The sequence below is a fragment of the Hyperolius riggenbachi genome, chromosome 9, assembly GCF_040937935.1.
Source record: "Hyperolius riggenbachi isolate aHypRig1 chromosome 9, aHypRig1.pri, whole genome shotgun sequence".
Lineage (NCBI taxonomy): Eukaryota > Metazoa > Chordata > Amphibia > Anura > Hyperoliidae > Hyperolius > Hyperolius riggenbachi.
Genome location: NC_090654.1, coordinates 253471792 through 253968750, shown reverse-complemented (window position 1 = coordinate 253968750; position 496959 = coordinate 253471792). Strand labels below are relative to the sequence as shown.

At 43.8% G+C, this 496959-nt stretch overlaps 2 protein-coding genes across 8 annotated transcripts; one reads left to right on the top strand and one right to left on the bottom strand.

Moving 5' to 3' along the window:
• Nucleotides 1-28712: 28712 nt before the first annotated feature.
• On the top strand, nt 28713-407773 carry SPTBN5 (spectrin beta, non-erythrocytic 5). 2 transcript variants are annotated; one of them, XM_068254311.1, is made up of 73 exons: nt 28713-28787; nt 37063-37230; nt 39645-39647; nt 40808-40924; nt 43133-43290; nt 44424-44652; nt 54323-54954; nt 59886-60024; nt 62123-62355; nt 66608-66761; nt 70815-71015; nt 71714-71920; nt 73935-74114; nt 75482-75634; nt 82080-82210; nt 85457-85699; nt 92386-92673; nt 96785-97019; nt 101743-101882; nt 117641-117740; nt 119459-119629; nt 120934-121098; nt 122754-122980; nt 131573-131759; nt 133406-133606; nt 139359-139475; nt 148694-148851; nt 151681-151813; nt 153599-153744; nt 161681-161795; nt 169587-169697; nt 180922-181101; nt 185319-185522; nt 187768-187917; nt 284846-284950; nt 286003-286191; nt 290637-290792; nt 292096-292287; nt 292389-292490; nt 293516-293634; nt 301627-301741; nt 304206-304319; nt 308270-308391; nt 313018-313180; nt 317993-318181; nt 320050-320127; nt 331292-331464; nt 333981-334071; nt 335937-336083; nt 339679-339816; nt 339911-340155; nt 341353-341539; nt 345449-345661; nt 348698-348897; nt 352774-352978; nt 354460-354654; nt 355177-355332; nt 357167-357384; nt 360428-360617; nt 361843-362019; nt 362105-362209; nt 363564-364118; nt 373150-373242; nt 377747-377839; nt 379917-380009; nt 381701-381790; nt 384726-384794; nt 395447-395536; nt 397927-398018; nt 399468-399553; nt 401491-401548; nt 405009-405064; nt 405882-407773. In XM_068254311.1, exons 1-73 carry the CDS (start codon nt 28731-28733, stop codon nt 405998-406000), a joined length of 11811 nt encoding a protein of 3936 aa, XP_068110412.1. In that variant the 5' UTR covers nt 28713-28730; the 3' UTR covers nt 406001-407773. The 2 variants fall into 2 exon arrangements, with proteins under 2 accessions (XP_068110412.1, XP_068110413.1); XM_068254312.1 differs by lacking the exons at nt 28713-28787; nt 37063-37230; nt 39645-39647; ... (1 more) ...; nt 43133-43290; nt 44424-44652 and adding an exon at nt 50378-50544.
• Nucleotides 407774-413343: 5570 nt separating this feature from the next.
• On the bottom strand, nt 413344-496022 carry LOC137533118 (cytosolic phospholipase A2 delta-like). 6 transcript variants are annotated; one of them, XM_068254304.1, is made up of 25 exons: nt 495929-496019; nt 491304-491404; nt 486311-486695; nt 485409-485567; nt 483474-483609; nt 473253-473322; nt 471670-471806; nt 468961-469092; nt 466547-466587; nt 466407-466449; nt 463899-463962; nt 460006-460154; nt 457995-458081; nt 447711-447767; nt 438664-438698; nt 432908-433043; nt 430900-431036; nt 427704-427926; nt 426318-426435; nt 425069-425206; nt 423405-423512; nt 422032-422229; nt 419815-419978; nt 417806-417992; nt 413344-415368 (listed from the first exon to the last, which is right to left on the bottom strand). In XM_068254304.1, exons 5-25 carry the CDS (start codon nt 483504-483506, stop codon nt 415154-415156), a joined length of 2472 nt encoding a protein of 823 aa, XP_068110405.1. In that variant the 5' UTR covers nt 483507-483609; nt 485409-485567; nt 486311-486695; nt 491304-491404; nt 495929-496019; the 3' UTR covers nt 413344-415153. The 6 variants fall into 6 exon arrangements, with proteins under 6 accessions (XP_068110405.1, XP_068110404.1, XP_068110403.1 ...); XM_068254303.1 differs by lacking the exon at nt 486311-486695; XM_068254302.1 differs by lacking the exons at nt 486311-486695; nt 491304-491404 and having other exon boundaries at nt 495929-496022.
• Between the last annotated feature and the right edge of the window lie 937 nt (nt 496023-496959).

Genomic DNA, 496959 nt, shown 5'->3' with positions numbered 1-496959 from the left:
TTTTAAAGGCAAAATTTTCGTGTTCTCAGCCTCTGCTATACAGATGCAGAGGCTGACTGTGACCATTCAGTGGTGGGAGTTCGTCAGTGTGGGAGGGTGGTGAGATGTCCTAAGAGGATACTGGCGTGTGACCACTCCTGAGGTTACTGGCGTGAGATTATCCCAAGGTAAGTATCCCTGGTTAATTTAGAACAATAAAGGACTTTTTTCGTTGTCGTGTTTTTATTTCTTTTTTTAACTCTGCTGAAATGGGTAAGGGGTACCATGTACCCCTATACTCATTTCTCCTGGGGAGGGGGCGGCTTCCGGGGTCCGCTTGTTAAAGGGGAACCCCGGATGGCACCATGAACCCCCCAGGACGTCGGCGGCCCCCACCTCCTCCTGGGGCACCGGAGGTGGGGAAGAGCCCCTTGTCCATGGATTGGACAAGGGCTCTGGGGGAGAGGGGGAGGTTGGCCGCCCTTCTCCTCCAGAGCCCCCCCATACCATGGACCATGCGGGCTGGTATAGCTCAGGGTGCGAAGCCCCACGTGGCCGGGACTCCGCATTCTGGCTATCCCAGCCTGCATGGGGGACAAGGGGTTAAGGAGGCTTGGGAGGGGGGACCCCACGCTGTCTGTTTTCATGAAATGTATACAATATGTATACAGAACTCGGAATGCAGTAACCTGTTCTGCAGCAGTGTCATTTTACACAGTTTAAAAAACATTTTTCCTATGAAACTTTAAAATCGATTTTTTTCAAAAACTATAAGGTCTTTTCACAATTTTTTTTTTTACCATGTTCCTACTCATCTGCTTAACATACATGCCAAATTTGGTGATGATAGCATGTAAGGGGGCTTTACAATTAACCATGGAATTTAGCACTATTGACTTCAATGTAAACACGAATTCGGTACTCGGAATTGCCGAATTTTCGGGTTTCGAGAGCTTACGCGGAACTGCCAAATTCCGATGGCAAACTCGAAATTCGGAATCCGAGAGCTCAGCCCTAGTGTGAGCACCCAATGACCACAGGTAGGAGTCAGGTCCTGCTCAGCATTAGAAAAGGGGAGGCTGCAGCGCATCTTCTGAACAGCGGAAATAATTGGCTGTAGCTTACCTTACCTGCAGGATCTTTATACTAGCAGATACAGAAAGAGAGCAACCAAAATTTTCTCTGACCCCTCTCACCCAGCTCACTCCATCTTCCAGCTCATGCCTTCAGGAGTAAGATTCTGGTAAATCGCAACTATAATTTCTAGACACAGGAGCAGCTTTTTTCCTCAGGCGGTAGCCATGCTTAATGCAGAACCATGCTAGATCTGCTAGGACTTAAAAGTAATTAGCACAGAACTGAAAATGAACAATTCTCACCTTGCTTACTGCCACTATACATACATACTGTCCTTGACTTGTAATATACTGTACATACTTATATACGTATTATTTTTGTTTGTTTGTGTGTGTTAAGTAACTGCCAAGACAAATTCCTTGTAAGTGCAAGCTTACTTGGTTAAATAAATAAATTGATTGATTGTGCTTACAGCCCAACACTGTGCAGGACATTTGGCATTTGCCATAGAACACCAAGATTGGCAAATTTTGCCACTGAATCCCTGTGCTCTTCACAGATGAGAGTAGGTTCACACTGAGCACATGTGACAGACGTGACTGAGTCTGGAGACGCCCTGGAGAGCGTTCTGCTGCTTGCAACATCCTCCATCATGACTGGTTTAGCAGTGGGTCAGTAATGGTGTGGGGTGGAATTTCTTTGGAGGGGGTGCACAGCCCTCCTTGTGCTCGCCAGAGGTAGCCCGATTGCCATTAGGTAACGAGATGAGATCCTCATACCCCTTGTGAGACCATATGCTGGTGCGGTTGGCCTTGGGTTCCTCCCAATGCAAGACAATGCTAGACCACGTGGCTGGAGTTTGTGTGAACAGTTTCTGCAAGATGTAGGCATTGATGCTATGGACTGGCCCATCCGTTCCAGAGGCTTGAATCCAGTTGAGCACATCTGGGACATCCTGTCTTGCTCCATCCACCAATGCCACGTTGCACCACTGACTGTCCAGGAGTTGGTGGATGCTTTGTCCAGGTCTGGAAGGAGATTCCTCAGGAGATCTGCAACGTCATCAGGAGCATGCTCAAGTATTGTAGGGAGAGCATACAGGCACGTGGAGGCCACACACTACTGAGCCTCATTTTGACTTGTTTTAAGGACATTACATTATTATTATTATTTAACCGCCAACATATTTTGCAGCGCTGCACAATAGATACAGTAAATGGGTTAACATACAATGTAGGACATACAGGAAACTCGCAACAAAACAAGATCATGGAAATGATTTGATAACAGTACATCAAAGTTGGATCAGCCTGTAGTGTTTTTTTGCACTTTAAATTTGAGTGTGATTCCAAATCCAGACTTCCATGGGTTGATAAATTTAATTTCCATTGATGATATTTCTGTGATTTTTTTTTTTTTTTTTGTCCGCACATTCAACTATGTAAAGAACAAAGTATTTAATAAGATTATATCATTCATTAAGATATAGGATGTTTTATGTTTGTGTTCCCTTTATTTTTTTGAACACTGTATTTTGTGTACACCATTGTGTTTACCACATTTGTTTCTTGCGCATAATAAATCACTAATCCTAATCCTCCGGAAATATGTATACCAGGACATCGCTGTGAAGAAAGCGGTGTGTTGTGACAGCTTCTAGAATGCTCTTTTTTATGAGCAATGCAAAACCTCTCATCGAGCCAACCATTGGACATGTTCACTACAGATGCCCAAACTTTTGCTTCCTAATGCAAGTTAAAATATGAAATAAATCTTCTTGTTTGGTGTTTATAAGCCCTGCTTTACAGCACAGAGAAGTATTTGTCATTTAACAGACGACTATGGAGGGCCAATGAGATGATACAAATGTATTCCGTGTGGAAGTGACCAAGCATCTGTAGATGACACGTTATTATTACTGTTCCGTTGAGTCCTGGTTAGGAAAGCTGTTATTTTTAGTTGATTGCATAATACCTCTTCAGCACTATGATACATCATCAATATGTCAACTTATTACGCCATTTAAGAGGGGAGCCTTTACATTTTTTTTCCTGATGCTGCTTCTAACATCCTACATGCTAATTTTTATATGCTGTCGATCGTTTCTTGCTTCCTGAGCCTTTCCACTCACTGTGACCACTTTGTTAAAAAAAAAAAAAAAAAAAAAAAAAAAAGACTACCAATAGCCTTTTAAAATTAACTCAAGGGGAATCTCTGGTCAAAAAACAGATACTTCAAGTGGATCCGAGGTGAACTTTTACTCCTTGCATAATTGTGTTCCTTTCCTATTGTTTATAGGGCATTCCTCAAGCCAAATACTTTTTTGTTTTAATACTCTTAATTCCCTTAAAAACTAAACCACGCCCACAGGTTTTCAGAGAGCCTTGGCAGTAGCAAGGGCTCATGAGAGCTCAGTCTGGGCAGGAGGAGGTGTTACTAGCCATTGATTTCAGAGGCAGAGGGGAGGAGGGGGGTTAGGTTTTTTTCACAGGCTGAGTGCTCAAGATACAGATAAGCCTGCCTCTGTGTAATGTTTCCAAACAACATGGCTGCTGTCATTGTATCACAGGAAGAAATATTCATATTCTATTAAAGCTGTTTGCAGCTAGATTTGTTGTGTAAACTATCTAAACTTTAGATAAGATATATAGACAAGTTACTTGTTATAGTTAGTTTTTCATCTCGGATCCGCTTTAAGTACAGGGAAGCCTCTGGATCTTCCAGAGGCTTCCGGTATCCTCTTCACCCCTTCCACTGCTCCCCAAAACCCAGAAGATCCAGGCCATGCTCTTCCTCATCCATGAGTGCGCTTCACCTGTGCAGTAGCATGGAGCTGCTCGCACGAAGACTGGTCCTGCTTACAGTGCAGGTACAGTTGTACTAGTGCAGTATAGCCACACTCATGCCTATCGAGGAGTGCAGTCTGTGAGCGGCACCAGTGGCCAAGAGAATGGTTTGGGAAGCCTCTACACTGGAACCAAAGGCTTTATACTTATTAGGTTAGCATTCGGGTTTTTTTTTTTTTTTTTTTATCTGAGTTTCATCTCGGGTACACTTTAGACACTTTTGCCTGCTAAATGGCCTTGATGTGTAGTCAAATGCCTTTTCGATTTTGCTGAAACCATTGCAGCATTGGTAAGTTTTTGCCACAGACCGCATACCAGGAAGCAGGACAGGACGAGGTGGACACTTTTTCGGGCTCCCCAAAACTGCCACACAAAGCACTTAGAAAAGTGAAGCCTACCTTCTCCTAATAGATGCTTGGAGAACACTCAACCTGAATGGCATTTTACACCTATTTCTCTCCCCCAGTCCTTCATCATTAAGACTGTCTGTCTTGACAGGCTCTATCAATTATAACTTTGTTACTCTTTAAATCATTTAATGCCATTATCAATGCAAGTATTCCATCTTACCAGCCCAAGCCCAAATCATGTTGGTTTGTATGTAGGGCAAGGATCCAAATAATTGCAGAAGCTACCACCGAATTTCTCTACTAAATGTTGACAATGAGCTGTTTACCAAAATCCTGGTTAACGGGCTACTTCAGTTTCCATGTGATTTTATTAAACAAGACTTATGCTCACGATAACACAATAAAAATATTAAATGTACACTATTTGTCTCTCTCTGCGGAAGGCAATTGGCACTTGCATAATTTTTCACTGCATTGACCTGCACAGAGCTGGTGGTGGCGCTGCTCCATTCTTTTTTTTTTTTTTTGGGGGGGGGGAGGGGGCAAAATGATTATAACCAAGTGGTGCAGATTAATCGCTGATCTTTCCTAAGGGCTCAGACACAATATAAGTGCTTTTCTGAAAGCTTTTTAGCCATCAGAACTTTCCAAGAGCTTTTTTTTTTTTTTTTTAATTGCTCCCATTGACTTACATTACAATCGTGGTAAAATTACGCAATTTTACCACAATCATGATTTTACTGTGATTTTAACCACTTCACCACTGAGGGGTTTTACCCCCTGAGCACCAGAGCAATTTTCACCTTTCAGCGCTCCTTCCATTCATTCGTCTATAACTTTATCATTACTTATCGCAATGAAATGAACTATATCTTGTTTTTTCCGCCACCAATTAGGCTTTCTTTAGGTGGGACATTATGCCAAGAATTATTTTTTTCTAAATGTGTTTCAATGGGAAAATAGGAAAAATGTGGGGAAAAAAATAATTATTTTTCAGTTTTCGGCCATTATAGTTTTTAAATAATGCATGCTACTCATGAAATGTATTTGCCCTTTTGTCCCGGTTATAAAACCATTTAAATTATGTCCCTATCACAATGTTTGGCGCCAATATTTTATTTGGAAATAAAGGTGCATTTTTTTCATTTTTGCGTCCATCCCTAATTACAAGCCCATAGTTTATAAAGTAACAGTGTTATACCCTCTTGACATAAATATTTAAAAAGTTCAGTCCCTAAGGTAACTATTTATGTATTTTTTTAATTGTAAATTTTTTAATTTTTTTTTAATTACAAAAAAAAAAAAATGGGGAGTGCGGGAGGTAATGAGTTAATTTTATGTGTAAAAGTCATTTATTTGTATGTGAAAAATGTGTAGGGTGTAGTTTACTATTTGGCCACAAGATGGCCACAGTAACTTTTTGTTTTAATGCGACCTCCAAGCTTCCTTCCGGAAGCTTGGAGGAAGTATAAGGAGGCTGGACACGTGAGTTTTTTCTCACAATGATCTCGCTGCCCATACGAGAGCAGCGGATCATTGCGGGGCTTAGATCAACGAACGGGAATGGATTTTCCCGTTCATTGATCTCTGGGCGAGCGGGCGGCGTGTTTACGAGCTGGAGCGCGGACAGCGTCGGGAACGCGGAAAGTACGTATTTCTCCGTCCCTGGTTGTTAAAGGATGGAAAAAGGGGCGGAGAAATACGTACGCGCTGGGGTAAAGTGGTTAATGCAAGTCAATGGGAGAGTTTTTTTAAAAAGCTCTCAGTTCTGATGGCAAAAAAGCGCTCAGAAAAGCTAGGGTGTTTGAGCCCTAACTGATTCTTCAAATATTGATTGCTTACCCTATTGAGTTAATGTTCTATAGCAGTGGTCCTCAAACTAAGGCCCCTTGAGGCTACTACTACTACTGCTGGCCCCTTGAGGCTTTTATACTGAACCCCCCCCCACACACACACACACACGCACAAAATGTATTATAGATCAGCGGTCAGCTACATCTTTAAATATTGGTGGTCCGTATACAGAATGAAGCCAGAAAGCAGTAATTCGCTGGTTTACAATCAAATTCCACATCAGGTGACACTGCTGTCCAATTGGACTGCAGGTTGTCACCTGGGTATGCTTCACTGTCTGGCCCGCAAAGACTTCTTCATCATTTAATGTATACTCCGGCCCCCCAGCAGTCTGAAGTATTTTGACCCGGCCCTCGACCCAAAACGTTTGGGGACCCCTGTTCTATAGTGTATGCCTGGCTCTACAGTGTGCTGATTACTGGCATGTTTCATCACTAGATGGCGGTAGTTGAACACTATTATGGTAGTTTGTCATCCTCTCACTTCACCTAATCTGTTTGGTACTAGATGAGACTGAAATTGCATAACAGGGATGCTTATTATCAGAATATGGAAACTGTCATTTTTATTTTCTTAGAATTAATGCTGCTGGCAGCCAGGCTGTTGTGTTTACACAGCAGTGTCTGAGTGACATAATGAAGATTATTAGAAGGTGAGAGAAACAGCAGTTCTTCCATGGTTGTAATAGGAACGCAACCACAGTAAGAACATTTTGTAAGAAGTCCAAGGCAACCTGCGTACATTATAGGAATTGTGCACAGCACATATGCACATGTGACTACAACTGCTCCATTCACAAGTCGGACCAAGAGTTACGATATGTACAAGTTTACTCTGTTTGGATTGCAATGAGTGTTTGAATATGAAGCTCACTTCATGCACATGCATCCGAATCCATCCGGCCCAAGTAGCCCGATCCAAGGTGAGAGGAGGGGAGGCACAGGCACACCCACATGATGCAGCAGGCCTTAGTACCGTGGAAGAGGAGCTCACCACAATGCAGCTTTTAGAGGCCATAGCAGACCTGAAGGCTTCCATTGCAGGGCAGCTAGATGTCATCCAAACGGAATTGTCTTTTGTTAAAGGGGACATACAGAAAATGAGAGAGAGAGCAGGGAGGTTGAAAGGTTTCTGACAGCCATTCCTTTAAACTCGGATCTGTAAAATAGATCTAGGCGAACAAAGTTACTTCCGATTTAGAAAGTGAAGGGCTTTGTTGCTGAAGAGTTCCTGGAAACATGGCTTAGGGCCCTTTGCGTTGGTATGCGCTAGTACGTTTGTTTGTTTTTCTTTTTCTCCATAGCTGTGCATTGTGAAAAAGATTTGTTAAAATGCGTATAGTGTGAACTAAGCCATTTTGAAACATGGGCATTACTTTGAAATTCAGTTGTCCTTTCAGTTACAACTGAGAACAACTGATAAAGTGTGAATGAACCCTTACTAAATCTATGCCTGTTCTCTCACCGTCCTGCACATTTTCTATAGAGAGAGCACACAGAACCCCTGGTGGTCCCCCTGCGTCCGTTCTCCCCCCTAGACCGTTAATCGTAAAGTTTCTAAACTGTCATAAGGGCAGTATCTTAAAAGTGGCCAAGGTGAACGGTGACCCCCTGCAATATAATGGCTCTAATAGGCTCATGTAAAAAAATTGCTTTGTGCCCAGCAGCTTAAATATAACCTGCTTTCTCCGGCTAAGCTGCGTGTTCTCTATAAGGATAAGACATTGTTTTACTACAGCAGAGAATTTTATGTGTGCATTAAACGCCAAGTTAAAACTTGACAAATCTGGGTTTGCAAATTTGGCCTAATTGGCTAATCACGAGACATTGCTCATGCAAATATGCATTTGCTTTCACATGCCAAAATATGCAGGGTCTAAAATTAATACCGCAAAGCGGTTGCCCTGCAGGGATTAGTTCATGCTACATTAGCACTATCCAGGAGCACCATGGGTAGGCTCCCCAATGCCCCCATACAACTGGGGAGCCGCAGGGTTCCAAGCCCGCTTACTGCTCTGAAACCACACAGCGCACTCCAGAGGGGGAGGCCGGGAGGTGCAGGTGACCCCTCCAAGCGTGGCCAGCGCCGGGCAGAGCCGCTCGCACCCACCTCCCAAAATTTAAAACCCGGCACTTACCTTTACGTCCATTGCGTTCTGCTTTATGAGCACGACTTAGGAGCAACACATGGGAAAGGAGTGAAGCATGTTTTTCTCAACCCCTAGAGATGCGACATCATGGCTGAAAAGTATTGGCTCCAATATAGCCACTTTCTCCCAACAAACAATGCTAATTTTTCCTTTTTGAATCATTCTTTTGCTTGCTACGCAGTTCTTGAAAGAGTTGGCACCTACTATCTCTATAGCGACATGTCTCAGGATATGCTGGTATGTATGTAGTTGTACAGCTCTTTGCAAGGCACTAACTCCATTTGTTCCCTAACGCATGTTTGATTGGCTGGAAGTTACTGAACCTTTGTTTTGGAATGGCTGTAGCCATGGGAACTGCCAGGGAATATGTTGGCACTTTATAAATGAATAAGAAGTCTTTGCCATCTTACTTGCATTTGTTTTGACAGATTGTGCTTTACAATTTCATTTTTTATACAGGCTGCTATTCTGTCACTCAGGCTATAGATGGCATGAGAGCTCCAGAACATTAGTGCCAGTTGACTCAATAGAACGGAACATCACCCTTCTGACAAAAAAGTTGAGACTTGCAGACACCTACTTCACTAACATAATAACCATACCAGGTACACAACAGGAATACAGAGTGCAAGGCTTTGTTTCCTGTGATTATACTAATCTGGTATACCTGATCATGTGTGCAAAATGCCCCAAAGGAACCTACATGGGAGAAACTGGATAAACTCTGCATAAACGTATAAACCGGCACACAGGGCAGGTTCTAGACTTTGCAAATATGTGAGGATGCCCCCCCCCCCCCAAGGAAGAAACACACACACATATATATATATCGCTGGTATGTATATACAGTGGAGGACATAATTATTTGACCCCTCACTGATATTGTAAGTTTGTCCAATGACAAAGAAATGAAAAGTCTCAGAACAGTATCATTTCAATGGTAGGTTTATTTTAACAGTGGCAGATAGCACATCAAAAGGAAAATCGAAAAAATAACCTTAAATAAAAGATAGCAACTGATTTGCATTTCATTGAGTGAAATAAGTTTTTGAACCCTCTAACAATAAAAGACTTAATACTTAGTGGAAAAACCCTTGTTTGCAAGCACAGAGGTCAAACGTTTCTTGTAATTGATGACCAAGTTTGCACACATTTTAGGAGGAATGTTGGTCCACTCCTCTTTGCAGATCATCTCTAAATCCCTAAGGTTTCGAGGCTGTCTCTGTGCAACTCTGAGCTTGAGCTCCCTCCATAGGTTTTCTATTGGATTAAGGTCCGGAGACTGACTAGGCCACTCCATGACCTTAATGTGCTTCTTCTTGAGCCACTCCTTTGTTGCCTTTGCTGTATGTTTTGGGTCATTGTCGTGCTGGAACACCCATCCACGACCCATTTTCAGTTTCCTGGCAGAGGGAAGGAGGTTGTCGTTCAGGATTTCACGATACATGGCTCCGTCCATTTTCCCGTTAATGCGATTAAGTTGTCCTGTGCCCTTAGCAGAAAAACACCCCCAAAGCAAAATGTTTCCACCCCCATGCTTGACGGTGGGGACGGTGTTTTGGGGGTCATAGGCAGCATTTGTCTTCCTCCAAACACAGCGAGTTGAGTTAATGCCAAAGAACTCTATTTTGGTCTCATCAGACCACAGCACCTTCTCCCAGTCACTCACAGAATCATTCAGGTGTTCATTGGCAAACTTCAGACGGGCCTGCTCATGTGCCTTCTTGAGCAGGGGGACCTTGCGAGCCCTGCAGGATTTTAATCCATTGCGGTGTAATGTGTTTCCAATGCTTTTCTTGGTGACTGTGGTCCCTGCTAATTTGAGGTCATTCACTAACTCCTCCCGTGTAGTTCTAGGATGCTTTTTCACCTTTCTCAGAACCATTGACACCCCACGAGGTGAGATCTTGCGTGGAGCCCCAGAGCGAGGTCGATTGATGGTCATTTTGTGCTCCTTCCATTTTCCAACAATCGCACCAACAGTTGTCACCTTCTCTCCCAGCTTTTTGCTAATGGTTTTGTAGCCCATTCCAGCCTTGTGCAGGTCTACAATTTTGTCTCTGACACCCTTGGACAGCTCTTTGGTCTTTCCCATGTTGGAGAGTTTGGAGTCTGCTTGATTGATTGATTCTGTGGACAGGTGTCTTTTATACAGGTGACTAGTTAAGACAGGTGTCCTTAATGAGGGTGACTAATTGAGTAGAAGTGTCTAACCACTCTGTGGGAGCCAGAACTCTTAATGGTTGGTAGGGGTTCAAAAACTTATTTCACTCAATGAAATGCAAATCAGTTGCTATCTTTTATTTAAGGTTATTTTTTCGATTTTCCTTTTGATGTGCTATCTGCCACTGTTAAAATAAACCTACCATTGAAATGATACTGTTCTGAGACTTTTCATTTCTTTGCATTGGACAAACTTACAAAATCAGTGAGGGGGTCAAATAATTATTTCCTCCACTGTATACACATACTCCTGCATACTTCACTAGCGGATCAGGGAGATATATATGTACTGCTTTACTTACCACTGCCGCTCACGATCGTCGCGCCTCTCCCATTCGCCGCAATCCTGTCCATCCGTGATCAGGAAATGGGAAACTGCTGTTCCCAAACCCAATTACCATGCCTGTGATGAATCAGAGCCTCTGGCAGCAGTGCAGGCTATGATTAAAAAAAACCCAAACACATGTAAAAATATATATTTATTGAACACGGAAGTTAATGTAGCATCATCTTGTGGCCAAAAAGTAAAAATACACCCAAATACACTATAATACTTTAATCCTTAGGAAACTTAAATACTTTTTTACTTATTTTTTTAACCCTTTCCACCCCTACACCATAGTTACCAAAATAAAGCACAAAGAGAAGATACCATTTAAAAAAAAAGTATAAATAGTTACCTTAGGAACTTTTTTTATTATGTATTATGTCATGAGGGTATATTGCTGTTAATTTTGTTTATAAAGGCTTGTAATCATTATCATATACAAAAAAAAAAACGGAAAAAATACACGTTTATTTCCAAATAAAATATTATTGCTATATGTTGTTCTAGGGACACAATTTAAACGTTGCAGTAGCCAGAACAAATGGGCAAATAAAATGTGTGGGTTTTATGTATCGAAGCACATTTTATTTTGAAACTATGACTGAAAGATGATGAATTAAAAAAAAAATGTAAAAAGTTTATTTTCAATTTTTTTTCTCCTTCCCTGTAAAATGCATAAAAATGTATAAATAAAATAATTCTTAGCAAAAAGTACTGCCCAAAGAAAGTCTAGTTTGTGATAGTTAGCGATAAAGTTATTGGCGAATCAATGGGAGGAACGTAATGTGGAAATTGCCCTGGATTTGAAGGGGAAAAAAAAAGCTGTGGTATGGAAGTGGTAAAATTTAGTCTCTATGGTAGAGCCCTTTTTACCTGGTTTGGCCTCAAAGCTGATGGGCGAGTAAATGTGTTCGGCTGAGTGCGGATGTGTAGGTGGGTGGCTGGGGCAACACACACATATACACACACCCCATACTTTCTTCAGTCATACATGCACAGCAAGGAAACCAGAGTGTAGAACTGCACATGGAGAGGAGGTGGAGCTAGCAGAGAGCAGTGCACATTTAAGTAAGGGCATACACAGACTAAGAGCAGGCAAGCTCTGTGCTCTTGCAGGCAGAAGCAGCAGAGCAGAGGGAGAGACTGAAAAAGATGGCTGAGTGTAGAGCTGATGCTGCCCCCTACAGTCTGCTGCCCTGAATCACGTGATTCAGTCTGCTTCATGGTATGGCCACCCCTGGGTTCTGGTTGCCAAGAGATGTAAAATATATTAACCACTTATATCCACATTGCAGTTTCAAAATGTGGTCCCAAATGATCTGTGAATTCCACCTCCCATCATGTGCCCGCTTCAGATATTTCCAACTCCGACATGCTGTCTCTTAATTTGGGAGGGGCAGTTGGCTTCCTTGGTCCCGGGTACAGTAGAGAGCTGGCTATTGAAGGATCCAAACAGGCTCATATCCAGATACTACTGCAAACTGATTGAATACAAATATACCCATAGGGAGTTTAATGTTAGGAACATGAGGACAGATGGGGGGGGGGGGGGGATTTTTCTTTGAAAGACTGTTTGAATTTTGAGGGAAACTATATGAAAACTGTAGTTTGCTCAAGGGATAAGCTGACTCAGGTGTGTTGGTTTCACCAAATTTACTATACTCCATTAGAATATGCAATTTACATAAAATAAAATCAAATATAGTTTTGGCATGACCAAGATTCATACAGGCTTTGCCAAAGCAGGAAGGGATAGGGGGCATGGAACAGGGTGGGGTAGGGGTACAGTGGGTTAGCAGTTCATAGACATTTTTAGGTTTATAGTTACTTTAGTCTCCTATCAGTCTGTGGCATGCTGTGGCGTAGTATACAGCGATTGTCAGTATCAACATCTAATTCTACAAAAGCTTGATGGTGCTGCGGCATTAGTCCTGGCACCTTCAGGCATAACTGCTAGGTGTGCCCACTCATACAAACCTTCTGGTCCAAGATACTCTTTTAAAAGAAGAGACAATTGGGAAGTTTAATTTCTCCTCCATCAAGTGTGTATATTGGGGCTGGTAGAGGGTCTTCCATTTAATACAAGAAAAACCTGTAATGAATCGATTTGTTCTTCTATGCCAGGAAAACAATTGCTCTGGAGTGGAAGAAAAGTTCTGATCCCCTAATTTCAATTTGTGTCAATATCATTAATTCTGACTTTCTTTTATATAAGTTAAATAGGTAACTGTGGTGCACTCCAAATTTTATGAAGTCTAGGAACACTGGCTTAACCCCCCTGGCGGTATGAAAAATTCCGCCAGGGGGCAGCGCAGCAGTTTTTTTTTTTTTTAAATCATGTAGCGAGCCATCCGGAAATCCCGTTCAAAGAACGGGATTTCCTGGAGGGCTTCCCCCGTCGCCATGGCGACGGGGCGGGATGACGTCACCGACGTCATTGGGAGTCCCGATCCACCCCTCGGCGCTACCTGGCACTGATTGCCCAGGCAGCGCGGGGGGGGGGGGGGGGCCGCGCGCTGCAAAAGATAGCGGCGATCGGGCGCGGGCCGGCGGCGATCAGAGTGCTGGCGCAGCTAGCAAAGTGCTAGCTGCGTCCAGCAAAAAAAAAATTATGAAAATCGGCCCAGCAGGGCCTGAGCGGCACCCTCCGGCGGCTTACCCCGTGTCCAGCACGGGGTTACCGCTAAGGAGGTTAAGGGCTCTGAATAAGTTTCTTCCGTTCATGATATCACTCTAAGTATAATTGATTATTTATAGATATGTCATGCACCGTTGCTCTTGTTAGGTATTCTATATAGTCTCTACATTTATTACATAGGCCTCAATTCACGGAGCTTTATCAAACACTTTATCAAACGTTTGATAATTTACCTCATGGGTAAAATCTCATTTTGAATTCACTAAGGTGTTATATATTTGTTGAACGTTTTATCGGTAAAACATTCGATAAATATATAACACCTTAGTGAATTTAAAATGAGATTTTACCCATGAGGTAAATTATCAAACGTTTGATAAAGTGTTTGATAAACGTTTGATAATGCTCCGTGAATTAAGGCCATAGTTGTTTCTTAAAGAGAAACCATAACCAAGACTTGAACTTCATCCCAATCAGCAGCTGATACCCCCTTTCCCATGAGAATGTTTTTCCTTTTCTAAAACGGATCATCAGGTGGGTCTGTATGGCTGATATTGTGGTGAAACCTCCCACAGTGTGATGTCCGGACCATGGTTCTTTATAAAAAAAAAACTAAAAAACTGATACTCATCTAAGGAGAGGGAAGACTGGCTCCTATAGAGCCTTCCCTCTCCTCTCCTGGTCCTGTTGTTCCTGCGCTGGCTTCTCCATTAGATCGTTTGGAGACTGCTCTCTGCCGCTGCCCGAAGCTTCGGGAACCTGCGTGCTTCTGAAGACGAGTGTCTCCATACTGCACATGTGCGAGCACGCTTCCAAAGCCTCCCGCGGCGGGAGATTAGAACCAGGGATCCAGCGCTGGAACGTGGGGACCGTCAGAGGAACGGGAAGCTTCTTTAGGACCTAGAGCCTTCTCTTTCCTTAGGTAAGTATCTGTTTTTTTTTGTTTTTTTTTTTATTTAACTTCAGATTTACTTCAACAACTACTCTACCTTAGATGCTTTTTAAATACTGCTATGTTCATGATATTGTTTCTTAGTTGTATCCCATGTTATTTGTAAAGTATGTTTTTGTATACCTTACTGGAAGGACCTCAGATATGTACAGTATGTGCCTCATTTACCTGTTTTCTGTTGGCTGTTGCTAACCTTTTACCTGCACTGTTCACTAAGTTGTGTTTAAATGTTTTGTTGTCTATGCAAAAACAATAAAGATTTAAAGAAAAAAAAGAATGTAACTATTTTTATTTCTATTCTAACAGTAAACTAATGAGCTTTACACTGAAATTGTTTCTGGTATGCTGTACTTGATCAGGGAAATGAAACCTTTGTATTTAGGTTATAAATGCCTTTCCTCTATAACTAATCAAAGGTCACTCTACCTTCAGCACTTAAATGAGTAACACCCATCGGCCTATCCCTGCTCTTATTTCCAGGAGAGGAGAGAGCACTGTTAGCTGACCATTTCTTTACACAGACTGGCTATCTGACCATCACAAATGTAAGTCTTATTTATTTTATTCTCCACTTTTGTTATAGTTATTTTGTGTACTCTGAAGACTATAGAGGTGGCTGAACAGTTTCAGCTCTCGTGCTAGGTTTTCTACTACCTTTTCTTCATATTTTGGACTTCGTTTTTTTTTAAAAGAATAGCAGTATATCGTCCAATCGTAAGTAAGTTTACTTTGGTATGCTGAGTTGCAGAAATCAGTAGAAAGAGTTGTCTATCTCGCACAAAGAGCTTGTAGCAGAGATTTATGCTGAATACTCACTTGGATCGGGGGAACTCCACAGCGATGCTTCCTGACGAAGGAAGTTCCATCCATCTTCCTGCCCGTGGGAACACGACACACAACGGGCTTAATCAAGAGTTTAAGCAATTGCGGTACTTTGGACAGGGGTCTTTGGGGATTATAAAGATCCGATCCGCTGTGACTGTTGCAAGTCGAGTTTATTTGGAGTATTTTTTTGCTTGCTCGTGGTTTAAAGGCATGTTATTGAAGAAGTGATGAAAATATCATCTTGGAGAAACATTTAGGCCCCATTCACCCCTAAAACCACAAAACGCAGGCGATTACCGCTAGCATTTTGCAGGAGTTATTTTTCCGCGATTAACGCGGAAAAATCACTGGACACTGCAGCGTTTTGGGAGCAATCGCGATTAGCAGTGCTATGCATGCTAATCGCAATTGCTAATCGCGAATCGCCAGCAAAAAGCTGCATGTTACGTGAGAACACTGCCATAGGCTTACATGGGCTAGGGGTTTTTACAAACTGCTAGCGTTTTGCACTGAGCGGGAATCGGGCGATTCCCGCTCAAGTGTGAATAAAGCCCTTAAGGGAGATCTGGGCCCATATGCAATTACCTTTTTCTCCTAGGTGATATTTTCAAACTTGGCAATAACATTCCTTTTAAACCACCAGCAGGCAGAAAAATACTCAAAATTATTTTGATAGTACTTTTTCTCCTACTTTTTGGTACTTTTTCCATTGCAAATTGTTGAAAACTTATTCTAAATCAAAGATGAAAAATTAGAAAAAAGAGAAAAAGTTAATTGCATATGGCCCCTGGAACCATAGTTCTTAAAGTCCCTCGGCATTATCTGGGTCTTCTCTATTGTTTTGCTGTTGCCCCATTTATAGACTGGGCTACGCTCTATGGCGCGTGTGCTATCTTTGCAGCATGCTTCCTCAATTACGCTCCTGTGGCCAGGAGTGTTCTATGCATGTGCAGTTACAAGTCTTTATAAATTGCGCATGCGCAGTACACTCCCGGACACAGGAGCACGATTGAAGAAGCGCACAGCTGGGACAGTGTATGTGCCATAGTGCGCGACCCTGCCGGGTTGCTGACTTTGAACAGGAGAGGGAGGGTGGAGGGACAGTGGAGCAATGGAGGGGACCCGGAGTATACGGAGGGACCTCAAAAACTACAGGAGTCTGGAAGAAACCCCAGTTTAATATTTTTTTTTTTTTCAGTTCTCTACTAGATGATAATTTTATACTTTTTAAAAAAAAATGCCCTTCCAACTACCACTTCCCATCCGGAGTGTTCCACGCATGCGCAGTTCATCATAAAGACTTGTAACTGCACATGTTCAGAATGGATCATAAGTTTGCAATCAAGGAGACCCGTGGCCAGGACAGCTCGCATGTTGTAGTGCGCAACCCAGTCAAGTTGCACACCATAATTTGGGTGACATGAACAATGAATGGAAAGGACCTGGAGGATAGTGAGGCATCTCGAAGACTACGGGAAGCTGAAAGAAGTCAGAGCTATCTTAGTCGGCTTTCTTTCCCAGCTCTGGTCTCATTTAATTGAATTTTTTTCTCCAGTCTTTTTTCTCCAACTAGATGATTTTTCATCTTCTCTATAAAATAACTTTCAGCACTTTGTAATTGAAAAAGTACCAAATAGTGAGTGAAAAACTACTATTAGGATCATTTTGACTTTTTTTCTTGCTTGCTGGTGGTTTAAAAAGAATCTTATTGACAAGGTGTCAAATATCACTCAGAAAACTCAGTAGAAAAGGTTAATGGCATATGGGTCGAGAGTTAAGGTGGCCATACACTTATACTGTAGATTTGCAGCAGATTCGACCATCGGATAGATTTCTGTCAGATGCCTGTTAAGTAAAATCTGACAGGAATCTATCTGATGTGTGCCACACACTAGGAACAGATTTCCAATAGATTTCAGAATGAAATCTATTGGAAATTGATCTAAATGCATGATTGGACCATTAGATCCAGTGCAACTCTGTGGGCCATCAATCTACTGCCAGCAGCATATCGACCTAGATTTTCCATCCTGTCAGATCAAAATTGATCGAAATCGGGCGCAAATCAATCGAATGGGGAATTTGGTGGAATCGATTTCTGATCGATTCTATAGAATCCATCGATGGCTGAAATCAACTAGTGTATGGGCCCTTTTAGTGAATTTCGACATGTTAGCATCTTCAGTGGAACAGGTGATAGGGGTTGGCGATAATTTGTTTTAGATGAGATTTTAACTTCCTTTGGGGAAAGTGCTTCTAACTTCCTGCCAGGTCTTGGGTACAGGAAGGAGGAATCTTCCTATCAGAGGCACAGGCAGAAACCAGAGAGGAGTTACCATCTCTCCACACATATCCTGATAACCAACAACCAGACACTATTTGTGTCCTCACAGCATAAGTTCAGATAGCCACCTACTTACAAACAGGTTCTGTTCCAGAAAGTTGTGTATCAATCAAATTCTTTTGTAAGTCAAGTCATGTATTCCGGATTTGGATAAACAGTTGGTTTATAAACCTTTTCTAGATGTAGGTGACTAAATATATGAACTGTTTAGTGCCTCTTATGCCTTCCAGGACCTAGATCTTCTCATAGCCGCACACTCCTGCGGCTCCAATGCTGCTGCACTTCGCTTGCTCAGTGCGCCACTAGTGGCGTTAAATTTTGCGATGAACACAGTGCAGTTGACGCAGCAAAGCTCACTCTCGCTTGTCCATTCCCGTGCTGCCTCCCCTGTCTTCTGTCCACTGCCAGGAGCTCCTCCCTGGCTTTTATCCTGGGGCTACCTGTGTCACATTACAAACGCTAGATGCATCTAATGGCCACGTAAGGTGCATTGGGGGCCCCAGTGTTTGGCCTATAGCATTTTTCATTGGACACAGAGTACATAAGGGAGAAGACACAGGAAGTGAAGACCGGGGGTGGAAAGATGTGCCAATGAACAGATGAGTGTAAACTCTGCTGCCCCCATGACCCCCCGGGGGGGAGGGGAGGAGTGAGGCGCTCAGCATTTTTGATACTGGCAGATATCTGTTATTGCCTGATGAAGTTGGTTTTTACCCCGTGAAACGTGTTGCACTTTATTTGGTGTATCCAATAAAATAGTTTTGACTGAAAATCCACAGTCGTATGTTCTGCTTGGAGGAGGTAAGTCCACCACTACCTCCTCTATTACCAAGATGGGTTTTTAAGTTCTTTTAGTGTTTTTTATCCTGTTGGCGCCTCTGTTATCCTATTATCTACATCAAGTCCACCCTTGGTGGAGGGTTGTACCCTTCCTTCTTCTACTACAGAGAGCGACTTTTTATTCCTGAGTGGGGTCAGGACAATCTCCCCATCTGCTTTGACAGTGGTTGCCTAATTGGTAACACTGGTATGTGAGTATTAAATTAATATTATTACTCTTGCAATTCTATATTACCAGTACATACTACACTATATTGGGCATCTTGGTGTTCTCTCTTTTTCTCTATCAGCTAGATCTCTCTCTGATCAGATAATGACCGGAGGGAACTATCTGTTGGACACATCGACCAGTGTATGGCACCTTTACAATGTTCACAGGTTATTTCGCCATATAACAATTCTAGTTTGCCATAAATTTACATACACACTGTTAATATTTGACAATATTGCCTATAAATTGTTTAACGTGAGCCAGATGTTTAGGATTGCCTTTTACAAGCTTGTTACAATAAGCTGCTTTAATTTTGGCCCATTTGTGGTTTGTAGGTCTCTTGTAAATATGGGGTTTTTCAGTTCTGCCCACAAATTTTCATTCAGCATGTGATGGCCACTCCAGTACCTTGGCCTTTTATCCTTAAGCCATTTTGACAAGGACTGAAAGTTGACATCTGTGCTCTAGATTATCCAGAGGCTTTCCCCATCCCCCTCACCTACACAGTTCTAGGACTGGGACCCACCAAACCTCTTCGACAAGGACTTGTCGAAGAGTGTGCGCAACCAGACTCCTATTCGTGCTCCTACACAGTAGCACGGAGCAAACTGGGCCCTGCATTTACCACCATGCAGGTACGAGTGCGACTGTGTTCATTAATGGACAGGAGGGCAGCCGGCGTCCTGCGGTGGTCAGGAGGAGGGCATGGGGAGCCTCTAGAGGATCCAGGAGCTTCCCTCCGCCGAGGTAAGTCTCTGAATTTTTCTTCCCTTAACCCCAACTGGTTGAATATATTCGTCCAGCGGTGTTGCGGCGTTTGTGCGCACATATGCGCATGCATATGGGGTGCTTTCAGCAACAAAATTCAGCGAGGAGCAAGCTAACAGCTTAACCAACGCTTTCCCTAGCTCCAAATGTCTCTCCCTTCCTCTCACTATAGCAAGATCAGCAGACTGAGAACATGGCCGACGCTGTGGTGGTTTTTTATGGGGGGGGGGGCGGAGGTCCGTGCGTCAGTGCAGCCTGATTGGCTGCCATGTGTCTGCTGACTGTGATGTAGAGGGTCAAAGTTTAGCCCAATGACAAGGCATAGGAGGCACGGGTAGCTGATATCCGCAAGGATGACCCGCTTGGCGAACCGTTCGGCCCATCTCTACAATTCATAATGGGATGTTCGATAAAAGAAAAAATAATTTTGGTAAAGTACCGCATTCAATATTAATTTTCCTAATTCATAAATATTTTCACAGGTGTGGTAGAAGTTAGGTAATTTATAAAAAAAAATATGGCTTCAATTCACAAAAACCTGTTTGTTAAACAGTAGAACAGCTGCGCAGTAGGTTTCTTGTAAGGCTTGGTGGTGTATTCTCCACAGTCAGCATGCAACGCATGAGCTGGCGTGGAGGAGGTACACACACTAGCACCAGGAAACAGGCTATCCCTAGTATAGTGGAGGGGAGGACTGACTCCAATAGGAGATTGTGGCGCACAGAGCCGGTGCAGATCTGACAGCCACAAACAATGCTTTCGTTATAACGTCTCAGCGCAAAGTAGCGCTGAGCGCACAAACCAGAACTGAGGAGATCAGGACAGGTAGACAGAATGAACGCTTGCTAGCAAGCGGCTACTTAGCGACAGCAAGCGTCCAAAACCAGACAGACTGGAATGAGGCAGCCAATGCGCTGCGGCGATGGCGTGCCTCACAAAGACAGGACAGGACAGTCAGGAAACAGCAGGATTAAGATAGATGAACGTAACACAGATAAATATACAATAAGTATGTTTTCCTAGCGTATTACAATTACAGCTATCAATGAAACTATTTGTAACGTCTGACTAACATATGTATATATCGGCAATGAACCGATATATGACATAAGCAGGAACGCTGACTAGGACTGGAGTAATACAGGGAACAGGACTCAGAAGGATTCGCTATCTCTTCGCAGAGATGAACGCAATCCACAAACGGTAACAGGACAGGATTCAGAAGGATTCGTTATCTCCTCGCAGAGATGAACGCAATCCACAAACAGTAACAGAACAGGATTCAGAAGGATTCGTTATCTCTTCGCAGAGATGAACGCAATCCACAAACGGCAACAGGACAGGACCCAGAAGGATTCGCCATCTCCTCGCAGAGACGAACGCAATCCACAAACGGTAACCAGGAGCAGGGCAACCACCTCAGCACGGGTGGTCACGGCACGCGCAACCCACCAAAACGTGCTGGAAAGCTGACCAACTGCACACAGGACACAAACAGCTCGCGCACGTACACATCAGCGACACCGATGCACCAACGCAACACAAACACAAGGAAAACAACAAACGCGCCGGCATGCACACACATGGGCAATGAACCAATACACGATGCAAAACCAGCAAAGCACCTCCAGAACAAGAAACACGATCGGGGCCGAAGCGACAGCCAGACCGGCCCACACCGAAGCCACGAAAACCCAAGGAAACATGGCAGGAAGCAGATCCCCACACTGAGGCCATCCAATGGGAGCAGACATGCAGACTCCCACACAGGTGAACGACAACCAGTCACAAGCTGACAGCAGGGAAAGGCAGACAAAGCCATACAGCCTGCATGGAAACAGATCAGAACCGCCTGAGCTGCAGCACCACCGCTTCCAGCAACACCCGCTGCAGCAGCGATCATTACATTTCTGTTCTGTTACATTATGTTCTCCAACTTGGCCACAAACCATACAATTTTTTAAATATCTGTTCAATTAAAGAATAGCAATCAATTTTCCTGATTGATTGTAACATTTCAAAAATCGGACCAATGTACCACACACAGGTTCAATGTTTTCTCAATTATGATAAAAATTATTTGGAACTCTGACAAAATTGCTTAGTTGTATATATTAATAAATTGATCTACCGCACACCATTCAATTTTCATAAAAATTGATCAGAAAAATCCATCGTTCCTGATCAACATTTATCGAATAAAAACAGGAAATCCAATTGGATTTCTGGCTTGGGAAAGAAAAAAAAAGCTTTAGATTTTTCAGGAAATCCGATCGTTTTTATCGCATTACCGTAAAATTGGATCATTTTATTGTATCGTGTATGGCATCCCCGGCATCAGGTTAGATCTACATGTCCCCTTCTAGTCCCTCTGAATCTGTCTATTAGTCTTTCTTAACATTTTATATAATGGCCAGTTTAGGTAAACTTCCAATAAATACAAGACACACCATGCTTGGGTGATTTCACCAGTTGCTTCTCGGCATCTGCAAACAGGAATCTAAAGGGATACTGTCTGTAGGGTTTCAGGGGAAATCTCTTGTGTGCCATCTATCTTCTCTGCTGCCTTGGGGAGAGAAACTTGTCACACCTGAAAGCATATCGGCACCGAAGAGGGAGTAGCAGGAGGCAGGGGCTCTTCCTATTGGCTCTCTGCTTCAGTCTGTCAAATGTTATCACATGCCGATAGCTTTTTTTCCAACAGATCAGAACTGGTCTTAAATACAGGCTTTACCGCATGCTCTAATCTTTGTGAATTGACATTTACTGACATGTTGAGGTATTTACCTCACTGGTCAGTAATTTCAGCTTGCCATGTGGTAACAGCCTTTATGAATTAAAAAGCAATAATTGGCAGCACCGCTGTAATTAGAAGAAATGTGCAATAAAAAATGATTTGTAAGAGGTGGACTTGTGACCAGCTACAGCCTGATGTTTTGAAGTATCCAAGCTTCTTTGTTAAGCTGCAAGCACTCTCTAGTCTTTATGAATTGACATTTTATTAAAAGTTTGGTAAAAAAAAGCTGTTTTCTGAATTACCAAATGCAGTATTGCTTTATAACTTGAAGCCAATGATGGTTGAGTCCTGGACAGGTTTTGAACCTGGGACTAATGTTGTAAGCTTGAGTGTACTGTGCCACCCACCAAATTAAATGCTGCGGCCTTGCGAAACTTGACAGGTTTGCTTTAACTGCTAGACCCAGATACGTGACACTTGACAACAAATGTGGTTGGGTGTACTTCAGCATAGCACTTCTAATACAACTCCCATTGTATTTAATGAATGCTAGCCCTGTGCCAAATAGTCTATAGCAGATGTGGCTTTTTGGCAGGGATGCTATGCTAGCTTCTTTCATTGCAGATTTAAGATTTTGAATCTAATCCTCAGAAATAGGAAATCCCTTTTGCATGTAACGGGATATGGCATTCTCCAGCTAGCTCTCCCCACTTTACATCCCAGGCACATTAGCAGCTGAGGTCCCAGGAGGAACTGGTTAGCATAACATTCCCGGCACTCAGGGGAAAAAATGCGCCAAGGCCAGGCGCTGCCATACTGAGGAATTTTTATAAGGCCTGTTAAAAGGTCCATTCTGATAATGAGGCATTTCTTTCACTTATTAACGCTGCATGAAAACCTGGATTATAAGTTACTGGTTTATGTGTTTGTAATAAAAAAAAATGCTTGTGTAGATCCAGCAGATGTGGTGACCTATTACTGTGACCTTTTATTTAAAGGGACTCCGAGCAGTGCAGTAACTATGGAAAGATGCACACCATTTTGAAGCTCTCTTTCCAATGATATATAAACCGCCACCCTACGCCTTTTAGTTTTCAAAATCGCGGCCGCCATCTTGGATTCCTTATTCAGCATTGTATTACACAGGACGACACTTTCCCCAGTGTCGGCAGCTCCATTCAGCACAATGCAATGAAATACAAAGAACCCAGGGGGGTGTAATTACAAACCTCATGCTGGTAGGTGTGAGGATATAATTGATTAGTTGTGGGTATGCTTAATGGCATACCCACAGGCACTGCTCAGTGTCCCTTTAAACTACTGTATGCTTAGTCATTCAAAACAGCTGTTTGCAGTTGGATTGAGCAATGGTCATATGTCTGTAGGAGTGTCTCCTGGCAAGTGGGGCAACCTGGCTTAGGATAATGGCGATTAGCTGGGCTGGATTCTCAGAACTGATCACAGATGTGTTCTTTGTAGTGGAGGAGCCATGGCCCCTTCTCCATAGGAATCAGCATGATGTTCAGCTGAGCTGGGTGTGTGATGTGTTCATATGCCTGTTGGTTATGAGGAATATAATTCTAACAATGGCCTGAAGGGCGTCTATTACTGGGCCTAGGTGCTAGTTGCCCTTCTTTACTAAAAGATCCCCCTTGCTAAGATTAAAGCGCTCCAAAAGTGACATGTGACCTGATGAAATAAACATAGGTACATATTGTTCTAGCCCTACTAATAAATGGTCTGAAGTCCAGTGGCGTAACTAAAGAAATTGGGGCCTCTGTGCAAGTTGTGCATGGGACCCCAAGCACTGTATTAAAGAGACGATGAAGCGAAAAAAAAATTGATATGATTTGTTTGTGTAGTACAGCGAAGAAATAAAACATTAGGAGCAGAGACATAAGTCTAATATTGTTTCCAGTACAGGAAGAGTTAAGAAACTCCAGTTGTTATCTATGCAAAAGAGCCATTTAGCTCCACGACTATGAAAGTCGCAGAGAGCTCTGTCTTCTGAAGCTTGTTATCTCAACTGTCACACAGAATTTTCAATTGGTTCACTGGCCTGCTCTGTAAAAACATTTAGAATGCTGAGTAATGTGTAAACTGCAAACATTAGAGAATGATGCAATGCAAAAACTATATAACTGAAAATAAAAATGAGAATATTTTCTTTGATATTCATGTTCTAGTAATTATCCGTACTACACAACCAATACATTATATCATCACATTTTTTTTTTTCGCTTCAGTGTCTCTTTAATATGGAGCCCAAAACCTACCAAGGAAAGCTGCTGTTTCAGAGAGGTGTAATAAGAGTAAAGAAACCATTAAGAATTACCACTATGCAAAGCACATATAGAGGTGTTCATTATCAGCATAACACCAATAAACCGCTAATAAGATGGATGAAGCAGGTCCCCTAGTGGGCCCTTCTGGCCCAATGGCCCGATTTGGTCACAACCTCTGCATCACCTATTGCTACTACACTGCTTAAAGAGACACTGAAGCGAAAAAAAAATTATGATATTATGATTTGTATATGTAGTACAGCTAAGAAATTAAACATTAAGATCAGATACATCAGTCTAATTGTTTCCAGTACAGGAAGAGTTGAGAAACTCCAGTTGTTATCTCTATGCAAAAAAGCTATTAAGCTCTCCGACCAAGTTAAGGTGCCCATACACTCGTCAGATTGGCAGCAGATAGATAAGAAATGCATCTGATGATCTATCTGATGCGTTTTTAGAACATTTTTTACCAGGATAGAATTCCAATAGATTTCAGTTTGAAATCTATTGAAATTCGATCTGATGGCATTTTTTTGCCATCAGATTTCCATTAAGGCCAATGCAAACTGATAAGCAATCTCATCAGATCGACCTAAATTTTCCACCCTGTTAGTTCGATGGAAATCCATCGAAATCGATCGAAATCGGCCATCGATCGGTCGATTGGACAACCGATTTGCGATCGATCGATCGATCGGGATCGATCGGTCGGCCAGAAAATCGGCTGAGTGTATGGGCCCCTTAAGTCGTGGAGAGGGCTGTTATCTGACTTTTATTATCTCAACTGTAATTGAAATGTTTACTTTTCCTCTGCCAGAGGAGAGTTCATTATGTCACAGACTGCTCTGAAAGACTCATTTTGAATGCTGAGTGTTGTGTAATCTGCACATATTATAGAATCATGCAATGTTAGAAAAAAACACTATATACCTGAAAATAAAGTATGAGTATAAGTAATAAGTATGAGAATATTTTCTTTGCTGCTAATCTTCTAGTAATTATTCATAGTACACAACCAATTCATTATATCATATATTTTTTTTCGCTTCAGTGTCTCTTTAAGTCCCTTTCAGTTTTCCATTACAAAAAGTGTTAAACAAGTCATCTATGCAAATAAGCTTGTCTAATTTACTGAGAAGTAAATGGGAGCCAAAAGAGTTTTATCTGACTGAGCAAAAGATTTTCATAAGGTTTTAGTACTGGTTGCTTCTGTTTGATTTTCAGCTCAGCAAAGCAGATTTGTCACAGCTGCTGTTTAGCATTCAGTATTAAAATGAAGCCCTTAAACTGGACATAAAAGTATGAGATTCAGTTATATGTTCTATATATCTTTAGCAAAAAAAAAAACATACACTGAATCCTTTCATAAATGTGTTAATTTAGATTTGCTTTACCCATTATAGTACAAAAGCCATGAAAATTAACTCCAGGAACTTCACTCCTCTCCCTGATTTACATTCTGAAATTTATCATATGGCGACATTTTTACTGCTGGCAGGTGATGTCAATGGAAGTAGCTGCTGCTTGCTTTTTTGGCAGTTGGAAACAGTATTTCCAACAATGCAACAAGGCTCCCACAGTGTGATGTCAGCAACTCAGTGCTGTGAGGCGCTGACATCACACTGTGGGAGGGGTTTCACCACAATATCAGCCATACAGCCCCCCCCCCCCCAATGATCCATTTGAGAAAAGAAATAGATTTCTCATGGGAAAGGATGTAACAGCTACTGGTTGGGATTAAGTTCAATTCTTGGTTACGGTTTCTCTTTAAGTTTAGTTATTACACTAAAACGCCCATGAGTTCAGGGTTATTTTAATAAAAGGCTTAAAGGACAACACCAGAATGTGTTAAATGATGGTATCTCTCAATCCGAGCTGTTTCAAACTTATTTGCCACCCCAGGAAAAGAAGCTTGTGTCGCTCCCTATTTCTACCACCATTAACACACACAAATAAATGCGCAATATGTTACTAACACAGAACACTTATTTACTGTATTTTTCAGAATACTGGGGGGAAAAGTGGGGTGCGCCTTATATACCGAATATATGATGACTAGTGGTGCATAGTGCGCACTTACCGCATCCAGTGCTGCGCTCCTCTCCCCCGGCTCATGTTCTCTTCGTGTAGACATGCTACTCTCCCCTTCTCTTACTGCAGCAGCTTGACATACATTGGTACACTGCGGCTGCCTGCCTCTATTCAGCTCCTTTGTACATCCACATTAGCAGTCTCTTATTGTGACCCCAGCAGCCCATGTGTGCAGAACGTCATGCGTGACCCTGGCACACGTGCACTGCTGGGGTTACTGTAAGAGACCGTTCCTGCAGAAGGACGGAGGAGCTGTATAACGGCAGGCGGCCACAGTGTACCGATGTATTGTGAGCAGATGCCACCAGAGAAGAGGAGTGAGTCTACATGAAGGGGAGAGGCGCGCCGCGACAGGATCAGGTACAGTACTGAAGTGATAGTGTAGTGCAGTGTAGTGTTTATTAGTGCACTTTTAATGCAGCGCTGTGTAGCTTGGCTGGTGGGGCAGCGGGGGTTAGTGTAGCTTAGATAGAGTAGATAAGAGACAGTAGGGAAGAATGCCCCTGACACTATAGACACACCAGTTCAGTATTTTTATCATTCCCTAATTTTTGGCCTCTAAACCTAGGTGCATCAAATAGTCCGGAGCGTCATATATTCCAAAAAATATTGAATATTGAAGGATAAAAGAATGATCTAGCAATAAAAGTACTTTGCCCAGTACAAGTGATAGCCTTTCAAAGATTAACTAATATCCCAATTTTGCTAATATCCCAGAATATCTGGAGCACCTCTGCGCACCAAAGAAGGGATAGACGTTCGAGTTGCTTAAAGTGGAATGAAACCCAGCATTTCTTCTTTGCTCTAAAATATTATTTACAGCATATTCTATACTACCACCATTTTTTTTTTACTAGAACAGCATTCAGTTAGTTAAACACAGGAGTTACAAGCTCAGTGCAGAGAAAGCTGGACGCATCTGAACTAGAGATAATGTTATCTTGTGTTTACTTAATTGTATCAAGTTAGGAATGTGACACGTTCTCTGACCATGCAGACCCTCTTGAACACAGACAGATACTCAGAAAGCATGTCTGCCTTTAATTCAAGATGAATAAAACCAGTTATGAATAAAATGCAAAGGCAGCAGATTTTCCTGATCTATATTTCCACTGGGAATAGTTGAAGAAATCTGTGTGTGTATTTATTTGGCTGAGTAAGCAGAGTCAAGCAATAAATAAAGTTTGCATTAACAATGCCATGGAATATTTGTTTGTTCCTAGCACATGAATGCCATTGTTTCTACATCAATAAGTTAATGAATAATTTGTTCTCTTTTGAGCATGCCACATTTTACACCTGTGCTTATGTGATCTATTCTAAATAGTCTAGTTTGCCTTGATGACAATCCCCATATTATTATTTAGTATTTATCTAGTGCCGACACCTTCCTCAGTGCTCTACAGAGTATATTGTCTTGTCAATTAACTGTCCCTCAGAGGAGCTCACAGTGTAATCCCTATATTGGTCATATGGCTATATCACGTAGAGTATGTATCGTAGTCTAGGGCCAATTTAGGGGGGAAGCCAGTTAACTTATCGGTATGTTTGTGGGATGTGGGAGGAAACTGGAATGCCTGAAGGAAACCCACGCAGACACTGGGAAAACATACAAGTCTATTGCTTACAGTCACCAGGCAGGTTCTCTTACACTCTCTCAGTAGAGCAGGGGTGTCAAACTGAAACACAAAGTGGGATGAAATTGTACATTGGGACATAGTTGCGGTCCAACCTCAATGTCTACTGGCCACCTTCCTCCCTTTTAAAGTTCCCAGGTGTCTAATGGTCCCCACTCCAACCCACTCCTGGTGACTAGTGGTCCTCCCTCCCCTATACAGTTCTCTGGTATCTAGAGGCCCCACCCCCCTATACAGTTCCATATTGTTAAGTGCTTTTCCCCCTACCTCCCCCATATGGCTTCCCTGGTGTTCTAGGGCTTCACCTCCACTATAGCTTTCCTGGTGGTCTAGTGGGCCAAACATAATGCAAAGTGGGGAAACCACTTGAGGGCCAAATTTAATAGCTCCGAGGGCCAGATTTGACCCACGGGCCGGAGTTTGACATGTATGCAGTAGAGCAATAGTAAAGCTAACTCACTATGCAGCACTGCAAAGCAGGTAAATATCTAAGTTACTAACAGAATGCTGGTTTATTTCCTCTCAGGGACAGGATGGAGGAGGAGCAAATGAAAGACTATGAGAAGGATCACATTAAACGGCTGCAGGAGCAGCGGATGATGATGCAGAAGAAAACCTTCACCAATTGGATGAATAACGTCTACAGAGAGCATGTGAGTACCATATTACTTTTGCGTTTTAATTACTCCACATACCGGTATGTGTTTAGAGGGAACCAGTCTACGTAGGTTGTCTCGCACTCACTACTGATTAGACCTTATAATGTCTTTGGAGTTCTGCAGTGGAAGAAAGGGGATGATGCCCTTATGGAACCTATGTGTACAGTACAGAAGCTGGCCCCCTGTGCCCCCAGTGTCCCGCTGTGCCTCCAGTGTCCCCCTGTGCCCCCCCCCCCCCCCCCCTTCTGTTAATGCACTGCAGAAAATGTGCCTCACAGCTCCGACATGCTCTCATTCTTCTTCTCCTTCAATGTGGAAGTGACATCTTTGTGACAGGCGTGTCGTTTGTATTGGTGTGTTGTCTTTAAGTCAGGACATTTGTAACCCGGGGGACTACCTGTACTTTCAGTTGCCAGTTCTATTTCTAGTTGTTTTACTGGTTAACTTTTCACTAACCCAGAAGAACAAAGTTGCTAGTAATTATCACTTTTCTGAGTCTATGTAGTGAAGGGTGACAACCTTGAAAGTTGTATTTTGAAGGGTAAGTAAAAAAAAACAAAAACTAGAGCTCCCATAGCTGTAAGATGGCTTCTTTACACTGCTAGCTTGAAGTGATATTGAAGTGACCTGTGGAAAAACAAAAGTGGCTAGATACTGGCCCATGGATAGGGAAGGCTCTGGATCTTACAGAACCCTCCAGGTCTTCTTTCAGTGCCCTAAATCCAGCACCGTCACCCCAATTGCCTTTGGGGATCCTTAGGAGGCTTTTAAAGCACACTGGGACACAGTGCTTCACAAAGCCCTCCAAGGTGGCAGATTTGAATTGGAGGGGGGCAGGAACAAGCACACCAAGAGTATCTGGAAGGCTCTATGAGATTCAGAGCCTTACTCTCCATAGGTGAGTAACACACACACACACGCGCTTCAGTAGTGCTTTAAGATGTAGATGATTGATGATGATGATTATGCATTGCCACTAACTGTCTAGGGCCAATCTGGTGGGAATTTAATCAACATTCAAGTACAACCCCATCTACAAAAAAAGTTTTAATGCTGTTTGTTGATGTACAAATTGTTTAAACCCTGTTTTAAAGGACACCTGAAGTAAGAAGCATATGGGGGAGGCCATATTTATTTCCATTTGAACAATACTAGTTGCCTGGCAGTCCTGCTGATCTATGTGGCTGCAGTAGTGTCTGAATAACACCAGAAACAAGCATGCATCTAATCTTCTCAGATCTGACAATGGCAGAAACACCTGATCTGCTGCATGCTTGTTCAGGGTCTATGGCTAAAAGTATTAGAGCCAGGCAACTGGAATTATTTAAAATGAATCCCTTGAATACGTATAGTAACATATTACCTAAAAACAAATAAGCTTTGGGAGCCGCTGATCTTACCAAATACTAATAATTATACTGGGTAAACTAATTCTCTCACAGCCCAAGCCTATGGTGCAGGAGATTTGGGCGCAGCCATAGGCCGTAATAGGTATTACAGCTATAGCAGCGTTCAGTGAGGGATTTGGGTGCCATCAAAATATGGAACGCAAATTACTACAAAAACACCAGCAATAGCTGGAAGCCGAAATACATCTTTACCCCACTATCCACGGTGACCTGGAGGGAGAATATTAATTAATGCCTCCAGGACTTGTGCAGGAGCAGGGTAAGCTGTTTATCGGCTTTACCCTGCGCCCAAATCTCCCAACGGCCGAGTCATAGGCACACCTGGTGCTGCCATGTCAACGTGCCAGTAGGACTAAGGCACCTGGGACTGGAGTACCCATAGGTCTGAAAAATTAAACTTCTGAAAGCTCTATTCTTGGAAGATTTATTAAAATATCATTTTACCAACTTCCACCTTTACACCTATTATATTTGCTGTACATTTTTATATGCCTCATGACTAGGGATGGTCAGTGCGATGCCATTAATTCAAAATTGGCGCAGATTTTATACAGTTTGATGCTGGTTGCAGATGAAACAACCTCCCATCATACTGGCGGGATCGCGATTGCTTCCGACATGTCCAATTGGCTCCTGATCGATAAATGGATCCGTTTTGGGAAGTTATCATTGGATAATCGATCCTGTTATTGAATGGCAGTAGTTTGGACGTGTACACACACAATGCAGCTTCCTGCCAGTCTAGCCGTCGATCGGATAGGACATTGCATAGTGTGTACCCAGCTTGAAACTAGACAAATGCAGCAGCCAACTAGTCCAATTTCAAGCCATAAAATCTGCATCAATTTAGATTATATTACATTGACCATCTTTATTGGTGTGAGTAACAACAAATGGATCCCTCCCATTATCAGTACTGTTTGTAATGGCATACTTTTTGAGCCCGAAAGCTATACTGTTCTGACCAATCGGAATGATCAGTAGTTCACAAAATATTGATAAAGTCATCATTGCAGACACGGTATCATACCTCCCATCTTTTTGAGATGAGAAAGAGGGACACTTCAAGACACCCCCCCTGCCACACCTCTAATCACACCCATGCCACACCCTTAGCCACACATACTATTAAAAATTCATAAGCAAAAGATGTAATTTTAGAAATCTAACCATACTGGTCCTTTCTATCTTCATTAGTTTTTCTTCAAATTAACATTTGAAATTAAGAAATAGATCAATTTAAAGGTTGGGAATAAAGTCAATTAAACACATTTTTCTGTAGGAAAATACACACAGTATATTTACACAGATCTGTACAACAGTCCTGAAAGAGGGACAAATGAGGAAGAAAGAGGGACGGGGGATTTGGTTCCCAAAGAGGCACTGTCCCTCTGAAAAATGGACTGATGGGGCATACATGAAAAAAGGCGTGCCGAAATTTACCTTCATAGCTGCATACCGCGACTTTGCGGAAGAGGAGTGTTAAGGCTTTAGGCTAGGTTTCCACTGCTGCAATTCCGGTACGATTCCCCACCCACGAATTTGGATGTGGTTTGGCAGCCAATTGAAGTCAACACAGAGTATACGAATTTGTGGGCGAGGAAAAAATCTGGCGGCATGCAGCATAATCTCGCGTCACTTTTCCGAATCCCATAGCCGTGCATAGCGCGGCTAGAGGGATTCGGCTGCGAGAGACACTTCACAGCTGTGTCTGCATCGCGTCTTGCAAATCGCATGCTGAACACAGTGGAAATGTAACCTCAGGAAGGGGATTTAGGGTTAGACGCCACCTGCTATGCAATGTCGCAATTTGGTTTTCTGCAAGCCTTTCCGCCAATATTGCACCCTCTTGCCGCTAATGGGGCACCTCTGCCTGCCGTAATTTACCTTAATAGCCACATATTGTGGCCATTCTAAAAGCAGCCATGTCGGCTGAGGCGTCCGCTTGCCGCCACCGTTGTGTGCCTAAATTTCCCTGTCATGCCGCAAAATGTGACTACTATAGGTACCTATTGGGGCGCCGCTCTTTCCGTAAAGGGCACCTGCACACCCTTTTTTCCTTCTTTACAGTTAAGAGCTATGCAGTATTAATGTAACCTAAATCACAAGATGGCTTCTACAGTAACAGCAGTCTGGGTAGCTGGTTGTGTTCCTGTAAAAGACAGACCTTTCCATCCAAGCACTGATGTCACGCTTAGTGGGTGTGGTCCACACTTCCCTCATTCTTCAGACAGGCACCTGGTAATAAACCACTGTGGGTTTGAATATCAGCCAGTACTTTGGAATTGAAGACTGCCATATAAGTACAGATGATTTCATCCCTCTCAGTGACTGCTGCACATATTCCGACCTCTGAACAGTGATTACAGGCAAGCAGCAGCCATAAAAGTGTTAAGAATGTGATTTATTTTTGCATAGCAGTAAATGCAAGACACGGATGATTTCTGGAATGTGATTCATGGCGTTATTAGGAATCTCCTCCCTGATTTTTATCTGACATTACCATTCACGCTTTATTTACATAGGTGAGTCAGGCTGGAGTATAACTTGTGGTATGCGCTGCCCAGCTTTCCTATTGATGGGGGGGGGAGGGTGCAGAGGACTGCCGCTAGTGTTGGGCGAACACCTGGATGTTCGGGTTCGCGAACGTTCGCCGAACATGGCCGCGATGTTCGGGTGTTCGCGCCGAACTCCGAACATAATGGAAGTCAATGGGGACCCGAACTTTCGTGCTTTGTAAAGCTTCCTTACATGCTACATACCCCAAATTTGCAGGGTATGTGCACCTTGGGAGTGGGTACAAGAGGAAAAAAAATATTTGAAAAAGAGCTTATAGTTTTTGAGAAAATTGATTGTAAAGTTTCAAAGGAAAAAATGTCTTTTAAATGCGGAAAATGTCATTTTTCTTTGCACAGGTAACATGCTTTTTGTCGCCATGCAGTCATAAATGTAATACAGATAAGAGGTTCCAGGAAAAGGGACCGGTAACGCTAACCCAGCAGCAGCACACGTGATGGAACAGGAGGAGGGCGGCGCAGGAGGAGAAGGCCACGCTTTGAGACACAACAACCCAGGCCTTGCATGAGGACAAGAAGCGTGCGGATAGCAATGCATTTTGTCGCCATGCAGTCATAAATGTAATACAGATGAGAGGTTCAATAAACAGGGACCGGAAACGCTAACCCATCACAGATGTTCATTGTTCATGTTACTTGGTTGGGGTCCGGGAGTGTTGCGTAGTCGTTTCCAATCCAGGATTGATTCATTTTAATTTGAGTCAGACGGTCTGCATTTTCTGTGGAGAGGCGGATACGCCGATCTGTGACGATGCCTCCGGCAGCACTGAAACAGCGTTCCGACATAACGCTGGCTGCCGGGCAAGCCAGCACCTCTATTGCGTACATTGCCAGTTCGTGCCAGGTGTCTAGCTTCGATACCCAATAGTTGAAGGGTGCAGATGGATTGTTCAACACAGCTACGCCATCTGACATGTAGTCCTTGACCATCTTCTCCAGGCGATCGGTGTTGGTGGATCTGCACGCTTGCTGTTCTGTGGGCTGCTGCATGGGTGTCAGAAAATGTTCCCACTCCAAGGACACTGCCGATACCATTCCCTTTTGGGCACTAGCTGCGGCTTGTGTTGTTTGCTGCCCTCCTGGTCGTCCTGGGTTTGCGGAAGTCAGTTTGTCGGCGTACAACTGGCTAGAGGAGGGGGAGGATGTCAATCTCCTCTCTAAAGTCTCCACAAGGGCCTGCTGGTATTCTTCCATTTTGACCTGTCTGACTCTTTCTTCAAGCAGTTTTGGAACATTGTGTTTGTACCGTGGATCCAGAAGGGTATAAACCCAGTAATTGGTGTTGTCCAGAATGCGCACAATGCGTGGGTCGCGTTCAATGCAGTCTAGCATGAATTGAGCCATGTGTGCCAGAGTCCTGCCAGAATCCTCATCATCCTCTTGTGAGCGTTGTGATAGTTGTGATGCATCATAGTCGTCACCTTCTTCCTGGTCTGCTTCTGCTGACCATTCGCGCTGAATTGTGGAAGTCCAACGTGCACCGCTCTGGCCCTCGTCAGTGGTGGCATGAAATTCCTGCTCCAACTCCAGCTGTTCCTCCTCCTCTTCTTCGTCATAGCTGCTGGGGCCAGCGTTTCCTGAGGCAGATGGCCTGATGTTGGTATCATCACGCTGATCGTTTTCTCCTTCAGATTCCCCCAGTTGCATCATGACAGCTGTTTCCTTGATTTTCAACATTGACTTCTTCAGTAAACACAGCAGTGGTATGATAATGCTGACTGAAGAGTTGTCACTGCTCACAAGCAACGTGGATTGCTCAAAATTTTGGAGGACTTGGCAGAGGTCCAACATGTTGGCCCAATCGGATCCACAGAAGCTTGGCAGCTGTCCGGATGCGCCTCGGTACTGCGCCGTCATGTACTGGACCACTGCACTCTTCTGCTCGCAAAAGCGACACAGAGCACAATGCTATACAGTGGTGGGTGAGCGGTGTACTACTATTCCCAGCAGCGACACAGAGCACAATGCTATACAGGGGTGGGTGAGCGGTGTACTACTGTTCCCAGCAGCGACACAGAGCACAATGCTATACAGTGGTGGGTGAGCGGTGTACTACTATTCCCAGCAGCGACACAGAGCACAATGCTATACAGTGGTGGGTGAGCGGTGTACTACTATTCCCAGAAGCGACACAGAGCACAATGCTATACAGTGGTGGGTGAGCGGTGTACTACTATTCCCAGCAGCGACACAGAGCACAATGCTATACAGTGGTGGGTGAGCGGTGTACTACTATTCCCAGCAGCGACACAGAGCACAATGCTATACAGTGGTGGGTGAGCGGTGTACTACTGTTCCCAGCAGCGACACAGAGCACAATGCTATACAGTGGCGGGTGAGCGGTGTACTACTGTTCCCAGCAGTGACACAGAGCACAATGCTATACAGTGGCGGGTGAGCGGTGTACTACTGTTCCCAGCAGTGACACAGAGCACAATGCTATACAGTGGTGGGTGAGCGGTGTACTACTATTCCCAGCAGCGACACAGAGCACAATGCTATACAGTGGTGGGTGAGCGGTGTACTACTGTTCCCAGCAGCGACACAGAGCACAATGCTATACAGTGGTGGGTGAGCGGTGTACTACTATTCCCAGCAGCGACACAGAGCACAATGCTATACAGTGGTGGGTGAGCGGTGTACTACTATTCCCAGCAGCGACACAGAGCACAATGCTATACAGTGGTGGGTGAGCGGTGTACTACTGTTCCCAGCAGCGACACAGAGCACAATGCTATACAGTGGTGGGTGAGCGGTGTACTACTATTCCCAGCAGCGACACAGAGCACAATGCTATACAGTGGTGGGTGAGCGGTGTACTACTATTCCCAGCAGCGACACAGAGCACAATGCTATACAGTGGTGGGTGAGCGGTGTACTACTATTCCCAGCAGCGACACAGAGCACAATGCTATACAGTGGCGGGTGAGCGGTGTACTACTGTTCCCAGCAGAGACACAGAGTGGCAGTAAACACAATGCTATACAGTGGTGGGTGAGCGGTGTACTACTATTCCCAGCAGCGACACAGAGCACAATGCTATACAGTGGCCGGTGAGCGGTGTACTACTGTTCCCAGCAGAGACACAGAGTGGCAGTAAACACAATGCTATACAGTGGTGGGTGAGTGGTGTACACAGAGTGGCAGTAAACCCAATGCTATATAGTGTGGGTGAGCGGTGTACAACTGTTCCCAGCAGCGACACAATGACTGGGGGGACCCTGGCTAGCCTGGCTGGAGAGAGAACTACCCTGCCTGCCTACCCAAAGCTAAACCCACAGACAAATGGCGGAGAAATGACGTGGATCGGGTATTTATTTACCCGAACCACGTGACCCGTTCGGCCAATCAGAGCGCGTTCGGGTTCTAACCACGTGACCCGTTCGGCCAATCACAGCATGCGCTCTTAGTTCGGCCGAACACCATCAGGTGTTCGGTCGAACTCGAACATCACCCGAACAGGGTGATGTTCTGCAGAACCCGAACAGTGGCGAACACTGTTCGCCCAACACTAACTGCCGCTGGTAGAATATTGGTAAAATTACTGATATTCTACTACTTAATTCCAGTATTTTACGATGACCCAACCTACGCCTACTCTCACAATGAACCCTCCCTCTACCGATGCCTAACCCCAAACCCTCCCTCTACTGATGCCTAACCTTAACCTGCCCTGGTTGTGCCTATCCCTCAACCACCCCCCTGCCGTGTCACCTACACCTTAACCCCAGCTGAACAGCCGTGACTAGAGGCATTGGGCAAAATTTTAGGCCCTCGGAGTCGACCAATAAGATAGGTAGGTGCCGTGGCTTTCTGCTATGCAAATTGGGTTTTTACACCCTACTTTCCAAGGATCCTTTTTTACTAGCCTTGCATAAATGTTCCTTCTCAGCATATTGCCATGGATACAGCTCTCAAGGACTAGAATTGGACATTTCTGGCTTATATTATGATTAGCGTTTGTGTTTGAATTCTGATACTTCCTCTTTCCAGCTTGGAAGGAGGAAGTATTTGAGCTGAAGGAAATGCACCCCGCCCTGCTATCCGGTGCTGAAATGGTGCCAAATGTGGCTGCTTGGGTGCCAAACTCTAATTCAAACACCAACACTAATCATGATCCTTCAACAAACAAACATCGTCCATCACACGACAATGGAAATATTAAGAATGATGAAACTGATCAGCCAGTTGGCGTTGCTTGCTTCCTTGCTTTATGTGTTTGATGTTGGAATCCTTTTCTCAGAAGAGGTTTGTCTAATCTTCTCTTCCATTGTTGATACCCAGGGCTGTGATCCCATTACAGACATCTACACGGAGCTGTGTGACGGCTTGTACCTGCTACGCCTCTTGGAATGCATCTCAGGAGAACAACTGCCCAAACCAGCACGAGGGAAAATGCGGGTTCACTGTCTGGAAAACAACAGCAAAGCCCTGGCCTTCCTGAAGTCCAAGGTCAGTTATCATTCTTAGAGAAGGATTGGGGTCACTCGTGGGTAATTTTCATATAAAGAAGTATGCACAGGAGTATATATATATATATATATATATATATATATATATATATATATATATATATATATATATATATATATATATATATATATATATATATATAAAGCCACACATTTCTAGTAAGCTCCTCCCCCTATATATAACATGTAGTGCACAAAAGGATTTCAAATTGAGGTTTCAAACGGAGCAAACACTAATTGAATAGTCAAATAGCATCACATTTATTATTTTACAAATGGTTTCAGCGTTTGTACAGAATGAGGAATGACTTGTAGCTTCACATGCAGAGTTTCAGCCTGACACGTTTCTCACGGCTAAGAGCCCCTTCCTCAGGGGCACATGAAATAACACATTTAAACTATTCCAGACAGTGACACATCTCATGAATCTGTATTGCTTACAAACAAGTCTGCACCTCGTGTGCGTCCCTCCTTGTGTGGCCGCAAGCAGTATGGACAATATGGAGGGTCTCGTTCATGAACATTACGGACTTATGAGAGGTGTCACTGTCTGGAGTTGTTTGGATGTTGTATTTCAAGAGCCCCTGAGTCCGTGACTCTTGTTATCAATTGTTTTTTGCACAACATTGATAACTGTACACACGATACATTTGTTCGGTCGATTTTCCGTCCGATCGATTTCCGATTCGTTTATCCGACCGATTTCCGATTCGATGCTTTTATCTTTTCTTATCTATTTCCATTCACTTCTATGAGAAATCGGTCAGAAAAAACAAATGAAAAATAAGATCGGACATGCCGGAAATTATCTATCGAACCATCTATCTAACACAAAATTGTATGGCGTGTACTTAGCATAAGAGCTCTGATGGTGAAATTGTAATAGCCCCCCCCCACCCCCCCCCCCCCCCCCCCACACACACACACACACACACACACACACACACACACACACACACACACACACACACACACACACACTACAGGTAGGCATATGTGTACCCCGGTATAGGTAGCCGGAGGAGCCTTCAGTATTATCCAGAGAGGGACCCCCGGTGCAGTATAGATAGTCAGGAAGGGTACCCCCAGTACTGGGTAGTTAGAGAGGGCACCCCCCGTAGCCAGTGAGCTTCCCCCCCAGTATTTGTGGTGAGAGGCACCCCCCCCCCCCCCAGTATTAGGTAGGCAGAGGTTGCCCCCAGTATAGGTCCCCAGAAGGCACAGTCCAGACCCACTAGTTTAGGTAGCTGGAAAGTGCCCCCTTCCCCCCGTGTAGCTAGCCAGAGAAGCCCCCTTCCTCAGTATAGGTAGGCAGAGTCCCACCCAGTATAGGTAGCTAGAGTGCTCCCAGTTTATGTAGCCAGAGAGCCCAAGCCCCCTCAGTTTAGGTGACCGGAGAGCCCCTTAGTTTAAGTAGCCAAAGAGCCCCCCAATATAGGTGGTGAGAGGGAGAGAGACCCTCAGTATTAGGTAGGCAGAAAGGGTACACACTGTATAGGTATTATTATTAATTTATATAGTGCCAGCATCTTCCGTGGTGCTGTACATCATACAGGGCATAATGATACAAAAGAGAAAATGCAACAATTAATAAAATAGTGGATAACAGCTAATGCAGTGATCAAATTAACTACATATTTTACACAGGGGTGGGAGGTATGTACGCACATTACAAAGCATTGTGGGACAAAAGGGGAAGAGAGCCCTGGCCAAAAGGCCTTACAGTCTAAACATTTAAGGTATAGGACAGTAGGTAAAGGGAAGCTGTTTATGAGGTGGTAGAAATGGTGGTCAGTGGCTGAAGTGTCCTAGGTAGGAGAGTATGCTTGCCTGAAGAGGTGAGTTTTCAGATTGCACCTAAAAAGGTTAAGTGTGGGTGAGTGGCGGATGTGTTGAGGGAGAGTGTTCCAGACGAGGGGAGAGGATCGAGAGAAGTCTTGTAAGTGGGAGTGAGAAGAGGTGACCAGGGAAGAAGACAGAAGGATATTGTTAGTAGAGCGGAGATTGCATGTAGGATGGTATCTGGAGGGTCACCAGATTGCCCCCTCAGTTTAGGTAACCAGCAGGGGCGCAACTAGAGGAGAGAAGCCCCTGCAATCACAGGGGAGCCCAGAGCTTTTTTGGGGTCCCAACTACAACTTCCCTTCGTCTGATACAGGGGACTATACTTCAGATCAGGTGTTTTTGTGGCTACACTTGTTATGGGTATGAAGATTATGATGGTCACACTTGTTTTATGACCCTTGTGAGATGGGCCCCAAGGCTGTGAAGAGCACCAAGGGGAGGCAAGGGGAGGGTTGTGATATTGGGGGGCCCCATCAAAGTTTGACAGGGGGCTCCATGAATTGTTACGCTACTGGAAGCCAGAGATCCCCTCAGCATGTGTGGCAAGAGAGGGTTCCCTCAGTCTAGGTAGCCGGAGAGCCTCCTCAGTATACAGTATACAGTATGTGGCAAAAGAGGGCTGAAGTAACTCGCCTCTCTGGATCCAGATTAAGTCAATTTAACATAACAATTAGCTTGAGTGATCACAAGCAATAAAATGAGAATTGGCTCAGCCAGTACACTGCAGGAGAGATAGGAAAATCGCATGCAGCACATTTTTTACCACTTGCAGTTAAACTTGGCCCTTTACACTTTGCACAATGTAATGTATAAAATATCACAACACTATCACAGAGTAAAGGTAGCCATACACTGGTCGATTTGCCATCAGATTCGACCAACAGACAGATCCCTATCTGATCGAATCTGATCAGAGAGGGATCGTATGGCTACCTTTACTGCAAACAGATTGTGAACCGATTTCAGCCTGAAACCGATCACAATCTGTTGTGGTGGTGCTGCCCCCGCCCGCATACATTACCTGCTCCGCTGGTGCGACTGCCCCCAGTCACCGCTCTTCTTCTCCGTCTCCGCTCTGGTCCGCTCTGGTCTCCGGCATGCTTCCCTTCTTTCTGTCTGGGGGAAGTTTAAACAGTAGAGCGCCCTCTACTGTTTAAACTTCCTGCCGGGACAGGAAGTAGGGAAGCATGCCGGAGACCAGAGCAGACCAGAGCGGAGACGGAGAAGAGCGGAGACCCGGGAGTCGCGCCGGCGGAGCAGGTAATGTATGCGGCTCTATTGCGTCGGTCGTCGGGCACTCGAACGCCGCTAGCGATGCGCTCTTTACCCGCGGGCGATCGACGGTTATTTTCCGCACGGCACGATCGACGGGATCGGAACGGAATGGATCGAAATTCGGCGTGTAGCGTGAACGATTGGCAGCAGATTCGATCCCAGTGATCGAATCTGCTGTCGAAACGGGTGCAAATCGGGCCAGTGTATGGCCACCTTTAACATTCATACACACATCCAATTTGTATTGGCCAATCACCGGCCCATCTTACCACCTCCATGTATTGTGAAGGCCAACAGATTTTGAATACTATGAACAATTAGTGGTAAAATTGGCCAATCCTAATTGAATGTGTATATGCACCCTTACTGCCTTCAGCAACCTACCACTACAGTTGCTGCTATAGGTTGACCATGTTTTAATACTATTTTTACACTAGGTCCCTGTTAAGCTCATTGGCCCAGAAAATATTGTGGATGGAGATCGGACATTAATATTGGGACTTATTTGGATCATTATTCTACGATTTCAGATTGCTTCCATCACGTTGGATAAGGTACAGTTCAAGAAAACCAGTGCAGATCTCTGGAACATTTTATTCCGCACATAACTTTATTGGTCAATCACTCAGGGGCGATTTGCTGAAATGAGCTGAAAAGATGGTTGAGGTGTTACCTGTGGAAATCAAGGTGCAGTTCTGTAGGATGTGTATGTAGGTTTATATATTCCACAGTGCCTTGTACAGGGGTCCCCAGCCAATGGAATGGCTAGTGAGAAATGAACAACTGAAGTGAGAAGAATATGGAGGCTGCTATGTTCATCTCCTTTTAAACAATACCAGTTGCCCTGGCATCCTTCTAATCTATTTGGCTGCAGTAGTGTCTGAATAACACCAGAAACAAGCATGCAGCTAATCTGGTCAGATCTAAGAATAATGTCAGAAACACCTGATCTGCTACAGGCAGAGGATCAGCAGGGATAGCCAGGCAACTGGTGTTGTTTAAAAGGAAATAAATATCTCAGCCTCCATGGAAGCAGAAAATTTGGGCGCATGAGGCAAGTGGACAAAAAGGGCGCCGCCACTGACTCATGTCAAATATTTTTTGACAGGCGCCCGGTGAATAACAATGTTTACAATTCATGGCCGGTGAATAATAATATTTACAAACATACTTGCCATATAATAATGTTTACAAATATACTTATCATAATTATTTTTCCTATAATCATATCTATATATTATATTATATATCTATTTGTTTCATAACTAAAACTATATTCTCTGTAAAATACAAATACTCCTCAAATAACTAAATATATCGATTTAAAAAAAAAAAATTGATAAAAGATATGGGAGTATTAGGGTTAGGCACTACTAAGGGGAGTTTTAAGAGTTAGGCACCACCAGGGGGGGTCTTGGGGTTGGGCTCCACCAGGGGGGTCTTAGGGTTAGGGATAGGTAGAGGGATGGTTCTGTGTGAGAGTAGGGTTAGGTTTAGTGGTAGTACAATGTTGGTAATATTTACTAATGTTTTACTACAGTTATTATGAATGTACTTATATTTTTTTTTCATGGTTATAAACGATATTTTCAGATTTTATTACATGAAGAAATGATAAAAGGTTATACACAATATTATACATTTAAAACGATTATACATATATTATTGTTTTTCAGTGTTATAATCAATATTTTCATATTTTTATTACAAGAAACAACAAGAAAATAAGGTTATTGACAATATCATAAAATTTTGGCCGCCCCTTTTTCCAGGCGCCCTTTTTTGATGTATGCAAACTCCATATGCCTCTCCCTTCAGTTGTTTTTTAATTAATTCTTCTTGTAATGCTTCTCCATGCACTCCAATGCTTCTCAATATAATTATTTGATTAATCAGAGTTGCTTGGAAAAATGGGCCACAATCCTTCCTAGGGTACATGTAAGGCTGATGTTTATGGCAAAAATGATATTACAAAAACCTAAAGCTGTCTACATGTGGTCAGGCCTTTGATTTGTGCAACTAATGTGACCCTACAGGGCACGGTAAATACCGTCAAAGTGATATTATGACACCCTTCTTTCTGGGACACAACCAAGTTGGCACCAGGGCACCAACCTCTACACTGGCAACATGAAATTACTGACATGAGGGTGGCTGATCCGCATATAAGTGTCTCCCTTCTTTCGCCACCAGTACCCTAATATATGTACATATTATGACCTCCCCCACCTGTTTTACCATTAGTACCCCAGTTTTTTTACGCAGTGCACAAGTGTGTTGTAATGCCCAAAATGCAAACAAGGCATTAATTGTATAAACACATGGAAGCCAAGATTATATGAATGTTGTAAACTCTGTGTACACACGCAGCCACACTGTGCAGGCTCAAAGTATGGCCCGAGCCTGCGCAATAGCATAGGGCCACTCGTGCATGGCTTTTTTTCCTCTGTGCTACTGCGCAAGCGCAAACTTACTGGTGCCACTGCCTGCACAGTGCTTCCTTGCTCTGTACACAGAGGGGACCGAGGCTGCAAAGGTGAAGAGGGTCCTGGCTGGCAGCAAAAACTAGGAGTAAAGGAGGATCCAGAGGCTTTGCCCTACTGAGGTAAGTATCTACCGTTCTTCTCTAACTACAGTTTTGCTTTAAAATTCACCAGAAGGGGGAACTGAAGGTTTTGCCAGTTCTCCTCTTTGCGCATTGTCTTTGCTGTTTCTCTGCTGTATGGTATCTCCCTCTAATGCTGCTCTCTGGCTGTCTCTAGGATGAGTTTGGAGCAAGTGCCGCTAAGGCTTCAGCTAAAGAAGCTCTGCTTATATGGTGTCAAATTAAAACCGCACCCTATTCCAATGTGGATGTACAGGACTTCTCCCGGAGCTGGCGGGACGGCCTTGCATTTAACGCTCTCATTCACGCACACAGGTATAGCCCACTTCCTTGCAACATTGGAAACTCAAATACATTTCAACAATACATTTCTGCTTTTAAAGCAGAACTGAATAGTAAAAAACAAAACAAAAACAGTGTTTTCACTTGCAGTCTTCCTGTCCCATGCCAGTTCTCCACGGTCCTCCATTCTTCCCCCGCCAGCTAGTTTCTTTACCGTCCTACCATCGACTTGCAAGTCGACGGTGGCAACCAGGGCTGTGGAGTTGAAGTTGGAGTCGGAGCAATTTTGGGTACCCGAAGTTGGAGTCGGAGTGTGTGATTTTATAAACTGAGGAGTCGGAGTCGGATGATTTTTGTACAAAATCCACAGCCCTGGTAAGTATTCGACCGAGGAGTCGGAGCCATTTTGGGTACCCGGAGTTGGAGTCGGTGGTTTCATAAACTGAGGAGTCAGCGTTAGCGTCGGAAGATTTTTGTACTGACTTCACAGCCCTGGCAGCATCTGCGCCTGTGCTCCCCAAGCCACACGTATCTTTCTTTTTGCATTCCTGCCCGCAATAGCATCCTGCGCTAATAGCGCAGGATGCTATTGTGGGCGGGAACACAAAGAAAGATGCGCATTGGCCTGGGGCATGCAGGCACAGTTGCCGCGTCGACTGTAATGAAACTAGCTGCTGGTGGGAGAACGGAGGATCGTGGAGGACCAGCACAGGACAGGAAGGCTACAAGGGGCTGGCAGAAGTCCCAGATAAGTGAAACCCTTTGTTGTTGTTTTTTTTACTATTCAGTTCCGCTTTAAGTTAAGATAAACTGTTTAACTGTAATGCGGGGAATACACGGTTCATTTTTGAGGTGATTAGATGGTGCGATAGATAATTTCCGATATGTCCGATCTCCCTTTCGATTCTTTCGCCGCTTGATTTCTGATAGAAGTGAATGGAAAAAGATAAGAAAAACGAGTGGAAGATAAGAGAATCTACTGCAGAATTGAGAGGAGAATCGAGCTCCAGAAACTAACAGTGTATTCCCAGCATTAGATATGTAAATGGTAGCAGGGCAAGGGTTACATAGGATGTTTTGTTCCCGTTTGTTTTAAAGTGATTTTACATGATTTCTGTATCTAGTGTCCAATCCATGGCTTTGATTATATATTTTTTTATTCTCAGACCAGATCTCATTGATTACCACTCTTTAAGGCCTACCCAGCCTTTGTTCAACTTGAATAATGCCTTCGATGTGGCAGACACAAAGCTGGGCATCTCCAAGCTCCTGGATGCCGAAGATGTGATCATCCCGCGCCCGGATGAGAAGTCCATCATGACCTACGTGTCTTTATATTACCACTACTTCTCCCAGATGAAGAAAGGTCAAACCGTGCAGAAAAGGATCGGCAATGTAAGCAAAGCTCCTCTGCGTTCTACATGAAGTGTCCTAACATACATGTAATGCTTACAGAAGCCTCAGTGGTGTTTACACTATGATTACAGCTATAAATCCGCCTGCTCCTAGAAGAGTAGAATATGAACATGACTATTATGGTTATCTGCGTAGATAAGCCACATTCCTAGCATTTCTTTGAAGCCCATTTAAAAGGGAGAGATCTTTACATTGGTGCACCTGTGAAATAGAATGCCGAATGTATTGACTGTGATGACATCTTTGATCTATACATGGATCAATCAGTAATAGTTTTATTGTTGCTGCTGTTTATGTATTTAAAGCACTCCTCGCTCGAAGCGTAGCTACCTAACGTAAGCTCAGAGGTTCTCATACTGTTTTTGTGCGTTGTCCGTTCCTTTCCTCTCCTCCTTCTCCCTAGTCCCTGTAATCACTCCTTATACAATTTGACTTTTAACAGACTTGCTGTGATGATCCCTCCCATTATGTCTGACATTTTAACCAAAAGTCAATTTTTTCAAGGAGTGACTAGGAGGACTGGGGGAACGAGGTGAGGAACAGACAACGTACAGAGGGATGTGGATCCCACATAAACATACCTCTGTTCTTACCTTCTGTAGCTTTACCTTTGGGACAGGTATCCTTTAACCCATTAGCAACTTCAAAATAGTTATCAATTTCAGTCGGCAGAACTTGTTGTGCTGTAAATTCTTGGAATGTTTTGATCTCCCTCTACTAGCAGAAAATATAGAAACTGAAAGCATAATTCCTCTGTTATTGTCTCTCACTGCCCCCTAGTGACAAGAGGCCATAACTACACATTACAGCAGTACTAAATAGAAGCAGGGAAATGTAACAAATAAAATAAAAAATGTGCTAAAATAAAATGGCATTGAGCTCTTGCAAGCCTCTAAATACATTGGATGCTGAAGGGTTAAAGAAGGATCCCAAGAAGAATGGTCTAATTTCACACCATAAGTTGGCATACAAAGTTTGCATAAACCTGCATCAACTTGGAATGATTTTCACATTATTGGCTGTCCCAGCGGACAACTGTTTATTCTTCTATTCCACTATATGGAATCTTAAAGTTAATTTCCAAGTATTGTCATCTGTCTAGCAATTTTTTTTTAAAGTGAATCTCTTGTCAAAGCTATTTTTGTTTTTCAGTTTGAATGAAGGGATAACCGACTAGAGCACCTAGGGCAGTGATGACTAACCTTGGCACTCCAGCTGTGGCAAAACTACAAATCCCATCATGCCTCTGCCTCACCGAGTTATGCTTACAGCTGTCAGAGTATTGGAATGCCTCATGGGACTTGTAGTTCCACCACAGCTGGAGTGCCAAGGTTAGCCATCACTGACCTAGGTTTTTTTTTTTTTTTTTCTGTAATGATACCATGATCTGAGATGGATCTCTCCAATGGTCACCCAGACAATAATTACAATTTGAAAGGAAAGTAAGGTCTTGTTCACATTATAAATCGCCAGCGCTGAGCGATTTATTGAGCGTTTCTTAAAGCGCTTTTTCCTGCAATTTGCGCTTAGAAAAGCTCTTTTGTAAGCACTTTTCTAAGTGATTACAATTTTAATTTTCTGATGTGAGTCAGAAAGGGAACTCTTTGATCCAGAAATGAATAAATACAATGTATTTATTCACAAAAGTGCTCAGGAAATCGCAATACAAAGCACTTTTCAAGCATTTTGCAATTTGCCTGTACCTTCCATTGAGCCAAAGCGCTCAGAAAATAGTACATGTAGCACGTTTGCGATTTTAACAAAATCAAAACAAGCACATGTGAATATTTTAATAGAAAATCATTGCACAAATGCTTTTAGGGCGATTTCTAAAATCGCCAGCGCTTAAAAAAATCCACAAACGCTCATAGTGTGAAGGAGGCATAAGTGTTGGCTTACACTCTATAAGTAGATTGATCAAGTTTTCCTAAATTTTATTTAGACAGCACAGTAGATTAAAGTGACACTAACGCGAAAAAAAAGTATGATGAATTGTATGTGTAGTACGGATAATTCATAGAACATTTGTAGCATAGAAAAAGTCTCATATTTTTATTTTCAGTTATATAGCTTTTTTTCATAACATTGCATCATTCTCTAGTACAGTATTTGCAGTTTACGAACTATACTTAACCTTCCTGGCGGTAAGCCCGAGCTGAGCTCGGGCTATGCCGCCGGAAGACACCGCTCAGGCCCCGCTGGGCCGATTTGCATAATTTTTTTTTGCTACACGCAGCTAGCGCTTTGCTAGCTGCGTGTAACCTCCGATCGCCGCCGCTACCCGCCGATCCGCCGCTATTCGTCGTGCCGCTACCCCCCCACCACCACCACCTTGTCCTGCTGCATGAAATTTTTTTTTAAAAAACACGGCTTTGCTTCCCCCTGGCGGATTTTGATAAACTGCCAGGAGGGTTAAACAATGATACAGAGCAGAAAAGTTCAAAAGGTCATTAGCTCTGCAGTAAAACATTAAACAAACAAGAAATAGTGAGAGACAGTTTGTATTATGCCTGGTACATGCGATGAGATTTTCTTGTAAATGTTCTTCCAGATTGATTATTTCCAACATGTCCAATCTGATTTCCGATCAATTTCCATAGAAGTGAATGGAAAATAGATAGGAAATTAGATCAGACATGTTGGAAATAGAAAATCTCATGTGTAAAAGGCATTTGTCAGAGAGCTCAGAGAAGCTCTTTTGCATAGATAACTGAAGTTTAACTCTTCCTGTACTGAAAACAATATCAGACTCATATCTGTGCTACTCATGTTCTATTTCTTAGCTGTACTTCACTTACAAATCATTATATCATAACATTATTTTCACTTCAGATTCCCTTTAAAGAGAGTCTGAAGCGAGAATAAATCTCGCTTCAGATCTCATAAATAGCAGGGGCATGTGTGCCCCTGCTAAACCGCCGCTATCCTGCGGCTTAACGGGGGTCCCTGATCCCCCAAATCCCCTCGGTGCAGCGGGGGAGCGCTTCCTGGTTGGGGCAGGGCTGCGTCTGTCAGCGCGTATCTCCGCCTCTCCCCCGCCCCTCTCAGTCTTCCTTCACTGAGAGGGGCGGGGGAGAGGCGGCGATGCGCCGCTGATAGACGTGACTGGAGGCAGGGCTGCGGCGGTTAGCCCTGCCTCCAGGAGCGACCAAGTCTGCGACCAAGTGTTGCAGTGGGGGGTTTGGGGGTGAAGGGACCCCCGTTTAGCGGCGCGATAGCGGCGGTTTAGCGTTAACTTTGAGCTCTGAAGCGAGATTTATTCTCGCTTCAGAGTCTCTTTAAGGAATCAACCTTCGGGCCTTTATAATAAAACGTAAGAAAAAATGAGTTTACTTATGAAGTCAAATTTGATTATTATGGCTCTGTACAAATTAACAAGCTGACACATCATTGCAATCCAGCGGTTCTGCAGGTGTGTTTAGCTTCTAAGGGTACAATGGTTAATTTGCATATATTCAGCAGTGGTGCACTGGGAGACATCTCAAGCTCCAACCTGAATTATCGCAAATTCTTTCTGTTTTAAGAAAGCAAACTCTTGTTTTACTTATGAAGTAGTAGCAGTAGAGTATTGGTAATGGTATCAGCCTCAGGGCTGGGCACTACCATAGGAGGCAAAGGGGCAATTGCTACAGGGCCCCAGAACCTGTAGGCTCCCCCAAGAGGCCCCCCCCCCCCCAACTTGACTGTTTCTCTCTGGGGGCCCTGCAGTGTCTTAGGCAGAGTAGCATCTCACCTGTCCTGGTGGGCGCACTGACAGCCTGTGGCTCCGTGCACTACCGTCTTCATCCGCTTTTAGCTGTATATTCATAATAACGTGACGTCACAGAGGAGAGGAGCTCCTGCGAGGATGAAGCCTGTGAGTGCATGGAGCCAGGTACTGACAGAGGAGCGCACACATCCACCAGGACATTTGAGAAGCTACTCTGCCAAAGACTCTGCAGGGGCCCAGTTGGGGTGTGATCGGGGGGGGGGGGGGTGAGCAGCCGTCTCATGGACCCTGGAGGGAAATTTGGCAGCAACAAAGGGCCCCTAATGCCACTTCTTGGTCAGAAGGGTGTATGTTGGGTGGGCCCCCAGGTTAAATTTGCCCAAGGGCTCCATTGCTACTAGAACCGGCCCTGATCAGCCTGATTCAAAACAGTCCTCAAAAATAGCTTTGATGTGCAGATAAGCTAAAGAAGTGTTCCAATATTTTGATAATTAGTTCAATGGCACCAGTCCGTTTTCGATCTTTGTCAGCTCTTTGGCTCTGTTCACATCTGTGTTTTGAGCCAAAAGGATCCGTTGAGCAGATCTGGTCTCCGCTCCACCGGATCCGGATGGCTTAGTCCGTGGCCCTGTTCACATTAGTAAAAACGGATCCGATCAATGATTGATCTGGCATGGTTTTTGATTATAGTTACTTGCTTGATTTCTGTATTTCTGCGGGGATGGTTTTTGTGAGCGAAAAGGGAGTTTTTTTGCTAATTGGCTGCGCTTGCTGTTGGGAAGAGGGAGGAGGAGGGGCTCCCAAAGCCACCGGGCCCCCCAGTGATTGCAGAGGTCACAGGGGGGATTGTTACGCCCATGGCTTCACAACAGTCACATGACTCTTGTGCCAGTGGTGAAAAAAGAGGGAAGCTCCAATTTAGGACAGGCAGAAAATGAGTAAAGAGGACACCAAAGAGCCAGGGAGGTACTTCTTTAAACTTTCTCACCAGCTGAGGCTGCTCTCACCGGAGGGAAAATCATAGGGAACCTTTGCGGAGTCCTCATGGAATCCTGGTTGAAAAAGTATGGTCTAAGCCGGTGGTGGAAAATACTGATCAATTATGAGGCAATTAAATAGTGTAGAATAGGTTGTATTCTAAGCAGGGAGGTGGAGGGACAACAGAGCGGTGCGTATGTGACATCATGCGGCGAGCGAGGGAGTGGCATACACTAAGGAGTTTGGCCTTCGCTCGGCCAAGATGATCTGCCGGGTGGATCGCTTGCAGGGCAGCAGTTGGGAGCCTCTGTACACACAGCTATCAGCTAAGGCAGTCATTATTGGCTGCCTCAGCCGATTTTAGTCATGCATGTGTAGGGGTCTTTAGAGGCAGAGGTTGTTTTTTTTTTTTTTGTTTTTGTTTTTGTTTTTTTTTTCTTTTGTCTTTCTTCTCTCTTTTATAGTTTTTTTTTTTTTTTTTTTAACTGACATTTAGTTTTGACTGGCATTTGTAGTAATGGTATTTATCATGTTTAGGAAAATGAATTTATACTTTATATAAAAGCCCAAGGTCGATACCGTATATTAGAATTTGAAAAAAACCTTACTTGAGGGACTTGTTCAGCATTTCTTTTGTGAACGTCTTCACTTTTCCCCCCTTGGATTCAAGTAGTTAATTAGTTCCCTTCTCCAGTGAATGTTTTCTTGTGAGCATTTGAGCTGAGCTCCTGCAATCTCTTCTAATAGGATTATAGCAGTGTAGAAGTCTATTCATGTTATATATATATATAGCATCTAATAATTTTCTGCAGTAACCGATACAACATTCTAACAAGACATCTCCTCAGATGTCAGGTCCACTTTAAAACTTGCCTCCATTTATTTTAAAAGATTGTGGTCTAGTTGCTAATTATAAAGCTCATTCCTTGATTAGGATAAGGTGTGTGTCTCTTTAAGAGGCGGAGATGGATTTACGCAGCGTTGTATTGTTATGGGCTGCTCCAGTGACCTGTTGATGAGCCGTTGTCTGATCAGCAGGTGGCAAGGCATCCTTACCCCCTTTGAATCTTTTGGAACGGTCCATGCACCTCTTAGGATCCCTCAGCAGTACCTGGTTGAGATGGCAGAATATCAATGCAGGGATAATGATGCAGGGACAGGCTCTGCCCATACCTTCCCTAGAGGTGGGTGAATAATCACTGCCAGGTTTACCTATTTGTATCCCAGACAAAGTTTCGCACAGAGAAATGAGGCTTACTGCCTATTCCATAGAGACTCCTGAAAAATGGACTTGATTGCTTTAAACTATTTAACATGTATATAGATATTATATGGCTGTTTTAGTTGGATGTTATTACTTTAGTATTCTGGCAGATTTGTGGTCAGGTTTATGTTTTTTTAGAACCACATAAATGCACGGTAAATGAAATATAGGGTACATGGCAGCTCTTAATTCTACAATCCAGTTAATAAGACAGAGAACTGAAAATCTGTGGAGTAAGGACTATGGTCTATGTATAATGCATCTATACTTTTTAATGGCTGAGTTATTTTGTACTTAACCTTCTTGGTATTGGCACCGGGACTCTTTGGCATAAGTATTCAGTATCAGGATTGGGCTTACAGTGGTGTGAAAAACTATATGCCCACTTCCTGATTTCTTATTCTTTTGCATGTTTGTCACACTTAAATGTTTCTGCTCATCAAAAACCATTAACTATTAGTCAAAGATAACATAATTGAACACAAAATGCCATTTTTAATGATGGTTTTTATTATTTAGTGAGAAAAAAACCTCCAAATCTACATGGCCCTGTGTGAACAAGTGATCGCCCCCCCTTGTTAAAAAATAACTTAACTGTGGTTTATCACACCTGAGTTCAATTTCTGTAGTCACCCCCAAGCCTGATTACTGCCACACCTGTTTCAATCAAGAAATCACTTAAATAGGAGCTATCTGACACAGAGAAGTAGACCAAAGGCACCTCAAAAGCTAGACATGCCAAGATCCAAAGAAATTCAGGTGAGAACAAAAGTAATTAGATCTATCAGTCTGGTAAAGGTTATAAAGCCATTTCTAAAGCTTTGGGACTCCTGCGAACCACAGTGAGAGCCATTATCCACAAATGGCAAAAACATGGAACAGTGATGAACCTTCCCAGGAGTGGCCGGCCGACCAAAATTACCCCAAGAGCGCAGAGAAAACTCAGCCGAGAGGCCACAAAAGACCCCAGGACAACATCTAAAGAACTGCAGGCCTCACTTGCCTCAATTAAGGTCAGTGTTCACGACTCCACCATAAGAAAGAGACTGGGCAAAAATGGCCTTCATGGCAGATATCCAAGGCGCAAACCACTTTTAAGCAAAAAGAACATTAAGGCTCGTCTTAATTTTGCTAAAAAAAAAACATCTCAATGATTGCCAACACTTTTGGGAAAATACCTTGTGGATCGACGATACAAAAGTTGAACTTTTTGGAAGGTACGTGTCCCGGTACATCTGGCGTAGAAGTAACACAGCATTTCAGCAAAAGAACATCATACCAACAGTAAAATATGGTGGTGGTAGTGTGATGGTCTGGGGTTGTTTTGCTGCTTCAGGACCTGGAAGGCTTGCTGTGATAGATGGAACCATGAATTCTAAGGTCTACCTAAAAATCCTGAAGGTGAATGTCCGGCCATCTGTTCATTAACTCAAGCTGAAGCGATCTTGGGTGCTGCAGCAGGACAATGACCCAAAACACACCAGCAAATCCACCTCTGAATGGCTGAAGAAAAACAAAATGAAGACTTTGAAGTGGCCTAGTCAAAGTCCTGACCTGAATCCTATTGAGATGTTGTGGCATGACCTTAAAAAGGCGGTTCATGCTAGAAAACGCTCAAATAAAGCTGAATTACAACAATTCTGCAAAGATGAGTGGGCCAAAATTCCTCCAGAGCGCTGTAAAAGACTCGTTGCAAGTTATCGCAAACGCTTGATTGCAGTTATTGCTGCTAAGAGTGGCCCAACCAGTTATTAGGTTCAGGGGGCAATTTCTTTTTCACACAGGGCCATGTAGATTTGGAGTTTTTTTTCTCACTAAATAATAAAAACCATCATTTAAAACTGCATTTTGTGTTCAATTATGTTATCTTTGACTAATAGTTAACGGTTTTTAATGAGCAGAAACATTTAAGTGTGACAAACATGCAAAAGAATAAGAAATCAGGAAGGAGGCAAATAGTTTTTCACACCACTGTATATTATTTGAATGTACAGTAGAGCTGTTTAAAATTCTGTGTTAATAAATGAATGCTAAATACATTTTTATGCTTAATCAGTTAGACTAAAATAATGCCTTTTTAAAGCAAACCTGAAATTAAAATCTGTTGATCTAAACATTTTTTATCAATAGTCCTACTCCTAAATAGCACCTTCCTGGTATCACATTTTCATTTTGTGTTTAAAAGCAAAAAAAAACATAAATTTAATGTTTTTGTCGTCTCAGGTGAATCAGTCTTTTAATATTCCACAGTTCCCATCTTGAACTATCGACCCTTCTTTTTATCGTGAATACAGATAGGGGGAGTGGAGAGCCCACTATGATGTAGTATGTTAAGGCTTGTTGCAGTAGACAAAACTTCGGCAGCTGAAATAATGCTTACAAGTGTGGGTTAACACTTAGGCCAGGAGTTCTCAAACTGGGTGCCGTGGCACCCTGGTGCACCTCGGGCACCTTTCAGGGGTGCCTCGGCATGCATCCCCATCCTGCAAAACCATCAGGTAATGCAATCGCACATTGATATACAATGTGGCTGCATTACCTGCTAGTTAACCTTTAGTCCCCGCAACCATGGTTGAAGTTGAACATGAGGAATCGCAGTGCCAAATAAGCATCACTAGCTACTTGGAGTGAGTCGTCGCCTGCTAAGGGTCATAACAGCATTTCTGTAGTTGTTTTTGCCGAGGGGTGCCTTGAAAAAATTTCAAAGCCATCAAGGGTGCCCTCACCCAAAAAAGTTTGGTAACCACTGACTTGGGCAACCACTCTAAATGCAGGTAGGGAGATTAGACCCCACGTGAGTTAAGTCACCTTCTGTAGTAGCAAGAAAGCTAAGGGTGGGCAACTACAAGACTAATATAGGATAACAGTATGAGGTATCCATGCACTGAGAGACTTACTCCCAGTTCCTTCCTTATTGCCTGAGGAAGCGGGCTAGACCTGCTAAACGCACTGCAACAAAGTGGAGTAAAATTCCTATAAAATTGTGTTCTATACTGAATTAGACCCTTTGTGTCATCTGTTAGGAGGTAAGTCCACCACTGCCTCCCACTTTTAAACTGTTTGTATATTTTATTCTTTCTGGTGCCTGTTTATCCTAGATCAGTCTCTCTCTCTCTCTCTCTCTCTCTTTTTTTTTTAAATCTTTTTTTTAATCGGTTTCCTCCACTCAGAAGTCTTTCTCTGCCATGCAAGGATTTTATAGCTTTTAATGAGTTATCGGTGAGGGTTACGCTTTGGTTCAACTCAATTCCTACTGAAGAGAATGTTTCATTTTATATACCTGAATTCTTAACACTTTCAGTAAGAAAAAAAGAAAAAGGTAACACAGGCTTCTTCTCAGTAGGCTTGAGACAGTACATACACATGTCAGCCAGAATTAAGTCTTTCCCCTGGAGTCCATGGCGGCCTGGAGGGGGAATAGTAATTAACGCTGCCGGGAGCGGGGTGAGTCATTTTTTGGCTTTGCCCTGCGCCCAAATTTCCTGGCCTTATTCTTGCATGTATGCTACTAAACAACCCCATAGACATTTGCCCAGAGATCTGAGTGAGTATAGATACCACAGGCAGTAAATATTTCTCAGATTATGTATTTATGCATCACACATTCAGTTCTATTGCTCACATTTTCTACAGGCTAATTTTTTAGCCCTTAACCACTTTAATTTATTAATCTTTATTTTTCTTCTTACGTATTTCAGACTATGTCTTTGGTTCTCGATCTCAAGCAGGGTAATGAGCAATATGAGACTTTGACATCGGACCTGATTGACTGGATAAAGAAAAAAGTGGGAGAGATGAACGATCGACATTTCCCAAACAATATAAAGGGCATGTTGCAGCTCTTGGCTAACTTTAAAAATTACCGTACAGTAGAGAAGCCTCCAAAGTACCAAGAAAAGGGCTTGATCGAGGCCCACTTATTTAGCATCAGAACCAAGTTACAGGCAAACAACTTACGGCCTTATTTCCCTCCAGACGGACTTTCACTGAGTGATCTGGAGAAAAACTGGACCATCCTGGAGAAGGCGGAATACGAGCGGGAGAAGGCCCTGCTGGCCGAGATGCTCAGGCTAGAGAGGTTGGAGCAGCTGGCTCAGATTTTCCATAAGAAATCCCTCCTCAGAAGCACCTACCTTCAGGACATGAAGCAAGTCATTGAGCGCCAAGATTTCAAGCCAAACAACCTTTCTCAAGTGGAAGCTGCCACCAAAAAACTTGAGGCTATTGAGGCTGATGTGTTACCAAGGGAACAGCGATTTACGTGGCTGACAGAAATGACTGACATTCTACAGAGGGAAAATTACCACAAAAAAGATGAGATCCTTGTGAAGTACGTGCTTAGTTTTTATGAACCCATTTTTTATGTATGTGTCATTCCATAAATGAATATAAAAACAAACACATATCATTTTAATTGCAAAGCTTTGTATTTTGCACTTAGTAAATTCTTAGTTACTTGTTGCAGAGGGTTTACAGAGTACCCAGCAAGCTCATGGTAAACCAGAACTCCAAGGAGTATGTAAGGGGCTACAAAGTACTAGAGGTGAGCGTAATGACTTAATTACGATTTCGCGAAATTTCGCGTTACTAGTGTAAGTACGATTATGGCCGTAAGTACATAATCGTAATGAAGAAGGATTTCGCGAAATTCCACGTAAGCGTAATTTTCGCGTAGCTTTCGCATTACAGTGGGTATCGCGACATTACGTTTGCCTTGCATGCAACCGTTTGTAAGCGTAGTTACATAACGTAATTTCGTGATAGTTCATATTACTGTAAGCCTTAATTTTCGCGTAGTTTTCGCGTTACGGTGGGTATCGCGAAATTACATTTGCCTTGCATGCAAACGTTTGTAAGCGTAGTTACGTAACGTAAATTCGCGATAGTTCATATTACTCTCATTGATCACAGTGTAATTATTGCGAAAAAGCTTGCTCTATGCGTAGAAACATTCTTGTCAATACACCCTTGAACTGCGCATGGGTGCACATATACTAGGAGGGTGGGTCAAACTACAATTGGTTGTTTAGGATGTATCTCAAAAGAAGCCTGTAATATGATTGGACAATCTCCAATACCCAGACACTTTCCTGTGTCTAGTAATTACTATTATAAACGAAATTACTTTCATTTTCAAAATTAAAATGCATTTCTTTTTATAGCTAACAAGTAATTACGAAATTCGCGAAATTACGAAGAAATGCGAAATTACGTTATGGTTTAACTTGAAATTACGGTATAGTTGTACGTGAAATTACGTTATGAACGAAACGCGAAATTACGCGTTGAAAATTACGCTTACGGTATTATTAATTACGATTTTAATGGCAATTACGCTACCATAATTTTGCGCCGTAATAGCAAATTTCGCATGCGTAATTATAGTAACGCAAAATTTCGGCTCAACCCTACAAAGGACCAAAAAGCCCTCTTACTAAAATGATATGGAAAACAAGATGACACATCATTGCATTCCAGTGGATCTGGAGGTGTGGCTAGCTTACATTGGTGATTTGCATATTTCAGCAGTGATGCATTGTGGGCAGGGCCGGGCCGAGGCATAGGCTGGAGAGGCTCCAGCCTCAGGGCGCAGTGTAGGAGGGGAAGCACAATTCATTCAGCTGTCATTCCTAATTGTGTATGAAGCAGAAAGAAATAAGAAAAGGGGATACATAGCAGTGACTGCAAGCCAGATAACTAGAGATTAAGGTGTTGGGGAGGTTATGGGCCCAGTGGCCCTCTTAGTCTAATAGCAATCAATGTGTGACAGCTGAGGTGGGAGGGATGGAGGGGCGCACTTTGGTGTCTCAGCCTTGGGTGCTGGAGGACCTTGTCCCTGCTCTGATTGTGGGAGACATCATATGCTCACTCCAACCTGAATTATTGCAAATACTGTCTGTTTTAAGAAAGCAAACTTGTGTTACAATGGGTAATTGGTTCTCACCTTCTGTTTCACCAATGTTCTGGCCCTAGGGACTTACTTTCTTGGCTCCCTCCATTGGAGCTCAGCCACTGTATTGACATAACTCAACTTAAAAATAGGTTTGAACTCGTCACCCATGGACAATATAAAGCTTGAAGGTGCCCAAGTACAGACAAAATGGCAAAAAAAGAACATTTAAAGGACAACTGTAGCAAGAAGTATGTGAAAGCTGCCATATTTATTTCCTTTTAAACAATACCAATTGCCTGGTAGGCCTGCTGATCTATTTGGCTGCAGTAGTGTCTGAATAACTAACCAGAAACCAGCATGCAGCTAATCTTAGATCTGACAATGTCAATGTCAGAAACACCTGATCTGCATATGCTTGTTTAGGGTCTATGGCTAAAAGTATTAGAGGCAGAGGATCAGCAGGACAGCCAGGCAACTGGTATTGCTTAAAAGAAAATAAATATGGAAGCCTCTACATACCTCTTGCTACAGTTGTCTTTTAAAGGGATCATTAAGCCTGGGGAAAAAAATTAGTTTTAGTCACCTGGGGCTTCTACCAGCCCCCTGCAGCCGTCCCGTGTCCTCGCAGTCACTTGCGGATCCTCCTGTCCCAGCTAGTTTTGTTTTTGGTCGACAGGCTCACTACACGTGCGCAGGCCTGGCCACACTTCTCCTCCTTCTTGTTCCCGTCCGCCACAATAGCGTCCTGCGCAGGACGATATTCTGGACAGGAGTGCGAAGAAGACTACGCGTGGCCTGGCCTGTCGGCAAAACGAAAGTAGCTGGTGGCGTGGGACAGGAGGAACCGCAAGTGACTGCGAGGGCACAGGGCGACTGCAGAGGGCTGATAGAAGCTCCAGGTAAGTAAAATAGATTTTTTTTTTCCAGGCTTAAGTGCCTCTTTAAGGAAATTATTGCAAAACTTACCTCACAGAGGTTAGGATACTTGGGCTTAAAGGAGTACTGTAGGGGGGGTCAGGGGAAAAAGAGTTGAACTTACCCGGGGCTTCTAGTGGTCCCCCGCAGACATCCTGTGCCCGCGCAGCCACTCACCGATGCCCCGGCTCCGCCTCCGGTTTACTTCTGGAATTTCTGTGTTGTGTTGCCGTGTCCTCGCTCCCGCTGATGTCACCAGGAGCGTACTGCGCAGGCCCAGTATGGTCCGTACCTGCTCTTTGGCTGCAGTAGTGGCTGAAACAAGCATGCAGCTAATCCAGTGTGACTTCAGCTAGAGCACCTAATCCGCATGCTTGTTGAGGGGCTGTGGCTAAAAGTATTAGAGATACCAGATCAGCAGGAGAGTCAGGCAACTGGAATTTTAAAAGGAAAAAATCCATATCATTCTCAGTTTAGGTTCCCTTTAAGGGGCTGTTTCCATTAGCGATTGGGAGCCGAAGGGATGCCATGCAGCTACACATTACTTCCACTCCCATTCGCATCACTCCTGGACAGGGCCGGATTACCGACCAGGCAACAATTCAGAGTCAAAGGGGCCCCATCAGCACATAAACCAGCCCTCGCCATCCTGTCAGCGGTGACTGGATGGTATAATGGTTAAAGGGACTCTGAGCAGTGCAGTAACTATGGAAAGATAGAGATTTCTCCTCTTTCCAATGATATATAAATGGCCGCCCTATGCCTTTTAGTTTTCGCTATTTTTGCGATCGAAATCGCGGCCACAGGAAGACTTTTCTCCAAAGTTGGCAGCTCGATTCAGCACAATGCAATGAAATATAAGGAATCGAGGGGGATATAATTACAAACATCATGCTGGTAGTGGTAGGTGTGAGGATGTAATTAATTAGTTGTGGGTATGCTTAAAGTCTCTCTAACACTGCTACTGCCTATAGGGCGCGTCCTAGTGGCTGCAGCTCTGGCGCTTTGAGTCCGCCAGGAGAAAAGCGCGATATAAATGTCTTGTCTTGTCAAATGATGCCGTGCACTGCTGATTGTCTTCAGAGCCAGGTTCTCCTCCTAGGTCCCCCTCCTGCTACTGTGCGCTCTGCCGCTGCCCACTCCGCCCTCCCTTCCCACAGAGAACCACAGCTGCAGCAAGAATGATAGCAGCAGATGGCAAGCGCTCACTCACCTATCCATGATCCAAGTGATAGAGATCCCGTCATCTGAAACCCATCTGTCTCTTCTACAGTGCAGCCGCTCGCTCTGAACTTCCTGATTCTCAGATCAGACAGGAAGTAGTAATAGTAGTAGTAACAGAGCGGCAGCACTCTAGAGGAGACAGATGGGCTCCGGATGACGGGACCTCTATTGCTTGGATCGCAATAGGTGAATGTGAGTCATCTGGTGCGGTCATTCTCCCCCGCTGCGGCTGCCTTCTCTGCTGGACTATCATATTCACTGGGATGGAGGCTGCATGGTGGCTGTCTAGTTTGGGAGGAAATCGATTGTTCGGTGGTGAGGGTGGTTATGTAATTCTGTCTGGGGAACGGCCTCCGGTTTGGCAGTGTCCAGTGCTTTCTGCTATTGCCAGGCTGGAGATGCAGGGGCAAAGTGCTGTTGCTGTGATATCTGGCGCCCTCTTCACAGGGGTTCCCCAGCCCCTGAGTGCAAATGTCCCAGCCATTCATCTCTCACTCTGCATTTTGCCGCTGCTATTCCCTGCATTGTGCACCCACAGAGGAAAGCGGGCTGTTGTCCATAGCAACCAGTAGCTCGGCTGCCCCGGTGTGTGCGGCATGTTGCTGTGCAGCTGCATCTTCTGATTTTATTACGACATGATGGGGGGCCCAAATCAGTTACTTTGCTTAGGGCCCTATTTAGCCTTAATCCGGCTCTGCTCCTGCATCTCCCAATGCGGAATGAGTAGGATGAGACGGGACGCAAATGCGGCCATGCAAGAATCTGCAGCATGCTGCAGATTCTCGGATCACTCCATACCGCTCTGCATAACCAGCACACAATGGAAACTGTTCAATTGCAGTGCATTGGTTTCAGGTCGGCCGCGGTGCGATGCCGCTATGTAGCCACATCGCACCGAGTCTAGTGGAAACGGGCCCTAACTTGCAGTGCTTGTTTGGCTTCAGATATCATGGTTGCTGTGCAGGGACTTTTCATGCATTCTTCCACCTTGCTGGCAACACTAGGAGAGACTGGCTGATGCAGAAGAATGCAAGTTAGATAGCTGGAGAACAGAAGACACCTTTACATCAATCTGTGTATAAGGATTTCGGCATGTAGTGGCAACAATTTTAATAGTAATAGGCAACTGGAGTTAAGTTTGACTACAGCGCAAGCTGGGATTTCTTAATTCTGTGATTAGAGATGCACTAGACCTACAAAAGTTGATAATTGTCTCTCTCTTTGTACAGACAACAGGACCTGCTTCGTGGATGGCAGGCTCTCATTAAATTACTCCAGAGCCACAAGGATGCCTTAGGAGGGAAGCACGAAATAATGGTCCTGTTAAGAGACATTGACAGTGTTGTTGATGAGCTGAAATCCATGCAGGTAATACTTTGAACATGTTGTGTATATTAATAAGGAATACAGAGGCGCCAACAGAGTAAAAATCATACCAATTTAAAACCAAATTAAAATATGGGTGGCAATGGTGGACTTGCCTCCCTACAAAAAGCACAACCACTTTGTATGGTATAAAATATTAAATTTAATCAATGTAGTACTCCAGATAAGAACAACCAGTTTGCAACAGGTTTAACGGGTCCCAAGCCCGCTTCCTCAGGCAAAATACATATAAGCAGGAGCAACAGAATTTCAGGAGTAGAGCCTCAGTAAACTTGTTGTTGTGTGTATTATCTGCCATAGTCCTATAAAGAATGCAAGAGTTTTCTATGTCAGCTGTGAAGGACTTTCAAGCCAAGCCAACATTCTGTATATACTCGACTATAAGTCTAGAAATTTAGGTCTGACTCATTAAATAAAAGTATAGGGGTTGACTTATACACAAGTCACTAATGGGGTTGCTTTATACACAAGTACTATTAGTGACATTCCCATTTGCAGCAATTTACCCAGTGGTAAGTGACGCTTTCTTGATAAAGGAATTGCCAAGAATTCGCAGGTCTGAAATTCCTGGCCACAACAGGCAAAGGGGCAGGGGGGAAATACTGGGCTCCAGGAAGGGGGGAGAATAATTGCTGCACTTGAGGGCCTGGAGGAGTTATTGGCTGCATTTATGGGCCAGGAGGGGTTTATGGCAGTAATACTGTATGCATTGCAGTCAGTAACCCCTCCTCCAAGTGCAGCTGTTCATGCCTCCTGGTTCCCAAGTGCAGCCATTAACTTTACTGGCTAGACTTAAACTTGAGTCATTAAAAAAATTCCAGCTTAAGACGGTCAAATATTAGACTCGACTTTTATACACTAGGTTGACGTATTTTCGAGGATATACGGTATTTGAAACTTTTATGCCACTAGTACAAAATTATGTTGGAGGAAAGTTGGAAGTGAGAGGAGTATAAAAGCTGCCATTTTGTTACCTTATTTTAAAAAATCTGATTTTTGACTTAACTGATATTTCTTGTCTTGCTGTAAGTGATAAACCTTTAACCAGGGATGCAATTAGAATTCACAACAATTTTGTTGAACCCAAACAAGTAGATTTCCCCCACATGCTGGATTATTACCTCTAACCTTCCTGTGACAGCCCTGCATGTAACTGGCATGAAGCTAGTGGAGTCAGACTGAATTAGATCAGCTGATCTAACCCATGAAACCCTTTGTCTGATTGTACCATAACAAAATCTTTTGCTTGAACATTTACTGGTAAGTTGCCTTCCTTGAGGGAAAAATAACATCTTGCCATCTGTATATGTTTTATCTACTTAAATATTGTCACCTATCCAGAAAAATGTGTAGATCTAATGTTCTTCTGACTTACCTCCAAGGGTCTTTTTATAATTCTTTAGTTGCTATAAGTTATAACTGAAAGGAAAACTGCTTTTGTCCATGTTTCCCTATGGCTCAGTTCCCACTATACGTGGTTTAACTGAAAGCTTTTTCACAATGCACTTCTATGGAGAAGAAAAAAACGTATCAACACATGAATTGTAAAAGGGCTCTAAGGCTGAATTCACACTAGCCTGAAATGCCAGCCTTCATGAAAATACGGATACCATAGTTTAATAGCAGCATTAGGATTAGGCATCGGAAGGGGTGGGAGGTTAGGTTTAGGCATCAGTAGAGGGAGGGGTTCAGTGTGAAAATAGGGTTAGGTTTAGCTGTAGTAAAGTATCGGTATCATTTACCAATATTTTACTATATAAATTTGCACTGCAAAATAGAATATAGGTAAATTTACTCAATTCTACTGGCGGCAGTTTCAGGCGCCCTTTTTGCATGTGTGCAGGTACCACCTCAGTACAGACCACTGTTCACAGGACACTGATAATTATATGCAGTTCCTTTCCAGTAATTGCTACGATTGGGCTTTTACCAGAGGTAGGTAGTCAATCATAGCAATTACTTCAGGTAAATAGTCAATCAGTGCTCACAGTAAACATTAGCTTCAGTTTTCTTCATGAAGTGGTTCTTGTAGATTGTTCGTATTGTTTGGCATCACTGAGCTTTTTCCTTTTACATTCAGGAACTGCTTGGCTCGAAAGAATTTGGGAAGCAGCTCCCTGAAGTAGAGTACTTTATCCAGGAGCATAACTTACTGGAGTCTCAAATTCTGTCCTTTGGGGAGACTGTGAAAAACATCTTGGTCAGAGCAGAAAGCATTGCCAAAAGTAAATCCGGAAACACGGATGTTCTGCAGACCAAAGTGAAGAATTTACAGCAGCTGTACCATACCTTGGTGTCCCTCAGCAAGCTACGGTAAGCGTTGTGTTAGTGGAAAACCAACATTTGCATGTTTAGGTGGTCTTTTGAGATGCAGTGCTGGAAGTGCGAATTCCTGATAGAGCAACTTCATCTAGATCCGTCTTTTTTAAGGTTTACATCCTGGAGATCCCTTCAAAAACATTAAACCTCAGATAATACATCCATAAATGTAAAGGTGTCCATTAATGGTACAATCCAAAATTCCAGACGATTCTTTTGGTCTGATCGGATTGCTTATCATTTTCTCCATTACTCGGCCTGAACAATCGTTTCTGATCAGTGGCAATGATCAGCTCAAACAGTGGCTCATTCAGGACTTTGTACTGTTAGTTGGCACCTTTAGACATTAGCAAGAAGAGTAGGGATTTATTTTGCAGAAGCCATGGTATTTACAAATGAGTGTATTTAAACATTTTTCTTTTTATCGGAACTGCCTCCTTGTTTAGGTCCCACCCCATATTCCTCCTTTATGGCGCACCTATATCATGCCCTCTATTGTGATACTTGATGCATTCACTGCCCCCCACATTATAGTAGATAGTACTACGCCCTGTTATAGTGCCTCTCATTATACTCACTCTATTTCATAGTCTCTTTTATTACTGTGCTTCTTATTGTGCTGACTCCAATTTTAGTGCTACTTCTTATAGTTCCTCCTATGATAGTAGCTTGGCCACGCAAACACCTTAACCCTCAGTTTCTTTAGCAAGGCAGTTATTGTCTTGGAGGTGTTTTTGGAGTCATTATTATATTGAAATAGTGAATTGCAGCCCAGTTTCTGAAGGGAGGGGATCATGCTCTGTGCTATAGTATGTCACAGTACATGTTGGCATTCATGGTTCCAGCAATGAACTTTAGCTCCCCAGTCTTGCCAGCATGAATGCAGCCGTAAACCATGACACTTCCACCACCTTGCTTAGCTGTAGGCAAAATACACTTGTCGTTGGGCTCCTCACCTGGTTCCGCCTCACAAGCTTGACACCATCTGAACCAAATGAGTTTATGTTGGTCTCATCGGATATCACTTAAGGTGCACAAGTGAAAACAAGTCGGTGGAGGTGCCCAGGAGTATTAGAATAGGCAATATTATATTAATAATAAAGGAGGTCTCTTACCTCCCCCACACTGCACGGCTGTTAGTTAAGGCTATCTGTTTTATTGACCTGAGGAAGCGGGTTAAGTCCCGTGAAACGTGTTGTGTACAGTATAACCGTTTTTGTTTTTAATAAGGACTCCTTTTTTTCCACCCATGTGAGTCTTCTTTGGAGGTAAGAGACCTCCTTTATTATTGTCACTGGAGCCCTGGTGGCTGACCGCACTTAGCCTTCTAAACGGTGCCAGCGCACAGATCGTGCGAACTCTGGTCGCAGTCAATGCGCAGGAACCGTTAAGAATTAGCCGCAGACAACTCAGAAGGGAGCCTGTGAGACACGGGTAATTACAACGTCACCTACTGGTTCAGAGTAAACTGCCACCACCGCGGTTACCATGGGACCGTGGAGCCCACTAACTGACTAATCCTGCGAATAAAACGGTTAAACACACGATATTCTGTCTAGCCAACAACAAACAAACAGTAGCGTATCTTCAGAGACCCGGGATCAGTTCTGTGTGTGCTGATAAGCAGGGTAGCAGACAGTGAATGACTTGGAGAAAGTCGTTTATTCACGCAATATAAATAATTAATATATACAGACAATTATTAAAATCAACAATTATTAAAACAGTAATAGCCAGTATAAAAAATAAAAGAAGGGAGAAAAATACTTAGTTCCTGGAAAGATGTCCTTTTTGTGGGAAAACAGAGTTCTGGGTTTTCAATTTGAGTTCAGAGTTCAGACCAGGTGGATGCTAGCATATCCTCAAGCTGGCATCTGATGAGCTCAAGATGTTTCAGTGTGGAGGACACTGAGTTTGGGTCCTCAGCCATTCTTATGCCCCTGCTTCAGTAGGAGGGAGTGAGGGCGGGGAGCCATACACCCCCTTAGAAGATGAGATGAGCCCTCCCCTTATCCTGGGGGCTAGAAATCATATCTACCCATATATGGGCTCTATCTCACAGAACCGTACAGGTCAGGGCAGATTTATTAACATTTTCAGGTCTGTCTCGATTTACCCAGCGCCCTGATACCAGACATGAGGGGTGGGACCCCTGTGGTATTATCAGGGCATTTTCAAACTGCCTAACTGGCAGTCCTTACCTCAGAATGTTCTGAAACTTCCTCAGAACCAGCACCGGGGCTCATGCTACGCTTCCCCCACGTTTGGTGAAGCTGCCATCTCAGGAACCCCAGAAATATTACAGATCTGGGAAGTTATGGATTATGCCATGAGACTTCAGGTTTATTCAGGGTGTGTTCTAGCTGCTAACAGCTGACTTTCTTTTGATCTTTACTAGGGAGCAAACTGTCAAGACCTCCCGTGGATTCGTAGCCTGCCTGGCTGTACCTAGGCATCCTTTGGTTAATTAACATCTCCATGAGATCAGCTAAGTGTCACCTGGTTCCCAGAACCAAAAGGGGAATTGTGCCTTCCACAGGGAATATGTCCAAGCTAATTAACACCTTCCCCCCAGGCTGTCACTTCAGCTAAGACAGATCCCCCAGCTGTTCCTAGGCAGAGAGATACTACACATCAAATCTTGGTTCTATTGATCTGAAGCGCAATCGATGCAGGAATCGAGTGCGATCGTTCTTTTCTTCACGGGCGGTTCCAGGACGCGCCTGCGTCCCCGCAATCGTCCGTGACAATTATTAATATAATATTGCCTATACTAATACTCCTGGGAGCCTCCACCGACTTGCTTTCACTTTTGTACCCCACACCTCTTCGAGCTGCCATCCTCACCACTGGGCAGCTTCATCAACCAGTGGACAGGACCATAGGAGGAGAGCAACCACCCAGTTCCAGAGGGTTCCAGATTACGTAGCGGAAACGGTTGTTTTTCCTCATGCACCTGCAGTGGTTGCAGAATTGCAACCCATCTTTGTGAGCATAATTACCCACATTATTGTCCTCATAATTATCCTAACGATACTGCACCATAAGGGCTCCCGGTCTCACCCTCTCTATAGGCCAAGGATGATCCTCTCCCTTGTGAAGGGATCACCTGTAACCTGCACAGATACACTATCTCTTAAGGTGGCCACTAATGGTCCTATTTCTAGCAAAAAATCATTCGATTTTTCTTCCGATCAGAATTATCTGATTGCTAGAATGATTTTTTTTTTTTTTTTTGCTAGAAATTGGTTAGTGGCCACCTTAACCCACCAGTATTCTATGTCTTTAGTCTGCTCGTCTTCAGCAAACGGTTTGCAGGCTTTCTTGTGCATCATCTTTACAGTAGACTTCATCCTGGGATGACAGCCATGCAGACCCAGTTGGATGCAGTGTGCAGTGTTGGGCCTGAGCACTGACAGGCTGACAACTCACCTGCCCCCCCCCCCCATCCCCAAAACTTCTGCTGCCAGCACTCATACCTCTATTTGCAAAAGACAACCTCTGGATATGATACTGAGCATGTGAGCTCAACATTTTTTGGTCAACGATGGCGAGGCCTGTTCTGAGTGAAATTTGTCCTGTTAAACCGCTGTATGGTAATGGACACTACACCTCAGTTTCAGAGTGTTGGCAATCTTCCTATTGCCCAGGCCATCTTTATATAGGACAGCAAGAGTTCTCTGCAATAAAGTGCCAAATTAAACTTCCAGTGAGTGATATGAGAGACGGTGCAACTTTGCTGTCCCATCAAGAAAGAGCGATAATACAAAATTTAGCACACCTGCTCCCCATTCACATCTAAAACCTTACAACACTAATAAGTAACATGACCCCAGGTAAAATGTCTAGTTGGGCAGGATTTTGGCTTCAATCAGTTGTGTACTCCCCTTTTTACTAGTGGTTTAGACATTAATGGCTGTGTTGAGTTATTTTGATTGGACAGCAAAATTGTACTGTTATACAAGCTGTACACGTACTTAACTTTGTAACAAAGTGTCATATCTTCAGAGTTATCCCATGGAAAGATGTAATCAAATATATCAGGCAAATTAGCTTCAAGGTGAGGCTGAAGATTACGCTAGCAAGTTATTGGATTATTAACAGTGGCTGGTTAGACTAATCAGCTGGAAACTTAGCTCTTCCTTCCCACGTTCTGCCTTCTGGGTAGGGCTAATAAGCATATTAGGAGAATGCCATGCTCATGACTATGGTATAATATGGAATAAAATGCTTTCACTTACTGCAGGCGGCAGCGGCTTGAGGACACGCTGAAGTTATACCAGTTCTTCAGAGACTATGGAGAGGAGGAGTCCTGGATTCATGAGAAGTGGCAAGCAATGAGACTGGCTGATCCTGGCAGAGATCTTAGCCATATCACCTCCTCTATAGCCAAACAAAAGGTACGTATTCTGTGCGGTCTTCAAACCCGTTCTTTCTGTTTGTCTCCTACAGTGTTGGAATGAGCTATTTCTGAGGAAATGGAACCCAATTGGAACCTGCCTGTGTGTACTGCGGGGGCTGCTGCTATTTTTCATTTATGAAAAGTTGGCTGGCTCAGTGGGGAAGGGTAATATCTAGGTGATCATCACACCAATATAATCATTATAAGAAACAAGTACCCCTTGGAATGTTCAGACCATTATGCCTATTTTATTGATCCATTAGGTACTCTGCAACTTCTAAGCCAATATATATCTCATGTTGCAAAATTAATTATCAAAGGCTACTTGATAATCATAGGTTCGTGTGATGGTACAAGACTGTTTTGGGTCCAAACGACCCTCCGTCAAGCACAATGGAAAGACACGACGGATATGTGTTATTTCCTATTGCTTGAGAATTCAAGCCACCGGGGCCTAAATGAAACACTAACCTCACTCCACAAAGCAGATGTGGAAACCAGTTACAAAAGCTCTGGGCGCCGGTCCTCTTCGCTTCTGCAGCGGCTTTGCTGCATCTGCTCTGTTCTGCTCCTGATGCGTACATGTGGCCCGATGCAGGTCATGAGACTCATCATCAGGATCTGTAGTAGTGTATAGTGGCTGGATAGTGTACTGGTTAAGGGCACCACCCTTGACGTGGGAGACCAGGTTTCGAATCCTGGCTAGGGGTCAGTTCCTATTTCAGTAAGGAGTTCAAGGCAAGACTTCCTAACACTGCAGGGTGGCCTCTTGAGCGCATCCCAGTGGCTGCAGCTCTTGAGCGCTTTGAGTCCGGCAGAGAGCACTATACAAATGTTTGGATTATTATTATGTATATTATTATTATTATACAAGAATGTTGCAGAGCAGTAGGCATCTGTAGAACTGAAGGGTACTGGCCCCCGGAGTATTTGTATTGTTTTCCACTGTGCTCTGCAAAATGATCGAGACATGCCCCCATACCTCCCCCTGCTAAAAGCCTGTTAGTTGAGACTGCCGGTTGGATAACTGGAATTCTACTGTAGTATGGTGACATGCAAGTCAGGAAGTGAGTACTGTACATCACTCAACCTCAAAGTATTGTCCAAGGGATCGAATCTCAATCCCTTTGAGTGACAGTAATTGTTCCATAAAAGAGGCTACAGAAAAAAGAACGAGCAGGAGGAGAGCGTTAACTTATACAGCAATTTGTGCAGCAACATTTTAGAATATAATTGAAATAATATCTAAGAATTATAGTCTATTGGGTTGCAGCTTTCCACATGGAAAACAATACAGTTTTGTAACTGGAGTAGCACTTTGAAGGTGAGACCAAGTGGCAACTGTTCAGGAAACACATAATAACTGGGAACAGTCAGACCAGCCCTGTTGGGTATATCACCTTTCGTAACAACACTGATTGCATTTCCTTGCTGAGCAAACTTTTTCTTTCCTAAAACAGACAGTATTTACACGTATTCTGCTTTTAAAAAAGGCAAGAAGTTGCATAAGGCAAGGCTTCAGAGGAGTAAGTGAATACGCCGGTCTTTCCTGTATACCCCTGAAAAGCCAGGCGTACGTCCACAACTGCAGTTTTAAAACACAGCTGTACTTTACTAATTTTACAGAGTCCGATAATCCAACTTGCAGGCAGCTGTTTCTTGCTATTTTGGAAGTACGCCTAATCAGGGACATAAAGGAATGATTTGCATATTCACGTACTGCCTTGATGTAATGCATGGTGGAGGTTACTTCTTACTCATCTAAAGCTGAAAATGGGCTGGTTCACACAGGCGTCCTGCTGTAGCACTGGTCGCTTAAGCGATGTCTATTCAAATGAATGGAGGGCGATGGTAAGGTCCTTTACGGCGGTCGCTTGCACAAACGCCACATTTTTATCCTGACCCTGGAAGTGACATGAAGCTTCCAGGATCACTTTTACATGTCAAGACAAGACAAATAGACAAGACATAACATTTATATTGCGCTTTTCTCCTTGCGGACTCAAAGCGCCAGAGCAGAGCAGCAGCCACTAGGGCGTGCTCTATTGGCAATAGCAGTGTAAGGGAGACTTGCCAAAGGTCTCCTACTGAATTAGTGCTGGCTTACTGAACAGGCAGAGCCGAGATTCGAACCCTGGTCTCCTGTGTCAGGCAGAGCCCATAACCATTACACCATCAGCCAACTGCTGATGTCCCCCTGGGAAGGTTGGGGGGGGGGGTGAAATTTGGGGGGATGGAAAGGGGAGAGGGCAAAAAATGTCCCATGCTGCTTAAAAAAAAGCTGCTAAATGCTTCTCTGCTTGAGGCCTGTGTGAACCATCGCTGACTTGCTAATAGCTTCCATTTTAGGAAGGCAATAGTACGGGTATATCATGGCTTTTAGAGTGGAGGCTTTTGGTTCCTTTTTTTGGCTCTCTAAAGAAAAAATCCCACTGATTCTGGTTCTCCATGATTTTACTTCGTACTCTTTAACACAATTGTATTTGCTTGAAATTAACATAAGTGTGGAAACTTAGAGGGTACCTAAAGCCTTAAAAACATTTACAGCAGCAACAACAACAAATAACATTTGTAAAGCGCTTTTCTCCCGTAGGACTCAAAGCGCATAAGCATGGCTCAGATCATCGTGGTACAGAGGAAGAATTTTATAAGTCCAGAAATGCCAGGCTAAGCGGGTGGCTTTTCAGTCTGGATTTGAATAGCTCCAGGGATCGTGCTGTCTTTACTGGGTGTGGCAGGGAGTTCCAAAGAGTAGGGGCAGCATGACAGAAAGCTCTGTCTCCAGATTTTTTGAGGTGCACTCTGGGAGTGACCAAGTTTACAGAACTTGCTGATGTGATGTTGTGAGAGGTGTGGTGCAGCTTCAGCAAGTCCTTCATGTATCCAGGGCCCAGATTGTGCAGGGATTTGAATGTCAGCAGTCCAATCTTGAAGAGTATTCTCCATTCAACTGGTAGCCAGTGCAGTGAGCAAAGGATTGGTGTAATGCGACAGTGGCGAGGCTGGTTTGTTAGCAATCTGGCAGCAGCATTCTGCACTAATTGCAGGCGACGCAGGTCCTTTTTGGGGAGGCTTGCATAAAGGGCATTGCAGTAGTCCAGCCGTGATGTGATGAAGGCGTGAACTAGGGTTGGAAGATCCTCTGGGGGAATCAGATGTTTAATCTTTGCAATGTTCTTCAGATGAAAGTAGGAAGATTTCACTACAGATGAAATTTGGTTTCTGAAACTCAATTCCCCATCGATTAATACGCCAAGGCTGCGCACAAGGTTGGAGCTGTTCATGTCTGAATTCCCAATCCTGATTGGTGTTGCTTTAGGATAGAGCTGTTTTGATAGCGAGCGCTGGCTTTGGACAAAAAGGACCTCCGTTTTGTCGGCATTCAGTTTCAACCAGTTATCATTCATCCATACCTGTAGCTCAGCTAAGCAAGAATTTATTTTTGGAGTAGGGTCTGTTCCACCAGGTTTGAAGGACAGGTATAGCTGAGTGTCATCGGCGTAGCAGTGGTACTTCAGGCCATGTCGTTGGATAAGTGTACCGAGTGGCAACATGTAGATTGCAAACAGCAGTTTAGATACTCAACTCAGTAGTGGGAAGCCTCTGGATAGTTTAAAGTCTTCCCCCGTGTTCCTATACCCCTCCGTTCCTCCACAGCGACCCTCTGAATATATTAACATCAACATTGAATATTGTGCTCGTGGCCGTGCTCCCCTCTGTGCAGAAGCACGGCTGCCCTGCGCATTCGCAAAGTACGGCCTACAAGATAGCATGGAGCCTCTCCTGCACACCTTTTTCCTCCATGCGCGAGTAACTCCACACTACTGCGCAAACGTAAACCCTACTGGTGCCTGCGTAGTGCGGCCTCACTCTTACAGGAAGGTGAGCGCAGCTGCGGAGAGAAAGAGGTTCCACGTCGGCAGCGGAGGGGTTGAGGACATCAGGGAAGCTGCTTTCTTCTTTTTAACCCTTCAGATTTGCTTTAACATGAAAAATATTTCAACTGGGTTATCCATTTATGAGAAATTATGTGCCTCTGTGATTTTCTCAGGCATTAGAAGGAGAAATCTACTCTCACCAACCCATTCTGGCAAAGGTGGTCCAGAATGGGAAGGAATTGTGCCAGCAGAGCCGCACGAACGAGAACACAATCCAACAGATGATTGACAACCTGCAGAAGCAGTGGCTGGAGCTCCAGGACGAAGTGAAAAGAAGTAAAGTTCGCCTAGAGGTGGCGGCACTAATCAAACAGGTGATATCACTGTTTCAAGCAAGAGGACTTTACCATTTTACCTCAACTCAACCTTTACCCCCCCATAAAAAAAAATAGGTCTTCCCCTTTGAGCCAGGATTGTATACATACACTTGGTGCCGTAGCTATAGACCTCAGGCCCAATTCACAATGTGGGTCTGGGCCCTCCTACCCAGTCAGCTCTCCATTTCTCTGCTACATAGCTCAGCCCTACCCATCCTTAAATCAAACACATTCCCTAAATTAAATCATAAAAGAGTACAATAATTTACAAATACAGCAAAAATATCACAGATCTGTAAAATATATAAACAGTTGTAGGCTGTGTCTAGCCTTTGTTTTCTTGTTTCAAGCTAGCATTGAGATGGATGGCTGCCATGTGCCCCCCAGATAAAATAATTAGATAGCCAGGTGCCCCCCCCCCCTCCCCCCCAGATACAAAGAGGACACTAATCATGGGCCCACAGATAAAATAAATAAATAGCTAGGTGCCCTCCAGATACAAACCTTGATTAGCCATGCTCCCCAAGATACAAGAATTAAGTGGCCATGTGCCCTCAGATATCAATATTCGGTAACCATACCTCAGATAGTTCTATTAGGTAGCATGAAGAAAACAAGATGCTATATATAGTGAAAGTATGGATATATCTCTTGGCATATTTGCATGTACCATAAATGGGTTTCCTTTCTTACAGTATTTTGCTGATGCTGATGAAGCCAATTCTTGGCTTAGAGAACATTTGCCTCTCCTAAACAGTGACGACTATGGGAAAGATGAGTCCAGCACTGAGGCAATCCTACAGCGCCACCTACGTCTTGAGAAGGAGATTGCAGCCTATGGCATGGAAGTGCGGAGGCTGGGAGACCAGGCTGAGACAGTGGCAAGCAAAGCACCTCTGATTGTAAGTGTGCCATATCACAAGATATATGGCAAAACCTTGTGGCAAATACTCTGATTTAAAGAAAAACACATACATGTAATAGTAATTGTACAATTATATAGTATACAATTATATAGTATAACACACATTCATAGAACTAAGAAGCCTCTTAAAAGTGATTAAATGGTTAACAGAAAGTGGTATATTTTATTCCAAGTCACATTTGTTACAATTTGGATATTTAATTGCATCCCTGCATTGTTAACAAGTGATCAGTTGTCTATGCCCATTACACTGAATTGCCATTTAAACTGCACATACACTGTGGAATATTTTTTTAAAAATTGGACATTAGATTTAAAAAAAATAGATACCCATTTTTAAAGTGGGATTATATTTCCAAAAACTAAAATGTCAGTAACTACTCCGTTACATGCATTTCAAAGCATTCCCAGTGTGTAAAATTATTTACAATCATTGGAAAAGGCAAGAATCTACCTGTTTGATGGCCAGTGATAAGCAAGCTACTACTGCTCTCTGCAGTGAAAATAAACTTTACACACAGGGGATACTTGAGAATGCTTTCAAATGTTCCTTTATGTAATTAATTGTAGCTACTGAAATTTTAGCTTTGGCAGTATACTCCTTCTTCTTTTATGTTAATGTTCTTGGCTTCAGCATCAGAAATACAGTACTTCCTAACTCTATATAACTGTATATTGGTATGCAGCCCTTCCCTCACAGGGCTGTTTAACCTAGGTTGTTTATTACCGGTATGCAGCATTCTCTCCCCCAGAGCATTCTGGGCGACCAGCTATATTTTCTATTTGCCTTAGAACTCTCAGTAAACAAACATTCAGCAGAGATGCACCTGACAGCACTAAAGATGTCACCACCTGTGATAAATATCAGAATGTAAATCGGGGTGAGGAATGATTTTACAATGAGCAAACACTGACTAATTTATAAATGAATAAAATTAACAATTTTATTAATTATGTTATTTTCACTATAGCTCCTCTTTAAAGAGATTCTTGCTGTAGTCTTGTCGGATGTCTACTCTCACAAGGTTGTAAATCAAGTACACAATCAATTTCAGGAGAACAGAGGCGCCAAAAGGATAAAAGGAAGCTAAATGAGCTTAAAAACCAAATTCTTGGTAAATAGAGGAGGTAGTGGTGGATTTACCTCCTCCAAGTAGACACACAACGACTGTAGTAAAGACAATCAATATATTTTATTTATGAACTCCAAATATGCTACGCGTTTCGCAGGTTTAAATCCCGCTTCATCAGGCAATAACAAAGGAGCAATAGCATATGTGGTCAGTAGAAGAGCCAGGCACCTTCTACTGACCACATATGCTCCGTTGTTATTGCCTGATGAAGTGGGATCAAACCTGCGAAACGCGTTGCATATTTGGAGTTCATAAATAAAATATATTGACTGTCTTTACTACAGTCGTTGTGTGTCTACTTGGAGGAGGTAAATCCACCACTACCTCCTCTATTTACCAAGAATTTGGTTTTTAAGCTCATTTAGCTTCCTTTTATCTTTTTGGCGCCTCTGTTCTCCTGCATAATATTGAGTCCACCCTGGGTGGAGGGTTGAACCCCCTTTTTCTCATCTACAGAGAGTGACTTCTTATTCCTGAGTGGAGTCAGGAAAATCTCCCCACCTGCCTTTACAGTGGTTGCCTAATGGTAACCCTGGTTTGTGAGTATTAATATTTACTCTATCTAGTAACCCTTTACCAGTACACATTACACTATTGGGGCTCTTGGTGTTCCTTGTTTTTACAATCAATTTCAGGAAGATATCAGTCGTATATCTGATCTACCACCATTTGCACAGTGTATAGCCAGCATTACAGCAGCACTTTGTGGGCAGATTACATGCATTAGAGATGGATCAACTGATTGTGGAAAGACATCCAATTAGTCTTCCTCCATAGATATCTTACAGCTTGAATTATTGTTGTATTATATGGCTTGAGCACAACTTTGCTATAGATCTGTGTGCCTTATCTTTACAGAAAGCTGAGCCTGTTATGAAGACACAAGAGAGGAGTCGGCCGCAGAAGAGGCCATACACAGCCACATCTTATGCTGACACCGAAGGGTCCAGACAAGACCCTCAGATGGCCCAGGAGAATATAAGAGCAACCCAGAAGGGAATAGAGTCGTCCTATGACAGTGTTCAGGAACTGGCCAAGGTGATTGACATTTACCTTAGGTACATGATCACGTGTGTTCAAGCTACCAAGCAGTGGCGTAACTAAGGAGCTATGGGCCCCAGTGCAAGTTTTACATTGGGCCCCCCCCCCCCCCCCCCCCCCAAGCACTCTATACATTACAATTGATACGGCGCACCAAAACGTGCAAAGAAGTGTCAGAGGTGTAAGAAGGGGATGGGGGACAGCTTGTTAATGGTTATTATAATTCAAAGAATCTATACAAGTGAATATTATCAGCACAAGACCAATAAAGAGCCAATATTGCAGTTGAGGGAGGGCCCTACATTGCCTTTGGCCCAAGGGCACTGGTGCAGTCGAGGCCTCTGCAGCCCCTATTGCTACTATGGGTATCTCACTGCGACAGCACCAGAAAAATCATAAATGTAAGCATCAAGATTATTTTGGTGTAAAGGTCCATTAGTGTTTTTGCAGGTTGAGGACCTTTTTTATGGCTATTTTCAAAGGTTGACGGGGAGATCTTCTCAAAGGTGGCCACACACACACCATACAATAAAATGATCCAATTTTAGGGCAATTTGATAAAAACGATCTGCTGTACAGAAAAAAAATCGATGATTTTTTTCTTTTTTTTTCACCAGTATACTCATCTGAGAAATCTAATTGAATTTCCCTTTTTGTTTTCTATATAAGTCAATTGGGAGCGGTGCATTTTTCTGATCAGTTTTTCAGAAAATTGAATGGTGTGGAGTGTGTCAATATCTTAATGTATAGATCCAAGCATTTGTTTTCATAATGGGGGGGGGGGGGGGGGGGGGGGGAATTGAACTCCTGTGTGGTACATTGATCAGATTTTTCAAATGTTACAATCAGTCAAATTTCACAATCAGAAAAATTAATTGAAATTCTTGAATTGAAATGAAATTTAAAAAAATGTATGGCGTTTAGCCACCTTAAGAGATTTGCCTTGGGGCCCTGTGAGATATAATTATACACATACTGTACCTATTATTATTATTTAGTATTTATATACCACTGACCTCATCTTCCACAGCTATTTACAGAGTAAATTGTATTGTCACTAACTGTCCCTCAGACGGGCTCACAATCTAGGCCCTACCATAGTCATATGTCAATATATGTATCATGTAGTGTATGCATCATAATCTAGGGTCAATTTAGGGGAAGGCAATTAGCTGTATGTTTTTGTGATGTGGGAGGAAACTGTAATGCCAGGGGGAAACCCACACAGACACGGGGAGAACATACAAACTCCTTGCACGTGTTGCCCTGGCTGGGATTCGAACCGGGAATGCAGCGTTGCCAGGCGATATCGCCAACCACTATGCCATGTCCACTCCTTAATCTGGTGTGCTTTTATTTTGTAGAAAAGGAAGAAGGCATTGCAGGAAATGATCCGCCTGTATCAGTTTTATAGCTCCTGTGGGGAGTTCCAGTCCTGGATGGATGACAAGGAGAAAATATTTCAGGCTTTCCAGCCTAATCCTGATAATGTGGAGGTCATGCAGCAAAAATATGAGGTATGAAAAAAAATCATTCACTGCAAACTTTACAGTATAATAACTTACAAATTGTTTATTCATCCACAGTTCATAAGTCAGCTGTTATCTACCTGCCTTATGTGTTATTAGACAGCTTTGTGTTGTCATTTTAACAAAATTAGAAGTTTGCAGAATACATTTGTAAGTCAAAGCGGCTCTGAACTCAGAACTTCCTCTCTGATCTAAAAGATAAGCAACAGCATAATAACCTTTTGAAGATAAACATTTCCTTGTTACAGCGTATAGAACTCCTGCTGAGATTCTGCAGAGTGGTTACTTCCTGGGAGCACAGAAAGGGTTAACCTCCTGTGTTTACCTCCTGTGTTGACATTTTAGCTCAGAATTCGGCAGAGTTGGCAGACAGCTGACAACTCAAATTCCACACTCATTACTTGCTGAGAATGGAGAATTAGACAGGCTGTGGGCTGTTCTCTATAAACATACACGGTGGATTTCTCTGGGTTTCCTTGTCTCCTGTGCAAGAGTTCAGGTCTGCTTTGAATTTTCGGTGCCTGAAGAGTCTTTATTGCGTACATTTGTGGATTGTAGAATTTAGCAGACTTTGTACTCTAGTAGTCTTCAGTGCATTTATGTCGCAGGCTGCATCTCATGTTATATATTCCTGGCCTGTACAGGTGCCCATTACCGGTTTGATTTTTGACAAGCTTATTCAGATTGAAAGAACAGATTGACTTTAAACGAAGGTGGCCACTAATGATACAATTTGCCGAACGATTGATTATGATCAGATTGTTTGGATCGAAATTTGGATCAGTTTCATTAGTCTGATCAGATTGGTTAGGAGATTTTTTTTGTCCATTAGTAGTCCCAAACAATCATTTACAATCGTTCATACAAAGAATCATTTGTAATCGATCAGCAGATTGTATCATTAGTGGCTACTTCAACACATATACCCTATATCAAAACCAGTTGTGATCATATCGATGAAAAAAAATAACCACGCTGATCAATCGGTTATTTGAGGAAACACTCAATAGTGTGAATGTTCCGGATCGATTGGGCCCACCAGCTTCTATGTTTTTTCTGTGTTTGTGTTTTGTTTTTGTATTTTCAAGCAAGGACCATTACCGATTAGTACAGAATGCTGCTGCCAGATTGCTAACAAACCAGGCTCTCCGCTGTCACATTACACCGATTCTCTGCTCACTGCACTGTGGCTACCTGTAAAATGGAGAATTGGATTTTTGACATTCAAATCCCTATACAACTTAGGCCCTGGATACTTGAAAGACTTGCTGGAACTGCACTACACCTCTCACAACCTCAGATCAGCAGGATCCATAAACTGACACTCCCAGAGTGCCCCTCAGAACCTTCAGAGCCAGAGCTTTCTGTCATGCTGCCCTTACCTTTTCGGAATTCTTTACCACACTCAGTGAAGACAGCCTTATCGCGGTTATCAAAATCCAGACCGAAAAGCCACCTTTTTAGCCTGGCATTTGCGGACTTGTAGAATTCTTCTCGGTATTAAAATTTATCATTCAACTAATTACTGGTCTGAGCCGTGCTCATACGCTTTGAGTCCTATGGGAGAAAAGCGCTTTACAAATGTTTGTGTTTTTGTTCTTACAATATAATCTGAAAATGGGATCATTTGCTAAAAATCATACTGTGAATGGGCACATTTACAATGTAGATGCACAGTACCTGGCAGCCCGCTGTATTCTCTACTTTTTACTTAAAGAGAACCCGAGGTGTGTTTAAAGAATTTTATCTGCATACAGAGGCTGGATCTGCCTATACAGCCCAGCCTCTGTTGCTATCCCAAACCCCCCTAAGGTCCCCCTGCACTCTGCAATCCCCCATAAATCACAGCCGTGCTGTGAGGCTGTGTTTACATCTGTAGTGTCATTCTCGGCTGCTCTCCCGCCTCCTGCATAGCTCCGGTCACTGCCCCCATCCCTTCCCTCCAATCAGCGGGGAGGGAAGGGATGCAGGCGGGGACCGGAGTTCTGCAGGAGGCGGGGAGAGCAGCAGACTGACACTGTAGAGATAAACACAGCCAGCTCTGACAAGCTGTTTGTCAGCAGCGTGGCTGTGATTTATGAGGGATTGCAGAGTGCAGGGGGACCTTAGGGGGGTTTGGGATAGCAACAGAGGCTAGGCTGTATAGGCAGATCCAGCCTCTGTATGCAGATAACATTCTTCAAACCCACCTCGGGTTCTCTTTAACCTAACCCTACTCTCACACAGAATCCTCCCCTGGTGGTGCCTAAATCTAACCATTCCCACGGTGGCACCTAACCCTAATCACCCCTTCCCGGTGGTACCTAACTCTAACCCCCCCCCCCCCCTCCCGGTGGTGCCTAAACCTAACCACCACCACTGGTGGTGCCTAACCATAACCACTCTCCCTGTACAATCAACCTTACACACATAAAACCAGAGCCGGATTAAGGCTAAATGGGGCCCTAAGCAAAGTAACTGATTTGGGCCCCCCATCATGTCGTAATAGAATCAGAAGATGCAGCTGCACAGCAACATGCCACACACACCGGGGGCAGCCAAGCTACTGGTTGCTATGGACAACAGCCCGCTTTCCTCTGTGGGTGCACAATGCAGGGAATAGCAGCGGCAAAATGCAGAGTGAGAGATGAATGGCTGGGACATTTGCAGTCAGGGGCTGGGGCACCCCTGTGAAGAGGGCGCCAGATATCACAGCAGCAGCACTTTCCCCCTGCATCTCCAGCCTGGCAATAGCAGAAAGCTCCGGACACCGCCAAACCGGAAGCCGTTCCCCAGACAGAATTACATAACCACCCCCACCACCGAACAACCGATTTCCTCCCAAACTAGACAGCCACCATGCAGCCTCCATCCCAGTGAATACGATAGTCCAGCAGAGAAGGCAGCCGCAGCGGGGGAGAATGACAGCACCAGATGACTCACATTCACCTATTGCGATCCAAGCAATAGAGGTCCCGTCATCTGGAGCCCATCTGTCTCCTCTAGAGTGCTGCCGCTCTGTTACTACTACTATTACTACTTCCTGTCTGATCTGAGAATCAGGAAGTTCAGAGCGAGCGGCTGCACTGTAGAAGAGACAGATGGGTTTCAGATGACGGGATCTCTATCGCTTGGATCATGGATAGGTGAGTGAGCGTTTGCCATCTGCTGCTATCATTCTTACTGCAGCTGTGGTTCTCTGTGGGAAGGCAGGGCGGAATGGGCAGCGGCAGAGCGCACAGTAGCAGGAGGGGGACCTAGGAGGAGAGCCTGGCTCTGAAGACAATCATCAGCGCACGGTGACGGCATAATTTGACAAGACAAGATAAGACAAATGACATTTATATCACACTTTTCTCCTGGCGGACTCAAAGCGCCAGAGCTGCAGCCACTACGGCGCGCTCTATAGGCAGTAGCAGTGTTACAGAAACTTGCCTAAGGTCTCCTACTGAATAGGTGCTGGCTTACTGAACAGGCAGAGCCAAGATTCGAACCCTGGTCTCCTGTGTCAGAGGCAGAGCCCTTAAAGGGACTTCGAGCAGTGCCTGTGGGTATGCCTTTAAGCATACCCACAACTAATTAATTACATCCTCACACCTACCAGCATGATGTTTGTAATTAAATCCCCCTGGGTTCCTTATATTTCATTGCATTGTGCTGAATCGAGCTGCCAACTTTGGAGAAAAGTCGTCCTGTGGCCGTTATTTCGATCGCGAAAATAGCAGAAACCAAAAGGCATAGGGCGGCCGTTTATATATCATTGGAAAGAGGAGAAAGAGAGCTTTAAAATGATATGCATCTTTCCATAGTTACTGCGCTGCTCAGAGTCCCTTTAACCATTATACCATCCAGCCACCGCTGACAGGATGGTGAGGGCTGGTTTATGTGCTGATGGGGCTCCTTTGACTCTGAATGGGGCCCCAAGCGACTGCTTTTGTTGCCTGGTCAGTAATCCGGCCCTGCATAAAACGATAATATATTTGATAATGTAAAATCTGTACATACAAACAAAATATGACAAAAACTATACCATTGCAAGTTTCTAAAACGATAACCTATTTCAAAAACTTTTATGTTGTTATGTGGAAAACAATATTTACTACAGCAGAAAAATGTGTGCATCAAACACCAAGTTAAAACCTGATAAATCTGGCTTTGCAAATTTGGCCTAATTGGCTAATCACAAGACATTGCATGCATTTGCTTTCGCATGCCTAAATAGGCGGGTTCTAAAACTAATACCTGCGGGGATTAGTTCGTGCTACATTAGCACTATCCAGGAGCGCCACGGGGAGGCTTCCCAATGCCCCCATACAGCCGGGGAGCCGCAGGGCTCCAAGCCCTCTCACTGCTCAAAAACAACACAGCAGCACCCCAGAGGGGGAGGTTGGGAGGTGCAGCTACCTCCCAAAATTGAAAACAGGCACTTAGACTTAAAGGGAAGGTCCAAGCAAAAAAAAAAAATGAGTTTCACTTACCTGGGGCTTCTACCAGCCCCATGTAGCCATCCTGTGCCCTCGTAGTCACTCACTGCTGCTCCAGTCCCCCGCTGGCAGCTTTCTGACCTCGGAGGTCAGGGCCGCATTGCATACATTTTTACGCATTCCAGCTAGTGCAGGAACAAAAATGTATGCGTTGCACCACTAACGCGTAAAAATGTGTGTGTTAATGTTCCTGCACTAGCGGGAATGCGTAAAAATGTACGCAATGCGGCCCTGACCTCCGAGGTCAGAAAGCTGCCAGCGGGGGACTGGAGCAGCAGTGAGTGACTACGAGGGCACAGGATGGCTACATGGGGCTGGTAGAAGCCCCAGGTAAGTTAAACTCATTTTTTTTTTTTGCTTGGACCTTCCCTTTAAAGGATACCCGAACTGACATTTGACATGATGAGATAGACGTGTGTATGTACAGTTCCTAGCACACATATAACTATGCTGTGTTTGGTTTTTATCTTTCTCTGCCTGAAAGAGTTAAATATTAGGTATGTAGGTGGCTGACTCAGTCCTGACTCAGGAAGTGACTACAGTGTGACCCTCACTGATAAGAAATTCGCCTTTTTATCTCTTTCTTGCTCTCAGAAGCCATTTTCTGCTAGGAAAGTGTTTTATTGTTGGAATTTCTTATCAGTGAGGGTCACAATGTAGTCACTTCCTGTCTGAGTCAGGACTGAGTCAGCCACCTACATACCTGATATTTAACTCTTTCAGGCAGAGAAAGAAAAAAAGGAACACAGCATAGTTATTTGTGTGCTAGGCACTGTACATACACATGTCTATCTCATCATGTCAAATGTCAGTTCGGGTATCCTTTAATGTCCATTGCGTTCTGCTACATGAGCACGACTTGGGGGCAACACATGGGAAAGGAGTGAAGCATGAGCCACCCCAAGCTTGTGGGGCTCAGGGGCGGCTCTCACGCAACACAATATTTATCCCGCGCCCTTTTCTCTGCTTTGGGCACCATATTAGCGATCATGGGCGCAACAATAGACCCTGCAAGGGATGCAGTTGCAGGAGGGCCCAGAAGCCACAGGGGGGCCTGTCCTGAAAAACTGCCAACTAAAAGACAAGGAGAGAAAAAACTTTCTGCTCTATGCACAGTTGGACAGTTTGTATAATGACTGCATCTGCTCAGCCTCTGATAAGGAATCATACAAAGTTTTTTAGACAAAGATTTGTAGGCAGTCCCTATTCAGTGTTCAACAGGGTCTTGTGTACAGTGCTGCTCTCCTTCCTTCACAGCTACCCCTCCTCAAGAGCTGTGTGCTGTAGTGATGCTTTGATGCTTGAGGAGTCTGGGTACAGAGAGAAAAAGCTTTGTATTCTCTGCACAATCTAATGACTGCATTGGCGGGGAGGGGCATGGGGTTGGCAGAGGGGGCCCCATCCAAATTTTCACAGGGGGGCCCAGTGATTTCTAGTTATGCCCCTGTTAGCGATAAATGCGTGAGTTTATGGCGCCGCCCTTTTCGTCCAGTAGCCGCCGGCGCCCTTTTTTTTCTGCTACCTATATAAGGAAAATCTGAGTATGAGTTGGAGAAATAATCAGAATATGTGAGTGTGAAGGCACAATATTGCAGGAGGAAGCATGAGGGCGAGTGACAGAGCCAAGGGCTGGCTACACAGGAAAAGAACAGAATATTCAGGAAGGCAGTAATTAACCAAAAAACGTTTATTTTTTGACTGATTAGTTACGTTAATGATGTGGCTTTTTCCTGACAACAGTTATGTTTCCCAGATACAAAAGAACATTGTGTCAAACATTATAAGTGTTATTGGCATAGAAAGTTAAACATAGCTGAACATGTTTCAAGTATTGAATGGAGACGGAGCTGGCGCTTGGATCTGTTCACTTCTGCCAAAGTCATGTATACATGTGTGATTCATTTTCATGCTGCAATTACCCTACCAGTGTTCATCCTGCGAGGTTTACAAAAGATGGTCTTCTGTTGCAGAACTTCCTGACTGACCTCGCAGCTGGCAAAGCCCGCCTAGATGAGATCAACAACATGGCTGACATATTGGTCAAGGGAGCCCCTGACAGGAAGAAGGAAATTCAGGATCACCAAAGGGCTATCGGGCAGAGGTGTGTACTGTAATTTGTGATATTTTTGTTTTGTTTTGATTGATGCTTTTTTTGTTTGTTTTTAAATTTGTTTGGCATCAGCAAAATGCAGGAGAGTGGGTCACAGACTGAACTATGTGAGAAAATCATAACCTGCACCCATGGGAGCCTGTGCTAAAATAGTTGTGCGTAGATTTGGGTTTAGGCTGGAGCAGACCCCAGACACTTCCATTGGTCACTGAGAGAAAATTATATAGCTTTAAAGTGGTCTGAAACTCTGACATAACATTCAATAAAAATGTGTTTTCCTACTTTTTATTACTCATACAGTTATCATATTTGCTTTTGTGCAGAAGTAATATTTTCTGTTTACAAATTACAAGTTTCAAAAGTGTAGTTTATCTTGCCCTGGAACCTGCCATTGCATTTTATTCAAACTGTTTTTTTATTATATATTAACATCTAATTAGCTGTTCTGAGCTGTTTGTGTGCTTGAAGCACAGAGAGCTTTACAGAGAGCTCCTTTTCACTTGTTACACTGTGTTTACACACATGTATCAACATTGGAATGCAAACAAAGATACTGTTATCTCTAGTTTGGATGCGGATTTGAAGCTGAATAGCAGGACAAAGTGCTTTGTTTAACCATTTCACTGATAATCTGCTTAAAAAAAATTCTGGCATAGTAGCTTTCAAGCTGTGAGGAATCTTTTAGAGCAAAGTATAAATGCTGAATTTCAGACCACTTTAATACCTCAAAACCTGCTTTATTGCACAATCAATCAAGGTAAAATGTTGCAAACTCCAGTATTCTATCTCCCCAAGGTCCAAGATTTCCCAAAGATTTTCCGACCGATTTCCGTTCACTTTAGTGAAAATTGATTGGAAAATGTATTGAAATTCAGATCTGACATGTTGGTAAAAATCTGACAAGTAAATCTGGCACAAAATTGTATCTTGTGTACCTAGCATTACAATGTTCGCACTTGGCCTGAACACCTAAGTGTAGAAGTAAAGGCAAAGCAGAAAGAGAAAGCCTCCAGCCACAGAGGGCCAACTTCTTCTCTCAAAAGCCGCAGGGAGGTTCTGAGCTTTGCTCACTTGATCCAAAATGAAGCAATTTCATATTTGCTCTCTTTCAAGCTAAACCATAACTCCTGACCCTATGAAAATATCATTCTGATAAGTATACCCCAGGGGCACTTTTTTCTGTTACAGGTTTTCTTCAAGTATTCTTTTTATTCTAATACTGTGGCTACCGCTTTCATATTTTTTACTCATAGCATTTTTGTTTCTGTAGATATTTTTTTATTCCGCAAATTTTTAATAAAATTACAAGTCATTTTATGGCTGTTACCGGCTTCCGAGTACCACAGACGAACTTGCCTCTCTGGAGTGACGCTACCCAGAGGATTGTATTGTTTTAGTAAGAATATTGTTTCTTTCCCGCAGGCCTAGAACAGTCAAAAGGGACCTTTTCTCTTTATAATTGAAAGGTAGTGGCAGTTTACCTATAGAGTGTGCTTAGTTGGTTTTTCCACACGTTGCCTCTTCCTTGCGTGTCTGTTTGCCCAATTCCAGCTACTCCAGCACATCGATTGCATCCTCAAGGTCGGATGGTCTGAGAACTGAAATAGATTGGGAGGCATGAAGTGGTCTGGCCAGTAGGGGGTGTGTGACACGGGTCATTTTGTGTTGCTTTCTGGAGCCCGTGGCAATCAGAAGGTCTAGAGTTGTGTTGTTCCTCTGCCTGCCTACAGTTATTGAAGACCAGGGCCGGTCCTGGACTTTCTGCTGCCTGAGGCAAAGATCGTGAAGGCCCCTCCCCCCCCCCCCCCCCCCGGGCCCCAGGCACCCACAGCAGGCACCCTTACCCTCCTCCCCACCCACGGCCATCCTCACCCTCCTCCCCACCCACAGCAGGCACCATCACCCTCCTCCCCACCCACAGCCATCCTCACCCTCCTCCCCACCCACAGCAGGCACCATCACCCTCCTCCCCACCCATGGCCATCCTCACCCTCCTCCCCACCCACAGCAGGCACCATCACCCTCCTCCCCACCCATGGCCATCCTCACCCTCCTCCCCACCCACAGCAGGCACCATCACCATCCTCCCCACCCATGGGCACCATCCCCCTCCTCCCCACCCACAGCAGGCACCCTTACTCTCCTCCCCACCCATGGGCACCATCACCCTCCTTCCCACCCACAGCAGGCACCCTTACCCTCCTCCCCACCCATGGGAACCATCACCCTCCTCCCCACCCACGGCCATCCTCACCCTCCTCCCCACCCACAGCAGGCACCATCACCCTCCTCCCCACCCACGGCCATCCTCACCCTCCTCCCCACCCACAGCAGGCACCATCACCATCCTCCCCACCCACAGCAGGCACCCTTACCCTCCTCCCCACCCATTCCAAATAATAAATATACCACCACCTCATCCACCAGTCAGTCTGACTGACTACTACAGTCACAATCACAAAACATTAAAATACAAAATCGGAATCCGACCCGACCCCACCGCTAAGAGCAGAGCAGCCAGAGCCAGGGGCAGCCGCAGCAAAGTGACTCACCAGGGTGCAGGGATGGTGGGGTCCGGACCGCGATGACAATGGCGGAGGGCAGGCCAGCCGGCGGGCACGAGCCAGGCAGCATCCATCTTGTGCCGGCGGGCAGAGGGCAGCAGGCGGGCAAGGCCGGGGGGCTCTTTATTGTCACGGTCACGAGCGGCAGCACTCAGTGACCGTGACTATCATCGCATTGGCGGGCGGCGGGCAGAGGCAGCGTGCTGCGTGACTTCAGTTACTTCCGTTCCCGCCGAATTCTGCAGGCGGAGCGGAGGCAGCGCAGCGGAGCAGCCAGGACAGCCTCACAGTCAGAGGCCTAGTAGGCGGCAGAGCTCGCCGCGGAAGTCCGGCATGGTGGGTGGGTGTGGGCCGTCACGCAAGTGGCAGGGGCCAGGCTGGCGCCGCCGCCGCGTCACTGTGCACACAGGAGGCCAGGGTCACTCACCGGGAGACTTCACTGCAGCACTTGAGGCGGCCAGGCAGGCGGGCGGCAGTAGCCGATAGGTTACAGTGACACTCCAGTCTCTCCTGAGGGCGGCAAGAACCAGGCGCAGGCACTTCCTCTTAATGCCTGGTGCCGCCCCTCCACTTCCTGCCACCTGAGGAACCCGCCTCACCCCGCCTCATGGGCGGGCCGGCCCTGTATGAAGACCATATTCCATCAATTCACATTTGTGATTCTGTTCTTCAGCTGGAATCGTCTGGAAACGCTGAAAGAGCAGAAAGGAGCTGAGCTGATAGGCCTGGCGGATGTGAAGACTTTCATGCAAAACTGTCAAAACATGGAGCTTCTTATACAGGAAAAGCTGAAGGAGCTGCAGAATGCAGAGCCATCTGGGAACCTGGACTCGGAGGAACGCCAGCTGAAGGCACATGAGAGGGACATCGATGCCCTGGAGAGAAAAATTGCTTACCTAAAGTCCATGGAAGAGTCGTAAGTAATGGATTTTTGGGGACATCTAATGTATGTTTAATTTCTTTGCTCAGCACTTTACATGGGATTTGTTATTATTTTACTTATTTATATTTTTCATGGCTTTCTATAGCGCTAACCTCTTCCACAGCGCTTTACAGCACTTTTACAGTCTTCTCATTATCAATCTTACAATCTTATCCCCATCATAGTTATATGTTGATCATAGTCTAAGGCCTATTTTTGTGGGGGAAGCCATTAAACTTATACATATGATTTTGTGATGTAAAAAGAAATTGGATGCCTGGGGAAAACCCACGCAGACTCGGGAGCTTTTAGACTGCACAGAGCTATTTACCTGACACAGCTCTAGGAGAAAGTGCTGTCCACTATGCACAGTTATGTATGCAAATGAGGCAGTCAAACGGTCAATTTTAGCTCCATGGCCTGAATAGTAAACAGAAGGCAGATCAGTTGCGTGCATGAAAAAAGGGCGCCGTTAAAAAAGGGCCCGGCTGGATAACAAAATGGCACCGGTGGATAACGAAATCTGATAACGGTAAACATCGTTCTCAAACTTAGTTAACGATAAATACCATTGTAAAGATAGACGGGCAATAATTTATTTTATACTGAAAAAAAAATATAAAACTGTTGTTTGCCACTAATTTTTTATTTACCATTGCTACTGAATATACAATTCAATATCTAAAATGTTTTGTTTTTACAGAATTGGTTTGCTTTAAAGGGACTCCGAGCACCTCTCATGGGCATGCCTTTAAGAATCTGACCTGTGCTGCAAAGTACTTAAAGTGAACCAGAGACGAAGCACCATCATGTATTTTACCATATAGATCAGTGGGAACATTAGAGAAAACACCTACCATGCTTTCTGTTTCATTCTGCACTGCACAGCTTGTTTCTTATCAGACCTGATAAAATCTCTGACTAAGCATTCAGTCTGGTTTTGCTATAATGACTCAGTTATAATGATTCCTGAGCAGAGCAGAGCAGGATTGGACTTCAAAAGACATGAGAGAACACAGACTGAGCTATAAATATTCCTGAGCAAAGCCAGACTGAATGCTCAGTTGGGGATTTTATCAGGGCTTATTAGAAGCAAGCTGTGCAGTGCAGAATGAAACAGAAAGCAAGGTAGGTGTTTTCTCTAATGTTCTCACTGATATATATATATATATATATATATATATATATATATATATATATATATATATATATATGGTAAAATACATGAGGGTGCTTTGTCTCCGGTTCCCTGTAAAGATGCATATCTTTCTGTAGCTTGTGCTCCCCTCTTTCATTTGATGCCATTCTACACCAAATAGTTTTCGTTCGATTTCATTTTAAAAATCGCGGCTGCCATCTTGGCTATGTTATAACTTCTGGGTCACCCCTGTCTTCTCTGTTAGAGAAGTGCATCACTGAATGAAGCAGGAAGAGGAAGTGACACGCATGGCCATTGCAAGAGGCTCCTCCAGATGGGTCATAGCACGACTCTTTGTTGGAAGTCATCTGGCTTAAAGGCATGACCATGAGAGGTGCTCGGAGTCCCTCGTAAAATAAATAAATATATATATATATATATATATATATATATATATATATATATATATATATATATATATATATATATATATATATATAATACAATCCCCGGACTTCTTCCAGCCCCCTCGCCACCTTCCCACACTACCTGGATCCTCCACCAGGTGGCCCAGTAATTTTGCAGGTTGGGGCAAACTGTGCATGCGTGGACGATTAAAACAACCTTTGAGGATGGCGAGTGAGCCAACGTCCTAAAGGGGACTGGAGGAAGCCACAGGTATGTCTAAAACTTTTTTTTCTTGTTTAGGTTTACTTTAAAGGGACTCTGAAGTGTAAAAAAACCCTTCTGATATAATGCATTGTATGCGTAGTATGGATAATTAATGGAACATTAGTAGCAAAGAAATATTATTATTTTCAGTTATATAGATTTTTTTTTATAACATTGCATCATTCTCTAATAATTGCAGTTTACAAATTACACTCTGTATTTTAACCACTTGAGGACCTAGGGCTTTCTACCCCTTAAGGACCGGCCACTTTTTTTCCATTCAGACCACTGCAGCTTTCACGGTTTATTGCTCGCTCATACAACCTACCACCTAAATGAATTTTGGCTCCTTTTCTTGTCACTAATAAAGCTTTCTTTTGGTGCTATTTGATTGCTCCTGCGATTTTTACTTTTTATTATATTCATCAAAAAAGACATGAATTTTGGCAAAAAAATGATTTTTTTAACTTTCTGTGCTGACATTTTTCAAATAAAGTAAAATTTCTGTATACATGCAGCGCGAAAAATATGGACAAACATGTTTTTGATAAAAAAAAACCCATTCAGTGTATATTTATTGGTTTGGGTAAAAGTTATAGCGTTTACAAACTATGGTGCAAAAAGTGAATTTTCCCATTTTCAAGCATCTCTGACTTTTCTGACCCCCTGTCATGTTTCATGAGGGCCTAGAATTCCAGGATAGTATAAATACCCCCCAAATGACCCCATTTTGGAAAGAAGACATCCCAAAGTATTCACTGAGAGGCATAGTGAGTTCATAGAAGATATTATTTTTTGTCACAAGTAAGCGGAAAATGACACTTTGTGAGAAAAAAAAAAAAAAAGTTTCCATTTCTTCTAACTTGCGACAAAAAAAAATGAAATCTGCCACGGACTCACCATGCCCCTCTCTGAATACCTTGAAGGGTCTACTTTCCAAAATGGGGTCATTTGTGGGGTGTGTTTACTGTCCTGACATTTTGGGGGGTGCTAAATTGTAAGCACCCCTGTAAAGCCTAAAGGTGCTCATTGGACTTTGGACCCCTTAGCGCAGTTAGGCTGCAAAAAAGTGCTACACATGTGGTATTGCCGTACTCAGGAGAAGTAGTATAATGTGTTTTGGGGTGTATTTTTACACATACCCATGCTGGGTGGGAGAAATATCTCTGTAAATGACAATTTGTTAATTTTTTTTACACACAATTGTTCATTTACAGAGATCTTTCTCCCACTCAGCATGGGTGTGTGTAAAAATACACCACAAAACACATTATACTACTTCTCCTGAGTACGGCAATACCACATGTGTGGCACTTTTGTGCACCCTAACTGCGCTAAAGGGCCCAAAGTCCAATGAGTACCTTTAGGATTTCACAGGTCATTTTGAGAAATTTTGTTTCAAGACTACTCCTCACGGTTTAGGGCCCCTAAAATGCCAGGGCAGTATAGGAACCCCACAAATGACCCCATTTTAGAAAGAAGACACCCCAAGGTATTCCGTTAGGAGTATGGTGAGTTCATAGAAGAATTTATTTTTTGTCAAAAGTTAGCGGAAAATGACACTTTGTGAAAAAACACAATTAAAATCAATTTCCGCTAACTTGTGACAAAAAATAAAATCTTCTATGAACTCGCCATACTACTAACGGAATACCTTGGGGTGTCTTCTTTCTAAAATGGGGTCATTTGTGGGGTTCCTATACTGCCCTGGCATTTAAGGGGCCCTAAACCGTGAGGAGTAGTCTTGAAACGAAATTTCTCAAAATGACCTGTGAAATCCTAAAGGTACTCATTGGACTTTGGGCCCTTTAGCGCAGTTAGGGTGCAAAAAAGTGCCACACATGTGGTATCGCCGTACTCGAGAGAAGTAGTACAATGTGTTTTGAGGTGTATTTTTACACATACCCATGCTGGGTGGGAGAAATAACTCTGTAAATGGACAATTGTGTGTAAAAAAATCAAAAGATTGTCATTTACAGAGGTATTTCTCCCACCCAGCATGGGTATGTGTAAAAATACACCCCAAAACACATTATACTACTTCTCCCGAGTACGGCAATACCACATGTGTGGCACTTTTTTGCACCCTAACTGCGCTAAAGGGCCCAAAGTCCAATGAGTACCTTTACCGCCTATACCGCCCTGGCATTTTACGGGCCCAAAACCGTGAGTAGTCTGGAAACCAAATGTCTCAAAATGACTGTTCAGGGGTATAAGCATCTGCAAATTTTGATGACAGGTGGTCTATGAGGGGCCGAATTTTGTGGAACCGGTCATAAGCAGGGTGGCCTTTTAGATGACAGGTTGTATTGGGCCTGATCTGATGGATAGGAGTGCTAGGGGGGTGACAGGAGGTGATTGATGGGTGTCTCAGGGGGTGATTAGAGGGGAAAATAGATGCACTCAATGCACTGGGGAGGTGATCGGAAGGGGGTCTGAGGGGGATCTGAGGGTTTGGCCGAGTGATCAGGAGCCCACACGGGGCAAATTAGGGCCTGATCTGATGGGTAGGTGTGCTAGGGGGTGACAGGTAGTGACAGGAGGTGATTGATGGATGTCTCAAGGTGTGATTAGTGGGGGGAATAGATGCAAGTAATGCAATGGCGAGGTGATCAGGGCTGGGGTCTGAGGGTGTGGGCGGGTGATTGGGTGCCCTAGGGGCAGATGGGGGTCTAATCTGATGGGTAGCAGTGACAGGGGGTGATTGATGGGTAATTAGTGGGTGTTTAGAGGAGAGAACAGATGCAATGCACTTGGGAGGTGATCTGACTGCGGGTCTGCAGGCGATCGGATGGTGTGGGTGGGTGATCAGATTGCCCGCAAGGGGCAGGTTAGGGGCTGATTGATGGGTGGCAGTGACAGGGGGTGACAGGGGGTGATTGATGGGTGATAGGTGATTGGCAGGTGATTGACAGGTGATCAGTGGGTTATTACAGGGAAGAACAGATGTAATTAATGCACTGGCGAATTGATAAGGGGGGGGGTCAGAGGGCAATCTGAGCGTGTTGGCGGGTGATTGGGTGCCCGCAAGGGGCAGATTAGGGTCTGATCTGATAGGTAAAAGTGACAGGTGGTGATAGGGGGTGATTGATGGGTAATTAGTGGGTGTTTAGAGGAGAGAATAGATGTAAACAATGGATTTGGGAGGTGATCTGATGTCGGATCTGCGGGCGATCTATTGGTGTGGGTGGGTGATCAAATTGCCCGCAAGGGGCAGGTTAGGGGCTGATTGATGGGTGGCAGTGACAGGGGGTGACAGGGGGTGATTGATGGGTGATAGGTGATTGGCAGGTGATTGACAGGTGATCAGTGGATTATTACAGGGAAGACCAGATGTAATTAATGCACTGGCGAATTGATAAGGGGGGGGAGGGGGGGTCTGAGGGCAATCTGAGCGTGTGGGCGGGTGATTGGGTGCCCGCAAGGGGCAGATTAGGGTCTGATCTGATAGGTAACAGTGACAGGTGGTGATAGGGGGTGATTGATGGGTAATTAGTGGGTGTTTAGAGGAGAGAATAGATGTAAACAATGGATTTGGGAGGTGATCTGATGTCGGATCTGCGGGCGATCTATTGGTGTGGGTGGGTGATCAGATTGCCCGCAAGGGGCAGGTTAGGGGCTGATTGTTGGGTGGCAGTGACAGGGGGTGATTGATGGGTGATTGATGGGTGATTGATGGGTGATTGACAGGTTATCAGGGGGGATAGATGCATACAGTACACAGGGGGGGGTCTGGGGGGGGGTCCTGGGGAGAATCTGAGGGGTGGGGGGGTGATCAGGAGGGGGCAGGGGGCAGGGGGGGAGATAAAAAAAAAATAGCGTTGATAGATAGTGACAGGGAGTGATTGATGGGTTATTAGGGGGGTGATTGGGTGCAAACAGGGGTCTGGGGGGTGGGCAGGGGGGGGTCTGAGGGGTGCTGTGGGCGATCAGTGGGCGGGGGGGGGGCAGATCAGTGTGTTTGGGTGCAGACTAGGGTGGCTGCAGCCTGCCCTGGTGGTCCCTCCGACACTGGGACCACCAGGGCAGGAGGCAGCCTGTATAATACACTTTGTATACATTACAAAGTGTATTATACACTTTGTAGCGGCGATCGCGGGGTTAACATCCCGCCGGCGCTTCCGTATGGCCGGCGGGATGTTACGGCGGGTGGGCGGAGCCAGTTGCCGGGGGAAGCGCGCGTCATCAATGACGCGATCGCTCCCCCGGCATAGGAAAAGGACGCAACGCCCTAAGGCGTATTGCGGTCCTTAAGGCATACTTTGCCGCCGCCCATGGGCTGTGGGCGGTCGGCAAGTGGTTAAACTATGAAACACAGCAGAGCAAATGACCCTTTGAACTCCCCTACAGTAAAACCTTATTTGAAGCTGCCTCTCACTGCCTCTTTGATGTTGAGGTGCTTCAGAAAATAGGACCGTCTCTAACTCAAGTTGGGTCGGAAAGCTCAGAGAAGCTCTTTTGCATAGATAACTAAAGTTTCTTGACCCTTCCTGTGCTGTAAACAATATAAGACTAATGTTCTATTTCTTAGCTGTACTACACATATAATGAATTATATCATAAGTTTATTTTCACTTCAGATTCCCTTTTTTAAAGTGTACCTAAGATGTAATTTACTAAAGCATTTATACTTACCTGGGGCTTCCTTCAGTCCCCTTTAGCCATTGGCTCACTCACCGTCCTTCCAGACCGCTCTGATCATCTGCCCCAGGTAAGTATAAATGCTGTTGTAAATTTTATCTCGGGTTACCTTTACGCAAACTGATGTAAACTTGAATTACAATCTATTAGCTGTGTTTGGTATTTTTAGTATGGTAATCCACTTTAGTTTGATTATCACATTTTCTGCTGGTTTTGGTTTTCCTTTCAGAATGAGAGACACAAACCCACAAGAGGCCTTAGCCATCAGAAAACAGATTGAACATATGGAGAAGCTTCTTGAACAGCTGAAAGAAGAAGCTCAGAATAAACGGGACCAAGTGCAGAAGAGGAAAGATGAGAAGACTTTCCTACAGGACAGTCATAGACAGATGCTGTGGGTACAGGATATGAAGGACAAGCTGACCAGTGAGGAGATGGGCACTGATGTGGCGTCTTCTGAGCAGCTACTCCGAGACCATCAGTACCTTCTCAAAGAAATCCAAGGCCAGAAGGACAGGTGAGGAACATAAGCAACAATAAAATAAGCCATACACTATTAGAACTTAAAATTTAAGTCAGTAAAAAAACTAGATGCTCATTTTGATTGATTTGGATTGAAACTTGACAGGGGAACTGTCCCTCAGAGAAGCTCAGAATCTGCCCTGCTCAGCGCGCTTGCTTGCAGTACTATTTAATGGCTTCTTTGGGGGTGGTGCTCCCTGGCTTTGTTGTTGTCCAGATGTCATTAAAGGAGTACTGTAGGGGGGTTGGGGAAAAAAGAGTTGAACTTACCTAGGGCTTCTAATGGTCCACCGCATGCGTCCTGTGCCCGCGCAGCCACTCACCGATGCTCCAGTCCCGCTTCCGTTTCACTTCTGGAATTTCCGACTTTAAAGTCGGAAAACCAATGCACTTGCGTGGCCGCGCCCTCGCTCCCGCTGCTGTCGCCAGGAGTATATTGCGCAGGCCCAGTACGATTTGCGCCTGCACAGCATACTTCTGGTGATGTCAGCGGAAGCGAGGACACGGCCATGCAGGCGCAGTGGTTTTTCGACTTAAAAGTTGGAAATTCCAGAAGTGAACTGGAGGCGGGGACCGGACCACCGGTGAGTGGCTGAGCGGGCACAGGACGCCTGTGGGGGGACCATTAGAAGTTCAGGGTAAATTCAACTTTTTTTTTTCCCCGACCCCTACAGTAGTCCTTTAACCTCTTGATGTCTCAGCATCATTGTCTTTGATCAGATGTATACTGTAATTTTAAGGCCTGAAGACGGGTCCCAGTGATCCGAAACAAGTCAATGTTGTCACCTAAAGAAAAATCTAAGAAAATTTATATTTTACAATTTTTGAATGAACCTATTATTGATGCGAATTGATGGATACATACATTATTGAAGAAATGCTCATGTATTTTTGCACTTTTGTATTTTTTCGATATACTAAATAAGCTCATTTTCATTACTGGTTTCCGTATACTTTTCCTGCTATGACATATCCATGTACTTGATTAAGCAGATTGAATTCAGACACAGGCATTATTCAGCTGTTCTCAGAGATTCTGGTCTTTCTTTTTCATTAATAACTTTGATGAACAGAGGCGCCAGCAGAATAAAAACAATAATTAAAAGTGTTAAAATATGCTGGGGAGGCAGTGGTGGACTTACCTCCAAAAGCAGACTAGACTACTTGTCTGACATAAATAAACACTTTATTAGTACCCCAATAGAAGCAACGCGTTTCGCAGGACCAAGCCCGCTTCATCAGACAATAAAACGGGACAAACCGTACCTCTCAGGTAGCACGTATAGCGCTATATGTGCTATTTGAGAGCTACTGTTTTGTCCCCTGTTTTATTGCCTGATGAAGCGGGCTTGGTCCTGCGAAATGCGTTGCATCTATTGGGGTACTAATAAAGTGTTTATTTATGTCAGACAAGTAGTCTAGTCTGCTTTCGAAGGTAAGTCCACCACTGCCTCCTAAGCATATTTTAAAACTTTTAATTATTGTTTTTATTCTGCTGGCGCCTCTGTTCATCAAAGTTATTATAGTGTCCACCCTTGGTGGAAGGGGGGACCTACCCCTACCTTTCTTCTATCTACAGAGAGCGACTTCTTAACCTCCTTGCCGGTTATCCCGAGCTCAGCTCGGGGTAACCTGCGCAGGAGGATATCTCAGGCCCCGCTGGGCCGATTTGCATAATTTTTTTTTTTGTTACAAGCAGCTAGCACTTTGCTAGCTGCTTGTAACTTCCAATCGCCGCCGCTCGCCGCCGATCGGCCGCAATCCGCCGCGCCGAGTCGCTCCCCCCGCCCCAGAGCCCTGCGCTGCCTGGCCAATCAGTGCCAGGCAGCGTTGAGGGGCGGATCGGGATTCCCTATGACGTCATGACGTCGGTGACGTCATCCCGCCCCGTCGCCATGGCGACCGGGGAAGCCCTGCAGGAAATCCCGTTCTCAACGGGATTCCCTGCATACTCTGATCGCCGAAGGCGATCGGAGTGGGTGGGGGGATGCCGCCGCTTAGCGGCTATCATGTAGCGAGCCCTTGGCTCGCTACATGATTTAAAAAAAAAATAAATTAAAAAAATGTGCGGCGCTGCCTCCTTGCCGGATTTTTTAGACCGGCAAGGAGGTTAACCCTGACTGAGGACAGGTCTAATCTCCTCACCTGCATTCACAGTGGTTGCCTCAGCGGTAACCCTTGTTTGTGAGTATAACCTTCTCACATTACATTATTCACTATTGTCCTGAGCATACTACACCATATTGGGCTCTCTGTGTCTTTTTCTTATTTCTTTTTCTTTAGGCTATTGTCACACTGACCCGTTGCAACAGATAATATATTCCTTTAGAAAGCTTTGTGTGTGATTATATTGTAATGCTACTTGTTAGCAGTGCGGTGCATTGGTATCCATCAGAATAAGGCCTCGTTCACATCATTTAGCGCAGGTGGCTGTACGATCGGAACGCAACGGGTGTGATCGCAAGCAATCTGTGCCACTATGTGCTGCGCTGCTGATCCCGTTAATTACAGTGAATGGGTCGGCACTGCAATTCTCGAAAAATGCATGCAGCAGCGCGACAGCGCAGCGCATGTGATGGGAACGGTTGAAGTGCTTTCTATGCCCTTCTACCATTCTTGCATGTCACACACTATACCAAAATGCGCACGGCAGCACGTATAGTGGGAACGAGGCCTTATGCAAGGCATGCTGTGCGTTAACGGGCTACGCGCATGTTTACAGTTACAGAGAAGCATACTTTATGTACTGTGTACATCAATGCATCACATTGCACGCGTTACGCAAAATGCGACTTTTCTCCTCCGTTGCATTTGGGATCCTGTTTATTCAGGATGTACAATGCCCCAGTGTGAAACTAGCCTTCTACATATATTTTAAATACGTTTCCAAGAAAGATAAAATAGACCAATTATCTTGGCTTGGACAAACATACCTATTGCTATTGTGAAGTGATGATGGGGATATGTGCGCCTGCACCAATCATGCCAAGTATTATCATTCTTACTCTGAAATTGTCAGCCACTGGTTACTGTACGGAACCTAAAAATGTATAAAGGACCACTTTCATGAAAAATTGTAAAATGTAAAACGCATACATAGAAAATGTACATTTCTCCTAGAGTAAAATGCATTATAATTTTCCTTTTTCTTATGTTGCTGTCACTTACAGAAGGTATTTAAAAGCTGACAAACCTGACAGATTTTGGACTAGTCCATTTTCTTAGGGGGGGGGGGGGGGTTCCCAACATTTCCTTTATTCTTTATAAACGCTCTCCCTGGAAAGGATTTATACAATGATCTTCCCTACTCATTTGCACACTAATTTGTTAGCTGGGCTGCAGTTCAGTAAGTCCTTTTGTAAATAAACAAATAACTTAGAATCCACCATAAGGAAATTGACTAGTCTAAAACATGACAGATCTGTCAGCTTTTAAATACCCACTGTAAGTGACCACAACACTACAAAAATGTACATTATAGTGCATATTACTGTGGGGAAAATGTGCATTTTATACGCATGTATTTTATATTTTACAATCTTTCAGGATAGTTGTCCTTTAACTGTTATCTGACAGTCTTCATGTCACTTCATGCTTGTTGGTGTCTTATGATACTCAGTTGGGACTGAGCGACAGCTGGCAGATCATGTGACCCAGTCCATATCCAGATGCTGAAAATTCAGGACTATGCATAGGCTCCATATAATATCATTAATTCCAATGGTTGTAGAGTAATGAATTTGTTGGTCTGATGTTTTGGGACCGCTAAGTATCTCTTTCTCAAGACAAAACAATCCAGGTGATGAAACGCCACCCAGCTCTCTACCCTCGCACCCAAGGCAATGTGCATTCAACGGTAGGCTGCCCTATAAACATGGACTCCCAGACCACAGTTGGTAACACCTGTTTCCAAGCCAAACAGCTTATGTTTTATCTCCTTATCAGCACATACCTGGATGACTGTAGGTTTACCCTTAATGAAACTGATACAAATCCAATTCTAATGGTTATAATTTGTGAAAAAACTCATCTACAAACTTGCAGCATAATAAAACATAAATAACAGAACATTGAACTGAGGAGTTTATTTCTGTCTTGATAAATAGAATAGTGGAGCTGCAGCAGATGGGCCAGGCGGTGTTACAGAACAATAGGAGCCCAGAAGTACGGGACTCTTTGGTGAACCTCATCCAGGAGTACAACACACTTGGTGACCTGTGGATGGCAAGAAAAAGCAGACTGGACCAAGGCTTGGAGCTGCAGCAGTTCTTGCGGGAAGCTGACAGCATCAATGCAGCTCTGTCCAGCCATGAGGCCTTCCTGCGAGTCAATGATCTTGGGGTAAGATGGCATGAACTCATGATCTGTGTGCTTTAGGCACATAAAGGGGACCTGAAGCGACATGTAAGATGTTGTTATAAATATGTGTATATCCAGTCCTAGCCCTACATAGACTTAGTCTGTGTGCTTTATTTTTCTTCAAAGTAAGGGTTAAGAATCCAGGGCTCTACATGGCGGTTTCTCTGCAGCAGGATTGCAGTCAGGAGTGCGTAACTCTCACAAATAAATAATTACAGACCGTAAAACTCCTGTAAAACTCAGAAAATCACTTTGGAGTGCAGCAACGGGTAAAGGGGTCAATACTAGTTTAAAGTGACAATTAAGGCAGACAAAACATGAGTTTTACTCAACTGGGGCTACTACCCGCCCCTGCAGCCATCTTGTACCCTCGCAGTCTCGATCGGATCCTTCTGTCCCCCATTGGCAGCTACTTTAGTTTTTGGGGACAGGCCCGACAGGCCTGGCCACGCGTCTGCTTCTACGCTTTCTGTTCAGCAATAGCGCCCTCTATCCTGCCATTGCGGATTGGAATACAAAGAAGCAGACGCGTGGCCATGCCTGTCCCGAAAATGAAAGTAGCTGCCGGTGAGGGACAGGAGGATCCGATAGAGACTACAAGGGTACAGGATGGCTGCACAGGGCTGGTAGAAGCCCCAGGTGCGTAAAACGCTTTTTTTTTTCCCCCTTAAGCTTTGTCTGTATGAGAACGGAGTAAACAGTCGGCCAAAATGTTAAACTTAGATTTTTAACCTTTTAAATGAAAATAAAACTACCTAAAGATAATCAAGATATTCAATTGATTTTCTGATCAATTCATTTTTATTTAAGTTTGCTTTAAATGTCTTAAAACCCTCCACTGTTTCATTTTACTCTAGATCTGTATATCTGACTATAGTGCATAATTATCATTAGTTGTAAAAAAAAATGTCTTGATTTCTTTACTGTGAACTGCAGCTTGGTCACTGCCACCTGTAACTCTGCTTCAGGCAGTTTGCGGGGCCCTGCCACCTGTAACTCTGCTTCAGGCAGTTTGCGGGGCCCTGCCACCTGTAGCTCTGCTTCAGGCAGTGTGTGGGGCCCTGCCACCTGTAGCTCTGCTTCAGGCAGTGTGCGGGGCCCTGCCACCTGTAGCTCTGCTTCAGGCAGTGTGTGGGGCCCTGCCACCTGTAGCTCTGCTTCAGGCAGTGTGTGGGGCCCTGCCACCTGTAGCTCTGCTTCAGGCAGTGTGCGGGGCCCTGCCACCTGTAGCTCTGCTTCAGGCAGTGTGCGGGGCCCTGCCACCTGTAGCTCTGCTTCAGGCAGTGTGTGGGGCCCTGCCACCTGTAGCTCTGCTTCAGGCAGTGTGTGGGGCCCTGCCACCTGTAGCTCTGCTTCAGGCAGTGTGTGGGGCCCTGCCACCTGTAGCTCTGCTTCAGGCAGTGTGTGGGGCCCTGCCACCTGTAGCTCTGCTTCAGGCAGTGTGTGGGGCCCTGCCACCTGTAGCTCTGCTTCAGGCAGTGTGTGGGGCCCTGCCACCTGTAGCTCTGCTTCAGGCAGTGTGTGGGGCCCTGCCACCTGTAGCTCTGCTTCAGGCAGTGTGTGGGGCCCTGCCACCTGTAGCTCTGCTTCAGGCAGTGTGTGGGGCCCTGCCACCTGTAGCTCTGCTTCAGGCAGTGTGTGGGGCCCTGCCACCTGTAGCTCTGCTTCAGGCAGTGTGTGGGGCCCTGCCACCTGTAGCTCTGCTTCAGGCAGTGTGTGGGGCCCTGCCACCTGTAGCTCTGCTTCAGGCAGTGTGTGGGGCCCTGCCACCTGTAGCTCTGCTTCAGGCAGTGTGTGGGGCCCTGCCACCTGTAGCTCTGCTTCAGGCAGTGTGTGGGGCCCTGCCACCTGTAGCTCTGCTTCAGGCAGTGTGCGGGGCCCTGCCACCTGTAGCTCTGCTTCAGGCAGTGTGCGGGGCCCTGCCACCTGTAGCTCTGCTTCAGGCAGTGTGCGGGGCCCTGCCACCTGTAGCTCTGCTTCAGGCAGTGTGTGGGGCCCTGCCACCTGTAGCTCTGCTTCAGGCAGTGTGTGGGGCCCTGCCACCTGTAGCTCTGCTTCAGGCAGTGTGTGGGGCCCTGCCACCTGTAGCTCTGCTTCAGGCAGTGTGTGGGGCCCTGCCACCTGTAGCTCTGCTTCAGGCAGTGTGTGGGGCCCTGCCACCTGTAGCTCTGCTTCAGACAGTGTGTGGGGCCCTGCCACCTGTAGCTCTGCTTCAGGCAGTGTGTGGGGCCCTGCCACCTGTAGCACTGCTTCAGGCAGTGTGTGGGGCCCTGCCACCTGTAGCTCTGCTTCAGGCAGTGTGTGGGGCCCTGCCACCTGTAGCTCTGCTTCAGGCAGTGTGTGGGGCCCTGCCACCTGTAGCTCTGCTTCTGGCAGTGTGTGGGGCCCTGCCACCTGTAGCTCTGCTTCAGGCAGTGCGTGGGGCCCTGCCACCGGTAGCTCTGCTTCAGGCAGTGCGTGGGGCCCTGCCACCTGTAGCTCTGCTTCAGGCAGTGTGTGGGGCCCTGCCACCTGTAGCTCTGCTTCAGGCAGTGTGTGGGGCCCTGCCACCTGTAGCTCTGCTTCAGGCAGTGTGTGGGGCCCTGCCACCTGTAGCTCTGCTTCAGGCAGTGTGTAAGTCCCTGGCACCTGTAGCTCGGCTTCAGGCAGTGTGTGGGGCCCTGCCACCTGTAGCTCGGCTTCAGGCAGTGTGTGGGGCCCTGCCACCTGTAGCTCTGCTTCAGGCAGTGTGTGGGGCCCTGCCACCTGTAGCTCTGCTTCAGGCAGTGTGTGGGGCCCTGCCACCTGTAGCTCTGCTTCAGGCAGTGTGTGGGGCCCTGCCACCTGTAGCTCTGCTTCAGGCAGTGTGTGAGGCGCCCATTCCTCATACTAAAGAAGGTCCTGTGTAACGTGATCAGAAACAAAAAATACAATTGCATTACAGTTCCTACTTACAGGTTCTCTGCATCACGTGATGCAGAGCTACCAATGTCATAGGAAGTAAGTCCTCTTTTCACCACACCCACTTAGAGCCAAGAACAGTAAGGGCTGGTTCACACTAGAGTGAAGATGAAAGGAGCCTAAACCCCTGTGTTGGACAGAGGGAGCAATCTTGACAATATTCTGCAAGTCTGTGTAGTTGTCATCAGATGGTGCTGCTCTCTTGGGTGCCACTCTAGGTGGTATATAATCTGCAGTAGACAGTGGGATGTGGGGGATGGGTGGAAAAACAAGGGGTGGGGGAGAGCGCACTCAGGTTGTGATTCAATCAAAATGGCCAGCTAGCCGAGGAATATTCTCACCTGTATCTGTGGCTGACTGTCCCATACAGGGTGGCCAGCAGAAAGGCTTTGTCCCACTTGGACCGGGGACCAAGTCTTGGCAGAAGTCCTCCTCCACAAGGCGTGAAGACGATAGCCTCCTTCAGAGCTGTACTGGCAGGCCCCTGCTCTGGTATATTTTCTGGTATGCAAGTAGGAAATGGATGGCAGATGCCGTATGGATCAAAGGTGAAAACTTTTGATCCATACGGCAGCCGCCGTCTATTTCCCACTTGCATACACTTGCACTGGCAAATTGATTAACCCAAATTTCTTAACCCACCCACGGCTGCCCGACAGTGCAGCCGCCTATAGCGACATCACAGCACTCAGGCTACGTGGAAAATATACCAGAGCAGCGGCCTGCCAGTACTTCTCTGAAGGAGGATATCATCTGCACGCCTTGTGGAGGAAGACTTCTGCCAAGACTTGGTCCCCGGTCCAAGTGGGACAAAGCCTTTCTGCTGGCCACCACGTATGGGACAGTCAGCCACAGATCCAGGTGAGCATATTCCTCGGCCAGTTGGCCATTTTTATTGAATGATAACCTGAGTGCGCTCTCCCCCCACCCCTTGTTTTTCTACCCATCCCCCACATCCCACTGTTCTCACTAGAGGTGTTTTCAGCCTTTTTTGAAGCGCAGTAGATTTTTAAAATCGCCCAAAAATACGCTGGTGCAATGAATGTCTGAGAAGGTTTATATCAGCACGGTTTGTGCGCTGTGCGTTCAGCAAAGCGGTGCCTGGACCATTTTCGGGGCCATTTTGCTATAATGGAAGGTATGAAGAGTGCTAAATGCTCACAAAATCGCTTTTTGGGGCGTTTGCGGTTTAAAGAATAAATACGTTGTATTCTTTTCCGGGTCAAAGAGTTCACTTCCTGACTTGCGCCAGGGAGTGAATTAAAAAAACGCTTGGGAAAAGCACTTAGAAAACGCCCACCCAATCGCCGGGAATCGAAAAAAAAAAATGCTACAAAAACCCATAACGCGAGAGGAACGTAATGTGAACAAGCTCTAACTATTGAGTGGTATTGAGTCTGCCCCTGAACACTCCTCCCAGCCGAAGTGCTTTGTGGTCTGCTAAAATCTTCCACAGACTTCAATAGGAGACAAAAGTAAAAACACAAATATGGTCACCTACATAGCCCCTGCTAAGCACATTTGTAAATATGCTTTAAGTCAGACAACACATATTTTGTTCAGATTTATAAATTGTATCAATTATAAATATGCCACTCAGTGCCTTTATTAGATGTACTGCATGCCATACTGATGTATTAATATTTGCTGTTGAGACAATAAGTAGTTTTTTTTTTTTGTGGCGTATGGTTTCAAAACCATTCACGTATTAAGTTTGTAATAATAGTTTGTCATTTTTTACTGACTTCTTTGTTCTGGATTTTAGGACCAGTTGGACACAGTGCAGAGCCTTCTGAACAGGCACAAACAGTTTGAGAAAGTCCTTGATGCTTTGAAGAACAGAGTAGATGGGCTGAGAGCCAATGGAGAGACCCTGGTGAAGAATGGCCACTTTGCTCATGATTTGTAAGAATTCACACTTTTACATTTAAAATCGATGCTGTTGCTATTTTGATACATGAGGTCGGGTAGCCGGTCTGAGAATACCTTAGGCCAGGGTCCCATTATGGATCCCTCCGTGGCTTGCTTGCAATTGCGCATGTGCTTTGTGCAGTTATCCAAAGTTACATGACATCAGAGATCTGGCAAGTAGTTGTAACTTTATTTAAACATTAAAATCTCCCACAAAGTCGCTGCAAAATCTCTTTGAAAATGGATTTTTGCAGAGCTCCTATCTTTGGCATTGGAGCACAATCACTCCAAAAATGATGGAGGACCTGCGATTGTGATTTGGCCAAGTCACCATTGTGGGTGCGGTTCACCACCTCTGACTTTCATCAGTGTAGCACTTTTTGGGTTCAGCGGTGATCCCAAAGTACAGCTGAAATCACTAAAGCGGACCGCTAGCCTTAGTCATATCTTGTGACATACAGGCAGCATACAGTATATCTGACAGAGGATAAACTACACACAGATGCCATGCTTCACTCTCAGTATTTGTCTACTTCTCTTTATTCTTTGGTTTATTTTTAATTGAGACCACATTATTCCGCATTTCCTGATTAACAAATATACAACATTGTGAGGTGATACTAGATTAGTGTATTATTGCTGTGTAAGAGCATACACGTTTATCACGTCTTAACATAAGTGCTTGCAATCATACGACAGCATATCTAAAAAAAAGCTGCACCATGGTACCCTCCTCAGACTTTCTTACTGGTTTTTAATTAACACCAACAAATAAACAATAAGTCTGCCTTTCCGAGGTATATTGAATGGGATGGGAGGTTGTAGCAGACCACACTGCATCTCAAGACGTCTACAGCTCCCAACACACACACACACGCACACACACACACACACACACACACACACACACACACACACACACACACACACACACGTATGGAAATGTACTACACACACACACACACACACACACGTATGGAAATGTACTAAGGTGGTGCCCCTCAAGTAGGGAATAAAATGGGTTTCTGACCTTCAGGAATCTTCCTCAGGGATCTTTTACACTGAAAAACGCCATTGCAAATGCATTGCAATTTTATTATACGATTTTTCTAAGATTTTCACTGGATGCTAGGAACTCTGGAAGAAAACGCAGAAGACGATTCAGCGTGCAGGGATTTATTCGCATCACAATCGAATTGCGGATTTCAATTTGCATGCGATTGGAACATGCAGCAAAGTCATGTGTAGTGTAAAACATTCCTTAAAGAGGAACTCCAGTGAAAATAATGTAATAAAAAAAGTGCTTCATTTTTACTATAATTAGGTATAAATAATTTAGTCAGTGTTTGCCCATTGTAAAATCTTATAAATCCCTGATTTACATTCTGACATTTATTATATGGTGACATTTTTACTGCTGGCAAGTGATGTAGCTGCTGCCTGTTTTTTTGGCAGTTTGGAAACAGCTGTAAATAGCTATTTCCCACAATGCAGCAAGGTTCACAGACAGGAAACTGCCAGAAGTACCTCGGTACTCAGAGCTTCTTGTGGGAGGGGTTTCACCACAATATCAGTCATACAGCGCCCCCTCATGGTCTGTTTGTGAAAAGGAATAGATTTCTCATGTAAAAGGGGGTATCAGCTACTGATTGGGATAAAGTTAAATTCTTGGTCGGAGTTTCTCTTTAAGGCCTGTGAAATGCGTATGAATGAAATAGCCCCCGGGAGACTTGGGCGCATGAAACAGCCGATATACGATTTACCATGCTCCAGCACAAGTCCTGGCAGCATTAATTACATTTCCCCCTCCAGGTCCACCTGTATGGCGGCCGAATTAGTGTTTTAAAAGTAACTTCAGCTCCATCTTCTGGCGGCGCCGAAGTTACTCTCTGTGCGCTGCTATAGCCGTAATTCCTATATTGTTTCCTATTACGGGCTATGGTGGCACCGGCTGCGCCCAAATCTCCTGCGCTGTATGTGTTCCCTGTGAAATACAGTAGGCCATATGGAAGGTTAAAAAAAAGCCAGAAAAAAATGAAGTAAACAACCGCAAAAATGCAAAGCCTCTGAGACACAATTTCCCTAATTTACTAAGATATTCATGAGATGGAAATCCAATAGACTTCATGAGGATCCTGGTAAACCTGTCTTGGATTTAAAAGACTACTGAAGTGAGAAAAATGGCTGCTGTATGCATTGCCTTTTAACTAATATCAATTGCCTGGAAGCCCTGCTGGTCTATTTGACTGCAGCAGTATCTGAATAACACCAGAAACAAGCATGCAGCTAGTCTTGTCAGATCTGACAAAGTTAAAAACAGCAGATCTGCATATGCTTATTTGGGGTCTATGGCTAAAAGTATTACAGGCAGAGGATTAGCAGAGCTGCCAGGCAACTGGTATTGGTTAAAAGGAAATAAGTATTGCAGCCTCCATATACCTCTTTTTTAGTTGTCCTTCAAAGACAACACAAACCGTCCCCCCAAAATATAAAAAATACTACCTGATCTGGGGGTGTCACTGGTTCAGTTGGAGCCCGCCCCAATTCTCCTACATCCCGTTTTCCATCCGTTTTTGTGGGGGGAAAAAACGCTTTATAGAGAATCTGTATTGTTAAAATCGCACAAAAGTAAACATACCAGTGCGTTAGGGGACATCTCCTATTACCCTCTGACACAATTTCGCCGCTCCTCGCCGCATTAAAAGTGGTTAAAAACAGTTTTTAAAAGTTTGTTTATAAACAAACAAAATGCCCACCAAAACAGGAAGTAGGTTGATGTACAGTATGTCCACACATAGAAAATACATCCATACACAAGCAGGCTGTATACAGCCTTCCTTTTGAATCTCAAGAGATCATTTGTGTGTTTCTTTCCCCCATGCACTGAAGTTTCAGGCTGCTTGTTCCTTCCTGCAAACAGCTTTGCCCTGCCCTGTAATTCTTCAGTATGTGAAAGCCCAGACAGTTCAGAGGACGATTTATCCAGCTTGTAAAAGATAAGAGAGAAGAGAGAAGCTGCTCTAATCCTAAATAACACACAGGCAGTGTGCATAGAGGGGCCTGGAAGGGGGAGTTCATAGCAGAACCACAACACTGAAGAACTTGGCAGCCTGCCAGACACAGGCCGACAAGTCTGACAGGGGAAAGAAACATTGATTTATTACAGAGACCGTGATAGTATAAAGTGCTGCAGTAAGCCAGAACACATTAGAATAGCTTTTTGAACTTGTAGGATGATAAAAAACAGGATGCAATTTTTGTTACGGAGTCTCTTTAACTTCTCTCTGTACTCATTGGAGAACACAGAGTGGGGGCGGGGAAGAGGTAATGAAAAGGCAGGGAGAAACAGTGAAGAGGCATTGAGTGGCAGGGAAGAGGTGTTCCTAACACCAGAGAGAGGCATTCTACAGGAGGGCCTTTCCTGCTAAGGATGCCCCTTTCCCATTAACAACAACAACAAATAACATTTGTAAAGCGCTTTTCTCCCATAGGACTCAAAGCGCATAAGCATGGCTCAGACCATCGTGGTACAGAGGAAGAAATGTTATAAATCTGGAAATGCCAGGCTAAACAGGTGGCTTTTCAGTCTGGATTTGAATAGCTCCAGGGATGGTGCTGTCTTTACTGGGTGTGGTAGGGAGTTCCAGAGAGTAGGGGCAGCATGGCAGAAGGCTCTATCTCCAGATTTTTTGAGGTGCACTCTGGGAGTGACCAAGTTTACAGAACTTGCTGATCTGAGGTTGTGAGAGGTGTGGTGCAGCTTCAGCAGGTCCTTCATGTATCCAGGGCCCAGACTGTGCAGGGATTTGAATGTCAGCAGTCCAATCTTGAAGAGTATTCTCCATTCTACTGGTAGCCAGTGCAGTGAGCGAAGGATCGGTGTAATGTGACAGTGGCGAGGCTGGTTTGTTAGCAATCTGGCAGCAGAATTCTGCACTAATTGCAGGCGACGCAGGTCCTTTTTGGGGAGGCCAACATAAAGGGCATTGCAGTAGTCCAGCCGTGATGTGATGAAGGCGTGGACTAGGGTTGGAAGATCCTCTGGGGGAATCAGATGTTTAATCTTTGCAATGTTCTTCAGATGAAAGAAGGAGGATTTAACTACAGATGAAATTTGGTTTCTGAAACTCAATTCCCCATCAAATAGTACGCCAAGGCTGCGCACAAGGTTGGAGCTGTTTATGTCTGAATTCCCAATCCTGATTGGTGTTTGTCACAGGAGCCCTCAGTGGCTGACCGCACTTAGCCTTCTAAACGGTGCCAGCGCACAGATCGTGCGAACTCTGGTCGCAGTCAATGCGCAGGAACCGTTAAGAATTAGCCGCGGACAACTCAGAAGGGAGCCTGTGAGACACGGGTGATTACCACTTCACCCACTGGTTCAGAGTAAACTGCCACCACCGCGGTTACTATGGGACCGTGGGGCCCACTAACTGACTGACTAATCCTGCGAATAAAACGGTTAAACACACGATATTCTGTCTAGCCAACAACAAACAAACAGTAGCGTATCTTCAGAGACCCGGGATCATTTCTGTGTGTGCTGATAAGCAGGGTAGCGGAAAGTGAATGACTTGGAGAAAGTCGTTTATTCACGCAATATAAATAATTAATATATACAGACAATTATGAAAATCAACAATTATGAAAACAGCAATAGCCAGTATGAAAAATAAAAGAAGGGAGAAAATTACTTAGTTCCTGGAAAGATGTCCTTATTGTGGGAAGAATCATAAAGTCCTTGGTTTCAAAGTCCAGAGTTCAGAGTTCAGACCAGGTGGATACCAGCATATCCTCAAGCTGGCATCTGATGAGTGCAAGATGGTTCAGTGTGGAGGACACTGAGTTTTAGTCCTCAGCCATTCTTATGCCCCTGCTTCAGTAGGAGGGAGTGAGGGCGGGGAGCTATACACCTCCTTCAAAGATGAGATGAGCCCTCCTCTTGTACTGGGGCTAGAAATCATATCTACCCATATATGGGCTCTATCTCACAGAACCGTACAGGTCAGGGCAGATTTACTAATATTTCCAGATCTGCCTCGATGTACCCAGCAGTCTGATACCAAACATGAGGGGTGGGACCCCTGTGATACCATTAGGGCACTGTTGGACTGCCTAACGGGCAGTCTTTACCTCAGAAGGTTCTGAAATGTGCTCAGAACCAACGCCAGGCAGGGCCCTACCTGCTCTGTTAGTTTGGAGGGTCTGCCAGCCTGGCAACACAGAAAATATGATACATATAGCAATTTATGGAATATGAGAGACCCCTGGGATTTATACCAGGTCATTCCCAGGCAAAGGTTCTTTGAAGTTGGCAGCAGCAAGCCACATGTCGGCTCCCTGCTGGGAAAAGGAGTCGGAGTGTCTGAGTTCCCTCACTCTAAATTTGGTTCTGTCATGGTGTTTGTCACCTTATACCTGATGGATGGGCCATCAGCACAGCTTGAAGCCAGGGACTCTCTGGGCCCAGGCTCATTAGCATATCAAAAGAGCCATCCTGCAGTTAAGGTGATGCTATTCCTCTGCTAAGAAAGGACTGCAGACCTCCTACACACTAAATCCAGATTCTATCGATTTGAAGCGCAATCGACGCAGAGAATCGAGTGCGATCGCTTTTCTTCACGGGCGGTTCCAGGACGCGCCTGCGTCCCCGCAATCGTCCGTGACAGCCCCCCCCCTTGTCCGTGGCTTAGCCACTCATCCGCAAGATGTGTGGCGGCGCCGCTAACCTGGCTGACGGGCCTCGAGTTGCCGGTACGGCGGGAAAACCTATTGGAGCCTGTGGCTCGGTTCCCCTGGACCGGTCGCGGTCGGCTACCCTCAGGGTTGACCCAACATGGACCGTTCTGGACAGGGCGTTTGCGCCACTGCAGTCGGACGTGGTGTCTGCCGGGACTGCGGACAACGGGCAGTGGGTTGGTTAGGTCAACGGCCAGCCCACGCAGGGTTCCCCTGCTGAGTGGCTGTGGACCTAAGGGAACCCCGCGGGAATCCCTGGACCTTCCCAGCTCCTGACAGACGGCACATGCCCTGCAGTAGTTGGCTACATCCCTGTTCATCCGGGGCCAATAAAACTGTTTCCGAATACCGGCGAGTGTCTTGCGGACACCCGAGTGCCCGGTCAGAGGATTACCATGTGCGGATTTCAGCACATGTCCCCTGAACGCACTCGGGACCACAAGCCATTTGGTATTCGCGTGGGATCTACCTGTAGGGGGCTGTACAGACTCACTGTACAGTCTCCCACCTTCCCAGTACACCTTGAAAGCGGCCCCGTCTGCGAGGGGCTCAGCGGCTTGCTTCCTGAGCACCTCCAGGCTTGGGTCACTTTGTAGTGCGGCTGAGAATATGGCGCTGTCAGTTTCAGCCAACTGGCTCATGTCACACGAGGCCAGCGGCTGAAAGGTCTCATCCCTGCGGTCAGAGGAGGGGGAGGAGGCCGGAACCCCCTCCACCTGTTCTGAGCTCGGGTTCCGAGCAGTGCAGCTGCGCGGTACTGCTAGCACCGGTACACTGTCAGAATGGCACAGACGGACATTACTCAAATCATCATTGCATGCAGTAATGACATTGACAGGTATAGACATTTTTTCATTACAGACAGGTTGTACAGTAAACTCAGGTACAGTTACAGCATCATCACAACAGACAGTCTGTACATCAAACTCAGGTGCCTTTGAAGCAGGCACTATTGAACCTGGTACCCTTGAACTGGGCACATTCAACCCACCTCCCCCTGGTGCTCCCCCAAGTGTATAAAGTACCTGGTGGTGGGTGGAGAGTCCGTCTCCTTCCGTGAGCGACAAGGCGGTCGTGGCAGGTTCATAGTAGGACACAAGCTTGCCCAAATCAGTCCCCAGCAACACAGGGACTGGGAGATCCTTCATAACCCCAACAACCCTTTCGTGGACCCCTCCCACTCCCCAATCCAGCTTCACTCTTGCGTGGGCTATGTGGAAAAGGGTGCCCTCTACTCCAGTAAGGGCAAGGGATCGGCTGGAGCTGATGCTCTCCTTTGGCACAAGATGTGAGTGAACTAACGTGATGTCAGCTCCGGTGTCTCGAAATCCGGTGACAACTTTGCCGTTCACTCTAACAAGTTGCTGCTGGTCGGTTCGGTCGCGGATTTCCTTTCCGCGTGCAAACAGGACAAAATCTGACGATCCAGGCTGTGGTTCGCTGGCGGGTTGCCTCTGCTGTGGGTGAGGTACAGGTGATGCAGATGATCCAGGTGCTGGTGGTGTCTGTCTCCGCTCCGGACAGTCGAATTTCATGTGTCCGGGCTGGCGGCAGTAGTGACAGGTGACCTCTCCAGGCGCTGCAGGCCTGGGTGCAGCAGCTGCGCTGGGTGGCCTCTGTGGCGGACGGCTCACAGGGGCAGGAGAGTCTGCCAGAGTATTGGGCTGACCTCCTCTCCAGCTGGATGGGACAGTTCTGCGGGTATCAGCCACCCGGGTAGTTGCAAAAGTCTCAGCAAGGTCTGCAGCGACAGTTGCTGAAGTCGGCTTGCGTTCTAACACAAATTGTCGTACATCAGCAGGGCAAATGTTCAGAAATTGCTCGAGGACTATCAAGTCCTCCAGGACGCCATAAGACCCTTTGGTGAGGCCTAGAGTCCACTGACGGAGTGTGGTGAGCAAGCTGCTGACCACATCTCGGTACGAATCAGAAGACTTTTTCTGCCAGGCCCTGAACTTTTTGCGATAGGCTTCTGGCGTCAGTTGGTACTTAGTAATGATAGCGTCTTTTATAGCAGCATAATCATTATCCTTCTCCGCAGGCAATTCTGCGAAGGCATCAAGCGCTTTGTAGCGCAGCAAAGGTGTCAGATGTCTGGCCCACTGGTCTTGGGACAGACGATACTGACGGCATGCTTTTTCAAAAGACCGCAAAAACAAGTCAATGTCTGTGTCTTTTTCAATATTAGCAAACTTAAATTTTGCACTTACGGGTGCTGCAGCTCCTTCAGCAGGGAGGCTGGGCGGTGAACTCCGGCTGGCCTGTTGAACCTTTGCCATGTTGAGCTCATGCTGTCGTTGGCGCTCCCGCTCAGCGGCATCCCTCTCTGCGTGGCGTTCAGCAGCAGCAGCTTGCCGCTCCCGTTCCTCTCGGGCTTCCATGTACTGCATGTACTTGTCCAGGTCAGTCTCCATCAGCTTTTGTAATGCCTGCTGCATTACCGGGTCAGCACCCATGGACAGTCCAGTACTGGCCAGTTCCGGGCGAGTAATGTCAGAAACTCTGGGATTGGGGTCCATACTGACAGTCTCTGGCGTAACTGTTGCAACAGGGCCCGCAGGATGCTCAACCTCTGTACGCCTAAGATCTTCAGCCTCTGGTTCCCCTTGATTGTCAGATGGGCTGGTATCCACCTCAGCGGACACTCCCGGCTCCCGCAGTTGCTGGGCATCCCATCTGGACAAGTCTGCTATCAGGTCCCGTTTTGTCTTGCGGAGGATGCCAATGCCCCTCTCTTCGCAAAGATTTTCCAGGTCTGCTAGGCACATGTTCTGGTAGTTCCCGGACATTTCCATGCCAAATAAAATAAAACTTTGGGGAAGGGGTACTGGCTACACAGTCTCTCTGTATATATAAAAAATATATTGCCTTCCAGCTACACCAACGAATTAGTTCGTTTCTCGATAGCGCTAGCGCTATCGTAGATACTTTCAGCACAACACAGGTCTCACCGCTGCCTACCACTGTCACAGGAGCCCTCAGTGGCTGACCGCACTTAGCCTTCTAAACGGTGCCAGCGCACAGATCGTGCGAACTCTGGTCGCAGTCAATGCGCAGGAACCGTTAAGAATTAGCCGCGGACAACTCAGAAGGGAGCCTGTGAGACACGGGTGATTACCACTTCACCCACTGGTTCAGAGTAAACTGCCACCACCGCGGTTACTATGGGACCGTGGGGCCCACTAACTGACTGACTAATCCTGCGAATAAAACGGTTAAACACACGATATTCTGTCTAGCCAACAACAAACAAACAGTAGCGTATCTTCAGAGACCCGGGATCATTTCTGTGTGTGCTGATAAGCAGGGTAGCGGAAAGTGAATGACTTGGAGAAAGTCGTTTATTCACGCAATATAAATAATTAATATATACAGACAATTATGAAAATCGACAATTATGAAAACAGCAATAGCCAGTATGAAAAATAAAAGAAGGGAGAAAATTACTTAGTTCCTGGAAAGATGTCCTTATTGTGGGAAGAATCATAAAGTCCTTGGTTTCAAAGTCCAGAGTTCAGAGTTCAGACCAGGTGGATACCAGCATATCCTCAAGCTGGCATCTGATGAGTGCAAGATGGTTCAGTGTGGAGGACACTGAGTTTTAGTCCTCAGCCATTCTTATGCCCCTGCTTCAGTAGGAGGGAGTGAGGGCGGGGAGCTATACACCTCCTTCAAAGATGAGATGAGCCCTCCTCTTGTACTGGGGCTAGAAATCATATCTACCCATATATGGGCTCTATCTCACAGAACCGTACAGGTCAGGGCAGATTTACTAATATTTCCAGATCTGCCTCGATGTACCCAGCAGTCTGATACCAAACATGAGGGGTGGGACCCCTGTGGTACCATTAGGGCACTGTTGGACTGCCTAACGGGCAGTCTTTACCTCAGAAGGTTCTGAAATGTGCTCAGAACCAACGCCAGGCAGGGCCCTACCTGCTCTGTTAGTTTGGAGGGTCTGCCAGCCTGGCAACACAGAAAATATGATACATATAGCAATTTATGGAATATGAGAGACCCCTGGGATTTATACCAGGTCATTCCCAGGCAAAGGTTCTTTGAAGTTGGCAGCAGCAAGCCACATGTCGGCTCCCTGCTGGGAAAAGGAGTCAGAGTGTCTGAGTTCCCTCACTCTAAATTTGGTTCTGTCATGGTGTTTGTCACCTTATACCTGATGGATGGGCCATCAGCACAGCTTGAAGCCAGGGACTCTCTGGGCCCAGGCTCATTAGCATATCAAAAGAGCCATCCTGCAGTTAAGGTGATGCTATTCCTCTGCTAAGAAAGGACTGCAGACCTCCTACACACTAAATCCAGATTCTATCGATTTGAAGCGCAATCGACGCAGAGTATCGAGTGCGATCGCTTTTCTTCACGGGCGGTTCCAGGACGCGCCTGCGTCCCCGCAATCGTCCGTGACAGTGTTGCTTTAGGATAGGGCTGTTTTGATGGCGGGCACTGGCCTTGGACAAACAGGACCTCAGTTTTGTCAGCATTCAGTTTCAACTAGTTATCATTCATCCATGCCTGTAGCTCAGCTAAGCAAGAGTTTATTTTTGGGGTAGGGTCTGTTCCACCAGGTTTGAAGGACAGGTATAGCTGTGTGTCATCGGCGTAGCAGTGGTACGTCAGGCCATGTCGTTGGATAAGTGTGCCGAGTGGCAACATGTAGATTGCAAACAGCAGAGGGGATAGGATTGATCCTTGTGGCACTCCGAATTGTAGAGGTGCAGGTTTGGACATTATAGGTCCTAGGGATACTCTCTGTGTTCTGTCAGTCAGGAATGATCTGAACCACTGGAGGACTGATCCTCTGATGCCACAGTACTCCTGCAGTCTGTTAAGCAGGATTTCGTGGTCAACTGTATCAAAAGCCGCTGAGAGATCCAACAGGATTAGGATGGAGCATTCCCCTCTGTCCCTTGCCATGAGCAGGTCGTTGCAGACTTGGATGAGGGCTGTTTCACAGCTGTGGTGTTTCTTAAAGCCAGATTGTAGAGGGTCCAGGATGTTGTTTACTGACAGCCTGGTTTCAAGTTGCAGATAGACAGCCTTTTCAATAACTTTACCTAAGAAGGGGAGGTTGGAGACAGGTCTGTAGCTGCTCATAGCATCTGGATCCATGGAAGGTTTTTTAAGAAGGGGCTTGATGATTCCTTCTTTTAGAGAGGTAGGAAACCTCCCTGCTTGCAGAGAGCAATTTACTATTTTGTGGAATGCTGGACCAAGCAGGTCAGGGCATTTCAGCATATGTTTAGTTGGTCCAGGGTCCAGGTCGCAGGTTGTCTGGCGGAGGCGACGAAGGATGTCTGAGATCTCTTCCTCACTAATACTTTTGAAATCAGTCCAGGGTGTTAGGTTGTTTTTGCAGCTATTTCCAGGAGTTGCATGAGTCTTGGGTGCTGTGGATTGAATGAGAGACCGAATAGAGGATACTTTGTCAGCAAAGTAGCAAGCAAATTTCTCACATAGCTCCTTTGAGGGAGTTATAGTAGGTTTTAGACAGGATGGATTACATAGTCTATCAACTGTGCGGAATAGTTGGGCTGGTCTGTTGGCGGCCTTTGCGATCTCCTGTGATAGGTAGAAGGATTTTTTTCTTGGTGATCGCATTTTGGTAGTTTTCCAGGTGAGAGACAAGGGTGTGTTTATCTTTTGAATTCTGGGATTTTCGCCACTTCCTTTCTAGTCTGCGCACTTCTTTCTTCATGTCCTTGAGTGAGCTGTCAAACCACCATGCATGGTGAAGTGGTTTAGACCGTTTAATGCAAACTGGAGCGAGGGCGTCATAGGCAGATGACACTGCATGGTTGTACATCAGGACCATGGAGTCTGGGTCTGCGCAATGATTGGTTAATGCGTCGAAGTTGAGGGTATTCTGAACGTGCTGGGGTGAGACATCTTTCAGTGAACGGTATTTTATGAGTTCTTTCTCTCTGTGTTTTATCGCTGGTGCTGTCAGAGAGAAGTGGATGGTGTGGTGGTCTGACCATACCACTGGGTTTATATCCATGTGTGATATTAAAAGTCCGGAATGAAATATAAGATCCAGGGTGTGCCCTTTCTTGTGGGTGGGGAGGTTGACAGCCTGAGAGAGACCCAGTTCATTCATTATGTTCATTAAGCTACCGACAAACTGCTTGTCTGTAGATTTAGGGGAAGGGGGACACAGAGCAGTGCCAAGGGGATGCAGAGGCATATCATTCAGAAAGGAACATGAATCTGTCTCCCATTTGAAGCATTTAAATCCACCTCGGGTACACTTTAAAGAGAAACTCCAACCTAGAATTGAATTTTATCCCAATCAGTAGCTGATACCCCCTTTTACATGAGAAATATAATGATTTTCACAAACAGACCATCAGGGGGCGCTATATGACTGATTTTGTGCTATAACCCCTCCCACAAGAAGCTCTGAGTACCGCGGTACTCTGGGCAAACTGCCACAATGTAACAATGTTCACAGACAGGAATTAGCTGTTTACAGCTGTCTGTAACAGCCAAAACAGCTAGGAGCAGCTACATAACCTGCCCACAGTAAAAATGTCACAATGTAATAAATGTCAGAATGTAAATCGGGGAGAGGAAAGATTTTACAATGAGCAAACACTGACTAAATCGTTTATACATAATTATGGTAAAAAATGAAGCACTTTTTTTTTACTACATTATTTTCACTGGAGTTCTTCTTTAAGGAAACCCGAACTGAAAAGAAAATGATGACATTGCTGTCTCCCTTTTGAAAATAATGGTTGTCTGGCTACTGTGCTGATTCTCAGCCATCGTGTGTCATTGGCCCAATACACGTGTACACATTAGGGCCCATATGCAATTCACTTTTTCACCCAAGTTTTCTCCTAGGAGATAATTTTTATCTTCGATTTATAATAACTTTTTATCACTTTACGATGAAAAAAGTACCAAAAGGTAGGTAAGAAGGTAATGTCAAAATTATTTTAAGTATTTGTTTGCTTACTAGTGGTTTAAAAAGCATGTTATCAACAAGTTTAAAAACATCACCTAGGAGAAAACTCAGGTGAAGAAGTGAATTGCATATGAGCCTAGGTGTCCTGACTTCCACAGGCTCCTTGTTGCATTTGTATGACTCTAGTGTTTGACTCTACTTCAACCAAAAGATCAGCATGACAGCCAGATAGCATTTATAACTAAAAATAAAGAGGTTGGCCTATGTGTCCCTCCTAGGTAACAAGATTATAAAGCATACCTAAAGTGCCATGATAAGATAAACGTAAGTAGCCCCTACTATATGTTTTCTTAAAGGGATACTGTAGGGGGGTCGGAGGAAAATGAGTTAACCTTACCCGGGGCTTCTAATGGTCCCCCGCAGACATCCTGTGCCAGTGCAGCCATTCACCGATGCTCTGGCCCCGCCTCCGGTTCACTTCTGGAATTTCTGACTTTAAAGTCAGAAAACCACTGCGCCTGCGTTGCCGTGTCCTCGTTCCCGCTGATGTCACCAGGAGCATACTGCACAGGCCCAGTATGGTCTGTGCCTGAGCCGTGCGCTCCTGGTCACATCAGCGGGAACGAGGACACGGCAACGCAGGCGTAGTGGTTTTCTGACTTTAAAGTCAGAAATTCCAGAAGTGAACCGGAGGCGGGGCCAGAGCATCGGTGAGTGGCTGCACTGGCACAGGATGTCTGCGGGGGACCATTAGAAGCCCCGGGTAAGTTAAACTCATTTTCCCCCGACCCCCCCTACAGTATTCCTTTAAGTCCCTTTCTGTTTTCCAGTACAACATCAGTTGAAAAACTGGAGTTGTTATATATGTAAAGGAGCTTGTGAAACAGCTGGTCAAATTCCGTACAGATTTCTGAGAAGTAAATAGAAGTGACAACAGCTGAAGAACAGTGAGATAAGGCTTCTGATAAGTATTTAGTGCTAGAAAGTTAAGAGTCATTGCTTTTATTTGTTACTTTAATTCAGAAAAGTAGATTTGTGGGATACTGTTCAGAAAGAAAAAGACTAAAGTTAAACCTTTTAGACTGAACATAAAAATACGAGACTCAGTTCTGTGTTTAATTTACTTTTAGTAAAACACATACAATTAATCATCTCATATGTTTATTTTCACTTCCCTTTAAGACCTTCGCCCAGATTTAGGATTATCAGCTCATTGGAAAGGGGAAATTCCAGAGAGGTGTTTCAGTAAATGGTATAATAATCAGGTCTTAGCGTAGGAGTGCCTTATTTAAACAATCTGGGCCTTCACTAGCCAAGTCAGACCTTCACAGCACAGTTCAGCGTAAATGTGATGGCTTGAGTAAAGCGGATTTCTGAGAACCTCTTAAAAACCATTATGGGTTCTCACCAGCCTGGAAAATGTCACACATCTATTTCTATAGTTGGGTCTCCACCAATTCAATGATAGATCATGTCCAATGGAGTCAACTCCGATCCATAGTTTCCTTCCCCTGGAGTGGTCCACCAACAAAGATGTCATCAAGGGCAAGTGGTGGTTTCTCCCCATACCTCATTGTAGCTACCCCGAGTTAGGCTTGGGATCAGAGGCGGCCTTTGGGGGTGGCAAGTGGGGCGATCGCCCCAGGCCCAGCACATGAAAAGGGCCCTGCATGCCATTCTCCTTTTGGTGGTGGTGAAGGAAAGGTCTACAGAAGTCTAGCTGTTTGTGTTCTGAGCAGTGTGTCATTTACAAATACTCAGATTTTCCTATTTTGTTTTACACACCTTATATTTTTCACCAACCCCCCTTTAATTGCTTAGGTTTTCATCTCCAGCATGCTTTACTGTACTATGCCATTTGCATTTTTGTAATGAATTTCTGCACTAACATGAAGCTTGCCAAATGTCAGATTAAGGTAACGTGCAAGAGCCTCAGCCTGAGGGCCCCAGGGGCATTTAGGTCAGTCAAGCATGGACTGGAGCTAGAGGGAGCTCAGGCTGGAGCTTCCAGACTGGCTGGGGATTGGTGCTAGGTTTCATGGGGAGCTAGGGATAGGTAGAGGCTGGCTGGGGAGCTAGGGATAGGTACAGTTGGATTACATTACGTATTGTAATTGTTCCTGTATTGGTTGGCTTAGGGGTCTTTAACAAATTTTTAAACAATAAGGCGGCATACTGCTTTAGAGGTGGACAAGCCCGTGACTGTGGTGGTATGGTACATGGCCTTCACTTATGCCTCAAGGCCCCGCATATTACACTCGCCCCAGGCCCCGCGTACTCTATTATTATTATTTATTGTATTTATAAAGCGCCAACATATTACGCAGCGCTGAACAATAAATATATACAATGATACAAGGATGACATACATAGGGTAATACACATAGAACAAAGTTATACATACAAATTGTACAAAATACATGATCATGCAATATGGACTGGTTAGGTAGGCCCAGTAATACAAGTACAGGCTGTCATAGGACAGGAGCACATGATCCTGTAGATTACACTAGGGAGTGGAGGACCCTGCCAGAGGCTTACAATCTAAAGGGAGGGGTGGAAACACTCTAAGGCCGGCTCTGCTTGGGATTACCCTTCTGGCTTCTTTTTTCCACCCCGAGCCTGACTTGGGGTTCCCGTGAGAGATCTCATAGAATCCCAGTCTGACATTAGGAGCTGTATGTCATTGTTCATATATTTAATTGATTTGTTTTTATCCAGTTATATGAATATGATGGAATTTTTTTAGGCTATGTTTAGAAAATATTGGAAATGTAAATGGCTTCACTATCTTTATTGCACCACTGTGCTGACAGATGACAGAGCCTTATAAATATATAATTTGGGCAAACTGATCACATGTGTCTCCACGAGTTTTGATGCATACTGCTGATCACTATGTTAAAGTCTCATACTGCTAAAGGTAATCAGCTTTCACATCTGCAGCTCAGCATCTGAATGCAGATTATAAGCAAAAGCTTAGAAAGAAAGTTCCACGAATATCATCTTCAGAGACAAGTGCAAGTTCTTAGACTTCATCGCACCGGGTTTCGCCGTTACCTTACTTTCTGCATTGTTCTCTGTGCAGGATAAAGCAGAGGATGTCCGACACGCAGAAGAGGTTTGATAATCTGGATGAGAAAAGTGAAGAAAGACAGAAACGCCTCTTGGATTCACTGAAGCTTCAGGTTTGCTATATTTCATCATTGTTGTACCAACACACCTCCTCACCTCCACCTGCTGACCACACCACCCCTTCCAAGGTGCAGGCACTCTGCACTATTACTAAAGCAGGTTCATCCTGTGGAACACATACAGTAGATCTGTGTTTTTGAATATATGCTCAGGCTGGTTTCACACTGTAAAGTGGAGTTAGTAATGTGGTGCGTCACGCCAAATGCACCACATCGCAATGCCAAAAACAAGTCTTCAGGAAATACTCTGTTATTACACCGTATTCCATCTGGCTTCTGGCCAAGCAGCAAGTGACATGGTATTTCCTGAACACTTCCTACTTCAGGTATGCGTAAATGCACGGAAGGGTATTGCAAAAATATGCGTCCATGCATACGTATCATAATGTTGTCGCACCGCTGCCACCAACATTTTTAAAATCCCTGCATCGCCATAGACTAACATGAATTACGGTGCGATGCAGATACGCACGGTAACGTAGTTATGGCCCAATGTCAGATCGAGCATTTCCTTCGCACCACACCGCTACGCAGGTAATGTGAACATCCCCATAGACTTTCATTACCCAGCATTAGCAGTGCGGTAAATCAACGCAACGTTCCAGTGTGAAAGGCCCCTCGCTTGCAACACTTGCTTGTGATCTCGGAGAAAGTTAGTGATCACTACTCCTTTTTTTTTTATAAAGAGGAACTGTAACCAAGGATTGCACTTAATTCCAATCAGTAGCTGATACCCCTCTTTGCCATGAGAAATCTTTACCTTTTCTCAAATAGATCATCAGGGGTCTGTATGGCTGATATTGTGGTGAAACCCCTCCCACAGTGTCAGTGAGGTAGCTGGAGATCATGGGGCCCCAGAGCAAAACTTTCATGGGGCTCTTGGATGTAGGCACTCTTTAGCTATGCCACCTGCCCCCATCCTATATTAATTGGGCAATATACAGTCTCATGCAATCTACACTACATATAGTCCATGGGCACTGAAATAAAGTCAGAGGATGGATGAACACAAGAAAGTTAATGGTGAATACATTAAGTACCACCTGGGCTTTCTATGCTCCAGGGCCAAAACAGAGGCGTCAGGAAGGACTTACTATCACTACCTCCCCTTTTTAAATTGTTTTTAGTGTATTTTATACTTCCTGGTGCATCTATTTTGTCCTATTACCAATAACATTGTCCATCGTTGGTGGAGGAGTGTACCCAATATTTTCTGATCTACACAGAGCAACGTCTTAACCCAAATGGAGTGGGGTGTACCCTCCCCCCAGAAAATTTTTCTAGCTAGGTGGCATGAAAAAGTAGCCGGGTGGGGCGAGATGAGAGAATGCAGGGCCGGTGCTTCTGTGAGCAACTATACTTACAGTAGAGGATGAGGTGAGCCCAATGACAGCCGGGTGTTCACCATAACTAGCTGGGTGGAGCACCTGGCTAAAAGAGCCTGGGGAGAACACTGCCCCACCTGTCTATACAGTGGTTGACTTAGCGGTAACCCTTCCTTGTGAGGATTCATTCACATTAGTTTTATTCTATGCAACACGACTTTAACATACTACACTTTTGTGGGCTCTCGATTTTATTTTTGTTTTATTTTTACAACTATCCACACTTTTATGTGCACTCGTAATTCACTTACTCTTTATTGCCTGGAGTAAGTGAATTCTCTGTGCGTACAAACAATGAATCAGGAATACATTTTTGTCTTCATCCAGGAGTTTAACAGAGATGCCACAGAGCTTCTGGTGTGGATGGAGGAGAAGAATAAGATTGCACTGGATGAGTCATATCGAGATCCAACCAATATCCTTCGTAAGCTTAAATGGCACGAGGCTGCTGAACGGGAGATGGAGGCCAACCAAGTGCGATTTGAAGATTTAGTGAAGGTGCGTGTAGATAGTCACTGTTCTGTTTGTACATCGTTCTGCAAGTCTCTGGGGATCCTTGCCATGAAGTAACACCTCTACACAAGACACAACTACAGATTTCCTGTGTATTACAGCGTGCTGAATGACCAATAAATAACAATGCTCAGCTGATGACAATGCAGTTGGTGCAGTTCTGGAGACAGCCACATGGCAGAGTTGTTCAGATCTGGAACTGCAAGCTAGAGGTATAAGCAGCAGGCCCCGCCCCCTAGTGAGGTAGTGATTAATTTGTCAATGAAGCAGGAAATAGGCTTTCTGTTCTGAAAAAGAATCCTCTGTTAAAGAAGTGAAGGCTTGGCTCTTTGTCCATCCTCTCCCCACCCCCACCCTGTTTTCTCTGCCAAGTGGACCTACCAGAAATGGTCTTCTTCTAGACTAGATGAACTTATTACTGTTCACATCTTGGGAAGCCAATCTGTTAGCATGCATCCACTGCTAGTGAGGAAGCATCCCCAGGAATGGAAGTAGCCCCATTTGATTGGGAGGTAGGCATAAAGCTGGCCATACATTCTGGGGTGTGAATACAATCCATGCCCCCCCCCCCACCCCCCAGAAAAAAAATTGATGGGTCTCCATGTGAATCTTCTCTGCTAGAAATCCATTATCAACTGCACCGCCATGAAACACCCCCGGCCTCTCCCCCATAACAAGGGTTGCAAAGATGTCACTCTCAACCCTGCTTATAAAAATGGTGGCCATCGTGCCTTCCATCACTCCACAGCAATAATATTGTCCTCTCAATATAGCTTTACGCTCTCCTCCATTTAGTTATGTCCTCTTCAGATATATCCATGTCTGTGTCTTGTTCCCCCAGTTCGGAGTGGCACAATGTTGCTTTACAGCTGCCTTACTTACCTTAGCACACAGTACTGTCCGTTTTCCACTTCTCACTCATTGGACGTTTCACTTTGTTATAGTGTTGTAGCAACTTATTCCTGTCCTCAGGGGTGTAACTACCAATCCTGGATCCCCCCAGCAAAACTTTGACTGGACCCTCCAATGTTCCCTTGCCTTTCCTTGGTGACAATGTTGTAAGGGTCATAAAACAAGTGTGGTCATCATGATGTTCACACCCGTAACAAACGTCTGATCTGGAGCCTGGGTCCCAATATCAGAGTGAGGGAAGGTTAGTAGTTGAGGCCCTCTTAGCTCTGGGCCCCTTACCATCATAGATTCTACTCCCCTATAGCTATGCCCCTGCTTGCCCTGTTTATATGACCAGCTCCAACTCATTTAATATTTTTTGTTTTATCTGATAATAGGATGGAAAACAACTTCTGAAAGAAGATCATTATGAAAAAGCTGCCATCCAGAACAAGATGTCTGAAGTCATCAGGAAGTGGGAGGAGCTAAAGAAAAAGATGTCAGAGAGAGGAGACAAGCTAAGGCAGGCTGGGCAGCAGGAGCAACTGATGGAGCTGCTGCAGGTCAGTGCTTAGCTGCTGTAGCAAACTAGCCCTGCCACAAGTACTGAACTAGTAAAAGAGGAGATAGCCATAGAGAAGTTCATAATGGCCTAAGTCTAAGGAAGAAATAATAGTTGTGACAGGTCTATGAATCCATAGAGCCTGAATGCCTAGTGCACACAGATCGCCATACAGTGTCATTGCCAACCAATCCTACTGAGGTATGGTGGCTGCCATATTTGCTTCATTTTAAACAATACCAGTTGCCTGCTAGACCTGCTGATCCTTCTTGCTTCAGTAGTGTCTGAATCACACACCTGTAACAAGCATGCAGCTAATCTTGTCAGATCTTTGTCAGAAACATCTGATCTGCATGCTTGTTCAGGGGCTATGGCTAAAAATATTAGAGGCAGGGAATAAGCAGGACTGCCAGGCAACTGGTATTATCAAAAGGAAATAAATATGGCCGCCTCTGTATGCCTCTTGCTTCAGGTTCTGTTTAAAAAAACATTCTTACCATGTCTCAAACAGTGCTAGTTTGGAGCAGTAGTAGGTCATTCTGCTGTCTGTACATCATTGCACAATGTGAACAATCCCTTATTAATACATAATGTGAACATGGTCCACTGGAGGAAGGGAAATCACTAGTCACATGGCCCTGCAAACTACTACAGTGTGTTCAAGAGACATGCTGTCTAGAATAGTTATCCTGCAGGGGAAAAATGTAAGTACAGTGCTGTGTCCATATATTGTATTCAGTAAAGGTAGGGTGTTATTGGACAGCTGTGTCCAGAGCCAGTGGCCCTATCAGGATTAACCTAGAAAGCCTCATGATTGCTAGATATGCCTCTGAGGGGAATATGCCGTTGTGTGACTTATGCCTAAAGGCAACCTAAAGTGAGAGGAATACAGAGGCTGCCATATACATGCCCATATAAACCATGCCAGTTGCCTGGATGTCATGCTGAGCTTTTGGCTTTATTAGTTCTTGAGTCACACACCTGCAGCAAGCATGCAGTCAGTGGAGTCAGACCAGAGTCAGCGTATCAGATCTACATGCTCATTCTGGGCCAGTGACTGATAGTATCAGAGGCAGAGCATCAGCACAGACGTCAGGAAACTGGCATTGTTTATAAAGTAATGAAGATGGCAGCTTCTGTATACCTCTCATTTTACGTCCCCTTTAAATAATTTGGCTGCTTGACTACATGCTAGGTACTAAGCAGATATTTGTGAAGTACAGGAAACTTTCCTACTATACTTCCCATAATACCGCACACACAGCAATGGATAATCGATCAAATCTGTTCCAGTCTGGTGTGAGAATTGAAGTTCAGACACTAAATCTTAAACATGAGCACAAGGAGCCCACAGATCAATATCCAAGTGCTATCCAGTTCAGCAGCTCGAAGTTTTCTACATGCTGAACTCTGCCTGACACCAGAGCTTACCGACTCCAGGCTTGGCAGCCAATGTTAGGTGAATGTTATTTATTACGGGAGTATCCCGTAAAAATGGAGCCGTGTATTTTAGTCATTGAGTTGCAAAAGAAAAAACTTTGCATCTGTCACTGCCGATATTAATAGCTGACTTTCATATGGTCATATAAACAAATATGAGACATTTGAATGGTGCAGCTAATAACATTTACGACACCTCCTCCTGTTCCAACCCAGGATGCCAAAGTAAAGATTGAGAAGATAGAGAGGGTTCTGCAGTCACCGCAGTCTGGCCATGACCTGAGGACCTCCCGAGACCTTCTGAAAGAGCACCGTCAGCTGGAAAACGAGAGCAGGGAGCTGGCTGACAAAATGAACTCCATCGTGTCCCGAGCTCAGAAAATGGCCACCAACCATTTCAACTCCCAAGGGATCATGGATGAGACTATGAAGTATCTCAGAAGGTATCGGTTGACATTGTGCAGTTGCACTAAACAGTAGAAACCACCTCACATTTATAAATAAATACCATCTGATAATATTTGATCCCCTGCTTAAAGGACATCCGAGGTGAAAAATAAATTATGAGATAAACAATTGTATCTATTCTCCTTTTACTAAAAATGACTTTTTTTAACTATCCCGCAGTTTTATTTTATATTTCAATCTAGGTTTTTAGTTTTTACTGTTTCATGGCTTCTTCTCAATGACACATTCATTGAAGTATGCCAGAGTTAAAATCTATGAGCTATTGCCCCTTTTTAGCTTTTTTCTGCTCTCATAAGCCATTTTCTGCCAGGAATGTGTTACATATATATTTTATGGCTGGAATTCCTAATCAGTAAGTGTTACACTAAAGTCCGACCCGAAACTATCACTTGCATACCTGCATTTTTACTCCTTCAGTCAGATAAAGTAAAAAAGGAACACAGCCTAGTTATTTGTGTGCTTGGCACTGTACATACACATGTCTATCTCATCATGTCACATGTCACCTCGTGTGTCCTTTAATGAATAAAGTCCCAACTAGCTGTTTAGGGTAAAGTGGACCTGTCTTTAAACCTCAGCTCCAGACTGAGTCCTGATTATACCGCCTGATATTTTTTTTTTTTTTAGAGTTCACAGTTACCTAATTTAAAAATAAGAAGTTTTAAATCAGGATGATACCATTTATTGGCTAACTACAAATGAATAAGAATAAACAAGCTTTCGGCCTTGCAGCCTTCGTCAGGTTTACATCCTGTTGGATAAACCTGACGAAGGCTGAAAGGCCGAAAGCTTGTTTATTCTTATTCATTTGTAGTTAGCCAATAAATGGTATCATCCTGATTTAAAACTTCTTGCTTTTACTGATGGCTAACACGGTACAATACCCTACTGCTACTACTAATTTAAAAATGCTTCAAACAGTTGTCTTTGTATGTTTAAAAGACATCTATTGTGAAAAATTGTTCAATTTAAAATGCATGCATGTAAAATGTATTTCTCCCAGGGTAAAATGCACTGTAAGTAACCTTTTTCTATGTTCCTTTCACTTACAGTTGGTAGATAAAATCTGACAGATCGATCATGTTTTGGACTAGTCCATCTCCTCATGGGGGATTCTCAGTATTATCTTTATTCTTTACAAAAGTACTCCCTGGAATGGATCTGTACAGAGATGTCAGTCAGCTTTCCTTCTTGCTTTCACACCATTTTGGCAGTTGAACTAGAGGACTAACTAAGAATCTCTCATAAGGAGATTAACTTGTCCAGAGATGTCCAAATTGAGAGCACTTGTTGTGGCCAGTCTGAGTCACTCCTCCTCTCACTACTTCTGCCATGTCCACCTCTTTCTCTCCACTTAGTTCTGCCTACCAAAGCCATGATGCTGCTCCACCCCCTCCAGACCAAGGCTCTTGGGAGCTTGGCCCTTCATGTCCAAAAAGTTGGACAGCACTGGACTAGTCCAAAACTTGTCAAATTGGTCAGATTTTTCACTGCCCACTGTAAGTGATGGCAACATAGGAAAATTAACTATAAATAACTTTTTTTCCTATCACGAACATATCACCAAAACAACATGTACATATCACCATCATATCACTTAAATAGGGATAGCTGCCACACTCCTGAATGCAGGTCCTAGTCAGGGGCTAGCATTCAGGCTTCAAATTTAAGGCAAACTACATTAAAGCTGTACTCTAATGCTAAGTCTATAAACAACAAAACAGCAGTAATTCACAACCTAATCAGAGGCTTCAGATCTGGCCTTAATTACGGAGACACGGCTTGATTGGAACTCGGGACCCACCCTGGAAGCTGCTATGCCAGCCAACTACTCAGTGTTACACTGCGAGAGGCAAGACTACGAGGGAGGAGGGGGTAGCTTTGTGCTTCAAATCCAGTTTGATTATTAAACCCCTAACTGTAGGGCCCACCCACTCTTTTAAATGTCTGGCAACCAAACTCACAGCTTGTCTACCCTCCCCCCTAGTGATGGCTCAGCCTTTCTCAAAGAATTAGCTGAATTTGTATCTTGAATAACACTGGAACACACTAGGTGGATAATCCTGGGAGACTTTAACGCATGGGGCTTTACACACTCTTCCCAGCTAGGAAGAGAGCTACTTGTTTCTATGACTGAACTGGGCTTCTCTCAAGCCATCAACCTCCCTACCCACAAAAAAGGCCACACTTCAGTATTGGTAATATCTAACTTGGTCAGATCATCACAACATCAACTTCTCTCTTACAGCACCAGCTGTAAAACATCAAGTTGAAAGTACTATTAAAATATCCTTCCTTGAAAGGTTTGTTACCACAACACCTTCAGAACAACCTCTGTTTTGATAGACTGATAGATCACAACTTAGGCCTTGGCTCCATAACCATTATGTCTCAGCTGCTTTTGACTGTAATTTGCGTACAAGGAGAAAACAAATGTAAAAAAGATATCCTCAGAGGTGTGCCACACCACCTTTTGTTACATGTATACCAGTACAAGGATATAGTATAAAAAACTTGAAGAAACTCTAGAAAGTTTATATACAAAAAAGTACAAAACGTTTTATTGATCCCAAAAGACAAAAATGTGCAAATTTATCCATATATTGCAATCTTTAGGAAATACATTACGTATCAAAAAGTGATATATGTACAACAATGGCATCGAGGCAAAAATGTTGCCTTGTTTCAAGAAAGACCCTTCATCGGGCCTCCATATGTATTGATAAAAATCTAAAAACAATAGATAATAAAAGATATTAAAACTATGAACATCAATTGTAGATATCCATGAAGAACCATAGAGTGAAACTGTGCAGAATGTGAAGAAGAGAACCATCCAGTGTAGAAGAACTGACCAAGACAAAAGAAACCCAAATAGGGTGTAGACAGAAAGTAGCAAAGTGGTAAGGAATAGTACCATAGAGGAGTGGAAGTTAAAGTGACTCCCACAACTGAACGAGTAATTGGGGGTGAGCATGAGAATAAGGAGATACCTGTATCTAAAATTGCACAACCACATAGACCATCTGGACAACGTAAAGCCAGGAAAAAGCCACCTAGGACAATATAAGCACAAATGCTAAATGACGGAGCACAGAAAACCAGCGCACAATTACTTAACAATGGACACATGGATATAACATATACACTGGGGAATCAAAAGATGGGCAGCAAGCAGCTGCTTTTGACTCCATAGATCTTACACATTAAACATTCTGCACCATTACATCATGCTCGCTGATTTGACAACTCTGTAAAGGAACTAAAGAAAAAGGGGTGCAGACTGGAACGATAGTGGTGCAAACATCAGTCCTCTTTAGACAAACATTCCCTAATTATTCACCTGAAAAAATATCAAATGCTGATCAACAAGAAAAAGTCCGTATTCCTGTCTCTGAGGTTGCAAATGCAGCCAACAGACCTGCCCAGCTTTTCGACACAGTTTACAATATCTGCAACCCATCTTTCTGGAAACCCAACATCAGAAATTCACAGGACCTATGTGAGAAATCTGCCCACTACTTCTCAGGGAACGTCTCCTCCATACGACATGCCGTTCAATTCACAGCACCAGGAACCTATGCAGAGCCATATAATGGATGCAACAAAGGCCTATCACCATGGTCTGATTTCAAATGAAGTTATCTTAGATATTCTCTTAAACCTTTGCCAGACTACCTGCAACCTGGACCCTGGCTCAACTAAGTTAATTTTGAAATTCCCTGAGCTTTTTAGACCAGCATTCCACAAATTAATCAACTGTTCCTGACAAGCAGGGAGGTTTCCCACATTTCTGAAAGACCCAATCATCAGACCACTACTCAAGAAACCATCCTTAAGTCTCGTACAGAACACTTGTGCTATTTTTCTCTCCAACTATCATCCAAACTTGGTCTGTTGGACAATAGTTGGGAGTGTGTACACGTAGACAATGGAAGAGGTAAGCCCCATCACTGTCGACACGCTGATCTGTGGGTCTGACGCAGCCACAGAGCACAGGAGGGGGTCCCCGTGTAGGTACAGTTTGAAAGTAGTCCAGGCCCCTCCTCCAAGCCAGGCCCCCCTGTGGTCTCAGGGCTGCTTCCCTGTAGTTACGCCGCTGATCACAGGGCTATAAGAGAGAAATTTGGTGTCTCAAATGTCGGGGAAGTGCTTAGACATTTCCTCTTCTTACATGTATAAATGAAATACTCACTGAAGAAAGAAGATTTGGGAGATGCTTCCTACTTCCTGGACCAGCAACAGAAACATAAAAATAACAGTTTGAGTCCTTGATATTCTACAGTGGACGGTTGCCATTGTTGCAAGCAAAAAATACTGAATTTTTGCATTTCTAGAAATTCACAGCAAGCTGCAGATTGGATTTGAAATGTTACTTTCAATTATCTTGAGATGCCACATGGCTTTAAAGAGAATCTATCAATAGGGGTACTCACCTCAGGAGCGGAAGCCTCTGCATCCAATCGAGGCTTCCCCGTCCTCCTCCGTCCCATGGTGGTCTTGCTGCAGATCCACGAACGGCGGCTATGTAAATGTTTACCTTCCTGGCTCCAATGCAGGCGCATTAGTGGCTCTCGGGTCCAAAATAGGGGGAAATAGCCGATCCCAGTTGGGTTCGCTCTACTGCACAGATGCAAGTCGCAACTTCCGCCTATTTCCGAGTCGAGAGCCGCAACAGCTTTCCCACCAGAAAAAGTAAATATTTGCACAGCCTGATAAATTGTCGGCTGTGCATTCGGAGGGGCAGTAGATTAAGACCACCGTAGGATGGAGGAGGATGGGGGAAGCCGCAGTAAGATCCAGAGGCTTCCCCCTCCCGAGGTAAATACACTCCAGGAGCATTTTTTTTTTTTTTTGTACAGAGTCTCTTAAAGCGGACCCAAACCAAACATTTTTTAATTCGAAATATTTAGTTGCACCACTCTGACACATAAAAATATAAATAAACACTCCTTCAAACCTATGAGCATTTCAGTGCATGCTTTTCACCCTCCTCTTTGCATAACTAGGGTAATACAGGTGGCAGCCATTAGCAATTCCTCCTTTGCCAGACACCTCCTACTCCACCAGTCTGCCGGATTCAGTCCCGGCAATATGAAAGGAAGGGAGGGGTTTCTTCAATAAATGTAAAATATTTTATATTTGTCATCATGCAGCTGAAAAAAAGGCTGCTATTTATTATTATAATTTAGAAAATAGATTTTATTTCTGAAATCTTGTATCTTTAGTTTGGGTCCACTTTAATATAAATTAAAAAAAAAAAAAAAAAAGGGTGTTCTATTTTAAAGTGTAAGTGAAACTATAATGAAATGGACAGGCTTGGAAAATGTGTGCAGTTCAGACCAATGAAGAGAAAATTCATAATCTCATCCAGTGAATGCTGAATGTTACCGATGTATAAAGTGCTAAATAAGTAAGTTAAGAGAGTTGTATTTTTTTTTAAAAATGTTCCGTTTATGTAGATTACATCAGTGACAGTAGATAATTGGTGAAAACAGAGGCGCCAGATTAGAATAAAATAGTTAAAAACTGTTTAAAAAGTTACAGTAGGCGCTTGGCCCATTGATTGACACAGCAGTGTGTATCTCCAACTTTGATTGCCTGAGGAGGCGGGCGGTAGACCCATGAAACGCGTTGCATACTTGGAGAGCTTATAATACATTTTATTGTCTCTTTATAAAGACTCATTGGCTGGTCATTATATACGTGGTGTCCACCTACCCCCTCCGTTATACAGTTTTTAACTACTTTATTCTAATCTGGCGCCTCTGTTTTCACCAATTATCTACTGATCTAGTTTGGTGGAGGGGTGTATCCCCTAATTCTTCCTGTCTACAGAGAGTGACTTCTTACTACCTGAGTGAGGTCAGGTCATAATTCTCCCCACCTACACATCCAGTGGTTGCCTTTGAGGTAATCCAGCCTTGTGAGTAAATCACTTTTATATTTTGTGCTATACTCTTTTCATCTTGACATACCGCTCTCAGTGTTTCTCTTTTTGTATACTCATAAGCTACATCAGTGACAGGTTTTCTTTTATGTGATTTGTAACCAATCTCTAGTAATTTAGTACATTTCCTGCTGCTGAATTCACATTTTACCAGTGTCTGGGAAGAAGGCCGGAGGTATTCATCTGTTGGGCTGGCTGTAATTCCCTGATAGGCAGCCAGGTGGTGAAGAAGCAGTGCCAGAAAAAAGAACAGCCATTCAGTTCACTGGCTGTGATCCTAATGCACTGGACTTGCCTACTTTGTCTGATATTTTTGGGTTGCATTGAGTCAATATGATCTCATGATCCACTTGATTTAAAGTGACACTAAAACGAAAAAAATCCTCATGATATAATGAATTGTATGTGTAGAACAGATAAGGAATAGAACATTAGTGGCAAAGAAAAGTCTCATTTCTTTTCAGTTTTACTTTTTTCTTAATAACATTGCATCATTCTTTAACCACTTTACCCCCACGCGTACGCATTTCTCCATCCTTTCACCCCCGGGGACGGAGAAATGCGTACTTTCCGCACTCCCGCCGATGCTCCCGCTCGCTCTAGCGCGCACTCCCACTAGTAAACACGCCGCCGGCTGCTCGCCCGGAGATCAATGAATGGGAAAATCCATTCTCGTTCGTTGATCTAAGCCCCGCAATGATCCGCTGCTTATCCGATAAGCAGCACGATCATTGTGAAAAAAAAACGCTCTCAGCCTCCTAGTACTTCCTGCAAGCGTCCGGAAGGACGCTTGCAGGTCGCATTAAACAAAAAGTTACTGTTGCCATCTTGTGGCCCAATAGTAAAACTACACCCTAAAGCATTTTTCACATACAAATAAATGAGTTTTACACTAAAAATTAACTCTTTACCTCCCACACTCCCCAATCTTTTATTTTTTTTGTAATTAAAAAAAAAATTATAATGAAAAAAAAATACATAAATAGTTACCTTAGGCACTGAACTTTTTAAATATTTATGTCAAGAGGGTATAACACTGTTACTTTATAAACTATGGGCTTGTAATTAGGGATGGATGCAAAACTGAAAAAAAAAGCACCTTTATTTCAAATTAAAATATTGGCGCCAAACATTGTGATAGGGACATAATTTAAACGGTTTTATAACCGGGACAAAAGGGCAAATAAATTTCATTGGTTTTAATTACAGTAGCATGCATTATTTAAAAACTATAAAGGCCAAAAACTGAAAAATAATAAAAAACTTTCCCACATTTTTTCCTATTTTCCCATTAAAACACATTTAGAATAAAATAATTCTTGGCATAATGTCCCACCTAAAGAAAGCCTAATTGGTGGCGAAAAAAACAAGATATAGTTCATTTCATTGTGATAAGTAATAATAAAGTTATAGACGAATGAATGGAAGGAGCGCTGAAAGGTGAAAATTGCTCTGGTGGTCAAGGGGTAAAACCCCTCAGTGGTGAAGTGGTTAATATTTGCAGTTTACAAACTACACTCTGCATTTTATGAAACAGAGCAGAGCTAATGACCCTGTGAACTTCCCTGCAGTAAAATATTATCTGAAGTATTCTTTCGTGTTTTCTTTGATGTATAAGTGCTTCAGAAAATAGCACTGTAGCCGACTACATCAGTTGCTTCAGAGAAGCTCTTTTGCATAGATAACAAGTGAAGTTTCTTAATTCTTCTTGTACTGGAAACAATATGAGACTCATATCTTTGCTACTAATGTTCTATTTCTTAGCTGTACTACACATACAATTCATTATATAATAAGTTTATTTTCACTTCAGAGTACAGATGAGCAAAAACTTTTTTAAATTACATTTTTCATGCATATTTGCATATAAATGATTGCTGATGCTCAAAAATCTATAATTTTGGTATTACTGATTGAAACCGTGAAACATTTTAGGTTGCGGACAGAGTGTTTCTCGTGTCTGGCTTTGGAACCAAATTAAGACCTGCAAGAATCTGGTGTTTGTAGAAACAAAAGAAAAATCAAGAGCCCACAATAGTGTAATATGTTCAAGTCCAAATTTACGAAACCTATCGGTGTGAATGTATACTCACAAAGACTGGTTACCTCTATGGAAACCACTGTATCGGCAAGTGGAGAAATTAGACTGACCCCACTTGGGTTAAGAAGTCACTCTCTTGTAGGAGGTACCACCCCTCCACCAGCGCCAGGGGTGGACAATTTGCAATCGATAAAGGGAAAAACAAGGAAGATTAAAATGTACTAAAAAAAAGTTTACAAATGGGAGGTAGCGGTGGACTTACTTCCCCATCAACTTTATTGTATACTCCCAAAAAAGTGTGATGCGTTTCGCAGGTATTTTACTTGCTTCCTCAGGCGTATGCAAGCTCTCAGCAGACAAGACGCCTCCACTTGTTTGTTTATGACTGGCTCTCAATAAATACCCAATCCATTTCAAAAAAGCTATTATTGTCAGGACCAAATACATGTAGCATTGCCAAGGCAAAATATTAGCATGATTTCAAGACGTTATCATGCACAGACAATGAGATGGATTGTTTTGGTTTATTGAATACTTCTTTCTCAAAAAAATTATTTATTTCTCAACCATTTACAGGTTTGAGTCTCTCCAGGAGCCGCTGGCCAAGAGAGGGGAATTCTTGCAAGCGAAGGTTAATCAGTACGAGTTTTATCATTACTTTGATCTTGAGATGACCTGGATTGCTGAAAAGATGTCTGTTGCCGGCTCGACTAACTTTGGCAAGTCCCTGGATGCAGCTCAAAGCTTGCTTCACAAACATAAGGTATACATGCTTATGTACTTAGCAGAGGCTACACGCTGTGATTTATGACACTGGTTCCATTCCTACTTTGTGTTTTGTTGCCTTCATTCATCAATGTCAAGGTTTCATTTGTTACCTATTATACAGCATGTTGGAACATTTGAAGACTAAGGATTTTGTTACTGAGGGAATATCCATATCAGTTGTTCATGCGGGAACAGCTTATTCCGAAAGACCGTTTCACAGTGACCTCAGCAAGGACACACAAAATGGAATAATACTGGGACTCATTAGTGTGGTAATTGCAAAGCCAGTTTGTTTAGCACTTATGTCATTCAGTCACGGCTATCGGTGACCTTATTGGGGCCAATGGAAAAGTCCTCTCTTGAGGTCGCTCTCCTAGGTAAGTACTCAGCTATACTAAATGGCCAAAGAGCCATGTAAAACAGTTGTAGCAGTAATCAAGAGAAAGACAGAAGGCACTTCATGTGCGGATCAAAGAGTGTAGGCAGTGAGCCGCAGATCTTTCAGAATGCTATAACTAACACAATATAAAACATTTGAAAGATTATTTTTGGAGGATTCTTACTGAGAAAGTGTTTTCCCCCCTCTTCTTTTTTTACTGTTAGGTGGTTGTTCTACATAACATGGTTACTGTTATGTTTTTTGGCACAAGGAACCAGTGCAAGGCATTTTTCCTCCTTTAGGCAAGCTCGATAGAGCATAAAACATTGGTGAGGAGGGATCCTGTTTTCCTTGCTGGTTTCTGCCTGTACACAGGGCCATGTTTATAAGTGCTCCATTTACCTTGGCAAATCACAAGAATGTATCCCGTTATTGCTATTTCTTCCACTAATAGTTTAATGAAAGCCAAAGAGTTGATAGAAAGTCTGCATCATCCAATGACTTAACGTATGGCAGCATGGGCTTATTTCCTGTGTAACCAAAGTCTCTCATGTAGATCAATGTAGTCCTTTTTTGCGTCTCTTCACTTGCATTGCTAGTAGAAGACTGGAAAATATTTTTAAACCACTTCCACCACAGTCAGGCACAGAGGCCAATTAAATGAGTACACCTTGCTTTCCCTTGTAAAAAAAATAATAATAATTGACAGACAACAGGCTGATCACACATAGAAGACCAGATTATCATTAACAATGCCTTGTGCAAAAGTGAATAGCTAAATCGGACTTATGGATTGTTTCCACTAAATCCATCTATGCCTCATCATGACGATAGCTCTTCCGGCACTCTGTATGGTGATCTTAGTAGTGTTGGTGTTTGAATTCAGCTTAGCGAATCGGCACACCCGAATACTCCCGCCCGCCGCTATTCAGCACCGAACAAGCGGACGGGGTCAGGTGGAGTTCACTGCCGCGTGATTCATTTTGTGTTTCATGTGACTCTGATACTTCCACCTTCCAAACCAGAAGGAGGAAGAACCAGAGTACTGTGAAACACATGTATGTAGAGTGGGGTATAGTACTATATTGACTAGGTCTATTTTTGAATAACCAGAAAAAGCACACTTATCCACCATCAGCCAATCCCCTTCAGCGTTGGACAATTAACACTCTAATCTATATATATTTATTTTTATTTTTTTTAATGAATATGTGACAAATATGCTAGGCTTCCACTGAGTTCTTGTACCTTGTTGCTTACAGGAATTACAAGCAGAGGTAAATGCTCACACTCAGCAACTCCACAGAGTCCTGGAAATGGGGAAGTCTCTGATCGCAAGTCATCACCCCGAATCTCGCAATATAGCAGACAAAAATAAGCAATTGCAAGCCGCCTGGTCAGAGCTGGAGGATGCTTGCGAGAAACGCATGAAGTCCCTCCAGGATTCCGTCAGCTTTTTACAGGTGAGACATCTTATACCTGGCTACATGCATTCACAGGTCACTGGAAGTACAGCGTGCAGAATTACTGCTAGGAATGTTGTGTGTCTTGGTTTTAGGGGTCTTTTTTGCTCCTAGATTTCTTATCAAGGTTTTTTTGCGTGTTTGATATGTTACCAATAACGAGATGTTACGATTATTGTTTATTTTTATTTCTTGCACTGGCATAATGGTAACATACAATATTACAAGGTTTCACTGAGTACTGTATCTTTTGGACTATAAGACTCACCTTTTCTCCCCCAAAATTGGAGAAAAAAAGTCACTGCGTCTTATAGTCCAAATGTAGGGAGTTCCTGACTTGTGAAAGCCTACCAATACGAACCTCCAACCCACTGCAATGTCGGGGACTCCCTGTACTGTGCCCATGCAGAGGAGGTCACCAGGACAAACGGAGGGCACAGGGGGACACAAAGGGGCATAGAGGAGGACACAAGGAGACACAAAGGGGCATAGAGGAGGACACAAGGGAGACACAAGAGGTACAAGGGGGCATGAGGTACAAAGGGGACATAATCCACAAGATGCCCCTTTACCATGGATGCACCAGGTTTAGTATATATATTTTTCCCCCTGGTTATTGTCCTCTAAACCTAGGTGCGTCTTATGGTCAGTCCTGAAAATACGGTATATAGAATATTCCACATTGCCTACTTCAGTGAGGTTTCCAGGCAAATGTTCAGTGCTAAGTTATGAATCAGAGCATCGTCAGGACAACAATGTAGTTATGTGACAGTTGCCTAAACTGGATCATATTACCAGATGTAGTGAAATATATACCCCCATTGTCCATTACTGGATGATCAACTTCTGGTGGTTAATGGTACAATCAACCGTATGGTTACTCGGATCAGGTGCTGTTGATGCTGTGAACAATTGTTCTAATTATCGTTTCACCGATCTGAATTTAGGAACAGTTGTTTTAGTCTGATCGGCTTACTTATGATTTATAAGACTTATTTACTTATAATTTATGAGACCCCTCCGTTGGTGGGCCTGATCGGACAGTCGATCGTTCGGAAATTGGATTGTTAATGGGCATCTTTATGGAGCAGCACTGTTGTACTAAGCAGGCTCTGGGTTAATAGTCAGTGTTGGCATTTTAAGCAAAGAATTCATGCAGTACTGCACATGTGCCAACTGCATGGTAGACTCTGTTTTCATACAGAACAATGGCAGTATAGATTAGGCTTGTTACTGATACATAAGCTTGACTGTTCTCGGCCGAGACAGCCATTCGGGCTGTCTTGGCCAATAATTTATCACGTGTACAGGAGTCCCCCAAGATTTGCAGAGGTTGCTTGATGATTTGGCATTCCGGATCTTTAAAGAGAGTCTTAAAGAGAATCTGTATTGTTAAAATCGCTCAAAAGTAAACATACCAGTGCGTTAGGGGACATCTCCTATTACCTTCTGTCACATTTTCGCCGCTCCTCGCCGCATTAAAAGTGGTTAAAAACAGTTTTAAAAAGTTTGTTTGTAAACAAACAAAATGGCCACCAAAACCGGAAGTAGGTTGATGTACAGTATGTCCACACATAGAAAATACATCCATACACAAGCAGGCTGTATACAGCCTTCCTTTTGAATCTCAAGAGATCATTTATGTGTTTCTTTCCCCCATGCACTGAAGTTTCAGGCTGCTCTTTTCTTCCTGCAAACAGCTTTTCCCTTGTCTGTAATCCTCAGTATGTGAAAGCCCAGCCAGCTCAGAGGACGATTTATCCAGCTTGTAAAAGATAAGAGAGAAGAGAGAAGCTGCTCTAATCTAAATAACACACAGGCAGTGGTCATAGAGGGGCCTGGAAGGAGGAGTTCATAGCAGAACCACAACACTGAAGAACTTGGCAGCCTTCCAGACACAGGCCGACAAGTCTGACAGGGGAAAGATACATTGATTTATTACAGAGACTGTCATAGTAGAAAGTGCTGCAGTTAGCCAGAACACATTAGAATAGCTTTTGGAACATGTAGGATGATTAAAAACAGGATGCAATTTTTGTTACGGAGTCTCTTTAAGTGTTTTTTTTCTCTCTCTCTCTTTTTATTAACCAGTCATCTTCAGCATTAAGATACAAGCTGATTCACCACCACATCCCCACAGCAGAACAAGGTACTTATCCCCCTGAAATAACCAGGCAAAATTCTGCAATCACAGAATTTTGATTCCTAGAAGAGGTACAGCTGTGCGCAGTAGCTCCGCCTCTTCTCCAGTCAGTCTCCACCGATCTCTGCCTCTCCCCGCCCCTCTCAATCTTTTTTCACTGAGAGGGGCGGGGAGAGTGGTGGAGATTGGCTGGATAAGAGGCAGAGTTACTGCGCACAGCTCTGCCTCTACTGGGCAGCAAAATCTGCGAAAGTCATGGAATGTTGCCCCCGGTATTTCAGGAGGATAAATACCTCATTCTGCCACAGGGATGCAGCGAATCAGCTTGTATATTAATGCTGAAGATGACTGCTTAATAAAAAGAGAGAAAAAAAAACACTTCAGACTCTCTTCAAGTGACTCTCGGCAACTAAGTCCATTATACCCCTCCCACTGGAAGCCACTCTGTTGTGCGATGTGTCATCCCATTGGCATACGTGGATTCTAGCCGCCCGTCACTTTGCTGCTGTGCAAATTCTAGGCAACGTTAATTACTATGCTCCCTCCGAGTTGCTATGATCGCCGACACCTAAATTACACTGCTGTGCTGTGATAGACCTAATTACATTATGTCTATGGCAGCACCCAGGTTAGGCGCAGAGCGGGAAAGAGCACGCACCAAAATAACCTGCTTCGATTCCGCTGCATTGCTCGGCTCTTCACACTCGGCCGCTTGCTCGGCTCTTCACACTCGGCCGCTTGCTCGGCTCTTCACACTCGGCCGCTTCGTCGGCTCTTCACACTCGGCCGCTTGCTCGGCTCTTCACACTCGGCCGCTTGCTCGGCTCTTCACACTCGGCCGCTTGCTCGGCTCTTCACACTCGGCCTCTTGCTCGGCTCTTCACACTCGGCCTCTTGCTCGTCTCTTCACACTCGGCCGCTTGCTCGGCTCTTCACACTCGGCCGCTTGCTCGGCTCTTCACACTCGGCCGCTTGCTCGGCTCTTCACACTCGGCCGCTTGCTCGGCTCTTCACACTCGGCCGCTTGCTCGGCTAGTCACACTCGGCCTCTTGCTCGGCTAGTCACACTCGGCCGCTTGCTCGGCTCTTCACACTCGGCCGCTTGCTCGGCTCTTCACACTCGGCCGCTTGCTCGGCTCTTCACACTCGGCCGCTTGCTCGGCTCTTCACACTCGGCCGCTTGCTCGGCTCTTCACACTCGGCCGCTTGCTCGGCTCTTCACACTCGGCCTCTTGCTCGGCTCTTCACACTCGGCCGCTTGCTCGGCTCTTCACACTCGGCCGCTTGCTCGGCTCTTCACACTCGGCCGCTTGCTCGGCTCTTCACACTCGGCCGCTTGCTCGGCTAGTCACACTCGGCCTCTTGCTCGGCTAGTCACACTCGGCCGCTTGCTCGGCTCTTCACACTCGGCCGCTTGCTCGGCTCTTCACACTCGGCCGCTTGCTCGGCTCTTCACACTCGGCCGCTTGCTCGGCTCTTCACACTCGGCCGCTTGCTCGGCTCTTCACACTCGGCCGCTTGCTCGGCTCTTCACACTCGGCCTCTTGCTCGGCTCTTCACACTCGGCCGCTTGCTCGGCTCTTCACACTCGGCCGCTTGCTCGGCTAGTCACACTCGGCCTCTTGCTCGGCTCTTCACACTCGGCCTCTTGCTCGGCTTTTCACACTCGGCCTCTTGCTCGGCTCTTCACACTCGGCCTCTTGCTCGGCTCTTCACACTCGGCCTCTTGCTCGGCTCTTCACACTCGGCCGCTTGCTCGGCTCTTCACACTCGGCCGCTTGCTCGGCTCTTCACACTCGGCCGCTTGCTCGGCTCTTCACACTCGGCCGCTTGCTCGGCTCTTCACACTCGGCCGCTTGCTCGGCTCTTCACACTCGGCCGCTTGCTCGGCTCTTCACACTCGGCCGCTTGCTCGGCTCTTCACACTCGGCCTCTTGCTCGGCTCTTCACACTCGGCCTCTTGCTCGGCTCTTCACACTCGGCCGCTTGCTCGGCTCTTCACACTCGGCCGCTTGCTCGGCTAGTCACACTCGGCCGCTTGCTCGGCTAGTCACACTCGGCCTCTTGCTCGGCTCTTCACACTCGGCCGCTTGCTCGGCTCTTCACACTCGGCCGCTTGCTCGGCTAGTCACACTCGGCCGCTTGCTCGGCTAGTCACACTCGGCCGCTTGCTCGGCTAGTCACACTCGGCCGCTTGCTCGGCTCTTCACACTCGGCCGCTTGCTCGGCTAGTCACACTCGGCCGCTTGCTCGGCTAGTCACACTCGGCCGCTTGCTCGGCTAGTCACACTCGGCCGCTTGCTCGGCTAGTCACACTCGGCCGCTTGCTCGGCTAGTCACACTCGGCCGCTTGCTCGGCTCTTCACACTCGGCCGCTTGCTCGGCTCTTCACACTCGGCCGCTTGCTCGGCTCTTCACACTCTGCCTCTTGCTCGGCTCTTCACACTCGGCCGCTTGCTCGGCTCTTCACACTCGGCCGCTTGCTCGGCTCTTCACACTCGGCCGCTTGCTCGGCTCTTCACACTCGGCCTCTTGCTCGGCTAGTCACACTCGGCCTCTTGCTCGGCTCTTCACACTCGGCCTCTTGCTCGGCTCTTCACACTCGGCCTCTTGCTCGGCTCTTCACACTCGGCCGCTTGCTCGGCTCTTCACACTCGGCCGCTTGCTCGGCTCTTCACACTCGGCCGCTTGCTCGGCTCTTCACACTCGGACGCTTGCTCGGCTCTTCACACTCGGACGCTTGTTCGGCTCTTCACACTCGGACGATTTTCTGCTAACTTTAGAACTCTCAGTAATCAAACATTCTGCAGAGATCACCTGCCAGTACCAAAGATGTAACCGCTTGTGGTAGATTTCAGAAAGTAAATCAGGGAGAGGAGAGCTTTTACAATAGGTGAATACTGACTAAATATTTTATAGCTGAATTTTGTAAATAAGCAATTGTATTCGTCATTTTGACTACAGTTCCTCTTTACTGTCTGAGGGTACGTTCACACAAGGGGCGTTTTTGGCCTTTTTGCAAGCGCAGGCGATTTTCAAAATCGCCCTAAAAACACTTGTGCAATGACTCCCTATGAGAGAGTTCACATCTGAGTGGTTCGTTTCCGATCCACTCAGAAAAGCGGGGCCTGTACCATTCTTGAGGCGATTTTTTTGGCCTCAATGGAAGGTATAGGAAAATGCAAACGCTCACAAAATTGCTTTGTGCGGTGATCGCATTTGCAGTTTTACGAATAAATACATTTTATTTATTCTTTTGCGGTTCAAAAAGTTCACTTCCTGACTTCAGGGAGTGAATTACAAAAGCGCTTAGAAAAGCATATTTTACCAGAAACGCAGCACGTAGTGGAGCGGGGCAAAAGGCGTACAAAAACGCAAAACGTTTTGTTTGCATTTTCGATTTTAGGTGTGAATGAAGCCTCAGGTTGTATTTACCATTATTATGTTGTAATGCTGAGCTATTATGTTGTATATTAGTGTTTAGTCCAGTTCTAGAACTTTTTTTTGTGGTTAAAATCTTTCTCTTCAAGTGTAACTGAGTATACCGTAAACTTTGTATTTCTTATGCTGTTTAAAAATATAACTATTTTTGTTTGTTTTATTGGAAAGCTCCTGCTTGATGTGTCAGACATGGAGAGCTGGATTGCAGAAAAACGTCCACTCGTTAGCAGTAAGGATTATGGGAAAGAAGAGGATGCTACCCTAAAATTCATAAAAAAGCACAGGGTATGGAAAAATCCACATGATTTTGAGTTTATATGTGAAACCAGCCAATCCTTGGTCACATCCTGAAAGAAGCTCAAAGGGAGTTCATAAGATTGTGACACACTTTTGAAACATTGTGGCTTTACCACCAGTTTTCTACTTTTTATATGCTATGTTAACTATTTCAGCCCGCGGGTATTTTTCACCTTATGGACGAGAAGAATTTTTCCCTTTCAGCGCTCCTCCCTTTCATTCCCCAATAACTTTATCACTACTTATCACAAAGAAATGATCTATACGTTTTTTTCCGCCACCAATTAGGCTTTCTTTGTGTGGTACATTATGTTAAAAATTACTTTATTCTAACTGCATTTTTACAGGAATAATATAAAAAAAATGAAAAAAAAAATCATTTCTCAGATTTCGGCCATTATATTTTTAAAATAATACATGCTACCATAATTACTACATAGGATACAATGTATTGTTACATTGTAACTAGGGGAAGTGACGTAAGGTTTCACTGGAAACCTGCAATCACATTGCCGGCTTGGAGATTATGAATACGAACATTGTTCCCATTCATAAATGTAACGATCGGGCGGCGGAAACCGGCGGAAATCAGCGTGGGGCTCTATGTAAGAATAAACTGTTTTTTAACAAAAACAGTGTTTATTCTCGGCGGTAATGTATGGATTGGCACAGGGGACTTGTGTCCCCTGCAGCCAATCTCCCCTTGCAACCGGTAACAGCACGATCGCGTACATCTGCCCACACAATCGCCTGCAAACCTCCCAAACTGTAGGGCGTGGCTAGCGCGTCCCTGTGGCTCTAGCTGCTGCCGCTGCGGTCGTGAAGTCTAAATAGTTAGAGGAACTTTAGTGAAAAGGTGAAAGAAATAAATCAATACATTGCAAGGTGAGAAGTTAAATATAAGAGAGATCAATATATGGTTGATATTCGCCATGTTTGATAGACAATCAGCCTAAATGTCATTTTTTTTTTTTTTACTACTCGCAGACTTGAAAAACAAAAACCGACATCACCAACCTGTAGGTTGTTGTTCGGGGGCTGGGTGATGATATTGTTTTAGAAATAATAAGTGCTATTATCTTCAAAATGAAAGCAGCACAAATCGTAATTTTTGCAGCACAAATGGGCACAAATGTAGCACTAACCAAGCATGATGGAATTTTTACTTGTGCTGATTGTAGGGGGGGCCAGCTTCACGGAGCTCAGCACCAACTGCCATCTATAACCACACCCCCTAACAATGCAAGAGGCTAAAAGGTCGACTTTCCCAGAACGTCATTTCGGACAGCACCCCTGGATGAGACTTGTCTCCCTCCCCACTGTGGACAGGAAACTGTTAAAAGAAGAATTTGCATAAGCAATAGGCAGCCACATATAAGATACTACACCTGCCACAGTACCTCAGTTTTAGTTTCCTGTCCCGGACGGGATGCATGGGAGAGGTCTCCAGGAGTGCCATCCATGTCAGGCGGCAGGGGCAGCGGTTTCCAGGGCTCCAAGCAGCACTGTTCAGTGAACAGTCGGAGCCCTGCAGCGTGGAGGAGGCTTCTCCATTGGAGGCAGCAACTTTATGCGCGCAGGTGCGTGCATTGGAGAGAGTTCACTTCCGGTTGAACCGGAGGTAGTCACGCGCTGGCGTCCCGCGTGATCTGAAGTCTGAGCCGGGCGGCAGGGGCCGCGGCGGTGATTAGGAATCGGCATACAGCTGATTCCTTAAGGTAAGAAGCTGATTAAGCATATGCTTAGCCGGCAGGGGCCGCATGCATAATTGGATCAGCTGCATCAAATCAGCAGCACAGGTATAAGTTTGTAGAGTCCATGATGCACTCTGGTTTGTGGCTGAGATCATGGAGGACGCCTCTGGGTCAGCTCCTGCACAATCTGCTGAATCTGCCCAGGATCCCTCTCTGGCAAGTAGATGTGATTATGCTTCTTCTGCTTGGCTGGATGTATGTTATGTATAGAGGGATTTGTCTAATGGCTGGCTATCATTTATTATGTTTTATACCCCAAAAGACATAAGACTGAGAAGGTTGAAAAGTCTGAAAAATCTTCTACTCAGTCCAGTCAGCATGGATTGGCAACTCTGAATGGAAATTGTGCCAGTATTGTACAGAGAAGGTCCACAGCAATAGGAAATTAAAGATTCTGCTATTGCTTCTACCGCCTCAGCTGCTTCAGATGGGCCTGGGACTAGTACTGCTATGGCTTATCTACCTGTTATAGCTAATCCATCATCTCCTATGTTGTCTGCACCTCTAACTATGCCTCCTGCTTCCAAGAGACATAGGCCTCTATTTATTGAGCATTCCTGCATGCGGTAATGCTCAAAACAGCTGACTTTACCCACCATTTAGTAAACTGTGCATTCATAAAACCTGTGTCCGCATGAAAATTTATAATTCCTGAGCAGGTGCCAGAAATTAACACCTTGTGCGGAGATTATCACAACACAGGTCACTGAAGGTTAATTCATAAAAATTAAAGCAGGCAAATGTGAGCAGAGAAACCCTGGCTGTTTAGAGAAGGCGATAAGCCAGCCATAACAGGCAAGCTAATGGAGAGACAGACCTCCCAGGCAGCTGCAGTGAGAGCAGAACAAACTGCATCCCGGAATACCCAGGCTGTGTTTTTAACCCCTTGGGTACCTGTTTTCAGATAAATTTCACATCAGAAAGCCTGCATGTGTAACATTCTTGAAGTTCTTCTAAGCTGCAGCAATTAAATAGATTGTTTAAAAGAACTAGACAGATTCAGGGCAAGGAGAGGCAATTTAAACAAAAATGCACATGTAAAGGAATGCTGGGGCTGCCTCCTTTATAGTAACTCTCTCTGCACAGAGAAAATGTATCAAACTAGGAGGAAGATTTGAGTAAAACTGACTAAAGGTGCCCATACACTCGTCAGATTGGCAGCAGACAGATAAGAAATGCATCTGATGATCTATCTGATGCGTTTTTAGAACATTTTTTACCAGGATAGAATTCCAATAGATTTCAGTTTGAAATCTGTTGAAATTCGATCTGATGGCATTTTTTGCCATCAGATTTCCATTAAGGCCAATGCAAACTGATAAGCAATCTCATCAGATCGACCTAAATTTTCCACCCTGCTAGTTCGATGGAAATCCATCGAAATCGATCGAAATCGGCCGTCGATCGGTCGATTGGCCAACCGATTTGCGATCGATCGATCGATCGATCGATCGCGATCGATCGGTCGGCCAGAAAATCGGCTGAGTGTATGGGCTGCATTAGGGCCTTTTTTTTCATTACTCTGCGAGTTACGATTTGATTCTGATCACGAGGTACGTTAAACTAATGGAAACTGCAGCAGCAATTTCCATTAGTGCAATCTGATTGCGATGCGATTTGGACAAAGCACAATCGTCATCCTCCTGCATTGTATGCAATTGAGCTGTACTATAAGTATAGTAGCGCAATCGCATAGTGGAAATTGAAGTGCGATTGGGATCGCAAATGCGGTTGCGATCGCATTTCATAGTAGAAAAGAGCCCTAACCGCAATGTTTTTTTCCTGAATTAATGAAAGACTTACTAATAGGTATTAAGTCTGAGCAGAAATCTTTGACACCTTTGGATCAAATGTATGAGAGTTTGGCGGATCCTCATTCTCGGCTTATTCCAGTCCATTCTACTCTTAAGATTAGGATTAAGGAGTGGGATAATCTAGGAAAAGTTTTGGTTTTTTTTGGCCCAGATCATTATCTAAATGTTGTTTTTCTCCTGAAGATCAGGGTTTTGGGGAACCCCGCCTAAATTAGATCCATATTTTTCAAGGGTATCAAACAAAACTGACCTACTTTTTTGAGGATTTCTGGGAAATTTTGAATGATTTCCCTAAAGTTTGGAATGCTTCCAATTATCTAGTGGACGCTTCAGATGATACGGTTAAACTTATGGCCAGAACTACGGCATTAGTTAATTCAGCCAGAAGAGGTGTATGGGTAAAAACTTGGAATGATGACAATTCTTCAAAATCAAGTTATGTGGTGTACCTTGTGAAGGGGGTCTGCTGTTTGAGTCAGTTAGACAACCCTCTAGACAGAACGGCAGACACACATTAAAAAAAAAAAAAAAAAAAATTATTCCTGTTAAAGGAATTCTATCGATTCACATATTTTCAATTGACACAGGAATTGTTTGGGAAGTGTTGCTAAGTACTGGTGTATACATTTTAGTAGCAACCTCTTTGTTTACTGTTATCAAAATGCTTTCAAACTTTACTGACAAAACTGACTCTGAGCCATGAGGAGAGGGGAAATTCCCCTCACACTTGATCAGATAACTCTGTGTAACTGTGTGTGACAGAGAGAACAGCTGCAGCTTCTGTGTCCTGTTTCGGACTGAAGTATCTGTAGAGAGCAGAGGAAATGTAACTAATTGTTACAGCTTTTCATACTGTTTTTTGCTTTCAGAGTTTGTTTGATATTTGCTTTCTGTAGTCCGATATGCAACTCTGGCTGTGCATTGAAGTAGACACCCCTTCTGCAATTGATTTGTCCCAATATAGCTAATCCTACCCTCAGTAAATTACAGCTTTTGCCTCTGATATTTAACATGAAAAGTAGGAAAATGTTTACACAGCAACTTAGACATTATTTGTACATTGTCTTTTTAGAACACTTGGGTATCGATAGTATTCCTTTAAGAAAGGACCTTTTCAAAGTAAACGGTCCTTTCGTCCCTCCTTCTAAGAATAAGTCAGATCCCTAGTCCTCTAAGGGCAGGAGATGGGCTCTCTACAAGTCACAGAAGCCTAAGGGCCTGTTCAGACTGCACACGTTTCCAGCTGCGTTTTGGAAACGCGTGCAGAAGGCCAACACGCACGACATCAGACAGTGCATAGAGTGCACTGTCTGATGTTCACACTGCATGCGTTCCGGACCTGTGCGGTCCGGGAACGCATGCTGCACGCAGATTTAGCAAAAACGCGCGGCTGTCCCATTCACTTTTCAGTGATGGGCTCAGCCACGCAAGGCATGCAAACGCGGATGGCGTGCGTTCGTACGTGTTGCCTTCCGCATGCGTGGCCGTCCGCGTTTGTAATGTGAACCGGCCCTAAGTCCAACTTCACTTTTACCAAGAAGTCAGATAAGCAATGACGCTAGTATTCCAGTGAGATGGAGAATTGCAAATTTCAAAACATGGCAACTACAGTGCACAAAATATTGGTTATTTAGGCTTCTTTCACAGTGGGACGTTACAGGCGCAGGTTAGAGCAGCTTGTAACGCAGCCCAGCTCACAGTAATGAAAAATCAATGGGCTGTTCACAGTGCCCACGTTGTGTTACACTCTAACGCTGGACGTTTAAAGAAAGTGCATCATGCTGTGCGTTATACATGGTTTTTAGCCGCATTAGACTGTTTGCATATGCTCAATAATGTGTGTTTTTTGTTTTTTCTTGCAGGAGAGGAGGGGAGAGTCCGCTGTTGTGGCCAGCCACATGACTAATTAATATGCACTGCAGTGTTAACTTCCTGGAGCGGCCGCTTATTGGCTGGCAGGACCACGTGATGCGGAGTTTATCCGATCATGTGCTCTCCACAGTCTTTTGCCGCATGCGCCGTTTTCGTCCGATAGTATGCGTCAAAAAGTACGCATCACAGACCCATCAGGAGACGCATAACGTGGCTCTAAATAGCATCCAACTTCAAAGCTCACATGCGTTGCGTTGGGGGCACGTTATGTAACCTTAGCGTCGCATCTAACGCAACGTCTTAGTGGGAAAGAGCCTTTAAGGTGTTTGTTTGTTTTTTTGGAGGGATACAGAATAGAGTTCAGCCAGCCTCCTTTTTAGAGCTTTTGCATTACTCCCCGTTTGCAGGACCAAATAAAGTTTTCAGCCCTACAATCGAAAGTCCTTTCCCTGTTTAGAAAAAAAGGGTAATTCGAGAAGTACCGAAATGTCAGAGGACAGGGATTCTATTGCCCTGTGTTTTGTCTAGTAAAGGAGCTACAGGGAAATTATCAGTTCATACTAAATTTAAAGAGTCTAAACCAGAAGGTAAAATACAGAAAATTCAGGATGGATTTGATCTATTATTCATCTCTTACAGAAGGACGATTTCCTAGCCTTTCTAGACTGAAAAGATGCGTATCTTCAATTACCGATACATCTGACTTCTCAATAATGCTTAAGGTTTGCCATCCAGATGGAGGAAGAGGTAAGAATGTATCAGTTTAATGCTTTGCCCTTCGGATTATCCTCAGCTCCAGGGTTGTTTATGAAGGTAATGTCTGGGGTTCTAGCTACACTTAGACAGAGAAAGGTTAACATTTTGGGTTACCTTGATTTTCTGTTTTGGGGGACATCTCCCAATTCGGTAAGAGATCAGATTGTTACGACAATAGTCTTACTACAAGATCTAGGTTGGATCATTAATTGGGAGAAATCTTCCTTAATTAAATCCTACACAGATTATACATTTGTTTGGGCTATTTCATTAGCATATCAGACACAGGGGGAGCAATTCAATTCTATCATGGCTCATTCCACAAGAGGAATTTCGACTTCTTGGGCAGAGAGGGCAGGGGCCTCTATAGATCAGATTTGCAGAGCTGCGACCTGGTCAAGTCACAATAAGTTTGTAAAGCACTATCGCCTTAATGTATCTGTCTTCAGGTTTATCCTTCAGAAGGAAAGTTTTGCAAGCTGTGGTCCCACCCTAAGGTTTTAACTCTTGTATATCGTCTCATCCAGGGGTGCTGTCCGAAATGACGTTCTGGGAAAGACCACTTTACTTACGGTAAAGTCTTTTCCAGTAGTCATGAGGACAGCACCCCTGCAACCCGCCCTTATTTGGGTAGGAAAGAGAAATAAGTTTGTGTAAGCATCATTAAATGTCCGTGTCATCTTTTTATTAACTGAGGTACTGTGGCAGGTGTAGTATCTTATATGTGGCTGCCTATTGCTTATGCAAATTCTTCTTTTAACAGTTTCCTGTCCACAGTGGGGAGGGAGACAAGTCTCATCCAGGGGTGCTGTCCTCATGACTACTGGAAAAGACTTTACCGTAAGTAAAGTGGTCTTTTATAGATATGCATTTGCACAAAGGGAGATGCTGGTTGCTTGGCCAATGGAAACAGCCGTTATTTCCCACAATGCAACAAGGTTCACTTCACAGATGGCAAACTGTCAGAACCATGGTCATGACGTCACACTGTGGCAGGGGTTTCACCACAATATCAGACATTCAGACCTCCCCTGATGATATATTCGAAAAAAAGGTAAAGATTTCTCATGGTAAAAGGGGGTAGCAGCTACTGATTGGGATCCCCTTAAATTTGGTTCTCTTATTCTTTTTAGCCATAGACCTTGAAATAAGCATGGGCATCAGGTACTGACTCAAGTCTGACTGGATTAACTGCATGCTTGTTTAACAAGTGTGACTCAGACAGTACTGATGCCAGAAGATCAGCAGGACTGCCAGGCAACTGGTATTGTTTAAAAGAAAATAAATAAATCCGCCTCCATATCTCTCTCACCATGGGTCCACTTTAAATCATGCATTGGAGCCTTTGGGACAGTTGAAGTATACAGGGGAAAATGAGTACCCCTTACCTCTAAAAGTTAATTGTACAAAAATGTTTTAATAACAAAAAACAGGTTACAGATAAAACCTTTAGGGTGCGATTCCACTAGAGCGGTGCGCGTCTGCGAGACGCGCGCCGTCTCTTCCGGGTCTGCGGGGAAAGCAGGCGAATCCCATCAGCCGTGCCATGCACGGCTATGGGATCCGCATCCTTCACGCCGAATCGGATGGAAAAGCCGGCCGAATCGCTAGCGGTAGCGATTCAGCTGACGTTACCATTCCACCCTATGGCAGAGTTTCCCCGCACTATTTGTCTGCGGGGAAACTCTGCGGATTCGCGGCGGTTTCCGCTCAAGTGGAAACGCGCCCTTATTTCTGTCTCGTCTATGGTAACTCTGGAAAACTGAGTAAAACCTGCAGAACTTGAAAACAAAAAGAAATCCGACATAAATATGTCTCAAACTTTTGAAGGGTACAGCACATTACATGAAAATACTTCTCTCTAGCTCGAGTATAAGAAATTGTGATGTTGACATGTCTGGATGCTTTTTACTCCTTTGACCTCAAAATAAAAGTTGATTTTAGGTTTTATAGTCAAAACAGAAGGTAGTTCGTAAACCACTGTCCTTGGCGAGGGCGGTATAGCTACACCCCACAGGGCTGCCCCGGGGCTTAGATATTCGTCTATGGCGGCGGATGGCCACCGCTTGCTCCTGCGTGTGTATTCGTGGGGGTACTTGTTGCTGCCCATTAGCGGGGAGATGAATGAATGGCAACGCATTTCCCATTCATTAATTGAAGTACCCGTGTGAATGATCGCCTTCATCAATGAGATGCCTGCGTCATTGTATCTTCCGGAAAAACACATGAACGCATTACTTCCTCTTTAGTATACTAATAGTATGCAAAACCGAAAGTAATGCGTGAGGACATCTTGTGGCCAAATAGTAAAATTGCACCTACATTCATTTTTTTATTTTTTTTATAAAAAGACCCACCATTACATTTTAAATTAACTCCTTCCCTCCCACACTTTCCCATAGTACCTAAATGAATATGTATAAAATAAAAAAAAAAATGACAAAGTAAAAAAAAAATCAATATCTACCTAGGGGACTGAACTTTTAGTACGTATGTCAAAAGGGTATAGTAATATTTATTTATGAAATTATGGGCTTGTAATTAGTGATGGACGCAAAATTGGAAGAATGCACCTTTATTTCCAAATGAAATATTGGCGCGATACATTGTACTAGGGAAATATTTTAAACCCTTTAATAACCGGGACAAATGGGCAAATAAAATGGGTGGGTTTTAATTACGGTAGCATGTATTATTTTAAAACTTTAATAGCTGAAATCTGAGAAATAATTAATTTTTTCCATTTTTTTTTCATTTTTTTCTCATTCAAATGCATTTAGAAAAATAATAGTTCTTAGCAAAATGTACCACCCAAAGAAAGCCTAATTGGTGGAAAAAGATAAACAAGATATAGATTGTTTCATTGTGATAAGTAGTAATAAAGTTATAGGCGAATGAATGGAGGGAGCACTGAAAGGTGAAAATTGCTCTGGTACAGAAGGGGAAAAACCTCTTAGTAGAGAAGTGGTCAATCTTGACAATTAATATAGAGGAACACCTGTCTTTGTAGGACACACAACAGGAAATTGAGCTGTACCAAAACCATGCGGATGAGTTAGGACAAGCCAGCCGGAGCTTGCCTCCTGGAGTCGGCCACGTTGAGGTAGATGCTCCGGTCCAAAGGATGCATTCACAAATGAAAGATTTAAAGGATCGTGCTAATGTCAGGTAATGCAAAACTCACAAAAGCTCAGTGAACTCTTCTCAATCACAAAGGTTTAACCTTTAATTCTTAAACTTTTTCAAAAAGGCAGAAGGTAAGAAGTAGTGATGATCGTCTTCAGCTAATTACGATTATGTGGAATTTCACGGAAATCTTCGCAATTATATTGAAACGTAATTACGATTGGTAAATTCAATTGATTTCATATAATCAGTTTTTTGTGAAAATGCGAAGAAAAATGTTTTTTAAATTTAGTTTTCTGAGTTTAAAAACCATTTTTGTTTGCATATTTAAAATCGATTTTCTCAAAAATAATGTCTACAAGGTCTTTTTGAGAATTTTTTTTTTTTTGACTTGTATACAATTTTTTCTTAACATATGTTGCAGTTTCAATGACAATAGCTTGTATGTGGGCTTTGCTATTAACCACTAAAACTGGCACAAAACTACACAAAAATGACATGAAAATGTGCGTGAAATTACAAATGATTGCAATTACAGATGAATGAATTACGATTTTTCCCAAAATTCCGCTTTAGGATTTTTGCACTAAAATTGCGAACTCCGATGCAAAATTACGTCTATGTGAAATTTGTGCTCATCGCTAGTGAGCAGTGAAATAAAATAAGATATGTCATTTTTTTTATGTAATTATTTCTTTATAGTTTTTTTTGTAGTAGCTATTGTACTCGACTGGAGATGCTCACATTGTGGTGCATAGCCTGTAAAAACAGGATCGCAGTGGAGTAGAACAGTTGCATTGAAAGCCTCAAGTGCAGTGCAATGAATACAGGGAAGAAAACAGCACATGCAAGATATGCTTCTCTGCAGCTGTTAACACACGGGTTGTGTGATATCGCACTGCATGCATCCTGTTATGCCAACAGATTCCATCGCACTGCTAAAGCTATAATGTCATCGTACCATTACAATATAATTGTATTGCATTAGCAATGTGATTACCGTAAATTGTCTGACGCAACGCTTCATTGTGAACATAACAAGGGCATAACTATAAGTCATGGAGCCCCACAATGCTCACACCCTTCCCCTTGTCTACCACTATGACCGTCACAGCGATACAACTTAGCACAAAGATGGATCCCCCCCTCCTTTTCTGCCCACCGACAGAGCTTTCTGTTGGTGGGCTCTGATCGCTGGTACAGGGCTTTAGGATTTTTTCAAATTAATTTATCCTTTTTTTTCTGGATAAAAACTTACTTTTTTTTCAATAAAAACTTTCTTTTTTTATTTATTTTCCCCTCCCTCCTCCCTCCCTCCCCCTGACAGCCAATCAGCTGGATGTTCTCTCATAGGCATCAGTCTATGAGAGTGATCTTTTGTTTTTACTCTCCAAGGGACAGCGGCTGTCCCCAGTACAGTGCTGCCGTAGATCGCAGCACTGTACAATGTAAATAGATGGTGGTTTTGCCGTCTAAAAGTCTGATAGCGGCAGATTGTTAATGGAGCGGAGCTCCGTCACTCAAGCGGGGGTACGCGCGCGATCCCCTGCAAAACCCGGCCCCAGGACTTGACGCCTTTCTGCGTTACGCGGCCCTGGGGCTGCCACCTTCCTGACGCCTATTGGTGTTAGGTGGTCGGGAAGAGGTTAACACACTATGATTTAAAAAAAACTCTAGGCTACCCTCATCAGGCCTTTAAATAATTGCTTTCTCTAATTGCCATTAATTAATAAAATTTAGTTCTGCATATTTTGAACATGTACATGAGTAAACATGGCAGCACTGGCAGCTACTCACTCGGGGGCTTACAATGTTTGTGGTTTCATGACAAATGGCCCCATTTCAACATTTACATTTGCTCTCAATGAAAATGTAGTACCATGCAGACGACAAATGGATCATAGTGAATACCATCCCTTATTTAACCTCCCAGGCTCGGGTAGCGTTTGCAAAAGCTGAACTCCAGTTTTCTTTATTACACAAAGATGGTTTATGTCCTGGGCTGTGAAGTCAGAGTAATTTTTGGGCACCTGGAGTCGGTTTAATAAACTGAGGAGTTGGAGTCGGAAGATTTTTGCATGACTCCACAGCCCTGTTTATATCAAGCCCGTGTAGACTCAAACTGAAATGAATATGTATAAACTCCAATTTCTGCCTTTTAAAAAAAACCTTTTTAGTTATAACATTTAAAAAAAAACAACTAAATCAATCTCATTCTTATACAGCATTCTCAAACTATTGGTACCCTACATCGAAAACATCTATTAGAGGGTAGGAAGTTGAAATCCAAAAATAAGCGCACACCATATCAAATTTTAAATAATTGCCTTGTGGTAATCTGGACAAGTATCTGAATATTATTATAGCTAGCCAGTGGCGTAACAATAGCTGCTGTGCCACTGCAGTGGCGGGGAGGCCCGAAGCTGAGAGGGGCCCGGGAAGTGGTACTGTTCATTAATATGCAGAGCAGGTAGCGCATTATATACATTACCTGATTCCGGTGCTAGCGTCAAGTCAAGAGTTCAAGTCCACTTTGAAATTTTGAATGCTTGGAAGAAAACGATGTACAGTTAGTGCCTGAACACAATAGCATGTTTCTGCCCATTTCTATGCTGATTTTAGCAAGACATCAATTTTACAGACTCGTATGTGTTGACGAAAAATGCATAGAGGAGTGGAGAAATATGATTAAGAGAAATATGATTCTTTTTTTTTTCATGTTGTAAGTCAATTGTCAGTGGGGAAAATGTGTAGGATAGATTGCCAATTTCTGGATTTATAATCCAAAGCATTTATTTTGTAGTTTTGAAATCATTTTTTTAATAATCATTTTTTTAATAAGTTTTGACCACCGCTTGTCTCTCTGGATAGATGGGGAAAGCTGGAGGAAACGCTGGCTTTGCACGAATACCTGAGAGAGTCCGCGGACCTGCAGAAATGGATCAATCAGCAGAAACAAGTGGCCAGTTCGGAAGACTATGGCAATGACTATGAACATGTCCTGGTGAGACTCACATGAGAGTTCCTCCTGTTACATATGGTGGGATGGAGACCTCAGTCAGTACACATGCACAATTCATGGCTTGCAGTGTAAAGGTTCCCGTTAATGATACAATCTTGATTGGATGGTTTATCACATCTGTGGAATAGGAGGGTAAACTTAATGAACATACATTGATTTTAGATAGTCCCTTATAAAATACAGAAGTGGTAAGATTGTACAATCAGGCTTGTATCATTAGTGGGCACCTCAATCAGTTGACCTGTCCATGCTGTCAGTCTTACTACCTGAAAGTAAATTCACTTTCATTAAACATTGATCCCACTCATGTCACTCTAACATAGGCTATCTTTTTAAAATAACTTTTCATCACTCTGACAAGACACATAACCTTTATATTGCGCTTTTCTTCTAGCAAACTCACTAGGGCGCGCTCAGTAGACCGTAGCAGTGTAAGGGAGTCTTGCCCAAGATCTCCTTACTGAATAGGTGCAGGCTTACTGAACAGATTCAAACCCTAGTTTTTCTGTGTCAGAGGTAGAGTCCTTAAAGGGTATACAAGATGAGGCATTAAAACTATCTTTAATTACCTGGGGTTTCTTCCAGCCCCTACAAGTCACTTTAGAGTTAAGTTCACTAAGCTTATCTCCTGTCTTTAATAACGTTTCTAGAGTGGTCACCATGGTGATGAGGCATGTAGTATTCAGGAAACATTCTACCTCAGGCAAACCTAAAGTTACCTCTTTTGTCTTTAAGTTAACTCTTGAATCCTTAAAATAACTGCAGAGTTAAAGACAGACTGTTTATTAACTGCGTGTGAAAATAACTACAGAGGAGGTAAATTAACTACAGAAGAGGTAACTTAAGGAATGAAGAGATAAGATAACTCTCTCACTGTGTGGAGGTAAGTTTTCTCTTGCCTTATTATCTCCAGCATGATCTTAGTGAATTGAGGCCTTTGTCCCTCGGCGCAACTTTGGGCCTCTACTGTCTCCCGCTGTCTGCCTGTGAAGATCGGCGACCCCAGGATGGGTCAGGCTTCTGTGCCTGCCCGGCCGTGAGCTCGCTCGCACATGCTCTCCCATCACAGTGCTGTATTCTGAAGCACTTATCTCAACCTGTCTCTCACTGTTTCTTGTTTATTTCAGGTATTACTGCAGGAATGTTCAAAGGGTCATTAGCCCTGCTCTGTTTCATAGTTTAAAATACAGTGTGTGGTTTGTAAATTGCAAATATGATAGAATGATGCAATGTTATAAAAAAAAAAAGCTATTTTTCTTTGCTACTAATGTTCTATTCATTATTCATACTATACATGCAATTCATTTTATCATAGGATGGAGTTTTTTTTTTTTTTTTTGCTTCAGTGTCTCTTAAATTGCATATGGGACCATGTTTAGTAAAAAACGGCACCCAGCTCTGGGGTCCTGAGTCACAAACCAGAGCTAGGACAAGGTCCTCCAGCACCCAAGGCTGAGACACCAAAGTGCGCCCCTCCATCCCTCCCACTCCAGCCGTCACACATTGATTATTAGACTAAGAGGTGCCCCAGGAGAAACCTAAAATGACCAGAGGAAAACCAAACATTGAGAGAACTTACAAACTCCAAGCACATAGTTTTGTGGCCGGGATTCACACCTCCAAGATAAGAGTGCAAACCTCTTACCCATCAATGCCACCAACTTTGTATAACGTGCGCAATCTATGTTGTCTGACAAATCAAGAACAAATGTATATTGTACCAGCCTTCTTAAGGTCCACTATAATTCCAAAGCTTTCTTTTCACAGCACCTTCTGGGTAAATTTAACACCTTCCAACACCAGATGGAAACTGCAGGTCAGAGGGTGGCTGGGTGCCAGCGGCTTGCCGATACTCTGCTTGACCGAGGACATTCAGAATCCATGCAGATTGTGCAAAAGCAAAAGGAGCTACGGTAGGTCATACTAATTTTCCTATCTACGGTATGTCATACTAACTTTTCCTGTAGGATCTCCCTTTGTATTCCAGTGCACTGTTGAGTTATATCATACTTGAGTTGTTCTGAGTTCTCTTCCATCCCTTTTGCAGCAGTGGTCCTCAAACTAAGGCAAGCCAAATGCGGCCCCCCAAGTCTTTTTTTCACTGGCCCCCAAACATGAAATGTATAACTTATAGATGCAGCCCACTGCACCTTTAAAGGTCGGTGCCCTACATATAGAATAGCAGTGCTGGCACTACCCATTCACATACTATAGAAGCCAGTGAGCAGTCATTCGCTGGCTTCCAATCCAGTTCTGCATCAGGTGGCACTGCTGTCCAACTGGATGGCAGGTTGTCACCTGGGTATGCTTCACTGTCTACTGCACAAAGACGTTCTTCGGCCGCGGCATGACTGAATGGCTGCTGCTGGGAGTTCTCCTCCAGGCATGATTGGAGGGAATCAATACCTAGATTCAATGTTATGTTTTTCAACATCATTTTCTGTATGTTCCGGCCCCCCAGCAGTCTGAAGTATATTGACCAGGCCCTTGACTGAAAAAGTTTGGGGACCCCTGCTGTACAGGGGCAGGAACTTTTTTGGCTGAGAGTGCCATAAACACCACATATTTTCAAATGGATTTCCCTGAGAGCCATACAATATGTTTCAAACTGGCACAGTGTGCATGCGCAGCAGAGGGCTCGCGTCCCTGTTGCTATGGTGATGTGCATACTCTTGATCGCCAGGCAGTGGAAGTGTCAGACATGTCTTCAGCTTCTCTTGGGTTTCAGCAACATCAGCAATTTCCTTGAGAGCCAGACAAGAGAAATACCGACTAATAGCTTGTACAATTAGCTAGCAAACTTGGGGGATGATTCACTTTGTAGGACGAGATCCCTGCACTTTGGCCCAATAGGCTGCCTGTCAAGTGACAGACAGCCTATTGGGCCAAGCAAAGTGCAAGGATCTCCTACAAAGTCATTGGACCTGACAGGACCCAGAGTGGGACAATTGGAGCAGCTGTTAGTTTTGGGGGGGGGAGCGCGAGTAAGTTAGTAGTGCATGCTACAGCAGTAGCGTGCCTACTTTGAAAATTTTACTTGCGCTGCCACACTAAGCTGCGCTGCTTGAGCAGTGTAGCTTAGTGAATCAACCCCTACTGATTTGTATGTGAGCCAGATGTAGCCATCAAAAGAGCCATATCTGGCTCCCGAGCCATAGGTTCCCTACCCCTGTATAGGTAATTTGACTTGCACTTATTCTGAAAGGATTTACAGTGATGGCCTGCCCTCCGGGTTTTACCATCATTTTTACTCCAGTCCTCCGCCACTCACCCCCCGACCCTCCTGCTTATTGGGGCAGCACTCTTATGCTGGCAGGAGCATGACTTGTTTGAAGAGGAGCATGGCCCCGATCAGATTACCCGTAATCCCTTGTTGGTAATCTTTGGAGGGTCCGCGCTCTGCAACGAGCGATGCTGAGGGAAGCCTCAATAAGATCCAGAGCCTTCCAATTTAAGAATTTGATTTTGTATCTGAGCTTTGGCTCAGGTACACTTTATTGTACCATTTGAGGACCACAGGCTTACGTGCCTGCCCCCCCCCCTCCTCCAGTGACCAGGCGATTTTTTTACAGTTCAGCACACTGCAGCTTTATCAGTGTGCTGCACGGCCATACAACTTAGCACACAAATGAATCTTGCCTCCTTTTCTGACCACCAACAGAGCTTTCAGTTGGTGGCATCTAATTGCTGCTGAAATTTTTGTCTTTTTATTTACATCCCTGATGGAGAGAGAGGTTGTGCGGTGCTGCAGATCCAGCGATGCTATGGTTAAATTTCAGTAGTTTTCAGCTGGCAGGATTAACCATTATCCGCTTCAAACAACATTTTTTGTTTGAAAGCTGCTGTGCATTCTAAACCTCTGTCAGCAAATCTCATTTGGCTGTCTAGTGCAGTGGGTAGCAGAGAGCAGTTATAGTTACCTGTTCCAGACGGCTTCTTCTCTTCCTCTACTTGCAGCTCTAACTTTCCAACAGCTCTATTGGGTCCGATCACATCTGATCACATGATATGACATGTGATCAGAATCCAGGAGACTGTGTCAGTGTGACAGCGCCACCGGGTGGTGGGAAAGGGGTGGTGCATACAGTCAATGAAAAGTATGCTTTATTGTCACTGGTGACACACACACATGTTGTGGTAACACACTGCATGCAGGGCATTGGGATACTGCATGTTGTTAAACAGCCATACTGTAAATGTCATATAGGTTGAGCACAGCAGTGCGGAAAGCCAGTCACAGTGCAGCCTTTACGCCGCATCACTGAGAACAGAGCATGAACCTCTGCAAGTAATATAAACATGCAGAGATTTTCCTTACAAACGAGGGCACATTTGTCCTTTCTCCCTCGTCAGTGATGATGGAACAGCTGCTGTTGGTTTAGCGTGTCATGAAGTAGGTGAATTCAGATCACCGCTAATCTCTTCAGCTCCTGTGCTTTTGCACGAAGCTCTGACATCTCAGGTGAAGAGTCAGGGAATGTTTACAGAGGAAGCGGGGATTAGTTGTTTATCTGCGCTCTGGTAATAAACGATGATGGCAATTCTAGTTCCTTCCGGACTCCGGGCTTTAATTAGACGAGTTATTCCAAGCATGCAGCGTGACAGGATAAAATGATGGAGATATAAAGCGTGATATTGACAAGTCTGGGCTTGACTCTGCTACTGTAACTTGCCAAATCTGCTACAAATGAACAGAGGTGCCAACAGTATAAGGGCCCGTTTCCACTGTTGCGACGCGATTTCGCCGGCATTCCGACGCTTGTAAAAACACATGCGGATGCGTTTCCGCATGCGTTTTTACCCGCGATTTCGCGTGCGATTTCGCATGGCACCCTGACACTGCCAGGGCAAAATAACATTGAAAAAGGTGCGAAATCGCACGCGAAATCGCGGGTAAAAACGCATGTAACAAACGCATGCGTTTTTACTATTAAATACATTAGCGGCGATTCGCACGGATTCCCGACGCAGGCGAATTCTGTGGGTCCCGTCGTGCAGATTTGGCCCGCCGCCAAATCGCTCCCGCACGCCGCACATGTGGAAACAGCCCCGGCCACTTCAAGCGAATCCGCATCTCGTCGCCGCATGCGGATTCGCTATGGTGGAAACGAGCCCTCAAACTAGCTAAAAAGTTTAAAAAGTCGAAGAGGCAGTGGTGCTTATCTCCTCCAAGCAGACACAAGAAAATGCGGATTTTTAATCAACAAAAATGTGTTATATACTCCAGGGGTTCAGTGCTACCCCTGGAGTATACAATACATTTTTGATGATTAATAATCAGCATTTCATACGGTTGGCGCCTCTGTTCACCCAGTCCACCCCTGATGGAGGGGTGTTACCCCTTTTCTTTCTACGGATAGCAACTTCTTAAAGGGCAACTGAAGTGAGCGATAAATGGAGGCTACCATATTTATTTCCTTTTAAACATTACCAGTTTCCTGGCATTGCTCCTGTTCTATTTGGCTGTAGTAGTGACTGAATCACACCTGAAACAAGCATGCAGATAATCTCATCAGATCTGACAATAAAGTCAGAAACACCTGATCTGCTGCATGCTTGTTCAGGGTCTATGGCTAAAAGTATTAGAGGCAGAGGATCAGCAGGGCTGCCAGGCAACTGGTATTGCTTAAAAGGAAATACATATGGCAGCCTTCACATCCCTCTCACTTCAGTTGTCCTTTAATCCTGAGTGGGGACAGGTCTAATCTACCCACCTGTCTACACAGAGGTTGCCTGAGTGGTAACCCTGTCTTTTGAGTATAGCTTATTACTCTGTTTCATTTTATTTATTCATCATTACCAGTTCATACTACACTATATCTGGCTCTTAGTGTCCTCTTGTGTTTTGCCAAATCTGCTGTTTCCTTTGGATTTACTAACCGCCTTAAAGGACACATCTGAGGATATAAAAATAATGGGATCTACTTACCTGGGGCTTCCTCCAGCATCTGGCAAGCGATTTTCCCCTCGACGCAGCTGTGGTTTCCCAGGATCCCCTCTGTTGGAGATGCAGACCTCGCCAGGTCGTGATCTTCTGCACCTGCGCTAGCGAGCAGCTGCGCCCATCGTGTCCGAGCTCACGTGGCCTGGAGTGTTCTGCGCAGGTGCAGTACATCTGCGCAGGTACAGTACAGTTATTTAAAAATAACTGTAATATACCCTCTTGACATATATATAAAAAAAGTTCAGCCCCTATGTTTTTGGGGTTTTATTTGCAATGCAAAAATTTTATTTGGGTACTATGGGAGAGTGTGGGAAGTAAGTGTGTGTTGTTTTAGTAAAAAAAAAATTTAACTTTACTTTTTGGTCACAAGATGTCCTTGCTCATTACTTTCCTGTGCATTCTATTAGTACGCGAACAGGAGGTAATGCATGGATGTGTCCTTAGTTACAATGACTGCAGGCTTCTTATTGTTGCCGGCGATCATTAACATAAGGACTTAGATGAATGGGAACTGCATCCACCACAATATTGCAGTAAATGCAGTAAGTGGTTAATGAGATAAATCCGAGCTTACTAGAATTTTATACAGCTGTTTGTGAAGCACTAATATAAGCCTGTAGATGTCACTCTTGTTGCCAAGAATGTCTGGTGAGGAGAAGGAAACGAATCAATGTCTTACTCCATAAGGAAAAGGGCAAAACACTATAAGATAGCAAGAAAATCTGTGTGCCTTTACTGAACTTACCCCTTTACTTCTTTACACCACTTTGTTATAATCCTAATTCTATTTCTTGATACTTTCGCACTTATTGCGGTCCGTTGCAGTGCGCCGTAAGTATCTGATCCGCGAAGGGGCAACAGCGCGTTACTGTAAGCCCCGGGCTTAATGCACTGTGTTTGGGGTAGTGGAAGTCTATGGGCAGCACACTATGGGCTTGATTCACAAAGCGGTGCTAACTGTTAGCACGCCTGTGAAAACCCCCTTAGCACGTCTAAACAAGCTTTTCGCACATAAAACTTTACGAGCGCAAAACTTTATGCGCGTAAAACTTTACGCGCGTACTGCGCAGGGCGCTCCGCGCGAAGTGCCCATTAAAGCCTATGGGACTTAGCGCGAGTAAAACTTTGTGCACGTAAAACTTTGCGCGCGCAAAGTTAGCGCGCGATCTAATTGAGAAATCCGTGCTAACCTACTTAGCACCCTGGTTAGCGCGTCTAAAGACTTTAGACATGCTAAGTAGGTTAGCACCGCTTTGTGAATCAAGCCCTATGTGGAATCGATGGAGTGCAGTGCGTCCCAGTGTGCATGTGCGGACCGACTGGAATTCCAGGGAAACACAGTAACGAACTTCCTGCTCAGCAGGCAGTACATCACTGAGCCGGGGCAGCGCTATGTATATAGCCTTGTCGGCGCACTCTGCCGCAGGGTCATAAATTTATTTTTTGCGTTGCGGTGGGATGCGGCAGAAGCATTGCATCCCCACCGCAACGCAGAAATCAGGTGTAAAACCAGCCCTAAGAATATAGCTCCTTTTAAAATGACATTACAACCTAGACAGCTTGAGTTGAATTTCGTGCATAGAATACATTTTGTTTCATCCCAATACAGCTGACCCTTTTGGCATTTGATTTGACTTAATATGTTCCATGCCTGTTAAATTAGGGAAATTGAAAGCAGCCCTCCTGGACGAATGCCTGACGTGTTAGACATAGCAGTGTACTTTCTTCCATTTCATTTGCATGTTTGGATTGATCGGTGATTGTTGGTGTCAGGTAGCAGATTTTGTCATCTGGATCTGGCAGATACGGGCCCTGAGGCTGTGTGTGACGGGAATTGGAGGGGAGAATTAGGAAGATGGTGTGTTGAATATGCTGAGGGTTTCAGCTTGCTGCAAAAACTTTAATGTTTGTGTTTTTCACTTCAACCCACTAATCCATTACACGTTATTGAAGTGACTTCAAGCATTCATATATACAGTACACTGTAGTACTTGTAGCATTCATAGCAGAGGGTATACTTTAGAGAAATTAGGCTTGAAATTAGCTAAAAAAGAAGTGTGTGCTGAAAAAGGGTCTCACGGTAATTTGGGTGCCGGGTGAAGCCGCTTGTAGAATATTGGCAAAATGATCGATATTCTACTATTGTGCACTGGTTAATACCGATAGTAGAATTTTGGTAATTCTACCAATTTTCTACTATCATTTTACCTAACCCTATTCTCACACTCACCGACTCTCTACCTACCGTATATTTCTTCCCCAAAACTGATGGGGGAAAGTGGGTGTGTCTTATTTTCAAAATACACAGTACCAAGAGGGGAGGAGCAAGATGCTGAGCTTCTGGCTATATCCTGTAGTGGCAGAGCGGTTCAAGGGTTCCCCACCTGCTGTACATCTGTGAAGTGCCCCCACTCCGTTCCTGTGCCAATTAACGGCAGGAAATCTTGGACATCTCCGCGGTGCCTCCTCTGGTCTGGTGGCTCTTCGGCTGGGAGTTATAAGTAAACTGCCCTCTCAGATGCTGCTGCATCCCCCATTAAGCACGTGTGAAGCCCCCAGGCTCGGCTCCTGGTTTTGCAGGATGGGACTACTTCCTGCTAGACTTTATTGACCATAAGCCAGGGGGTTGGTTTGTTGGGCTGCTGTTGTGTGGTCTCCCTGGTTTGTGGACACCCCATCCTGGGATGATCCTGAGGGATTTAGCATATGGCTATGGTTAGTGTAGTGTAGCTTAGCTGGAGGGGCAGCAGGGGTTATTGTAGTGTAGCTGGGCAGTATAGCTTAGAGGCGCTTAGATACAGCTTTGGGGGAAAGCTCCATAATATGTCCATTAGATGCACCAGGTTTACTAAAGCGAAGTGCATCTTATAGTCTGGAGCGTTTTATAGTCGGAAAAATATGGATACTCCTAACACTAACCAACCCCCAATGCTTGCTGGTGGCTTAAAAGGCATTTTATTAATACGCTGTGAAAATATCGGAAACAGTAAAAAAGGGCGCAGGTGGCTAGTGGACAAATCGGGCGCCGCCATTCACTCCCATAATAATTATCGTTTACTGGGCGCCGAACAGGAAAAAAGGGCGCCCGAGAATAATAACGTTTTCCAAGGGCGCCCGAAGATTTTTCATGTTTTATAACTGCTTGTGATGATTTACGTTTCCTATTTCAATAAAACATTATTTTAAAAGTTATCCCTTAGTGTTTGTAAAACATTATTATTCACGAAACAAAGCGATCAGTACGTAATGTAAATTGTACTATATTTTATCCCTTACTGTTTTTAAAACATTATTCTACACACAATACAGTGATCTCTAAGGAGGGTCTTAGGTTTAGGCACCATTAGGGGGGGTCTTAGGTTTAGGCACCAACAGGGGGGTCTTAGGTTTAGGCACCAACAGGGGGGTCTTAGGTTTAGGCACCAACAGGGGGGTCTTAGGTTTAGGCACCAACAGGGGGGTCTTAGGTTTAGGCACCAACAGGGGGGTCTTAGGTTTAGGCACCAACAGGGGGGTCTAGGGGTTAGGGGTAGGTACAGGGAGGGTTACTTAGTAATTTTTTTTAAACGTTATTATACGTTTCACTATTTAAACGGAAAATTAACGTTTTTACAATTGCCGATTTCATGCATATTATTTAATGATTTATAACTTTATAAAACATTAATTTTAAACGAAATACAGTACAATTCATTTTTAAACGTTATCCATGCTTATCGTTTAAAACCAAGCGCCCTTTTTTCCCAGCGCCCCTTTTTAACGTACGCGAAAATATCACCTAGGAGAAAACCTGGTGAAAAAGTGAATTGGATCAGGACTAATGTCTACAAAGATGTCTTCTGTAAATAGTTATTCTGTCTGGCTACAAATACAATACATTAGTAAGTGATTATTTTTGTTTTCAGAACCTCATGGGAGGAACTTCAGCAGCTTACTAAAGAAAGAGGAAGACGTCTGAGAGATGCAGAAGCTGTCCATAAATGTTTCTGGGATCTGAAAGAAGCCCTATCTCAGACTGAGGTAATGACATGTCTTGTTGCCACTGTTTCAGGATCTGCAGCATCTAATGCTAGGTACACACAATGCAATTTTCTGACAGATTTATTGTCAGGTGGCAGAGGAGGCAAACAGACAGATACCGGCACTGCTATGAGCTGTGTTTATTGAAAAATGTTGGTAGCATACAAAAAAACGTATAAAAAATACAGGTTGCTGTGGCTACAATTGAAATACAATGCGTATAGCGTGGGATACCTTATGGTGCGGTGGATCTTTGGCGATGCCTCCACTTTCAGACCATGCAAGTCCGTAACTCCGTTCCATGTTCAACCTGGATCTTGTCTGGACGTTTTTCAGAAAATGGTAGAGAGAGACCTTAAGGCGGAAATGTATCCAAAGGCTATTAAGAACATATCTGAAAAGGAAACTCGAGCCTTGAAGTGGCTGCGCTCAAGACCTGATTTACTAATTAAAAGGGCGGATAAAGGAGGGACAATTGTGATAATGACTGCAGAGCAGTACAAAAATGAAGCCCTCAGGCAGTTGCAGGACAGGAGTGTCTATCAGCCCCTAACCAAAGATCCCACTGTCCGCTACCAAAATTCCCTAAGGTCCCTTCTGAAGAAAGGAGTGGAACAAGGGATACTTACCTCCACGCTAGCCAATGGGCTTTTACCCACTTGTCCAACGAAGCCAGTCTGGTACCATATCCCGAAGGTTCACAAGTCCCGGACTAGTCCTCCGGGTCGGCCCATTGTCTCCGGCATTGGGTCGACGACGGAGAGACTGTCCAGGTACCTGGACCACGTCCTCAGGCCACTTATGGAGGAGATCCCCTCCCACCTTTCCGACACGGTCGACGTTTTAAGAGGCCTTGAGGACCTCACTTGGCATAGAGGTGACCTAATGGCGACGATAGACGTCGAAAGTTTGTACAGCCGCATACCCCATGATTTGGGGGTGCAGGCTGTAAGACTCTTTTTGAACAGAACTGATAGAAATGAGACATGGAAGGCATATATTTGTGAGTGTCTTATGTTCGTCTTGACACATAACGCCTTCCTGTTCGACAAAAAGTGGTACTGGCAGGTTTCTGGCACCGCCATGGGCACAGCAGTCTCCTGCACCTATGCCAACTTATTTTTGGCGTGGTGGGAGGAGCTGCATATTCACTCCACGTGTAACCCGTTCAGGCAACAACTTAGGATGTGGTCCAGGTACGTGGACGACGTCCTTGTATTCTGGTCCGGGACTTGTGAATCATTCCTTGACTTCCTGGGTTACATTAATCAAAATGAATGCAACATGACCTTCACAGCCACCACTAGCTATGAGAAGGTGGCGTTCTTGGATCTGGAATTGGAGGTGGAGAACGACAGGCTAATACCAAGGGGCTATAGGAAGCCCACCGCGTCCAATTCCTTGTTACACAGATCAAGTTTCCATCCTGAACATGTGACCAAGGCGTTACCCTATAGCCAGTTCCTCAGACTACGCAGAAATAACGCCAGCGACGTGGAATTCCGTTGCCAGTCTGAGGAACTAGGGTCTAGGTTAATAGCCAGAGGCTACGAGAAGGAGTTAATCCAGAGAGCCTTTAAGAAGGCCCTTTCCCAAGATAGGAAAACCCTTCTTCAAAGAAGGACGACCAAAACAAAACAAAAGAAGAGAATAACCCCCTTTATTTTTGAGCACACTGCCATGTCAGATGTCATAAGGGAATCCGTAACCAACCACTGGGACATCTTAACAAAAGATGTTAGCCTCAGACCACTGATAGAGGAGGGACCTCTGCTTTCGTTTAAAAGATCTCCAACCATTGGATCCCTCATTAGTAGAAGCGAGTTCAGCTCCCCTGATGGAAGTGGCTGGTTGCGCAGGGGCCAACCACAGGGCAACCACAGATGTGGTCGATGTAAGTCATGTAAGCAAATGGTAACAGGTACAGATGTACAAGTAGGACCAATTCGGCGGCGTGTGCGGACATTTGTTACATGCAAGACCAGATTTGTGGTTTATGCCCTGTGGTGCCCCTGTGGCAGATTTTACATTGGAGAGACTACCAGGACTCTGGGAGAAAGATTCCGGGAGCACTATAATTCCATAGGCTCCGGCAAGGGATCACCTAGGGTGGTTAAGCATGTGAGAGACAACCACAGGGGCGACCCTAATGCACTCACTTTTGCAGGCTTAATACAAGTCCCACCGCTCACCAGAGGGGGCGATCGAGAAAAAAGACTGAAACGTGAAGAGGCCCTATTAATTCTTCGGACCAATGCAATGGGCCCCTTGGGTCTAAATGATTACACCGATTTGTCATGTTTCTTAGACCCCTAGAGTGTACGATTCTCTCTTGTCTCAAAATACTAATTGGAGTTGCTGATATTTCCTCAGATTTACCCCCCCTGTGTTCTAATCTATCCATATGCTGGCGTATTGACTGTTCATTTTCAGTTTCCCACACCTCTCCTTGGCCCTCCAAGGGATTGGTCTGACCTTTTGTTTGATCCCTTCGGGGATTCATCCATCTAGGACAGCCAATCCTGGTATTGATTTTAACTAACTTTGTTGTTAAATTTAGGTATTATTAGTGATCACTAATGTTCACTAAGGCACAAACACCCCCTGGGTTATAGTGCTGCTGCTGAGACAGCACCTTGTAATGTTGGAATAAGGGCACTATACATTTCTACCATGTCACTTTCATCCTCATCTTTTCTTGTCACGTTTTCAGGCTTTTAACCTTTTTTCCTACTATTCTTACCCTGAAGCCACATTGGAGGTGCTTTCTCATTTTGTAACACAAGATGGCGCCAGATTGGCCCAACTTGCGTTAGAGACGTGCGACCAAGCGTAATGCACGCTATACTGATCAATGGGCTCAGTGTATCCACGTCGCCACCACGTCAGACGTTGCTGGTGCGCAATGCGCTCCAGCCGCCTGTGGATTTGAGAAGGAAGTTTAGGGGTGGAGCGAACAAGCGGTACGTCACCGCTGTGCGCGTTTGGTTACAAATACCGGCAGTCCGTCTCCCCCCGCCTTGCAGCCTCCGTAGATGCGCAGACGTGCGCGAAACGGCCGTCAGGCTTGACCTCACCCAGCACCCACCGCACCATAAGGTATCCCACGCTATACGCATTGTATTTCAATTGTAGCCACAGCAACCTGTATTTTTTATACGTTTTTTTGTATGCTACCAACATTTTTCAATAAACACAGCTCATAGCAGTGCCGGTATCTGTCTGTTTGCCTCCTCTGCCACCTTGTATACATCTATACACCAGAGCACGCTATGCTGGAAATGGGATAAGTTGATGATAACCGCATGATACCTGCTCTCACAACAGTAGTGCCAACCCGCTGCTTTCTCTACACCACCTAGATTTATTGTCAGATTGATTATTTACAACATGTCCGATCTGATTTGCGTTTAATTTTTCAAACGATTTTTCAAACGATTTTTCATAGAAGTGAACGGAAAATCGATCTAAAAAAATTGATTGGTAAGCAGAGCGGACATGTTGGAAATAATCAATCTGACAGATAATCTGTTAGAAAATTGCATCGTATGTACCTAGCATTAGTTTAAATCTTGAAGACCCTATAAAAAAAAGTTGTTATCAAAGTCCATTTCCAGCTAGAAAAGTTCAGTGCTGTCCAACTTCAGTCCTCAAGGGCCGAGATCGTCTCACATTTTTGTCACAGCTCAAATTAATTGAGTTGTGAGTTGGACAGCCTTGTACTGGTTAGTCCAGGCCTGGGCAAACTACAGCCCTCAGGCCGGATTCGATCTGTGGCTGCTATGATGCCGGCCTGTCACTAGGGGGCCGGATTCCTCCCCGCCCACCCTCTCCCTCCCGCTGTCCTTACACAGTAGAGCCATATTGGGATCGGCTATTTCTGCCGGCACCCGAGGGGAAGCTGATACTGTGCCTGCTTGAGGCTCACTAAGGGCTCGCTTACACTATGAGCGTTTGCAAGATTTTTTTAACTGTCAATTTTAGAAATCGCCCCAAAACCGCTTGTGCAATTATTCCCTATGACAGTGTTCATATATGCGCGTTTCGATTTTACTAAAATCGCAATGTGCTACATGTACCATTTTTTGTTCGCTTTGGCTCAATGGAAGGTATAGGGAACTCGCAAAGCGTTTCAAAAAGTTCTTTGTTTAGCGATTTTCAGAGCGCTTCCATGAATAAATACATTGTATTTATTCATTTCCTGGTTCAAGAGTTCACTTTCTGACTGACGCCCGGAAGTGAAAAAAAAAACATGGCTGAGCAAAAGCACTTTTCTAAGTGCAAATCACAGGAAAAAGCTCATCACAGCATAAATTGCTCAGCGCGTGCGATTGCGCTGGTGATTTATAATGTGAACAAGGCCTTAAAGCAGACTTTCATAGGAGCCAGTGCTGGAACTAGGGATGAGCGTAATGACCTAATTACGAATTTCCGAAATTTCGCGAAATTACTACAATTACGATTTTAGCAGTAATCGAAATTTCGTAAATTTTCGTAATTACGATAACGAAATTTAGTATTTTAAAGTTTGCAAAGGTTTCTATCCCTCTACATGCCTAAAATGAATAACCAACCAATCCTCCTCCTCCTCCTCCTCCTCCTCCTCCTCCTCCTCCTCTCTCTCTCTCTCTCTCTCTCTCTCTCTCTCTCTCTCTCTCTCTCTCTCTCTCTCTCTCTCCAGAGATTTGTAGTATTTCAAAACCATACTCACATTCATGACATGTCCAGGGATCAAACCCAGGCCAACCACATGGAAGACAGCTATGCTCACCACCATACCACCAAACACACACTAAATAGACTGCTAACCTAAATCTTACTTGTAGACAGTCATATGAGACACATGCTGGGTGCAGGGCTTTGTGATTGGACCATGCGATAGAGTGAGGTGCAAAAATGAAATCATGCCTAGCAGAGGATGGTTTCACAGTGCTAAATGCTAGGCTGGCTGTGGTGCAATTGGTTAGTGTGTCTGGCTGGTAACAGCAAGGTTACAGGTTCAATTCCATCCAGGCATGTCTTTTCCTTTTGCGTTCAACAGTTGTCCAAACAGAGCCAACAGAGCCCCAGATAGCCATGTAGAGTTAGGTCACAGCTAGGCTGGCTGTGGTGCAATTGGTTAGTGTGTCTGGCTGGTAACAGCAAGGTTACAGGTTCGATTCCATCCAGGCATGTCTTTTCCTTTTGCGTTCAACAGTTGTCCAAACAGAGCCAACAGAGCCCCAGATAGCCATGTAGAGTTAGGTCACAGCTAGCCTGGCTGTGGTGCAATTGGTTAGTGTGTCTGGCTGGTAACAGCAAGGTTACAGGTTTGATTCCATCCAGGCATGTCTTTTCCTTTTGCGTGCGCGCGCTGCGCCATTGAACCCCATGGGGTATTTTGCGTGCGTAAAACTTTACGCATGCAAAACTTTGTGCTCGGTGTTTGGACAACTGTTGAACTCAAAAGGAAAAGACATGCCTGGATGGAATCGAACCTGTAACCTTGCTGTTACCAGCCAGACACACTAACCGATTGCACCACAGCCAGGCTAGCTGTGACCTAACTCTACATGGCTATCTGGGGCTCTGTTGGCTCTGTTTGGACAACTGTTGAACGCAAAAGGAAAAGACATGCCTGGATGGAATCGAACCTGTAACCTTGCTGTTACCAGCCAGACGCACTAACCAATTGCACCACAGCCAGCCTAGCATTTAGCATTGTGAAACCATCCTCTGCTAGGCATGATTTCATTTTTGCACCTCACTCTATCGCATGGTCCATGGTCCAATCACAAAGCCCTGCACCCAGCATGTGTCTCATATGACTGTCTACAAGTAAGATTTAGGTTAGCAGTCTATTTAGTGTGTGTTTGGTGGTATGGTGGTGAGCATAGCTGTCTTCCATGTGGTTGGCCTGGGTTTGATCCCTGGACATGTCATGAATGTGAGTATGGTTTTGAAATACTACAAATCTCTGGAGAGAGAGAGAGAGAGAGAGAGAGAGAGAGAGAGAGAGAGAGAGAGAGAGAGAGAGAGAGAGGAGGAGGAGGAGGAGGAGGAGGAGGAGGAGGAGGAGGAGGAGGAGGAGGAGGAGGAGGAGGAGGATTGGTTGGTTATTCATTTTAGGCATGTAGAGGGATAGAAACCCTTACAAACCTAAAAGAGTAAAATTTCGGTTGGAGACACGAAATTCGTCATTACGGGAGTGAAATTTCGATTACGAAATTGTAAATTACGATTTGAAAATTAATTACGAAATTACGAATTTGGGTCGTAATGTTAAATTTCGCATTCGTAATAAAAGCAGTTCGAAATTTCGAAAATTTCGGCTCATCTCTAGCTGGAACCCCTCTGCTGCAGAGGAAGGGGGAAGACTCTTTAGGATCCAGAGGCTTCCCCCTCCTGAGGCAAGTCTTGCTGTGGGGGCACTTTTCTTCCCTTCAGGTACACTTTAAATGTAAATAAATATGGCAATGACAGCCTCGGTATTCCTCTCACTTCAGTTGTCCTTTAACCACTTCAGCCTACAGTGTCGAAAATCGTATGCATCCGAGCAACGTTCACCTCCTATTCATTCGCCAATAACTTTATTGCTACTTATCATGATTAATTGATCTATATCTTGTTTTTTCTGCCACTAATTAGGCTTTCTTTGGGTAGTGCATTTTGCTAAGAATATTTTTTTCTAAATCCATTTTAAAAGGAAGATTAAGAAAAATGGAAACATTTCTCAGTTTTTGGCCACTATAGTTTAAAATTAATACATGCTACCGCAATTAAAACTCATGTATTTTATTTGCCCATTTGTCCCGGTTATTACACCGTTTAAATTATGTCCCTATCACAATTTATGGCGCCGATATTTTATTTAGAAATAAAGGTGCATTTTTTCAATTTGCGACCATCACCATTTACAAGCTTATAATTAAAAAAATATAATAAGATACTCTCTTGACATGTATATTTAAAAAGTTCAGACCCTTAGGTAACTATGTTGTTTTTTTTTTTATTGTAATTTTTATTTTTTTTTTATAAAAAAAAATGTATTTGCGCAATTTTTGGTGTGGGAGGGAAACCGATAATTTTAAATGTAAAATAATGTAATACTTTAATAAAAAAAGGTATGTGGGAGTAGTTTACTATTTGGCCACAAGATGGCCTCAGTCAAAGTCCTGGAAGCGTACGATCATGCTTCCAGGAACTACAAAGAGGACGGGAAACTTTTTTTGCAGAAATTCTGCGGTCTCTGATAAGAGACCATCGTTTTTTCTGCGGGGGACTTAGATCGGTGAATGGGAATTATATTCCCATTCACTGATTGGGGGGAGGCGGGGGGTAACGGCAGGCAGCGGGAGCACGCTCGCCTCAGGCAGTGGCAGCAGCACAGTGTATCTGGACGAATAGACTGAAGTGGGATCGTTGTATTTGATGACCATTTGAAGTGTGTTTTGGGCCTTTAGTAAATCAGGCCCAGGTTGTCCTTAGCTTGACCCAAATTCACTGTTAGAACTGCCAAGCAAAAATGCGAAGAAACAGATGCATTGCCTTTAGGCCACCTATTCCTATCATGCACACTTGCCTCTTCACATACATGATTCTTATATAAGTGCAACATTGTTTTGTTTTTTCCAGTCCCTAGAAGCGAATCACCTTTTATATTAATGAACAGCATAGGTAATGCATAGTGCCGAGGTTTATAAACACTAAAGGAGAAGGAAAATGATTGTGTCATCTGAAATCTGTACTGAGTGATCAATGAATATGTAATTACAGTATGTGTACGTTTCTTTCCCTTTAATTGCCTGGCAGGAAAAATCCAAAAGCATTTCTGATGACATTGCCAAGGACCTCAGCGGAGTGCAGTCCCAGCTGCGTAAACACAAGGCCCTGGAACATGAGTTGTCTGGGAATGAGCAGCAGGTAAGCGATTCATTACCGTGCATGTCTGAGGAACATACGTGGTTCTCATACCAGCCCAGGCCCCTCATGCACAGCTCTGCTATGCTTGCATTGGCTGACGGGCTACAGCTGTCTCTGGGGGTCAGACCAGCCTGCTGACATTTCAGCGAGGGGCATAGATCATGTGATAATTGCACTTAACATGCTAAATAATGGAGAGAGGAGTTGGCTGTGCGAACAGTAGATGTGCTGATTGAGTAACTATAAAGCTATGAAATTGCTGAAGATGCCAGTTTTGAATTTCTTCATGCCAATGGGCGGTGTTGGTTTATTGCTCCGCATCTTGTGCCTTGGATTGTAAGCCGAGATAGAAAATGTGTCTGAGAGAGGCTTTGGGGCTGACTTATCGAGACAGGTGTAAAGGAAACTGGAGCAAAAGTGGAGCATGTGCCTAGAGTAACCAATCAGTATACTCATTTGTACTAAAGCTGTACACTAGGTGCTATTTATCTAATTATTAAAAACGATCAGCATTTTTCTGGTTGAAAATTGGTTAGGGATAGGGGCATAACTACATGGGAGCAGCCCTTGTGATGGCAGGAGGGCCTCAACTGCTAACCTACCCTTCCTCTTATTCCCGATCAGGTGTTAAAGTGGCAACGCATAATATTGGTGTGACCTTCCTGATAGCCACACTTCTTTTTTGACCCTTGCAGGGAGGCCTTCAGGCTCTAAGAGTCACCAAGGTGAGGCAAGGGAACAGTTGTGAATATTAAGGGGCCCTATCAAAGTTTTGCTGGGGGGCCCCATGATTTGTTGTTACACCCCTAGTTGTGGGAATACCAATATTTTGACTTCTTGCACCACTCAAATATCAATTGGAGCACCGCTAGCCAGGGGTGTAACAATAGCTCCCGCGATCACCACAATAAAGACTTTACTACCATGTTTGCCTTAAAGTATGACATCCCCTGAGAATAAGCCCTAGCAGGAATTCCTAGCATGCATGAAATATAAGACATCCCCCGAATGTAAGCCCTAAGAGCAGCCCACATGACACCAGCCAAGTCACGCTCAGTATATAGCCTGGATACTGGAGAGCAGCAGTATAATGTGAGTTCTACAGTCTATATGTGTTAGGCAATTTGTGTTGTTGTTGGAGCCAGCTCTGCTGATCTGTGGTAAAGTGATAAGCATCAGCAGCACTTCACCTCTTCCCAGGACACACAGCTTATCCTATCATAGCTCTGGGGAGCCTGACAGAGTTCTCTGCCTGCAAGAAATAGATACTTACCCACATGATCAGCAGAATCAATTTCTTGTAAGTGAGAGCCAATATCTGCAAACCACAAGCTCTGTACATGCTGCTTGTGTTGCAGCATGGCATGCAGTATATACATTTTGTATAGGAAAACTGCCAGTGTTTCCCTACAAAATAAGACATTCTAGCAAGCCCTAGCACATCTTTTGAAGCAAAAATTAATATAAGACAGTGTCTTATTTTCGGGGAAACGTACTAGAGAAAATATTTTTTGATTCAACATTTTGAAAACAAAAATGTAGAAGTTGTTGCTGAAGCTGTGTTCAAACAAAGGCATGTAGAAACATGTAGAGGAAGCAAAAATTTAGATTGAACGTTTTTGGCTTTCCCATGTTGCCATCCAAACTGTTTAAAATGTCTTCTCCCCATCACCACATTTTTTTTTAATAACGGTATGTTCCCCGGACGTGGCTGGCTTGCTGTGCCATTTTGTAGCATTTGGCTTCTGTAACTTCCCTCCAGATGTCCAAACAAACCACCAGAATTTCCCATGGACCTCAGTGGTTTTCAGATTTTAGGTCTTCCAGAAAGCCAGAACTTTTTGTGCCGTTTGGCCAAACTTCCCGCAAATCCCACCAGAAGCACATTTGAGCACCACGCATGATGACTTACGAAGAAACCCTAATGAATTACCCAGAGTTCCTCTTTAATAATATGATCTAAAGAGGGAAAGACATTTGAACAAATAACATAAATAAAAAAAATATAAAACCAAAAAATCATGTTTTTCTGTCAATTTAAATATTTAAAGCATCATAAAATTATTAAAAACCATAAAACGCCTGTGGAGTTGACCTCTGTGTATTTGATCCACACTATTGGGATTGCAGGCTGTGATTTTGAGTTTTATTCTGCTGGCGTTGTTGGTTAAACTAACAGTATGTTCCTTGGCTGAGCCTTGCTGGGGACTGAATCTAGTCCAGAAGAGTCAGCCTGCGATTGCCAACGCTCCTAAAAATGACATCTTGCATTAGAGTGATGCCGGAATGAGGCATCCGCCAGGAAATGAAGTTACTTTATTTTACTTGGCGACCCCTGGTCAGTCACTGCTATGTCTATAAGAATAAATAGTGCCACCCTGTTCATCTCTTAGGCTGAAATGTATTTTCCTATGACACAATTAGTGGCAGCGTTGGGACAAGGGGCTTAATACTCCAGGCATGCAGAAATCCATGCCAATGGCCTGTATCCATCCAAAGCCAGTTTAGTTTTTTTAATATTTTCCTTAATGATTAGGTCACTTAAAGTGTAACTTCTTTCACTGAAAAAGGCTCATGAGTTGCTGCAGGAGTATGCAATTTCATTATGCAAATTTATGGTGCTTAAATTAAACTAAGGTGGGATTCCATTGGTCCATTTTCAAGCCGGGTAAATGTTCATAATCCTGCATCAACTGATTTATTTGCATTTCATTAACCATCATTCTGTATGAGGTCTCATAGCAATATATTAATGTATCCCCTTGGCCATATGCACACTTAAACATTACATTGGAAAAGAGGAGAAACAGTGATATTCAGCCAGGTACAACAGTACATTTGGGGCACAGGTGTTGTTGGATTTAGCAACATTACTGAAACTGCAGTATAGTAAAGCAACCACAAGATGTCACTGTCTGTTAAGTCAGGTGATGATCTCTATGGTATTTATGGAGACGCTACCATACTCAGCACAGCTCCTTGATGGCTCAGCTGCTCTCTGTACTTATTGATTTTCCAAATACCTAAACACCACTCAAGCCCATGCTCTGACTTATGAAAGGCCTGCTAATACAAATGGCCTGAAAATGTAAAATTTGATTATATGGGAACAAGTGAAAACATTTTTTCAAAAAGACCTTATAGTTTTAAAAAAAAAAATCGTCTAAAAATAAATAAATCAAAAATGTTTTTTTAAACCAGTAAAATAACAATTTGCTGTGGTACACCGAGAGGTAACACAGTGGGGTGGGGTGGGGGGGGGGGGGGGAGAGAGGGGGACACTGAGGTGACACAGAATGGGACACTAGAGGAACAGGGGGGCATAGAGGAGGTACAGGGGACAGAGATGGCGCAGAGGGGGACACTGGAGGCACAGAGGAGGTGCAGGAAACAGATGGCACAGAGGAAGTGCAGGGGACAGAAATGGCACAGAGGAGGTGCAGGGGACAGAGATGGCGCAGAGGGGGACACTGGAGGCACAGAGGAGGTGCAGGAAACAGATGGCACAGAGGATGTGCAGGGGACAGAAATGGCACAGAGGAGGTGCAGGGGACAGAGATGACAGTTCTGAACAAGAGGCGCTTGGCCCAGATAGTGACCTATTACTGTGTTCTCCAAAATTGATTGCCTGATGAAGCGGGATAGTGACCCGTAAAACGCGTTGCATACTTGGAGACGTTTCAATAAATGTTACTGTTATTATAGTAACGTCTTATTGTCCAGTCATTGTTTACCTGAGGGAGGTGAGTCCACTAACTTCCCCCCTTTTAAGTGCATATTAATTATTTTATCCTTGTTGGCGCCACTGTTATACCTGTTTTACTAGAGTTCTGAACAAATTCAGGTTAAAAATGCACCTACAGTCCTTATCTCATTCGTTAATCGGGGACTACCTGTACTGTACAGAAGGTTCTAGTTATCATGTACACTTTGGTGGTGAAGAGCACATTCAAACAATTGTCAGCGAAAGAAAAAGTAGAATAAGGTGGGATAAAACTCTGACATAACATTCAATAGAAATGTGTTTTTCTACTTACAAGTATTGGAAATCCGAGATAGCTTTCTTTGAATCAGAAAAAGTAAAAACTTCCCTCAACTACCTTTTAATCGATAAAAAAAAATGCCATCCAAAACTGGAGAGAATGAATTGGAAGATGTGAAATTTTGTTTTTTACAAAATTATAATTGCTTCCAGATCAGTGCATTATTTTTAAGGTGGCCATACACTCATTGATTCTCTTTATTCGATTCCTGGCAGCTTCGATTTATCTGCTGGAAATCAATTTGCCAAAATCTCAGATCGATCGTTATCCATTTCAGTATCCAATATCAGTATCGATCGGACAGGATGGCAAAATGTAAAACAATCTGGGGCTGGGCGAGAGCATTGGCAATTTGATGGCCTATAGCTTTGCACTGCATTGATCTCCCTGCTGGAATCTATTGGTAATTGCTGTGTAGTGTATGGTAGGAATCAGTTCCTTCTGAATCCATGCTTTTCAGAAAGGAATCAATGGTTTTGGAGAATTGGGTGGAAATCTATAACTGTATGGCCAGATTTAAAAAATACTGTGTAAAAATTGGCATTTTTTTCCCCTACCTACATTAGTTTTTTTGTGACGGAAGAAGAAAAGGCCTCCTATAACAATGCCATAGTGAGAGTAGATAATGTAATAAATGTAGGTCAATTCTACACAAGTTCTCGTAGTGGTCACATGACTTTGAGCTATACAGGGATTGATAGCAGAAGTCTGCTTCTATCTATCGTGCCTTCCAACACTACAGTACTTCTAACAGTTCTACACTGCCTACCACCTTATTGCTACAGGCCTTTGTACTGTAGCTTGAGCCTATTAGAATATCACACACTCCAATATCGCCAAAGTTTTGTTGCTTTTGTGTCACTGCAATTTTATTTTTGTTTGCAGTTTCCACGTGCAATTTTTTTGTTAGATTTTGTAATTGCAGCAAACAACAATAGAATCAGCAATGCAGACGAAACACAAAAATGGAAATGCGAATAAACGCGAAAAACATTCAGAATAGTCAGAAGCTCAGTGACTATTTCAGCATATGTGCGTTGGTGTATGTTTCATGCTTTTGCAGCTAAATGCATGCAGTTTTATACATGTGCGTTCTGCCTACTTAGTAGCAAGAAAATAGCCTAAGAAAAGAAATTGCGTTTCTATGCTACAGTAGATAAATTGGCGCCTGACAGGTTAAAATAGAGTAAATATTATTATTATTTAGTATTTTTATAGCGCCTACATCTTCCGCAGCACTTTAGAGTATATTGTTCTGCCACTTAACTGTCCTTCAGAGGGGCTCACAATCTAATCCCTACTATAGTCATAAGTCTATGTATGTATCATGTTATGTATGTGTCATAGTCTAGATTTAATTTAGGGGGAAGCCAATTAACTTATCTGCATGTTTCTGGGATGTGGGAGGAAAGCAGAGTGCCCGGAGGAAACCCACGCAGACACGAGTAGAACATACAAACTCGAACCGCTAAGCACTACACCACTGTGCTGCCCCTGTACACACACCACAAACTATGATTTCTATTTCTGCTGTTTCTATTAATTATCCATCAAAGAGTGATATCCTTTCCGTATGAGCCATTTTGTGAGCTATCAAACCTAAAACAAGCCTAGAATGCTCTGACACTTCTCAAAATCTCTTACTACTATTTCTGGTAACAGAAGTTTCCATGGCTGCTTCTCTGCTCTGCCTGTGCAGAAAGAGCAAATACTATTTATAAGGACCTGGTGGAGGCCAAACAAGCGCTGTAAATGGCCCATAAACACTGCAATCTAATTTTGGTTCCTGAAGGTCACAAACTACTGAAACGTGGTATAAGATCAGGTTTGCCACCTTTAAACATTGTCAATATATTGAGCATTTATCTGCAGCTATCATACACATTGAGGGCCCTAAAATGAAGAGATCCAGTGTGTGGCTTCAAATTCACAGTTTATTGGATGTTTGTCTGCGTCTTTCAGTTGGCTTTGAAATCATTTTTCAGTAACGTATTGCAAAGAGCAATAGTAATAGGAAAATATAGCAACCCTTGGTAACCAATCAGGATTCTGAGATGTGATTACTTTAAACTGAAATCTGATTGGTCGTTCTAGGCATCTGCATATCGTAAGTCTTGGTTTGGTTTTGCAGAACATGTAGGATTGTGGATTATTCACAAAATGTGGCAATAGAATTGTAACATGCCATGATAAAATACATAACCAAAGCATACTGTTATTAAAAACAACAACAAAAACAAAGAAAAAAAAAAAGGTGCCCTAATATTCAGCACTATTCAGATTAATGGGGGAAAAATAAGTTTTATTCAGTTCTAATAAAACATGATAAACCAATTAAAAACATCTGAAAACTTGTACCTCTTGGCAGACCATACTGCATGCAAACTTTGTCAAATACTTTATATTGTGCCTGTGCGGGTGGTAAGATAGCTTAAATTATATATCTGTCACGCTGAATACGAAGAGCACAGTATATATGAACCTGGGTGCAGGGACGGATTGGGGGGGGGGCTGTGCAAGCGGGTATCTAGCCCCAGGCGCAGTTTGTTGAATTCTTAAACAGGCGGCAAAATTTGGATGGGGAATGGCAGTTTAGGCGCCAAAATCTGACCTTGCCCCAGGCGCAACTTGGTCTGGATCCGTTCCTGCCTGGCTGCAGTGTATATAACCAAAAGTGCTAATGCAAGAAAATGAATACAAAAGGTGACTATTATGAATAAATAATGTGCAATAATCAATTCATATATGCAGACTCAATAAACAATAAAAATAATTCCCAAACAAGTGCCAATTGCATTGCTGTAGTGCTATAATGCTGGACAGTACTGATGTGTAAGTGTAGAGAAGGTTAGTTATGCATCACCCAGTCAAAAATAATAAAGACACCCCATCCGATAATGGTCAGGTGGTGGTCTAAAGCAAAGTTTTTCAACTCGGTCATCAAGTACCCCCAACAGTTGATATTTTGTAGAAATCCACCTGTGAAAGTTTGTGGTTTTCTATAAAACATGCACTGTTGGGGGTACTTGAGGACTGAAGTGACAGAGGAGATGACAGAAGGTGCATGGCAAGTGTTAAAAAGCTTAAAAAAAAAAAAAATAGGTTGAGTGCTCAGACACACTATAAGCGTTTTTCTGAGCACTTTTTGCCCCCTCAGAGCTTTCTGAGAGCTTTTTAAAAAACACTCCTATTGAATTACCTTAAAATTGTCATTTTACTGTGATTTTAATGTAAGTCAATGGGAGCGTTTTTAAAAAAGCTCTCAGAATGCTCTGAGGGACAAAAAGTGCTCAGAAAAGTGCTTCTAGTGTGTCTGAGCCCTTCATGTTATCATTGTTTCAGCTGAATGACACAGTCATAAGTGTTCCAGAGCCACAATCTTTGAACTACTGTCCTTTTTTTTCTTTATCCCTTCTCTGCACTCAAAAGTTGTTCTCTACCAGGCAAGAGGTTTATGACGTGTAATTAGTTATCACTGAGCGTTGAGCTGTGCTCCGACTGAAGAGAAACCATTAGTTGCATACCTGAACAATTAACCCTTACAGTATGGAAAAAAAAAAAGGAATGCAGTCTAGTTCTATGTTTGTTTGCACATACACATGTTTATCTCATCATGTCATGTGCCAGTTCAGCATGTTAAGGATAAATTAAAAGTTTGAGTATCCAGAATAAGGAGCCCAAGCCTTGTGTGGCTCTCCCTGCCTGTTGTGGTAATGGAGTATGACATGTCAGACATTGTGGTAATGGACTATGCATCCAAGGCACCTATTCTCACGTTCTGGTAGCACAAATAGGTCACTTAGCATGCCAAGCACCTGGAACGTGGCTACAAGATCTTTCATCACCCTTCCCTACGCCTAGAACAGAGACCTCAGGCCAACAATCAATATCAAAGGGAACCCGCAGCGAGGAGTATATGAAGACTGACAAATGTATTTCCTTTTGAACAAAACCAGTTGCCTGGCAGCTCTGCTGATCCTCTGCCTGTAATACTTTTAGCCATAGACCCTGAACAATCACGCAGCAGATCAAGTGCTCCTGACATTGGCCTCAATTCACTAAGCTTATCTCCTGGCTTTAATAACTCTTCTAGAGTTGTTACCATGGTGATAAGGCATGTAGTATTCAGGAAACATTTTACCTCAGGCAAACCTAAAGTTAACTCTTCTGTCTTTAAGTTAACTCTTCAATCCTTACTTAACTACAAAGGAGGTAACTTAACTACAGAGGAGGTAAATTAACTTCAGAAGAGGTAACGTAAGGAATGAAGAGATAAGATAACTCTCTTACTAGTGGAGGTAAGTTTTCTCTTGCCTTATTATCTCCAGCATGATCTTAGTGAATTGAGGCCGTAGTATTTAGGAAACATTTTACCTCAGGCAAACCTAAAGTTAACTCTTCTGTATTTAAGTTAACTCTTCAACCCTTAAAATAACTCCACAGTTAAAGACAGGCTGTTCATTAACTGCGTGTGAAAATAACTAGAGAGGAGGTAACTTAACTACAGAGGAGGTAAATTTACTACAGAAGAGGTAACGTAAGGAATGAAGAGATAAGATAACTCTCTTACTGTGTGGAGGTAAGTTTTCTCTTGCCTTATTATCTCCAGCATGATCTTAGTGAATTGAGGCCATTGGCCTCAATTCACTATGGCCTCAATTCACTAAGATCATGCTGGAGATAATAAGGCAAGAGAAAACTTGCCTCCACACGTGAGAGAGTTATCTTACCTCTTCATTCCTTAAGTTACCTCTCCTGTAGTTAAGTTACCTCCTCTGTAGTTATTTTCACACGCAATTAATTAACAGTCTGTCTTTAACTCTGGAGTTATTTTAAGGATTGGAGAGTTAATTTAAAGACAGAAGAGTTAACTTTAGGCTTGCCTGAGGTAAAATGTTTCCTGAATACTACATGCCTTATCACCATGGTAACAACTCTAGAAGAGTTATTAAAGACAGGAGATAAGCTTACTGAATTGAGGCCTAAGTCTTTAATAAGGTTTCTAGAATTATCACCATGGTGATAAGGCATGTCGTATTCAGGAAACCTTTTACCTCAGGCAAACCTAAAGTTAACTCTTCTGTCTTTATGTTAACTCTTCAATCCTTAAAATAACTCCAGAGTTAAAGACAGGCTGTTTATTAACTGCATGTGAAAATAACTACAGAGGAGGTAAATTAACTACAGAGGAGGTAACTTAAGGAATGAAGAGATAAGATAACTCTCTCACTGTGTGGAGGTAAGTTTTCTCTTGCCTTATTATCTCCAGCATGATCTTAGTGAATTGAGGCCAATGTCTGACAAGATTAGCTACATGTTTGTTTCTGATGTTATTCAGACACTACTGCAGCCAGAGAGATCTGCAGGGCTGCCAGGCAACTGGTATTCTATTTAAAAGGAAATAAATATGGCTGCCTCCATATACTTCTTGCTTCAGTTTCCCTTTAAATTTAACCATGCACAAGCTGACAGCAGCTCAGTTGGAACAACACCGATTGCTCCCCAACTGTAAATTAATCAGGTAGTAGTGTTTGGTACATCATCTAGGACAACTCAGTCTTGATATGATCTCAACAGATATCTAATTCAAAATCAGCTGAATTACAGTAATGTCAGCTCTGTACTGACTGAACAAGTACAAAGCTATGCAGTAGTCACTCTATTCCTGCCTCAATTGACAAACAAGTATTGCCACTCCCAATGATGCTTTTGATCCATAAAACTAACCAACATCTAGTGGTTTATAGAGCAGCAAGGTGAGAATCAATCGATCAGGAAACAAGTTGGCCAAAACCTTTAAGTCTTCCTTAGTACCTGCGTTGGCAGCCAGGACTTGAAAACCATTTACATATTCTTCATTTTTAAGAGGACCTGTAACACCTCTCCTGTTATTGACGTCTGCAATGCAATCTTCCTAGCAGCAGAGGGAGCTGATCGACAAGCATATATATTTTTACTTACACCCTGATTTGAAGGGTAGTGAATCAGCACAACAGCCAGGCAAGTAGCACTTTTAGAAAGAAGTCAGAATTAACCAACTTACTGTTTGTTCATCTTATTCTAGGTTTCCTTTAAAAGGAACCCAAGGTTTGAGACCTATGGAGGCTGCCATATTTATTTTCTTTTCAACAATACCAGTTGCCTGGCAGCCCTGCTGATCTTTCTGCTCAGTAGTGTCTAAATCACACACCTGAAACAAGCATGCAGCTAATCTTGTCAGATTTGTCATAGACACCTAATCTGCATGCTTGTTTTGGGTCTGTGTCTTAAAATATCAGAGGCAGAGGATCAGCAGGGCTGCCAGGCAATGTGCATTATTTAAAAGGAAATAAACTTGTCAGCCTCCATATTTCTCTCACCTCAGGTTCCCTTTAAATAGACGAATCTCATGCTTTGCCATTATATTGGTGTACACAATTGGCTTAAACCAATAATAATACAAATATGTTTGAATGTGTTAAATAAAATACAAATTTAGATCATTTGTGATAGTGTTATTATTTATTTATTTATTGTATTTATAAAGCGCCAACATATTACGCAGCGCTGAACATTAATTTAGGTTACAGACAATATTTAGGGGTGACATACAGCAATATGACAATACAGGAATACAAGAAAACCAGATCACACAGCACAGTATGAGTACCAGGTAATGCTTAGTCATTCACTGGATGGAGCATGGAGATTAGGCAAGTTAGGTTCACTCAGATGCATAGCATGGGTTCACAGTAATGGAGGTGCAAGATCAGGTAGGACACAAGAGGAGGAGGACCCTGCCCAAAGGCTTACAATCTAGAGGGAGAGGTAAGGACACGAATGGTAGGGGACCAGAGTTCAGCTGTAGGTTTAGAGCACTTGTGAGGGGTGGTAGGCCAGAGTAAAAAGGTGAGTTTTGAGGGCTTTCTTGAAGATGTTGAAGGAGGGGGCTGCCCTAATGGGTGGAGGTAGGGAGTTCCATAGTGTTGGAGCAGCTCTTGAGAAGTCCTGGAGGCGTGCATGGGACTGGGTGATGCGGGGGGCGGTTAGGCGAAGTTCATTGGAAGAGCGGAGTGAGCGGCTAGGTGTGTACCTCTGAGTAAGATCGAAAATGTAGTGTTCCAGGTTGTTTGTGGTCATACTCTCAGGAAGGTGATGATGATATGCTGGGTGATCTGATGATATGTTGTGATCCCTTTCAGCTGCAAGAGATCATTGATGCGGCAGATGAGGTTCTCCCCAGGTGTTCTGCAGACCAGAGGAAGTGGCTACAGGAGAAGCAGCAGGAGGTGGTGGAAAGATGGGAGCTGATGAAGATCAAGGTGGAGAAAAGAAGAAGTGACCTGGAGCAAGCTGGCAAACTCTATCTTTTCTTGGCTGCTGTAAGTTTATAACTTCAATCATCAGGAGATGTAGTGGTGAAGCAAAATCTGCCATAGCTGCTAATGTGGTCAATGTTTGGTACGAGGCAATGGAAGACGCCAGTTTTTTAACCTTTCTCACCCTTCTGCTGGTTGTCTCTGCTGTGGTTTCAAGGAGATTTTTTCTGGATTGTAAGTTAATGTTCAGAAGGTCATTTTAGTGCATCTCTCTAATATATTGGATTTGGATAGCTCCTAATTGCCCTTCCTTTAGACTCTAAAGGGTTGTCAAACCGGTCCTATGAGGGCCGAGGTCCTCACACATTTTTGACACAGCTCAAATTAATTGATGGGCCTGAATCAGGAAAGGTGTGGTCCATCAAGTAGAACACATTCCTCTCTTTCTCTGTCCATCCTAAACACTGGAATGGATCTGGCCCTCCAGGCCTGGAGTTCGACACCTGTGCTTTAGAGGGACAGTCCCTGATTTGGAACCAAGTTACTGTCCATCTTTCTTCCTCATTAGTCCTTTTTTAAAGACCATTTGCCAAATATCTGTTTTCACTAGCCCCTCCCCTAGTTCAGTTAACTATGTATACCCATTCTGTTCCCTCATACTTGCGGCTAAAGGTCTTCAGCTTTGGCATCAAGAGATGTCATGGAATTGACACACTCATAGCAACTTCAGCTCAATGTCCCTCACTGAATAAAGGAAAAAAGGTTAAAAAAGGGTGCTGCTGTGGGCCATGTTCGAAATTCTGATTGGATCTCCAGGACCCATACACTCTCTTTCCACATACAGATTGGGTATTCAGCCCTCCTACATAGCTATAGTAGCCGTTGCCTGGAGCATCTCGGGCATGCACAGTTCCGATTCTATCCAAACTGCGCATGTCCATGACTCACCTGGGCATATCCTCTGTGCTCAGACATGTAGGAACCCGATACAGGAGGGTGATTCCAGTTGTAGCTACGAATTGGGCAACCGCAGGATTGAGTAGAACCTGGACCCCATACAGAGCTTGGAGGTTTCTGAGAACTTGTATATAATCAGGGTAATAATACCCCCTACATTAGGTGAACTTTAAGCAATCCCTTCAATGCAGTGCTATAATTTGCTACGATTAATGCCTTACGTTATTTCCATCTGCACACTTTGATTCTGAGAACAGAATCACCCAGTCCCTCAGCTATAACTGACGCAGAGCGTCCTGTTAAACTACTACCTGTCTCTGTTATTGCAGGTGGGAAAAATAACAAAACCTCCTGCTTTGTGCTGTTGTTTAGAAAATAAGTGCAGTTTGTGCCTAAAGTTGTGTTTGGAAATTAATTGCTCTCTGTAAAATGAAGTGGAAAGCTTATTTTTATCTGTAAAAACTTTGATGCACCAGTAATGAATGTTCGTCGCACATTTTGAATTGAATATTTTTTTCAGCATCCTTGGTTCAGTAGGTGCTGCTTAGTCCATGCGTTAGGCCAAGGTTAGTGTGTTCCTTTCCTAAATCTAAGAGGCCTGCTTGTCAGGTGTCAGTTCTGTGTTAGTATTGTCTAGCATTGCACTTGGAAGGGTTTCAGTATGAGGATCACGTGTAGACTGGAGGGGGACGCTAGCTGGCTGTGAATCATAGATAAATATAATCTGGAAGCGAGCTGTGTGACCGATCCTCCTTATATGAACATTAGACAGCTGTCTCCCGTTTAACCCTTTAATTAAATAACACAAGCTAGTACGGTTTTTAAACAACTAGTTCAGTGCTCCTCAAACTAAGGCCCGTGGGCCGAATGCGGCCCCCTGAGGCTTTTTCACCGGCCCACCACTCTCAAAATCTATTACTTATAGATGCATCTTTAAATATCTGCGACCCACATATAGAATAGGAGTGCTGGCACAACCCATCCACATGGGTCTAATGGGACTGCAGGTTGTCATCTGGGTGTGCTTCACGCGTATGAGAGGTATCGGCACAGGCAGGGGCGCCTCTAGGCATAGGCAGTACAGGCCATTGCCTGGAGTGCCATTGGTCCTTGGGAGGCGCCATGTTGCAGAATTAAGCCCCCGCCCACAAATTAAGCCCCACCCAAGATTAAGCCATACCCCTGTGGCTGTTCTATTACTTGCTTCTGCTGAATCTACTTAGCGTAAGTTGCAGGCAGCTGACACCTCTGTGCCTTGTGCATCCTTCTTTCCTCCTTTGTGCCATCTCTGCCTCCTTCTGTGCCCTTTGTGCCTCATTCTGTCCCCTTTGCCTTTATTTGTGCTACCTCTGCCCCCCTGTTCCTCCTTTAGTCCCACTCTGCCTCCTTCTGTCCTCCTGTGCCTCCTTCTGTATCCCTTTGTGCCTCCTTCGGTCTCCATGTGCCTCTTCAGTCCCCATGTGTCACCTCTGTCCCCTTGTGACTCCTTCTGTCCCCCTTTGTGCCTCCTTCTGACCTATTATAGAGGGTGCCAGGCCGACCAGGTGGGCATGAGTGCTGTGCAGGGGGGACCGCGGTCACCCCCGCCAGATGTTGTGTCCCCAGGTGGTGAACAGGCTTGCGGCATCAAATAGACGCCGCATCAGTTCACTGGCCCACAGCCCCTAAGCTCACTTCTGCAGCCTTACATTACGTGTATTTTCTGGTGAAACACTGCCCGCATTGCAAATTTTCTGATGAAATGCTGCCGCATTATGATTATTTCCTGGTGAAACGCTGCCGCATTACGATTATTTTCATGGAAGAGCGCCATGGAGGTGGTGGTGGGGGGGAGCGCCACAGATTTTCTCGCCTGGAGTGACAACATGGCTAGAGGCGCCCCTGGGCACAGGAGACTTTGGCGCAGGATACAGCCGGTATATGGCTAATCCTGCTGCTGCACAAGTTCCCGGCCATATTAATTACTATTCCCCCTCCAGGCTGCCCAGGATGGTGGGGAATTAAATAATTTGGCTTCCTGCAATTGCTGGAAGCTGAATTATTGTGTTTTAAAAGTAACTTCAGCTCCGTCTTCTGTCTTACGGCCTATGGTGGCACGGCTGCACCCAAGTCTTCTGTGCTGGATTCACTGTGTTCGTGCTTCACTGTCTGTAGCAAAGATGTTCTTCAGGCGCCACAGGAATGGCTCCTCCGGAGGAGTTCTCCTTTGTGTTGCAGGACATACTATCTGCACATTCTATGTTGGGGGGCATACTATTGGATTTGGTTAAATGGGAGACATAAGGGCTGCACAGGTAATAGTTTACACTACCTAAGCTCAATGTAATGTTTTCTACATTTCATGTGTACTCCGGCCCCCCAGCAATCTGAAGTATGTTGACCCGGCCCTTGACCGAAAAAGTTTGGGGACCCCTGATCTAGATGATTACCAGTAGCACAGGGACAGGTTGATATGTGCTTAAAACCACATGAACACAAGTGTGTTCACCGCAACAACCAAACATTTGTAAAGCGCTTTTCTCCCGAACTAGGAACTACTCTTTCTGCAAGTTTACAATGCATATATAGAGCTCTCTTATATTATGTTGAGTGTAATTTTGTTCTCTTAAAACAGACCATATTTGTGATAATTCAGCTTTAAAGGGCCACTAAAGCAAAAAGAGTAAGCAGTTCAGAAAAAAGTAAGGAATCTGACAGAGCCAACAGGTTTTGGACTATTCCATCAGGGTTTTCTTTGTTTTCAAGAGCATCTCTACTCACTTGTACACTATTTTGGCAGTTTGACTTAGCAATTGCTGTCCAGGAAATGCTTTTCAAAACAAAGAAAACCCTTAGAATCCCCCATGAGGAGATGGACTGGTCCAAAACCTGTCAGTTTAAAGTAATCAGTTAAAATCTGACAGAACCAACAGTTTTAGGACTAGTTCATCTCCTCTCAGGGTTTCCTTTGTTTTCAAAAGCATTCCCTAAACGGTGGTTTGCTAACTGTCAAAATAGTGTTCAATCAGGTGTGTGTACAGCGATGTGCAAGCAATTCACCTGGCAGATGTACTCACCCCCCTTGTGGCGCCGTTTCTATTGTTCACGGCTCTCCCCCACCCACCACGTTACTTCACGCAGGCCCCCTCTATCTCCCCTCCCCCTCTTCCCGCATAGCCACACAGCGCCTCATCAGTTACACAGCTTACACCCACTGTGCACCCCGATGTCGCTCAAGGAGATCGGGTTCTGATCACAGGGCTGTGTAACACTGAGCAATGAAATATCCCTGGTTGTAGATTGCTTTGTACTCCTACTCAGTGTTATTATTTGTCACCCTCTAGGTACGGGACTACTTCTCCTGGGCAGCAGAGATAATGCGTGAGATGAACGCAGAGGAGACCATACGAGGTGTCTTGGCAAGTAGTGAAAAGCTGAAAGCTCACCAAGATCTCAGGCAGAATATAGACTCCCACCAGGAAACCTACAACAAGACAGCGGCTTCTGGCCAGTCCCTCCTGCAGGAGGGCAAAATCCCCCCTGCACAGGTATGATGGACTGCTCTCTGTCTTCCAACACTGTGATTGTATTGCAGGTTTAGTAATAAAGTTTCATACTTGATGATGTTATTGGCAGTGCCTTGGAATCAGCATCTGGTTGCTTTGTAAGTTTAAAACTGAACCCCATTTAATCTATGTTATAACATGAATCCGGAGTGCAATCCCCTGCACAGCATGTGACAACCACCCACCAATCCCGTATTACTAGGCCACAGTTGCCCTGCAGGTCTCATGCACTAGAGATTGGTTAAGATTGGTTGATGGTGCCCATGCATGATCAATCTCAATTGTATGTAGCTATTCCTAGCCCGCTAGCTATTCCTAGAAGGAAGAAAATGTTAATTGCAAACCTAACTAGCAAATAGACAATTTATTAAGAAGAAGAAGGATGTCACTTCTGAGGGCAGATTCTTGGTAGTAACAAATAGATTACCAGAACAGGCGCAAGACTGAACGATTCAATTGTTAGCTTTATTCTAAAACTGTATACACAAATATACTTTACAACCAACAGGTTAATATACCTGTCAGTCAGAAAAGATTGGGCAGCACGGTGGCGTAGTAGTTGGTGCTCTCGCCTTGCAGCACTGGGTCCCTGGTTCGAATCCCAGCCAGGGCACTATCTGCAAAGAGTTTGTATGTTCTCTCCGTGTCTGCATGGGTTTCCTCCGGGCACTCCGGTTTCCTCCCACATTCCAAAAACATACAGATAAGTTAATTGGCTCCCCTTAAAATTGGCCCTAGACTACAGTACTTACACTACATAATATAGATATATGGCAATGGTAGGGATTATATTGTGAGCTCCTTTGAGGGACAGTTAGTGACAAGATATATATATACACTGTACAGCGCTGCATAATATGTTGGCGCTATATAAATACTAAATAATAATAATAATAATAGAAATGGGTTGAGATGAAAGGAAATAGAATGTCTTATAATACTGTTCAAAATACCATTTGGTAGTTCAGGCAGCAATTGAAAGTCCATGCAGATATACTGTAATTATAACAGGTAATCCAAGTTGGTGATTTGCCAGTGTCCAGCTGGCCATCGACTGATGGTATTTCAACGTCAGATTAAAGGTACAGGACGCTGGGCTCAGTGTTTCATTGTGTTTTAATCATCACTGTAGTTGAGAGGTGGTTATGAGACGTCCAAGTCCAGCCCAATATAACTTGAATAGGGGCCGTTCCTGCCCCAGACACACAAAATCTGTCAGAATCCTGGTTCTGCCAATTTTCCAGCACCCATAGGTCCGATGGAAACATAAGATTGATATTCATCCTCAGCATAAATTGACGAATCTTCTGATACTAAACATGAGGACCATGGATGACTCGTAACAGTTTTTTATTTTTTTTATTTTTACTTCAAACCTTTGTAGCACTAGTTCTGGGAAATCCAAGTTCTTGAAAATCCCTCAGGACTTCTGCCACGTAAAGTCCAACACACTCTGCGAATGTGAAGGACCTGGCAGCTTTGCAACACAGGAAATATGACAAATATAGAAGTTTATGGATTATTTTATAGATTACAGTTCACCCTCCCCAGCTATACAGAGTTCGAAGATGACAAAACCAATTTAAGAAGTCCTTTCTTAGACAGTTCAGCTTCAAAGTGTGAGGGCCTGTGATTTATGGGGGCCCTTGACACAGCTTGGTGCTTGGAGGAACTTCTGCTAAGGGATATCTAATTACCTTGGCATGAAAAGCTTCCTTAATGATTCTAGCCGTTTGTTTGAGACAGGGGGAAAGAAAGTTGATTTAAAATGTAATTTTTGTATTGCAATGGAATGTGCGCTTGTGACACAAATGACGCATCGCGGTCTTCTCGGAGACCGTGTAGGCGTCACACAGCCACGCTGGAACTTAGAGGGAGAGGGGCAACATAACATTGCTGGGGAAACGGGGGCAGGGAAATCTCCAGGGAATCTGTCACCCAGCAGGGATTAGTGCAACAGAGCACTGCTGATGCTGTACAGACATGTTCTCAGCCTCCAGGCTAGCGACCCGTCTGTTGCTATGCGGGGGGGGGGGGGGCAGAATGATCAGCGTACAATGGAGTAAATTCCCCGGGAAGCAGGGGAAAAATGCGAATGTGCGATGCTCAGACGTTGTGGATTGCAGTGTTCTCCCCAGAATTTTTTTCCAGCTAGAATTTTTTATTTATTTCATTAATTGTTCTAAAAGTAAGACCTGTAATTAAACCTGCATTTTGGTTTTTTTAGATCAGTGAAAAGCTTCAGGCTATTGTAGAGGAGAATAAGAAGCTTTACCAGCAATGGGAACTGAAGAGGAAGTTGCTGGAGCAGGTCCATCAAGAACAAGTATTTTACAGAGACCTGGAGAACATGGAGAAGATCCTGAATGCACAGGAGGTAAGTGCACAGCTGCTGTATACAGCTTCTTGAAGAGAGGCAGTCCTAAAGTGACACATTTTAACAATGCAGCTATCTACAGTATCCTTAAAGCGACATAAAACTCTTTTTATTACCCATACAGTTATCATTTTTGCTTTTGTGCATAAGTAATATTGTCTGTTTACAAATGTCTAGTTCCCAAAGTACAGTTGATCTGCTCTGAAAGCTGCCATTGCATTTTATTGAAAAACGACTATATTCATTTATTACAAAGTATCTAGTGATCATTTATCTCCTTTCTCATTTTCTGCTAAGCTTGCAGCTGAGTTTGAGCACGGCTAGGAATGTTTACTAAGTGTGGCTGATAAGGAAATGTAGACAAAAGACAATGTATTCTCAGCATCCATTGGAAATAAACTTTCCACGGTAGAAAGAAAGTGCTTTGTTTAACTGTTTGAATGCTGTTCTAATACCATTTTTTTAATACTAGGTACACACTATGAGATTTTCTGGCACATTTCCGGTCTGTCCGATCTGATTTCCGAATGATTTCTGACTGTTTTCCATTCACTTCTATCGGAAATCGATCTGGAAACGTTCAGAAATCGATCGGAAATCAGATCGGACATGTTGGAAATAGTCGATCTGACAGTAAATCTAACAAAAATCTCATAGTGTGTACCTAGCATTATGCTGTAAAAATTATCTTTTAAAGGAGTTGTAAGCCATAAAATGCTGCCCCCGATATACTTACCGCATCTCCGCTCGCAGCCTGCAGCCCAGGGTCCCCACCGGGGCAGAGGCCAACCTCCTCTACTGCGCCTGCACAAACGCCGCTGTCAATCAAGCCCACGTTGTCTGCAGTGTACTGCGCAGTCACCCTCTGCACCAGCGAGGAGCCCAGGCTGGCGGCTGCGACCTGAGATGCTGCGAGGGACATGTCGGCTGAAAGGGGCTGGAGGAAGCCCCAGGTAAGTAAATCGGGGGCTGCATTGTATGGCTGACAAGTCCTTTAAAGCAAAGGAAAAAGGCTGAGTTTCATACGGGGAATCTGTCTCTGCCAGGAATCTAGCATGTGTATGCCAGCCCCTATGCCAGCCAGAGATCCACAGTGCCGCATAGTCCCGACGGGATGCATTCTTTTCCTCTTTCTTAACTTTTCTTACTTTCAACTATGTGAAATAACGCAGCGTCTTCTATATGTACAGTATTTACTTTTTACTTGCTGGGTCCTATCCATGGACACTTTGAGACTTGTTCAGAAAGAAGTTTGCTTAGAGGATCCCTTAGTCCTTATTAAAATCTAAATCTCTGTGTGTGTGTGTGTGTGTGCGTGCGTGCGTGCGTGCGTGTGTGGCGCGTCTGCCTCCGTTTGCCCACATTGCCTCCTTTTATCCTCTTCCTGGTCGGAGTGGTCGGCGACCTTTGCCCTGGAAATACTGTGCGGCACATGGTGTCTCTTGAGGGAGCTTGTGCACGCCAGGTACGTCATCGCGTTGTCACAAGGACACCATGCGCAGAACAGTATTTCTGGGGCTAAGGTCGCCAGCCACTCCGACCAGGAAGAGGATAACGGGAGGCCTCCTTACACACACAGGGCGTCCTGTTTAGATTTGAATAAGGACTAAGGTGTCCTTTAACATGGCCTAACCCAGGATAGGAAATTTCAGCTTTCATGATACAACAAAAGGCTCGGTGAAGTCTGTGTGTAAGCCTGCCTCAGTCTCAGTAATGTACAGAGTGCTGGGTCTTGGCGCAAACTACGGTATTTGTTTTTTTTTCAGGAGTATCAGAACTGGTAAGCAGAATAGCTCATCTGCTGTAATAGGAAAAGATTAAAACATTAGATAATTTTTCCTTTTACTTGATATTAATATTCATTTTGAAATGTGATTTTTACAAGGACCTGATGACTCATTGAAATGAATATAAAATCTATATGAAGTTATGAATATACATTCCTATAACGGGCCTGAAGTGACCGAAGCACTTTGCACCCATTCTTTAATCTTAAAGGTTTTTATTGACATGAATGTAAAACTTTTAGGGCCCTTTCATACTGAAAATCGCAGTCCTAATCGTGGTGCACTGCAATTGCCAGTTAATTTCCCTTCTATTTGGACTTGACATGTGACTTTTTCTCCAAACAAAGAATTATGTATCTACGGTGTGTAAAGAAAAAAAAAGCAGCGGGAACATTCTTAAATGCTAAATCACATTGCACTTATATAAATCACATGCACTTATATTTTCTTCACACGAACGCAAATGCAGGCACTGCGATTTTTGTTTTGCTGAAAATTGCAACGCACCACTGAAGAAGGGGCATTGCGGTTTCCACTATTTCTCCATTGTCTTTGCGATCAGCAAAATGCATACGCATCAAATATCACATTACAGGTAAAGTTTCACCATTTTAATGTTTTTATTTGTTTATATTGACTTAGGGATCTTGGCAGCTGCTAGTTTCAAATAGCTGAAAGGGCTGCCATGTTTGAGAAGTTAACCCCCTGCTCCCTTTTCACTGCCATTATCCAGGCTCCTTGTGAAATTCATCAGGTGTGACTAATGTTATCTGATTGAAGCATAGCAGGCAGAATCATCGCCCCTCCCTAATGCTTAATGATTTGTTTGATCTAAGCTTGTGGGTAATTAGGTGAGTTCTTATCTGCCTTCCATCTTCTGTTGCTTTGGACTGGTGGGTGGGCTGGAGGAAGCAGAACGATTCTGCCTGTAATTGACCCTTAAATGTAAAATGAAAGTTTTTTAAAATAAAAAAACACATTTTAAGCATGCATTTTTGCTATTGAGTTGCCCTGGGAGTTAAAAATGATGCTTGGTTTCCTTTAAAGGGACTCGGAGCTCAGGGACCTAAATAGATTTATACATACCTGCGGCTTCCTCCATTCCCATAAGCTCCGATCACTCCCACCCCGCCCTCCTCAGTCTTCTGCAGCTCCGGTACCAGGTCCCCGCACTTCCGTCAGTCGGCTCCAGTCTACGCAGGAGAAGTACGCTCTTTGCGTATCTCTCCAGCAGCTTCTGGAGAGATACGTAGAGGGCGCACTTCTCTTACACCAGACTGGCGCAGACTGACGGAAGTGCGGGGACCCGGTTCCTGAAGCTGCAGAAGACTGAGGACGGCGGCATGGGAGCGATCCGACCTTATGGGAATGGAGGAAGCCGCAGGTATGTATAAATCTTTTTTAGGTTCCTTAACTCTGGTACACTTTAAAGAAGAACTTTAACCAATGATTGAACTTAATTCCAGTCAGTAGCTTATATGCTTTTCCCACAAAATGTTTTTACCTTTTCTCAAATAGATCATCAGGGGGGTCTGTATGGCTGATATTATGGTGAAACCCATCCCACAGTGTGATGTCATGACCAAGGTCCCGACAGTTTTCTGTCTGTGAACCTCGTTGCATTGTGGGAAATAACAACTTTATCCAACTGCCAAGTAAGCAGTATCTTCTTCTGTGCACAGAACTCTCAGTAAGCAAACATTCTGCACAGATCACCTGGTAGAAAAAGATGTTGCCATCTGTGATACATAATAAAATGTTAATCAGAGAGAGGAAAGATTTTACAATAGGCAAACACGCAATGAATGAATATTGTTGTAACCATTAGCAATTGTATTAATTTTGTTATTTTCACTACAGTTCCTCTGTAAATCCCCCAGTGATGTTTGGAAATGTGCGAATACACAATAGCTGTCCTATTCTGAAAGAGTCATATTAGCAGAGATATACACACAGACCTTCTCCTATGCGTCACCTGACACCGATACCATCTTGTCTCCTATTTCAGGCTCTTGTTCATGCATGCTTCCCAGTGCCAGTTGTGTAGAAGTGTCACTGAATGTTGTCCTGTTGATAGGTCAGACAGAGCTGAATCTTTGCATGAGAAATTGCACAAGCGGTGGCTTTCAAATCAGTCCTGGCTACTTTCTATTTTTGGGAGTTGGCGTGTCCTTTCCTTTGTTGTGTCTGCTGGTCGTCCTTATAACAGACAGCGCAAAATCAGGAGCAGCTGATGCTCCATTTCTCAACATCTTCCACGCATTTCCGCTGGCAGAGCGTGAGCCTAAAACCTAAACAGGGAGTCGCTGCAATGAGATTCATCCACTTTAGTTTCTTCTCTTACGTTTTGGCAACTGGCAAAGAGACGTGGAAACTTGACGATGGAGACTTGTTTGGGCACCGTAGCAGTGACCTCAAATGTTCCATTACCGCACAAAACAGCATTAAAAACCAATTGCTTTCCTAATGAATTAAATAATGACCATTCTTTGGTTTTCTCTGTTGTCGTTTTTACAGCTTTTTTTTTTTTTTTTATTCATAAAGGAAAATTTCCAGGCTTGTCACATTAGGGCTTTGCACAGTAAAAATAATGAGATGAACATTTTATTGAGAATGGAAATAGTTAGATATGTGTAGATTTCTCATTCGTCACATGCGTGGAGCCGAACGCCAACTCCCATCCTCTGTAAAGTACAGCTGAGCTATAAAATCGTACAGATGGGGAGGGTGATTTCTAACGCAGCTGACTCTAAAGAGATTCTTTTACGTCTTAAAAAAAACGAAGAGGCAACAGAAACGTCTATTCCACAGGCTCGAGATGACGTAAGCAGCTAGGTTTAAGTGTTATGGATGGATTTCAAGGTTTTATTCACATCTGCACATTTCACATTTCCAGAGCTAATTGCCCAAGTAACTTTTTGCTGACTCTGAAATGGTCACATGACTTGTATGCCTCTTCGGAGAACACCTGAAGATCACTGTGAGTGTCTGTATACTGTACATCCAGCAGCTTTTATAGACTGCTCTGTTACTGCATCTGTTTGGGTATTCTAGGCTGAGTCTGGGGAGGTAAAGCTAGCAGACACCCTTATATCTGCTCAGGGGGTTTGTAAACAAAATCACATGATATAAAGCACTGCGGGATATGTTGGAGCTATATAAATAAATAATAATAATAATGATATCCATGCTATGTGGGAGTGATGCATCATGCCAAACCACAGTTGCTCACTTAAAGAGGAGCGGTCAGCCATACTAGCTCAGAAAAAAAACACATATATAAGTAGATAAATGCTTGCTCTACTTATAGAACATATGTATTGCACTGTCCACATTTTGATTTTAGTGATTTTTCTACAGTAAAAAAAGAGAAATTCCTTCTTAGCATTTCTCATTTTAAGTGTGGCTATTTTAAGCCAATCCTGATGTCATTTCCTCCCTTACACTGCCTGATTTGCCCGCCCTTCACTATAGAAAGTGCATTGTCTCAGCATGAGAAATATTGACCAATCAGAGAGGAACAGAGGTGTGGGAGGGGAAAACAGGAAGGAAAGAGGCTTCAGCCAATCAGGCTGCATTACTTAAGTCTGAGGGAAAGTAGAGAAACAAAAAAGGACAGCCCAGCATGCCCTGCAACTTCCTTTTTGTGTACTGAATAGGAGTCAGGTAAACTGGAAAATGGTCATTTATCAAGAAAAGTAATAGGGATTTTAACTTTTGGATTGTCTGGTTAGCATGCTTATTACTTGTTTACCAGATAAAACCCGACAGATCGAATTTAAAGCTGAATTATCGCAAATACCTATTTTTTAAGTCGTTGGGAATTAATAATAAAAAAAAAAAAGAATCAGCAAGATACTTACCTAAGGAGAGGGAAGGTTCTGGGTCCTATAGAGCCTTCCCGCTCCTCTCTCGGTCCCCGTTCCAGCGCAGTGCTCCCCAGGAGCAGTATTCAACCAGTTTGGTGACATACTGCTCTCTCTGCTGCCGGAGGAGGCTCGGCAGGCCGAGTGCTCCCGAAGTTTGGCTGCTACATACTGGGCACGTGCGAGCGTACTCTCTCACACACTCAGTATGGAGCCACCTGTCTCCGGGAGCACTCTGCTCCTGAAGACTTCCGAAGTCCCCCGCAGCGGGCGATTCAAACAGGGGAGCCAGCGCTTAATGGAGGGGACCGGGAGAGGTGAGGGAATTCTCTATAGCACGGTTCCCTAACCTTGTCCTCCAGACCCACCATCAGTACTTTTTGCAGGAAACCACCAACATGCACAGGTTAGTTAGTGTCTCAGCAGAGCTGATTACCCACCTCTGGGGATTTCCACTAAACATGCAATGTTTGTGGGCCTTGAGAACAGGATTGGGGAACAGTGCTCTATAGGACCCAGAGCCTTCCTTCTCCTTAGGTAAGTATCTTGCTGATTTTCTTTTAATTGATTCCCAATGACTGTAAAGAGAACCCGAGGTGGGTTTGAAGAATATTATCTGCATACAGAGGCTGGATCTGCCTATACAGCCCAGTCTCTGTTGCTATCCCAAACCCCCCTAAGGTTCCCCTGCACTCTGCAATCCCTCATAAATCACAGCCACGCTGCTGACATACAGCTTGTCAGAGCTGGCTGTGTTTATCTCTATAGTGTCAGTCTGCTGCTCTCCCCGCCTCCTGCAGACCTCCAGTCCCCGCCTGCATCCCTTCCCTCCCTGCTGATTGGAGGGAAGGGACGGGGGCAGGGACAGGAGCTATGCAGGAGGCGGGGGAGCAGCTGAGACTGACACTACAGATGTAAACACAGCCTCACAGCACGGCTGTGATTTATGAGGGATTGCAGAGTGCAGGGGGACCTTAGTGGGGTTTGGGATAGCAACAGAGGCTGGGCTGTATAGGCAGATCCAGCCTCTGTATGCAGATAACATTCTTTAAACACACCTCGGGTTCTCTTTAAGGAAGCAAATTATACTCAGGGTTGCGTTTGTGTAGGAGGGCTTTTCTGTCTCTTTTAGCCACCTGTACTTTCACTGAGTAGTGGACCTATGAAAATCCTCCCTGCGGAGCAGATATGATTCCCATTGGTCTTTTGCAAACCACTGGGCCCCCCAATGCTTCTGATGGTGCTCTCGGATGAGTATACCGGCATTTCTTCCGTGCAGAGGACCTGATGGGTGACGGCAGTGGAATGCGTATTTGACAGCGACGGGTACCGAACATGTGGTGACGTAACAGAAAAAACTGATACCATTGTAACAAACTGATGCGTTTAATCAGTTTTTTCATCCAGTACAGTGTGAACCCACCCTGACATGCTTGAGATATTTAATGAAGTCTAACTGCATTATTTATCAAGTGACAATTTGGAGTTGGCTGGGCTATTTTTAAAGAGAAACTCCAACCTAGAATTGAACTTTATCCCAATCAGTAGCTGATACCCCTTTTACATGAGAAATATAATGCTTTTCACAAGCAGACCATCAGGGGGCGCTGTATGACTGATTTTGTGCTGAAACCCCTCCCACAAGAAGCTCTGAGTACTCAGTACTTTTGGCAGTTTGTTACAATGTAACAAGGTTCACAGACAGGAATTAGCTGTTTACAGCTGTCTCGAACAGCCAAAACAGCTAGGAGCAGCTACATAACCTGCCCACAGTAAAAATGTCACCATGTAATAAATGTCAGAATGTAAATCGTGGAGAGGAAAGATTTTACAATGAGCAAACACTGACTAAATCATTTATACATAATTATGGTAAAAAAAATGAAGCACTTTTTTTACTACATTATTTTCATAGGAGTTCCTCTTTAAGTGCACTGAGGGCCTCTTACCTCAAATTTTGGGAGGAGCTCATGTAAATCAGATTTTGCATAGATTAAGCAATCATGCTATCGTTTTGATCCACGTGCATATTTTGACAGCCTAGAACAGTGGATAAAAGAAGGAACCTTTCTGCACCATTATCAGTACAGGAAGTTCCTACTTAAAACAGGATTTTGTTCTAGACACAGGTAGATATAGAAATTCAAATGTTGCACAAATTAAACAATGAACATTAGGCTGTGGAAACTTTCATAATTACTGTCCATGCGTTATATAACTTAGCTGTGTTTTCCAACACTAGCCATACTGCAGATCATATTCTACCGAGAAGCATGCTGACAGCACAGGTCCGCAACAACAGGTCAGATTTATGAAAAGTATCACATATCAGTGAATATGATGGCACAATGGATAGCATTCTCGCCTTGCACCACTGGGGGAGCTGGTTCAAATCTGGGCCAAGATACTATCTACATGAAGCTGGTATGTTATTTTTGTGTTTCCACGGGTTACTTTCAGGGCTAGACTATTTGCTGCCTGAGGCAAAATTGTGAGGATGCACCCAACCCCCCTCCCCCCCCCCCCACAGGTGACGGCGCATAAGTACTTCCTGACTGTGTACACGCCACTATGGGAACCGCTCTCGTGTCACCACTGATCTAGAAGTCTAGTGAGGTGGACTTTGGTGGAGGAGGGGGCTGCCAACTCAAGAAGGGTAATTAAGCGGCAGCTGGGGACGGAGGGGGCGGACGGGATGGACGCTGCCCCTAGTTACTTACCACGTCCCCAAAAAATACAGATTATTGTCTGCCTCAAAATTTGCCTGGTTTACAAAGGGCACATGATTACGTGCTATACTTTGTGAAGTGCTGTATAAGAAATCGGTGCTATATACATTTATAATAATGGTAATATTTGTATGCACAGTGTAAATCCATGAGTACCAACATTGCCATGCCTTGTATTACTGCTTTTCTCCATACTCCAGCATCATCCTTTTTGAAGGACACCTGAACTGAGAGGGATATGGGGGCTGTCACATTTACTGTATTTTTTGGACTATTAGGGCCTGATTCAGAAAGCGGTGCTAACCTAGTTAGCACGCCTAAAGACTTTGGGCGTGCTAACTAGGGTGCTAAGTAGTTAGCACGCACCAAGCTAAATCAGTTTGCGCGCTAAGTTTCGCGTTTGCGCGCTAAGTCTAGCACTGCCCGGTGCGAGTGAAACGTCGCACTCGATGCTTCCAAAACGGCGCATTGGATGCACCCTAAACGTCGCATGGGTGTGACATTTAGGGCATTTTAGATGCATCGGGTGCGTCATTTTCATCGCACCCGGTGCGTCATTTCCCGTGCACCAGGCAGCGCTAAAATTAGTGCGCGAACGTGAAACTTAGCAGGCGAGCGCTAATTAGCGCTCTCAAAGTGTGTTTAGGCGTGCTAAAGGGCATTTCACAAGCGTGCTAACAGTTAGCACCACTTTGTGAATCAAGCCCAAAGACTCACTTTTTCTCCCTCAAAGTGGGGGATAAAAGTAACTGCGTCTTATAGTCCAAATGCGGGGACTTCCTGACTTGCGAACGCCTGCAAATACAAACCTCCAACAAGCTGCAATGTCAGGGACGCCTTGTACTGTGCCCATGCAGAGGAGGACACGGAAACAAACAACAGCCACAGGGGAACACAAAGGGCCATAGAAGAGAACAGAGGAGGACACAAGGGGGACAGAGGAGGACACAAGGGGGACAGAGGAGGACACAAGGGGGACAGAGGAGGACACAAGGGGGGCAGAGGAGGACACAAGGGGGACAGAGGAGGACACAAGGGGGACAGAGGAGGACACAAGGGGGACAGAGGAGGACACAAGGGGGACAGAGGAGGACACAAGGGGGACTGAGGAGGACACAAGGGGGACAGAGGAGGACACAAGGGGGACAGAAGAGGTACAAAGGAGGCATAATCCACAAGGTGCCCCTTAACCATGGTTTAGTATATATATTTTTTTCCCCTGGTTTTTGTCCTCTAAACCTGGGTGCTTCTTATGGTCAGGAGCGTCTTCTAGTTCGAAAAATGCGGCATTTCCTTTTAAGCAATACCAGCTGTCTGGCAGCCCTGCTGATGCTTGCCGTCTAAAACATTTAGCCATAGACCCTGAACAAGCATGCAGGTCAGAGGTTTCTGGCTGAAGTCCGATTTTACATATGCTTGTTTCAGATGTGTGACTCAGACACTCCTGCAACCAAAGAGATCAGCAGGACAGCCAGGCAACTGATATGGTTTAAAAATAAATAAATATGGCAGACTCCATATCCCTCTCAGTTCAGGTGTCCTTTAAGTCAAACATCTGACCTGCAAGCTTGTTTAAAGGTATGTTACTAAAATTATTGGAGGCAGAGGGTTATCAGGACAGCCAGGCAATGTGCATTGTTTACAAGACAAAAGTGGAGAAAAAAGAGCGCTCCATAGTGTAACACCACTTTAATAAAACAAATTGCGCAAATTAAAATACACTTACTAGATGTAAGATGAGTACAAACATGTAGTTAGGCTAAAGCCTTAAAATCCTTACAAGGTGGGAACACCCTCAGACTGCCGTGGCCATCGGAGTAGAGTTGATCTGGTGGAAACTGACCCTGGATTCCCCACCAAGAAGTATACGTGTGCTGGTGGCGTTATTACGCCGCCAGCTCGCACACGAAGTGTTTATATACTAAAAGGAAACTTTTAGTATATAAACTCTTCGTGTGCGAGCTGGCGGTGTTATCTGATGAAGGCGTGGAACGCCGAAACGTTTAATAACGCCACCAGCACACGTATACTCCTTGGTGGGGAATCCAGGGTCAGTTTCCACCAGATCCACTCTACTCCGATAAGAATGCACGTCTTTTTCACAATGTGCATTGTAGTGGAGGAACTGTAGTGAAACTAATGTAATGAATACAATTACTTATTTTTTTTTACAATATTAATTTAAAGATTTTTTTTTTTTAGTCATTGTTAGCCAATTGTAAAATCGTTCCTTTCCCGGATTTACATTCTGAAATTTGTCACAGATGGACACATCTTTAGTTCTACCAGGTGATCTGTATGGAATGTTCATTACTGAGGGTTCTATGCACAGAGGGAGTCAGGCAGGGCAGTTTCTAGGCTAAATGTCACCCAGGGCGAGGGTGTAAAAATCCCCCCCCCCCCTCCACGGAGCCAGGTATAGGTGCCCACAGTTTAGGTTAGCTATGTAGGTGCCACCAGTATGAATTACATAGGTAGGTGCCCGCAGTATAGATTTGGTAGGTAAGTGCCTGCAGTATAGGTTAGGTAGGTGCCTGCAGTATAGGTTAGGTAGGTGACTGCAGTATAGATTAGGCAGGTAGGTGCTGCTGTATAGATTAGGTAGGTAGGTGCTGCTGTATAGATTAGGTAAGTGCTGCTGTATAGATTAGGTAGGTAGGTACTGCAGTATAGATTAGGTAGGTGCTGAAATATAGATTAGGTAGGTAGGTGCTGCAGTATAGAGTAGGTAGGTAGGTGCTGCAGTATAGAGTAGGTAGGTAGGTAGGTGCTGCAGTATAGATTAGGTAGGTAGGTAGGTGCTGCAGTATAGATTAGGTAGGTAGGTAGGTGCTGCAGTATAGATTAGGTAGGTAGGTAGGTGCTGCAGTATAGATTAGGTAGGTAGGTGCTGCAGTATAGATTAGGTAGGTAGGTAGGTGCTGCAGTATAGATTAGGTAGGTAGGTGCTACAGTATAGGTTAGGTAGGTAGGTGCTGCAGTATAAATTAGGTAGGTAGGTGCTATAGTATAGAATAGGTAGGTAGGTAGGTGCTGCAGTATAGGTTAGGTAGGTAGGTGCTACAGTATAGATTATGTAGGTAGGTGCTACAGTATAGATTATGTAGGTAGGTGCTACAGTATAGATTAGGTAGGTAGGTGCTACAGTATAGATTAGGTAGGTAGGTGCTACAGTATATATTAGGTAGGTAGGTGCTACAGTATAGGTAGGTAGGTAGGTGCTGCAGTATAGATTAGGTAGGTAGGTACTGCAGTATAGATTAGGTAGGTAGGTAGGTAGGTAGGTGATGCAGTATAGATTAGGTAGGTAGGTGCTACAGTATAGATTATGTAGGTAGGTGCTGCAGTATAGATTAGGTAGGTAGGTGCTGTATTATAGATTAGGTAGGTAGGTAGGTAGGTGATGCAGTATAGATTAGGTAGGTAGGTAGGTGATGCAGTATAGATTAGGTAGGTAGGTGCTGCAGTATAGATTAGGTAGGTCGGTGCTACAGTATAGATTAGGTAGGTAGGTGCTGCAGTATAGATTAGGTAGGTAGGTAGGTGCTGCAGTATAGATTAGGTAGGTAGGTGCTGCAGTATAGATTAGGTAGGTAGGTAGGTGCAGTATAGATTAGGTAGGTAGGTAGGTGCAGTATAGATTAGGTAGGTAGGTGCTGTAATATAGATTAGGTAGGTAGGTAGGTGATGCAGTATAGATTAGGTAGGTAGGTGCTGCAGTATAGATTAGGTAGGTAGGTAGGTGCTGTAATATAGATTAGGTAGGTAGGTAGGTGATGCCGTATAGATTAGGTAGGTAGGTAGGTGATGCCGTATAGATTAGGTAGGTAGGTAGGTGCTGCAGTATAGATTAGGTAGGTAGGTGATGCAGTATAGATTAGGCAGGTAGGTAGGTGATGCAGTATAGATTAGGTAGGTAGGTAGGCGCAGTATAGATTAGGTAGGTAGGTAGGTGCTGTAATATAGATTATTGCACGCAGCAGCAGGGGCGTAGCAATAGGGGGTGCAGGGGTAGCGACCGCATCGGGGCCCTTGGGCCAGAGGGGCCCTGAAGGTCCCTCCCTCAACTACAGTATTAGCTCTCTATTGGTCCTGTGCTCACAATAATCACTTCTATAGATACATTGAATAGTGGTAATCACTAACAAACTGTTCCCCATCCCCTTCTTGCATCTCTGACACTGTAGTTGCCATTGGCAGATTTTGGTGCGCCGTATCAATTGTCATGTATACAGTGCTTGGGGGGCCCCATGTAAAACTTGCATCGGGGCCCACAGCTCCTTAGCTACGCCACTGCGCAGCAGCCAGCGATGATTCACTGTCACGGGCTCTGGCTCCAGGCTGCAATGATCTGCTCCTTCCTCCTCGGCGGCCGCTCGTTCTCCACTTCCTGGTTCCTCTGCACAATCACATGCTTTTTGAGGTGCAGAAGATGGGGACAGAGAACGAGCGGCCACCGAGGAGAAAGGAGCAGATCATTGCAGCCTGGAGCCAGAGCCCGTGATACTGAATCATCGCTGGCTGCTGCGTGCATCCTAATCCTATTCTGCTGAGCTGATTCCTCTTTTGCTCAGCATATGGGCCAGTCCGCACCTAAGAGGAAGGGAGGGAGAGGTCGGGCCACCCTCCCCGTGGCTGCAGCTCCCTCTCCATCACGGCGCCCCTCCTCCTTCTGCGCTCAGGGCTCCTGCACGGGCCGCATGGCCCTAGAAACGGCCATGGAGACGGAGTTACTGGTTGCTTGGCAGTTGGAAAAAAAATGATTTCCCACAATGCAACGAGGTTCCCAGGCCGCAAACTGTCAGGACCATGATCATGACATCACACTGTGGGAGAATTTATACCGCAATATCAGCGACACAGACCCCCAGATGATCTATTTGAGAAAAGGTAAAGATTTGTTGCGGAGAAGGGGGTATCCGCTACTGATTGGAATGAAGTTCAATCCTTAGTTAAAGTTCTTTAAAATGAAATCAATATGGCAGCCTCCATATCGCTCTCAGGTTAGTTACCCTTGAAGTAGTGTAAATTAAATGCAAAAGGTTCCTTTGGCAAATGTTATTTCAAACCCATGTAAATGATACATGTATAAAGCAAGAACCATTCTACTAGTATTGTGGTCTTCTCCTTCCCATTTATGACAGTGAGACAATCTCTCTTTGCTTTCTGTTGCCAAATTGCCCATACTGGTGCACAGAGGTCATTGAAGATTCAGTACCACCAGGGCTGGAAAGATTCGAGTCTCCGGGGCTTGCTGGATTAGCAGTTATGAGAACTGTGTCACTCGTCTCTGCTGAGTCACACAAGTGAAGAAAAAAAGTTCCGCAGACTCCAGTAGAACGCATGAACCAGCGATCAATCCAGCGGGAAAACACTTCTGTTGAAAGCTTGTTTTTTAAAGTGCTTTCCCTCTGCCCAAATCAAATGTCACTTGTGACGTACTTGTTGGCACCTGATCTGGCAGAGCTACCAGGCTTTTCTCTTACACGAAGTCAGAAAACTCCACGCTGCAGGGACTCGTGCCTGGATTCATGCTAGATATGGATATGTATCTGTAATCAGACACCGCCCTACTAAGGGCTCTGTGAGTCTTGTCCTATATGGGTTCCAAGTGCTGCTGTAGATGTTGATGTGAGTGTAGATTAAGCCAAGGGATTTGCAAGTCACCGTTGTTTACAATGAACTGTCCCGGTAGCAGGACGTCAGGAGGTACTGATACAGAACACTCTGTTCCGGCCACAGGGCTTCTGCACGCTTAAGACTCTGGGCTTCTTCATCAATAACACATTAATGTGTAATATACATGCATAAATCAGTGCTGCACGCTGTGGTTGGTAGACCGAGAGAGGAAAACAAGAGTTTGCTTTCTTAAAACAGAAAGAATTTGCGATAATTCAGGTTCTTTCTGTTTTAAGAAAGCAAACTCTTGTTTTCCTTAGTATTTTAGTACGGGGGCTTTTAGGACCATTGTAGCCCATCACACCCCGCAATGAGCTCTGGTTCACCATGAGCTTGCTGGTTAGTCTGTACCTCTAGACTGAGAGAGGTAATTACGGTACATAAAGTGGTAGGCGCTGCCAAGTTGGCAAGACTGCAAGAGCTGAAGCTTCAGGGGAAGATGCAAGGTATTTGAAAGCCAATAAATATGTATACCTTGTGGCTAGTAAGTGGCGATGATTCATTTCGCTACAATGATTAGATCTGTACGTACTAATGATTATTTCAACACACTGCTATGAAAAAATATCTTTAGACTACTAGTCAATACTGATAAATGTCTCACATCGTAAACAAGACATACTGGTGCCAACTCAGCTGGAGGGAGAGGAGGGAGAGCAGAGTGCCATTCAAGGACAAAGCAGAACAGCTAACTGGATGTATACATAGACCATTCAATGCTAACTGATCTTAAAGCAAACCTGAACTGAAAAATAAAAGTCAAAATAAACATACACAGGTCATACTTGCCTCCCACTGAGTCTGGAGACAGGGATATCACCTTGCACATCAGTTGTCCTCTCAGTTATAACTGACAGCTACTGATATAGGTAAAAGGTTTTTTGCTTTCAGAGATAAGTCTAGTCTAGATTTAGTCAGAACTGGAAGGAATTGTTTCAGTACTCTGCAAGATTCCCTTTGCCTCTCTCTGTAATTCCTCTATTTTCTCTACCCATTTCTATGTTGCACTGTAGTAACATCTGAGATCTGTAGTAAGGTCTGATCATTGCTCTCAGCATACCACCTCCTGTCCCTCTCTCTGCTCAGGAAGCAGGAGGTGCATTCACAGGAACAGAATGGGTAACCATTGAGCAATGATCCCACCTAAGTATTGATTTTTCCAGTTTTTATGCACACAAATTCATCTTTCACAAAAAAGTAGTAGCATACGGATAAAGTTTGGTTCGCACACTTTGAGTGAAGTGCAATTTTTCTGTGTTTATTGCATAATTAAGCACAGGTTTTGACAATTGTTTCGGGGCCACGGAGGGTCCCCTTCTTCAGAAAAGTGCGAAACATACAGTATGTTTTGCACTTTTCTGAAGAAGGGGACCCTCCGTGGCCCCGAAACAATTGTCAAAACCTGTGCTTAATTATGCAATAAACACAGAAAAGTTGCACTTCACTCAAGGGGCTTAATTCACGAAACTGATATCACGGTCGCGCTAGCATTTTGGCACACAATTTCACGTCTTGCGCACGTTTTTGCGCTCAATCACAAATTACTGAATGCAATCGCAAATTTGCGCTTGCAATCACGGGTGCAAATTTGTAATTGCGCACAAAAACACGCGCAAAACGTGAAATTGTGCACGAAACCGCTAGCGCTGCTGTGATATGAGCTATCACGGTTTAGTGAATCAAGCCCCAGGTGTGCAAACCAAACTTTATCCGTATGCTGTTGATGTTAGGATGACCTAGCCTGGCACCCAGGTTCAGCACCCGATGCTTGGGTATGGTGTGCCATTCCAATCCTGTTTGGTCGCAAGGTTAGTAGCAGGGGAAAAAATAAATCTATGCATTGCAAAGTGAAAAGTTAAAAAAATAGAATATAGATCAAGAAATTGATACTTTTGATCCCACGTGAGCCTGCTCATCATCATCTTTACTACTGGCATGCATGGGAAAAAAGAATAACACCCACTGCCATTATCTACAAATACACCCTTTTACAATGTGATGGGCCAAAAGGTTGTATATGTACTACAAACAGACAGACAGACAGACAGATAGATAGATACACAGGTACATAGATAGTTTTGATTTAACAGTATTTCACATAGTAACACAAATGAAAATGAAATGACAACAGCTAAACCTTTGTAATAGTTTTTTCACCCAAAACGCATAAGCTTGTCTCAGATCAGTACATAGCGGGGTGTACACCGCTAAACAGGTGTCTTTTCAGCTTTCATTTAAACCTGTCCAGGTTGGGAGCTGTCTTGATTGGGCGTGGCAAGGCATGCCAAAGGATAGTGGCAGCATGACAGAAAGCTCTGGCTCCAAAGGCTTTTAGTTGCAGACATCTGTGATACTAATTAAAGAAAACAGTTTATTTCCGTGCATGAAAAAAGGGCCTGGCTGCATAACGAAATGGTGCCGGTGGATAACGAAATCTGATAGTGATAAATATCGTTGTCAAACTGGGTTAACGATAAATACCGTTGTAAAAACAGATGGGAAATAATGAAAAGATATTAACGTTAAAAATCGTTACGTAATTTAACAATACAGCTTAACCAAATCCTACTCTCACACAGAACCCTCCCCTGGTGGTGCCTAAAACTAACCACTCCCCTGGTGGTACTTAACCCTAACCACCCCCCCTGGTGTTGCCTTAAACCAACTGGCGCCCCGGTGGTGCCTAATCCTAACCACTCCCCCTGGTGGTGCCTAACCCTAACCACTCCCCCCTGGTGGTGCCTAACCCTAACCACTCCCTCTGCAGAAACACCCTTTTACACATAGAAACAATATATTTGATAACGTAAAATCTATACATACAGTCATCCCACATGATAGTGGGATGGAAGCAGTGAAATCGGCCCTGGGGGCAAATACTGATCTGAAACCGGAGCAAATTGAGTTCATTATGGAACTATTAAATTTTGCTCTATCACACAACTATTTCTGGTATGAACAGGATCACTACCTACAGTTGACCGGCTGTGCCATGGGGGCTAAGTTCGCTCCATCGCTGGCTAACATTTATATGGGAAAATGGGAGCAAGAAATCCTTAGTAAACAACAGGCGATGAAAATCATAAGTTGGAACAGGTTTATTGACGACCTGTTCTTTATATGGAGGGGTGCCAGTGAGGAGCTCAATGAGTTTCTCAAGGTAATTGACAATCACTGGGCACCCATTAAAATAACTTTCCATCAGGCATCCAGACAGGTCGAATTTTTAGACCTGGTGATTACCAAACAGGGAGACAAACTGATGACTAAAACTTTCTTTAAGCCCACGGACAAAAATGGGTACATTCCCCAAGGGAGCTGTCACCACAAGAGGTGGCTTAACAACATCCCAAAAGGGCAAATAATGAGGATCAGGAGGAATTGTACTAATGTCCAAGACTTTAGAGAACAGAGCCAGATTCTGGTCCAGCGCTTTATGGATAAAGGCTACCACCATGCAGATCTACAGAAAGTGGTGGATGAAGTATCAAATATGGAACAGTCTGATCTATTACGAAACAGACAACAACCAATAGTAAGAAATAGAGAGTTTGATCTGCTATTGGACTATAGCCATCAACACAGAGAGGTTGAGTCTATTATCATGAGACACTGGCGCATTTTACAACTGGACGGAGCACTGAGGAGTGTACTTCCAAAAAAACCAGGCTTTATATATAGAAAAGCACCCAATCTCAGGTCGAAACTAGTTCCTAGCTTTCAGAACCCCCCTAAGATGAATACAGCCAACTTGTTGGGCCAAAGGTGTTTTTTTCCCTGGCGGGACTGTAGGGGCTGCAGAGAGGCGCAGCCGTACAAAGGGGACAGTTTCACTGCAAGGAACACAGGTCATCAGCACAAGATAAGACAGTGTATAACATGTCGCACTAAGGGGGTGATTTATGTTCTGAAATGTCCTTGCGGGCTAGAATACGTGGGGCGCACCACTCGATCACTACATAAAAGGATAGGGGAACATGTGGCGAATATAATCAAAGGGTTGGCCACACATAGTGTTTCTAACCATTTCAAAACACATCATAATCGAGACCCCACTGGACTTAAATTCATGGGGGTAGAATCACATGTTAAAAGATGGAGAGGTTCAAGTGTGGTACGGGATATCTCTCAGGCTGAGGGGAGGTGGATACATAAGATGGGATCACTGTCCCCAGGGGGACTTAATGTAGAATTTGATCTAAACTGCTTCATCACGAATGATGTTTGACCTAAACTGTTAGACTTTGAATGATATATAATCATAGGGGCACTGAGAATCCTGGGGTTCCTTTATGGGTCTTAGGGGGCCACCTCATGTAATACTAACCTACACCAGGTAAGGGGAGGGGGGATAGTGGCTACATAAGGGTATAGGAATCAAGTAGAATGGAATTACACAGAATGCTCCCTCAGTGGACACGGAGGCATGAAAACTGAGGAGGTATCTATAGCTGGGCCTGCACTAAGGGCATCACCCACCAGTGAGATGGCATGATCCTGAAAGGGGTCACAGCCCAGCAGCCTATAGGGATTGCATGGAGTTCAGGATGGAGTTTTGGGTGGATATACAGGATGGGGCACTGTCCCCAGGGGGGTAATGCAGAACTTCATGTAGACTGCTTGATTTTGGAGTATGTTAGACCCTGAGTGCTGTATTATGAATGATGTATAAACTGAATAGGCACTGAGAATCCTGTGGCTCCAGTACGGACTATAGATGGGGGCCATCAAAAACAATATCCACCAATATACACATTTAGATAAGGGGAGCGGGGGTAGAGGCCATGTAGGGGCACAGGGTAAAGTGGTATGGAGGTACACAGAATTCTCCCTCGGTAGGCACGGAGGCATGTAAACTGAGGAGGTGCCCAAGTCTGGGCCTGCACCAATGGCAACACTCATTAGGTAGGTGGCATGATCTTGAAAGTGATCACAGCCCATAAGTAAGCATGGATTGATTTAAGAACCAGCCCAGGTGTCTAAAGGGCGAGAGTCCGGTTTAGAGACTGCTCACCCTGGAAACTTTGCATACATATTCACAAGTATAATGGAATTGGTCAAGGGACAGTGAAGAGAACAAAGAATATTTGTCTGGATTCTTTAGCCAGATTTTTTAGTCAAATTACCTCTGGTAGATCCAGGTTGGTAAACCAATTTTGAACTAGGCATTAGAAGGGTCGGAGGGAGCTGTAGGAGCTGTTTGATTTACGATTCCTCTGGGCTCTGCAATATAATATCTACCAGCTAATTTCCTTTATACATAGAACCCTGTCCTCTGCAGAAATTTTTTTATATTTTTTTCATTTAATTTAATTTCTTGATTATGCCTGTTTTTAAAACATAGGGGGCATTTCATTTTAATTTTAATTTTAATTCTGGCCGGAAGTTAGTCATTTGGCCACTAGATGGCAGTAAATGTGATCTGACAATAAAGCATTAAGCCAAATGTTGTAAGTCCAGCAGGGAGTTAGCGATTCTGCCACTAGATGGCACTGGGTGAAACTCAGCCATTTCTCTTAGTCAGTGGAAAGCGCCGGGGACACCTGCGTTCCAGGCGATCACTTATGATGTCAGTACCAGGAAGTCGCGCAGCCCTAGTGCGCGCGAGGCACTCATGTATTGAGGAACGAGCCAGCCCAGAGTATAAGAGACGTCGGCGCCCTAGTGACGTTAGCCCCTGATGAGTCCATTGGACGAAACGCGTAGGGCGTGACCAGGAGCGCTGACGTCACTGGGCTTGAGGAGGAAACACGGATGGTGAGGGTACAGGCTGCTACCAGGAGCGGGAAAATCGGGACGCCGGTGCCGCTAGTGGAGGAGACATGTTAATGGGCTGGGATGCCCGAGATGCCTGATATTTCTCTACACACGTGAGTGCGCTGAAATTGCGCAGGCCCTGACTTTTAACCTACTGTATTACGCTATGTATGTTTTTTATATTTTTTACATATGGAACTGAATATTAAAATGTGGATCTTCTAAACTACGGATCAGAATCTGTGTACACTGTGATTGGAGCTGGCCACTCTCAAGGCTAAATGTGAGACCCACCTGGAAAGTGAGGTGGCGTTTATCCGGTGAGCTGCTGGTGTGAAGGGGGAGAGATCACGAGTGGAGCACTTTTGAGCACATGTGCACGTTTGGGGCTTGATTATTGTGATTCATGATGACAGTAATGCACTATGTGCGGCCATCTGTTTCTGTTCAGTTTTAGAGAGGAAGAGGAGCGCTGTCACACTCAGATTAAATGAAATAATAGGACAAAAACTATAACGGTGCAAGGTTCTAAAATGATAACAGACTTCAAAAACTTTAATGTTCTAATGTTGTTAATGATATTTATCGCGGCAACCGTTCTTCTGCTTTTTTCGCTGTATTAACGATAATGGCATTAAAGTCTATGGCGGCGTCCTTTTCTTCCACCCTCATAAATCATTAATCACATTTCAAGTGTTTCATAACACCTTTTTCGTTTTTTTGATGAGCAGTAAAGGTACCAACAAATGTGTCCACCTCTATACCTCCCAGCTGCCAATGCATACCTCTCTCCTATTTATGTATGCCCACCTACCTCTGTATACCGCCCACCTGCTATACCTTTGCCCTATCTATAAATACTTCACACTTACCTGGATATACAGTGGGATGCGAAAGTTTGGGCAACCTTGTTAATCATCATGATTTTCCTTTATCAATTGTTGGTTGTTACAATAAAAAATGTCAGTTAAATATATCATATAGGAGACACACACAGTGTGTTTGAGTGAAATGAAGTTTATTGGATTTACAGAAAGTGTGCAATAATTGTTTAAATAAAATTGGCAGGTGCATAAATTTGGGCACTGTTGTCATTTTATTGATTCCAAAAACAGAGCTAATTATCGGAACTCAAATTGGCTTGGTAAGCTCACTGACCCCTGACCTACATACACAGGTGAAACCAATTAAGAGAAAGAGTATTTAAGGCGGTTAATTGTAAGCTTTCCTCCTCTTTTACTTTTCTCTGAATAGTAGCAACATGGGGGTCTCAAAACAACTTTCAAATGACCTGAAAAAAAATAAGGTGCTGTGGACTGATGAAACTAAACATGAGCTATTTTGAGCATAACAAGGGGCGTTATGCATTGAGGAAAAATAACACAGCATTCCAAGAAAAACACATGCTACCTACTGTAAAATATGTTGGTGGTTCTATCATGCTGTGTGGGCAGTGCAGGGAGTGGGAATCTTGTCAAAGTTGAGGGACACATGGATTCTACTCAGTATCAGCAGATTCTGGAGACCAATGTCCAGGAATCGGTGACAAAGCTGAAGCTGCATCGGGGCTGGATCTTTCAACAAGACAACGACCATAAACACTGCTCAAAATCCACTAAGGCATTCATGCAGAGGAATAAGTACAACGTTCTGGAATGACCTTCTCAGTCCCCAGACTTGAATATAATTGAAACATTTGTGGTGTGAGTTAAAGAGAGCTGTCCATGCTCAGAAGCCATCAAACCTGAATGAACTAGAGATGTTTTGTAAAGAGCATTGGTCCAAAATACCTTCAACCAGAATCCACACTGTCATTGGAACCTACAGGAAGTGTTTAGAGGCTGTCAATTCTGCAAAAGCAGAATCTACTAAAGATTGATTTCATTTCTTTTTTTGTGGTGCCCAAATTTATGCACCTGTCTAATTTTGGTTAAACAATTATTGCTTTCTTTCTGTAAATCTAATAAACGTCATTTCACCTCTCAAATATCACTGTGTCTCTCCTATATGATATATTTAAATTTGCCATTTTTTATCGTAACAACCAACGATTTATGCAGGAAAATCATGATGATTAACAAGGTTGCCCAAAACTCCTTCCCCACTGCTGCAATGCATATCTAAGCCCCTGAGAACTTAACATAACATCCAGGGGAGTAGATATGCTCGCACGCGCTCTCCAGTTCTCTTCAGTCGCAATCCCGCCAGTCCGTGATCGGTGATTGGGAACATGTGTTCCCAAAGCCGATCAAAGTGCCTGTAATGAATAAAGACAGAAATCGTCGAGATGCCGGTGTTTATTCTCAAAGTGAAAGTAAGAAACACATACACAACACTTCCTGTGTACTGTTCACTGTACACAGGAAAAAAGAGTGGGGACATCTTGTGGTCAAAAAGTAAAAATACACCTATATACACTAAATACGCTAAATAAATTAACTTCCCATTATTGATTAACCCATAATTCCCTACATTCACCTTAGGGACTCAGACTTAGGGACTTTTAATATGTATATCATAAGGGTATATTACTGTTATTTTTGCAAATAAGGGCTTGTAATTATTGATATAGTAAAAAATAAATACATGGAAAAATACCTCTATTTCAAAATAAAATATTATCACCATGCATTGTACTTGGGACATTATTTAAATGCTATAATAACTGGGACAAACGGGCAAATAACGTGTGGGTTTTATCTATAATAGCACATTTTATTTTAAAACTACAATGGCTGAAAACTGGGAAATGATTTTTTTTTCTTAGAAAAAAGTAACACTCAAAGAAAGCCTAATTTGTATTGAAAAAAAAACAATATATAGATAATTTTGGTAATTAAGTAATGATAAGTTATTGGCACTTGAATGGGAGGAGTGTGATGTGAAAAAGTGGTTAAAGGGAAACTCCATTAAAAAAAATTTTTTAGAGCCTACTAAGAATCATCAAAACTGGCAAGCTTAAATTGTACGTCTGTGCAACTATAGCAACAGTGCTCTATTTGGAGTACAGACTGCCCTTGCTGTATGAGTACTTAGCTGGACAGTGCGGGAAGCAGTTGGAACTTATTTTCAGCACCTGACAGGCAAAATTAGACACTTCCATTTGTCATATTCTGTGGCTATGCTACCATATATACTTATACAATTACAATGTAAGCACGCTCAAGTAATGTTTTTCATTAATTGTTGTGCAGTAGGTAGAGTTTAGTGGCTGAGTTCTGTACCTGAATTAGAGTTACTGTGAAATACTACTCTGTAAATGAGACATAATGGGTGGGCTGTGAAACCAGGATCTGTTTGACCTTTGGCTAGAAAAGACATTCATAATAACTTCATTACCTCTACATGACAAGACTTTACAAGGTGCATATTACTGTCGGAAGCTTTGAGAAAACCTACCCTCCAGTGATTGAGCTACCAGTCCAGCGTAGATGGGGATCACTGTTCCTGGAGGTTTAAGGTGCTGTGTGTAGAGTGTTCCCTGTAAAGCAAAAACATATTGGTTATGAGGGGGAAATATGTGTTCCCAGTTTAAAGTGGACCTGAACTCTTGTGCAGGACAGAAGGAAAACACAGAGAAATGCAACCTGTATGTATTTAGATAGTTTAGCCTGTCTAATTCCCCTCATTTGTGTCTAATCACAAGTTGTAATTTGATCTCACCCCTGTGTCACATGACTGCAATGGCAGAGATGGCAGATAAGCTCATTTGAAAGCACAGGGTCTTAACCCTGTGTCTGCTTCCATTCATCAGGAAGTAGAAACAGTGCAGATGTATTTTAGGATTTGTATGAGCTGCAACAAAGAAATGTTTTTCTTTAAAGGTTATTGTGCTTTTGCGTATCATTTAGAGAGAGGACATTCTGAGTTCAGGTAATCTTTAACCCCTTGCCAACCGATCCACGCCAGTTGGCGTGAACGCGGCGGCAGCCCCAGGACCACTCCACGCCGATCGGCGTGAAGTGCTAGGGGCGGGATTTGCAGGAGTATCACCGCTGGAATGATGGAGCTCCGCTCCGCCATCAGTCTCCCAGCAGCAATCGCCACTCGGAAACTGTTAGACGGCGAACCCTATGCTAATAAGACTGTACAGCGCTGCAATCTGAGGCAGCAATGTACTGGGGACAGCCGTGTCACTCGGCTGACCCCTCCAGAGGCACAAAGGCGATCCGCTGTCATAGGCTAGCCAATGACTGCCAATGCGGAGGGAGGGAGGGTGGGAATTTATAAAATAAATAAAAAAATATAAATTTATTATAAAAAAAAAAAAATCAATAAACAAGCTGGCAGGGATCAGACCCCCCCCCCCCCCAACAGTGCTGGAAGAAAAAGGGGGGGGGGGCGCGAATCACTTGTGTTCGGAGCTGTGCGGCCCTGCAGCGAGGGCTTAAAGAATACCTGTAATGAAGGAAAAGTCCTCTGGGGGGTACTTAGCTCATGAGGGGGAGGCCGCTGGATCCTAACAAGGCTTCCCCCGTTCTTCTCTGTCCCTCCGGGATAAGGTAGAAATAGCTGAACCTGATCGACCTGCTCTACTGCGCAGGCGCGAGTCCTCTTGCACCTGTGCAGTACAACGGATAGGATCAGGTTCGGCTATTTCCTCCTTACCCGAAGGCTGGATCCTGGCAAGGTAAATAAATCGGCGCTTGTCGAGGGAGGATGTCGGGACACTTTGGGGGAGCCAGCACTGGATTGCCTGCAGCTACAGGGATAGGGGGAAACCTCATTGGGACCCTGAGGCTTCCCCCTCCCGAGGTGAGTTACCCCCAGGGGATTTTTTTTTTGTTATAAAGTCTCTTTAAAGCTGCAGTGGCCTATTTAGTAAAAAATGGCCTGGACACTAGGGGGGTTTAACACAGCGGTCCTTAAGTGGTTAAAAAGCATACGGACCCTTACACACTATGTGCTTTGATACAATTTTCGAATCGCATGCTTTTTGCCGATCGCAAGGACACCATTAAAATGATCAGAGTCGCAATGTGCCTTCCTCACTGATGCATGGAGATGAGTTGTAATGTTCATCACAATGCAATCCCAGTGCCTGCTGCAGTTTTCCTGCATTTGCTTTGTGTCATGTCAGTGGAAGAACAAGTAAAACTGATGAGTTTTCCATTGTGATTTTGGCTGTGATATTTTTTGGGGCTTTATTCCCAGGAATACTTGCAACTTCCTTTAAAAAGGTCATTTCCTGTTGACATTGCAAGGAAAGATGGCATCTAAAGCGTGGTTCTCAAACCATGTTTGTACAGGATTATTTGCCAGATCCAACGTGTGGATCCACCTGCCACAGTATCATGCAGGTTGGCCACGTGTGTACAGGTCTTGTGAACAGCTTAGTTGTTTTTGAATGTGGACATGTTATGCAGTTTGCCATTTCGATAGCGTGCGCAGTATTTGAGTTGGTTGCTTAGTTGGTTGGCGTGTGTAGGTATTTGTCATGTAAACTAGTTGTGCGGTTGGTCAAGGAGAGAGAAATTGTGAGATAATTCAATAGAAAAGCTTTGTGAATAAGCCCTCTGGAGAGAGATAATTCATGAGTTAAACCAATGAGAAATGATAAATCATGAGTTAAGTCAAATCAGGAGAGATATCTTGTGAGATACGTTATTTATGGAGAGATTGTGAGCTAATAAGTAAGGTGAGATAATTCACCTGAAAAGCTTTGTGTATTAGCCCCATAGTATGAACAAGGTCATATGCAGGTGTACTGAGTTTACATTAAATTTATTTTAAAGAGAATCTGTACTCTAAAATTCTTACAATAAACAGCATACCATTCTATTCATTATGTTCTCCTGTGCCCCTCTGTGCTGTTTCTGCCACTCCCTGCTGCAATCCTGGCTTGTAATTGCCAGTTTTAGGCAGTGTTTACAAACAAAAGACATGGCTGCTAACCAGAGTGTGATAGGCTGAGAGGAGCTCAGTCTGTGACTCACACAGAGCCTGCAGGGGGCGTGAAGAGGGTGTTTATAGCTTCTATCCTATCACAAGCAGACCAGCACATTCCTGCCTGAGAGCCTGAGCCCGACAAAGCCGTCAGAGGAAAGAAGAATAGATTATATAACAGAGATAATACAGCCGCTGTGCAACTAGGAAAGGCTGCAGTAAGACAGACCACATTAGAACAGGTATAGGAACTTAAAGGATAGAAGAAATAAGGCTGAAAATTTTGATACAGAGTCTCTTTAAAGCATTTTACCTATACTTTTAACATAAATGGTAGGGACTGGCCACTCACTCAAAACTCCTTGAAACAGATGAGTGGATAATTGGACAAAGAGACAGGCCTGGATTTACATCACTTTGGCCTATAGGCACAAATGTCCTGTCACCCTAGACTTCGCCCTCCATGAACCTACAAATGTATGTATTGAACTGTGAAGAAGGCCAAGAAATTCTCCTGGCCTCCAAGCTGATCACCTCCTCTCACGCTCGCATCCAAGACTTTACACGAGCATCACCCCTTATCTGTAACTCTCTTCCACAGCCTGTACGTCATGCTCCAAACCTGGACATCTTCAAACGCACTCTTAAAACACACCTTTTCAGACAAGCTTATAACATTCTATAGCCCTTATTTACTTATTAGACACAATGTAATCAGAGGCAAAGGGTCACTGCCTCATCCATCCTCCACCCCCTTACCTAATGTGTCCCCCACTACCCACTAGATTGTAAGCTCGCAAGGGCAGGGTCCTCCTCCTAATGTTTACTGTTTTTGTCACAATATTTGTGCTGCTTGGAACTCTGTTTTACAATTTGTTAGTATATCTATGTTCCCCTTGTCGTCCTATTGTGCTTTGTAAAGCGCTGCGGAATATGTAGGCGCTATATAAATAAAAAATAGAAATAATAATAATAACTGTGCACATTTTGATATTAGTGATTTTTCTATTAAAAAAAAAAAAAAAAAAAGAGAGAGAAAATCCTTCTTAGGATTTTCCATCTGGACTCTATCTTGAAGCCAATCCTGACATCATTTTCTCCCTTACTCTATCTGTGTATCATTTCCTGCTGTTCTCCCAGTCTTCAGATACTCCCCAGGTCTGCAAGAGAATGTGCATTGTCATTGTGTGACTGCAGCTTCTCAGCATGAGAAATATTGGCCAATTCGAGAGGAACAGAGGTGTGGGAGAGGAAAACGGGAGGGAAAAAGAGGCTTCAGTCAATCAGGCTGCATTAGTTAAGTCTGAGGGTAAAGTAAAGAAGAAAAAAAAGAAAACCCAGCATGCCCTGCAACTTTCTTTGTGCAGATATACCAAATACGAGCCAGAGAAACTAGGGAATAATCTTTTATGGACAAGAAAAGTAGGAGTGATTTTTATCTGTTGGATTGCCTGGTTAGCATCCTTATTACTTGTTTACCAGATAAAAATAAATAATTAATTTTTGATTTCATGCCTGACAGTTACGCTTGAAGTAGCTAGAGCTGCCCCCAAGTATTAGGTAGCTCGAGGTGCCCTGGACTGAAGGGAGATCTGGTCAATGGAATGCCGAGACCGGGGTGAGTAACCTCTCATTTTCACTCCGCTCGGTACTCTACATAGGTAAGACGGGAGGGTAGTGAGCCAGCCTTTCCATCATCAGGTGCCTGTAAGCACATGCCTACATAACCTTATCGTAAATCCGGCCCTGCAAGGAGATCGAGTACAGAATAAAGACAACTTTACTCTGCGGTGACTAAAACTACTCACATACAAATAGAATCTTGCAAGTACACTATGCCCTGATGAAGGGGCCTTTTGTGACCCTGAAACATTGCAATTCCAATTGTATTGCGCCATGTAAATAAAAGACCACTTAACTGTTTCATAGTTGCTGGCCTTTAGCTATACTTGCATCAGCACCCCAACTACTTGGACATACATTTTAAGAATTGCAAAGGGATTTTTCATTATCTTTAAAACTACGTACTCAGATTAAACATCTGTTGGCTGAAATATTTGTGCATGATCATTTCAGATGACCGTTTGCTAACAATGACTGTACAGATAAGGTTTCTCAGCTCCCTATCAAGCAGCCTGTCCTATCCTGGAGAGGAGAGACAGGAGGAACAATAAGAAACATAACAATAGTCAGCTGAGTGTTCTCCAGTTCGTCTTCAGGTGAGGAGTAGGTGTCTAATGTTAGGGCTTGCCTTTAGAGGAGGTAGACTATAATCAAGAATGATCAATTAGAATGACCTCTATGGTAAAAAAAAGGTCAACAATTCCCATGGAAAATATTCACATGACTGTACAATAGTCTGCTGAGAACTGCATATGAGAAAGGTGATCACACGCATTTGGCTGGGAAGTCAGGGGCACGGTCATGAAGTCATGAAGTCATCTACACACAGATCTCTGTCTTGGCACGCTTTCTGGAAATCCGTGACATGCAGCTTCTTTACAATAATTGAAAACCACAGAACAAGCAACGTTGGCAGAATGCAGTTGCCAGCATATTAATACAATTTGTGAAGATGTGCTGCTGCTAAATAGAGAAGACTAAGTACGTCATCTGTAATGTCATTAAGTTCAGGATCAGACAGGCTGGAGCCCTGAAGCGGTGGATACAGACAGGTCCCAGTATGCTCTGCCATTCACTGCATCTATCCCAAGCTGGCCAAGCACTGCTCCCAGGGGTATAGCAATAGGGGGTGCAGAGGTTGTGACTGCATTGGGGCCCTTGGGCCAGAGGGGCCTTCCATCAACTGCAGTATTAGCACTCTCTTGGTCCTGTGCTCATAGTAATTACTTCTATAGATACTTTGAATAGTGGTAATCATTAACAAGCTGTTCCCCATCCCCTTCTTGCACCTCTGATACTGTATTTGCCATTGGCAGGTTGGTGCATCGTATCAATTGTTATGTATAGAGTGCTTGGAGGGCCCCAATGTAAAACTTGCGTCTGGGCCCACAGCTCCTAAGCTACGCCACTGTCTGCTCCATTTGTAATAGATCATGAAGAATGACTGTCTCTCTGATAACAATTGTTTTCTTGGATTATCACCTTGCATCACTTGACATTAAACCAAATTCCCCCGATATTGATTGTACCAGGGCTACCGCTGACTACTGCTCGTTGCAGTACAAAGCCGGCATCCACCTATATTCTTGCACATCATATCTCTGCACTCAGTTAAATGGTGATTTCATTGTTTTTTTTCTCCAAATTTAGGAGGTATATATGAGAGATAAAAAACTATTGACAGCATTGTGTACAGGGGCGTAACTACACTCCCGTGCAAAAATAATAGCATGGAGCCCCCCTTGGTCCTTGAACCCCATGCAGGTCAAGTGATTGGGGGATGGCAAATGGCAGCAGAGAGTGTTTTGCTGTAAAGCAGTGTCTGGAAGCAGGAACAAAATAACATATGCCCCTGCACTTGGTTCTTGTGAGCGAACAAGGAGGGTTTTATTTTTGCTAATTGCCTGCACTTGTGGTTGGGCAGACAGAGGAGGGGTTGCAGGGGTGATTGCTACACCCACGATTTTGTATTATTCCTGCTTTAGGCCTCTTGCACACTGCATGCATTTCCGATTCCGCTTTTTAATCGGTTTTTACCTCCGATTCAGATTTTTAATCTTTACTGCATGCTGCGTTTTTTGATCCATTTTCTGTTGGATGTATTCAGGGAAAACCGGAATCGGAAACAAAATCAGAATCGGAAACTGATTTTCAGTGTGCAGGGAGCCTTAAAGTGTTTTCTCACAAGAGCCTAAGGCCCAGGGCCCACAAGAACTGTTAACAGAGGTGATTCCACAAGAGTGATTTCCACAAATCGGAATCGTGGGTCTTGCAGCATTTTTGCAGCATTTGCGCTCCAATACTAAGTATAGAATGGCTGCAAAACGATTTGCAATTGCTGTACTGAAGTGATTTTGCTGCAATTTTACTACCCATTCCCCCTAAAAAATAAAATAAATAAAATCACCTGAAATTATGCAGGAAAATGTTGCAAAAAAACTACATACAGCGCAAGCGCTATTGCTGACACTTTTCCACACTTATCCGATGCTAGGACAAAACTACGTTAACGCACGTTTCTGCGTCGCCCTGCGTAAGATCGGAAGTCATACCCAAAGCAGGAAGTGATGGCAAGCGCGTGTCACTTCCTGCTTGGCTGGTGGCCAGACAGGAAACACCACGTACTGACGCCGTGTTCCCTGAAGGTCTGCTGGCGGTGCGGCGGGGGCGACATACCGCATCGCTGCCGCCAGTTAGCAGTGTGAAACCCAGCTGACACATTGAGGCAGGGGCGATAGCTGGGATCGCCCTGTTGCTCTTTGTGCCTCCCTTTGTAGCACTTCCAAAGAAGGGCGATGTTTATGTTCTGCTTGTAAATTAACGTATGCTTAGCAGCCCTGTTTGTAAAGTGTTAGTATCATGAATTAAGATTAGTTCTGAGAAGAAGTCAGAGCAAGCACAGATAATGCTGTAGCTGATTGTTCCCACCTCTTATTAGCCTGCTGTCGGTGAACAATACATTCTGTACAAAACTGAACGAGTCTTCTCTTGCTTCATCCATTCCTCACTTAACAGAGTGGAAGAGACTGGATTTTGACCTTAAAGAAAACCTGAACTGAAAATTAAGTCAAAATAAGCATACACAAGTCATACTTACCTTCCATGTAGTCTACTCCTCAGTGTCTTTCTCCTGTTCCGCGTCCTATATGTTCACTGTGATCAAGGGAATTTTCCGTCCTCCATTTTGAAAATGGCCATTACCCATAACAGCTTTCTGGTCAGCACACAGTCAAACTGTAACATCGCCCACTTGAGCCATAGGGAAACATCGACATTACCTGGTACATCAGTTTTCCTCTCAGCTATAACTGACAGCAACTGATATTTTATTGACAGCAACTGATATATTTCAGATCTGACAAAATATTGTCAGAACTGTAAGGGATTATTGTCAGAAGAAAATGGTGAGCTTCTGAGAGTAGCTGATGGCAAGGTAACTATGTAATGTTCATTTGAAGTTACCTCATGTGTTTATTTAAAATATTTTTTACTCAGTACAGGTTCTCTTTAACATGCCAGTCTTACAACTGGAGGGGGCTTGTGAAGGTTGCCCACCTATGGGGTTGATGTTGCTTGTACTTCCCCATGTGCACTGAGGCCTTCTGCAGTAGCATAAACTGCACAGGCAGCATGTGTTACTGGACAACTCTAGACTCACATAGGCCTTCTATGAGTATCACAGTTGTATCTGAGAGTTCTCACGTACAGTTGTCACTATCCCATGCACAAGGCAGAATTTAATAGCGTAAAAGGTTCTCATAGCATCGGTGTGACACTGGGTTTATGGCACGATGCAGACTGTAATGCTACTGTGTGTATCAGCAGCGCGCAGAAGAGCTGAGTTAACAGACTGAACATTCAGGAGAAGAATTAGTTTCTCATTTGTCCTACAAGCCAGTGTGACAGCTTGGGCTCCTGGCCAGATCCTTAAGTTACATCCAAGTTCTTTAAAGCGACAGCTCCACTTAGCACATTTTGTAACAAGAGCATTTAGTCACATAAGACCCTGTGTACTGTGGCTTCCTAGATATAATAATGTAAAACATGGACTTCATACAAGAGTCAAATACACATAATGCAGTAAGATGCATGTGGACTTCAAGTCCTGTTTAATAAAGTGGAATCGAACATATGTTGTTTACCGTGTATACTCAGGGCCGGATTTGTACTTTTTACCATTACCACCCAAGGCCAACGGTCACTAGCCAATCCCCCTTACTGACAGCATCTCAGCCAGTGACAGCATCTCAGCCTATAGTCACCTGAGGCCTATAGGCTGAGGCAATCCAGATGATTGCAAGACATTAGGCTGTGGCTGAAGTATAATCACTAGACAGATGCGTGGTCATACAGGCCAGAGTCAGTCCAGGCAGAGTTCATGGGAATGCTTTTAACAAGCATGGGTCGGACCAGGCGGCAGTTAGGGGAATCCGGGTACAAGCTGAGTTGGCAACAAGTAAGCCAATAGAGAAGCGTGGTCAGGTTCAGGCCGGGCCGGTAACGGTAAGGCAATCTGAAAGAAGCTTAGTCAAGAGACAGACACAAGTCGGCAGCAAGACAAGCAACTTGGTGTGAGCGCAGTCTCAGCAACAAGCCCAGCATAGGCTATCACGGGCGATGACAGAGGGCGCTCAACATTCATTTATACTAGGACTAACCAATAAGAAAATAAAGGAATCCAAAGTAACCAATCAACATTGAGCGTGTCAGCAGAGATGCTGACATGCAATGCACACACGTGGTCAATGTTTACAGTGGCTGAGCGTGTACTGAGAGCGCGTCCGCCGCTTATCCAATGGGAGCTGAGCGCCATGCACTCCAGTGCATGGTGATGAACAGCCACCGGATCTTACACACTCCCTCCCTTTAGGTGGTTAAATGCTCCTTCACCCTCCCTCCCTTCCTGTAGATAGCCAGATACTTCTCCCCCCTCCCTCCCTGTAGGTAGCCAGATGCTTCTTCACCCTCCCTCCCTGTATGTAGTCAGATGCTTCTTCACCCTCCCTGTAGCTAGCCAGATGCTTCTCCCCCCTCCCTTCATGTAGGTAGCCAGATGCTTCTCCCCCCTCCCTCCCTGTAGATAGCCAGATGCTTCTCCCCCTCCCTCTATGTAGATAGCCAAAGGCTTCTCCCCCCTCCCTCCCTGTAGGTAGCCAGATGCTTCTTCACCCTCCCTCCCTGTAGATATTTGTCAGGTGTGTGGAACCCCATATACAGTACAGACATTGGAAGTGTGCTTGAAGTTACCTCTCCTCGTTCCTGGCAGCCATCTTCCCATCTTTCCGTGCTTGCAGCTCTGAAGAGGTCCAGGCTTCAGGCTTCTCATTGCAGGCAGCCATCTTCCCATCTCCCTTGCAGCTTTATTTGGCATCAGTCATAGACATTGATACATAGATATAAAAGCTCTGTTACTGAGTGCCTGTAAAAGCCCAAGAAGATACTTTTTGCCTGGAGTTAGTGGAAGCCCCCTTTAGAGGTCCACCATGTTGATTCCATTACTGACACTGGAAGTCGGAACGTATTGATCAGTCATTTTAACAAAGATTTTCTCATTAGGCATAGGAATGCGGCCTCCACTTATGGGCATTAATACCCATCTATTTTAGAATTTGATCTTTGAATGCACCAGCAGCACTTTAAAAGAAAAAAAAACTGTGTCAAGCGTGAGTAAGGATATTGCTTGCTTCCAATTCAGTGATGGGAGCACAAATGGACAATCCAGGTGTTGTACAGCTCTCAGAAATGGCTCCTATTGGCCTAACTAATATGTGTGCCGGGACCCCAGAACCCTCCACACCTTCAAGGGTAACTGTCCATGTTAGTTGTAAGGGTTGACACCACTTAGTAATTATTAAAAGCTCTTGAATCATAGCTGTAAAACATCAGTCCTTACAAGCCTGTAATGGATAAATGCCATATCCACACAGCTGGGGCATAACCGTAGTACAAGGGAACTGTTTTCAAAATCAGGAACAGTGGAGTGCATAGTGTACTGGTTACAGGCTCTGCCTCTGACACAGGAGACCTGGGTTCAAATCTCGGCTCTTCCTGTTCAGTAAGCCGACACCTATTCAGCAAGGAGACCTTGGTCAAGACTCCTTTAACACTTCTACCGCCTATAGAGCACACCCTAGTGCTGCTTTGAGTCTGCCTGGAGAAAAGCGCACTATAAATGTTCTGTGTCTTGTCTTGGAAGAATATACATAATCTGCAAATATTTGTCGTTAAAAAATTTGGATTCACGAACATGCTCAGTAATGCATAAAAAAAAATATTTGTATATACAACCATCAAAAATATGTGACTGCATTGACCTTCATATGGTTATTCAATAAAGAGAAAATATGGTTCATATTTTCATATGGTTCATACCTTCATATGGTTATAGCACTTACCGTATATACTCGTGTATAAGCCAAATTGTTTAGGCCAAAAACATGGCCCAAAAGTGGGGGTCTCGGCCTATACACGAGTCAGTAGTAGTTGTGCGCCCACCCGCCACCTCCCGCAGCTTCCCGATAGCATCCTGTACCTTTGATGTTGCCTGCTGTCCCCTGTCTCCCCGTCGGGATATGCAGGGCAGGAGTGCGTGCGTTTCACTCGCCGGTATGCTCATCTCCCGGCCAGTCGCAGGCTCCTTGTGATGACGCCCTCTAGTGGTGCCTATGCATCACTGGAGAGCTATATCACAAGGAGCCTGCGACTGGCCGGGAGATGAGCATACCGGCGAGTGAAACGCACACACTCCTGCCCTGCATATTCCGACGGAGAGACGGGACAGCAGGCAGGCAACATCAAAGGTATGGATGGCTGCCACAACAGGCAGCACACACTGGGGATTACAGTTACCGGCTAAACCCTGCACATGGCGATTGCGACGGGGGGAGGGGCTTATGCGGCCGCACTATGTTTAAGCACATTGCGTGCAGGATGGGGGACAGAGAGGCACCATTGAAAGTATGGCTGATGCAGCAGGCAGCACAAATTGCAGCTCGTGGGGGACAGGGTTGAGGGGGAGAGAAACATCAGTGGTCCCAACACAATAAATGTCAGAATGGTGCATATTGCATCCATCAATCTGTTTAAATCCACACTCGGCCCCCTGTGAAGGATCCCTCCCATCTGCCAGCAATGATAAGGTATGCATGTGATGTGTTACAGTAGCTGCATATGGTACATACCAATGCTAGTTTACATATACAGTGACCTGGCACTGTATTCTTTATATAATGATGATTTGCTCTACTGTTTATGCTGAGTGTATACATATGCATGAGGGGCAGGCTCTGCATTTGCCATGGATATTTAAATTTGCATTTCACAATGTTTGTTTGCACTTGTTCTGAAAAACTGTCAGTTTTCACTGTATATGCCCCTTCTACTCTCTCCAATCAACTGACTTCTTCAAACTATGCTTTGTTCTGCGCCATAAGGCCACTGCATTTTCTTCCCCCGGCTTATACACGAGTCAATAATTTTTCCCAGGTTCTTCAGGTAAAAGTTGGGGGGGTCGGCTTATACTCGGGCCGGCTTATACACGAGTATACACGGTATACATTCGTACTGTAACGGGAGGGGGGTCTGATTTGTGGACCATTCCACTTTTACAGCATTGCATTGCATAGTGCTATCAGTCCAACAATGGCCATATGCTAATTTTCTGACTGCTTTGGTCATCTTGATCCAATCATCTGCCAGTGATATACCAAACACTGAAAGATGTTGCTTGCTCCATAGGTTTCTATGGCATTGAGCACTACAGAATTAGCCGAGGCAGCAGTTCACATTTACACTGAATTGATCAAGTGATGCAAGGTGGGGAACCGATTGCTACGCTCCAATTGATTTCCATTCAGAGAGTAATGGATTGTTTGCTGGATTGGACACTATTGGGAGGCCTGACAGTGGGTGGGGAGAGCAGACATATGAGCTGATCACTTGCTAACCTGCACTGTCCTGACAGCAGAATGGAAAGGGGCATTTGCCTATTCTGTGCTGCACAACGGTGGAGGTGGAAAGATGTGCCACTTATGCTGATTGTTTTGTTTAACCACCCTGGCGTTCTATTAAATGTGCCAGGGTGGATACGCAGCACTATTTTTTGAATTATTTTTTTTTCCTATCACGTAGCTAGCCTAGCGCTAGCTACATGATTCCTTCCTCCCTTCCGCATCCCTCCCACCCTTCCGATCGCCGCCGGTGCGTATTCCCATAAGGAAATCCCGTTCTGAATGGGATTTCCTTTAGGGCTAACCCCGTCGCCATGGCGACAATCGTGATGACGTCATCGGGAGTCCCGATCCACCCCTCAGCGCTGCCTGGCACTGATTGGCCAGGCTGCGCTCGGGGGGCTCTGATGCGGCAGGTAGCGGCGCATCGGCGGCGGGCGGGGATCAGGTTAGACACGCAGCTAGCAAAGTGTTTGTAAAAGAGCCACGGCCTACAACCGGACCATAATAGCTGCTAAGACAATTAGACTACGTTCACAGTGGTGCATTGTGGTGCAACATAGTGGCCGCTTTGTAACGCAGCTTTCTGCACTGCAGTGCACCACCTATGTGAAATTCACAGTGCAGCCTTTATGTTGCGGTATAATGGCATGCAACATTCCAATACAATGCATGCAGTGGGTTACTGCAAAACGCATGCATTGAAAACAGTGAAGCATCCTTTTTGCTTACTGTTTGCTTCACTGTATGCAACACAGCTGCGGTACGACTTTTACAGTCCTTTGCACCGCATGCCTGCTTTACAGGGAACGCAATGCAATGTCCCACTGTGACCTTCCTAGCCTTACACAAGCCAGGGTGGTCATGGAAAACAGGCGCTTAGAGATGTGGGCAAACCTTTATTAAAGGGAGCCTAACCTGAGAGGCATATGGTAGCTGTCATATGTATTTACTTTTAAACATTCCCGTTGCCTGGCAGTCCTGCTCATCTCTTTGGCTGCAGTCATGTCTGAATCACACACCTGAAACAAGCATGTAGCTAATCTAGTCAGACTTCATTCAGAAACATCTGATATGCTTATGCTTGTTCAGGTTATGGCTAAAGATATTAGAGGCAAATGATCAGCAGGACAGCCAGGCAATTTGAATTGTTTAAACAGAAATCAATATGGCCGCCTCCACATTCCTCTCACTCTAACCCCAGACTGTGCCCTCAAAACTGAATTCCACCTCGGCGGGACTTGATTGCTCCATTTTCAAGCTGCATCAGTGCGCATACAAAATTTGCATAATGCGGCATCAACTCATAATTATTTGTATCTCATTGACCATGCCTAATCATAATGCTGGGTACACACTATGAGATTTTATGGTCGATTTACTGTCAGATCGATTTCCAACATGTCCTATTTGCTTTCCGATCGATTTCCGAGCATTTTCCGATCGATTTCCTGTTAAAGTTAACGGAAATCGATCGGGAAATGCTCGGAAATCGATTGGAAAGCAAATCGGACATGTTGGAAATAATCGATCTGACAGTAAATCGACCATAAAATCTCATAGTGTGTACCCAGCATAAGACAAGGCTGGCCAAAATGACTAGTGCCTTGGCAGGGAATACTTAGCAGAGATACTATACTTCAGCTGTGTATTTAGCTGCCTGCCTAGGTTTCACCATAGTGATGATTTTTAGGTTGTGCAGATGTTTGTACACCGAGTGGTGTTACCTTACCTCCCTCCCCTTCTATTATATCTCAGATGCATCAGCCTGCTGCTTGCAAGCTGTGTAGATGTGCAGGGGAGCCGGCACGGATTGGATTGCATGTCAAGACAAAATCAGTTGGGAGATCTTGGCACGTGGCTGATGTGTCATCTCTGCTTTCACTTTATTTGCACTAAGGCATCCGAGCTGCCCGGACAACAGTGTGCAGAGTGCAGCGCCACTCCAGACCTCCGTTCTGCTTGTTTAGGCTGCAACATTAACACTCTCAGCTCTGGAAAGGATTGCACATCTGCAGAGAAAGCTGGAAGGACCCCTGTACTCTGCAGTATAGATTCAGCCTTGAAGGTGTTAAATGAATTTGCTGGAAGTGCCAAATTCTTTATGCTTTTCTTTTTTTTAATGCACTGAAGAAAATGGAAAACACATGAAGCTTATTCTTATAGTCCTACCTTCTTTGTTAAGTAATATTATCATTTCTGCTGAATGAATTCCTCTGTGCCCTTGCTTGGAAAGGATGTAGGAAATACTCCTTAAGACGCGTGAACAGAAGCACCACAGACGTGCAAAGGCAAAAAAAAAGTCAGATTAGGGTGAGAAGAGGCAGGGCTGGAGCAGCAACAAACTTTCAGCTCCAAATCTAGATCCCCTTTTATTTCCTCCTGTGTTGGATGCACAAGCAAGCTGACTCCTGCGCTGCTGAGACACCTAGAGCCCTTCTGAACGTCTCATTAGACTCTTTGGCTCTCTGCTGCTCTGTCTGCAGACTAGGCTGCACATCGAGCCAGATGATTTATCTTCCAGCCTACACTGCAGCCAGCTTAGTGTATCACTTGTTGAGATTTTGGCTTTCTCCCTTTTTATCTCCCAACCACTGAAATGATTGCATTGCATCTGCATTTTGCAATGCTAACAGGAGAGATTTTTCTGGAGAAGACTCAGTAGACAGACGCTTCATCATTGGAGCATACTGGATTTAAAAAACAGAATCACTCACCGTTTGGCCTCGGCATGTCTTGCTGGGAAAATCCTCGAGCTTCTTCTTCTTACGTGTCTAAATTGGACCTGACATTGTGTCGTCCAAAATGCAACAGGACTTATTCTCAGGTTTCACGGCCGCCTTGTTCGGATCATTGTTTTGGGACACAGTCATGCTTGGATTCTGTGTCATGTGTCCCTTCTTCACCTAAAGAGAAATTTGGCAACGGGGGTGGTGGAAAGTCTACAGAGGCCTCTGCCTTGCATTGTTCCAGGTTGGACATTACCCTGGAGCAGCAGGACAGAAGAAAAAATCCATTAAAATATCCAGTGTGCACCTGTTCTTGTGCTGACACCCGACCCCACATGCCTTGGAGATACTCTTCTTCTTGTAGCAATTCACAAGGTAGCCATTCCTGTCTTGGCTTTGCATATGACCATGGATGTGGATTTACAAATTTCTCAAATAAAAACCAAAGGACACCTACAGTTCAGGGCACCTCTCCTTCTTCCTCTAAAGACCGTAACAAGCCTGTGGAACCTTTTCCCTCTGTATCCAAAAGTCAGTCTTCTTGGACCTCACGCCTAGATGTGGTACTGGCCAACAATTCAGCTGTCTCTGCAACTCACATTGGTAAACCATATACCATTTTTACTTCTTGCAACTCAGAACAGCCATCAAGAGAGAATGCTGAGAATGTGACCCCCGTGTCTAACATCAAGGGTGTAAAAATGTATATATCTAGTTGCAGTCTTACAGTGCAGCCTCTCCACTCTAATTGCCAGGGAGGTAGCCTTGGCCAGCCCGTTCTTCTCATGTCCCAGAGTGATAATTCACCCAAGCAGTACTCAGTGGGATTTCAGACACCTCCAAAGGGATTTATAGTGTCAGAGGCTCCAACTCTTCAGATTACACAGTTTCAGCTGACCAGGTCACCATCAAATAGTCCCACAGGTCAGCAAACCTCAACCCAGGACATATGGATTACACCAGAAAGGCTGCAGAAAGTCTCTGGATCTTCTGGGACGCCTGATGTGGTGCCAAACATGCTTGTTTTTCAGAGAAGCTGCTCACCTGGGTACAAAACTAACCTTTACCCCGTCCTTTTACCAACTCAACACCGGGCTTCAAAGCTTACCCTGATGATAGGAAGTCCAGTGGCACCTGTACCAGTGCAAATTATTCAGGAATACAGCCGAAGCCCTACTCCAGCCATCTTCATTTCCAATTGTGATCAGCCATCATCACCTGGAGACTTGGGTTCGGGCTACTTACTTTCTGTGAATCCCATAGTGTCTCCAAAACATGTAGAAACTCCGAGATCAAGCCCATTTTATGGGAATAACCCTGTAAGATGTAAGCCACCAGAACCCTACCTGTGCCAGTCTCCACCATGTAGCATGATGCCAAGGATTCAGAACAATCGAGAGAGAAGTGCACCTATAAATATTAGCATTGAAGCCTATGGGAGCAGAAGGGGGGCAGTGAAAATATCCATTTCACATTCGAGAGACCCCAGTAGTTTTGGAGCAGGTTTTTAAACCTGGGAGTAAAGTTTTTTGTTTTTTTTTGCCTGATATTTCTGTACAGTCTGTAAGTTAATGTACATAGCTTAATATAAGCATTGAACAATTAATGAGCTTTCTTCTGATAGATGGACCTATAAATGTAATATATATATATATATATTCTTTTTTTTTTTCTGTGTGTATATATCATTTGAGATGGGTCCACATGTGGTTGTGTGTTGTTTACTTTGCCAATTTTTTCTTTTTGAAAGATCCTTCCATCTTCAGATAACTTTATTACTGACCCAATCATCCTAAAATACGTGATTCATTTTAGAAAAAAATTCAAGGCTGAAAAAAGGGATGGTATTTGCTTATTGTAAATGTTTTGAGGTTTTTATGATTTATGATGCACTACTGCGCTCTTAAAAACTAATATCTTAAACATTGACTTTACCCTGTGCTATTTCTGTTAACATGTCAAAATACTATTGTGCATTTTTTGTGTCTCTGTTTCCACCAGCATGGGAACCTGACTTTTTAAAGGGCAACTGTAAGGAGAGGAACATAGAGGTTCCATATTTATTTCCTTTTAAACAATACCAGTTGCCTGGGAGCCCTGCTGATCCTCTGCCTCTAATACTTTTAGTCATAGAACCTGAACAAGCATGCAGCAGATCTGGTGTTTCTGACATTGTCAGATCTGACAGGATTAGCTGCATGCTGGTCTCTTTTGTTATTCAGACACTACTGTAGCCAAATAGACCAGCAGGACTGCCAGGCAACTGATATTGTTTAAAAGGAAATAAATATGGCAGCCTCCATATTCTCCTCACTACAGTTGTCCTTTAAGCCTGGTACACACTTTGTTATGATTGATTTAATTTAATTGATTGGCCAATTACTGATCAGTTTTACTACCTCTGTGTAGTATGAGGGTTTGCCAACACAATCTGCTCATAGTATTCAATATCTGTTGACCCTCAAACTACATGGAGATGGTAAAATTGGTTAGGGATTGGCCAATCAAAATTGAACGTGTGCACCATCAATAACTGTTGACTCTCATACTACATGGAGATGGTAAAATTGGTCAGTGATTGGCCAATCCAAAGTGAATGTGTGTACCAGCCCTTTTGATGTTCTGCCATTTTTTTTCCAGTACACACATCATTTGTGTCTTTTTATATGTCTTTAACCTGTTACAAAATAGCACAAACTCATGATGAAAATAGCTTTACAAAAATCATGGGGCAGAGAATGGAAACGTAGGTAGGGATGCAGAAGCAATTCATTCTAGGTATATGAAGGCTGGAAGGATCTTTCGGACCATCCGTGAACTTCAATATGTGATGTATCTATTTGTCTGGTTGACTATAGAGCTGATGTTCTCACAGTAATTGAGCCAAAGGTAAAATTGTATGAGGTAGATTTTTGTGTCATTGAATTTGTAATTTTCGTTTTCCAGTGACTGACTTTAGTCTGGTTGGGACTTGCATTTAAAATTGGTTTACGGTCTTATTCATACTGCTGGAAGAGCTGCTTGGGAATTGGGGTGAAGAAGATGGGCTGAGGTTCGTTTAATAAGACAAGTGCAATAAAGGACAACTGGGGTAACCAACAAAATACTTGTTTTATTTAAACCTATTGGTTGCTAAAGACACAAGCTCCACTTCACTACGCTGTAGTTTCCTTTGCACCTGTCTCAACCAATCAGCCACTCACATAGCCTGCTGTGCGGATACCCTACCACACGTTTGCCATGTATTGATATCACCATTTCACTAATTAATGTCTCGATTACGTGCTTAGCATTCGTCGCAATGGCAATCGCATGACATCCGCATATTCATCTGGTCCAAAAAAGGTCAAACCAAAAACGCCAATACCAAAACTGGGCATGGTCATGTTGTGGGCGGCATTTCAGACCATTGAAGGTAATCTGATGTATCTCGAAAGACAGATGGTCTCGGGCGCTGTGCAGTGTGTGTTACATGGTAACTATGTAGCATCTGAATAAAGAAATAGGGTGTATACATACCTCAGTCAATGACACTTACAACCAGTAGAGCTTTTTATAGGAAATAGCTTGGGTAATTAAAGGGAACCTGAAGCTGGAGGGATATGGAGGCTGCCATGCTTATTTACTTTCCAAGCAAACTTGAAGTGAAAAAAAAAAAAAAAACATACTCACCTAAGGAGAGGGAAGGCTCTGGATCCTGTAGAGCCTTCCCGTTCCTCTCATGGTCCCCTCTATCCATCACCATCGTTCGAATGCCACCACAGTAGCCTGCGGAAGTCTTCGGGAGCCCAAGTGCTCTGTACTACTCATGCACTCAGAGAGCACAGGCGCAGTACGGAGCCCTACACCCAAAGCGAATGTACTCCACAAAGCGGAATGAAGCAGTGAGGTGTCTGTACCTTCTTCACAAGTGGATCAGTCAGTCAAGTCATAGTTGACATCAGTCGCTAGAGCAGATGATGGCATGGGGCAGCCATGCTTACTTAATTAGAGAGCCTGTGTCAGAGAAGCCCCTTTTTTTTACATTATTTATGTTCTAAAATGACTTGTTTTACCTGCCCCCTGTCTTGATGTTGTGGCTAATTGTCCAAACAACCAGGCGCTTGTTTTCCCAATGAGAAACCATCTCTCTACTGCGGGATTAACAAGAGTCATAGTAATCTACAGGACTATCAGGGGCAGTACATACAGGCTAATAGTGGTGTTCTTTTAATGCTGCTATTAGCAACATGCAGGGGCGGGGGGGGAACTACTAACCTTCCTTTCCTCCAATACAGGGGACTATACTTCAGATCAGGTGTTTTTGTGGCTACACTTGTTACTGGTGTAAAGATCATGATGGCCACACTTGTTTTATGACCCTAGTGAGATGGGCCCCAAGGCTGTAAAAGGCACTAAGGGAAAGTTGTGTGATCATTGGGGGAGGGGCATGAATTGTGGTTATGCCACTGCAATGTGTCAGAAAAACATCATGGATAGCATCTTGGAGGCAGCAAGCACCACCAAAACATGTTTGTTTTTTTATAATAATAATGTATTTTCCAGCATTCTGCATTGCAGCTTCAACCCATTGCATTTCTCAACGAAGTGCAAACATTGGCACCAAACACTAACCAAATGATGGTTAGCAGCAGTGGGGTTTATGCAGTGGTAGGTGGCAACCACTGGTGTAAAAAAGCCTTTTACATTATAGTTCTCCTAGCTCTTCTTAGTTTTAAAAGATGACTTCGTCTTTATCATAGCAGGGCCTGATCTAAGCAAAAATAAAATGCACAGGACAGGACTGCCAGAGACACTATCCTTTCACTTCTTCAAGGGCATATTGCATTTGCATTTACTCCCAAAGCCCACGGACTGCCCTATCTTGTGTTCTGACAATAACCTGCAGAGTTTGTCGGGTAAAACTACAGGTTGTAGCTTTCCTCTGTGCCTCCGGGTATTGTAACCGTACATTCTCCCTCCGAAATAAAAATCACTGTTACAAAAGATACACTTTGGCTAAAGGAGAAAATCCAGTCACTTTTGGGCAATGTTGTCATAGACGAGCAATTCGTGGCCAAAATGTTTTGTGTTTTTTTTTCAGCTTTGAATGATAATTTATTAGGTTCAGTGGCAATTGTTCCTGCTACAGGCAGGCAGCCACAATAGCAGGTATTACATTTTGGACTATGCTCTATAAATTTGTTAGTAGTAATATTTTAACAGCTAGGCACAACTGTCTGACCTGTTTGTTTGTATTTCTTGCCTGTTCAGTCACACGGTTACTCAGCAAGAGTTTGTAAAAGGTGCCTCATGAGCTAGCCGGAATTCCTATTAATAACATATGCCTGTAAAACTGTCAGTGGTGAAAGGAATACATAAAAAAAGTAATGTCTTAGTACCATTTTTTTTTAGCATGTGGAAAATCAGAAACTCTGATTCCAGGCATTAAATGGACATGTGGGATCCTATCAGTCACCACAGAGATGAAGTGTATTTAAATGAAGTGACAGGGCAGATAAAACTTACGGTAGATTGGTGTCTAAAGCTCGCCATATACTTACAGATTTCCACTCAATGCTCCAAAACAATCAATTTCTTTCTGAAAAAAGAACTATTCAGGAGGAAGCGATTCTTACCATACACTGCACATCAATTTCCAATTGAAAATCGACCGAACTGCAGAGTTGCCACTGTCACAAGCCGCCCCCCTTTGGTATAGGTATCAAAATGACCCCTCCCCCCTATCTCCAGTATAGGTAGCCAGATGACCCCTCCCCCCTTTCCCTCCAGTATAGGTAGCCAGATGATTCCCTTAATCCCCCTTTTTCCCACCCCCTTTTAGTATAGGTAGCCAGCTCGCCTTCACACCACAGCAGCCATCGGTGTCAGTTCTCCGCTCCTCTACAGTGCAGAATCTTCCTCTTCTTTTCCGTCTCCAATGCTGCCCAAGTCCAGAGTCGCCGGCCACAATGCAAACGTGCACAGAGAGCAAGGTGGCTGCTGCACATGCGGCTAGCTGGAGAGTACCGCGGTCAGGCACTGGCCTGATTTCTCTGCATTGCAGCATTGCAAGCTTGCAAATGCTGCACCAGTTTAGCCTGCTGCTTTGGTGCCCTTGCTCCTGTGGTGCCCTAGGCCATGGCCTAGTTGGCCTTGGCCTAAATCCGGCCCTCATATTACTGCAGTGCCAACCTCCTGCCTTCTTGAACTTTAGAATTAAGACTGAGCTTAAATAATTAAGAGGAAACCTGCAGCTAAAAAAATATGAACGCTGCCATATTTATTTCCTAGCATTTTAAAAAATCGAGTAACTATTTCAGCCTCCTTATCCTTTGCAGTGATTTATAGCTGCCTCTTCTTTCCCTCTTCCACCATGTTGGTAAGAGTAGGTACACCTGCTCTTTCTGCTGAAACCACACCTCCCTATTTCACTTTCAGAGACAGACAATATATGCAAATTAACTCATTGGTTTCAATGGGCGTCACATGGCCGTAGCGACTGCGGCTTGTGTAGCCCATGTCAAATCTTGGTAGCAGAAAAGCATTTGACAACCTTTGGTGATGTTTTTTGTCTGGTCGTCATGTTTTGGCCCCCGAAAGGGGACACGGAACCAACAAATATAGCCTATTCTGAACACTGCAGGTAGAGTCCAGGACGAGATAATGGGATCTACTACGGTATTTACACCAACAACGGGAAATGCTCTTCCCATTGTTAGGAACAACCATATCCATTCATAAGAATGGAGGCGATGATTGAATCCTGTAAAGGGACCCTGAGCGGTGGCAAAAAATAGAAAATTAGACTTACCTGGGGCTTCCTCCAGCCCACCATAGCCCGCACGGTCCCCCAGCATCCTCTTGGTTGCTTCTTTTCTCCCTCTGGCCGCTCCGGTAATGCAGTGACTTTGGGTGAAATCACGTGAACGGGCCCCCACTGTGCACCCATCGCATCATCTCTGCGGGAAGGGGCCAGGAGGATGCCAGGGGACCTCACTGGCTACAGTGGGCTGGAGGAAGCCCCAGGTAAGTCTAGTTTTCTTTTTTCTGCCACCGCTCAGGGTCCATTTAAACATCACTTTCGTCGCCCGCCAGAAACCGTGCATTTCCACCTCTAAGCAACCATCGGAACCGGCTCTAAAGCTGGCAGAAGATCTGCCATTCCTTGCCGCTGCCACCACCTCCCCTCTGTTACTTATTTTTTTTACTATGAAAAAAAAACGTTTCAAATTAAATAAATATGCATAAATGAATAAAAGATATACAAAAGTCAATGCAATTAAGGTTTCAAAATATGTGTTATAAATCGCTTTTGATACACAGTCCACCTTCTTGGCTTTTAGCTGCTGACCATGGGTGAGTAGGAATAACTGATTCACAAGGCATAGCCTTCGTAAACCCACTTCTACGATTGTACGTGGTCACATTTTCTTACACCTGGTTCCTTGCATTAACGTGAGCCTGTTGTAAATATGAAATCTGCCATGTTTATTTGGTTTGAGCAATGCTAATTGCCAGGTTTTCTTGCTGGTCACTCTGACTTCAGTAAAGCCTGAATACACAAACCTGAGAAAGCATGTGGCTAATGTAGTCAAACTTTAGTCCAGGGGCGGCTGCTCCAGGATTTTTTATTGAGGGTACTGTGCAGGTGCTTGATCAAGTGCTGGGGTAGCTGCCAACCTGCAGCACCTATAGCTTTGCATCATTGAGATGCCAGTGGTCATTGACAAATTGAAAGTAAAAACATGCACACAATTCCTGTGTACTGTTCACAGTACACAGGAATAAAGTGTGTGTGGGGACTTTTTGGCCACTAGATGCCCCCTGTCAAGTGTATTTGAAATCGGCGCCGGTAAACTTGGGCGCAGGATACAGCGGTATATGGCTGATCCTGCTTCTGCACAAGTCCGGGCCGTTTTAATTACTATTCCCCCTCCAGGCCACCATGGATAGTGGGGGAATGAAATAATTTGGCTTCCAGCGATTGCTGGAGGCCGAATTATTATGTTTTTAAGCAACCTCGGCTCCGTCGCTGACGGAGCTGACGTTAACTCACTGAGCGCCGCTATAGACTGATTCCCATTACAGTCTCTTACCTTCCACCTCTACCATAGTTACCAAAATAAGACACATTTAAAAAAATACTTTCATAGTTACCTTGGGGACTCATTGTTTTTTTTAATATGTATGTTATGAGGGTATATTAATATTGTTTTGCAAAAAGTGCTTGTAATTAGTGACGGATGCAAAACTGAAAAAAATACACCTTTATTTCCAAATAAAATATTGTCGCCATACATTGTACTAGGGACATAATTTAAACGTTGTAATAGTTGGGACAAGTGGGCAAATAACACATGTGAGTTTTATCCACAGTATCACGTTTTATTTTAAAACGATAATGGGTGAAAACTGAGAAATAATGGATTTTGCGATTTATTTTTTTCTTGTTGTTCCCATTAAAGGGAACCAGAGAGGAATGCTTCGTTGAAATAGAAAAAAGCTTTTATACATACCTGGGGCTTCCTCCAGCCCCATAAGCCTGAATCGCTCCCACGCCGCCATCTTCTGCTTCCTGGATCCGCTGGTACCGGGCCCGTCACTTCCGGCGGACGCGGCCAATTGTCCGCATCACAGGGGCTCCCCCCATACCCGTACGCATGCGGCTGCGCAGTAGGCAGCCGCACGCGTACCTGTATGGAGGGAGCCCCCTGTGATGAGGAGAATTGGCCGCGTCCGCCGGCCGACTCGCGGCAATGACGGGACCCGGTACCGGCGCATCCAAGCAGCGGAGGACGGCGGCGTGGGAGCGATTCAGGCGTATGGGGCTGGAGGAAGCCCCAGGTATGTATACAAGCTTTTCTTCGTCCTCTCTGGTTCCCTTTAAAATGCATATAGAGTTAAATAAATTTTAGAAAAAAGTACCACCCAAAGAAAGCCTAATTGGTGTAAAAAACAAAACAAAATATAGATCATTTCGGTGTGATAAGTAGTGATAAAATTATTAGCAAATGGATGGGAGAAGCGCTGAAATGTGAAAATTGCTTTGGTCCATAAGGGGAACACCACCTGTAATGGTGGTTAAAAACCAAATGTTGTTTCCCAACTAGGTAGCATTTTCAGCCTTCTACCCTTTTTAAAAAGGTAGCTTGTTCAGTTCCAGAGCTATAGAAAAGCAGAGAGTACATTAAGCTACCTGCAGCATTTAATGTGGTGAATCTTTCAGTAGGTAATATCTTGTTGGAAGAATCACATGATCAGGGGCTCAGCCAGAGGATTTTAGCTACTATTTACCATAAGAGGTGAGGATGAAAATAAGAAGATAAAAACTGGTTAACAGCCTGTGGTGCTGCTACTTGCTAATAAGAATGATCAGTGAGTTGCTAATAATTCCAAGATGATGCGTATTTGTACAGCCTGGAAATTGACCAGACACATGCAGCAAACACTACATTTGATTGGTCCATTTTCAAGCTGCATGAATTGGCACACATTGAGAATAAAATTTGCACCAACCCAGATCTATTAGCATGTCATCATTGACTATCCCTACGTGTTTATGATGTGTTCCATTCTTAGGTATTGATCCATTTAAAAGAATCCTGTACTGAACAAATATGCAGGTATCACTGACGTTCTCTGAAAATATTATACTAGCTTAAAAATCAAACAGTTTTTTTGTTTGCCTTTTTTTTTCTTTTTTGGGGGCAAAGGGATGCTGGCAAAGGCTGGGCCACAACTGCACGGGTATCGCTATGAAAGTATAGAAGACAACCCAGGTAGCCAGCAGTTAGAAAAGGTCAGAATTGACAGCTTCCACCTTTCTTTCGGCCGGAGCTTTCAATAATATTTTAATAAAATCTCCTTTGCAGCTCATACTTCATTACGCTGCGGTGTACTTCTGAAAACTGATCATTACTGATCACATTACTGTGAGCCTGATCTCTTGAAAACTCCTTATGTTTGTTGGTTACTACATGTAGCTTGATTGCTATTTAAAGTAAATTATGTACAGTTTTGTTGAGGGCCCTTTCACACTGGTGCAGTACGCTGCACGGAAGTGCCCTAACGCACTTCCATATCTACGTTACCGTGCATCTCCTGCGGTGGACCGGAAGTCATGTAAGTCTATGGTAGCGCGTGTGTGTATTTTTTAAAAAAGCCGCAGTTTTCAGTGTCGTGCGGAAGCTTATTTTAGCAGTACGATTCCACGCACATCATCGATTGCCCAGCAGGAAGTGAGCGTCACTTCCTGCTTGGCCGGATGCCAGATGGGGATTACCACCTACTACCCTAATCCCCGAAGACCTGTTTTTGGCGGTGCGGTAACCGCACTGCAACACCAATCTGCAGTGTGAAGCCGGCCTTAGGCTCCTTTCACACTTCAAGTATTATATTGCGTTGCAATTTTTCTGCAGTTGCACTGCAACAGTTCTGAAAGGTCACTTCAAGGTGAAACGCAAACAACGCACAGATACTCTTGCTTCGTCACAACGGGACCCACCACACCAGAATCAATGGCATAGCCCCATAGGACGATTGTTGCTTCTGTGACGGGATGTGGCGTTTTTACACGATGGAACGGTGTAAGTGTGAAATTACCCTTAGAGGCATGATCATCTGTCACCTCACCCCCTATAGCACCCATAACCAACAGCAGCCTCTGTGAAATAAAATCCTGGATTATAGCTAAGGACTATGGTGTATTGTGTGTGTACATGTGTTTTATATTGGTATTGCAATGGGGAGTGCTGTTGTCTTATGTTCTAAAACAATATAGCTCCCAATGGAAAGTTACGATGGATGCCATTATTTGTTCTGCAAGTTCCAACACAGCTATCTTCTATCTGCTGCCGGGGAACATTCCTTACAAATTGTTCCACTTCTTCCTCAATACCATCAAGCTGGCTTTACGTGGAAAGTATGAAAACATCACGTAAAGATGTAAAAACAACATCTCTCTGATCTGGAGACAGAATAGCCCATAGGCATGCGGCCTTCAGTCAACATTGAGTGAGTGTTTACCGATGCTATAAATATCATGCATTTTATCTTGATAGCCTTTGACTATCCGTGCCTTCCTGGAAAAAGCAAGACACGATACAACACTGATGCTAATCTACAACAGACTTGATGTGAATATTGAAGCCACCTGTAGTTTTAAAAGGGAACTGAAGTAAGAGGTATACGGAGGCTGCCATATTTATTTCCTTTTAATCAATACCAGTTGCCTGGCAGCCCTGCTGGTCTATTTCTCTGCAGTAGTATTTGAATAACACCAGAAACAAGCATGCAGCTAGTCTTGTCAGATCTGACTTTAAAGTCTGAAACACCTGTTCTGCTGTATGCTTGTTCAGGGGCTATGGCTTATAGTATTAGAGGCAGAGGATCAGCAGGGCTGCCAGGCAACTGGTATTGCTTAAAGGGGAACTGAAGTAAGAGGTATACGGAGGCTGCCATATTTATTTCCTTTTAATCAATACCAGTTGCCTGGCAGCCCTGCTGGTCTATTTCTCTGCAGTAGTATTTGAATAACACCAGAAACAAGCATGCAGCTAGTCTTGTCAGATCTGACTTTAAAGTCTGAAACACCTGTTCTGCTGTATGCTTGTTCAGGGGCTATGGCTTATAGTATTAGAGGCAGAGGATCAGCAGGGCTGCCAGGCAACTGGTATTGCTTAAAGGGGAACTGAAGTAAGAGGTATACGGAGGCTGCCATATTTATTTCCTTTTAATCAATACCAGTTGCCTGGCAGCCCTGCTGGTCTATTTCTCTGCAGTAGTGTCTGAATAACGCCAGAAACAAGCATGCAGCTACTCTTGTCAGATCTGACTTTAAAGTCTGAAACACCTGATCTGCTGCATGCTTGTTCAGGGGCTATGGCTAATAGTATTAGAGGGTCAGCAGGGTTGCCAGGCAACTGGTATTGCTAAAAAGGAAATAAATATGGCAGCTTCCGTATACCTCTCACTACAGTTCCCCTTTAAAAGGAAATAAACATGGCAGTCTCCATATACCTCTCTCTTCAGTTCCCCTTTAAGTTGACTTTGTAGACTTACAATGTGTTGGGTTTGTACGCCAAGGGGGGCAGAAAGAGAACATGGAGGTGTCACAGCTGCAGCCCATGTAGCGAGGCCACTGTTCAGGCCCCAGACCGCCCTGAAGGTGGCCCCGAGATTCAGTGACAGAAACATTACAGCACCTATAATTAAATACCAAACTGCACGGTTTAGACGAAGGATCTAAAAAGCCCAGTTTCGGTCTCCCCAATCACAGAACCTTTTCTTTTTAGTCAACCACATACCTATTGGGTACCTGTAAGTGAGATATTTTAGCAATGCCTTTGCTTTTATTACTCTTTTAAAGCTGCAATGAATGGGCAATGCCTCCCCACCATCACCACTCATGGTGGCCATGTTGGAGAAGGTTGAGTGAGTGATGGGGTTGATGGAGATGTTTGAGTGACAGCAATGATGGAGAGGGCTAACTGAGTTGTGGCCAGTTTATGAGAGAGGATGGAGAAGGTTAAGTGAGTGATTACTATTGCCAGAGGCAGGTCATAGTAGAGGATTGAGGGGAGAGGACTAAGTGTCAGAGATAAGGATGGAGAGGGCTAAGAGAGGCAGGAATGAGCAAGGTGGCTGTTTTAATTAGTCAGCCATTTTCTCGAGTGTAATTGTCATCCTGCTATGTCTTGTCTGGGATTCAGCCTGAAGACAAACAAGAGGAATCCGCACTTGTCCAAAATGATTCAAATTTATTCAGGGCATATCCAGCATCACATAAAAGCTGATATGTTTCGGACCAGGATGGTCTTTAATCATAGCTAACTGGAATTCAGCCCTTATGCTTTGTCTAGAGTAACCAAGCAGCTCGGGGTGACCCAAACCACTAGGAAAGTATAGGGGACTAAAAGAGACCGAAAAGCCCTCCTACTAAAAAGTAATGCTTGGTTGATTTGCCTTCTTAAAGGGAATGTCCAAGCAAAATAAAAAAAATGAGTTTCCCTTACCTGGGGCTCCTACTAGCCCCATGCAGCCATCCTGTGCCCCCGTAGTCACTCACTGCTGCTCCGGTCCCCTGCTGGCAGCTTGCCGACCTCGGAGGTCGGCGGGCCACATTGCGTACATTTTTACGCATTCCCGCTAGTGCAGGAACAGTAACACATACATTTAAAAATGTACGTATTGAACCAGTAACGCGTAAAAATGTATGTGTTAATGTTCCTGCACTAGCAGGAATGCGTAAAGATGTACGCAATGTGGCCCGCCGACCTCCGAGGTCGGCAAGCTGCCAGCGGGGGACTGGAGCAGCAGTGAGTGACTACGAGGGCACAGGATGGCTGCATGGGGCTGGTAGAAGCCCCAGGTAAGGGAAACTCATTTTTTTATTTTGCTTGAACCTCCCCTTTAAAACAGAAGGTACTTGTGATAATTCAGCTTTAAGTGAACATCCATAGTTAAGCGCAGGAAAATATCATAGCAATCGCACTGCTATGAGATTTTTTTCCAACGATTCTAAAATTCTTGCTTATTTTTTTTTCATCCTGGTGCAAATGCACTGTACACCTGACCGATCGCAAGCAGCAAGAATCGCAGCAGTGTATATTGGCCATGATGAGGTTTATGGAGATGTTTGGGTGACAGTCATGATGGAAAAGGATAAGTGAGTAAGTGGCACGTTAGAAGAGCAGGATGGAGAAGGTTGAGTGAGTGATTACGATTGCCAGAGGCAGGTCATAGTAGAGAGGACTAAGTGTCAGAGATGAGTATGTGGAGGGCTAATAGAGGCAGGAATGAGAGAGATGGACCTGGAAGAAAAAGGTTAAAAGTAGTAAGCAAAGATGAAAATGGTTAAAAGAAGCAGTCCTGGATGAATTCTGTTATGCGAGTGACAGCCAAAATGAGAAGACTTATTGAGAAAGGCCAGGATAGAGAGGGTTAACTAAAGTATGCCAGGATGAAGTGGATTGACAGACGCATGCTGCCAGCCTGACTTTTACCTTATGTTTGTAGAATTGCAGTGGTAAGCAACAATACTTAAGGGCCCTTTAACACTGGTTGCTGCAATTGACGCACTGCTACCACAGGGCAATGAAAGTCTATGGGTGCTTTCATATCACCTGCGGTGTTGTACGCCAGAAGTGCTCATTCTAACGCGCTTCCAAAACGACGTTAAAATCGAAGTCATGTAAGTCTGTGGCGATGCACGGATTTTAAAAATGTTGGCGGCGCTGGTGTGGCGACGTTGCAATGCGCATGTGCGGAAGTGTATTTCTCCAATACGCTTCCGTGCACTTGTGTATACCCGGAACAGGAAGTGACAGTAGGCGAGCATCACTTCATGTTTGGCCGTATACCAGAAGGGGAATACCACATAGTAACGTGGTATTCCCTGAAGGCCTTACACCATTATCTACTCAGTGATCAGTGATGTCACCTCCTTCAGGGAACTACCACTGAAGTAATGTGAAGAGTGGGCACACTCTTTCCTACTAACCCATAATCCTTACATTTCCAGCTGGAAATGACAGCAAAAAATCTGGCAGTAGCAAAATGGAAGATAAAAAAGAAAAAAATAAAAAAAATAAATAAATATATATATATATATATATATATATATATATATATACGGTGTATATATATATATATATATATATATATATATATATATATGGTATGTATATATTTATATATATATATATATATGTATGTGTATATATATATATATATATATATATATATTTATATATATATATATATATATATATATATATTTATATATATATATATATATATAAAACTTAGGTGTTGCCCATCCTGCTATCCTGCTCCCCATTAAATGTCTATCAGTAGTAAAGCACTGCCTGGGCAACAGTTGTATGTATAGTCTCTCAAATCTCAGTCACTGAGGCTTATTATTCCTGCAGGGATGGGATTTTCCCCTTGTGGCCATATTGAGCCTGTCATGGTAGATTTACATCTGTGCCAAACTCTTTCCTTTTCTTCGTAACCTGCCTGTATCAATCAATTTCTGCTGGATTTCTGCCCCAAAAGTACTGTATTTTGTGGACTATAAGACTCATTTTTTTTCTCCTCCAAAAGTGGGGAAAAAGTCACTGCATCTTATAGTCCAAATGCAGGGACTTCCTGACTTGTGAACGCCTGCCAATGCAAGCCTCTAACCCGAAAAATACGGAAGTTGTTCAATTAATTTCCATTGCATTTGTGTCCGTAACTTATCAAAATGTGTCAAGTTTCAAAGGGAAAATCGTGTAAAAAAAGTGTATACTATATGAAACTGAACATCAAAGCCATGTATTTTATTCATCATTCAAATATGCTACAGAGCACTCAATTAATGAGGAACTTTACTGAATATAACTTCATGAATACAATTTTCTTTTTTTTTTTTCTTTACAATATTACTTTAAACATGTTTAATCAGTGTTTTCCCATTGTAATATCTTTCCTCACCCTGATTTACATTCTGACATTTATCGGGTGGCGACGACTTTACTGCTAGCTAGGTGTATCAGTGGGAAATGTGTATGTGTTTTGTGTGCTCCACAATGAGCAGAAACACCTGGTCCCCTGGGAGACCAGACACAGATCATTTATATTGCTTTTTTCTCCCGGCGGACTCAAAGCACTCTACGGGCGGCCAGTGTAATTAGGGAGCCTTGCCCAAAGACGCCTTACTGGTTTTCAGCCAGGATTCGAGCCCTTGCCTAGGCTAAACATCACTGGGAAGGCGGGGTTACATACCAATATACAGTAATATATAGAAATAAAAATTGTTTCTGAAGCTAAAACCAGAAAGATAAACATAAAATTGGGTATCCTGAATAATGTGTTACATTTTACTATACCTCGCTGGGGTGCCTCTTTAAGTTATGAAGAACGTACCTTACTATACTCCTATATATATGGATATCATACTTATAAATAAGGTAGCCTTTAAAAATAGCCCATGCTTTCTTTAAGTCTCTCCCATTTCACCCTGGTTTAGCTGCGTGTACAAATAGGAATACAGAGTAAGCATGAAGACATTTCACAAAGCTTATTTAAGATCATGTACAGTCTAAATAGAGAGCTTTTAAATATCACTTTGCACAGGCCTAGCTGCAGGACCTTATGAGCTTGAAGGATGCATAGCCATATATACAAGGGGACAAATTTATCAAGACAGGTGCAAAGAAATCTGGAGCAGGAGTAGTGCGGTTAGTGAGAGCAACAAATCGTGCTTCCTCCAAGAAACTACTGGTTGCTATTGGTTGCTCAGGTTTACCATACATCTGTCTTGACACCCGAGGCGAAAATAAACGAATGAAACAAACGATTGTATCTATCTTCCTTCTCCTAAAGGTGCGTACACACGCACTACCAGAGGCAACGACCGGTCCGCCGGACCCCCCCACTGGGCGGTCTTTTAGCCAACAGTAGCGCAATAGCGCATGTGTACGTGCTGTCGGCAGACTGATAAGGCTGAGCGAATCGTTCAGAAACAGCCTTATCAGTCCGCCGACAGCGCGTACACCCGCACTACTGTCGGCTATTGACCGCCCAGCGGGAGGGTCCGGCGGACCCGTTGTTGCTGCTGGTAGTGCGTGTGTACGCACCTTTAAAATGACTTTTTAAGATATTCCATAGTTTTATTTTATAGGTAAATCTACTTTTTAAGTTTAAACTGTTTTATTGTTTTTTGCTCAATGACACATTCATTGAATATGCCAAAGCTAAAATCTATGATCTATTGACCCGTTTTATCTCTTTCCTGCTCTCAGATGCCATTTTCTGCTAGGAAAGTGTTTTATAGTTGGAATTTCTCATCAGTGAGGGTCACACTGTAGTCACTTCCTGTCTGAGTCTGGGCTGTGTCAGGTCAGACACTTCTGCAGCCAAAGAGATAAACACGACTGCCAGGCAACTTAGTATTGTTTAAAAGGAATAAAAAAATATGGCAGCCTCCATATCCCTCCACTTCAGAGCCCATATGCAATTAACTTTTTCACCTACACTTTCTTCTAAGTTATATTTTCACACCTTCTCAATAAAATGCCTTTTAACCACTTTGTCCACCTGGACGTACAGCTACGTCCAGGAGGCCATGTGCGCTCCCGTGGCCAGTCGCGCGCGTGCACGCGCGCTCCTGGCCGCGGATCGTTAGCCCAGGAATCAATGAATCGGGCCATGGTGGCCGATCACTGATTCCTCTCCCCCGCAGAAAAAGCGATAGCTGCTCTCGGAAGCCTTGCTTTTTCTGCCTCCTACATCCCCCTACGTCCCTTTAAGCATACATGTTATGCTTAGAATGACGTCATGTAAACAAACCTAAGGTTGCCATCTTGTGGCCAAAAAGTAAAACTACATCTACATTAAAAAAATATATAAATAAACAAACATATATTTACATTAAAAAAATTATTTACATCCTACACTCCCAAATAAAATGTTTAATAAAAAAAAAATACATTACAATAAAAAAAACACAAATATTTAACTAAGGGTCTAAACTTTTTAAATATATATGTAAAGATGAAATATTTCTATTGTTTTTTTTTTTATTATAAGCTTGTAAATAGTGATGGATGCAAAACGGAAAAAATGCACTTTTATTTCCAAATATTCCAAATAAAATATTGTCGCCATACATTGTGATAGGGACATAATTTAAACGATGTAATAACCGGGACAAATGGGCAAATACAATACATGGGTTTTAATTATAGAGGCATGTATTATTTTAAAACTATAATGGCCGAAACCTGAGAAATAATGATTTTTTTTCTTATTCTTACTGTTAAAATGCATTTACAGTAAGGTAGCTCTTAGCAAAATGTACCACCCAAAGTAAGCCTAATTGGTGGCGGAAAAAACAAGATAGAGATCAGTTCATTGTGATAAGTAGTGATAAATTTATAGGCTAATGAATGGGAGGTGAGCATTGCTCGTATGCATAAAGTGAAAACGACTGAGGGCTGAAGTGGTTAAACCACCAGCATGCAAGAAAACATTCAAAATAATTTTGATAGTCCTTTTTCACCTCATTTCTTCTTTTCTTTTTCAATTCCAAAGTGTTAGAAAAAATGTTTTAAAAGAAGTTTAAAAATTATCTGCTGAGAAAAAGATAATTGCATATGGCCCTAGGTGTCTTTTAACATTATTTGACCATGTATGCTGTGGCAATGACTGCTAGCAACAATATCTGGTTGTTAACTGTCTAACAACATTAAATACAGAGCATAGTGGGTGCCGCAGTTACTCAAATGTTTGCAGCCATTGACACGTGGGGACTTTTTATAAAAACAAAAATGTTGTGGTTTTCTATATTTTTCTACAGTGGCTATTATTTGCCATAACTGTGCATTTTTATTTATTTTTTAATTTTTTGAGTTGACCACTAGCTACACTTTCATGGTCAACATTCATCCATATCGATCATGTTTTCTTCTCTTCAGGTTTTAAAACTTTATTTGTACAATATGGATTTTTTATTATATTTTTTTTAAACTGATGTAACCCCTTGCACATTAAAACGATTATTGCTCTTAGAAATTGCATTCCTCCATGACTCTAAATAAAAATCCCCCTTAGAAAATACCTTCTAATTAAATTTCAAATTTGGCTTACCGTACATGATCTTTGGCTGCTATCTGCTGACCATAAAAGCTCAGCTGTTGGGGTGGGGACTTCCACGGAGGAGATGACTCCTGCTTGACCGCTAGTGTGCTTACTGAGATCTTGACTAATGACAAAAAAGAAATGTGTGTGTGTTTTCAGTTTGCCAGTCTAACTGCTGAGATTCAAAGACCTGGAAGGGGTTACCGGGCAGCATGGTGGCCTAGTGGTTAGCACTCTTACCTTGCCATGCCACTTCGAATGCTAGCCAGGGCACTATCTGAACAGAGTTTGTATGTTCCCCCCCGTTTCTGTGTGGGTTTTCTCCCATATCCCAAAAACATACAAGTTAATTGGATTCCTCCTAAATTGGCCCTAGATTACCTAGATCTGTACAGCACTGCGGAAAATGTCAGCACTATATAAATCCTAAAAATAATAATAATGGCTCTGCAATGGTGGTGAAAGGTGTGATATGCAAAATTTTTACATTCTGATTTTTTTGGCCTGGTTATATTACTGGTCCAAATGCTTCAAACATCATGAAGACTATAAGGAGGATAAAGGTGTGCATACATTACTCTGATCTTTCTGCTCGATCAACCATTTGATTTGTTCAACTAGAAGGATCAAACTATGAATCCACTAAGAATCAAACTATGTTCCATTCTGCTTGATTGATGGAAATTGGCTGATATCTGGTCGAATCGACTAATTTGCTCAATCAGGCAGGATGGTCAATATCGGTCACTTGATAGGGAATCCGCTACTGTTCACATTATTTTGAACAACAAAATAAAAAAAGAATTAATTTTTGGTTTCAGAGCATGGAGGCACAATATTGTTCAGCTCTTTCGTGAAAGAGAATCACATAGGCTCTCGCTTTTAGTGTTTTGGCCACTAGTCAATCGAATTTCTATCGACCACACTGTTGCCCAATAAGGTTGATCGAATTATGTTTAGATGGGCACCATAAGGCCCGGTTCACATTAGCGGTCGCCGTCCGGAATCGCCGTGCCGGAGCCGGACCGCATGCGGAACGGACGCACGGCATAGCAATGAAAGTCTATGCGTCCGTTCACATGCGTCCGTTTCGTCCGGACCGGATCCGGACTCCGGCATAAGACCCAACATGCGCTATTTTTTGGTCCGGCTCCTCCGGAGCAGAGCCGGACTGCACCATCCGGCCAATACAAACCAATGAGAACCGGAGAGCGCACAACACACTGGCTATAAAATCCGGATGTTCTACCCCACTTCCTATGCATATTGTAGCGGCGATTTTGGATGGGGACACATGGGCAAGCATTTTGGAGTGGAGCAGCAGTGACTTTAAACGTGCTGGAGATGTTGGCAGTATGTCGGAGGTGGAGGTGAGTGCTAAACAGCGGAGGGCCTGATTCCACAGGTCCACCTTCTGCTGACCTCCCAGACCCCAACATTTTTATTCTATTTCTACTATCTTTTGCCAAACGGATCCGGATCGCATCCTGATGAACACCTGATGCAAACTGACCGGATCGGATCCGGATCAGAACCGTACGGTTCCGATCCGGATCCGGTCAGGTCATCCGGTCCGTTTGGCAGAGAACCGCAAGTGTGAACGGGGCCTAACTGTTAGTAGAGGACTATACAGGCAAACTACATTTACGTTGATTTCTTCCATCACTCCATTATGCTTCAACAGTCAGGTCCGCTTCTGGCCATATTGACCACAATTTACTAAGATCATACTGGCGATAATAGGGCAAGTGAAAACTTATCACCACACATCATTAACTATTTTAAGGTTAAGTAACTAAAGAAGCTTTCCATATTAACATGTAGTGATAAGCTTTCACAGTGAGAGTGTTGTCTTATCATTACAGTACTTAAGTTTTCCCATGCAGTAGATAGGGAGGGGAGGAGCGCACGCAGGCAGGAAGTAGCTCCACCCATTCTGCTGCTAGGACAATTACAGCTAGCCTGTGTAGGACAGCCAGGGAAGGAGTGAGAGAGGCTATGTGGCTGGGTCTGTGTGTGTTTCTATTTTTCTGTGTGTGAATTTCTGTTTGTGTCAGTAAATATAATAATATAATAAATGTGATAACAGTAAAAACAGCACAGAGGCCAAAGGACTTCCGAGGCCAAATTTAGAACAAAAAAAAAAAAGTTAGATACCTGCATCAGTTTGGAAGACACGAAGGGCGCCGTTCCGCCGGGTCCCCGCCGCTCAATAGCCCCCCGAACAGCTCCCGACCGCATTGAGGCCATTGGTTCCCCAGGCAAGGCACTTTTTGCCTCCTCCAATCTCGTGAATAGGAAGATTTTATGTTAGATTTCTTGTTTGTGACCATGGAAATTAAATTGACTAGTTATACAAAGAAAGGATGTTTCTCCAATTAGTTTTAAAACATTTTTAATTTCAGAAAAATTACATAGAAATCTGTAATGGTGACATTGAAAGTTACACTCAAGAATAATATCTTACAGATTTCATGACAAATAGAAAGCAGCAAGAGAGGGAGAACATGGGCAGATCAGGCCTGTTAGTGCAGGTATTATTGAACAATAGGAGCGTCAACTAACAGGCAACAGGAATGCCCATCACAAAATAATCAAATAAGTAACTAAGAGTCTCAACAGCCACATATGCAGCAATAAGAGAGTCCAAGAGAGGGGAAAACCCCCAGAACAGTAGCGATTAGTATAGTAGAGTCTCAGTTATCTGGCACCAATGGGGGTTGGCTGATGCCGGATAATTGTGTTTTCTGGTTGCTTGAAAATGGAGGTTAAAAACAGGCCTAGCTAATACAGTACTATACCATCTTCTATACACATACCATGAATTCTGTATTTAATGTTAAAATATGGTAATTGAAAGTATATTAACCTTGGGGGAGCAGCGGAGCCCAAGTCTTTCAGCACAGCAGAGCCCTCAAACAGCCTAAGACATTGGCCTTCACCACTGCGAGGTCTGCTGGCAATTTGTGCTGGTTGGTTGAGACTGCTGGTGAGTTGAGTTTGGGATAACCGGAACTCTTCTGTAGTAAACACAACTGGCTGGTCACTCTGCAGCAGTATCTCCTCATAACATTGTGTAAGATGAACGGGTCCCAGGATTTGTTGTTTTATGACAGTGGTTAAGGTGTTTATAAAGCTTTCCCCATACCTTGAAGAAACATTTGGTGTGGACGTCTTTAATTAAGGATGTTTCTGTCCTGTCCATGAGAAATGCATGGCATAATTTTAATGTGAATTGTTGTATAGTAGAAGTTAAAGAGACCCAGTCCTGTAAAATGTTTTGAGGGTGGTGACGACCTGCCATGATTACTTAAAACCTCTTATGTTGGCACCATTTTGCCACATTATTTTTTATTCCTCATAATCCACATGGGGATGTAAAAAATGTAGTATTGTGCAATGACCCTTTTGGGGGTATTGGGGCCCCATAGCATTGTATCTAAAGCATCGTTTAAAATAATGTTTTTCAGATGAAGAGAGTTCATATATCAGGCGATGTATGGGCAGAGGAACCATGAGACAGATCTGTCTCTGATCAAATCTGATCAGCAAGAGATCTGTTGCCTGCCCATTTACTGCAGACCAATTTCCAATATATTTTAGCATGAAATCTATCAGAAATCGACCTAGTGATGCCACCTCCACCTTCTGTGTGACAGTTGAGAATTTACACAGCACAGCCACTGGGGGAGGACTTAACTTGGGAGGGGGGGGGACGGGTGTCAGTGGCATATGTTGGTCACGGCAATATCGAACGTCATTACTGCTGCACAGCTGATCGAGCTTTTTCCACTGAGATTTTACAGCATGTCTGATGGATGCGTCAACCGATTTCAGGCCCGAAACAAATCAATGATTGGGATGGTCATGTTGCAGCACTGATTTTCATCCAATTTTAAATGATCAAATCAGATGGTCAATCGGGCCACAAAATCTGTAGATGTATGGCCACTTTAAGTCCACAAAAGATCCACACATTATCAGTTCTGGTACCACAGTGTGTAGCCATTTTTAAAAGCATTATACTTTTTATGTTCAACTTGTGTCCTTACATGTCAGAATGCTGTCCTGAAAGTCTAGGACAATTGCAGCAATCAATACAGACACAATGACAGCAATTGGGCAATTAAGAACAAATGGAAATTCATGTTCTGGAATGAACCTGTAGCAAATATAAATTAACCAATTCATCCCCTGCACTTGTGGTGTTATTCCTGGTTATTGATTCTGAGCTGTTCTTCAGACTTCCTAAGCTGCTACTCTGGATGTGGCTCGGACTGTTTTCTGGTTTATAACTATACTTGTCTTTCTCTGTAGATACGGTATATGTAGCTGATTTACAGCTACATATATCTACCCTTGTCTTGACCCTTAGAACTCAACTACAGCTATGTCTCATGACTTGGCACTCATGACTTAGTCAGCCCTTCTGTCAACTTGTCAGCTATGAATAGTGGGGAAGACCCAGGAGTCCTGAACTGGGAGAGGTCACGCAGCCAAAAACAACCACCCTTGTGAGGTGCACAGGAGAAATAGAGGTTCTTCTTCTTCTTGGAATGAGAGCTTCAATGTGACTATAATAAGTGCTAGTGTTGCAGAGAATTTGCATCAATTGAAAGTTCTGGGGTTTGTGGTGATGTTCTTTAAAATGGGACTCACCCAAGTCTCGTGACTGAATCTGGTGGACATGTCTTATGAAGTGCCTTTATAATGCTCCCTTTCTTCCTCCTCATAACTTTTTTTTGTGTGTCCTACAACCCCATAAGAAGTGCTGTCATTGTGAACCCTTCCCCCCAGAACAAGTGCAGCCATTATGTTTGCCCCCATAAGAAGTACAACTAACAGGTACTCTCATAACAGGTGTAGGCAGCCATTTTACCGTTCATTCTGTCCTCTCCACCTTATTACAAGTAGAGGCACCCCTTATCGTCCTCCAATGTGGAATAGGCCAAGCCAGGGAAGCACTATCTGTCACATTCCTTAGTGGACTTCTCCAGCTTTCAGCTGTCACACCCATCCCCTCCCTTGCCATACATCATGTGACTGTGCCGTTTCTGCATGGTGGTGGAGGGGGCAGAAGTAGAGGGGAGAGGCAGTTTGATGAGTGAGCAGACCAGCTAGGCCACCAGGGCCAATATGCAATAACATTTTATCCTGCATATCTCCTAGAGATAATTATTCATCTTTTCTTTAAAAAAAAAAAATTCCGCGCTTTGCAACTGAAAAAGTATCAAAAAGTAGGTGAAAATGGTACTCTCAAAATTATTCTGAGTATTTTCTTGCTTGCTGATGACTTAAAGGACATTTTATTGGTAAGGTGTGAAAATATCACCTAGGGGAAAACCTAGGAGTAAAAAGTGAATTGCATATGGGCCCAGGACTTGTAGGTAGAGGCAGCTGACCTAGCAGTAGTATGACCATGTTTGTTTGTGATAGTTTTTTTTTTAATATGCTGACAGTATATTTGTGTTTTTTGTATTTAAATAAATCATATCTTAAAGAGGAATTTTAACCAAGGACTGAACTTCATTCCAATCAGTAGCTGATACACCCTTTCCCACCAGAAAACTTTACCTTTTCTTAAATAGATCTATATGGATAACCATCTGTATGGCTGATATTGTGGTGAAACCCCTCCCACAGTGTGATGTCATGACCAGGGTCTGTGAACCTCATTGCATTATGGGAAATAATGGCTGTTTCCAACTTCCAAGCAAGCAGTATATCCCTCTGTGCATAGGACTCTCAGTAACAAACATTAAATACAGATCACCTGGCAGGACTAAAGATGTCACCACCGGTGATACATTTCAGAATTTAAATCAGGGAGAGGAAAGATTTTGACAATGGCCAAACACTGCTTGAATAATCTATAAATGAATATTGAAAATTGTGCAAAAGGTGGATCAGCGCAACACCAGGCCACCTCCGAATGGCCTCCAATCAGAGGTGCGCTGAGCCCCCCCAGAAACTACACACGCACCTTGTAACCAAACAGAAGCTCTGCATATACACCAAAAGCATGGCTGTTAAGTGGGAGCAGCTAACCAAAAACGAAATAAATTAGTACATAGCAAGGAAATGAACAGCGCTACTTAAAAACAGGCAAGTGCCTACCTGCAAAAGAGTGCAAGCCCCACTTGTGGGATATAATACACACCGAGCATACACATGACCTGTCTACCACTGGAGGAGGATGTTAGTTTCCTGTAACAGCTTGCATGCAACCTATTAAGTACTCGTCCCTCCCACTGCGAAGAAGTCGATCCTCCAAGGGAGGGGCCTAACGCTAACTAAATCCTAACCTATGTATATGCATAGCCTGGGTGCGGCTAATCAAATAAAATCGAAAATTGAAAATTGCGCAAAAGGTGGATCAGCGCAACACCAGGCCGCCTCCGAATGGCCTCCAATCAGAGGTGCGCTGAGCCCCCCCAGAAACTACAAACGCACCTTGAAACCAAACAGAAGCTCTGCATATACACCAAAAGCATGGCTGTTAAGTGGGAGCAGCTGACCAAAAACGAAATAAATTAGTACATAGCAAGGAAATGAACAGCGCTACTTAAAAACAGGCAAGTGCCTACCTGCAAAAGAGTGCAAGCCCCACTTGTGGGACATAATACACACCGAGCATACACATGACCTGTCTATCACTGGAGGAGGATGTTCGTTTCCTGTAACAGCTTGCATGCAACCTATTAAGTACTCGTCCCTCCCACTACCACTGTAGTTTCTGGGGGGGCTCAGCGCACCTCTGATTGGAGGCCATTCGGAGGCGGCCTGGTGTTGCGCTGATCCACCTTTTGCGCAATTTTAAATTTTCGATTTTATTTGATTAGCCGCACCCAGGCTATGCATATACATAGGTTAGGATTTAGTTAGCGTTAGGCCCCTCCCATGGAGGATCGACTTCTTCGCAGTGGGAGGGACGAGTACTTAATAGGTTGCATGCAAGCTGTTACAGGAAACTAACATTCTCCTCCAGTGGTAGACAGGTCATGTGTATGCTCGGTGTGTATTATATCCCACAAGTGGGGCTTGCACTCTTTTGCAGGTAGGCACTTGCCTGTTTTTAAGTAGCGCTGTTCATTTCCTTGCTATATAAATGAATATTGTTATTTTCACTACAGTTCCTCTTTAACCACTTAATGACAACCACACTTATAAAAACGTCCTGCTAGAGCCTCTTAACGGCTCCAGGACGTTTTTATAAATCAAACAGTGCTGTTGCCTCTGTGCGCATGCACGTGCGTTCGTGTGCACGTGAGATTAGTGAGGGGAAAAAACACACATTAGTAGAAAAAATACACCTTTATTTCCAAATATATTGTCACCATACTTTGTACAAGGGGCATAATTAAAATGTTATGATAACCAAGACAAATAGGCAGATACAATGTGTGGTTTTTTTGTATAGTAGCAGTGTTTATATTAAAACTATAGAGGATGAAATTGGAGAAATTGTGTATTTTTTCATTTTTCCTTGTTTTTCCCTTTAAAAGGCATAGAAAATAAAGTAATTACTGAAAACAAATATCAACCCCAAAAAGCCTAATTGGTGGTTGAAAAAAACAAATGATAGATCATTTAATTGTAATTAGTAGTGATTAAGCTATTGGCAAATGAATGGGATGAGCACTGAAAGGTGAAAATCGTTCTTGTCCGTTAGGGTAAAAACCGCTTTGGGGTGAAGTGGTTAATACATTATTACTGTGTTTTGACTCCGTAAATACAGACAAGTCTCTGATGTGAACGCTCGCTGTGAAATCTGTGTATCCAAGTTGCATGATGCTGTCAGGCACGAAAAGTTTATTTTAATCTATTTTATTAAACATTTCAACAGTCTTATAATATTCAAGTCCAATGTGTTTGCAATTCATATAAATCTTTCGGCCACAGAGTGCCTGTTTTGAATCTCCTTACACAAAACAAAGCTTTGTTAAAAATTGTGAAAGATGTCTATGTATAATATTCCAAGGCATAACTCTAAACTTACTAAATCTGCACAACATTAAATGTGCGTCTCTTCCGAAAAATATCTGCTTGATCCAGTAAGTAGTTGTTTGCAATTCCTAATTAACACAACTAAAACGAGACTGGTTTATGTAAATGGTATGATACAAAGATGTCTTTGCCAAACCATTTTCATCTTAATGCGTAAGCATGGTTTTCCAAAGTTTTCCACTTTCGCTCCCTCCCGCATGTTATGGACTGAACATATTTGAGGAAAAAACACACTCCAAATACCTTTTTATGTGGTCCAAAACCTCTTTCCCAAAAGCAGGCGTTAACAAATCTTGTATTGGAAAGGGTGGTTAGTCCTCCTCGGTGCTTCTGAATATTTTCTTCCTCTCCACAGATTGCTTCCCATTCATGTTTGCAAATTAATTATGTAAGTACACTCAGTAGAGGTCTCACATTCATAGGAGGTAACATTACTCAAGAGCAAATCTAGATGGTGTTCCTCATACTTGTTCCATTCAGAGAGTGTGCACACAGAAATCAGGGTTATGCTGGGTAGACACAATGCGTTTTTTCTTTCAATTTTCCGTTCGATAGATTTCTGATTTAAGTTTCTGATCGATTTCCAATTCGATTCTGTTATCTTTTCTTATCTATTTCCATTCACTTCTATGAGAAATCGATCGGAAAAATGATCGAAAATAAGATCGGAAATGTTGGAAATTATCGAACAATCTATCGAACACAAACTTGTATGGTGTGTACCTAGCATAAGACTGAAAATATAAAGGTTCATACACACCAACAATCTGTCCAACTATCTTCCAAACCTGTCTGTACAGCTGACAAACAACAGATGACCAACTGATAACAGGTTGTTTGCCAGATCCAACCGGTGGATCAATCTGACCAACTATCAGGCAGGTTGGAATGTGTGCACAAGTCTTTTGAACAACTTTATTGTTTTTGATTGCAGACATGTTGTGCAGTTTGTCATTTAGCTTGCACGCATAGTATTTAAGTGAGTTGGTTGTTTAGTTGGTTGGCGTGTGTGTACGTACTTGTCAAGTAAACAACTTGTTGTGTGGTTGGTCATGTTGTGTGGTTGGTTGTGCATTAAGTTGGATGTGTGTATGAGCCTTAATAAGTACAGTAGTCTGTGAGCTACAGATGTAGAATTTAATGCAAAGAACAGTTTGTTTGCATTTTGGTCCTGTCAAATGGAAGCAATGCTGTCTCCCAGAGCTGGGACAAGGTCCTCCAGCACCCAAGGCTGAGACACCAAAGTGCGCCCCTCCATCCCCGCCACGCGAGCCATCACACACTGATTGCTATTAGACTAAGAGGCGCCACAGGGCCCACAACCTCCCCAACACCTTAATATCTAGTTATGTGGCTTGCAGTCACTGCCCCGTATCCCCTTTTCTTATTTCTTTCTGCTTCAAACACAATTAGGAATGACAGCTGAATGAATTCTGCGCCCCCTCCTACACTGCGCCCTGAGGCTGGAGCCTATCCAGCCTATGCCTCGGCCCGGCCCTCTCCTGGTACTAAAGGGGAATTATAAGCAGAGTCTCTAAGAACCACAAAAAGCCACTGAGAACTAAAACTTAGCATCACTGATGGATAATAACTGATGGAGGTGTGTATGTGTGTGTGTGGGGGGGGGGGGGGGGGGGGCTGCTAGAGGAAGCTTGAAACATATTTTTTGATCCTGGCCTCAAATTCAAACCTACTGGAGAGATTTACATTACTGGGCTTGGAAGATCTTTTTCATTTAGATCCACTTTGCCCCAGAAGTCATCTTATTTAATTCAGTCTCCTTGTCCAACAAACCATACTAGAGAGATTCACTCCTATTCATGCCATTAATGATTCTAAGGCACTAATTCATTTTCTATAGAAGTCTGAACAGTCTTGCAAAATTGTTCAGTGGTGGGAAAGCGTCAACCAAAAAACTTATATGGAAGAGATCATACAACTGCTCATGATAGGACTGAACTCTACGTCAAAGTTTGGGTGACATGGTATGAATTTAGGGATACCAAGGAATATAGGCATGTGCTTTAGGTTTATTACCTAGTTACTCGTGGTAACTTTCTTCCTCCCATTTCCCCTGCTGTTCTAGTCCTTCTCTGTTGATGTATGTGCTAGGGGACTAGAACCGGCCTTACGGCTCTCTCACCAGGGCCCATATGCAATTAACTTTTTCTCTTGAGTTTGCTCCCAAGTGATATTTTTAAACTTGTCAATACAATGCATTTTTAAGCCCTCAAAAAGCAAGAAAATACTCAAAATATTGTTGATAGTACCTTTTCACCAACTGTTTGGTACTTTTTCAGTTTAAAAGTGCCAGAAAGTTATTTTAAGTAGATGAAAAATGATCTCCTAGGAGTAAACTCGGGAGAAAAAATTAATTGCGTGTCGGCTCAGGTCTCACCAGTATGTTATATTTTTTGTTATGAGGCCATTGTGCTAGGTACGAGGTGTCAATATTGCTTAATCTAGTTTCACTTGCCAACCTTTCCATACCTGTTTACATAGAAAGTATATATCATTTGTATCATACTCATTCTTGTTATAGCTGTATTTTTTTGCTAACATGATGTACAATACTTGCATATCAGGCTGGCTTGTTGTATTTTTTTTTTCTGACTGCTTAATAAAGCTTAATTGTGAAAAAGAGAACTTAGGCTGCTTTCACAGCTTAAGTTAGAGCAGCCTGTAACGCAACCCAACTCACAGTAATGAAAAATCAATGCGCTGTTCACAGTGCCCACGTTGCGTTACAGTGTAACGCTGCACGTTCAATGAAGGTGCAGCATGCTGTGCGTCATAGGTGGTTTTAGCCGTGTTAGACTATTTGCACATACTCAGTGCAGGAGAGGAGGAGGGAAGAGTCCGCTATTGTCCCTAGCCACACATGGCTAATTAATATTCACTGCACTGTGTGACGTGCAGTGTTTACTTCCTGGAGCGGCCGCTTTGTGCGGCGATTGGCTGGCGGGACCACGTGATGCGGAGTGTTCCTATCACGTGGTCTCCACAGTCTTTGGACGCATGCGCCGTTTTCGTTCTACCAGTATCGAACGAAAACGGCGCACCAACAGACGCATAACGCGTCTCTATGTAGCGTCCGAGTTTAGCACCACCATGTGTTGCGTTAGGGGAACGTTATGCGACCTAACGCAACGTCTTTGTGTGAAAGAGGCCTAAAACCAAGATGTTTTGCTCACTGTATTTCAGTTTGGATGAATTGACCCTTGGAGCTGGATTTTTGTCGGTTGTGTAGGTTCGCCAGAGCTGGAGTATACTGAAGAACATTTTTATCCAGCAAACCTGGCCTAATCAGTGGTTTTATAATCCATATTAAGGTGACAAAAACGTACAACCTTGATCTGGGTTGTATACAACCATTATCAGGGTGGCTGGTAGGATAGTGATAGTCGTGTGACCGCAGTCACATGTCCACACTGGCAGCTAGAACTTAAATTATCCAGGGCAGCCTGGGACAACTTCCAGCATTTTAGCCGAAAATGGCTCAGTACTGTACATTAAATTTAGAATGATGGCTGTTTATCTCCTGTCAGTCATATTTAAACCATTCAGAGCATGTGAGAGGATTGAAGGGAATGTGAACCGTATATATGCAGATTTACTTACTGACACAGTAGAAAGGCCAGTAGCTTTCAGTAACTGTGTACAATAAATCATCAATGAGGTTTCAGCACTTCAGTGATATAGTAATGAGGGCCAGATTAAATCTGGACAGCCTGGAAACCGATATGTTTTCCTTTACTGCCTTTCCTGTAAAGCTGCTCCTGCGAGGGAACACTCCATTCAGGTTTTGAAAATTGGGGAAATCACTGTAGAAAAAATAAGATGTTCTCCAACTTTCCTGGAGAGAACTGTTGCTTTACTGGTATGTTTCATCGTGGCCATTTATCGTCATGTAGGGCTGATGACAGAACATATGCAATGAAAAACTGCAGAAAGAAGTATAACACAATCACGTGATCATGAACAGCAAATCACAGTCAATCCAAGTCAATGTCAATGTGTATCACACATCAAGCAGCCACACTAGTAATGATAAAACCAACTTGCATAAAAATTGCACTCAGTTGCACTAATTTGCATTTAGTTAGACTAATGGAGGATATTCGCTTCCTAAATTGTTTGCATGCAAATGCATTTTGTACTAGACCTTCCACCACAATGAGGTTCCAGCATGAATGGGCCCTACTCTTCCCACACCAGTCAGTGAGGGAAGCAAACACACATTTCATGCTCTCAAACTGGAAATTCACGCTGAGGCCTGTCAGGTTCTATCACTCTAGGGAACACACAACCAGGAAGCAACAAAATTAATTAAAGGATACATGAGGTGACATGATGAGATAGGCATGTGTATTTACAGTGCCAAGCACACAAATAACTATGCTGTGTTTCTTTTTCTTTCTGTGCCTGAAAGAGTTAAACATAAGGTATGCAAGTGGCAGTTCCTGCCTGAGTCAGGAACTGGGTCAGACTACAGTGTGACCCTTAGGTCTGGTTCACAACTATGTTTTGAGCTAAAAGGATCCATGAGCGGATCTGGTCTTCGCTTCACCGGATCCGGTTGGCTCGTCCGTGGCCCTGTTCACATAGTGAAAACGGATCTGATCAATGATTGATCGGATCCGTTTTCACTCAGCAAAAACTCACCTTCGCTTCAGCAGCAGCCGGCGGTAGAGGCTTCCTCTTATTCCGCTGTGACTACACAGCGTGTTGTGTGACTAGTCACCTGATGCTTCATGTAGTCACGTGACGCGGAAGAAGACTGAAGCCTCTACTGCCGGCTGCTACGGAAAATTACATATGTACAAACCCTCCCTAGCCCACCCTCCCGGCTGCTGCACCCTCCCCTCACCCTCCCATCACTAGATTCGCATCGGCCCATGCCCCCATCCCCCGCGGAACGGTCCGTTTCTTCACTAGTGTGAAGAAACCTTCTGTTTCACATTGCCCCCAATGCTGCTGCATTTTTGTCCGGATCCGTTCCGCTTAGCAGAACGGTCCGTAAAATTAAAGCCTGCAGCAATTTTTAGGTCCGGGGACCTAGAACGTACGGAACGTATCCGTACCAACGGACGCATGTGAATGGATTCATAGGTTAACATTGGATCCATTCACATCCATTCCGTTTGTACATTATACGTTCCGGTTACATTCCGGAAAAAAAAACGCTAATGTGAACCGGGCCTTACTGATAAGAAATTACAACTATAAAACACTTTCCTAGCAGAAAATGGCTTCTTAGAGCAGAAAAGAGATTTAAAAAAGTTAAATAGTTCATACATTTCAGCTCTGGCATACCTCAATGAATGTGTCATTGAGCAAAAACAATAAAACAGTAAAAACTTAAAAAGTAGATTTAACTATAAAATAAAACTGTGGAATATCTTAAAAAGTCATTTTTATGAGGAGGATAGATAAAACAGTTTATTTCATTTGTTTATTTTCACCTCGGGTGTCCTTTAAGTCTTAGACCATTATATTAATAGCCTGCACTGGTGAAGGAGAGCTGCAGCATGCAACCAGACCACAATGGCTGCTGCAATGTACACACAAGCAAGCTGTACTCCTCCTATGGAGGGCCCAGAATTTAAATAGGAAAGGAAGTGCTGAGGAAAGGGGTTAATTTACATAATAATAATACAAACAATGATTAACCTTCTGCACTCTAGTAATAATAAAAACAACTTCCACTTAGTGCCATTTTCATCAGGGCAGTTTCTAGGCAAAATTGCACCGAGGGCAAGGCCGTGGAAATTGGCCACCCCACCCCCGTGAACTCTTTAGGGACAGTCACACAGCCACAGGTCACAAGTAGATCTGCCTACTTACTAGTGACCAGCTGCTCATCCAGGAGGAAGCAAGGACCAGGAAAACACACAGGCAAAGAGAGCCCGGAAAGCAGACTCCTCCATGGGCGCCGCACACTGACAGCATGCAGTACCGCTACAGGACATCAGGTGTCATCACACTGTGGTGATGTGATGATGACTTGACGTCGGACATAGCTAGCACAGGAGGAGTTAAGGAAGGTGTTTGCGCTGGTAATCTTTCTTCTTAGATTTGGCTGCACCGTGCGTCACCAGCTCCCTAGCGTTTGTCCTTCTGCCTGCGCCCCCCTTCTATTTGCTGGTCTGCGCCCAGGGCCCTGATTTTCATGCAAGTTGTTTTCATCATAGCTAGAGTTCCTGCTTGATGTTGGTGTATGAGTGTAGAGTGTTAATCGTTGTAAAGGCTCTTTCAGACAGGAGGCTGAATTGCGTGCTCGTTGGGTATTTCAACCTTCCAGCTACCGCTCATGTGTGCCATTCGGGTGCAGTTAAAATGATGCAGCCAAATGGCCACATGTGTCAGCGCTTGACACATGGAGGCGTTGCTACACGGCATAGAACTGCAACATGACATAACGTTACAAACCAAAGTTGGGCAAGCACCATCTAATAATCAATGAATAAGCTTATCACCAGAAAAGTAACAGGAATATCACCAGCAAGGGTGTGCAGAATGAATTTAAAATCTACAATGTAAAACCACACAAAATTAGGATCCCATAAAACCGTACCACACCATGTTGCAAAAAATCTCAAATAAGCTTTATTTGTACACCGTATTACAAGAGAATAAAAACAATCAAAAAACCAATAGGTCCAGGGTGAACACAGATAATATGGTAACCATACATATAATATAATAAATACACTGGCTCAAACACCCCTATAAATAAAGAAATTGGACAACAAACAAGCTGAGCAATATAAAGTGTCAATGCTGTAATAAGGGCAGCACGGTGGCATAGTGGTTAGCGCTCTAGCCTTGCAGCGCTGGGTCCCTGGTTTGAATTCCAGCCAGGTCAACATCTGCAAGGAGTTTGTGTGTTCTCCCTGTGTCTGTGTGGGTTTCCTCCGGACACTCCGGTTTCCTCCCACGTCCCCAAAAAACATACATATAAGTTAATTGGCTTCCCCCTAAAATTGGCCCTAGACTATGATATAGATATATGCACCACACGATATAGACATATGACTATGGTAGGGACTAGATTGTGAGCCCCACTGAGAGATCGTTAGTGACAAGATAATATATACTTTGTACCGCGCTGTGTAATATGTTGCTATATAAATACTTAAATAAATCAATAAAATAATAAGGCTGTAGGCTCAGACAGGAAGCTATAGGAGAGTGAAGCAGCCAAAAGGTTGTAAGAAACAGTAGGAAAAAGGTGCTAATGAATGTGAAGTGGACTGTATAACAGCCACGTGAATGGTGTGGACAGTGCAGAGAATCCGTGTGGTAACAGAGGAGAAGACCCACGTGGTGGGATGCAGGACAGCAAAGGAAAGCTGAATGCCACCGTGTGCACAGAAAAAGTGCAAGCTCACTGAGTCAGTGGTGCTCAAATACCCCTTTTTAAAATTCGAGTTTGGTCGAATTCGAATAGTAAATTATTCGAGGTCAGTCGAATATTCGAGTCGAATAATTTTTACTATTCGATTCGACCTCGGACTTCGAGCTGACTATTCGAGTCGGTATTCGAGCTCATTATTCGAGCTGACTATTCGAATTGGCCTTAAATAGCTTCCAACACTTGTTTTGAGGGTGAATGATGCAAGAAACATCTTTTTTTCCAAGTAACAACAGCAAGTGATTATGTGGGGATGTTCCTTTAAAAAAAAAAAGGTGGAAAGAGAAGTTGTGTCCAGAATTTTGTTCAGTACTGTATATACTTCTTCTTCTTCTTCTTTATCTTCTATATCTTCTTCTTCTATATCTTCTTCTTCTTCTTCTATATTGTCTTCTTCTTTTTCTTCTTCTTCATCTTCTTCATCTTCTAATCTTCATCTTCTTCTTCTTCATCTTCTTCTTCATCTTCTTCATCTTCTTCTTCTTCATCTTCTTCATCTTCTTCTTCTTCATCTTCATCTTCTTCTTCTTCTTCATCTTCTTCTTCTTCTTCTTCATCTTCTTCTTCATCTTCTTCTTCATCTTCTTCATCTTCTTCTTCTTCATCTTCTTCATCTTCTTCATCTTCTTCTTCATCTTCTTCATCTTCTTCTTCATCTTCTTCTTCATCTTCTTCTTCATCTTCTTCATCTTCTTCTTCTTCATCTTCATCTTCTTCATCTTCTTCATCTTCTTCATCTTCTTCATCTTCTTCATCTTCTTCATCTTCTTCTTCTTCTTCTTCATCTTCATCTTCTTCTTCTTCTTCATCTTCTTCATCTTCTTCATCTTCTTCTTCTTCTTCTTCTTCTTCTTCTTCTTCTTCTTCTTCTCCTTCTCCTATATCGTCTTCTTCTTCTTCACTTATTTCTCTTTCCATTTTTTTTTTAAAGAAATGCAGCTATTTTTGAGCGTAACAAGTAGCTGGTGGGCGCACGCATGTTGGAAGCGCCATTGTATGTGCTCCCTGGCAGTGGAAACACACAGACAGCAGGAGGTAAATGCAGCAGCAGGAGAAGGAGGATGAGTGTGTGGCAGCAGGCAGTCAATGAGGCAGGCAGCGTGACATAATAGCCCTGGTACCTAGCGGTGATACCAGGGCTGTAAATAAACACAACAGGAGGTCCCAGACAGCGGTCGTGCAGCCCACATCGTGTCCAATACACAACTGGGACAACACAGTTTTCAACCCGGGCACCTCAGAAAAATTAAACCTTTTTTTTTGTAATGGTTTTGTAGTGTTGGTTTTACAACCAATTACACAGATATAGCTATTTTTTGACGTAATAGCTGGTGGCAGAGTGGCAGCAGAAGGTAAATCTGTGTACCCTGGCAGTGGGAAACACAGACAGACAGCAGCAGCAGCAGGAGGAATGGAGGAGTAATGTGAGCAGCTATTGTTTGACGTAATAGCTGGTGGCATAGTGGCAGCAGAAGGTAATTCTGTGTACCCTGGCAGTGGGAAACACAGACAGACAGCAGCAGCAGCAGGAGGAATGGAGGAGTAGTGTGAGTGTGGCAGCAGGTAGGCAGCGTGACATAATAGCCCTGGTACCTAGCGGTGATACCAGGCCGTAAATAAACACAACAGGAGGTCCCAGACAGCGGTCGTGCAGCCCACATCGTGTCCAATACACAACTGGGACAACACAGTTTTCAACCCGGGCACCTCAGAAAAATTAAACCTTTTTTTTTGTAATGGTTTTGTAGTGTTGGTTTTACAACCAATTACACAGATATAGCTATTTTTTGACGTAATAGCTGGTGGCAGAGTGGCAGCAGAAGGTAAATCTGTGTACCCTGGCAGTGGGAAACACAGACAGACAGCAGCAGCAGCAGGAGGAATGGAGGAGTAATGTGAGCAGCTATTGTTTGACGTAATAGCTGGTGGCATAGTGGCAGCAGAAGGTAATTCTGTGTACCCTGGCAGTGGGAAACACAGACAGACAGCAGCAGCAGCAGGAGGAATGGAGGAGTAGTGTGAGTGTGGCAGCAGGTAGGCAGCGTGACATAATAGTCCTGGTACCTAGCGGTGATACCAGGCCGTAAATAAACACAACAGGAGGTCCCAGACAGCGGTCGTGCAGCCCACATCGTGTCCAATACACAACTGGGACAACACAGTTTTCAACCCGGGCACCTCAGAAAAATTAAACCTTTTTTTTTTTAATGGTTTTTTGGTTTTGGTTTTACAACCAATTACACAGATATAGCTATTTTTTGACGTAATAGCTGGTGGCAGAGTGGCAGCAGAAGGTAAATCTGTGTACCCTGGCAGTGGGAAACACAGACAGACAGCAGAAGGGCAGTACACAGCAGCCCACTGTAGGTGTAAAATGTGTGGCTGCAGGCGACGTAATAGTCAAAGTGAACCAGGCTGGCTTAGTGAGCAGGAGCCAGGAGGTGGTAAAGGGTGGTAAGGCACATTAACGATGGTTCTTAGCCAGTTCATGTCCCCCTCTCGCCGACAACAGGGGCCAGGAACTCGCCTTCCACCCACGCCTGGTTCATCTTCAGAAACGTCAGTCTGTCCACAGACTTGTGAGACAGACGTGAGCGTTTCTCGGTGACCACGCCACCAGCTGCACTGAAGCAGCGCTCGGACAGCACGCTGGAAGGGGGACAGGACAGCACTTCCAGGGCGTACTGCGCCAGCTCGCTCCAGATCTCCAGGCGCTTGACCCAATACTCCATGGGATCAACAGGGGCATCGCTGTCAAGCCCGCTGTAGACCCCATGTAGTCAGCCACCATGCGGGTCAGGCGCTGGCTGTGACCGGAGGAGGATGCTGCTGCATGCACCTCCTCTCTAGTCACTGCTGCCGAAGCCTCTACAGTCCTGTAGAGCTCGTGGCTGAGAGACAGCAGGTCTGTGGGGCGCTTGCTGCTGCTGGATGCAGGCACCTGCTGCTGCCTCTGTGCTGGCTGCTGGACAGTGGGGGTGGAAGGCTGGGGGAAGGCTTCCTCCAAGCGCTCAACAAGGGCCTGCCGCAAGCTCCTTATTTGTTGCGCTGGGTCTCCTCCTGCAGGCGGCAGGAACTGGCTCAACTTCCCCTTGAGGCGTGGGTCCAACATCATGCTGATCCAGATGTCCTCCCTCTGCTTCATCTGGATCACCCTGGGGTCCCTGCGCAGGCACCTCAGCATGTGCGCTGCCATTGGGAAGAGGCGGGCCACGTCTGCTGGCACATCGACGGCAGTGCTGCTGTCCTCATCCTCCTCCTCCTCCTCTGCCTCGTCAGCCTCATCCTCTCTCCACCCCCGCACCAACTCAGCTGCACTGTGCTGCTCCCCCTCATCAGCAGCAAGGTCAGGGACCTCCACCAAGTCCTCCTCCCCCTCAGAGGTGGACTGTGCAGCTGCTTGCCGCTCCTGCTGGTCCAAGGCTGCCGCTCCCTGTTCCAGCAAAGCATCGAGGGCCCTGTTCAGCAGACAAACCAGGGGCACCCACTCGCAGACCATAGCATGGTCCCTGCTCACCATGTTAGTGGCCTGCAGAAAGGGAGCCAGCACTAAGCACACCTGCTGCATGTGCCTCCAGTCATCATCGGGGACGATGGACGGGATGTTGCTGGTCTTGTCCCTTCTCTGAGCGGCGGAAACAGTGGCCAGGGCAAGGTACTGGTTGACAGCGTGCTTCTGTTCGCTCCAACATCGCCAGGGTGGAGTTCCAGCGAGTCGGAACGTCAAGGATCAGCCGATGGCGTGGCAGCTCCAGCTCCTTTTGCACGTCTTCCAGGCTCGCACAGGCTGCAGCCGAGCGCCGGAAGTAACGCACAACGTTCCTTGCCGTTTCCAGCAGTTCGCCCATCCCCTGGTAGGTGCGCAAGAACTTTTGCACCACCAGGTTCAGCACGTGGGCAAGACAGGGGATGTGGGTCAGGTTTCCCCTGTCTATTGCGGCAACCAGATTGGCCCCATTGTCGGCCACCACCTCTCCGACTCTGAGGCCTCTGGGGGTCAGCCAAATCCTCTCCTGCTCCTGGAGTTTGGCCAACACATGGGTTGCCGTCAGCTTGGTCTTCCCAAGGCTGACCAAGTGCAGCAGCGCTTTGCAGTGGCGGGCCTTCACGCTGCTGCTGAGGTGGGGGGTTTGGCCAGGTGTGCCGGAGGATGGCAGAGGATCGGAGGAACCTGCTGCAGTTCCCCTGACCCTCCGGGGTGGCACCACCCACTGTGTTGCTGCTGCTGCTGTGCCCGCTGCTGCTCTCCCATCCTCACCCCCTTCCACCAAGCTGACCCAGTGGACAGTGAAGGACAGGTAGCGGCCTGTCCCGAAGCGGCTGCTCCAGGAGTCCATGGTGACGTGGACCCTTTCACCAACCGCGTGCTCCAGCCCTCTCTCCACATTGGCCATCACAAAGCGGTGCAGTGCAGGAATGGCCTTGCGGGAGAAAAAGTGTCTGCTGGGGAGCTGCCAGTCTGGGGCTGCGCAAGCAAGCAGCGCACGAATGTCGCTCCCCTCCTGCACGAGCGTGTACGGCAGGAGTTGGGAGCACATGGCCCGTGCCAGCACGCCGTTCAGCTGCCGCACGCGACGGCTGCTGGGAGGCAGAGCCCTAACCACCCCCTGGAAGGACTCGCTCAAAAGGCTCTGGCGTGGCCTTTTGCTGGCACGGGAATCAGCAGACACAGCGGAGGAGGCCACTGAGGACTGGCTGCCAGAACAGGCCTCAGTGTCGGCGGGAGGAGTTGCAGAGGGGGGAGGAGCAGTGCGTTTCCGCACTCCTGCTGGTGCTGCTGGAGGAGCAGGAGGGCGGGTGGCTGCTGTTGCTGCTGCTGCTGCTGATGAAGGCTGTGCAGTGATGGGTGTGGTGCCACTGCCAGCACCAGATGCCTTCAGCCTCTGGAACTCCTCATGCTGGTGGAAATGTTTCGCAGCAAGGTGGTTGATGAGCGAGCTGGTGCTGAACTTTAAGGGGTCTGCACCTCTGCTCAACTTCCGCTGACAGTGGTTGCAAGTGGCGTACTTGCTGTACACAGTGGGCATGGTGAAATATCGCCAGATTGGTGACAGAAACATCCCCCTACGGCATGGATGCGCTGCTGCCTGTCTCCCTGTGGTGGTTGGGGGGGGGGGGGGCTTTGGTGCGGCTGGTGGTGGTACTGGCAGATGCTGCTGCTGCTGCTGCTGAGCCTGAGACACCAGCAGGCTGTGGGACCTGCCCACTGCTGCCAATGCTTGCAATGATGCGCCTCCTTGCAAGGCCCACAAGAGCATCCTCCTCCTCCTCCTCAGAGCTGCTGAGGACGACATCCCCTGGAGGTGGTGGCACCCAGTCTCTGTCTGTCACCGGGTCATCATCATCCTCCCCCTCCTGAAACATGTCCTGCTGGGATGATGACCCCCCAAACTCCTCTCCTGATGCATGGATGGGCTGCTTGACTGTCGCCACAGTCTTGCTGTCCAATCCCTCATCCCCCAAAGTGCCCATCAGCATCTCCTCCTCAAAATCGCCAACAACAGCAGACAATACCCTGATGGTGCCTGGGGTAAAAATACTGCTGAGTGACAGGTCGCCAACTTGTGACGGTGAACTGGCCTCCTCCCCAGACCCTGCTGGGCGGCTGCTGCGAACAGGGGGGGTGGTGGTGGTGGTGGTGAGGGTGGAGGCCTCGGATGCAGAGCTGATGGCGGGCTGCTCATCCTCTGTCATGAGTTGCACCACAGTGTCTGCATGCTTTTCCTCAATGGGACGTTTCCGACCCGGCTGGAGGAAAATCGGAGCAGGTGCTACACGCTGCTGCTGCTGTGTCTCTGCAGCGTGAGTTGCAGATGCTCCTGCTGGGCGGCGCCCAAGGCGTCCACGGCCAGTGGCTATGGGAGGAATGTTAGCCACTGACGCTGCTGCTGCTGCTGCGGAACTGTGCATGGTGGCGCGGCCGCGGCCTGCCACAATGCTGCTCCCTCTCCTCCTGATTCCCTTGCTGCCCTTCCCCTTGCCCAAACCGCGCTGGCTGCCACTTCCAGACATCTTCGATGTTTTGGGCGTATAGACAAAAGTTTTTTAAAAGGGCGGGTGAAAAGTGGGGTACTTTAATGGAGTGGGTTGGTGGGTGAGGTGACTGAGTGAGTGTCCCTAGTACAGTAAGTAAGTAGTAACAGTCAGTAAGTACAACTAACTAATTACAATAAGCAATCAGTTATCAGAAGGAAATAGAGTGTGTGTAGTGTGTGTACACAGACAGTGAGTGCACACACGCAGGAGCTAGTAGCCTATGAACAGTGACTGAGTGTCCTAGACTCCTAGTACAGTAAGTAGTAACAGTAAGTACAACTAACTAATTACAATAATCAATCAGTTATCAGAAGGAAATAGAGTGTGTGTAGTGTGTGTGTACACAGACAGTGAGTGCACACACGCAGGAGCTAGTAGCCTATGAACAGTGACTGAGTGTCCTAGACTCCTAGTACAGTAAGAGTAAGTAGTAACAGTAAGTACAACTAACTAATTACAATAAGCAATCAGTTATCAGAAGGAAATAGAGTGTGTGTAGTGTGTGTACACAGACAGTGAGTGCACACACGCAGGAGCTAGTAGCCTATGAACAGTGACTGAGTGTCCTAGACACCTAGTACAGTAAGAGTAAGTAGTAACAGTAAGTACAACTAACTAATTACAATAAGCAATCAGTTATCAGAAGGAAATAGAGTGTGTGTAGTGTGTACACAGACAGTGAGTGCACACACGCAGGAGCAGCTAGTAGCCTATGAACAGTGACAGTGAGTGTCCTAGTACAGTTACAGTATATATAACTACAATACTAATACAATCAGTAGTAAAGGACAGCAGAAATACTGGTATAGATGAGAGAAATAAACAGAGGACAGGAGAGAATAGCTGCCCACACAGGCAGGCCCTGAGGCCTAAAGCTGTAAGCTTGCAGCAGCTGTCTCTGTCTATGTAACACAAAAGCTACTAACTAAAATACAATGTCTATCTAACTAACAACAATATAGGTGTGTATAGGAGGTGTATGTGAGCAAAAACGCTAGGTAAATGACCACAATAGAGCTCTTGCTAAGCCAAAGCACAAAGGAGCAACTCTCTCTCTATGCAAGTCTCAGGCAAGGACGGAGAAATGGAACATGGCGGCCGCTATTTATAGGGTAGGGGCTGGCCAGGGTCCCCCTCTGTGATTGGCTGCCGTCAGAGGGCCTGGGAGCCCTCTGATTGGCTCTAAGGACATCAATCTGGGCTATGACGCTATTCGAGCTCGGTACCGAGCTCGAATAGCACCGGTTTGCTCGAATAGCTCGAATAGTGAATGGGCTATTCGAGTATACTCGAATAGCCCATTCGAATAGCTATAGCTATTCGGAGCTCGAATACCGAGCTCGAATAGCTGAAAAAGAGCTCGAATATTCGAGCTACTCGAATATTCGAGCTCTGCTGAGCACCACTGCACTGAGTACAAGTAAGGGGAAAAGGCCACCATCACCCTGGAGGAAGCCTTCGTCGTTCGCTGCTCAAAGCATCTTCTGCTGCGCATAACCATAACCAATCTCCTATCACTTCCTGTCTGAGCCCACAGTCTTATTACAGCATTGACACTTTATATTGCTCAGCTTGTTTGTTGTCCAATTTCTTTATTTATAGGGGTGTTTTGATCCAGTGTATTTATTATAATATATGTATGGTTACCATTTTATCTGTGTTCACCCTGGACCTATTGGTTTTTTAATTGTTTTTATTCTCTTGTAATACGGTGTACAAATAAAGCTTATTTGAGATTTTTTGCAACATGGTGTGTTGCGGTTTTATGGGATCCTACTTTTTCATGGATTTACACTGCAACATGACACATCTGAGCATGGCCCATGCCTGTGCAGTGCCAGTGCCGATCTCCAACAAGCGCCTGGCAGGTGCATGAGAGCAGCTGAGAGGCAGTGAATTCACCACATCCTGCTGCTCATATAAAAGAGGCCTTAGATAGGTCATGCATCAAAGTAATTAAGCTCATCTATGTCAGCTGTATATTTGTAACCCTAAATTCTTGATATTCCTTTCATCAGTGCCACACCCCGACATAACCGTCGGTAAATTTGTAAAGCTAGGTATTCCACAAGCCACGTTGAGGGACCATAGTATTTGTTATGGCCAAGGGGCTTGCTATGATGATATTGGTATCATATCATAGTAACAACATAGGTTGTGTGGGACAATTTTGTCCAGTGAAATTCAATATTTGTCAATCAAGAAAAAAATGCAACCTTTGATGTACTTATAAATGTGTACTGTACACATATCAATCCACATACTTACACTGAAATCTCAAACAAGAAAGATCTAAAATAATCTTTCTTTAAAGTGTACCAGAGCTGACGTAAACAATAAGATTTATACATACCTTCCTCCAGTCCCATGCGCTTCGATCGCTTCCACACCGCCGCCCTCAGTCTGCGCTGTACCGGGTCCCATAACTTCCTCCCGTCGCGGGCAGTCTGCACAAGGGAAGTGCGCCCTCTAGGTATCTCTCCAGCAGCCGCTGGAGAGATACGTAGATAGCACACTTCACTTGAGTCAGAGTGTCCGCGACCGGAGGAAGCTATGGGACCCAGTATGGCGCAGTAGAAGACTGAGGATGGCGGCATTGGAGCGATCCGTGCGGATGGGACTGGAGGAAGCCCCAGGTATGTATAAATCTTTTAGTTTACGTCAGCTCTGGTTTCCTTTAAATGAAAGAACGTAAAATTGGCCAGAGTATAATGGTGGTGGTGCACATTTGGCAGCCAAAGGAAACCACTAACTTAGAGGCCCAAGACAACAAATATGTTCACATATATAGACTTTTTTTTTTTGGCCAAAAGAATATCATCCCATAATTCAATCAGTGCTATATTTTTTTCTTTTAGTATGTCCAATAATACGTTCATTAAGATTCCACCACTGTATTGCCAGGATCATTTCCCACATGTATATAGTTGGGGGAAATATCTTGGCTACACAAATCTGATCCATCGCAAAAGAGACCTACCTGCTTGTGGTGTCTGTAGCCCCTGATCATCCGTAATATCTAAGATTCAAAATCGCCCCCTCTCATTTTCCCTCATTATTCTGGATGTGCCTTAGATTCATAGTCCACAACCCTCAGATCAACAGTCTCTCTCAGCCAAGCAATGGCCAAAAACTTTGTACTCTCCACTCACCCAACCCATCACGTCTCACCTGTTCTGTTCTGCCACCCTCCCCCTTCCCCCGCATTGCAACAGTACATCAGCCTGCAGCCTAACGATCTGTCTGTACAGCTTTGGCCCAGCAATGTTGCCCAGATTCTAGCATGTATGCGGGCCTTTAGACTCTTTGCCCTCTGTGTGCTCATGTCACTTACTCCTGGTCAGATTGTTTCAGATTGTAACAGGTGTCAATGAATCCACATATACATTTCTTACAAGGTTGTGTCCCCATTGTTTGCTTAAATGGCAGAATGTCAAAAGCATAAACTATAGCACGTTTAGGGAAGAGCTCCTTCCACACATATGCCAACACATGTAAAAGACAGCAAAAGTATATAATCCACTGATGAGTAGATGTCAGATCAGTTTACATTTAGTTGAGTGCTAACAGCCTAGAGAAACGACCAGAACTGTGAAATCAGTGGGGAATGTTACCCAGTGTTATTTTTCTTGTCTAATTGGACTGCTGTATTATCATGCGCTCGTGTTAGCAGACGCAGGCCCAGCCAGTAGGCGAGCACACATTGCTGGCAGCCCACAGGCCAAAGAAAACACAGAGCATAAATGAGGGCTTATAAAGTGAGATCTGAGAACTGGCTAAAAACTAAATTAAACCGACTGGCAATAGCTTTTCCAAATATCATGCTTAATGTTGGAGAAAAACCAGGCATCTTGGTTTGTCTTTGGATACCATGTATTTTGTAACTACAAAGCAAAATATGTTTTTCTCAACCACTCAGCCTTACAGTCCTAGTTTTATTAATGATTCTTCAAGCTCATTGTGTGGAATATACTGTAAGTTGCTAAGCACAAAGTTTTGTGCATCACACATAAATCAATTTTTGCATTATTCATTTTTTTTTTTTTGCCTGGCTGGCTGAGTTTGTAGCAGGACTTTCGAGTCCGTATAAAAATCATCCAACTCTGACTCCTCAGTTTATGAAACCACCGACTCCGACTCCAGGGAGCCAAAATTGCTTCGGCTCTGACTTCTCAACTCCAACTCCTTAGTCTAATTTTTACAAAGGCTATGGATTTGGTTAAAAAATTATCAGACTCTGACTCCTCAGTTTATTGAAACCACCAATTCCAGGCACCCAAAATTGCTCCGACTGTCCGACTCCACAGCCTTGGTTTGTAGTGCTGACTTGTCTCCACCCCCATCCTATCATCACCCACAGGAAGTAGTCAGGGAGGTCCTGGGAGAAGGCACTGCCAGTCTTTTCCAGTGAACACAAAGCTGAGCCCAGGGCCGTTTTTATGCAGAGATATTGCAGGCACAGGCCTGGAGCATCAATTGCTCTGAGGGTTGCCACAACATTTGTGACTGCTGATGATCAGAGTAAACATCAGCAGCAACAGTAACAGCTCTTTGCATCCACGCTCACCCCTCCTGCTCAGACAGTACCAAGCATTCAGGTAACACGGGCTACTTTGCCTGGGGCACCAAATAAGTTAGGAACAGTGCTGACTGATCCTGCCCGCCTCCTCACTGTGTTTCACAGGATGGAGGGGATTTGGGGGGGTCACATGATGTTGGTGTGAAGAAGAATTTTCCACTTCATTGTTATATCTAACTATAGATCATGTGACAAAGGAATTTTTTTCAAATTATTTTATTTAGAGAAAGCCGATGGTGCAGAAAGTTGGTAATACAGTATATGACAAAAAGGCTTAATATCCATACATTGGGGGTGCCAAAGGCAGCTTAATGAATTTTAACATTCCTATGAGGAGCATAATAGAGAGGCATTAACTTATATGAAGCATTCCAATGTTTAAAATGAAAGCTCCAGAGAGTGAAACATATATCTGTAAGAACTGTTAAATGTTTACCTCTATATTTTCTTATTGTTTTATGTGGCTATTATCTTTAAACACATAACATATAAACAGGGAAGTCTCAAGGGTGTTATCAGATAAGGTATAGATTGCTCGTTACTTAGCACAGGATGTTTAACAATGTTAATGGAACCGAGAAAAAGAGGAACCAAGCATATCGTCAAGGTTGTCAATCAATCCGCTTCCAAACTCTGTTTAAACTCCGAGGAGTATCTGTATATCAACCAGATCTTCCAGATTTTGGTGAAGATTTCAGATCTACCCTGTATAGAGTATACATTATTTTCCATATCATGGATTAAATCTAATTCCCGAACTATATCTGAAATGGACGGTATACGAATGGTTCCCCAGCCCCTGAGAATCAAAGTTTTAACTGCGTTTAAGATGTCTTACCACGGACCTCTTATAAGACTTCATTCTCCAGTTATTGAGGTTAAGAACAGGGGCGTAGCAATAGGGGTTGCAGAGGTTGCGGCCGCATCGGGGCCCTTGGGCCAGAGGGGCCCCGAAGGGCCCTTCCTCAACTGCAGTATTAGCTCTGTATTGGTCCTGTGCTCATAATAACCACTTCTATAGATACTTTAAATTGTGGTGATCATTAACAAACTGCTCCCCATCCCCTTCTTGCACCTCTGACACTTTAGTTGCCATTGGCAGGTTCTGGTGTGCCGTATCAATTGTTATGTATAGAGTGCTTGGGGGGCCCCATTGTAAAACTTGCATCAGGGCCCACAGCGCCTTAGCTACGCCACTGGTTAAGAAGATAGAATTGTGGAGTAAACGGGATATCTCTACTGGATATCTCTTTAAGAATAATTTCAGTCTTCTTCCAAAGAGCTTTAATATTGGGGCAGTCCCATAGAATATGTAACAAAGCACCTTCAGAGGTGCTACATCTCCAACATCTAGGGTCCCTGTCTGGGAAAATGTTAGCTAGTTTTATGGGAGTATAGTACCACCGTGCTAAAATTTTATAGTTAATTTCTTGGATACGTGCTGTCGAAGATGTCTTATGTGCATAAATACACATGGAAGTCTTTTGAGCAGTAGAGAAGGTGACTCCCAAATCTGACTCCCAAGCTGTGAAAAAGGGCAAAGAGTCTACATCCTGTTCAGAGAGTAGGCCATAAATCAAGGAGAGGGTCTTTTTCAAGGGGTCCCTGGCTTGACACATATTCTCAAATTCAGTAGGGGAGTGTAGTGGGGAAGGAGAGAGGTTAGCGTATTTGACAAAGGAAATTTAACTGAAGCCGGTGCACCAACTGTAAATTGTGTGAGCTCAAGTCACTTGGGCTATTAGCGGGTGATTTCCATAAATCGCCGAAGCGCTAGTGCTTTTTAAAGCGCTACTGCAATATTAACCTATGGCAGTGATCTCACTGCTGGGATTGCCGCCGATTGCGGGTGTTTCGCGATTAGTGGAAAGTACAAAAAGTGTTCCCTGCAGCATTAAGTCCGTGATTCAGGAGCAATCCCGATACAGTGCTTATAAAAGCTCTGATCGTGATCGCTCTCAATTGCAGTAGTACACAGTGATTTTACAGCGCTAAAACACGGTAAAATCACCCACGTTAAGCGCTACCATTTTGCGCTTTTAGGCGTGAATGGGCCCTTATCCCCATTAAACTTTACTAACAGTGAAAAGTTGCTGTGATTTTTTTTTTTAATAAACATATCAGTATTTTTTTTCTTAGAATTGTTTGAAAAGTGCTCCACGGGAGGTTCGGCCTCTGTAGTTTGCCTTGGCCCAAAGAAAATTTCAGTAACTACTCTTTGTTACATAAAAGAACATGTGAAAGCATTCCCAAACATTCCATGTGTGTAAAGACATTTATTTTCCCTGCAGTGAGTAGTAGAAGCTTGCTTATCTCTGGTCAACAGCTACATCGACCTTTGCTTTAGGATTGTTATAGGAGTTATCAAGAAAATAAGTGCTACTTACCTGGGGCTTCCTCCAGCCCCAAGCTCCCCGCATGTCCCTCGCCTCAGCTCTGTAGTCAGCTGTTCGCCGCAGCTGCCTCCCGGTCCCAAACGATGACGTCAGGCAGACCCCCAGGTCGGCCTATATTGCGCCTGCGCGAGCGGCGCTGTCAATCAACGCCACGTGGACCGGAACGTATTGCTCAGGCGGATAATTACTGCGCCTGCGCAGTACGCCCCGGTCCACTTGGCGGTGATTGACAGCGCTGCTTGCACAGGCGCGGTACAGGCCGACCTGGAGGTCGGCTTGACATCATCACGGGGGACTGCGGCGAACGGCTGACTGCAGAGCTGCGGCGATGGACATGCTGGGAGCTTGGGGCTGGAGGAAGCCCCGGGTAAGTAGCACTTATTTTCTTGATATTGCCTGATAACTCCTTTAAGAGACGAGTAGGAAAAAGTCTGCAACCTTTTGTATTAATGGAAAACTGAAGTGTGAAGAATATTCCTGTTAAACAATGCCAGTTGCTTGGCTGTCCTGCTGATGTATATGGCTGCAGAAGTGTCTGAATCATACCAGAAACAAGCATGCAGATAATCTTGTCAGATCTGACAATATTGTCAGAAATCAGCAGCACACTAAACCGAGTGTAGTACGGGTAATAATCATCAAACACTATTGTCCGTTAGGACATGATCCTACAGTACTAAAAATGATGCGAGTTTGTCAGCCCCGATCACCCCGTCAAAAGTACACCGACCTGGGTTTACGGGTTGTACATCATACAATAAATAGTAAATATAATAAAAATGCAAGAGCAGATGGTGTCAAACAATATATCTGGTGTGGGATAAATGTTGTATGCGTGTCGCCCGTTTGGATTTGGGCGCACCCTCACTCATATATGACCCACTGACAAACTTGCACAAATATGTTCTGTCTATGAGAGGTCCTTGCTGATCCCCCCTGTATATTGGTTCACACTAGTGGTTGTGTAAATATCCCAACAACAGGGTGTAGCTATTCCCACTGGCCAGGAATATATATATCGAGTATACTATCTATGAGATCAGTCTTAATGTGTCAAAGACCACTGGGGTGTCAAAGGTCTATTGGTACACAATGTACATAGTAGTAAAAAGAACCTTCATAGAAGGTATAAGGATTGCTGCGGATACATACAAGGGTGCCATATATGTATACAGTGCTAGTGCAAACCTCAACTAGTGCTAGTTTCACTCAATCATTTGTGCTTCATCAGGACAAAAAAAAAATAAATAAAAAATTATATATATATATATATATATATATATATATATATATATATATATATATATATATATATATATATATATATATATATCACCCTTGTATGTATCCACAGCAATCCTTATACCTTCTAATATTGTCAGAAATACCTGATCTGCTGCATGCTTTTTCAGGGCCTGTGGCTAAAAGTATTCGATTCAGGTTTCATAGGATAACCAGGCAGCTGGTATTGCTTAAAAGGAAATAAATATGGCAGCCCCCATATCTCACTTCCCTCAGTTGTCCTTTAAACCCAAGACTACTTGAGGATATTCTCTAAAGCTTGTACTGCAGGTTCTACACGTTACTACTATTACTAACTACTAACTACAAAAAAATTAGCAATCCCCAATATCATCTGATAGGAGGCAAGTGAGCAAATGCAAACTCCTCCCACCTAATAGCAAAACATTTTGAAAAATGTTCTGCCCAGGTTTGCTGGAGCACCTAGGCTGTCCTCCACTGCCCTCTAACATTAGTAAGTCACAGCCAAAGAATCCTGCATCCTGCCAAACAACAAAGCGTTATGAAAGGTTTCTTCCACATTTTGTTATAAAATTGCCAAAAACCTTATTTGGCGTTACACAATTCTAACAGTAGATTAATGTTAACAATTCCTTTTCCTTTTCGATTTGCGGCCAGCTAAGAATTCCAAATCTCAGCACTCCTTCACAGTCTTGGCAACTGTGCCCTATTCGGGATACATATTGTCCATAGAATGCACTCTTGCTGCCTGAGTAAGGCCTCCTTAAATGGGCAGCTGACAGGCAGTGAATTCACCGCCTGTTAGCTGGTCTCTTGCACCTTGCGGCTGCTTTTGAGTGCTTGGCACTGGTGCTGGACAGGCGGCTCCCCATAAAGTCAGATCTGAGCACGGCTGCATCAGTAGTGCTGATCGACAGCAAAAGATTGTTCCGTCTATTCAAATATTGGAACAATTTTTAGTCTGATCAGATTGCTTATCAATTTCCTTCTGTTGATGAGCCCGAAGGTTCGCAAGTCCAGGGGCGTAGCAATAGGGGGTGCAGCGGTAGCAACCGCATCGGGGGCCTTGGGCCAGAGGGGCCCTCCCTGAACTTCAGAATTAGCGCTCTATTGGTCCTGTGCTGGTAATAATCCCTTCTATAGATACCTTGAATAGTGGTGATCATTAACAAGCTGTTCCCCATCCCCTCCTAGCACCTCTGACACTGTAGTTGCCATTGGCAGGTTTTGGTGCGCCGTATGAATTGTTATGTATAGAGTGCTTGGGGGGCCCCATTGTAAAACTTGCATCGGGGCCCACATCTCCTTAGCTACGCCACTGTTCGCAACGATCAGATCTGCAACTATCAGATCTGACGGTTAATTGTTTGAAAAACTGGATCGTTAATGGGCACCATAACACATATCAGACTTCTGGCCACCGGACAGTTGGGTGTAGGGCGAGCCAAATGAAATACAGTGGCGTTAATTACTATTCCCCCAGTGGCGTTGCTAGCCCCAAAGATCAGTGGCACATGCCACGGATCTATTCTGGGGTGCCTCAGATGTCCGCCATGCTATGAGGGGACTGCCAGACAACCTGGCAACAGGCCAGCCCACCAAACAGAGAGCCAGACTAGCCAGCACAGAAGCCAGGTAACTCTGCCTAGTTATGTTTAGTGACACTGCCTATTTATGTGGTATGCTGCAATTTTTCCCTTGTATTAATGGAGAGGAGGGGCTTTATCTAACATTTTGCTGGGCAGGCCTACTTTGATTGCTGTTAAGTTCATGTAAATTTGACTCCTAGCTTCAACCATGACCACACCCAAAAGTGCCCCAGATCTCTTAGGATCCTAGCAAAGCCCCTGGATCCCCTCTGGGTCATAGCAACTTGGAGGTAGAAGTAATCGCTGGAACTCCGAACTACCTGTGCGTGGGGCACGGACTATAGCATGGCAGCTATAGCCATACCTTCAGCTGGCACTATGCGCTGCATGCATGCGCCCGGTTGACCTGTTTCGGAGAGTGGGGTAGACAGGACAGTACAGAGCGAACAAGGGTGGCAGTAAGTAAATTCGCGCCTCTATCAAATTATTTTAAGAAAATCAAGAGGAGAAATTCTGTAAAAAGACTGTAAGCTGGGAAGTAAGCTATTACATGCCAGGGTTAGGCAGGACCAAATTTTGTAAAGGCCTCAAAGGTCCAGGCCTTGGGCAGCTATTGGAGTATTCTGTGCTTTTCTTTTTTGTTTTTTTTTCATTGCTTTGTTATTGCCACCATGTGAGAATCAGTAAAGATGCTTTTTTGGTGAGCTGTCTATTCATTTTGCTGTCACGATCTCCTATCACTGCAGAGGAAAGTGCGCCACCCTCAGCGCTGTGCATGTACTGTACACAGGGGGCTTTGAATGAGGACATTTGCATAGTAAGATTCTGAAGATATGTTAAAGCCATTTGTCTCAAAATCAGTCAGCTAGCTGGAATCCTATTGCTGCTTGCTGGGATAGAGCCTTTTACTGGCTGCATATCTTTTCCTTTAGTTGAGCGCCAGCCATGCGTGACTTCCATAAGGGGCATCAGCAGGTGCGGTTCTGACAGAGTTAACTGGAGCCAGTATTGCACTGACTAGAGTAAATACATTATCAAGTTAATGGCCCTGTGTGGTTTTGTGTAGCCCTATCCAGTGACAGTGAAGTATCCAGACACAGACGCTGGGTTTAGGATTGGGTTTCCAGTTCAGTTTTCCAGCTGTTAGTTACTCCTTCTCTTGCCAGGCCGTCTGCCCCCCTGCTGGGGAACCCTGCTGCGAATAGCGTCCAATGTCTAAGCTGCTCCCATACAACCCAGTGCAGCATTAATGACCTCTGATAGAGCATGACCTGCCAAGCATCAGAACGTTACGAACACCACATGACCTGATCAGGTCTTCTTACAAAGGGTGTCGTACTACACGATCACTGTGAAATAAAGCACCTTAACTCCTCCGTATCTGTATTTGGTATCATTCACGCTGTAGTGGGCAGCCAGACCTTAATTAAAGCTACCCGATACAGCTATCGACCACTTTCAGTGCTGACATGATTACTTTAGCTGAAGGAGTGGTGTGTGATCGATAGTTTGTATTTATTTATTCTATGCATTTATGTAGTTCTGACTCTACAGATATCACCATATAGATGAAATCGCTTAGTTTATAGAGGAGGCTGACAGCATCTCTGCATGACAGACAGGGCACTATCTCTATTGCTAAAAAAGGGCTGTGTATCTTGGAAATTAAAGTGTATGGACCGTTTCCAAAATTATTTGTATTATGTGCTGCCACTGTTGCCTCCCATTTCTTCCATTCCAGTAGTAGTACATATCCCCCCAGCTTTCAGGGACAAGAAACAGTGACTAATTAGTGCAAATAAATACATTGTGGCAAAAGGCACACCCCCACCAGACTTTCCACTGAACTGACTGGCTGGAACTGCGATGGAGGTGTGACTGAATGTTTGTGAAAGACATGACTGAAGATATGATATAATTGTGACTAAATGTGTAGCCTCCCTGCACACTTTTTTATGTTTAACCCCTAACAAAGCCTTGCGTCAAGGGCAAAACATGTTGGGTATTAGTTGTCACGATTTATGAGCACTCACTTTAAACTATGTGACCTTAATGTCTGAAACCCAGTTGGCTGATGATCAAATATGCCTGCTTTGTTAGGACTGTATTCTGTTGCACTTATGAATAGGCTGCAGACCACCTACGAATGCAAATGTATTCACAGTTCACTCATTGGCCTCAGTTCACTAAGCTTTATCAAACACTTAAACGAACATTTGATAATTTAGCTCATGAGTAAAATCTATTTTTGACTTCACTAAGGTGTGATAGATTGATCAAATGTTTTATCGATAAAACGTTCAATAAATCTATAACACCTTAGTGAATTCAAAATGAGATTTTACTCATAAAGGTAAATTATCAAACGTTCGATGAAGTGTTTGATAAAGCTTAGTGAATTGAGGCCATTGTGTATCGCACACAGAGACGTGCTGCTGAAATCCGCGCAGCAATGTAAAAGTGTTCTCAGGCCCTAAGAAACCAATTTGTAATGCAAAAATTACGCTAATAACATTTGATGTTGATTCAATATCCCATTACAGGGATGTAAACAGACTGCTACACTCTCCACTTTAATAAATGGATATCAGACAGCTACTTCCAGCTGTAAATCAACAAATAATCAGTAGTGATCTGCTTATATTAATGTCACAACATGCTCTGATGGGGATTCCATCTGCTTCATATATTTTTACACATTCTGGTGATTCCCTTAGTGTCATCACTAACTCTATAAACATCCCTGAGTAAACCGGTACACATGTATAAACATATCAGAATGCTGGGATCCCCATCAGTTATTGCTGGAATTGGATGGGCAGGAAGAACCTTGACTCCTGGATTGAGGCCTGTGCTGATGAGCAAACTCCTGGATTGAGGCCTGTGCTGATGAGCAGACTGCTGGATTGAGGCCTGTGCTGATGAGCAGACTGCTGGATTGAGGCCTGTGCTGATGAGCAGACTGCTGGATTGAGGCCTGTGCTGATGAGCAGACTGCTGGACACTTGCTGGCTCAGCCCCTGCAGACAATATTTTATGTTTGGGGTCCAGGCTGATTTGTATCTTGGTGGGGGGAGCACATGCTGTTTTGTTTTTTTACAATTTCTTTTAAAGGGAACCTGAAGGGGAAAACGTGCCCAATTAAGATACTTACCTCAGTAGAAGGTTGTTTCTGAATAATCCAGAGGCTTCCCTTGTCCTGTCATTCAGTGCTGGGGCCTCCCAAAGCTCATCAACAAGGGTCCAGTATAGGCCTGGCCACCTATGCCTGGCTAACCAATACTGGGGCCACCTAATCCTGGCTAACCAATACTGGGGGCACCTATGCCTGGCTAACCTATACTGGGGGCACCTATGCCTGGCTAACCTATACTGGGGGCACCTATGCCTGGCTAACCTATACTGGGGCCACCTATGCCTGGCTAACCAATACTGGGGCCACCTAAGCCTGGCTAACCAATACTGGGGGAACCTGTGCCTGGCTAACCTATACTGGGTGGAGGTACCTATGTCTGGCTAACCCATTGTGTATACTGGGTGCATTTTAGCCTAGAAACTGCCATGCACCTGCTGTCTGCAGTATCTTAGCTAAATATGCTTGGCTGTTTCCTAAACAGATGAGGATCAGTCCCCAACTCCCCCCCCCCCCCCCCCCCCCCCCCCACACACACACACACACTCCACCCTTTCTCATCAATTTGCATGTGCAAACTCTCACATGCAAATGATGGATCAGGAGTAAACCAAGGAGCAACAGAAAGCAATTATTTGTGTATGTTATATCTACTTTTTCTAAGTTAATACAATATAGGCCCTTTGTTTCTCAAAGCCCATTTTTAAGCAGATGAAAAATGATCTACTTAGAAAAAACTTAGGAGAAAAAGTTAATTGAATAGGGCCCTTAGTGTTAAACCTTAACCAAAAATAAACTTCTAATTAAATGCATGTGTATTACTAATGATAACTATAGTACCAGTAATATACAGTAGGTAGAACCGAGTCTTCTATTTTTATTTTCAGATGAAGGGCTGCTTTTTAAGACTGCAGCCTAAAGGGCAGCTACAACAGTCTCATAAAAATTCTGCTCCATTCAGTTGCAAAACAAACAGAAGTAATGAGCCTTTAAACTTTTAGCACTAAAACCTTATCAGCCTTCTGTATAACTACAGAAATTGTGAGGAAAATCTTGCAGCCTGCCTGCCACACTGATGATCATGTGTTGTTTACTGTCAGTAGGCTAGTGTCCAAAGTAATGTGCAGTGAACACTGTCTGCCTCATCCCTGTGGCGAACCAGCCACTGACCGCTTAACTATACCTGGAATACTTTACAGCAAATAAAGAGTCATGAGTCTGCACCATGACCACTTTGTGGTCCACCCAAATCATGCTCCTGTAGCCGAAGATTCCAGTAACTCATTCTGTGTCTGAGGCAGGCAGGTAGGGCCACTTCTGGCCATTTTTGTGTCCCAGACAAGGCACCTTTTATACTTCCTCTATACATTTTCAATAGAAAGATCATAGCCAAGATTAATTAGTCTTGCAGGCTTTAATACCACATTGAGAAGATTTTTTTTTAGAATAAGGATACACAAATTAATACCAGGCCAGATACTCCTCATTGGCCCAATCTCACTGAACCACAAACTCTTCCTACAATCTAGATGGCTGTAGCCACTTTATAAAAAAATACTGTTTATGTACAGCTTGGGTCTTGACAGGTGGGAATATTGTCCTGGAAATCCAGAAGAAAAACAATTACAGCTCACTTAGCACACCGGCCATAACATTATGTTGTTCAGCAGTGCCCATTTAGGTGATAAACAAACTTACATACATCCCTTTCTTAATGGAAATAGCAGTTCTGTATACAAATTCCTTAAAGCACAATTTGCTAAGAAAAGCTTTGTAGTGCCCTGTCCCCCAGATGTCACCCTAGTCATCTGCCTGGTTTTTTAATGCAAAAACAGCTCTAGAGGCAGGCCATGTCTGTTTGGGCATTAGTCTGTCACTCACCATGTTCCCTGTTGAAGGACACTTCCTGCTTGGCTGTTCTGACTCCATAACATCTACCAGAATTCCTCCCATCTGACAGACGCACTGCTATTGGTTTGGACTATTTCAGGGAGCTCTGTGCACCTGACAAAAGCCTGAGCAAGGCAAAAGGAGTGTCACGCCCCCCTTCAAGCATTTGTGTGTTCCTGTGTCTGCCATGATCCTAATCTGTATACAGCACTTATTTCAGGCTTCTGATTTGTGTCTTGGACATTTGAGATCTTCCATTGCTGATCCAAGTAAAGGTGGCCGCACACCATACAAGAACACTTTAATTTTTGTTTTGTTTTTAAATGTGATTGAACTTCAAGGTTGTTGGTTTTTTTTTGGTTTTGTTTTTTTGGTTTTAGTTTTTTTTATACTTTACATTCTGCTATGATGTAACATTCTAATAATTTTTTATTTAAAATTAAATGGTGTACAATAGATAGTAAATGTATTGATTTATAGACCCAAGCAATGTTTTCAATAAGTTTTTTGTGTTTGTTTTTTTAATGGGGGGAAAATTGAACACACACGCGTGATACATTGGTCAGGTTTTTCAAAAGTGACAATGAATTAGAAAAATTGATCATAGTTCTCAGAAAAAAATATTTAAAAAATGGTATTTGAGAGGAACATTTACTGTCTGTGCCTGAATTGTGTCCTCTCCACATCTGTCCTTTGTGTTGTCCTTGCCATCCAACTTAGCTGTCACCTCCAGACTGACACCTGCGTAATACCCTGTCCCCCCCCCCCCTCCCCGAGCAGGATCACCCACAAGGCAACCTAAGCACGTGCCTGGGGCCCAGTGAGTGGCAGGGGCCCAACTGACACTTTCTCTGACCCTTCTCCCATCTTAGAACCATAAGAATAAGGAGGAATCAAACTACTACCTTCATTAGGGCCCCATTTCATTTCAATCCATACCCCAATCACTCAGAGGGTCTCCTGCGTGGCTAGCGGACGCAACAATAAGAATATACAGCAGGAAGATATACTGTAATTTCTGTTGTGTGCAATAGCGGCTCTACGGAGTTAATTGCTTGCTGGAGTCTGTGTGATGTTGTTTTGAAATCCTTTACCTTTTTGCTTTCACGCAGCTGCGATCAGCAGATCAGATATATCGTGTTGTTTTTATCCTAAGTGAAAAAATGTGGCGGGACAGTTCCCCCGTCTACATTTCCCAGAAACAATCCGGATAACTTCAGGCTTTCTCCCTGACACGATCCCTTATTACGTTCCTAAAGAAAAAACCTCCACAAGCTCAAGTAACACCCTCCATTCTTCTGCACAGAAGAATTCCACAAATCCGAGGAATAATATATTACTTGGAACCACATCTGGTCTAAAGGCCCAAAGCGTATCTTCAAATGAAGCCAGTGTTGGGCCTCTTGTTTCTTTCCAAGAAGATATTTATTTTCAGTAAATAATGACAACCCGTACAATGGGCTTTTTGTCCCCGCGTTGCCATAGGACAAAAACTTTTGATGGAGTAATATAAACATTCTTCCCCAACGCACGATCCTTTTCCAGATGCTGAGATTTTAAGAGCCAACATCCAAATTGATGGGCTTCTGAAATTTGGGTTCATTACATGCAGAATACACAAGCTGAAAACGGGACATGCTGCATGTGCCTTAAAGGGGAATGTTAATAGCAATCATGTGTAGCTGTGACTCCTGTTTAAAAAGAATTGGGAAACCTTTTGTGGATTAAGTGGAGCTTTGGTGTTAAATAGTTTCCAATATTTGGTATAAATACAAAGCACTTTCAAAAATGTATTCTCAATAACCACCGATGATTTTAGGTAAAATGGAGCCCTAAGCAGAAATGAATGTGGTGTTACTTACATTTTTATACTGAACAGTAAACTTGTGACCGACAGTGCCTAACTTATGGGGCCCCTAAGGAACTTGGGGCCCTGTGCCAAGGCCCAGTTTGACCCTATGAAAGAACTAGCTTTGTTGGTAACTAAGTGTGATGAACAGTAACATGACATAAATTAATCATGTAGTTTATTCTAAACCCTGTACAACAGGGGTGTCAAACTAAAATACAAAGTGGTCCAAAACTGTACCCTGGGACCTAGTCACAGGTCAACCTGAATGTCTACTGGACCCCTTCCTCCCTTATAAAGTTCCCTGGTGTCTAATAGGCCCCTGCATCCCCTATACAGTGCCCAAATGTCTAATGGGCCTCCTCCAACCCCTATGCAGTTCCCTGGTGTCTAGTGATCCTCCTTCCACTATCCAGTTCCCTGGTGTCTAGAGGGCCCCCACCCTCCCCTATTCAATTCCCTAGTGTTAAGTGCTTTCCCCTACCTCCGCCATATGGCTTTCTTGGTGTTCTAAGGCTTCACCTCCAATAAAGCTTCCCTAGTCGTCTAGAGTGGGCCAAACATAATGCAAAGTTGGGAAACTACTTGAGGGCCAAATTTAATGGCTCTAAGGGCCAGAATTGGGCCCTTTGTAGGTTGACAACAAACTTTTTGCCCAGTGATCATTTTGGCCAGCCAAAGTCTGCCTGTACCTAGCGTTAGATATTAGAGGGTAGCAGGATGTCCAGGCCTCATCTTACCATCCTGACGTCTTTCTTATGAAAGTTCGAAACATGAACTTTAAATACCTGGCCCAGCCTAGTCCTCATTTTTATCTGTGGAAAGCAGATTGGTTAGAAACTAGACTCATCTACTACTAGTTGTAATCTCTGTAAAAGCTCAAACACACTTGCAGTGTTTGCAAACGCTCTCTCATTAGCTTGAATTAGAATTGCTTCAAAATTGCATCAAAATGCGCCGATTTTGCCGCGATTCTTATTCAAGTGAATGGGAGAGCATTTTGAGAGGACTAGCAAAAAATGCTGCATGCATGTTTGAGCCCTGAAAGGCAAAATGTGACTGGCCTTGGTACCGTGGCACTGATACCACCATATCAGACCATATATGTAAAATGAACAATCAGGTTTAGGACCATTAAAGGACACCTGAAGTGAGAAGCATATGGTGGCTTCCATATTTCTTTCCTTTTAAACACCACCAGTTGCCGGATATTCCAGCTTATCATTCAGGCATTAGTAATGTCTAAATTACACACTGAAACAAGCATGCAACTAATCAAGGCAGGCTTCAATCAGAAACACCTGATCTGCATGCTTGTTCAGGGTCTAAGGCTAAGGGCCGGAGCCCACTAACGCAGTTGTGTCCGCTTTTCAGAAACACATCAATGTTACAGATGCTAAAAAGCGGACACAACTGCGTTCAACTGTGTTAGTGGGCTCAGGCCCTAAAAGTATCAGAGGAAGAGGATCAACAGGGCAACCAGGCAATTTACCATATATTGTTTAAAAAGAGAGAAATATGGCAGCCTCCATATGCCTCTACTGTAAAGGTGCCCATACATCTAGCGATTTGTTAGCCAACCCACTATCCAAATCGATAATTATTGATTTGGGTGTAAATCTATGGTGCCAGGTGCATGCCTGATCGACGATGCAATCAATTTCAGGCCGAGCATGTTGATCGGACATGCTTCAAGATGTTCAGAGTATGTAAATAAACTGATTTTTGCTTAAAACTGCAATCTTTTGTGTCTGTTTTGGAGGTCCATTGCTACCTACTTCATTTTATCAATTTTAAAGAAATATTGTTTTTACCCTGTTGGCGCCTCTGTACTACTAATGCTTCAAGATGTTGGTCGAACGGGTGTGCGGCGATAATGGGAGCGATATTGGGACGAGTGACTAACTTGATGAAACCCCTGACACTGTCCCCCCTAATGTCCAATGTGCCCCCCCCCAGTGCCCAGTGCAGTATACATTACAAGTCCGTGTACGCCCCGGGCTACGTCCTACATCCATACACGCTTCCCACGTTGTTGCCAGCGTACACGTGAGCGCGTGTGATGTCACTTCAGGTGTCCTTTAAAATAAATGATTTACAATAATAAAATATATTTGTTTTGGTTAAACTTACATCTGATCTTCTCTGTATTTGTCAGGCAACTCTGAAGTCAACTGATGTTGGAAGCACTGTTGGAGAAATAGAACGATTCATCAAGAAACACGAGGCCTTTGAGAAGCTTTTGCACTCGCAGGATGAGAAGGCAAGATGCTTTATTTCTTCTGTAGAAATATATTTGTATGCATGTACTGCTGAAGTTTTTCAACATTTGTTTCGATTTTCTTGCTTTTAAAAGTGGTCATATTGCCATCAGCTAGAGATGAGCGTAATTACTTAATTACGATTTCGCGAAATTTCAAGTAATTAGTGTAATTACGATTATGGCCGTAAGTACATAATCGTAATGAAAAAGGATTTCACGTAATTTTCGCATTACAGTGGGTATCGCGAAATTACGTTTGCCTTGCATGCAACCGTTTGTAAGCGTAGTTACATAACATAATTTCGCGATAGTTCATATTACTGTAAGCGTTAATTTTTGCGTCGTTTTCGCGTTACGGAATGCTATTTCTCATATAAAATTCGCCATGTAGTGATATTTCGCATCAAAATTCGCCATGCAGACGAAAATGCCTTTGGCGAAAATTCGCGAGCAACCCTGCTAACAAGTAATTACGAAATCCGCGAAATTACGAAGAAATGCGAAATTACGTTATGGTTTAACGCGAAATTACGTTATGAACGAAACGCGAAATTCCGCGTTGAAAATTATGCTTACGGTATTTTCAATTACGATTTTAATGGCAATGACGCTACCATAATTTTGCATCGTAATAGCAAATTTCGCATGCGTAGTTATAGTAACGCGAAATTTCGAAAATTTCGCCTCAACACTACCATCAGCAAAGAAAGGTCAATGAGAAGCCACAAGTGCCAGCTAGCATGTAAATTATTACAGGTTCTATGCATCTCCAGCCAATCAAATGCATTCCTTCTGAATTCGATTGGCCTGGCTCCAGGCACTGTCCTTTCATTCCATACATGTGCCCCATGTGGTTGCTGAAATAACATGGGCGCATATGTGACGGCACCACTGCGTTACTCTGGCAACCAAGTGGAGCGTCTTTATGGACAAAGGACAGCACCCGGAGGTAGGGGCAGCCGTGGACAGGTAATGTATAGTGCCAGTTGGGAGCTATGTTACCCCCTTTGTTCTATCTGGGAATCAGATTTGATGGACTACTTTAATTTCAGGTTTCAGCGCTACAAGAGCAAGCAGCAAGGATTCAGGAAGACAACAGAAGACCTGAAGGAAAGCAGGTTCAGGACAAGCTGAATTCTGTCATAGACCGTAGGGAGAAGGTCAAACAGCTGAGCCAGGCCCGTGGGGAAGAGCTACAGACGGCCTTCCAGCTCGCTGCCTTCTACCAGAACTTCACAGAGGTGAGGCTTTCAAATTCCAGAATCTTCTCAGTCTGTTTTATAGCAATTTCTTTTTTATTCTGATTTAATCTAAAGCAGTCCTGTTTTCTTTTGATATCCTTTGTACTCTGAGTACTCTTTGTTCTGTTATAAATTTTACATCACAAATAGCTGCTTTTTTTTAGTGTTGACTTACGAATGTTCTCCCAGGCTGGGTTCTGGTCAATAGATTTGCATTGTTGATTTTAGCCTTGTTTTAAAATTTTGGCATGTCTCTCCTGTTGTTCACAGCAGGGGTAGAAAACTTGTGGCTCGGGAGCCATATGTGGCTCTTTTGATGGCTACATCTGGCTCACAGACAAATCAGTAGGGGTTCATTTACTAAGCTACACTGCTCAAACAGCGCAGCTTAATGTGGCAGCGTAAGTAAAATTTTCAAAGTAGGCATGCTACTGTTGTAGCATGCACTACTAACTTACCCGAGCTACCCCAAAACTAACGGCCGCTCCAATTGTCCCACTCTGGACCCTGTCAGGTACAGTGACTTTGTAGAACGAGAGCTCCACACTTTTATTGGCCCAATAGGCTGTTTGTCACTTGACAGGCAGCCTATTGGGCCAAAGTGCGGTGATCTAGTCTTACAAAGTGAATCAACCCTCATGTCAGCTAGCTAATTGTACAAACTTTTAGTCGGTATTTCTCCTCTCTGGCTCTCGGGGAAATTGCTGATGTTGCTGAAACCCAAGAGAAGCTGAAGACGTGTCTGATACTGTCACCGCCTGGCAGATCAACTGTATACACAACACCATGGAAACAGGGACACGAGCCCTGTTGTCCCAATTTGAAACATATTGTATGGCTCTCACGGAATTACATTTTAAAATGTGTGGCGTTTATGGTTCTCTCGGACAAAAAGGTGCATGTGAGGGAGCAGGATGGTGTTGTACTTTGTTGTCTGGTTGAACTCAATGGACGTATGTCTTTTTTTCAACCCAAGTAACTAGGTAACTATGTAAAGAAAGGTTCCTGACCCCCAGTTTACAGTAAAACATGACTCAGGATTGGCCTGTACTCCATCCACTGTGGTGCTGAAGAGAACTGCACAGGGAGGATAAGGAGTCTAGAGGGACTATTTTAAAAATAGGCAATGGAGAAAGATTATTTTATATACTGTACATATTTCAAGCATGGATCAGGACGTACTGCAGTTGGCTTACAATCAGGAATAGAATACCAGCTTTTAATTTTCACATTGAGGGAAAGTTTCCATTATCTTAAAGTGAACCCAAGGTGAAAATAAACTGATGAGATAAACACTTGTTTTTATCCTCCTACCTTTTTTTTAGATATCCCATGGTTTTATTTTATATTTAAACATTTAAAAAGTAGATTGAATGCTTTATTTTCTCTGCTCAATGTTAGTCTATTAGGTGCCCCAGAGTTAAAATACTGTTAGGGTAACCTGTTTATATCTCTCCATGCCCTCAGAATTTGTATTCTGCCAGGAAAACTTTTATGGCTGTAATTTGCTTATTAGTGAGGTTTACTATATTACCGACAAGGTTCCAACAAGAGAGAAGCAAGCACTTGCATGCCTGAAAATTAACTCTTTCATGCAGCAAAATAAAAAAAAGAAAAACATTGTGGTTCTTAATGTTTCGTACTGTACATACACATGTTTATCTCATCATGTCACATGTTGCCTCGGGTACAATTTAAATTGGAGCTATAATAAATAATGCAACACAGAGGTGTGCAAAACCGGCGGGGTCCCAGGCTCCCAGGCAAGCTACACCCAAAAGGGGGGCCAGGAGCCGTGCAGAATGCCCCCCCAGTTATAGACATTTTGTTTTACCATGGACTAATGAACAGCAAGGCTTTTGGAGATACTTTTATAACCCTTTCCAGCTTAATGCAAGTCAACAATTTTGAATCGTAGGTCTTCTGAGAGCTCTTTTGTGCGAAGCATCATTCACATCAGGCAATGCTTCTTGGGAAACGCAAACCCAAAACCTGTGTGTGTTTTTTATAGGGCAGGGCAGCTGAACCATACCAAGTTCTGAAACATAACATGCCTGAAGAAGAAAGTAAATGTTTTGAAAGCTTGCAAAGAAATCTTGTACAGTTAGTCATTGAAGGTATCGCCTAAAGAACTTTTGTTATGTCTTTGGATTCTCTCCATGACTAATACCAGACCACACGCAACTGGCTTCATACAGTGAGACATACAGTACAACAAAAGTACGTTACTCTGTCCGAAACCTCCGCACCACAATCAAAATAAAAATCCTGTAGGAATATCATTGCGTCTACGTTGTGATGCGAAGAGATTGTCTGTCGCTTTCATGTCACATAGTATCTACTAACGTTGTCTAAAGTGATGCCATGATGAATAGGAAGATTGAGCTTGCAGAAGAACACATAGCATACAAAAGAAAATAACCCAATAAGCTCCCTCTCCCAGCACATCTAAAGTAATGCAAGCTCAGGATTCACTGAGAATAGTTTCCATGATGCACCTAAACTGCAGCATTGTGTAGATGCCTCCAGGCTCTGATGATTAAAGATCTGTTCACAGCTGGATTCAGTGATTTACGCATGACCTATCCCTGTTTCTTCTCCCATATTAAGAAATTATTTTTAAAGGAAGTCAGTAGTAAGGGGGGTGTGGAAACTGACATATTTATTCACTATAAACATGCAATTGTTTGGTTGTCATGCTAAATTTGTTTCTCATGAGTAGCTTCTAAATAATATACCTGGAACAAGCACACAGCCAGTGAATGCAGGCATTAGTCAGGACATCTGGTCTTCATTCTGGATCACTAACCCCAATAGTAGAAGAAAAGGATCAGAATCACACCCAGGCACCTGGTGCTGAAAAAAAAAATAATTTAAAAAACGCCAGCCTTGGATATCCTTCTCACAGCTATGGAAGCAGATTAAACTCTGATTGATGTTCCTCAAAATAATTCGAGACCAATCGAGCAAGGTGACAAGGGACCACAACAGGCATATTTTCGTGTGATACCAAAGGCACTCTTGATGGTCTCCTGCTGCTAAAGCCCATCCTTTATAACGTCCATCTTGTTGTGCGTTGGGATATGCTTTGTGATGCACCTGCATTGAATTCAGCTGTAAGATGTTGTGTTGTTGCCCTTCTGTGGCTGCAGACATGCATGTTACTCACCTTTCACTTCTCTCGTTCACCAGCCTTTTTTTTTCTCAACTGCCACTGTCTAAACACCTGAGATACTGTTGGGCGCAAAAGTCCTAAAAGAGTTGTTTCAGAGATGCTAGCACCAGCTCTTCTTGCACAGATGGTCATCCCTCATTCAAAGTCTATTAAATCTTTGGTCTTACCATTTTTACATTAATGTCATTGATAACTACATTGTCTGAAGCTGAGCGTTCCTTATATAAGCAACTCTGCATTGTTAGGTCACTCTACGTCACGTTTGGTCCAGTTTTCTTTCAAATATGGGGTGTCTCTAATTTTGCCACTCAGTGTAAGTGTACAATGTAGGTGATGTGTGCAAAGACTGAACATATTTCAGTAGGTGACCCTTAGATAAAATGTACTGCTCTCCTGATCTGCCTGAACTAGTACTCAGATCAGGAAACATTTGGTTGTGAGTGGTAAACTGTAGATTTACAAGACCCCAAAACACTGTTTCACCGGACAGTGTAACTGTGCAAACGAATGTGGCAAATGTATCATAACCAGTGCATGTATAATTGCAACAAATCTGGTGTAAAACAAATGCAGGAGTAGAGGATGTGCTTAGAGCAACCAATCAGAATCCTTGATCTATTCTAGACAACTGCCCCATGTGAGAAAAACAAAAAGGAATCCTTGAACACACAGGTATTAATGTCTCGGTGATACCCCAATAATTATGGGGGAGCACAAGTCCGAACGGTTGCAAAACAACAGGAAAAATGGGAATCAAACTCTGCATCAACTTCACCAGTATTGACTTTATTCAAAAAATTAGAATGTGTGCGCCAGTTCTGCTCCAGTTTTTCTTGCTTTGGTTTTGATAAATGTCCCCAGGAGCCCACTATATATTAGACGATAAATTTATCACAGGTCTTTCACAGAAGCCATCTGTTAACAGGGTCTGTCATAAACATGTTCTGTTACAGGGGTGTATCATCGGATCTGTTTTTTTGTTTTTACTGGAACATGCATGCTGCCTAATTATGTTATTTGGGGAAAAAGTCTGTCTAATCTTGTGATTATGCTGCCTACTTTTTATTTGGAGGGACATTCTGCTGCTTGGTTATATTTATTATTCCTTTTCGTGGTTGTGGCAAGCTGACTAATTGTTATTTTGCAGGAATATGTATATGCTGACCTGTTGCCATGCTTCACTCTTACAGCCATGCTTTACTTCAGCTTGAACTCCAATAATTTCAAGTTGAGGCTGCACCTTAACAACTTTGTTGTTTTTCCTTGCCAGGCACATTACTGGATAAATGAGCGCATGCAGAAGCTGGATGACGATGCTTACCAAGGATCCCAGGACCTGCAGAGTAAACTGAAACTGTTGCAAAAACATCAAGTATTTGAGGCGGAGATTCTGGCACACGAAGCCAACATTCAAGCTGTCATTCAGGTGAATGTACTAGAGGGATATATGCCACTGGGCAAAGTCTGCTTCTAACTTTATGCTGCACACACCTCACCAACCTCACCAGATATTATGTATAATCGAGCTTTGTATATCATCCGGCAATTGTTAGACCCTCACAGCTGGCTGGGAAATATCCTTGAAGAAAAGAGTACTGATCCTAGCGTACCAAACATATTTAATTAAAAGCTTAGATGTGCATTTACAAGTGTATGTTGGTATACAGCATGTAAATATGTATGGTCATCTGGCCAGGGCTCCTGCAGCTTCCCACAGCTACCCTCCGTCCGATCCTTCTATGCTGACACCAGCATCTGCTTGCACCTTCTCAACATATAATAAAATCCCACACTCTGGTTATCTCCGCCCAAGTACTTTTGTCATCAATCAGGCTCATCAGGGGTTGCTGATGAATCTGAATGATGACGAAACTGGTTGGACATTGTAAGCAGTTTCAGGCCCTGGCATTAGACTAGGTACATATTTAATTAGAACAGTCCGGTGCTGTCTAGTCAGTGTTCCCTAATCAGTATCCTGATTGAGAAATATACTGTAACTTGAGCTACGACACTGCAAAATAGATCCCACGGCATTTCTGTAAAAACTATCGTGTATCGGTTTCATAGTGCCCAATACAGAACAAAATCACTTTTCCTTGCTGCTCCTGCCAGCAATCAATCTTTATTTTCAATTGAATGGACCTAATCTGTATCCCAGTCAGTTTCCTCCATTAAGTTTATTGTGTGGGCACCATTCTCCTGAAGTTTACTGCATTGACTGTCTTGTGCTCTTTAACTATTTGGCTCCTCATATGAGCCAAAAATCATCTATTTTGCACAGTAACATGCTTTTATTTTTGTTACTGTGGCACTATATTGAGGCTTCACAGCTACAGGGTATTCAAGTGAATGCCAAGTTCTACACTTGATGATGGATCTAGACAGGTGTGCTGTTCACCAAAACTGGTCACATGAAAAGTAGAGATGAGTTTAATTTTCCAACTCACAGAAGAGAACTAAAAACTTAGAACCTGGTTGAAAATGTCAAGGAACACCTCCAATCTCATATCTGCCACTTCTCAGGATCAGTAACCACATCAAAGTCTGATAGTCTTTGCTCAGTTATTATGAACATTTACAAGCACATATTTGTTGTCTGGATTATATAAAAATGTTTTGTAACTGAGTGGGTATTATCCAAAATAAATTAGAGTAATCAGTGAGCCAACAGTTTCTATATGTAGACCATTGCCTATGATTAACATGACCTTGTTATTACTGTTGCGTAGGCAGGGAACTCACTATTGAACTTGCAACACCCAAAATATTCTGATATCCGCAAAAAAAGTAGAGAGCTGCAGGAGGAATGGGAAAAGCTGAAGAGAGCAGTGGCAGCTCGGGGCAAAATGTTGGAAGACAAGAGAGATCTCTTGGAGTTTCTGCAGAAGGTGGACCAGGTGGAGGCCTGGATCAGAGAAAGGGTGAGTAGCAATATGAATTATAATTGTTATCTCCTGACGTAGTGTTATGTCTTCTTCACTGAGATGTGCAGTAATATAACTTTTTTGAATTTACGTTCCAGGAGGTGATGATTAATGTAGGAGATGTTGGAGAAGACTATGAACACTGTCTGCAGCTTACAAAGAAACTGAATGAATTCCGTGGAGCTGGAGCTGGAGTTGGGGTATTCCATCTAGGTTTTGGGTTTTTTTGTTTTTGTTTTTTACAATCTGTGATTGTCCTTGTCTTAAAGAAGCATGGTAAAATGTGTCTAGGGACAGTTACAAGGGAACCATACTGATTTTTGGTAAGCTTGATGATAGTAATGACCCTATTTCCCTGTATGATCTTTTAGTAGTGATCACAGATAGAACAAAGTATATAGCAAGTGAAGCCTGTGAGAACAAATAGAAGGGCTGTTACAAACATGTGCGCTCCGTTGGATGTGAGGGCACAATCTGGCCAAGTGTTAGAAATGTGTCTGTAGGTAAATAATACAGATAGGATGGTCTCCTTCTCTTTTTAGTATTTAACATAGAAGTTGGAGGTGCCCAAAGCCATAAAACCATTTAAAACTGTTGAAAAGGATAGGCCATGAAAGACTTTTACATCTCGGGAAGAATCAGCCAGGCATATCTAGGACTGATACTTTTTATTGCCCGTACAAAAAAGGGACATCGCGTTTCGCGGGTGTCCTCTACTCCACAGGGCCAGATTTCTGGCTTGTCTAGAGGAGCAGCTCCCCACTGTGGGGGGGGGGGGGGGGGGGTGGGTGGGTGCTACTGGAGATGGAAAAGGAGGCTTCAAAGGGATCCTGCCAATAGGGAGTAACACCTGACGACGGAGCTGCTGCACATGGAAGAGATGGGCTGCTGTACATGGATATTATTTACACATGGAAGAGGGGGCTGCACATGGAATGGAAGTAAGGCTTCTGTGCACTGAAGGAGAGTGTTGGCTTAGGGAACAGACAAAGTATAAATTTAGGCCTTGAAACTAGACTAGCATCATTTTTGTGTGAGGTTACATGGACCCCAACTGACTTTACACAGTACTAGGGCTATTTGATTATGAGCGTCTTTGAATTATATGATATGAATTCATATAAAATGTACTTTGTACTCTTTAAAGAGCTGCCTAATAATTTAATGTGCTGTCACTGTAGAGGATAAAAAAGTAATGCATACTATGTCTGGTATCATTTTGCAGCAGGAGACGGTGGATGATGCTCACATAAAAGCCATGAATGCTCTGGCAACCAAGCTGGAGAGGCAGAATCTGGAAGAGGCAGCAACCATATCTCAGAGGAAGAAGCAACTGAATAACAAGTATGTGATCTGTACACATCATCCCCGACCTCACTGCTAGTCTGGGGGAGACGACTTGCTAACTAAACCTGGGAAATACATCCCCGTGCTTACATTCTCAGAGCTTCCTCTCTGCTCTAAAGGGAAAACAACAGCATATTAACAGTAGAAGAAAAGCATTTCCTTGTTACAGCTGATACAAATCCTGCAATAAATCTGCAGTGTGTCTACTTCCTGCCTTCATGAAAGCAGACATAGGGTTAGCATCCTGTGTTTACAAATTAGCTGCTCTGCCGAAGTAGCCAGCTGACACATTAAATTACGGTTGTGATTAGTTACAGATGTGGAGAAATTTGACAGGCTAAACTATCTAAATACATACAGGGTGCATTTTTTCTATTTTTTCCTTCTGTCCTGTGCAAGAGTTCTGATCCACTTTAAACGCATGGTATATGTATGCATATTATTAGTGGGAGATGTCTAGTGCTGGTTTCCGCTTACTTTTTGGTACTTTACCTATTATCTCTCTTATTCTTATTGACTTCTAACACTTCACCCTCATATCAGCGCCCTATCATTGTTATAGGCTTCTAACCCATGTTGCACTGTATAATCCACATTATAGCTATGTACACACTATACAAAAGCTAGTGGAAACGTCCCAAAAAACTCCAGATTTCCTTTATCGGTCGGAAAGAATGTCACCGAATGACAATGATGAGCAACAAATATTGGGCATTTTGCCAATCCATCAGGCGGATTAACTGAGATGACTGTTGGGCAGATAGCGTGCAGTTGGTCACGTGTGTATTGTTTAAATGTTATTCTACAGAATATGGGTGTCGTGCATAATGTTGCTTCTGCTTGCGCGCAGTATTTAAATGAGTTGGTCATTTATAATATTGGTGTGCGGACGTCGTCGTTTGAAGAGACTCATCCTTTGTCTTTGGCGCAGGTAAACTTGTTTCCGCGATGTTGGTCGTTCGTTTATGGTGACTTGTATAGAGTGTTTACGGACCTTATGAGCACCTTACCCTCCTTATCAGTGCCTAACCATTGTTCTCAGCTTCAAACCCCAATATCGCCACAATACCACATTATGAGAATGATCCATAGCTCCCAACTGTCCCTCTTTTGGAGGGACAGAGTCCCTCTTTGGGAGCCCTGTCCCCAGAGCCGAGACAAGATCCTCCAGCACCCAAGGCTGAGACACCAAAGTGCGCCCCTCAATTCCTCCCACCCCAGCCGTCACACACTGATTGCCTCTAACACAGGAGACCAGGGTTCGAATCTCGACTCTGCCTGTTCAGTCAGCCAGCACCTATTCAGTAGTAGACCTTAGGCAAGTCTCCCTAACACTGCTACTGCCTATAGAGCGCGTCCTCGTGGCTGCTGCTCTGGCGCTTTGAGTCCACCAGGAGAAAAGCGCAATATAAATATTATTTGTCTTGTCTTGTCTTGCTATTAGACTAAAAGGCGCCGCAGGGCCCCCAACACCTTAATCTCTACTTATCTGGCTTGCATCCACTGTCATGTATCCTCTTTTCTTATTTTTCATTGCTTCAAACACAATAGGGGAATGATAACGGAGTGAGTTGTGCGCCCAGGAAAAATCCCACTGCACCAGATGGTGGGATATTGTCAAAAAACCTTTATTAGTAATCCATCATCAAAGAAGCATACAAAAGCTCACGCGTATCGGAGCAACGGCTCCTTAATCATAGCTTACAAAAACCATGCATTGCACAGGTTATATAGGTGAAGTGGACACACCCATGGGTGTCCATTCAGTTCTTAAAGAGACATAATTTAAAATCGTGTGAACTGATACAATACACCTAATATAAAATACACATATATAGTGAATGTCATATAAAAACACAGTACCAAAAGCGCATGCAATCAGTTATATGTAATGACAAAGGCAGGAATGATTGGGAACAGGGGGAAAAAGAGGGAGGTAACACAAAAGGGGGAAGGGGGGGGGAGGAAAGGGGGGGGGGAGAGGAATAGGGGGAAACAAAGAGAGAGCAAAGCACAAATGACATGCAGCATAACACAGTGTATGGAGACATGTGCACATGCACACACATACCTCCCTCTTATTCCTCCTGTTCCCAATCATTCCTGCCTTTGTGATTACATATAACTGATTGCATGCGCTTTTGGTACTGTTTTTATATGACATTCACTGTATATGTGTATTTTATATTAGGTGTATTGTATCAGTTCACACCATTTTAAACTGTATGTCTCTTTAAGAACTGAATGGACACCCATGGGTGTGTCCACTTCACCTATATAACCTGTGCAATGCATGTTTTTTTTAAGCTATGATTAAAGGACTTACAAGGCCAAATTCTGCCCCCAAAACCTAAAAAAAGTTAACTACCTGCATGAGTTTGTATGGCACGGAGGACGCCGTCCGCGCCCTCCGTGCGGTTCCGCCTGGTCCCCTCTGCGCAATAGCCCCCCGAAAGGCTGCGACCCCACGGTCCGGGTCGGGATCTGCAGCCTGCAGAAAGATGGCCGCCGGAGCTGGCCACGGCTGCGCAGTCCGCATAGCCGCTACTGCGGCTGCGCAGCTCTAGGGCCAACCCTCCGATCCACGCTGCCTTTTACGTGGATCGGGGGGTTGGCCCTGGAGCTGCGCAGCCGCAGTAGCGGCTATGCGGACTGCGCAGCCGTGGCCAGCTCCGGCGGCCATCTTTCTGCAGGCTGCAGATCCCGACCCGGACCGTGGGGTCGCAGCCTTTCGGGGGGCTATTGCGCAGAGGGGACCAGGCGGAACCGCACGGAGGGCGCGGACGGCGTCCTCCGTGCCATACAAACTCATGCAGGTAGTTAACTTTTTTTAGGTTTTGTGGGCAGAATTTGGCCTCGTAAGTCCTTTAAGGAGCCGTTGCTCCGATACGCGTGAGCTTTTGTATGCTACTTTGATGATGGATTACTAATAAAGGTTTTTTGACAATATCCCACCATCTGGTGCAGTGGGATTTTTCCTGGATTCTTGAAGTTTGGCTTCTATTTCCCGGCTCCCATATGTGTTAAACGTGAGTGCAGCAGCCTTTCCACTTGTTCCTGAGTTGTGCGCCCCCTCCTACACTGCGCCCTGAGGCTGGAGCCTCTCTCGCCTCGGCCTGGCCCTGTCTGTCCCTCTGTCCCTCTTTTCTCCTCATTTGTCCCTCTTTCAGGACTTTGTCCCTCTTTCTATGTAAATATATATATATTTGTCTACTAAAAAAATGTTTGACTCTAAACTTTATTCCCATCCTTTAAATTGATATATTACTAATTGTAAAATGTTAATATGAAGGAAAATGAACAAGGATAGAAAGGAGCAGTGTGGTTTGAATTATAAAACAACATATTTTTCTTCTGAAATCTTTATGGTATGTATGACTAGGGGGTGTGATGGGGTGTGGTCAGGGGTGTGGCAGGGGTGTGGCTTAAGTGTCCCTCTTTCTCCTCTCAAAAAGTTGGGAGGTATGGAGCATCTTGCCTTTTTATCAGCACCTAATCCCTAACCTAATAATCATATCATTATTAAACCCTCATTATTACCTCATTATATACATAACCTACACCTAACTGCCCTTTTCATGGCTTAAAATAACTTTCAAATACTTTACATAAGATGAACCTATCCTTCCCCTACTCTTTCTTTACCCTCTTTGGAAAGATCTCACTATTGGAACATCATCAAGTCTGTCCTTATTGGCATAGAGAGTTTGAGACAGCCTGAAGAAGCAAGTTGAAGAGTAAAATGAAAAATATGTTATTATGCAAGATCGCTGCTTCCAGTTGATGGTTATTATGACTTTATAATAAAGGCCATTTCTTTGGGCCAAAAGCAGCAAAGGTAACATAACTATATATGGTAATCAATGAGGCATTGATAGACACATTTTGTATTTTGGCAGGAGTGTGTTTTTTCTTTAAAGTGGACCTGAACTCAGAACTTCTCTCTGCTCTAAGATACACAACAGCATGTTAACCTTTAATTAAACAAAAAAAAACATGTATTTGTTACAGCTGATACAAATCCTAAAATAGATTTAACAGTTTCTACTTCCTGATTCATGGAAGCAGACATTTTGTTAACATACTGTGCTTTCAAATGAGCTTATCTGCTTATCTGCCATAGGCAGCCATGTGACACAGGGGAGGATCAAATTACAACTTGAGCTTAGACACAAATGAGGGGGAATTAAACCGACTAAATTCTCTAAATACACACAGGGTGCATTTCTGTATATTCTCCTTCTGACCTGTGCAAGAGTTCAGGACCACTTTAAAGAAAACTTGTAGTGTGTTGGATATGGAGGCTAACATATTTATTTTCTTAAAAGAAGAAAGCTACCTGCCCCCCATTTCTACTCATTTTCTGCCTCTAATATTTTGAGTCTCTGACCTACTATAAGTATGCAGAGCAATAGCTCTTGGACTACAAAAAGAAAACATAAAGGTCAGTAGTGTAACAATAAATCATAGCAATCCTCTGACGTCCCCCCCCTTTGTTCACATCCTGTTCCTTGGTGGCACTCACAGCCTGGAGAATTGGACCTAGAAGAGAAGAGGACCTGTTCCGCCAGGATGAGGTAAAGTATTGCGCTTCACTGCAGCAGCTCTGCAAGATTTAGCGGGGTTGCCTATGGGAGATGGAGAGTCGGGAGCACACACATAGGTTCACATGGGAGACAGAGAGAGCCCACAAGGATTTGCTCCAGGACCAGCCCCTTTTCCCCTGCCACCCCAGGGGTCACGGGGGCTACTGTTATCACCACTGAACCCTTATGATATCTAATGCACATACAAATACTCATCAAAGGACCTTTTCTCTGCATGCCCTCCCAAGAATCAATTACAAATTAACACCTCTCTGGCTCTACTCTTAAAATCCTTTGGGATACTCAGGAAATGCAGAAGGGGGCGGAGAGGTAGTGGATCCAAGTATAAAAAACATATTTGCCCTCAGAAAAGCTTAATCACAGCTACACTCTGCAATGCCAGATCGATAAATAATAAGACTGCAACTATACATGACCTAATAGAGCTCTCTGATTTGACCTTTTTGACAGAGACCTGGCTTGGGAAGCATGCAGGCCCAACTCTTGAAGCAACCGTGCCGGCCAATTATTCAATCTTGCACTGTGAGAGACAAGTCGGCAAGGGTGGGGGGGTTGCCATATGCTTCAGATCCTCCTTGAACATAAGGCCCCTGCCCATAGGCCCCACTGAAACCTTTGAATGTATTGCAGCTCAACTGTCAGCAGAAGTAAACATCAACATATTGCTCATATACCGCCCCCCAAAAAATGGTCCAGCCTTTCTTAAGGAAATATCTGAACTCTTATCCTGCGTAACAGTGGAACACCCTAGATGGATCATCCTGGGAGACTTCAATGCATGGGTGGATGATCACGACTCCCAGCTAGGAAGTGAACTACTTCTCATAATGAATGAACTGGGTTTCTCTCAGGCTATCAACCTCCCCACCCATACGAAAGGGCACACCCTGGATCTTATATTTCATTCCGGACTTTTAATATCACACATGGATATAAACCCAGTGGTATGGTCAGACCACCACACCATCCACTTCTCTCTGACAGCACCAGCGATAAAACACAGAGGGAAAGAACTCATAAAATACCGTTCACTGAAAGATGTCTCACCCCAGCACGTTCAGAATATCCTCAACTTCGACGCATTAACCAATCATTGCGCAGACCCAGACTCCATGGTCCTGATTTACAACCATGCAGTGTCATCTGCCTATGACGCCCTCGCTCCAGTTCGCATCAAACGATCTACACCACTTCACCATGCACGGTGGTTTGACAGCTCACTAAAGGACCTAAAGAAAGAAGTGCGCAGACTAGAAAGGAAGTGGCGAAAATCTCAGAATTCAAAAGATAAACACACCCTTGTCTCTCACCGGGAAAGCTACCAAAATGCGATCACCAAGAAAAAATCCTCCTACCTATCACAGGAGATCGCAAAGGCCGCCAACAGACCAGCCCAACTATTCCGCACAGTTGATAGACTATGTAATCCATCCTGTCTAAAACCCACTATAACTCCCTCAAAGGAGCTATGTGAGAAATTTGCCTGCTACTTTGCTGACAAAGTATCTTCTATTCGGTCTCTCATTCAGTCCACAGCACCCAAGACTCATGCAACTAATGGAAATAGCTGCAAAAACAACCTAACACCCTGGACTGATTTCAAAAGTATTAGTGAGGAAGAGATCTCAGACACCCTCTGTCGTCTCCACCAGACAACCTGCGACCTGGACCCTGGACCAACTAAACATATGCTGAAATGCCCTGACCTGCTTGGTCCAGCATTTCACAAAATAGTAAATTGCTCTCTGCAAGCAGGGAGGTTTCCTACCTCTCTAAAAGAAGGAATCATCAAGCCCCTTCTCAAAAAACCTTCCATGGATCCAGATGCTATGAGCAGCTACAGACCTGTCTCCAACCTCCCCTTCTTAGGTAAAGTTATTGAAAAGGCTGTCTATCTGCAACTTGAAACCAGGCTGTCAGTAAACAACATCCTGGACCCTCTACAATCTGGCTTTAAGAAACACCACAGCTGTGAAACAGCCCTCATCCAAGTCTGCAACGATCTGCTCATGGCAAGGGACAGAGGGGAATGCTCCACCCTAATCCTGTTGGATCTCTCAGCTGCTTTTGATACAGTTGACCATGAAATCCTGCTTAACAGACTGCAGGAGTACTGTGGCATCAGTGGATCAGTCCTCCAGTGGTTCAGATCATTCCTGACTGACAGAACACAGAGAGTATCCCTAGGACCTATAATGTCCAAACCTGCACCTCTACAATTCGGAGTGCCACAAGGATCAATCCTATCCCCTCTGCTGTTTGCAATCTACATGTTGCCACTCGGTACACTTATCCAACGACATGGCCTGACGTACCACTGCTACGCCGATGACACACAGCTATACCTGTCCTTCAAACCTGGTGGAACAGACCCTACCCCAAAAATAAACTCTTGCTTAGCTGAGCTTCAGGCATGGATGAATGATAACTGGTTGAAACTGAATGCTGACAAAACTGAGGTCCTGTTTGTCCAAAGCCAGTGCTCGCCATCAAAACAGCTCTATCCTAAAGCAACACCAATCAGGATTGGGAATTCAGACATAAACAGCTCCAACCTTGTGCGCAGCCTTGGCGTACTAATCGATGGGGAATTGAGTTTCAGAAACCAAATTTCATCTGTAGTTAAATCTTCCTTCTTTCATCTGAAGAACATTGCAAAGATTAAACATCTGATTCCCCCAGAGGATCTTCAAACCCTAGTCCACGCCTTCATCACATCACGGCTGGACTACTGCAATGCCCTTTATGCTGGCCTCCCCAAAAAGGACCTGCGTCGCCTGCAATTAGTGCAGAATGCTGCTGCCAGATTGCTAACAAACCAGCCTCGCCACTGTCACATTACACCGATCCTTCGCTCACTGCACTGGCTACCAGTAGAATGGAGAATACTCTTCAAGATTGGACTGCTGACATTCAAATCCCTGCACAATCTGGGCCCTGGATACATGAAGGACTTGCTGAAGCTGCACCACACCTCTCACAACCTCAGATCAGCAAGTTCTATAAACTTGGTCACTCCCAGAGTGCACCTCAAAAAATCTGGAGACAGAGCCTTCTGTCATGCTGCCCCTACTCTTTGGAACTCCCTACCACACCCAGTAAAGACAGCACCATCCCTGGAGCTATTCAAATCCAGACTGAAAAGCCACCTGTTTAGCCTGGCATTTCCAGATTTATAAAATTCTTCCCCTGTACCACGATGGTTGGAGCCATGCTTATGCGCTTTGAGTCCCACGGGAGAAAAGCGCTTTACAAATGTTATTTGTTGTTGTTGTTGTTGTTGTTTTTCAACTTAGTATCCTAAGCAGTTGCTAAAAAGAGTTTTAAGAATGGTACATATGCTTATGCAAACTGGATGCCTTGCTTTATTTTGTTTCTTTAGGTGGAACAGTTTCCATGGTGACCTAAATAAATATCGAAAGGCATTAGAGGGAGCCCTGGAGATTCATGCCTTGATCCGTGAAATTGATGACATTAATGAGAGGATGAGTGAGAAGGTACAGGGGAAAGTATGAGAACGGGGATTATGGAGACAGGGAAACATCACACTTGTATAAAGCCAGTATTGTGCTGCTGCCTTATGCTATAGTACATCTGAACGGTTACGTCAGATGAACAGTATGGCTTACCATAGCAATATTTTTTACAAAAGCAACCTCCCTTCATTTAAACGGGGAATGAGAATTTTTAAGACCGTAATGTCGGAGTTCAATAAATCTAAAGCAGACAACAAAAGTGCTATTCACCACGTCATTCAGGAAGTCGTGATGAAGCAATGTTTTTATTTTTATTCCATTCTGTGTTCAGGCTTTCATTGAGAATCCCACTCACTTCTTTCAAGAGTATCTGAAAGTGAGACAGGAGCTTGTCATGCATGCAGCCAATCAAATGCTTGCATACCTTTCTAGCTTGGGCTAGAATTTTGGAATCGTGTTTCTATGGGCAACACAGATAAATCTTTCCTTTATATCTGCAGGTTAGTCCTTCTTGACATATTAGCAGAACTAAGGCCTTAAGAGAGCCGTACTTCTCTCGACTTGGCAGCCGATTGACCATATGATTCAATAGTTATCTGATCGAATGAAAATCGGTGCCGCCAAGAGCATGACTGATCGATGATGCGACCAATTTTGAGCCTAAATTGGTCGCATGTATCGATCGGACATGCTGCAAGACGTCAGGTAATGGTGTTCGTCCGGGTGCGTGGCGGTAACAGTGACGAACGCGTCAAAACCCCCGGTCGCTGTTCCCTCTAGTGTGTAGTGTATACATGTGGTGAGTGTGTGAGGTCACACGTGCACGAAACTAAACGCCGGTGATGTGTGAGGCACGAATATAAGTGGAAGAACCGGAAGAGAGATGGGCACCGTGCAGGTGGAGGGCAGCATAGGACAGGTTATGTATAAATGCACACATGGGAGGCTCATCTCTCTCTAATCACATTTGATTAGTGAGAGATGTATCTCTTGTTTAAATCTGCCCATCATCGCTAGATGTATGGTCACCTTAGCTGGGAATCTAGAAAAAAGTACAGGGGTCCCTAGAGGTCTGCTGAGGTTGCTTAATACCTTAGTGCAAGAACAATGTAAAAGCGGGAGAGCAGGCATGTGTAGTGTGTTCTCCTCATGCCCACCGCTCCCGTGGGGTGAGCGGTGGGCATGCGGAGAGCTTGTTCTCCTCCATCCCCCTCCATTCCCATGTACAGATCCACCGAACTTCTTGGTCAGGGTGGTCACAGCTGGCTGTGCTAGCCGGCAGCACGCTTCCTTGATTGCGCACCCATGGCTGGGAGTGCATGCATGCGCAGTATGTCACAACTACGTAGTGCACATGCACAGAACGCTCCCGGCCACAGGCACAATCAAGGATGCACGCTGCCGGGTAACACCTGCGCAGTCAGCAATGACCACACTACACATGCCTGCTCCCCTCGTTTTTTAAATTGTTTTTGCTAAGGTATCCTTTAAAAATGCTTGAAGTGAGAGGAATATTCAGGCTGACATACTTATTTTCTTTTAAATAGTGCTGATTGCCTGGCTGCCCTGCTGGTCCTCTGCCTCTGCTTGTAGTCATAGACCTGAACAAGCATGCAGATCAGGTGCTCTGAGACACGTCTGACTAGACTAGCTGCATGTTTGTTTCACCACAAAGTGATCAGCAGGACTGGCAACTGGTATTTGAAAGGACATAAATATGTCAACCTTTTTATGCCTCTCACTTCAGGTTCTCTTCAAAGCAAACTTGTGAGGGTTTTTGGCCAAAAATCAGATACTTACCTCAGTAGAGGGAAGCCTCTGGATCCTCTAGAGGCTTCCCCTGTCCTTCTCCACCTGGGCAATTTATCACTGGGACCCCGAAAGCCTACGGCCTCACGCCTGTATGAAAACAAGTCCGGCTGCACTGCACAGATGGAAGGTGGCTCCCGTGCTTGGTAGAAAAAGCTGGGCACATTTGCCTCCGTGCTAGTGCGCAGGTGCGAGCACTTCCGACAAGCCCTTGTCAACGAGCTTCAGAGGATCCTGCCGCTAGCGGAAAATGGTTAGTTTTTTTTTTAAAGGGTTACTTAAACATTGCAATAAAAATTAGTTTTTCTCACCTGGGGCTTCTACCAGCCCCCTGCAGCCGTCCCATGCCCTCGCGGATCCTCCTCCTGTCCCCCGCCGTAGCTTTGTTTTTTGCCGACAGGCTCACTGCGCCTCCTTCTTCGCATTCCCGTCCGCAATAGCATCCTGTGCAGAACGCTATTGAAGAACGTGAAGAAGACTACGCGTGGCCAGGCCTGTCGGCGAGACAAAACGAGTCGGTAGGAGACTGGGTGGCTGCAGGGGGCTGGTAGAAGCCCAAGGTGAGTAAAACTGATATTTTTTTGCAGGGCATAAGTATCCCTTTAAATAAATGTGAACCCTGCCTTTGTTATAACCTGTTTATAACGTTAACACATTGTTGCCTCTTCATTCCTAGAGTGTACTCATGCAAGCCTTGGACTACGGAAGAGATGTAGAGAGTGTCACCAACTTGATACGGAGACATGAAGAAATGCTACGAGAAATCAAAGTCATTCAGTCGCAGAAGGAGGTATGCTATATGAAATGGTGCTAATAGCTGCGTCTTTATTAATGTTATGTTTAATATCTATCAATCGATAAGGTGACATATTGAGAAATGAGTCCTGTATAGACAGGCTGCTTAGCTAGATAGCATTACAGTGTGTACTGTTCAATAGAGAGGGGAGGAGGGACAGCAGGCAGTAAATGAGTGGGTGGTGGTCCTGTGGTGTGGGGAAAGAAGAAAGTAGACAATACTCTGATAGCATAGCTTACAGTGGAGTAGAAGTCCAGCAGGTGGGGTATGGATGGGAATACAGCACTCCTGATTGCTGCCATTTAGAAATATTGTAGTTGATTCACAATGCTTACTTGTTTTTCACCTTAAAGAAAACCTGAACTGAACATTAAAAGTCAAAATAAACATACACAAGTCATACATGCCTCCTGTATAGTGTACTCATCAATCTATTTTTCCTCTCCTGCATCCTGTTTGTCGACTGTGATCAATGGAATTCTCCGTCCTCCATTTTGAAAATAGCTATTACCCCATAACAGCTTCCTGGTCAGCACACTGTTAAACTGTAACATCGTCCACTTGAGCCATAGGGAAACATGGACACATCAGTTCTCCTCTCAGCTGTAACTGACAGCAACTGATATATAACTGACAGCAACTGATATATTTCAGTTCTGACAAAATGTTGTCAGAACTGGAAGGAATCACTGTAAGAAGAAAATGGTGAGCTTCTGAGAGGAACTGATGGCAAGGTAACTATGTAATGTTCATTTGAAGTTACCTAATGTGTTTATTTTAAATAATTTTTCCTCAGTACAGGTTCTCTTTAAAGGATACCTTAGTGCTAAAAAATGTGTCAAAAATAAAGCCTACTGTGTGTGTGGGGAGTAGTGCAGAGTCTTGCGCCAGCGTCGGCCTCTATTTCCGTTTCCTTGCAAAGTGTCCTATTCAGAAGTCCGGCCTCTGGAAGGGGGGGGGGGCTCAGCGCAGTCACAGGGTGCCCAGGCGGACATACTGTGCATGTGCAGCGTAGTATGTCCGGGTCAGAGGACATGCTTGCTGGGTACTCCCTCGGACATGCTGTGCATGTGCCGACCAGGACTTCAGGATGGCCAGCTTTGCAGCAAAACAGAGGCTGATGCCAGGACACGGAAGGTGCGGTAAGCTTCTCCCCACACATGCACATAGTTCCCAACTTTCCCTCTTTTGGAGTAACAGTCCCTCTTTGGGAGCCCTGTCCCTCGGTCCCTCTTTCTTCCTCGTCTGTCCCTTTTTCAAGATGTACAGATCTGTGTAAATATTTGTATTTTTCTGTTGAAAAATGCATTTAAATGACACTAAACTTTATTCCCATCCTTTAAATTGATATATTTCTTATTTTCAAATGTTAATTTGAAGGAAAATGAACCAGGGTGGAAAGGACCAGTGTGGTTTGAATTCTGAAACAACGTATTTTTCTTGTGAAATCATTATGGTATGCGTGACTAGGGGTGTGACGTGGTCGTGGTTAGAGGTGTGGCTTGTGTCCCTCTTTCTTATCTCAAAAAGTTGGGAGGTATGCTTGCAGTAGGTCTCATTTTTTGGCATATTTTTAGCACGAAGGTCACCTTTAAAGTGGAATATAACCCAGCATTTCAACTTTGCTCTAAAACATTATTTACAGCATATTATATGCAACTAGCATTTTTTTTTTCACTAGACCAGCATTGGAAGGGTTACACACAGAGCTTTAAAGTTCCGTGGAGAGAAATGCTGCCGCAGCCGAAGTTTAGATAGATACATTTAAGTAAACACAATGTAACAAGTGAGAAATGTGACTCACACTCTCTGACTGTGCAGGAGCTGGAGGACAGCCAAAGAGTGTGTCAAATTCACCACTTGTTACATTGTGTTTACTTAAATGCATTTATTTAAACTTCGGATGCATCTGCATTTCTCTCCACGGAACTTTAAAGCTCTGTGTGTAACCCTTCCAATGCAGGTTTAGTAAAAAAAAAATGCTGGTTGCATATAATATGCTGTAAATAATGTTTTAGAGCAAAGTTGAAATGCTAGGTTATATTCCGCTTTAAGGTGTAAAACAAGTAAGCATTGTGAATCAACTACCAGGTGTCCTTTAACTGTGAGGAGAGCTAATGCATGAAATAAATAAGTGGCTTGATGCAGGAAAGGGCGCTAAACATACGCGTGATGAGCGCGTAGTGCGGCTCTGATACTCCACTAGCGAGGCTGCTACTACAATAACGCACGCACGTTACTATAGCAGCGGCCGCAGTAGTAGAGTATCGTGGTCATGTTACGAGCTCATTGTACGGCAGTTAGGCACGCACGCTACCAAGGAGAGATACTTCATGAGATAAATAGATAAGTTTTGGGTAGAGAGGTTATTAGGTTGGCACTGCAGCAGGGAAGTGTTCTTGAGCGGCAGCAGGGAAGTGTTCTTGAGCTCTCCCTAGAGCCTCCGTGGAAGTGCATTTTCACGCGAAACGGCTGTAAGGCATACAGTGCCCAGCACCCACCATCACCCACACTACCGCCAAGATTGGTATGTCGCATGTTTGCACAATTGTGTTTTTATGCTTGTCATTTTGTTGCACTATGGAATAAACAGTTGACTGCAGTGCCGGTCTCCTCTCCTCACTCTCCTTCTCCTGTGCAGCAGGTAAATAGATAAGGAAATATAAATCATGAGTTATGTCAAATAAGGAGAGTTAAACCATAAGTTAAAGGACAACTGTAACAAGCGGGATATGGAGGCTGCCATATTTATTTCCTTTTAAGTAATACCAGTTGCCTGACAGCCCTGCAGATCCTCTGTCTCTAATACTTTTAGCCATAGACACTGTACAAGCATGCAGCAGGTCAGGGGTTTATGATATTTTTGTCAAAATGCTTATTTCTGGTGTGATTCAGACACTACTGCAGTCAAATAGATCAGCAGGGCTGCCAGGCAACTGGTTAAAAGTAAAACAATATGGCAGCCTCCATATTCTTTTCACTACATTTATTCTTTAAAGAGACACTGAAGCGAAAAAAAATATATGATATAATGAATTGGTTGTGTACTATGAATAATTACTAGAAGATTAGCAGCAAAGAAAATATTCTCATATTTTTATTTTCAGGTATATAGTGTTTTTTCTAACATTGCATCACTCTATAATATGTGCAGATTACATAACACTCAGCATTCAAAATGAGTCTTTCAGAGCAGTCTGTGAAGTAATGACCTCTCCTCTAGCAGAGGAAAAGTAAACAGTTCAATTACAGTTGAGATAATAAAAGTCAGATAACAGCCCTCTCCACGACTAACTTAGTCTGAGAGCTTAATGGCTTTTTTGCATAGAGATAACAACTGGAGTTTCTCAACTCTTCCTGTACTGGAAACAATTAGACTGATGTATCTGATCTTAATGTTTTTTTTCTTAGCTGTACTACACATACAAATCATAATATCATCATTTTTTTTTTGCTTCAGTGTCTCTTTAAGGAGAGATACATTGTGAGTTCATAACTAAGGTGTGATAACACAACAGAAAATATTTGTGAATCAGACCTATTGCATGCTGTATATTGGGGACACTTGTACACATGTCAGATTTATGGCATAGACAGCCCTGAACATCCGCCTTAGTTGAGTTCCATACAGTGAGTGCATGAAGCCTTAGTCCACATAAACCGTATCATGTACAGTATCCAGCCTCTTTTTTCATACTACAAACAAATTTTGTAAGATAAAAGCAGGAAATATCTGCTGCAAAAAAAAAAAAAAAAAGTGGTAATAAATAGGACTTTAATCAAAGCGTTAAATGTCCCTCTTCAGCCACAATTTCAGGATCTGTCTATAAATTGTTTCCTACTTTTGTTGGAAACAAATCCATATTATTCTCGGAAAATACCTTCATTTGCCAAGAAAGTTCAAGAACCAAAATGATTTGTTCTACATGAATATTTTCTTGCAGGGCTTACACCAGGAAGCCAAGCGCCTGTCCCATGGAAGTTCATCAATGAGTGAACGTCTCACCTCAAAAGAGAAGGAGATGACTGACAACTGGCAAAAGCTCCAGCTACAAGCCAACCAAAGGTATCGTAAAGACAGCCAGACCAAAGCTATTTATAAAGTATTAGGCATGCTGTGGTGTGCTGGCCGACTCACGCCGGAGGTTAGAAACAAATATTCAGCCTGAATTCTTTCAACAGCTAAATGTCTGAAGAATCCAGAGGCAGCATATATCTGTCAGGACATCAGCCTACATCTGAAGGGTCATTCCAACCAGAATTGATAGTTGTGGTGACAGGGCGATGGAGGAGGGAGACCTCACTGCTGGAGGTCCCCAAGAGAAAAGAAGAGAGACGGGTGACATGGTCTGCCCCCATATTTACCTCCACATATCTAAAATATCAGTTAACTGCCCGCCTCTCTCTAACAGAGCTTCTAAAAGGGCAATAATGGTTTCAAGGTGAAGCAGTTTACTTGTGCACCTTATGCACGATATTTTAGGCTCCATGTCTAAATGTTAGATACATAAGCATGCTCTATTAAATTTTGGCATTCACTGCTAATAATTCACATTTACTAGCTATAAAGAAAAGTCTAGGCTATTACTGAATGTAATAAACGATCAAAATAAAAAAAGTACATTCTATAAAAATACTTTCTATTAAGTGCAAGTGTACTTAAACTCAGGTACAGTATTATATCAAATCATCTCCTCTGATTAATAATGCAAATGATCAATTCATTGATTAATCCATGGCTGATGGTTTATTTTGTTTCGAAGAGATGTAAGGTCTTTGTGTCGTTTGCAGCCTGGTTGTCTGTTCTTTAAATGCTGCTTTAGGTATTCTGGTGATCTCAGGAAAATAAGTGTTATGCTTAGTACTGTTGACTATCCCTAAGTTGCCACACAATTTTCACCACAGCAGCCCACCAGGCCTAACGGACTGCAAACCCCTAATGGGCATTGAATTTTTTGCTGCATGTCACCAGACTCACCATCAGGTCATGGCCCCTGAGGGACCATTGGTGGCAAGGAGAACAAGTGACATCATGGAGAGCAGCCAAGTAAGCATCCAGGTCCAGGTGCAAGGCGAGTTGAGGCAGGTGGCAGACAGGTGTAGTTGGGGTCACAAGCTAAGAACGGTGAAGATGAAGTACTTTCTGAAGCAAGTAGCACTGCAAAGCAAAAGTGCTGTCCACTTTACCAATATGCTGCTGTACTTTTAATTATGTTCAGTGTAGAAGACTCTAGCCTTCAAAATCATAACTCTCATGACTACATTATCGTTATAGAAATACTTAATCTGCTGCATAGTTGTCTTGGATAGACCACTTGGAAAATATCAGGAAATATAACTTTTCAGCAGCTGTTCTTTAGTACTTAAATATCGTGTCCCAAGGGCACCCTGGAAACAGCTGGTTACAGCAAAGTGCTGAGTAGTGTGTAAAGAGTATGGCTGTGTCTGCTGAAATCAGCATGTCCGACATTAAGGGGGAGCCCCACTTTCATGTTTAGACTATTATCTTTAGGGCAACTATGAGATTTCAACACATAACTAAACATCAGGAATGAAGAGAAGGAAGGCCAATCGTCCCTGCAGGTGCTTTATTCTAATAGCAGGCACGGGTACAGTACAAAATTATAGCGATAAAAATTGATCACATACCATGTGGTGGAGTGTGGTGGTACGGTGGGTGCTGGGTTGCCTTTATTTATTTCTTTATTTCTTGCGGTGGGCTTTAGCTTTTGAAAAACCTGAAGAAGAGATAGAACCACTATCCTATATTATTGTGGTCTGCATCCCGTTTATGGAGGCCTGTGAGAGCTGTCGTTGGGGGTAGAAAATAAAATCAAAAACACAATTATATGGTAGATAGCAGAATAGGGTATACATTGTACAGTGCGAATAAGCAAGCAAGAAAAAAGTAAAACTAAAGCCACCTAGGTACTCAAAATAATTAAGTATGTAGAGGAGAGGCTCTGGATACAGTAGAGCCTTCTTGGTCCACCACCGTCTGTCCCATTTACGTTATTCGACCAACTAATTGAATACTCCTTCGGGAGTCCTCTTGAGGCTTCGGAAGTACTCACGTCCCCAAGAACTTCCGAAGACAATCTGAGTCTGAGCTTGTGCAGTATGGATGCACCCGTCGTTGGAAGAACACAGGGATTGCTTCCAGAGCCTTGTAAGGACTCCAAAAGGCACAGAATTTCAAAGAAGGACAGTGGTGGACTGGAGACATCGGGAGAGCACCGGGAAGGCTCTATGGCCTAGGTTCTCAACCAGTGGTATCAGGGGGTACTTCTGATGGGTCCAGGGGGTACTTGGGCTTGATGTAGTTAATTAAGCATAACAAATTTAGAGTTTTTGAAAATTATAATCCTATATAAGCTACACCACCAAATTAGTATTTTAGCTTATTAAAAGCAATATTAAATACCTGGAATCAGTTTAGGTACAATTCCCGAGTACTATTATTAATTATAATTGTGTCAAGGGGTACTTGAGATAATCTCTACTACATCAAGGGGTACTTGCCGTGCACAGACATCCAAAAGGGGTACATATCAAAATAATGTTAAGAAACCCTGCTCTATGGGATCCAGGGCCTTCCCTCTCCATATGTTTTTTTTATAGGTAGCTTTACATTTGTTTTATCCACGTAGCCACCCTGGCGGTATGAATGAGCTGAGCTCGTCCAGCAAAAATGTACAAAAAATGTTAACGACGAGCTGAGCTCATCCATGCAGACAGGGAGAGTTCCTGTTTCTCTGCCCTGCCGGCTGAATTTTTTTCTCATCAGAGGGATTCCCCAGGATGGCTGGATGCCTGCCTGCAGGCTGTTAGTAGCGATCTGTGCTACCCGAGAGTGCAGAACAAGCATCCAGCCACCCTGGGGAATCCCTGGGCAGCAGATCGGCGGGCAGAGAATGTGCGTGCGTGCGTTCCCCCTTGTATGCGGTAGCTGTGCGGGTGGGTGGATCCCCCTCTGTGCGAGCAGGGGGATCTCCCTTTTATGCAACGGCTGTGCGGGCGGGGGGATCCCCCTTCTATGCGGCGTGCGGGTGGCCTATCCACCTCCTCCCCCCTCCCTCCCGATCTCGCCCCCCCCCCCCCCTCCCGAATGGGAATATACTTCCCATTCATTGATCTAAGTCCCCCGCAGAAAAACCGACGGTCTCTTATGAGAGGGCGCTGTCTTTCTGCAAAAAAAAAAAAAAAATTCTTGTCCTCTTTCTAGTTCCTGGAATCGAGATTGTTCGCTTCCAGGACTTTTTGACTGTGGTCATCTTGTGGTACAAACTACACCCACATACATTTTTTAATTAAATAATTACATTATATTACATTTAAAATTAGCTGTTTACTACCCACACCAAAAATTACCCAAATAAATGTTTTAATAAAAAAAAAAAATTGTTACCTAGGGTCTGACCTTTTTAAATATGCAATATTATGCTAGGTACACACCATACAATTTTCTGTTACATTCTTCTGATAGATTTACCTACAACATGGAAAAAAGCTATCTGGCAGGTAAATCTAAGAGAAAATTGTATGGTGTGTACCTAGCATAAGCTTGTAAATAGTGATGGACGCAAATTTAAAAAAATGCACCTTTATTTCTAAATAAAATATCAGCGCCATAAATTGTGATAGGGACTTAATTTAAACGGTGTAATAACCGGGACAAATGGGCAAATAAAATACATGAGTTTTAATTACGGTAGCATGTATTAATTTCAAACTATGATGGCCAAAATCTGAGAAATAATGCATTTTTTCTATGCTATGTCTTAATCTTCCTGTTAAAATGGATTTAGAAAAAAATAATTCTTAGCAAAATGTACCACCCAAAGAAAGCCTAATTAGTGGCGGAAAAAACAATATCTAGATCAATTAATTGTGATAAGTAGTTATAAAGTTATTGGCAAATGAATGGGAGGTGGAAGTTGCTCAGATGCATAAGGTGAACAACACTGTAGGCTGAAGTGGTTAAAATAAGTGCTGATATTAATTTATACTTTCGTTTTATTACTTTTTTAAGTGCAGAAAAATTATTTTGGAGCGAAGATGAAAAATCTCTCCTGGGAGAAAACTTAATTGAATTAGAGCCATAGAGCAGTTTCTCAAACCTGTCCTCGTGACTCCCCAACGGTGCATGTTTTGCAGACAGCCTCACCTATGCACAGGTGGTGTAATTAGTGTCTCAGCTAGGTGGATTCAAACAGGTTTGAGAAACACTTCCCTAGCGCGAAACAAGGAAAACTAGAGTCCTGTGAAAATGATGCCTAACCACTTCTTGCCTTTCATTTTATTTCCGTAATTCCCAGCACTGGATCAAAACATTGTTGGGAGGGAGGTTTAACAGCTTTACCTAAAAGCTATCCATTTCAAACTCCTTTTTTCTGTCCTAATTGAATTTTTTTTTTTAGTTCTGAATAAAGTCAAACCTTTGGTGAAAAGGACATATGACAGTTTAAGACCTTCACTGCATAAAACAGAACAAATGACCCCACACAGTAAGCTGTTCTGTGCTTTTATCCATAATCCTTTGTGGTTATATTACAAAGAGTGCAGGTTTATAGCTGAAATATGGAGCATTTGTCCAGAGCCTTATCCCTTCTGGCAGAGAAACTGTTCGCTGAGCTGGATCCGAGTATGTGCTGTCCAGTTTTTACTGAGCAACATTTTCATTCCTTGGCAGGAAGGAGAAATTAGACGCCTCTTACCATCTGCAAAGGTTCAACGCTGATATCCGAGAGATAATGGACTGGATGCAGAAGCTCCAGGCCCTGATGGAAGGAGCCACTTTGCCAAAAAATGCTGGAGACGTTGAAGCCAGGATTGAGGAACACCAAGAAAGGAAGGTACTTCTTCAACTCATGGCTAGCCAAGCTTGTGCTTGTCATATTTTACACATTCATTCAGAGACTGCTCATCCATAAGGCACACCTAGGAAGTTGTCTAGGGTCTGGAGAGAGTCTAGGGGCCTGGTAAATGCTAGCCCCCATTAAATCTTACTAAAAAAAAAGCCAGGTGATCATCAGCGGTTGGCAAAAACTGCTATCTTGCCTAGGGCCCAATTTCATCTTAATTATTTTCTGCTTCTATTGGAGGAATTCAAGAGTTGTTTTATTATGGCACTTCAGATTTTTTTTATTTAACACTAAACAGATACAGTATCTGTTTAGTATTAAATTAAAAAAATATATATATTTATATATATATAAAGCTTGTTTTATCACGTATGCAAGTTGCTTTCTTCATTTGAGATAAGCAGATTTTATCACTTTTTATACATTATCCACAACCATTTTTTTCTGGGACATCTCTTCCCTCCCAATATTACCCCATCCCACCAAAATTCTTGGGGAGGGTTTCATGTACTATTAGGTCTTTTAGAACTCTTAGTAAGCTTTTGCAGGCCCTCCTGAAGACTGAAGAACCCGAGTGTGGATAGGCCTTCTTCACTTGCCTTCATACTGTGGTTGCTATTACTGCAACCATTGTTTTTGAGTATTACTCCCACACACCCATTACTTTTACTTGTTGTTACTAATTAATATATTATATGGGTCTTTTTGTTTTTTTCTGGAAGGCTCTTGGGACCTGAAGTCTTCCTATTTTTAGGAAGAGAAGTGTAACGTAGGTGAGAAGAAATGATGTGCATGTCTTGTAGTCAAGTTTATATCAAAGCCAACGTTCATCCATTAAAATATTTTAGTAGCCCGTTGTCCTCTCCCTCTACCAATAGTGTTTTCCTGAATAAAATGTAAACAAGCCACCAAAATACTTTCAATTTGCTGTTCTTACCACTGCTCCCTGTGCTTCCCCTAGCATGTGCTGCTTGCCTCCTCATTCATTCAGGATGTGAGAGGAGTGTGGGGGCAAGGCAGAGCAAGAGCAGCCATTCAACTACACTATAGAGGCCAGTGGAGGGGTGTGGCCAGCAGGAGGTCCAGTGTTGACAGCATGGCGTTCGTGTCAGCAGATCTGTAACTTAATTTGTGGATAATGAGTAGCAGTCGCATAACCTCTACTAAAATTAAGCTACTTGGAATGCTTTTTGATGCTAGGTACACACCATTCAATTTCCTGGCAGATCAACCGGTTGAAACAATTATTTCTGACATGTCTGATCAGCTCCTGGTCGATAACTGAATTGATTTTTTGATCACATCTGCACAAAATTGGTCCCGTGATCGATCGGGAGCTGATCGGACATGTCAGAAATAATTGCTTCGACCCACCGATCTACCGGAAAATGAAATGACCGAACGACGGCTCACCCTGCTGCCGCTCAAATTCCCGTGGCGTTAAATACTATTCCCCCTCTGAGTCGTAGCAACTTGGAGGGAGAAGTCATTCAGTGTCCAGCGATTGCCAGATCCCTGAATTCGGAGCAGTGCTTTTCGGCACTGCTAGATTTGGACGCAGCCAGCGCCGCCATAGACTATAATAGGAATCAGTCTATAGCGGCGCTCAGTGAGTAACGTCGCCGCTGTCAGAAGACGGAGCCGAGGTTGCTTAAAAATCACAATAATTCGGCCTCCAGCAATCGTTGGAAGCCGAATTATTTCATTCCCCCACTATCCATGGCAGCCTGGAGGGGGAATAGTAATTAACACGGCCCGGACTTGTGCAGAAGCAGGATCAGCCAGCCATATACCAGCTGTATCCTGCGCCCAAGTCTACCGGCGCCGATTTCAGATGTACTCCCTGGATTACCCTTGCGCAGGGTGCGCACTGTAGCTTCAGTCCTAAAGCGGCACCTAGCTCTTCGAGGACATCTTGCTGGGTACACACAGTGTAATTTCCCGTCTGGTTGACAGGTCCGTTCTGCTCCTGTTCGACAACGTGATCAGTTTGGATTCAGATAATGACAGCCAATATTTTTAATGAAGGGGGAGCAGGGCTGTGCTTTGTCAAGTTCCCCCGAGCTGCTCCATGCTCTGTACACACACTGCTGCTCCATGCTCTGTACACACGCTGCTGCTCCATGCTCTGTACACACGCTGCTGCTCCATGCTCTGTACACACGCTGCTGCTCCATGCTCTGTACACACGCTGCTGCTCCATGCTCTGTACACACGCTGCTGCTCCATGCTCTGTACACACGCTGCTGCTCCATGCTCTGTACACACGCTGCTGCTCCATGCTCTGTACACACGCTGCTGCTTCATGCTCTGTACACACGCTGCTGCTTCATGCTCTGTACACACGCTGCTGCTCCATGCTCTGTACACACGCTTCTGCTTCATGCTCTGTACACACGCTGCTGCTTCATGCTCTGTACACATGCTGCTGCTTCATGTTCTGTACACATGCTGCTGCTTCATGCTCTGTACACATGCTGCTGCTTCATGCTCTGTACGCATGCTGCTGCTTCATGCTCTGTACGCATGCTGCTGCTTCATGCTCTGTACGCATGCTGCTGCTTCATGCTCTGTACGCATGCTGCTGCTCCATGCTCTGTACGCACGCTGCTGCTCCATGCTCTGTACACATGCTGCTGCTCCATGCTCTGTACACACGCTGCTGCTACATCCAAAGTCATCTTTAACATGTTCCTCAGTAACATTATTGAGCAGTGCATCCTCCAGTAAGGTCATTACTCAGTGTGCTTGCTGCAAATATATTATAAGGTAGTCAGAAGGGATGAGTATTCTGAATTTGTTCTGCTGTTCCGAATGCTTCAGAACCTGGACCGGAGCTACCATAGGAAAAAATGGGCAATTGCCGTCAGCAGCCAGCTCAGGGGCCCAGGAGGGAAATTTGGCTGCAACAAAGGGCCTCTAATGATGCTTTTTGGTTGGGGGGTGTCTGTTGGGGGGCCCCCTGGCTAATTTTGCCCTAGGGCCCAATTGTTACGTGAACCGGCCCTGTTCGGAACATAACTCATATTTCAGCTGATGCGCACCGAGAAGGTTAGCTCACCATTGTCGCCACCTCTGTGTGCTGCTCTCCATGTTGCATTCCAGTTCTCCAGCTACTTCCTCCTTCACAGCCGGAAGGAGGAAGTATATGAGAGCTGGAATGTGACGTAAAGAGCAGCACTCGGAGGTGGCGGCAAGGGTGAGTTAACCCCCTCTGCCACGGTGCGCTTCAGCTGAAACTTGAGTTCTGTTCTGAAGCATTTGGAACAGCGGAACAAATTGAAACGCTTATAAAAGTAATTTGTTTAACATTTAAACATAAAGCAGTGGACATTACCAATAACATAAAAGCTGTAGGCATCCCCATGTGTCTTTCAACAGCAACCTCTTTTTCCCCAATATTCCTCAATTGCAGCAGATGTTCCATCGTAGAAACCTATGCACCCCAATTGCAGCCCATACCCCAAACAGCCGCATATGTTCACTAGTAGAAGCCTGTGAACCCCAAATAGCAGCAGATGTCCCCTAGTAAAAACCTATGCAACCTAATGTGAGCACCCCCCCTCCCCCCAATAACAGCAGTAACCTGTGACTCTGTATAGCCGCATCCTGTGCCCACCAATACCTGCAACCTGTTTCCCTTGACCAAAACAACAGCAGCCTGTGTCCCCTAGTAGCTACAGCCTGCTCTGTGCACTTAACAGACAATGCTTGTGTTCCAAAACAGCAGTAGCTTGTTTCCTGTGAAAAGCAGCATATGTCCTCCAGCAACCTACCACCCAGTAGTTTTGCTGCTCTCCTGAAACTCTGGAACCCCTCCAGCAGCTACTGCTGTTCGCCGTGTCTACTGAGACAGTTGTATCCTCATCTTGTACCAGCATGTGTGCACAGCTACTGATGTGAGTCTTTGCCTCCTCTGCCCGGCGGTCAACTTTGTCTGTGGCTCCCTCCTTAGTCCTGCCTCTCTTCTCCCACACTCGGTGTGCAGTAGAAACAAAAATGGCAAGGATAGTGGTGGAACCTCGTAGGCTCCTGAAGTCACTTAGCCCTCATGCACTGCTGCACCTCTCAGGGCTTCTCTGTCACTCCACGGTGATAAAGAAGCACACGCCACATTCACATTGTTCCTTCTGAGACTGGCAGTAGGGCCCACTGGTGACTCCTCCAGCGGCCCAGTTCGGTCCTGCGTAGGCCCCCTATTCAGTTGACTTTTCTTTTGAGTTTTCTCCCATGAGATATTTTCACACCTCCTCAATAAAATAACTTTGAAAGTGGATCCGAGATGAACTTTTACTCCTTGCATAATTGTGTTCCTTTCCTATTGTTTATAGGGAATTCCTCAAGCCAAATAGTTTTTTGTTTTTGTTTTAATGCTCTAATTCCCTATAAACTAAATAAGCCACTCCCACAGGTTTTCAGAGAGCCAAGGCACTTTCAGACAGTAGCAAGGGCTCATGGGAGCTCAGTCTGGGCAGGAGGAGGGGGAGGTATTACTAGCCAGAGATTTCAGAGGCAGAGGGGAGGAAGGAGGAGGAGGGGGGATTAGTTTTCTTTGCTCAAGATACAGATAAGCCTGCCTCTGTGTAATGTTTACAAACAACATGGCTGCCGTCATTGTATCACAGGAATAAATATTGTTATTCTATTAAAGCTGTTTGCAGCTAGATTTGCTGTGTAAACTATTTAAACTTTAGATAAGATATATAGACAAGTTACTTGTTATAGTTAGTTTTTCATCTCGGATCCGCTTTAAGCCCCCAACAGTGAAGCAAATACTTAAAATGAAGTGATGTGTCTCACCAGGCAGAGATAGAGGCGCGCACAGAGAGAGTTACTGCGGTGAAAACCTCTGGACAGAAGCTGAGTAATTCTGGACACTATGCGGCAGATGATATACGGCTTGCCCTTTCCAATATGGAAGACGCCTGGAATCAGCTGATTAAATCATGGCGAGATCAGAACCTTAAATTGTGTCAAGCCCGGGACCTGCAGGTAAAGTTTTATACTGTTTTCATTATTCTAACACTTTGAAATGTTCAACTATTTGACATTAAGTAGCATTAATATATTTGTATTGCATATGCAAATGAAAAAAAAATATTAATATTTTTAGAAAACTCAGTATTTTCAAACAGGATGATTAGCAGAAGGTAACATTAAATGGAACTCGAGGTGTGACACCTGAACAAGCATGCAGCTAATCTTGTCAAATTTGTCATAGACATCTGATCTGCATGCTTGATCAGTGTCTACGGCTTCAAGTATTAGAGGCAGAGGACCAGCATGACAGGCAGGCAATATGCATTATTTAAAAGGAAATAAACATGACAGCCTCTCCCTCTCACCTCGGGTTCCCTTTAATGTAAGTATAATGAGCATGATTTACAATTGCGAACTGTGGGAGGCCTAGTCCAGGGCAACACCTGACCACCGGTTGGGCAGGCATGTAGAGTACTGCTGACTCCCTTAACACTCTATAAAGGATGATGCTTAAGTTTTTGTGGCCTCAAGCAGCATATCATTTGAGGCCCTTCCCCTCAAGCTACATACCCCTATTGGTGTCCATGGGGGTTTATAGCTCCCACCCCATCCTCATCATTCAGAGACCTGCAGATCATCAGCAACCGGACCAGCATTGTACAAATGTAGGAAATGAGCAACAACCTCACTTCAGCATCTGAGATATTCTGTGGTCACTGCGCCACTCTCCCATCTGTTCACATTGCCACTGATCTGAGGTCTGTGTGTGAGTTATGGGAGGCAGAGACACCCATTTATGTCACAGACAGGGCACTTCTTGCAGCATGGGAGGCCCTCCTGTGGGTGAGGCCCAAAGCGGTTGCTTGGTTGTCTGGGCCAAGTAATAGCTCCTCTTCACTCTGCCTATCTGAAGCTGCGATCTGCTCCACTGCTATGAACAGGGACTCTTGCACACATGTGTACATTTCCCTATCACTGAACATTGCAATTTCTCAAATGCAGAGGGCCACGTTGTTTATTTAAAAATACGGTCATGAGGTGAAATGCCTGGTGAACACTTTTTCTTTAGCAGTGTATAAAAAGTGGGATTTCAGAATGTTTTCATTTTATATTAAAATGAATAAAATCTTCTTAAAAATATCCTTATTAATCTATTTAACCACCATGTACATCCTCTCTTAATCCTTGTCATGTCATACTAATAAGCCATGTTATGTGTGTGCCTCTCTGATCTCATTCTGGTCTTTTTTTCAACCCAAATAACTATGTAACTAGACCAGTAGACCACCATTATTTTTTAATAGGTGGTTGCATTCAAACCCCCTTTTGTTTAGATGGACAGTGTACCCTTTTTATAAGGCTTCCACCTGCATTCCACCTGCATTGGAGTATGGCACACTTCCCATGCATGCTGTTCCCTCCATTAACTGAAGCTAACGGTTTGTAAGGTTCAGTGAGCTGGGCCACACCCAAGAGTGTAGCTGACTAGTGCTACTGACCGCTCCTTTTGCTTGCTGAAGAATATAGTTTTGTATACTGGTTGTTGTTATGTACAGCTTCTCCAAGAGAATTACAGGAAGTCAAACACAAAGCTTCCTGTTATGGAGCAGGGCCCTCTGGTGGCTGAAATGAGCAGCCTCCCTCTGGTGCTATGTGTAGCTAGGCTCTGCACACAAAATTATACAATGATTTTACTGCGAGTCGGGGGGGGGGGGGGGGCGTCATTGCAGGAAAGAGAGGTCTTGGGGAGACTTCATAACGGAAAAAATACACATTTCTTTTTGTTGTTGTGCTAAGCATTTCTTGCTAATTTCCTCTCATGAATAGATTGCTATTGTGTTGTTTGGTTTATTATTTTTACTTACTAATGCATTTCTCAGACATTTTTCAGTATCGTTGATCAGTGTGAGAGTTGGCTGAACAGTAAAGAAGCATTCTTGGCTAATGAAGATCTCGGGGTAAGTGAGGCCAAATAGTGATGTGGTGCACACTTTAAAAACTGCTTATATATCTGTTTCTCTGAGCTTCCTTAAGGACTAGTTTACTTTTAAGGCTTTCTTCACAAAGTGCTTCAGAAGTTTTATATTCTGATAATTGTAGCCTTGTGGTTTTGCAGCAGTGACCACTTCCGCATTACCAGTTTGGAACTGTAGATGGGCACCAGTGTCAAAAGCATCCTGTTCTCTGCACACTATTGCCTGTGTGATAGATGAGCTCTGTAACAGGTGAGGAAGGCAGAATTATGACCTGATTTAGTTCTTCAATGTCTATTGGCAGGCTGGGGGAGGTTCCCGGACCAGGCTGTTTTGCTAAGCTGCAGTTTGGCGTATGGTGAGGGCACAAAGCTGCATACGCTTGATAAAAGTGCCTGTTTAAAGGGTCCGGGAAATAGCTGGTAGTAATATATCTGTAAATTTACAGATACAGTATTCTACTACTTCATATGATAAAATATCAGTTTGCCATAATTTTTACTGTGACCTAACTTTCCAAACTCTGCACAGATCTCCCTCCCCTGGCTCCCCCCCCCCCCCCCAGTGCCTAACCTCTAACCTTAAAACCCCTGGTACCTATCCCCCCCCCCCCCATAGGTGCCTAACCCTAACCCCCTCCCTTGTTTTGCCTAACCTCAGCACCCCCCCCCCTTTGGAGTCTAACCTAAGACTCCCCGGTGGGCGCCTAACCTTAACACGCCCCAGTGGGCACCTAACCTTAACACGCCCCAGTGGGCAACTGCCCTTAACCTCTGCTGGGCATCTACGCTTACCCCCCCCCCCCTCCCACTTACCCTATCACGCCTTGTCAGCATCCTGTTTAAAAGGACACTTTGCACCCGCTATGTGTAGCTGCAGTTTGTATAGCGGGCACCCTTTTCAATGGGTCTTATCGTGAGCCCTTTTTAACTGCTCCCACAAAGCTGCCCATGTGAGTGGGAATTGGCTGGCTAAAAGGCAAATGTTTGGGTTAGTAAAATCCTTCCCATATAGCATATTTTATCTGTAGTTTGGGTGGGGTTGAACTTTAACCCTGACGTGGAGCAATGAAGGAGAGTGTATTTGCAGGTCCCATTCTTTTACATTCTGCAACAGCTATTTGACTGTTAGCAGCACAGGGACCACATAAAAAGAACAAGCTTTATTAAATAAGGCAGTATAAAATTATTTTCAAAGTCTAGGAACCCAAAGCAGCCTCCTTTGTTTTTCACAGAAAGCAAGCATTAATGTAACTGCAGCTAATCTGTCCATAAGGCACAATTCCAAAACAAACAAAGCTTAATGGAGATCTTCTTTATTGACATACTGTATCTGCCCACATGGTGTAATATTTTTTTTTGTATTTAAAATTTTTATTTTTTCAAATAAATGCCAATACAAACAATTCCAACATTGCACAAGAAGAACAACTTGCATAAAATTACATACCCCTTATAGAGGAAGCATATACTATTACATGAAATGGGATCTAAATAGCTATAATAAAGCCTTTGGAATGGTATCTCATAATCCAACGGTTATTTGTATGATAATGAGGAAAATGACTGATATCTTGAAGGTTGGATATTGCATCTCACTATTGGTGGGGGAATTTCCCCGACCATCCACATCATAGTAAAGTATAAAGAGGAACTAGAAAGAGCAGAACAGAAGAAAGAGGAGAGTGAGAAAGGGAAAAGATAGAAAAGAGATAGAAGAGTAGAGAAAAGGTGGTTGCCAGCCTTGAAAAACCTCTGATTCCATCATTATGGACAAAACGATTGATTACAATACAATAGAATTCCATATCTTATCAAATATATGCATCTTATCTTGCAGAACTGCTGTTAAATGCTCCATTTTATAGATGTATTTCACTCTGTTACGGACTTCCAAGATAGAAGGCCCAAGTGGGTCTTTCCAGTGTTTAGATATGGTGCATCTAGCAGCTGTCAAAAAGTAGTTTATAAGTTTTTGTTTATGTCCCTTCAGACGTGGTAGGGGTTTGGCCAAAATGCAAATCCAGGGGTCCATAGGAATGATTATATCCGTTATTTGTTGTATCAATTGGATGACTTCCAGCCAAAATTGTTGAGCAATTGGGCAGAGCCAGAATAGATGTTGAATTGTACCGTCTTGGCCACAGTTTCTCCAGCATGTTGGTGAGATTGCTGAATTCCATTTATGGAGCCTGGCTGGGGTGTTGTACCATAAGAAAAGAATTTTATATATATTTTCCTTTGTGGTGATACATATCGACGTTTTTGCTGCATTAAGCCAAATTTTTGTCCAGGTTTTTAAATCTGTGGTTGTATTTAGGGCCATGTCCCAATATTTCATGTATTTGTGCTGGAAGTTAGAGTCTGATCGTTCCGGAGAGTTGAACCATGTATACAGAGATGAGATTAAACCTGGTTGCAAGGGGCCTGATTCCCAAATAGCCTCAAACTCTGTTTTCCTAGGAAACTCCAAGGAGGGGGATATAGTGAGGATAAAATGCCGTATTTGCATATATTGCAGATAATATGAATCTGTAAGTGAGACCCTCTCTTTTAAGATTTCAAACGTATATATCTTTCCTGAAAAAGGATCTATTAGATCAGAGATATATCTTATGTTTTTTTGGGCCCAGATTGAGGATGACGGGTAATGAAGGCCTGGAATAAATTTGGGATTACCAAAAATGGGGACAAGGCCCGAGCTCGCCGGAAACAATGTGTAGCGTCTGCTTAAAACAGTCCAAAGTTTCAGATTAGATCTTATTGAGGAGTACACCAATGCTGTTTCCCTAGGGATCAGGCCCGGCCCCCACAGAAGTGCGCTAGGATGGATTGGGTGTATAATAGAAAATTCAATCTGGGTCCACCGGGCATGAGGACCTCTCTCGTACCATGCTACCATTTGTCTGACTTGACTAGCTATATAATAAGTGTAGATATTCGGTACTGACATACCCCCAAACTGTCTTTGATGAGTGAGAACCGATTTAGGTATTCTTGGGGCTTTTTTATGCCAAATAAAACGCATCAATGCTTTCTGTAGGGGAAGGAGATGAGACCGGGGCATCCATACGGGAATGGAGGAGAAAATGTATACTAATTTAGGTAAGGAGTTCATTTTAAAAGCTGCCATGCGGCCCATCCATGAAATATTGTAATCTTTCCATTTCTCCAGGTCTTTTATGATTCTAGATACTAGTGGGGTGATATTATGTTGTATGAGTTTAGCTGAATTTTTACATATAAATATTCCCAGGTACTTTAGTTTCTCCTCTTGCCACCTATATGGAAATCTAGATCGCAACCCCTCCAATGTTTGAGCTGCTAAATAAAATGGGAGGGCCTCTGATTTTTTTTCGTTAATTTTATAATTGGAAAACCTTCCATACCTGGAGAGCTCCACATGCAGATTGGCTAAAGAAACGTGGGGGTTAGTAACGGATAATAGCACGTCATCCGCAAAAAGTGAAAGCTTGTACTCTGAATTTCCCACCTTTACCCCTTGTATATCAGGGCTGCCCCTTATCCTAGCTGCCAATGGTTCGATAGAGAGCGCAAACAGTAATGGGGACAGAGGGCAGCCCTGACGTGTGCCATTAGAAATTGTGAAAAATTGGTTGGGATCAGTAAATGGAATTTTAAGCGCTACTTTGAGGTTTGAATACAGTTTCTGAAGTACATCTATAAATATTCCCCCGAATCCCATCGTCCTCAAGGTTTGAAACAGGAAAGGCCAGCACAACCTGTCAAAGGCCTTTTCCGCGTCTAGGCTCAGTAGGATTGAAGGTATCTTATGGTAATTAATGTGGTCCACTAAATCTATAGTGCGGCGGATGTTGTCACCTGCATATCGCCCTGTCACGAATCCCACTTGATCTGTATTTATTAGTGAGGGGAGAATTGGGGATAATCTATTAGCTAAAACTTTAGTAAAAATTTTTAGGTCGGTATTCAATAAAGAGATGGGTCTATAGTTTTTTACGTCTAAAGGGTCCTTTTCTGCCTTTGGAAAGACAACCATATGGGATTTAAGCATTGAATCGGGAATTGGGTCAAGACCCATAAAACCATTGAATAGAGTGACCAATTTAGGTGTCAGCAGGTCTCTAAATTTTTTATAGTAACCCATAGTAAAGCCGTCAGGGCCTGGTGCTTTATGTGGCTTTGCCTGTTTCAAGACCTCAAATATTTCCTCTGCTTGTATGTGGGCATTTAAAATATTTAACTGATCTGAGGATATAGTTGGGAGGTTGCAGGAACGTAAATAGTCTCTTAGTTCTAACCTAGAGGAAGGGGCAGTGTCGTTTGAATTATAAACTCCCGAGAAATAATCCCTAAATATTGTAGATATCTTGGTCAGATCATGCTGGACTACTCCACTTTTATCTTTCAGCGAAAAAACTGCATTACGTGTTTTTGTCTCTCTTAATTTTTTAGCCAGTATAGTATGGGCTCTGTTTCCCTTTTCATAAAAAAGTTGCTTAGTGAAGAATATAGCTTTTTCAACATTAGTATATTGAATATCAGATAATTTTTTGCGTAATAAATTTAGTTGTTCTATTCCCTTGTTTGAAGGGGAAATCTTATGTGTTTCTTCCAGTGAGGTTATTTGTTGAAGCAGCTCATTTACTTGTTTCAGAGATTCCCTTTTCTTATGAGTGGCTATTGCAATAAATTTCCCTCTGATTGTAGCCTTATGCGCCTCCCATACAGTCGAGAAGCGTGGGACTGAGCCTATGTTGCAATCGAAATAATTTTGAATACTTGTTAGTACATCCTGAGCTACTTCCTCATTAACCAATAAACTATCGTTTAGTTTCCATACTGAAGGTAATCTAGGGTTATTAGCTAAATTTAGGACCATATCCAAAGGAGCATGGTCTGACCAAGATATTGGACCTATCTCGGAAGAAGTGACCGAATTTAGTAAGGCTGGGGAGAGAAAAAAGTAATCGATTCTAGTGTAGGTTGAGGATGTATGAGAATAAAAAGTAAAATCATATTCGTCTGCATGTAAAGCTCTCCAGGCGTCGCATAACCCAAAACTTTTTAAGAGGGATCTAAACTCTTTTGATACTCGGCAAATAGTGGGAAAATTTGAAGGAGTTACTTCAGATCTGCGATCTCTTGTCGGGAAACAGATTAAGTTGAAATCTCCCCCCAATATGATATTTGGGGACGCTAGTTTTTCTATTTTCTTGAGTACCTTTTCCAGGAATTTTATCTGGTGGTCGTTAGGAGCATACACAGTAGCTAAAATAATATCTAGTCCATGAATTGAACCCTGTAGAATAAGGTAACGTCCTCCTGGATCACTGCAGACTGTTTTTACTACAATAGGACATCTGTTATGGATCAAAATTGCTACTCCCGCCTTTTTTACCTGTGCATTAGCCATATAGGAGGTGGAGTAGTGCTTATTCCTGAGATAGCCAGGACTTTTAGTGGAGAATCTTGTCTCCTGTAGAAACACTATGTCAGCATTAATTCTGTTTAAATCTTTTAATGCGAGGTAGCGTTTACGAATTGAGTTCAGGCCTTTGGTGTTTAAAGAGACTAATTTAATCATTTGGTCTCAGTGTAAGTAAGCTTACCGTCTGCAGTGATCCCCAAGGACTTCCCCACAAACACATGAAAAGACTGGGTGGGCTGGCAACCTTAGAAGGTACAGAGAGAGAAAGAAGAAAAGAAATAGGGAAAGAAGAGCTAAGGGCAAGCAGAAAGGAGAAAAAATAGTAGAGAATAAGGAAGAACATAAGAACCCCTGCGGCTTGTATCAGTAATGAGCCTATCCTGGACAATTTAAACCATAACATCATATCTATATTTTCAAGCCAGGATGGGAGCAGAAAAAAACTATAAAACAGTAGAACAAGGACATATTTTATCCCTGTTGGGATGTGCCCCTCTGCACATCCATATGGGGGAAACATACTGGCACCTTGCAGCCGCTCAGTGCACGGGCCCCGTCAACCTCACCCATGGCTTATTATTTGTTAACTGAAGCTGGCAATAGAATAAAGTGAAATATTTCAGATAAAATAAATCAGGTAGTTGGGCTTTTAGGTGACAGTCGGGGTGGTGGGGATTCTCTTGAGACCTGTTTCTTTGCCGGGGAACTTGGTGGTGGAAGTTTTGGCATGCGGAGGCCTAAGCCTTTCAGCAAGTCTGGTGCATCTTCTGGAGAGGAGATCGCGTGATATATCCCTTCTTTTACCACTATCAGCTTGAAGGGATAACCCCATCTATATTGAAATCCCTTTTCCCTTAGTAATGATGTGACAGGGCGCAGTTTTCTTCTTTTTGCCAGAGTCATAGGAGATATGTCGTTAAAGATCTGCAGCTCATGATCTCTGAACGTGTATGATGGCGTATTTCTCGTTGCAAGGGAGATTATCTCCTTGGCCTCATAGTAATGGAATTTCACTATAATGTCACGTAGTAAAGGGGCCCCTTCTGGACGTGGGCCTATGGCTCTATGTGCTCTGTCAAAACGCCACATATCTTGCGGGGTGTCCGGGGAAATATTTGTGCACAAATCTATTAAGTAAGCTTTAATGTCCGGAGGTTTAACAGTATCGGGCACCCCTCTTACCCGGAGATTGGACCTTCGGTCCCGATTCTCGTGGTCTTCAATGGAGCGTTGAAGTTCCGTCACAGTGTCCGATAACCTGTAATTCTCCTCCTCCAAGTATGAGCAACGTTCTTCTAAGGCCTCGACCGATTGCTCGAGTGACGTGGTACGCGTCAGGACTACTTCTATGTCTGAACGTAGATCCGCTACAGCCGCGGAGACCGCCTCTTTTACCGTTATGGAGAGCTTCTCATGAAGATCTGCGAGGCATGACTCCAGCACTTGCCTTGTGATGTAGTCGGCTGCTTGGGTAGCGTCCTCGCCGCGTGGAGACTTAGGAGACGCCATCTTGGGCGGGTCGGGTTGTTGCTTAGGCCTCAGGAAGTAAGTGTCCAAATTCTTGGATTTCTCCGCTCTTTTTCTTCTTTTAGGTCCCATACACGGCTGCCCCTGGCTCTTCGGGATGTAAATCCACCTCACAAATGTCTTTTAGACGAGCTGGGTGCCAGATTGCCACTGTAATGGGTGAGGTATTCAGCGGAGCTCCCGGTCTAAGCGGCCATCTTGCTCAGCGCCACGCATGCGCCCCCCATGGTGTAATATTTTAATGTTCATTCAATCTTATTTAAAAGCAGGAGAGTAAATTGTGCATAACACCGATAAATTTGATGCTGTATGTCGTCTGGCCAGAGTCCTCCTCATTTTACAAGGCTGCAGTTATTGGTTTAATCATTAGTAGTGAATTGCACAGCTAACCACAGACTAGCTCTTCCCCACAGTCTTATTTCGCTTCAAGGTTTCCTCCTTACAGCCAAGATAAATAGTGAGTCCTGAATTGTGGCCGGGTGCTCATTTGTTAAAAGACAAGTCAAGCCACAGTTTGACATTACCGATCTGGCAAAACCTCTATATATCCAAATTGAAGGTTATACATGAAACAATTCGAGGGCTTCAGCTCTAGAACACAGCTTGGTGTCCAAGCAACCTATCAAGCCAATGCTGGGAGAGTTGCGTACTATATAATGTCTGGGTTGCTTTGTTTCACCTTATACCACCACCACCATCAAAGGATATAAGTTCAAGATTTTAATACTTGCCTACAAAGCTCTATTCAATCTAGCTCCTGTGTTTATCCCTACAATTCTCACCAGATACAATACTAACCCGTCATGCGTACATCAAAAAAGGGCGTCGGGAAAAAAGGGCGCGTGGTGTAAACGATAAGCAGTATTATCGTTTATAAAAATATTGTGTAGAATTTCGTTTACAAATAGTGTTTTAAGAATTTATTAATCATTAAATAATGTAATAATGTAATGTAAATAAACGGTAATCTTCCCTGTTTCTAAACTGAAACTTATATTTACGTTTGTTAAAAACCCTCCCTGTACCTATCCCTAACCCCTAGACCCCCTGGTGGTGCCTAAACCTAAGACCCCCCTGTTGGTGCCTAAACCTAAGACCCCCCTGGTGGTGCCTAAACCTAAGACCCCGCTGGTGGTGCCTAAACCTAAGACCCCCCTGTTGGTGCCTAAACCTAAGACCCCCCCTGTTGGTGCCTAAACCTAAGACCCCCCCCTGTTGGTGCCTAAACCTAAGACCCCCCCTGTTGGTGCCTAAACCTAAGACCCCCCTGGTGGTACCTAAACCTAAGACCCCTTATGGATAATAATGTTTTACAAACATTAATAAATAAAAAATGTAAATAAAAAAATTTAAATAATTTTTTTGGGTGGCTAATAATGTTTTAGAAATGTTTTAGAAATAGTGATTTAGTATCTTTATAAACGTTATTCGTCACGGGCTCATTTTGTAAAGTTAAATCATCACAAGAACAGTTATAAAACCTTAAAAATCTCCGGGCGCCGATTGTAAAACGTTAATAATCTCCGGCGCCTTTTTTTCCCTGTTCGGCGCCCATTAAATGTTATTTATAATGGGAGTGAATGGGGCGCCCTTTTTGTCCACTTTTCTCATGCGCCCAAATCTCCTGCTTCCGTTTCCACCCACCCGAGTCATCTCCTTCCACTCTACAGGATTTTTTTCATGCCTCACCTGTCCTCTGAAACTCTCTTCCTAAATTATTGTGACACTTGACAAACTTCATAGTCTTCACGTGCAGCCTGAAAACCTGCTTCTCTGGGTAGTGGAATCCTAAGAACTAGATCAGAGACTTCTGCAAGTCTAATTTTTCACGTGTGTGCTTGGAAACCGATTGCCCGCACCTAACCTCCTACCTATTTACCTGGTGGGTTTCAGATTTGCACCTGATGTAACAGTTTACCTGAATCTGTTTTTAACATTTCTCCTAAATTTCAAAGTAAAAGGCTTAAGATTAAAAATAAACTTATATTTTGGCATAAATGTTGCTAAAGAGATGAGTTCGGTCTTCTCAGCTATTTTTGTCTTTTCACAACCTTTATTTAACCTGGACCGCCTAGATGAGCCAACCAGTGTTAGCCTGTATTAGTTTTTTATTAGTTTTTTTTTTTTTTTTTTTTTTTTTTTTTTAAGCCCATTCAAGATCATGAATAGTAAAATAGCTGGATTGTGCACTGAACACCTCATGCTCATGTGGTGAACTTTTACTCATTTCATAATTGTGTTCCTTTCCTATTGTTTATAGGGCATTCCTCAAGCCAAATACTTTTTTTTTTTTTTTAATACTCTAATTCCCTATAAACTAAATAAACCACGCCCACAGGTTTTCAGATAGCCTTGGCAGTAGCAAGGGCTCATGGGAGCTCAGTCTGGGCAGGAGGAGAAGGAGGTGTTACTAGCCATTGATTTCAGAGGCAGAGGGGGTAAGGTAGGAGGGGGGATTAGGTTTTTTCACAGGCTTAGTGATCAAGTTACAGATAACCCTGTCTCTGTGTAATGTTTACAAACATGGCTGCTGTCATTGTATCACAGGAAGAAATAATCATTTTCTATTAAAGCTGTTTGCAGCTAGATTTGCTGTGTAAACTAATCTAAACTTTAGATAAGATATATAGACAAGTTACTTGTTATAGTTAGTTTTTCATCTCGGATCCGCTTTAAGTGAAAGTATTCACAATTTTGTGACCTCTACCATACACCATTTTGGTACTTCAGCTATCTACAGGTAAAACTTGAAAAATTTGAATATTGTGCAAAAGTCCATTTACTTCAGTAATTTAATTTAAAAGGTGAAACTAATATATGAAATATGAACCCTATGCATGTGTTTTGGATCAGTTAGCTGTTTAGAGTCTGATACTCTGAGTTTAGAATATTGAACATTTTCACATTATTCTAATGGTCTGAGATTTTGATTGTGGGGTTTTCATAAGATGTAAGCCCTAATCATCAAACCTATAACAAATAAAGGCTGGAAATGTCTTGCCTTGCATGTAATGAGTCTATTTCATAGATTAGTTTCACCATTTAAGTTGAAATACTGAAATAAATGGACTATTGTACTATATTCTAAGAGTTTGAGTTTCACCAATAATACAATACAATAACCTTTCTATAGCGCTTTTCTCCCATAGGACTCAAAGCGCTTAGGCTCTCTCAGATTCAGTAATTGGTAGTAGGATGAAGTATTCACACAACAAAAGTTATATTTCTGCAAATGCCAAACTGAACAGGTGGGTTTTCAGTCTGGATTTAAACACGTCCAGGGATGGAGCTGTCCTGATCTGTTGAGGTAAGGAGTTCCAAAACGTAGGGGCAGCATGACAGAAGGCTCTGGGACCAAAAGATTTAAAGTGGACTCTTGGTATGACTAGATTATTAGAACCTGTGGATCTGAGAATGCGGGGATTGCTACGCAGCTGCAACATATCTTTTATGTATCCAGGGCCCAGATTATTCAGGGATTTAAATGTCAGTAGGCCGATCTTGAATAGGACCCTCCATTCTATAGGTAGCCAGTGAAGGGAGTGGGAGGGGACTGGCGTCATGTGGCAGTGACTGGGTTGGTTGGTTAGCAGTCTGGCAGCAGTATTCTGTATCAGTTGTAAGCGGTGCAAGACCTTTTTTGGAAGGCCAGTGTAGAGAGCATTACAGTAGTCCAGTCGGGATGTGATGAAGGCGTGGACTAAGGTTGGCAGATCTTCTGGGGGGATGAGGTACTTGATTTTTACGATGTTCTTCAGGTGAAAATAGGATGATTTCACCACAGCGGAGATTTGAGTTCTGAAGTTTAACTCTCCATCAATTAGAACTCCCAGGCTACGCACATGATTAGAGCTGCGTAGATCCATGCCTCCTATTCGCAGTGATGAAGACTGCAAGTTAAGTTGTTTTGTTATCATGCTCTGCCCTCCAATCAGAAGGACTTCAGTTTTGTCTGCATTTAGTTTCAGCCAGTTGTCATTCATCCATTGCTGTAGTTCACGTAAGCAGTAGGGTACAGCAAGACGATAAACTGTTAACACCTAAAAGATAGACAACACACACACACACACACCAACGCCAACACCAACGCCAACATCAACACCAACATCAACACCCAGCATTAGACTTCAAAATGGCGGTTTTACTTGGCAGCAACATCTGATGTAAACCTATTGGTGAAGATCTTGCAGTATCCGTTCTTGTCTTCTAGGATTCTGTGGCTAGTACGGAAAGTCTTCAGCACAAACATGAAAAGTTTCAAAAAGCTCTTGATGCACAGATGGATAGAATAGACGAAATGGAGTCATTTGCCAAACAGCTACAAGACAACCAGCATTATGACTCTGAGAACATCGCCGGCAAATGTCAGGCAGTGCTGGAGAGGTAAGAGCTAAGCTGAAAATGACTGTACTGAGAGTTCCATTTACTATCATATTGTATTTTGCTTTCTTTGGTTTAATTAGACTATACTCTATACGCTATATGTGCTCCATCGGGCTCCTATGGCATAATGATAAGGCCACTAAAGATCACCCTTTAGGTAGGGCAGCAATCCCAGTCAGGGCACTATCTGCGCAGAGTTTGTATGTTCTCCCCGTGTCTGCATGGGTTTCTTCCCACATCCCACAAATGTACAGATAAGTGCCGTTATAGCGAACCTGCAAATATGTAGAAAAAGTTTCACTTACCTAGGGCTTCTGCCAGCCCCCTGCAGCCATCCTGTGCCCACACAGTTTCCACATGATCCTCGCTTTCTCTTCCGGCAGTCGCCGACCACTACGCCTGCGCGACCCTGGCCACGCGTGTCCGTGGTTCACTCTCCCGTCACCGGGAGTGTACTGTGCAGTATAGATGTCTCGTACTGCGCCTGCACAGGACGCTCCTGGCCACGGGAGGATGTGCGCAGATGCCATCGACTCGTAAGTCGGCAGTGAAGAAACGGAGCCATGGCGGGGGACCGGAGGATCATTTGGAAATGGGATGGGAACGGGATGGCTGCAGGGGGCTGTCAGAATCCTCAAGGAAGTAAGTGACAAGTCTACATACTCTGCTGCACAGCACTGTGTAAGATGTTGGCGCTATATAAATACTACATAATAATAAAATAGGCTACATCTAACCTTGCACTCGGGTTCAGCTATGACCACTAATTGTAATGTCTCTATATTCATTTGTTTGAGTAAATTAATTACTGGAATCGAGAAATATTTGATGTAGCCCAGTCGGTTATCCGGGGCTGCTTACTGGTAAAAAGTCGAAGAGGTTGTCGCTCAGAAACCAACCTATCCTTTATTGTCATTGTTTCTAACTAGTGATGGCCATGTCTAGAAGAACTCATGGAGAAGCATGTGATTTGTTTGATCAGCTGATAGATTTGCAAAGCTCTGATTCGCTGTGATCACATCCTGATCTAGCACATGATCATGGTCAGCAAATCAGAGACTTGCATATACCTATCACCTAATTAAACTGCACACATGCTTCTCCGTTAATTCTCCTAGACATGACCATCACTAATCTATTTTTTTGTTTTTGTTTTCCCTAACAGACTTATTACTATAGTGCTGAGCCAAGGAATGTCTGTTTAGTACAAAGCGTAACCCTTTGTACTGTATTTAAGAGGCAGCAGAGTAGTTTGATAGAGCAGTAAACCAGAAGAGATATGTAAGATAAGAGAATGTGTTTTAATAGTTTTTACTACTTCATTGTGTTTTACAATATGTAACTAGAAATAGAGCATCTTAATCAAGTTATAGGAGTGCATGAAATTTCACTCTGAAATGATCTTGTAAAAATTAAAATTTTTGAGAACTGTGATCCTTGGTAGTGATTTGTTATTATAAATATGTCAACTGACTTGTGCCAACCCCCAAAATCCTGCTAGCTACAGTAAGACTACACTTCTCTCACGGGAGCAATGCTTGTTGGATTATATGCTGCCATATTGATCATTTTATTTTTGACAACTGAAGTGAGAGGGATATGGAGGCTGCCATATTTATTTCCTTTTAATCAATACCAGTCGCCTGGCAGCCCTGCTGGTCTGTTTGGCTGCAGTAGTGGCTGAATCACACCAGAAACAAGCATGCAGCTAATATTGTCAGATCTGACAGTAATGTCAGAAACACCTGATCTGCTGCATGCTTGTTCAGGGCCTATGGCTAAAAGTATGAAGTCAGTTGATGAGCTTTTTGTACCTAGGCCTTCTCAAAGAATTAGAGGACCTGATCTGCGCATGGAGGAAAACCGTTTTAGCCATTTATTTAGGAAAGGGTTATTTACAGCAAGAGTGATTAAAATGTGGAATGCATTGCCACAGGAAGTAGTTATGGCAAACTCTATACCTGCATTTAAAGGGGGCTTAGATGCTTTCCTTGCGTTGAAAGACATCCATGGCTACAATTGCTAGGTAATGCCTAATGATGTTAATCCAGGGATTTTATCTGATTGCCATCTGGAGTCGGGAAGGAATTTTTCCCTTTTGCGGCTAATTGGACCATGCCTTGTAAGGTTTTTTTTGCCTTCCTCTGGATCAACAGGTATATGAGAGGGATAGGCTGGTGTTGTACTTTATACTGGTTGAACTCGATGGACGTATGTCTTTTTTCAACCAAAATAACTATGTAACTATGCTCTACATAACAGAGTAAAGTAGTACATTTTATTATCACCTGTCATCCGTGCTCCTGCCAGTCGGTAGACTGATCTATGTTAGCAGTGCAGTTATATGTTTTGGATATGCCCACTGTAGATGTGTGGAGCTAAAGGAGGTTATGGTGTTACCACTTCAGTTCTCCCACAGGCTGACAGAAAAGCCATTCTCATATGGGAATGAAGGCTCGCTTTCAAAGCATTTTTTTTCAGTAACATATAATGGAGATCTCTTTGTTTCCCACTAGGAAAAAGAAGCTTTTGAATATGTCGGAGGCTCGCAAGAGAAAACTTGAGGAGTCCGCACAACTACAAAAGTTCCTCCGAAGCTCCTATGAGGTTTGTATATGATACTAGCTGAAGACCCAGTGTTGCTCCGGTATGTATTTGGATGTTGTTGGCTCTACCAACTTTTTCTAACCGCGATTCACAGTCACTGAGTGACCAAGTTTGTGAGTTTTGGGGTCCTTGGCAACAATAATGTGAGAATAGAAGCAGTTTACATTTTCTCATTTAAATAAATCGATCAAACAAATGTGATTCTCTATTTGAACCTAATTATAACTTAGCGTTTAACATTCACGCCCAGAATTGTGAATAGTATATGAAAACCCAGGTTTAGGTTCTTCTGACCAGATTTTTTGACTGGTAAAAATTGGCCTTTCGAAAAAGACATATTTTACAGTACATCTGTGTCAGTCTTGACACAAAACTCACCATGGGCAAGACTGTATTGTATGTACCTCCCTTCCTGCATAATTGATAACATGTGTACAGATCCTGGCATCAGTAAGAGGTAAGTGAGGCCCTCCTCTGTTCAGAAGCTGCCTGTTTATTTACCCAAGACCATCCACAGCAGATATTCGTACTTGCTGCTGACTGAGCCTGCATTACAGAATGGGCTTTGATCTTACAGCACGGAGAGGATAAATCAGCTGCTACCAAAGCCTAATTGAACAGAGGAGGAGTCAATTTCCTCTTACTGACGTCAGGATCGGTAAGACCTTGAAAAACAGACAGTACCAAATATGTGTTGTTCTTACTATTAGAAACATGCTACTAGGGTTATCCCAGTAGCCTACATTTTGAAGAAGTGCCCCTTTAAGTATTTTCTTGCTGACTAGTGGCTAATAAGCTACGTCAGTGATGGCCAACCGTGGCACTCCAGCTGTGACAAAACTACAAATCCCATCATGCCTCTGCCTCCCCGAGTTATGCTTAGAGCTGTCAGAGTATTTCAGTGCCTCATGGGACTTGTAGTTCCACCACAGCTGGAGTGCCAAGGTTAGCCATCACAGAGCTATGTCATTGATAAGATTTTAAAATATCTCTTGGCAGAAAACTTAATTGACTATGAGCCATTATCTGTTTATCTTAATTTAGCTTTTCCTATAGTTGAAGCAAAAAATAAATAAGGTGAGATAATTAAAGAGAAAAGGTGGACATACATCTGGAGATTTTGCGGCCGATCGACCATCTGATTCGATAATCTGAGGAAAATCAGTACTGCAACAAGCATGCCCAATTGACGATTCTAATGATTTTGTCCCTAAATCTGTCTAATGTATCGATCGAGCAAGCTAGAAAATCTCAGGATGACGTGATCGATTGGGCGGGCGGTGGGCCGATGATGCGACGGAAACCCCTGGCCGCTGACAAGCCCCCAAATTTTCATTTGACAACGGTGGGGCTGATGAGGACAGGGGAGGCTTCCTTCCTACCTAGGTAAGTATCTAACTTTTTTTTTTTTTCTTAAACCACCTCGTGTTCACTTGAAGTCTCCAGCGGAATTCTTCTAGAATAGGTAGAATAGGGCCTAAGGAGTAGTGTAACTACTTTTGCTTGGCTATGTGTCATAATATTTCTACATGGAGTTAGGTCTTGAAGTACAAGTGTTTGCTATGCGGTACATCTGTTAGCAGTTATGTTACCGCTAAAATGAAGCACATGTATAGCAACAACCTCTCTAGGAGCCTCACCTTGGACAATATCACTAATATTTCAGCACGTATGAGTCGTAAATTGCTGTAATAATAGCAGTATAATATAAGAGTGCTTGTCCGCATATGCTTGTGATTGAGGACGTTCATACAGTTGATTTTATGTACATATTGTAAACATGATTGGGGGATTGATGACACGCAATGAGGATGGAAAATGCTGATCGTCAGTATAATATGATTCGTAATATATGTTACTTCTAGGTGGGTGCCTGGATGTTGGAGAAAAACACCATCGCCAAAGATGACAGCTGGAAGGACCCCAGCAACTTGCAGACCAAGTTACAGAAACATCAGACGTTTGAGGCAGAGATCAAAGCAAACCGCAACAGGCTGGACACCATCAAAGCTGTAAGAGGATAACGTATAGATCATTATGGCAAATTCAGTCACTTATGAGAATGATTAGGAGATTTGGAATTCTGACAGAGTGACTCAGCTATTCTTATCAGTTGTTTATAAATCATTCACATATTCCTTGTCACATGTCGCTATGAAAATAAAATACCAATAGTTTTTAAACTTTAAATAATTAGGGTCATAGGGTTGTAAGTATGTAAGTATGTTGAAAGTCTAGCTATCACGGAAAGATGTATGGTTGTGATTTGAGAACAATACGCTGCAAATATAAGACTTAAAGTGACACTGAAGCAGAAAAAAACGTATATTATAATGAATTGTATGTGTAGTATGGATAATTAATAGAACATTAGCAGCAAAGAAAAAAGTCTCATATTTTTATTTTCAGTTAAAGGATACCCGAACTGAAATGTGACATGATGACGTGTATGTACAGTGCTTAGCACACAAATACCTATGCTGTGTTTCTTTTTTTCTTTCTCTGCCTGAAAGAGTTAAATATCGGGTATGTAAGTGTCTGACTCAGTCCTGACTCAGACAGGAAGTGACTACAGTGGGACCCTCACTGATAAGAAATTCCCCTTTTTATCTCTTTCTTGCTCTCAGAAGCCATTTTCTGCTAGGAAAGTGTTTTATAGTTGGAATTTCTTATCAGTGAGGGTCACACTGTAGTCACTTCCTGTCTGAGTCAGGACTGAGTCAGACACTTACATACCCGATATTTAACTCTTTCAGGCTGATAAAGAAAAAAAGAGACACAGCATAGGTATTTGTGTGCTAAGCACTGTACATACCCATGTCTATCTCATCATGTCACATGTCACCTCGGGTATGCTTTAAATAGTCATGTTTTTTGTGTGTTTGTGTGTGTGTGCTAGCTCCCAACAGTTGGGCGGCTGAATGGGGCAGGTAATGCACATTTTTGCTATCAGTATAAAAGAGCCCAAAGGGAAGCTATGGAAAGTATTATAGATAAATTACCTTCTTTCTCATACTTTAGTTTTTCCCTGGCATCACCAGTGATGACCACCCCAGTCCCAATATAAGCCTCCTTATGTGTCCCAGTCATAGAAAAACATAACTTCCCAAATTATGTAAAGGTGTCCAGAGGCGCTAGGCCAGGACAGAGGACCTAGACTGAGCATAGACACTTGCTGCTGTATTCTCCATCCACTACTGCCTGATGAAGCTGGGCCACACCTGCGAAACGCCTTGCTTTGACCCTTTGGCGTGTGTATATATAAATACATTTGCTTGCTGATATATCAACCTGTTTTGTGTCTGCTTGGAGGAGGTAACTCCACCACTGCCTCTCCTGTTTTTTTTTTTGTTTTGTTTTTTAATTAGCTACTTTTATTATTTTGGCACCTGTGTTGATCTCCACATAGCTAAAGGTTCCCATTAACAGTGCAATTTCCCGAATGTTTGGCCGTCCGATCATTCGGGCCCACCAGCGGAGAAAATAAGCAATCTAATGAGACTAAAACAATCGTTCCGGAATTCATATTGGTCGGAATGACTGATAGAACGATCATTTGTCGTTGATCACTGCATTAACGGTACCTGATCTGATCAATCGTATGGCAGATCATTCGGGAGGTTGTACCATTAATGGGGACCTTTATAGTAATGTCAAGATGATGCTGCCTTCTCTACGCATGAACAGTACACAAACTGGCGATTGTAGACAAGGGACTGGTTATGGTAATATTTGCACTTCTGTGCAGCATGATTCTATGGATGCGAGTGTAATAAAGGTTATCTGACGCATTCTGTTTTATCTATCACCTAAAATAAACCAAAGCAAATATTCTTATGGGTTTTATTTCAGGATAGAAGAATACCATGAAATCTAAAAACTTCAAAAGTATAATGGCACTTGCTTTGTTTTTAACCCTTTTGAATAATAACTGTAATCCACTGTAGGATCGCACACCAACGCCATTCTGTCTTGTACCCTAACATAGTGGCCTTGAAACGGTTGTCAGTGATCGAATGGTGATGGATGTCAGTTTGATGTATTAACCCTTTAGCAGCCAATTTATTTAGAGGCTTGCAAGTGCTCCAGACCAATTTATTTTTGCACATTTTTAAAATGTATTTTTTACATTTCCTTACTGCTAATTGGTACTTCTGTAACGTAAATATATGGCCACTTGTCACTAGGGGGCAATTTGAGACAGAAAAATAAGACTTCTGCTTTCAGTTTCTATATCCTCTGCTAGCAAAGAGACATCAAAGCATTCCAAGAATTTACAGCATGAGTTCTGCCGGCTGAGGTTAAAAGCAGTGCACTATCTCAAATGAGATAGTTTCCTTGAAACTGCTTATGGGTACATAAACAACAACTTTTCTTTAAAGAGAAACTCCGACCAAGAATTTAACTTTATCCCAATCAGTAGCTGATACCCCCTTTTACATGACAAATCTATTGCATTTCACAAACAGACCATCAGGGGGCGTTGTATGACTGATATTGTGGTGAAACCCCTCCCACAAGAAGCTCTGAGTACCGCGGTACTCTGGGCAAACTGCCACAATGTAACAAGACTCACAGACAGGAAATGGCTGTTTACAGCTGTCTGTAACAGCCAGAACAGCTAGAAACAGCTACATAACCTGCCCACAGTAACAATGTCACCATGTGATAAATGTCAGAATGTGAATCTGGGAGAGGAAAGATTTTACAATGAGCAAACACTGACTAAATCATTTATACATAATTATTGTAAAAATGAAGCACTTTTTTTATTACATTATTTTCACTGGAGTTCCTCTTTAAATCCGGTGTGCGGTTATTTTGTGTAATAAAACTTGATACGTGGGATGGAAGGTCTCACTTATCAAGAAAGGTTAGATAAACTGGGTTTATTTAGTCTAAAGAAAAGACGCCTTAGAAGGGATCTAATTAACATGTATAAATACATCAGAGGGCAATATAATAGCTTGGCGGATGAGCTTTTTGTCCCTAGGCCTTCTCAAAGGACTAGAGGACATGATCTGCGCATGGAGGAAAAACGTTTTAGCCATTTATTTAGGAAAGGGTTCTTTACAGTTAGAGTGATTAAGATGTGGAATGCATTGCCACAGGAAGTCGTTATGGCAAACTCTATACCTGCATTTAAAGGGGGCTTAGATGCTTTCCTTGCGTTGAAAGACATCCATGGCTACAATTACTAGGTAATGCCTAATGATGTTGATCCAGGGATTTTATCTGATTGCCATCTGGAGTCGGGAAGGAATTTTTCCCTTTAGGGGCTAATTAGACCATGCCTTGTAAGGGTTTTTTCGCCTTCCTCTGGATCAACAGGGATCTATGAGGGAGCAGGCTGGTGTTGTACTTTGTACTGGTTGAACTCGATGGACGTATGTCTTTTTTCAACCAAAATAACTATGTAACTGGCTTTAACTTTGCCCACTGTTATGGTCAAGGGCAGGAACTGGTTTCTGATGTTTGGAGGACATGGTCCTATCTCTGTGTGTGGATTGCTGCATGGAGAGCTATTACTTTGTATAAAGTAGGTTTTCATTTTGCTGCTGTACTACACAGGTTGTAATCTGCATTGACTGAGCCAATATTTTTCAGGATGGAGAGAAAATGTTGCAAGCTAATCATTATGCATCAGAGATCATCCAGACAAGGCTTACGGAAATGGAGGAGTTGTGGGCAGAACTAGTTGAGAAATGTGAGGAAAAGGCTAAGAAGCTCCAGGATGCTTATAAGGTACCATACCAAGGCTGAAGCCATTTCTTGCCTCTTTTCCCAGAATTCCTAAGATGCCATGTGACATTGACTTAATCTTTGGCACTCTCTCCAGGCACAGCAATTTCAGAGGAGCATAGAGGACATGGAAAAGTGGTTGGACCAGGTGGAAGCCAAGCTGGACTCATTTAACAAAACTAAAGATCTAATAACATTTGAGAAGCTTGGAGAGCTAGAAGAGGACATCGCAAGCCACGGAGAGAGACTGCAAGTCCTGGCAGAAAAGAGTCGTGAATTCCGACAAGAGAGGCACTTCCTGGCAGATGAAATAGAAGACAGAGTTAGGATTCTAGTTCACAGGTTAGAAATATGTAAAACATTTGTGTGTTGTCTATATATATATATCCGATGATGACCAATTTGTCTCTGTCATCTTTATCCTAAAGCTGCCATGTTGTTTACATCTATTTTCATCTTCCTGAGAGCAAATGTAATCCATGCTTAGGTCTGTTTGTGAATGGACATAAAGATGGAATAAGAAAATACAATCCGTCACTTAAATAAAGTACGGTAAATTCCAAAAAACAGCCATAAACAGGTCAAGACGGTTCAGGATGACAAAATAATTAGACCACTCATGCACATCCTGTGATTTAACCAGTGAGAGGGACAAAATCATGCTACAAAAATATATTATGTTGCTGAGTTTACCGCAGTTTTGTGTTTATCAACGTAAACACCAAGTAATAAGAAATAGTGTTTTGGGGTTTTTTTGACGTTTTTTTTGAGGTGACGTGACATGATGAGATAAACAGGTGATTGTGGATGGCAAAACATACTTATAACCAGGCTGTTTTACTTGTTTTATTTTGCTGTCTGAAAGAGCTAATTTTCAGGCATGGAAGTGACAGCTTCTGTCTTGTCAGTACCTTGTCAGGAATGTAGTAAACCTTGTTGATAAGCAAATTACAGCCATAAAAGTTTTCCTTGCAGAATTCAACTTCTGAATGTAGGGAGAGATAAAAAAAAAAGGTCAATAGTTCATGTACTTTCAGTCAGGGACACTTGTTAGGCTGCCACTGAGTAGAGACAACAAAACATTCAATCTACTGTGTAAATGTTTAAAAAAAAATTATAACCGTGGGATATCTAAAAAAAAAAGTCATTTTTTGAACTGGGAGAATAAATAGTTGTTTATCTCATTGGTTTATGTTCACCTCGGGTTTACTTTAAGCCAAGAAATAATTAAATGTTACAAATGACCTTTCTATTTTTGGCACCTGCTGGATTGACCGCCAAGTTTTATAACTAGGAAAGCCTCTAGTCTTTAGACTACTACATACTCTAATCGTTGGCCATGACAATCGTTCTGCACCATTACTGGTGACAATTCAGAAATTGTGCTGCTGCCCCAGGACATTATTTATTGTCTTTAGTATTATTATCTAGACTTCATATTTTAGTTTGTTCCTTGTGCTCTGCATATGCTTATTCTCTCTACTTGTCATAAATACGCCACAGTTTCTCTGTGCATAACGTCTCATTTATTGCTAATAGGTACAAGAACCTTAATGAGCCACTACAGGAGTGCCGAGATGCTCTGGAAGGCAAGCAGCTGCTTGACCAGTTTTTCCGAGACATTGATGATGAGCTGGCGTGGATACAAGACAAGATGCCTCTTGCCTCTTCCAAGGAGTGTGGACAGTCCCTCACAACTGCACAAGCTCTGCTGGAGAAGCACCAGGTGATTGCCATGCTGCATTATGTAGGAGAACGAGGTAGAAGCTGCAATCATGTAGTATGGGAAGAATCAAAAGTAACAGAAATGGACTTCATCCCAATTAGTAGCCGATACTCCCTTTCCCACGAGAAATCTTTACCTTTTCTCGTATAGATCATCAGGGGCTTCTGTGTGCCTGATATTGTGGAGATGTCAGGGCCATGGCAGTCTCCTGTCTGTGAACCTCTTTTCATTGTCTAAAAATAACAGCTGTTTGCAACTGCCAAGCAAGCAGAATCTCCCTTTGTGCATATATGTATATATAGGCGCTTTATAAATCACCGGGCGGTGCCATAGGCTAGGCTGTAATAGGAATTGTGGCTGTAGCGGTGCTCAGTCAGTAATTTTGGTGCCATCAAGAGATAGAGCCCAAATAACGATTCCACGCGGGCCTGGAGGGGGAATAGTAAGTAACGCCGCAGGGACTGTTGCAGGAGCAGGTACTGTAAACACACACACACACGCTACCTTTTAGTCTTATCACATTGGTATTAGGTGTGTTTATAGATAATGGCAGTTGGTGCTATCCACTTTTTTCTTGTCTTCCAGCAGTAAAGATGATGACCTCATTTATAGATTCAAACAGCGTGAACAAATTACATGATGTAGATCAATCATTTCTTGGTCTTTCTTTTATTTATTTTTTTTACTTCTTACTTTGAAGTGTATTATTTTATTTTTTCCCCCACTACTATCTTTCGGGAAACAAGTAGATCTCTGCTGTTCAGGATCTCTAAGATCCATTTAAATACCCAAGTGCCATTTTTTGAAATAGCCCCCAAATCCTTTGTGTTTCTATGAACCTTCTTAAAATGGCTTCCAGAAATGATTTCTGGTCCAATGAAAATGCACGATTACATTTCTAGGGCAAAGTCTGTCTCTGGATAGCCCCAGTCCCAGAGGAACATGTAGGCAGTGTGGCTGCTACCCTATTGCACAATAGGCATAAGAGTGTTCAGTTGCCACATGCTGTGAGCTTGGTTGATGTGTTGTAGCTCGGACACATTTCTGGCTCACAGGCACAGGTAATAGTTGACCAGGCTCGGCCTAACACGCTAGAAAGCTTACTAAATACCTTATGTACTCATGTATAAGCCTAATTTTTCAGCACAAAAAAATGTGCAGAAAAGTTACCCCCTCTGCTTATATGTAAATCAGGGGAGCAGGTTTTCTTACTAGCAGAGGAGCATAAGGATCTTGCACTAGTGATCCTGCTCTGACCAGCTGGCTCCCTGCTGTGTCTGTTCCCCCGAATCCCCTGCAACATGGTGTGCAGAGCGCGCTGCTCAAAACTGTGTCCCCTGGCTTGTAGAACGGAGCGTGCCAGCAACGTGTCAGCAGTGAAGTGATGGGGGATTCTTCCTGTGTGGCAATCGCTATCTCTCAAAACTATGACACCATCTAGAGGCGCCTTGAGACACAGCTGTATCATCCTTAGGTCACATCTGGCTATGGATAGAGGGGATGACTTTTACTGGGGCACATCTGGCTACTGGGGAGGGGGCTTATACTCGGGACAATCATTTTTTCCTGGTTTCTGAGGGAAATATGGGTACCTCGGCTTATACGTCGGGTCGGCTTATTTGCGCGTGTATACGATAAACAGAGGTGATCAATTACATGCTAATTTTTCAAACTTCCTAGAAATGTATTGTTAACCTAATGAAGCTTGGCACTGGACCAATCAAAGGCAGTAGCTGAAGATTTGGATTGGCCAGTTCCAAACTACACGCAGTTTTCACAGAAATTAGCATCTCATTGGTCATGTGCAAGTTGTCAGCAATGTGGCATCCTACAGCAGATGTCTAAGGAGATTACATGGCTGTACAGATATGTTGTTAGCCCGCAGGCCAGCGGCGTGTTCTGTTGCAATGCGCGGGGGGGGGGGGGGAAGCTGACGGAGCAGTGCAGATGTGATCTCACATAGTGGGTGGGGCAAGGGGGAGAACAAAGCTTTTGGCTGTCACTTGGCTGAATGGATCCGCCTAATCGATGGCTGGCCGGCAATCAGGAGCTACTGTACACACACCAGATTATTGTCAGAAGCAGTTATTATTGACCAACTCAACTGACTTTAATCTAGCGTGTGTACAGACCTTTATTCACCTATTGATAATGAGTGGCTGAAAATAGCTCATCAGATTATTGATTAATTTGATTTGACTATATAGTTTATGAACAATGTACTTTTTCAGCTTTTTCTTTTTAAAGCAAGCCTGAGCTAGACTTTCCTGCACTACATCTAATTTCTGCCTAAATAACATTGGTTTACTATGCAAAATGTCAGTTTGCCTTGTTGGCCAGAGCTGCAGAACGTGCTGACTCTTTTTCATGGGACTTGTCATTCTTGCCTTTTTGAAAATTCTGAACATTCCCTTTTTCTGCACAGGGAATAAGTTACATTGACCTTTTGCTTCAGACACTAAAGGGTTATCTGTGACCGTAAACTCCTCCAAAAGGGGAGTACCTTTACTCTAGAGCAGGAATATAAAGCTCAGATGCAGCGTGGGACGAAATTGAACACTGGGACCAAGTCACGGGCCAACCTCAATGTCTAGCGGCCACATTCCTCCGTTATAAAAGTTCCCTGGTGTCTAGTGCCCCTGTCCATCCCATCCCTCCCCTATACAGTTCCCTGGTGTTGAGTGGACCTCCCTCTCTCCCCTATATAGTTCCCTGGTGTCTAATGGCCCCCCTCCCTCCCCTATACAGTTCCCTAGTGTTTACTGGACCTTCCTCTATCCCCTAAACAGTTCCCCGGTGTCTAGTGACCCCCCCTCCCCTAAACAGTTCCCTGGTGTCTTGTGATACTTCCTCGCACCACTAAACCGTTCTCTGGTGTCTAGTGACCCCCTCCTTCCCCTAAACATTTCCCTGGTGTCTAGTGACCCCCCCCCCTTCCCTATACAGTTCTTTGGTGTCTAGTGCTTTTCCCTCCACCATATGGCTTCCCTGGTCATCTAGGGCTTCGCCCCCAATGTAGATGGTGATCTACATGTGGCCAATCATAATGCAAAGCGGGGAAACCACTTGCAGGCCAAATTTGACGGCTCTGCGGGCCAGATCTGGCCCACGGGCCGGAGTTTGAAATGTATGCTCTAGAGTCAGATGTATGGAGAGTCAGGGGCAAACCCAGGATTTTAAAGGGGGGGGGGGGGGATTCCTGAAAGGTCTCCCTCAGCCACACACAATACAGTATAATAATATGGTAGGACATCGTGCTGGGTACACATAATGCAATTTCCCGTCCGAGCGACTGACAATGGGATCGATCAGGAGCAGTTTGGATACAGATAATAATGATGACAGCCAACATTGGTAATGAAGGGGAAAGTGAAGCATTCAGGCAGCAGGGCACTGGGCTGTGCTCATACCTGACTCTGTTAAGTTCCCCACTCCATACTCTGCACACACGCTGCTGCTCCATCCAAAGTTAACTGTAGCAAGGAAAGAAAGGGGGCAGCGCTGTGAGCTGCAGGATACCTGCAAATATTCTGGTGTCTCAACTTGTGCCTGTCCTCAGACACGGGCCCTGGTCTGAGGGGGGATTCTGGGCAGCTGTAATCCCCCCCTGCGTTTGCCTATGAGAGTAGTGAGTCAGCACTGTTCATTTGAACAGCTCTTCAGTCAGTCTCAAAGGTGATAAAAGACTGATTCCATATGAAGACTGCATGCAAAAAAAGGTCTTTGTAAGGGAAATTCACACACAGCTTTTGTTTGCGGAAGTATTCCCTAATTTAGGTGCACTTGATATGTGCACTCTGTGCTTCCTGGTTATTTATCACATTTACACAGGACACTTTAAATGATACAAAAAGAAAATGTGGAAAACAGTAATTTTCACATTCAGTTTTTTTCTCTCCTGGCTTTCAGAATCTGGAAAACGAGATCAGCAGCCGGGAAGCTCTGACTAAAGCTGTGATGGGCACTGGCCGGAAGCTGGTCAGAGGCAAACATTTTGCTAGTAAAGAGATTGATGATCGGTTACATCAGTTGGAGGTGGCAGCAGAGACGTTGAAGGCTGAGGCTGACCGCAGGAGGAAAAGGCTGACACAGGCCTGTGAGGCCCAGCAGTTCCTCACAGAGGTAACAAGGCTGTCTATTGTAATGCCTGTATGAAGGAGATGGAAAGAGGTCTTCTAACGCATCACACACATTCATGGCTTCAATTTTCTTAAAGTGAACTCGAGGTGAGAGTGATATGGAAGCTGCCATATTTGTTTCCTTTTTAACAATACCAGTTGCCTGGAAGCCCTGCTGGTCTATTTGGCTGCAGTAGTGTTTGAAGTACAGCAGAAACAAGCATGCAGCTAATCTTGTCAGTTCTGGCAATAATGTCAGGAACACCTGATCTGCTGCATGCTTATTCAGGGTCTATAGCTAAAAGTATTACAGGCAGAGGACCTGCAGAATAGCCTTGCAACTGGTATTGTTTCAAAGGAAATAAATATGGCAGCCTCCATATAACTCTCACCTCGGGTTCACTTTAAAGAAAATCTGTAATGAGAAAAACCTCCCCTGGGGGTTCTCACCTCGGGTGGGGGAAGCCTCCAGATCCTATTGAGGCTTTCCCCATCCTCCTCGGTCCCACGGCGGTGGCGAAAATCCTCACAAAGCGGCGGCGATGTAAATATTTACCTCCTTGGCTCTAGCGCAGGCGCAGTATCCGCTCTCTGCACGGAGATAGGCGAAAATAACTGATCTCCGTCAGGCCGCTCTACTGCACAGGCGCAAGTCGCCCGCGCAGTAGAGCAGACCCGACGGAGATCGGCTATTTTCGCCTATCTCCGTGGGAAGAGCCACAACAGCGCCCCCGCTGGAGCCAGAAAAGGTAAATATTGCACAGCCTGACAAATTGTCGGTTGTGCGTTCCGTGGGTTGCAGTGAGATCACCGTAGGACAAAGGAGGGGGGGGGGGGAGCCTCGATGGGGTCCAGAGGCTTCCCCCTACTGAGGGGTGTACCCCCAGGGGAACTTTTGTGCAGTACAAGTTTTCTTTAAACTCCACTTTAATGTTTTTCTATTTAGAATACTGAATTATTTTATTCTTATGTAGAACACCAATATATTGTGCAGTGCTACACAATAAATTACTTAGGTGCTTAGATTATAACTGTGAGACAGTCACAAAAAAAGCTCTTTGAGGCTCGTAGTATATTTGTAGCCACACAAAATGTTTGTAGTTTAAATTTTCTTTAGAGGGTTATATGGTGAGACAAATGTGTTTACAGATGTTATCCTAGTTATAACTGACTCAAGTTCATTTTTTTCATATATACAAAGTTTTCCCCATGTCCAAACTATACAATACTGTTATTGTTACATATTTTGTTGTTACGTGTTACAGTATTGTATAAACTGTTCCAAGTAGATGAAAACAAATTAAAAGTACATTAAAAACAAACCCCCCAAAAAACCCCACATAGTTTATACGCTGTCCAAATCCAGAGTTTGTCCAAAAGTAAATCATTTATCCACATTCCACCACATATAACTCGACTTGACTTACAAACAAATTCAACTTGCAAACCATCCCCCAGTACATAACCTGTTTGTAATTAGGGGAGTGCCTGTATACATTCCAAATCCTACTTAGAGCTAGGCTGACTTCCTCTTTTATATTTCTCACTGTAAAAGTGGCCACTAACGGTCCAATTGTTAGCGAAAAATTATTCGAGTGAACAAATTCTGATCGGAAGTGAAATATTGTAATACATCGTTCACTACACCATCAACGAAGCAATCTTTATTTCCTATCTATCACAACCAACAAGAAAATCCAAATTTTGGTTCGACAAATTCATTCAGGCGACATCTTTTTCACTCGTTCATAATCGATTGTGTCCACCAATGGAGATTATTTACAACCTGATCGCTCGAATGATTTTTCGCTAGAAATTGGACCGTTAGTGGCCACCTTAAGGGTTAAAAATCCAGGGCTCTACATCACATTTTCTCTGCAGTCAGACTGTAGCGTAGCTCTCACTGATAACTAATTTGAGGTTGTAAAATGCTGTGTGGCTGAGAAAAAAATCAGAGTGCAGGGAACAAATAACAAATTCAGTAGCTGACCATTTGCTTGTGTGGGAGCTGAATAAAATAAAATAAAAATCTCCCCTCGTGTACCTGAAACAATCAAAACTTTAAATATAGATTTTACCCTTTAAATACAAAATAAAGCTATTGGATTCTAGTAAAGTAGTATTTAGGATTAGGACTGTAAATACAATTGTTTATGTCATTAGTTTAAAGTGGATCCGAGGTGAACTTTTACACATTGCATAATTGTTTTCCTTTCCTATTGTTTATAGGGCATTCCTCAAGCCAAATACTTTTTTGTTTTTGTTTTACTACTCTAATTCCCTATAAACTAAAAAAGCCACGCCCACATGTTTTCAGAGAGCCTTGGCAGTAGCAAGGGCTCATGGGAGCTCAGTCTGGGCAGGAGGAGGGGGAGGTGTTACTAGCCATTGATTTCAGAGGCTGAGGGGAGGAGGAAGAAGGAGAGGGGATTAGGCTGATGGCTCAAAATACAAATAAGCCTGCCTCTGTGTAATGTTTACAAACAACATGGCTGCTGTCATTGTATCACAGGAATACATAATTATATTCTATTAAAACTGTTTGCAGCTAGATTTGCTGTGTAAACCATCTAAACTTTAGATAAGATATATAGACAAGTTACTTGTTATAGTTAGTTTTTCATCTCGGATCCGCTTTAATATCATTTCATTTTTGTTTTAAAGCAAAGCATGGGTAGGCAGTTATGAAGAAAATAGAGTTTGAGGGATTGTTTAATCATAAAGGTAGGGTTACGTTTTATAAGAAGAGAAAAATGACACAGGTAGCTTGGGAGAAGTTTTGTGGCTTTGCATTGAAGGGGGATACATTGAAGACATTAGTTAATCAGTGGAGAAGGACGGGAAGGTTTGGAATATATCTGTGTATGAGACGAGAGATATAGACTGGAGTCATGAAGTGATCTGAAGACAAAGCATGACTTTGGATATGACTCTGTTGTGAACTAGAAGTCAGTGATAGACATTCATTGAGAAGGTTAGCATAAAAGGAGGACCACTCTAGATTTACCGCACAGCCTGTGACTACTTTTCTTCTAATCAGCTTTCAGAGGCTGAAGCATGGATGGCAGAGAGAGGGTTTGTCATCAAATCGCCTGACAATGGGAAGAATGAGGAATCCACGCAAGCACTGCTGCGCAAACTAGATACCACCATACGCGACCTCGAAGGCTTCTCCCCCAGAATTGAGAAATTAAAGGAGACGGGAAGGAACTTACAGACTGACAATGAGCACCCAGAAAGGTGAGATAGTGACACTAACAAGCTGCATTTACTCATGGGCTAGGCATCTGGTACTTGTTGACCTCTTGTCCACCGCTGCTGAGGTGTCTGCTAGTTGACCCCCTTACCTGCGAACTCCAACTCCCAAGAATGGCTTTAGATGGACAACATATTAAAACTTAAGTAAATCTTCATAAATGAGATATGGAGACTACAATTACTGGCCTCCTTCTAAGAATACTGATATCCTGACTGTAATATACGCCCTACATCTAGAAGATTTCCTAATTCACACAACTGGACAGGTATACATATAGCTCATTTGCAGAGATGCCTCTGTAATGAAGGGATTGGAGCAGGTCTGGAACAACAACCCTAAGATATTGCTATAGGCTCACCACATAACATTTAACTATACTGGTGGATTGCAGGAATCCTGTCTAGCCTACAGGCTGTACTTTAGATACCTGTTGTCATGTCCTGAGTAGGGATGGTCAGTGAGATGCAGAGGATTCAGAGTTCATGCAGGCTTATGCAAATACATGCAACTTGACAATGATTTGTCAAATTCCACCATGGTGGGATTCAATTGGTCCTTTTTCAAGCTGTATATATTTGCATACAATATTTCCATAATCCTGCATCAACTTATAATTGTTTTCACTGACCAGCCTTAGGGCCTCTTTTCCATGGGCTGTTGAATTGTGTGCTCAGCAAGCAGTTACCAAGCAGCAACAAGCAGTTACCATGCAGCAGTTAGCAGTTGTTAGTTTGAGAGGCATTTCACTGCCTATCAACAGTCCGTGGAAAAGAAGCCTCAGTCCTGAGATATGCTAATACTCAGAAGGTGTGCTCATCCTTGCAGAGCTCTTAATAAATAAGGGCAGGTGATGTGGGAGTGGCCAAATAAAGCCAATGGCCTCAATTCACTAAGGTTAACTCCTGTCTTTATTAACTCTTCTGAGCTGTTTTACAGTTATCACAATGATATCACCATGGTGATAACTGTAAAACAGCTCGGAAGAGTTATTAAAGACAGGAGTTAAGCTTAGTGAATTGAGGCCAATGTCAGTATTAACCTTTCCCATTTACAAACTACATGCAATCCGGCAACCTGGGAAACCGATCAATGTAAAACCCTCTAAAGCTGGCCATACATCTAACAATATTGTAGCCCGATCGACCATTCAATTCGAAAATGTTATCAAATTGGATGAAAATTGGTGCCGCAACAAGCATGCTCGATCGAGGATTTGAATGATTTTGGGCCAAAGTTAGTCGAATGCATAGATCGAGCAAGCTGGGAAATCTCGGTCCAATATGGTTGCTCGGGTGTACGTCGTTAATGGTATGCAATATTGCGATGACCAAACGCCATGGACCTCCGGCCACTTTCCCCACAAATGTGCCCCTCCGGTGCTCGCGCATTGTAAATCTCACTGGCCCCAGCTGTGGCGACTCCCGGTTTCGTCTGCTGTCTCCCCCTCTTGCCGTGTGGTGGTGGTCGGTGTGACGGTGGTGCTCGGGGGAGAAAGCCGAGTAGACTGGGAGTTGCACAGCTGGGGCAGGTGGGATAACAATGCACAGGCACCAAGAGTTGACATTAACATTTAAAGGGCAGCCAGGAAGCTACGTCACTAGGCCGATTCCTGAGAGATTTCAAGCTAAAATTGATCAGTAATCAGCCTACAGTGTATGGGCAGCCAACAGATCTCTATCAGTACTAAAACAAAATAAGTGGTAAACCGCTCTCAGAATAGTGTACACTAGCAGTAGGGGGTAGGCCGCAGTTGTCCATCAGTTTCAGGCTGAGGAAAAGTGAACAGATAGATTCTTCAGACAGGCATACAGACAGCCGGGTTCCCCCCTTTGTGTCCCAACTCACTGGAATCCGTGGCTGATCAGGGTCTGTCTAAGCATCTGGGATGTAGGCCACCCTACCGCCTTGCTGGCAAACTGCACGACTCTTGTTCCAATGTACCTTGGTAATGTCAATAGAAAAGCGCACTCAAAGCAGCAAAAAAAAGGACATAATTTTATTTATAAAAATTGATAAAAAGTACAAACAGGCTCCAAGGAAAAATGTGAGTAACAGTAAGCCACTTACAAGCTTGGGCCTAATGTGGTGGCAAGCAGCATATGTAGGCACTAGGCTTACCACCGTAGGTGTCAGCTGCAATGCTTCGCTGCTCATTCAAAAACCAGCTGTCGCTACATAAAAGTAAAACCAGGTATATACTGTGATGCTTAAGTCCGGCACGTCACCACGCAAGGCCACGTCGCTCTGTAGCTCCCGCCAATACGTTTCGTTGCTTAGCAACTCATCAGGGGCTGATCTTTTCTTCATCCTTAAGGCCTCGTTCACATCTGCTGCGCTAAAAAACGTGCGAAAGCGCGTGGTAAAAAACGCATGCGCTTGTGCGCGCTTTAGTGCGTGTTTCTGTGCGTTGGGCTTCTTTAAAACACGTTTTGCTTACTGTAGCAGCAGCAGTTGTCAATAAAACTTTGTTTTTGTATGTAAATGTATTTTTTTTCTTCAATTAGGGGTAAAACACGCATGCGCTTCTATGCGCTTGTACGCGCTTCTGTGCGCTAAAAAAGCGCACCTATTCACTTGCATTGATGTGCACTTTACAGCTCAGCGCACAGAAATGCATGCAACACTACGTTTTTGTAACGCTGCTCAGCGCAGCGCATAGATGTGAACCAGCTACATTAGTTACATGGGAAAATAAATACCTTGCTGATCGCACAGGGCAATGCGCTGTGAAAAGCGCACAGAAACGGCCCTGATGTGAACGAGGCCTAAAACTGATGGACATTGAACTGCGGCCTACTTCCTACTGCTAGTATACACTATTCTATTTTGTTTTAGTACTATTTTTGATCATCACAATCAGCTGGGAAGCGTTCCATCCACATACAGACCAATTCATTGATTCTTATGGTTATAGTACGGACTGTATAGTTTGATAAAACGTTGATGTATGTGCGTGAGCGCTCTAAAATTTCCGTTATTCAGGGCCGGATTTACCATAAGACACTGTAGTTACGTGCCTACAGGCACCTGATAATGGAAAGGCAGCTCGCTCTCCTCCCCAAGTGCCTCCCTCTTTCCCTATGCAAAGTCCCGAGTGTAAATGAGAGGTTACTCACCAAGGTCTCTGTATTCCACTGACGAGATCTCCCTTCAGTTGGGGGCACCTCTAGCTATCTAATATTTGGGGGTACTTCTAGCTACTTAATACAGAGGATAGCTCTGGTTACCTAATACTAAGTGACACGTGTAGCTACCTACGATGGGCAAGGGAAGTAAGGGAGAAGTACCAGCTGGGCTAGCCAGCACACTTGCAGAACGGTTTGGTGGGGGTTTGTAGGTTCATGGAGGGTGAAGTCTAGGGCGCCAAGACAACTGTGCCTGTAGGCCCCTGTGATGTAAATCCAGGCCTGATGTTATTGTTTAGATCTCTGTCAGATCAGAGAGAGAGATCTTTCTCTTAGTCAATGTGCCCATACATAGCTAGATGCATGGGCACCTCAAAGCTGTTGGGAATGGGGGACTTTTAGTTAGCAAGGCACTGGCCTACCGATTATCAATACCAATACCACCCAACATGCAAGCAGACATTTTAGCATCAAAAGAGATATGGAAAAGTACCTGATATATCTAACCCAAGGCTAACTCTCCTCCAGCAAAGGGGAACTGAGTGTAGCGTTTTTCACAAAACTGTTTAATGCATAATTGATTTTTAAATAATGTCCTAGTAAATACAAAAAAATAAATATCCTATCTGAACTGGACCTTGAAGAATTTGCACAGATTTTTTTTCAGTGTCTTTGTTGTCTGAGACTTACAAATAGATTTCTTCAGTGAGTGCTAATTCCTATCTCTTGCAGTTCTTCAGTGATTCCAAAACTACAATCTGTCCTGGAGGAATATCGCTCCCTGCTGGAGAAAGCGGAGCAGCGCAGGGGTCAGCTGCAGGAGCAGTATCAGCACTTCCAGTACCTGAAAGAAGCGAACATCATACAGGCCTGGCTGATCAGCAAGAAGACGATTGCAGATTCTGAGGACTTGGGGCAAGATCTGGAGGGCATTAAGGTGATGATCAGTGGTCATTTTGTCCAAAAGCAATTTGGCACTATTTTAGAAACGAGTGTTACTTCTATTACAGTAGTTTATCTTTACTGAGCATATGTTTGCAATATTATAATGCTGCTATGAGTTAAACCATTGGGTTGCCCCACCTGCCTTGTCCAGCTCCCAGCAGCCAATCAGTTGCCTCAGAGGCTACTAGCAGCTGCTCGATCCACATACTCATATGTTATGAAAGAGCTAACATCAAAAGCGCATTTATTAATATTATTACGTGAAGAGTGGTGTTATACGGTAAGCCACAGCAGTCAAGCCGGAAGATACAACAATAATATGGTTACATTAATCAGATGTACTCAGGGCCAGTTCTCTCATGAAGCAAGGTGAAACATTTGCATCAGGCGCAGGGATTTCAGGGGCAGCATTTTTGTACTGTGTGTGTACCTTCCTGAGGAGGAATGGAGTGGCTGAGGGTGAGCAGTGTGTTTGTCACAGACTCACAGCCAGCCAGTGTGCTATTGTGTTGAGCTGCAGCATGTCATGTGAGAACCTTAAATGAAGCAGAGTGAATTGTCGTGCGCTGTGCGATCGTTCCAGTGAGGCGCATCCTCACAAGTTTGCCTCGGGTAGCAAAATGTCTAAAACCGGTCCTGGATGTACTAATGGAAGCCTACCGCAACGTGTGTGTGTGTGTGTGTGTGTGTGTGTGTGTGTAGGGGTGTTGGAGGGCATACCTTAAAGAGGAACTGTAACGTCAAAAGATCCCCTGGGGGGTACTCACCTCGGGCGGGGTAAGCCTCGGGATCCTAATGAGGCTTCCCACGCCGTCCTCCATCCGTCAGGAGTCTCGCTGCAGCCCTCCGTGCAGCGGTGACGTCAATATTTACCTTCCCGACTCCTGCGCAGGCGCTCTGATGGCTGTCTGCTCCGAAGTAGGCGGAAATACCCGATCGCCGTCGGGTCTGCTCTACTGCGCAGGCGCAAGTTTCCGGTGCCTGCGCAGTAGAGCGGACCCGACGGAGATCGGGTATTTCCGTCTATTTCCGTGCCGAAAGCAGCCACAGCGCCCCCCGCTGGAGCCAGCAAAGGTAAATATTGAAGCTACAGTCGGCTCTGTCGCCGGCTGTTCGGAGGGCTGCAGCGAGACCCCCGTGGGACAGAGGACGGCGTGGGAAGCCTCATTAGGATCCGGAGGCTTCCCCCACCCGAGGTGAGTACCCCCCAGGGAGGTTTTTGTTGTTACAGAGTCTCTTTAAGTGTCCCTCTATCTTATCTCACAAAGTTGGAAGGTATGATATATCTGTATGTTATATTTTAGGTGTTTAGTCCTTAGCTGCACATTTAATGCTCTGACTGTTTATCACAAGATTCATTTCAGAGTTAAAAAAAATCCTGTAGTTTGTGAACACACAAACTGATAACACGTGTTTTGTTTTTCTCCCCAGTGTCAGCCGAGTCATCAAATAAATAGATTTTCTTCATTTCAGGTCCTGGAAAAGCAGTTTGAGAACTTTGTGAAGGAGATCGAGACGCTGGGTAAGGGGAAAGTCCTCTCCCTGAATGAACTGGCAGCAGGATTGCTGAAAGAACCGCACAGCCAGGCAGAAGGGATCAGGAAGAAGACAGAAGAAGTGAACAGCACGTGGGATGTGCTCTGCCGGGCAATACAGAATAGAGCCAAGGTGAGTATCTCCTGTGTGTTCAACAACAAATAACATTTGTAAAGCGCTTTTCTCCCGTAGGACTCAAAGCGCGTAAGCATGGCTCAGACCAGTAATTGGTTGATTGGTAAGTCGTGGAACAGAGAAAGAATTCTATACGTCTGGAAATGCCAGGCTAAACAGGTGGCTTTTCAGTCTTGATTTGAATAACTACAGGGATGGGGCTGTCTTTACTGGGTATGGTAGGGAGTTCCAAAGAGTAGGGGCAGCATGACAGAAGGCTCTGTCTCCACAGGTTTTGAGGTGCACTCTGGGAATGATCAGGAATATAGAACCTGCTGATCTGAGGTTGTGTTCAGAACTTGTCCAGACTGAGCTAGTTCTGTGGCTTTCACCAGCCGACATACGGCGTTACAAGGCCATGCTACATGTACCGATATTACAACTTTATTTATTTTTTGCCATATCATAGAGGAGATAGTATTGCACCTGTAGATGTGATTTATACTCACAAGATTATGACTTATTCCTTCTGTTTATCAGATACTGACGACAGCACACCAGGTCCATCAGTTCGATCATGACGTTGATGAGCTGATGGGCTGGATCCAGGAGAAGGAAGTCACAGTGGATACAGATGACTATGGTTACGACTTACCTGGTGTGCAAACACTGCTCAGCCAGCATGAAGGATTCGAGGTGAGTGGTTCTCTAGGGAGTGCTTTTGAATGGAATAAGGAAAATCCTGAAACTATCCCATGGGGAGATCTGTCAGATTTTTACTAGCAACTATAAATGATGGCTACATAGGAAAAAAAGTTTAGAGAGCATTTACTCTGGGACAAATGTACAGTTAAAGGTACATACACGTCGGATTTTCGCAAACGACCCGCCGTTTCATCGTTTGAATGTCAAATCGAGCATGTGTACAGTCCGTCGTTCAGCTGATAAGACTGAACTTGAGTGATCCCCTTGGCGGATTGTTCAAATCCAGTTTTATCAGCTGAACGACAGACCGTACACACGCCTGATTTGACGTCCAAATGACCGGTCGTTCAAACGTCCAAACGACGGGTCATTTGTGAAAATTCAACGTGTGTACGAGCCTTTATACACATGTATTTTACACATTTTCACGATAGCTGTCTTTTAAGCTCAAGTGTCAATTCTGTCCTCTCCCTCCCCCCTATTGTTCTGAAAAAAGAATGGCTTTTCCCAATCAATAGTCTATTTGTATTTTATATAATATTGATAGGATGCCCCTAGTGCAAATCAAATACATTTTCAGTGTTTTTCTTTGTCTAATCTATTAAACTATCTGATAGTGTATGGTGGCCCGGACTGAAAGGGCAAAAAAATAAATAAAACATTTTTACTTACCTAGGACCTCTGCCAGGTACCCCCCCCCCCCCCCCACCCCAGCTAAACTGTGCCAGCGACGTGACATACTGATCTTCCATTCCTACGCTGCAGCTTACTTTCACTTCTCCAGTGTGTGTCTACTGCACCTGCGCAGCCCTGGCCTCACGCATCCCCGATCACGCCCCCATCACCGAGAGCATACTGCGCAGACACAGTAGAGATTTTCTCGTACTGTGCCTGCGCCGGACGCTGCTGGCCACAGGAACACATACAAGGATATATGTGACCAGAGTGCAGTGGAGATCGACTTAGAATTCGGCTTCGACTATGAGGAGAAAAGTGATCCGCAGCGGGGGAACGGAGGATCGGTATGTCATGGCGCGGACACAGGTCAGCTGCAGGGGACTGGCAGAAGCCCCAGGTAAGTGAAACACTTACACTTACACTTTAAAGCACACCCGAACTGAGTGGGATGTGGAGGCTGCTTTTTATTTTTCCATTTAAACAATATCCGTTGCCTGGCTGTCCTGCTAATCATCTGCCTCTAATACTTTCAGCCATAGACCCTGAACAAGCATGCAGATCAGGTGGTTCTGACTGAAGCCTGACTAGATTAGCTGCATTCTTGTTTCAGGTGTGTGTGATCCAGTTACTACTTGAGCCAAAGAGATCAGCAGGACTGCCAGACAACTGGTATTGTTCAAAAGGAAATAAATATGGCAGCTTCCATATACCTCTTACTTCAGGTGCCCTTTAATTATCTAAAATCACTATTTGGACCATTTATTCCCTAATAAGACACCCTCCAAACCATGAATATAATTTGAAAAGCAGCTTCTGTAGCACAAATTAACTTCTCCTGCCTTCCTGTCTTGTAACGTATTCCAACTCCTTAGTGAGAGACTTCTCACAAGTCTCTTTTGCCTTCTTGAACACCTTCCCATAAACCCCATGGGACTCGCCAACCTTTGAAATCTTCGAATCTTTCAACTTTAGCACTCCTCTTCGTACGCTGGCATGTGATCTGGCATGGGAGATTCTATCCATTTATTGAGCTTTATCGGATCCCCTCCTGTCTGGCAAGGCTCATGCTACCATCTTATATGCAGCTGACTTTCTTTATCCTTTCTACCAGGTTCTATTGGCAATGTTTTATGTATATATTTTTTAGCGCGATCTGGCAGCCATTAAAAAGGGAATGGAGCAAGTTATCAAGTTGGGCCAGCATGTCAGTCAGATTCACCCTCCAGTTCAGAAGAACGTCACACAGAGACTGGAGGAGGTGGCTCAGCACTGGGGGAAGCTGCTCAACAAGTCACAAGAAAGAAAAGAGAGACTGAAGCAAGCAGAGCAAGTACAGCTGTACTTCAATGACTGCGGAGAGCTGATGTAAGTGTTCTATGGAGATAGCAAAGTGGCTACCTGTAGTCAGCCGTGCCTGGAAATGGGTGTCACAGCGAATTTATGCTGTTAAAAAGATCAGGCAGAAAAGTGAATGCATCTTTACTTGTTCAGGAGGAAATGCCTTTGTACTGCACTTTTGTATGACCTCTACTCGGACAATAACTGAAAGCTTTTGTGAAATAGTTTTATATTGAAAACCTTTGTTGCAGTGCCGATTATTTTGTTTGAATAAATTCCCAATAGACATGAGGCAGAGGATAAATTATGACTGAGAGTCCATATTTGCAATTCTCCCTTTTCAGGGTGTAACATCTACAGGTTTATCGTTCAGAAAACTCCACTGAATGTTTATCTCCAGTAATATGACATAGTGATGATGTCTGTATGTGAAGCATGCCAGATCATATATGGTTACATTATTGGTAGAAATATGGGCACTGCAGTGGCGTAGGGGCAGTGGTTGCCGCTGCCACCAGGTCCAAGGGGCCCCTTTTGTCCTCCCCAGTCCCCACGTGCTGCATGGGGGGCGCATAGAGCAGCTGAGCTGGTAATTAGATACACTCATTGCCGGGATCCAAGCGCTGCATGTACTACTTACTCCCTGTTCCTGCTTTCCATCTCGTAGTAACAGTGAGATGGAATGCAGGACAAGGAAGAAATAAGTGTATGCGGCGCTGGATCCCGGGTATGTGAGCATCTAATTACCTGCTCAGCCGCTCTATGTGCCCCCCACACACACAGCACATGGGAATGACTGATTACCCACTCAGCTGCTGTTTGTGCGCCCGCTGCTCCCCCCTCTGCCTGGCTACTTATACTGGGGCCATCTATACCTGGCTAGATATACGGGGGAAACTTATACCAAATACTGCTCTCTCTCTCTCTCTCTCTCTCTCTCTCTCTCTGCTGCGAAGGTGGCTTCAGAAGTCTTCGGGAGCCTGAGTGCTCCCATAGACGGGCTGCTCCATACTGCTCACACGCGGGCGCCCTCTCTCGCGCACTCATGCGTGCACAGTATGGAGCCGCCTGTTCGGGAGGAATCGTCTCCCAAAGACTTCCGAAGGTTCCCGCAGTGGGGGCTTCAAATGGGACAGTCAGTGCTTGGTGGAGGGGACCGGGAGTGGAAGGCTCTATACGACCCAGAACCTTCCCTCTCCTTAGGTAAGTTTCTGCTACATTTTTTATTTTTAACGATTCACAATTACTTGCTATACTGCGTTCCCCGCTTAGTGGTAATTCAGGCTCCGGCGGTTGCCAGAACATGAATTACATTTCCCTCCGAGTTGCGACAACTAGAAGGGGGAATAGTATTTAACGGCACCCAGATGACTTGCACTCCATAATAATACAGACAATGGTATACACCAAATATGGACACTGGTGCAAAATACAGAATTGGTAATTACCGTGACAAATGTAACATGATGAATAAAAAGTATACCAGATTGCAAGATACGACATGAATAACTATTTCCAGAAGGGTGAGAGGGCCCTGCCCTTGCGAGCTTAGAAAACACCATTTATGGTGCTGAAAAACAAAAATTTGCTTTCTTAAAACAGAAAGAATTTGCGATAATTCAGGTTGGAGTGAGCTTGAGATGTCTCCCAGGGCATCACTGCTGAATATATGCAAATTGTTACAAGCCCTACTGCATAGAGCCAAATTGATGCACGCCATGCACTGATGAGGATTAAACAATCCGAAACAGCCTGTATGCATGTTGGATTATTATGGCTCTGTACAAATTAACAAGCTGACACATCATTGCATTCCAGCGGTTCTGGAGGTGTGTTTAGCTTCTAAGGGTAACAATGGTTAATTTGCATATATTCAGCAGTGATGCTCTGGGAGAAATCTCAAGCTCACTCCAACCTGAATTATCGCAAATTCTTTCTGTTTTAAGAAAGCAAACTCTTGTTTTCTTAACATCTTAGTAAGGGGGCTTTTAGGACCATTGCACTCCCTTACACACTCCAATGAGTTCTGGGTCACCATGAGCTTGCTGGTTAGTCTGTATGCTGCTGAAAACGCTGTGTATTCAGGAGTATTTCAGATTCATATTTCACACACTTAAACTCCATTTCTGCAAGGTACTTCATTGGGTTAAAAGTAGAGATGGGAAGTTCGGATCTTTTCAATGATCCGGATGATTCGAATCGGATCATTGAAAAGATCCGGATCTTTGATCCGAATCTCGGATCATTTTACTACCGAAGCTTTCGGGGGTGAAATGAATAGCAGGACAGGTCTTTCCCTGCTGTGGACAGGAGAAGGGGAGGGGGGTGGACACACAGAGAAGGGGAGAAGATGGACAGAGGGCAAGGAGTGGACAGAGGAGGGATGAGCAGAGAGCAGAAATGTTTGCTTGCACACAATACCCACATGCTGCAATCATATGCTTTACATGTATTTCACCTATATGCTCATCTGTGTACTTTGAATGCAAACGTCGCGCAGTGAAAGAAAGCATTCCCAGAAGTAAAGTGCAGCTGTTTAGAGCAGTGCAGGAGGATCATATTGCGCTGCAATCACAGTGCCTGCAAAGTTACTGAGCTGTGCTGAGCTGAGCCAAAAGCTTCCAATGTGTTCACTGTGCACAACTACGGAACAGACAGCCTATAATCAGCAGCACGTTATAGCCAGTATGTGTGCTCTATACATATCTGGCAGTGGCACCCATGTCCCCTCTCTCTCATCTACCTGTCTCCCTGCAAGGCTGGCTCCCATCCAACAGAGCGATCCATCTCAGCTCTGCTTCCAGGACCCCGCTGCCCGCTGAGAGGGGGCGTGTCGCTCATGGCCCCGCCCCTTTTGTGATCCGAATCACTCATTTTGATGATTCGGATGATTCGACTCACAAAATAGATTCAGATCAAAGATCCGAATCGTTCATGATCCGGACAACACTAGTTAAAAGAGAACCCTCTTGTCCTTGAATTTGCATTTCAAATTCAAATAATCTGTTTTTCTGCTTATTGCCTGATTAGATTAGAGTTCTTGCTTCATCACATGCTTTTTCTACACCAGTGTCTGGGTGAGGGAGATGCACGCTCTGGTGAACTCAGAGGAACTGGCCAATGACATGGCAGGGGCTGAACTGCTGATCAAACGACATGAGGAATATAAGAGAGAGATTGACAAGAACTGGGTCAAATTTGAGGAGCTGCAGCGAACAGGAAAGACTCTCCTGGAAAAACATCACTTCATGTCAGTAGAGGTAAGATTTCTACAGCTGCCACATATCCTATTTCATGAGAGAAACATGCATTGCATTCATTGGATGCATTCATTAAGGGAACCTGACGTGAGAGGCACGTGGAGGCTGTCATAATGCAATACCAGTTGCCTGGCAGTTGTGCTGATCTTACTGGCAGCATCTAATCCAGCATGCAGCTAATCCAGACAGACTTCAGTCAGAGCAACTGATCTGCATGCTTGTTTTGGGTCTATGACTAAATGTATTAGAGGCAGAGGGTAAGGACGACAGCCAGACAGTGTGAGTTGTTTAAAAGGAAATAAATATGTCAGCCTCTATATCCTTCTCACTTCAGGTGTACTTTAGGCCCCTTTTACACTCGCCTTACAAGTGTGTGTTGCATTACCGTTTTACCACAGGGTAATGTAACAACAATGCAAGGCAATGGGGTCTAGCACACTTGTCACTTCAAGTTGCAGCAGAAGTGGCCGATCGGCCGTCGACCTTGCCCCAAAGTCAACAGCATGTTACCGCCGCACTTCTGTGGTAATGCAGCAACGGTAGAAGTCATGTAAGTCAATGGGCGATGCAGGGATTTTAAATATGTTGGTGGCAGTGTGGCTGGATGGTGTAATGGTTAAGGGCTCTGCCTCTGACAAAGGAGACCAGGGTTCGAATCTCGTCTCTGCCTGATCAGTAAGCCAGAACCTATTCAGTAGGAGACCTTTGGCAAGTCTCCCTAACACTGCTACTGCCTATAGAGCGCGTCCTAGTGGCTGCTGCTCTGGCGCTTTGAGTCCGCCAGGAGAAAAGCACGATATAAATGTTATTTGTCTTGTCTTGTGGCAGTGGTATGTGGCGTGCATGCCCGGAACAACTGGGAAACCCAGGAATCCTAGTGATGTACTTCCTGTTCAGCAGGGAGTACGTCACTGCGCGAGGGTCGGTGAAGGGCGTGCTGGAGGGAGGCGGAGCTATGCATATGGCTCTGTTGGCGCACTGTGCCGTAGGGTCATATGAATTTTTTTTTTGTGATGTGGATGGGGCATTACACCCCAACACAATGACCAGGTGTAAAACCGGCCACAAGGAAGACATCCGCACAGTTTATTTTAAGGCTTTACATTCACACTGATGTCGTAAATTTGTGATAAGATTTTAGGTGTCAAGTGGGAATTCCGTACTTCTAAAAAAACAAACTTCCTTTTCGCATTGGGTTTGTGATGTATCTGCCTTGGCATTCTAGATTGCAGAAAAAGTCAATGAGCTGTCAGAGCTGATGGGGCTGGTGTCTGACAGCTGGAAGAGGAGGAAGGAAATCTATGAGGAAAACCTGGAGATCCAATTGCTGGGTCGGGAGATAGAGCAAGCTGATGGATGGCTGAACTCCAGAGAACCCTATCTTCTGGATCCAAATTTTGGGGTGAGGCTCTTTAAGTAATGTCATGTAGCTCAGGTTGGTTAATTCAGAGCTTAATTATAACATTCATATCACTTTCTCTTGCCAGGACTCTGTGTCTCAAGTTGAAGAGCTTTTAAAGAAACAGGAAGACTTTGAGAAGATGTTGGCAGCCCAAGCGGAGAAGTTTGAACTTCTGAAAAGGAAAACTAAGGTTAACTGTTTCTGTCTGAAGTTTTTGTTGTGGTTTTTTTTTTTGCTAATAGATTTGGAGTTTGTATCTAAATTACATACTGTATAAAGATAAGTAAATAGAATTTGTGAACCCATCCTGGCTGGTTTCACGATGCGATTGTGTTTGTAATTTCTAGCAGTGAAAAAAATAAGCACAAAAATATTTAAGTTGGTAGGTCACAAGAAAATCGCACAGCTCCCCGTTTGCTATGTGATGTTTTTAGCTTAACTCAGATGCAAACACAGGAAAAAATGCAGCATGCACTGTCCATTTTTTTTTTTTGGAAAAATCAAGTCGCACTAGTGGGAGAAGCTCACCGGGATTATTTTGTTAAAGTAAACCTGTAATTTAAAAGATACTAAGTTAGACAAGTCCTCTTCCTGACCACCAATACAGAAGTTTGTGTCCGCACTCTTTTCTGTGAATGAGTGCGGCAGCATTACACAGACACAGGGCGCCTCGCATCTGCACAATACCACGGAGCAGAAAAGCCGAGCTTGATCGGCACCGTGCTACTGCGCAGGCGCAAGGTATCCTGCGTAGTGCGGCAGCGCTCATTCATGGATGGGAGCATGGCCATCATGGCCATGCGTACTCTTCAACAAGGGCTTGTTAAAGAGGTTTGAGGGATCCCACCGCTGGGTACACAGAAACATTTAGCACATGAAAGGTGCTTTGTGTTTCTATATGGTTATATGATACATGAGTTGGCCCAATAAACAGGACAATACAGACATACCAACCAATAAGTTCCTTATGCCAAACATTGTTTCATTTTTTTGCTTCTCTAAGCTGAATCAATTTAAAATTAGATTGGGTAGAGGTACGCATCAAATTTAGAAGAGGGAAAGCGTGCTGATATGCCAACAAGAATCACTAAATTACGCAGCTTTTTAAATTCCATTTACCAAGGCTAGAAATAGTAACAAAAACAGAGGAAAGAGAGAAAAATCAATTACTGCTGAAAGGCTAATCTTGTTACAGTACCAGAATGCGTGTTTGATGCCTCGGCTAGAGACGTTATGCCTGGTACACAACTGTGAGATATTTTATGGCAGATTTACTGCCGGATTATTTCCACCATGTCCGATCGATTTTCCGTTCACTTCTATGGAAACTCACTCAGAAAATCTATCGGAAATCAGATCAGACTTGTTGGAAAATAATTGATTTGGCAGTAAATCTGCCAGAAAATCTCATCACGTGTGCCTAGCATTACATAGCAGACAAGTTTTAATATAATAAGGTATTGCCGATGTCAAGAGAAAAATATAATACAAATGTAATGCAATAAATAAACTGGAAGCTGTCTTTTGCTGTGTCCACTGAACAGGGAGAGCACGGCCTGCAGAGGCGCATCAGCCATGAAGACATGGAGCAGAAAAGACCTGAGCCCTTCTACCGTGTGCCTTCTCTAAAGAGGAAGACTTCAGACAAGAAAGGGTTCCCATCAAAGCTGGAGAGGGGAAGTTTGAAGAGTTCGACCCCCAGGTCTCCTTTGGAGCCACTAAGTATTCTTCAGCCAAAACCTGCAGATACCACTGGAACTTTTGCTTTGATTGATGAATTGGATTTCAGTGCCAGCAAAACAGAGAGAGAGCCAGAAACACCTATTACAGCAAATCTACTTGATCTTAAGATACCACCTTTGGAGAGCTCTGGTTTCCTCTCAGCATCTCAGCCACCACAAATGACCCCACAGCTGTCCTCCACCTCAGCACAAACATACCCATTTTATAAGGTGCCCGTCACACACAGTGATGCCTCATTCATTTCTTTACAAGACACTAAACCTCGTTCCCTTGGGGACTCTCTGCAGTTCGTGAATGTGAATACAAAACCATCAGGGAATACATCCTCCTTTTCAGAACTACATACTCTTGATTTGGTGAGTAAGCTCTTGGCTTCAAATTACTGTGCAGGTAATACTGGTCATGTGACTGTACTACGTGGAGCCTGCGCAGATAGCTACTAGTGTGCCTGAGCGCAGCAGTGAATATTATTGGGTTTTTTTGGGGGGGTCGGGGGGGGGGGTGCGGGGGTGCACATTAAGATCCAGAGGCTCTCCTCTCCCAAGGTAGGTATCTGTTGTTGTTTTTTTATATATTTACTACTCAAGGATTCTCTTTGAGCTTTTATTCTTTGGCCCATATCCTATTACCGGTAGCTTTTCTCCAAGGAAATATTTTCAACACTTACCAATAAAATTAGGGATGCTCATTCGAATTCCGCGGAAATGCAATTTCCGAAATTCCGATCGGAAATTGCATTTTCGCATCGGAATGCGGAAATCAGTAATGCAAGTGCGGTAGGCGGATTTCTGCCGGAAATCGCGGAAATTCCGCCCGACTTTAACATCGATTTTCTCAAAAACTATAAGGTCTTTTTGAACATTTTTTTGCATCTTGTTCACAAGATTCAGTTTAATAAACCCTGAAAATTTGGTGTTTCTAGGACTTACGGGGGCTTTGCTATTAACCGCTAAAGTCGGCGGATTTTTACTGTAATGTAATCTGCCTATTTTCTGCATTTTACATTACAGTAAAAACCAGCCGACTTTAGCGGTTAATAGCAAAGCTCCCGTATGTCCTAGAAACACCACATTTTCTGGTTTTATTAAACAGAATATTGTGAATAAGATGCAAACAAAAGTTTTCAAAAAGACCTCATAGTTTTTGAGAAAATCGATGTTAAAGTCAGGTGGAAATTCCACATCGGAATGCGGAAATTGGTAGCAGAAAGCGGAATCGGTAATTGGCAATGGCGGAATGTGGATTTACAGCGGAATCGGAAATTGGCATTTCCGACCATCCCTAAATAAAATACCTTTAACCACATAACGACCGCCCCCAGCCGATGGGCGGCGGCAAAGTCTGGGCCCAAACGACCGCAATACGCCCATCGGCGGGGGCGGCTGCGGGAGTGGCTATGCGGCGATCGCGTCATTCGTGACGCGATCAGCCGCCGGGGACTGGCTCCGCCCCCCGTTCGCCGTAACCCGCCGGCCGTTCGGAAGCGCCGGCGGGTTACTGGCATCCGGATCGCCGCTGCAACAGTGTATAATAGGCTTTGTAATGTATACAAAGCCTATTATACTGGCTGCCTCCTGCCCTGGTGGTCCCAGTGTCCGAGGGACCACCAGGGCAGGCTGCAGCCACCCTAGTCTGCACCAAACACACTGATTTCCCCCCCCCCCTGCCCCCTGATCGCCCACAGCACCCCTCAGACCCCCCCCTGCCCACCCCCCAGACCACTGTTTGCACCCAGTCACCCTCCTAATCACCCATCAATCACTCCCTGTCACTATCTGTCAACGCTATTTTTTTTTTAAGTCCCTAATCTGCCCCCTACTCCCTCCTGATCACCCCCCCACCCCTCAGATTCTCCCCAGACCCCCCCCAGACCCCCCCCCCCCCCCCCCGTGTACTGTATGCATCTATCCCCCCTGATCACCTGTCAATCACCTGTCAATCACCTGTCAATCACCCGTCAATCACCCCCTGTCACTGCCACCCATCAATCAGCCCCTGATCTGCCCCTTGCGGGCAATCTGATCACCCCCCCACACCAATAGATCGCCCGCAGATCCGACATCAGATCACCTCCCAAATCCATTGTTTACATCTATTCTCTCCTCTAAACACCCACTAATTACCCATCAATCACCCCCTATCACCACCTGTCACTGTTACCCATCAGATTAGACCCTAATCTGCCCCTTGCGGGCACCCAATCACCTGCCCACACGCTCAGATTGCCCTCAGACCCCCCCCTTATCAATTCGCCCGTGCAATATTTACATCTGTTCTCCCCTGTAATAACCCACTGATTACCTGTCAATCACCCATCAATCACCCCCTGTCACTGCCACCCATCAATCACCCCCTGTCACTGCCACCCATCAATCAGCCCCTAACCTGCCCCTTGCGGGCAATCTGATCACCCACCCACACCAATAGATCGCCCGCAGATCCGACATCAGATCACCTCCCAAATCCATTGTTTACATCTATTCTCTCCTCTAAACACCCACTAATTACCCATCAATCACCCCCTATCACCACCTGTCACTGTTACCCATCAGATTAGACCCTAATCTGCCCCTTGCGGGCACCCAATCACCTGCCCACACGCTCAGATTGCCCTCAGACCCCCCCCTTATCAATTCGCCCGTGCAATATTTACATCTGTTCTCCCCTGTAATAACCCACTGATTACCTGTCAATCACCCATCAATCACCCCCTGTCACTGCCACCCATCAATCACCCCCTGTCACTGCCACCCATCAATCAGCCCCTAACCTGCCCCTTGCGGGCAATCTGATCACCCACCCACACCAATAGATCGCCCGCAGATCCGACATCAGATCACCTCCCAAATCCATTGTTTACATCTATTCTCTCCTCTAAACACCCACTAATTACCCATCAATCACCCCCTATCACCACCTGTCACTGTTACCCATCAGATTAGACCCTAATCTGCCCCTTGCGGGCACCCAATCACCCGCCCACACCTCAGAACGCCCTCAGACCCCAGCCCTGATCACCTCGCCAGTGCATTGCTTGCATCTATTTCCCCCCTCTAATCACACCTTGAGACACCCATCAATCACCTCCTGTCACCCCCTAGCACACCTACCCATCAGATCAGGCCCTAATTTGCCCCGTGTGGGCTCCTGATCACTCGGCCAAACCCTCAGATCCCCCTCAGACCCCCTTCCGATCACCTCCCCAGTGCATTGATTGCATCTATTTTCCCCTCTAACCGCCCCCTGAGACACCCATCAATCACCTCCTGTCACCCCCCTAGCACTCCTATCCATCAGATCAGGCCCAATACATCCTGTCATCTAAGAGGCCACCCTGCTTATGACCGATTCCACAAAATTTGCCCCCTCATAGACCACCTGTCATCAAAATTTGCAGATGCTTATACCCCTGAACAGTCATTTTGAGAAATTTGGTTTCCAGACTACTCACAGTTTTGGGCCCGTAAAATGCCAGGGCAGTATAGGAACCCCACAAGTGACCCCATTTTAGAAAGAAGACACCCCAAGGTATTCTGTTAGGTGTATGATGAGTTCATAGAATATTTTATTTTTTGTCAAAAGTTAGCGGAAATTGGATTGTTATTGTTTTTTTCACAAAGTGTCATTTTTCACTAACTTGTGAGAAAAAATAAAATCTTCTATGAACTCACCATACCCCTAACGGAATACCTTGGGGTGTCTTCTTTCTAAAATGGGGTCACTTGTGGGGTTCCTATACTGCCCTGGCATTTTAGGGGCCCTAAACCGTGAGGAGTAGTCTAGAAAACAAATGCCTCAAAATGACCTGTGAATAGGACGTTGGGCCCCTTAGCGCACCTAGGCTGCAAAAAAGTGTCACACATGTGGTATCGCCATACTCAGGAGAAGTAGTATAATGTGTTTTGTGGTGTATTTTTACACATACTCATGCTGGGTGGGAGAAATCTCTCTGTAAATGGACAATTGTGTGTAAAAAAAATCAAAAATGTGTCATTTACAGAGATATTTCTCCCACCCAGCATGGTTATATGTAAAAATACACCACAAAACACATTATACTACTTCTTCTGAGTACGGCGATACCACATGTGTGACACTTTTTTGCAGCCTAACTGTGCTAAGGGGCCCAAAGTCCAATGAGTACCTTTAGGATTTCACAGGTCATTTTGAGACATTTGGGTTCAAGACTACTCCTCACGGTTTAGGGCCCCTAAAATGCCAGGGCAGTATAGGAACCCCACAAGTGACCCCATTTTAGAAAGAAGACACCCCAAGGTATTCTTTTAGGTGTATGATGAGTTCATAGAAGATTTTATTTTTTGTCACAAGTTAGCGGAAATTGATATGTATTGTTTTTTTTTTCACAAAGTGTCATTTTCCGCTAACTTGTGACAAAAAAAAAATCTTCTATGAACTCACCATACTCCTAACAGAATACCTTGGGGTGTCTTCTTTCTAAAATGGGGTCACTTGTGGGGTTCCTATACTGCCCTGGCATTTTAGGGGCCCTAAACCGTGAGGAGTAGTCTAGAATCCAAATGCCTCAAAATGACCTGTGAATAGGACGTTAGGCCCCTTAGCGCACCTAGGTTGCAAAAAAGTGTCACACATGTGGTATCGCCGTACTCAGAAGAAGTAGTATAATGTGTTTTGGGGTGTATTTTTATACATACCCATGCTGGGTGGGAGAAATCTCTCTGTAAATGGACAATTGTGTGTAAAAAAAATCAAATAATTGTCATTTACAGAGATATTTCTCCCACCCAGCATGGGTATGTGTAAAAATACACCCCAAAACACATTATACTACTTCTCCTGAGTACGGCGGTACCACATGTGTGGCACTTTTTTGCACCCTAAGTGCGCTAAGGGGCCCAAAGTCCAATGAGTACCTTTAGGATTTCACAGGTCATTTTGCCACATTTGGTTTCAAGACTACTCCTCACGGTTTAGGGCCCCTAAAATGCCAGGGCAGTATAGGAACCCCACAAATGACTCCATTTTAGAAAGAAGACACCCCAAGGTATTCCGTTAGGAGAATGGCGAGTTCATAGAAGATTTTATTTTTTGTCACAAGTTAGCGGAAAATGACACTTTGTGAAAAAAAACAATTACAATCAATTTCCGCTAACTAGTGACAAAAAAAAAAAATCTTCTATGAACTCACCATACATCTAACGGAATACCTTGGGGTGTCTTCTTTCTAAAATGGGGTAATTTGTGGGGTTCCTATACTGTCCTGGCATTTTAGGGGCCCTAAACCGTGAGGAGTAGTCTTGAAACGAAATTTCTCAAAATGACCTGTGAAATCCTAAAGGTACTCATTGGACTTTGGGCCCCTTAGCGCAGTTAGGGTGCAAAAAAGTGCCACACATGTGGTATCGCCGTACTCAGGAGAAGTAGTATAATGTGTTTTGGGGTGTATTTTTCCACATACCCATGCTGAGTGGGAGAAATATCTCTATAAATAGACAATTGTGTGTAAAAAAAATAAAAAAATTGTCATTTACGGAGATATTTCTCCCACCCAGCATGTGTATGTGTAAAAATACACCCCAAAACACATTATACTACTTTTCCTGAGTACGGCAATACCACATGTGTGGCACTTTTTTGCGGCCTAACTGCGCTAAGGGGCCCAAAGTCCAATGAGCATCTTTAGGCTTTACAGGGGTGCTTACAATTAGGCACCCCCCAAATGCCAGGACAGTAAACACACCCCACAAATGACCCCATTCTGGAAAGTAGACACTTCAAGGTATTCAGAGAGGAGCATAGTGAGTCCGTGGCAGATTTCATTTTTTTTTGTCGCAAGTTAGAAGAAATGGAAACTTTTTTTTTTTTTTTTTTTTGTCACAAACTGTCATTTTCCGCTAACTTGTGACAAAAAATAAAATCTTCTATGAACTCACCATGCCTCTCACTGAATACTTTGGGATGTCTTCTTTCCAAAATGGGGTCATTTGGGGGGTATTTGTACTATCCTGGAATTTTAGCCCCTCATGAAACATGACAGGTGCGCAGAAAAGTCAGAGATGCTTGAAAATGGGAAAATTCACTTTTGGCACCATAGTTTGTAAACGCTATAACTTTTACCCAATCCAATAAATATACACTGAATGTTTTTTTTTTTATCAAAGACATGTAGCAGAATAACTTTCGCGCTCAAATGTATAGGAAATTTTACTTTATTTGAAAAATGTCAGCACAGAAAGTTAAAAAAGTCATTTTTTTGACAAAATTCATGTCTTTTTTGATGAATATAATAAAAAGTAAAACTCGCAGCAGCAATCAAATAGCATCAAAAGAAAGCTGTATTAGTGACAAGAAAAGGAGGTAAAATTCATTTAGGTGGTAGGTTTTATGACCGAGCAATAAACCGTGAAAGCTGCAGTGGTCTGAATGGAGAAAAAGGCTCTGGTCCTTAAGGGGCGAAAAGACTGTGGTCCCGAAGTGGTTAAAGCTTCCACCAAGCAAGAAATTACCAAAAAATAAGTGTGATATTGCCTTCTGTTTACTACTTTTCAATTGCTAAGTGCTGAAAAGTTTTTTTTGTTGGAGGAGAAAAGTTAATTGGATAAGAGCTATTGGGGCTGAATCGCAAAGCTTTTCTGTTGAATTATCTCACCTTGCATATTAACTCACAATTTATATTTGACTTAAAGAGAACCAGAGAGAAAGCACCCTCATGTATTTTATTACATTTATCAGTGGGAACATGACAGTAAATACCTATCATGCTTTTAGTTTTATTCTTCTCTGCCTAATCTGTCTGTTATCAGCTGTGATAAGAATCCCAGACTGAGCACTCAGTCTAGGTTTGACCTGGAATCATTACAGCTGAGTCACTCTTATGTGGAGTCTTTTCAAGCCCAAGCCTGCCCCCTCCTGGCTCAGCTTTCCTGCTTTGCATACTTAGAGCTCTGATGACATGGGAGGGGCTGCTGCTGCCGAGAAAGAAGCTCTGAAACACTCTGAAAGTGCATCTGTGTGCACTGTGCAGCCAGTCATTATCTACTGTAGCAGCCACACAGCATGCTAGAATAATAAAGTTGAAAGCACACAGATGAAAGGCTGCAGCAGCCCTGCTTGTCTATAGTCTCATAGAGGCTAGACAGCACATCCAGAACAGCTTATAACCTGGAAGCAGAAGGGATATGAACTGGCGGCCATATTGGATTTTTCCTGGAGCAATAATGGATAAAAAACACTCAAAAAGGCACACCAGAGTGGCAGAATTATCAGGTAGAGCATTTATTCTTTACAAGCTATCAACTGATATGTTTATTTTTTGTGAATCGTTCATCTCTGGTTCCCTTTAACTCATGATTCTCTCTCCTTATTTGTTTATCTCATGCATTAGCTCTCCTTACAGTTAAGGTGAAAAATAAGCAAGCATTTTTTATCAATTCCATTGTGTCACTCTGACAGAATGTATATATTTTTCAATATCTCTTTTTATTACATCTCTTTTGTATGGTGAAGTAAATACAGTGGTGTGAAAAACTATTTGCCCCCTTCCTGATTTCTTATTCTTTTGCATGTTTGTCACACTTAAATGTTTCTGCTCATCAAAAACCGTTAACTATTAGTCAAAGATAACATCATTGAACACAAAATGCAGTTTTAAATGATGGTTTTTATCATTTAGTGACTCAAAAAAACTCAAAACCTACATGGCCCTGTGTGAAAAAGAAATTGCCCCCTGAACCTAATAACTGGTTGGGCCACCTTTAGCAGCAATAACTGCAATCAAGCGTTTGCGATAACTTGCAACAAGTCTTTTACAGCGCTTTGGAGGAATTTTGGCCCACTCATCTTTGCAGAATTGTTGTAAATCAGCTTTATTTGAGGGTTTTCTAGCATGAACCGCCTTTTTAAGGTCATGCCACAACATCTCAATAGGATTCAGGTCAGGACTTTGACTAGGCCACTCCAAAGTCTTCATTTTGTTTTTCTTCAGCCATTCAGAGGTGGATTTGCTGATGTGTTTTGGGTCATTGTCCTGCTGCACCACCCAAGATCGCTTCAGCTTGAGTTGACGAACAGATGGCCGGACATTCTCCTTCAGGATTTTTTGGTAGACAGTAGAATTCATGTTTTCATCTATCACAGCAAGCCTTCCAGGTCCTAAAGCAGCAAAACAACCCCAGACCATCACACTACCACCACCATATTTTACTGTTGGTATGATGTTCTTTTGCTGGAATGCTGTGATACTTCTACGCCACATGTAACAGGACATGCACCTTCCAAAAAGTTCAACTTTTGTTTCGTCTGTCCACAAGGTATTTTCCCAAAAGTCTTGGCAATCATTGAGATTTCTTTAGCAAAATTGGGACGAGCCTTAATGTTCTTTTTGCTTAAAAGTGGTTTGCGCCTTGGATATCTGCCATGCAGGCCGTTTTTGCCCAGTGTCTTTCTTATGGTGGAGTCGTGAACACTGACCTTAATTGAGGCAAGTGAGGACTGCAGTTCTTTAGATGTTGTCCTGGGGTCTTTTGTGGCCGTTCAGATGAGTTTTCTCTGCGCTCTTGGGGTAATTTTGGTCGGCCGGCCACTCCTGGGAAGGTTCATCACTGTTCCAAGTTTTTGCCATTTGTGGATAATGGCTCTCTCTGTGGTTTTCTGGAGTCCCAAAGCTTTAGAAATGGCTTTATAACCTTTACCAGACTGATAGATCTTAATTACAGTACTTTTGTTCTCATTTGTTCCTGAATTTCTTTGGATCTTGGCATGATGTCTAGCTTTTTCGGGTGCTTTTGGTCTACTTCTCTGTGTCAGATAGCTCCTACTTAAGTGATTTCTTGTTTGAAACAGGTGTGGCAGTAATCAGGCCTGGGGGTGACTACAGAAATTGAACTCAGGTGTGATAAACCACAGTTAAGTTCATTTTTAACAAAGGGGGGGCAATCACTTTTTCACACCGGGCCATGTAGATTTGGAGTTTTTTTTCTCACTAAATAATTAAAACCATCATTTAAAACTGCATTTTGTGTTCAATTATGTTATCTTTGACTAATAGTTAACGGTTTTTGATGAGCAGAAACATTTAAGTGTGACAAACATGCAAAAGAATAAGAAATCAGGAAGGGGGGAAATAGTTTTTCACACCACTGTATATCCAGTGATAAATCTACCAGCTGACCAGTATTCTCCTGTCATTGATATGACCAGTAACGTCTGGCTGTTATTAGATGCTGCTCGTTGTCACACTTTGGGTTGGCACTTTTCATTTTGCATGTTTATATGAGCAAATGACGTAACCAAGCCCTTTTCTCCTATATGTTTCAAAAAGCAATGAGCATAGCTGCAGCCACTGGGGGTGCCACAAGTGACGATTTACACTGCTGCGCTGACTAAATAACTTTGTGCCTCCATTAACAGAAAGTCAAGCCTCTGATTGAACTTGATGAAGGACTTTCCAAAATCCCGCCCCTGCCTGACCTGGCCCCTGAGAGAACGCCTGTCACAGTTTCGGTAATTCAAATTTAGGATTTTTTTTTAACTATTACTATGAAAGTGCCGGACTTTACAAGCAGTAGCTCAATAATTTGGTGGGATTGCAAAAATGAGCAACTAAAACCTCAGTGTGGCTAAAGTTAATAAGGGCATGTACACAGAAAACAGGAGCAAAACTAAAGAACTGTATCACTCTAACATATGGCCTTTTACATCTACAAAAAGATGAAGACTCACCCCAGACATATTCCCCTTCATAACGAGCAAAGCCATGTCTCCCCCTTACTATAAGTAAATACATAATTCCTTTTATAACAAGCAAAGCCATGCCTCCCCCTCATTACAAGTATAGACTTAATCCCTTCTATAACAAGCAACGCCATGCCTCCCCCTTGCTACAAGTATAAGCATAATCGCCTTATTACAAGCATAGCCATGCCTCCCCCTTGCTACAAGTATAAGCATAATCGCCTTATTACAAGCATAACCATGCCTCCCCCTTATCACAAGTATATGCATAATCGCCTTATTACAAGCATAGCCATGCCTCCCCCTTATCACAAGTATATGCTTAATCGCCTTATTACAAGCACAGCCATGCCTCCCCCTCATCACAAGTATATGCATAATCGTCTTTTTACAAGCATAGCCATGCCTCCCCCTCATCACAAGTATATGCATAATCGTCTTATTACAAGCATAGCCATGCCTCCCCTTATCACAAGTATATGCATAATCACCTTATTACAAGCATAGCCATGCCTCCCCCTTATCACAAGTATATGCATAATCATCTTATTACAAGCATAGCCATGCCTCCCCCTCATCACAAGTATATGCATAATCGTCTTATTACAAGCATAGCCATGCCTCCCCCTTATCACAAGTATATGCATAATCGTCTTATTACAAGCATAGCCATGCCTCCCCTTATCACAAGTATATGCATAATCACCTTATTACAAGCCTAGCCATGCCTCCCCCTTATTACAAGTATAATCATAATCGCCTTATTACAAGCATAGCCACGCCTCCCCCTTATCACAAGTATATGCATAATCACCTTATTACAAGCATAGCCATGTCTCCCCTTATCACAAGTATATGCATAATCACCTTATTACAAGCAAAGCCATGCCTCCCCCTTATCACAAGTATATGCATAATTGTCTTATTACAAGCATAGCCATGCCTCCCCCTTATCACAAGTATATGCATAATCGTCTTATTACAAGCATAGCCATGCCTCCCCCTCATCACAAGTATATGCATAATCGTCTTATTACAAGCATAGCCATGCCTCCCCCTTATCACAAGTATATGCATAATCATCTTATTACAAGCATAGCCATGCCTCCCCCTCATCACAAGTATATGCATAATCGTCTTATTACAAGCATAGCCATGCCTCCCCCTTATCACAAGTATATGCATAATCGTCTTATTACAAGCATAGCCATGCCTCCCCTTATCACAAGTATATGCATAATCACCTTATTACAAGCCTAGCCATGCCTCCCCCTTATTACAAGTATAATCATAATCGCCTTATTACAAGCATAGCCACGCCTCCCCCTTATCACAAGTATATGCATAATCACCTTATTACAAGCATAGCCATGCCTCCCCTTATCACAAGTATATGCATAATCACCTTATTACAAGCAAAGCCATGCCTCCCCCTTATCACAAGTATATGCATAATCGTCTTATTACAAGCATAGCCATGCCTCCCCCTTATCACAAGTATATGCATAATCGTCTTATTACAAGCATAGCCATGCCTCCCCCTCATCACAAGTATATGCATAATCGTCTTATTACAAGCATAGCCATGCCTCCCCCTCATCACAAGTATATGCATAATCGTCTTATTACAAGCATAGCCATGCCTCCCCCTTATCACAAGTATATGCATAATCGCCTTATTACAAGCATAGCCATGCCCCCCCCCCCCTCCCTTATCACAAGTATATGCATAATCGTCTTTTTACAAGCATAGCCATGCCTCCCCCTCATCACAAGTATATGCATAATCGTCTTATTACAAGCATAGCCATGCCTCCCCTTATCACAAGTATATGCATAATCGCCTTATTACAAGCATAGCCATGCCCCCCCCCCCTTATCACAAGTATATGCATAATCGTCTTATTACAAGCATAGCCATGCCTCCCCCTCATCACAAGTATATGCATAATCGTCTTATTACAAGCATAGCCATGTCTCCCCCTTATCACAAGTATATGCATAATCATCTTATTACAAGCATAGCCATGCCTCCCCTTATCACAAGTATATGCATAATCACCTTATTACAAGCCTAGCCATGCCTCCCCCTTATTACAAGTATAATCATAATCGCCTTATTACAAGCATAGCCACGCCTCCCCCTTATCACAAGTATATGCATAATCACCTTATTACAAGCAAAGCCATGCCTCCCCCTTATCACAAGTATATGCATAATCGTCTTATTACAAGCATAGCCATGCCTCCCCCTCATCACAAGTATATGCATAATCGTCTTATTACAAGCATAGCCATGCCTCCCCCTTATCACAAGTATATGCATAATCGTCTTATTACAAGCATAGCCATGCCTCCCCTTATCACAAGTATATGCATAATCACCTTATTACAAGCCTAGCCATGCCTCCCCCTTATTACAAGTATAATCATAATCGCCTTATTACAAGCATAGCCACGCCTCCCCCTTATCACAAGTATATGCATAATCACCTTATTACAAGCATAGCCACGCCTCTCCCTTATCACAAGTATATGCATAATCACCTTATTACAAGCATAGCCATGCCTCCCCTTATCACAAGTATATGCATAATCACCTTATTACAAGCAAAGCCATGCCTCCCCCTTATCACAAGTATATGCATAATCGTCTTATTACAAGCATAGCCATGCCTCCCCCTTATCACAAGTATATGCATAATCGACTTATTACAAGCATAGCCATGCCCCCCCCCCTTATCACAAGTATATGCATAATCGTCTTATTACAAGCATAGCCATGCCTCCCCCTTATCACAAGTATATGCATAATCACCTTATTACAAGCATAGCCATGCCTCCCCCTTATCACAAGTATATGCATAATCGTCTTATTACAAGCATAGCCATGCCTCCCCCTCATCACAAGTATATGCATAATCGTCTTATTACAAGCATAGCCATGCCTCCCCCTCATCACAAGTATATGCATAATCGTCTTATTACAAGCATAGCCATGCCTCCCCTTATCACAAGTATATGCATAATCGCCTTATTACAAGCATAGCCATGCCCCCCCCCCCTTATCACTAGTATATGCATAATCGTCTTATTACAAGCATAGCCATGCCTCCCCCTCATCACAAGTATATGCATAATCGTCTTATTACAAGCATAGCCATGCCTCCCCCTTATCACAAGTATATGCATAATCGTCTTATTACAAGCATAGCCATGCCTCCCCTTATCACAAGTATATGCATAATCACCTTATTACAAGCCTAGCCATGCCTCCCCCTTATTACAAGTATAATCATAATCGCCTTATTACAAGCATAGCCACGCCTCCCCCTTATCACAAGTATATGCATAATCACCTTATTACAAGCAAAGCCATGCCTCCCCCTTATCACAAGTATATGCATAATCGTCTTATTACAAGCATAGCCATGCCTCCCCCTCATCACAAGTATATGCATAATCGTCTTATTACAAGCATAGCCATGCCTCCCCCTTATCACAAGTATATGCATAATCGTCTTATTACAAGCATAGCCATGCCTCCCCTTATCACAAGTATATGCATAATCACCTTATTACAAGCCTAGCCATGCCTCCCCCTTATCACAAGTATAATCATAATCGCCTTATTACAAGCATAGCCACGCCTCCCCCTTATCACAAGTATATGCATAATCACCTTATTACAAGCATAGCCACGCCTCTCCCTTATCACAAGTATATGCATAATCACCTTATTACAAGCATAGCCATGCCTCCCCTTATCACAAGTATATGCATAATCACCTTATTACAAGCAAAGCCATGCCCTCCCCCTTATCACAAGTATATGCATAATCGTCTTATTACAAGCATAGCCATGCCTCCCCCTTATCACAAGTATATGCATAATCGACTTATTACAAGCATAGCCATGACCCCCCCCCCCCTTATCACAAGTATATGCATAATCGTCTTATTACAAGCATAGCCATGCCTCCCCCTTATCACAAGTATATGCATAATCACCTTATTACAAGCATAGTCATGCCTCCCCCTTATCACAAGTATATGCATAATCGTCTTATTACAAGCATAGCCATGCCTCCCCCTTATCACAAGTATATGCATAATCGTCTTATTACAAGCATAGCCATGCCTCCCCCTTATCACAAGTATATGCATAATCGTCTTATTACAAGCATAGCCATGCCTCCCCCTTATCATATTTATAGGCATGCTCACCTTATAACAATTTTTCTCTGTGTTGTCTTTGTGTTTCTCTTCACAGGAAGTCAAGCCTTCATCTCAGCTTCTGGATGATCTTCCAAAAATCCAAGTTCTACCTGACCTGGCTCCTGAGATAGCACATGTCAGAGTTTCGGTAATTCATATCTGCGACTCGTGTAACTCTTTATTTAAATACAAATTTACTTTATATATAGCTAAAGAAACTTGGTGGAATGACAGAGGAGAAGGCATTCCTCCCCCTTACTGCAAGCATAGACATAATCTGTTTTATAACAAGCAATGCCATGCCTCCTCCGCCCACCCCACCTTACTATAAGTCCAGAAATAGTACCTTTTATAACAACCAAAGCCATGCCTCTCTCTTACTACAAGTCTAGACATAATCCCTTTTATAACAACCAAAGCCATGCCTCTCCCTTACTACAAGTCTAGACATAATCCCTTCTATAACAACCAAAGCCGTGCCTCTCCCTTACTACAAGTCTAGACATTATCCCTTCTATAACAACCAAAGCCGTGCCTCTCCCTTACTACAAGTCTAGACATAATCCCTTCTATAACAAGCAAAGCCGTGCCTCTCCCTTACTACAAGTCTAGACATTATCCCTTCTATAACAACCAAAGCCATGCCTCTCCCTTACTACAAGTCTAGACATAATCCCTTCTATAACAACCAAAGCCACGCCTCTCCCTTACTACAAGTCTAGACATAATCCCTTCTATAACAACCAAAGCCACGCCTCTCCCTTACTACAAGTCTAGACATAATCCCTTCTATAACAACCAAAGCCACGCCTCTCCCTTACTACAAGTCTAGACATAATCCCTTCTATAACAACCAAAGCTATGCCTCTCCCTTACTACAAGTCTAGACATAATCCCTTCTATAACAACCAAAGCCATGCCTCTCCCTTACTACAAGTCTAGACATAATGCCTTTTATAACAACCAAAGCCATGCCTCTCCCTTACTACAAGTCTAGACATAATCCCTTCTATAACAAGCAAAGCCATGCCTTCCCCTTACTACAAGTACAGTATAGACATCATCCCTTCCATAACAAACAAAGCCATGCCTCCCCCTTATTGCAAGTATAGACACCTTCTATAACAAGCAAAGTAAAGCTCCCCCTTACTACAAGTATAGAGATAATCCCTTCTATAGCAAGCAAAGCCATGCCTCCCCCTTAGTACAAGTATAGCGGTAATCCCTTCTATAACAAACAAATCCATGCCCCCCCCCCCCCCTCCTTACTAAATGTATAGACATAATCCCTTCTATAACAAGCAAATCCATGCCTCCCCCTTATTGCAAGTATAGACATAATCCCTTGTATAACAAGCAAAGCCATGCCTCCCCCTTACTATAAGTATAGACATAATCCCTTCTATAACGAGCAAAGCCATGGCTCTCCCTTATTGCAAGCATAGACATAATCTCTTTTATAACAAGAAAAGCCATGCCTCCCCCTTATTGCAAGTACAGTATAGACATCATCCCTTCTATAACAAGCAAAGCCATGCCTCCCCCTTACTACAAGTACAGTATAGACATCATCCCTTCCATAACAAACAAAGCCATGCCTCCCCCTTACTACAAGTACAGTATAGACATCATCCCTTCCATAACAAACAAAGCCATGCCTCCCCCTTACTACAAGTACAGTATAGACATCATCCCTTCCTTAACAAACAAAGCCATGCCTCCCCCTTATTGCAAGTATAGACATAATCTCTTTTATAACAAGCAAAGCCATGCCTCCCCCTTACTACAAGTACAGTATAGACATCATCCCTTCCATAACAAACAAAGCCATGCCTCCCCCTTATTGCAAGTATAGACATCCCTTCTATAACAAGCAAAGCCATGCCTCCCCCTTACTACAAGTACAGTATAGACATCATCCCTTCCATAACAAACAAAGCCATGCCTCCCCCTTATTGCAAGTATAGACATCCCTTCTATAACAAGCAAAGCCATGCCTCCCCCTTACTACAAGTACAGTATAGACATCATCCCTTCCATAACAAGCAAAGTCATGCCTGCCCCTTACTACAAGTATAGACATAATCCCTTCTATAACAAGCAAAGCCATGCCTCCCCCTTACTACATGTCTAGACATAATCACCTTATTACAAATATAGCCATGCTTCCCCCTTATTACAATTATAGGCATACTCCCCTTATAACAATGTGTTTCTCTTCACAGGAAGTCAAGCCTTCAACTCAGCTTCCCGACGACCTTCCAAAAATCCAAGTTCTACCTGACCTGGCCCCTGAGACAACACCATCCAGAGTTTTGGTAATTCATATATGTGACTTGTTTAACTCTTTAATTAAATAAAAATAGATTTCGTATATAGTTGAAAAGCTTGGTCGTATGTCAGAGAAGAAGCACTAGGCCTCAGTGTGGCTGATTTACAGAAACAGGTGCAGATAAAACTGACACATTGTGAGGCAGAGGCTCAGCGCAACCAATCAGGTGCCTTCTGTTAAGGTGACCCTTTGGCTCGCACACATAATGATGCAGAGTCAGATTTGTAGTTTTGGGAATGCTTGAAAATATGGCAACTGGTCTCTATGAGGAATGTGTATTTCCTGAGGAGGTTGTCGCCACGCCTGAGGCCCTGCTAGTGACCATGATGCCTGATAAATGCCACTAATGACCGTCCATAGCCATCAATGTAAAGCCTTACTCGGATAAAAGCAATGATTCAGCCTGGACCCAGAAAAAAAATCAGTCCTCCTTTCCAGTTATCAATCCTCCTTTTCAAGCATCAGGATATAATCCCTATATCTCAACAAAGACGCTTTGAATACCATACTTCTATGTAGTGAAAATAACCGAATTAATAAAATTGCTCAGTTTTTTTTCAATATTCATTTAAAAATTATTTAGTCATTGTTTGCCTTTTGTAAAATCTTACCTCGCTGTGATTTACATTCTGAAATTGACCACAGATAGCAATATTTTTAGTCCTGTCAGGTTATCTCTGTGGAATGTTTGTTTCTGAGAACTCCAAAGCCAGTGAAAATGTCTCGTCTCCCAAAATGCTGTGGAAGGAGAATTACACATAGCTTAGCAGCCTAGGATAAGCATCACTGAGGTTATAAATACCAGTATAATAAGTGTTTCTAATGCTGAAACTGATAAAATTACCGTAAAAGTGGGTATCCTGAATAATTGACTGCATTTTTCTGTATGTCACTACAGTGCCTATTTAACCACTTTTTCCACCAATACGTCCTCTGTGACTTCATCTAAGCCACGAGGACGTAGATATAAGTCTTGTAGTTGAAGCGCAGCTGTGAACGGTTGGGCTTGCTCCTGTACAAAACCTCCGGCACTATCTGTTGCAGCACTAATTGGTGAAAGGAAATATATGTTCCCTGAGCCAATAAGTTTGATTTTTACCATTAAAAATACTTGTATTTTCTCAGTTCATAATGAAAAATACATACTGCAGCATAATTTCAGAATCGTATATCTTCATTATAAATTGTGACAGGAGCATAACCTAAGTTTTGTTATAAACAGTAGAAATAGCCAAACAAAATTTGTGTTTTTTTTTTTTTTTTACAAAACGCTTTTTATTTTTAAACTGGAATTGGTTAAGCTGAGAAATAGTGTTTTTTTTCTATTTTCTTCCTCCCTTTTTCCTATTAAAATGCATAGAATACAAAATTGTTTGAGGGAAAAAATGCCATACAATGAAAGCCTAGTTAGTCTTGAAAAAAAACAATAATATATATTTCATTTAGGTGTCATAAGTAGGGATAATGTTATTGCTGATTAAATCGGGACATCGCTAAAATGTCACAACTGCTCTGGTCCATAAGGGGGACGCAAGGTCTGTATGCAAAGTGGTTAAAGTCAGTGCAGTGTACCGTATTTGGAATGCTTGCTATTTCACATAACCAAAATATAACAGTATTCAGCTTATCTACTCTGACAGCTGTAGTCAGTTCTGTCTCTTTATTCTCATTATACAGGAGGTAAAGGCTCTGCCTCTAACAGAAGTCAAACCAGATCCTTCTAATGGCCCCCCGAAAATGCCGAGTATCTCCCCAACATCCTCCCCTGTAAGTAGAAAACTCCTTACCTGTGTGAACTGTTGTTTCTATAGGTGGTACAGGACTCAATGACCGCAACGGGGGCGTCTTCATGTTTCCAGTGTTTTTACACGTGTTTCCAATCCAGGGTCAAAACATGTGAATTTGACTATCTACAACTGTGAGCTGCTGGTTTCAAATCCAGAGATGTCTGTGTGCTGGCAATTCTGTAAAGTCACCTTTTCTCACCTTTCTCCCCACCCCATCCATTATCCCCTCCAACATAAACACTGTTCTCTCTGTATATTGTAGCAGTTCACCCTCCCTGAACGTAAACTCTTCCTAAATAACATAAAAGGAAATTAACCCCCACATGGGGCATCACGGTGGTGTAGTGGTTCGCGCTCTCGCCTTGCAACGCTGGGTCCCCCGGTTCGAATCCCAGCCAGGTCAACATCTGCAAGGAGTTTGTATGTTTTCCCCGTGTCTGCTTGGGTTTCCTCCGGGCACTCTGGTTTCCTCCCACATCCGAAAAACATACAGATGAGTTAATTGGCTTCCCCCTAAAAATTGGCCCTACACTAAAATATACTTCCTTGTCCTACCAATCACCCCCTCCCAACATAAACTCTCCCCAGTGTAAAATACTGTTCTCTGTTCCCACTAATAGCCTTCTTTCCCCCAAATCACTCTCTCCTAATATAAAAAACGGATGTCCTATCATCTCTCTCCCAGCATCTAACCCTAACTGCCCCCCAAACCAAGAGTAAAGAAAAAAAAAGACAAGAAATCAGCTGAAGTCTGCACTGATCATCATCAGTGGCATGCTTGCCGACGAGGTCACATGACTGCTGTGTAATTGTGGCACCTGCAGCTCCAGCACAAGGTAGATGTGGTGTGGTTTCCATTAGTGCCCAGGCACACTGCCAGTGACTAGTCTGCACCAAATAACTCACCTCCTGATCCTTGTAAAGGAAGCCATTAATAATCCAATTCCTAGCGAAAAATCGTTCGAGCAATCAGATCATTCTGATCGTAAAAAAAAATCATTCATTACATCATCAACAAACCAATCTTTGCTTCCTATCTGTCAGAACCAACAAGAAAATCCCAATTTTGGTTTGACGAAAATCCAATCGGACGACTATTTTTATAATTGTTCATAATCGATTGTGCCCATCAACTGAGATTATTTACAACCAATCCGATCAGAATTTCTGATCGCTCAAACTATTAGGGTGGCCATGCGCAATTTAACCAGCACATTTAACTTTCCAATTTTTTTTTTAACTGTATAGAAAATGTGGTACTTATCCGTTAGCCGGGCGCATCCGGCAGGTGGCGCTGTTGTTGATAATTACTTCACATAACAAAACAGTGAATGTAAACTCCGTGGGTGGCGCTAATTGCATTCCTAGTTAAGATAACAATATGTATATTAAAAAAGTGATTTAATTAAATGAGAAATAAGCCGACGGCAATGTAACAGATCAAGCCGCCGGCTTCGTGTCTCGCTCTCCTCCCCCCTTGCCCTCTCTCGTATAGAGCCCTGGGGGGGACATGGGTGTCCCCCCAGAGTCGTTCGTCGCGGCAGGGAATCCTGCCTGTTTTATTGTGACGAACGACTCTGGGGGGGCACCAGTTCCCCCCCCCCCCCCCCAGGGCTGCCAGTGTTCTATACGAGAGAGGGCAAGGGGGTAGGAGAGCGAGACACGAAGCCGGCGGCTTGATCTGTTCCATTGCCACCGGCTTATTTCTCATTTAATTAAATCACTTTTTTAATATACATATTGTTATCTTAACTAGGAATGCAATTAGCGCCACCCGCGGCGTTTACATTCACTGTTTTGTTACGTGAAGTAACTATCATTGGATATATCAACAACAGCGCCACCTGCCGGATGCGCCCGGCTAACGGATAAGTACCGAAAATGTAATGTCTTTTTTTTTTTTTGCAGCAAAATCTATTTTCCCAAAATGTATTTTTATTTTATTTTTTAGGCCATGGAGGAAACTTTTGATACATTTTAATAGAAATGGTATGGTGTATGGTGGATTGTTTTGATTTTTTTAAAACAATACAATCAATCAAGAAAACTGATTTGAATTTAAATGATCTAGAGAACAAATTGTATGGTGTATGACCATCTGTAAAGGTAAACAAGCGACATCTGTAAAGGTACCCATACATTTAGCGATGTATGGGCAGATCAACCAAGAGACAGATGTCGCTCTGATTGGAGAAAGATCTGTTGTCTACCCATACACCGCAAGCCAATTCCCGATCAATTTCAGTATGAAATCTCTCAAAAACCAGCCCTGATTCTGCCCACCTACCTGCCCCCCCAAAATATTTGTGTCCCCCCCCCTCTCACCACCCCCCCCACCTGTCCAGCTGTGCCGACTTCTGGACTCATCAGCTGTCTACCCCAAGTACTGCCGTTACACCGAGCGCCACACAATGGTGGTGCGTATACCACATGGTACTGGCTTAACATCTCACACGGTGTCTAGTAGCACTCGGGGGAGACAGCGGAGAAGACCAGGAGTCACGGCAGCTGGACAGGTGAGATTTACAATGCACTGGGGAGGGGGGGGGTTTACATTTGGGGGGGACAGTCCATCACGTTTCTTGGTCATCGCGATACGTATGCCGTTACCACGCACCTTACTGACCACATTCCACTGAGATTTTCCAGCTTGCTCAGTCAATACATTCAACTGATTTTGTCCCGAAATCTGACAAATTTTTGATCAGGTATGGTTGTTGCATGACCGAATTTTATCCATTTTGATAAAATTATTGAATCAGATGATCAATCGGGCCCCAGTATCAGTAAATGTATGGCCATCTTAAGTTTACCCGTCCTTCAGTTCTTCCCGTGGAAGGGAGGGATTTTGGAATGTAGCCCTGACTTTACTCCCATTATTCTGAATGTTTTTTTGTTTTGTTTTTGTTTTTCAGACGCTCGCATTGGACAAGGCTGTATTTGGATTCCTGGAGACAAAACAGAAACTGCTGCCGGGAGGAAAGGTAGAGTATCATATATTTTGTACAGCAGGAGACATTGGCAGCGCTTCCAAACAGAGGCTGCACCCGAATTGACTACCTGCAATAGATGTGCAGAGCTCCACAATTGTGGACTAAAATACACAACATGCATTCAAAACAGGTGCAGCAAAGGAGGACGTTGGCTTCAGTATAAATAATATGTGCAAAAATTATTCCCTACTAGACTTCCCCACAGCGGTGCCGGGTCCTCTCGGGGAAGACCTACCGCTAGTCTAATGATAAAAACACGATTTTTTCCTAGTGCTGCTAGTCATAAAATGGTATGCACATTTTTTCTCAGACATCAAACAAATTAAAAATACACAACTATGCGCAATCCCACACACTCTTCAGTTATAGTTGCAGCTGATCCAAATTGATTCCAGATTTCAATTTAAAACAAGTATATGGAAAGTCTCTTTTGATCAGCGCAATACTATTCTCCAACTTCAAGATTTCAAACCGCCACCACACCTCATGTGATCGCACTCACCAGCTACAATGATCATACAAAATGATCATATATGCTCGGTCAGATAGATTCTCTGCCCTTCTGGTCACTGCTGGACTCCAATCTCTGTCCTCTTCATATCACCAAAAACTTAATATGAAAAATAAATGCTCCACATAGCGTAGCACCGTTTCAATAAAATGTATTCCTTCATTAAAACACAAATCAGTGCACTCACGTTTCCACCATGTATGTCTATCACAGGCATACAGGTAAGCGCAGGGTTGGTAGAACCGCGGGTCACACAGCCGTATACTCCACGTAGCACCGCCGTCATCCACACGCTTCCGCCTCCCCTCGCTCGCTCTGTAGCTCCTCCCCGACCGGTTTCGTCCACGTGACTTTCTCAAGGGGTTTGAATGGAAACGTGAGTGCACTGATTTGTGTTTTAATGAAGGAATAAACACCACGGAACTGTTTAATAGTTTGAAAGGGGGACCACTAGACACCAGGGAACTATTTAGGATTGGGAGGGGAACTACTAGACACCAGGGAACTATATAGGGGAGGCAGGGGGTCCAGTAGACACCAGGGGACTTTATAGGAGTGAGGACCACTAAACAACAGGAAACTGTTTAGGAGAGGGAGGACCACTAGATGTTATAAACTGTTCTTATCACCTTGCTTCGACACCATCGTCTCACAGACTGTGAGATCACTTGACTCTCCACACTGCAAACAGGATATAGACTTTCTCAGGCTTCTTCAATGTTTACATTATTTATTCAAGTCACAGAAAGACAGATAGATACAGTCATCATATCCTAGCTATGCCAATCTTCATGTTGCGTTACGAGCTCATGAAGAGACTCCCTGCTGAAGTCTATCAGGTACCTTCTTCCTAACTACGTTACACTAAACTACCTATGTACAGCATACATTATATCAGATTACAGAAAGGAAGAACATGCTTAGAAGTCGTCCCAGTCAGCCTTGCTAGCTAGTGCGGAAGGAAGAAGCAGAAGTGAGCTCTCGTAGCTCCCTCAGCCTTTAATACTGACTAGGAAAGGGTTAAATATGACATCATCTTCGCCACCCCCTAAACCAGATTATTGGTGGACCCACTCGTGGTGTCATCATACACACCTACTTGATTAATAATCAATGAGGCATTTGACCCATATGCAGGAACGTGGATGTTTAGTAAATATGGCCAATGTTTTCTGTTCCTGTGGTGTAGTGTTAAGGTCAGAGTAGTCCGATGGCCTTCTTTTAGGAACATGTTCTCAGTATCTGCGTGTATCCTCTGCTACACGCAGACCCTGAGATGCCTCTGCCTGCATCACAAAACCTCTATTTATTTTAAAGGCATACACTGCGGACAAGCCTTTTACATAAAACTCAGGCCAAGTAACTGAGGCCTACTTAAATTATAACAATCCCCCCTAAAACGGCTTGACCCGCAGATCTCAGCGTCTGAACCTCCCAGTACCTGGTTTCTTTCTTGTATGTTTCACTTTTCGATGTTCGTGCTCACACAACTTCTCTGCTCTAGGCGATTACCCCTGGAAGAGAGAGAGCAAGACCTCTTGGTCTTCCTGTAACCAGGCTCTCTGGGGAGGCCCTACTTCTAAATCCCTCTATACCACATACTCAGCATTTGCGTCACTTACGTATCACTCACAAACTTGCATGACCACAGAAAAGTGAAACTCGTTTGGTTGTTACAAAACGGAGCAGTGCCAGGTGCCTTCTAAAAGAGCGCCTTTATACAATCAGCTCCATCACAGGTACTACTAAACCTATACCCGTAACCCTGTATATCCCTTAATTTAAACTATTGGTTCAGGAGATTGTTTGAGGCACCAATCTCTGGACCAGGTTAATTTGTTTTACGTAATTTTAACACGCAACCTCACCTGGATAATGATGCCTAAAGTTGTCATCCCCATCCAGACGACCAGTGGGTGTAGAAAGAACTTTGGAACTGCAGAGGCCCAGTCCGAGTGTCCCTGGAACATCACCGGAACCTTTGTCCACCAGGTCAGACCGGAACTCACCTGCTCATTTTTGTGTTCTACCTCGTTAAGATCACCTGTATCATGGTGAAATCTTACCTCTAACTTAGTGTACTGTTGGTTTAACCTTTGTAACAAAATGTGGTCGTCTTGGATCAAACCCTGTTCCCCTTTGTCCCATATCGTGTTCTCTTTCAGGACGGGAACTACCCGTGAAACTTTGCATTTTAGATTTTTCTTACCAATTTGAAAAACAACGTCATCCAACCTGGATGACAGGATCCATATGGGATCTCCACTCACCCAATATGTTCCCCTTGGAAACTCCCCCTTATCGGAACAATTATGAGAATATACCTTGAATGTATCATTAGAACTTATGTTAAAAAACCAAACCTTTCCTTCAGCCACCGGAACTATCGGTTGGGCTTCAGGGTGGATCTTTTGAATGGTAGCCTCGCATTCTGCGTTATTGAGCCTGCAGGCTTCTTCACTAAATTTGACTTGCCCCGGCCAACGCAGGTACTTCTGCAAGAATTGCCCGCATGAGGACAACTCTACTTGCTTCACCTCCCCGTCTAGCACCAAAAAAGGTTGACCTCTCAGGTCCTGGTGTAAGACACGGGTTAAGGTGGGAACTAAGGAAGTAGCGGTGCCTAAAGGAATGTTGCACCGTTTCCATTTGTTCACCCAAACATCTCGAAGCTGCCATGCAAAAGATCCTTCTCCAGGAAAAGTAATATACCTCCCCTTGTCCAATCTCTCGCTGACAAAATATGTCCCCAGCTGTCTTGATTGGACCTCTTCCCCCCTTATGTCCTGAGGCACACTATGTACCTGAGGTCGGGAAGACTGTACTCTCTGCAATCGTTCGATTAAGAGTACCTCTTCACTTACCCAACTATCATGAGGATAAGCTGTTGCATATGGACTGTGTAATATCGTCCCCTGTTGTGACCCGTGTGGTGTGAATGGGGTTCCCCGTGTGGGCTTTCCCTCCCCCGGGACCGCTCTCCCCACCCTCTTTGTCACCTGGAAATGTGGCTTGATCTCGATTTTTACTTCTTGTTTCGAGAACCACCCACCCTCGGCTTTCCAGCCTTTACGTGTGTATAGTTGTTTCAGAGGCACTCTCTGTTGGTAGCTCCAGAGTGCGATGTTGTCCCCTGCGTCTCTCTGGTAAGAGAATTGACGCCTCCTGCTCGTTCCTCTCCAATCTGGAACCATCTCACTCTGCATAACCAAGACAAGGTACCCCTGAATCACACACTCCACCTTTTGCACGTACCCATTGTACTGCAATGTACCTTTTAACAAACCTTTGGATCGGTGCGTCGATTCTGGGAGTGTGGTACTCAATAGCAGATTTATACTGCCATTCAATTCCCACTGCCCGCACACCTGACCCTTCAGACCTTTCACCCCCCTTGTGCCCTGAAATTTATTTTCTCCTGGCACAAGTGCTCTTTTCCTCCGTCCCTGCATGGTCCATCTGTGCCAAGCGGAGGGAGGTGTGAAAGGATTAGTACCTTTGTCACCCAACATTAACATGCTTGGGCCTTGCATTCTCATTAACCCCCTATTATACATGAGAATGCCCTCTCTTCGTTCTCCTAGGACGAAATGGCAACCTAGGATCACCATCAGCACGGTACTCTTCATTATAAAAGCACCACCTTGGGAAAGAAAAACATTAGCACTTTGCATTATGCTTTGCTCAGACAGTTTTGTTAGTCTCTTTCCGATCTCCGAAATCTCGTGTTTTAGTCTCTTTCCAATTTCAGGAATCTCGTGTTTTAATCTCTTTCCGATTTCAGGAATCTCGTGTTTTAGTCTCTTTCCGATTTCAGGAATCTCGTGTTTCTCCAAACTTAGATTGGCATCTGGAACCTTTCGCTTATCCGACTGACATCTCCATCTTTGCTGCCAGCACTGCAGCTGTCTCAATTCCATATTGCCAAACACCTGAAATCGAAATACAAACAAATCAATTCTTATTAATGATTTGGGATTCGCCCTGCGGCTTGTACTCTGTACACTTTAAATTGATCAATATATATCGTAATTGATCTCATTGCGTTATGGTTCTCATCTCATGAACTCTGTTTACTCTTTTTGGTAGATTGGAGTTAAACTTCACCCCCCTACCTCAGTACTATCCTCAGTACTTACCTGTTTAAAATATGCTCCCGCGGACTTCACCTTTGGAAGCTCTCACCTCATTGCAGCTCACTCCACATCCCCCCTTATCTGTCCATGCGCGGCCGTCGCATGCACAGATTACGGATGCCACACCTGATGCTGCTTTGCAGGTGAGCCTGCAATGCTCTTACTCATTATCGCATTTACTTATCTAGAACTTCATCGCGATACCAGCTCTGCTAGAAGTTCTGTGTGTTGTACCCTCTGATCAATGTCTGCCGTGCCACCACCTAGACTACCCAAAAAAAAACGGCTGCCTCCCTGTAGGAAGGAGCACCTTGCACTTAAACTACACAGGGTGCAGGGCTAAGCATACCAGCGTCACATGCCTGTATGCAGATCCCTGAATGCCCACATGGTAGGTAGTCACATGGCAAACACCGTACTGATACACTGTCACTCTGTACATGGCAATTCTATCATCTGTATAATTGCCCCATGAACTGCGGTCAGTTGTTGTTCTTTGTGCTACAATTGATAGGAACTGGAAAAAACATATTTGACCAATCAGTGGACGAAAAAACACACACAAAAAAAACGCCCCAGCCCAGCATAGACCTCTCAGTCAAGCTCTGGCCCTGTCCACGACAAAAACCGGAAAAAAACGTTACCGCTCTGCAGCAGCGGCGACGCCCTTTTTTCCACCTCCGGCACCCCCCTGATGCACTGTCCCCCCCTATACTCTATTGGGAACTCATGCTGCACCACCCATTACGGTGCCCCACTTACAGGAATAATCCCGTAAGCAACTCAGTACAGACCCTTTCCTGACCTGCACTGCTACGTGTGTCCCTGCACCTAGCTGGGACACTTTTCCTATCCGTGCTCCTGCTAATGTTACAGTAATAGCTTGGTGCACGTATCCTGGCATTCCTTTCCATGGACTCAGGGAAAAGCCTCTGGGGAAATACTTCGAGAACCGAGACACTCAGTAGACTGTCTCTGTATTTCTACCCCCCTCCCTTTCAGCTGCTCTGCCCGGAGCCGCGAGCACAGCCTGACGTGACGTGGATCCCCCAGCCCCTCCTCCCCCCTGCCATGACGTGTGGGGGCCATGACTCTCGGGGGCGGGCTCTCTCCACTGCCGCCATTTTGAGTCCTGGACTGCCAGCTAAGATGGCTGCTCCCATAGCAGCCTCTCGTTCCTATATCTTAGGAGAGAACACAAAACTCACACAGAACATACATTTTATGCAGAATGACACAGTGCAGAGAGAAAAAAAATAACAGCATTCCGCCACACACACTTCGTCCCAGCTGCGATTATTCACCCAGGGACGTAGAAACCTCTCTCTCCTCACAAATCATCTGCCGTTTATCTCTGCCATAACTCAAACCTACTCAAGCGCGCAGCGTAACTCTAAACCATATTAACAGCTATTACTGCTGAAACGCACAACAGACAAACTGGCTAAACAACATAACAGATACAGATATTTAAAAGCATGTTAGCAGCTCTGACTGGAAACGCACGGAGGAAAAGCAAACAAAAACCTCACCCATTATCTCAGCTGCAACTATAAATTAATTAGAAAAAAAACCAGCTCACCGAAGAAAAACTTACTTCTAAGTTTTACAACTGTCTCAACTCCCCTCTCCTGTCTACTCAGCTATCTCTCTCTTTCTTCTCTCCCCTCCACCTGCTCGACAGCCGCCCCCCCCCCTATCTCTTCCGTGGGGCGCTCTCTGCTAGGCTAAAACGCAGCTGGCATCACTCCCAGTCTCTGGACGGGGAGAAAGAAAAACAAAACCAACCTAGAAGAAAGAACAACAACAAAAAAAATAAATAAAGCACGCAGCCTCCATGCTGCACTTAACACAGAATGTACATATGACCACATTATCCTCTCCTTGTTATAACACCAAAATACAACACAGATAACGCCATATCACAACGTAAATCAAACTTGCCTGAGCAGCGGACTTCGTACGCCTGCCAATTCGACCAGCTTTTGGCAACTCCACGAAACAGTGGATCCCTGGAACTACTGAGCGTCATCTCTGTGTACCCACACTGGCTCAGCGGATCGATCTCTAGCGGCAGCTGCCAGCCGGCCTCGGAGCCTTCCAGTCACCTGTGATCCGGTTTAGGCTATGACTGCGTGCACTTACAGTCAAAGTTTAACATCCACGAGTTTCGCCGCTGGTTTCCTCGAATTGCAGCCCGTGTGTGCTCGGCTCCCACACACTCACACCAGCTTATCAGTATCAGCTTGATAAGCTTTACAGTCCGCGTCCGTCTATTCCGCTTGTTTTGCTGTGGAATATCTTGAAAACTTCTTCGGCCCCGGCCCCGTCTGCCTGTTTTGCTAGGCAGGGAAGGGTTTCAGCGCCACTGTTATAAACTGTTCTTATCACCTTGCTTCGACACCATCGTCTCACAGACTGTGAGATCACTTGACTCTCCACACCGCAAACAGGATATAGACTTTCTCAGGCTTCTTCAATGTTCACGTTATTTATTCAAGTCACAGAAAGACAGATAGATACAGTCATCATTTTCTAGCTATGCCAATCTTCATGTTGCGTTACGAGCTCGTGATGAGACTCCCTGCTGAAGTCTATCAGGTACCTTCTTCCTAACTACGTTACACTAAACTACCTATGTACAGCATACATTATATCAGATTACAGAAAGGAAGAACATGCTTAGAAGTCGTCCCAGTCAGCCTTGCTAGCTAGTGCGGAAGGAAGAAGCAGAAGTGAGCTCTCGTAGCTCCCTCAGCCTTTAATACTGACTAGGAAAGGGTTAAATATGACATCATCTTCGCCACCCCCTAAACCAGATTATTGGTGGACCCACTCGTGGTGTCATCATACACACCTACTTGATTAATAATCAATGAGGCATTTGACCCATATGCAGGAACGTGGATGTTTAGTAAATATGGCCAATGTTTTCTGTTCCTGTGGTGTAGTGTTAAGGTCAGAGTAGTCCGATGGCCTTCTTTTAGGAACATGTTCTCAGTATCTGCGTGTATCCTCTGCTACACGCAGACCCTGAGATGCCTCTGCCTGCATCACAAAACCTCTATTTATTTTAAAGGCATACACTGCGGACAAGCCTTTTACATAAAACTCAGGCCAAGTAACTGAGGCCTACTTAAATTATAACACTAGACACCAGACAGCTGTATAGGAGAGGGAGGGGTACCACTAGACACCAAGGAACTGTATAGGGAGGGAGGAGGGCCATTAGACACCAGAGAACTTTATAAGGGAGGGAGGTGGCCACTAAACATTGACGTTGGCCCGCCACTTGGTCCTAGTGTTCAGTTTCGGCTCACTTCACATTTGAGTTTGACACCTCTGATGGGCCCCTCCACCATAACATGGGATACAAATGAATATAAATTAATATAATTTTTCAAAGTTTTTAGTTCCACTGTAGTATGCCACCACCTTCTACCAACCCTATACTGTGTAACCACTGACATTGGCTGGGACCACAGTGGACTACTCACACTGATTAGTACTGCTCCCACAGGGGACTGGTACCACAGTTTTACCACTGACCAGGACTGGGACTGCTTTGGCAGGGAGCACAATTTTACCACTGACTGGGTCTGCAGTGACAAGTACTGGAACCTCACTGTGACATGGCAGATGGCAGAATTTCAGAAAATTACGTGATCCGCAATGTTTCCATATTGTATCTCCTGCTGATTACATATGTTGCTCTCTGTAGAATCACAGCCATTCACTCACTGAGGATGTTCAGATCTGTGCTTGGTTGGGGGATCAGGAGGTGGTGTCAGAGGTTGTAGTGAGCAGAGTAGAAGCGAGTGGGATGGTGGACACATTACAGTGCCAGGTATTGCAGTAGGGGGTGAGGGTAACTGAGAAAAACTGTTATCAAATCACAGCGGGCAGTCTAGTTGGCCAGGTGTTTGCAGTCTTGAACTATAGGATGCATTAAGTGCATCACAGCTGTACAGTTTGGATGGAAACCAAGATTTATGCATGGTCAAGGCTGGACTTAGACTATTACTTTTAGCACCCTTAGGCCAACTTTCTAGCTGCTTCCCTTCCATGTGCAGCCCCCCCCCCCCCTTTCCCCTGGAGTGTGCAGCTTCCAGATTACACGTGTACTATCCATGTACAACAGCGCCACTCTTAATGTGTAACTGTCTGGAATAAAATAAAAAATCAATACTTTATTTTTATCTGGTAAACAAGTAATAAGGATGCTAACCAGGTAATCCAAAAGTTAAAATCACTATTACTTTTCTTGTTGATAAATGATCATTCCCCAGTTTACCTGACTCTTATTTGGTAAACACAAAATTTGGTACACAAAAAGGAGGTTGCAGGGCATGCTGGGTTGTCCTTTTTTGCTTCTATACTTCCCCTCAGACTTAACTAATGCAGCCTGATTGGCTGAAGCCTCTTTGCTTCCTGTTTTTCCCTCCCACACATCTGTTCCTCTCTGATTGGCCAATATTTCTCATGCTGAGACAATGCACTTTCTATAGTGAAGGGTGGGCAATGCATACACAATCAGGCACAGGAGAGTAAGGGAGGAAATTACATCAGGATTGGCTTCAAAATAGCCACAGCTAAAATGGGAAATGCAAAGAAGGATTTTCTCTTTTTTTTACTGTAGGAAAATCACTAAAATCAAAACATGGACAGTGCAATGCATATGTTATGTAAGTAGAGCAAGTATTTATCTACTTATATATGCGGGGTTTTTTTAGATAGTATGGCTGACAGCTCCTCTTTAAGTAAGAAAAAAAAGATCCGCACTTAGCCCATAATATCCGAATGGAAACCTTTATTATAGATATATCCAGTAAGAAACATGTTTTGGACCCACTTGGTCCTTAGTCATAGCCCATAGCCTAAGTGCAGATCTTTTGTGCTTACTATTGTTCTGTGGACTGGCTACCTGTGGTCAGGCACGGCCTGGATACCGGGAGTGAGAGCGGTGTTTTTTTCCACCTACTACCTGTAACAAGCACCACTCTTTCATGCACTGCTCTCTTGGGCAGCAGCACCCCTCTTCCATGTGTTGCTCCCCATTTCCAGCCCCCCTTTTTTCAATTTATATCCTTATCTTCCCTGTCCAGCCACCCCCTTGGGCTGCTGGTTCCCAAGGTGAGGGACTTTGTGGCCTTTCCAGAAATCCGGCCCTGTACACATATCTAAATCATCCAGAACATTTTCTGATATGCACAGAAAACACAGCGTGCCTCCTATCATCCAGATCAGGGCCGGCCCGCTCATGAGGCGGGGTGAAACATTTGCCTCAGGCGGCAGATCTGGGGGGGCGACACCCGCCTGTCCATGGTTGCTGTGGGCCGCCCACCGAGCTGGAGGGGTAGCTGGCAGAAAGGGGGTATTGGGCCTAGCGGTGGGGAGGGGGGTTGGACCCCCCCTCCCTCGCCTGGGTCCCCCGATCTGCGCTCCTCCTCCAGCGTTAAGTACCAGCGTGCATATGATTAAGAGGCAACAGGCGGGGGAATCACTCACCTCTTCCGCGTTCAATCGTGTGCTCCACTGACGTCACTTTCGGCAACGCCGCCCACTGTATTGTAAGTGGACAGCGTTGCAGGAAGTGACGTCAGTGGAGCGCACGATGGAACGCGGAAGAGGTGAGTGATTCCCCCGCCCGTTACCTCTTAATCATATGCACGCTGGTACTTAACGCTGGAGGAGGAGCGCAGATTGGGGGACCCAGGCAAAGGAAGGGGGGGGGGTCCGACAAGCCCCCCCCTCCCCACCACTAAGCCCAATACCCCCTTTCTGCCCACTACCCCTCCAGCTCAGCCGTGGGTGGGAGGGGGGGGAGGCGGCGATTTTTTTCTAATTTTGCCTCAGGCGCCAAAAAGTCTAGGGCCGGCCCTGATCCAGATATTACACAAAATTTATTTCTGACAGACCAGAGTGTCAATCTCTACAGTATTACGGAAAGTATGATGTACTCTACATTTTCATTTACACCTTTCATTTTCATGCAGGTGAATGAAGCCAGCTTCTGGCACTCATACTACATCACACTACGTGGCCAGATAATGAGCTTCTACTCTGCCAAGAAGGACGAAGCCAAGGTACCAACCAATACAGGATCTGTGCACATTTCACTGCCATAAACCTGCATGTTGGAGATAGAGAAATTGGAGCAAAAGTAGAGCTGTTATTTAAAGCATCTAATCAGAAGTTAATAACTGATGAGTGAAGGAGCCCGAAATGGAAACAACTGTCAAAAACAGGTTAAAGAGCGAAGTAAAGGTTGGCTTACCATTACACTCCCATTAAGGCAAAGGGGACAATTACCCCAGAACCCCCGACTGCTCCCCGGGCCCTTCCCCGTGCCGCCGTACCCCCCAGATGGTCTCCCCTGTCTACTCTCTGGGCCTCTGCACGATTTGTGGCTTCATTGTAACTCGCCTTCCCCAGCAAACTGCTCTGTCCATGCTCCACCTTCATCCCCACTGCCTGTCTGCCTCCATGACCCGGCGCAGGTAATTTACCGCTAACATGCACCTGGCTATGGAGAGGAGGCAGGCAGCGTGGCTAAAGACATATGCATGGGCGGAGCAGTGCGCCGGGACAGGTGAGTTACAACAAAGTCACAAATCGTGCAGCAGGGGCCCCCAGGGAGCAATCTGAAGGAGGATGACATCTGGTCTATCAACATTTCAGCATACCCATAGAAATAGCATACAAATGCTACTGAGTATGTGCAAAGTCATACTGCACATAAATTAACCTCATAATACCCACCAGCAGCACTAACCTTGCCACTCGAGTTTCCAGCCAAAGCTGAGCGGGCGAGGGTCCTGTTGTGCAATGTCTACTATCCAGGGGTTTAGTCCTGAAAAAAAGAGGTGAGTGGACTCACCCTATAAACCTCTGCTCCGCACCAAAAATGGGCGTGGTTAAGCATAGCGTGGGCGTGGTCATGGGTGGGGCCAAATATACTTGGCCTTAGCAGTGGTATAAAAGGTTTGCCAGGGGAAGTTTGAGCTCTGTCGTAGTGTATCCCCAAAAAGTAGATGTAATCTGACAGCATTTCACCAAAAATACACATAATCTGGCAGAGGTTCCTCCAGAATACAGATAATATGGCAGTGGTTCCCCCAAAATAGACAATCTGGCAGCAGCAGTTCCCCCAACATACACATAATCTGGAAGCAGTTCCCCAAAATACGCGAAACCTGGCAGTGGATCACCCAAAATACACGCAACACCCAAAATACATGTAATCTGGCAGCAGGGGTCCCCCAACATACACAATCTGGCAGCGGTTCTGGTTCTTAAATCCTAGGTAATAGTGGTAATTTAGCATGAATTTCTAGAGCTGCACTACAGTTAAGAAAAGTGCAAATCCATCCCTAAACTGCTGCAGATTAAGAAGTGCTTGATGGCAGTTCTAAAGATGTAGAACTGCAGGCTAGACATGATTGCAGAATGCAGGCTAGACATGATTTGTGATGTGCTCCTCCCCCCTGCTGAATTCCTCCTCAGAGCCTGCTGCTATCAATACAGCAAGTGTGTTGGTTACCTCAGCAACAGGAATTCCCCTCACACACTGCACTGTCTGAGAGACCTTCCTAGCTCCTCCTATTTTACAACAATTTTTGAAGGAATCTGCACTATTTAGTGATTTCTTAGGCTGTCTGAGACATTTCTGCACGGATTTCTAAAAACCTACTAATATTTCGTCTCAGACACTCTTGATAAATCTGGCCTAGAGATTCTAAGGAGGGGCACTTTGATTTCTTATGATAGGATAGTAGGGATTACATTATGAGCTCCTCTGAGGGACAGTTAGTGACAAGGCTATATACTCTGTACAGGGCTGCAGAAGATGTCAGTGCTATTGAAACACTAAATAAATAAATAAATTATCAAAAAAAACTTTTTATTTTTTAATGAAATGCTCCAATGGCTAAGGAAATGAATGTTTCTAGATGAAACAACCGAGTAACCAAGCATCTCAGGGTGACCCAAAACCTCTAGGAAAGTAAAGGGGACTAAGGCCCTCCTACAAAAAAATGCTTGGTTACTCTGTTGTACTGGTCCAAGCCCTATCCCATACTGCAATATCAATCCCTGCCATGCACTGAGGAGGACCAACATTCTGAAACAGGCTGTCTGCATGTTGGGTTGATGTGACTCTGTGAAATGTAAAGCTGTAGGCTTGCCACCAGCGGTTCTAAATATAAGCCTGTCTTCAGGGGTATAAAGAGATAATTTGCATATTCAGTAGCTGTGCATTGTGGGTAACCACAGTTACACACTTAAATCTGAAATATCGCAAATACCTTCTGTTTTAAGATTGCAAACCACGCTATCTGCAATGTTTCTAGATGTAATGTAATGTCACTAGCTGATCAGGGGACATTCCCTGTCATCTCTGACCTCATGAATTCACACTGGAAGAATTATCGGCTAGAAGCACAATAGTCTGAGTTGTATGTTGTTTCTCCACCAGAATGAAACTGCGATCCCATCGGTCAGTGTGGTGGATGCCGTCTGTGAGAGGATGAAGGACACATCAGACAAAGTGAACACCTTTGCTATGAGGTATCGCATGCATTCACATTTCTGGATAAACTTATGCTGGGCCTGTAGGGAGAGTTATTATCAAAGCTGCCATTATGGAGTCTTCCAGTCTTGCCATCTTCCTCCTTCATCTGTCACATTCTTTCCCGCTGCTCGAGTCCGTCGTTACTGCTGACCCCGGGCGCAAGCGCCTCAATACTGATGGGAGCACTGACAGAAGTGTACTGCTGGGGCTCCCCAAACCAATAGGAATCTTCCCTCCACAGGGAGGATTCCCATTGGTCCACAACTCAGTCACATGAGCGGTGGCAAAGAAACCAGGTGACAGATCCATAATGGCACCAGTGAACTGTCTGCAACAGACTTGCAATGGACCCAGGGCAAAACATAAGCAGGGGGCCACCTCACATACAACTACATTAATCACTCACTGGCTGTCCCGGTAGTCTTCACCGTGTGTCAAGTGTAAACACGCGCCGTATCGAGAAGAGGCAGACGGTGTGGCTAAGCATGCATGGACGGTACAGCCGCCACCAGCCGGGACAGCCAGTGAGTGATTAATGCTGCTACACGTGAAGGGGCCCCAGGGAGCAGTGGAGGGAAACAATTTGGCGGGGTCCCGCAGTGCGGGGGCTCTGGGGCAATTGTCCCCTGCTTTGCCCATATGGCAGAGCCAGCCCTAGATTGCAGAGCCGGGACAAGGTCCTCCAGCACCCAAGGCTGAGACACCAAAGTGTGCCCTCCATCCCCCCCACCCCAGCCGTCACACACTGATTGCTATTAGACTAAGAGGCGCCACAGGGCCCACAACCTCCCCAACACCTTAATATCTAGTTATCTGGCTTGCAGTCACTGCCATGTATCCCTTTTTCTTATTTCTCTCTGCTTCAAACACAATTAGGAATGACAGCTGACTGAATTCTGCGCCCCCTCCTACACTGCGCCCTGAGGCTGGAGCCTCTCCAGCCTATGCCTCGGCCCGGCCCTGCTAGATTGGTCCCAGCGTATCCGCACAGTACATGCTGAGAGTGCACTGTTGTGCATCCATCATTAGTGTGAACTGAGCGTAATGCGTTTCAATGGCGGACCAAGTCATCTGGTAACACAGGCTATACCTACAACGTGAATGCTGTATGTATAATGCGAGTTATGCTATTTGCTTCATTACCTCTGCTAATGTTTACATGTGTTTTCCATGCTCAGTAACTTTAGAGAGTACACCCCATGATGACTATTTCACAGCTATCATTTTGGCCTATAGTTTTGCTACTGGCTAAATGTCGAAACCCAATGTGAAAATAAATCATACTGTAAATACAGTTGTTGGGACCTGAGGACTGAGTTTACTATATCCAGAGGTTTACTATATCAGAGTTTATTATAACGAGATTCTACTGTATAGTTCTATGTACTCCAGTGTAATATTTTTGTGGTATTGTATTTAAATGTGTGGATGTATTTTGCTTCCAGGACCACCGATGGCTCTGAATACATCTTCTCAGCTCCTTCAATCAGGAAGATGGAGGTCTGGATCCAATCAATTGACAGGAGAGCAGGTGAGCATTGATTGCTATGCGTCAGTAATGCATGTGAAATTCTGCCTACCATTTGATGTTAGGTTAAATGTAAAATGCATCATTGCCTCCCCTCCAGTTCCCCTACAACAATCCCCCATGTATTTATGACCCATTGTGCTTGAGGTGTGTCCACAGACATTGGCTGTTCATTAGAGCACCGTCTTACTGCCTCAAAGCTGCTCATTCCTTCCATTGGGAAATTCCAGGGATACTGTCCTCCATTGCATGTATGGGATTGCATGTATGAGCATCAGGGGCAAGCCGAGGGAGAGGCTCAGGAGGCAGTGGCTTCTGGGCACAGAATTCAGAGGGCACACCTCCCCGAATATCCTCCCTCATCCAGCCATATGCGGAGCAGTGCAGAAACCACAAACAGCCAATGAGATTTCAACCATTGAAGTCAATGGAAGAAATGTAAAAGGCTGCCATTCTCACAGTAATAAAGCCAGAATCCCCAAACTTGGCAAAGTTGTTCACTTAAAGACGAGGTTACAACTAGAGATGGCCCAAAACGGTTCGCCGGCGAACTTCGGTGGTTCGCGTTGAACCACAATTTTTTTTCAAAAACGTTTGTGTTCGCATTTTTCCCATAGACATTAATGCCCACCGACTTTAGCGGTTAATAGCAAAGTCCCCTTACATAGTGAAAACACCAATTTTGCAGGGTATGTAGAGGAGGGCAGTGACTACAAGAGGGACTTTTTTTTCAAAAAGACGTTATAGTTTTTGAGAAAATCGATTTTAAAGTTTTAATGTAAATTCTCCTTCTGACCGTGGGAAAATTAACCCCGCCCACTTTAGCGGTTAATAGTATAGTATAGGGGTACAAAGTACCCCTTACCCATTTCCACAAAGGGTTAAATGAAATAAAAACACAACAACCAAAAAAATCCTTTAATGTTCTTAATTAACCAGCAATACTTACCTGTACCTTTTACAAAAAATTTCCCATGCCAATATCCTCAGTAAATGATCCCACGAATACAGAATCCTCTTATCTTGCGATCTTCAATTAAGTTGATTGAAGATCTCCGCCGCCCCCCACATAGCAGAGAATGCGTCCTTTGGGACGCATAGCTGCCGGCTCCCGCTGTCTCTCCCCACCGGCCTTCACCTGTCACCGTTAGCCTAGGTGAGGGTGACAGGTGAAGGCAGGTTGGGGAGAGACAGCGGGAGCCGGCAGCTATACGTCCTGCACAGGACGCATTCTAAGCTATACTAACGGTTCATGAATGATCCGGTTCTTTTTAATGAATTGGCTCTTTTTTCTTTGAAACTTTAAAATAGATTTTCTCAAATAGTATAAGGTCTTTTTGAAAAAAAAAACATTTTTCCTCTTAGTTATCAATAGTTTGTCACTTTTTTTTATTTTTTATATAGAAACAGTGTCGTTTGATGACACTCAGATGCAGTACCATCTGAATCCTATATAGCCTAGGTTCTCAACATGTGGTACGCGTACCCCAGGGGGTACTTCTGATGGTTCCAGGGGGTACTCGACTTGATAAACTTTACCAATAATAACAAATTTTGAGTTTAAGAAAATGATAAATCTTATTTAAACAATACCAAATTAATATTTTTGCTAATTAAAAGCAATAGTAAATGTTTGGAAAGTGTTTAGAACCAATTTTCATGTACTACAATCAAATATATATTTGTCAAGGGGTACTTGTGATAATGTTTACTATGCTAGGGGGTACTTGGTGAGTACAGGGTTTTAAAAGGGGTACAAACCAATAAAATGTTGAGAAACACTGCTATATAATATATACACTGTCATCTCCATCTTGTGGTCATAAGTCAAACTGCAGTTTATTAATTTTTTTCCTTGCATTCATTATTGTCACTATTCATACTCTGCCCTACATATTCATTTTTTTTTAAATAATCACAAATCTGTGTCATTTCTTTAGATGTACCTGCTGTGAAACCAGAGGTAAAGCCCTACACTCCAATCCGTGAAATCACAAGGTCAGTAATAATCATATAGGAAAAATGATGTCCTATAAAAGTGACTTGTGTTTTGCAGATATACAATTAACAGCCCCCTGAATCATATATATGCATAAAAAGCCTGTTTGGGTTTAATTAGCTTCTCGTTAACTTCAAGTAGACTAATCAAAATAGTTTTGTTTTGGGGTTTTTTGTTCCTCTGTGCTCAAATTATTAACTTTCACCAAACTTCTACACATTCTGGGTGGTTAGTCCAGCTTGTCCACATTCTGGCAACATTTAAGTGACCCTTGTTACCTTAACCACTTGAGGACCGCAGTGTTAAACCCCCTAAAGACCAAGCCATTTTTCATCAAATAGGCCACTGCAGCTTTAAGGCCTAGCTGCAGGGCCGCACAACTCAGCACACAAGTGATCCCCCCCTTTTCTCACCACCAACAGAGCTTTCTGTTGGTGGGGTCTTATCACTCCACCAGTGTTTATTTTTATTTATTTTTTACAAATATTTGTCATTATTTTTGTAATAAATTTCCTTATTATTTTTGTTAAACCCACCCTCCCTCCCCCTGCCACCCAATCACTGTGATCGGTTTTCATAGGCTTCAGTCTATGACAGCCAATCACCCCTGAGCCTCTGGAGGGGACAGCCGTGTCACACTTCTGTCCCCAGTACAATGCTGCCTTAGATCGCATCGCTGTACGGAGTGAAATGACGCGCATTGGCGTGTGCGATCTCCTGCAAAACAGGCCCACAGGACCTAACACCGATCGGCGTTAGGCAGTCCTGGGGCTGCTGCCGCCGCGGCCACGCCCATCGTGGACATCCAAGCTGAAAGAGAAAAGTTTACTTACCTGGGGCATTTTCATCCCCCCGGCAGTATATCTGGTCCAACGCTGCAGTTCTGATACCTTCCAGTGCAGCGCTGGCCCCTCCAAAAGAGCCTTAAACACAGCAGTGGTTGTGGGATTCTGTGTTGGGTGCATCCTTGCGCCTCGATCGATTGCTCTCCCATACTCTTCTCAGTCTTTGTGAACTGCGCAATCGCAGAACAATGTGGTTGATGATCTTTCAAGAGGGGCTATCGGTGCACTGTAGGGCTCTGGGACCAAGTCACAGGCCAACCTTAGTGTCCAGTGGCCACCTCTCTCCCTTATAAAGTCACCTGGTGTCTAATAGCTTCCTTCATCCTCTATACAGTTATCTGGTGTCTAGTGCCCTCATCCTTCCCCTATACTGTTAACTGGTGTCTAGTGGCCCTCCTCTCTGCCCATACAGTTCCCTCGTGTTTAGTGGTCCTCCCTCCCTCATCTAAACGGTTTCCTGGTGTTTAGTGGTTCTACCTCCCTCCCCTATACAGTTTCCTTATGTCTAGAGGCTCCCTCCTTTCCCTATATAGTTCCCTGGTGTCTAGAGCTTTCTCCCTCTCCTCATGGCTTCCTTGATGATCTAGGGCTTAAGCTGGCCATACACTGGCGATTTGCCGCCGTTTCGACAGCAGATTCGATCACTGGGATCGAATCTGCTGCCAATCGTTCGCGCTACACGCCGAATTTCGATCCATTCCATCCGATCCCGTCGATTGCGCCGTGCGGAAAATAACCGTCGATCACCCGCGGGTAAAGAGCGCATCACTAGCAGCGTTCGAGTGCCCGACGACCGCCGCAATAGAGCTGCAATACATTACCTGCTCCGCGGGCGTGACTCCCGGGTCTCCGCTCTTCATTCTCCGCTCTGGTCTGGTCTGGTCTCCGGCATGCTTCCCTTCTTCCTGTCCCGGCAGGAAGTTTAAACAGTAGAGGGCGCTCTACTGTTTAAACTTCCCCCAGACAGGAAGAAGGGAAGCATGCCGGAGAACAGACCAGACCAGAGCGGAGAAGAAGAGCGGAGATCTGGGAGTCGCGCCGGCGGAGCAGGTAATGTGTGCGGGATGGGGGGAAGCGGCGGCAGCACCAACACCACCACAGATTGTGAACGGTTTCAGGCTGAAATCGGTTCACAATCTGTTTGCAGTAAAGGTAGCCATACGATCCCTCTCTGATCAGATTCGATCAGATAGGGATCTGTCTGTTGGTCGAATCTGATGGCAAATCGACCAGTGTATGGCTACCTTTACTGTACAATATAGCTTCTCTGGTTGTCTAGAGTGGGCCAAACATAATGGAAACCACCTGAGGGCTAAATCTGATGGCTCACACAGGCTGGAGTTTGACATGTAGGATATAGGGTGAGAAACACTGAGGTACAAGCCATCTGAGAGGGCACAACTCCGAAAGGGGAATACTTTGTTAGGGATAGTTCACACTCGGGTAGCCGCTAGCCCGCGATCGCGATTTTAACTTAAATCTCCCTGCAGTGTGAATGTGTCCATAGGGATACATTGTAGCAGCGCTTTGCTGATCGCCGGCCATCAGCAAAGCGCTCAAGAGTGCCAATGTGAACCAACCTTTAGTGTTTTCCATACCCAATGCTTACATTTGTATTTGCTAGAATATTAACAAAAATACATTAAAGAGGAGCTTTGACCCAGGATTGAACCTCCTCCTAATCAGCAGCTGATACCCCCTTTCCCATGAGAAATCTTTTCCTTTTCTTGGATAGATAATAAAGGACATCTGTATGACTGATAATGTGGTGAAACCCCTCCCACAGTGCGATGTCATGACCATGGTCCTGACAGTTTGCTTTCTGTGTACCTCATTGCATTGTGGGAAGTGACGTCTGTTTCCAACTGCCAAAGCAAGCAATATCTCCCTCTGTGCAAAGAATTCTTAGTAATCGAACGCTCCACAGCAGGGGCGTAACAATAGACCTTGCAAGGGATGCAGCCGCAGGGGGGACCCAGAAGCAGCAGGGGGGCCCATGGGGGGAGAAGTTTATTTTCCCTGTCCTGAGATACTGCAACTAAGGGCACAAAGAGAAAAAGCTTTCTGTTGTCTGCACAATTGTTCTAATGACTGCCTCTGCTCAGTCACTGATGAGGAATCATACAAAGATTTGTAGACTGTCCTTATTCAGTGTGCAGCAGGGTCTTGTGCACAGCGCCCAGCCCCCAACCTCTCCCCAAGTGCTGTGTACTGTAGTGATGCTGGAGAAGTCTGCAGAGCCAGTTCTGCTCCATCAGAGATGGACAGAGTGAGTGTAATAAGCTGAGGCTGGGAGCACAATCATCTGTCAGTTTTCTGTATGGGTTTTCTGTACACCATGCATGCAGGGGGAGGGGGCCCCATCCAAACATGTGCAGAGGGGCCCAGTGATTTCTAGTTACGCCCCTGCTCCTCAGTGATGCACCTGCCAGCAGTAAAGATGTTGCCACATGTGATACATTTCAAAATGTAAATTGGGGGTGAGGAAAGGTTTTACAGTGGGCAAACTCTGACTAAATATTTTATAAAAGAATATTGTTAAAAAATAAGCAATTTTATTAATTACACTATTTTCACTACAATTCACCTTTAAATTATTTTGTGACTTGTACAGGAGGACATTATCGTTTGAACCAGACACTAATGGCCACGGAATCCCTGGCAGCAGAGGTAAGATCATGCTGTATTCACCAATAGCCAATGAGAAGAAGCTATTCCAATAACCATTACACAATTAATTTCTGTTGTGGCAGCACAAATGACTCAATTAGTTTTCTAAACATACAAGAGTTGATCTAGCAGGTTCTTCTCACGGAAGTGTAATAAGGTCACCCTGTCTGCACCAAGCCAGATGCAAATCTCTGCACTAATTACAAATGGATATTTATTCACCATCCTTATGAAGATGCAATCTGCTTCATTACTCAGTGTACTTCAGAATGCTGCTTCCCAAACCTGTCCTCACCTCTCACCAGTTTGGCATGTTTTACAGATAAAGTCACATGTGCAGGAGAGGGGTGGTGAGTGTCCCAGCATTTTGGTGTAAGTAACTGTGTATATCAGAACAGAGGCCTCACTAGGGTCACATGACATACAGGAAGTATGCCAAGCATTAGAGCCTGCAGAAGGCGAAGTGAATAGACGGGCATTGCTGGACTTGTCCTGGAAGGTATGTCCAGCACTGCCGCAGTTTGGGAGATGGTGGGAAAACAGAGAGACACAGAACAGGCACAGAGAGAGAAGAGGGGACACAGAGGGTGCACAAAGAGAGAGGGGGAACAAAGCTTGATTTGAAGGAAATCGTGAATCGAATCGAAATTTCGGATAGTAATTGCTCAATTCAATGTTTTTTCTAGAATCGTTGAGGCCTATTGATGAGTCTATATAACCAAGTATAATGCTAATTTCATATAGCTCCTGTTTCATTAATAATCATCTCCTATGTAACCTAGCAGAGCACGTTATCATGTTTCCCTTTCCTCCATAGTGTATATCACCTCAGAGAGGACCAATCTAGGAGCATCTTACACTCCAAATGTGGTGGAGACAGATGATGTCAAAGAGAAACATAAGAAGAATGTTTTTAAGAAGTTCTTCAAGAAGTAATGCAGCGAGATGAGGTCATAGCATCACTCTATGTTGGATGCAATCGTCTGAGTGTGCCAAGCGGATCGGACCAATCTCCTGTTGCCTGGTAACAGCAGACACACCCATTTTGAGAGCAAAACTGTCAACTTTCAAGAATATAATCCTTACCACTTCGGTCTTATTTTTTTTGTTTGGGGGGCACTGTAGTTTATTTTTTATGTTGATAAAAGTACTAGTGGCTTAAAACGGAATCACGCTCTTCTCGTCTCAGCACAGTGTGCTTTAAATATCAGTATACCTGCATTACTGATTTTATCTTCTATTTTTAATAAATAGGAATGTCCCGTCTAGTAGGGACATTAAAGAACATTGAGCTGTATAGTCACAAAAGTTCATTACTGTAGGAACACCACTAAATAAGGCTTGTATGGAAATGAACTTGTCCTAATGCCGGGGACAGACTTTAGCCCTCAATGGAGGAGGGAAAAAAATTGTTTATTTTCAAACAATGCACATTGCCTGGCTGTCCTGCAGATCCTCTGCCTCTAACGCTTCTAGCCATAGATTCTGAACAAGCATGCGAGTCAGATGGTTCTGACAACAATCTAACAAGATTAGCTGCATGCTTGTTTCCGGTGTATGATTCAGGCACTACTGATGCCAGAGATCTGCAGGATGCCTGGCAAATGGTATTGTTGGAAATAAATATGGCAGCCTCTAGATGCCTCTCACTCACCTTGTCTTCCTTTAACCCCCCCCCCCCAAACTTTAAATGACAACCTGGATTACACACAACACCAATTGTTCAAATGCTAATTCACTAATCTTTCAGCGGCCCTCACTATGGTCTGATGTGACCCAGGCAAGGTTGGCAAACCCCTTTGCCAAAAGCAGACCGTTTTTAATAAATCCAGGCCAAGTCTGCGGTCTCACTTATATTCTCCAAAAATTCCAGGAAGCCCATAGAGAATCTGACCAACTGCTGGGTGGTGATGGTCATGTCTAGGAGAACTTCATGGAGAAGCATGTGACTTGTTTGATCACCTGATAGATTTGCAAAGCTCTGATTTGCTGTGACCGCACCCTGCTTTAGCACATGATCAGGGCTGACGAATCAGAGACTTGCATATCTATCACCTGACCAAACTGGTCTCATGCCTCTCGATGACTTCTCCTAGATGTGACCAGTTTTACTGCTAGGTATGTTCATGCAAGTATTAGCACCTCCCTCCCCGCCGCTTTGCCGATACCCCCTTCCTGCCCGCTACCCCCCCCCCCCCTCGCGCCCCCCCCCCCCCCTCCCCACACACACCCACCCATGGTCAGGCGGTTGCCGCCCCCACACACACACACAGGCGGGTGCCGCCCCCCCATGCAAGTATTAGCGGAGTGAAATAATTGTTTCTAGCTCATGAAATAAACTCCAGTGTGCACAAGGAAGCAGTAAGAGACACTGGTGGCAAAGCAGATTCCCGGTCCTGCACTGGAGCAGGAAGGGGGGGTACATTCTACCCCTCCCCGACTCTAGTTTTGCACACTTGGTTGATACATATGGCATTGCTTTTACTGCACTGACTCAGGGACACAATTACCAGTTGTGCAATTACCAAAATTATAACTATTCAAACATATTTATTTTTATAATCTGTTTTAATAATGAAGACAATTTATGGATGTAGATAAGAAATTTGTCAGTTTAACCCCAATTAAAAAAAAACAAAGTCTTAATTTATGTGAAGATACTAAATGTAAAATAAATATATATACTGAGCAGATTAGGTTTATATACTTTCTATTATAGAAATGTATTGACTTTAAATAATAAAGCATTTTAGTAACATGAAACATTGATTCATTTTTTTCCTTATACAGTATATTTTAATTTCAGAGTCATATAAATAACCTCAGTGGCGTAGCAATAGGGGTTGCAGAGGTAGCGACCGGATCGGGGCCCTTGTGCCAGAGGGGCCCCATGAGGCCCTTCCTCAACCAAAGTATTAGCTTGTTTATTGGTCCTGTGGTGGTAATAATCACTTCTATAAATGCTGTGAATATTAGTAATCACTAACAAACTGTTCTTCATCCCCTTCTTGCACCTCTGGCACTGTGATTGCCCTTGGCAGGTTGTGTTGCGCCGTAATCAATACAATACAATAACCTTTATATAGAGCTTTTCTTTCATAGGACTCAAAGCCCTTAGGCTCTCTCAGATTCAGTAATTGGTACCCTCTTTCCCCAAAATTATGGCATCCCCTGAAAGTAAGCCATAGTAGGAATTTTGAGCATACTTGAAATATAGGTCCTACCCTGAAAGTAAGCCCTAGCAGCAGTAAGGGGGAAAAATATGGAAACTTGTGTTATTACTGGAGCCCATAGTCTTGCGGGCAAGTAGACACGGGACACAGGAGGACAGGTGGTAGAGGAGGACAGGTACAGAGGAGGATACCAGGGGACAGTAATGGTACAGAGGGGAAAAAAGTGGCACACAAGAGGTGGATCCAGCACAGAGGAAAAGGTGTCACAGTGGGGAAGTCAGGAAGACACACAGCACAGGAATTGAAATATAAGACATCCCCTGAAAATAAGCCCTAGCACATCTTTTGGTGCACAAATGAATATAAGACACTGTCTTATTTTCGGGGAAAGACGGTAGTAGGATGAAGTGTTCACACAACAAAAGTTATATTTCTGCAAATGCCAAACTGAACAGGTGGGTTTTCAGTCTGGATTTAAACACGTCCAGGGATGGAGCTGTCCTGATCTGCTGAGGTAAGGAGGTATCAAGTGTTACATATAGAGTGCTTGGGGGGCCTCATGTAAAACTCGCACTGGGGCCCATAGCTACGCCACTGAATAACATGACAACAGACATGATACTTCCCAATGGGACAGACTATGCGGTATATTTTATCTTACAGCGGTCCCTTCTTGCTGGCAGCATGTTCATGGAAATGTATTTGTTGCAGGGTGGGTAGTAAGACAGTGGCGTAGCTAAAAGGGATGCAGAGGTAGCTACCGCACTAGGGCCCCTGGACCAGAGGGGCCCAGTAAGGGGCTCTCCTTCAACTGCTTTATTAATGGTAGATCACCTCTATATGTACTTGTATTATTAGCAACCATTAGACTGCCCCCCCCCCCCCCCCCCGCTTACAGCTCTCTGACACTGTGGCTGTCCTTGGCAGGTTTTGTTGCTCCACATCAATTGATAAACATTGGGCTCCTTCAAGAGCTCCATGCATAACTCGCAATGGAGCCCAGAGCTCCTTAGCTACGCTACTGTAGTAGGAGTGAGGCGCTTTGTTCACTGTGGTGCGTTGCAGGGCGGTGTAACGGCCGCTTTCTAACACTACTTACTGCACTGCAATCCACCGCTTGTGCCATGATCACAGTGCGGCGGTAGCAACACACTGCATGCAGTGCATTACCGCTAATCATACACTCAGTGAAGTATACTTTTCATTGACTGAATGCTTCACTGTATGCAACGCAATGCGGTCATAACGTGCAGTAGAACTTTTTAAGTCTGTTGCATTCCTGTTATACATGGAACACAATGCAATGTCCCACTGTGAATATGGCCTTAGCCTCACTTTGGTCAGTTAGCCGTGAAGACACCGCAGAGAATCATAGCTGCCCTGTTGCAACAATACCGGCATTACTTTGTGGACGGAGTTCTACTTTTGGTCCAATGATCATGTGTTTTTTTTTTCTGTAGCACCTAGGTCAGTCTGTATGTGCACAAGAGCCAGTGTATGGATCCCAGGAGGTAACATGGTGAGGTACGTATAGGACCAGCTACGGCTGAGATATATTTACTTGCTCATTTACTGACAAATGTATCCAGTGGATTCATTACCAAAATGGCAGCCACCATATTTTAGGTTTACTTTAAACTGCTTTCTGAATCTTGCTACTTTCATGGACCCTCCTGTTCTGGCAGGATTTTTTTTTATTCATGGTGTTCCAGAAGTTCATTGGCTCCGTGCAGAAGTGCATTAGTTCATGAACTGAGCATGCCCAGTAAAAGATAAGTTTATGAATTGAGCATGCCCAGTAAAGATTAGTTTATAGATTGAGCATGCCCAGTAAAATATTAGTTTATAGATTGAGCATGCCCAGTAAAATATTAGTTTATAAATTGAGCATGGCCAGTAAAAGATTAGTTTATGAATTGATCATGGCCAGTAAAAGATTAGTTTATGAATTGAGCATGGCCAGTAAAAGATTAGTTTATGAATTGAGCATGCCCAGTAAAAGATTAGTTTATAAATTGAGCATGGCCAGTAAAAGATTAGTTTATGAATTGAGCATGGCCAGTAAAAGATTAGTTTATGAATTGAGCATGGCCAGTAAAAGATTAGTTTATGAATTGAGCATGCCCAGTAAAAGATTAGTTTATAAATTGAGCATGGCCAGTAAAAGATTAGTTTATGAATTGAGCATGGCCAGTAAAAGATTAGTTTATGAATTGAGCATGGCCAGTAAAAGATTAGTTTATGAATTGAGCATGCCCAGTAAAAGATTAGTTTATGAATTGAGCATGCCCAGTAAAAGATTAGTTCATGAAGTGCTTGTGCACAGCTTCTTTCCTTCGTGCACGAGCAGCTCCTATTACTGGGCATGTGTGGTTAGTGAACTTGTGCACATGCTGTAGAAATGCACTCATACACATTTTCTGGGCATGCTCAGTTTGGAACTCAATGTCAATCTGCTCTTACATGGACAAAAGGTGTGTCTGGCAGAGAGGTTTTAAAGCACACCTGGACTAAGAGGGATATAGAGGCGGCCATATTTATTTTCTTTTAAACAATACCAGTTGCCTGGCAGTCCCGCTGATCTCTAGGCTGCAGTACTGTCAGAATCGCACATCTGAAACCAGCATACATCTAAACTAGTCAGAAACATCTGACCTGCATGCTCGCTATTAGAGGCAGAGGATCAGCAGGATAGCCAGGCAACTGGTATTGTTTAAAAGGTAATAAATATGGCAGCCTCCAGGTGTGCTTTGATCTGGTCAGGGAGAAAGTTTACCTTGGTGGTTGTTTTCCTACCTTTGCATGAAAGTATCGCTATTTATACATAATAGTTATAACTGTGTGTTTGCATAAAGTGATGTAAAGCAGTATGGAATCTGGCAGCCTATGCAATGAATACATATTTGCACACCAGTATTAATCTAATCCACAAATAGTGTGCAAGCTGCAAGACAATTGCACAACTGAGAAACAAGGGGGGGGGGGGGGGGGGGGGAGTCCTGCCAAAATCAGCTGCACCAATTCACAATAATCAACATTATTAGTTCAAAGTCAATACAAAAGTTCAAATGATCAAACCAATTAAAATGCTGTACACACAGCAATCAATGTCTCCTCTATTTCCTGTAACACCAAAGAGGCTGACCTGTAGAAACCACCTTACTCCCTATATCTGCCTTTAAACTGTTGTGACATCCAATTTTGGATTTGTGAATGCAAACATTGGAACTGTGCCCAGGTACTAAGCTTCTTTATATGCACATCAGCCACCTTAAAGAGAACCTCCAGACTGAAAAGGCTTGGTGTTTCTTTAACAGTTTCAGAACTTTGTTTTTCTTACCCAAGCCTCATTTTTAGCTGCACAGAAGAAAACTGCCCGGGCATTTTACCCCTGATGCTGTGCAAAGCATGATGGGATTTCTGATGTTGTTATTCTCGTTCTGCTGTTTTGGTGCAAATTTTTTTTTATTTGAGATTTGAAACCTAGTGCGTGCAACTGGGAGGGGTGATCAGGACACAGGACAGTTGGAACTGTGCCTCATGCTCCTTGTCACCTCCTTTCACCCAAAAAGATGGCTGCCCCCATGAAATCACAAACATTTGCCTGTTCTTTTAAAACAGGGTAAGATATATTACCTATCTATTTTAATTAACATAACTAATATAACTTAATGATAGTATGTTTGTATATATGGATGTTTAGGCTGAATTTCCGCTTTAAGTAGCGCTTAGGACCCAGGCCCAATTGTTGTGACATCCAATTTTGTATTTGTGAATTCAACAGTTTAAAGGCAGATATAGTGCTGGTAAGTCTCAAAGACCCTAATATCAGCCGCAAATAAGTCTACTGGAGTGACGTCAAACCAGCCGTGAGAGCCAAGATAATGGTTGGTTATGGTTTTCTCTCTAGATCTATAAAGAACATATCTGAGTCACATTTTTTCCTTTTAATACTAGAATTCATTGCATTGTAATATATATATTTTATTTTTGAATGCCTTGCATACACATTATACTTTTCTGAGAATTATACAGTTGGATGTGTGTACTACAATAGTATGATTTCATACAATGTAACTTTTTGTTGTACTATCGCATTTGATTTCTAAATAAATCGATAATGTATTGTGTCAGCCTCTTTGATGTTACAGGACATAGAGGAGACAGATTGTTTGTTGTGTGTACAGCATTTTAATTGGTTTGATCAGATCGATGACCTATTTTATTGCATTGCCTTTGAACTAATAAACATAGATTATTGTGAATTAGTGCTGGATTAGTGCTGGTGCAGCTGATTTTGACAGTTTTCCTTGTTTCTCGCTAGGGGGCAGTGTTTCTCAAACCTGTCCCTGTGACTCCCCAATGGTGCACGTTTCCCAGGTAGCCTCACCTATGCACAGGTGGGGTAATTATTTAGTGTCTCAGCTACATGGAATCCACCTAGCTGAGACATTATTGTACCTGTGCATAGGGAGGTTGCCTGCAAAACATGCACTGTTGGGAAGTGAAAGGGACAGGTTTGAGAAACACTGCGCTACTGAATTTATCTAAATGTGTAAATCAGCCCAGGTGACTTACAGTGAAACTTCAATTATTTATTTGACTTACGGGGATATAGTTCCCTCATTTAAAGGTGTTCTTTGGTGGTGGTAAAAAAAAAAAAAAAAACACCTGGGGCTTCTATCGCCCCCCTGCAGCTGTCCTGTCCCACGATCCTCGGTTCCCCGCTGCCGGTCCTGGTTTAATATTCGTCTAAATAGACAAATCGTGCTCGCTCCCACTCGCGTCATCGGTAGCTTACTGCGCAGGTGCAGTACAAAGATTTCTTGTACTGTGCCTGCGCAGTAAGCTGATGATGATGATGCACCCGGCCGCTCAGCCCTAGTCTAGTTAGACACCTAATTAGACCGGGACAGGCAGCGGGGAACGGAGGATCGTTGGAGGACGGCGCGGGGCATAACAGCTGCAGGAGGCCGATAGAAGCCGCAAGTAAGTGTCGTTTTTGTTTTAACACCACCTAAGAACCCCCTTCTATAGCTTTACCATAGGTACTTCTATAGCAACACAATACGTTATACTTAAGTAGTAATCAAAATGAAAAGAAAATTCAAATTCAATTCATTTATTAAACAAAACATAAAACGCCAATAAAAAGTGACTCACAAAGAATACTTAATGTAAACATCAGGATTTGCCAGATGAGTTGCAGCTCACAGGAATTACATCTAATAGTCGGATATCCGGCTATCCTTGAGAACTAGAACTATCATCATATAAATAAATAATTACTAATATTTACACACATAAAAAAAAATAGTTTAAACAATGGGACTATCTAGTGGAATGCTTAGATTTATATTCCGTAGAATATATCTGTAGCTGTCTGAGCCTCTTGCCACCTGTAGCTAATAATCTACATTTATTAAGGTATGAGGGCTTTGTGATCAAGACACAGAATTGCATCTCCACTGGCTGATGAACCACATAAGGCAGGTGCAGCTCATCTTCTGGTATTTTCTCAGGTTGACTAATAAATGAAACCATCGTTAACAAACATGAGCAAGTGTACGGATGCACCCCTGTGGATTGCTTGCCTGAAAATGTCGTTCTTGCAGATACACTGGAAGACCAGTGGAATTTTTTTCATTTAATAATGGCTTAAAAAAATCTCCTTTGGGATTAATGCCCCATACAGTCGGTAGATTTTTGCCTTTAAATGCCAACCTCCCTCCTGCAGCTAGTGACAATCCATTCATGCTCAGCCAAGCGGTATGGACTGTTCTACAGAGACAGGAGGACACCAACAGCCAATAAACCTATGCAAAACAGTTATTTGTGTCACCTATTGGACAGGCCCAAAAGGTCTGCTGTAAAGGCATCGAGTAGCCCCAGGGTGGGAGATTGTAAACAAAACCCCAAAGGAGGCTCTAAGCCTCCACTGACTGTATAAAAAATTGTTTTAGGATTGAAGTAATTTGTGTACACTTGCTTCCCATTGGCACCTATTACTGGAATGGGAAGTGTAAAAATTGTCCCTAAAGGGTAAACTTCACAGTTATTGAAACATTTTCTAACTACTTAAAATAAGATGGCTGTGGCCTGCAGTCAGGCAACAATCCACATGTGCAAGATGCATAGCAGCTATAGGTCAACCTGTTTCAGTGACAAAGCTCCACATCTGAAGAACAATGTGAAACAAGCAAACCAGGAATTCTGGCCTTTTTTTTAATGTTGTCTATTACATATAAATTTGTAACCCTCCTCTGGATCATTGCAAACCACTGATAGGATTGCTTAAAGGTTAGAGTTGCAAACCATGTAATAGGCATTTTTTTATATATATAAATTTGAGCTAGGATTGTTGGATAACTTAAAACCAAAAACAAAATGAACAAGGCAAATTCTGACAGCATCATGTTAATTAAGTACTACCTTTGGAATTGAACTTCTCAAATTCGAAAATCTCTTATGCAGCTGCACTTGCTGCAGCTGTGCACTTCTCTATACAGGCGTATATACAAGACCTCTGGAGCCTGTTATTTCCTGTTAAAGGAGATTTGGTCTTAAAATGTTTTGCATAAAAGGATGGATCCTTGTAGATGAAAGGAAAGAGGTGTAGACACATTATTTCTACTGTAAGGCAGGGAATTCTGGGGAATGTAGTCATGCAAGTTCTTCCAGCTTTGTGGCATGGTCAGACTTGACTTATCCGCCCAGCATCTAGATCTAGAGAGGAGAAGTAGGCAAATTGTACTGCAGTGACTTTGGCTCACTGAAAATGTATTTTGTCCACCATATTGCTTCTGTATCTTGTTTATATTCATCTGTCATCCTGATCACCATCAGATTTTGCTTTGTTCAGTTTTGAGTTTAAGCTTTAAATTCTCCACTGTTCCCCATCCCTGTAGAACCGTCGTCATTTCGCCCGGCATTGCTGTCTGCATGCAATGGCGTTGCGCAGGGCCTGCAGGATCATCTCCTCGTTGTTCTCCACGTTATATTGCGTCAGCTTCACCAGTTTGTCAAAGTCTGGTTTGCTGTAGGTTAATCTGAAGACTTGGTAAGGAGAAAAAAAGCTTTCCATCTGGAGAATTCCATCCTCCATCTCGCTCACTGTTTGCCTCGGAACTCCTGAGGGAAATAAAAATGTGCAAATGATTTATTTTCATCCTTAATATTTTTTTGTTAGGCTACATAAAAACTTTCATAACCAGTCTCTTGTAGGGGGACAAGCAAGCACAGTTTCCCTAGAAAAGCCGCTCTTCTTCGAAGAGGGCCGTAACAGAGAGGGTTCATTCAGCTGTAAGATCGCCGCTAGGTTTGGTGCGCCATCCTCCTGACCCTTCCTTCTTCATAGAGGAAGTTATGACTGTGAAGGAGGAAGTGTCAGAAGGATGAAGTGCCAACGCAAGAGGCAGTCGTACAGGTAAATGAACCCTCTCTATCGTGGTGTAGATTCAATAAGAGCACGGCTACATTTGGCCACAAGATGAAGTTGAAAGACTGTTCAACCTGCTCTAGCTATTCTCAAAACTATTCACCTACTAACTAGTACTACCTAATAATTAATCTGCCTGCATAATTCAGGCTCTCTCCCCGCCTACTCTGAAAGGTCGGTAAGCGCTCACATGGACCCGGGATGCCGAGATCTGAGGTTTGCATCCACTAATCTGGCTGTGTCAGTGGAAAATGTCTTTGGCAAATCCATGGCTGGAGCTGTCAGCTCGCCAGACAGGCCTCAGAGCTCTGGGGGAAATGGTCACGAGCCACACGCAGCATTCATTCTGGAGGAGAAAGAGACACACCCACATCTGCAGAGACAGACAGTGGCATGAAATACACATGAGTAACAAATCACTATTATTGTACAGGTGCAGGCGCATTCAAGGTATGGCCCACGACTGCTCCTGTCCAAGTGCATTAATCCAAAGCTCATGATTGCTTCACTTCGACTGTGAAAAAAGGACTAATAAGGGAATTACAGAGATCTATAAGGAGAGTTAAGCAGCAGCTGCTGGGATTCTGCTTTGTTGTATTTATATGGAACTTGCCTGTGTTGTCAACAGTTTAAATAAGCAAGCTATGGCAAAAGGCAGGTGTTGCTACATTGGACATCAGTTTCTGCACCAACTGGATAGGGTTTTGCAGCTTCTTTTTGAGGCCTCGGTAGTGGGTCCACACACAATCAATCCATATTGGTGGCCAATAGCGATTTGTAAAGGCATTTGCCAGGTGATTGCTTTGTGCAATAACTGTATAGTGATTAGTGGACAAAGGTGATGGAGTGCTCCCTCCCGCATGTTTTTAGCATTTGGTTTTAACAGGAGATAACTATGCAGTTTCCTTGGAATGTTTTGTATTCAATAAAACTTTTTTTTCAAGCACGTGCAGAGCCATCGGGTTTTTGTATAGTTTTGCACCGAATTAATTTACCTGGTTGGCACTCCTTAATTGAGTTGTGCTAATTTAAAGAGGAATGGCCGCTCACAATTTTTCTATATATTGTATTCTATGGCTAAAATAATTGAAGGCAGAGGATCAACAGAACAGCCAGGCTATATTTGCATAGTTTATAAGGACATAAATATGGCAGCCTCCATAGCCCTCTCACATCAGGTGTACAGAAAATAGGTTTAGGGATCAAGAAGGGGTTAAACTTGGGAGGATGGTAGTTATTAGAAAGGGGGCTTATTAGTAAGGCTTAGCTGATCAACAGGTGCCAAGCATGCCTGAAATAGCCATATATTGGCATACTCTGGTTATGGTGGTGTTGAATTCATTCAGGGCCAGTGCTACCATATAGGCAAAGGGGGCAATTGCCCCAGGGCCCCAGCATCAATAGAGGCCCCCTAAAATTTTCTGTAGTGTTGGTGCTCTGTAGTTCCTGTTTCTCTGTTGGGCTCTAGTGCCTGTTGTGAGAGGCAGGAAATGCAAAGCAGTGACGGTACGGAGAAGACAGAGGAGACTTCCAGCGCCTGGAACTCATAGAAGGTGTGTGTGTGTGTGTGTGTGTGTGTGTGTGTGTGTGTGTGTGTGTGTGTGTGTGTGTGCGTGCGTGCGTGCGTGCGTGCGTGCGTGCGTGCGTGCGTGCGTGCGTGCGTGCGTGCGTGCGTGCCTGAGGTTACATTTGCCCCGTGACCCCATTGTAGCTAGAACCGGCCCTGAGTTCAGTACAGACGCAAACATGCCAATTTAATAAGTAGTTGTGTAAATTCTCATAGTGTCCCTGGCCAGAGACATGTACTTGTTCACCAACCCTGACCTCAAGGCCCATTAACAGTGCATGTTTTGCAGAAAACCACAAACTTGCACAGGTGAGGTAATTAGTGTCTCAGCAGAGCTGAATAACTGCCTGTGTGGATTTCCACAAAACATGGACTGTTGGTGGGCATTGAGGACAGGGTTGGGAACATTGCTAGACTGTCCAAGGTAGCAGTAATTCATAGTCTTATAACATACTGAAAAGGTGACACAACTATGAAAGTCAAGTTCACTATAGGAATCCAATACAACCTGATGATGCTAATATGAACTGATGGCAGATTCTGCTTTAGCACAGATAACTCACCTGGTTCTTTGTACTTTTTAAACGTGCAGTTTACTAGGGGAAAGTGCAGGATGACTGGACACTTGGTGGACTCGTCCCCGGAGAAGGCATAGCATTCCTTGGGGTTACTCCTGTCCTCTTCTGACACTTCTATTTTGGGGAAGGCCAGATTGTGGTCCGTGCAGTAACTTTGGGTTCCCACCAATGTCTGCAATGAAAAATTGTTCATTATTATCATTATTTTGGATTTATAGCATCTTCTGTAGAGTTGTATAAGGGTTCCTTTCCACTAGGAAGCGCCATCGCACGTTAAATTGTGCTACAATGCGATTGCACAACCTTAAATTTCCACTTGCCGCGATAGAATGGAGTGTGATTGCACCAAAAATCATGCAGGCCAGCAACTGATTGCAATTCTGGAAATATCAAAGTGCGTTACTGGAAAATGAGCACTGTTGGCGCTGCTGCAGGCGGAAAATCGCCAGTGGTCCACTTTTTGGAGTGGAACGCAGCAAGTGGAAAAGGGCTCTAATAGTGAATACATAGAATGTACGCAGACGTAAACAGTGATGGAATACAGCCAATAAATTGCACACAAGAGGTAGACAATATGCATCCACATTCATGTAGATCTATCTATCTATAAAATGAAATGTCAACAAATAATAGGACTCAATCACACCACACAATGCATGCATGATCTGCGATTCTGCACATGCGTTCTTGACACACGCAATGCAGATGTTGGCAGCCGCAACACTATAGGACCCAACAGGAAACCGCATGTGTCATGCGATAAAATGTTCCCGCCCGAATTGCATCGTGAACGCATGCTGTACTGAGTGTGCAATCCGCATGAAAGTCCATAGACTTTTATGTTACTATTCAATGTGCAGGTCTGACCGCATGCACATAATGTGAATGCGCCCTAAGGGCAGCCTTGGCATTATCAGTTCCTTATCAATCAAATAGCAGCGCTCAAGTGATCCACATCCAGAGATCCCATACAAGTTTTTTGTATACCTAAGGTGCAGCTCAGTGCACAAAATAAGCAGAAGAGGGAATCTCTCAGTGGAAATATTCCAAAGACACTTTGAGTAAAAAGCTTTTCACAAGTACAGCTTAGCACACTCACATTCAGAGGGTCCTACTCCAGTAGGAACCCCCAGGCTAGTACACGTCCCACTCAATGTGGTACTACTCCAATATACTTGCGATCTGTGCAGCGTTGCCCTATCTCGTCCCGACTAGTTTCGGCCTTCTGCCGTCATCAGGGGATACGAGAGCGGGCAGGCAAAGTGCAGCTATTTTCTATAGCACTTATACATCAAAGAGACAGTGAAAGACAACTTCAGATAGGGTTATACTGAGAAGAGTCTCTGTTGTTACATGCTGTTCTCCGTGCAGAGACAGCATTACAATAGTAAGAGGCATCCCGACACCCCTTTAGATGTACATGCTTGTTATACTGTTTGTTAAAATGCCTCTGCTCGCTTTGAATCTGTCCGATAGTTTTTCTTAACATTTGATTTAGTTGCCACAGCTTAGAAGAGCTTCCAGCAGACATTACACATGCTTATGTGATTTCCCCACTAGCTCCTCTGCATCTTTAAACAGGAACCTAAGAGGTTAAATGGCCGAGCGGCCACAGGGGAAGCCTCTTATTTTTTTCATTCTGTGATCTCTCTGCTTGCTGCCTTTGGGGGGTGGGGGTAGAAAAGCAAGACCATTTAGCGCCATTTCTGATTGGGCTGCTGAGAAAATTGCTTCTGATCAATTGACAAACCGACCATTTTGATTCTTTTGTTCGTAAGCCTCTCACATATACTAGCCATTAGTTTTTTATTTTAACTTTTTGTTTTGTTTTTAGGTGCTACAAAACCTCTTGTTTTACTAGTTAATGATGATGAACTAACACAGAGAGAAACATGCACACAGTTGCTGACCAATAGGAGAGCATAAAAAGATTGTCTGCACTGCATACCATAGATTAATATCAGAATGAACAGCATGCATTTTTTTATACTTACTTTGAATTTATCTTCAAGCCCGTAGTCAAATGCCAGAATCAGGTCCACTTTGCGCTCTTCTCGTAGCAGTGGTGGGAAGCTGGCATTGATGTAATAGGCACTGTCCACCATGCAGAGATACTCCGAGGAAGGGGTGAGGTCATTGGGGGAATGATTTAAAATGCCTAAAACAAGTAACATAACAGTTACAAAAGTGACAATTAACTCCTTAAAGGGACCCTAGACAGTGCAATAAAAAAATAAATCTGGACTTACCTGGGGCTTCCTCCAGCCCCCGTAGTCCGCGAGGTCCCCCGGTATCCTCCTGTTCCCTTCCCTGGTCCCGCTGGCGGCTCCGGTAATCCGGCGACTTCGGCTGAAGTCGCTTGTGTGCGCGCCCCCGACGCATCATCAAGCCGGTCGCCGTAAGTGTCTTGCGCATGCTCTGTTCAGTTTTTAAAGAACCACGCATGCGCGACTTCAGCCAAAGTCGCGGGATTACCAGAGCCGCCAGCGGGACCACAGAAGAGACCAGGAGGATGCTGGAGAGAGCCCCAGGTAACTCCAGATTTCTTTATCGCACTGCTCAGGGTGCCTTTAACTAGTTAATGCAAAATAGATGTTTTAAAACAATCATTTTTGCATTAGCAAATGATTGCAGAATGCCGGCTCCCCCCATCTTCTCTGTCCCTGTGCTGCAGAATCACAGGTTGAAGTACCTGCGGTCTTGTCCTGTCTCCCCAGACGCAGCAATCAATGCTGGATGATGTAATCACATTAATTAACGCGATCTCCCAGCATGCATTGCGCCAGACAGACGCACATCATCACCGCAGGTACTGCAACCTGCAGTACAGAGACAGAAGAAAGAGGTTCACATGTAGACAGAGGGGCTACAAAGCAGCCGCGTAGGCAAGTAAATGCACACTGCCCCCCCAAAGCCCACACTATTTATGAAGGAAAGTTTTCTGAAGTTGAGACACCCAGCTTTTCTGCATGGATAAGTGTTCTCCCAGCCTAAGTGTAAATTGCTGCCACAAAGGAAGCATCTCGGGTGACCCAGAGGGACCCATCTAATAAATACTCAACCATTCTAAAGGTGCATACACACATCAGACTATAGTCTTTGGAAAATGAAAGATCGCAGACCAATCTTACCACCCTTCATGTAGTATGAGAGCCATACTCTACACAGTCTATTCTATGGAGCTGAACTCCCCATCAGATAAAATCTTTGCAAGATGTTGCACACACAGATGCTGTACAGACACAAAAGAGCAGTATCTGCAAAAGATCTGTTCCTGCCACAGATCCGTTCCTGCAAATTGCATTCATAGTCTATGAGATCTGCAGATCATCATACACACATGATTTAACTGACATTCATCTGCAGATCAGATCCACCAGGATGGATTTTCAGATCTGCAGATGATTGCTTGATCTGCAGATGAATGTCAGTTAAATCATGTGTGTATGATGATCTGCAGATCTCATAGACTATCATTGCAATTTGCAGGAACGGATTTTTGGCAGGAACAGATATTTTGCAGATACTGATCTTTTGTGTCTGTACAGCATCTGTGTGTGCAGCATCTTGCAAAGATTTTTTTCTGATGTGGAGTTCAGCTCCACAGAATAGACTGTGTAGAGTATGGCTCTCATACTACATGAAGGGTGGTAAGATTGGTCTGTGATCTTTCATTTTCCAAAGACTATGGTCTGATGTGTGTATGCACCTTTAGAGATGACTAAATCAGAGGTACAGAGTGTTCAGGAAGCTGGAAGCGATGGTGAAAAGCTGCATACATACACTGATACACCCCTTCTAAAGCCACGTTTGATCTACTCAATTTAGTATTTTGAGCATACTGTAAATTTTATATACTGTAATGCTTTTAACATGGTTATTAAAGGAAAACTAAAGGCACCCATCCTCAACGATGCTCCGCTGACCCTACCCCTAAACCCCTCCCCCACCCCCTACCACCACCACTTTTTTATTTTTCCCTTGGCTTTAGGTTTCCTTTAATAGCATTCTTGTCTTCTTACAGTTGCCCTATTCCTGTGCGTTTCTCGGCAGTGTGAGGAAGCATTTGTTTGCAGCTTGAGGAGCCATAATACACTTAGCTTGGAACAAGCACAGCTTCTGACCACTGAGCCATACAAGCATCCACTCAGAGAGAAAACAACCATTTTGAGTTCCCCAACAGCCTGAATTGAAGGTGTTGTGTGTCTTACCATCACACGGACCGAAGTTAGCCCCTGAGTTGTAGTCACAATGCATCTGTAATCCTCGGAGGAAATTATGGTGTTCTCCATCAAGAAATCGGTCGGTTAGAATTCCCCGTATGAGGCGGTTGAAATCCCCCGATGGTTGCAGCAGACGGGTGTCCAGGGCTGCTGAGGCATTTCTCCTCTTCATGGCTTCTTCAGTATCTGTTCCAAACATATAAGCAACAGGCTATGATATACACATGCTCCCTAGCCATATCATTCCAAACATATAACCAACAGGTTATGAGATAAACATGCTCCCTAGCCATATTATTATCCTAACATATAACCGACAGGCTATGAGAAAAACATGCTCCCTAGCCATATTATTATCCAAACATATAACTGACAGGCTATGAGATAAACATGCTTCCTAGCCATATTATTATCCAAACATATAACCGACAGGCTATGAGATACACATGCTTCCTAGCCATATCATTCCAAACATATAACCGACAGGCTATGAGATACACATGCTCCCTAGCCATATTATTATCCAAACATATAACCGACAGGCTATGATATACACATGCTCCCTAGCCATATTATTATCCAAACATGTAACCAACAGGCTATGAGATAAACATGCTCCCTAGCCATATTATTATCCAAACATATAACCGACAGGCTATGAGATAAACATGCTCCCTAGCCATATTATTATCCAAACATATAACTGATAGGCTATGAGATACACATGCTCCCTAGCCATATTATTATCCAAACATATAACTGATAGGCTATGAGATACACATGCTTCCTAGCCATATTATCACAAAAATATAACTAACAGGCTATGAGATACACATGCTCCCTAGCCAGATTTTATAGAAAGAAAGACAGGTCTGTGGGGAAAAAACTACAACGAGGGAAAGGTGCCTTGAAGGTTGTTTTATACAGAACTTGGGATGAAAGCTCTGAACAGATCAGTAACTTAGGGAATAGGATGAGCTTACGAATTATGATTTCTGAGTTTCATCAAAATGCCGTATTACCAAGACACGGAAATTATAGAGCAATCATAAGACTCGGAAGTATTGGGTCAATCAAAGAATCAGTATTGTATTATGGAAATCAGAATACCACATGAAACAATGTAGGCCAATGACGAGGCCAATAAGAGAATTCAGAAGTGTACCGCGGTTGTAGCGTACATCGGCAAAAAATAACTTTTTTGTTTTTAAATCACCCAACTTTATTAAAAAAAAAAAAAAAAAGACAGTTGGAAGTAGGAAAATAAGATTTCTGTGGCAACTGAAAAGACACTTGTTGGAATGGGGAATATGAGATAATATGTAAAGTACCAAATAAAGTAAGAGGAAGAGTTGACATACCCAGATCCAGCACGTTATCTCTGGTGAACCTGTACCAGAAGTGTTCAGAGCTTACAGCTGAAAACCAGGCGTCCATCAGGTTTATAGAGAAGATATTACTCCACAATCCTAACAAAACAAAGCATGCAATAATCATTAAGGCTATACAGTACCTTATAAAGGCAGTGACAGTTACCTTGTGGTCTTTAATTACAGTAACCTTCATATGTCAAGCTGCTGGGTCTTACCTGGAACCAAGTGACAACTAGGATGGGTGCAATGACCATTACGATTACCACTCATTGATACAGTGCTTTACAGTGTATATTGAACAATTGCTGTCACTAGATGTCTGTCAGAGGGCCTTACTGGCATAAGGCTATTTCGTAGTGAAGCCAATAAGCCAGCATATCTTGGGTTATAGAAGGAAACTGAAGTTCTAGAGAAAACCACTAGTTATGGGGAGGAACAAACTCTATGCATATAGTGTCTTGGCCAGGATTCAAACAAAGGACTCCAGCACTGTAAGGCAGGAGTGATACCCTGTTAAGGTGTGTACACACGTCCAACTTTACGCCTGATTTTTCGTTTAAACTGGTCACTTGAACGACTTGAAGTGCTAACAAGTCGTTCAAGCATCCCGTACACACTGACCAACAAAGCGGCTGATCCTAATTTACATGTCATTTAACCAACCTGATAATGGACTGGATAGAACAATGGACTAGATTAAACGAAAGTATGTTTGAATGTCTATTAGTTGTACAAACGACGAAAAATCCTGACAGTCGTTTGAATGACAGTTTGTCCAACTGATCCGCCAAGCAGATTGGGCAAACTGGCTGTTATCATTCGCTCAACTGCGCATACACACGTCCAACTTGTCGTTCAAACAACAAGTCGGACGACAAGTTGGGCAGAAAATCAGGACGTGTGTACATACCTTGAGCCAACTAACCACCCACCAACCTCATTTCCAAGCTGCGCAAATTTGTATAAAATTAACATGCAATTTGCATCAACTCAAAAATTATTTCACTCTACACAGACATCAACTAGCATTGAGGGACTATAAAAAAACCCCACACCGGCACCTTAAAGAGACTCTGTAACGAAAAAAGTTCCACTGGGGGGTATTCACCTCGGTAGGGGGAAGCCTCTGGACCCTATCGAGGCTTCCCACCTCCTCCTGTGTCTCACGGCGGTCTCGCTGCAGCCCACAGAACGCACAGCCGACAATTTGTCAGGCAGTGCAATATTTACCTTCTCTGGCTCCAGCGGGGGCGCTGTTGCAGCTCTCCGCTCGGAAATAGGCGGAAATAGCCAATCTCTGCCTGGTCCGTTCTACTACGCAGGCGCAGGAGGCTTGCACCTGCGCAGTAGAGCGGACCGACAGTGCGGAAAGTCGATACTGCGCCTGCGCTGGAGCCGGGAAGGTAAATATTTACATCTCCGCCATTGGGGGAGCTTTATCGCTGCAGCCGTGGGACACAGGAGACGAGGGGGGAAGCCGCGATAGGATCCGAAGGCTTCCCTCATACGAGGTGAGTACCCCCCATGGGAACTTTTTTTTTTTAGGTACAGAGCAATAATAAATGTACATTTAGCGGGTGCCTATGGTACCCAATTTAAAAACATAAAAATGATGTGACCCAGCATGGTGTATGAACAAGTCCCTCACTCACCTTGAAGGAAGCAGATCCTGGATTCCGGGAGCGCACAGGTTTTCCTCCCCATGCAGAATTTACTGCCAAAGTCCTCAGACTTTATGTAAGCCCCGTATTTCAAGATGCCCACCTCGTAGGGGGAGAACTCGCACCACTCTGGAAACACAACAGAACTGTTATAAAGCACTGAACTAAGGGTGCATACACACATCCAATTTGATTGGCCAATTTTACCATGGTCATCTGACCATAAGATGCACCTAGGTTTAGAGGACAAAACTCAGGAGGAAAAAAAAATATATGCTAAACCTGGTGCATCCATGGTGAAGGGGCATCTTGTGGATTATGCCCCCTTGTACCTCTTGTGTCTCCCTGTGTCCTCCTCTGACCCCCATGTGTCTGCCTCTGTCCTCCTCTATGCCCCTTTTTAACCCCTTTGTGTCCCCAAGTCCTCCGTTTTTTTCCCCATGTTCTCCTCTGGATGGGCACAGTACAGGGAGTCCCCGACATTGCGGTGGGTTGGAGGTTGGTATTGGCAGGCATTCACAAGTCAGGAACTCCCTGCATTTGGACTATAAGATGCAGTGACTTTTGTCCCCCAAAAAAATTTGTCTTAGGGCCCGCTTCCACTGGAGTGGAAACTGCTCCGAATCCGCAGAGTTTCCCCACAGGCAAATTGCGCAGAGAAACTCTGCCATAGGAAATTATGGCGCCGCCGGCCGAATTGCTTACCCTAGCGATTCGGCCGACACTGGCCACAGATTTCGCGCGGGAGGCTGAGACTCCCATAACCGTGCATGGCACAGCTTCTGGGATTCGCCTGCAATCCCGCACACCCGGAAGTGCCGCCGCGCGTCTCACTGACACATCCGGCAACAAGTGGAAATGGGCCCTTATTGTCCAAAAAATACAGTAGCCCTTACTCACCAGTGGAGGCATTATGCTACTGAACCAGGGATGTAAAACAAGTTGTTTCCAGCGACACGTTGCTGAGGCCAGTATGGGGAGGATGCCAGAAACACAATTTTTGTTGTTGGCTTGTGTTACTAGAAAAATCCAGTCTTTGCACTCCCTCCATTACTTGCTCACAACACACTGTATCTGGAAATAGAACTCTCCCGGGTTCAGCAGAGCACAGTTTCCCGGGAATACTACTCTTTTTATTCAAGCTAACCTCTCTTGAATCTGTCTGGTGTTGTCCCCATTAAGGGGAAATACAGTCTGTGAGGCTTATTACATCACTTATTACAGTGCATCACACACCTACCTTTATAATCCATTGTGGAAGTTGTATTTGATTTGACGCTCAGAGACACATACATGGGGAGAGGGTTCTGCCCGTCACACAACGCTTTCCTCTGATCGCTCAGCGTAGTCTCATATACCTGTTCACAACAAAACCATCATTTATTAAAGGTTGTAAAAGGTCCCAGTTTTTACCTGAGGAAACCCAACTACAAACCCAGGAGTGCTTATTGTGTCTACTTTACAGATCTTCTAACATTTTAGGGTGCCACAAATATCTGGATCTACCAACGTCCCACACCGTCCATTCCCCATCTTCAGGGGAGTTTTATTTTAGCTGTGGCATAGCAATAAGGGATCTGTATTCCTTATGGTTGAAACTGCATCAAAATGTCTAGACCATACAAACTCTGGCCTGGGGGCCAAATCTGTCTCTCAGAGTGGTTTCCCCGCTTTGCATTATGTTTAGCCCACTCTAGACCACCAGGGAAGCTATATTGGAGGTGAAGCCCTAGAACACCAGGGAAGCCATTTTGGGGGGGTGGGGGGGGTGAAAGCACTAAACACTAGGGATTTATATAAGGGAGGGTGGGGACCACTAGACACGAGGGAGTTGTATAGGGGAGGGAGGGGGACCACTAGACGCCAGGGAACTGTATAAGGGGAGGGAGGATCACTGGACACCAGGGAGCTGTATAGGGGAGGGAGGAGGATCACTACACACCGGGGAACTGTATAGGGGAGGTAGAAACACCACTAGACACCGGGGAACCGTATAGGGGTTGGAGGGGAGCCATTAGACACCAGGACACTTTATAAGGGAGGAAGGTGGCCAGTAGACATTGAGGCTGGCTCAGTGTTCAATTTCTGCCCACTTTCTTTTGAGTTTAACATCTCTGGTCGAGGTCATAGGGGTCCACTAGTGGTCCGTCTTTAACCACTTTATTAGCTCTTTATTGGTGCTATGCTGCTAATGATCACTTCTATATATGCTCTGAATAGTGGTCATTAATCGTTGACAAACTTTTACCTCCCCCTGCTTATTTGGCGGGTTCTGTTACTTCATACAAATTGCTATGTACAGAGTGCTAGAGAGGGCCCAGTAAAAAACTCACACTATACCCCATAGCATGCAGATCAGATGCTTTGACTTTATCACACAACTTGGTCTTGATAAGAAGACACCATAGACCTGTGGAATTACCTCATAATACCACTGGCCTACATTAAAAGGCCCAAATAGATCTGTCGAATTACTGTGTAATGCAACGTTACCTTACCAGAGGAGCAGGCCCCACAGTTATACGATACTAACCTATCATAAATTAGGCGGTCCCACAAATCTGTGAAATGACATTATCATACAACATAGCTGATATAAGCAGGCATAATAGTTCAGTGGAATTACCTGATCATAAAACATGGACTCGATGAGCAGACCCCATAAATCTGTGGAAGAATTCCTATAACCCATTTGTGCTCTCTTATTCATTTCTTCCTTGTAGTGAGCCATTTTTTCAAAGGAAAAGCAGGGTTTTTTGCTTTTGATCACATTTCTGCACGCTTCTTCTATTGGTTCACACAGATCTTTGCTGGACCAGTTGGCATCGTCATACAGTTTACTCATTGTCCTGTTTTGAAAGGAATGATGTTCCATCACTGTTACAAAAGCAGCTACAGTATTATAGGGTGAAGCTCAAAATTTGGGCACCCGCTTCCGGCAGAAAATTGGGCACCACCATAGGCGGCACAGGGTGGTTAAGGTTAGGCATGGAATAGTGGTTTTAAGGGTTAGGGGTGGGGGGTGGGGGGGCAGTTAAGGTTAGGTGTTGGTTGCGGGGGAGCGGTTAAGGCTAGGCATCGGTAAGGGAGGGTTTTGTGTAAGAATAGTGTAAGGTAAAGTTGTAGTAAAATTATTATTATTATACAACAATATTTTGCAACGCTAATTACACTTTTAAAACGTAGTATATTGGTAAATTTTATAAATATTCTACTAGCCGAAATAGGGCGCCCAAATTTCCTCGTGCCCCTTTTCATGAACCCATATAGGCCATATATGGTGCCTTATTAGGTTACAGAGAATTCCCTGAATTACAGACATCACTATAGTTAGGTACCATAAGGAAAGGATTGAGGGGGGAGGGGGGGGGGGGGGAGAGGGAACATTAGGAACCAAAAAAGGTTTAGTGAAGGAATAGGTATGGAGAATGAATGGAAGGTCCTTTTCTGCCTCACCCAGTTTCCTACCTTAAAATCTTACTATTTTGATGTCTACAATCTGTAAAGGACTTTTCTGCTCCGCACCTGTTGAGTACTTATTGTGTAACTTAATTATCAATCAAGACCAATCATAATACAGATTAAAAAGCAGTCGCTGATACACAGTGGTATTGAGGCCTAAATATACCCTAAATGAAAGGTGATGTTTACCGTGTACCTCCCTATTATGGATAGTACCCCTAAATACACATGTAGAAGTGCTCAATAGTTGTGTATGAATACTTATTAAATATTCCTTTCTGCATTCCATAACCTACACCAGGGGTGCCCAATAGGTCGATCGCAATCTACCGGTAGCTTGCGACCGCCTGATCGGTAGATCGCGGCCTCTTGGCCGCGTCCCATTGAATTTAGCAGCCAGCAGCTGTAGAACGCAGTTTCTGCTGCTGGCCGCTGATCGCGAAGGAGGAGAGAGCCTGGCCAATCAAGGGAGGAGAGGCGCGCAGCCATTCAGGGGAGCAGAGGCGCGCAGCCAATCAGGGGAGCAGAGGCGCGCAGCCAATCAGGGGAGCAGAGCCACGCAGCCAATCAGGGGAGCAGAGGCACGCAGCCAATCAGGGGAGCAGAGGCACGCAGCCAATCAGGGGAGCAGAGGCGCGCAGCCAATCAGGGGAGCAGAGGCGCGCAGCCAATCAGGGGAGGAGAGGCGTGCAACCATTCAGGGGAGCAGAGCAACTCCATTCACGCTGCCCACCGGAGCCTCGGCTGAGGGAGTGAATACCTGGACGCCGCCGCAGGAAGAAACCGGCCTTATACCCAGGTAACCTATACTGAAGGGACCTATACCTGGCTAACCTATACTAAAGGGACCTATACCCAGCTAACCTATACTGAAGGGACCTATACCCTGCTAACCTATACTCAAGGGACCTATACCCAGCTAACCTATACTGAAGGGACCTATACCCAGCTAACCTATACTGAAGGGACCTATACCCAGGTAACCTATACTGAAGGGACCTATACCTGGCTAACCTATACTGAAGGGACCTATACCCTGCTAACCTATACTGAAGGGACCTATACCCTGCTAACCTATACTGAAGGGACCTATACCCGGCTAACCTATACTGAAGGGACCTATACCTGGCTAACCTATACTGAAGGGACCTATACCCTGCTAACCTATACTGAAGGGACCTATACCCTGCTAACCTATACAGAAGGGACCTATACCCGGCTAACCTATACTGAAGGGACCTATACCTGGCTAACCTATACTGAAGGGACCTATACCCTGCTAACCTATACTGAAGGGACCTATACCCTGCTAACCTATACTGAAGGGACCTATACCCTGCTAACCTATACAGAAGGGACCTATACCCGGCTAACCTATACTGAAGGGACCTATACCCTGCTAACCTATACTGAAGGGACCTATACCCTGCTAACCAATACTGAAGGGACCTATACCCTGCTAACCTATACTGAAGGGACCTATACCCAGGTAACCTACACTGAAGGGACCTATACCCAGCTAACCTATACTAGGTGCATGGGTGCATTTGAAACATCGGTAGATCTCCTGGCCTCGGCGAATTTTAAAGTAGCTCGCGAGGCGAAAAAGTGTGGGCACCCCTGACCTACACAAATAGTTGTTCAAGCTTATTAATACAGAAGAAATATTTTTTTTTGAAATCCTGAAACTCACCGTAATAGACTGACTATGACAAGCTCAGATATTACAAAAAAAGCAACCTAAACACCGCAGAGGTACGTGTACCACATGCTGAGCACCTAGGCTGTAGATGATATAGAGTGCACAAACTTTAAACATTCCTTACCAAAGTGGTTCCTATTGTATATAAACTACCAGTATGTATGGATGTCGTGTTGAGAACATTTGGCCCTCATTAGGCCGGTTTCACACTGCATTTTCGGCGGTAGCGGTGTGGCTCGGGGACCGCACCGCCAAAAACAGGCCTTCAGTCTGGCAGCTGGCCAAGTAGGAAGTGACGCTCACTTCCTGTGGCTGAAGCAATCATGTGCGTGGAAGCGAATTGCTAAGATACGCTTATGTGCAATGCCTAAAACCCGTTGCGGGTATTTAAAAAAAACACGCGTCGCCGTAGACTTACATGACTTCGGGTCCACTGCACGGTAACGTAGATAAGCAATCACATCGGGATGTGGCAAAAATGTCACTTCCGTCGCATCACACCGCATCGGTACAAAAGTCCCCATTGACTTTCATTGCCCTAGCGGTAGTAGGCTGCGATACCACACCGCACCAGTGTGAAAGGGCCCGCAATAAAACTCTGTGCATTTTTTTAAATCAATTAAAATATGCAAATAATACATTGTACAACATCCGTTACCATGTGGAGCCAGATGTTCCAGTAACATAGGTCACGCAGTCCAAGAGATTCAATTTCTTAAGGCCAGCTAGGGTACCAAAAAAGCCCGTCATTGCTCTCACACCCCCACCTGTGGCTGCAACAGCAATCACAGGAACCTGTTAAAAAAAAAAAAAACACCAATCAGGCTTGTAGAATCATCCGCATAGGGTTAAATAATAAATATGTACACCAATAAGAGGGGGGGGGGGGAGCAAGAACCCTTATCTAGGTGTAGACTACTAAGAAGGCTAGTTTGGCATAATTGTTCCTTGTGAATGCTATACAGTATTCGTCGTTAAGTTATCTATCTGGGCAAATATCACACAATGTAGGGAATATGACACAGTAGAATACAGGAAGCAATATTCTGCCTTATTTCTAGCTGTAATTGTACATGTAATCCCATAACCAACAACCCCAACTAAAGCTATTGCATAACGGCACTGCAGATAACCGCACTGTACTGGAATGCGTTTCTATGACATGTCAGACTGCATATTTCGTTGGTTGTGAAAGGATGAATCAATTCTTTATTTTGTTTTATCATTGTTTTTGGTAAGTAAGAGATGTATGTTTATAACACATACGGCAATATAGAGAATATCACAATTTACACACTGTATTGGAGTCCAACCAATATGTAAATATAGTCCTAGGAATGAAACAGGTGAGTACGGAACAGATCCGCTCCAGTAAACCCAGCACAGACTCTTTATGGACTCAAAACATCTGCTTCAGAGTCTCAAAACAGACCTAGCACACCATGGAAGCCGCCACTGAACTGCCCACTCCCAACAGGCCGATTGTGGTCCAGCTCAATGTGAACCGAGCCTTAGGGCTTTTTTTCCACCCAATCGTAATGTTGGTGTGATTTTGTTACTTCACAGTTCAATTTTGATGCCATTTTTACTGGACACTAGGAACATAACAAGAAAACGCAGAAAAAAAATGCATCATGTAGGACTAGTGTAATTGGGCAAAATCGCATTACAATGAAATTGCAGCAAAATCGCGTGTAGTTGAAAACAGCCCTTAGTGTTAGGAGTAGGCAAATGTTGGAATCCCGTAACTTAAAGGGCGCCAATTGTCTATGGTTCTTCTAGGCTGGAAAACATAATACTTCTGCCAAATCCTGGTTATGCAAAGACTAGTCATGTTCTTTTAGCAAGAACTTTACTAATTCCAGATTGGCCAAGATTTATTTATTTCGTAACAAAAGCTCTCGCTATAGGTATGGATAGATTATATCACTAAGTAATCAACCCAGTGGGTTGAAGCTACCTGGAAATCAAATTATTATTTTACAAATCCAGGGGGCACCTCAGTTGATCAGGATAACAGAGGGACAGGGTGCCCTCCGAGAGAGGTTACTTCCAATGGTGTCATTATTGCATTTGTGCCCCAAATAGCAGTGACTCTCAAACAAATACACAACATGGGAGAAGGCACCCATGTAGTATGGAGTATGCAATGGGTAAACATGGGTGATGAAACAGTCTTACCTCAGGTAAGAGGTTTAAGGATAATAATTCTATTGGACACTAGAAAGGACGACGTGTTTCGCGGGACCTGCTCGCTTCCTCAGGTCTACAGTACAATGTCGTATGTCCATAGGCGCTCCCAGTCCATGTGTGCAGCTGCATAAGACACTTTGAGTACAGTTTTCCCCTCCCCCAGGGGGTGTCCCCTGAGGTAATTATCCAGTGGTCCTTTTCTGAAATGGGACTCAACCTATCCTGAAGAGGATACCCAATCTGTGTGGGGATGGAATTCTACACCTGCCTAATAGCAACCCAGGTTTGTAAGTAGTATTTGTGTCCTAAATGATTTAATTGCCTGGAAATACTACACTATCTGGCACTCCTGGTGTTTTCGGTTTCCTTTTTCCTTGCCGGTTTCTGAGGTTCGTCACCTGGATTTCATCCGCCAGACACTCCTCATGACTCTCAAACAGAAATCAGAACAGGGACTAGAAGGACCTTCTTACCTCATGCTCCTCCAGGTCCCTGTCTAGCTTCAGGACTCTCTTTAATGTCTGTGCGACTCTTTGTTTCCTTTTTGAAAGGAAAATCTTCTCCTCTTCGCAGATATCAAACCCCAGCCGAGTGTCCAGTTTTTCTGAACTGGAAAGGAAAGCATTTTAGTCAATACATGGCAAGTGTACAGACCAGGAACTCTGTATCATGTTGCCAGTCATCTTCTTAGAATAAAGGTGCCCACTGATGATACAATCTTGATTGTACAATCTTACCAGATCTATGTAGTAAAAGGTCACCTAAGTGAATATACTTTGTACTTGAGTTTGACAACCTTTACCTAAGTATCCATTCAAAGAGGGGAGAAATTAAACACTTGGAACAAGTTGAGGGCCAATCTCAATGTCTAGTGGCCACCTCCCTCCCTTATAAAGTTCTTTGGTGTCTAATGGCTTCCCCTATACAGTTCCCTGGTGTCTAATGGTGCATTCCCTCCCCTATAGAGTTCCCCGATGTCTAGTGGCCCCCATCCCACCCCTATACAGTAGCGCTCCTCCATCCTGTATAGTTTCCTGGTGTCTAGTGGCCCCCACCCTCCCCTATACAGTCCCCTGGTGTCTAGTGGTCCCTCCTCCTTCCCCTAAACAATTACCTGGTGTCTAGTGGCCCCCACCCTCCCCTATACAGTCCCCTGGTGTCTAGTGGTCCCCCCTCATTCCCCTAAACAATTACCTGGTGTCTAGTGGCCCCCACCATCCCCTATACAGTTCCTTAGTGTTTATTGCTTTCCTTTCCCTCCCTCATATGGCTTCACCTCCAATATAGCTTCCCTGGTGGTCAATAGTGGGCCAAACATAATGCAAAGTGGGGAAACCACTTGGGGGTCAAATTTGATAGTTTTTCGGGGGCAGACATGGCCCTCAGGCCGGAGCTAGACATGCATGCTTTAGGTAGTTCCTCATATTACATAGATGTGACAAGGTTGTAAAATCAAAATTGTATCATTAGTGGGCACATTTTTATGGAAGGGGTCACCCTTGAAGTGTGTAGGCAACGTGTACGTCATTTTCCCATACTCCACACTCATTTGTCTCCATTAGAACACCAGCAGTTAGACAAAGAAGCTAATTCATTTGATGGTGTGCAGAAGAATGCTGCACTGCCATAAGCATCTCAAAAGTATTTCCTCCAACTTTGCAATGCCTGGTAATTGCACGCAATCTCTGCCAGTGTGAACCCTCCCAAATGCTATGTTCACACTATGTAACGCAGATGGCTGTGACTGGCTGTGAAATGCTCAATGGCTGCATGTCTATTCAACATCCCAGCACTTCACCGAATTACAGTGAATGAGGTACCACTGTGCTGCAGACAAAAAAAATGCATATACTGCAAGGGAAATCCCACGGACATGGGTGTGAGAGCTGCCTCAGGTTCCCCCTTATCTTCCTCCTACTGTTGGTTTGCTTCAGACCTCTAGTATGAATTGTGTGAGTGCGTCTTGAGACATGCCCCTCTGGCCCAAGGGCCCTGATCTGGTCACAACCTCTGCACCACCATTGCTACTCCACTGAGAACCCACTACCTCATGTAGGCAAAACTTCATTCAGTTTATATTTAGATTATTATAAATACTGGTTTGCAACTGCCTTTCTTTAAAGAGAACCCGAGGTGTGTTTAAAGAATGTTATCTGCATACAGAGGCTGGATCTGCCTATACAGCCCAGCCTCTGTTGCTATCCCAAACCCCACTAAGGTCCCCCTGCACTCTGCAATCCCTCATAAATCACAGCCGTGCTGTGAGGCTGTGTTTACATCTGTAGTGTCAGTCTCAGCTGCTCCCCCGCCTCCTGCATAGCTCCAGTCCCTGCCCCCGTCCCTTCCCTCCAATCAGCAGGGAGGGAAGGGATGCAGGCGGGGACTGGAGTTCTGCAGGAGGCGGGGAGAGCAGCAGACTGACACTCAGGGGCGGCGCTACACTGGGGCTTGCCGGGGCTGAAGCCCCAGCTGACAAACTGTAAGCCTCCCCCAAAGCCCCCCCCCAGAGCTGAGTGTACTTTAAAAAAAAATCTTTCCCTCATGCTGCTGCTGCTTAAATGTTCTGCCCTCATCAGTGTCGTTGTTAAGCTCAATTTATTTGTAGCACGTGCCGGTATCAGCCCGACTGTGCCCCGAACGGGCATTTCCACTGTACAAAATAGTCCCGATCGCTGCATATTTACACTAGCTGACTCAAAGGCGTAAGGATACAGGATTTTGCAGCTGCAGGGCGGAAGGATACAGTTTCAGCTGACAGGGAGTGCGGGTGTTTGAAAAGCTAAGAAGAATTGAAGAAGAGAGGAGGAGAAGCAGGAGGCTGGAGGAATGTCTGATGCTGCAGTAGTCAGAAATCAGCGGTGTCTGTGAGTGTTTCTCCCCCACGACTTCACTCACACCACCAGTGGACTAAAGGGCAGATCATGAATGTCTGATAGCTGACACCACGGAGAGAAGCAGGCACGGAGGGATTACTAGTGACTAGTGTGAGTCTGACATCCAGGGAGAAGCAGCAGCAGGATAGACACTGTGAAAGCAAGCAGGGATTCTGGGCATACATTAGGATAACAGATCACCAAGTAAATGTCTCTTAGCATGTTACTCTGCTGTGCAGGAAGGGAGTCACACATCTTCACCATACACTGAAAATAATGCACTTTACCTGACTGCTTAATAGCTAACCTGTTGCCTATTATATGAATGATATGGTGCAAAATCAGGGTGCCTAATTGCTATATGGGAAACGTCTACCTATTAAGTGGTATGTGTCACTAATTGCTGTGTGCTCTGCTACCTTACTACTTCCTACTATCCATCTGCTACCTTTCTACTTCCTACTATCCTACTTCCTACTATCCATCTGCTACCTTACTACTGTGCAGAGGGTTATGCTGCCTAACTGCCATGCAGGGGTATAAATGGGGGATACATGCAGTCCTATTGCTATGTGATGGATGCCTAATTACTGTACTATGTGGGACATATGCAGCTGTATTACTATGTGGTAGATGTAGTGCCTAGCTGCTAAATAGGGGATTTGCTGCCTAAAAATTGCTATGTGTGAGATATTTTGGCTGTTATGTGGGAAGATTCTATAGGAGACTTCGGAGCTAATCTACTTTAGGGGACCCAGCAGGAAATCTAGCTAACGTGATTGGGTGGATGGCATGCTCTTGAACTTGTAGGTTTCAGATAGGTTGTAATAAACTACGCCCACGTTGTTCAGCCAATCACAATGCTCTGTGGGGTAAAGGGTGCTGTGATTGGAGAGTTGTTCCCTATGAGGTTTCCTGCTGGGTCTCCTAAAGTAGACTAGCTCTAAAACTTCTAGCCTTATTCTTTTTTATTATGGTGACATATAACCTGTCATTGCCATGCCCACAAACACCACAGCATGTCACACGGTTTCTTTTTATTGGTGCCCAGAAGTGCCCCGAATCTTTTGGGATGCTGACAACGCACCTGCCCCTTATTCTCCCCTGTGGTGGTGCTGCTGCTGACGCTAACACACCTCAGATCGGCGGCAAGCAGTAGATAGGAATCAGCCAGACCAGCGCATAGCAGCCGCACGGTGGACTTTAAATGCTGGACGTGACCGATGATATCACTTCCTGCATTTGATTTCACCGCGTGGCTGCAATGCGCTGTTCTGGCTGACTCTTATATCCTGCTCGCCGCCAATCTGAGGTGTGTTAGCGTCAGCAGCAGCACCACCACAGGGGAGAATGAGGGTGGGGGGTATATTTAAGCAGAAATGCAACAGCAGTAGATGGCTTCTTCCTCCTCCACACCCCCCAGACGGACCCAGGACCATGGGAGCCACATACTTCTCTTGCTGCCACTCAAGTACCAGCTGCTCTGGGGTCCTGGGCTGAAGGATGGGGTCAGTGCTAGAGGGAGGAATGAGATGTGCTGCTGGGGTTACAGAGGGACAGGTGTGTGATGTACTGGAGGGGACAGATGTGTGATGTACTGGAGGGGACAGGTGTGTGATGTGCTGGAGGGGACAGTGAAGTGAGGTGCTGGAGGGGACTGGGGTGTGATGTGCTGGAGGGGACTGGGGTGTGATGTGCTGAGAGGGACAGTATTGGCATGTTCTGGAGAGGACAGGGGTGTGATTTTCTGGGAGTACAGGGGTTTTGTGCTGGAGGGGACATGGGTGTCATGTGCTTGGGATCTCCCCAGCTCACAATACCCCCTGTCCTCCCAGCATGACACCCCTGTCCCTCGATTTCCTCAGCATACATTTACTGGTGAAAAGCTGTCTCTTATGTGCATTTACTGGTGAAACGCTGTCTCTCATTACGTGCATTTACTGGTGAAATGCTGTCTGGGGAAACGCTGTCCCTCCTTACATGCATTTACTGGTGAAAGGCTGTCTGTCATTACGTGCATTTACTGGTGAAACGCTGTCTCTTATTACATGCATTTACTGGAAAAACCCTGTCTGTCATTACGTGCATTTGCTGGGGAAACGCTGTCTGTCATTATGTGCATTTACTTTATATTTTTTTTATGCAACTACATTAGCTGGTACAAATACATTAGTTAGCCCCTCCCACATGATGTCATGACCACGCCCACATGGTCGCCGCGGCGCGCTTCGCACGCCGCAAATTCCCCCCATGAGCCCCGCCTGCCAGCCATTGTGCCCCTCTTGAGCCCCCCCAAAAATCTGAAGCTGGAGCCGCCACTGCTGACACTATAGAGATAAACACAGCCAGCTCTGACAAGCTGTTTGACAGCAGCGTGGCTGTGATTTATGAGGGATTGCAGAGTGCAGGGGGACCTTAGGGGGGTTTGGGATAGCAACAGAGGCTGGGCTGTATAGGCAGATCCAGCCTCTGTATGCAAATAATATTCTTCAAACCCACCTCGGGTTCTCTTTAAAGGACCAATATCACGATAATCATGAAATTCTAATACATATAAACACTTACAAATAGGAAGAACCTTTCTTCCAGAGTAAAATGAGACATTAATTATTTTTCTCCTATGCTGCTGTCACTTGTAGTAGGTAATAGAAATCTGACAGAAACAACAGGTTTTGGACTAGCCCACCTCCTCATGGGGGATTCTCAGGGTTTTCATTTTTTTCGAAAGCATTTAGTGAATGGCAGTTGCTCAGTCCAACTGCCCAAAAAGTGTACGGTGAGCAGGGAGGCTGGCCAGCATCTTTGTATAAATCCTTTTCAGGGAGTGTCTTTATAAAAAAGAAAGGCCATGGTGATACTCCCCCGTGAAGAGATGGGCTAGCCCAAAACCTTTCAGTTCTGTCAGATTTCTACTCCCTACTGTGACAGCAACATAGGAGACACGTAATTTATGGCTCATTTAACTCTGGAAGAAATGTATTTCTCATTTGTATGTGCTTAAATGTATTTTACATTTTACATTTTTCCCGATAGTGGTCCTTTAACTACTGCACATCTAGGGGTTGCTTTCACCCCATAGACCATATCCGTTATGTCCCTTTTAATTCACCAATATCTTTATCTTTAATGAATCATGATCAATTATCAATCTGGTCACATGATGGCCTTTCTGCTCTGCATTTAACCACTAACGTAATCTCAGCAGTTGCAAGAAGTTGTTGGTGGTGTTAGAAGTCTGGAGATTTGGGTGGCCGTGTGGGAAACAACTTGGAGGAAAAAATGAAGCTTAACTATGCCGACAACACAGATTACCATAATTTCTACCTGCTGGGTGCGACATTTGCTGGATATCTTACCATTCTTGAGCTTTGACTGTCACTTCCAGGTTCATCTAAAGAATACAAATGGAAATAGGATGAGGTAAAGTGATAATAATTCAACCACAATTTCTTAGTGTGCACGCGCCATATTAGAGAGATCCCTTACTGAGAAATTATGAAAACTGCCATTGCTGATGTGGTCCTAAACCAGGGGTGGGCAAAAATGTTTTTCCTCCTGAATGCGGGCCGTTGCATTAGTCCGTATCTTCCTCCCTTCTTTGGCCAGGAATGATTGGGCATAACTCACCCAATCGCTTGTTCCAGTGGTGATTTCCATGTTGACGGCATCCCCTGTGCCTCCTTATGTCCCCTTTGTGCCTCCTTATGTCCCCTTGTGCTACCCCTTCCCCCTGTGCATCCCTCAGTCTTACTGTGCCTTCTTCTGTCCCCTATATCTCCTTCAGTCCCCCTTTGTGACTCCTTCTGGCCTTCGTACCTCCCTCCTCCTAGTGCTACCTCTAACCCCCTGTACATCTTTCTGTCTCACTGTGCCTGGGCTCATGCTGTCCCCCTTGTGTCTCCCTATGTCCCCTGTGCCACTATCTGCCCCCCCCCCCAGCACAGTGTGTAAATACAGGGTATATTGCAGCAGAAGCTTTGCTCTCACCTCCCCGCCGGAGTCCAGTGCTGTGCCTGCGTGACTATCCTGTGTCTCCTGCTCCCTCTAGTACTGGCTTCATGTTGCGTGTAATCAAGGACGCGGACTCGGGAAAGCACAGCACTGGACTCCAGCAGAGGTGAGAGTACAACTTATGCTGCACTGTGCTCTGCATTTCCACACTGGGCTGCGGGAGTGCCCTGGTACTAAGCACAGCACTACGGAAGGTGTTGGTGCTCTATAATTAATAATAATTATCAATAATAAGTTGCTGATCTAGTGGATGTCAGACGAATGCACTGATTACATAGGTGGCGTGTGCACGGATGAGCACAGTATGACAACAAGTTGACTTTAAATGTCCAGCCGGATGCCGTTAGGAGCCAAGCACAGCAAGGTAAGCCAACAACAGGAGTCTGCGATTGGTCAATCAATAAATTAAAAAAATCAGCTACATCATTGAACGGATATGACGAATAAGATTTGTAATGTATCCACTTTGCTGACAGTCCTGTTCTAAAAGAAGATTATCTCTCATTCATAGTATGATTATCTGCAGATCAGAAAGATATGCATGCAAATTCCAAAGCAAATCATCATCAGTAAACAATTGTCAGTTCGCTCAGTTCCGAGGGTGTATAAGGACAAATCGGAACTGCCCATCAATTTACAGCAGATGGCGCAACTACACAGCTGCTGGCTCAACTCTAAGAAAAAAAATGTTTTATGAAAAATAGGAAACATTTTGTATAAATAGTTTTGGATAGTGTGGAAGAGGGGATTAGAACTACTTTGGACAATAAGTGAGGAAATCTTTACAACAATGGCAGGAATAGCAACAACTAACACAATAATTGCTGTCCTTCATTTCCTGCCCCAGGATTACTAGTTTTTATTTTAAAGCCGCAAAAGTCCATTGAGGTGCAAGAGACAGGAGCTGGGATAAGATCTCTTCGGTGGGTACACAGACAGCAATAAAAACCCACAAAGGTTTCTGACCCCCTTTCCATACGATTCAAAAATACATAGTAAAGAAATAACATTTAATAAAAATAAAAAATAAATAAATTGAAACTGGGCATTAATTGATCGTCCGTTCCCGATTCTGATTAGTCTTTGTTCATTACCATTTCCTTGTGAGCAATCATTTGAATATTTTTTGATCAGCACAAGCACTCATCATTGGAGCATGGAAGAAATCATGCATTTTAGAAGGAGATTTATATATCTGCAAACTAATTGATCAGCAGATATTCTCTGTTCAGCATCCCCCACTGGTTTATTTGGTGATGGGGCTGCAGAGCTATAAAGCAGGCTGGTCCTGTGAGCGCTGGAAGGCAAGCTCAGTAGGAAGCCATCATGGACTAACCTTACGCCTCCTGAGGAGTCTTCGAAGCCTAAGGGAGAACATTGGTGACCAGCAACTTGTGGTGCTCTCAGCCTGAGGCTGACTGAAATCTGAAGACTCTCCTGGCTGCAAGTGTGGGGAGAATAAGACAATAGGTTTGATACACCAGGGAACTGTACAGAGGAGGTGATCACTAAACACCAGGGAACTGTTTAGGGGTGGGAGGGGAACAATTACACACCAGGAAACTGTATAGGGGAGGGAGGTGGCAACTAGACATTGAGGTTGGCCCATGACTTGGTCCTGGTGTTCAATTTTGGCACACTTTTGGATATAAACTCATGCCAGCCTAAATGTAACTTGAAGTCCTTCTAGTGATTTTTTTTCCCAGTAATCATCCACCTACGTGGGAATGGCATGATAACGTAACATGTATTTGCAAAATATGAATAAAAAAAAAAATCTAATTATAAATAGACAGCTGATGAAAATGTATATGGTATATTGATTAGGCGTTAAGGGCGCATTTCTACTACTGCGGAAATCGGGCCGATTCCGCAGAGTTTCCTTGCAGGCAAATCGCGCGGGGAAACTCTGACTTAGGGCATAATGCTGCCGCCGTCCCAATCACTTGCTTCCGGGATTTGGCTGCGTACTCGCTGAACAAGGAAATGCCGCCAGGCGTCTCGCAGGACGCACGATGGCTAGTGGAAACGCGCCCTAAATCAGAAAAGGATTGAGGCTGTGTATGAAACAACTGATTTGATCGTATGATTTGGTTTAGACTACTTATAGATCTTGTTTGTGTTAGAGAAAATTCATGTTTACACTATATATTAGGATATTAGCATTATCTCATCTATTCTGTTACAGTATATTTATTATTGTTACACTGAGAAAATTGCCTACTGTTTTTGTGTACCCTTTACGCGCGCTATAAAAAATGTTTGCGCACTTTCACGCGGCACAACGCGTGCAAAAGTACACGTTGTGCCATTGTTTGTTATAGCGCGCATAAAGTTTTATGTGAAGCATAGTGCGGCCGTGCTATGACTTAGAACCGCTTTGTGAATCAACCCCTATATGTATTTACTTCTACTAAATTGTTAAATAGAAAATAACCAAAAAAAAGTTCTTGCTGTGGAGGCTTATGCACATGACTGCAATCCATTTATCTTTCTGTAGGACTCACTATGGGCTGTAAACATTCGCCATCTAGAAGCAGACTTTTAGTGATCCAGTAAACTTGCTCTGGAAGTCCAACTCAACTCAGAACTGAACAAGGCAGACCCTACTAACAGTCACGGTAATGAGTTCATATGAGCAGTATGTACAGTTGCAGAGACGTGACTAGAAATCATGGGCCCGGTACAGTAGGGTCTCGGTGATCTGGCACAGGCGGCGATTGCGTGATGCCAGGATGTGTGTTCTTTCCAGTTGTTTGAGGGTTCAAACAACTCTCCCGCCACACAGAGCAAACGCTGAACACTACGCAGCAGAAATCTCTCAACTTCAGGTGCCGGTCCAGTTCAGTTCCTGCAGCTGCCAGCCGCTTTGCTGCATCCTCTGTACGGTTACCGATGCGTCAAGTGACATATCGGGAGCCGTATGAGTACGCAGCTAAGCAGCAGGCAGCTGTAGAAATGAAGAGTACCAGCGCTCGGAGCCCTTGTAAGTGGATTCCGCTGCGCAATGATTCTCTGCATAATGAGAGAGGCCCATCCCCATGACTCCCTCCATTTACTGTTAATGCCCGATGGTTGGGACTGTTGGTTAGTAGAGTCCTGGGTAATCGGGACGCTACTGTAGATAAGTTTTGGTGTTGTCCCTGTTGCTAGGTTCACTGAAGCAACCCTGCCCCATGGATGGGGCAATGTATGTCCACAGATGCAAGCGTGTAGAACAACATGTGGCTCAAACATAGTTTTAGATATGGAGGATCCCTGCAGATTCCCGTGACTGGTGATATCACTATCTGTAGGAAACTAAATCCATATTATTCACTTAGAGCTTTCTGGAAAAAGTTTAAATTCTCAACACGGTGTAACTATCATGTATGCCCCCCCCCCCCTTGCAAAAAAAAGATTGCATGGGGCCCCCTAGGTCCATAGCACCCACTCCCCCGCCAGGAACCAGGCAGCCAGCCAGTAAACACCCCTCCCACCATGCAGAGTAGCGATGGGAGCGTTATATTTATCTGCTCCCGTCGCCACGTATCTCTGTGCATCACAACAGCAGCACTCTCTGCTGCCCTTCGCCCAGCTCCCAATCATATGACTTGCATAAGTCATGTGATAGGGAGTGGGTAAATGGCAACAGAAAGTGTGTGCGGTGATGCATGGAGCAGACCAGCAGCACTGGCAGCAGGTAATATTACACTTGCTACTGCCTGTTCCAGTGCTGCAGGTCTCCTCCATGCATTACAGCACACTCTCTCTGCTGCCATTCACCGGCTCCCTATCACACGACCGATGCAAGTTACATGATCGGGAGCTGGACGAAGGGCAGCGAGAGTGCTATTGCTGTGATGCAGAGACTTGTGGTGCTGGAAGCAGCTAAATATAATGCTCCCTGCACTACTCTGCATGCGGATGGGTGCAGGAGGGGCCCCCAAAGCCCCCCTCCAATCTCAGAGGTCGTGGGGGTTATTGTTACACCCATGCCTGCAAGCTCCACACCTGGCATCGCTCTGCTGCTTGTTTTAAGTACAAGTGACTGGTTAATATAGTAGGCAGGTTCAGGAAAAGATGGCCGCAACGCCTTCTAAGCCTTATCGCAGCCGCCCTGGATATTGCTATGCCCCTACAAAGGTGAAAAGTGGTGTACAAATTACATAAAGTAACTTTTTTATGGGCCAAGTGAGCCTGCCATTGCAGTACAGCTTGTTTCTGGTCTTCTCTGGATTTTTTTTGTTGGGCACTTCAGTTGCGCTACACTTCAGTTGGGCTACGTGACACCCAAAGTAAGACAAATAAGAGATGCCAGGATACATTTCCCAGAATCCCTGCATTATATTAGAAAAATCTACATGACGCCGAAGGGGAGGGGGACTTGGAGTCGCAGGAAATAGATGGTAAGTAACTGCAAGAACCTCCGTATTGAAAGAGGAAGTTAGGAGCAGCAGAGGCTGCTTGTACAGATAGGTGCACAGCTACAAGCAAGCAGAGGTTCACAGTGGCCTTTTCAACCTAAAAAGTTGACTATTAAAGGTAACGTTTATTATATACAACAATTAATATAACTGCTTTGAGGGTTACCTTGTTCAATTCTGGGTTAAGTTCCTTAGTGTTTTCCAGCACTAGTCTATCAACCCAGATTTTGGATCCCTGTGTTGTGATCATTTTGATTATTTTCTAAGGCTCTGATTTGCTGTGATAATTTCCTGCTGCAGCCAACACAGGAATCAGAAGTGACACATGATCGTGAGCAGCAAATGAGAGCTTTACGAATCTATCTGCCACGCTGATCACATGCTCCTCCATTGGTCCTGCAATACAGGAATCAGAAGTGACACATAATCGTGACCAGCAAATGAGAGCCTTACGAAACTATCTTCCACGCTGATCACATGCTCCTCCTCCTCCTCATGGTCCTGCAACACAGGAGCTCTACAGTATGTTCCAACAGTACAAAAAAAAAGTATTCTGGCATTTGCAAACTTTACAACTATAAAATGCTTAGTTTTTAATGTATTGCCTTAAACCAGGGGTCTCAAACTCAATTTACCTGGGGGGCCGCAGGAGGCAAAGTCAGGATGAGGCTGGGCCGCATAAGGAATTTCACAATCGCGGCGCATCGCCACCTTTGCCCGCCCCTCTCACTCTTCCTTCACAGAGAGGGGTGGGGAGAGGCGGCGATCCGCCGCAATTGACTTCAGGAGGGGCAGAGCTGAAGTTGAGAGCGCTGCCCCTTCCAGGAAATGCCGGCGGATTGCCCCCCGGGCGATTTGGGGGCTCTGCAGCCCTCGTTTAGCGGCGGGGATGCGGCGGATTACTTGGGAGCACTGAAGCGAACTATAAGGAAGCTTTTGCCGGCGAGGGCCACAAAATATTGTATCGAGGGCCGCAAATGGCCCGCGGGTCGCGAGTTTGAGACCCCTGCTTTAAACCAAAAGTGAGCACAGTCCCTGTTTCTGACCAGTTTATATGGTAAAAAGGATCAAACGCCAACAGGACAATTGTTTAATGATAAGCTCAGTGGCAATGAATGTATTATCAGAACAGGGGACCTAAAACATGATGATTCAGTAGCACAGTATTTGGGTCTCATGTAACGTAAAAATGGTCATATAAGTGAGTATTTTCTGTGCTCACCTGAGAGTTTGATAACGCCACTGAGTATGTTTGCACAATTAAGAATACAATTTTGTAAAAAATAAAAATATCTGGAGGGGAGGAGAGGGGATTTTGGGGCATTGGAGAGGACTGCAAACCTCCTAGACAGAAGCTGGCCAAGATCACCTAAGAAAGAGCGAGTACCAGGCTTTATTGTGGAATATTCACCGTCCACATAGAAATTGCTGTGAAAATTAAAAGACCAATCAGACTCTTTAAACAATACCAGCATAGCTGATCTATCTCAGCTATGGGAGAAGGAGGGTAACCTTCACAACTCACTTCTGTGAGTCCCTGACACTCATCATCACTGTGACAAATCAAAGCAGCATCAAAGGCCAAACAGCTGTAAACTTTCATATTGCATAATAAACCTTTTATTTACAGGTTGTTGTTTTTTTGAACTACACATTAATGCTGAGTCATAAATGAACAGGCATACATTTCTCTGCGTTGCCAGGATTCTATGCTCACTGGAGAAGGCTTACAAAATTACATCATCATCTCATGTGGCTGGATAATGTCATGGTTAAGGGGTCAGCCTGGGTTCGATTCTCGGCTCCTCCTGTTCAGTAAACCAGCACCTATTCAGTAGGAGACCTTGAGCAAGACTCCTTAACACTATTACTGCCTATAGAGCGTGCCCTAGTGGCTGCAGCCCTGGCGCTTTGAGTCCGCCAGGCAGGGCCAGTTCTAGTACCAGAGCATAATTAGCCCAGGGGCCCCCCAACAGGCACCTCTCGGCCAAATAGCAGCATTAGGGGTTCTTTGTTACAGCCAAATTTCCCTCCTGGGCCCCTGAGCTGGCTGTGGACGCTCCCTCCCAGTCACCTCCCTGTGCTCCCTGAGGCCCCTGCAGAGTCTTTGGCAGTGTAGTGTCTCACCTGCCTGCCAGCACAGATGAAATGCTACTCTGCCAAAGACTCTGCAGAGTCCCTGGGAGCAACAGTTAAGATGGTGGAGACAACTTGGGGGCCCCTACTTGCTCTGGGGCCCTGGGGCAATTGCCCCCTTTGCCTCTATGGTAGCGCCGGCCCTGCCGCCAGGAGAAAAGTGCGTCATAAATGTTATTTATTTGTCTTGTCTATTTGTCTAAGCTGGAAAAAAAGAGATGACCTTCAAGTTCCAACTTTTTGAAACCTCTCTAATCTATCTCTTCTGGATTTAGGGTAGGTTCATAACAGTATCCCTGGCAACAGACCGCAGCAGGGAAACAGACAGGGTGATGGATCCTATACATTCTATAGGTCCCATTACCACATGTATGTTTTGAATATGTCCATTACGTTAGCAAAGTGCAAAGTCCCATCTTGCATGAGTTCTCTGGATACTGCATGGAACATGGATATGTCATAGAGACAACGATTATATGTACACACACGGTGGATTATATATCCACTCTGCTATGCCACCCACGTAGGGAGCCCGGCATTAGTATGAAGCCAGCCTATAAACTATATAAGATAAAAAGTATCACCATGCTATGCCTTGTAATTATAACTGTGGATGTCCTTAAAGCAGACCTGAACTCAGAACTTCCTCCCTGCTCTAAACAAAATAAGCAACGGCATAGTAACCCTTGAAGAAAAAACATTTCTGTTACAGTTGATACAAATCCTGCAACTAATCTGCAGTTTCATGGAAGAAGACATACGGGTAACATCCTGTGTTTACAAATTAGCTGCTCTGCCGAGGCAGCCAGCTGACACAGCTGTGAGATCAAATTACAACTTGTGATTAATGACAGAGGAGGGGGAATTAGACAGGCTAAACTCTCTAAATACAAGAAGTTTTAAATCAGGATGAAACCATTTATTGGCTAACTAAAAAGAATAAGAATAAGCGAGCTTTCGGCATTGCAGCCTTCGTCAGGCTTACAATCCTGACCAAGGCTGCAAAGCCGAAAGCTTGCTTATTCTTATTCTTTTTAGTTAGCCAATAAATGGTATCATCCCGATTCAAAACTTCTTGCTTTTACTGATGGCTAACACGTTACAATACCCTACTGCTCTCTAAATACAGACAGGGTGCATTTCTCTATGTTTTCCTTCTGTCCTGTGCATGAGTTCAGGTCCACTTTAACTGTAATGAAAAGCATCCAAGTACCTTTTCAAATATTTCTATAGATTTTTAAATAACCACATTCTTTAGTAAGATTTTCCACAACTAAACCACCCTTTCTGTAAAGAAGCCATTTCTAAGATGTGTTGAAATCTCCTTTCCTCCATACACAGTTCACATCCTGTTTTATTCAGAGTTTGGGATTAAATGCTCATCTCCCAAGTTCTTTACGCTTGGATACATTTACACATGGTGAATCGATTGCCAGAAATAATCTACTTTGCAAGCTACATAAGCCCAGATTCTCTAACTTTTCCTTGTAAAGGAGACCCTCCGCCACTTTGTCTTATACAACCTGGCAATATTGGGGGGGGGGGGGGGGGGTAATGTCCCAGCAATCATACAGATTAATATTTCCACTGCAGACTAAATCTGATCGGTGACTGTGCAGCAACACCGACACAAACTTCATAACAGAAAAATACACATAGCACATTCCATCACTTCACATACATTTTGTGCCACAATTACAACATGCTTGTATTACCATCAATGCACCATTCATCCCATTACTTCCTATCACTGCTATTACACATTTGTATGTTACGCAGGTGTATATTGCAGGATTATTTGCAGAGGGAAAATACAATTAGTGACAGGAGTTAAGGAATAGTGACAGTACCTTTGTCGAGCGGAGCGGAAGGCAGCAGCGGTTGCACCAGCAGCATTTTGAAAAAACCTAGTTGAATTTGTTTAACAATTAATTACAAAAGTGAAGAGAAAATGATACAAGACGATGTCGTTTTCTATAGAGTTAGATGTTGGTTTATTAAGATATGATGGTATATTTTTCTCTTTATTATTATCCTTAACCCTGGCCAATGGCTGCTTCTCCTGATTCTTAACCCTGACCAATGGCTGCTTCCCATGATCAATGGCTGCTTCTCCTGATCCTTAACCCTGACCAATGGCTGCTTCCCTTGATCCTAAACCCTGACCAATGGCTGCTTCCCTTGATCCTAAACCCTGACCAATGGCTGCTTCCCTTGATCCTAAACTCTGACCAATGGCTGCTTCCCTTGATCCTAAACCCTGACCAATGGCTGCTTCTCATTATCCCTAACTTTGACCAATGGCTGCTTCTCCTTAATCCTTAACCCTGACCAACGGCTGCTTGGCTGTTCCTCCTGATCCTTAACCCTGACCAATGGCTGCTTGGCGTTTTCGCCTGATCCTTAACCCTGACCAATGGCTGCTTCCCCTAATCCTAAACCCTGACCAATGGTTGCTTTCCCTGATCCTTAACTTCCCCACTGTGGCACAGCTTCCATAACCAATATACTTCAGCTTAGCAAATGCAGTGTACTAAGCGTGTGTAAAATATGTGCAGTAGTTCACAATTATAGTCACATAAAGCCCAGTTCAAGTACACTTTCTATATATGCATTTTGTTTTTCCCGGGTTTTTTTTTATGTCTAATGCATATTTTTATTTCAGTTCTGGTTTTGCATAAAAAAGTAAACAGCCTGTTGCAGCAGTTCTATATTGCCAATATCCTCTTACACCATCATAAAGGATCCTCACTTTCCATCTGCCTAACTTCATCAGAGCCCAGCCCCTCCCGTAACACAAAGTAATGTCGCCAACACAGTAATGCGGCCCAAATAGCAGAAGGGAATAGTTCCATACTTTTCCCGCTGAAACCACGACCCCCTGGCAGCCATGGTGACTGACAGTCTATGCAGGTAAAGTAATGTTGCGTGATTTCACTGGGAACACCCTCGCCACTGCTATGCTGAGCATATTTCTGCAGTAGCCACATGTCTTTTTTTCATCATTGCAGGTGAATAAGCAAGGATATGCACACCATGAACCCAGTGCAAAAGGCAGTTAACATATATGTACACAATAGACATGAAAAATAAATAATAAAATGCAAGTGAGTCCCAGAGGAATAAGCACAGGGGTCTATACGTACTTGTTTAGATGAGTTGAAAGGGGTGGCAATATATTAGTGGGCTTCAAAGGGAGGTTGGAATAGACAGATTGTAGAAGTCAAGTGACCCATTGAACCAGGACCAACCATGGGGGAACAATTCATTTTTAAATCACAACAGTGAGAATGGTGACCCTTGGGCAGGAAGTGATAGTGGATGGAACAGGCGTGGCAACCTAGAAGAGAAGGCCCCAGTCCCTGGAACAAGGGACCAAAGAGTGAAGGGTAAAACTATCACAGCCATTTGCCCCTTCTTTTGGCATGCTTGGGAATAATCATGAAAGGTCTTGACCGCTTAGTGCAGGAGGGCTTAAATGGAAAGGGGCCAGGGTCCTTCATTGATCTTCTCCTCAAACAAGTCAGTAAAATGCAGGGGAATTACAGTAATTTCATGTTTCTAATGATATGTTTAGATATGGACATTGTGGAAATTCAATAAAGAGGTTGCTGTGGCCAAACAAAAACCATGTGGCGTATTTTTTGGTTGGTGAGGGGAAGGAACGGGACAGGGATATGCGATCCTGATGTTCATGCATATATAGAAAGAGTACCTGAAATAGGGCTTCAATTAGATTGGACATATTGCTTTTGTCTTGGCTTTCTACATTCCTCCTGTCACTGTCGAGTGGGAAGCCTATTGCAAAGCCAATAGTTGATATGAAGCTGTTTTTATTCTCTTTAGTCCCTACAATCTATTCTTGGTAGACAGAAAAGCTTTCTGCTTTTTTTTAATGAGTAGCCTACAGTATCTCCTGTCCATTATCAGGGACCTCTAGTGGCTGGAGAGAGTGGAAGCAGATCCATAACACCTAGCAGGGTTCCAGCAATCTTGGCAGATACCTGATAAGTCCTGTCTAGTTTGGGACAAATCTAGAAGCAGCCATTTTTGTTCTTGTACAAATTGTGAATCCTTTTGATTGTAATGATGATTGTCTGGCTATAGTCCTTTGTAATAACAAATCACATTTTGCTCACTTTTCATTGTGAGTATCCTGACAGGTTGTCTATAAAGCAGAGGTATTGCCTACAGCAACCTATAAAGTTTAAGATTTCACTTGTCTAAAAAAAACTTTTGAAAATCTAGCAAAGATTCTGATTGAGGCAAACAACACCTCTACTTTTCATTTGCTTGAATTCTCCAACATACAACTTTAAGGAGAACCTGTATACAGGAACCAGCATCCAAACTGGTGCCTAGAAATCTCTGCATGCATCTTTAGTATTCTGAGGGGCTTCAAAACCCAGAAAACTTGAATATGCAAATAGTAACATTCTCAAAAAAAAGTCTCAGCTGGACCCATCTTCTGCCTGTGAAGGTTGGCCAATCAGGCGGTTCAGAGGAGGAGTTATATTGAAGCAATGTAGACTTTTGCATATTAAAGTACCCTGGCTTTAGGGGTGACAAAGTGCTTCATCAGAAAACTAAAAATACACACATCCACTTCTAAGCGTCTACATTCAGAAGATCTTTCTAGTTTGGACCAGAATACATGGATGCAGGTCTCAAATTTCAAATTCAAATTTGTCCCGACAGAAATATGAAGGCTGCCATCATGGACCACCTTCTAAAAAACATTAGTTCCATGACTGTCATGGTGATCTTCTGCCTTTAACAGTCACTGAGTCACACACAGAGAGCGTAGACCAGGTACTAGCTATAGTACATGGTGCCATGTTGGCCACGCATAACAGAAAAGATAATTTTTGTTGTTGTAGGTGGTACATTCATTGGCTAATGAACATATTTTAAGATGTGAGCTTTCCAGAACACTTTGAGTCCTATTTCAGACTTGTGTTTAAATGGTTTATTGTTTTGTTGTTGTTGTTGAATGTATCATGATTTACAATGTGCATTTCTGCATTATTAATTAACTGGTTGTAGATGGCAGAGTGTCATCATACATTCCGGTCTACTTCCTCTTTGCTTGGTGTGACATAAGGTACACATGGCTTCAGTAAACACACTGGGAGGTTGTGAGAAGGGTTTAATGCTTCATTACACACTAAGCAGGAAGGAACTGCAGATCAGTAGTGCTGCAGTAGGAGGAGGTAGGCTCGGTCAGGTGATCTGCTTTGTGTTAGGGAGGGAACTAACATTCTACTGGAAATAACTAGCCAATGGACTATGCGTAGATAGCCAATAAAGGTGATCGTCTACACTCTACAACAACAAAAAATTCTTTCTTGTTTTCTAGTAGATCCAGTATTGTGACTTCTCTGTGACTTTGTTGGCTGCGTGTCTGCGCCAAGTGTGTGACTCAGCAATGCCAGCCTTCATATTCCTCCCAGTACAGGATTCTTTTAAACTGCTAAACCGGTGACCAAACACACCATCTGTAGCTCTCTACCTGCCTTAGGCATTCCAGAGATGTTGCTGTGTCATGTCTGCCCTTCAAAAAAATTGTGTGTGTGGTGTGGTGTGGTGTGTGTGTGTGTGTGGTGTGTGGTGTAGTGTGGCATAGTGCGTGTGTGGTGTAGTGTGGCATGGTGTGTGTGTCCCAGTGCCATCCAGGACATAGCTCTGCAGTTTATTGATTGTGAAAGCATGCTGCATACGAGGAATTATTTGGCAAAGCACGTGCAAGAAATGGTTAACACAGAGGAAAAGAATTTGAAGCAGGATGCAAGAGAATGCCTTGTTCATAGAAAGAACTTACATTGTCTTGTGGATTCTGTTGATTTCTTGAAGAGCAGGAAGTTTAGGCAATGTATGGAAAACGTGCAGACAGGGAGGAGCTGGTAGCCTATTGGGCAAAGAATACAGGTAGTTTCTTTGCAAACACTGAGCAGCGTTATAGGCTTGACCCTTCCATTCAAGGCAAAAATCAGTCATGATTATTAACAATAGTTAGCGTTGCGCAGTTTGCCAGCAGCGGATCCACAACATCATCATCATCATCACACAGAGCTGCCATTTCCAGCGGGAGTTCTGCCGCTTCTGAGTCTCATTCACTACCCTTGAGTCACGCGCACACACACACATACTTTTTCTTAAACACTCATCATTAGGGATGGTCATTGAGATGCAAATAATTTTGAGTTGATAAAGCATTATGCAAATTTTGAATGCCAATTTATGCAGCTTGAAAATGGACCAATCAAATTTGACCTCTGCAGGATTTTATTGGTTCATTTTTGAGCTGCATAAATTCGCACACAACATTTGCATAATGCTGCATCAGCTCAAAATTATTTCCATCTCATTCATTGGCCATAACTCATCATTGTATTTTGTGCATTCAGTACCAGACACCTTATTTCATAAGAGGCCGAGTAAAAATTACCCAGATTGAAGGAAATGTAAGATAACAACGGAATGGATACACTAATGGTAGACAATTATTTACTAGGATCTTCTCAGAAGAAATTGTGGCATCTTTTTCTTCCCTTCTGTTTTGGTGAGAAGTGGGATTCTAATCTAAAAACTGCACTTTAACTCATATAGTCTAAAATGAGAAAAACGACAGCCTCATGTAAAAACAACAAACCATTCTGTGGAGCCCCTACATCTACAAAAAAATCAAAGGCTTCAGCAATCCAGGCCTTGCTTTCTCTCACCATGTCACCACACTCCAGCCTTTACATTAGTGCAAAGTCCTGATGACATCTAAAGAATTGCTTGACTGCTTATCCAATACTTGGAAAACCTGGGCAATACCAGCACCTGCCTGGGCTCACTGAAGGTTTTTTTTTTCCAAGTTTGCAAGGTTCGTGTACATGGGCATTTTTTTAGGGTTTGATCTGTATATCTGAAGCATTTTGCATGATAGACCTTATATAGAGTTGGGTTTTTGAAAGAGGTCTTATGAAACTGTGTCAATCTGCATTTGAATTCCATTCAATTTTTATTTGCTTTGAATACCATTTCCAAACATGGCCTTGTCTGATTCCCCAACATTTGAAGTCCTTTCCTTATAGCTTTATATTTAATGAGTATTCTAAAGCTTAGCTATTCAAACACCAAATCAAAAAGCAAATGTTTGATGTTCCATTTCAAACCTAGATGAAATGGTACTTATATGGCCATGAAACTTGGACATATATACACAAATCCAAAGAATAAAACATATACCATATACACTGACTTAAAACCCCGACAATAATGCTCAAGCAAAACCATGCTTACCGATCTAAATTACAAAACGGTGAGCCTAGCAAACACGTATCCTTATTACTAATTATCTCCAAATCTATGATAAAACTTAACACTGGCATTGGCAAATAATTACTCTCGGTACTTTCAATATCAGTTAGAAGTTCAGGTCACGTGATACTTTCTGGCAGTAGCACTATTGCACATCCAGCAATCTCTGGGCAGCCAGTGACCCAGATACCTACCCGGGTCTAGGATTGCCATTGCCAATGCACAGAAAAGAATTAGCTCAGCCAACAAGTGGCTGGGATGATACACCTACGAGATTGAATATGGCACTGGGAGGAGAGCACAGTGTCAATGAAAGAAAGCACAGGCCTGTACAGCTGTTTGTGGGATAACCTATAATTAATTATTACAAAAATGCTGACAATGTGGAATAGAACCAATGTTCCTATTGTGATAAGGTAGCAATGCATTGCTGCTAATTAAATGGAGCCTGTAGTACATTCTTGATTCCCAGCTAGGAACCAGAATATTTTTTTATCTACCGTATTCTATTAGTATTTTGTCCGCTAACACAAGTTGCACAATACAGGACACTTGGGCAATGTTCACACTTGTCAATTGTGAAAACACATGCAATTTACGCGAGTGTTTTTCAGCATTATTTGCACATTCATTTGCAGGTGCTGTAAGGTTTTTTAAACAAAAACACAGAAAAGGATTAAATATGAATGAGCCCATAGATTAAGATGAGCTGTCAGTGCCAACATATTTTTTTAATTGCGGAAAAGTGCAACCCCCCCCCCAAATAAACACCTCCTAGTGTAACTGCGGTCAAAAAAAAAGCAACTATATCACATGATTTCAGGCTAAGAAATTATCTGGTCATCCTATGAATATACCGGTATATCCTCGAATAAAAGTCGACCTGGTGTATCAGTAGACTCTAACATTTGATTCTTTTAAGCTGGAATTTTTTATTGACTCAAGTATAAGTCTAGCCAGCAAAGTTAAGACTGCACTTGAGGACCAGGAGGGGTTAATGGCTGCACTGCATACAGTACGTATTGCAGCCATTAACCCCTCCTGTCCCTTAAGTGCAGCCAATAACACCTCCAGGCCCCCAAGTGCAGCAATTTATTTACCCCACTTCCTGCAGCCCTGTATTTTCCCCCAGCCCCTTTCCTTGTTAATTGTTGTGACCAGGACGGTCACACCTCAGTTTTCTTGGCATTTCCTTTATCAAAAAAGTGTCAATTACAAATTGCTGCAAATGGGATTGTCACTAATAGTTCACACATACAGTGTGCTTAGTGTTGCTTGCGACTCTTGTATAAGTCGACCCCTATACTTTTATTTAGTGAATCAGACCTACATTTTTAGACTTATAGTCAAGTATATATGGTATATTCAGAACGCTCTGCTAGACTGGACCTCACACACATCAAACGCATTTCTGCACATTGACTGATGCATCTTCAATCTATACTCAAGTCATGGTAAGCTGAAACACAGTCCCCTGTGCTCGTAACCATCCACATCAATAACTGGGAACTCAAAAGCACCTGTGCTGAAAATCCAGGTGAGATTACAATTAAAACCGGAAACAGTAATACTAATGTTATGCATTAACACATAAGACCGCTTTGTTGGTCTGCCTCTGCACACAGTTTACAGTAAAGGACACGCACGCATTTGTCTTACATGAACAGGATAAATCGGCTGGCAAAATGCAGTCGGGTTTTGTTTCATCCGTCAAACCAAATTTAGCGATTGCTGAGTGATAGAGGGCCCAGGGGACAGCATCGAGCGGGAGCTGGACATTCATATCACAGAGCAGAAGATAAATTTGTGTGTATCAATGAAATCAAAACCACCAACCAGTGCTTATTGACACTGGGAAGAAAAGCAGGGGATCAAATAAGGGCCCGGATGCATTAAACGTTTCTCATGATATTTCCTACCATATGTTCTTCCTACCTTATTTTATTTAATTGCAATACTTCTCAACTTTCTGAGATGATAAAGAGGGGCCTCTAACAGTAAAATATATATATGCTTAGGCAAAAGATGTCACCCCTTGTCAGTAGCATAATTCACTCCTTTAGCCTTTGAAGGCTAAATGAGTGAATTATTAAGCCCTGATGCACCAATTTAGGGCTAATTCAGTGTCTGAAGTAGGTCCATAGATGGGCCCTCAAGTCCAGGGACCCAGGTGACTCTGCCATCTCAATATTTAAACAGCTTATGCCTTTATATAAACGTACAGGAACAGACTGAAAGAGGGACAGCTAAAGGAGGAATGAGACTGGGAATATGGCTATGAAAAAAAACGGTGTATGCATGGGACATATGGCATAATGTCAACAACTACCAAGTGAAAGGAAATTTACCAAACATAATGTGTGATTTTTCCTTTGCCAATTTTTCTGCAAATATGGACCCATTGGGTGAAATAATTTTAATTTTGTGACTTCGCAAAAATCACTGTTACCAGATTGATATAAGGGGATCTTTAAAAATTTACTCCTACACAAGACTTCAAACCCCTCCTTATGTGTATACAAGTTTTCACAAAAATATTTAAAACCAAATCCCCCTTTTACTGCAGAACGGTTTCCATGTGTCAATGTGGCTCATAATGGTTAATCACTTTATCTCACTATAATTTTAGTAACTGGACGGGAGTTATAAGGTGAGGAGCACATAATGTGAGAAGAAGTATGAGAAGACTTTAAGGCATCAGGGCCAACGTAATAAATGATTACAAGCGTAGCAATTTTTTTTCTTCCAGCAGCAGAGCTGTCAGGTTCCAGTGTTTGTACTGGGACAGTCCTTCCTGAAAAGAAATCCAGTTATCATGCATAATGGGCAATTCATAACTGTTAACATGAATGATCCAGCTATGCCATGGTGAAGTGTTTGCAAAACCTGTCGCCCAATCACATAAGAAATTTACATTTGTTTCATACGCAATAGTGGAATCATGGGTGGAACTCGAGGACAGGCTTTGGAAACACAAGAGATCAGGTCTTCAGCTATGCTCCTGGATGGAAGATAACAACAGCTAAGTGGCCGGATTTTGTACCTTAAACTTAGGCCAGTGCTGCACCTCTATGCTCATATTTAAAAAGTGTATCAAACCTGTAAGTGTGAGTGTGATCATAAAGACAGCTCCAGTCAAATTTTCCAAAATGTTTTCCAAATTTCTAGATAGAGCCCTATTGAAGAAGACTGCCCTCGCTTCCTGATCCAGCGACCCCAAGAGCTCCACCTTGAGCCATAGGTGGTCCACCGGCAGAAAGTGAGGGAGTAAAAAAGAAACATGTCAAATTTAAGACTTCAAATTACCTTTGCTTCCTGTTTTAGTGATACTCTTACGTTTGGAAAACAAAGCGTAATGTAAACATGGACGAGGCTCAAATAAAACATTTGCCTGGAGTTGAGATTTGCTTTACTTTTTCTAGTGAATACAGCTTTTAACTTATACTTATAAACTTAGAGGCTAAAAAATAATTGCTTTAAATTCACTTGTTCTTTATTGTGCCTTGCAAATAAAAAGCTACATGTAAGTTTCTAACTGCGAGCTGCCAAAATGCCTTCTTGGACTTCCTTCCACCACCTCCTAAAGACTGCAGTTATGCGGTCTTCCATGTAAAGGATGGAGATTATAACATTTCACATTCTCTGTGAGACACCTCACAAGCCCCACCCTCACTCCAAACACCATTACAGTGAATAGAGGAGACGGAGCCCAGGTTGATGACAGTAGCCAATGCTGAGATTCTTTGGCAGCTCCCAGGTGACTCCCATTTCATAGTTAAGGCACAAGAAAGGGAAACGTGAGCATCATTGGAAGCGAAACAGGAGTTAGACATTTTTTCCAGTTTTGGATAAAGGGGAAAGGTTTAGAACCTCAGTAATGATTACAGTATATTGTCATGTTTATATCCACTGGAGAGATTTCCCCTTATTGCTCCTGAGAAATGACAAAGCCAGCAGTAACTTTCCCAAAGGTAGAAAAATCACACTTATTACAGGTGCTCCATTGGAGAGTTAGGGGCTGATTCATAAAGCTTTTTCTGTTGAATTATCTAACCTTACTTATTAACTCACAAAATGCATCTCTCAAAGTCTACCCGAGGCGGAATTTCTATACTAATTGCGACACAGAGGCAAGTTAGTGAGGCTATTACATACTCCTGTGTACATCATTCTCTTTTATTATTGCCTCATGACTGATCTCTCCTCATTTGTTTATCTCGTGCATTAGCTCTCTTTACAGTAAAGGAAAAAAATGAATAATAAGTAAGCTTTGTGCATCAACCCCTTAGTCCCAACCTTGGCTCAGATGACAAATGTAACATTTTTTGAAATTCATGCAATTTTATCTCCCTGGCCTCAATTCACGGAGCATTATCAAACGTTTATCAAACACTTTATCAAACGTTTGATAATTTACCTCATGGGTAAAATCTCATTTTTAAATTCACTAAGGTGTTATATACTTATGGAATGTTTTACCGATAAAATGTTCAACAAATATATAACACCTTAGTGAATTCAAAATGAGATTTTACCCATGAGGTAAATTTTCAAACGTTTGATAAAGTGTTTGATAAACGTTTGATAATGCTCCGTGAATTGAGGCCCTTGTGTTAAGGGATGCTTGGGCAGGGAGTTGAGGGGAAATCTCAAGAGAGGCAGAAAGTAAAAAAAAAAACTGCCAGAGAGGTTCTAAATCTCTCCCATGTTATCTAAATACAAAAATAAAATAAACAAAACCTTTAGATTTAATTGAACATTTCTCATAAATTCTCCTGACACCAAGCATTATTTCCAATGAAAGGAGAAAACAATGGAGTACTCACTTGGGTGGCGCAAAGGTTGATCTTCGCCTCATTACCTGCAGAAATGGAGTTCACTGGAATGACACAGCGACACTGACCTGCTGTACCCTACATGCAAAACAAGGTTTGTTACATCCATAGACAATGATATACTAAGTTGCGGTTTGGTTCTCAGCCAGTATAAGACGTAGTAATCTGCACCACCTTCAGTAGTAATTCTTCATTTATTGGTATAAAAAGACATACAAACAAAAATAAAGAACTGTAGGGCAAGACAGTCCAGGCTACCTGCCCATCTTCATGTTGCCCAGTTCACAGTTTGGTTTTCAGCCAACATGTTCTTACTCCAGACCAAGAGTGGTGACGGCCTCGATCAAGTTTGATTGATATCAGATTTCTGATTTCCTCTCTCACTTACATTTAAGACAGCAATATATGAAATCTCATTTGGAGTTAGAATGGAATTCGATGGGCAGGAGGTGCCTGCTGAAGGAACAGTAATATCTTTCTTCCAAGATTAATCTAGGACAGCAGATTGTGGGAGGCCAAAGACATCAAGGAAATCCATGCTGATCATGAATTATTATCTCAGTGTACATGGTTTTAGGCGTACATTTAATAAAGGCGCCCATTGAAAAGGGCACAGGAAATAGTCAATAGTAGAATACTGGTAATATTACAGATATTCTACTACTTACGTCATATAGTAAAATATTGGTAATATTTACCGATATTTACCCTCATACAGAGCCCTCCCTCTACCAATGCCTAACTCTAAGACCCTCCCTGGTGGGGCCTAATCTTAAGACCACCCTGTCCCTGGTGGTGCCTAACCTTAAACCTCCCCCTCAATGCCGAACACTAAAGAGCACCACATGCTTGAAACAAACTTATTTATCCACAATTTTGAAAGGGTGCAAATAATTTTGTCCAGCCCATTTGTGAGTGTTTGGTGGAACATTATGTCCAGTTTGCTTTTTTTCCTCCTTTTTCGGTTTTGGTCCAATACACACAAAAGGAATAAACGTGTGTATAGCGAAACATGTGTTACTGCAATACTTTTCTGTGGGAAATACTTGATTTTCTAGAAAAATTTCTGGGGTGCCAACAATTTCGGCCATGACTGTATCAACGACACATAGCGTTGCATTGTTTAATGCAGTGCAACAATGCTGTTTGATTGATTTTCAATAAATTTTATGCTGAAATCTATTAAAAATGTATGTACAGTTTGTAGTGGGCATTAATCCCTTCTCTGATTTAGATCTGAAATGGATCAATCTTTTCTGCCATATCGGGTGGCAATCTATTAATGAGTGGCTACATTAAGTGTCTCCTGGATAGTTTATCATTCTGGTGCTTTGATCCAGTTTTTGCTGTACATGCAATCTAGGGCGATTGCAAGGTCACTTGCTCTATCATGCCACTCACAGTGCTCCATTTCCACTGCTTGTGTTGAAATGCAGTTCCAATTGAACCGCAAGGCACTGCAGGCAGTATCTTTGATGCAGTTTCCAGTCAGTGAAATTGAATGGGACCTCTCAGTCAAACTAAAATTAGACCAAAAAATGCAGCGGGAAACTGATTGTACTCCTATGCAGTTGCAATTAACAGTGAAAGAAGGCCCTAAGAGTCTAGCAAAACTGCATTCAACTTAAAACATGTTTATCAATCCAGTGAAATACTCTCACTCTGTATCTAGTAACTGTGCATACATATGATTCAGCCATATGATTACTATTCCCCCTCCAGGTCATCGAGGAAAGATACTATTGCTGGTCTCCAGATTACAGTGCTTTTATAGTAATTTGCGCTCCATCTCTTGACAGCGACCACATTTCTGAGTGCCGCGATTGCCGTAATTCCTATTACAGCCTATGGTGGCGCCGGCTGCACCCAAATCCTGCTCTTTTTTTTTTTTTTTTTTTACAGCGTTCCCTAACTGCTCCCATAGACATAATTGTGCTTGTGAACCCATTCAGATTAGTCTATATGCACAAAATGGGTACGTCTGTATAAAGCTGAATTTTACCTTCAATTCGACTGCGAGCTCAGGGTTCCATCTCTTCATACAATGAAATCTGCAGGAATATGTATAATCTCCACAAAGCACGGGTCTTATTAACTCTATTTTGCGTATCTTTTCGCAAGAATCTTCCACTGTCAAGTCAAGATGGCAACCTAAACAGGTAGTTAAAAAACACACGGATGAAATATGAATCAGTAGCTGATACGACCTTTTCCACGAGAAATCTATTCCTTTTCTCAAACAGATCATCAGGAGACTCTGTATGGCTAATATTGTGGTGAAACTCCTCCCACAGTGTGATGTCAGAACCATGGTGCTGACATCACACTGTGGGAGCCTTGTTGCATTGTGGGAAATAACAGCTGTTTCCAACTGCCAAAAAAAGCAAGCAGCATCTCCTGCCAGCAGTAATGATGTCACCATGTGATAAATGTCAGAATGTATATCAGGGAGAGGAAAGATTTGGGAAGACACTGACTAAATCATTTATACATAATTATTGTAAAAATTAAGCACTTTTTTATTACATTATTTTCACTGGAGTTACTATTTAAAGAGGGCCCAAAGTGGGGAAATTAAAAAACAAAAAACTATGCTGCCTGATCCGGGGGGCTGGGCAGATCAGGTAGCGGCCATCCACGCCGCTCTCCTTTGTCCTGCTTTCCTTTAGTTTCTCTTTTGTGACCTCTGGGGTCACGACGCTAGAAGGAGAGAGATATTCTCTCCCAGTGTGCAGGGAGATGGTGGAGCGGCACCTTCGGGTCTAAGCATTTTTAATATTTATGTAATGAGGTTACATTACTAATATTTTAGTAACAAAGGGCGTGTGATTATTGATAGGGTAGAAACAGAAAACATACACCATTATTTCCAAATAATATACATTACTAGGAACACAATTTAAATGTTGTGAAAGCCAGGACTACACAGGCAAATAAAATGTGTGGCTTTTATTTATAGTAGCATTGTTTATTTTAAAACTATATGGGATGGAAGTGGAGAAATAGTGTATTTTTGTTTTTCCTTGTTTTTCCCTTTAAAATGCATAGAAAGTAAAGTAATTATTAAAAGCAAATATCACCCCCAAAAAAGCCAAAGACATGGCAAGATATAGATTTCTTAGGTGTGAGTGATAAGTAATGATAAAGTTATTGGTGAATGAATGGGAGGAGCGCTAAAGGGGGGTCCGTCGTCACCTCCCGCTGGGTGGGCGTTCCAGCGACAGTCTGGCGTGTGTACAGTCTGTCGGCGGACTGATACGGCTGTTTCTGAGCGATCCGCCGGGCAGAGATAACAGAGATAACACAGCCACTGTGCAATTAGGAAAAGCTGCAGTAAGCCAGAGCACATTACAACAGGCAAAGGAACTTATAGGATAGAAGAACTAAGGCTGAAAATTTTGTTACAGAATCTCTTTAAGGTGAAAACAACCCCCAGTCTGAAGTGGTTAAAAAGGTAATTTTTTTCTCAGCTTCAACATTGATTTGCTGATCATTGCATCCTGTTTTTTTATTTACATTTTTCAAAGCACCATAACTTTTTTTTTTTTTTTGCAATAGTGTTGTAATTAGGCACACATGAGTCAAACATGAAAAATTGTGTACTTAAAGGGGAGCTGAAGAGAGAGGTACATGGAGGCTGCCATGTTTATTTCCTTTTAAGCAATACCAGTTGCCTGGCAGCCCTGCTGATCCTCTGCCTCTAATACTATTAGCTATAGCCCCTGAACAAGCATGCAGCAGATCAGGTGTTTCAGACTTTAAAGTCAGATCTGACAAGACTAGCTGCATGCTTGTTTCTGGTGTTATTCAGATAGTACTGCAGAGGAATAGACCAGCAGGGCTGCCAGGCAACTGGAATTGATTTAAAGGAAATAAATATGGCAGCCGCCATATACCTCTTACTTCAGTTCCCCTTTAAAAGAGCACTACTATTATTAAATGCATGGGTATTGCCATCGTTAACTTTAATTAGACGATGGCTGGCTTGCTCATACCGTGATATCACTACCTAGATAGTAAATGATCCAGACAAAGCATGCAGCTTGTGACATCATACGTGTCACCCTGCATGACCCCATATTTCTATCATGACAGGTTTAACATAAACAGGTTTGTTGGACACAACTGAATCCTGGCATCTGCCTGGTACTTCTGTTGTTGGCTTTATGCTCAATAGCTGAGTCAGCTGTGAGTTATTTACTTGCTAATGAATGCATCAGGCAACAACTGAAAACGTGCCTCACAAGAACAGGACTTGGTCCTTTTTCAGAGATCTCTTTTTAGAAAAAAAGCCGCTCCCTGATGCCGGTTACTATGGTATTACGCAAAGCAGGGGTGCGGTATAAATGAGGCTTCCCCTTAAATTGATTGCCACCAAAAACTCCCGGACAATCATAGTACAGGATCCGGATGATGCCACAGATTTCCTCAGAAAACTGGGTTTGGATGCTCCCGTTAACCATCGGGGTTCACCAGAAAAGGCCCTAGATTGCGACTTGGACACAATCACTGCATAAAACGAGAATTTCCCCAGACTGGACAGTACAGAAGCCTGATAGGGCATCGGAATCCTTGTCATCCTCACCTATTCTAGTCCCCCCAGTCTGATAAGGGAGGCAGTTCAGAAGAAAAGGAATGATAGAGCCATACAGACACTGGGAGTGGCAGAGCACAGATATAAGCTGTTTCCTTCTCAGTCCAATTTTAGAGATTGGCAGTCTGCTAAATGTAAGGTGTACGAGCTTCTAGTTATCTCTACTGAGGGCACTAGCTTGGACCAAGCAACTTTATTATGATAGAGGGAACAAGCCCCACACTCTATTGTTGAGGAGGTTACATGATTTTAAGAAGCAGAGGGTATATATGCAATTACAAACACGAAAGAGATTACTTCCACTAACCCATGCAGAAAATTAGGCGGTAAATCATGACTAAAATCTACCAGGATAGCAAACTGCTTATACCACATGCGGTAAAATACCGTGTATGCAGTAAAATGGATGCTAGGCCTACCAGAATTGAGGCCAATATGGGGTGTAATTCTGGAACAGGCCTATATTGGAATCTTCATGCTTATGGTAACTATCAGTTGGCTTTTCAGTCACAGCATACCAGCATGTGGTTTTATTGTATTTTTTTTTTTTTGTTCCGTTTATCTCTGTTTTTGTTTATTCTTTTCTCAAAGTGGATCCGAGATAATCTTTTACCGATTGCATAATTGTGTTCCTTACATATAGTTTATAGGGCATTCCTGAAGCCAAATACTTTTTTTGTTGTTTTAATACCCCAATTCCCTATAAATTAAACAAGCCTCACCCACATGTAACAAAGGATTATGGGAGGTCAGTCTGGGTAGGAGGAGGTTTTACTAGCCAGAGATTTCACAGGCAGAGGGGAGGAGGAGAGGGGAGTAAAGTTTTCACAGGCTGAGGGTTGGAGATGCAGAGCAGCTTGCCTGTGTGTAATGATGACCAGCAAAACATGGCTGCCCCTCATTGTATCACAGGAAGAAATAATCATATACAGTTGAAGCTGTTTGTAGCTAGATTTGCCGTGTAAACTATCCAAACTTTAGAAAAGATACATAGATAAGTTACTAGTTTTAGTTAGTTTTTCATCTCGGATCTGCTTTAAGCTGCCTCAGGTACACTTTAAAGACAGGGACTGACCCTGCAGGGTTGGTTGCAGCAAAGGAAAAACAAGGGGTAGATTACAAGGGCCAGGCAGAAAAAGCATATTTTATAGTTTACCCACTGCACAAGTGATTAGAACATAAGAAATACTGAATAATCTAATACCTGGAAGGCTAGATACTCACATGTTCTACCTTAAAAGATGTGAAGAGTAAACTGTTCAGATCAGAAAATATCAAGCTATAATTTCATGTATACCCACCAAATAATCTTTCTGGGATCCTCATCTTGTCAACACACACCTCAACACCAGTCATCTCTCTGGACTGCAATAAAACACAAGAAGTTCAGGTACTTTTCAGATCACAACATTACAAGCCTCTTGCATAAAGTACGTCACCCTGTAGCCACCATGTCTGGCTGTTGTGCTGATCTTCAGCAGTGTTTATGTGACACCTGTGACAAGCAGGCAGCCAGTGGTGCCATAGTAGCTGATCTGTATTTTGGTTCTGGGTCAATCATTGAGAAAATATTAGAAAAATATAAGAAAGTAGAATTTTCAAAGCTAAAATCAAAAAGGTTGCTTTCATAATTTTCTCACTTCAAGTGTCCTTTAAAGCTAATGGGAAACGGTAAAAAAAATAAAGTACAATCAAACAGATACCTAAGGAGAGGGAAGGCTCTGGGTCCTATAGAGCTTTTCCACTCCTCTCATGGTGCCCTGCCCTTGTTGCAGTGCTGACTCCTCCATTTGAATTCCCCACCAGAGGAGGCTTCGGAAGGCTCGGGAGCCAAGTGTTCCAGAAGACAGGCGGCTCTGTACTGCACATGCGTGAGCGCACACGAGAAAGTGCTCTTGCAGGCGTAGTACGGAGCCGCCCATCTTCAGCAGTACTCGGGCTGCTGAAGACTTCCAAATCCTCTTGTGGTAGCAGAGAGCAGTATTCAACTGAACGGTCTATTATATATTGCTACGGGTGGTTGACAGCAATGGATTGAGGGATCTGTGAGAGGAGTGGAAAGACTTTATAGGACCCAGAGCCATATCACCTTAGGTAAGTATCTGTTTTTTTTACCGGTTCCCATTTCCTTTAGGGCCTGTTTCCACTACAGGCAGATTGGATGCAGAATGGATGCAGAAAAACTGACTCCAATGAATGCCCATGGGCCTGTTTCCACTAAGCGCGATTTTTCTGATGCAGATTTTCCCATAGGCATTCATTGGAGTCAGTTTTTCTGCATCCATTCTGCATCCAATCTGCGTGTAGTGGAAACAGGCCCTTAAGTAAGCGGTTATTAGCCCTGCAACTATTTCCATACATTAGATGGTAGTAGTCAACGGGTTAACACCTCTTCTTAACGCAATCCACTAATCCCGACATGCACACTCATCTTGGTTGCGAATGCAAGTTTCCTACAGAGGAGGGTATGGCAAGCAAAAGCAGGTGGATTTCGGACAGCAGGACTGAGCACTGGCACTCGCCCACACCACCAATCTTTTTAACATGGTAGTGATTCAGATGTTGGTATTCAAGAGGCAGTTGGAAGGCTTTAGGCTCAGATTATTCCAGTGGTGTGAGGTGGATTGGGCATCTGGTGAAACCAAACGCCATGATAAAATGTGACTATTGCTTGGTGTTAGGCACAGAAAAGGAGAGTTAGGGGATAAAGGTAAAAGGTTAGTTTTAATGAGTAGTGTTAGGAAGTTAAGATTAAGGGGCGGACCAGACGGGCATCATGTGGCGGCTCGCTCTGCCAGTGGGGAGAAAAGCATTTGACAACCTTTGGCGGTGCTTCCCGTCATTATGCAAAGTGGAGGTGATGAGAAATTACGGGATTGAGCTCGGTGTTTGCGCAAACGGCAGTAAGTGATGGTACAGAGCTTTGTCCATTCATTTGAATGGATAGTGCCTGAGCAAATGGAGCTGCGGATGTCATTTAATGCCGGTTTAGCGCCCGTGTGAACCGGCCCTTAACATCCATTCTGAGTATTTATGGTTTGGCCTTTGGCAGGCGGATCAGGTAGGGTTCAATACGGAATAAATGCTAAAACTTTCAACGTTAGGAGGTGACTAATAACAGCCTTTTCTCCTGTGCCAAATTTGTTAGATAAGGAACATTAGTTTTCCTATTGTGACTTTATGATAAGTTTATAGCTTGTCTTATGGAACGAGCGGAGGGGATTTGGGCGCAGCCGGCGCCACCATAGGTCGTAATAGGAATTACAGCTATAGCGGCGCTCAGTGAGTAACTTGGGCACGGTCAAGAGACGGAGCTCAAATGACTTCTAAAACACTGTAATTTGGCTGCCAGCAATAGCTGGAAGCCCAATGACATCATTCCCCACCATCCACTGCGGCCTGGAGGGGGAAGAGTAATTAGTACCGCCGGGACTTGTGCAGGAGCAGGGTAAGCCGTATATCGGCTCTTCCCTGTGCCCAAATCTCACAGCGGCTATTTCATAGGTATGCTTATGGAAAGACGTCTGTTTTATTCTATTACTGGAAGTTAGATTCTGACCATAGACTATGTAAAGAAATTATGTCAATAAATTAAAAAAAAAATAGCTCGAAGTATGGGATAATAAGAGGATAATAGATTCTCCCTTCAGTTTAGAAGCACAGATTAGAAAGAAGAGGGATAAATGGTGATAAAGGCACCTCCTTATTAAGTTTTCTAAATTCTACAATACAGCAATCAGGTCACAACCTTTATAGCTAAGCCAATGTCCATCAAGTGTGAGATCTTAGGATAGAGGGGGTCGCCTTACCACAACTACACCATTCGTCACAATCGTCTCAAAACCATCTTGTCTGAAATAAATACAAAGGAAATATTTAGCTACCTGGCTATTTCATTTAATTCTATATTGTAATGCAAAATGTATTAGTAAACCAGACATCTACTTACATGGCTTGCACGGTGAACTCCATCTCCAGAATCTGCTGTCCCTGTAGGTACAGTGCAGGTTTTAATTATTATTTTAGTATTTATATAGCGCCGACATCTTACGCAGCGATGTACAGAGTATATAGTCTTGTCATCTAACTGTCCCTCAGAGGGGCTCACAATCTAATCCCTACCATAGTTATATGTCTATGTTATGTACCATGTAGTGTATGTATCGTGGTCAAGGGCCAATTTAGTGGGAAGACAATTAACTTATCTGTATGTTTTTGGGATGTGGGAGGAAACCGGAGTACCCGGAGGAAACCTACGCAGACACGGGGAGAACATACAAACTCCTTGCAGATGTTGACCTGGCTGGGATTTCAACCAAGGACCCAGCGCTGCAAGGCGAGAGCACTGACCACTACGTCACAAATAGTGACCAATAAATTAAGTGCATCTTCCACTAAAAGTACTCTACATACCAATAAAGCAGAGGCAGATCATCCACAAGGCAAACCTAGGCAGTTGCCTAGGGCCTGGAGAGAGTCTAGTGCAGTGATGGCTAACCTTGGCACTCCAGCTGTGACAAAACTACAAATCCCATCATGCCTCTGCCTCCCCGAGTTATGCTTAGAGCTGTCAGAGTATTGCAATGCCTCATGGGACTTGTAGTTCCACCACAGCCGGAGTACCAAGGCCAGCCATCACTGGTCTATGGGCCTGGTGGCGAATCATAAGCACTGGCAGAGATTTCTTCACAGCTGGTGCCGCCATAGGCCGTGATAGGAATTGCGGCTAAAGCGGCGATCAGACAGTAATTTGGGCGCCATCAAAAGATGGCGCCCAAATAATTATAAAAACAGCGTAATTCGGCCGTCAGCAACAGCTGGAAGCCAAATTATGTAATTCCCCACTGTCCTTGGCGGCCTGGAGGGGGAATAGTAATTAACGCTGACGGGACGTTTGCAGGAGCAAGGCGAGCCATTTTTCGGCTTTACCCTGCGCTCAAATCTCCCGGCGTCTAGCCCCCACCAAAGCTTACTATTCAGAGCCAGGTGACCATCAGCGGTGGGCAAAAACTGCTGTCTTGCTTAGAGCCCCATTTCATCTTAATCCATTTCTGCAATAAAACCTAGAACCACCACAGGTGGTGTCAAACACAAGGCCCGCGGACTGAATGCGCTGCTCCTTGCCATTATATGCGGCCCTCAAGAGCTTCAAATGTGCATCATCGTAAGATAGCTCACAGCCCTCCAGTGTTTCTAACTGAAACATTGTCAGTTTGTGCCAACAGCCCATGGGCTCCCCCCAGCAAACTGGCATGGTGCTCCCTCCTTGGATTTAAGGCCCCCCCCCCCTCCGGTAACTGGTAAATCATACACACACCTACACACCTTCCCCCTGAACACCATCTCCCCATAAAGCAGAGTAGCACAACTGGGCAGAGTAATGTTCACCTGCTGCAGCATTGCATTGTCTCTTCTGTTCTTCCTGGCAGTCGCACGCTATGTGCTTTTATCCTTCCTTTTCCCGATCACATGACATGCCTCAGGAGCCAGAGGTATCCAGTATACAGCGTGCGGCTGTTAGGAAGGTCAGAGGAGAACCTAAGCAGCGCTGGGGCAAGTGAATATTAAACTGCTCCTCTGCACTACTCTGCAGGGGGGGGGGGGGGGGGGGAGGAGCTGGCCACCCACAAGTTACATCAGTTTCAGATTTTCAATAAATGCGAAATCTTAATCAGCAATTGGGCCCGCGATTTAGACTTTGTTGTAGATTTTGGCCCCTTTCGTGATTGAGATTGACACCCCTGACATAACGCTTTGTGAAAACATTTTTGAAGGAAAGAAAGGGACAGTTACTGTTTAAGGTGCAACCTTAAGGGATTACTCCAATTTTGTTTATTCTCTTTCCCAGTTCTCTAGTATCACTAGCATTTGTGGAATAAGCTGCAGACAGCTTTCTTTGCTCTGCTACTGAGCAGAGAGAGGCGGGACTCATTAATATTCTTTTAGCATTTCAAAGAGTACTGCAATTAGGAATAGTAGCGATTACAATCACATGCCAGCAATTCGTCGGGAGGCGGCGTTTTACGGTACTAGCAGTCTCTGGTCCTGCTGGTACGGAAATGGTTAACACAGGTCTGTGCTTACAAACAAACTCAATTTACAATCAATCTCCTGAAACGAAACTTGGCTTCAAGTAGGGGCCATCTGTATAGCCTTTCTAAATAGTCAGGCATTGCAGGGTGTGGATTTGCAACTAGACTGTCAACAGCAAGGTGTTACAAAAAAAAAACAAAAAAAAAAAAAACAAACAAAAAAAAAACACTAGCATTTTACTGGAATTGCATTCATAGTACCCAGACAGCAGTGTGGACATGAGGATGGGTTGTAGAAGTTTATGTATGTATCCAGGGCCTTAAGACTTACATCAGTGCTGAGGCAGAAGGACCTCAGTGTAGATTCTCCAGCGGCAATACTCCCCACATCAAACGCCACAGTAAACAGGAGATCATTTCTAGATATGACATCCTCATCGTGAAGTGTCAGGTGTATCACGTTCTGTGGATAGAGAAGGATCATGTTCAGATAATTCAGCAGAGGCTTGATTTTTTTCTTCAAACGCATGCATAACTTGTCACCATAAATCACTAAGTGTCAATAGGTCTTCAGGCATTTCATCATGAAACAGGGGTTCTTATTCAATTCACTTTTTCATCTTATGTTCACAATAACAATGCAGCACTCCACAATTGAAAAAGTACCAAAGTACCAAGGTGAAAACAGTGGCGTATCTAGAGGGGTGCAGGCATGACTCATGGGCACCATACCTGCCCCCGTGCCTTCCCGTCACTCAGACTCAAATCAGATTAATTTTGTTATCTGTGGAACGTAGCTACTTAATTTATGTATATAGGGCGCACTTGACTACTTAATTATTTTATCTTGACGTACCTGGCTATTTCATTTGTTTATCGTGAGGCACCTGACTACTTGATTATTTTATCTGGAGGTGTGTGACTACTCAATTATTTTATCTGGATGCTTGTGACTACTTAATATTTTTATTTGGGGGCAAGTGACTACTTGATTCTTTTATCTGGAGGCATGGGGATATTTGATTATTTTATCTGGAATCATGTGACTATTTAATTGTGAGGCACATGGCTACTTAATTCTAATATCTAGAAGACTGTGGCTTCTCAATTTATATGTCCGGGGGTATATTAAGCTCTGGCATTTGGGTGACCTAGCTACTTATTTCTGGTATCTAGGGACAACACAATTGTGTTACAACAGTAGTGTTGCCTACAGATAAAAACTGCCTCTCCAGCAGTACTGAATTGTGGTATCCCATTGCTTGTTGGACTGAGATATTCCAACGTGCCTTAACACCCTTTGAATCAATAAACAGGGAGGGTGGGGAGATAGAAGGGGGCACATATTAATTGGTCTTCCTGGGGCCCTGTATGCAGGGGCATAACTAGGCCCCACCGGGCCCCCTGCAAAAATTCTGAGTTGGCCCTCCCCCCCCGGGCCCACTTGGGGCCGTTTTGGGGGGCTGGAGGGGTAGCTGCACGAGAGGAAAGCCATGCCCACAGTCGAAGGTCCCCCCCCCCCCTCCCTCACCTCGGGGCTCTCCCCTCTGCGCTCCCCTCCAGCTTAATAAGTGTGCGGGCAGCGGCGGGCAGCGACTGATACATACCTTCCTTCCCTGTTCCATGCGGTCCAGTGTGCATTCCTCGCTCTAGTCTCTGACGCGACTTCCTGTTATACAGGAAGTCGCGTCAGAGACTAGAGTGAGGAACGCCCCCCAAAACGGCCCAGAGCGAGGGCAGGGGTCGCATCCCCTATTGTTACGCCAGTGCCTGTATGGTCTTAATCTGTATTCAGTGCTCAAACTACTTAGCTTTAATGATGAGGGCATGGTCATAGCAATCATCCCTGCTATCGCATACGGGGCCGAGAGGCTTTGGGGGCCCCTCCTACTCCCTCTCCCCAACCACAAGTGCAGCCAATTAGCATAAAACCTCCCTGTTCGCTCACAAAAACCGTGTGCCAGAGCATGAGTAATATTCTTCTGCTTCCAGATGCTGCTGCTCAGCAGAACACTCTGCTACCATTCGCCAGCTCCTAATCACATGACCCACATGTGTTTCAGGGACCAAGGGGGCCAATGCTATCATTTTTGCAGGGGCGGCCTATTAAGTCTAGTTACGCACCTGGGTGAGGGGAAAGGTTAGTGTTAGGAGAGGAGAGGGGGAGGTTAGTGTTAGGAGAGAAGAGGGGAAGGTTAGGACCGGAGTGGGAGGCTAATTTAAGTTGTTAAAAGAGGGGAAGGTTAGCGTTAGAATAGAGTACAGAGAGGGAATAAGAAGAGATATTTTTAACAAGGTATCTTCAGCAATATCCCGAGCCATAAAACACAGGCATCCCTAACAAATGTACGCAAGAAAAGATGCTGTTTTAGAGGGGAAGGGGGATCTGACTGTGGGGGAAGAAGGGGGGGGGGGGGGGAGCAATTTCAGTGTTTGCCATTGGCGCCATGTTACCAAGATACGCCCCTGGGTGATAAAGTCCTGTCAAAATAATTCAGAGTATTTTCTCGCTTTCTGGTGGCTTAAAGTGTACCAGAGCTGATAAAAAGAAAACGTTTTACACATACCTGGGGCTTCCTCCAGCCCCATCCACTCGGATCGCTCCCATGCTGCCTTCCTCCGCTGCCCGCAGCTTCGGGAACCGGGTCCCGTCACTTACGTCAGTTGGAGCCAGCCTATGCAGGAGAAGTGCGCCCTCTACATATCTCTCTAGCGTCAGACTGGCTTCCGACTGACAGCAGTGACGGGACCCGGTACCGAAGCTGTGGGCAGTCCCTTTAAAAGGCATTTTATTGACGAGGTTTGAAAATAACACTTACTGCAGGAGAAAACTTTATTTGAATAAGGGACAGAGTGTGAGCAAGCAGCAGTGGAATATTACAGATGTCAATGGCAACCTATTTTTTTTATTATTATTTTTTACTTAGACTTTTTGTATCAAAGGTGTAAAAAAATTACTTTGATTTCTCAGAGCTATGAAAACTTTTTTTCTTTCAGACACCATCAATCAAAAGCCATCAAAGAAAAGTCTTTCACTTACCTTAACATTTGAGCAGATGGTGAACAAAAAGGTTTCATTCCATACTGGACAGCTGGAGTTTGACACAGTCTTGGTCTTTACCATCTTATTAGAGGCAGTTGGAAGCCACAAGCACACATAACAGTCAGCATTGCTCACTATTCACAGGAAAGAAAATTTGGTGTTAATTAAAATAACTGACTCAATGAAGCCTGGCTGTAGAGAGGAAACAGCCTCAGCATGGGTAATAGATGGTAAGAAATGTTCCCATTGCAACTTGCATCAGAGGAGCAAGAGAACTTGTGACAGGTGAAATGCACATAATCCGAATACTAATCCGAACATTTGTATAGTAATTTTCTCCTGTCTGACTCAAAGCACTCAAGAGCTGCAGCCACTAAGGGTGCACTCAAGAGGCCACCCTGCAGTGTTAGGGAGTCTTGCCTTGAACTCCTTACTGAATAGGTACTGACCTGAGCCAGGATTCGAACCCTGGTCTCCCATGCCAAAGGCAGAGCCCTTAACCAATGCTCTTTCCAGAAATCTGTTAACCTCGCAAGACTTCTTTAAAATGAACACTTGGAAGCTTCCATTACTGTTTCCTGGGGGAGGCTCAAAAAAAAAGCTGCCCCCCAGGCTACAGAAAGAGTACATGTTTTATGTAACACGTGAGATTTTTAACTTCTTGATGGTGAGCTTAAAGCACACCAAACCAAGTCAAAGCTACCTAAGCTAAGCACAGAGGTCTGTTCATACTGGATCCACATAGCTCTGTGTGTTATCCGTTCCTCTCTTCATTCCCCCTGTCCCGTAATCACTCCTTGGAAAATGTGACTTTCGGCTAAAGACACATTTTGCAACAGAAAGAGGTAGGCTTGTGGCGATGTTCCCTCCAAATTACTTCTTATTCCCCCCTCTTTCCCTGGGACCGTTCACATTTCTTAAGAGGAGAAACTGGGAGGGTAACAGGAAGAAACATCACAGCAAGCCTGCCTCTTCCTGCCTGATAATTTGACTTTAATTAAAAGTCAACTTTTTTAAGGAGTGATTGAGGGGATCGGGAAGGAGGGGTTAATGAGGAATGGATGGAACAACGCACTATGCATGATGACACACCTTACTCCTGTTCTCGCGATAAGCTATATGAATATTATACTGTATATGATGCTGTGCAATTGCTTGACTCAAAGGCAACCTTTATATTTTTTTTCTATCTAGGATCAGGGGTGTAACTAGAGCCCCTGTGATCACAGAGCTGTGGGGAGCCCCAACTACTAACCTTCCCCTCCTCTGATACAGGGGCTCATCCCTCAGATCAGGTGAATTTGTGGCTACACTTGTTATGGGTGTGAAGATCACAATGGCCACACTTGTTTTATGACCCTTGTGAGATGGGCCTCCAGGCCATAAAGGGCACGAAGGAGAGGCAAGGGAAGGGGTGTGAGGCATTGGTGGGGCCTCATCAAAGTTTTGCTGGGGGCCCCCATGAATTGTAGTTATGCCGCTGTCTAGGATGCTTCCAAATGTTTTACAATGCATCATTCAAGCTCTTTGGTTTACTATTCGGATTGTTTTCTACTTAGATGATAGAACTCTGTACTTACTCCAGTCTGCCCATGGGATGTTTAATGCTCGTATGACTTTTACTGTTAATAGCCTGATGATGCTCTGCTCCTGTAAAGAGACAAAATGTTATATATGGTCAAAACACCATCACTAGGAACACCATCACATTTACATTTTATTTATTAAATTATATGTTGTCAAGAATATATTCAGTAAATAGTTAGTTCAATAACTAACATTATAGATATGACGACTACAATATTTGAATATTCCATCACAATTTTTTATTATTATTATTATTTAGTATTTATATAGCACCTACATCTTCCGCAGCGCTGTACAGAGTATATGGTCTTGTCACTTAGAGGGCCTCACAATCTAATCCCTACATTAGTCATATGTCTATGTATGTATTGTGTATATATCATAGTCTAGGGCCAATTTAGAGGGAAGCGGATTAACTTATCTGAATGTTTTTGGGATGTGGGAGGAAACCAGAGTGCCTAGGGGAAACCCACACAGACACAGGGAGAACATACAAACTACATGCAGATAGTGCCCTGGCTGGGATTCGAACCGGGGACCCAGCTCTGAAAGGCAAGAGTGCTGACTACTACGCCACTATGCTGTCCAATCACAATGGAATTATACACCATTAATTTTCATTTGCTAACTGAATAACAGCAACATAATATAACTAAAATCGAAACAAAAAACCCAAACAAACCAACAATCCGTGCAGTCAAGCAACAACACATACTTGCATCCAACTTGTATTATTCATATATTGCAAATGCAAATCCGATAATATAGTGCCCTCATTACTAGGGTTAAAATAACTTGCAATTAGAGTAATAAAGCAAAAACAGAAGTTTGCATACGACTTGCATTATTCATACATTGTAAAATAAAATCTAATAATAAAATGCCCTCCTACTTGAGCTACGTTCACAGTGGTGCATTGCGACATAATGGCTGCATTGTAACATGGAACATCAAACTGCGTTGCATAACCTATGCGATGTTCACTGTGTGAGCGGTGTGGTGTAACGGTGTAAGTAATCCCAACTCACTGCATACAGTGCGTTACGGCAAAACGCGCACGTTCACACTGACAATAAAGCATACTTTTCACTGACTGTATGCTTCAGGCTTCACCCTATGCAACGCAGCCAACGGATAAAGTGCGGTGCAACTTTTCCATTTTGTTCTCGCTTTTACAGGGAACGTTGTGTTGCGTCCACCGTGAACTTAGCCCAAAGGTGGACACACACTATATAATTAAAAGATCCAATTTTTCACCAATTCAATAATTTCGATCGGTTGTCTCGAAAAATCAAGAGCTTTTCGATCAAGAATTTCAATCAAATTTCCCATTTTTTTCGATTTTTGGAGATCGGACATGTTGGAGATTTCAGATCAACTTTATCAAGAATTGTATGGTGTGTGATAGATTGTCAATTACTTGTTGTACGGTTCCAATCAATGTTTTTCTGAGCTTTCAATTATTGTATTTATCATTGGGGGAAAATTTTACATGATACATTGGTGTGGTACATTAGTCAGATTTTTGAATTGTTACAAACAGTCAGAAAAATTGATTGCTATTCTTGAATTGAACAGATACTTAAAAAATGTATGGTGTGAGGCCACCTATAGCGTTAAATTAACAAACAATCAGTGTAATTAAGCAAAAACACAAATTTGCATACAACTTGCAATATTCATACATTTGCATACAACTTACATTATGCATATATTGAAAATATAAATCTAACAATAAAGTGCCTTCATTCTTAGTGTACAATTGGTCTTATCATCTGATGTGTGTAACTAACAATCTCATTACTCACAAATATTCATATAAGGTTTGCATAAAACTTGCATTAGTCATAAACTTGCAAACAACTTGCATTATTCATATTTTGCAAATATAAATCTAACAATAAAGTGTCCTCATTCTTAGCATACAATCATCTGATATGTGTAGCTAACAATCTTATTACTCACATATATTCACATAAAAAAAGACACTTAAGCCTTGAAAAAAAAAAAATCAGTTTTACTCACCTGGGGCTTCTACCAGCCCCCTGCAGCTGCCCGGTGCCCTCGCAGTTACTCATGGAGCTTCCTGTCCCCCGCCGCCAGCTACTTTCAGTTTTCCCGACAGACCTAGCCTGCTACTTTCACTTCGCCGACAGACCTGCATAGAAGTAGTCTTCTATGCATTCCTGTCCGCAATAGCGTACGGCGCCTGTGCAGGGCGCTATTGCGGACGGGAATGCGTAGAAGGAGATGCGTACCCAGGCAAGCGCAGGTGCAGTAAGCCTGTTGGCCAAAAACGAGTGCAGCTGGCGGCGAGAGACAGGAAGATCCGCGAGTGACTGCGAGGGCACAGGAGGACAGGTGAGTAAAACTGATTTTTTTTTTTTTTGCTTATACTTAAGGATCCCTTTAAGGCCTCTTTTCCACAAGCAGCTGAACGCTGTGGATTCACAGGCGGCCCCCATCATGTATTTGCATGTGAGCATGACTGTTGCTGTCGCTGACGTTTTTTTGCCGCCATGCGTCAACTGTGATATGCGTGGTGTTACTAAATGCTGGCATTTTCTGCATGTATTTGCAGCTGAATGGCGCTTGTGGTCAACAGCAGGGCAGCTGAACAGTTTGATAGATGAAAAAAGAGAGGCCTAAGGCCTGGGACCCACCAGCAGCGCTTTTCTGAGCGCTTGTGATTTGAAAAGCTCTTGCTATTGTAATGCTGCGTGTGTGATAACACTTGAGGGATGTGATTTTTTCTTTTCCGTTGTTAAATCACCCATAGCATTACATTAGCAAGACCTTTACAAATCACAAGCAGTTATGGTGCCCATACACGATACAATAAAAACGTTCGATTTTCCCGTTTATTCGATCTAAATGATCGAATTGAATGAAAGTTGAAAATATTTTTTTTTCGATCAAGAAATTCGAACGATTATCCCGTTTTTTCGGTAAAAATGATCGGACATGCTGGAAAAATCTTTATATTCGATGTAACAGAATACTCGAACTAAATTATCTAATTGAAAAATTGTACCATGTATGGCCACCTTTAGAAAAGCGCTGCTAGTGGGTGCCAGGCCTAAGGCGTATTTGTGGACATGCAACTGCCCAACTGGCACTAATTTGCTAGTGATTTAGATATAATAGCAATCATGTATTCCCAGCCCCAGCACAAAGAGAAAATGGGAATATCCTCAAGTATGAAATAGAGTGGAGCAATACTTTTCTGAATAAGCCGCTCCACCTTATAGCTGTAGGTTATGAGCTCTGTCGTAGGGCTAATTAAAAGTATTATAGAAATCACAAGCAAGTTATATGAAAAGTGTACAATGGCTGTAAACAGTGAAAGATTTTATTTGACAGACCTGTTCCTGCAATGAACATGGCTGCACAGCATGGTGTAGTTACATGACCAGCACTCCCCCAGAGATGGCTGTGCAGACTATAGCAAATCAAGTATATACTTGTATGTTCTAAGGGTTTAACTTGAGGAAAGACTTTTACTAGCTTAATGGAATGACTGAGGACATCTTAACACTTCCCTAATCTGATTCCAATGCGTTGGGATGAAGCAATTGTCAACACAAGATTCATCTGATGCCAGTAATTAAAAATCTCATCTTTATTATTGTAAAGGGAGGTAAAACCACAACCTGCTGCCAACTCTCACACGCAACAGATTTATGGATTTCAATTACATAAGATTGTAATGAATTGCTTTCTTAGGCTCGGTTCCCATTTGTTTACTGGGTATAAAAAAACCATCTAACTAATGAGGTATATATAGTGTGAGAAATAACTGGGCATCAAGAACACAGAGGTGAGTATCAAAGTCAGAGTCCTAGCTCAACCCCCCCCCCCCCCCCCCCCCCCAATTGCTTAAAGTGAACCTGAGCCAAAGCTTGGGTTCAAAACAAGCCCTTACCCTGAAGAGAAGGAGGCCTCAGGATCAGAGCCGGTTCTAGACTTTTTTTGCTGCCTGAGGCAAACTTGTAAGGATGCACCCCCCCCCCCCCCCCCCGATTTGGAATGATTGCACAGCATCCAAAAATATTTGCCCTCAATATTAATGGGTAGGTAGCCAGGTGTAAGTGCCCTCTGTATAGGGTAGCGAGGTGTAGTTGCCCACCGGGGGATAGGGAGCCAGTATAATTGCCATAGTTGCCCCAGTATAGGTATCTAGTATAGTTGCCCCCAGTATAGGTAATATAGTTGCCCTAGTATAGGTAGCTAGTATATTTGCCCCCAGCATAGCTAGTATAGTTGCTCAGCATAGGTTGTACAGTTGCCCCAGTATAGGCTGTACAGTTGCCCCAGTATAGGTAACTAGTATATTTGCCCCCAGTATAGGTAGTATAGTAGCCTCATTATAGGTAGCGAGTATAGTTGCCCCCAGCATAGGTAGTACAGTTGCCCCCAGCATAGGTAGTATAGTTGCCTCCAGTATACGTAGCTTGGAAGGAGGGGCAAGAAGCACAGCAGCGGGGAGGGTGGTCCAGACCCCCCCTCCAGATATTGAATCAACGGCAGGCGCAGCAGGCGGGGAATGACTCACCACTTCCTCGTTCCAGACATCAGAATGCTGCTTTCCACAGGTCTTGTCTGCCTTCAATGTCACTCACTTCTGCTAATCAGGAAGTACAGTAAGCGCCATTTAAGGCGGAGATCTGTGGAACACAGCATGGCATCTGGAACGCGGAAGTGAGGTAAGTCATTCCCTCACCCACTGTGCTCCCTCACCCACTATCGCCTCACCGCTGATCTAATACCTGAAGCGGGGAGAAGGAGGGGACCCACTTCCCCCCTCTTCTTGCGCTGCCAATCTCCCTCCTGCTCGTGGTGGGGATGGCGGGGCCCCCTTCTATGCAAGGCCTGGGGCAATCATGCCCCCCTGACGCATGACGCTGCCTGAGCAAGCTGCGTCACTTGGTGTCATGAAAGGCCCACCCCTGGATCTAATTGAGGCTTCCCTTGCTAGTCTAAAGCCCCTCATTGCTGAGCATGTCCCCCCTCCACATTGGGGCCACGCAGCTCCCCTTCCTGATTTATGGACGCGTGGTAGACGTGGGAGCCCGCCCGCACATGCACAGTAGCACGGAGCCCTCGGCTGCTCACCTGACATCTAACTGCTAAACAGTGATGGGCTTCCGAGAAGGAAGCCATTAGAATTCAGAATTAAAATGAGGCTTACTTAACGCAGGTGTGAGCATTGGGAGACAGGGGGCTACTTACCCAGAAGTCTGTTGGCTTCTATGCGTCTCAATCCACCTCGCACGCGACCTATGGGGTGCGTTCCAAGACTCGCTGCCACACTTCCTCCTTCAAGCCGGAAGGAGGAAGTGCGGTAGTGCGTGATGGAACGTGATATTATTGATTAAGTGATTAACTGATTCCTGTGAGAAGAGAGACACCTGATCTGCATCGAATGCTCTATTGCTGGTCTGTGGTCGATCAGCCAGTTTATCTGGTGAGCGGTTCATTTGTATATTGGTGATTGGGATCACAAGTGGTAAATAGTAGTGCATGTGCACAGTGCTATAAGGAGAGGTAACAACTGGAGTCACTAATACTACACCATAAGCGATTCTTGTTTGGATTTCCCAAGGATCTGTCAGGACAAGGAGCTGGGATTGTAAGGAGATCGGTGGATGTTTGCTGCCAATCATGGCCACGTTGTCCGCTGCGCACTGTGCAGGCGCGGAACTACTGCACCTGCGCAATGTGCCGCGGACAACGTGGCCATGATTGACAGCAGCGCTTCACGCAGGCGCAGTAAGGATGACCTCGAGGTCATCCTCTGCACCGTGCGGGGAGCCCGGGACAGTGGCGTAGAGCGGAGCGGTCAGCGTGGGACAGTCGGCTGCAAGGGGCTGGAGAAAGCCCCAGGTGAGTAACGTTGATATTTTTATTTTTTGCCTGATGATTCCTTTAATCCTTTTCTGGCGCCAGCCATGTGCGCCATTCAGTGGGCTCCATGGATCCAGAGGCTTCCCTCTCCCAAGGTAAGTATCAATACTTTTCACCTAACAGCCTCCCAGGTTTACTTTAATAAACCTCCATCCCCTCCCTCCTAAAGTCAAATGGAAGCTTCCATACACGCTGTTAGGAGCCCTGTGGAATAACAGCTTTGCATACTCATATTTTACAGGGTAGCATGTAGACAAGCAGAAGTAAAATAAAGTTTGTCACTAGTTCCTGCAATATACAGCAGAATACCCGAGTAGCTCACAGTGACCCAGAACCACTAGGAAGGCATGCAGCTGAACTGACGGGACTACATTTTGCTGCAGCAATAGCGGAGTGTTCCCTTAACTTTTATAAGGAGAATGAATGAAAGGTTGACTAATGGCGGCTTCCCCAGCACAAAATATCGTGTTGTTTTAGGCAGCGTAGAGGACATTGCATCACAGAATCAGACTGTATACAATAATACAGAGTTGTAATTGTACACAGATTATACACACAGCATATTCATTTTCTCCTACGTAAACATGACTAATATTCGTTTATTATACGGTATTAAATATGACAAGGAATTACAAGCGTGCATTATTTAGTAAGCAGTCCATTCCTGGTAGATTTATATTGTGTCATATAGCATAGCCTTTATTATCTTCTGTCAGCCACAAAAAAAGGACTGGAAAATATGGAGTGTTACTATAAACATAGTAGCAAACATAATAGCATTATAAGCAAAGATGCAGCATGAATCTTATCTGAACTCTACAATTTAAAACACTAGATAGCAAGGAATATTTATAATGTGACTGAAGTGACACACAGCATGATGGGATGTGTGTGTATATATATAGTATCGGCCTCACTTAGAACTTCCTGTGTGCCCGATTTTTTGTTTTTTTCTTCACTGAAAGGATTATTCATTCAAAACTAAAATCAGTCTCTCAGTAGTCAGATGGAGTCAGGCTCATGATTGCCATACTGTATACAGACAGTCTACTACTTACAAACAACTCCAGTTACAATGTTTCAGAGATACAAATAAAGTTTTCTACATATACAAAATATACAATACTGTTTCTTTTATTAATTTTTGTTGTTGTTGTATACACTGTTATACGTAGTGAAAAACACTTAAAAATGCCCACAAGCACCGCAGGCCTATCTGGGGGTCATTGCTTCTGTGCATGCGCCACTTCATCGGTCGTGTACTGCATGGGTGCGTACCTGGTGATGTGGGCACGTACATGCACGGACGCTTGCACGTGCCTGCGCAGAGGTGCCTGACCCCTCTGATGGGTCGGCGATGCATACGGGTGGCCAGCAAGGCACCTGGGCAGGACCAAAGCTGTGACAAGGGATCCTCCAAATGACTTCTAGGGTCTGGAAGATGCCCCAGGTAAGTAAAGATAGATTTAGGTTTTCACCTCGAGTCCTTTATAAAGCACATATGAAACGACCAAAAACCATAGTTTGCACAATGTCCAAAAGCAAAACGTATCCGTTTCATCATGTCTAACACAGAACTCGACTAACAAGCATTCTCCTGGAATGGAACCCATTTGTAAGTAGAACACCGGTACAGTGCAAAAGTGCTAAGCAATCAATATCTACTGGATATAGATAGCTTACCACTGTGCATTAGTGTTCGACTTTTTATCAGATATCAGCAGAGATTTGACTTAAGGTGGCCACACACCATACAATTTTTTAAATATCTGTTCAATTTAAGAATTGCAATCAATTTTTCTGACTAATTGTAACATTTCAAAAATATAACCAATGTACCACACACGTATATTAAATTTTTCCCCAATTATGATAAAAACGATTGGAAACTGAGAAAATTGCTAGAGTGTGTATATTAATAAATTGACAATCTAACACACACCATACAATCTTTAGAGAAATGGAAAAAAATATCTGGCATTCCGGATAGATAAAAATCGGAAAAAAAAACGGGAAATCCGGTCCAATGAAAAAAAAAGCTTTCGTTTTTTCGGGAGATCCGATCGTTTTTATCGAATTGCCGTAAAATCGGATCATTTTATTGTATCGTGTGTGGCCACCTTTACTTTTCCTGTAACCACCAGAGCCACCAGATCTGTACTGCCTGCTACAATAAGCTATTGCAGCACTTCTATCCCGGCCCTTCAAACCCCCACATCCCAATACATTCTGTCAAACTCAGAGAAAAGCTTTTGAGTGGCCATACATCTGGCAACTTGGCGGCTCATCGACAATACAATTTGATTATTATAATTGGATGAAAATCGTTGCCACCAATAATATCAATGATGCAACCAATTTTGAGCCGAAATTAGTCACATGTATCGATCGGACATGCTGCAAGATGTCAGGCCGAGATGCTCGATTGGTAACTGCGTGTGATATCGGGACGAGTGTTAAATGCGACGGAACCCCCGGCACTGTCCCCCTAGTGTAAGATGTGCCCTCTGGTGCCCCATGCAGTATACTATACCTGTCAGTGCCCGCCGCTGGCTCCATCCTCATACACTAGCCCCACGTATGACGCCACAAACACCCCCGTGTATACAATGGCAACCACGTGGGGCGCGTATATGAGGAGGGAGCCAGCAGCGGGCACTGACAGGTAAAGTATACTGCACGGGGCACATTTTATATTAGGGGTACAGCAAGGCAGCCGGTGCGGCGTCACAAGGCCGACTCCCGAGAGATTTCATGCTGAAATTGATCAGGAATCGGCCTGCAGTGTATGGGCAGCTGACTGATCTCTCTCCAATCAGATATAATCAGAGAGAGATCTGTCTCTTGGTTGATCTGCCCATACATCATCTGATATATGGGAACCTTTATGCTCGGTACACACGTCAAGTTTTTGCGTTCGATAGATGCGTTCAATAAGTAATTTCCGACATATCCGATATTACTTTCAATTGTTTTACTGCTTGATTTCTCACAGAAGTGAATGGAAATTGATAAGAAAAGGTAAGAGATTCGAACAGGAAATCGAGCGGAAAAAACGAATCCAAAATCAATTGAACGGAAAACCGACCAACAAAAACACATCCTGTGTGCCAAGCATTACTCCGAGAATAGCTTTCCACAAACAGCATTCAATCAACAGAACAATGAAACACTAATCAATGGGTGACTATTTTTTTCTTCACTTGTTAGTCAACTATACAGCAATTTATATATTAGAAAAATTATGAGTCATTTATAAACAAAATGGTACATGTTTTTCATCGGTTTACAGCACTCGGTATTATTTGGAGAGTAAACACTGACATCATAATCAAGGACAAACTGTAATAACGAGTGATCCTCTGCCTGGAATACATTTAGCCACAGACCCTGAACAAGCATGCAGATCAGGTGTTTCTGACTGAAAATGGACCTGTACTCAGAACTTCCTCTCTGTTCTAAAAGATAAGCAACAGCATAATAACCAGAAAAAACATTTCTATCTTACAGATATGTCTACTGTCTGCTTTCAAAGGAGATTCCTAAGCTACCACAGCTGAGAGATTAAATTACACTGGTGATTAGTCACAGATGAGGGAGAAATACTCTAAAAATCTCTAAATACACACAGGGCGCATTGCTTTCCCTCTGTCCTGTGCAAGGGTACAGGTCCACTTGAAGTGTGTGATTCAGACACCCAAAGAGATCGGCAGGATTGCCACTAATAATGCCAAAGAAATCAACAGGACTGCCAGGCAACTGGTATTGTTTAAAAAGAAAATAAATGGCAGCTACCATATGCCTTTCACTTCAAGTTCCCTTTAATGCATCTTAGCCTATAAATGAAAACAAATGTTACAATAAACAAACTGATCATTCATGCATGAGCAAGCAAGGCTGTAAAATCCAGAAGTTCTGATTCAGGATGATATTATTTACGGTCTGAGTTTAAAGGATGAAGGGAATAACTGTCTGCCCAACAAACAAGTCTTTTTCAAACTCTATCATCTTATTTGAACCTCCTACTGTCCGCTGTGCACTCTGGAAGGCTGCCCTGTCTGTGTTGGCCATGCTAGCATCTCTAGTTGACCAGGATTGACTGTCTGTTTCAGTCCAGCTACATCTATATACAGCAACCAATCTCTATTGAAATTATTGGTATCCAAAATCTTTGTTCTTTTATAGCCAATAGAGCCATCTCAAGCCATTTCCCAGAACAATGCTCTCTTGGGATACATCTCCAACGTTTCCAACCTATGAGGAGCATCCAAAACACAAGTGGAAGTTAGTAAGTAAAAGAGACTTGCCTTGTAAGGGACAGCAGAATGTCTGCGAGGCATCCTTGTGAAATGAGAAGATGGTTTATCACATTAGAGTCAGATGTAGTAATGAGTATCCACCCTCGTGTCACTGGCAGTAAAAGATGAAGCTCCAGTCCCAACTCTTTAGGAAAAAGCAAGACAGGTGTAAATATACAATCCTCACCACGCCTCTCTCTAAATTATAGTCCCTTGTTCCTAGCACGCCTCCTGAATAATATTCATTCAAGCTCATCACCTAACTATGAATGGGAGGAGATACAAACAGGAGGTACTAACAACAGGCTCAGTGTGGTGTTTGGTTTATAAGCAGGTGACACAGAAAAATACTTTCTTCATTTCTGTCCTATTTTTCTTTCTACAACTTTTCCTCATCAACTTTCTACAACATGCTAGTTGAAAAGCCATGTTTGATTGGTGGCCATTTATTACTACAAGCTTAGGTTTGCAATAACAGTTTAAAAAATGTTCAGCCCCCATTTGGCTCTTACAGAACTATAACCAAGGATTGAACGTCATTCCAATCAGTGGCTGGTATCCCCTTTCCCACGAGAAATCTTTACTTTTTCTCGATTATAGTTCGTGAGGGGGGTCTGTATGGCTGATATTGTAGTGAAACCCCTCCCACAGTGTGATGTCATGACCATGGTCCTGACAGTTTGCTGTCTGTGTACCTCATGGCATTGTGGGAAATAATGGCTTTTTCCAACTGCCAAGCAAGCAATAGCTCCCTCTGTACATATCACTCTCAGTAATGAACATTCCGCACAGATCACCAAGCAGGACTAAAGAAGTCGGAGCGCACCCCTGAGCAAAATACGGATCATCCAGGTGGCAAAGGAGGACGGCAAGGAACCAATCAGCCTGAAGGGGACTGGAGGAAGCCTCAGGTATGCATACATTTTTCCTTTTGACTATCTCAGGTTTACTTTAACTAAAAAAAATAAATAAAAAAAAAGTGCACCCTCTGTTCAGTCATGCAAGCAAATCTCAGGCCAGTGAACCCTTCAACAACATTGGAAAGATACACACACAGAGGGTTTTCCAGAATCATTTCTGACGCTGTTGAGCATACATGATAAAAGGGGGCTAATAGAATATCGCTAAAATCAGTGATATTCTACTGATGGATTCCAAAAGTAAACTATCAGGAATATTTACCAATATTTTTCTTTGGTCAAACCTAATCCAACTCTAATACAGAACCCTCCCATTACCGATGCCTAACCCCCTGCCTGTGGTGCCTAACTCTGTGACCCCCTCCCCCCTTCACGGTGGTGCCTATCCCTAAGACCCCGCACCCTCCAGTGGTCCCTAACCCCTCCCCTGGTGGCAAGGAAGTTACATTTCTGCGCCTGATTAGCAGCAAAGTGAATTTCGCTGGGGACTTGTGGAAATGCATAGTTCCTTCCTCGCTATGCAATGCAGCAATTAGCATTTCCGCAAGCCCCCGACGCCCGAGATGTCTCAGGCGCCAAAATTTTCATTGTCTGCTGCTAATCAGGCGCCTCAATGTACCTTTCTTGACACATATCACGGCCACTATAAAGGTTGTGATTTTCAAGAAAGGGAAATTTTGGCCCCCGGGAGCCCAAATTTCCGTCCTTTTCCGCAAATTGCAGCTTTTATAATAGGCGCCTATGGAGATGCCATTTATCCCGCAAGGGCTCCTATGCCATTTTTTCCATGCCAAACCTTTTTTTCTTATTTTAATGCTAGCAGTTTTGTACAAGCAATTAAAAAGTGATTTCGCAGCAATCCTATACTTCATATAGGAGTGCAGTCGCTCAAAAAAATGCTGCTGGGTCCGAGGTTGTGATTTGGGGAAATCGCACCTAAGGAATCACCACTTTTGACTTTAATTGATCTTGTGCTTTTGGAAAAGTGTATGATAAGTAAACAAAAGTCCCCAGTTTAACTCACCTAGGGCTTCTTCTAGCCCCTTGTAATCTTTCTGGTCCCTCACCATCATTCCGCGATGCTCTCTTAAGCCGCTGTACCCTTTGCAAAGCTGGTCCACTCAGCCAGTTGCCGGCCTCTGCGCATGCGTGGCCACGCCCTTGCTCCTCCATGACTGCGCTCCTGTAGCCGGGAGATAGTTCTGTAATACTCAGTATTGTAATATTTTTCAATTATTATGGTTATGTATTCTAAACAACATGAGAACATATGAGATTTGGTACAAAGACAGTAAACATAGCTTTATTCGGTGACCAATATAGTGGTCTGGCAATGGCATTTAGAACAGGCAAAGAATTGTGTTTGCTTGTCCTATCCATATGGTACTGCATTGCCATCTACGTAGTAAGTGATATTTCAGTTTAGTGAATTATGCAGTTGGCTGTAGGAAGGTTACATAACTGTGTCTCCCAGACTTTGTCAAATTTAGGCCTCGTTTCCACTACGCGCCGCACATTCTGCAAGACGCGTAGGCGTCAATTCCTCTCCTGCGAGTGCGCAGCCGAATTCCGGAAGCCATGCTATACACGGCTATGGGATTCGCTGCCACTCGCACGAAAACTGACAGCAATGTCGACCGAATCGCTATGGCAGGCGATTCGTTCATCGGCACCATTATTCCCTATGGCAGAGTTTCTGCAGATTCTGACCGATTTCTGCGCTAGTGGAAACGAGCCCTTAGATGGTCAGCTTCTGCGAGCGTATAGAAGGTTTTTGTACGGTAAGAGAGAGGTGGATTATCCTAATCGTATCACCTAGGCCAGGTGGGGTAGGATTTAGCTGTCCAGTTGCAATTGCCTTTCTGGCACAAAAGAGTATCTTTGAAGTGAACCAAAATTGAAGAACAAAAAAAAAATGTAACTTACCTGAGGCTTCTACCAGCCCACTGCAGCTGCCCCGTACCTGCGCCATCACAAAGCGATCCTCCGGTTATCCACAGATCCACAGCGCCCTACTTTGTTCTGATGTGCGGTCCTGGTCGGCGCGCCTTCTTTTATTTCCTTTTAAACAACACCAGTTGCCTGGCAGCTCTGCTGATCTATTTGGCTGCAATAGTGTCTGAATAACACCAGAGACAAGCGTGCAGCATTGTCAGATCTGACAATGTCAGAAACACCTGTGCAGGGTCTATGGCTAAAAGTATTAGAGGCAGAGAATCAGCAAGATAGCCATGCAACCAGTATTGCTTAAAAGGAAATAAATATGGCAGCCTCCATATCCCTCGCATTACAGTTGTCCTTTAAAGAGTAACTGTCGGGCATAAAATAAAAAATCAATTATTTATTTTTATCTGGGAAACAAGTAATAAGGATGCTAATCAGGCAATCCAAAAGTTAAAATCACTATTACTTTTCTTGTTGATAAATTATCATTCCACAGTTTACATGACTCTTATTTGGTACACAGAAAATTTGGTACACAAAAGAGAAGTTGCAGGGCATGCTGGGTTGTCCTTTTTTTTGCTTCTCTACTTCCCCTCAGACTTAACTAATGCAGCCTGATTGGCTGAAGCCTCTTTCCCTCCTGTTTTCCCCTCCCCTTCCACACCTCTGTTCCTCTCTGATTGGCCAACATTTCTCAGGCTGAAACAATGCACTTTCTATAGTGAAGGGCGGGCAAATCAGGCAGAGGAGACTAAGGGCGGATATTACATCACGACTGGCTTCAAAATAGCCACAGTAAATATGGAAACTGTCTAGAATAGGATTCTCTCCTTTCCTTTATAAAATTTACAGGAATCATAACGTGGACAGTACAATACATCTGTTATGTAAGTAGAGCAAGTATTTATCTACTTATACAGGATCTTCTCAAAAAATTAGCATATTGTGATAAAGTTCATTATTTTCTGTAATGTACTGATAAACATTAGACTTTCATATATTTTAGATTCAAATACACACAACTGAAGCAGTTCAAGCTTTGTCTTGTTTTAATATTGATGATTTTTGCATACAGCTCAGGAAAACCCAAATTTCCTATCTCAAAAAATTAGCATATTTCATCCGACCAATAAAAGAAAAGTGTTTTTAAAACAAAAAAAGTCAACCTTTAATTAATATGTTCAGTTATGCACTCGATACTTGGTCGGGAATCCTTTTGCAGAAATGACTGCTTCAATGCGGCGTGACATGGAGGCAATCAGCCTGTGGCACTGCTCAGGTGTTATGGAGGCCCAGGATGCTTCGATAGCGGCCTTAAGCTCATCCAGAGTGTTGGGTCTTGCATCTCTCAACTTTCTCTTCACAATATCCCACAGATTCTCTATGGGGTTCAGGTCAGGAGAGTTGGCAGGCCAATTGAGCACAGTAATACCATGGTCAGTAAACCATTTACCAGTGGTGTTGGCACTGTGAGCAGGTGCCAGGCCGTGCTGAAAAATGAAATCTTCATCTCCATAAAGCTTTTCAGCAGATGGAAGCATGAAGTGCTCCAAAATCTCCTGATAGCTAGCTGCATTGACCCTGCCCTTGATAAAACACAGTGGACCAACACCAGAAGCTGACATGGCACCCCAGACCATCACTGACTGTGGGTACTTGACACTGGACTTCAGGCATTTTGGCATTTCCCTCTCCCCAGTCTTCCTCCAGACTCTGGCACCTTGATTTACGAATGCCATGTAAAAGTTGCTTTCATCCGAAAAAAGTACTTTGGACCACTGAGCAACAGTCCAGTGCTGCTTCTCTGTAGCCCAGGTCAGGCGCTTCTGCCTCTGTTTCTGGTTCAAAAGTGGGTTCATGCTTCCATCTGCTGAAAAGCTTTATGGAGATGAAGATTTCATTTTTCAGCACGACCTGGAACCTGCTCACAGTGCCAAAACCACTGGTAAATGGTTTACTGACCATGGTATTACTGTGCTCAATTAGCCTACCAACTCTCCTGACCTGAACCCCATAGAGAATCTGTGGGATATTGTGAAGAGAAAGTTGAGAGACGCAAGACCCAACACTCTGGATGAGCTTAAGGCCGCTATCGAAGCATCCTGGGCCTCCATAACACCTGAGCAGTGCCACAGGCTGATTGCCTCCATGCCACGCCGCATTGAAGCAGTCATTTCTGCAAAAGGATTCCCGACCAAGTATTGAGTGCATAACTGAACATGATTATTTAAAGGTTGACTTTTTTTGTTTAAAAAACACTTTTCTTTTATTGGTCGGATGAAATATGCTAATTTTTTGAGATAGGAAATTTGCGTTTTCATGAGCTGTATGCCAAAATCATCAATATTAAAACAATAAAAGGCTTGAACTACTTCAGTTGTGTGTATTTGAATCTAAAATATATGAAAGTCTAATGTTTATCAATACATTACAGAAAATAATGAACTTTATCACCATATGCTAATTTTTTGAGAAGATCCTGTATATTTGGGTTTTTTTCTGAGATAGTATGGCTGACAGCTCCTCTTTAACATCAATGTTTTAGGGTGCTTTTAAAGTATGCGCCTTGTGCAATAACGCAACTCATTACTGCTTGTGAACATGCTGCCTATACAATTATACCTGTGTTGTAACGGATCACATTATCCTAACACATTGCTTATACTAGGCTTCTGGATAACTTCTGAAAATGCACGTGCTGCCAACCAAATGACCATACTATGCAATTACACATGTTTTTACGTGCACAGTATGTGTTGCATTATGCGTATGTTATACAATGTATATACGTGTGAACCTACCCCTAATGTATCACAACACAGGGGTTGGGAGGCAGGGCCGGGCCGAGGCATAGGCTGGATAGGCTCCAGCCTCAGGGCGCAGTGTAGGAGGGGGCGCAGAATTCATTCAGCTGTCATTCCTAATTGTGTTTGAAGCAGAAAGAAATAATACAAGGGGATACATGGCAGTGACTGCAAGCCATATAACTAGATATGAAGGTGTTGGGGAGGTTGTGGGCCCTGTGGCGCCTCTTAGTCAATAGCAATCAGTGTGTGATGGCTGGGGAGGCAGGGATGGAGGGGCGCACTTTGGTGTCTCAGCCTTGGGTGCTGGAGGACCTTGTCCCGGCTCTGTTGGGAGGAGGGGGGGGGGGGTATCACCTCTTATACCAAGGAGACAAGTTTTAGGGTCCAAGGTGACACGTAAACCCATTCCATAAAGTAGGAATTTGATAACTTGCTCCCAGGTCAGTGATTATATATGATATATACCGGGCCAGATTTCTGGAAAGGCCCCAAAGGCCCGGGCCTCGAGTGGCTGCAAACCAAAGGGCACCTAAACATGAAAGAGGGGTTACTATATATCAAAGAAGAGGGTGAAAATGAGGAGCAACACCTGAAAAAGGGAACTGATGCTCAAGTGAGCTTCGTGAAACAAAGGGGCTGCTGTACATGGATGATACACATGAAGAGTGGGCAGCACATGGAATGGGAGGGGCTGCTGTACATGGATAATACACATGAAGCAGGGGCGGCACATGGAATGGGAGGAGCTGCTGTACATGGATGATACACATGAAGAGGGGGCGGCACATGGAATGGGAGGGGCTGCTGTACATGGATGTTACACATGGAGCTGGGGTGGCACATGGATTGGGAGGGGCAGCTGCACAAGAAAGCGGAGTCACAACATACGTACTTGGCCTAGGGGCACAAAAAGTATAAATCTGGCTTTGGATATACAGTGGGTTGCAAAAGTATTCGGCCCCTTTGAAGTTTTCCACATTTTGTCACATTACTGCCACAAACATGCATCGATTTTATTGGAATTCCACGTGAAAGACCAATACAAAGTGGTGTACATGTGAGAAGTGGATCGAAAATCATACATCATTCCAAACATTTTTTACAAATATATAACTGCAAAGTGGGGTGTGCATAATTATTCAGGCCCCCTTTGATCTGAGTGCAGTCAGTTGCATATAGACATTGCCTGATGAGTGCTAATGACTAAATAGAGTGCACCTGTGTGTAATCTAATGTCAGTACAAATACAGCTGCTCTGTGAGGGCCTCAGAGGTTGTCTAATGGCCCGTACTCACGGGCTGCAAATGTTGCCTGTCGCCAGCACACGTGAGCGTGTGGGCGACAGGCCGGCGACAGCTTCTCTCCAGGTCCCTCCGCGTACACACGCGGAAGAGGGACCAGCGGCGAGGCGGAAGCTGTCGCCGACGTTCCTCCTCCCTCCGCCGGAAGCTCCATATACTTTAATGGAGGTTGCTGTCGCTAGTCCGCGTAATCACGCGGACTAGCGACAGTTGCGGCGGGGGTGCGGCGGCGACTGTCGCCATGCGATTGAAACTTTCAATCGCATGGCGACATGAGTGACGGGCGACAGTTCGGGGTGCGCGCGCGTGCAACGGCCCATACTCACGGGCGACCTGTCGCCGCAACACGCGCGCGCCGCGTGTTGAGGCGACAAAAGTCCCTCGTGAGTATGGGCCATAAGAGAATTTTGGGAGCAACAACACCGTGAAGTCCAAAGAACACACAAGACAGGTCAGGGATCAAGTTTTGTGGCAGGAATATGAAAAAATGTGGAAAACGTCAAGGGGGCTGAATACTTTTGCACCCCACTGTATAATATGATGGAAGGAAGTGGCTAAATGGGGCATCCTGTGCAATTAGAGCCACTAGCTCATGAATGCACACTCGCGTGTGAACAGATGCTTGCATTTACTCACAAAATATCACTTTACCATCATCAGAGCATCATCAAAGATATGGATCTCATGTTTATTATAGTCCTGGACCCTACTTTATCTAAATCTGTCCCAGCATCTTGCATAATGCATATCCCAATATCCATGAACTCTATGCATGCACACACATCAACCTGAGGCTTCTAAAATATGTGAATGGCACCAATCAAACCTTAAGTTTACACATACTTTATATAAAATTAAATTACCTACATTTAGAAGTAACAGACTTGCTTGCTACAGTATGATTCCATTGTTGCTTATTTCCTGTAGCTACATGAAAGATGCCATCTTGCTGCCTGGTGATGCTGGCACTATACACAGAACAGATAAAAATTCTTAGCCTGATGTGTTACTTTAAGGCTCCCTGCACACTGCAAATCCGTTTTGCCATTCCGATTTGCAATTCCGATTTTCCCTGAATACAATCAACAGAAAAACAGAGGAAAAAACACAGCATGCAGTAACGATTAAAAATCGGAATCTGATGTAAAAACCGATTAAAAATCGGAATCAGAATCGCATGCAGTATGCAGGGAGCCTAAAGGACACCTGAACTGAGAGGGATATGGAGGCTGCCATATTTATTTCCTGCAAAAAAATACTGGTTGCCTGGCAATATGTTGGTGTTTTATAAATCAATAATAATAATAACTTCAGTATACTGTATTCTGTAAAGTGATGTGGAAAATGTCGACACTGTATAAATGCATAATAAACTGCCCAAAAATTAGCTATGTGCTTTTGCGTGTATTTACACTTGTGTCTCATTTCAAACTGTAAAGTTCACCCGAACTGAGAGGGATATGGAGGCTGCCATATTTATTTCCTGCTAAACAATACAAGTTGCCTGGCTGTCCTGGTGATCTCTTTAGCTACAGTAGTGTCTGAATCACACACACCTGAAAAAAGTGTGCAGCTAATCCAGTCAAACTTCAGTCGTACATCTGATCTGCATGCTTGTGCAGGGTCTATGACTAAAAGTATTTGAGGAAGAGGCTCAGAAGGACAGCCAGGCAATTTGCATTGTTCAAGAGGAAATACTGTAAATATGTCAGCCTCCATATCCCTCTCACTTTAAATTGCAATAGGAGAATTTACAAGCAGCAGCAGCAGCACTGTGGGTGAAATCTTAATTTGCAGATCTCAGTCCCTGCAACTTGGGGAAGGAACCTTTGTCGTACTGCATTACTGAAATCCCTGTTTGAAATGTAGCTAATTTTTAAATGGATTTTAAATCAACATGGGAGCAGAGGTCACCGGCAGTCTCAGTTAAAGTGAACCTGAGAAGGTTCACTAGCCCGTATTTATACTCACCTGGGGCTTCCTCCAGCCACATGAGCACCATAGCCTCCCTCGCCGTCCTCTCCGGTCCCTCTGTTCTCCAGCAATGACTCCCAATAATAAGGGCAGTCGTGGGCTTTCTGCACATGTGTGGCTCGGCTCGAGCGCGCGCCCCTCGTCGCGCTCCCCTCCCCTGGAGCGTACTTCTCCAAGGGGCGGAAGCACGGTGGGTGCGCATGCGACCAAGCCATTCATGCGCAGAAGCTGCCGACTGGCGGCGACTGACCGGATTACCGGGAGTCGTAGTGCCAGGACGGAGGGGCCGAAGAAGATGGCGAGGGAAGCCGCAGTGCTGATGGTGCTGGAGGAAGCCCCAGGTAAGTATAAATAAGGGCCAGTGTATCATCTAAGGTACACTTTAAGCTAAATTGCCACCACAAGACCCCGGAAGATGGATCGGGGAATAAGCAACGATGAAAGATGCAACAAACGTTCGTTCCCCGATGCATCTTCCGCAATCGCATACTGCGGGAAACAAAGGACAGACGCAAACGCAACATTGATTAATTGCAGTCATTTGGGTGGGGGGGGGGGTGTTGTTTTAATGGGGATCGGAACAACTGTCCATGACAGGATCCATCATGACGGTTGGTCAAAACTAATGATTGTCGTGGGTAATCTGCCATCGCTGAGCATCATTTAACGAACTTTCGTTTATTCAAACAATATAGCGAAAATGGTCGTTCGTCAACAAATCGTTGCAAAAAATCTTCTGGTGGGTATGAGCCTTTAATAGGCCTGGTTTACACTTGCGTTGGAGTGGTAAACAGATCTGATCACCGTGCGATTGGATCCATTTTAACTCCGTTGCCACTTCCGCTCCGTTTCCATTCCGCTGCTTCCGTTCTGTTTCCCCACATCCCCCCCAGACCCCCAAAGTGTATTTTTCTATTTAGAATGGTCGGTTTCTTTACTAGTGTGAAGAAACGTTCCGTTTTCTCATTACCCCCAATGCAGCGCTTCAGCTTCCGTTTCCGTTCTGCTGGGCTCAGCGGTCCGGAAAAATTCGTGCTGCAGGAAACCTGCGTTCCATTCAGCGGATCATGCGGAACAGATCAGTCTGAATGGACGAATGTGAATGGATCCATAGGTTAACACTGGATTGAATCGCATCCGTTAGGATCTAATCTGGGAACGGAACTTTTTTTTAAGTGTGAACAGGGCCTAAGTAAGATGGTAGTTGAACCTCTGATGAATGCCAGCATTGTTGCAATGTGCAGTGTACTGTTCTTTGTAACAGAAATAAGCAGTTTACATGTAATTTCCAGTAGTACCGAGAATCCTAAGGTCTGTTCTAGACTAGTGAGCATTACTGAGTCAGGCTCATGTCACTCTATATGTATCCTAGCTTCCTATGGGAGTGTTCCCGAAGGCTGTCAGAGTGAATAAGGCAACCACTGTGGAACATTAGTCTTACACAGTGAATCTTCTACTGTGACCTTACTTGCTTGGTGACTCATGGCAATAAGAATTCTCATACTTGCTCAGGTGACAATGCACTTTTATCATTAGTTGTCATGATGTGTGGCTTGTGCCATGTGCTTTAAATCCGTCTCCCACGTGTCACCGTGCGACTAATCTGCATACAAAATCACTATTTACAACGACAACATTCCATTCCTGGGAACAGAAGGTTAAAAAGACAGAGCCTTCTGAGAGGAAGAGAGTGATGTCACAAACACAAAACAGTAGTCCCGTTTCTTCTAAGGCGTGGATTATTAACACTCCAGGCACCTGCAGAGGAGATGACCCTCAACACCATGCTGTCAAGGAGAGTCAGATTATAGCATGCGCATTGCATTCAGCACTGCCATTGAAAGGAAACCTCAATCACTTGGAAAGAATATTGCTGTTAAAGTGGGATGAAGCTCAAATTTAATCTATGGTCTGAAGCTTTAAGCAAAGCAATAAAACAAATAAAAAAAATACACTGGGTAGCCCAAAAAAATAGAGACACCCTCTAAAAACGAGTTGGTGCACCTTTAGCTTTGATCAAAGCAGATATGCATGTACTCAACAAGATGCTGATACAGTTACTGAGGAATGTTGGTCCATACTGACATAATGGCAGTTCTGAGATGGACCAGATTGGATGGTGGCGTTTCCAAGCTTTGAAGTGATTCTTCGACTTGCACAAATGCTCAATAGGATTAAGGTCAGGGAACTGAGCTGGCCATGGAAGCAGGTTAAACTCTGATTGATGTTCCTCAAACCATTTTGGGACTGATCGAGTTTGGTGGCAAGGGCACGCAACAGGCATCTTTTCCTATTTTTCTGTGATATCAAAGGCACTTTTGATGGTGCTTTGCAAAGTCTGTTTAGTTGTGCGTTGGGATATGCTTTGTGTTGAATTCAGCTGTAATTTGTCATGTTGTTTCCATTCTGTTGCTGCAGACTATGCGTGCTACTCGCCTTTCCACTCTCTCGTTCACCACCCTTTTTCGACCAGAATAAGTCTTTATCACTTACATTTTTTTTTCTCAACTGCCAATCACTAAACACCACAGATACTGTTGGGCAAGAAAATCCTAAAAAGAGTGATTGTTTCAGAGATGCCAGCACCAGCTCTTCTTGTACCGATCATCCCTCGTTCAAAGTCACTTAATGTCAAAATGGGTAAGATGAAAGATTTAACTTCCGTCATAACTATATCGTCCGAAGCTGCTGCTGAGCATTTCTTCTATAAGCAACTCTGAGCTGTTACATCACTCTACGTCACTGATGGGCTGGTTTACTATATACCAATATATATATATATATATATATATATATATATATATATATATATATATATATATATATATATATATATATATACCAATATATATATATATATATATATATATATATATATATATATACCGGTATATAGTCTAGAAGCTTCACTCAAAAGCTAATTGCTAAGTAACCAAAGCTAATTGATAAGTACCAATATACTAATCTGTATAAGCAATGCAGAAAGTATTCAGCAGAACATGCTCTACTTTGTTTGCACAGTAATTACAAGGCGAACTTATAATCGGTCCTGCAACCGGTAATGGCATCAATTAGGTTCAGTTAAGTGTAAATATGCCTTCCGATCATACTAAACATTTTTTTTTTGCTGTGTTTAAGGTTTTAGAGTAAACATTTTAAATTTTGAGATTCATACCACATAAAATTAAGATCTTATCTACTGTATTTTTACATATACCGTAGTGATATTTTTGATGTAGGCAAAAAATATAAGGGTGTAAATGAGAATGTAAAAGTATCTTCTGTAAATGTTATTATTATTATTATTATTATTATTATTATAAGTACTGGTTTGGTTATATGTTTTATTGATGCATTTATTAGAATATGATATTATATTTCTAATGCAGTTTTTTTAATTTAAGATTTACTTTTTGCAGAAAAAAGTAACAAACAATACAAAATACACCTAAAACTCACACAAAAAGAAAAAAAAAAGGGGGAGTGGCAGCCCTCTAAATCAAAACTGCTGCTCTTACCTTCCCATAATGCCTTTTTCAAGCAGTGGAAGGATGTGGTGGCCATCTTGGAAGATGTGTTGGAAAATATTCTGTTATTACAGCAGTTTCAGGAAAAGACCTGCAAAAGAAAAAGAACTGAGAATCAGCAGAGTTACCATATTTGATTTTTTCCCATACAGTTTCTTAATTATCAGCACCAGAGTTCTGTTTTTTTTTTCAAATAGAACTTTTTATTGGTCCTTGTTAGAAGACAATTACAACATATGCGTTATACTGTACCAGTAGAATTTTCTTTACATCAAACATTCAGTGAAAAATATATACTACAAATAAAGAACAAAGTATAACATTGAATATAGTATTCACAATATGACACTGTTGTTGCTAAATAGCTAAACTTTTACACATAGCTTTGTTCATTAACAGTAATTCCATTTTAGTTCTGTTTTAAGTGTAGGAGGCCTAAATCATTATTGCTGCTACAACAACGTTTGCACAATATGGCACAGGGTATTATGTAAGTTGTTCCTCTTGGACCTCAGAACATTACATTCCGTTCCCACAATCCAAAAACATGCAGGTTTTCTCCCGAAAAGTCTCTGTGTGTATTTGCAAGTGTTTTTACTAAAACTAGCTTGAGCATTTTTTTTCTCCTGGATCGTGTGGCCGGAAGCGTTTTGCACATGCACAGTTAGAAGTCTTTATGGAAAGCACAGACTACAGGAGCACAAACAGGCCTAGTTGACATTATAAATCGCTATCGCAAGCGCTGAGCGATTTTGAAAGCACTTTTCTAAGTGCTATCAGAGAGATTTTCGCTTAGAAAAGCGCTTTTCTAAGTGCTTTTGTGAACATGATGATCTGTTACTATAGAGATACTTTGTAACAAGCAGGCATGAAGGTGGAGCTTTGACACCGCAGCCATGAAAAATAAAAGCTACCACCCCTATCTCTACAACATTATGGCCTCAATTCACTAAGATCATGCTGGAGATAATAAGGCAAGAGATAACTTACCTCCACACAGTGAGAGAGTTATCTTATCTCTT

Coding starts and splice junctions, on each gene's coding strand:
- SPTBN5 (XM_068254311.1), top strand. CDS start 28,731: ATGATGATGCAGAAGAAAACCTTCACCAATTGGATGAATAACGTCTAC. Junction 161,796..169,586: donor AAGCCCTATCTCAGACTGAG/GTAATGACATGT, acceptor ATTGCCTGGCAG/GAAAAATCCAAAAGCATTTC. Junction 401,549..405,008: donor CCAATCCGTGAAATCACAAG/GTCAGTAATAAT, acceptor TGACTTGTACAG/GAGGACATTATCGTTTGAAC.
- LOC137533118 (XM_068254302.1), bottom strand. CDS start 483,506: ATGCCTCGCAGACATTCTGCTGTCCCTTACAAG. Junction 466,588..468,960: donor CCTTCTGCCTCAGCACTGAT/GTAAGTCTTAAG, acceptor CTGTACCTACAG/GGACAGCAGATTCTGGAGAT. Junction 438,699..447,710: donor TTCCGCTCCGCTCGACAAAG/GTACTGTCACTA, acceptor TGTATTCTTTAG/ATGAACCTGGAAGTGACAGT.